The 552,429-nt window shown below is 37.0% G+C and overlaps 2 protein-coding genes across 6 annotated transcripts; one reads left to right on the top strand and one right to left on the bottom strand.

Annotated features, from left to right (window-relative positions):
* Window positions 1-38,635: 38,635 nt before the first annotated feature.
* CHM (CHM Rab escort protein) lies at window positions 38,636-98,426 on the bottom strand. Its single transcript, XM_084293843.1, has 15 exons — window positions 98,370-98,426; window positions 86,869-86,935; window positions 79,584-79,656; window positions 78,311-78,435; window positions 74,534-74,909; window positions 73,439-73,555; window positions 72,653-72,773; window positions 70,875-71,100; window positions 58,973-59,050; window positions 54,394-54,498; window positions 53,477-53,540; window positions 52,255-52,351; window positions 49,047-49,145; window positions 45,782-45,948; window positions 38,636-40,761 (listed from the first exon to the last, which is right to left on the bottom strand). The coding sequence occupies exons 1-15, from the start codon at window positions 98,416-98,418 to the stop codon at window positions 40,558-40,560; spliced, it is 1,968 nt and encodes a 655-aa protein (XP_084149969.1). The 5' UTR covers window positions 98,419-98,426; the 3' UTR covers window positions 38,636-40,557.
* An 18,158-nt stretch (window positions 98,427-116,584) lies between these two features.
* On the top strand, window positions 116,585-471,216 carry DACH2 (dachshund family transcription factor 2). Of its 5 annotated transcripts, none has more exons than XM_084293884.1 (12): window positions 116,585-117,181; window positions 262,261-262,376; window positions 312,741-312,872; window positions 339,585-339,740; window positions 342,621-342,793; window positions 353,989-354,124; window positions 355,998-356,078; window positions 388,897-389,042; window positions 389,569-389,716; window positions 391,624-391,743; window positions 394,811-394,876; window positions 471,138-471,216. In XM_084293884.1, exons 1-12 carry the CDS (start codon window positions 116,661-116,663, stop codon window positions 471,203-471,205), a joined length of 1,863 nt encoding a protein of 620 aa, XP_084150010.1. In that variant the 5' UTR covers window positions 116,585-116,660; the 3' UTR covers window positions 471,206-471,216. The 5 variants fall into 5 exon arrangements, with proteins under 5 accessions (XP_084150010.1, XP_084150008.1, XP_084150012.1 ...); XM_084293882.1 differs by having other exon boundaries at window positions 391,624-391,767; XM_084293886.1 differs by lacking the exon at window positions 471,138-471,216 and adding an exon at window positions 404,635-405,471.
* The last annotated feature ends 81,213 nt before the right edge of the window (window positions 471,217-552,429 follow it).

The following is a 552,429-nucleotide window of genomic DNA, read 5'->3' as shown; positions in this document are numbered from 1 at the left end:
TCCTTAACAGTTGGTTCCTTTTATCCCGTAACAATGGTGTAACATAAACCCTTCATACAAATTTATCAGATATTAACACCTTTGGATTGTATTGCATGAAACAGCAGCTCCTTTCTGCCTGAAGTGCATTTTCAGTATTTAGATTGAGATCTAAAAGTTCTGTCATTCAGTCTGCTACATAGACAATTTATTAACCACGCGTTAAGCTACTTGTGTTGTGGATTAGCCCCTTGTGGTTCCAATGCTGAACAGGCCTGAAGGAAGTGACCAGGTAGGCTGGGGTGTGCAAGTGGCCACAACCCTAAGGCAGCTGAAGTCAAGGCAATATTTTTATTTGTATTTGGTCATTTTAGTCAGTGACCTTTGTGAGTTGCTGTGAATACCTTGGAGTATTTGTTAACACAGTCATTTCCCTACTTCATACCGCTCTTAGACCAGTGAACAAGCTAAAATCTCCAGAAAAGCAGGTACAGGCCTTAAGCCAGATTTAAAGAGGCTTAAAAACTTAAGAAAAAACTGTTTCAGGTTACTTTGTTTTCATAAAATCTTAAAGGCAACAGGAGATATTTTTAATACCTGTAATGAGAGATGTCCTTACCTGAAAGACTATTGAGGGCAATCAACTTGAGACATTTTGACTTCCTTTGCAGGGGACACATCGGTCTTCCGTGCTAATATATACCACCTGAAAAACAAGATTTATTATTTCAAGATAAGAACATTGGGAAAGTTTTCTCAACTAAAAACAGAAGGACAAATAAATAAGATGTGGCAAGGGTCAGGCACTAGTTCTTTGTGTGCATGGTCTAGGCTCTACCTGGCTTCATTGATTTATCAGCTATTTTTATCAGCTATTAAAGCTTCTGATAAAATTCCCATTTTAATTATATCAGAAAAGATTTTCCCCTGTTCCTAGCATCCCAACCTCTCTGTCTGTAAGGAGGATTATCCAGGCAGTAGAATGAAAGCATTTCAGAGCAAAGAACACATGACTAAACTAAACTCAGTGTAGTAGAAAGAGAGATGTGCTTTGCAGACAGTAAAAGTAAAGAGAAGGAACTGTGTGCTGTTCCACAAACTACTAATTCTGTGGTCAGTGCAATTTATGCTATCACCTCCAGAACCCTTAATTTAATAATTGCCTTATTATTTTAATTGCAAGTCAGCTGATAAGTCAAATGGTCTGTCAGAAAGACACAGAAGAACCTTCTTCTACCTGTAGTCACATGTAAGAGGTAATCATCATGAGCGTTTCATAAATAATCCATCAGTCATCCATATATCCACCTATCACGCTTTTTGAGAGACACAGCTGATCTGTGAGCACCCCATTTGCAGTTTTATGAATTGGGAAGAGTACTGGAAAATCACCAACTATCAATAATAAGTTGTATAACGACAGGAGCAGAAGAAATAGAATATTCTTAGGCAGGACTGGCAGGAGATTAAACCAGTTCTGCAGGAAGCTTCATGCACCGAAGATCAAGAAGAATGCTAATGTGCATCCATTGAACAGAATTGGAGCCAAAACTTGATATAAGGCACATAATGAATAATTCTATACAATCAGCTTCTATACACCCACAGCGTATCTAAATTTATAAGACGTACACACCATTGGATAAAGTTTAAATGCGTTTCCCATCATTGTAGTATCCAATCTGCTACAACACAGGACCATATTGGGATTGAGTAGACCATTCTGTTTGTTAGAAACGTACCAGAATGTGCTGGTATTTATATCTCATAAAAGCTGTTCAGTAAACACAGTACAAGACCTCTGATTTCACTGAATGCATAAACACATGCAAAGAATTTCATTCCAAGATTTCGGACATGAGAGAGCTGTCTCTGTCAGATGAGCTTAACTACCCTTCCCCCAGCTCAGTGAGTTAAACATCCTTCCACCAGGAAAAAGTGTCCTGGCTTCACAGATAAGAATTTCAGAGTTCTAAATGACAAATTCAGAATTTGCCTATGGAATATACTTTAAGGGAAAACATAGGATAGCCTCCTAGAGACTTTTTTCCCCCTACTAATTAGTTTCAGGGACAGGATTTTGAAAAGGCAAAACTGGTCCCTGTTCCTGTTACGTTTCTGTACACACTTACATATGTTTGTAGGGTTTGGTTTTGTTTCGTTCTGCCTTTTTACGGATGTGACAATTCAAGCATGCAAGAATGACAGTGACAGTTATAAATTCATTAATATTTTAAAGATCCTTTGTTAATTTAAAAAACAAAACAAAACAAAACAAAACAACAAAACAAACCTGAAGAGGTAATAAACCAATAAATCCAATAGAAAAAAGGCATATCAGGATCATAACTTCTGCCTTGACGAGGAAAGGAAAGAAATCAAAGTCAGTGTCTGCTGAGGCTGAAGAGGATTGAGGCACTTTTTTCTGTTCTGGACTCAAGGTCAACAGGGGTGGCAATGACTGCAATGTCACTTCTCTTGTGCCAACACCATACCTAAAAGCTTCTTAAATTTTTTCAGTCCCTTTCTACCAACAGCATTACCTCTGTAGACAATCTATTCCAGTGCTTAACTGTTGTCATCAGAGGATTTTCTTCAAGTTTATCTTACATTTCCATGGCTGCCACCTAAGACCATTATTTCCATAACCACTTGTGGTGGATCAAGACAAAAGTGCTTATTCCTTTCCCTTTTACAGGTTAAAGAATGTAAAATAATAGAGTGAGTGAATCCTCTCAAAGAAATACCCACTTTAAAAAAAAATCAAACCAAAACAGAGATATATGAGAGTACCAAAAAAATAAATCAGCTACCTTGGTAAGTGCACACCAAACGCACTCACTTAGAATTAGTCAGGATTTGCAACTAGCCAAGAGAATCCCAAAATCTCTATGCTTAGCCTGGAAGCTCTTTGGACTTGCTGAAGAGGTGGCGAATCACACTCATGAAAGGATGTTAGAGAGCTGATGGCACTAGGAGAGGTCACCCGATTTCCACCTTCCAGGAAGGATCTACAGGGGGCTGTCAAACCAGGAACTAGAATTGTTTGTTATTAAAACAACAAACACACACAAATGAAAATAAATAAATAAATAAATAGATGCAGAGTGAAAGAGCCCATCACAGTATTAAAGCAGAGGGCTTTATTCCAACTTGCTGTCTTCAAAACTGAAAAGGGGGTGACATTTCATTTCAGATTTAAGAATCAAAAATTCATATACAAAGTAAAAGTCATCATGGTGCCATAACTCCTTTTCAAAATTCCTTCAAAATATTCATTTCATTACCTGCAAAAGTTGTGAGAGCTGATAGTCTTAATTACTCACACTCACAACACCATGGTAATTGTGATACTTGTTACTCTGTTTATGCGATTAGTATTCGAAGGCAATAAAATGACCTTACAGGTATTAATACAGAAAATTTACAAAATGAAACAATTTAGCACTTAATTGAACTGTCTAATTTTAGTAAAACACTTGTATGGAATTTAATTTCATAATTCACATATTTATAGTATGATAATACTGGAACAACAGAATGGATTATGCTGTGTCTACTTGCTCTGTAGACTAGAGCAGAACTAAGTATTTCAGACTTATTTTAGCACAACTTACTGGTAAAGGTAAGTGACTTTGTGATTTTACTGTGACTCAGATTCAAGCAGTTTTGATTTGTAATCCTGGAGTTGTTTTTGAATGGGTGTCAATACACAGAAATCTTGTGCAAGCATTTTACAGAGAGAATTATGGTAATAAAGCAGGAAGAAGGTGCTTTGTAGGGTGGAGTTAAACTTCAAAGCCAGTGGAATAAAGAACAGTCATCACTACACCTAATAGCTGTCCTTCTATTATAATTAAATGGAACATTCATTTCTAAGTGTTATGACATTTAATCAGCTATATAAAAATAATAATAGTAATAAGAACGATAAGCATCTTCACCGAAGTTGTTATGAGAGCAAGCCAAGATCACATACCCAATGTTTCTAAAAGTTGTTACAAGCAAGGTGTTCTAGACCATAAGGACTGTCCAAAACATTTTCTTGCAACATATCCAGAAAAGTTTATTTAATCAAAGGGAAAATTTGCAACAAATCCTACAGTTTTTGCTCTTTAAACAAAACAACTATACTCTGCCATTGTGTTGATATAAAGATGTGAATTATTATTATTTTTAGTCAGTACACATTCATGAAATATTGTCATTTTTACCATATTACAGCAGGCAGACTAAGTAATGTTAAATGAGTCACCACAAAGCACAGTATTGTAGCTGCAGACCTAGAATAAGAATCATGATTTTGTATGCTTGAACTTCATTCTCTGATTTTACACAATTTTCCTTTCCTGCATAAGAACTGGATTAGATATTCCCTTCTGTAGTATGGTAATTCTAAACTGAAATCTCCTCCAATAAATGAGTGTTTTAAACCTTTTAAACCCCAGACCTTTAGAGTAAAAGACTAAAACAATAAAAAAGATGACATGAATGTAAAGTAATACATGTGTTCTGTTTTAACACAATTCATGCTCCAGAAAACAAAAAAGTGCTAGTTTTGAAATACTTGGGGTGAAAAAGAAGGGGTGAGTCCATTGACCTTAGCAGTTCCTCCTGCAGGTTTTGTATCTGCTTTTAAGTGGCTTTATGGGCAATCGAGCACTGACACCATGCTGGAACCTTTCAAGCTCTTCTTGAGCTGCATGGCTCATAGAAAAGGGTCAGCACAGGCCACCAGAGCTACACTAAAACTATATCCACAAGCGACAAGTACTATTCTGGTTATGACAAAGCTGACAGGATGATACATTCTCAGTCTTGTGCTTTTTCAGTTCCCTGCAGCACATGTCAGCTAGGTACTCGAAACAGATCTCTTTTGTTGTGAGGTTTTGTATGTTTGTTTTTCAGTGAGCCACTTTGAACAAGCTTAAAAACCGCCAGTGATATATCCTTGTTACTTACTGCTTAGGAAATCCTTCTTCAAGTAGCATGAGGAGCTCTTGGAAAAGTATCCGTATGTTCCAACCAGTTTTCACAAGTGGATAAAACTAGTAATAGAGGAGAATCATTAGAAGAAATCATCATATATCTTTTGGTTTTGCGTACAGAGATACAACAGAAGCTAATGTCTGTATTCCAAGAGCCACCGTGCTGTGGAGAAAATTCACTCTTAGAACAGAAAAAACAAATGTAGTCACAAAGAGCTGCAAGTACTGCTGAGCTTGGTCCATGTAACCAACCAACAATGCTTCTGCATATTCTGTATATAAGGTCCATCACTCCCTGTGATATACTTGAAACATCAGCTAGGTCAGCAGCTGGCTTATTAAATCCTTCCTAAGTGTTCCTGTTCCTCGCCTTTCTGAGAAAAACAACCACCACCTTTGCAGTTAAAGAACGGCCGATGGATCTCCCTTTCGTACATTCCAGCCAAATAGTGATGGTGAGGAATTTTCTACCGAGCTGGGTCTTATCTTCAGACTACTAATTTAGCAAAACAGTTATCTCCAACCCCTTCTTAACAATCTCTAATTAATTAATTTTTTCTTGTATTATTATGTGCATAACGACCAAATGATAGTCCTACCAGCATGAGCGTTTTTACTGGATGTTGCGCACTCTTTCCCACACTTTGCAGTGGCACTGTATTTGTTATTTAGAACAAACCCAGATTGTTCCTGGAACTGTGCCTATAGAAACCACTGCAGTAATGTGTTTATGTGATCTATAATTACAGGCATGCTTTAACCTGTCCAGAGCCACTGCAGAACAAGTTGCATTATCAAAAACATAAACCAGTCCCTAGATTAACTATTCAAGCTGATATATTTTTTCTTCATTAACTAATATCACAGAAATTAAATGAACACAGGTTACATTTTTGAGCTTCAATAGAAAAGATAACTACATAATATTCCAAGCATATTCAAAACTACCGAATAATCCCTAATGCAATAGTATTTTACATTTTCTGACACCGAACACCAAAACAACTTTTTTTTTTTTTTGAATAAAAATTGTAAATGCATCACTATATTTTCTGTTAAAGTATCTTTTTTTTTCTCACATTTTTATTGAAAAGTTATAAGGAATATTTTTTAAATCACAGTAATACTTATGAATACATTTTATCCCATGTATTAAATATCTATTAAGTGATGTCTTAGACAATTTTCTAGAACCTTGCTTCAATATTATCTAGTGAACTTTTTTTATATATTATTGTATAACTTGTTGCTATTTGTACACAGTAATAACACAGTTAAAAAAAGTATAGTTCCAGTAACATTTTGGTGTAATGCATTCACATCTACAGACAACCTAAACCAGAATACAAAATGCCACTGAATCCAGAGAGAGAGGAATGAATTGAGAGGGACAAGCAGGGTATGAGCTGGTGGCACAGTTTATCATTTTATTTTTGATTTGCAAATTTTATTTTGGATCAAAACCAAACCGAAAAGAGATGTACTTTACAATCATGAAATGGATGTGGTCAAAATAACACAAGAACAGCTGGTCTCATTAAAATGAGTTACAGATGGCAGAAATCTTGTAATAGCAATCTAACAAAATTTGGTAGAAAAATTGTATGATCTGCCTTATCTATTCACTGTGAGTGTATTCCTGCAGATGTGGGGAAAACAACTTCTGCTCTCTCATAGCTAATTTCTAATTTGCTACTCCAGTAATATTTACTGCGCGAAATATATATATATTTATTTAGATTTACTCCACAATTATAATCAAATATAAGAAATAATTACACAATATTTTCATATTGAGTTCCCATAGTGTTTTTCTGGGACATATGGTATTATTACATCATGAAATTAAAGATTACACAGTAAATTAATGCAAGCCAGTATCTTGCACTGACTGATGAAGTGGAAGAAGGAAATAAAGAAATACACTGAAGTACCACCTTACTAAGGTAAATGGCTTGAATTGGATGACATTTGAAGTCCCTTTTTCTATGATGTGGAAATATGAATGTATATTTGTGGAAATATGAATTTATAATACAGATTAGACAAATTATTTTCTGAAATACTCCTCCCTATTATTGTCTTCTGCAGAGTGACTTTCTCACAACTGTTTTCTGAGTGTTTTCAAATCTGAGGGGCACATTCCAAACTCAGTTATGTGGCTGTAAATACTGAGTAACTGCCCTGAAGTTATTGGAATGACTCCAGAGTTCATTACCTCAGAAGTATGTGAAAAATGTGTCCTTTTCTCCACTATGGAGACAAATGAATTTTACCAACCCAAGTGAGACAGGGAACTCTTTCTAATTATATTTTATACCATGAACACAAATGTCATGTTCTCCTTCTACATGCAGTTTTTAGCAGTAAAGTACATTTCTTATATGTTCTACAAGAACAAAGAAAGAAAGAAAAAAGCCCACCTCCCCACATCCTTGCATGCAAGTAACGCAGCAGTGCTAAAGCCTGCCTGACTCTGCATCCCTGCACTTTGAATACTGCTGCTGACGTGCTCAGAGGGTTCACACGAAAAGGGATGGCAAGTGTAGGCCCTTTGTATAAAGGCATATTTAAATAGAAGGTCATTCAAGATAATTCTGCCTATGAACAAGACTTCATTTGAGTCAACACATTTTATAATTACATGTTACCCGTAAAGTGAATTTTTGGATGTTATTTTCTTTGATATCTTTATGACTCATAGTTCAGTTGAGCAAAGCAAGCTACAATTTGCTAATGCAAGTGTGTACAAATTTGAAACTGGTTAGGTCGGGTGTGTCTGCCTATAGAAACGTACATTTTCTTCCAGTTTTCAATAAATGTTACTGATGCAAAATTATCTGAATACTTTCAGTATTTCATAGTTTGAATACCATTCTTTCAAAGTTAAATCAACTGGGTAATTGCTAAGGTTCAGAACAGAAAACTGCATCAATTCTGAAAAAAAGCAGTAACTGAGTAAGAAGTCGTCTATCTTGATCAGGTCACCTAGATTATATAACCAGTTGGCAGCAGCTTACGACACCTTTTGTACATGCAGGCCCGCTTCCCTCACATATCCTATGGAAAGCAGGGGGCAACCAGTTTTCATCTGAGAGAACTAAGAAATTCTTTTTGTTTTGCTTCAGGCTGTAGCTCATAGTTTGGAGAGCTTGGAGTGAATCTACTCCCTGTTTACCACTTTGCAGAGATGAAGGAAGCACAGCCTACAGCTCATTTCTAATGCTACGTGGAATGTTTCCAGCACAATTTGCAGGGACTCATAGTACTACAGTTTCTGCATTAAATGGACAAGTTAGACAAACTCACCAGATACAGTGAAGAGTAGCAAGCTCTAGGCACTCACAGCTCTACTCTCCCTTTCAGTGCTTTGGGGTTTGGCTCAGGCGCTGCAAGAATAGGGTGCTCCTAATTGGAGAGTGGACATCTCTGGAGCATGGGTAACCTACATAATGCGAGAGAGTCTGTAAACTGCTTTGGTTATGCCAAGAGCCAAACAAGTCATCCGCAATCTCCAGAAGCGGGAAAAAAATCAGGTAGTTTGATCTAAATCTATTAAAACAAAAAAGCTCTCTTCTAGTTGAAAATTTAGTCTTTAAATTCTTACTGTCCTCCCCTCATAGCCAGGACAGCTGTTGACTATCACCAGTTCAGAACTGGAATGCAACTGTTATCATCGCAGTATAAAAACAAACTCAACAGTTTTTGTGGAGTTTTATCAACAGACTGAACTTTCAGAAAAAAAAATTAAAATGTAGGTCAAATTTAAATGTAAATAGCTATTCCCAGTGCATTTAACGGTACTGTTTTAAGTCTTGATTTAACAATCATATAGTTGAAATATATTTTATGAGAAAAGTAAGACTTACAAATCAACATTTTAGCTTACTAATTCAAGTAATTCACTGCTTTGCAATATAATTTGTTTCATTCATACATTTATAAATATGTTGAAAAATAATTGTGTCATTTGCTTTCTCAAAATAAACTTTTTTTTTCATCTACGAATACAAATGTTTCAGATGAACTGAGTAATTAATATAATATCTAAAACTGTGATTATTTTAATAAACACAAAGCAAGACATTGGACTAAGTACGACTCCAACTGTGAGTGATTTATAGTGATAAAAATACACAGATGCCATCTGTACCAACAGAAGAACACTCATCACAAACTTGTTTTCTGGTAACACTTCCCTTTCATTTATACTGAAATGAGCGCTATTTTTTTAAAAATGATACTGACAGCAAAATATGGCTACTTTTAAAATGAGTAACGTAACCATAAGAGAAATACACTGAAAAATGAATTAAAATACTCATTTGACTTGCCCGAGGCCTCCAGGATGTATCACTGAACGCTCACCAAATACTAAGCTACGTTTGCCAGACTAGCTATGCTAGCTTAGTAGCTGCGTCCATACTAAGAGTTTTTGTTGGGTGTAACACCCCTCACCCCTCCCTGAGAAATTCAAAACAAAACAAAAAAAAAACCTACCTCAACCAAAATGGCAAAAGCTTTAAGTTCAGAACCCAGCCTAAGTCATTAGTCTGACCTCATCAGCTTGTCTGTGATACGTTTGCCAGCATCTCTGCCAGTTCAGCATTAAGCAAGAGAGCCATGGGGTATGCACCAGGGAAACTAGGGCAGGTAGTGAGAACACAGTGATAAATATCAGTCAACTTCAAATACTAACAGCAAGATCAAAAGAAAAGTACAATTTAAATAAAATCTGCACACGGAGAACTTCATTAGCAGCAGTTACAGAAACAGATATGATACCCAAAGCATTATTAATTTACAACCATGCACCAGATACTGAGAGTTTTGAGAATGATGAGAATTACCATCACCCATAAAGGCGTAATAAACTGATGGTAAGTGCAGCATAGGTTCTAGCATACCCCCTGCTGAGTATGCAGAGCCACAGCTGTGCTGTCATTGCCTTGCATTCTTAATTCTGAGTTTGATGCCAAACTTCACTGGATGCAGTGAGGAAGGCAGATTACATACTCTTACAGCCTCCTTTTAAGAAATTATCATTGGCCCTAAAATATCTCTATTCAGTCTGAGGTACTAAAATATAACAAGAATGTAAATAAAAGTATAAAATAGATCCATATTTATTTCTGATTTTTCTTCTGCAACCCTTCTTCCACCCCCACTTCTTTCAGTTTTCCAGCCCTTCAAAATTTCCTTTGTATCAAAAAACTGACAGATTTAGCTCCTGAAAACTTCAAGCTAGTTTTCTTGTCGAAATTTAGGAAAATGGAACAGCTGTCATTCAATTATACTTCAGCAAGTGGCAAGCCTGTTCACTTCCAAATGTTTATTCCCCAAGAATCAACACTTCAATGGCATGTCCTACTGACATGTCATAAAAAACACGTTCAGATCTGTCAGACGTGGAACAAACACGTCCCAGGGCCTGGGGTTCCAGAGTTTCTACACATTTGATGTTTAAGGTATTTTTTATATCTCTTCACTGTTCTAAACTGTGCAGATTTTTTGATTCAGTGGTTCTGTTAGATTATTTATTTACTTTCTTGGAGTAATATTTGACAATAACTCTACCTAAAGCAGTTCACTATATACAGCCAATGGTGATAAGTAAGTAGCAACAGCTGGTACAAGCTGAATCAATGAAACTGCTTCTTTCATGCAGGTGTTATGATTCTGGGGTCCAAACAGGACCACACTAGTCTGTTACACTCAAATCCAAGATCTTTTTCCTCCTTAATTAAATTGTGATGCTAAGATTTTACTTCGCAGCTGGCCAAGAAGCAGTCATTCATGAGTTCCCTTTGACATTATTGTGAAGGTTCTCAGTAAACCTAAAATGAAGTATACTGAATGCAGTACAAAATCCAATTTCTCAAGGAATAGGGAAAGACATATCTAAAACTCAGTTCTCGATAGCTTTTCCTGTAAGAAATGAAATAACTTTTTGATTTCATAGAAATATCACAGAAATGAAAAATGAGTTTACTGCTTTACATGGAAGACAAAACCCATCAGTTTAGTTCCCATCGTTGAAGCCACACTCCTCATTCTAATGGGGGTGGATTTTAAGTTCAAATGTTGATGTTTCTATTTTCACTATTGGATTTTCCACACCAGTGAAATGCCAGTTAGGTGTTAGGAAGAACTGCAGAAACAGCTGATCTAAAATTATTTTCTATAAGGACATGTTCTTTCTGGACACAAATAAAAATTGCTTATAGAGATGTATCAGTATAATGCAAACACATGACTTACAATCTGTAACTGGACAGATGCACAGGAAAATTCCATATAATGCTGCAAAATGCATTCCTCTAAACTTCTTTTTCTTGCAAAAAAAGTGGAGGAAGTTTGCTTCAGGTAGCTGCGCTCATCAATACCACCAGCTGCACAATACAGTAGAAACCATTTAAATGTGAGCAAAGACTGGAAAAGAAATGCTAATTTGACAGTATTTGATATATACATTTATAGAGATAAAGGTTCCAAGATGTACCAACAGTTTTTGTACTTTCATACCCCCAAATTAATAGAGAATGTGTTCTAGATATCTTTGTGCAAGAACACCCAGAGAGGAAATAATTGACTCTTGAAGATAAATGTCACTTTATAACTTGTGTATAAAACAGCTCATAGTTTGAAGAATAGACAAAGTGAGCAAATACTTTCTTCTATCTCCTGAAAAAGCAGACCAAATGTTGTAATTCACTAATCTACCAAATTCCGTTGTAGTTCTTGTTATGGGTACGTAGTTCCATTCCATTATCCACAGCGACACTTCTCACAAGGACTGCTGGGCCTCAAATTTTGTCTCCATTTTACGGAAACTCGTCCTGCTTAGTTACTTCACTGCTCCTGCAGACTTCACCTTTTATCTACAAATGGCCACTCTTAACACTTCTGTTTAAAATCTGACAATTTTTATTTAATTGAAAGAAAAATGCCTAATCAAAGCCACTGAACATAAGCAATTGCGACATATGGCTCCCCAGCTGGGAGAGTGTCTGACCAACGTATCAGCAATTTGAGAGACAGAGACAAACAGCCCCATCAAATACCCTTTCACCAAGGGACAGGTGCACTGGGATGGAAGCCAAGAGCCCATGCTTCAAAGACCCAATTATTGAGCAAAACCATACGAAGGCAGCAGGTATTGTTCCCCCATTTTACAAATGAGGTTAGTAAGAGGTTGCACAAGAACCCTTTTGGAAATAGCTGGGAAGGAATCCATATGTCTAGTATGACAAAACCTATTTTCATCCACTTAACTGACACTCAGGAAAAAACTAATCCAAATGTATGCTTCTGGCTTTGCAAGGCATGCAGACACTTACACTTTTATCACCAGCCTCAGTGTAAATATTTAGCCTATCACAAACTATTACAGGGTTTCTGTGAACCTTTCACTCAGTATGGCTCTCTTTCCTTGTATTTTCTTTGGGATTAAGACCACACACCTTTCAACAACGTGATGCTATTTCCCTCAGGGTTGAATGAGAACAAACCTGCTGTTAGGAAATAGAGCAACAAGATGGTAGAGCAGGGAACAAGAATCTGAACGCAGAAGTGGTGGATAAGAGATTATCAAATTGAATCAGATGAATGCAGGAACTTTGTAGGATGAAGCAGTTCATCAGGATGGGGAAGGAAAAGATGCAGAGGGGAAAAAATAAAAAAAAATAAAGGCTGCACTGGATTGCTGGACAAAGAAAGAAAAAGGAAGCAGTAAAGGACGATAATAAGGAGGGGAGAGAACTGCAGCTCCGTATGTCAGCAGCTGAGATGTCTGACAAGCATACAGAAACTCCCCCTAAGAAGCTGCAAGGAAGCCAAAATTGGGAATTATTTTTAAAAAGTGAATTTGAGCATCAAAAATAAATTTTAAAAATAATCACAGTGATCACATTTTTCCAGAGATGCAAAATTCATAAAACAGGTCAAAATATGTTTCACTAAAACGTATGTCTTAAAGGCTGACTTGGTATGATTTTTGAATTCATGGAACCTGAACTGTCTGCCTTCAAATGTATATAAAGCCTTCTAAGTGTCTGAATAAACATATCCAATTTCAGTCCCAGAGCATATGCCAAGTATCTTGGACAATTTCAACAGTCTTTCAACTTCTATTTTCAGACACAGAATATTTAAAATGCGATGTAATACTTGCTGTATTCAGATATCAGTCAAATCACATGGCAAAATTGATTTTCACTACATACTTTAGAAGAGCTGACAGAAAGAAAGTTAGAGAACACCTCCCTCTACTGTTCCTTTCTTGTAAAAAATGCTACTTAAGTCGTTTTAGATCAAAAGCTGAAAATAGAAAAATATATTTACCATAGGAGAAAAAAGCATTTTTCATGTTGCCTTTTTTTTTCATAAAAGCAAACCACTAAGTCTACTAACCTCTGGCTCAGCCAAACACGAGAGAGAGGATTGTGAACTATATTCAAAGGGAAGTATACAGTCTGGGAAAGGAAGAGAGGCAGACAACAGACAGGCATCCCAGTGGGCACACTGTCACACGTATTTGGACTGAGCAGATCTAGCATAATCTGGCCATGAGATGCTCAGGTGAAACAGGCAGTATTTAGCTTGGGTTAGTACCTCAGGGATAGACTGTTCTAATTTTCTTAGGTACTAAAAAGAAGAAAAAAAAAAGAAAGAAAGAATGTCAGAAAAAAGCACTTATTTCTATTCTGACCATGTCTATGTTCAGGCTTTAGATCTTCGGGGTCAGCCAGCCATCTGTACCCCAAGCCCATGAAAGCTACGTTCCAAGTTCCAAGACTTAAGCTCCAGCAGCCAGTGCAATCAATCAAATAAGGCCACAGAACTGCCACGCTGCACCTGAGCGTCCCGTCTTTATCATGTCTGGTAGCAAACCCTTAGGGAAAGAGTGTAAGAAACAGGTTAGACAGAGTGATCCTTCCTCAGATACTCTGCCCTAGCTTCTGATAGCCAGGAGTTTGGGACCAAGATTTCATCTAGACTGTTGTGTTTTGTAGCAACTGATAAACTCCGGCTTCATTAATTCTCTCAATCTCTTCAGATCCTTTTTATCCTTTTGACCTTAATCTCTCTGGTCTAAAAGTTCTACGGTTTGTGGAAAAGTACTTCCTTACTTCCTTTTACTTGTTTTAAAACAGCACTCTGATTATTAACCACTTTTGGGGGCTTAAGCAAAACTGTGAATTAGCATTCTGAATTTACTTTCAATTCCTTCATTTTATAGACAGTTACCATATCTCCCTTCTCTTTGCTACTAAGCTTTTCCATGGAAAAAAAATAAATATATTTATAGAGGTATACGTGTATAACGGACTTACTACTTGTAGTCCATAATGCAACACAAAACCATTTCCTGAAATGATGGGAACTGATGTTGTTTTGTTAATTTTGTTCCAAAAATCCATTCTTACTTGAGCCCTTCCAGTTAACAGACTATTGGAACTGATTTCTTCATTAGATATTTATCATGATTTCTGCACAAGGTAGGTATATGCACTGAACATTTTTCAACTCGCTTATCTGTGAATATCAAAGAGAAATTTTAGTCTCATCTATACTTGGTCTTTCAGCGAGCTATTTAAACCATTGCAAATTAATTTGAAACTCTGTAACAGAGAAAAAGAAAAAAGAAAAAAAAAGACCTTAACTACTATGGCCAGCTAAGTAACACCTAACCCATAGCTAAGTAACACCTAACCCATTTCAGCTAGAATGCATCCAGCTCACCTGAAAGCTCAACAAAGCCCAAGGTACTACACTTTTAAAAACTCATTTACATCTATCTTTTTTAAAAAGCCAACCACCACAAAAGCACATAGCCCCAGAATTTGGTGTCAAAGGAAGCTCTTCATCCTCTACCTACTGAAATACTACAAACTTCTCACTTGCAGGTCACAATTATCATCACTAGTACACAATATTTCATAAAGCAAACACAGAAAATAATGTTATAATGCCACTGAGTGGTATAGAACAGTGATAAATGTCACACGCTGTTTAACTGTATTTTACAAGGAGCTAAATGTTCTGCCGCTACGTTTGTAGCTGGTGTCACTGCCATTTGTGCCTTTTCTCATAATTCCTCCAAATGCACCAGTCAGAGACCAAATCCCGCTCGCAGGCATGGCAACATTTCGATGTAGTGCTCTTAATGCAAAGAGTATAAATCGTTCAAAGAAGAAACATAAGCAGCAGAACAATGCTGTGCCAGCAACCTTAATTTGACTTTCTTGCGTGTGGCCTCCATCAGTCCATGGTTAATTACGCAACCACGTAATTATTTACTGAGGAAGATTAAGAGTGCCCAGCACATGCAAATACTCGGTATTTCTCTTAATCTTTGTAGCTCTGTGTGCTACAGTCTACTTTATTTACTCCACCCTAAAACTGAGTATAGAACCATCCATTTTATTTGGAACTTACTGCTAAGTTTTCTTGCAAGTACTAATTACACATGCGGTTCTCCCAGAACATAACATTACTTTATAAATCCCGTTTTGACAAACTGAGACACACCCCAAAACACAATGAATTGCTGGAAAAGTGGAACTAGGAGCCATGTTTATGTTTGTCTCTTTGCCAAGAGGAGCAACTTTTCACAGCTTGTACTAAGTTCACTGGCAGCCCTAAAAATCTAGGACTGCGCATCTCAAAGAACCCTGACTTGGACTGCTCTTTTTCTAGGTGACAACACGCCAAAATTTCATTTGAAATGTTTGCTGGGTACCCTTACAGAAGTTCTTAACAAGGAGAGGGCATGACTGACTTCTCCTACAGTCCTCTGGTTTGTTATTTTTATTTGGTTTGTTTAGTGCACTGGCCGCTTCCAGTGTAAGTACAGAGCTGCCCTGACATGCAACAAGCTCACAGCATAAACCTCAGTCGGGCTCTGAAAGCTGGTTACCTGCACACAGACCAAAGAGGCCCTGTGCTACATGATTACTATAATCTTTACATAGCGTGTATTAACAGAAGAAAAAATCCTTATGCAAATAATTCCCAAATAACCAACACTGAACACTTTGACTCAGCTTTCTAACACATTAGATTATCTTTACTATTTTTTTATACGAATAAAGCATCCTCATCAGGACTTGAATCTGAAAGCACCAAGCTGACGCCACCACCAATGCACATCACTCGCTCTGCTACACTGGAAGAAACAAGAGGTAACTTGGATGTATTTGTCCAGATGCTAAAGGGGGATGCCTGAATAACCTCACGTTAAAGCACAGCCAAAGCCCAAGCTGTGGCACATTTTGCGCTGCACGTAGGGTGTTCTGTGGATGGGGCATGTCCCATCCCCTTACACATTAACAAGTTCACACAATGGACATGAGGCACTGATTAACAACTGCCTAATGAGTTCTGCACACTGCAGAACACAAACATTGCTTATTATACAGCATTAACACACTGAGTCACATGTTATCATTTGCATTTGCCCCTGCTTTAGGTGTTTTAATCTTACTTTTGAGAAATGAGGACAGCCACAGCCAGGACAGTCCAGACCCACCTAGCACCTAGACTGGCTGCTGGGGCTGTGCGAGAGGGCTCCCTCTGGGCAGTGCTGCTGATGCTTTGTGCTCTCTCATAGCTCCAGGGGTAAAGTCAGCAACTGGATTCTCTCTTTCTCCAAGAGGTGCTTGGAGAGGTGCTTTACCACACGCTGCTCTGCTGCCTGGCAGACCAACCATGTGGAGAATGGCTGAGGAATTTTGCTGTGCTGTCAGAAGTACACTGAACAATGTGGGAGTGGCATAAATGGTCTTTTAACAAAAAAGCAAGATGCATCTCCCTACATTTTTCTCACCAGAATGGCCTTCAGGTTAGGGCACAAAGGTAGATAAGAAAAGCTCTTTCAGATTGGAAAGCCCTGAAGATTACCATCAGCTTCCCGTATCTGCCAATAAATGCCTGATGACATATTACCTCCCCCTGATACCAGATGCCTAAATGAGAGCTCCTCTTTGAAAAGTATCTATATCCACTCTTCCCTTACTTTACCTTTCTTTTATACCTGCGCTAGTTTTTGGAAAACTACTTTTAGAACTGCCAAGCCAAGGAAAACATCTCAAAAATAATACAGGAAAATCCAATGGCAGATAGTTTCTGTCATTTTTTAACATTTCCAAGGCGCAATTTATAAGCTCTCATTTAATGCCGATGGGAAAGCACAGAAGATACTGTACCTCACTATTTGAAATGCTAAAAACAGTGCCAAAACTTTTGTAAGTTAAATGAATTATGAATAGTTAAAAAAAAAAAAAAAAACAAACAACAACAAAAAAAAAAACATTACATGTATTCAGGAAGTTTTTCCATGATAACAGCTTACTTTACAGAGCCTGGTATGATATTTTCAAATAAAAATACAGTTCCCCGTTTCTTTGAATCAAAACCTTAAAAATTTATGCCAATAAATATTACTACAAAACAAAGAAACTCACTTTTAAAGAATCTCTAATTCAGGCATATGATCAAATGGGTAAAAAAATACATCAAACAGAATTCTGACTTTTTTATTTCTTCTAAAGCACTTTCATGCTCATATTAACTAAATATACTGCTTAATACATATTTAATATGAAACCAGGACAATGTTTTGAACATCCTTTGTATGCAAGCATTCATAATAATGTAGTATTTTCTAGCATTATATGTAGCATATAAGGAAAAAAATGGTGAAATTTTGGGACCTTATTTCTACTCAAGGCAAGTTCAGTTTTCAGTTGTCATTTAATTTACGGAATGAGAGCTCACATTGCCTACAGGTAGGATGCAGAGAAATGTTTGCTTTGTGAAATCTAATAAAAAGAGTTTGGAATTATTTCTAAATGCTAATATTATGTAAAATTTGCATTTCTGCATATAAAACTCACTTTTTAATGTTATATTGCAATAAAATCAAGACACACATTGTGAACAAGACTTTCAGACCAATTAGGCATACAATTACATGTGCAGAAGGCATGCACAATTGTGCAGCTAATTTGCGCATGAAATTACTTTGATTGCACATACTAATTGGATAAATGTGTGTGCAAATGCCAGTAGTCATTTGTGCTAGCAATTATCCAGTGTGCATACATAGTCATGGCAACTGCATGCATAAATTAGATGCGCTCTTGCATACCTAACTGGCCTTGGTTTATAATCAGAAATCCTTTCTTTTTTTTTTTTTTTTTTTCCCTTCCGTCAGGTCATTTGGATACAATATTTATGGGAATTTTATATTTACTTCTTATCCAGTTGAGACAAAACTATGAACACATGCAAGAAGATGAACAGAACAGAGCTCTTTTATAGAGACACAGCACCTGAAGTCTTCTCTTGATAAAAGAGAAGATGAGAAACATATAGCAGTATAGAACACAACAGGAACATGCTTAAATACATTTTCATGACACTAACCCGAGTAAGAATTAAAAATATATATATTTGTAGGCAATGATTTAAAAAATTAGCATGAAAGATTTTCTATACTCACATGGATGTTTTAGGTAATTCTTCTATACACAGCTACCATGTTTGCACACTTAACAAGCTCAGTGTTCACAATCTTTAATGTGTAAAATTAAAAATTAAAATAATAATAATAATAAAAAGCAAGTTAAGAAGAAATTCTTCCATTTAAAAGTGGTGGTTTGGAGTTAAAATACATATCCAGACATATGTAGGAGCTCAAATCCCAAATGAATCCTTAAAAGAATCAGTTGTTTACATGATTTCTTTCAAATCTAAAAAGCTCTTTAAACATATATAGATAAATAGGAAAATGTATTTCAGTAATAAACGACTTTACAAAAGAATCTAGTGGAGTTTTAAAATTCCATAGGAAAAAGGTCCTATGTCCTTTAAATGTCCACAGTCTTTTAAATCCTTGGAAAATCCTAATCCAAATGGATAGTGAGCAGGATGAAGGAAAGTGTAAGGATGAAGTTGGGGTACACCAAATATTACAAATCTGTAACAGCTTCCTCCCACAGTATTTGTCTTCAGTTCTGGTCTCACTCTTTTCAAAACAAAACAAACAAAAAACATCCAAAACCAAACCAAAACAAAGGTATACAGAACAGACCAAAGGGCTCCAGGGAAGAGCAACAAAAATGATCAAAGATATGAAAAAAATCTAACAGGAGACTTAAAAGCAGGATTTTTTCTTTAAAGCTGATATGAATAAGAGATGGTAAAGAGATAAGATAGTAAATGTTTAAAAAAGGCGAGTTAACAGGTTCTACTTATCCTCATAATAAAAGAACAAAGAGGCATAAAATTGCAGTTTGTTTTCCTCTTTTTTTTTTTTTTTTTTTTTTTGTAAATAGTGGCTGTATCATTGAATATTTTCCCCTACCTACTTCTAGCCAGTCTTCATTCTGTTTTCCGATTTACACTGAAAATGCTCTGCCTAATACAAAATTATTTATTTATTTAACCTTCAAGGTAACCAGAAAACACTCGCTTTTGGAGTTGTCTTTAAGGTCAAAGAAGTTAGGGTCGGCTAGGCTAGTTTATAACCTGATATAACACATTTCCATCAAGACCTGTCAACAGTCCTTATGCCTGATACATGGCAGTTTCAAGACACAGATTGCGAGTTGACATACTCCATCTTTTTATAAACCACAGCTTTCAGCATCCCTTCATCCACTCACATGTACTTTAAAAAAGATGGAGATCTGAACCAAAACAAAGTTTTAATCTTCTGTAAAGATGTCACTAAATCAAAAGTTGCACTGAAAAACCATTCTAATCCTAAATTGACTAAAAAACTTAAGAATCCCAAGAACACACACTGAGGTTTTGCTTGTGTGGAAGACCACCGGCCTCTCATGAGAGAAAAAGCAACTTCAGAACAAATCCTCTCATTGCTTAGTTTAATACAGTAATAGTGGCAGTGTGCTTGAATCTACTGGAAAAGTACTGATAATAAGCGATTTGTCCAAAAATCATGTGGTCATAATCAGCACATCCACACAAAACATATTGCATCACTGTATATCAGTACAGATTGATAGTTAATTAACAGATACTTACCATAATTACAAATTCTTGTAGTCTGTTTTTTTTCCTTTTCCTGAATTAATAGTTAAGAACACTGTAGCTGTCAAAAATTTGATAATAGAAAAAATCATACTGATTAGCTAGCTATCATTCTTAAACTATGTATATATGTACAGATATGTATATATATGTATATAACTACATCCTAAGAACTTTGATCTAACACAGAAGGCTTAACAAATGCCATTTGTAAACTAAGTGAAAAAGTCTAAAAAACAAACAAACAAAAAAAAACCAGCCAACCAAACAACAAAAATGTTAAGAAATGTAGAATCTGGATCTACAATCAACATGCAAAGCAATAATATTCTTAGCACTCACTGATGAATTGAAAAAATGTATCTACACTGCTAAAATTTTTTTTAATTTCTACTGTAAGCTTCAAAATCCTTGTACAATGAAGAGTAACTAGAAATTGTTTTTAAACATCTGTTCTAAACTGCTCATGATGGTACCAGTCTGCATTTCTTCTGCAAGCGTAGAATTCTGACCTATCCAGTCCATCCTTGTGAGGAACCTGCCCCGTATTGGTGAGGATCTCACTGCCTTCTTGCAGCTTTCCCGATTTTCCAAAATGCTTTTGGAAGTAAAGGTATTTCTGAGCTGTGATGTAGGTGAGCTTCTTAACTAGCAAGACCTTTCACTGAAAGGTGTGTGCCTTGCAGACAGTAACTGCCTTATAAAAAGATAGAAGGGTGTCTTCCGTTTGTGTTTTCCATTTTCTCCTTATGAGTGACCCTTGGGCATGCATAGCAGCAGCACTGAAGTGACATTTTCAAAGAAATATCATAACCTTTGTCTTGACTGTTTAGAACTGAGTTACAATTACCACCCTGAACATTTTTATTTTGAAGTTATTTTCACTCCCACATACAGTTTTACTTCATTTTTTTCTTTAAATTAAGAACTCTTGATTTTATGGGATACACATCTGTAGACAAAACTAGCTTCTTAAGATAGCTAAATACCATGTGGAGGTTACAACCTCCTTCTTGAGCTTTCTGGTCTGTAATATGGGGATGATATCAGCCGTATTTATGAGGTTTGCAAGTGTGAATCATCCCACAGACATGTACTAACAACCGTATTACAAAAATGCTACCAAAACTAACAAACTGTGCTATGTATGAAGCTCCATAATGTTGAAAGGAGGCGGGAGAGAAGGTATTTGGATTTTGATAGCTTTTATATCATAATAGAGATGGAGGGATTGCAGTTTCAGAACTTGTTGATATGCATAGAACTTCCAGAAGCTCCTGTTCTTCCACTGCATTACATCTGTCATGGCTACTCTCTTCTAGGACATAGAAAAATGATTCAGCAGAAATTGGTGTTCCTCATTTCTATGCTGCAAGGGCTCATATTCATTTTCAGGGCAGTTCACAGCTTCAGAAATATAGTTATTGTTAGCATGGACCATTCCTGAAAACTGAGCTGCCCTGCTGAGGACACTCCATCACCAAAATCACAGTTGTCCTGCTCCTGTGTAAGTGATGCCCTGCTGGCCTCGCAGCCTATTAGATTGCTCCAAGAAAATGTGTCCCACGTCACTTACTGCTCCCGAACCCTGAATTTTGAGTTGTCTGCTGCCATCAAGTGTAAGACAATTCTCTTCGTTTTCTCTCCAGATGGCAGTGTTCTCTACATACAGAGGAGAAATGACTCTAAAGTAGTCTGTTAAATTTCTACTCATAAAAAATGACTTTAAAAATGTTTAAAATTCTTATACCTTCACTTAACTTATGTATTACAACTACCCAGTTTCTGCAGAAGTATGAAGGAAAAAAAATCAACTTTGACAGTGATTAAGAAAACTAGTTTGGTTTGTTTGGTTTTGAAACAGATTTAATTTTAACATTCCTTCCATGGCAATAATGCGAACTGGCACATGTAGTTAAAATAAGTGCCACAGATAGATCTTATGGCTATTTACAGCTAGAGCTGCAGCAGTTCTAGTAGAATTCTGAATTTGAAGTGGTTGCACAGAAGAGACAAAGAGTCTTGGGTTCTTGCATTATGTTTTGTTTTCAGTGAGAAAGACCAAAAGAGTATGGAGAGCTTGAAAGCAAAATGAAGCAACTGTGACAGTGGCCAACCGCAATCTCTATCCCTGTTGTTTCATATTCAGTGAACTTTGTATTTATTTCTCAGTTTCAGCCTTGAGCCATAATTTTGTATGTATCCAGCTTGAAGTCTGACTACATTTCAACATTTGTATTTTTTTCCTCTGGAAATATTACATTAAGTGGTATAAAATGACACAGTAGCCCTCAGAGCCAAAAGTCATAAAGTCATCTTCAGCAGTAGGTATAAAAATTCTGAAAGTATTAAAAGGCTTTTTTTTTATTATTTTTTCTTTTACATTCCAGTTGAGTCACAGCTTTAGGCAGCCTTGATGGGAAGAATAAAAGGAGAGAAGAGAGCTACGTTTCAGTTTAGTTTCACTTCAGTGACCAGTTTTTTTTATCTAACAGAAAATCTCTTTCAATTCCTTTCAGTTTCTTACACTTTTCTGTCCATATGCTATTTCCCACCAAGTAAAACAGTTTTGTAGAATTTGTATAAGTTGTATCATTACAGAAAATACTTTGGGCATTTGCATTTCTACTCCTCACATTTCTCCTGAGACTGCTCTCTTGAGGCAGTGATTTTGACTACCCATTTTCCATGATATGTTTTCAATAATTTCATAAATTAAAACACATTTCTGTAACCAGGACAATAATACTCAGAAGCTACCCCATATTTTACATTTCACGGGCAGAAGTTATCATTAAATGAGATATTTTGATTTTCTGTGCCATAGTCACAGAATTTCAGCCATTTATTCCAGCCTTTTATGGGCTCACATTGATTGAGACTGAATTGCCTCTCTGGAGACTTATGGAGAAAGAAAAGCCATCAGTTTCTCTGGCTGCTTCTTTAACAGTTTTGAATTATAAGTTTACTTTGCTACAAGTTCTAGCCTTTGCTATGTTTGCATTAAAGAGAATTAAGTAAACAAACCTTGATCCAATGAAGTTACACCAACAGTTATCCTGGTAAGTTCTTTTGGAATCGCGTAGCAAGCCAGCCTCAAAGGCTCTAATTTGCAAGTGCATCTCTAGCCTGACTCACGTTTTAAGTTTCTCTCTACATTCTGTAAGTTCTTCAACTCTGTTTACAATTTAAATACTGGAATATAATGAGGACATGCTACAGAACCAAAAATAAAACCAATACCCTCGGCAGGGCACAAAGTCATTTTTATATGATTAGTCAAGATTTGGTATAACCTACTTTACATAGCATTTGCTGGGAATTTCTACTGAGCCACTTACCACTATTATCTTTAAAGCCTTTTCAAAGTCACTTCCTTCCTGGACATAGGTTATAAGTACAGAATGGACACTATTTTCCCTGCTCTACAAGAATTCATTTGACTATGGCAGCATTAACATGTGTTTTATTATAATGGCTGATGCTTACCATTACAAGCTATATTACTATGCATAATGGCTCTGTCCTTGTCAGTGCTTATTAAGTCATAATCATTTTGTCAGTGGCAAATGTTCTGAGTGGTAGTATAATATTTATGTTACATTATTGATAAGAATATTGAAGAGCATAATACTCTTCTGCCCTGCCAGAAACACTGCCTTTCAAAGTCTATTTCCCATTGTTATCTTGTTTTTGAGGTCTCTTAACTGTTTTATATTCATGTGCAGTATTCATAATACTCTGATAATACTCTGATAATCCATGTGTGCTATTCATAATACTCTGCTAATTTATTGTGTTCTAGCAAGGACAACAATTTTCCTTTAAAATCTGTATTTATTACATCTGTTCAAATACCTAATCAACATTAATCCCGAAGAATTACATAAATTTTAGTCTAATGATACTTGTCACCCATAAAATATTGCTGACTGTCAAATGGAATGGAATGGCATTCCATACAAACTTTTGCTTTTCCATTTTTTGCCTGGGATTACTCAGGTCAAGCAACCTCAAAGTGGTTCCAAATCCATCATGAACTCTAGTATCAAACAAAAACTAGAAATTCAGTCTGGTAGAAAAAGATCAAATGAGCACTTGAAAAATATCTACAACAGATGGAACTGATAAAAATTGGAAGTAAAATGACTAATATTTATTTCTGATGTATATATATATTGAATTTCAAACAAGATTCAGTAATGAATGTGTCATAGTGAAGCTAAATTAGTATGTAAAGAGCACTTAAGAGACGAGAAAGGCAACAATTAAAAAACTTGTCAGAAATAGTGCTGACGAGTCATATTATTTAAAATTAAATAATTTTTCCAAAAAAAATAGCAGAGTAAGATTTACAAGCATTTTAAGAGTAGAACAGGCTTCTTCAAAAAACATCTATGCATTTCAAGAAAAGCTCATTGAAAGCAAACATTAAGCTTGTTCTAAACATAGAATTACATATAGACAAAATAGGTACTATAGATAAAATATAAATTGAATGACTGCAGCATTTGTATATGCTATTCAAATTAATATTAATAATTAAAAAATACTAAAAGAATTCTTCACTTTTAAAAATGTATCTTTCTTTTTCCTTTTTACATTACTCCTACCAAAATTCTGCCACTTAAATGGCTGTGTGCGATGAAACAAACCCAGTGCACAGGCTGAGATATCGTATTTTCAGATAGATAAAAATAAGTAATGCATGAAATTTTGAGGATTTTGTGGTATTTTTCTTAAACATCTAAGTGTTCTTTTTCATTATCTGAATACTTTCAAAATTGCTGCTGAAAACAGAGTTAGCTAAATTCTACCCAGATGACACTACGCATCCATGTATTTTCTCATTCTCTTTGATGAACACCGAGCAGACAACGCAGCCATCTGGTCAGGGAGAAAGAAATTGTGTAAAAATGAGATATGCGTGTGTAAATAAAAGATTGATGAATGAAGCCCTGAAAGCTGAGATGAAAGTGAAGCAGAACAGACAGGTAAATCATTCTGATACTTATGTTAGTGCTGAAATTATGTTCCTCTACCTTTTTTTTTTTTTTTTTTTTTTTTTTTTTTTTTTTTTCCCTGCTGGCAGCAATGCAGGTGACAAAAACTACTTTCAATTTTGCTGCTGACAAGCGCTGGAGGTTAGCAAACTGTTTTAGTTCTACTGCTCAGAAAGCATGCTTTCATCAGGAAGAAGTAAGGTAAAGTTAAAGTTTTGTTGTTTTAAGTACTTGAGATGTATCCACATACTAGAGTGCTGGTAGTTATTTAGCTATGAAGCTCCAACTTCGTCACTACCAACAGAGGAATCTAGGATGGCTTACTGAAACTGAAGAAAGGTTTAAAAAAACATACTGGTTCTGAAGCTGTTCACTTTAACTCAGACACAAAGGGCTAAATACTTCTTTTTGCACAGTTTCAGAAATGTTTTTAAGCTAGATTCCTTCCTGGACAAGTCCATGAATTCCCTGTTTTTTACGTATGTTTAAATTAATAATTTTAGCTGAAATACAATTGAAATAAAAATCAAGCAACTCTTTACAGAAAACGTCTGCTTTTTCTCATGACAATCAAATGATACATTAACTAACCTGGAAAACCCTACCTGATGTGACTTCTGTTCAATTCAACAGAAGATAACTAGACTCTAAAAAACATGGAACTAGCCAAAAATAACATTGCCATCATGGAACTCAGTATTTCCCAACCTTCCTTTTCATTATAATTACCCTGAACGGTTGCTTCTAAATGATAGATTTACATTTTGGCAATGAACAGTACTATTCAATAAACCCACTATGGATCCTTTTTCACATAAATAAGCATTATCTGACCTTACTGAAAGCTTATTGAGTACATCTAGAACTACATCACTGTAAGGAGAAATAAATATTAACTACTCAGCTAACATCTGAAATGTCCACTGCTTGCTTATTGGTGTATTGGGCATTATACAAATTTAAAGCCAACAGCTGTCTCAGTTCAGTAATCTCTGGCATAACTTTTATGAAACAGACTCGTTTTTACAGATCAGCAGTATCAGTCTTATTTCTTAGTTTATTAAATTACTCATACATCAGTTGATTTTTAGTTAAATTACATGACCATGCAAATCAATATGTTCAAGAAGTTAAGCCTCTTTGATCAGCATGTTCAAGTTCTGTGGATATTGGCTCCCGTATTGTTCAAGTTATGACAAATATATCTTAAATAATAAGCCAATCCTGTATCACCTACAAATTTAAAGACATAAATGTCTGCAAAAATGAAGGTACTCAGAACTTCAGAGCAGTAAAGTGACAGAATTCAGCCCTTCTGGCTCAAAAATCACAGACCTCTGCCACTAGATCTGAAAGACTATTTCCAATAACTGTCAGCGGCAACACATCTGCTGCAACTGAACAGCTGAGTCATTCCAAAAAAGCAAGAATATATACTATGCATATCACTTCATTTACCAGAATAGTTTTAGGGCTAAGTTTTCAAAGGCAGAAGCAAGCATTTGACATCAGCGTCTCCTCTGATTTAAGTCAGCCACCTATTTCTCAATCAGAACTTGGAAAAAATCTCCTACACATTTACATAATATATTACTGAGCTTAATATTGCTTAATATAGCTATACCAACTATAAAAAAAAAAAATGAAGCCTATTATTGACAGTTGCACAGAATCGCTATAAAATACACTATTACAGCCATGTCTTATAAAGAGACTTCAGTACGGAGTACTTGATTTTGCCATATTTCCTGACACAAAATTACTTTTTTTTTTATATTAGTTATTTTGCTAAAATCAGTCACATATGCAAGTAGTCACATGCAAGAAGAAGCCTTAGCTAAAAACTCAGTTTCATCTATGCTCGTTGTATATGTTCCAAACTGTACACCACCAGTAAAAAAGGTGAACTTCAGAATAGGAAAATAGAATTTCTATCCATGTATCTATTCTAAATCTATTATGTCCAGAATACAGTGTTACCCATTAACAACAAAAACAGTTTTAAAAATTATATGTAATGTTGGCTAGAAGACTAAGCAATGTTCAGAACAACAGTCCTTACATGCTGAAGCGTGCATAATGTGATAGTGTTGAGAAGGCACTATGTGCATTCAGGTATTGAATGCACACATTCGATAACATCACACCAAGAAGAGAGAGACGACCTATCGTTAGTAATTTACTTAGTCCATAGGGCTGCTTAGTCATGACCTTGGCACTGAGAAGAATTCAGTGTCGATTGTAATCGCTATGTATTTTCATTTTAAAGTTATTTCAAACAGTTAAGAAAGAGACTACAAAGAGAAAACATGTGGAAGCTTATTACTGAGTGAACTGATGCTATGTAACGCTGAAGAGCAGCTGTCATATGGTATCTTTTACTGACACATACAGAAGATAGCTGTGGATGACATTTAGCAGTGCATGAAATGCCAGAATCACAACAGAAAAATGACTTCCACAGATGTCAATCAGTTACTGCCTCTTCAAGTTTCTAATTTCAAGTTTTTAATGTACATGTTCATCTTACACTAAATATCAGCTATTGCTCTATAGCTGCAACATGCATGCTCCTTTCATGCTGCAAAGACATGTCTCTTCATGAGTAATTGTTTAAGCATTAAACACACACGAAAAAAAAAAAAAAAGATACCTTGAGAGTTCATTCACATCTATGACCAATAAATAAATAAATAAATACCTTAGTATATACATGCACACCCTTGCTTATGATCACCAACAGGACACGACCACTAACAGGCTTTAGCTCATTTTTCAGTAATTCACACTCCTATAACATGTTGCTTAAAAACAGAACTGAAATTCCCAGACCCCTACTGCAAAAGAACGGTGTCCCCTGTTCATAGACTCACCACACAACTTGGAGGAGTGGCTGTATTTCTCTCCTTGCCACAGCTTTTCTGAAGTGTGAGAACAGCTTAGTATTTTCCCCCTAAAAATAATTAAATATTTGTGTAGAAGCAAACACTACAGCTGGTCATATTAAAATATCCCAAACTTTTCTACCTTGGAGAATGTTTACCATGCTAGCTTCACACATGCTTCCATCTAGGCATTAACATCAATGGTAACAGAAAGCACTTGAATAAAACACACTAAAGACTTCTCCTCAACAGAGAAATGCTAGACCACCACACAAAATACTCTAGAATTAAAGGTATAGAGTAACTTATTTCTAATTTTAGCTCATAGGAAAAAATGGGAGTGATGCTTTACTCTGGGGTCTGCCACATGAACCTTCCATGTCCTTAGGGAAATCAATTAACTTCAACTTGTTTTTGCCAGTTCTAAAACAGAGATAATAAAAATCACCCATTATATCAAGACAAAGATCAGAAAAATGATAAAGGCAGATAAGTAGTATAATTATCATTATTAATCTCATGGAATACAAAGGGAATACTTCATGAACAAAAATGAAAGGAGTTATTTCCTTTGAGAAAAGAAGTCAAAGCACGCCAGCAACAACGTGCAACACAGGAGTATTTTTTCCCCGTTAGACAGCACAATAAAAGTTACATTTAGTTTAGTTAATATACTGTACGCAGTCACATAATTGTCCTAAAACAGTTTAGTAATCTTGTAAGTCAGTTTTAAAAGGGTATTCAAAGCTCAGAATAACGCATGAAAGAAAAACGGAAAAAAGACAAATTGGATTACAGTGCTGTAATTACAGTAGAAAGAATGAAAACACCCAGAGCATGTAGGAATGGAAGGGTGCTGAAAGGAAGTTGTATAAAGCCTAAAAGAATTAAGTAGCTAACAGGGGTAAGAGGAGGAAGGCAATGCAAAACTCCCCAGTCACTGATGCTGACATTAATGAAGCACTCAAAAACTGTGTCCAAAGAGCCAAACAAGACCCCACCTCCCTCCCAGTTGCCAGCACAACCCACCACCATCTATATGGGCAAGGCTGTAAAACAGACAGCCACACGTAGACATGAAAGGCTATGGGTGGAAAATGAATAGCTGCAGTAAAGGAATTCTACTCCGACTGTATTAAGTCTCAATCAATGGTAGGACCTCCAAGACACCAGTTCTCTAATTCGGTCTTTTGTGCCCCTCAGTCTCCCAGTTTGAGATCTCTTCATACAACCAGAGGTCATCCAGATGGTCCTTGAAGTGTATCCAAAGCTGGGAGGGGACATTTCTAAGAAGCATGTAGGAATAGAGCAAGAAAAAAGCAAAGTAAAGATGCTTAACGGAACAGTGAATATATCAGGCTAAATGACACTGAAAAGATTGTAGCTAGACAGTGCTTGAGCAAGAACAGAGGCTAACAGGATTTATTAAGCCAGTATGTTTCCTTTCCCTTCTAGGATGGGAGTGCTTAAAGGCTGGAAGTGGTAGTATGGCTCAGCACTCTCTTTGCTCTTGGTCTGAATTCTGTGTTCAAACATACATTAAAAGCATACATGAATAATAAACTAAGGTGTCTTCTTCCCTTATTGGGATTTCTTTCCCTTTTGAATCAAAGAAAAGAAAAAAACCACAACCAATATACGTGAAAACACTGCAGCTTGTCAAGCCTTTTTCAAGCTTTTTTTTTTTTTTTTTTTTTTTTTTTCCCTCTTTCAGCAAAGGACTTCTCCCATCCCTCTTTTTGCTCACAGGCATATGAAAAACCTAACAGCCACCATTAATACGGCTTAGTTTTTGTTGAGTATATAGCAAGTTGTAAAGTGGTCAAGAAGCAAATGCAGTCTGGCTAGAACATGTAGAAAAACTAAACATTTTAATCCAATACTATGCATTAGTTTCAGATAACTGTGTTTTGATGATTTTGAGTTATTGCTTTCAAAACAAAACATGTTGTTGAAAAGACGCTGTAGAAAACATGCTTTACATTGAAAGGCTTTGCAAAACCATATAATCAGCAAAAACTGAGAAATTTGGCCTCTGTTTGCTTTCCTTCCGTTCCTCATAGTTATTACTGCCTCATTATACAGTCATTTGTACAATGTTTTGGCAGACATTTACTATTGCATAAATTAAAGTCACTGAATCTAGTTCTGCCTACAGGTCTTTATGAAAATACCAGCAACATTTTTATTTGAATGTCAAAGTTTGTCAACCATTAAACTGATTGATTTTTCATTATGCAATTCAATAGAAGAAGCAATCTCCAGTCTGTATGCAACATTACTCTGAGAAAAATACGCATCTTTGAAAAATCCTTCCTGCTTATTCTTTAAAAAAAAAAGTCTCTTCACAAAGGAACTACATTTTAAGGCTGGCTTCATACATTTTATTAATATACTAGCAACAGATATGATGCTGTAATTCAATTCAGTGAAAAAGAATGAATTCATCTGTAGTAATCCAAAAGTTCCAGTAAGCCTTCAGAAACCTTTCCATGTGGCTTTATAAGAAAAATATCTATTGATTTCAGTAAGTTTAAGCCCTGCAGTGTGAGGCTACCATAGCCTCCATATCAGCACCTAGACTCAATGCTGTAAATAAAGCTCCTTCAGAGAATGGTGCAGTAAGAACTTTCCAGAAGGTACAGCACAACACTGAGGAGACTTCAAGTTTAGAGAATATCTTTCTCAGCTATCTAGTTTACAGTTGCCTTTTCAAAATAACCAAAGATGGCAGCCACAGAAGATTCTAGAAGAAACTCAGAACTTACCTCAGATTCCTCCAAAACTCCATAAAATGCCTAAATTTATGTCCAGAGTTGCATTCAGTTTTCTCTGTGCAGAAGATCTGGTCAGGGCTGGTTCACCTGCCGCTCCTGAGGAGCTGAAAGCAGCAAGCACAGGCCAAACGCTGAGGCCTCACGGCATGTTCTGCTCGGCAGCTTGGCCAGCTGCCCGTGGTCACAGGAGAAGCCACCACATAGCAACATCAAACTCCAAGAGTTTCAGAAGAGCCACACAACCAAAAAGAGGCCTCCTCTCGTGCCATCCTGTGCTGCACTTCCCCACACATTTTGTTTACGTTATATTCTCTCAAGATTGAAGTGACACGGTGAAGTGTAATCACGTAGGAAAAAGAGGGATTATTTCTCCCTTGGGAGTAACCGAGTATATACAGGAGTGAGAGTGTACCTCACAAGGGCTACCCTGCCCCTCGCTGCTGAGTTGTGCCAGTCCAGGCCTCCTGTTGCTGGCACCACAACCCAGGCCACAGAGGTGACAGGCCACCGGCAGTGCTGGCCTCCACCTCCATCTGGTGAGCACCTGCCGTCAGCCTCACTGGGGACACACCACAGCCTCCCTACAAGTCCTCCAAACCCTTAAAGTACGAGCTATTTCTTCACCTCTCACCAAGAACACCCCCTATGTGTGTGTAATGGAGGTAGGGAACCAGCAGTACCAGCGGAATGCGCAGAAATGTGTTTTCCTTAACTTCTACTGCTTCCAATTTGTTATTCAAGTATTATTCATTGGCCTGGCATCATTAAACAACCTCCTTGATCATCTGTTTCACTCAAAGATTAAAGAGTGTAGAGCACACAATGAAAAGTTTAATTAAAACTGAGATGTTAGAGTGTAGAAATAGAGTCCAACAGGAAAGCATAATTCAAGCTGTAAAATGGTGAATTAAATCCGAATGCACACGGTATGATCACTGTATGTATGCACTGAATTTACAGGTTAAGTACAAAAAAGCATCAGGTGAAATACTATGCAAAATAGGGCCATAACATAATTTTTGAAGGAGTTCCTTGAAGTATAATTTATTCAGAAATTTGTGCTTATTGATTTTTGTTAGTGGTATAACATTGCTTTTATTTAAAAACCTTCCTAGAACAGGAGATCATTTACGCCAATTAGATATTACAAATGCTTAGAAATAGGCTGGATAAGAAGAAATCCATAGAATTCATCGTCCATACTAAAGAGATGACACGGGTTACAAAATTATGCAATTATTTTGCCCTTTGTAACCACATCCATATATGTGGTAAGAAACTGAAAAATGTTGTGTAATTATCTGTAGCAGTACCATCAAATAAAATCTAGATAAAATCTGATTCACAGAATTTTTTCTAGGTTGGAAGAGACCTCAAAATCATCGAGTCAAATTCCTTAAATTCAGTATTATAACTCTAAACAGTCTTCAAGCAGGACTATATTTCAAACTTCAGATCTCAGTTTTCTGAGATTACTGCTTAATTCAGCCTATTTCTTTTTCTTTCTCAAAGAAAAGAATGAGTTAAGCTCCATATAAAAATATAAAAATTAAAATATAGCGTGTATAGCAGCATTTTTCAGATTCATTGGCCTACTGACAACCAAACAAAGCTAACATCAGGTTAGAGTAAATTTAATATTATTTGTCATTTAATAGCACTTTAGTTCAAACAAATTATGGCTTTCATTATGTCTATAAATAGGCAACCTACTGAATTATCACATAGAATGTTAATGCCATTAGCATTAAGTCCTAATTAAACAAAGAAACAACGTGCATTACAATCTGCCAGCAAAATATGGGCAAGCAAAAGTATTTCAAAAAAGTATCACTTTACATTATTAATAGTAAATAAAGTTTGTGCTCATTGGTGAAATCTTATTTGCAAAACACAGATGTCACACTGATAGCTAACAAAAAAAAATGTGCTATTCCATCATTTAATAGTTATATTTTTCTCTTGGAAAATCATTGCATCTCTACTCAGTATTACTGATATCCATTTTTATAGTTACCATTAACACTGTTCCTTTTCCTTTTAAAAGGCATATATTACTTTTATATTTTACTGACCTCTCAAAAAGCTTCAGAAGATATCTGTTACCATTTTACATCTTTTTACTATGACATTAAAGGGAAATTACTCAACCAAGTTCATTCAAGAAACCAGTGCAAGAGCCAAGAAAAGAACCCATTTCCCTTGAATCCCAAGTTGGTACATAATCCACTGCTTGGTGCTACTTTCACTTGAGTATTGCTCTGTGCCCACTTTTACTTGTGCATGTGCATGAATTTTCTGACATCACTTCAGAGATGACACCAGAATAGACCATCTGAAGAGATCTGATGTCAGTCAAGATTTTAAATGTATACTCTATGCAGTGTGCATTTCAAGTGGTATCTTGGAAGCGCCAAAAATGTATTTAAAATGTAAGTGAGAGGGCTATTAGCTTTTACTGAGCTTACATTTTCATTTTAGATTCAGACTGGGAGGCTGGAAAATAATCTGATGTCTCCTGACTTAAAACTTCTACAGAAAGAAAATGCAAGCATAAATGTACAAGTGTCACCAAAGCCAGTAATTTTACAAAGACTGCCTTAATAGCTGATTTTGTTTTTCATAATAGCATTTTATCTTAAGAATATATGAAAGAAAATGAAGACATTTTTTAAATTAAGTTTTGTGTATTATTTCAGCATCCAAATATGGAGCAGGAAAAATACCATGCAACTTAAGTTGCAGTAGTAATCATACAGTAGATTATCTCTGAATAATCTAAAGATTAAAAATTATTCACTGAAGGTACTTAGCTAGGGCTTACACAAGTTTCTGAATAGGAAAAAAGGCTGAATTTACTGGATAATTTATTCACAACAAAGGACTCAACCATGACTAGCAGTGACTTTCACACTACTGAGAAGTTCCCAGAGCAGAGAAATGTTTCGTTACATTGGTCTGACAGCTGGTCTCTCATCATGATTAAATGGCTTTCCCTTGGGTGAGCTCCAAAAATATGCTTGGTTTTGAAACAGAGCAGATTCAAAGTTCCACACTGGCCATTACAAAGTTTCTTACCAACGTGGTCTAAAACATAGCACAGGGATGTTTTAATTAATTAATTAAGAGAGAAGAATCCTTTAAGCTATACTTTTCTAGATTTCCAGTTTCTAGGATGATGATAGCCAGTAATGAAACACTTGCACCTCAGCCTGGCCATTCAGCTCAGAATACCTGCTCACCAGGAACCACCACATTGGTTTTGTGGCTTCTAACCTAGGCTTTGAAATAGCAATAAATTGCAGACAAAGATGTTATTACCTGATGTTTCATCATTGTGCTACTTTAGACTTGTTAACATAACACCCTCAGGATCAATACAATAATCACTTTCAATAGAGAAGCATTTCGTGGTCCAGCTCTGTGCTTAAAGCAAAAGAAAAGGAATGAGATAAAGCTACCAATATTCAAACAGAGAATGATCTTCCTGAAGTTGGAGCAGCTAAAAAGCAGCCATACAAGCTGAAGCCACATTTGTTAGCCACAAATGGTGATTGCTATCATGCAATAACACCTCAGAAAAGAAGCAACTCTGTTTAAAAAGACAGATGGAGTGTCCACAGCCTTTGGCATGCCCCACTTACTGAAGTGTTAACTGTAAAGAATAGTGGAACAGCACTAAAGCCGTCTCCAGAGACCCAAATGTACTATCAGCTAGAGGGTATCACTTCAGAAGGAAGTAGGAGATCCTGAAAATCTGTATGTGAAAATGTGGATGTTCTGTGATTTCCTAAAAATCAGCATTATCCACGCTAACAGCACAACTTGTTTGCAACGCACCTCTTGTGGTAATCAAAAGATTAGACTGCCACTAAAAGTATTTTAAAATACGTAAATGTTTTAGAGTAAAAAACAAAAACAATCCAAAACCCTGCTAGTTAATAGGAAAAACTAAATTCAGGTGAAGACAGTATACTTCGAATTCAATATATTTGCCAGATTAAAAAAAAAAAAAAAAAAAAATTAAAAAAAAACTTGCAACACTCTCAAAGAAGCTTTTCCCCAAAATTGAGAAGTTTTATATAGATAAAACTGCCACTTGAGCAGCACTATATACACTGGGCGTCAGCCACTGTCTACCCAACCACTGTTTACTCAAATACATCTGGGGCTTGATACACATTCAGGTTGATACCTTCCATCTTTTTTGTCAATGTATGCAAGTAGTGTAAAATATATTGTCTGTTAGAATTGTGACAGGAGGAGTATTTTCTATTAAAGTCTTCTCTGATCAGAACTCCCATGCAGTCAACAAATGCATCTTCCTGATACTTCACTGTCAACTTTCTAAATCTCAAATGTCATTGAGATTTACAACACTCCTGCCTGGCTCTCCATCCAGACTTTGAAGAACCAGTCACAGCTATGAACAGAAACTGGCAGCCTGTAAATAAAAATAATGGTGGAATTGCTAATAAGCTCTATTTACACCAAAAGTAATTTTTTTGGTTGGCAAGTGGCTGACATGATGGATTCCACATGGCTGACCACTTCCTACTACTTACCTCTGCAGCTCCAAGTATCCACCTACAGGAACTTTTGTCACATTAAAAAAGTTACACTTGAAATCAGACATAACCAAGTTAAGGTTTCCATCTGAGTACTGAAGTAAGCTTACTACTAAAGTGGGTTGCAATAAATGAACATTTAAAGATAGGTGTCTCAAACTTCCAGTGTTACTTTAAATCTTACCAAAGATACTTCATGGTCCTACTTACCAGAGGAATGCAAGCAACTCCACCTCCACTGCCACTCTTCCAATTTTTTGACAGTTTTGGTAATAGCAAGTAATTCTAACTTTTGAACATTGCATAGCGGTTGATTTCTGCAAAGGTTTAAATGATAAACTTTATGAGTTCATCACTTTGTCATAGTAGTGCTATGTGTATATATACACACAAACGCACACAGTGATAATTAACACTATTTGAAAAAAATCTGCTAAGAATTGTATGCACACAAAAAAATCTATTACGTTTTAAGATGTGAGTTCAGTAACTTGCTCCCTTACTTAGAAATTTAGCAACTGCTCTTATCATATAGGAATATATATCATATCATATATAGGAATATATTATCATATATTCATATATTCAAACCACTTATATTTTATGAACTTCAGCTGCCAGAACAGCTGATCTGGAATTAAACAAATAAAGTCACAGAATCCTAAGGAAAAACACAAAAGACCATCAACAGCAGATAGCCCACCAGAATCTGCAGAGTTTATTGATAATTAATGGGTGAACAGAATATTCGTTATGGCAGAAAAGCCAGGAGAGATGTCCGAATTAATATTCAAAGCAATGGAGCAGTAGAGGGTAGTTCTGACATCAGAATTTACTTTGTAAGGGGATGAGCTGGGACTTTAAATTAAGGGAGGATTTTTTTCATTTTTAAAGGGAGTTGCTTTATGGTTACCACTGAGCAAAGTCTAATTTCCCTATCATGCAAACTGATAAAAACTATTGTAAAGAAAGTAGATACGAACGATCACAATATTGTGAAAAAGTTAACAAGGCTTTCATAGCGAAAAGCTATGCCTCAAAAATCCCCAACAGTTTTTGAGGAGTCTAATTTGATGGCTGAAGAATAGGCAGGCTATGGTGATGCTAGCCCTCCCTGAAACTTCCAATGTGATCCCTCAGAAACTCTTGAAAAACATCAAACCTAACCATCAGAGGAAAAAGGTAGCTACTGTTGATTGACAGCTAGTAAAAAAGACAGGATTTGTCTGAAATCTGTGTTGCTGAATATATTCAAGAATGATTTTAAGAAAAAGGACGAGAAAGTTTGCTGTTGATAAAAAATTATGTGAGAGTGAAAACCTAAAATGTACTGCAGAGGCTTATACAGAAGACCTACCACAGTGACTGATTAACAAAATGCACAATAAAGGATAGACAAATATAACCACAGGTAGACAAAACATAATACTTTCAGTTGTATTGTAAACTCCTCAGTGCATGAGCTGGGTATTACTCCATTTATAAGGTATTCGTGGCTACTTGTTACCTCATTCCCAAAAGCACATGCAGTGCCATCACCACCCACCCTTACATCCCCAGGGTACATCAACAGCTAGAAATTGTGTAGAAATCTCAGCAATTGTGTAGAAATCTCAAACAGCAAAAAGGGAACATAGAAGTGCAAGACAGCCGATCTCAGAGCACAAAGGGTATGACAGTGCCTCCATGTTATCCCTCCCCTTCCACTACAACAATCCTATTTTAGCTATTTCCATCTGTTCACCTCTCTCTTCTCTCCACTGTGCATGGAAAATGGGCAGTTCACATTTTTCCACTCACAGCCTGGAAAAGTGTCGAGGACAGTCATTTTATCCTTTCATCAGCTGCGATCTTAGATTTTAAGTGATCCAGTCTTATTGTGTGAAAACAGTATTTTAATACTTCCTACTTGTCTTTAATCAATAGATTACTAGCAAATTGAACTTGAAATTCAGCTGTTGCAACTCACATTGCTGATGTACACAGATTTGGAGGGGAAAGAGAGGGGTGTCAAATACAATGAAGGACGAAGGACCATGCAACCTCCTGAGTACAAAAAGTGAAACTGATACGAGAGCTACATAAAGTGCTACAGAATTGTTACAGAAACTTGGACAAGATTAGCAAGTGAATGGAAAATATTAAATAACAACATTAAAAAAATAAATACATTCCACGAGTCCTCTTCAGAGCATTTCGGTGAAACATCAAGAGGCAAGCTGGCATGTGCCCCACTCTTCACGTTTCCACACAAGAGCTGATAGTGCCTCATTTCTGAATCAGCAAGTCTAACATGAAGATTTTTTTTCCAGGGGTCAATTTTCCCATTGATGCAAGGAGGATTTACACATGCAAGTCCCATTAACATTAATAGGAGTTACCTACATAAATCCCCCTGCAATGATAGGAGAAAAGACCCCATAGCCTGTAAGGATCTAAGTTCTAATGATTACCTGTCAAATGGCCCTAAGCATCATCATCACTAGAAAAAGCAGACGTAGCAGCTTCATGGCTGAAAATACTTCCAAAGGAAGGGTAACTAATTGCAGTCATACAGATAAGGCAATGCAACACCAGAAGGGAAAGTGGCATAAAACTGTTTGAATATTAAGGGTTAATTCAATTAACCAAGTTAAAAAGAAAATACTCATTAAAAAAGGAATTCAAACATATCAAAGCACTCCTTCAAAAAAAAAAAAAAAGGTGTGAATATTGTATGAGCTCCAAGGTGCTTGAAGGATAATACAGCTACTTGTTTAAAAATTCAATTAACCTTATCTTTCTTTAACTTGATTTATTAATAATCCTACAGATAAATTGCCAGTTTTTAAAAAGTCATGTTATCTTTTGAATACATCCTGTATGACAAGCCTTAAAAACTACTTCAAATAAGCCTAACCCTCACTTTGTATGCTTAAATCATTTAAAGCAGGAACAAAATGCAGTTCAATGCATGATTTCTGTAAAATAAAAGATCAACAGTCTTATCTACTGCTATTGCAAGTAAGCTATTGGGTACTCAAGTACCATAGGAAAAGCATTTTATGTTTCCATTTGCCATATGAACAAGACATGAAAAACATTTTTTGAGCAATCAATGTAGTGTGAAGTCATAGCCCACATCTTGTAGATTATTCTGTTTTATCTAAAATCACATTTGCAGGATTATCAAACGTTGCTTCATATGGACATGAAGCTTTACACAAACCACTTGCTATCTTATGTAAACATAATGTCACACATATTAAACTTCAATCTTATTACAGATGTCAACGTGCTGAAGGTGAAGAACAGAATTATCAGAAAGTCTCCGCTAACAAATGAACTGCTTTTCTTGATTAATTGAAAGAAAACACACAAAAATGCACTTGCAAGCAAACCTTTAATTTTCATTGACGATTTCCTTGTAAACATGGAAGATGAAAAATTCAACAATGATCCCCATTACTGAAAGACAAACAGGTTATATGTCCTCCACTTAGTTCTTTTACAGATTTGCAGATGGTTAAATACAATTACCAGATACTCATGCTTTCCAATAGGCACAAAATTACAGTTAAACAAGCCTGGTTAATAGTATAAATATATATAACTGCTCAATCACAAGCATCCACAGGTAACTGTTGTTTAATATTGGAAACATTTCAATGACATTTTTCTGAGGACTTTGGGATTATACACACAATGGTGCCTATCCAACAAACAAAGAATGTAAGCACCAATTAATTCATCTTTGAATTGCAAATTGGACAATGTATTATGATGCAAGACAAAATGAAGTTAACCGTATCGGTCATGCTGTAAAAAAATAAATAAATTAACCTTTATGGCACGAAGCCATTTCAAAGGCAGGAACATGCACTGCAAAACTGTACAGAAGTTTGGTTGTGTCAAGTCCAGACAGTGCTGAATATTCATAATTTAATGGCATTTTTATTTACATACAGTATTTAAGTACTGCTAGAACTGTAACTAAGTTCACGTACAAGTTTAAACTGTCTCATCAAAATTCACTGATCTCTGTATTTAGACACACTGTTGATCTGTTGGGTGTACATTTTGAGGTAAAACCTAAAGTAAATGCTAAATACTCTTCATCATCTAATTTGAAGAATTGTTCAGAAGAAATGCAAGTCTATCCTGGTCATTTACAACAGTGTTCTCATTTTGTTATTCTTCCTACAACCTAAACTTATAAATAGTTCAATAAATTTTACTGTATAAATGTTTTATGATTACCATTACAAAACGCATGATGTACAGCTATCACACTAGTTTTAATCCTAGTAACTGGGATCAATATAAACCTTTGGAATTGAACCTTCTTCTCAGTACGGAAAACCTCAATCATCATCTAAACTTCTCAGACACCATACTTGCAAAAAAAAAAAAATTATTGGCTTATTAGAGGTCCAACGTTGCAAAAAATCCAAGGAAATGTGACAACAGTTACGTTCAGTATATGATTTTTGGTTTTGTTAGGAAGTCTAGCATTAAGTTTAAACTGTGCTGTTTTCCTGACTGCAGTAAATTAAGTCACTGGTAAAAAAAAAAATGTCTGATCACGCTCAACTGTTAAATCTTATTAAAAAAAAAAAAAAAAAAAAACAAAAAAAAAAAACACATTTTGAATGTAAAACAGTTTCCTGTGAAGAACACCCACTGGATTATACTTCCTTCTAAATTATGGCATCAGCTTCAAAACCATACAAGATTCTTTTCAGAATACAAATTAAATGATGTCTTTTGTATTCTAAAGCCATCCCAGAGCTGTTAATACTATTGCCTTTAGGTTACGTTCCTAAAAAGCACTCTGAAGGACAGATGATGAAGTTTACACACAACTGTTTAATTAGCATAGACACAACGACTTTCAGTAGAAATGTCATACTTTGTAACAGATGATGGTCTTCTGACAGGTAAGCAAAATTGTATGTTCTTTACATTAATTTTCACTTGCCTGTTTAAAAGATGTCTTTCCAAGATGTAAACCAAAACCAAACTCTCTCACAAGTGAGTCAATTTTAACATTTTAAATTCAAATATTTTGTTCTATGATATTTATTTATTTATTTTAAGCTATAAATACCCCTGCATCTGAGGGACCTATGACTTTATTTAGAAATATCTTGGCTATGAATGAAACTATTTGAATAAGAAATATTATTCAAGCTGAGGAAAATAAGGCAATCACAAATAGTACAGCTATGGGCTTTTTAAACCTCTTTTTCTTATCCTTCCTCTCTAAAATTTTCATTTCTTTCAACTGCCTCATCTACAAAGAGAAGAGAGCTAATTCATTCTTCACTATGTTCGTTAACAGCGGTACTACCTCTGCTACTGCTTTCCTCAGGTGAGGGTTCAGGTTTTGTCTCTGGTGAATTACTGAGTCCAGACTCTTCTGATGCAAGCTCATCTTCATCATAAATAATATCTTCTGGATTTGGTGGTGGTGGGCAAAATTCCTCTGTAGGAAACATTTCTTGGAAAATAGTTTCAGCCTATTAAGAAAAATAAACACAAAATAAACTTCGCTTTGCAATGTAATACCTTACAGCAGTATTTTGTAGATATTTAACATCAGTTCTTTCAGATCAATATTGATTTAATACTTTGGCCTTTTGTAAAGACATAGGAATTGCCATACTTTCTTGCAGTTCTCCAAAAAAATCTTTTCCACTACAGAAATATCTCTAGCTCCAGTCAAACATCAAGAGCTGCATGGGAAGGATCTTGCCAGGGAGACCATTACAATGAAAGATGTTAAAAAGAATCATAGGATAATAAAAGGGTGTTTTTTATTGCAATGTATAGAATACAACTATAAAATCTGGGAGAAAAATCACCAAAATAGTACAAACTAGAATTCTTGAAGAATAGACATTTCATAAAAATGAGAGACAGAGGAGACTAAAATTAAAGAACACAAGATAAGAAAGAGCTTTGTTAACTAGTGCTAAATTATCTTATACTTTCCTGTGCAAATAATGCACCTCTAAGCTTCTCTTTTTTTTAAAAAAAAAGTTATATTCAGGAATTTATTTACCAAATCAACAACATGCACATCATACACCTGTGTTAGGTCTATGTGGCAAGGTTTTGGTACTGGGTGGGCTGCAGGGGTGGAGCAGGGATTGAGAGAGTGACTGTGAAGGAGCAGCAAGGATGAAGTGTTACGGACCGACTGAAGACGCAAAGGGAGGTAGAAGAGGGTGGATGGGAGGAAGGTGTTTTCAGTTTGCTTTTAGTTCTCACAGCTTTAGTCTGTTAGTAGTAGATCACATTAATTTCCCTTACACTGACTGTTTTGCCCATGACGGTAACTGGCGAGTAGTCTCCAGTCTTTATTTCAACCTATGGACTTTTTCCATCAACTTCTCTCTCCCTGGTGCTGAGCTCCCTACTGGTGTTAAACCACCACAACGTCCGTAAATGTTTTCTCCTCCAAGTCCCTAGGCTTTCATGGCAAATGGAGACAACTGACACAGATCATGTTTTGGGTTTCTTCAGAGTGAAAGGAATATTGCCTCTCAATTTTGTCTATTTAGGAAACTTATGCCCTAAAGATAACCCGTGATAAGTGCTCCCATGTAGGAAAGAATACAGTTCATCTTTATATTGCTACTTTTACCAGACACTAAACTGAAAAAGCTGACAGTAGGGTCAGTTAATGCCAACTGCAAAGGCTGATTACATGATGCGGATTCCTGGACAAGGGGGAATTGTTTTCAGATTAATACATCATTGAGCATGTACCAAACAGCTTTCTGTGATAAACCTCACTGCGCACCAGCAGTGGATTTGTATCACCTGCACATGGATGTAGGGCTCCATTATTAACTGCTCAAATGACCTTGTCTACTCTCGGTTCAATTTAATTTTTCACTCTGCTTCCTAAATTTCACTTTTCCTTACCCATTTAAAATTGTTTTAAAACTATTTATATTAGCATATGAAGATATATATATATATATATATATATATAAAAATCTATTATCTACTCCAAAAAGATGAGTCTGTAATTTCAAGACCCTGACTAATAAGTCTGGAGGAGAAGGGGATGCAAATACCCTACAAAAGGTTTACAAACTAAGTTTTTGAAGGCAAGAAAAAGACTTTTAATTTCAAGTCTGAACTTGCCCTTGACACTCCAAAAATGTACTTGAATTACTGTATTTAATAGAATACGGATGAAGAAAAGTGCCTTATTTTGCACTATGCATATGAAAAAACAGAACAGACAAACACTCCATGCTGCATTTCTGAACAATTTTTCAGCCTCCAATTAGGCAGTGACCAAAAACAGTCAAGTAATTATGAGGTTGAACATGGAAAGAAATTCTCAGAATCTTATCTATGTAGGACATCATGACATTGATTATAATTGAACAATTTAACGGTGTAGCGTGCTTGCAGGTCTAACAATTTTTTAAGTTAACCTTACCCAGCTGAAGTCATGCAGAATAACCAATAATAATTTAACATCTCCTTCATTACAGCACATTGATATTTATTGTAATTAAGTTAGTAACTACTAAATATCGAAGCAACAATTTAAGTGCACCAGAGGTAGAAGTGTGTATGTTTGAATTAGGTATGCAAAGCATTTGCAATTAGATATTCTAATTTATAACTGTTAAACTACTTTAAGTTGAACAAAACTATGTTTTGTTGTTACTGTTTTGATGGCACATACAGTAGTTGTATGGGCTTTCGTAGCAACATTTACAGAGAACACTACCAAACTAACAGAGCTTGGAAATACAACACACTATAAAAACTATGAAATCCTTCCAGATAAACAAAAAAAAAAAGGAAACAGGTTAAAGCACAAATATTGGCATGACATCGTAATGCTTTCTTATAAACATGAAGATGCCTCGGAAGTCTGAAGTAACTCAGGGAACATTGCATACTAATTGTACACGATAATTCATGTCAGGTTGTAGAGAGCAAGAAATAGAAAACTGGACGCAGTCTGGAAGAAATCTGTATGTACAGAATTTGAAGGAATCATAAACAGGATTTTACACTTGATTAAGCCTATCCTCAGGGCAAATAAATGCAGACATTAAAATTTTAATCAATATTATACTAGAATTTAGAAAACTGAATTAAAGTAGAACAAGAATTAAGTCATCTGTATACTGAGATAATAAGCTGTTAAGTTGTGATACCTCACCTTCTAAGTAATGCATCACCAATACTACCAAAGCATAACAGGGGAATTAGAAATACTAATGGTAACGAAAACATAAATCATAGGAATTATGACTAAAACAGTAAGTAGAATTGATTAGAGAACTTATAGTCATTTTTCCAAGCTATCCCAAGAGTAATACACATAGTTGGTTTTTATTGTTGTTGTTTTATTATTTTTTTTAGTTATTAATAGCTTTCTCATCCATGAATTTGTAATTATCTCATGTTTAGAGATTTTCACCCGTTGCTAGGAAGATGAAAGGGATCTGGGGGTAGAGAGCACACCAACTTACATTTGTTTTCTCCAATTGCCTGTAAAGTACCTGTAAACTAATTGGGAAGGGTGAGTCCTAACTTTGAGTTCTGCTTTATTTTAAGCCCAGTCCTTATTTGGTCCTCACATATACTCCTTGTTGGTTTTTTTCCTTCATGATTTTTAATTATAAACATGCTTGTACTAAAATATTTTTCACTCTAAATAGTGACCACATATTTCAAAATTTAAAACAGGATAAAAAAAATGTAACTCCTACTCTTCCTGAAAACCACTGTCAGGCTCTTAATTGCTTCTCCTCTGAGGTATGTCCAGTTAACATCTACCTCACTGACTGCCAACAGATTTCACCTGTAGGCAAACTCCAGTACTTAGATTGTGTACATACAGCTTGATCTATAATACCACTACTCATCCACTGGTAAAAATAGGAGCTCTTAAGGCGGAAAAAACAAAGCTGAATTCTAGAAAGGGTGGCTGTCCGAATTTGAAATAGGCTGTTTTAAAACAAATTTAAACAGCTTTTAACCTGCAGTGTTTCAAGTAACTGTTGAAAAAATCTCTTTTAAAAAAGAATTCCTTTACAATTTAAAACTGTTACCATAATAATTGTCTTGCATTATTTTTTGTCTTGACAATCCTTTTGTCCTATCAGGAGGCAAATGATTTCCTAGTAAAGGAAAATGAAGGGTACTATTAGCCCTTAATTATACTGTTCTGACCCTACAGTTCAGGCTATGTCAGCCTTTACATTTTAAACTCTTATTTTAAGAGGTTTATGACTTACTCATAAAAAGTCCTGCAACTAGTTAGAAGATGGCATGCACATTCTCTGAAGAGGGACATTAAAAAAAACAGCTTTAAAAATGAGTAGTGTCAGTTAATCCTACAAAGGTGTAAAATTGTTCTCATACATTAGGTCTGGAAGTATCTTGACATCACAGTGACTGCTGTGGTAGATTTGCCTAAGAATTTATACCTTCCTTATCAAAGCACGTCTTTGAATGGAAGAGCAAAGGAGAAGCACTCCTGCAGTCTTCTTGTATTGAACAAGTCATAAACTGCATATTCTCAAGATCTTGTTGTCTTCTGCTCCGTAGTAGTGGGGAAGGCACAAAGAGAGATTTAATGTGCAGTTCTTTGACAATTTCTATGTAACTACTGTTGATGATCTGGTGTTCCTGAGTACTCTATCTATTGCCAAGAGAGACGGCAGCTACTTCAGCACTTCTCCATTTATTCTTTGCCTAGCGAGCTTCTTCACTTGCCCTTCCAGAGCACGAGTACTGTGTCTCAAAGTGAGTACTGGTCTGTTATGTCTACTACTAAGCAAGTTGCAAGTAGGTCTCAGTTCAGGATTCCAGTTAGCTGGAACTAAATACATAAACACTGAGAACTTAAAGTCAAAACTGAATGTGATTTGGTGCCAAATACTATCTCAAGATAATGAGTTGAGTGAGATTCTCCTCAATGACTTCAGAGACACAATTATACCATAAATTTTTAATGCAGTGGTACTAAAGCAAAGGGAAGGTAAGCTTAACAGGTAGCTCAACATGCCAGACTAATAATGATGTTGTTGTTTTCTCTTCCCCCCCTTTTTTTTCTTCCAATACCTTTGGGCCTGTGGCTGTCTCCTGCAGGTACTACACCACTTTGACAATTTTTCCAAGATGAACTGTAGACGGGCTTTTCTGACCTTTCATTTATACTGGCTTTTCCTTTCTACAGTGTTAAAGGCACCATCCTCCCAACATCATCATTTTCAGGTACTTCTACCTTATAAATGCCCTCTACCTTTTCAGATTAACCATCTACTACTCCTAATGTTACTACACTAACTGTCCTTTTCTGAAGTTTCTTCCATTCTCAGTTCCACTGACATTTACTTTGCTTGTTAAGAATTTTGTGTGTCTAGCTGCAAAGCTTTATAGCTGTATTAGTATTGATTACCTACCATAAAGCAGAATAACCCAGAACAAAAGCAGACTGGACTGTATTTAAAACTGAAATTCTGCAACCAAAAAAAAATTTCTCTTACTAACCTGTTTGACAGCACAGTCATTTCCTAAAGCAGCGTCTGGGCCAGAACAGACATACACATTTGAGGGTAAGCTGCTGTATGAATTTCTGTCGATTCCTGAAGAATCTCTCATGTTGAAGTATACTGCCCAGAGGACTCTGGGTTTTTCCAGTTCTTCATTTTCAGTCTCTAGAAAGATTAAAAAAAAAAAAAAAAAAAAGCATTTCCCATAATCAGTGTTTATATGTAACAAAATAAAAACATAATCTAGCATACTAAAAGTCAATTTATTAACAGGAAATTACATTAATAAACATGTATTTTCAAATTATTTAATTAATTTTACTTTCCATTCTTTTCTGAGGTACTCTTTCATCATAATTCTGTTTCCATAATTACGTAAACTCTACTTATTCTGTACATGGTACGCCACAGAAGAATGCCTTATCACATAAACGAACAGTACCAAGAAGCTTGGGTCTAAATTTAACCACTTTTCACTTTGTGTTATCTAGCTCACTCAGGAAAGACTCCATGTGCTTATGATGGGCTGAGTAAGTTCTCCATGGGTTGAACCAACTCAGAACTTCATTCCATATGCAAAGACATTCTTCATGTGTACTTTTTCCCCCTCATTTAATAGTTTATCTTCGTATGGGAACTCCTTCCATAATGGACCTTTGTATGCTTCAAAGGCTGGGCATCTTCAAGCCAATATAAGGAGACTCACCAAGGCTCATGGCTTAAATCAAAGGCATTGTTTAAGAAAAAAAAAAAAGTAATATCGCCCCACTCTCCCTTACTAACTGCAGATTAAGAATTAGTTAAAAACAGAAGCACACTATTTGAGATAAGTAATATGTAAAATCCCTATACTTTGGGAACACTGCCGAATGAAAATAGTTGGTTTATTTACCTACACTTGTTGAGGTGTATTGTAACACAGTATAAATCATTACAAACACAAAATGACCATTAGCTACATTGTGCTTGTTCATCATTCATATATTCTCGTAGTTACTTTGCACACTGATATAATCCCTCTGCACATAGACAAAAAAAAGCTCTTGGAAGATGAAGGTCACTTTTTAACAGTGCAGAATGCAATGGAGGAATACACAACAGATTCTGAGCTTAATAGATACTATTTGTTTGGCATATTTGCTGTCCCCTTTTTGGTATTTTAGCTCCTCTAAAATAAATGAAGCCTGTAAAAGACCTTGTGAGATTTACTTCTTTCCAAGGAAGAAACTACTATGTAACGACATTCAAAACAGTATTTTAAAACAATTGAATTAGAAAAAAAAAAGATAAATCTCTGCTATTTCTTCGGTATCTTTTTATAACTGTCAAATACTTTAAAAAAAATAGGTGCTAACCATCTTGAACAATTTGAAATATAAATTAAATTCATCAGCCTGTGAAAGTCTGAGCCTTAATACAGGGCAAGATGCTCTTTAATATATTTAAAAGTTCACATTGCTCATAAAAGTTACTTCTTCCTCATTTAGGCAGGAAAATGAATGGAGTCCTCTTCTCCAGGTGACTTTGCCTCTTTGACCTGCCATGGCCCAGTGCTCACTTTATCTGGTGATTCATTTTCAATAACTCCAACAGTATTTGTTCTGACATTTTAATTAAAATACGACCACTACCTCATCCTGATGATAAAAAGGCCTATGTGTCAGTGAAAACTAGCTTTTCAGTGCCTCAGTGCACCTGAGGACCCCTATGATCACAGAGTTTCTACAGAAGAATTTCAGTCAGGTTCTAAACAATACATCATTTCAGAACTGGATCACTTTAAACATTAAGATTAATGCCATCTCCCCTCCCCCAATGACTAGAAGACGCTAAACTGCAAGCTAATCTTTTCTTCACCAACTGAGTCTTCAAAACACTTGGCACTGTGCTGAAAATTTAAGATATACATTAAAGGTTAATGTTTGGAAATTAGCAGGCTTTAAATTAACAAATACAAGCATGAGAAGTGTTTGCAGCATTCCAATCTAATTATATTTGCATTTGCAAAATGTTTTCTATTTTCTAGTTGTAAACAACGTATTCGTTTTATAAAGACAAACTGATTAAAAGAATTACATTTTTGTTTGGGACATCAAAATAAACCTTCCTTTTCCTGTAAGCAGAGAAGTTAAAAAGCGCATTTAATCTTTTACCTTCTACTTAAAGCAGTTTGCTGTCTAATAAAACAATAGGATATTTGCTTTTCATTAAAGGGTAGAAGAAAAAATCTTAAAAATGGGAAAAAACATAGGAAAATAAAATTGTGAGAAGCAGAAGCCAACCTTTTATGAAACATTTTCTTAGTTACAGAACCCTGAGAGGAAAAACAAAGACTGTGTACATAAAAGACTGTTCTTGTTTTTGTTTTTTAAACATGAGAAAATTCTACCTGAATACACAAAGGTAGGAGTGAAACTTAAGAGCAACTACTATAAGCAAACCAATTGTGTTTTAAAATATATCCAAATCTAGCTCAAAGAAACTAGCTCAGGGACAATTGCTTTGTCAACAACTCTGGGACTGTGAAGTTGTCCATCTTAAGGTCAAAGTTCATAAAAGTAGCTGGCAAAGTTTCTTAAATGTAGGATCAAATAATTAATTACTGGGAAAAAAAATGGAAATCTGTCTTCCCAGTAACACCACAGTGAACAAGGTCTTTAAACTTCCACTGCTTAAAGCAGAATCCAGAGAATTTCAAAAGCAGCAAGGAAGCACTTGAAGACAGAAAGGATGAGTAACAGCTTTAGAACAGGAGAAGGCAAATAAAATCTGCCTAATCTGGCAGCTGGAGGAAAAAAGCAGACCCCTACCTCTTGGGGTTTTGTGATTTAACTAACTCCTAACTTTTGTGGGTTTTTGTGAAGAAACTAGGATGAAGTGGAAAAAAAAAAAAAAAAAGGAAAAGGAAACAAGTGCACAAACACTTCATTTCTCTACTGAAAAACATGCTGAGGAGCAAATATGTTTCCATGTGCTAAAAAAGTGCTAAAATTTAAAAAGGTTCTACACACTTAAATCTACAGTCCTTGTACGCTGAAGTTAACCTACAGCTGAACAACACTTGAAGCATTAGATCATGAAATACAAGAAACCTGACATCTGCCTAATTGTGATCCTCCTCTGAACACAGATTCCTTCACTCTGAAACGCTGTCATCTAAGTAGCAGCTTATCACTTGTTTTCATCCAGGTGATGGATTCAGACGTTCAGTAACGGATACTTCAAATAAAACGGTAAGCTCTACTTTATTTATTTATTTTTACCTTTTTCTGCTTCAGTATTTAGATGGAATAACTTCTGTACAACAGGCTCTAAATCTTCCCTAGCAGTTTTAGTTGATGGACACGTTAAATGGACTAAATCTGTAAAAGAGAACACAAATTAACTACATTCACCAGTATGCAGATATACAGATATCACTTATAATTTAAAAAAAAAGGCACAGCAGGCTTTTAAAAGTCACTGCTCTTCATATAAATCACTTTGTATAAATCACTTTTTCACATTTTTTTAAGAACTTTATTGGTAAACCTCTGCACAAATCTCAGAAGGAACGAAATCTGCAGGATGACACGTTTTAAAACAGGTACTACATTTCAGGTCTTGTCCACGTACTTTAAATACTAACTCCAGTTCCAAAGAAATGTTGACAAATTACTTCAAAACAAACAAAAAGCCAACAAAACACAAATTCCTTATGCTCTCATCCCCCATACAACACATGAATTATATTAATTCCAATGGAATCTATTCATTCTTCTTCTAAGTTCTTGAGTACACGATGGATCTGTGTCCCAATAACTGCCTTTCACACATGAACCTCACAATTATCTCTTTCCTCCATATTAACAGGTAGGATGAAAGTATAATTTAACATCAGCAGTGCAGACAAAGAGAATATTGTTCTATGAATAGGTGACTACTGATACCAGGAAAAGCAGGAGCAGGAGTCTGGATGAACAAACATCAATTAAGGATCTCTAGAAACCCCAAGAATATTCTTGAGTACATTCCATAATCCTTGACAGTCCAATAGTTCAACAATGTAGTAAACCCACACATACCACTGTTCTTTCATCAACACCCTCCAAAAACAATTGAATTGGGACTGAGCAGAAATTTGGAATTCTGATTCTGTGCCTACTTAGGCTTCTCAAGCTTATTTCTGGGTGCACTATCTTTCTTCACTGAAGGAAAAAGTCTGAGCAAGACTTCCAGTTCTTTTATTGTACTAAACAGTAAATAGGAGATGAAATGAATAAACACAGATTTTAAGTTACATTTCATTGGCCTCTCATGAGATAGAGCTCTGCTACATTATCCCACCTGAATTCACATCCCTTCATTCAGATATTCAAAAGACACATGTAAAGTTTATAAACCCACCTAAATGCATTCATTTGTTACTGAACAACTACCTGGAAACTCATCGGTAGTGAAGTACCTGTCAGAGCATCATGATGTTGTGCCTATCTCTGTACAAATTCACTGATTCATTTGTTTTCATTACAGTATGTTTTTGATCAATTTCATAGCTAAGTATAGCTATGATGTTACTTTAAATGGATATATTTTCCTTTTCACTCTGAAACCCAGCTGCATTTGTTTCATTATTTCATTCACAAGTACACCAGAATGTCTTGAATGATTTTTTTGGCCCCAGTTATGCTACAAAGTTTGACAAGGACTTCAAGAGGGCCAGAATTTTAACCCTTCATGCTCTTCCTTTTGTACGCTAGCACACACAAAATCACCTTCAAAGATTGATACTCATTTTTGAATTTAACCAAAATCAAACTTTCTATCTAAAAGGCATATGTGCTGAAACAAAAAAACAAAAAACAAAAAACAACAAAACAAAGGCAAATGAAAACAGGTGGTGATAATGAATGTCTCCCTGTATTGTTAACTAAATGTTTACAACTCCAAACACTGTAATACAACCTATTCTTTCCTCAAAAAAAAAAAAAAAAAAAAAAAAGAACCGCTATAAATCACTAAAGTTCACATGATTTACTTCCTATAAAATCTTTTTTATTACCTTTAAGGTTATGGCTATGAGTTACAGTCATCAGTATATATTTTGATTATATTTGATTTACTCGGGTATAACTGCATTAGTTACAGTGGTTGCCAACATTTGTCTTCAAGTAATTCTTCTAGCAAGAAGAACGATGAGTTTAGTTCATGATTTCATCATTACAGTCTCAATTTTTAGGGCAAGTGAAGGAGTTTGGTTCCACTCAACTGGCAATACAGATTATGTGCCTGTCATTTATGCAGTGTGATCAAAGCGCAGATGTATTTGTATACTTATCTTAAATAATTGTTTGAAAGAGAAATCAGTCAGGTTAAAACCTATTTACAGATAATGATGTAAAAGTTTTAAAAATATATTTATATAAATTTATGAAATAGTGCCCTTTACTAATAACAACTATTCCATTTGAAGACAAATTTCATTAAAGAACGTAACACATTTTTTATGAAACTGAAGGAAAATGGAGAAATTCAAGTAACACAAAAACTTATTTTTTCAGCATCACAAAAATTCTCTTGAAACTAATAATTACACCTGCTTAGCCTGAATCCTTTAGTTTCACATCCTGGTATATGCCTGTATAAGTCCTTAAAAAAAGTAAATCTGCTATTTAAAGGAGTAAATATTAACATTATGCTTTACGGCAGTGAATTTCTTAATTGCAGATTTATCACTTTATCACAAGTAAGAAATATAACTTTGAATGACTTAATCTTTTAGTTCATTCTTCTTTCATATGCAAATACCTGAGTTCAGGCCTGGGTACCAGTAAAACAAATTGGTCATTATTAGAATTTATTACTTTGTTGTTGTCATTGTTGTTAAAAAGTGTTAATCAGATGATATCTAATTCTACTTATATTCCAGAGAGTGTCCCCGTCTTGTAATCTGAGTACCAGAACGCAAAAAAAAAAAAAAAAAAAAGTTTGGAAAGAAAAATAAGTACCCCATATGACTATTTTGTTGCTTATCTATTTGAAGTTCACACAAAATACCAACAAAAGTCATAAAGCTCCGTACTTAGAAAACTCTTAATGCAAATACCGGGAAAGTCCCTTCAAAAAAGGTTATTTCTGAGACAGAATTAGAAAATCTAATGCAGAATTAGACAATAATAAAGTTCTTAAAAGCATTTGTGTATCCTTTCCTCAAATAAATCATGATGCACTCCGTAGAGTACAAGAGTGTAAGCTTAGACATAATTTTACCTCTGCCAAACCTTTCAGAAGTCAAAAAGCCCCAAAATGTAGTGTACTTCAGGTAAGGTTGTCCATTTTCAAACAAACTCTAAGGACATGCCATCAGTAAGATTCATGTACTTTGAATTATTACTATTTTTAATGGAAAGATTTATTATTGTATAAGTGAAAATAAATATACTAGCCTAGTAGGAAGTAATACAGTTAGGAGAACATATATCCCATACTTACAAGTGTCCTTCATGCATGTCATAGTTGAAGAACACAACTCAATGACACAGACTGCTGGTTGTCCTAGATCCACTGGAGGCACTGTCAAAATGGAAACCTGCCAAGCAGAAAGAGAAGAGAAAATTCTGAATATCACACTAATTTTTAAATGCTGTATTAACTTACACTGAAATATTACAAACCGCAACTCTAATATCCTATGAACTGCTTAATTACAAATGGCTATGCACTGAATTGCAAATAAAACACAGTATTCAGAATACCATATGTAATTATTAGACCAAAAGCCGTGTAGCACAGTTTGGAATATAAAAGATTTATGATAACCAGACGTATGTATACAAACATACACATTGATTTGTGGAAAGTTATTGAAAGATAAACCTATTAAGTTTAAAAATCTTTATACTTTTGCAAAAATAAAAAGATTATCTAAGCTTCACACTTATTTACCAATAAATTCATACCTAGGTATGTATGGTCACAGAAATCTGTGTATATGTTCAGTCACCTGCAGAAGTTTATCAATCCTATAAGCATGTATTTCTGCAACATATATTAAAAGCTCTCAAGGAGCAGTTGTTATTCCCATATATACAACCCATGATGCAGGTGTTTCTTTTATGAAACAGAAAACCCTGTTGGCAAGAGCATTGGTATGTGAGAATGAGAGTATTTCAATGCAGGACTACTAGTAACAAGATTTAGGAAGGACAGGCTTCTCATCTTTATTCTTATTCTATAGATAGTATTTAACCTGTAAAAATTAATGGAAGCACACAGGCAGTGTACGGAAAAAAAAAACAAAAAACAAAAAAAAAAAAAACACAGAGTGCAGGCCTTAATTCTAAAGGGTATTAAAGATTGACAAAGCAGAAACATTTGAAGAAGGATCTGAATATGTATGAAAGGAATCTCAAGCTATAAAAGTGAATGTTATAAAACAAAAATGTTCGAACAAAGCTTAGACAAGAAACTGGGTTAATTACCATAGCATCAAACAACAGAGAAATCCAAGTCATTAAACTACAATAGAGTAAAATTACAAGGAGTTTTAGAGAAACTGATGAATTATACAATTATATCAGTAGAGATGGCTGACCAAAATGCTTGATTCAAGCAGAAACAAATCCATAAACTAATTCGTAACACCTAAACAACAGTTTAAATATCAATACATACAATTCATAAAGAAGTAAGTGATAAAAAAATTGGTATATACCTGCTGCTCTGAATCTGTCTTTAGTACAGATTGATCTGTAATGAGCACTGCTCTGGAGATCTGCCTACAATTAAAAAATAAATAAAATTGTGGTATTGAAACATAAAAAATTGCAATTTGGATTCAGAGTTTTGGCAATCCCAAATAATGCATAATACTGTGGAAATTTTATTTAAGCATACAATCTGTATTAGTACGGTTACTGGTAAGACATTTTGCCTGTTGATAAAGTAGGACCACATCTGGAACATTAATATAATATTTTAATTGACAAAAATAGATGATGAATTAATGAGTCAGTGCCATTATATGAAGCAGCATGAATATCCTTCCCATTTAAAAATTTGTTTTATTTTATTAAGATTAGTAGCAGCATGTTAGAAGACTTTTTACGTTCCAAACAGCACAGGATACTTTGTATTAACAGGAAATATACTACAGTGGGGTTCGTGAATTCAAACCTCAACTCTTCCATGGCCTATAATTATTTCTGCATTGCACTCACTACTATAGTTTTATTATTTTCATATCTGCAGTACTTTGAGGACAAAGGCACTATATGTCCAATGCTTTTGGCAACAACAACAAAAAACAGAAAATACAGGGACTTTATTTTTCTCTACACCTGAACAAATTTAAAGAAGAGCAAAAGAACCTGCACCTTCTAAGCACTTTTAAACAAACGTGAAACCCTTAATGGATTTTTTAAAAGGAAATGGATAATACAATTTAGACGAGCCTTTAATGAAACGTAAACATAGAAAATACATTATATTCTCAGATATATGCAAGGAAGAGGAAAAACTATGCACAGAACTAAGCTATGCTGCAAAGATTAAGCAGGAAACAATGTCTTTAATTTGCACTGTGCTCTTTTGTTTTAAGAGATGTAGTACGTTTACTGTTTTACTACATACCTGTAACATACATTTCTGCATACACTCTCTGAAAGGTAACTGTCTTCCACAATAAAATAGTTGGCACTTATTCTTTGTCCAAAATGATCAATAATTGCTTTGCATCTGTTGAAAAATTTGAACCAAACTAATAAACGCAGATATAAAGTAACAAAAGTATACACGTTTTTCAATCTTGAATTACACAGAACATCATTTATGTGTGTCAAATGATCTGTACACATTTATCATGTGAACCTCTAAATACACATCTCAAATTGATAAAGAAATCAGATATTTATACATTCTACATGGCATACATGACATTTTTTACATACAATTTCATTAAACTGATATTAGAACATTAACAAAGTAGCTGCTTTTTAAGGAAAACAAGATGTACGCTAGTAACACTGCTATTTGCTTGTATGTGAAAATGGCATCAAGTTTCACAGTACACAAAGCGTAGAAAAGTCATACTCTTAATGATTTTGTAGGCATTACTCTAACACGGTGCTATTTCTGCCCCTCACACCAGCAACCTTTACCAAAGGCAAGTTTATTTTCCTAATAATTGACAAATAAAATGGTAAATTAATTTAAGAGACGTAAGAAAAGATCTATGAGAAATGCTTGCATCAGACTTTCCAGGAGAACTTTTCTAAACTTCTAAGATTGTATTATTAGTGGTTAAATATAACATTTACCTCTAAGTTACAAACAAAAAGGGTAACTGCTTAAGAGCAGCATAAATGTTCTTAATAGATACTGCTTGATTCTATTCCTGTTCTAGTGCAAATGTTTCATTCATTTGCCTCAGACAACACTTGAAAAGTCAAAAACAATGGTCCACCAAAAAAAAGCCTCTCTGAATGTATGCAGGTCCAAATGATACAAGAATAATTATATGTAGTGGCATTAGTATATAAATTTTCAATAGACAAGTGTACAGAAAATTTCCTGTAAAAATAGAGCAAATTAGTTTAACCTAACATTTTTTAGATATGTGAGTTACTGTGTTGTTTTTTTTTTTTTTAATTAAATACTTCTGAACAAGCATCTCATTTTTTTTTTACACATGTGCATACACATCATGAGCAACATGTAAAACATCAGAAGGATGCCTAACGGAGATCCCTTAACAGATTTAAATGTTTTATTGCAGCTCAATTCCTGTATAAGTAATTATCTGACACGCAAGTTATGCCTTACAAATAAAGAACACTTTTGTAGCTTCACGTTACTCATTAGCTTCTGTGCTCAGAATGGTCTATGCAACTACAGAAGAGGAGAATGAAACCTAAGTAACGGCAGCCCGTCATCGCTAGCTTTAGCAGCATTAGGATTTCACCGTTGCTTCTTCTAGTCAAAAATGAGAACTGAAGAAGGGCGCAGGCTATGCTTACGTACAAACATAAGAAGTTAGTAACAAGTAAGGAGAGTTGTAAAAAACTTCTAATGCTTATTTCATAGGAATCTGGATGCTACACATATACCGACATCCAAATGCAGCAGATAACTTGCAAAGCAGTAATTTTAAGTCTAATGGTACAAATATTGATTAACTTGAAACATGCTGTATGCTGTACTTTCTGTACACTTCAAATCACATTCCGTTCAACATGTGTTTGTGTTTCTCTTGCAACTTTAAGAAGTTTTTTCTTAATGTTAAACTGATTTCTTTCTCAAGCACTCATTTGAATACTGCAAATAAACAAGGAAGTCAAGCCGCTACAGTTCATATCTAATTATAACCTTTCTTATTGTTTATGAAACAATTTCCCCTGCCACCCCCCTAAACATTATTGAAGGGGAAAGGTTGATTAAATGTCATGTTATATCACTCAAAGCCAGCAAAAGCAACCACACGCTTTTTATTTTCCTGCTAAGTGTTGTTTCCTCTTCTTTGTTCAGGAACAGCTATCGGGTCATACACTTGATAAGATTTTAAACAGAAAAAGAGATAATGCTTTTAATATCAGTCTCCACTTTACTTCAAAGGATGATGCTGAGAAAATTTCTTTCAAGTACTGCTTCCAAATATGGAAGACACTTATGCACTGACATTATCAGGTCTCTGTCATCTGATATGTGTTGGGACAATGAATCATACAGAACCCTCCATTGACCTTCTTTCAATGTGTCTAGATAAAAGGATGAAAATTAGAATCCATCTCCTTGCAGTGCCACGAGTTATAAATGTACTTTATAGGGCTCATTATCCAAACTAATGGACTAAGGGCGACATCCTTGAAATGGACTTACCAGCACTGACAAAGCCAGTATGCAATATTTCAAGACAGATATGTAAATGACTATGTGTTTGCTATATCTTTTTATTACAGACATATAAATTTCCATTTATCATACCTTTTCCATTTTTGAGACAGAATTATTTAATTGGAAATGTATTTAAAAAGTGATCAATATAAAATGTCTACCATTAGTATTAATGCAACCCATGTAATTTAAAATAATCTAAAATTTATCAGATAAAGTCAAATAAATGATGTACAATAAAAATGAGAAAATAACAAAAAAGAAAACAATAACCATGAATACATTCAATTTGCTTTTTCCTCAATCTAATTAACATGATGTATTTTTTATTTTCTAACGAAGCATCAGAGTTCTATCAAGAGTACAGAATGCTCTGCTTATGTACTAGAACACCAGACCTAATCTGATATGATACCTAAAAAAAAGAAAGTTTTAAGTGACTTAATGAAACTTTAAAACAAGTACGTATAAAAGTTTGCATACTTTCATGTTGTCTACCCTGAATCTTACTTTTGTGAACTTTAAAAAGGGCTATAGCAACAAGATTAAAATAATTGGGTGGTTCAGGACAAAAAATCTAATGCTCTCTCTATATACAATTTTTACATGTAGTAAAAAAATAAAAAAGCAGTTCAACTAGTTACTGAATTGGTTCTTACTTTTCTCGTACTGGACATAATGTTAGCCAAGTCTGGAAAAGAGCTGAAATGACCTATGGTAATACTTAGGGTTAAACCAAAACTCTAAATGAACAAGAAGTTTGAGAAGAAAATCAAGGCTGTATTTATATTTTTTCCCTACTTGTATTAAAGCACATATATTAAAGATACTAAAAAACTAATTGCATGAAGATACTGATGAAATCTGGAAGCCTATGGAAGATCTTTATAAAATAGTGATGAACATTGCATAACTTGACTATGCCTATTGTTGTAAGTTTAACCTGTTTGCAGTCAAGACAAGCTGTCTCAAACTACAGGGACAGCTGTGGTAACAAGAAGATATGAATTTGCCTATTAACAATTACTATTAATGGCCTGTTGACTCAAAAGCTCAGTAACTCATGAATACCCTCATTAACAATCTGATAGATGATTTCTAGTAGGTAAAAGACTGCAGCCTGAAGTCAAGAGGAAACAGAGCTGGCACAAAAAGGGAATGCACAGTAAGGAAACAGGTAACATGGAGAAAGAAGTGAAAGGAAATAGTGATGATCTTAGCAACAGAACTGGTTAGCTTACTATGTAACACTAAGGAAGAGACTTTTCACAAGTAAACAGCAGTACTGCATTCTGGTGAGAGAAAATAGAAAAAGAGAAAATATCCTTTCTGAATATCTGGATAAGAGAATACACTTGATTCAAAGAAACTTGGCCTTTGAGTGGCATTTTTACTACAGTGAAGAGAATATTTAAGACTTTTTTGAATGATTAGAAAAAAAAAGTTTTATGATCCTGTTGCTGAAAATACTTTGTTTTAGCTACTAGTACCATGCTCTCAAAGAATCAAATATGCAGTGAAACTGGAAAGCAAACATACTACACTGATCATTTAATTACTAATATTCCTAATAAAAGTTCCTACATATCTTATATCTTATTTTCCAATATTTGCTGAAGAATGTTTTCAATTACAGCTGGAAAAAAAAAAAAAAAAAAAAAGACTCCTAAGAGCTAAAGTCTCAGGTAGAGTAAGTAGTAACTGATAAAACGTATACAACAGAAACCATGACAAACTACAGAGGTATGAAAAAAATGCCACGATGGAAAAAACTATGGGTTGCCTTTTCCAACTTTACACCTGCCTACAGGCCTGATATTGTAAAAGAATTTATCCTAGGATAAGAGGGCAGCATAGTTTATGACAACAATCTACCTAAAAACTCATTAAAGTCTTTTCTCTTGGAGTGACATGCATTATCAGCAAAGATTAATCTGATGAGTCTTTAGGTGAGCTCCATTTTTAAAAATGCAATAACAGAGGGCTTTGTTGTCATCTGATGAAAATCAATTAGAGTAGGTAAGGCCACAAGGAAAACTAACATCACTCATCACCAGCCCCCCGGCAGCTGAAATGATTTGTCTTCCAAGCTTGGGTGATCAGGAGCTGCAGTAATATCACAGGGAAATTAATTTAGTTTCTATATTCTAGACCCGCTTTCCTTGTTCTGGAGGACCTATACACAAATTACTTTTAATCAAGGTTGATGTGTTATTAATACTGAGGAGGATCTTTGAAGAATCATTTTTTTTAAATTGACTTAACGCATTTTTCACCTGTGTTTTGTATATAAACAGAAGGTTACTTATATTGCCCTTACCGTCCGGATTCTTTGTCCACTACAAGGCACTGCACGGAATGGCGAAGACAATAGATACCACCAAATACTGCACACATCCTAGAAACATAAAAAATAAAAGTTACACCTATCATGACTAATTGTAAGCAATGAGAGCACTTATGTTAAGCAAGGCAAAGCATTGTGCACACTGTAGTACAACGTTTTTAATGACAAGCCTTAATCTTTGAATCAGACAATCAAAAAACAATCAAAACAGAGCATGTCTGTCATATAGTTTTGTAAAAGATTTGTTAACTTTTTTAAATTAGCATTTATTAGAGTCCTCTTAATTGTTACATTAGCTTGAACACTCCCCTATTACCATCCTCAGTCATTCAGGATGGAAAAGCACCTATTTACTCAAGACAGGATGTCTACTGAGCATGCTGCACGGCAGATGGTATAGAATGAGAACGTAAGACCACACAACAACCAAACCAAACTTCTACCAGAATTTTAAGTGTGGTTCAGAACTTACTTCTCTGCTTCTGCTAACTGTAGCATGGGAACTTTATCGACTATGAGCACATTAAATTTTAAGGGCACCGAGAAGTACCCCAACAGAATAGGGTACCTCTTGTGGTCTTAGGGTGACCTCGTTCAAGTAGTGATTCCTCTGAGTTCCAACTATATTAAGATACAGTTGCTTAAGATACTCCTTGTATGGAATAATGATAAAAAATATTCTAAAGAGAAAAAGAAACCTAAGAGAATTCAAAAGGTAAAATATACTAAGTTGTTTTCCACTTACAAAGAAATCTCAATACTCAAATAAATTACCGAAACATTAAACCAAAATTACAACTTATTTGTTTTTATACTATAAGGAGACACAGTTTAAATAAACTAAATTATGACAACTAAATATGAGGAAGTTACTTTTGGATTAGTTTGTAACAACTTCTGCAGGAAACAGCTTTTGTTAAGAGGTTCTGTAACAATCACGTTGTGCTTCTCTACTTTGCTCTGATGCACTGAGCTACATGCAGTTGCAATGACACTGCTGCAGCAGGGGTCAACAAATCAAACTCAGTATTGAACAGTGAACGGCACAGATCTCTGTGGGATGAGTACGTTTAATGACACCACGCACCATGGCTGATCATAAGCAACCTGCTGCTCCACTGTACATGCATTCCTGCCTAAAACGTGGCATCTCCTCCAAGACAGCTGCCTTGGCTCCCTTCCACGTTTCCCTGCTGACTACCTGTAACTAAGCCACTCTCTGTGCCAGAGGCTGACCTGCTAAATCATACACGTACTTAGATTTCCCACTTTTTAAATGACCAGCGAACCATTTTCTTCTTTCCATTTGCAGAGAGTCTAGTTTGAGGGCACCTTCCTGAATCCGTGTGAAGTCAGCCCCCTGCAAGAGTTTGTCACTTGCCAAGATGTGTCCCCCCAGCCCCTGGGGCATCTCTGAACAAAATTCTTCATCAGAGGAACATCCTATGCATAAACTGCAAAACCCCTTTCCTGTAAAGCAGCACAGTAAGAATCGGTCTGGTGAAGAGAAATCCCCTTATCCTAACTTCCTAAATCTGCTACAAATCAGGCTTAACCTCTGGGGATTACTTCTCTGTAGATTTGATGTGACATAAAGTAATTAACAACAAATACAAGTTTTGTTTCCACAAGTGATGCCTACAATTTTTACTGAGCTCACTTAACATTAAAATGTCTGCAATATTACCAGCTTGAAAATATTTTAATCCCAGCTCTTAAAAACTTTTAATATAAGCTGACATCCGTGAAAATAGCACCAAGCAAGTATCAACAACCAAACTGCCTTCTGAAATGTATCTAAAAAGAAACTATGAACTTTTTGTAAGAGCCCAGTAATGCAGAGAAATTTGTGATCTTACAGAAACAAGATGTACGTTAGGGATTCACAAAGATAAAGCTTCATGATTGATTGTGAATTCAAGTTTGGTGAATCAGGATAAACTTCCACTCTTACTTTTTGTTCATGGTGCACTGTTCCAGGGCATTGTTACTATAAGAATAAGACAAAACTCTCAGAACTAAGTTCTCTAGAACTCAGTACGGTAAAAGGTAAAACAGTAAGAACACTTAAAACATTTTTCCAATTATTTTAAAAGAGAAATAATCTTTAATGTTTCCAGACAGCATAAAAATTATCTAGTGGAATGAAGTGAAGAAAAACAAAATGGGGCAGATGTACCCAATCCGTTTTAGGTTTGGACTCTCTGCACTGTCTGATTCATCTTGGGAATCTTTAATTGCTTTTTTACCCCCCAGTAGTTCATTCAGATCAATCAGCTACCAGTGACCTCTTCTCACGTATGCAGAATATAAAGAACATAATCTGCATATTGTCATAAAGTGCATATCCTTTGCTCAGAGAGAACTGATGGGACAACTGTCAAATGCTATCAAGTGACATTTGACAATTATTGCTTTGTCCTACAAGTTAAACACACCTGTGCTCTTTCTGTGATACCTATTATTCAAAAGTAAACACCCTCTTGAAGGAAATCATGAACTAGTGCATAGCACATTCAGTGCAGCGACACGCTGTTCCATTTTGCCATCCCGGAGAAGGATACTGCGAGTTTTCCAAGTTCCTGTTACTCAGCTAAGCTTTGGTGTGACCCAGCCATTTGATGTTCAGCTCACACATGAACAGACAGAGCTCAAACTGGGAGGGCATAAAATTAGAAATGCTACCTGCCATTTCATTAACAGAGTGCCTAGGTGTTGTATTTGAATTAAGATTGAGTCTGTAACACCCAAAATACTGTAGTGCTGAAGAATATTTGTGCCTTCTTCACCCCTGACACCACATACAAGAACAAGAGGCAATAATATCTGTACTCTGAAGCACAGCAGCCTAAGGAAATGCCACCACTATTGCTAATTGCAGGCCAAAGCAGAAGAGCCGCTACCTCAGACCACTTCTGCCCATGCAAAAGCAGGGAGAAGATGCACTACATTGAATCATCCCGCCTTTGGTTGTCTCAAGACTGCTGAACATGACACAAAGGTTAAACATCCACTGAAGAATTATAACAGAGTCTTGAGAAACTGGCTTACTATCTCTAATGCTGCCATCAATGACTTTTAGACTGATAAAGCATGTGTAAGGATCTTTCGGACCAACTCAGACAAATGTACTTCATATGGCATGACATTAAAAATAGCAGCTAATACATTCACAGACAAGTTTTTGTTTATTTCTTATTTGTTGTTTGTTTTTTGATAGATGCACTTCATTTTTCTAGCAGCTTTGAAAGAACTTTGCTGCTTGGCTGCACAAAAATGTCTTAACAAAGGACTTAGTTATTTTCAAGAGTAGTCTGCTATCTGGTGGAGGAGGGCATGGCCTGTTTGCACTGTAGGCCAGAAGAAAACTTTTATTTTTAAATGAAAATAGGAATTAATTTCAATTGCATTCTGTTAAACAACTGTAAAGAGCCAAAATACCTACCAAAACAGCCTAGCTTGAAAATGATTTGGAAGAACTTGCTGAAATTATTTAAATACAGAAATTGAAATATTAAACTAAAAAGCATCCCAATAATTTATGACAAAATCACTGTGCTAACATCACGTTCATACACCAGGCTATTCCAGATAATGTGACTGCACTTCAAGTACAAGGCAACTCTTTGATACCATTAACCCTAAATGACAGGCATTTAAACTGATATTACTCTAATTAACTGGCTACTGCCTACACCAATAATTCAAGTTTTGCTGAAAGATAGCAACAACACTGTACTCTACTTCAACTTTGCCCTGGTGACATCAAATCATATTACAACTAAATTAACAGTTGTGAAAATTTTTGGCCTGGTAGCCCTCCATCATGCACAGCCTTTAAATGCCATTTCAGTTCCCATCAAGGCAGGAATCAGCAGTTGTAATTTTTAATACAGCTGTGAAACAATTGGACATATTAAAAGCAGAATTTTTGACAGCATATTCATGATGATTTATGAGTTTGTATATAATTTGATTATTCTATTAATTTTTCTGATTACTGATTCAGCTAATACAGTGAAGGTCACTTACAAAATAAATCTTCATTACATTTCACAGAAAGTAACTGCCTCCAACTAGTTGTTTTCTTTAATTAAACACTAATGTAACAAGAGAGAAAAATAGGCTTCAGGGCTGCTGCATCTGTTGCTACAGGAGGAGTTTACCACTTTGATGTAATGCTCTCCGATATTAATTGAACAAAAATAGAATGCCTCTCCAGCTGACATCTTGATTTTCAACACAGATATCAAACACCCTTAACTTACAGACCACCATTAATTCATTCTGAAACTGCACAAAAGAACTGGAAAACTGTATCACAAAGTATAGTTTCACACACGCAAAAATAGCTTTTACTTCTAGCATATATCCTGCCTTCTGTTTTTTAAAGGCATGGAGGGATTAATTTAGAAGTAGTTGTGCCAACTCTGTAGACTTTACAAGAAAAAATATTTTCTTAAAGATGAATACTGCATGAACAGTTCTGGAGAAAGATCAAAGAAAAACATGTGAAAGGCTGAATTAGTAAATTGTCCTCTTTCAATTTATTTATTTGTATACAAAGAGCAAGCAGTATTCTGGTTCTTAGGTGAAATTCTGTTTCCTGAAGGTCCCTAGAGAACTTCAGCATTTCCTACAATAATGTTTTATGTTCTAAAAACATTAATAGGTAGAATACAGACAAATCAAGTAATTATAGTGACTGTAGTTCAGAAAACAGGATTCATTTTCCCATAACAGAATTCCCATAGAAAAAACAAGTCTCAGTCTCTTAACCCAGTGACCACCTGGGTTAAGATTAAAAAAAAAAAAAAAAGCATAAAAAACATGTAAAAACCAGAACCAAAGGAATACTGATGACAATCTCTGTCACCTAGAACTGTCCTGGCATTTTGAAAACTATTGGAAAAGATAATACATGACAATAAATTTTTAGGCAAGCAAATGAAGAAAGTGTCAACTACTTAGATCTTTTCCTGGAGACTGTGTTCAGCATTCCTGTAAAGTTTTAAAAATGTCCAGATAGATTTTATAATTATCCTAGTTTATAATTCCAATTAACAAAATGACAGTTTTAAAACCACCCGAAAGTTTTCGCAGGAACCAGAATGCTACAGAGAAATATGTATTCAGTAGTGTGAAGAGTTGTAGCATAATGTACAGTACTTGACAGTAAAATGGGTAACAATAAAAACTGGTTTACTTGATTCTGCTTTAGAGCAGAAAACCTGAGAATCTGAGTAACATATCCAATTATCACTTACCCAAAGTACATCAAAATCTCTATGCACTTTTTCCATAGCTACAAGATAGGTATTTAAGTTTATCTCCCTGCCTAGCAAGGATTAATGTTTAGAGTTCATGATGTCTGAGCAGGCAAATCTGCACTGAAATGCAACTATTTCAAAAGTTTTTAAATTTGACTTCCTATTGCGTGACATACAATTTTAGGGTTTGGCAAGCCAGTGTTGTTGCCAAAGCAAGATTCTCTTCCAGAATCAAGCTCTCAATTCTGTTTATCCAAACATTCAACTATTTAACTAGCAAGTATCCGAGAAATTAAGTTCAAAGCACTGTAGCAATTTCTCAGAAATTAAAAGGAGAAAAAAACAAGAAAAAAAAAGTTCAGCATTTTTTGTACTTCTGTGATACAAGTTAACCACAAATGCACCCTGAAGACTAATCTCTATGGCATGTAGAAGCGTGAGACCTGCCTTCCTGCACGTTCAATCAAGCTTGTAAAAGAAGCCGTTCCTCACACAAAGTCCTTCATCTGCAATTATACAACAGTTCTGCCCTCAAAGAGGAGCTTGTGAGATCAGGACCATAGGGCATAGACACAAAAATGAGCAACTGTAGAAACCAGTCACTGAGCATTAGGTCATCTATAAAATGCATTTATGTGCTCTCTGCCTCCAGAAAAGACATAAAAATTCTAGATATCTTAACCCGCAATGAAATTCAAAGACTTTTACTAATTCAGTAATGTTTTGGAGGTTACCGTTTCTGTCTTTTAGTTTAATGAAACTAACGCTATATTGCATTTGCACTTACATCTCAGATCTGTAACAGAGAAAACATTCATGTTGTTTCCACAGATCTGTTCATAATGCTGTAATGTATTCAGATGTCTGTGTCCATATTCCTTAATATGAGCCATAATCTGCACTTACCACACAAGCAGAGTAATTGGCTTGTTACAAGACTGATGAGAGATAATATCAAATAATGTATTAGATACACTTCCTTCATACTATTCTCTTTGTCTTAATTATCAAAGAAAATCAATACCAAAATAGCAGCTCCATTAAAACATTTATATTTTGTACTTTGTGTTCCAAATAGGTTTGTAAAACAAAGAAAGACTTATCTGAGTTTATATATATATATATATATATATATATATAAAGTTACATTTGTTTTTCCCATACCACAGGGTATATTCCAACCCCTATAATACAAACAATTCCTTGACTGAAAAGTTTTCTGTGCCTACTAAAGGATCTAAGACCCATATACATTGTCAGCATTCTTATGGTTCGGAGTATTCCATGTCATATATCCTAATGTTGGCTGGAAGTCTTTAGGAGGCATAAACTTTTGAAGACCACTACACTCCTAGTCAGTGAAACAGTAAGGATCAGAAAAGGGTTCATATTTGTAAATAATTTGCAACCAAACGTCTCACTGAGAAGATAAAATCTAAAATGGCAAGGTATTTTCCAAGTCTCATAAACTCAGAACACATTTCCCAGCAAAGGTTATTTCCAAATTAGAAGTCTTTTCCTGTCAAATCCCGAGAAATAATGTGGGCAAGGACACAAAAGCATTCTATAGCTTTATTAACGACAATGCTCACTGATCTGTGAATAACCTGAAAAAAATGAAGATTATTGAGTTACTTTACCAATCCATCCATCCATCACTAGAGAACAGGTTTCAGTATGATGGATTATTGCACTTCCCTGATGTTTATCCCAAGAAAGAGTTTCTCCTTAGGGGGAAAAACAAACAACTGATCCTACAAACAATCATGCTAAACACACTTGTCCATTGTGCATTCAGCTACCAAGAAATTGAAGAGAACTACATCAAGTTTGCCTTTAAAAGAAAAACTGCACAGGAAGCTTTATCTAAAAGCTTCCTAGACAACTTAACATGGACATAATTGGAAATATTAAGTACCTGGGACAACCTTCTAAGCTTCAACATTTGTAGCAGTTAATAGCCCAAATGTATGGGTAAAAACTGATTGCTCGTTTCTGAAATACATACAGGAACCTTCCAAATCAATCACAGAATCCATCATATCTCATTAATCTTCTTGTAAATACAGGGATTGAAAGGGATGACCCACCTTAATCAGATCTTTCCTCTACCACAAAATTACCCCTGCCACTGGCTCTGACACAAAATGACTCATTTCAGCTAGAACCTGCAACAACTCCTTAAAGGTTGTATCGCCCACCGAATGCATACACAATGTAAAAGTTCAAAGCCTATTTATAGGAAATGCAAGCCATTAATTGAATACCCATAGAAATCAGTGAATCACTGTAGCTCCTATGGCAAAGCAGCAGCAGACCACCTATTACCATGACCACATCTGTCAATTCTTAGATGACTTTTAACAAAGAAAAATAAATACAGGATGCGTAACCCCTCCGAGCCTTTACGAGATGACAGATGGCTTACAAACAGACTCCAATTCTCTCTAAAACTTCAACTAAGAAAATAACTGAACTACTGATTAGAAAGTATTTCCATTTGGATGCTCGCATTTGCAAGTGTCCAGAAAAAAGAATCTGAAAACAAATTGAAGAGAAATTAGACACAGACTTGCCCAGAATTTGGAGCGTTCACAAAGCAAGCCCTGATAAAAATAACAGAAGTGAGGTCACAACCTGCAGCTGACTTCTCAGCTGGCATTCACCCTACTCAAACCACACTGGCCATGGATCAAGAGAATCATCACTGAAAACTTCCAGGAAAACTTCTCAAACAACAGCTGAAAATAAGATGCATATTTCATTGACAAGAAACACCGAAGTCAACTATTTACAGTATTTCTAAAGCAGCACTTCCAAACACTCCTCAAAACCATTAAAAATAAAATAAAATACTTACTTCTGAAAAACAGAGAAGTAGATAACCTAGTATTTGGCAAACAAACAAATGAACAGATCTATAGTAAACTAAGCAGTCTTACCTCACCCGCTAGTTACAAAGGAAAAATTGTAAGTTGACAATTTTAAGATTTACCTCCTGTATCAGGAAATACTTGGGGCATTTCCTAATGTTTTCTAAAAGCAGGAAAAAAATACTAAATTTTAAACAATCCAGATGTTGCATCAGTAAGGCCTGAGAGCTTACAATGATGCTCTAATGATGTTCAGAGACACTTTTTCAAGAAAATGAAAGTTGTATTGCAGATTTGCAACAAATATGTTAGCAGTGAACTGCAAAACCCACTGATTTCTATAGCTGCCTTTCCTGTATTTCAGTGAAGTTTTGGTGTCCTATGCTTACTGTACCAAAGGGAAAGGTTTGATTTGATTTTCCCTAAGAATAAGATGTTATTTATTTTTTATTAAGCGTAACACTATTACTTAATTAGAAAAGAAAGAAGAAAAGAGTTTCAGATCTGTAAGCTTGAACCGAAGGAAGCTGCTCATATACAGGCCAACAAAAGTTCTGCTGCTTATCAGCTTAGAATAACACAAGGCTTCCAACGACCTTCCTTGTACCACGAATCCAATTTATGGAGACAGAAATCTCACATCTGTACCTCGACATATTGGGAGGTACATTACAGTGATATAAAAGTTTAATTTTCTCTCCTAAACCATACCTGTTTAAACCAATAAAGAACTAACACCGCTTTTCCTCACTCAAGTGTCATCAGTAGTTATAAAATGTTGTACTGTTTATGCAGAATTCATTTGGAATGCAAGGATGTGACTTACAAATGTCTTTGACTCATTCACATAAATATGCATGTATGCCATTTATAACAGTAGCCTTGATGAGAACACACAGTGTAACTGGCTGCAAGAAACGCTTAAGAGGTTTACATTAAAACAGAATATAGAACGGTGGTTAGAAATCACAGAACAGGTGACACCTTACTCTGATAACCTGGTGATAAAAACTGTAGGGTATGATGTATAGGTTGTTGCATTGCCACTTTACTACACAGTCTGAACAGGATTCCTCAGTTTTATCAAGACATAATGCCCAAGGCAGACCAGATAAAGTAATTGCAATTAATCTAAAAAAATTGTGACTGCCTCCTAAACCGTTTGTTCATTTACAGAAGAAGACACTTTAAACTTCTTTATTTTTTTACTGGAATGTTACGTAATACATTTTTTTAAAAAAACATAATTACTTCTTGGTTTGACAGAGTGGTTTGCTTCAGCAATTTAAACACTCTCCTTATTGTACTCGTAAGACTTAGTATTCAACAAAATCAACCAACCAAAACAAACCTAAAATGCACTAAGCAATGGGTATAAATGGGAAGTTCAATTCATATTCATATTCATGGAAGCTTTCTGATAAGAAAATTTTAAAAACTTCTAGACACCATTATTGCTAACTCTTGAAATATATTGCTGTTATAGACAAGAAAATTGACAGTGCTGGCTATCAAACAAAATGAAACCAAAGAGCTTTCCAGAATACAAGAGAAACTATTTTGAAAAGAATCTACCTAGGAAGACATACAACTGAAATTCTAAAATTGTAGTTATTAAATTTAATTATTTTTTCAGGTAGATTAAGGTCTAGTGAGACAGACTGCAAAACTTGTGCTTCTGTCATATCTCTGATTATCTTTTGATTTATTAATCTATTGGTATCTGTTGGTCAGGTATGGGTATCTAGTGATGTATGAAGTCCTACAAAACAGAAAAACATCCATGATGTCCACAAACACAAGTTCTACTGCATCACTATGCCCAGAGTCCTTATGTGGGGAAAAAAATTAAAATCTTTTTCCCAAAATCTCTGAGTGCTTAATTACATAATTCCACTTAAAATAAATCTCTAAACAAATACAGTTTAAGTTGCAGATGAAAGTCTATTGAAAAAAAGCTACCAAATAACATTTCTAGTCATTACTCAGTGAACTAAATTACTGAACTAATTACTCAGGGAACTAAAGGAACCATTAGGTAATTATACAGATAAATACTGAAACATCAGATCGGACAGTTCTACATGGCCTTCATTAGTTGCTGAGGCCAAGTAAGACCTTCCACGATACGGCCAGCTGCTGGTGCCAAACACCTACTTTATAGACACCCTCCACGAAGTATAATGATTATTCCGGAATACTTCCATCAACACAGAAATGCATCCATCCTATATCCTGCGACATCGGCTCAAACCACTAAGGCCATTCTTCTAGCAGTAGCTTAAGTACTGTTATAAAGAAAAACACCATCTATCATGCAGACAAGTCAGGAAGATAACGTCCAATGGCATGTTATAAAACAGAATTTCTTAATTGCAGCACACACAGAAAAAGCAGAATTTGTCCATCAAAGAACAAAGTAGGGACTTTGCACTGATATTTAACTGAATGATATATGAATGCATCACTCACAGACAACAAAACAGCCTCACAGTGCAATACCAGTTTTTAAATAGAGCTAATGTTTACTTCAGACCTACAGGTTACTACATTAAAAACCCACATAGAGCAGATGGAAAGGCTGCTTGCCAGCAAATGAAAAGAAAAAAAAAAAAACAACTCAGCCTTTTAAAAGCCAGCTGAACTGTTGGAAACAACTGAAAATTAAAACTACCCCTCTCTGCACATGTATTCTCGATGGCCCCAGAGCACCAGTCAACAACTCCCCTAGAAGACCTATGACCCCAGCACACCTCTGGAGTCACACTGAAGAATACACATCATGCCCATGGTTCAAGTGAAGGGGCTGAAGTGGATGTTGTAGTAGAGAACATATGGCTGCTGTTTAAGATGTTGGAATGTAAAATTGCAATATGGCGCAGTATGGCTCAGATGGCTCAGGGCTTTAGGATGTCTTATATGCTGTTCAAGTCACAGATGGAAGCTTGTGGTCTATAGACACAGATCTATAAAATGATGCCAAGAGTAAGTGTATGATTTCCCATCAGTTGACCTGAGCGGTTAAGTCTGTGATACAACAAAGGTGTCAGCACTGCGTAGTTTTTTGCTTAGTAATAAACTGGACACATGGCACTACTTTTGTTCTTTCAGAAAAATCCAGTTCACTATTAAATACAAACCTATGAAAGGACAAAAAACTTTCTAACACTAAATGCACTCTCAGCAGGAATTAGCAACACAAACTGGTAACATACATCCCCTTTTAACTTCAAAAAGATTGAAAGACACATTTTCTCAACCTACCAATATGCACAGTCATCCTTTTGGACAGACACTGCTCCAAGTCTCCTCTGCCAGTTTTAAAAAGGGATAGCAATGTTTTAAACTATCCCATCCACTTCCTAGCACTTATTACCAAATGCAGTCATCACAACCACCACCCATTGCAATTTCTATCTGTAACGGAATGAAAATTGTTCCAAAGTATTAATATAGCATAAATTACAACACTTCTGCTTTTCTGAATGAAACTCTTCAAAATCTAGTTTTCTCATCTGATCAGCTTGGTGCTCCAACATCCTATAAAAGATTTCTCTTCCTCCTAAAATGTGCACTTTTTTTTTGAGAATTTGGTAGCCAATGAAAATATAAAGCAAATAAAACCAACAATAAATTGCTAGTAGAATGATTTCTATTGAATGACCTCCATCAGCATTAGGTTACTGAGTACTTCCTGTTTTGAAGAAAGGTATTAAAAACAGTAGGGCCTACCTGCAAAAGCATTGTGGAATCTCGCCTTGACCATACAGAGGAAACAAAAACGGCGTATTGCCATAGCGGCCAAGGCACTGAAGAAATTTTCTTGTTGCCTGAAGACCTTCAACAGTGCTGCAATCAGTCTCCGAAACCATTGCAATAGAATGAAGAATGAAGTGCTGCAAGCTAGGTGTTAACTTTCGTGTTCTTAAGAACTGAGCAAACGTACTGTTCTTGTAGTCTGAGAAAAAAGTAAAATCAGGTAAAGGATATAGCATGCCATCTGTATTTTCTCATGTACTTCAACTTAAAGAGAAAACTTTTCTATTTAAATACACAACGATAAATCTCAAAAGCAAATGAGTCGTTCAACAAACATTGCTCAAAATGGATTATCAAAACTGAGGGAATTTTAATTACTTCCATAAATTTAGTTTTCACAGAAGACAGAAATACCACTCCATTCAAATATTTCAGAATAACACAAACCAACTGCATGAGACTCAAACCTTCTAGACAGTAACATCTAAATATGGCTTCCTCTATTTATTACGTTACAATGATCTAAATTCATTTCTCATTTTTGAGAAATGTGAGAAGCTATGGACAAAAACCCACTGGTTTCCAAGAGCCTGAGGATGCTAAGTTACTCAGATACCCTGCAGTACACCCATTCAAGAAGAGTACTGCTGAATCTATGCTGAGGTAGATATGAAAGTGTATAGAGAAGTCATTCACTTTTTTTTTTTTTTTTTTTAGTGAGAAGGGGCAAAGTTTATTTCAAATATTTGAAATCGACGATTTGCTCACAACAAACAAGTATAGATGACATACACAGCAGCCAGGGATGAGGAAGCACATTTCCCCTTCAGATTAATACTATTGCTGACACATTTTTAAATTCATAGAAATGCAGGTCTTTCAGAAAATATATAATACAAGCATTGCATTTTACTTATACATCTCTGAAAACCTTCAGTAACTTTCATAAAACCTGTTTTTTTTTTTTTTTCAGTAAAAGACTTGCATTTAAGCAATAGCATGCTTCAATACCATTCAGAGTTCTGTTCTTAAGCTCTTTTCAATTATGTGAAAATTCACATGAGTCAGAAGCACTTCCATCAATGCTATGCCTAGTGTTTATTATCAGGCCATGGTATTGTGTTTAAGATTCAACCGGTTTTATAAGGAATGTATTTTACTACCTATTGTACAGCAATGCAAAGCATAAGATGACAAGTGTTTTTTGTTTTTTAACTTTCTAAAAAAAGTTTTAATCATATTAATCTTCTTACATAACTCCAAATTATATCAAAAAAAGCTTTAGAAATATTTTAACTATCATGAACTCTTCCTATTAAAAGTGTGCCTTTCAATGTATGTAATGATCTCACCAGGAGCAATTTTAAAATTCTGAAGTCTTTACATTAGACTAACCTGACTTAAAATACTCCAAGTTACTTCTCAGGTTACTTTACAGTGTAGGAACAAAATGTGTTTAACTATCTCTGGAAGTAAAATAAATTTAATGTCATTTAGGTACATGAGGTTGAAGAGGAAAATTGACTAACGGAAGGAAGGTGATAGACACCCACTCTCTGCTTCGGATGAGGCTTAAATAGAAGAATTTAAATTGAATTGGTCTGGAATTTAACACTGGAAAAGGTCAGAGTATACTTTGAAAATGAATCCATAAAAATAAACAAAGTGAAAATACAGGAGAACTATCAATATCATGCATAACTGAGTGAACTCAGAAGACAAGGATGTTACACTGTTCAATGAAACACTACCTTGAAATTCATCAGGATGTTGTTCATAGTCCAAACAAAACGTCAAAAATTTCATTAGCATTCGCTTTTCCACCATAGTGAGCTGTCTGCTGTTGAAGACATCTGCTCTAGAACAAGGTACCTGGAAAACATTTTTTTTAATATAATTTCAGATATTGTCCATATTCTGCGTAGGAAAAACATGAAATAATACTATAGCTAATTACCTTACAGATATTGTAAAGTTCTATCTTCTATTGTAGTTACTTTCTTATATATTTATTTCCATTTTCTATTATAACAACAAGAAAAGTTATCTGTTTTCCACAAAGATATTCTAAAATCTTTTTCCTCCGCTTTTCTTTTTAATTTCTCTTCAATTTCACTTGCATCTCCTCTGACTGCAGTTTTAATGAAAACAGCTTCCATTAATTAACTATGCCATATATCTCCTGTTGCCATTATCAGACCAATGATTTCTCTCCTCAGTAGCAGAGAGACAAATCAAGTCTATGCCAGGTATTTGAAAATCTACTACCTGTGAATCTTTAAGAATTAACTGCTGAGTCAGATCATGGTCTAAATATTTGATTAGACAAAGATTCATGAGAATACGTTACCGAACTGCACTTTTTTTTTTAAATATTTATATATAACATTTACAAACCCTTCTCATTCCAGGAATGAAATAAGTATCAGGCCATTTTTAATTAGTAGCTTGTTACAAAACTCTCATGAAAACAATTTCAAGCTTTTTGATTTTAAAAAGATGAGATTAAACACACACAGTACATTGTTCTACAATACCTGTTCTACTTTTCCTTCTCGAAAAGCAAGAATTCTTGTAGCATTTTTAAACTCTGCATATCTGCTAACGTTCGACTTAATCAGAAGGTCAATTAACAGACCTCGGGAGTAAAGCAGCTGCACAATGAACAAAAAAAAAAAGGTGAGTTAAGAGAAAATGTCTACATCAAAAGAAAATAGTGACATCAACAGTACTCATTTGCAAGATACTTTCTGTAACTCTTCTTAAGTACATACAGTAAAATCCCAGTAAACGAATATCAAGATGTAATAGGTGCAAAAGAATATTAAAATAATTGAAGTGATCACACAGAGGCAAGCAGGTGAGCAGTCCATAGGAGAGAAGGGGAGAAGGTTTCAGCTTACTGCTCATTTGGTTTTAAGAGTCTGGGGATCATAACTTAAGAGAATCATCTTGGATGATTTTCTGAATTGTACACTATATATCCTTGATCACTGTACTTTAAAACCATCACTTCCAAATATCAGTGATGTACATGACCCTGCCTAAGTAAATCATCACTATCTGTTTCTTAAATTACCTGAAACAAATCAGTTAAGGTTTAATCTGGTAGAATTTAAGATAAAGGTTTACAGGAACACTCACTAGGACACTAGCAGAAGGTCTGTGTCCAAGTGCTGGAGAGAGACAATGCAAATTTTGCCAGAGAGCCGGGGGGGAGGGGGAGGAAGAACTATTTTTCATTTTTAAAATATCAAACATCTCCATGTAGATTGATTTTCCTTTTTTTTTTTTTAATATTTTTTATGGTAGTATTTTTTAATGGTAGTATTTAAAAAGAGCAGCTTTGCAGATACTACCTAAATGCTAAATTTCAAGAAATAGTTACTTTTATAGATAGTTTTCTGACCTATGCTTTACAGCCTCTTTGATTATAAACAAACATTGAAGAGCAACATATGAAATTGCTTCTCTTCATTATCATAGTACTAATGCTGGTTTACTTCTCCAGAGAACGTATTTTTTGCTTCAAAGATACTGTATCAGACCTCTTAAAAAAGTTGTGGCCTGTTTGTTTATTTTAATTTCATCACATCAAGCAAAGCAAATGTACTCTGTCAGTAAGTTCCTACCTTGGAAACTAAATCAATATTAAACCTTCTGCCTTCCCTAACAATTTGGGAATACATAATTTTCTTTGGTTCTTGGGCAGAAACTTCTGATGGTGCAGCTTCAGCTTTTCCCAAATCCAGAGCGGACTCGCTTGAAGACACACTAGGAGAACCTTCACTCTCACAGTTTACTTCCGTATCATTCTCTTCCACTGTACTTGCTGTATCCACGCTTGCAGCCTTTTCTGGTTCACAGCTCTCAGCCCTTGCTACGGCACTGTCCAGTGGTGGGCACTCTTTGTTTGGGTCCTGAGCAACCCCCTCAGCACCAGAGGCTCCAAATACAGGCAGCTTTGGCAATGCACCGGCTTCTTCAACATCTTTGGCTGAATCCTGACTGATTAAAAACACAAGGGGAAGAAAGAGGGGGAAAAAAAAGTCTTTAAGAGTCTTTAAATCTTGTTTAAAGTTTTGAGTCTGTGCCAGGAATGGAAAGCTCAAGCCCTTCTTAAAAAGCATTAGTTTCTTTATCCTGGCCAAATCGGGTGTATCACACCCACTAAAGAATTCTGTTTCTTTGACTGAAAATCATTCAAGAGGAGTACTTTTACTGAGGAAAAACGCAAGAAAACACTTTTGTGTTCTTATTTAGCGAACTCAAAAGATTGAATGGGCTTAACATGAAAATCAAAGCTCCACTGGTGATACACAGTACACATCTACATGAACAAAATAAATATATTTTTAAAAATGGAGTAACATAACCTAAGTTTTTCCTACAGATAAAAACCCTCTAAAATCAAAATGCAAAAAGAGGCATTAAAGTCATTAAGCTTGGATATGTAAAAAATGAAACTCGCAGAAGAAAATACAAATGCTTTATATAACTAAGACTACTTTCTCTTATTATAACAAGTCCTTTAGAGCAGCATGGAATTTTGAACTGAAGTTTATGTTGAATTTTTGATTACTTTTTTCTGCTCTTATCTTGCGTTCAGTTTAGCTGCTCAAATAACAGCCATACAGAACAAAGTTCCCTCACATGGCTAAGTTATTATTTTGCATGTTACAGATTTGTTCATTGTTCTGATGAATTTCTAATATGCATATGATACAGGCAGGCAGTTAAAAGGAGGGAAATGACCACACAAGTGCTATCTAGTCCATTTCCTTTTCACAACACAATTCTTTAAAATTCCTCTTACAAAGCAGACCTGCACTTTTAATCATATCTACTCGTTTTATCTTGAACTTCAATGACATCTACCTTAGAAACTGGTACTTTTGAACTTAGAAGTTTAGTTTATACTACCAGCTGAGATGAATCAAATCAATGTCATTGTAAGTGAAAGGAGCTCAGCAATAATTTTACAGTATCTTTTTATCTTTATACCACAAGCCATTAATGCACTGAATAAACAATTTAATCTTGGCTGAAAACTAATGAACTACGATTTTAAAGGTGACCTGCAAACTTACAGTACAAAATCTCAGTTACTGTCAGGATGGTTAAAATTCACCGAACACCAAGAAATTATTCAGCACACATAAAAATGCTCCTTCAAGTATCTGTAGACTTAGAGATGGAAATAAGAGGCACAAGTTCTGTTCAAGTCAAAAATAAAAATGGGAAGAGAAACCCTCTCTTTGAAAAGTTCCTCCTTGCTTATCTCCTTTTGAACTCAGGGAGCTGATGAACGTAAGAGTCTCTTGCATCTCAGCTTGTGCACAGCCACCAGGAAGCACTTATCTGTGAATGGGGTAAAATATTGCCCTGGGAAATACAGGAATGGTTACAAGGAAGCACTAATGAAAGAAGTCTGTTTCTGTACATTGATTTTTTTTATGTCTTCTTGCTTTATACTGCAAGCATTAAATAAGTATAAAATATAAAAGACAAAGTACTTTGTCAGTTGTTTTTAAAAAGTAATCCCTATTAAACCTACAAATGAAGGTCAATTCAATTTTGGGGTTCTGTTTGGTTTTACTTACTTATTGTACTTATTTTCAGGATTTTGCAATATGGTGTTAATAAAGATGTGTTAATGCAATAACGAAGAACAGTATTTTTTATTCAACCATCCTACAGTTTTCTGTCCCTCAAAAATTCGGAGAAAATTCTTTCTATCTTCTCCCAAGTTCAGTGTAACAGCATGTTTAAAATGTGACTAAATTGTATTGTTATTTAAAAAAATCAAAATAAAATTTGGATTCACAATACGTTGTCTTTTTAATATCATTGAAAAGCAGTTTAACAAATGTTGTATTTACATATTTTAACTCTATTCAATTCCATCTTAATGAATACATACATTTGTATGATTTGCATCTCTACACATTTCATAATGAACGAGTAAAACCTGTATATAATCTAAATTCATGACATTCTTCCTATAGGAAGAAATATCCCTGAATAATGTAAAAACTGTCTATAAAAATCACTCAAATTGAACTTTTGTACCAACAATTATTCTCCTAATTCAGAAAAAAATAATACATCTGCAGACAAATTGTTGTGTAAATTTAGAATATTATCTTCTACCATTCATCAATTAATGGTACTAACAAAGGAATATCTTAAAATGAATGTGTCTTATTAATGCCTTGTAACAGCAACCCCTTCAGATAGGTCAAATGAAAAATTGCCAACCAGCTGGTTAATTTATTCAGCACAGGTGTTCACTATTTATTTTTCAGCCATTTGCCTTTTTTCAATACAGCTTGTTGTAGACACAGTATTCTTTTCCTTTGATGGACGCACTTTGTTCTAAGGCCATTCATTTCAGATTTGCACTGTGTATATTATACTGCTACCCAGCTGTTTATTCTTTCAAAATAAATGTTTAATGGTTACTTCATAGGAGTTATAAAAGTTAAGCAAAAACAACAGAATCTAGCCAGAATGTGTAAATTGTCAGAAACACAATAATTGACTCTCTTGGAAAGTTTTGTGTTATTTTGAAAAACTTTTTCTTTGTTAGGTTTATCTATCTACCCCCTGTGTGTTGGGGGGGGGAGAGAAGGGGATGTTTTCTTTTTGGTTTTGGCAATGATATAGACGGACAGCGTGGTACTGCCAGACTAAGTTAAAGGCTTAAAAGTAGATCCAAGACAAAATGGAAGACTTGAGTATAATGCTCACTTCAACAAACTGTTAAGTCTTAGTGCAAGGGAACTTACTTTTGAGCCAGCCATCAATCAATAGCACATCTTAGAAAAATCATATGTAAAGTTAAGAGACTATGAAACGTAACCTAATATTGGCTCTGACCAGTATTTAATATATCAATATGATTACAATTACAATATTCAATTGATACAGCTTTAAAGCAAGCATAACATTTTACCTGCTGTAAGGTTTAACAGCCATTACTGTGCAACAAAGAACTCTGGAATATTCTGAACTTGTGACCTTCAGATTGCAAAACAGGCATTTTTTGTTTGTTTTAAACTGTGATGAAATAAATATGAAATAAATATGTATTTCTATATGAGTATCTATCAGTATTTCCTCTAACTACCTATGATGTTATCTAGAGGATTCAAGGTTAAATTTAAATATGTCTCCTAAAGAACCTTTCAGGAATTAATTCTGCATAGTGTTCAGTTCAGTGCAAAACTCCAAAGATAAAAATAACGAATACAAAGTTCAGTTTTCAGTTGAGACCCCTCCCCGTTTTCCTTTACTATTACTATGGCTATGCACTACGCAAGGTGAAATGCTTAAAGCCAAAAGCACAATGTAATCATTTACTGAGGGCATGAAAATAATTTGTAGATTTTCATATTTATACTTACTCGCCAAAACAGAAAGCTTCTACGTGTTCAATAGTTTTATCCTTCTTGTTAAGAGAGATAACTTCTTCATTCTCAAGGATCAGTTTTCTCCAGTCTTCACATTCATCACTGCTTTCTGACTTTTCCTTATGAAAAACAATTATAAATTTACTTTTTGTATTCCCTGGCTGCTATTAATCTATATAAATCTTTATATTCTCAAATAATCCGTTGTACCTTTGTATATGTTAAAAAAATACATGAATAATTGTTTTTACTGTTTTAATGCCATACAGATTTTTGGAATTAAAATAGAACTGGTTACTTTATTATAGCACGCTAACATTTGTATTACTTTACTAGCTCTAGTGATCTGAAAATAATGGTAAATGAAATGCAACTTCTAATAAGAGATTTGAATGTAAGTTTGAATACAATCTTATAAAAGAAAGGTTTGTTGCGTCCAGGTTATTTCCAAATTTTGATACAAAACTCTTTGAATAGATACCATATAAAAATATATATATATTAATTTGTCTAAACAGGAATCTCTAAATCATGTAATATAAAACTGAGAATACTAAAGTTCTGAGACTGAGCAACTCCTCTGATCATACCAGAGTAGCACCATGTAATATCAGGCATGAGACTGAACTGAAAAATCCCATCTTATACAGACCAACAAGCTCATAATGCTTCAGTAAATAACGCAACCAGCCATTTGCTAATACAGTCTAAGTGCTCACTCTCCTAAATAAATACCATCTTCAAAAGATTTCTAGTAGACTGTTCATGAATTAGACAAACTTTGGTAATTGAAAACTACACTATCAAGATTCATCTTTCTGTCCTGGTTACAGAACATTTCAATGCAAGGATCCAGTAACTGCCTTTCTTACAGTTACAAAGAATCAGCTGAAAGCACAAAAGAAAACCAAAGGGTGTTGAAACATCAGTGTAGGAAATTTGCAGAAGGTGCTCAGAAAGGAATAAAAACTACAGTACAGTTGCTTCTACAGAAATTCAAGAACCTCAAATGTCCAACGCAGCACTAGACTGTTTGGTCTCAGATGGTAATTCAGTCTTAGTATAATAGTATAATCAGGTGGATCAGTCTCAGTATGATAGGCCATATGGATGAGTTTTAACCAGGAAAGCTGGTAAGTAGAAACTTACTGGATTTGTAAAATTACCAAAGAGAAACACTGTGATAATCTGTTTTATAATAAATTATGGAAACAACTGGGATTGAACATTAAAAAACATTAAAATAAATAATCTGAGAAATTTTTACCTGATTTTCTTTAATCCAGGACAACAATCCTGAAAAGCTAAAACTGGCCCAGTTTCCACCATAGTAATTTCTCCTGCAAAGAAAAAACAACAGTGAAAACTGACAGACAGAATACACAGCCTTTTCAGATTTAAAGGAAAAGACAAACAACCAAGTTTTGAGACACTCAAAATATTTTTGATGACAGATTTTACAGGTGCAGTGTACACAAGTTGGTATAATATTTCAAAATCCTTGACTAGACGTAAAATTTCCATTTTCATTTATTCTATTAATCTCTGATCAAATAAACTGTAGTCCAGTATCAGATTATTCAGATGGTAAATTAAATAATGCTGAGAAAAGCACACGGGATGCTGCAAGTAAAGAAAAATATAGATAATACTGCTTTTTTGGCCAACACTAACTCAAGTATGTACAGCTCTATGGTCATCTTTACTTAATGTGGAGTCAAACTAACTAGTCTGCTAGTTTCAATTTCGCCCTCAGAAAAGCCAGTTAAGGTTTTATACTCCACAGTTTCAAGTTCTTGCGGGACTTACCAGCTTTGACACAGGAAGCCAGCCATACAGCTTCTGATTGAAGCTGATTTGAAAGCTAACACAATAGCACCGCATGCCACCTCTAAACTAACAGTAGTTCCTGAGGTGGATGGGCAAAAAGGTTAAGTAAATTCATCTTGGGTGCAGACAGGAGAACCCACATCTCCCTTACCCATTATGTCAAGTAACAGAAAGTTCACTCTATTGTTTATCTACTGTTCTTCTACAGAACAGATTACAACAGACTGTTAAGATTCTCTGGCAAAATCATCATTAAGCTGCATATACTGTAGGTGGAGCCAAAGGAACTGATTTGTAGAAAATGATCCTATCTCCTTGACTATTTTTCAGTTTATATATATCACCTTCTGCCTTGAAAATATTAGTTTACCTGCTTTAAATCAAAGGAAATCAATAGTTCTGCTGTTAATCAGATAGTTTCTACACGCCCTTTTGATTTTTTTTTTCTACCAGTATTTCTCTAAACATTGGCCATCTGGATGAATTAACTTTTGTTACCATGCATATCAGATCTTAAATATTTAACAACTTCAATGGGAAAAATTGCAATCGGAGCAACTGCATTTGATAAAATCAATAGTTCTTACAAAATAAAACGGTCACTTTAGGGTTTCCCTCTGTTCTCTGGCACTGTTGCTGGCACTTCAGGAGAGTGCAGGGTACCAAAAATGCCCTCCTGAATGGCCATCTAGTGTTATTGCATATGCTAAAAAGGATCATTTAGGAAGGAAGGTAGTTTTGTATTTTACAGGATAACGCAGACTGGTAAACCCAACAAACTTAAAATCTTATCACAACCACCTCCATTTCTGGACTGTAGAAATAAGTACAAAAAAAATGAAAACTTAAATTTGGGGTTGATTCTACTGTTTAAGATGGGGATGTTTTTGACAAGGCTTATCTGTACCGACAAAGACTTCATTAAGAGTGTCAGCCCCCTTACAGCACCAGAGGGTGATGCTCTATGCTATGTTGCTTACTTAGCATATGAAAGACAGATGTCTGCTAAACAATGCCTAATTGTTCCTGACTAGAAACTGACCTAAAAAAGTCTTTCAGCCACTGCAAGGCAACAGTGAAGAACATAAATAGGACATCTTTTGAAAAGACAACAAAATGCAGCATTCACTGAATAAGGATGGCTTCAACTGTTTAAGGCCATGAACGGGGAGGACTCGGTCTGTACTTTATGGATACCCAAGCTGTTTATCCTGCAGTTTGGTTATTCCAAGAACAACAGCTTCATTTGCAGATCTGTTACCAACCAGAAACTCTAATCATCTATAGAAACGAGTTCGTACTTACCTCTTTATGTGAATGATGTGGGGCAAGGCTTAAAAAGTTTGTTTGGTATCATTTTGATTACAAAGCGAGGAAGATTAAACGTTATTACGACATGCCTGATTCCGCCAGATTTCAGTCTGCATAACAGCAACTTGCTGTTGTTTGCCCTGATAATGGCAGCTTTGTTTTAACTGTCAATAGCGCAGGTCAATTTCTTCCTCTTTCTCGAGATTCCACTGAATAACAAGTTCAATACCCATATATTATCTGTTGCTTCCGGGACTTCCAAAAAATCCACAGCCACAAAGATTTATTTTTCAGGGAATCTGCTGCTTAGCTCCAAGTTTCCTTGAATATGGAATACAATCTGGCTGTCAGAACAAACAAGGTCATTGATCACAGAAACCGCAGAAAACACCTGCCTAAAATTAGGACTGCGTTTCTTGAAACTATACCAATAAAAATTCAAGCACATTTAGAATTAAAACTTTCAGTAAGAGAAATTGATATGTTATTTTCATAGAAAGTTATGAAAGTTTGTTTGTGAGCTGCCAGACACCTTTGATGTAAACATTCCTCTGTTCATCAGGTGGATTTTCCTTTGAAACTGCTTTCCTTTTTAACCACCACTGATGTGAATCAATCTTTTCAACAAAGCACCACATAATTCTGTTCTGAAGCTCAATCAGTCCTGAGAAGATGGTATGGTCTTTCTCAAACGAAAAATGAATCACAGCTGTCTTTCCTCTCTTCTGGCATCTGAGCACCATTCCCAAGTTACGGTACACAACCCCCAATATTAATCTTCTCTGGAAGCATCAACTTTCAGATTTTTTTTCGTCGGAATTTTAATTATCTCACCCTACATTACATGATGAATCAGGATTGCTTAATTTTCCCATCTGAAAACACCACAGTAAGAAGGTAGACAAGGCATAATTATTGTGATAATAAGTAAAGTTTTCTTTGGAAAAGTTTTGAAGTAGAAAGAAAAGAATTGACTTAGGGTTTTACAATTTGGACTCATTTGTAAACCGGTATTTTTGTTATAATTACCCAAAGATGGGCTAAAACAAGGAATTCTTTAAAGTAATAACCAAGATCAAAGCCTAATTAAAGCTAAAATATTGTCCCAACATCACTAAATATCTCCCTTCTCTTGCTATATTAGCTGACTACAAAGACAGATTTTCTTTTTCTTAGGGTTATAACTAATTATCCTCTAGATAAGAGCATGAAACACAGCAAACAGAATTCTGTGAAAACACATTTTGAAGAAATAACAATACAGTTAGAATTTTTTTTTTCTGTCAAGTTAGATAATGCAGGTTTTCTTTATGTAGCATAAATCATTTCCTAAATGCTACTTGTTCACATCTCCTTTATCCTTTCATATAGATTAAAATACTCACCTTTTAGTTCAGATTTTTCAAATCAGGAGTCTGTATTTTAGAAGTAATGTCAGAATTGCTTATGCTATTTTGCTAAGTTTTGGAAATGTAGCTGCAGTACCTCTACAAGAAGCTTAATTCTCACTTCTCCTACATTAGTTTGTGATTTTTTTTTTTCCTCAGTTATTAAAACCATTTTTTTTTTTCTACAAATATTTTGAAAGCATTAGTAAATCCCTGCCTGGAACAGCGAAACTAAAAATTATTTCCATCTACTTAACATTCTTGGAACCTGAACCAAGAGAATACCTAATGGTATTTTTTAAAGACAGATTGCAATTTCAGAAACCCAGGACTTTCAAAAGCATGAATTATACAAGTAAAACATGAGTAAGAGCAGAAAAGGTATTTCATGGACTGTGCCTGTGAAGAAGACTGCCCCTCTGAATGCCACGTCCCTACAGCCATGGTGTAACAGTCAAAACTGGTCATGTCTGAAAAAAAGCTGCTGATGCCTCATGATCGCTCCCAAGAGCTGCCTCTATCTGTCTGTCCTGCATTTGATCTTTCAGAAAGGAGTCTCCTGCCATCAGAGGAGCTGTCTTTTGCACAGGAAGTTACTGCCACATCGATTTTAAGGGTCTGAAAACAAAATGACCTCTGCTTCAAACCCATAAAGTTTCATGTGCTACCTATTGAGAACACAGATACTTATTTGAAATTCCCATTCTGCCGCAGTAACTGTGTTTTGGAGAACAAAAAGTTTCCACGGATTTCAAGAGAAACAGTTAACCAAAACATAGCTTGAGATCCTCCAGCTCAACAGAAGAGGATGATGGTAGCCACCCAAAGTACATTAATTACATTACATCTTAAGGTAGCAAAAATAGCAAGGGTAATTATACCAGTTGAGACAGTTTTACACTGTAGCACCTCGCTTTAATTTCACATCCTAAACAAATATAACAACAGCTTTTCCAAAAAAAGGATTAACCTGAATTAAGATTTTTTTTTGCCTAGGTTTCCTTTCTGAAAGTTGAATTATTCATCTTTTTTTCTTGGAAAAATTGACTTGCTTTGAGAAGCAACCTTTCCCCTCTCTGCTTGCTGCGCTTATACAGCTATGGCTATGTGAAGACCTGAGTTGTGTTACATTATGGATTTTACAAGTTGTGAAAAAATGAGACAGCCATAGCATGAAGTGGAACATACTACACAGATATAGTGATGTTTTTCAATGCTCAGATAAAACAATTTTGGAAGGAACTTTTCAGTACTCCATGTACAAAGAGGTCAAAAGACAAGAGAAAGACTGGAGAAGTAGACAGAGCAAACTGAGCACAAGGGAGAAGTTAAAATCCTGCATCATGACAGTTCTCCTTTGTCTTCCAGTTAAATTCTACGTGGAAAGATAAATCAGCAAAGAATGACATCCAGAGCAAGCTTACAATCTACAAATGTTATATTCTAGATGCTGAAAATTAAATACAAAATGTAGCTAAACGTGCCTCACCTCTAATCCCCCATCCTCAATAACCAAACCACTACACAGTTATATTTGTATAGAAGAAAATAGGCAAAGGACCAAAATTGGAAGAGATAGCAAACCACCAGGAGAAAATCCTATGCATACGAACAATTACTGTGGGAGGTACATTCACTTGAAGTAACCAACTTTTAGTCTTGATCCGCCTTCCTTCAGCAACTTTGAGTTTAAAATAGGTGCCAATCTCCGCATTTTAAATTGCAAATTACTTCTCTAAATCACTTAATATCTATCCTTGAAATTTCACATGTCAACAGCTCATTAATATCTACAGTAAATGTAGCTCTCTAAAAAGAACCACAGATTTTACGTTTATTGAGACAGATAGCTGGCACAGAGAAATAGAGCTCCTTCAATTACTATTTGGCAGAAGCTAACTTTAGTTTAAAATCCGTCTACAGGAATTTATGGCAACACTGCAGTGAAGTGACTATTTTGAATAAGATTAGCTACTGTTGATGGCAATGCTTGGACAGTGTTTATAAATCAAACTTAGAACTTAGTATTTTATAATAGGCCACTTCAAAACTATCTACCATAATCACCTATGCAGTATATTATGATAAACGCAAACAAGGCTGGAGATTAAAAGTAATAAAATGATCTATACAAGGTAACGAATGCAAGCAAACTGTAAACAAAGACTTTATTCATATATGTTTTCTAAACCTTGCACTTAACCTAACTCAGACCTTTGTAGAGTACATGAGACAGAAATTATTCCAAGTAGTACACCTAACACAGACAAGTATTTCAGAAACCCCAGATCTTATTTTCTTCTGGTTTGAAAACAATTTAAACTGATGATCCTGCAAGATGGGAACAATGTAGCCTGCGATATTATAGAAAGTGATATTCTGAATATAAACAACCTTTTTTTGTTCATCAACTTTCAATTATACTGTTATCTCAGTGAAATTAAACCTGAAAATTTACCTAGAAATGATTTATTAAACTAGACATATAGTAGATAAAATTAAAATGTTGTAATTCAAATGAAGTCTTAGAAAGCTTGCCAGAGGTCCAGTTTTTCACTTGAAATTCAAATGGCATCAGTTGTGGTTTTCTGTATTTTTTTATTTTTCCAAGAGTACCAGCTTACTCAAACATGAAAAGCAAATGGCTCGAAATGCTTCCCTATTTATGGGGGGTTGTACAGTACAAAACTGTGTATATTTTTGCCAAGATGTGGATTCTTGACCATCATTAGGTGAGCAGATCCACCAACTACAGTAGCAACTACTACTATGAGTGAAAACCACCTTTGTTAAGAACACCTTCTTCCGACCCAAATAGCTCATGGCTTGCGTAAGAGTTGGACAGTAACTCCACAGGAGAAAGGAATCAAATGTAGAAGCCTTCACTCCCATCATAAAAAGAAGAAGATCACGTGTGAATGTAAATGAACATGTTTAAGTAATAAACAAACAGTAATAAACTAAATTCCACAGTCCTAATTGCCTCCTTCTGTGAGTTTTTTTTTTTTTTTTTTTTTTTGTTTGTTTGTTTGTTTGTTTTTTTAAGTTCTTCATCCTGGCTAAAAACATTCGGAGATAAAAGAAGAAGTTGTTCCAGTGGCTAACTATTACTACAAACTTCGATAACGAATTAATATGAAAATTGAAATAAAAGAACCGGTCATTTAACAAAAACAAAGTAGTCTACTGTTAATATATGGATTAAGCTTCAAGTCCAAACAACCTTTGACGTCTCCTTACTGTAAACTAAGGTTTTTAACATTTTGATAAGTAATCTTAGAGCTAATTTTAAGAATTACAGTACCAAAATGTTCAAAACTAACATACGCTTGTATGCTGCATGTGATGTCTTTAGAATTACTTCTCTAAGATCTTCTTGACTTGCATCTCAGCATTTGTTACTATGGCAGAACAGTGAAATGCTAGAATATGCAAGAGCTATGAGGTAGATGCATATTTTCTTTACAATTATTGCCATCCTGAGAGCTTTCTTTCAACTGAATCACTAATTACATTAAATACGGAGCATCAAGTACTGCCTCACTGTGCATTATCCCATTGTGATGGGATAAGGCAAGAACTCAAGAATGACGTAGAAATGAAACACTATGACAACCTTGTCATTTTTGGCAAACAACTAACAATGAGAGCAGAAGTTTTGCTGCTACCACCACCTCAAAGCTACCTGTCACTCTCTCTGCTGAAATGCAGCAGGAACCTGCTAGAGAAGAAGTAACAGGCTTTTACTGGTTATTAATAGTTAGGATTTTACAGTTAAACATGTAAGATTTTTTTCCACTTCAGGTCAAACGTTACCAGATTATCCACTTTGGCCGCACGCACAAATATTTACCACAGCTTATCTGAAGTGCAGAAAATTGTTTAATGTTATTATTTTAATTTTTAATAATTTTAACACCAGGTGAACACAAAACACAAGTCCTGAAGGACACGCTGACCTAGACACAGATACACTTCTAACCAGTTTACCTCTTAAAAAGGAAAACTATTGGAGTAACTTACGAATCCACATGAAGAACTCTCTGGCCGCTTCTGGCACATGCTGCTGCAATAATAGACTCAGGCAAACCTGAAACGACACATTCAATTTTTAGATCTTAGTATGTTAAGATACATAAAAATTAAATAAAAGTATAAATTAGTCAGCAACAGGCAATTCAAAAATAATTTAGTGAGTCACTGAATTTTTTTAATACTCTTATGCAACTAAAATAATGAATACTTCTGCGTTCATTAACATCTTGCCTATTAACATCACCCTACTGAACGTAAATTTTAATTTTTACTTTTTATTTTTAATAATGGTAGGCACATATCACTTACAAGCACTACTACCTCAGAGTTAAAGCTTGTTACCCATTTCATCTTGAGATGTCTTGTTGCCATAAGCAGATTGAGCACCTGCCAGCATAATGATACCTAAATTGTAATGTAATTGTGTCCCCCCTTTAATGTAATTGTGTCCCATTTCAAAGGGGTAGTGTTAGGGACAGAGTGAATGTCAGATGGCCATCCTTAAAGTGCTATCTCTATCAAGGCCTCCCGTGTCACGCAGTTACGCTCTAGAAAATCTGTTTTCACTATATTCAGAAAAGTAGTAAAATAAAGAAAATGTCAAATGATAATTTTCCACTAGCAATCCCACCTGGAATGACATGGTGTGGTGGTTAAACTGGACGTTTAATAAGTAAACTAGACTGTTTTCTAACTTCTATCCCCCTTCACTAGATATTTCAATGCAGTTAGATAACTTGGACTTGTAACTACATTCAAAGCAGAAGTATAGCTCCCTATCTAAAACCTCTTTTTAAATGATCTATTGGCTGTTTAAACATGTAATTCAGTAAAAGTGATTAACATTCTGCAGGACTAGTATTAGGAGACACTTACGGTATGTATTCAATTAAGGGAATGAGATTAAAAATAAGTGGAAGAAATGATCTGATTTAAAGCGCAGCCCCCGAAGCAGCTGTACTAGTACAAGTGATGCGAGGCAGAACTGCAAGTGGGAGCAGCCGCTGTGGCACGGCACAACCAACTTCAGCGAGCTGAGCTGCGTGCTGAACAACATCTTGATGAGAAATTCAGGCCTGCGGTCGTCTCTCTCTCCAGAAAAAAGACCAGTGCCTTCACCAAAGAATGAATGGCCAGCACGCTGCCTATCTGATGATTCATTTAAAACACACAATGCAATATGTTAATGTCTATTCTTACTGGTCTATGGAGTGAGAAGCTGTTAGACTTAAGCACAATGTACAATGTAACACCCTCACAGACAGGTTTAAACCATTTTAAATGGTTGAGCTAGTCTTTGTTGATTCTAGAACCTGAAAAGCGGTCTAGAAACATCTAGCAGGACTTAGATAGACCAGACCATAGTTTCACAAACTCTCTAAGCCAGCAAAGGCAATCACGACCATCCAAATAAAAAGGTTCACGTCCCTACCCCTAATCTTTGGCCACTCCTGGCCCTCCTGCCATGTAAAGTAAATAGCTGGATTTCAACAGGCCTGTGCCATGATGGCGTTCTGTGCAGAAGTACCAATGCTTGCACCGATACCAAGAAGGAGGTTGAAGACAGGCAAGGCAAAGTTACCAGGAAAATGGCTATAACTTCCCTGAAATTTTCTACTTTTAACACTATTCTGATGGATTAAAAACAACAGGAAAAAAAAAAAAAAAAAAAAAACAAAAAAAAAACCAACTCTTTCTGAACTGATAAAACTGACAAAAATAACAACAGTTTGCATTGCTGATCTTCCACAGCAAGTCTTCTCATGGCATTAAGCTCTGGGGGAAGAAAGAGGAACAAACAGTTGAGCTGCATCGGTTCCTGGGACATTGGCTTTACAACATAAAAGTCTGACAGATGAACAGTCACTTCACAATGGTGGGATGCAGTTTTGCTACTCTGAACCGATGCACTTGCAGTGACACATCATGAGCTGTTCTGACGGCCTGGTTTCAGAAGCAATGCCTGCAGCACACGCTGTTTGACACCTATGCCGCTTTAGGAAGCCGTAAGTGCCAAACACAACACCAAGATTTCAAAATCAGCACACTCGGTTTATTACTTGTATTTAGAACACGTCATCCTTTGACAATACAGATTCACTTTACAAACTCTGAATATACAGATTCACCACTGAACTGAAGACCCTTCCAGCACTACAAGCTACTCCCAACATAACCTGTATGGCACAAGGTGCTTGTGCTACACTCTACTTAAGCTGCACGTCATTTCGGAGAGGAGTACGAACAGTAAGCCTAAATAACTTTTGGGTGAAGAGAACCTACATCAGTAATTGCAGAGACCTATGAAGTGCCTTGATAAAGACACCAAAAATGAGTTTTTTTTAATTAAGAATTCAATATACAGGCTATTCTGAACAAACAGACAAGAAGAAAACATTTAACTGTAGCACACACTTCAGGGCTGTCACAAGACCCTTCAGGCACAAAGCTGTATTATGGAAAAGCACCTTTACATTCAGCTGCCCTCCAAAAGCATTTCTACATATACATATATATACATATATATATATATATATAACATGTTTCAATTCTCTCCATCTATTAACTACCTGGAACAGAATCCACTACTCGTGTTTTGTTTGTAGCTTCAGGAAAGGTTTTCCTCCCCTCATTTGGGCACGGAGAATATTACTCAATGGAATTGAAAAACTTGTTTCTCCTTCCTTATTGATAAAAGCCACTGAGAAAGTGTTGTAAAACATCACCAAGTGCTGCCTGGCTGACCAGGACTGGAGTTATAGCTACTAGGGCATAACTGATTGCTTTAAGCTTGATCCAATTGATACTGTGTTGGAGGTCTGTTCTTCCATTAACCTTGGATGAAATTGTTCCCTGAATTAGCTTCCTCGCTCTTGAAAGCTGGCATCAATTTTCTTCACCAACACTTTGCTTCTAAGATACTGGGGCCTCCTGAGTACCCACTGGCAACAGAATGAGAAAGTATAGGAAAGGCAAAGTCCATGCATTTTAGCTTTTGGAGAGGCTCTTGGAACAATGTGATGGAGCAAGACACCATTTATTCTTAAGTGACAAAACCTCAGTAAACCGAAGAAGTTCAGCCTGTGCCTTGGGCACCAGTTTCTGAATCCTATTCTCTAACAGAAATAAAGCTCCACGGAAATCAGGGAGCTTTGTCAAATGCAAGTTCCTGCTACACGCGGTCAGGACTGTATGAGGGTTACTCCACAAAAGCTCTCTCCCAGGAAGAAGGCTCTGGTAAGCAGACCATTATAGCGCAGTTACACACAGTCCCTCTCTACTCAAGGAAAATAACTACTCTTGGGAAAGCCTCCTCAGAGAAATGGCAGAGATTTGTTTCTGTATGGCACATGAAGCTGAACTGTCTCCGACAGGATGCTCACATGGCTGAGCAAAATGGGCTCCGTTCAGCTTATTCAATCACAGAAAAATAATTGTTCTCATCTGGAAATGGTTTCTTGTTCTGAACTTTGATTCTCCACAAACTTTAAGCTGAATTACATTAAAATTTTGAAATGCCCAACTTACAGGGGAGAGCAAACTCCAAATTTCTTGTTCCTGGCTCAGTTTTAATGTAACAATTTATTACAAGATTCAAGTGACTGCAGGAAAAAGCCTATATCCCTAGCAATGATTCTCAAGTTTCACTTACACCCCGTGAGTAAATAAAGCTGGGTATCTCTGAGCTGGTTTTCCTCACAGAAAACTACTTTTAACACTTCCTGCCATTCACCCCTCTTGGGGAACAGTCAGCTTCTGGTTTTGCTAGCTGAAGGGATGAAGGACGTGGTGTTAAAACCTGTGCCCCTCATGATGCCTAATGTTTTTGAACAGATAGCTGAGTAATGATTTGCATCCAACAACTTGCATCAACACCCAGCAAGATCTAAACGAGAACCTACATTTCCTTTCAGATTAAAAATAAAAATAAATAAATTGTACTGCAATCAAATCAGTAATCAAATTACTGGGTCAGAGAAATCTGCCCTCAGGTATAATTAATAGTAACCAGTACTTTCCTACTACGCTACTAGGCATATTAGTTACTGTGACACACAGCACACATTTCATGTTATTTTACCTGAAATAAAAAGGGCTACTACAAAAGAATACTTTCTCAAATAAGGTTCCAAATCCCAGTAATTTTTAGCTTTCTGGCAGTATTAGCATGAAATAAGAAGTCTGAAGAGTAATTGCATGATCCAACGACAAGCAAGCAGCAACAGATCCAGACCTCAGTATTTTATACATAAACATCTGGCAGCATAAGAGGGACTTATTTGGAGGAATAGGGAGTCCACACAATTCTTTAGAGTATAAATTTAATATGCTGACTCAGAAGTCCTTCATATTTCAGGCAGAATCAATACAGAAATAGCATTGCTTGTTATCAAGATGCATTAAGACATTCTGCGCTTCCTGGCTGTTTCATATTTTAGAATGATTACACTTGAAATATTTGCATAAACAGTCCTGTGACTCATTTAATATTTGTTAAACAGTCCTGTGCTGCTTTTTTCTCACCAGGAAAAAGAGAGTTTTCCTTCCTGAAGGACAACTGCTTAGTACCAGTTGAAACCTAGATCATCATTTCTTAAAGTCGTTGCCTTCTCTCTCCACTTACTCACCCCCATTTCTCAGCTGCAGCACCGGGAAGTTAGCCTCTCCTGCTTTCTCAAGGAAACAATGTTTAAGATTTCCCTAAAGCAGGACATTACATCTGCAGTCAGACACAAAAATAAGTTAAAAAAATAAATAAATAGGGATTTTACTCATCAGTGATCTCTGTGTCACTAGTGTGTTCTGACAGGGAGAACACAGGTACATCTCACCACCTATCCAGATGATAGTGGGTCGGTGACACTGCCTCACTGAAATACAAATGTGAAATCAAAGCAAACCAACTTCTAAGCCTTTCCTGCATTGGTCCGAGCTGACTGCTGACTATATACTTGCCCTTCTGTGCTTGGACTTCTTCCATCTTGTTGAAAGGACACTGGGGAAAAAAATGCAAGCAGCCAGAACTGTACCAAGCTGGCTCTGATTAACTAACAAGCACAGTAACACAGCTCACTTCAGCACGCACAAACTGAAGTTGGCCCTACACATTTTTCTGGTTCTCCAGGTATTTGCATGATGCGCTGAAAACTGCTGCAAGAGATTGCAGGACTCTGTCAGAAACAGTTGCAGCACCAGAATAAAGTAATCCAGAAAGCAGGCAGTATAAACACTAGGTCCATGACAAGCTTATGATGAAGAATAAAGTCCACTTTTCACAGCACTAGTTTTCACTGCCAGCTGTCTAACCACGATGCCTAGTATAACCTTCTTGGATACCTCAGAGGCAGATTAATCTCAATAAATCTTACTGATGTGGCTGTTGCAAGCTGACCTTGAAGCCTACATCCGTTTGCTTCCAGCAACCTCTGATCAAGATAGTCTCTATTACAAGTTTTTGGACCTTGTCTATGGAAAAACTCAGCTATACTTTCATTTCCATGAATGATACGTTTTGTAAGTGAATACAAAATAAAGGCCTAGCTATACATACAGTTATGATATCAATTCTATTCTTCAACACAGCAAAATGAAAATTAGAACTGACTGCTGAACTAGAAAGCTCCTTTCTCCAGTTTTAAGAGAAAGTTGATTTTAAAAACTCTACAAAATAAATTGGCAGTAATAATTCACCTCTGTGTAATCAAAACCTAATTTTCAGGATTACACATTTGTCTCGTAGGATTAGCAGCTCTACATAACGCTGCAGAGAAGCACTGTGTCTTCAAGTGACTTTAAATGGATAAATTTACTGCCCCAAGCAGTTTATAAACAGCTGCATGTACGTGGAAGCATCTCAGTTCCGGAGTTTTTTTATTGAAAACTTTTTTCCAGTCATCCAGCTGGTAAGCTTTTACAGAATTACACAAGCTTCCTTTTGAAAAGGTTTAAATGTTTAATTTGCTTCACTGTATCTACTAAATAAATCACAAGTGGCTTTTTCATAATATCAAACGCTGAAGGGAAATATATTCAAAATGCTGGGACAGAGACAATTTCAAAACAATCTTCTGGAGTCAGACAGTTGACCAACTGCAATAAATTCTGTTTGTATGTGAACTTCTAAGAGATGAGCAGCTGATTGTGAAGAAGCTCACTGAATTTTCATGCAATGTTTTAAATGGAACTTTTAAATTTTCTGGCAAAGTTAAGCTACTTATTGCATGTAATATTTTTAAAGTTAAAGCTAGCTAATTGAAATAATAGTTTTGATTAATTTTATTGTATGTACGTATTGCAGAGTAACATCAGAAATTTTTTTTTAACACAGCAAATAGTAATGTCACAGAAACGCCAGCCCACTAAGACAAATAAGCAATGATAACTGGTCAACTAAGGAGCCTCAAGTAAAAAGTTTCTTATTCTACACTCTGTCATGGGCTGTCTAAGAAACACAATCAAGGTAATAGATTAAAAAACTACGACGCAATCTGGCAGACCAGAGTTTTTGAACTACAGGTGAAAACAGATTACTGCGAGGTGACAAACTGTTCACTGGAACGGAACAGCAGCTCTCTTTTTCACAATTAGAGGTTTACTGCCAATAGAAGGAGAATTTTTGGAGAAATACCAAATCTGTGTACTTTGATTAAGTACATTAAGTACATTTAGTACATTTGCATTAAGATACAGATAAGCACATCAGGATATATACATACTCCCCTTAAACCAAATCTATTAAGAATTAGAACAGTTCGGTTGGAAGGAGCCTACCAAGATCCCTGAACCCAACAACAGCACCTCCTGGGATCGGCAAACGTGCTGAGGATGCGCTGCACCCCTGCCCTCAGATCACTGATAAATGTGTTAGGTGGGACTGGCCCTCGGACCGAGCCCAGGGAAACACGGCTGGCGCCCAGCTGCCGGCCAGATGGACCATCCACTGCACCCCTCGGAGCCCCGCTGCTCATCGCCCAGCGTGCCGTGGACGCTGCGAGGGGCAGTATCAAAGAACACAGGTGAAACCCAGAAGCCTTGTGTCTTAGAGAAAAAAATAAAGTTGTGTTAAACTGTAAGTAGATTTTACAGCAGACACTACAGCGGAGTCTGAGCTTCAGTTTACAGCCAACAGCAGTGGATTAAAATTATATATGTAAAAAAAGCAAAGCACATACATTAAAAGATAAGCATAGTAAGACACATGTTAAAACTTCTATTTTTATCCTAGTCTTCTAATACCTTCATCTCTCCCTTCCTTTTCTACCTCTCTGCAGGAAGAAAGCCCACTCTCCTTGCTCTCTTCATAAAAGGCAACCTGAAAAGTGAAAAGTTTAAATTCCTAAGTTAGCAATTCCATACAGTTACCTATGCACCAACAAAGACTATCACAAAATGCTTTGCTTGGTTTTAAGGCAACCCCAGTGCCCCAGTGACTTGAAAAACCTGGGTTCTTTGGGAAGGACTGGAGAATAGTCACAAAGCGAGGAGAATGACATTTGCTATTGGAGACGGAAAAAAACGTTCTCGATTACTTCTGATTCTTTTTGATTACTCCTGATTTTTACTTTTCTAAGATCAGCAATATAATCTGGAAAATCTGAAAAAGTTACAGGCTGGAAAGGACAGTAAAAGATTCACAAAATAATGAGTTTTCTCACAAGAGCAGCAAGGGACATTTCACTGTATCTGGGAAAGCATCCCATGTGAGATTTCAGTGGGAGTCCAAGCCTGTAAGAAGGCTGTCACAGCCGCTCTGCTCCACAAGAACATTCAGAATAGAAAGCGTGCCAGAAAAAAACAACTCAATTTTAGTCAGGTTAAAAAAATAAGTCTGTAAGAAGATAAAGGTATGTTTAAAAAAAAAAAAAAAAAGAGAAGTGGAAATGAGAACACTATGCCAGTGTTCATTTTGTTTGACGCTTACACGGACGGGTAATGCCTTATTTGCAAACAATAATAATAAAATGGGCCTATTTCCTCCTCAAAAACATTAACGTTACAAGTCTGTGCCACTGTGTTAGTCCACAATGACCACGGGCATTAAAAACATCCATCTTCAGCTGGCTTTCCTTTTAGTTTCTGCTGCACAACTCTAAGTAGGTGCTGATGTGAAATAAAGACTGTGCACACGTAAAGTAAAATAACCAAAATATCAACCCAGAACGTGTTAGAAAACATTTTGGTCACATCCTAAAAATACCCTGCATCCATAAAAGCATTAGGAATAATTCACTTTTCAAACATCTGTTTTTTTAAAAAATCATTTGCTAAAGCTAACTTCATCACTCACATTATAGTATTTAGGTCAGTTTTTCATGATGTATTTTTAAAATTGTCTTAGTATCTGGAAGTGATTTTTCCTAACACTATACTTACATAAGATAAACATAAAGTACTTACACCACTCCCAGCATATCGAACAATAAATAATAGATTCTCCTGACAGGACTTTGATGACCTGGCAAAGCCCGAGTGCTTTCAGCCAAAATCATATGAAACCATAAATCACTCTTTATTTTATAGAATATTTCAAAATGGATTCCTGCTTTCTACCTTGAAAGTCATTTCATGTGTTATTTATAACCACTGAAAACCAGAATGGAAAGAAAATTGCATAGAACTAGAAAATTTACTGTGACTGCTTTTATAAAGAATAACTCCTTTTTAGGAAAAAAAATTAGAATTACTGGCAAACTTGTGAATACACCTGCCTCTTAAAGAGTAATACCTTTTATTTTATAACTTCAGCAGCAGTTAATACAGGCCTCCTGTGGGATCAGAGACAAGTTTAAGAAGTTACGACTGAATATAATCCAATCAACTGAAACAATTCAAAGGTAAGGGTGACCCTGCATCCTCGTTCGTCCCACTTAAATAAATATTTCAGTTATGGCTGTTTGCAGCAGCCACATTGCAAATCTTAGCATTTACAGTGATTTCTGCCACGACTTCAACAGTGCTCAATGTTCTGCCTATGAGTTTTCCCTTTTGACAATTACTTAAATACAAAAACCCTGCCACTGACTTCTAGATCTGTGTCATTCTCTCAAATGGGTGTTTTTTTTAACAGACTTATCAAACAACTCGTGACATTCCCTCCTCTGAGATGTACCCTTAAAATGCCTGCTCTCATTTAAAAGTTGGCCCCACGAAAGGTTTGCAATATCACGTTCCTACATGACTACTGCCCAGTCTAAAGTCCTCAAGCAAGCACTTCCAACATCAGCTGTCAAAAACAGGACATTACAGACCTTAAGATAAATAAAAATCACTGAGTATAAATTTCCAAAATACTAGAACAACTTTGAGGATTGATGATGCCGTATCTGCTTTGGCAGAAAATCACCCAACAAAGCCATCTCTATTTGGTTATTGGATAGCTCGAGCAGAATACTATAATCATACAATCAGGAATAGGGAAATAGGGATATGAGAGCCTTAATGAGAGGGAAAAAATAAAATTAAATGAAGTAAAGTAAAATAAAGCTTCAACACTACAAAAAAAAAGGGGTGTGTGTGTGTGCAGAACAAAAGAATGTCATAACAGCTTTTGTTCTTGTGTGGTCATGGAAAACCTCAAGATGTGCCCACCAGTTTATGCCATGTGATAATCTGATTTTCTTAAGAACCACGGATGTAAGTTCCACCATAGGAATGAAATTTTTGCTGCTGAACCCACCAGGGTATTCCTGTACTACACATCAGCTTGTTCTACAGTTGGCTGTGCAAGACAATGCTCTCTCTGAGTTAAAGAAAAGTTGTCTCTTCAATAAGTGAATTTGCTTTTACCATAGAAATATTGATAAAGTAATTGAACCTAAGCAGTAAATGCACCACTGATGACAAAAATTCAGAGTGAGGTTTCTGGTTTCACTCCAAGGAAACAGTTAAATGACCCTGAAATAAAAACAAATTCAAATCCAATAATACCACTCAATCTAATTACTAAAATTAACAAACGCACAAATTATAAAACCAGACAAAGGCCACGCATGCAGAAAAGAATGCAATTACTACTGTGCACTTAACACCAGCATTACAGTTATTACAGTGTGACAATTAAATATCCACGTGTACACTCAGCACTGGCTATTGCATTCAAAAAGAAAGCACTGAGGACTTTAAGCTATTCCTTCAGAAGTCAGTTCCTAGAAGATGGAAGTTTTACTTTGACTCATATCCCATACGGGTAATTTAATACAATCGGCACTGTTGGTCATCATTTACGTATGTTTTTAGTGAAAAGAAATGCAAAGAAAAGTCAAAATGATTCTTGAAATGCAGAATTCTGAAAATCTTCCAATTAGTTCTAGCAGGACTCCTCCTACGGGTGGGCAAACGTCTGAAAAAGGCATCCTCAAACATAAATCCTCAGCAGCACCACCAAATACGGCAACATCTCTGAGGAAGAGGTTAGCTCAAAGGATTTTTAGCTCAAAGGATTTTCTCCCCCAGCATCAAAGATCTGATAAAACAAGGGATGCCCACAGCAGGAGCAGCCCGCTATCACACAGTGTCACACACGGGGGACCTGAAAGCCTGCACATGGCCACGGGTGCTGCTGTCAGAGCCACTCAGCTCACCTGCACTGCGCTGCCCCTCAGAACTGGGGCTGCCAGAGCGAACGGGACTATGCTCTGCCTGGAACAAAAATTATGAAGTCTCCAGAAGAAAACTGTGGCAGGGGGTTTTTACTTTTCCATAGGAATCATGAATGAAGGATGAAATCTTTATGTAGATTATAGTTCTATCAGAGATACAACACCTTCACTAGCTTACTTAGTAGCTAGACAGCTTCTCCTACTGTTACTATTCACCTTCTGGTTTCCTCAGTAGCCGGAATACCCAACAAACCCAACATTGGTCATACTTTTATAAAGCTCTGAGTTTCCTTTAATTTGCTACATCATTGCATAGGTACCTTTTTCATGGCAATAAACACCAAAACAATGTCCTAAATCACACCAGATGGGCAATGTTTAGTATTTCACCCTTTTGGTTTGGTGTTTTAGCCATTCATTCTTTGCTGTTCTTCCCTTACACTCAAAACATTCACAAATCTGAACATCCAGGAAAACACCAGGTTCGTTACTAAGGCTACGGCTCCACAGAAGAGGAGTACGCATGCAGAGGGGAACTCTTAATCTTTAGTTATGATTTTAAAATGTATTTTGGTGTAATATTTTGATGTAATATTTTAACTGTCGCTACAGTGTTGTGGTACGTTTCGGTGAGGCGCTGCAGGTGGCCCTCAGGACGCGCTGTAACGGGGCGGGTGCCGCTTCAGAGAGGTCCCAGCCACACCGTGATGCACCCTCACGGTTTACTGGATATTGAGCAACACGCTTTAACGAGAAGTACCCCAAAAAAGGACGCCCCTCAGAGCCGCTGGCAGCCCCCAGGCCGGCAGGAGGGCGGCCCCGAGCTCCCCCACACCCCGGGCACCCCCCGCCTGGCCCTGCCCCTGCCCGGCCCCGCCGCGCGGCCCGTACCGGTGCCCACCACCACCACGTCAAACTCCGCCGGCAGGTTGTCCGCCATCTTGGGAGGGGCGCCCTCACGTGCCCCCCGCGGCGGGAAGCGGAGGCCGCCGCCCGGCGGGGGCTTCCGGCTGCGGCGCGCGGGGGCCGCCGGTAGCTGTAGTCCTGGCGGGCTCCGTGACGCGGGGTGTGTGTGTGGCAGCCGGCCCTGGGCGAGCCTTGTCACCTAACAGCCACGTTACGTGTTGGGCTGCTCCCTGGTCGCTGCTGTATTCAGAAACCTTTCCGTTTTCCTCAGCCCATTTTAACAGTTTTCCCAAGAAAAATGTTAACTTTTTTTTCTGAGGCATTCGGTGTCGCTTTCCCTCTTCTCCTTGGGAGGAAAGGGAGGGGAGATGGGGGCGAAGGATACAGGAGTATTTTGTGACACAGAATACCAAAAATAAAAAGACATACTTAAAAAAAAAAAAACACACGTAGATGAACAACGTAAGCACGCTGACCTGGCATGGAATAGCTACGTCAGCCCACTGGAAATTTCTAGAAAGTTTTAATTTTGCACTTAATGACTTCCATGGGTTTAAACTAATCTCTTCCTATTATTCACCGTGTATGATTATATTCAAGTCTTAGCACCTTAAATCAATAATAACAATAAACCAGCTAGCAGCCTGTTAACACCTTATTACAAGCTCCTTGTTTGCGCAGGGAAAGAATAGGGAGAAGGGCATGAAGCGGCTAATGGAAACCAGAGCCCCCCGCACGCTGTGGTGCTGCCAGACGTACCCCACAGCATAGGACGGAAAACGTTCCAGCAGTGCACTTCAACAGCACAAGAACAAATATAAATACATAATATACATATGTATTTAAACATCAGAACCACATTACAATGCTAATATATAACAGAGAAAATTAGTTGTTATGGATTCAGATGTGAAAGCAGTAAGTTCAAAACATATATTCCTTGTATTTATGCTTTCAACTGTCCCACACAAATGTTAAAGAAAAAATCCATTTTGCAGCTTCTGTAGTCCAAGTCTGTTAACCGGGCTGCCACGTCTACCTTTCAACCTGTTACAAAAATATTGAGCCCCAGAACTCTTGCAGTGTTGTATCATCCCGACCTCGATGTCTGGAGTAGAAGCACAAAGCATCGCTGTATTGGTTAGTTCAGATAAGACAAATTCTCCTTTCACATCCTTTCCTTACTGAGAAGGAATACTCATGAAAATATAATTTCATTGTGAAAACCTTTTTTTTTTTATTGTTTAGTGTAATTCTAGGACTGCACTAGAACTGAGTTATTTCTCTGTCAATGTCTTACTGTTTCTCAAGCGTTTAAGTATTTATTCCACCACAATGCTGTTGTTTGGTTCTGTGAATTCCTGTTAGCTTCATTCATAAGATGCAATCAGTACGATCCTATTTCATGATGACAATCATTATCCACTGGACCAGAAATTCTTCTTAGTACTATTTATTTGACAGAATGGATTATTCAGGATATTTAACTGCAAGGTTTGTCAGCTCACAAAACACAGCAATATTTTCCCGCGCCTTCCATTTTTAATATCAACAAATGTAAAAGTAAAATATGTAAGTATGAATAATTTTTATGAGAATTTCACGGACCTTGAGAAAATGTCTTACCATGTTTTTCTCTTTAGCTATTTAATTGCAATGTCATAGTAACAGAAAGCAGCATACCCAATTCTGCATGGATGAATAAGCACATTCAATAAAGAAGATTTAACAGAGTAAATCAAACACTGGATTAAACATTTTCTGCATAACAGACCACAAAATGGGCATTCATTTTACCAATAGATCCTCTACATTAGAAACAAATAGAAATGCACACCAACATAATTAAACTGCACATCCTGTGGTCTGATTGCAGAATTTCCCTATATTTTATAAAACTAGGCCTCATCAATTAGTCGCCAAACGCATTCAAGAATGCACGCTGACCAGACTAAATTTATTTTTTAACCATTTGTATTAAAGGTTTTTCTGTTTTATGAAATAATTCACAATCCTATATTGCAAAGTGATGATCAGTTTAAGATACTACATTTAGTAGTTCTAAATATTTTTCCTGTAAGCAACTTTTCCTGCTTTGCTTTCAAGCAAAATGTCTACCTTATAAAAACCTGGATTTTTGCTTCCTAACTTTTATTTTGGATTTTCACTTACTTACACAGCTACCTTACTTATTTTAAAGTCTGTGTAGTTAATGTCTAACTTTACCAAAATGCTTTTTGGAAATACAGTAGTCTTATCAAAAAAATCATAAACTATGAGTTTTTATTTTTCTAAATAGAAACACAGAAAGGCCATAGAAAAAAAAAGCAAGAAGAATCAGTATTAGAACTATGGAGTTTGTAGATATCTCAAAATCTGTTCTCAGATCAAATATTTCCTTCTCTAAACGCAAAAAGCAAATACTTCACACTATGATTATTTATTTATTTTAATTACATAGTGTCTTTATCTTGCAGCGACTTCATGTGTGAAATCTCACTCTTTTATTATTCACTTGGTAAATATAGAATTTAATTCTCCTTGAGTACCAGTTTGAATAAGGCGCAGCAGCAGGATCGGGCCTATTAGCTGCTTGAAACATCTATTGAATAACCTGATTTATCCAACTAAATGGCTCATTAGTTCAGGCAGCAAGAAAATGTTTGTGTGTTGCTGAAGTTATGCATGGTTGTCATATAGAGTTTGCTGTTATGCAACTGTCAGTCACTCAAGCATGCACAAACTAGATTGTTCATTAACTACAGAAACAGCCACTCTACATTCAAGCATGTTTGGGAAAATATATTTGTTTACAAATTTCTTTTAAACTCAGATACACATTTCTTCTTTGTTACCACTATCTGAATTTTAACTTGTCCCTAACACAGCTTGCAATGGTCTGTCTTTGTTCCCAATTATGCCCGCAAAACACATTATCTGTGTTTTATTCCTTACATTCTACAATAAGACACTGTTCTGACCGTGCACTGTTCTAATTCACATTATAGATTTCAGACTTCAGACTTGCTAAATGATCATTTGACTATCAAATCCACAGAAGGACAGATAACTTGCCTTTGCTTTGTCACAATGAACTTCCTTAGGAAGAGATTTGCTATTCATAATTTGGGGAGTTGTAAGAGCAAATTGTACTTAATACAAAATACTGTACTCCTTTTTCTTGGAATTATATAAATTATTCAGCTGTGGGTGAACATTCTTGTATGTGTTTAGCAAAGGGAATTATATTGGGAATGTTGTTTGGCATGTCAAAACTTTACTATTTCCTTCTTTTTATTCTGTTTAATTAATCTAGAGAAGTTCTGGTGCGTAAAATAAATGCTGAGAACAACAGTAACAATCTCTTGATTTGTATCAACAGATCCTGCTTAAATCTTACAGATAGTGCAACTGAAAATGTAGATACCTATTTAATGGTTTTATTTTAATCAGAGTTTTTTTAGTGTAATTGAGCCAGCCATTGTACAGTCTGTTTCATTTTGTTGTCTTCATAACGATGGTGCAAGGCTGTCCATACTTCACAGATAGTACAGTGGTGTTAGCACACTGGGCCTGATTTAATCTCCATTGCAGTCATATGAATCCTGTCATTTAACAGAATTGGGATTAAACCCTAAACTGCAAATTCTCATTCATATGTAGATACCAAATTCCCATTGATATGAATTCCTTTGATACAGTAATCTTGGCCTTGGTAGGCCAGTGAACAAAATATGTATATATATATACATATATAAGTGAAACCCAGTTTCTCAAACTAAGAAGCACTGAAATTAATTATAAAGTTTCCACTTTGATTACTAAAACAGGAGTAAGTTGTATTTTTTTTCAGAGATGGGAAAGGAGAATTAGATTTGCTCTACTTCTGTAAGCATGCAAAGCAACAAGTCTCTTTTGCCAAGTCTTTAATTAACAACATTCTTCAAGAATTCTGTCGGTCTCTCATTGCAGTCAAAACATTCTTGTACAAACTGAGTACAGAGGAGAAAGAAACAGGATCATAGCTTTGATCAGTCTGCTTTGTCCAGCACAACTGGCAGAATATGCAAAAAAGGCTCCACTACAGCTTCATTAAGGATTTTTAAGGAGTCCTAAAACTACCAGTATGCAGGATAAATAAGATAGTCTATGCAATGGCTGAAAAGTTCAGTTAATGTTTTTGCCACAGGTTATTCTTTCATGCTTGAAATAGCTGATGAACCTAGGATGGTGACTCACATGCTGCTGTTTTTTTGCTTGTCTCTTAGAGACATGGAGGAAACTTTCTTTAGGAACTGGAGATTTAGTGAACTACTGGTAGTAGAATCAGACTGTATCTTGATTTACATTACCCTAAAAGCATGTTGTTAGTGCATTTATATGCAGTATGTGGTGGAAGTTCAGTTTTTGATTTGGTCAGATTACTTCTCTCAGTGCTTTTTAACAGTGACTAAAATCATTTGGTATGGTATGTGAATTAATATTGCTGTGTTTCTCTTTTAGTGTTTGTGGTCGTCTTTGTTTGTTTGTTTATTTTAATAATTTAGGCATGTTTGTAAAACACCCTTTTACCTTCCTAATCTTCATTCTGCATCTTTTCTCTTGATAAAAAAATATGTATTTTGTAGTACTACTAAGATTGACACAGAATGGTGTAAACTATTATTAAAACTTAAATAATCTCAATATACTTAAGCAAAACACTAAATTTTTTTTGTATGTGTCAATGAAAAAATAATCAGGAGTTTGTGACAATGATTTGGGTTTATACAGTGTAATTTGTTAAAGCAATGTATTCCTCTCCAGAAGTTTCCTTAATTTCCCTGGTGAAATGTTCTTTGCCATATATAAGAGGTTGTTGAGACTACGTTGACAAGGTGGTGTTTCTGGCAGAAGTTTGCACATCACTTTTTAACCTTTTTATTTCAGACTTTACACTGTATATGGCTTACCAGTTCTTCCTATTCAAATGAATAAAAGAAAATGCTACTTACCATCACAGTGTAAATTGTGATGAACACATTCTGTATTCAACATTATTAGAGCTCCCAAGTTAAGACTGGTCAACAAAATGGCAAAATCAGTTTTCCTACACTGATGTCAAGATAATTGTGAAGTGTGGAATATCCACACTGCATATATAGGACTGTGCAGCAGGCAGTTCCTGCCTAGCATTAGAGAAGAGGCTGATGTAAAAGCCAAAAATGTATTCTGGAAATACTGTGGATTTTTAATTAGGATTAAGCACCATGGCAGTTGAACCACAAAAGATGTAAGGAAACTGTCTAACCACAGCCACGTAAATCATACTGATTTATGTAGGCATGAGTTGCAATTCTGTTTTCCTCACTTAAAACAGATTTCTCAATTGCCAAACGTGAAATAAGCCAAACCCTGTGTATTCTTCATCAAATGTGTAGGCTGTTAGATAGAAAAATTATCAACTTGGAAATGACTCCAGCAAAACTGGAAAAATGTGGTATCTTTGTATGAACAATCCCCTAATAAATTCAGAAATAGGTTTGCTGGAAGATTTTTTTTTCATCTGCAGAAATAATGCAGATACTATAACATATATGTGCTTGAAACCAAAGAAAAAGCAGTACTGAAATTAAACCTAAGAAATTGTAGTTCCTCCACCAACACATGACCACTTTTGCGACTGAAAAATACATGGCTGTCCCCATATGGGAAGTCACAAGGACTTAAAAGTTTTCACTCAGTTTCCTGCAAGTTTTAAAGATTCTGGGCCTTGATCAAAAATTAGAAAAATTAGTGGTCAGCTTGAGAATGCAGGAGAGATCTAGGAAGTTACATGGAGGAAACCTGGAGAAAATCTGTGAAATTCCGTAAGGCTTCTTCAGAAACTTCAGCAGGGGCTTAAACCAACAGAGCCTGCCTGCCACTGAGTAAACTTGAGGAGGATCCCTGACAAGTGTAAGGGATTTTTACAAAGTAAGCCATTTTCCTGCAAGGACTGTTCTTGACTAATGAAGGATAAATTATAAGAGAAAGCAAACAACAGAAGTTAAATATATTAAAATATACGCAGTTGAACCTTATCCATGCTAGTAAGGAATTAAATTGTAAACTCTTCTAGAATATATGCCTTTTGTATATGTAACAAATTATGTTTTTACAGCTTCTTCTTTATATATTCTAAGTGTTAACTTTGCATTTTTCAATCATTCTTTTAATAACTAATGTCTTCTGTTTCTTTTCATCTGCTGAAAATGACAACAAAATTCAGTATCAATAACATCGTAAATTGGTAAGAATGACTGTAATTATGCAATTATAAAACAGGATGTTACAAATCAGAGTTTGGTGCTTCTTGTCCTAGCAACTCCATTGTTTGTATATTCCAGCTTCTAACATCTTGGTCAATCATGGTATTTCAGAAATAACCAGTAAACAACAGACAAAAAGAAACTGATTGGATATATAGCCCTACAAAGAATATATAAAGTGGTGCAATAAATCAAGAGTAGTAAATGTGTGTGTCTAGTGCTATTCAGTTACTGCCTTGTTTCATTTGCAATATTACTTGAAGCAGTTATTACTGCATAGTAAGAGGTTTTCAGGCTTGTGTTCTCAGGGTTTAGGAAAAATGTGCCTTTTCCAGCACTCTGGAGACTGTAGCTCATTTGAAAAACTAACCTCTTTTCTCGATAAATATCCCTTTTATTTATTAATTTCTTTTATTCATTCCTTTAGGCTTGCTGCCAATTTATGAATACAAACTCTTTAGCCATTAGGGCATACTTTTTACTTCCTTACAGTCAACACAAGTTTTATCATGCAAAGTTCAGCGTCTTAAATCTTAGATCTCTTCTAATTGATAAACAAAACAGTTAGAGATGAAATATTTATTGCTTTGAACATGAGATAGGAGTAGTTATCTCACTGTATATATGTTTTTTAAAAGTGTGCACGCAAATAATGAAGAAAACATTAGTGGGTCTGGGAGATAACATGGCATATCACAAAAAAAAAAAAAGAAGGACAACAAAAAAACCTACAACCCACAGAGTGCAAAGCTCTAGTTCCTCATTTAAGGAGAATAAAAAAAAAGTACAAGATCTTTGAGTATCCTTTTTAAACAGTATTCTTCTCCAGTCTTGAAAATCAGAAATGGGACATGGCTGAAAAGAAAAAGTCTTGTTTTATACTCTCCTAAGTTCTGAAACTGAAAAGGCTCCCTTAGGAAACTCACCATAAATATTATCATATAATTAAAAGGGTCTAAAGTAGTCCATAAAGCTAAGTGAATTGATGTGTCTCATATGCAGTATTTTTACTTAGACTTCACCAGAGAAACCATAAACAAAAGACTATAAAGGCCTCAGATAAAATGAGTTCTTGCAGGCTTGGATTCTTGTTAAGACACACTTATCACTAAGGACTCAAACATGAAAACGTATCCAAGAGACACCTGTAAGTTAGGAATGAATAACAGAGGGACCAATTTGCTAGTAAAGCAAGCTATCAGTTGTATCAGTTAAGTTAAAAAAAAAAAAAAAAAAGAAGATAACAACTATGAAATGATGAAAGCAGATGAATAAAAACGATGAAAATCAGTGTTTGAGGTTGAATTTGCCTCTGTTTAAATGTGTGAGGTCTGTTGGTGTTGCACTTAGTGCTCTGCAATGAAAGCAGAGACTTGGTTCAGGCTTTACAGCTGCAGTGGTGAAAACTTCTTAGCCTAGCTGAGGGTAGATACAGCCAAGAGGAGCTGCAAGACCCTCCTACTCTATTCACCCCTGAAAGAACATACCTAAAAATAGCTGTCACTTGTAGGAAGGTGATTTGGGGAGAATTTTTGTAGTATTAAAAGGACTGTGACTAAAAAGAAAGCCACCAGCTTCTACAGCCATCAGTCAGTCTTCTTTGTAAGAAAGAGGTGTGATCACCTCTTATTTTTAGTAAGTACATTTACTAAAGCCATACACAGGAAATGCCTCCTTATAAAACATTTCCCCCACAACATTAGAATTAAATGAAGTTTTATAATTTAAAAAATCTGTTTGGGATTTTGAAGCCAGAGAGTAGAAACAGTGGTTCACTGATAAGAAATTTGAAATTAAGTTTTGCTTAGCTTGCCTCTGAGAGCAGATTTTTTTCTTTCAGAAATTTGAAACTGGTGCCAGGGTATGCGCAGTGATGCTTTTGAGAATTCAGAAAGGACAGTTATGATTTAACATCTATTTTTCATTAATCCAAACACAGTATATGCTACTTAAATGCTAGCTTTTTTGTGCAGAAATTAAGACATCCACACTGCACTTATTAAACTTTAATTAAGCTGTATGTGTCTAGGAAAAGAATGTTTATACTGTAAACATTATGTGGGTCACCAATATTAAAGTACTTAATGTTTTTTATTAGATGTTTGCATTTTAATTTGTCTTCAGGTGGTGATGCAACTGAGTATTACGGTACATTTGAAACCTGAATTTCAACACCATGACCACAATAAGCATCTTCTCCAGTTCATGCTCTTATACAGAGAGAGTGATAATGTGTAAAGCTAAAACAACAGGAGCAGTCAAATCCGGTTGTAGTCTGAGTAAAAAATTATAGATTGGAATGCAACAAATCATAATACATTGTACTAATTAGAAGACTTTTTTTTTTTTTCCTTTTTGTTGTCACATCATGTTTTGGGGGGTAAGGTCTAGGCTTGGTGGTTGTCAGTCCTAGTGGATGGTTACATCACAGACCCATTCAAAACAGTAGCAGTTCTTTGATAAGTTAATTTCCGCAATAGCAGAATTGCTAATTGTTCCCCAAATTCTGATTATTCCTAGAAATATAACCATACCTCTCAGAGCAATTTTCTATCACAGACTCTCTAAGGGGAGGGAGACTTTGAGCCATTATACTTGTTTAATTCTGCTGTGCACCGAAAATGACTCAGAAACTCTAAAGCAGAACTAATGGGAACATGATGTTCACTCCCTGTTTTTGTACCTATTTAGCACCTTCTGAGTGGCACTGCCTCCTCTGTTTGATTAAGTAAATAAAAGGAAAGAATAGGTCATATCTCTTCAGATTCTGAAGGTGCTAGATGAATATTAATTCTATACAGTTTATATAGACCCTTATATGGGCCCCTTCGTTAAGCCAGAAGAGTCAGATTCCCCCCCCCAGAAGAACACTGCAGTTGTAAATGTTGAGGCAGATTATTAGGAAGATTTGCAAGAGTAACTACTTAAAATAGTCACATTCATTTTAAAGAAAAGAAATATAATTGGTATTTGCATAGAAGAAAATGGATGAATTTAAATTTTAGTTGATTATAATTATTGTCATCATAATCATCATCATTATCTTTGTATGTCTAAATGACTGATTCAAAGAAGAATTTTAACACATTTCACATGTCACTGCAATTCTTTTCTGTTTTGTGCTTTAGCGCTTAGGGTTTTTCATTTGCTTTTTTCAGTCTGAACTTTTCATGGAAGCTATTGTAATCTTTTTAAAAGGTGGAAAGATGTTTCAAAAGAAGTCAAATCAAGAAGTATTGCATATGTTCATTTAATTCTTCAATAAAATATAATCAAATTGTACAGAAAAAAAGGGTAAACTGATACTGTGTGATGGCACTTCAAAATGCTCCTAAGAGTTTCTGAACAGTAATGTTCATCCTGAGCGTGGCCTGCTTGACAGGATTTTAAATAGGGTTACTTATGTGCAAATTGGTTAAGTGGTAGGGCATTCAGACAAAGATACCATTCAAAAAATTAGTTACTAAATTGGAACTGCATGTAGATCTTGCATTCCTAGAGATACAGAACGTTACTAATATTTTTTCCTACTTAAATTATACACTTATTGATAGAGGTGATATTTAATTATGTATTCCATGTTATTGTTACTACTGTGAAAAGCATGTCTTCCACCAGCAAATCTATATTGTGTGAGTTTATCAGTATTGACAATTATGAAGGGTTTGGATCAACAAAATGCGTAGGTGAAGCAGTTTCGTTCTTACTGAGTTTATATCACATCAAATCACAGAGGAGCAATCAAGACTACAAAGACCTTATACTGTGCATAGTAATATAAATAAAAGTTTTGTAATTGCTATTTGCCTGGGTAACTTTGGAATTGCAATGAAAAGAATGCATTTCGCAACAGAGGATCATCACAGCTGATGTGACAGCTACAATTCTTGATGCTTGGCATCTTTCATAAATGAGGACTTGGTTTTCCCATAAGTTAAACTTCAGTGTTAATTCATTTTATTTGGTTCCTTTACTCTCCAAACTTTTAATGGAATCTGTTATCAACATAAAGAGAAAATAATTCTTCTGAACTAAAAATCACTTATCTCCCTACCACAAAGTAAGAGACCAATGATGTGTAGTTGGCTCTGTGTACACACATAAGCTGGAAGCTACTGTTTTACTTTATGCTGTCCTGTAATGAGGCACGAAGTTTAGAGTCGCAGATAACTCTATAATGTCAGGAATTTAAGCTTCCCTTATACAGTTGTTTATGTACTGAGTACATCTTTCTTGGGAGGTCGTAAAAGGCTGTAGCTAAACAATAGAATTGGATGCAACATTAAATAACATACATTAATGTCCAGGGTGTACCATTATGTGTACGAAATGCAGATGGGTTCTGCCCTTTGGTAGTCTGATGGCATTAGGGTACGCTGCACATTGGTGTCCACTAGCGATTTGTACTCTGTAGGTCCCATGTGCCAGGCCAGATTTAAATCTATATCCTACATTTACATTTTATGAAAAATGTTATTCAAATCCCAAGGTCTATATTAAAATATGCTCTATAGTCTTTGTGAAAAAATACAAAGAACTGGTCATTTAAAATAATAATAATATATAAAATAATAAGATGTTTAAAATAATGTTGGGTATAATTTAATCAAATTATAGCACCTTTCTCTAGAAAAATTCTGAAGAAATTTATTTGTTTTACAGTCATCCAGGGTGCAAGATAACCTTAAATCCATGACATGACAACACTTTCTATGAAAAAGTATGACCAAGAGCTATCTCAAAGTGGCAAAAAGGTTTCAGGACCAGGCTCACTCCTTAGGGAGCTTGAAAAATGGATCAGAATACTGAAGGAAAGACTTTTACAAAGTCTGTGGGAAATTAGGAGTTGCTAGTGCTACAGATTACTGGCCTTAATTTTGCTCTTTGCTCTGTACACCCTAGACTGTCTTCTACAGAGGTATTTAGGATTTGTGTTCTTCTAAAAAAGAAGCAGAAGGTAGAACATCCTGAACTTTATCAACCACTAACAGTATTCCACATGAGGGTATTCATACATTTGTTAATTTGCATTCTGAATGGAATGTCTCTAACCTTCCTGAGCTTGTGTTTTAGGGATGAAGGGTGAAAATGACATCTACCACCTCAACCAGTTTGGACCAGTTCCATTGATTTTTACTCAAAACTTCGTATCAATTTCAGTAAGAACTGGCAACATAAATTGACGCTACTGCATGGCTTTCAGAAGAAATGTAGTATTTATGAAGACAGTAAACAGAAATTTTGTGCAATGCAAAATACCCATTGATGCCCATTTCTAGCAACAAGATTTCTATTAGTTTGAGAAGAGAAAAACTTTGAAATGTCTGGTAGCATGTGTGTTAAAAATACACACAAATACAGAAGCAGGCCCAAATTTTTAATACAAAAATGTTACCTATATTATTAAGTATTAAAATCTTTATTGTGTCCTTAAGGTTTTAGACATAACAAATATTGAAATATCTATGTTTTTTTTTTTTTTAAATATGGTGATTTCTTAATGTTTACTCTCACATTTATAAAAGATATGTAGTCTAGAGTGATGTAGATCAATTATCCCTGTATGTGTGAAATGCTGTAAAAAGATCAATGAGACCTGAACACAAGGAGGCATCTTAGGATAACAGCTGCAGATGCATGCATTCTCTGGGAAAAACCAAACAAATTAATACACACTGCTCACCTTTTATGTTTTGCCCTCCTCCCACCCCCCAAAATCCCTGCCAGTATTCTTTCCAACTGTTAAGTGCATGAAAAACAAAAGAAAACAAAACCAAACCACCACAACAAATAAGGACAAGTAGCAGCCCACATATCAATCAGTACAGGCAAAGTACACTAAATGGTCACTCTTGGAGCTAAGACCAAATGAATGCTCTGCTTAGAGATTTGTTCTTGATGGGACTTAATGGTCGGAGTACACTTCCAACCAAATGCTGTATATTTAATGGCTGTATGGAAAACTGCAACTACATACCTTTACTAAGATGAGCTCAAGAAAATTACTTACACAATATTAATAATTCTGCCAATTGGATTTCCACAAAGTAGATTCAATAAAATACTAAAAATATTTATTCAATAAATCAATTACACTTCTGATTGAGTCTGGATAGCTATAAATTATTTTCTCATTGATAAAATTTTGTTTATGAAAACCTATTTTCATGGAAACAGCTCTTAAGATCTTTATTGGAAAGTACTTTGCTGTTGGGCAGAAGATAGGAGAATTAATGAAATGTCCATGGAAGCCTTGTAAGTTTAATAAATAATAATAATAATAATAACATCAACAATAATAATAATGTATTTTTTTAATTGTTGCTTGAGGTAGAATGCAGTGTCCATGTTATAATAATAATGCCAAAAAATATAAGGAAAATCAAATACCTTCTTATCCCACTAGATGGTGGTGCCTTCAGATTAGGGTTGTGGTACCTGAACAGACGGTGCAGGAAAATTTTTGCTTTCTTTAGCTGACCTGCAAGTACACAGAATGAGAGATGAGGTTAATCTTGTTCCTCTGGGGACATTAACAAGCATTCAGGTATAATGACTTACTAAATATATTTGAGTTCATATTATTGTGTTCATAGTACATTTTGTTATAAAGTGTGTTTTAACTTCAGTATACATCTAACGGCATTAATTTCTCTCCCTGAAGAAGAAAAGGTGCAAACAATATTAAACTTTAATGATGATTGTATCTCACATAAAACAGCCTTATTACATTAAAGGTCCTGGCTTTGCAGTTTTACTGTCCTCTATCCTCAATCGAAAACAAAATCCAGATTAAAGTAGAGAATCATTAACAACTGAATCTTTTGTTTATTTCAGTTGAATTATCTTAAGGTACTACCCAGGTTTTTATACAACAAACATATTACTTGCTTTCATGGAGAACAGTATTTACACATCATTTAGACAAAGAGTAACTGTCCAAGCATCAATGGGCACATCTCTTCCATTATAGAAGTTAAGTAAAATTTTAATTAATAGGAAGAGTAGATAGAATCTGGTTTGAGAGAGTATTTTTGTGCTTTAATTTTCTCAAGTTCCTATAGTAAATGGTCAAATCCTTCATGTGTCAAGTGAAGCTTGAGCTGTTGAGTAGTCCAGACTATGACCTGGAGTGCTCACCTCTAGGGCTGTGTCTACTGAGGACTGTTCAAAAGAGCAGGCTGAAAATCACACCCTACTATGGCGCAGAGAGCAAGCCTGCAGATGCACTCACCCACTGCTGAAACATTAATGTTAGAGCGCTCAGACTAATAAATGTATAAACATTGCCAGTGAGCTAGCTTGCTGTCAGTCACACCAAGCCTAGAGTTTAGTGTGTACACAGCAACCCACGTGGACAAACTGCAGCATGCGTATGATGGCTCTGGAAAGCACTCTCTCAAATTTGTATAAAGGTAACCAGTGAGTTGTGATTTTGCTTTTGAGTTTCCCATTGAAAGCAGTTAGTGAGACTTGCACTGAAAAGATCAAAATTATTCTGAATTGTTTTAATTTTCCTTAGATATTATGTTGTGCATAGTATAAAATATGATGTAGTATAAAAAATTAAAAGCTGTTTAATGGATGAAGAACGTAGGGCAAGATAAGCCCTAGCATTAGACTTCCCAACTGCTCTCTTTAAAGATGATGTAATGGTAAAGAAAAAATAAGGATGTCTGTTAGTATCTTGGAAAAGACAGCGTTAATTAAGAATCTCAGACCTATTCTGCAGCCTGTAACTGTTGTTACTTAGTGGATTTTACTTCATGTCACCCTGCTTCTACGTGATTACCCAACTGATAATAACCAGGGTCATTATTTTTTTTTTTCTTTCTGTATTTTTCTTTGCATTTATTCCCTTCCTCATATTCTACTCTGCTACCTTTCAGTTCTCATCTTTGCAGTAACTACTCAGTTTTCTATTTCCTTTGCAAATAACATACATCAGCACGAGTGGTGTCAAAGTGCTGAGATATGCCAAATGCGTGTTTTTTCCAAGCAAAGACACAGACTCAAAAGCCCAGATGCATCCACGTAAGATTGTCCACTGCTGAAACAGGCTTGAGCTGTTACTCTTTAATGAGTGCCTGGTAAGGGCATTCCTTTGCAAACGCAGAGGAGCGAGGCAGAAAAACAGGTAACAGAAACGAATGTGGATGCGTGGTTATTCTATAAGGCATTAAATATTTTGCATGTTGGAGCTTTTCCTGACTGCACCACTGAGAGAAGACCCCCTCTTACCTTCTGTAACAAGGCGGGCAGGACTTTGTAAAAGCCCAGAGAAGCAAAATGCACTCCAATCACTGCTGCTCTCTGCCATTAGGGGGTTGAAATGCAGCATTTGCCAAGAGAGCAAGTTCCTTTATTTGATCTCTTTCAATTGTACCAGTATAACTGCCAATCACAGGAAATACCTCTAATAACTCTTCCTTTTACTTAATAAGGAATACCACATCTTTAAAACATTAGAAACAGATGTCACTGCATTACTTCACTGCTGATGTATGTAATAGAAATGACACACTAATTAATTTAATGCAGTATAAATGTACTGATTATTTATCATGGCTGACAATAAAATTATGAAAACATTCAATTACAATCAGCGGTAATTCATTATTTATTGATTCTGCATTATGCACACATTAATACAATACATTTAATTATATAAGAGAAAGGATCATTTTTCTATTGATACTTAAGACATTTAGACTCATCAGTTTCATTTAAAATCCTTGATGTTTAGGTGGGAAGTTTTAATCCACACTTCCAAAAAAAACTCTACTGAAATGTCAGAAATGAATACAAGTGCCAAGTACCAGCACATCTAGAAAAATGTGGGTAATAAGAATGACATACTAATTTCAATCCCTTCATTTTTTCGTATTGGTGGCCTACGTTTGTTAATATAATCATGGTTACTCTTTCCCTTGAAAACCAAGGGCATTAAACACTAATCTAGCAAAACAAAACACAAAGCTTTTTGTTTCTTTTTAAACCTGTGCTCAGAATTAGCTACATCAGTCACTTGCGTGTTCATGACAGAAACTCAAAGACTGCCTTAGATCAGGCCCTGAGCAATTTTTTTTTGTTCAGGACTAAGAGAGTATCATCATCACTAGGGCTCCAGTCAGGCCACAACTCTCAAAAATGGTGTTTCATTTCATTATGGTTTGGGAGAATTTTAAATAATTTATTTATTTATTTATTTACTTATTTTTTGTCTTTCAAAAAAGAGAGCGCCCAGTTGCCTCTGACCCTCCTAAGTCTACATTCACATTTACATCTCAGAAACCTCCAGATACAAGAGGGAGATCCAAGATCTTTGCTAAAAACTAACATTTTCTCAATAACCTCCGTGCGCTGGACATACGTCTATCAAGTCTGCAAAACTTCTTTATACAAAAAAAAGGGGGGAGGGAGAGAGAGAGGGAGAAAGAGAAATAGTGAGGAAGAGAAGGAGAGGGAAAACAAGAGGGAAAACAAGATCATTTATCTTAACGTAATAAATCTACAGAATTCATTTTTAATTATTATTATTATTTTTTATTTTCCTACCTCAGCTTTGGGTACAGCAAACTGAGATGCAAGACAAACATTACTGCTGATCCTTCCAGTCTTCTAGAAACAAAATGATTACTTTTAGTTATTTCCTTAACATATTACTTCAAAAACTGCCCTTTATTTTTTATCATTGTCTTCTAATCAGTTGCATCACCCATCTCTTCACCTACAGGATCCACGTGAGCCAGCAGCCCCATTTCTGCCAGCTGGCAACAAGTAATTTACAGAAAGCTGTTGACTGGCCCTAGCTGGAAGGACTGGGGCTTCTCTCTCTTCTGTAGCGTCACAAAAAGAGCTCTTTAACATTTCAATCCAATGGGGCATATGTAATGATGATAAAAACAAAAGCAAACAAATAGAACCTTTGCTCGATATTTTGCCATATGTACATGGCCAATTTTTGCAGATAATATACAATTTGCTAATATTTCTATGGCTGACAGTGTTAAAAAAACTATTTTGCATGCCAGTCTGAAATCAGCAAAAATATTTAAACTTGAAGTTTAAAGAAATATTCTAAAATACTTATTTAAGCTATAGGGAGACATACAATCAAATTGCATGCTGCTGGACTCCATTCAAATAAACCATCTGGATACTTTATAAATGACAAGATATTACCGTATGATTGTTAGGCTTTAGTAACTTTGCCTTGTTCTGAAATAAAATTACAGCGAAATAAAAATATTCATTGATGTAGTTGATTTGTATATGCTTAGCTGAACTGGACAGCTGCCTGGTATTAATTCTCAAACCTTGAGCATTTTCTTAGTTTAAGAGCACTTCTTCTCTCCATGGATAGTCACCTCTCAAGGGTACTGTTTTTACTACAGCCTTTATGATTTTATATTGCTTCACGCCACTCCAACTTGCTGGGTGCTGATGCGCAAGGCTTCCTCTGGCCTTGCAAAAATTCTGTCTTATTTAGAAATATGTTTAGCTTATGGAAGACATTAAAGTCAAAAAGGAAAAAGAATTCTCACTGTGGAATTTGATTGTCACATTAATCTCAAAAGTAAAAAATGTCTTTAAAAGGGCAAAGCCAACGCGAAATGCTTAAACCTGATTTATTAAATCTCCTAATGGCAATTATGCCCTGTAAATTAACCCCCTAAAGTTTCTATTTAAGTCAGCTACTTGCTATTTCTACAATTTCTGGTGCATAAAAATTCCAGTTAAGTTCAGGGCTAAATCGCTCCAAACTTTTTGCCCAAGTAGATAGCCCCTGCCTCACAGAACTTGCAATCTAAGGTTCTGATCCTGGAAAGTTACAAAATAGGAGTATTCTCACTGAAAGGTATTCATTATATTTGAAGTTTTTCATTTCACCCTAGGTTATGTGAAAATTCTGCCTTAGTCTCCGCCAGCTAGACGAGGGGCCTAAAACGGGCAGGGGCTCTTCCTAAAAGATACATACCACTGATGGAGAGAAAACCAGGTTTCTCCAGAGAGCAGATCACTCAGCTTATCAAATATAGCAACTTAGTTAGCATACAGGCATCTCCCTTCGCCTAAAATGGGATTACTCAAAATGCAAAAACATCAGGTTTTTGCACAAAGGGTTGCAGAAACTCAACCAGCAGGCACAACAAAAGGAGGGAGAGGATGGCACATACAGGCGGCGTGGTCCTGGGAAGAGTTGCAGTGCTCCGCCGGCACCACTTGTCAGCTGCGTCTCTACTTTTCTGTTCGCTTTGCTTACTGGATGCTTTAGGAGGAAGAAGAAGAATAAAAAAAAAAAAAAGAGAGGGAGAAGTTGAAGGAGTAGGGAAGAAGGGAAGATGAAAAAAAAGTGAGACAACGTGCAGGCGAGCAGGAGGAAAGGATGCTGATAGGAAGGAGGAGCGGGAAGCGCGGTCGAACCTAGGTGCAGCCAGAAAATCGCCTCAGCAACGCGCCCTGCCCCGGCTGCCAGCTGTGTGTCAGTCAGGCTGCGCGCCCCGCTCGGTTATTTTCACGGGGATCCCCTCGGGGCCGCCCCTCCCGGCCCGGCCAAACTTTCCGAGCCCACCGAGGGGCAGCCGGGACTCGGCGGGGCAGCGGCCGCCCCTCACGGCCGCCCCTCACGGCCGCCTCCCGCGGCTCCGTCCCCTCCTCACGCACCCGCCCCGCGCCGCCGCCTCAGCCCCGACCCCCCCCTCCCGGCTCCCGCCTCGCGCCCCCGGCCCAGGTGCAGCGGCCGGCGCTGCCCCGCCCGGCCCCGGCCCGCCCCGCCGGCCGGCAGCCAATCGCGGCGGCCGGGCCGGAGGCGAGCGGCGCGGATTGGCTGCGGGGCTCCGTCCGTCAAGCGCCCCGCCCGCCCCCCGGCGGCGCTGGGGAGGGTCCGGGCGCGCGGCAGGCGGGCGGTGCGCGCGGCTCGGGGCGGCTCGGAGCGGAGCGGTGCCGCCGGGGGCGCGGGGCTGCGGCGGGCGCCGGGCTGGCCATGGCGGTGTCCGCGCCGCCCGTCATCGCCGCCACTTCCAGCGGCGGCGCGGGGGGCTCGGGCGGCTTGTTCCGGGCGGACCCGCTGTACTCCAGCCCCGCGGAGTCCCCGCGCCTCACCAACAGCCTCGTCAACTCTTTCCTCGGCGGCGGCGGAGGAGGTGGTGGTGGAGGAGGAGGAGGAGGAGGAGGAGGAGGCGGCGGGGCCGGGGCGGGCGGCGGCGGCGGCAACGAGTGTAAGATGGTCGACCTGCACGGGGTGAAGGTGGCCTCGTTCCTGGTGGAGGGGCAGGAGCTGATCTGCCTGCCGCAGGTCTTCGACCTCTTCCTGAAGCACCTGGTGGGGGGGCTGCACACGGTGTACACCAAGCTGAAGCGCCTGGATATATCGCCCGTGGTGTGCACGGTGGAGCAGGTCCGCATCCTGCGCGGGCTGGGCGCCATCCAGCCCGGCGTCAACCGCTGCAAGCTCATCACCAGGAAGGACTTCGAAACTTTGTACAACGACTGCACCAACGCCAGGTGAGCGCCGCGGGGCTGGGGGGCTGCGGCCGGCCCCCACCAAACTTTTCCCTTCGCGGTACCTCGGGCGCTCCCCCCCCCCCCCTTTCCCCCTCCCCTGCTTCTCCTCCTGTCCCTCAAAGTTCTCCGCTCCGTGCCCGTGACACCGCCGCCGGTTCCAGCTCCGGCTCTGAGAGGGTCCGGACACCAGGTCCCGGCCCCCGGGTCCCCCGCAGCCCCCCGGGTCCTCCACAGCCCCCCGGGCCCCCCCCCAGCCGCCGGGTGCCGCCGGGCTCCGGGCAGCGGCTCCGGGCCCGATCCTGATCCCGGCCGCTCCCTCAGCGAGCTCCGAGCAGCGGCGCGGTCCCGGCCGGGACAGCGGCTCCGCTAATTAGCCCTAATTAACGGGGGCGCCTCAGGGGTGCCCCCCTGTGCCCGTAACGCCTCCTGGTGCCGTGCCGGTGCCGCCGTGCCCCGCACCGCGGCCGCTGCCGGGAGCCGGGACGGGGCCAGGCGCTGGCAGCGCCCCCGGGGGGTCCCCGGCAGCCCAGGGCCGCCCCGAAACGCGTCCGAGCCCCGCCTGGCTGCGAGTTTTTGGTAACGAAGCGCTCCGCTAAAAATCTCCTTGACCAAAGTTTTTCCTCAGGGAAATAGGGGACCCGGTTTGGCCACGCAGCCTGTAGGTGCGATCTGATGCTTTCTGCTCCCTCACAGCCGGTGTTTAGAGATCAAGAAGTGCTGGAGCGCTAACTGCTTAAAGCGTGTGTTTCACGACTTTTTTTTTTTTTTTCTTTTTTTTTTTTTTCCCTTTGGCCAAGATTTCTGACCGCTCTGGGAAAAAGCAGCGGCTGAGAAGTGAGGCCGGGGAGCAGGAGCGGGGGCTGCGGTGAGGGCTCTGCGGAGCAGCTGGAGCCACCAGCACCTAGGCTGAGGCTGGAGATGTGGTGGGAGCGCTGCCGGGGGGGTCAGACGGGGCAGAAATCGGTCAAATGGGGCAGAAATCGGTCTGATCGCATTCAGAGCTCTCTGTTCAAGACAGACGTTCAACACATGTATGTCAGCACCAGCTCTTTGAGCCCAGTTACGAAAGCGCTATTGATTTCTACCTGTTCAGGAGCAGCAGATCCCGTTACGTTTCCTCGAGTGCTTCTCGCTTATTAAAACATCGCTCCACCTTTGCTTATGTCTCTTGAAAATGCCCCTAATTTGAATGACCTACTGATACCAATGTATGACTGCCTTCGTGGTTTTAGATGTAATGTATGATAAATGTTATCAGCTCAGGCAAAACTTTTCTCAAGTATTGTAACTTAACAATGTTAATTGTATTCTATCACGCTTAGCTCATCATTTTATTTAAAGATTTTTTTTTTGTTCTTGGAACAGCCCATATTTCATGGTACAGAAAGTTGGATAAAAATAGCTTAATGTGTGTGATCCCATTCTCATTTGCTGTGAGCTGACCTGGGAACCACTGCGGCGTGTGGTACCGTACCTAACTAACAAAATGGGATGGGACTGCTCGCGACTGCGTATGCAGTAGTTAGATTCTGGATCTGGGAAGTAAAGTATTGGAAAAACAAGTCATCTGTTAGGAAAAAAAAACAAACAGTACAACAACAAACCCTTAAATACATGTTGTTCCACTGCATGACTCAAGAATTAAATTTGAACTGAGAATATTGTGCATTGCTCTTGTAATCTCTTTTTGCTGTTAATTGATATGAATGAATGTCTAATTCAGAACGCTGTAGAAGCACAGTTTTAAACTCAGAAACTGTTGGAAAAAGCAATGAGAAACTTTGACTATTGTTATTTTGTATGTTAGCTGACTCTTAAAAATCACCATCTCTTACATTGGTGTACGCTTTTAATTGTCTTTCAGTTGGAATGCAAACCATCAATTAATGTGTAATTGAAAAAAGAGATCTTAGTTCTGCTTAGTCTGTTGGATTATTTTTTTAGTTGAGCTTGTCTACAGAGCTCTTCAGAAATGCAGAGAAACATGTGTAAGCCAAAGTTTTCGTATGTTCCGTGTTTGTAACGCTACTTACCTATGTCTGCCATCTTTGACCTTTGTATTTCGTAAACAGCATGTGTGTAATTTGCATCCACACATAAACAAAATATTCCTAACTTTGATTGTCATTAAAGAGTGCCGTGTAACTTACATTGGGAGCAAGGTTTGTAAAATGAAACTAACCATTCATTTCACTGCAAGTAGCATCTTGAAGTGCATGGTGAATACAACATGCTTCCAGGATTTAGTTACTAATTTGTGGTATCTTGGAAGTTTACATAAATTGAGGAACAAATGCTTAATTTTCGTAGCAAAACATTAGGTTTACTTAAAGTAGAAGACTATGATCAAGTTTAATTTTAAAAATGAAATAGAACTGTGGAGAGAACATGTCTGTGACAGTAAATACATCAGTCCTTAAATATCACAATAACATGAGTAGGATCATAACGTCTTCTGCAGGGCTTCTGTATTTGATGGCTGTTTTCTGCTGAAAAAAGGCAGTGCTGGTCTGGTTTGTTCATTAAATAGTAGGTAAAACAGTCCACGAGAGAGAATACTCCCCAGAAAACTGCATTTTGGTACATGGCTTATTTTTGTTACGATTTACAGTGTCCAGTTCAGCTAATATTTTGAATTACTTTGACTTTTCACAAATAAGGTTTTAGAAATGAAGTTAAGCAGTAAATGCAGGCATTTTATGAGATAATGAGGGTCTAGTTGTGTTGTCTATTAAAAGCTACCCAATAGTCAGCAATACTCAGTCTTTTATAAGGAGAAGGATGTCAAGATTATAATTAATGCAATCTAGTCATGTAGCACCACACAGAGCTCCTGTGTGTATTGATTTTTAAATGTGGACATCTGATTACATAAACTTCTTTGACTAAGTAAATATTTAGCGTGCATTCGGACTCAGCCAAACTAGTGAATTTTGGAAGTAGTGGCCTATTGAAATAAGAAATGATCAATTTCTCTTTCCTTTTTCTTCCTCTGAGGGGAGATTTACTTGAAGCATGCTCTTGAGAGTTAGCACCAGCACAGTGAATTCTGTAAAGAGAGGCAGAAGTGAATTTTTCCACTCTCTGAGTGAACTAATTATACTTCTAGAAAAACACCCCAAGTTCTTTTTGGACATATTGCACGTCTGTGCTTCTTCAAAAGTACTGAAATACTTGAACGTTTTCATCAGAAGCATATCTAATCTGGAGTAACCTTGATTAACATTCCCTTCTCTTTTCATGGCAATAGAGCTTCCCATTTGAAGTGTAACATGCTTTTCCTCCAAGATGGAGTATTTGTATGTTTCCTGCATGTGTATATGCATAATACATATGTAATTTTCTACTGAGACTTGTACAACTGAAAAATACTGTGTTTTTGTAGCAAAGACAAAAAAGCCAAACAATTAGGTATTAATGATATTCTCGTTGCATATTCAAAAGGTCTTTGCAAGCATTTCTTCTCCTTTTTTTCTTTTCACCATTTCAACCTGCAGAACTCTTCACTGTCACTTCAAATCACACAATTCTACAAAGATAAAACAACATTTAAACTCATTTGCTTTGGGAGGGAAATTGAGCATTTGCACCCAATAAGCCTGATTGTGGAACTGCATGCAAATTGTGTTTTGATTTATCTCTTTTGCACTTTTTTCCATTTGAATTGATCTTGCATTAATTTTGCCAAGCGGCTCTGTGAGGCTGCAGATGTTGCCCTGTGTTTAATAAATCAATGAGACAGATCTGAATGAATCACTTCAGATGGATTCTCTGCTCGGTTTGATGTCTAGATGTTATTCTTAGCTTGTTATCATGACAGATGCATTAATGTTCCCATACACTGCCAGCAATGTCAAAGAGATTGAAGCTTTTAAAGTGGCGGTATCCCCTTTTCCCCCTTCTGTTAGAATAGCTAAGTCGCCTTTAGGAATAGGGCAGAATATAAATTTAATCGTGACATTCTTGTGGGGAAGATGCTAAACTTCGGACAGTATTACAACACAAAGTCACGCAAATACAGATTCACATAGAATGATTAATTATTCCTAAATAGTGGAGATCAATATTAAAATCTAAACATAGGTAGCTCCTTAATAGAGTAACCACTTTCTCGACATTAATATTTCATTGCAATAGGAATGATCCGAATAAATAATATAAGACTAGAACATGTTAAAAGTGTTACTATAAATAGAATATCGCCGTGTCCAAATTGATTACAGGCTGAAGCAAGGCTTTCTTTAACAAAACAAAAAAAAAAACAAACCAAAAACCAAAAACTTATTGTTTCTTTTAGACTTAAATACATCTGGATTCAACATCTGTTAGATGCAAAATAAGAAAACCAGTTTATTGTGTTCCCAGTCTGACTTACCGTTTAGTGCCTGATACGTTAGAAAAGTTGTCGGTCACCATTAATTTCTGATCTGAATAGCCTGGTAGCCATTATCTTGGATAGAACCTGTGGAACGCAAATCATAAAAGAGGCTGGAATGTGTCTTTGTGGAAGGGTTTTAAATTCTGGAAAAGACTGCACAAAGTGTAAAGTACTCTGCCATGAATAATGAAGATCTATTTCCCAAGTAGGCTACGCACAGGTTTTATTGCCTTTTATTCTTCAGTGTTTATTAAAACACTTGCGGTCTTCCTTCCCTTTCTTTAGAAGGTAGAATAGTGCTTTGTGACTTGTTTCCATCAGTTTGTTAAACCTCACTTCTTACTCTGATGCTTTATTTTTAAGATATTAAAAGTTATCAAGAACGTTGCTTGCCCTGATCTCTCCCCAGAACAGAAGAACTTTTGACTCGCTGTCATTAAGGCTTCTGAGAATAAAGTGGGGAAACTGGCTGTAACAGATCTAGATTTATGTTGGTATTCTTGCTCCAGTAGTTCCAGTTTGATAAAGGAAACAATATATGTAATAGAAATTCACAGTTTATTCAAATGAGTTTAAGCTGCAGCATTGTTATATTTGCCTTCCTTTCGCCAATATATCAACGTGTGGCAATAGCATTATACTTAGCAAGCTTCCAGAACTGGCCAGCCCTGTAGATGGGAAATCGTTCTCACACTGGGCTGCTGTTGGACACGCAGCCTGTTTGTGTCTGCGCGTTTGTTTCCGAGGCAGGCGAAAAGGAAATTTGGTAGAACCGAGGAGCGCTGCAGAGATCACAGAAAATCGTGGCTGGTTGTAGGGCGGTGGCCCTAGAGTAAGAAGCTCGTATCTTCCTACTTTAAATATTTTCTACAGAATTACCGAAGTGAGCATTCGGAGGTGTGTTTTGAAATTGCATCTTGCTCTTGTCATTGATAGCAGACTACGTAAGAGCTGTGTGTCAGTATCAGCGTTATAAAGCTCTTGAGATCCGGGCTGTAGAAACTCCTTCTGACTTCACTGAGGCGAACCTCCCTTTCCTACCAATAAAAGTTTGCTTGAACAAGGGCAAAGAACTTGGAAGTAGTTTAGGATATGAGTCCTTCTCCTCAAAGGTGGGACGCTTTTGCCTAAAACCTGCATGTTTCCTTCCGTTTATTTGATCTATTAAATGCCAATGGAAGAAGTATGCAGATTTGGCATTTTTGCAGGCACTATTTTTTTGGCCTAATCCTCTTCTTGGTGAACGCAGGATCTTTTATCTTTTCTCTGCACATTCTAGAGACTGTAATTTTGAGTTTCCTGAAGTTATGAACAAAGCTATCCAAATCCTTCATGTAAAATATCTGTAAAAGAAAATAGATGCAAACTTGTAAAAGTTGTGTGATTATCTGTGTAATAAAGCCCTGTAAGTGTATGGAAATGCAGTATTTTAAGGGTATTAAAAACTTGAGCAACACAAATAACAAAAAAGACAAGTAGTTAGGATACTGCAGCCTGTGATGTGTTCTTGGTGTAAGCTAAGGCAAGATGTATGCTATGATTAAACGTTTCACTGTGCACAGGTACATTAGTTAGTAAAAATTTGTAGTGATTTAGGCTTATCCTGCTTGATGCTAGCATTGTCCCTTGGGGCTATACGCTTTTGGTCTTTGTTGCCTCTTCGTAAAGCGTCGTATCCAAAGTGGCTGTGTGATGGGGTTCGCCCACCCTCCCCACTCTGCAGCCTGCAAGAAGCACGGATCCCAGTTAGTTTACGTACTTTTGATATCTGCCTCGAAAGCTCTGATATCCAAATTCTGTAAAACTTAAATTTGTTTGTTTTCCTTTCTTTCTGGTAGCACAGCTAGGTTGTTCGTGGGCACAGAGAAAGTTTATTGTCATTAGCAAGTGTGGGAAGCTTATATTTCCTTGTCAGTACATCTTGACCTGCTAAGCCCATTTTGCTCATTAAAATATAGTGTGTCAGAGCCTTTATTGACTTGGATAAAAATACCACTTCCCCAAAAAGTAAGAACCCAAACGAATGAATAGCGCTTGCTTTATTCCCGCATGGTGTCATAAACCAGATTGTTTAGCAGTGTATGTTGTTATGTGTATGTTAAGGTATAAAATGTTCAATTGCAATTGTGTCTGACGATCTTATCAAGCTTCTGGAAATTGATATCTGGTAACAGCATTTAACCTACATCTAGTCTATCTGCTATTTATGTGATGGGTTAAAAAGAAAAAGTAGTATCGATCTGTCGCTGGATTAAAGTTTGAAATCGGCAACAGCATGAGCACAAAAGGCTTTTTTTTATGATTTCTCAGCTTGCCATTGATCTACCAGTTTTATTGCATTCATTATTTATTAAAAGAATTTGCAAGCTAAACATAACGTTAAGCTAGTTTGCACACAGGGACTGCACTTAGGAAATTGAATGGAAATTGCATTAGAGATGAACATCTGTGCTATTTTTCCACTCGTGTGTTTATGGGTTTGTATAAAAGGTGTATTGGATTAACAGTTATAACCATTATAGCTTGCAGCAATATGTTAGAACCCTAAGCATTTAGTAGTTGTGTAGAAGGGAGATTATTTTTGCTTATACTAAAAAGTATGGTAATGCCATCACAAACATTGCTTTTGTTAGGTTGTTCTTTATTAATGGGCTTTTTAGCTGTAAGATATTTAAAAAAAAAAAAAAAAGAAAAAAACCACGCCAACTTGAGTTATCTAGCTATAGTATGGATGCAGTCTCTTATCAATGCTACATAAAGCTCCATTAGTATTGTCATTAATTGAAGGTTTCTGGTGACAGCATTAGTTAAGGCTAGCAGGCCACATATTTGGCATATAGGCATAACATATTGTGTATTACAAAGCATAATTTTGCAATACACAATAAGTATTGAAAATATCTTTAATATATGTTCCTTCACATTTTCCTAGCAATTCAACTAATTTTCTGACCTTTAGTGTAGGTCGTTTCTGGGTGTATTATATCAATGGATCAGAATATTTAAATATTTAGAAATCTTTTTCCACTTCAGTTCACAAGTTCAGCTGCCCTCAGCACTGTGCCTAGTTACATGTGACATATAAAGCATAAGGTGGATCTAGAAATTTGTGGTCACCATCTATAATGCTGATGGTTTGTCTTTTTTTTGATGGTGCTGTTTCTGTGAAATAGATGATTTTGATTAAATACCTGTTGATTGAATAAGGAAAACAAAGGAAAAATTACTTAGGAGGCTTTGAGTGAAAAGCGTGTTTTTAGAATTAAGATGTTACCTATTTTATTTGGTCTAAAAGTACGTGCAGTCTAGTCTGTTTATGACTAGAATGTACTGAAATATGTCATGCTTTGCATCATCAGTGCACTTTGCTTTCAGTTTTTCTATTCAAGACTCAACCTGATACACCTCACCAGCTTGCAGGACTGTTAAGGGTTTCCTGTGCGAAGAAAAAGAAATGTCCTTCATGCCAGAAGGTTGCACATATTCTTTCAAATGCCACCTCTGCATTTTTCTCTCTCATAGGATGAACCTTGTTAATAACTAATTGTTTTGGACAGAGGTAGTTCTGGTTTCAGTTTAAAGAATCTTGATGCTCTCGATCCCCGCTGCTGGCACTCACTGTTAGTAGTGGTCCCAGCCTTAGGCCCTTCTCATCGCAGTCCTCTTGTGATACCACATTTCAACTGCCCTGTAAGCAGAGGTAGAAATTAGATTTTAATATAGGACCAATATAGCTGGTAAACACACACATTTGTGTGTATGTAGAATTTTTCAAAATTAAAGAGTGATTTCCAGTATTTGGAAGAGAGGCTTGGGAATACTTCAGAAACTTAGTGTTAGTTCCATTTGCTGCAGACAAACTAAATTTCCTAAACATACTTGCATGGCTTTCCAGAAGTCCTTAATTTTGAGATACTTTCCACAGCCATATTAAGTGCATGAAATTCTCAGCTTGTAATTTCATCTGCAATTCTGTCCAGTCTGCAGCAAAATAATGTTTAGCTTAGGATGCCCTTGTGCTGCTTGCAGTCAGCAGCACATTGAGTCATTTTGTTCTGCTGCTTCAAAGCCTGTACACAGACAGTGAAATTAAAGCAGAATGCTCTATTCATAAAGTTAATAAAAATTACTTTGCAGCATAACTCTAGGGAGTTCCAGAGCCGTTGTACGTGGTGGAGTTGTAGTGCTGGAGAGGTTGGCAGGGACCTCCTGAGATCTCATCCAGCTCCTGTGCTCGAACAGGGTCAGCCAGAGAAGGTTGTCCAGGACAGGGCAGTTTCTGACCGTGTCCACGGATGGAGACTCCACAGCCTTTCTGGGCAGCGGCTTTACAGAAATGAAATAATTATGATGTGGAAGAAAGCCTTTTATTGGATTACATGGGAGTTATTGAAGCTGGGCATGCACATCGCAGCTAGCCGCTGAGACGCTCCCTGACCGAGCAGCTCGTCACTCGAGCAGATACGGACACGCTGCCATTGTACCTGGCCTTGCGGGAGCAGAATGTGAGTTGTAACCTGTGAATCATCCCTGTCATATGTAGATTGTGCGTGCTCTGTCTCAAAAATTATTTCCTGAAATCCTACGTGTGTGTGCTGATGACTTGACTTGTCATATTCCCTGGTGCTACCAAAGGAGTTTTTTTTTTTTTTTTTTTTTTTTTTAATTTGCAATACAAAATTGGGATGGCAGTAATAAAGCTCTTAGTGCAGACATTGTGCCAGTAGGGGGATTTAGTTACCTGAATGTTACAGTAACCTAAGAGTTGCTAATTAAGAAGATCGTGCTCGTTTAAAGAAAAACTGTTAAATGTACTTCGGAGCAGGACATTTAAAATGCTGTGTGCTATGCTTTTTCTTATGCATGTATCAGTTGTTTTTACCTAGTGCATGTTATACGTGATAGCTGATGGCCTGCTTTTATAACAGTTAATAAGAAAAGGTCCTGTGTCAGGGAAATGTTCTCCCGGTTGTGTTCTGCAAAGCTGATGAAGGAACCTGGCTCTGCTGCTGCGGGTCTCTGGAGCTGCCTCTTGTCCTCATACTTTGAACTGTGTCTTCTGCTGAAGGAAAGCAGTTCTCTCGAGATTCTGAGATAATACTGAAAAATAGAAGTAGGAAAAAATGCAGAGTTCTTTCCAATGAGATTTAAAATACATGTCTTAAAAAACAAATGCTCACAAAACCAGAAAAAGCTAGTTATGGTCAAAATGCTGGCAGTTAGCATTGATATTTTGCTGCTTTCTGAAACAAGACCTAAGGTAATGAGCTCAGATAACATTTTTTCTCTGTTAAATGAGCTTTTTATTGAAATATGTCTTTGTGGCTATTTTTTGTAGGCTTTATTTAGTCTTTGTATGCAGCACTTCATGCATCTGATACAGAAATACCTTGAGTTGAGCATGCTGTCATTAAGAAATCATTTTTACCAGCTGGGCGGTTGTTCTGACTGTTCTGCAGAGAACCAAGATACATAATTGAGCGATCTGTCAGTGTATTTGGTACCCTTCGTTGCGAGGCTTGCTAAATACACCACGCTTCTTGCTCCCCCTCTGCATTGCACGGATTTGTAGCCCAGCAGCGCGCCGTGCTCCTGGCTCAGGGCTCTACCTAGGTGGAAGGGGCGAGGTGTTGCTGCCTGCCTTTGCAGCCATGGTGCATCTTTTAGAAGCAGGCCTCAGAAAAGATTTGGCTTTGTTCTGTGAATGAAGGTGAAGATAAGCCAAGCGTCTGAGTTCTTCTGCTCACGTATTTTGATGCAGGTAGAAACTTTCTGTAAAAACGTTTTTCAGAAAGACACCCAGATTTTTGTTTCATTAATTCATGATACTATGAAATCCACATTCTCGGTCCCTATTCCAAACTTAGGTTTTAATAAAAAAAGTTATGTGATCAGCCCTGTCAGGCATTAAAGCCAGGTAGGTTAGGGGCTGGTTGAACCAGCACTGCATTTGATTTAAATAGTGCCTTGTATTAGGGTCAGAATGGTTTGTGCTTTTATATTTCATCTCCAAATGTAGATAGGATGAACCTTGTTGCATTGGCTTCTCCTAACCTACAGCATGTTTATCTTTTTCAGTGTAACTCCTTTTCTAATGTTTGTCAGTCAGACAGAAATACAAACCTTGTTTGTGCTGGTTGTCTCTACCTGTGTGCTACAAAAGGTAAGTGAATGCAGCTGTCCCTCCCAGTGCCTGGATGATCAATGAAGACATCTCTCAATTCCCTGAGATGAGTGGATGCTTTTAAAAGGAATCGTGGTTGTCTGTAAGTTACTGTCATTCCACAGTAGGTAGTAATAGGTGCCCCACGTGTCTGCTTTCTAGGGAAAGAAAAGGAGAAAAGGCCATCACACACCACATCTGATGCCCACCTACTTCTGGCTCACAGTGAAGTTGTCTCACAAAGTGCAAACTCTTACTAGGAGTTGGTTTCTGATTTCCAGGGAGAAGAAAGAAGGCAGAGGGAGGCTGAGTTGGTGGCTGCCGTATGTCTGGATTCCTGGGGCTGGAAGCTCTGGGCTGCAGCCAGCGTGCTTGAGCAATTCCGTCCTTTAGCACCTGCACAGGCAGGCAGGGGGATCCAAGACAGGCTGAAGCTGCTGTGCAGTGTGTGCAGCAGGCTGGTATGGTCAGACCACGATAGAATTGCTGCAAGAAATCTGATGATCTGTGCACTGCATGTATAATAATGCATTGAATTTATTGCTGCACATATTCTGTGATGTATCGGTGGTTATTGAATTGTTTCTTTCAAGTTACCTATTGCAAATATTTCAGACTTGTGAACCTCTTTTTAACCTCTAAACATTATACTGGGAGGGGGATGTTTTTTCATGCTGATGTTCATTTTTCTGCTTTCTGATGAACAACTCTTTTCCAACATCTTATGCATACAGAGTAGCTTATCTGATGATGTCACGTTTCCAAAATAATCCCCTTTGACCTGCTGTGCTATGAGAATTTGAGTGATGGTAAACAAATCAGCCGACAATAAGGAGGCAGAACACATTTTTAGTTAAATACGTGTACTTAGGATGACTGCTTAGTTGTTACATGACTGTGAGCAAAATTGGAAACTTAATTTTTCTGCTGTTAATTTTCGTAATGCCCTGTTGTCAAAGAAATGGTTTTAACCTGCCCTTTAGTCAGAGCAGATAGTCTTTGTTTTCAATTCAGCCCGTGGGTTGAAGTGACGCTGTCTTAAAACATGGACAGTCAGTGGTGGGTGGGTGTGTGGATAGCAAGACAAATGTATGGGAGATTTAACTGAATTCTTAACACTTAAGTGCTAAGGAATATGTTAGTATTTGGCTATAAGCTTCTCATCCAACAGGAGCGATCAACTGTGAGACAGAGTGAACATGAAGGCTTTCCTTCTTATTTAAAGGAAGGATTGCTGTGCTCCTTTTGACACTACCACTGCTAAAATTCTGCAATGGAGCTGTTGCAGAACCAGAATCTTTCAATTGATTTCAGTGGATTTCAGATCAGGAGCATAAAAGGCAGTCAAAACTACATACATATCCATAAGCTAATCTCTAAGTCACTTTGGCCCACACCAGGAGACTTCTTACACAAATTCTGAAGTACAATAATTAAATAATCCCTTAGTAATCAGTAATACCCCCTGCATATTTAGTAGATTTCATATTCAGATAATGTTAATTACTCTTTAAGTCCGATAGGCTCATACAGAAACGTAAAGTACTAACATAAAGTGGAACCCCAAAACATTCAGGTAAAGAATTTCTGTGTTTTGGAATTCTTCTGATGAAAGACACTACATGGGCGAGAGGTAGTAAGACTCACTAAATGTATGATCACATTACTTGGTGAACTGCTGCCAAGATTAGGGGATTACTGATTATTGGGTGTTCATGCAAACTGCTATTGGAATTCCTACTTCTCATGTTGTAGAAAGCGTGTGATGTTGGTGATTAATATATTTTCCATAGAGTGGTTGCATTTTTGTGCTATTGAAGAAATTCCTCTTTATTTTTTCATTTCTAGCAGTTCTCTGTAAACTTTCTAACACGAATTTCATAGCTAAAGTAGTTTTGGAAGTTTCGAAGCCTAAAAGAATATTAAAAAATATTGGTGGAAAGGAAATTTTAAATTTGCAAATTGCTGGCTGCACCACAGTCAAGAGATTTGCTTTCTTTGGAGGCAGTCTACTGACTGTTTTTACTGTCTGCCAGCTACTTGCAGATGATCTGCTGAACCAGGAGGATTTATATAAATTGTGTGTTAGTTTTGGAGTATTTATTTTTCCTTCCGCAGAAGTAGGTACACCTTGAGCTACATGCAGGAAATTACCAATTTGAGTTTTTATGGCAAAATGGACTATCTTAGTGAAATATGCCTACAATCATTCCTTCACTACCCTAAATATTACCTTCAGTATGAAAATAATACTTGGAAAAGTTTTTGTAGGTTTGATGAGACTCAAACTCCATCACGAATGGGTCTTAATTTAAACAATGTTTTCTTTTCAGTTTATGTATTTAATTTTTTAACTCAAACACAGCATCTCTGTACTACAATAGTAATGAAGAGTGAGATGCTAAATTATATGCCAATAAACTGCATTAATTTTAAGTCATGCGTGTACTTGACTAATAGTGCACGATGCAAGAAATACACAAAAGGTCTTTATGTTGTAGTTAAGCATCAACACTGATGTTTAACATTTTTGTACACAAACTCCAAGTACTAGATAACAGATTTATTTTGATAAATAATTATTTTTTTTTTTGACACTATTTTTTTTTTGTAGTTGGGGAAGAAAAAGCATTTATACAGCTTTCATGTACAGGTTGGTTACTATAAGCTTGTTCTCGTGCATAAGTTCAATGTTGCTGGTATTCGTAGATCCTTAACTTGAGGTGTCAAATACCTAATGAAGATTGAGCTTCATTCAGAAAATCACGTTGCATTTTTTAACCAAGGGAGGGATGTTTAATTCTAAGTGAAGAGAACTGCATTAAAGGGTGGTGGGAAAAATAACTTACTCTGCATCTTAACAGTTAAAAAGTAGAAAATAGAATTATATGTACTTCATAAAAACACGCATTTCATAATGTTTTCAGTATCCTAGGCAGCATCCTGGCTGTTCAGCAAATCCTTGATTTGTTCTTGCAAGTAGAATTTAGCAAAGTTTTTGAGTCTTGGTAGCCATTGGTTCAAGTTCCTGAACATGTTCAGAACGTTTTTTTTTCTGTAACTGTTTACTTGAAAATTACTTTAGCAGATAAGGTTTTTTTTGGAAATCAGATGTCTAAGAATCTTCAGTCTTCTTCCAGGTCTATCAATTCTGTGTTCAAAGCAGTAGCTATTTCACAAAATACAAGGGATTGTTCATTGCACATATTCACTAGTATCTGTGGAAGAAAATTAACCTTCTTAAGCTGAGACTGAAAACATGAATGGTAAACCACCAAGTTCCTGTATTTCTGAATACCGTACAAGCTTAAATCATGGTCAGTGATTTTCTGGGAGATCTTACGCATTTTCTGAACTCAAATGGCAGTTGGTGGACCACTTATTACTCATTCGTTTTTTTGGTGGAAAACTCGGCCTTGTATGTCATTTAGACTTTGTGACACATGTAGCCTCCCAGGGCCTAATGACTTGTCTGCAGATGGGCTGTTATTTATTACAGTCATGTAGAATAAAATTGATTGTCTTCTAAAATTAATTTTTCATTTGCCTCCAGCTCTGCTTTAATAGAGGACACACAGTTGCCTGTTTGCAGAAATACTGTTTAATCACATTAATATCTCAGCCCCCCAGGCCGGTGAAGATAATTGTACAAACGAACAGCAAAATCTGTATCTTTAACTTCTTTTTATGATTAAATTATGCAAATGACTTATCTCCTGCCCTTCCAAGCACTAATCATCTAATTAGGAATGATGTGTTAAAGGGATGGTTTTGAATCAGGAGAAGGGGAGAATGGAGGAAGCAGAAAATGGGACCTGACAATGAAACTGCTGAAGGTACTGTTGTTGTAGAAGAAGAATCTGTGTATTTGTTCAAAATGCAATAATAAAGGCTTGTTGTGCTATTTTTGGTCTTGGTTTAGCAATGTTTTTCTTAAGAACATAATTCTGTTGGCTCTTTGTTCCTCATAATTTTCCACATTATCTTTAAAATTCAATTATTAAGGCTCAAGAATTCAGTCACTTGTTTAAACGAGAACGGGAAGAGAAAGTATCTGGCTTTTCTGTGTAGTTTTTGGGTGCAAAGAATGCAAGTTCTGACATTGCATTCATTTGTCTGACACAGACATAAATTACTAGTGGAATGTTTTCATAAACATGTTATGGATGGGGAGGCTGCATTTCTTTCTCTACCCTCCAGCAATATGATTGAATTTTCTTGATCAATTTACATTTATCTTTGTGTTCATCAGTATCACCCCAAATTCTTCACAAAAGGACAGATGAGAAAACCTTGCTGAAGATGTCTTAACATACAAATGTTCTTAATACAAATATTTTGGAAGTAATTTTAGTACATGCTGCTAAGTATTACCAGAATTACAGGGGACTCGGTGGGAAGTCCTTTATTTTTGGATTAGAAGGTGGTGGGGTTCATTTGAGACTTAACAGATGAAGCTCTCATGGCAGTTCAAGCAGAACGGTTTTCTTCTTAGGGTAGGAGATTCTATGATACTGAAGGAGCGAATAATCCCAGACTTAGTTATTTTTATTTCCTTTAGATTTGCTGGATCCAGATATTTACCACCATAGAGGTAACAGTGGAGGCCTTGTACTTATCTTGATCCTGTGTGAGAAATCAATGGAAGGAGTGGGGGACAAGCATCCAGCTGCCATTCTCCATGCAGTTGGATTTCCTAATGCTGATGGCTTTTTGCTGATGTGCTGTAGTATGGTAGGACTAACACAGAGGTCAGGACATCTTACATGGGCATCTACTGAGATAACTCATTGCAGCTGGTACAAAGTACCATCTCTGAATGCTAATTTTGAAGTTTTAGCATAAGCAGGAAATCCAAAAAAAATTAAAAAAATTGTCATCAATAGTTTGAATTTACTGACTGTGACATACAGGCAAATTGGAGGAAGGTGATGTGCAATAAGGATGCAGATATCTTTTTATTTTTTTTTGTGTCCAGGCATGCTCAAGTCTTTATTCAGTTGCTCATTCAGATTTTTTTTTTTTTTTTTAATCTCTGTACTGGCCAGTTTTCATTGAACAATTACATCTGGCAATAGACAGTAGATCTTGAATCATTTTATGATTTAAGTTGTTGGTCTTGCACGAATCTGGACAGGAAAGAATTAATCCTTGTAATTCTGTACTCTTCACAAAAGACAGATGTAGTAGTAGAGCTATCTCATGATTTTTCTTTGTATGTTTGTATTAAATCATTTAAGTACATTTCCTTGAGTTCTACCTCTTCGTGGGTTAATTACAACGCTTACTTTAGAGCAGTTAATTCTCTCTGCTGAGATAGGCTATTAGATTTTTCAGTCACTGTCATCTTTCATAACTCAATGACATACGGTAAGACCTTATTGAATTGTGAGGTTTCCCAAATTGTGATTTTTTTTTTTTCTGACCAATCTTGACCTATCTGTGTATTTCAAAACTGCTTACTGCTTGTGCATGGCATATTTAGAAAAGTAGAGATGAATGTGTTTCAGCTATTAGAATTACAAATTGGTCCTATATTTAAGAAATTAAATAATTATACCTGTGTAAAAGGGAGGAAATATGATACCTGCTCCCTTTTTTCTTTTTTTTCTTCTTCTTCTATTTAATAGGAATTACATAGAATAACCCTAATTAAACTGTTTTGGTGCTGAAAAATGGGACACCTGCAGTTAGCATGCAGTTTGTGTGAGTGATGAACTTCTGGGGGGAGTGTCCATTGCATGGCACTTAGTTTCAGAGTTCTCATCTTGATTTTTTTTTTTTTTTTATTTTAAATCTTAATTCTGTGGTAGTGGTTGCGAATGTTAATGAGAAGATGGGTCATCTTTCCCAAGGCAGTAGTTTTTAGGTGACTGTTCAGGGGAAGAAGGAAGCTGCAACACAAATTCACTAGCCTGGGAAAGAGGTTTCTTTGTGCACTGTCTGTAGCTCCTTGATAAAAATATTTTTCACTTGTCCTTGAGCCTTGTGCACTTAGAGTGCTATTCAATAGCTATTAATATTTTTTATACTAATGGAGTCCCAAATAGTAGCAGTTAGGTAGATAAAATAATCTTTTCAGTGGTTAAGGTAAAGGCTATTTCAATATTAATCAAATTTGAGTTACATATTAAATTATTGCACAAAACACTAAGCCAGTATGAAGCTTCACTAATACGATTTTGAGAGAACACATTGTCTGTGGTAAGTTCTAAGCCAATTGTGACGTTTATTTAGGAGCAATGAGAATTCTTACAGAGGGGCTGCCTTGAATAAGTTATTGATTTGTCTGCTAACTTCAGATTAATTTAGAAATACAAATGTGTTCCCTTCTGTGGTCTTCTTGTGGGTTGGGGTGATATCATATTTTTAAAGAAATAAATAATTCTGTCATTGCAAGAGATTTTGGGCAAAGATTGAGAAACAGCAGAACATGTAAACATTCATGTCTCAAGACCGTTACTGTACAGTAAGTGTGAAGTTTCTGGAATTGTGGATAGTATGGTACAAAACCATGTTCTTGATATTTCCTTTTATTCACACAAATACCATTAGCAATTAGCTAATGTAACAGACCAATCCATCTTCACCCATAGTGGTGAAGCTCCAGTTTGATGTAGTGAAAGCAATACGTTCTCATGTTTTCTGTAGCAGTCTCGTGCATGCTGCTTTATCTCTTTCCAGAAATTAATAGCAGATAAGGAGCGTGGAATGACATGTTAAGCACATATGTGTAATCATATTAATATAGTTCCGTAGCTTTGAATTTCTTAGTTTTCCAGAAATTGCTCAAGTTCTACTTTTTAATGACTCACATTAAAGATGTCAACTTGATTTACTGTGGACCTGTAGCTAGCTATCTGTGACTCAGTGTTGTTCGAGGCAGGAGATGGAATAGTTTTCAAATGCAGCCTCATGCAAATGTAATGGGAAAGTGGAGGGGAAAAAAAACAACAGTGAGAACTTTGGAAGGATATGTGTGTTTTCTTTAAGCTGTACATGCTATGTGTAGGTTACTCTTCGAGGTAGAGGTGTGTGTGTGTGTACATACACTAATTTAGCAGAATATATCTATATCTTTTGGTCGTATTTTGTATGTTTTAAGAGTTGGGAGAAACAATCATCAAAATAACCAGTGAAGCATAAGAAGATAAAGGTAGAATTTCATAGCTGTGCAGATCTGCATGTTAATATGTTTCTAGGAATCATTCTGGTTTCTGCACTGCCTTATTAGACTTTGGGGTTCACAAGCCCTTGTTAGTAGCCATTCCGCATATTGTTTCAGAGCCACTTCCCTGTGATATCCCTTTGCCTATGTTCACATCACTCAGAATCCCTCTGCTTGCTGCCCTTTTTGTTGTGTCCAGGGTAAGCTGCAGCCTTTCATGCTATGCTCCTTTCCTGCCTGTCCTCTCTATTGGTTTTGTTTCCTGACTTTGCTTCGCAGACAGCACAGACCTCCCTGGTGGACTTCACAGATTTTTATTGTATGATTTCATCCATGTTGTTCATTATGTTTTAGCAGGCATCGCCAGAAGCATCCACAGAGCTGTTTGTGTTGTCTTTTACGCCTGTTGCTATGAGGACTAAAAATCCTGATGGTGATGAGTGTATTAAAAAACTTTAAAAATCAGTAGCTATCAAGCTGCGTGGTGGTTTATCTATTGTCCTGTTTGTATTTTTTTCTATTTCCTGTCCTGTGTCAGATGTTTAGGTTGTAAATTCTTTGTAGAAGGGAGTGTATTTTTGCTCTATTATACTTTGTATGATTCAGCTGGGATCTGATCCGTGACTAGGGCTCTACAATTTTAATTTAATAGTACCTGTAGGAAGGAAGCTGTACTGTTAAAATCACTGTTAATAAATTCATAAGTGTTGGTCTTTTTAAAGAAAAGAGAAAAGGTGCAAGAAAGAGTAAGCAAAACAGTGATTTAATTCAAGTTCATTAGTACAAAATGTTCTTTATGCATGTTAATGTACATTTTATGTTAATATAATATATTGGTAGTGGAGGAGCGTCCAAGCAAGCTTAGCAATGGATCCTGACATGACAGGAGGTGGGCAAAAGAAGTTCTATGAGGATTCCAAAAGCTGTTCGAAGAATTTGTGCAGTGTTTTATCTTTACCTTGTACAGATTAATGCTTGCTACATCAGGTTTCTTAGTGATGTACTATACTTCTCGTGCCATATGTGTATTAGCCACATATAACGTAAAGCAGAGATTGGGAAAGTGGTATTTCTCAAGTGAAGGCGTTGGTCTGTTTCTAAATTGGTGCATTGTAATGGTTCTCTGCATGTACAGAAGTTGTTTGGTGTTGCTATTAATATCGCAGGAAATGAATAGCTAATTTTGGCAGCGGACAGTGATTGTTCAGGGGCAGTAGGGGGCTGCTTAAGTCATATTCACCTTTATAGATCATGCTGGTACATGTGTCTTATTTAATCGGTTGCTAAACCTTCCAACCCTCTGCCAGTAAATAGGATGAAATAGTAATGGAGAACATCAATTTTAAATCAATTTAAATATACACAGACTGCCCGAGGGCTCTTCATGTACTTATTTTTATTCAGAAAATACTGGCATCTGATGTATCGCAACAGGATCTTGTCTCTTTGAGATCAGAGTTGTGTCCCTGTATCTTTAAGTCTGTATAGGCAGCTTGCCTGTTAAATTAGGCATCTGAATAGTTACCTAGTTAGCAAGGACCTCCGCTAATTATCTGCTTTAGCATTTCATCACACGGAGCAGACAAAAGCAAGTGATTGTTAGGAATTATTTGGAAAAGTATAGAGAACAAACAGAAAACATCGGCAAATGCGTGTGTAGATTCAAAGCACTCTTTCATCTTGAATATAGTGCAGTTCTGGTCTCCTTCCAGCTAGCTCCCAATGGAGACTGAAAAAAAAAAAATCAGAGGAAAAACAGAAAAATGGTGAGGATGATGGGTAAAGAGCAGCTTCCATGTGCGTGGCTCAGGGTGGCATAAAGCTGTGTGAAATCACAAGGGGCATGGAAAAGGTGACCAGGGAGCCGTTGTTCATTGTTGCTGCTAATGCAAGAATTAGAAGACAGGTGAAGTTAACAGATGTTAAATTCAAAACAAACAGAAGCAGGTGGTTCTTCAAATACAGTAAACTTTCAGACTTTTTTTTTTTTTTTTTTTGCTGCTGGATGCTGAGAATGCTTGAATGTGCGTGGGTTTCAGAGGCTGGACAAGTTAGCACAACAAAAAATCTGTGAGAGGGTATTGTACACAGATACTGCTTCTGATCAAAAATTTCCAGTTACGCAGTGCAGGTAAGTGTCCTGAGGAAGTGTTACCAAATGCTTATCTAGTTCTTGTTCTTCTCAGGACATCTGCTGACAGCTGCCTTTAGCTGAAAAGGAAGGGAGAGGGATGCCTTTTTGCTTCTTTAAGGAATCACGTCTTCTGGATTGCTTCTCGTTACTAATTGTGGTGTATTTGTGAAAATTGTGGAGGGACTCATGAAGAGGACTAGAAGATGTAAACTAGGATAATTGTATTGAAATATTTAGCAAATTAGAAATAAAACTGCAAGAAAGTTGGAAGTTAGTTGACTGGGAAATTCTCTGAACACCTGAAGCCCACAGAGAAAAAGTGCATAAGCGGTGCTTATGTGTGTACATGTGGTCAGTTGCTCTTGATGGTACCAGTCTAGCAATCCACTGACTTTGTTTTTAAAGTCTGTGAATAGTATTGCTTATTTCAAGAAGTCTGATTACATGTTAGTGTTGTGCTGAATGGAGGCCTAATTTGGCTGAAAGTCTTTGCAAACCACCCTCGCTTCAAATTGAAGAGGCGCCGGCTGTTTGTGGTCATTGAAGATAGCCAGCAGTCCATCCTCAAAAATGACTGTGGCAGGATTAAAAACAGTCGTAGAAGAAAATAAGCTAAAGAAGTCATGTTCACCTACTAATTTGTTGGATGATAAATGCTGTACTTAACAGCATATGTAATCTTTCTTTTTCAGGCTTTTGGTTTATAAATAAAGTTGTAAGACTTTGATAAATAGATGTAGCTGTTAGCTCAGTAACTGGTAAATAAATGTTCTGTAAGTGAAATACACGATGCCAGCTCTTACGAGTTCCTTTCATTCCTACATTTAATTTGCTTTCTCTTGTGTTTTTAAGTAACAGCACTTGCTAGCCACAGCCTCTGTTTGGCTTTAACACGAGATCATGTTTTATTGAATGAAAATCCAGTACGTTTTAAGATATATCACCTGTGATATATCAGTTATCAATAGCAGGAATTAGGAATGTAATGCTGATGTTACCTCAAACATGTAGTGGTAATATCAATTTTTTGAATAAGGGGAAGGTTTTTGGTCTCATTTTTTGATTTCTGGAGACAGAGAAGCACCTGCTGGGCAGTTAGGGAGATCTGGAGTGCTGGGATGCCCTGGGAAGCTCTCCTGGGTTAGAAAACCTTATAGCTTTCTTAGTTCTGTTGGCAAAGAAAGGGGGATAGTGGTTAGGGAGTATGGTTTCCTCCAGATTCTTCAGTCCTTGAGTGAATTATCAATTTTATTCGAACAGACATGATTACAGTTTAGCAGTGGCAAGGCAAATCAGGTGAATAAAAATAAAACTCGTGTTTAGGTTCATAATGCATGTGTGAATGATAAAAAGTGGGGAATGAAGAGAAAGAGCAAATGACTTTGGTGCTACAGTAGGGAAAAGTTTAAAAAGAGCATTGACAATTTGATCTTTCTTTGTTTATGCCAACACAGAAAAATTCCTCTTAACGGGAAAATACATGTTTTTTAATCACTGAAGTAATGGTGATGTGTATGATAAAAATTGTACATATGTCATGTATGTATATAATGTACACACATAATAGTCTGGAAAGGTAATGTGTGTCTTCTCTAATGCAGATGCTGGAGAGTTGCTCATAACCCAGTTTAGATTTCAAAAAATCAATTTTTATGAACGGACTATCTGTTCTATGTGGTGACATACAAGCTTTAAAGGGAACTTTAAAAGGTTCTGGATTGAGCATTTGGAAATTAGATAAAATATCTAAACAGTGGCTTTGCATAACACTTTTTAAAAAAATTCAGATCATTTATTTTACTGTAGACAGTTGAAGAGAAAGTCATCTTATTTCTTTAGCTCCTTGGTGGACTTCCTGATCAAGTATTCATTACAAATAATACTTATTAGCACAGGGTTGCCATCATAATGGTGACTAATGAGGCAGTGTGTTTCCAAGGTCAGCGCTGGAAGAAGAGCCTGATTGCTCTCGTAGGCTGCCTGGGTGTTTGATCTTCTCGCAAGTCAGGGAGGTTCAGCTCTGCACAGGGCTGTCAAACGCTGCCCTTAAAGGCTTTGCTTTGGGGAGCTCCAGCCACAGCTTGGGTGGATTCAGCACACATGGACACGGCAGTAGCAGGGAAACTAATTCTTCAGAACTGGACTCATAAAACCAGAACCAGAGTGGAAGCCACTTAACGTAGCGGGAAGGCCGTGCTGTGAAAACAGGGAGTGTCTGCAGGTCTTAATTAGCTGGCTGAGCTCAGTGGTGTCCCCTGCCACCCTGGTTCTGCAATTGAAGTCTCTTGGAGACAGTTCCTGGCTTTACTTAAACGGAAAAGGGAAAGGCATCCGTGCCTCAGGATGGCACAAGTTCGTGGAGAAGGTGTTGGCATGGCCTTGTCTTTTGCGTTGTGTGCCTGACCCTCGAGGAACTTGGGCACGGAGCTATTGCCAGGGCTGTGCCACCAGCAGGCTGTGACCTGTCAGGCATTTGTACTGGTGGAGAATGTGTCAAACTTTCTGTTGAAGTAAACCTTGCTTTTTGTGGAACATGGAGTGATCCATTGTGTCAAAGATAAAGATGTAAATATTTGATGTAAAATACGTAATTGATGGAGCAAGGAGTACATTCCAGGACTCCTTCACTTGTCGAGCAGCTGTCCTGTCCATGTCAGGGCACAACAGCCTTGTGTCTGCTGCACAAGCATATTCTGAATTATGGGTCTTTGAACCCAGAATTCAGAAGACTAATGGGGTTGGGGTGCACAGGAGGCATCTATGGAAGCTCATCAACCTCGTATTGTAATGTTTGGTCATAAACTCACACCTAATCGAGCATGAGCTACTTTGATTCTTGGTTAGAAACCCTGTAAGAAGGTGCTGTGCCCTGCAGGAAGGAGCAATTTTTTGTTGGTTTGTTTGAATCGATGTGGAATCAATCTTGCTGAATGCTCTGGAATGCAGCTGATGGGAGTATCTGCTTTAAGATTTGCAAAACTGAGGATGCATTTGATTCTGGTAAGCAAAGAACTTTGTATACCTTAAAAGACGCCTGGTGTGTGTAGGCACATGGCACAGCATGGGTTGTTGCGTGACACAGGATTCTTTTTATTTATGTGTCTTAATATATATGCAAACATACATGTATATATGGCATACATGACAAATAAATTTAACAAGTGTAAAAAGGATTTTTCATTAAGCCTAACCATTTTATTTGCATTTTGATGACACTTACCATTTGAATAATTTCAGGATTTCCCTGAGATGTTAATCCTCAGGCAGCACTGTATGTTAAACTGCTGAAGCAGTTGAGGAGTTTCAGATCATATTTCTCAGGTACTCGACAAAAGGCGTGATCAGATATCCCCAGGTTCCTGTGAAATTCTGTTGGATATTCGGGCGGGATAGGTACTTCAGTTGCTAGTTTGGGAAACTTAAGCCTGGGTCACTTAAGGTCAAAGGAAAAAAAGAACCAAAATCTAGATGCATTTCTTTTTCATATGCTGAAAATACAGCTCCAGCTTTGTAGAAATCTATAGAATAGGAGCTTTGTGTTGTTATGGGCTAAAGGTGAAAAGTACCTGTCATTTTCTCCAAATTCTGCCCCTTGTGTTTTCATAACAGTAGCCTTAAATTTTACCATAAATAAATAAATTAAAAAGAAAAAAATATCTCTACTTTTCTGGAAGTATGAAACTGTACTTTTTTTTTTTTTTTTTTTCTTTTTCAATCTCTGGTTTATCTAAGAATGTAAATGTGAAGTACAGTGAATTAGTACATCCAGTCCCTAAATTTTCCTCCTGAATTAGTTGGCATTTTTAAATATTTTGCTTCTTTATTATGAGCGAACTCAAATGGAATTAAAATAAAAAGTCAAACAAATTGAACTTGCCAAATCTGTGGCTGTGTAGAAATGAGATTTCACCTTGATTTTAAGGGAACAAATTAGCCATTCATTTATAGAGTAGGTAAATAATTTTTTCGCAGAACATTCTGATATTACTGTTTGTAGTTCTGTGAATATCCCGATGTAATTTTGTACTCTACAGATAATGTAGACTTCTAATGATTTTCAGCCTAGAATTTGTATTTTCTTTTTTTGTGGTGAGAAGCAGAGAAATCGGCAACAGCCCTCTCATCATTTATGTATCATGACCCAGCGTCTCAGAGCCTTGGGCTATTATTTCAAAATCCAATATATTCAAACTTTGGCCTCAGAGAGCAGTAGGATCAGTACACAAGAACAATAGAGTGATAAATATAGATTTTTCATTAAGGAAAAGACTATATCCTGTCATGTTTGAATCAGTGTTCAAAAGAGGATCTGAGAATTCATAGCCTCCTATAGGCTTTAACTTTCTTTTTGCTGCAAGGAAAGGACTTAACAGCCTTTTCATGTTACGGTGAGTGTGGCATCGCTGACACATAGAAATAAAATTTTAATATATGCTAAAGGAGAGATCCACTAACACTGTGACAGTAATTTAATGCAAGTCAATTTTGAGCCATGCATAATTACAGGCGTGATGTGGAGCACTGCTCATTCGTAAGGATGGCCTGCGTAAAGCGACACAGGCCCAGCAGCGGTAGGCTTCAGTCCTGGGAGCTGGATTGCCTTTCTTCACTGGCTTCTCTGCTACGCTACAAATTCGTTTGGTAGTCAAGTTATAGTTAGTATAATTCTCTTTGTTACAGCGCAGAAACTACAGATTTATAGTACAAAAGTTAAACTACTGCACGGATAACATATGCTTTCAGGCATATGCTGTATAAATATGCTTTTCTACATGCAAGTGTGCCACCCGCATATCAGAAGGGGTATATCTGCTCAAATCCTAGAAACTGCTGAACTTCTCAGAGCCCTTTAGTGCATGGTATATTCTGGGAAGCTCTTTCAGACTTTATAAATTGTTTTTCTTTTCATTTGAACAGATTTTCACTCAATTTGATTAAATAGAGCAGCTGTGATAGTGTACAAACAATTGGAATTTATATTGAAAAGTAATTTTTGTGTTCTTTGTTTCATTCTCAAGGAAACAGCCTAAGACTTGTGAGCTCTCCAGTAACCAAACAGTGAAAAGTTTTGGTTTCTGCAGGAAAAGTGACAAAGCCTCTGTTTTTCACGGGGCGCAGATGCCCCAATAATGGTAACTTATTCCATGAGTTAATCTGCATGGATCTACGTAAACACACACTTAACATTTGAATGAAAATACCAGTATTTTTTTAGGAGGCTTCTGGTACGTGCTGAGTACATAGGCGGCGATTATATATTGCTGTTGTTTGGTTTTTGAAGTTTACTGGAGGAGACCATGTTTGATTTGGTCGGGGGGTGCTGGAGGTGGAGTGATAAACTATGGGCTTTCTCTCTGAGCCCTGACAGGGAGATACTTTATTCTGTATTGTTACCAATGCGAAAATAAAATTACACAAATAGTATTATTTCAGAAGTTTTCCGCATGCTTTTAGCCATCAGGACTCCAAGTGGATATAGCTTTTCCACCTGCAATCAAATGTAATAAACCTTCTTCACTGCAGAAGTCAAATTCCTGGGAAAAAAAAAAAAAAAGTTGGAAGCTCACACTTACACCATAAAACCTTGTTTATTGCGACCATCAGTCTTCGAAGATATGCCCCACAATGGGGTTTGGTAAAGCCATTACAAGGTGCCGTATGAGTTCCATTTGCCTACAGTAAATAGAATGTCAGAAGTGTCAGGGGGAAATAAATATCGGGCTGGTTAAAAGGGAGCAGAGATGGCTCAAAGCATCATTGAGAGGATTGATTTATCTGGCGTGCTGTAATGACTGCAGATGTGGATCTGTTATTCTAGATGAGCAATGAATTTGATGAGCTGATAACACAGGGCCAGAGAGGCCTGGTTTTAATTACTGATGAGGAATTTATTTGTGAAGCACTGTGATTTACTGGGGGTTTGTTCTGTTATTGACAGGTGACCTTGGGGCTTTTCTCTTTTGATGAATAAAAAAAGCAGCATTTTTTAAAAGGAAAACTGTTTTATCAGTGCTATGAATACAGCGAGGTCATTTTAGATACAGTATTGTCTTTCAAACCATCTTTATATATAATTATTTTTTGTAGCAGTTGTTAATTGCCTCTTTCATTGAGATTGCTGTGTGTGCTACACTTGCTACTTGAGAGTGACTAATTTTGGTGCAGAGTTGCTAACAAGAATATGTTGAGTGGAACTTAAGGTAAATAGCAGAAAGTCAAATCATCCAAGTGTACATTACTGGGTTGCTCAGCCTTCTGGCTGCGTACCTGATACAGGATGTATTACTACTGCTGTTCTGATTTTCTTTACAGGCCACCAAGAGGGGGGAAAATCTTAAAATAGTATAAAATTGATCAATAAATAAATAAAATCAAAAACTTCCAGTTTTCTTGTTCAGAAGTAAATTTATTGCCTTCAATATTTTAAACAACATCTGTCTCAGGATCAATTTTTACCAAGATGCACCTTTTTGTTGGGCAGAACGTCACTGATAATACTTGTTATTTCTATACACTGTTTTAAAATTTATTCTGTAGAATAGACTTTTCTTTTTGAATTGTACATGCAATGGGAAGTCTAATGTTATTTTTTGCGCTTTTTGCTCTGAATGTTGAACTGCAGTTGCAAGTTGCAGATATTAACACCAGGGTAAGTCAAAGCATTTTCTGTCTAAACTGTGGCGGAACTAGTGCATAGGTACTGTAGGTGTTTACTGGTTTGTAGGTACTATTTACAGTAAATAAAAAAAAAAAAAAAGGCAAAACAACAAATACACTAAATAGGAAACCACTCTGACCCAAAATTTTGCAGATGATGTTTCAGTGAATGCATACAATAACAAGAACCTGACAATGCGCCAGGGACAGGGATGTGCTGAGTCAGGGAGGTAGAAGATTTTTTCTTTTGTGAGCATCACAACAAAAGTGGTATTATCCAGAAATGGTTTTAGTCCTTTACTGTCAACAATACTTCACTTAATACGGAGAAAGTTAACTTAATATTTGCATTCAGTGCAGTTTCTGGAAATGACAGAACCGCGGAATGGCTGAGGTTGGAAGGGACCTCAGGAAACATCTGGTGCGGCCCCCTGGCAAGCAGGGTGCCCTGCAGCACATGGCCCAGCGCTGGGACCAGGCACTGCTGGGCTATCTCCAGGGAAGGAGCCTCTGCAGCCCCTTTGGGCAACCTGCTCAGCGCTCAGGAACCCTCACAGCAAGGAAGTTTTTCCTCATGCAGTGAAGAGACTTACCTAGCCAAATGCCATTACTCATTTGACCCGCTGGCACCGAAGTCTGTTCAGACTGCATAGGTGTTATTTTCGTGGAATGAAGGAAGGGATCCCTGGGCTAGCGGGAGAGGTGGTGGCAGATGGGCATAACGTCTATTTCCCCCCAAGGGGAAACTCTTTAGCAAATAAATGCCAATTATTCAGAACTTTATGAGATACAAGTAAGAAATGGGAAAATAGCTCTGCAGCATGCACTAGTGAGCAGCTAATACTAGCTGGGCGTCCACAGCTTCTATGCTGCTAAGTATCTCTGAGGGTCTTGTAGTAAGAACCAGGAAGAGATTGCCAGGCAGTAAAGTAGGCTGGAATAATGCATTATCAACCCTGTAAGTAATGAAACTGAGTCCAATAGTAAGAGTTGGTTTTAAAGTATCTGCTTTCTATGAAGTCCTTTTGTTTGCTTTTTAGTCTTTCTTGGACTTGATTGGATTTTGTTTGAACTTTGTGTATTAATTAAAAACACATTCAAAGCGGAGATGGAGGGAAGGTGAGGAGAACTAGGAAGAACATTTCCTTATTTTTTAAATGCAGACTGATATTTTGAGATACTGGGGAAAAAGAGAAGCAAAGATTGTTTGACTAAAAGCTAACAGAAAAGCAAAACCCCCCAAAACCTCTCAAAGCAAGCACCTTCCCCCCGCTGCCCTGTTCTCTAGTTGTGCTCTCTTTTCCTCCCATTGGTCCCTCACTTTTTTTCTTTTTTTTTTTTTCCCCCATGAAGGGGGAACAGGTAGTTATTCATGGATGGCATATACCTTATTATAACACAGTGTTTAGCTCTAGGGATAGTATTTCAATTAAATGGATTTGACAATTTTAGATATACTCATGACAAATATCAAAATTAAGCAGGCTACTGTTAATAAGAGTATTAAATAATGCTTTACTATTTCTATGCATTTACTGTTTTTAAGTATTTTTTTTTATAAAACCAATGTGTTTTTAAAGCTGTTACTTCAGCACCTGCAAAACTGAATATTTGTGTAAATAACAACCAAAAACCTGCCTCCACTTTCATTGTGGTCAGAGACTTCTTTGCGTAAGAAAACATGCCAGCGTATTTTGCCAGTGCAAATGCAGGTTTGAGGTTTATGCAACAGCTTAAAGAGTGAACTTGGACAATAGGGGGGTCACAGCAGATGCGTTGTGCCTTCCATTTGATTTGTGTAGTCTGTTCAACGACAGAGGTTTATGCCTAGTACGCTGGCATTAGCACAGTCCAGTCCGTGTTTTGTGTCACTGGAAGTGGCAAGGATGGAAAGGACAAATAAGCTGTTGTATAGCAACTTCGCTTGTTGAGAACTTTAATTTCTTCTCATCTTCTTATGGGCAATTGATGTAGTTTTTACTCTAGGGTTACTGTCTGCTTCTGAATTTCTTTTTGCTCTTACAGGCGAAGTTCTGCCATAGCTGTGTGCATGAAAATAATTTACAACGTGGGCCTTGTAAATTAGCCAACGTTTTCCCTATTTCCGTACACTCCTTTTTAAAAGCTGTTGTGCTCTGTCAATACCTGTGTTCCAGAGCTGGTGCTTTCATCCCTGTGGGGCTGTTTTGCGATTAGCAGTTAATACTTCCAGCTTCATTGTCGGGATTTACCAGCGCCGTCAGCATGGACCAAAACTTCCCGGCTACTCGATGGGGTGTGATGAGAAGCTGTCTTGCAAGAAGGAAGTACAAACTCAGATCTGGCTTGGAGTGTCTGTTTTATGACTGCTTTTTTGGGGGTGGAGATAGCCGCATGTGGCTGCTTGCCACTGAAATTTCCTGGCAACCTTCTAACAGTGTGCACTCTTCTGTGCACCCAGGTTTGACTTCTGATGAAGTAAACCCCACACGTTTTCTCCCACAATGAAAATACTGTACACTGAAGTGCTGAACCCCTCTTTTCTTTATAGGTTGACCTTGTTAGGTGTAGGTGTGTGTATAGTGAGTTCTCTATTTGCTGGGCAGTACAGAGACACGTTTTTTTGTTAAATGCACATACTGGAATTGTGCTCTGCTCTTACTGTGTGATCCATGCAGGATGCAGCAGCCACAATACAGCATCTGTGAGGCAGATAATCTGGTGGGTATTAAATTCACAGTTGTGCAGAATAGAGCAAGGGAAGTGGTATTGCTAATATGATAAAACTAGTCTGAAGTGTTTTGGTCCTGATTTCTGGAAACTTTTGTGAATGGTAGAATCAGAAAAGTATTAAGGCAGAATTGCTACTTTCTAGCAGTGCCTGATATCCTGTCAAGTTTTATTGCCCTGTGGATTGCTGTTTTGTAAACTCCAGAATACTTTTCATTTGCACAGTTAATAAAGAGAGATACATTCTGCTTACCTACATTTTGTGTCAGTCAACACAAAGTTAAATGTGAAAAATTTTACTGTAGTTTGTTCATCGTTGCAAGATGAGATTTTTATCATCCAAAGGGAACGGTGGCCTTGCCAAGTGTAGGAAGAGGAGTGGGGTTGTAGCAGTGATGTGTTTTTGATCTTAAACTAAGAAGCAGTACATACTTCTGTTTGCAGCTCCTGACTTACCTGCAACAGAACGAGTAACTGTAGTATTGTATGGGCTGAATAGAGACAGTTCCATATAAAATAAGTGAGTAACCACTACTTGTGGAAATTGAATTTCATCAAATGTGTCTCTGTACAAAAAAATGTGGCTCTGTACAAGTGCTTGTGGTGTATTGGCACTCAGGTTTGAGCTCCCTTGTTGCTTCTATTGAAGGGAAAGGTAAACTTTTTCTTGACTTTGTGGTTCTCTAGTTCTCTTCTTCCTGCTTTACCTGTGCTGGCAGCATGGGGTGTCTCTTCTTACATGCCACAGGGATTTCGTTCACATACCTTCCACAGAGGCAGAGACCTGCAGTTAGTGGTTTCTCTTGATGCCGTACTGAATTTGTGTAGAAGGTGTACCAGATGACTTCTACTTTCAAACGTCTCTGTATTTAGAACAAACAAGCAAGCTGTGCCTTAGTGACACAAAATTAATGTTGAGGGACATAAAGAAACAATCTAGAGATGGTGGGTGCCTGTGTGCTTGCCATTGTGATCTGCCTTTTTCCTACATGAAGCTTGCATTTATTCATAGGTTTTGTGTACATAGCTGACTTCATTTAAACTTACATGGATTCAGTGTGTGTAGTTTTTCATGCAATAGATTGTTCTATTGTCAAGCATCAATAATGCCATTGTAGTGCATGTCACAGCCTAGTGAGATATCTGAGGAATTCATATTTAAGAAAATCCAAGTTCAAGTTCAGTTTGAAATTAATAATGTCAAAACTCTTAGGGAGGAGAAAAAATGTGGCAAGAAGCGCTGTAACTGAACACAAATGCGTGGCATAATTGGGTTAGAGGTTGTTTAATTCTGTTTATGGCATCTGTAAAAGATATGTACTTAAAAGACAAATAGAAGCAGGAATGTTTATTTAGTTTTGATAGATTTGTATCATTTTCTATCATATAAAAATGAGTTTGTATTACAGCAGGATTTATTTATCAGTCTGTTTTACCAAGCATACCTCTAAAATTATATAGTTTCATGTGGTGTTCATTTACATAATTTAGAAGTGAATAGTAAAATATGCAATTTTGCAGAGCAGATCTTTAAAATACTCTGATTATTGGCATCACCAATAACAGCTCAGATGGGGTAAAGCAGCTCTGTTTATAGACACCCTCACACTCAACATAAGATTATGTTCCAAGTTTTTTGTCACTACATGAAAAGTCATTTTTGGCTTGTATCATTACTTTGAATTTCTTTTAAGTCTCCTTTTTTTTTTTTTTTTTTTTCTCCACTCCTGTGCAATGATGAAACAAATATTGGTTGAATAGTTGAAGCTTGGTTTTGGAAGAAGAAAAAAAAAAGCCCAAATTTTGGAAGAGGTTTTCAATAGCGTCCAGGACAAGAAGTCCCAGAAAGACGTTGCTTTGATGCACCACCATGTGCTGGGGCAGGCAGCACACGGGTGCCTCCTGAGAGCCAGGGGAACCTCCTGTGCTCCGGTTTTGCCCAATGCCACTTCTCCTGGCTCTGGGCACCACAGAAAAGAGCCTGGCTCTGTCCTTTCTCACCCTTCCTTTCAGGTATTTGTAGGCTTAAGTGAGAACTGCGGCCCAGCTCTGTTGGTGATGTGCTGCCTCAGCCTTCGCGCTGTTGCCTCCTCTTCAACTTTGGCCACTGGCCATGGTGTCACCGGCGGAGCATGAGGAGGGAGCTCAGCCGGCTGCCGTGCTCCTGCTGTTAGCGCCTGAGCAGGTACTGGGAATTTGTGGAAGGAGCTGGGAGGCTTGAAGGTTTCACAACTTTCATCACAAAGCCATGTTGCTGGGGAAGAAGGGTGTTCGCTCTGTCGAAAAGTGTGACACTTAACCAAGGAGTAAAAATAATACAAACCACACGGTATGCCCGCTGAGGAGGGAGGTGTCTGTGCAGACAGTTTGTTGACACTTTGTTGGAAAAGATTTCTCTAATCTGCTTGTTGGGTAGGATCAAATGAAAATAGATTTGAATTCCGCAGCGTTTTGAGCGCTCTGTTGCTGCAGTGCAGGGTTTGTCAGTCGCGGCACGGTTGTGGCACGTTCAGGGCCTAGGTGCGAGCAGACAGACTTCCAGCCCTGATGAATAAATGCAGCTAGCTGCTTAGAAGAAGCAGAATCCAACATTTAAGCACTTTTTGGAATGAATCTCTCTCTCATTTCACAGCTTTCCATGAATATGGTAAGCTGTAAGGTGCACAGGGCCTTTCAAATTTGAAAATAGTATGTCTTTTTTTCCTTTTTTTGGTTGTTTTGAAAACACGGATGCAGCAAAGACAAACTTGCCTTTTTTCTTGTGGTGTAGGCTGTTAGAACTGACACCCATGAAGGTTTATGTGAGCAAAACATAAAAACATGTCCATAAAATTGATGTGTGTTTTTTTTTTCCTTACATTTTTGGAGTTTGATGGGAGGCAGCGTGGCTGAGCGCTTGGTGCTTCCCCATGGCTGGCAGGGACGTGGCAGGGGGCTCACCTGGCTGCTGCCAGCCCCCCCGCAGCCCCTCACATCCCCACAGACCTGGCTCTCGATTTTGAGCCCCACCAGCTCTGTGTGGATGTTTTGGAGTCCTTTGAATGTGAATGTGAAGCAGTGTGTCTGTCCTTTGCTGCGCAAGAATTCTCTTTTTAAAAACAAAGCTGTAGCTATGAAGTAGCCTATTTGTCCTAAAACTTATGAAAAGGAGGGGGAGGGAGTGCTGGGACCCATCTTTACAACAACAATCAGCCTTTGTAAGGTTTCATTCCAGGCTAATGGCTGGTGAAATTGTTCTGGGTAGTTAAAATGAAATGAAATGAATTAAAGAACATGAAGGAGAGCAAGCAGAATGGTTTATTGCTTTTCTTTGAAGGCACAATAGCTATACTCTGTCTCTTTTTGTTACTCATATCTGTGTGGCGGATATTTAAAGTCGGGGTTTTGAATAGCATGATGGCTAAATGAGGGCTATAAATCGAGGGCTATGGTGCAAAATCCTAGTGCTAGCAAGTACTAAAGCACAATACCAAAGAGGCCGGGGTCTAAAATTGTTTTAAACTGATGAATATGCAGACATAAAAACAAGAAAACGTATACGTTCCCTACGAGAAAACCTCCAGAAAACGCTAATGATCAGGTTTTTTAGAATGGCAAACAAGTATTTTAAACACATTAACGCATCTAATTAATGCTGGAATGTTGCTGATATTTCCTCAAAGTCTGAAAATCCACACTCCAGAATTGAAGTGGGATAAAAACGTGAAGTAGTCAAATATTTTTATTAATGTCAAAATGTCGAGTTACTGTATAATATTTTGTTTATGTACTTACAAATTTAGCCAAAACAGAATTTATTTTATTTTATTTTTTGGAAATGTGTTAGCTTGCTGATAGCAGCGCAAAAGTTTCCCAAAACGGGATAATGCAGCTTAAAAAGCACCTGGTTTGAGACTGTTGTTACACAGCTGAAAAAATAAAGTGTCATATCAGGTTGGGGTCACGTTTGTCTAAGAAAAACTAACAGGAGGATTTCTATTGTCAACACAGGAGATGAGCAGAACGATAAGGGCAAATTATACTCTCTGATCCACCCCTCTGTTATAGAAGTGACTAGAGATTAAAGCCTCAGCCAGGAATTTCATTACTCTTATACATTTTTCACAAAGGCAGCATTTGCAAAAATCCGGGTAAAGAAGGGTCAGATACTTCCATGAAAGAATGAGGTCATTTTGACTGTGTGCATGCGTATACATATACTACTGTAAACATATTTAGAACCAAAAAAGATACGATGCATCTTTTAAAGTTAGTAACATGCCTAGGCTTTCGATTACATACAAATGGAAGCGGGTGATTGCTAGTACTTAGTTAATGTTATGTGAAAGATCTGTATTGTGTTTTTGGAGGGGAGGCAGGGAAGCTAAAGCGTTAGCATAAGAATATAAACTAAATGGAAGAGAATTTAGAATATTATGAGTTAATATAAAGTGAAAGATTTCTAGGAGTTGAGTACAGAATTTGGTTATTTTCCAAATAAAAAAAGTTTATTAGCAGTATTGGTTTTATTGCCACTCAATTAAGCAAAGCCCAGAGTGTGGGAAGCTTGTTTGGGGGATTTTTTTTAAACAGTAGTTCTTGGACATTTTTGTAGTTTTCTCCACAAGAGATTGGCAGTGCTGAGTCCAGCTCTGTCCCTAGCTTTCCCTGACGAGGTGGTACCTCCGAGGCTTCTTGTTGGTCCCTATCTGTCCCAGAACAAAAGGTTGTGTCTCTGCTCCACAGAGATGCTTCTCTACCTGCAGCTTTTGTACTTGCTGTGCCAGAGGCTGTAAAAGTGGCTGGATCTAACTGTGCTGCCCCAGAACGGGCGGGGTGCCTCTGTGCTCTGCTCTGCCTTGCTCCTGCTTCGCTCCCTGTTTGCAGATGCGCCCGAGCCAGCTTCCACGGAGCCTCCTGTGGCTGGACTTCAACCTAGAGCAGACGACACCAACCACCCTTGGCTGTTGAGGTAACTCAGCTGACTTTCAGCGTAGTGCTGGGTTTTAATTTTTGTTCAATTTTTTCTTATAATAAAAGTCAAAGCGTTTTTCCTAAATACTTTTTCTTCGCTATTTGTGTATTTAATAGTGACCGTCTCTGGTGAAATGTAGAAGCAGCTGATCTTAATTATTTAACTAAATGGAGTCACCACTGCGTAGTAATTCCCGTAGAAGTATTATGTACACAAAAAGTGGGATGGAGGGGGGTTATACTAAGTCAGCATGGTGCTGCCAGGTGTCTCGATAGCTCTTGTTGCCTTGCGACAGCTGTAGGTCACACTGCCTACGGCTGCCCATCAATGTCATGGGATTCATCTTGTGAGACTCTATTGCTGTGATGGGATTTTAATTTTTGAAGTGTGCAGGTGTGTCCACCTTAGTTGGAAGGCCAGCCTGCACCACTACACTTGCTCCCTTGCCTTTCCCTGAAGGGAACCTAGTGAAGAAGGATGATGAAGCCCCAAGTCAAATGCAGGGCCCATGAAAGTAAGAGTAGATGTGGCACATATGGCCAGGAAGCTGGATGAGAGAGCTGAGATGTGCCCCACTTTCTATGCCTCAATTGCTACTGAACTGCTTTCAGCTTCTCACTTAGGGGCCAGTGCTGTGTCAGGATCGCCTAACCCATTTTAACAGTAGTAAGTATGGTGAGCCTTGGGGCTTCAGTGGAAGAGCAGAAGAAGAAATCTTAATTGTAGCCTGAATGTTTTGTAAGCGTGAAACTGTTGCACAACTTAAGAAAGAAAGAAGCATTCATATTAAGGAATTTCATCCATCAGTTTTAGGAAATGAATTAATTCCTACCCTGTGCCTTGCTATAAAATTGCAGTTCCGTGTTGCCCATCTATCATTCAAGAGCACTGCTGCACTTGGCATTGTTTGTAGTTGTTTCCTTTCCTGATACGTTAATATGCAAGGTTTTATTTGCAAATGCTTTTACCTTAAATAGGAAGTACCAGAATGTGAGAACCAAAATAGCAATTGGCTTTGTGTTTGGTTGATAAGAAGCCCACAGGCATGCTTGCTACCATTGATGAATAGTAGCATTCATGTTTCCTACTTGGGAAGCTTTTTAAATGCCTAAAAATTGGTAGGTGACTGACATCTGCTTATGCAGACACCAAGAAAGCTTTTAATAGTCAAGCACTCAAAATTTTCGTCATAGAGTAGATGTGTCCATGCAAATATTTATTACATTCCATCTAGAAAGTTTTTTTTTTTTTTTTAGCTGCCTGCTAGTATGCTTCCATAACGAGCATGTTACATTGGGATTGTGTTTACTTTAATAAAAATTTTCACTGCTTCACTCTGTATTTGTTCTTGGATAAGAATAGTTTGCAGGGCATAATGTATGAGTGGCTTTATGCATAATAGGATCAAATTAATCAAAATGTAAGGTGCTCTTTGCTTTTTCATAATGTTTTCTTTGCAGAAGTTTGGCTGCAAAACAGATTATTGGATTAAAATGTATCTTTGTTCCCTTAAAAAAAAAAAAAAAAGCCTTATTCTTTAATAATAAAAAAAAGGGGGGGGGAGAATCCCTCTGATCTGACAGCACATGCAAACCCTCTTAAGATTACTTAGTTATGACAAGAATGCCGTACTAGACTATATGTTTAAGAGGCTTAACTGTGGCTCTGGGGGCTGTGACAAATACTGAGTGGTGGTGAAAATCGGAACAGTAGCTCCTGAGCCAGGTTTCTGGGCTTTCCAGCCTGATTCTCCCTGAGCGGTCAGTGTTGGGCCCGCTGGGCCAGGCCATGGCCTTCCAGTTGTCATTGCAGCTGAAAGCCCTTGCTGGGGTTCTGACTGTCTGGTGGTGGAAAGTGGAGCCCCTTTGTGTTTGTGTGCTTTTAAAAAAATAAATAAAAAGGAATCAGACTTCTACAGACCATCAGCAGCTAGTGTTATGGTACACTACAGTTAGTGGCACCATTCTGTAGTGTAGCATTGTTCTGAGGCTGATACTTTTATTTCCATTAAGTAAAGTTTTTTGGGAAGAAAGTCGAGTAGTACATGGTTTAAGGTGTCTACCTTGTCCTGTTTGTTTTCTTCATATACTTTGGATACTCATGCAGTTATCCTTCATTCAGGTTTTCCAGCTATTTTGTTGAATTTTGCTTAAACAAGAGCAGTATTACCAAAATACCTTCTGATGTGTTTTGGTAGTTCCTCCATATTTTTTGTAGGAGCTTGAGAGCTGATAGGGACGACTGTGATGCAATGTTTTGCATTAACATTTTAAGGCTGTGTTAGTGTCACTGAGATTCTGTAATAACACAATGAATTCACAGTAATTTAACATGGAATAAAGAACTTATAATATTGATCTTTCTGGGTTATTACATTTGCTTTTAAAGGTAAATGAAGCATTAACACCTGAGATGGCAGCATTGATCATGACATTGTCACCATAAAAGCCTAACGGCTGTCAGTTTACTTCAGAGTTGATATAAAGAGCAGCCTACCTTTAAATCAGGTGATTAACTTGCTTATCTGTGCCGAAGCAGGGAGAGCTTTCCACTGAGTTTCAACAGAGGGCAGATTCGCAGAGTTCTGCCCTCTGTGGGAGTTTGCCTGTGATGACCTGAAATTCCTGATTGCTGAGGATTTCTCCAGTGGGATTCCTATGATGAATACCCTGCTCTTTTCTAAGGTGTCACACTGTGTTCAGAACCATTTCCATAAAAACAAAACCAAAAACAAACAAACAAACAAAACAAACAAACAAAAAACCCATTTGAAGTGCATAGGAATAGAAATATTTTTGGATTTCATATTTAGAAATCTTTTTGGTGCTATCTCAGTGGAAAACTGACCTGGAAATAGCACAGGCTACCACCGATCGCTTTTGTAAAGGATAAGATATCCTAATACCGTCATCACCTTTTCAGGTTTAGTGCGTTTAGGGAAAAAGGGTTGAGAAGTTCTGAAATAAGGCCTGTTCTCAGTGCTGTAAGAGGTGTGTCTGTGTGCATATAAATACCGTTTGCAGGTAGGAACCTTTGTTTTAGCTTAACTGGATCTTTCTAATTTGGAAATGATTGTCTCAATTTTGGTAGTAGGTTCTCATGCTTTCTTAATTGTTTTTCATACTTTTTTTATGTGGATTTCAACAAAAAACAAGGATTTTCATGTGCATCCTATTTTTTGATTGCTATGCTTAAAAAAAAAAAAAAAAACAAAAAATCCCCCTCTCCCCCTTTTTTTTTTTTTTGATAACTAAACATGTAGTGAGTTTAGGGAGTGCTGTCAGGACAGGAAGTAAAGAGAGCTGACATTTAGTACTGGTGGCAGTATGTATTTTGTACAGAAAACCTTGAACTGAGATGCAAAAAACAAACTAGATCAAAGGAGGAAATTAGCATGACGCACAATTTGAAGATGGCTAATCAACAGATCCGGGGGTGTGGGTGTAGTTTCCCTCACAGGGGGGTGGGGGAGCGTGATTTTCCTTCATTTCTTACCCCCATTCCCCACTTCCTTTGGAGTCTTGAAGGTACCTGACAACCAGTTAAGCTGGGTGTTGATTTTTTAAAATATATTAACATAGTGAAGTCTAATAAACTAATAAAGGTCACATGATACAGGTTTTTTTTTCTTTTAACCAGTTTAGCAGGAAGCAATTAAGAGAGCTTATTCTACTGGCTAATCAAAATCATAAACCAAAACACAAAATAAAGGCAAAAGTATAAATTAGCGCTACTGAAAAGATGCTCCCAAACCAGCTGTGCTTACATACATCAAGTTTACATTATTAACTGCACCATTTCTCCAACCAATATGTTGTCAGCACAGTGGAATGAAGCCTTCATCTCTACCCATTATTTCTTTTCATAAAAACTAAAATAACTTCATCATAAAATAAGATGGAAAATAAAGTCACAGAAGATGCACTGTTGAAAACACGCAGTTTCATTCAAATGTATTTGCTCAAAAAAATGGTGAAACTGCCTTTGGAGAGTTTGTTTAAGAGGAGCTGCAGAGCTTGCTAAGATAAAGATGAAAAATGCGTGTGCGAGATGGCGTGCTGTTAGCCCCCCTGTTGGGGCTGACAGATCAGTCCAGAAGTGGCATCAGGGCAGGGAGACATCAGCTTCAGTAATGGAGAGATGTCTGGTGGAAAGATTGCTCTATCACGGTGATGGGTTCCTCACGCGTTATAAATCTAAGATTGTTCTTTCCTGCCACAGAAATGAGCAGCTCTTTCTCCTTCCTAGAATGAAATGTCGGATAGAGAAAGGAACAGAAATGAAAACGAAAAGTGAGGAAAGTTATCTTTTTAACATAAATCTCGTGTGGAAACAGTATCAGACCCATTAGTGATTTGAAAAACAGCGCTGTGCCAATCTTCTGCCTACGTGGGGAAAGTAACAAGCCGTGTTATGGCATCTCCCCTCTCCCTTCCTGTGTGCTTTTAATCTAGGTGCAGTAGCGATGGACTGCTCTAAATTTCTGCGTGGAAAGTGAGGTCCAAGGTGGTGACAGCTGAGGGAGCTGCCATCCATGCTGCAATGAGGAGCTGGGAAGAGGAGATGTGTTTATTTCCCTGAGATCACAGTGAGGAATCGACCAAGTGTGGTTAGCCAGTGCTTCCTGCAGCTCTTGCTTGTCTGGCTTGATGTCCTTGGGAAATATGGGGGTGCCTATAAAAGCTAGGTCTGAATGCAAGAAAAGTGTTTTTTGTTTGTTTGTTTGTTTTTTATATTGTCTCTTTTGCTGCCCTTTTTGCATCCTTTGTGTAGCTTAGTTTCATCTTGTGTTTGGTGCGAGGAAGCTTTATAACAGGGCTTGCCTTGCATCCTTCCGAGTTTGCTCAAAGTGCTTTGGTAGTCTTGAAAGTAATGCTTATGGTCGTGTTCTCTGAGAGATGGTGACAAAACAGGTGAACTGCAAGGTTTTTGTTGTGCTAGTAAGCAAGTACTTTAGATCCTTCATACTCCTAAATAAATAAAGATACACACACACAAAAAAACCACCATAATTAATCTTGGCAAATTTATATGAGCTTTGATTAAGCTCAGGTAGTTTATCAGTATAAATTTCATAAAAGGAAACACAGAAATGTAGATGTAGTTGTTCATCTAGCTTGCAAGGGAAATGTGAAACTTTTTTTTTTAATATAATTTAAACCAGACAGAAAAGTGGATTGTTAGATAAAATATAACGTGGTTGTCCACAGGTAGATCATGCTAAGACGACTTGATAGCTATGTTTGATAAAATTACTGGGTTTTTAGGCATAGGAAAGGCTGTGTTTCCTATCTGGATCTCTGAAGAGCATGTAAAATGGGAAATTGCAGGAGAAGCTGGTAAAAAGGAGGAACTCGTGGAGGAAGTGTAAGGTGAGTTAAATGGCTTGGAGATATAAAATATGATGTGATGTGATCAGGCTTAAGGGAGGTTACCGACTGAGTTTTCAAGGCTTGTTTGGTGGCTGATATTCTTTAATATTTTTAATGATCACCTTGGCACAAAGACTGAGAGTGTGGTAATGCAATTTGCTGATGAGTAATGTAAGAAGATACTGTCAATATATAGGAGATTTTAAAAAGACAGTGTGGTGACGTGAAGGACTGGAGTAATAGAAATGGGATGAAAATCAGTAGATTGAGGCCAATAATTCACTTAAGAGGAATGCTGAAGCTGAGACACTAGGCCACACAATGCAGCTGATAAAGAGAGGGACTACACAAGACCCCGAGAGAGAGGTGGTACAGACAAGTGAGAGAGTGAATCCATCCCTGTTAAACTTGGGTAAGGTTCTTTTCCCTTGTTAGCTTTTTCATATTTTCAGGGAATAATTACACAGAAGTGTACTGGTTCTGTGTTTTGCAGTTAAAATTTGTAATGATTTGTACAACTTCTATTGTTCGCAAGCCTATCCTTATTCAAATTCACTTTGCAATTGGCTTTAAAAATAACTACTAAAAAAAAAAGACAAAAATAAAATGGACCAAAGGAAAACAAAACAGCAACAACAAAAAAAGTAAGAAAAGACTTTTTTTTTGTGTGACTGAGTCTGTGCACGTATTGTTTTCTTGCAGTATTCTGTATTCTAAATTATATGTAATCATTAGCCGTGAAGATACATGGATATCTATTTAATTTATTTAAGAGTTGACTTGTGAAAGTCTCGATTCCACCAACGGTTGTGGTGTTCAGAACCATTGGAGTAGTCCAAAGAAGCTTTCTGTGTCCGAGCTGCCTGTGTACTATCCCTTCTGGCTGTTCTCTGGTCGCTTTTCCTTCTTAAATCTGTAGTGCACAGGCCACAGGCTGTTTATTTTTCTTCTCTGTGTGCCTGAAACTGTTGAAACTGGCAATAACAGATGAGTAAGTGAATAAGAAATAGTGAATAGTAAATAGCAGTTTTCATATTTTCTCCCTTTAGACGACTGTTTTACAAGTGTTAATGTAACTTCAGAGATTTACAAACAGCTGGTGGTTGTTCAAACACTCGGGAAGGAAAGCAATGTTCTCCTTGGGAAAGGAGATCGGGGCTGTTTTATGCGCGGCTGCCTGCCAGCCTCTGCCTCGCTGTACTCCGTCAGCCTTCCTCTGCGCTGCGCCTTCCTCGCCAGCTTCGGGAGGTTTTCCTGTTCTTCCCCAAGTTTCCAGGTTAGTAATGAAGTGTTGTCCTCCCATAAAAATGTCATAATCCTCAAGTGATTTAAAGCGTTTCTGGATCCGAGATTGATGACACGGGGAGTAGTTTGCTGTAATACAGTTAAAGGCATCATGGTCTGGTTGCCAGACCAGGAGTGGAGGAGCCTCCGTCTCGCTGCTGGCCCCGTGAACGATTCCTGTCGTGACCTTGAACAAGCCACCCAGCCTCCGTGTGCCTCTGATGTGCGGGTTGTGAAATGGGTGTACCGATGCTGGCGGAGCTTCATCAGGAGCAGAGTGGGAAGTGCTGTGTACAAAATAAATTTGCCATGAGGGGACAGCTGAAGTCTATAAATTCCGTATGAAGTAGAATTTATCTGCTTACCTGAGTTTGTCTATACTGGAAGCCTGGAAACAGAAGCGCATAAAATTGTGTGAGCTTTCTCATCAGTCTTGGCTATTAGAGGATCTCGCCCTTTTCCTGCCCCTGGAATTGGGCACTCACTTCTCTTGCAGTGTATGCTTTCCATTTTAATCCACTCAAATTTCCGTGGTGTATTTTTCAAATTCACAGCGCTTGTTCAGAAAGCAGGTTTGCCCAATAGGCCAGTTGCTGTTTTAAACTACGTATTTATTACCTAATCATTTTTACTTCACTGTTCTAATTTTCAGCAAGGGTTCGTTTTTCTACTTACAAACCTGTCTTATGCTCCCAACCTGTATGGGATTTGTATGTGTGGACTACCTCTCTTTACATGTTGAAGGTTTTAAATTTAAGAGGAAAAGTCAGGGCAGATGAAGTGCAGCCAATACATAGCTCTTAGGCAAGTAGGACTTGCTTGGGTTTTGTTGATTCTTACGGAATTTGCTATGTTCCAGCACCTGAGGATTTTAAGAAAAAAGGTTTAATGTTGCAAGTTTCATGATAAAGTACAAGTTTGGCAGCAACAGGTATTCCTGATGAGCATTACTGACCTTGTGCCATGCAATCAATATGTCTTAACTGCCTGAACGTAAAATGTCTCTCTTCTGTTTTGTCCTTTGTTAGTACCTTATTGCCTGGTCTGCTGGAAGCTGCAAACACCCGCTTGGGCATGTGCTTTCATATACCACCTGTTTTGTTGCCTTTTAAATACGTGAACCTGCATAATAATTCCAAGTTTAGGACAAAATTAAACATGGGGAAGATCTCTGTGCTGGTGCCAGCAGCTACAGAACTTTCATGATCCTCCAATTAGGGATGCATTTTGTTTGTTGGAAAGGACTAGGAATATGTAGGAATGAAATTAGATACAGTATTTTAAGACTTATATTCAATTTTTTATGTATCAAAGAACTTAATCACAGAATTTAACCTAATATAAAATTATTTTCCTGGTCTATTGAAGGTTTTTGTCTAGACTGTAGGAAGATTTTATTACCATTTAACCTTACCTTTTGAGTCTTTTCTTCTGTGCGTTTTCTTTTAAAGGACATTAAAAGGAACATATCAGAATGAGAATGGACATGACATTCAGGTTTAAAAACGGAGTGTTTAATGGAATCATGAATAAATGGAAACAGATTTGTCTGTCAAAAATTAAATAGGAGTATTCTTTGATTAATATCAAAATCTAATCTAAAATAGTTTTAGCCATTTCATACAGGTGACATCTGTGCTTAAATATAATTTCCTCTCCCTGTTCTGGCATGACTGTTAATTACTTACTCAATGTAGTTCAACATTTAGTTAATAAATATGTCAAGCTTTTACCATGGTGTTCTTTTTGCAGAGTTGTGAATTTGCAATTAGTTTTAGATTTACTACATGGTGACAGACAGTGCTGTATAAATAGAGGTTAAACACACAATTTACATATTAATTTCATGATTCATTTATTCAATGATTTATGTGGATATAGATTGTATTTAATCTCTGCGCTGTAGTTGTTTCAGGCATGACGAGCAGAATCACTGTACTGGCGGAGAAGTAATGATGTCTGTATCGAGCTACAGAAAGCGAAGAGGAAAAATGAGAGATTTTGAAACGCAATGATTCATTAACCTCAACAGTTTTTAAGAGGCTAGCGAAAAGCAATGATAGCTTTCTAAAGCACATATAGAGAGGCGCATGTACATGTGTACACATGCTTATACGCGTACATGCTTTGTTGGATACTCCATCTTGTCTCTGGAATAATGCTTATTATCTGTCATTAGATGACAGTTTGAGCCTGGTTGTGTTAACCTTGGCAGTCAGGAGACCAGTCACTGTCCCCTCATCCCAGGGATCTTACTGCACAGCTCCCATGATCGTCTGTTTCTCAGACGTATGAACGTGTGATTAATATGAAGTGTATGCCTGTTGGCTTTTTCAAGTTGTTATAACTACTTCATGTGATCAAAACACTTGTTTGCATTTTCTCCATTTGTTTTATAGTGCAGCTCAAATATTTTGATAATTCTAAAAGGGAATTTAAGGAATACCATGTTTTCTGTAAAAAAAAAAAAAAAAAAAGTTCTCTATTTTTTGCCCCATAATTTTTGTCCCCTTTATTGACAGGAATACTGAAGTATTCATAGGTACTTCAGAAAACTCCCTGCATGCTGCCATTTTACTTTATTTTATAGCCAGCTATTACAGATGTGTGGAGATAGCAAATTGGTAGAGGAAGTACTTTGTAAATATAGTTAGGTTTGTAAGTACTTAAGCTCACACACGTATTTGATATTCCAAATTACTAAATGAAAACACATTAATTTTAGTTACATTTCCTTGCTTCCAGTTGTGTGAAGGCGTAAAGCTTTCTGAAGTGAAGGTAATCTTTGACCTGATGTAGCAGCCTTTAAGCAGATGATACAGTTTGAGCAGTGTTGAATTAAAATGCAGTTCATTTTATTCAGGGCATACCTAGACCCTGGATTCTTTTGCCACATTTGTGTTTCAGGAGCTCTTAACCTGTTAGCTGGTGTGGCCAAAGAATGAAGGACTTGATCGTGGAGATAAGTGGTGGCGGTGGCTGCAAAGGGTTGTTCTGCAGGGCTTCAGAGCAAGCGCGGAGAGGACACAGAGCTGAAGGCTGGGTTTATTTTTATGCAGTCTGTTGCAAGTGGAAATCTGAGGTTTGGAATTATAGAGACTACCCCCAAAAGCTGCTGTTTCTCCATGACAGGCTTTAAAACAGGTTTGTTTTCTTGCTCCAGACTCTTTGGGGAGAAGTAGTTCCTTGCTTGGGGAATCCCTGTAGATGAACAGCGTCTTACTATGGAAAAGATGACAATTGAAGCAAATAAACCAAGATAGTTGAAAACGGATTAAGAACCTGAAACAAAGGACATAATTACTCCTTTAATTCATTAAGTCAAACAGCATATTATTAGTCCCTTTTTGGAAAGATAGGGACCTCTTCTCTGGGATTGTTCGAGGTACATTCCTGGGCTCTTCCAGGGCGTGCTGCAGCATCCTTGTCACCCTTCCAGACAAACTCAGGAGCCTGACACTTCATTAGATCGTTTGGGGAAGAATACTTTGATTTTAAATGACTCAAAAGAGCCACTGATTGGGTGAAAATAACGTATGAATAACCCCTTTATTTTAAGGTAACCAGGCAAAGGAGAAATAAGCACTGTCGGCCTGAAGCTTTTTAACTTCACAATTTTGGCAGAGGCTGGTGGGGACGGGGACGCTGCATTTGTCTGCGAGGAGCTGTAGCAGCGTGAGCTGTCTCGGGTCATTGAGCAGTGCCATCTATGCTGTGCCCCTGGGGGGGGGATTCAAACAGAAGCCTCGGATACCTTCTTTCCTTTGCATAGAAGTGGAAGAAAGCAAAATGATCTGGTTTTCTGATTAAATGTTGAGGAAGCTATGTGGGGACAGGTTGAAAGCTTTATACTTTGTCAGTCGGCACATTTTGTCACACTTCAGTTCGGGGTGTTCCGATGTCTGCAAGCACACACAGTTCAGTATTATTTCCATTTCCTTTCTTCCTGGAAAGAGTTACAAAATCGTGTCAATTGAATTAGCTATTTCTGCTTTTGAAACTGAGTTCCTGAAATATGTGCATAGATGCACAGCGCTGGAACCTCACTTTCTAAGCCCCTTGAAAGTGTAATGCCCTGAGTAGCTGACTGCAGGGAGCAGGTGTCAAACAATATTTAAATGACATTCTCAACAAAATAAATATTGAGCTGCCCTGTCACTTCGGTGGGAGAATAATCTGCTCAAAAAAAATCCCATTCATTGTAAACTGCCTCTGACATTTGTTCTTCAGGAATTATTTGCAGTTTATCTTCTGAGCTAGAGCCTTTTATCAGCACAGCAGTTGAACTGCAGTGCAAAAAAAATGGTAATTGAGTATTTTATCAAACGCTTCCAACAAAACGGACTTTGCAAGTCGTAAATGAAGATTAAAACCATTGTTGGCAGGGATGAACAAATTGGAATGATTTATTATCTGAAACATCAATATGTCACTGCTCAGAAATAAAATAAAAAGAAACAAACAACTTCCCCCCTTCTCCCCAAAATATGCACATAGTCTCAGCCAAGCGATGGAAGGTAAATACATGTTTTAATTATTTGTGCTAGAGAGGCTGTTTAAAAAAAAAAAAGCATCATCATAATGGCACAGCTGCTGTGGGACATTATGTGAGGAAAAGAGACAGTAATAAAAGAACTGTGTCAAAGGAAAGCAACTCTGAATGTGTACTTCAGCTCTCCTGATTACAGAAGGAAGATTAAATATTATAAATGAGGCAATTTGACAAAGTGGATTTACTACTTGGGTTTAACACCTAAAGAACCAGTGATTTTAAAAGAGACCTTATCTCAAATAGCTTTTAAAAAATATGAGATTAAAATGTCCTGCAGAAGTGTCTGTCTTAAACTATATAAATAATTGCACGGTCAAGAAAAATTGAAGTGAGTCTGTGTTACGAGCTCTGGATCAGTTTCAAAGTATGACAGAGGCCATGAGGAGTCCGACAAAGATGGTAGGGCTTAGGGATTTTATTTCCTCTGAGTGTCCATTGAAATGTGAGCTCTATATGCTGTTTCAGGGACTTGTTCATCCTAGTTTAGCAAAAAGTCCCTTCTTTGGGTACTGTAGTTGCTGTGTGTACAGTGAGTAGCAGGAGGCACGGAGCGTTAAGCCGTGAGGCCATGCTCTCCTTCTTATTCTTCTCCTTAAAGTGCCTGGTGGAGACACCTCACTCCTCTCTGCCTGAGCACAGGCACGAGGCTGCCGGCAGCTCTGGCAACACCGACTTCTGTCCCTCGGGCTGGGGGCTGGCAGCTGCTGGGCACATCGCGATGGGATGTTACCGTGCTCGGGGAGAAGCACTGTGCAGTGCCTAGCTCTGGGGGAGGATGCTGCTTGGTCAGGAGCAACACGAGGAAGTATGGGGAGCCTAGGCGTGCTCAGGGGAGATGGTATTTCCAGAAATTTTCATATGCACTTGAGCAATCCTGAATTTCTTACAGTAACCTCATGCGAACAGCGACTTTGGGTTTGAGTATTTGCCATCTGACAAAGATCTGTCACCTGACCCAATTCAAGTCCAGTGCAAAAATGTTTCCAGACGCAAAGTTCTAGTCCCTGGTGAAAAGAATTGTAGCATTTCTAAGTGAGGCAGTTTCCAACTTTTAACACTGAAAAATGTTCTTTGACAGAATTTGATTTTTTTTTTTTTTTTCTCCTGAATTCACATTTGGAAGTGAAAAGAATTACAAGTGGTGGTATTCCTAATTGGGCAGAATTATATAACTGATTGATCACACATATGCATGATCTTAATATGGCACTTCTAATTATGGAGAAAACTGTTCCTGGACGTACCACCCATTAGGAAGAAAGAATACATATGTTGCTTCTGAGATAGGTACATTTTTTTCTTGGCATTTAAATACCATAAAATTAGGGAAGGTTCTGTGACTAGAATCTTAGAAATATGAGTTAAAAATGATTTCATCTGTATTTCTTACATCAGGCAGGATCAAAGGGTTCTGCTTGGACTCCTTGTTTATAAAAATATAATTACTGGGAAAATGGTTTTATGGTAGTTTACTAGCCATTGTTGCCATTTAGGAATCAAAGTAATAATAAAGTTGAAATGTTTTGTGAATTAATGGATGTGGAGCCACTTTTTCTGCTTACCATTCTCAGTTATATATATATATATTTTAATATTGAACACTGTTTTTAAAGGCAAAAATAAGGAAGATGGATTTTAAAAAAGTGGAAAGTTCTGTTCTGGGAACCAATTCCCCTTTGCAGATGTGTGTTTGTTATTTGATCAAGAGACAAAACTTGTGTGCTAATAAATTTCTACACATCACAGAATGTTTTGCATTGAATCAAGGACGCAATTAAAACATTAAAACAAACCCAAACAACATTCGACTCAAACCTGCCTGGTCCTTCGCCTCTTCTGAGCAGCAGCAGTTGCAGTCTGTGTTTTCTAGAGGCAGAAGGCAGCAAGGGAAATCAATCTCATTATGCCAGAGCAGAAAATGGTGTCAAAGACGACTTGATTGTCTGCTATCGTGTACCTTAAACGTGAGGAAAAAGCGTGGACTCGGTGGCATAAAGCTGACTCTGACAAGGGGTCAGTCGAAACCACCGAAGGAAACAGCCTGGCCGCCCTTGGGCTGATGCTGTGAGGTGCGAGGCTGTTCCCGAGAGAGCCCAATTCCTGAGACCACCCAAATGGTGGTCTCAGTTCTTCCTACTCCTTGATGCCTGAGATGGCAAAACGAAGAGATTAAATCAAAAGCTTACTTGACACCAGTAAATCTTGTTCCTAAGGGTTCATTAACAGTGTCAGATCTCATTGGCTTTTAGATGGATTTTTTACCACCCCTGGAAGAAGACGCACCAATTCTGTGTGAAGCCATACAGAAGCGCAGCTGTCTTTGGGAGAACTTGCCCAAATTTTCTATTTAAAGTGTTGGGCCGTGGTGAAGGGCCCAAGGTGCATCATGTCATCTCTCATCCTGAACAGTCAGCTCCAGCGTAGTTTGCAAAGTTGGTCTTGGTGTGCCAGCTGCCATGCTTTGTGCTTTGCTTGTATTTTTAAGTGACTTTTTAAGCAGAGGATTAACTGAAAGAAATATTTGTCTAAAGTGAGGGTACGAGAAAGCCCAAGAGTAATAAAACTCTTTTATACTTTCTTTTTTCTTACAGTGCAAACATTGCTTTTCATCTGTTACCGAGTCTAGATGTGTTTTTTCTTGTATGTATTTGAAAAACAGACTTGTCTGTCTGGCATGGCATTTTTGCACCAATTTAACAAAATTTAGAGGCATCTGTGCCCAATAAACTGGTTATATTGTTTTGTATTACTTACTTTATATTTGCTTTGGGGAAAGAAAATACTGAAACTCTTTTTTCGAGTTTTTGTAGCCTTCCTGCAGAATCATGTTCTTCTCCTTAGAGGTGGAGTCTTGTGATTTCAGCACCCACAGAGGTGCGAGCTGGGGGTGTGCGGCAGGTGGCTTGGTGCAGCTGCTTTCCTGAGGATAAAACCATGATACTCCAATGCCTTTCCTGAGGCTGACCCACGACTCCCAGGTGACACTGAAGGGACAGCTCCAAACCAAATAGTTTGTTCTCTTTTCACTCCTCTCTCCTCCCTGAATGTTCCTAGGTATAGCAATCAAGGATGAAGTACCACAGTCTTCAGGTTTGTGGCGCAGATGAAGTAGAAACACAAGGATTAATTGGGGGTGCCAGTTGTGTATGGTTTATGAATGCGTTTTTCATTTGTATTGCTGCTTTTTCAGCTTATTTCCTGAGGATAAACATACTCTGTATGCCAAAAACATGCTGTATAATTTATAAAAGAGCCAATTAATATTAATTTCCCAGTAAGGATGTTCTTCTACCATGGTATGTCAGTATAACCTTGACTTTTTAATTCTCCACCAGAGTCTACAGAAGATAATTTGTTCCATCTGCCTATAAGAGCAGTACTTAGACTGTATGCATTTTGATGGAGAAAAGTCCACTCTGTTTTGATTGTTTTCAAAAGTTTGTTTCGAAGCGATACAGCTATAGAGATTCATGTGAAATATACAGCCTGTTTCTTCTCCAAAAATTAAGTGCCCTAGAGCTTTGTACAGTAGTCTTAAAGTAGCCTCTGGTTACTGCTTTAACTGAGAAACTTAAGAGTTTTGATAAATATTGTTGCCTGTGTATCTAATTGTCTCCTCCTGGTCCTGGACTTGGAGCATACCATATAGCTTATGTATATTTGTATATATAAATACACAATAGCAATTTTAACTTCTAGTTTCACAAGGCTGCTTATAGGTCAGTTCTGTATTTCTTATGCACGCTGCATGTTGTTCTTGTGTGTAGGCACGGCGAGCTGTCTGCTACTACGATTTTCCCCCAATCTATAGGGATGCAGGATGGGGGTGTGGAGTAGAGGAGGCATACTTCACCCTGCAAAGCTTTAATCAGGATGGAATAGTTGGTAGAAAAAAGGGGAAAGACGGACATCCTGACCATTAAACTCGTAAGTGTTTAGCAGAACAGGAGGCTTCGGAGTGGTAAATGTGTGTGTGTTGTGGTGGGGAATACTACTGAAGGGTATAAAAGGAAGATTTCTGACTGCAAAATGCACAGCTGAGGGGAGACAAAGAGTGAATAGCTTCCCTGACATACCTGACGTTTTACAGCCAGCTAAGTGTGAGTAATTAATAGTAGAACGAAACAGGAATAATTTCCATATAAGCAAGGTACTGGAAGGAGAGGGATGGTAGATGTCACATTTTTTTTTTTTTCTTTTATGCCTGTAAAAAAAAAAAACAAAAAAAACATTAACATGGTTTGATGGTAGGAGGACCAATTATAGCAGTGTCGAAGAGCAGTGCAGGAAATACTGGCCACGAGGATTTTTGCTTGACTTGCTGTGCACAGGTCTAACATAAGTCTGTGTACAGGCTGAGCCTTTCATAACTGTGGGCTGTTGCGTCTACTGTGCTGTTGCTTTCGAGTAAACCTCCAACATCATATAAAGAGCTCTAGATGCCTTTCAGTATCTGCAGTAAAGGCGATCCCTGGGAACTGCTTGCTGAATAACTCCTCAGTATACTGCACATCATTTTTATTTGTTGTAGTAAGGGTGGAGAGGCTATGTTCCATCTGTACGATGTTGGTTGGAAGCTTGTTTAAAACATTATGTTCCAGAGCCATTTGGAGTTCAACAGAGATAATATTCCATCTTCCCCAATTAAAAAAAATGATCTCTAGTAACATAATATTAAGGTTGGAAAATAAAGCTCTTAGTAATTGGGCAAATGCCAGGTTTGGGAAACATGACCCTTTCTTTTCAGATGCTGGTTATATAACTGCATTTTTTAATTATTTTTTTGTAATGAAGCTCCTCATCTTGATGTGAGTTGTGTGTTTAGGGAAACTGTGTCCATCGAAGTTGGTGTGTTTTAGGAGAACTGGCCTCTGACTGCTGTGATGAGAGAGCAGGAGGGCTGTCTTTTAGGACCAGCTCTGAGGAACTGCCTGGAATATTTGTTGTTCTTTTTTTTTTCCAGAGCATGTGTAGACAAACAATATTCTGTGAAATTGCAGAATACCTTCGATGTAATCTCTTCCTGGAAAGACACCATGTTCTTAGGAACACTTCTCTGTAACTAGCAAGGGAGCACCCATCACTGTTTGGTGTGCTCCCCATGCCTAGCTGCTTTGTAGCTCTTATTTGCCACTAAAGGTAGGCAAATATCCCACCCATGCTCTAAGAACCTCTGTCCCCAAATCAGTAATACGTGTTCAAATGAAAAAAAAAAAAAAATTTCTGAATCCATTCAGTCTTTTTATTCAAAAGTGTTTTTGTGAAAGTTTTTGAGCAGTATTAATTGAAATTTTCTTTCAAAAAATATTCCAATTTCATTTGCGAAAGATACTTGTTAAATTTAAATAATCACTTTGGGGCCATCAGTGTGTGTGAGTTAGTCCAGTCCAAAGACAGAAACGGATTACAAATGGTTGTCTCTACCTGTGGTTGGAGCTAGACCTTGGCAGAAATGATGAATCCTTTAGCAGCCGTACTTGATGCTGTGCTTGTGGTACGTCTTGAACAGGTCTGTGCTGCCTCAAGTTCAGTGCTGCTACTTGCTTCCTAGTGTTTAAAGACATTTCTTTAGCCAAAGACTTGCTGATTAAGGAACTTCTTGCGTCATACCCTGTACGTTTCATATGTTGTAGCTGTGTCTACATAATAAATAGATCATAACATGGGGTTAGAGCAGTTTGACAGGCCTGTATGCAGTGGTTAATCCTCTTTGTCACCTGCTTTGCTGGTCATAAACTTAGTGTAGCATAGTTGATATCTTTGTACAGGTTTAGTTATTGTCCTGGAGAAATGTGGAGAAAGTGGGCAAAGCATGACTTACTATCCCACCTATAGCTGTACCATCTATGCCACCAGTAATTTAAAGTATATAGGGAGAACAGTATTACCAAATTAAGAATGCTTGAGGCATTCTGCGTATGGCATCAAAATACGGTATGCTGGCTGACTGTAAAATAGCTTTTGATATATTTAGCTCTTCCGAGTCAACATTTTTGCATCAAATTCTAATATAACTGCATATATAATAAAAGAAAAACAATTAAATTGTTTATGTACTTGTTTCTTCATTCAGCATTTTTTTTCCTGGTCCCTAATGTCCCAGTGACCTTGAATTTTGAGTAACTAAATAATAGTACCCATTAAATTTTATTATCTTCCTCTGCTACCCAAGCTAAAATAAAGAACAAAACAGTACAGAGAGATTCTGCAGGCTAAATAGAAAAAGGTTGTTACTTCTAGAATATTTAAGAGGACTTCCTTGTTGTTCACCTTCTGTTTTAAATTATACATGAAATATGTGAGAATTATATTTTGAAAAAAAAAAAAAAAGTGGGGCTTGTGACCTGGCTTAACAAATAAATGTTGGTCATCTTCTGGTAATGTGCTGAACGAGTCTAGGAAGTCAATGTTTAATGTTTTCCAAATGTGGCATCAAGAAATAATTTTTGTCTCTTCTGTGAAAGCTAATGGTCAGGAATTCTTTCCATAGCCAGAGTGTGAGTGATTTCCCTGCTGGAAGGAAAAGCTTAATTCATCAGATGCCTGTAGCTGTCCTCTTGTATCTCTCTCTTCTGGGACTGCCTGCAAAAGTACTGGGTTAGCACTGGTTCTGTCCTTGTAAATTCTGAATAAACTGGACAGAATCTGTCAGATTTGGTCTCCTGGTGCATCCAGGTCTGCTGAGCTCCGTGGCATACTGCTAAGTCAGTAATCGTAATGCTCTCTCAGGAAGAGGTGACTTCGAAGTAGGTCTCCCCAGGCTATCTGGGAGATATCCTTCTGTAAAGCAGTACCTGTGTGCATCTTTTTCTGGATTTCAGAGTTGTGTGGTCTCCTGGAGGCAAGATTTATGGTTATGCTGTTGGGCAGAAGGTGTCCAAAAGTCTTGGCCCTCTTTGTACCAATCAGTCTTCAGACATGAGTGACGAGTTCACTAAACAGGTTTAACACTGAGCTCTAGTTACCAAAAGCCGAATAAGTTCTGTCCCTATCTGAGTGTAGTTTTTCCCAAACCGGCAGGTTTCATTTTAAAATATTGCAGTCTTAATCTACTGGGCCTGATGAAAAAGAGTTAATATAGCAGCAAACGTTGTGAAACTTCATTTTAGTATGCAATATATAGATGAAATAAAACCCTGTGTGCCACGTTGAATTTCATTATGTAAGTGTAATTTTTACTTTTTTTCCTTCTGTTTTTTAAGATAGGTTTTTATTGGCTGCCACAGGCAAGTGTACCTGCTAAGCGGGATCAGACAGTAGGGGCAAGACCTAAATAGTGAAAGGTAAGGTACCCTCCAAATCAGCGTGGAAAAGAACTGGGAAATCTCAAGGTGCAGTAGGGAAGGCTCAGTGGGAGCAGTGTGGCACCACGTGGAGGTCCCTGGCTGTCTTTGGGGGACCAGAGACATTCAGCTGGGCTCTTCCTCGGGTGCTGCATCGGAGCCAGGGGGAGCTGGGCTCGGCGAGGAGCCTGCAGGGCTGCAGGTGCTAAGGCACAGGTCCTGGCAGACTGTCACAAGTTGGGCTACGAAAAGACTCAAAATTTCTGCTTTGTAGCATTTTTCTTTTCCTGTTGTAGCCTGGCAGCTGCTGGGAGCCGATTAAAAATATCCCAAATTCCAAGTCTCTGAATTAGAGCAGGAGTTTGAGCATGGTTTGCTTCTCCCTCTTGAATAGCAAGACCTTACAGGATCATTTCTAAATCAGAATACTAATTCTGTTGATTCAGTCTTGATGTATTCGGGGTCCCTAGACTTAAACCCTGCTAGTTCATATTTCTGTTCTGCTCTGTAGGTGGTGTACATGTATGAGTGCTGTGATCTCTGTGCTTTTATTTCTTTTTGCTTTTCTTTCATAACTTTTTTTCTCAGGTAAAAGGCCATAATACTGCAGTATTGCTGTAGGTCTCAAGGCAGTCTTCTGGACTGGATTACTACTCAGCAGTGAAAAAATCTCTTCTGTGTGCTTTTAATTTAATGTCCTTGTTTTCCATAGGTCATGTACAATGTTAGCTCATAGATGCAGACTGTGACTAGTACAAGGCTGCTTTAATTTTATACTTAATTTCATTAATTACAGAGGGATTTTCAGAAATTTCTTTCAGAATGTGTCAGCAGTACAGGGAAGATGAAATAAAGTTGTATTTTTTTAAAAAAAAACAACCTTTTAGAAGATAGAAAATTCTAGACAGCATTGTGAAACCTGCAGTGAGGTTGGAAAAGCAACTGCAAGACATGGACGTGTTTAATTACTTTATGCGTTTGGTGACTGATTCAAGTCACATTTGCACTAGAGAATAAGTTGCTATGTGTTAACAAGTATAGACGAGAGCCTGTTTTCTTCTTCAAATAGTCATCGGGTCTTTTGAAGTGAGAGGAGAAATCCAAAGGGAGGGCATGAGAATGACCCTGTGCCAGTAAGCAAACAAACTAATTGCTTGATAGCCGTGTTTTTGGGTCTTCCTTGAGTGCTGATGTCTCTGTTTGCTGCCGCTGGCTGGCATTGGTGTAATGCCCTGGGCACCCCAGAGAAGAGCAAAACCTCAGGAGACTGAGGGATGAGGATAGTGTATATAAAATCTATGGGGCTGTCCTTGCAGTGATTTTTTTTTAAAGGTAATTCTTTTATTAAAAGATCGTAAATAGCTCAGGTCAGGCATTTATGGAGAGTATGTATCAAAAAGCATTTGGCAAACTGCAGGTTGATTTGAATTTGAAGCATTTTATGTTACTGTTAAGAAGAGGTCGTGGGTAGCCTGCAGAAAAGTCGGACAGCCATCGCAAAATCATGGGGTATATTTTTTGTGTGTGTATGTGTATATATAGATAGATGGATTAAAATAATTTTTTTTGGTGTGTAATCTTACAGAGTACTGTCGCTTGACGAATGCATGTAAGACTAAGCCACTGTGTTCCAAGACCAAACCAGGATCCTCATCTCCATGGTAGCTTACTTCTGATAATCTTTCTCTTCACTCCAGCTACCTCCCACTGTTCTCTGTCTAGAAGAAGGCTTCTAGTTCCCTTGCTGCCTATGGTCTTGAGGCTAGGATAAGGTTCACTGCATGTGGGTGGCTGTCTTGCAAAACCTACATGTTGGAGTATGGGAATCTGAGATCCCTGAAACATCCTTCAGGAATTTGGAGAATGAGTGAGTTTGCAGCTGTCAATTCTTAGATACCACTGTAGGGATAGTGGGGAAGAGGAGGCTGTTAGGTGCCTCTGTTGGCTTGAAAAAAGCTACTCATACAGTTTAAATCAATGCTGTGAGGAGAAGCACTTGGGTTTCACCTGTGAACCTTAGTTAAAGAAGCTGCCTCTAGGACGCATGGCCTTACTTTGACTGCTGTCAGAAGGAGTTTTTGTTATCTGTTCCAAGAAACGGGCTCCACAAGTGGGTTTTACTTGGAGAAGACTTCGCAGCTGTCCCAGTCTAGATGTTAGGGGTTCAGAAAGGAGGGGACCTGGGACACAGGGGGAGCCCAGCTGCCAGGCAGTGCTGCCCTGCTTGTCCACGGGAGGTAGGCAAGATTGGTGCTGCGAGAGAGAGGGCTGCCCGAAAAGAGGTGCAGTGAAGGGTATGTTAATTTTATCAGTACCTCTGATACCGTAATATTTTCTATGAATGGAATTCATCCTGGCTGCTTCTTGAATTTCAAGTTTGAGTAAAAAATTTGTGTCAAATGCGAGGGAACAATTAACTGTGACATTACATGAAACCGACCATTTTATTTCTCGAAAATTTCTGTGCAGCAAAGAAAAGCCCAAGAAATAAGGGAAAGACTCTGCTTTTGCAGTTGTGCAGAGCAAGTTAGAGACGTAGATGATTTCAATTTGTAAGGCTGTCAGTCAGACATTAAATTAATTACAAATAGGCGAAGATTTCACAATGAAATAAACAAGGTCTTTGACATAAATTATATCCTATCATTAAAATATTTGGAAATGTGTAATTATGGTATTTAGTAGTGTTATTCAAATTATAATTAATAGGAGCCTCAATAATATTACCTTTTCCTAAGTGACTTCACATTTTGAAATGCTTTCTTTTATCTTTATGTGCATTTTGGATTTAGATATCCTATTTAGGTATTTTTATACTCTTCCTTCAGGGATCATTATTCTAGTGCATCGTGTGCAGAAGTTTCAAGGTCAGCATTACTTGAACAGTTGTAATAGTCCCAACAGAAAGATAAATATATATTGACTAAGGCTGGAGCTTCAATTCTTTCTGTTGCTGAAGGTCAACAGCCCCTCTGAGGTGCTCTCCAACCTTCAAATGTCTATAGGTTAAATCACTGATGAATTACTGCACTTTCCTAAATGAAGGAAACATATTCTAGACAGAGGCAGCACATAGTATCATGCGTGTTGACTGATACAGTCTTGAATAACTGAGTAGAAACTGTTCTCAGACTTCATGGAAGTCAGTACAGAAATGAATGTCTGAATTTGATGCATCAGACCTGTAACCGGGAGCAAAGCTCCCATTCTTTTTCATAGGAAAATCCTGTTCCTTGCATACTGGCGAGATTGAAACGCATTTATGATCGAATCATTCTCACTAACTTGAACTAATCGGTAGCAATCCCCGAAAGCGTCGGTAGTTCTTTGATGGAGAGTATCTGCGAGGCTGCAGTGACAGTACTCGGTCTTAATATTCAGAGGCAAATTTCCTCAATATACTGTTCTTCCTGGCTTCCAGTCACAGGAGAATACACAAACATGCTAGACTGTAAACAATGCAGAATCTTCTCCTTCGCTAAAAATATTTTGAAGGCTGGAAGTAATCCTCTTACAGAACACTTCAAAACCCGCACAGTAGGGTATAGTGAAACTAAATGAGATATTTGGCTTTGCAAATATTCCAGCACTATTCCAGAGAACATGATCTGCAAAGGTCAGCTTGAGATCACCGGAGGGGTAGAACAGAGAATCTCACCTTGTAGCTATGTATTTTACCTGATAGCCTTTCATATAGGCAAGCAGTGTAAAATAGCAGGATTTGGACTTTTCTGCAAGCTCAAGGGATTTTTAAAGTATATTTTGACGTAGTACTCTTTTAAAACGGCATTTCAAAATTAAATGCTCTTAAAAACTTCATTTTGGAATGTCACTTGAGGCACATTATCCTGTAATTCTTACAGTATTTTAAAATTCAATTTGATAAGTAGAATACATGTACATACACAGTTGAAGTGCACTTACATAGAAGTTTAAATTAAAATGTTACCTTCCTGAAAATCTGTTTTAAAATTATTTCTGAAAACCTGTGTGGGATAACTCAGACAACTGCTGCAGTTTTAATATTGCCACTATCAGGAGGTTCAAAATAATGTGTATCTGGTCTAGATAGCTGTATACCATACGTATATTATATAGTATTCAACTTTTGAGGTCTTTTCTGATATCATTATAGTAAGCTTGCTGTTTTTTTTTTTTTTTTTTAATGCAAGTGAAAATGTTGTGTAAAGGTACTGCCAGGTATAGACTGAACAAAGTAGCTAAAATTTCGAAATTTATTTGGAATGTTAGGCACAAATTGTTTGGTGATGGACTTAATAGGAACTAGTGGTTTCATTGTCAAAGAATGTTCAGACTTGTTGTGTTTGCCACAACAGTGGACTCATTAAAAAATTGTGGTGACACTACCCTGAACTTCAAGTAGTGGCAGTCTGTAATGTCTTGGAACTCCGGTGTTTTTTATTAATTATGTGGTATTTCTGGCTTCATTCTTGTATGTAACTGTATGGGTGACTTAAACTCTGTAGGCTTCATTTTGCCTGCGCGTGGTACACTTTAGCATAGGTAAGGTGAAATAAAGTTTATGCTTTTCTGTTCAGGCTTCCTGTCATATTTACATACATGAAAGTAGCTTTTAGGTTCCCGATGTCCATTTTCTAAAACTAAACTGAAATTTTAACAGCAGATTTACTGTTTTTAGTGTATTGCAGAATTAATTGCATAATTTAGCTTTTGTGTTGCTTCAGTGGTTGAACGAAATACAGCACAAGACATCTCAACTTTATCTCAACCATAAAATTAGTCAGTCTGCTGATATAATCAGATACATTGCACTCGCTTTATTGTCTAGGGAAAAATAAACTTTTAGCGTTCTTGTTGCTCCAGTCTACTTTTGATTTATGTTATTTTCCTATCTTACATCATTTCATTCTGATATGTTGTAAATTTGGAAAGTTCCTCTTTAACTTGTCAACATCATCTTCTCTCATTCTCTTTTGTCAAAGTTTTTCATTTTTTACACTAAGCTCTCAGCTACCATGTCACTATTTAATTAATAGCGAGACAATTGGCAGCCGCAGTATTTGAGAAGTAACAAATTTCCATAGCTTTTTAACATCATATGTGTCAGGACAGGTACAGGTAAAGGTAAAACATTTAAAAAATATATATTTAGAAGCATGGAACACATTTCAAGAAATCCAGTTGTCCTGATGGCAAATGTTTTCCAATTTGAAAACTTGAGTGAGCATAGCCGTTATCATTATCTTGTTTTGAGGAGTTTGGTGGAATGGCATACACAGTATAAAAGAACCTTATTCCATATACATGACTATAATACTTCGGGCAACATTTTTCTAGCTTCCTGGATTTTTTTCCCTAATTTTCACTGGGCCATTTTTTAAATATCCTCATTATCTAAATCCAGTATCTTGGGGTTCAGCACAGCAGTATATAGGAAGGCGTATTGCTAAAATGAGGAAAACGTGAGAGGAGAGACTCTGAATTCTCAAAAGACTTGACTATCAGCAAATAAATTAACACCGCTTTGAAAATGCATGCATTTTGTAATCAGTGATAGTGTTATTTGCTTTCAGCCTTTTGTGTTTTTATTCTTTGAAATGAAAACCGGTTCACATACAAATATGTTATGCTTTGAGTTTGGATCTTTTAATGAAACACTGCATACTGTGAAATCTATGAAAAAAACCTGAACATTGGTAACCCAACTCTTTTATGAGATTCAGATTGTAACATTATACCCATAGGGGGAAATGGGGAAATACTGAAACCAGAGTGTGTTAGCAGATGAGCACAACCTTCTGTTTGCCCTTGTTGACCATATGTTATTGTCTCAACGTCTGACTCATTGGATTCTTCCTGAAAGATTAAGCCACAGGCTCTGCAGTTTAAGTGACAATTATGTATGACTACTGAAAGATTCTTAAATGCTGCCCAGTTCCATTGAGTGATTCAGTATTAATTCTAGCACAAGCAGGTAAGAAGTTACGTGGCAATGAGCTCTGTTTGGGAGGTGCTTCAGATATACCGCATCTGGAGGACCTTTAACTTGCCACAGACGGTCCTTGTTTTGTTTTGTTTTCTTATCATTAAGTTGCTCATTATATTTCACTATCGATGCAAATTTTTGCATTTCAAAGGACTTATGTTTTACTGAAATCTGAAGAATATATATATTTGAAGAATATGTTGTTATTGTCATATTTGTTTTCATAAAACCTGTTAGTCCTTTCATTGTTGATCTTTAAAAAAGAACTTCTGCAGATAACATCCCATTCAAAGAGAAGTAAAAAATGTCTGTTGGCCACCTGTAATCCTTCCTTTGGTTCCTTTGTCCTCCTAAGCTACAACAAAGGTTGTCAGGTTGGGGAAGGATGAAGTCAGATTACTCTGTCCCATTGCAATATTCCATGGGAAGGCCAAGCTTGCAGTGACTGCTGTGGTCATTGTACTTCTGACAGCTAACAGCTGCAACTGTTTATGGAGGATTGTCTGCAAAAGGTTATTCCACCTTTTGTCTTTCAGAAAAAGCTCATCTTTGGTGATGAGGCAAGCGTTCCTGCTGTGTGTCTTGTCTCACTTCTCATCTTAGTATCTTTTGGGGATGGGCATGTACTGATCCCCCTCCAGCCTCAGTTTTGCTGCATATTTGCCAATTCAAAAAAAAAATCATGTTTAAGATGTGTGGTTAGATAGATGGTAATTTAAGTTGCATGTTCTTTTAAATTTGTTTTAAGGAGAGCTTCTGTTGAGTCTTCTGCTAGGTTGTCCAAACTGGTCCCAAATGGGCCAGAAATGGACCCTTATGAATATCTGCTTAAATGTACTTTCCTATGGGATCTCGTTATAGTTACCAGTATTGAATCTAAGCATTTTTGCTATTTTACAAATAAAAAATGAACATGAAAGGGGAAAAATGTAAAACCAAAACAATTTATTTTCTTTAGAGACCTAAATGCTAATAAAGAACAGCATAAACTCCTTTAATCAATCAAAGTTGTCATTTAAATGCAATAGCTTGGGCAGGGGATAATGCAATTTGGCAGAATTTTCACTGTCTTATAAGTACCAAATATAGATTAATATATAGTTCAAAACACTTTAATTTTTAAACTCTTGTCTTTCTTCTTCACTGCTGAAAAATTATTCTTGAAAAATAAAGAAACTGCCCTGTGGTCAAAGATAGTCTTAACTACCTGTCAATCAAAAGGAGAAGTTTGTTGAGACATTTAATTACAAGATAATGTAGTCATCAAAATCTCGTTGTGGTAACTGACAGCTCATTTTGGACTGAAAGCGTACAGCTACCTCCCCTGAGGTCAGAGATGTTCCGAGGTTAACGTAGTAATGACAAGTCCTTTATTATCACATTATGACATTGAAAAAAATTGCAATTATACTAATAAATTAATAACAGTAATAAAATGACAGTCATAATTGCATAATATACATGTTGTCAACGGCATTTTTGTTACATGGCTGGAATTCATATTTTATCTGCATATCTTATACTATATTAAATTTTCCCAATATAGTACAGGCATGCAACGGCTTCTGAAATTTGTGAGAGCCTGAGCAGTTCGAGTAACTAGTGTAAATGAGACTTTAAGACAAGACTTGTTCTTTACTTTTATAGATTAAAAATAATAATAATAATAATGAAATTGAAGATTTTTGTGCTTGAATATAATTAAATGTTAGGATTCATTTTTAGCCGTGGCCCTAAAGAAAATTTAATGTCTTTTATCAGGTGTAATACTGGATAAAAAAAGCTGAACGAATTAGTCATGAACTGAGAAATTGTTGCTCCTCGGTTCATAAAAAGAAACTTAAAACACACAAAGATTCAGGCTTAAGGTGTACCCTGTAGATCATTGTGGAGAAGGGACAGCTCGTGGTACGGCTGTATTTCCCACTACCACACTGAGAATGGAATTAAATGAATTGTCTCACTTTACTTACAGCGAACTTACAGAGCAGTCTCGGCTGATCTAAGACATGTATGTATTACCCCATGAACCAGTGCTGCTCCCCATATCCATCAGACAATAAATGTTCACTCCAACATAAATTGGGAACTTCACGGCATTTTTTAATTCAGATCTTCTCTAAAGCTTTGCCTTAGAGTTGGGGAAAGCACCTGTGGACAGGACCAGGGAAAGAGGATGGGACTGAGAAACTGCTAAATTTTGTGATGCTGATACAAATCCGCTATTTTCCAATTCAGTGTTTACCAATTTACATTTAGTTTGTCTGTGCCTTGAGTGGTTATAAAATTACCTCTGTAAGCATTGAGTCTCCACTGAGTTTATCCACTGGCAGTGGTAATGGCACCTTCTAGATGTAAAACAGCTTTTTCTGGCATAATGCTGACATATCTCTATCAGCTTTAAGTTAATAAACGTCTTGTACACTTTCAAGCTGATTGTTGCAGTAGGGACAAGCTCACTTTGTCCTTTGCTTTTCTGAGAAGTTCATCGGAGCTGTTGGCTTATTTGTTATTTTGTCCACGTTTTCATAACTGGTCGTGGTGACCAACTGAACGCGGAGCTTTGTTCAGCTTCCTCAGTCAAGCTGAGGAAGATGTAATCCATACTGTTAATGGTAGGATAATTTATTCTAGCTATAGCCTAGATAAATTAAATAGTTGCTCCTGTAAAGGTGGGCGGTGCTGGAGATGCCATCGCTCTTCGTTCAGCTGTGTTCTGGTCAGTGCTGCTGTGGATTGGTTCCTCCTGGACTGTGCAGGAACTTAAATTGGTAGGAAATAAGTTGTTGAGTGCAGTTTAATGAAAAGTTGTAATAGAAAGATTGTGTTGTTGTTGTTTCTTGTTCTGTGTTGTTTTAATTTATGCAACTTAACAGGGAAAATACAAACTGGGTTCTATCACGTAGACGATTTTGATAATGTAGTTATCATGATTAGCATATACAACATCAGATTCCTAAAATGCTTAAGCAATTTGATCACATTTGGTGAACTTGCAGAGGAGGAGTAAAGATCCTTTAAAATATCTTTACAGTATCAAAAATACATTTCTTCAAAATATTCAACCCTTGCTTTAGTATGTGGAGAGGCCAAAACTTTGTAATGAAAGGCTTACATTTTATTAATATTTGAAAAATATTTTTTCCCTAATTCCACCATAAATTTAAGATGGAAGCAGATACCAAATGTTGAAAATCTTGATTTCAATTATTAATATTTTTGCAGGGATGTAAAATAACAGCTATATGATAATATTTTATCTGTATAGAAGCAGAAAACAACAGGATCTTATTATCATTAGTTCAGGTAAAGATGTTATGCCAATGCCACTACCAAGCCGTGTGTAATAACAGAAAAGCTTTTGCAATGAACATGTAGCCTGTTTGAAAGTTAATTCTGCTCCAGACACAGAAATTTAGTTTGTTCCTTCCTGTTCTGTGTTTTGAGCAGACCGTTTTTTTGGTGGCATCTGTCCCGTGCCATTCCCTTTATGCCTTGTAAGCTATGTCACCTCCTGGGTATGCTTAAGAAAGATCACCATCTGTGTGCTGGGAAGAAGTGGCTTGCCCCCTTAGTGTTAAGAGTTTGAGATTTTCCAATACTAAGCACAAATGCAGTTTGGCAGTAGCCAGGAAACAATCAATTGCTTATTTTTTTTGTGTATTTGGAAGCAGTCTGTAAATAGTATGTAATACTTAAAATTTTTCCTTAGTGTTTTTCTTTATGAAAACTCCTTTACGATTTCTTTGTTTCTGAAAGGGGTAATATATTATGCCTGAAGAACAGAAATGACCCCCAGAGGATAGCCTTCACTGTGACAGAAAGTGTTTTGTTTGTAGGTGATTCTTCCTCTGTCCTTTGTAAAGAAAGTACAACAACTGGATTATAAAATTTGGTTGGGAATGCTTTACTGACGATCATGTAGAAAGGATGAAGGTTTTTTGGTTTTTGTATTCTACTTAAACGCCCCTGGCCTCCCCTCAAACCAAACAAAAAGCACAAAACAAAAACACAAACCCACCACCAAAAGTTGAAACAAGCAAACCCAGAAATGAGCCAAAACTTAAACCCCCAATACTTGTTAAAACTAGTGCTGAGTATTTTGAGGGGGATTTTTTTTGTCCATCTGATACATAAGTTTTGTTTCTTTTTCTTTTAGATGAGCACTTTTTCGTGAATAGTCTTTCAGAGAAGAAACAAATAGGACTTTTTTTTTAACAAAAGCATTTTTTTTATTAGATAATATTATAGAAATTACAATATTTAACGTTGGATAAGTTGTAAGGAGTATGTTACCTGATGAATCCCATAATATTTAGCTGAACAATTTATAAAATTATTATAATTTTAGGTTATATTCTAAGACAGCATTATTCACTACACTAGACGAGATGATCATAATGGTTTTCCTTGGTCTTAATGTCTGTGGTCATGGGTGTTAAGCAGTACTTCCGTAGTTGGCCCTACAGATGAAGTCTTCCTTTAATTTGCACTGACTGGTATCTGGTGTCTTCACTTGCAGCTTAGCCTGGAGTAGGCAAGGAGCCCACGTGCTGCGTAGAGTCTGCTACAGCAGGGGATGGTTTTGTCTGCCAGGATATCGTGGGTTGGAAAAGATAGCCATCCCGAAATGGAGATACAGAATTCCCCTATAATAACAAAATACGTGAAAACAGGCATCCGCCTGGAACAGAGAGATCCTGAACCTGCAATTTCATTAATTAGCATAGTGGTTAATTGCTTGTAGCCACATGTATATATATAAATAAATATTACAGTCTGGTTCAGCAGTGTATTCCAGTGTGTTTTTGGTGTGTGTGGGTACGCACACAAATACGTATATACACACTATGTAGTATATGTAGTTTTAAACATCAGCTTTCCAGAGGTACCATGATTACACAAGGAAGGTGGCAGATTAAAAGGCTGCTGTTACTGAGTGCCTCCCACAGCCATCACCATTTCCATCGCACGCAGGGTGAGTCACAACTTGCACTTTCATCCAGATCCCTCTTTGTACAGGTCATTCAGCAACCAACTGAGTGGGTAGTGTCTTGTTCACATTTAAAGTGTCTTTTTTTCTTTTTTTTAAAAGGAAGATAGTGTTTTGCTGCATTTACACAGAGGTATTACTGCAATTCTTCAATTTCACAAGAAAACAGTTAGCAGTTTAAAGCGACTTTGCAAGAAAGATTTAAGATAACTACCGTACTCTGAATGTTTTGTAAGAGAGGGCATGTCAAAGGCAGATAAACAGAAAACTTCACCCAAATTTCAATGAGCATATTTTTGTAAGCGCTGAAGAAATCAAAGGTCAGATGCATGTATAGGCGTTTACTGATGTTTTTCCTTTCAGTTTTTCCCCTGCACAATACAGCTTTTGAGTACTTTATATGAGTGTGTTTTGATTTTAATTGTGGGATTAGCTTTCAGAAAATACATTTGACGTGTTTTAAACACTTTTATTTCATACTGGAGAGAAATCAACCTATCTTGCTCAGAACTATTTCTCTATAAATGTACAGAGGACTTGATGTATTGCTTCATATCTCAATCTACAGATACAAGAATTCCATTGCAGGGGAGAAACGGGATGTTTCTGCCCAAAGTTTTATGAGGCTTCTGAAGTCCGTGGGTGTTAAACTCTTAGTTCTTCTTGTCTTGAATTCAAATATGTGCATGTATAATGTGGACCATGGAGTGTCCTTTTTTTTTTCCTGTTTAAGATGGTGATTAAACCATTTATGATATAAGGTCTTAATGATTTTGATTCATGACTTATATATGTGTGTTTTCTAACAGCAAGCTTTCTCCGCTTTTATTGAAAAAATATGTATATATTCTTTTTGTATCTGTTGTCCTTGCATGTAAGCTTGTTCTTGTATCACCAGTGTGCTTCTGTTCCTGCTGGTTGAAACTGCTGGGCTCCTAACATGGCTTGTGCTGCGTTCACATGAGCCAGCTTTAGATGAGGTGGAATTTTTCCTACGAGGTTTGTGGGGGAGGGAAGGGAAAAAGCCTTTGACAAAATAAGTTTGAATTAAATCTGCTTCGTGCTGTTCTTTTACTATATTGCTTTCCTTGGGGTGGGGGTGGGGGGTGGAAGAAGGAAAAACAAACAGTTCTTATTGTAAAACCATTTTTCTGCTTGTTACTCACTTTATCCTTGCTACCTACATTCCTTTCCATCTGATCTTAATCTTCCAGGATCCACTTCTTTTTTTGTTGTTGTTGTTGTTTTATTATTTTGCTTGTTTCATTTCCCTTTTTTTCCTTTCCTCTTTGATCTGGATAGTTCTTTATTTAGGGAACAAGTTTTGATTATAGTGTGAAAAGTCTAGTCCTTGCAATACACTGAAAGGATGTAGAACCTATCAGAGAGGACCGTGCAGATAATGGAGACATGCTTGGCTTCTGTGGCTGGTGAAATAAATACTGGTGAAATCGCACGTAAGCCAGAGAAAATAAAACTGAAAGCCTTAATTCCTGAATGCGAGGCTTAACACTTCGTGTTCCCTTTGCAGCTTTAGTTTTTAGAAATTCTGAGACACTACAGTAAGAATTAAAACTGATATAACCATCTTTTTTCCCAGGGAAACAAAATAACTATCAAATAATCTGAGTATCTTAATTTCTGGAAGGAGAAAGACATTTAAAATAAAATAATCAAAAAGGCAGAATGTAAAACCACCATCCCCTTTGTTCCCCCAAAACAACACTGCTCCCACTTTTTTTTTCCCAGACTTCTTGTTTCATGGTTGTGATGCAGTCTCCAGTCAGCTTTCATTTGAGTTAAAAAATGGGGATGTTTTATGCTTTTGCTTAGCTTTCAAGTCATTCACCTCTAATTTCTGAACTGCAATTAGAAATAAACTTTTTTCTTGCCCCTACTTTTCTTTTTGCTTTCTAGGATAGCAATTAAGAAGAACTGGGTGAATAGGTTACCATTTTATCCAACTCTATTACTCTGACTGATGGAGCTATTAGATAAAGGCAAACTGTAATTCTTTATTACCTGCCTGGCTCATTTCTGCACTTTGCCCTGGAGAAGAGCTGCATAAAAGATCAGAGTGTTATTGAAAACTCCTGAGCAAATATTGAGCAACTTGCTGGGTTACTCAGGTAATGACAGAATTTCATGGAAAGGCGACGTGCCCGTGTGAGTGCTGTCCATTTATTTGGGTAAATATGCTGTGAGAAACTGCTAGCATGGCGTAGTTGAAATAAGATGGCTTTAGGAAAGAATAGCCGAGAACACTTCGTATATGAAATACGCTTATAATTAGTGAAATCATTAGCATGGACACCATGTACTTAAGTATTCACAAAGAAGTCTTTAAGCTAAGCAGTTAGCTTCACAATGAAGGAAAGAAACAAAATGAATTATATACAGCTGAATAAGCTTTTCAGAATCTCCAAGGAGGTGACTTGTCTGTTGATGGCCAGTGGGGGTCGAAGAGTGAAATAATTACTTAACAGCGTGTAAACAATGTGAGATGTGAAGTGTGCATTTTTTTCCTTTTCTTTTTCTTTTCCTTTTTTTTTTTCATTGAGAGAGTTTCTTGTTGCGATGGCTCCACTGGGACAAGCAGCAGAGAAATTTGATTAAATGGATGCCTGGGGTCATGACCCTGTCTAAACATGCTGCAGCTCTCAGCATTAATCAAAGAATGTTAAAAAAAATTCTGACCTTGCTGCATATGAGTATTGGTGAGCTCTGAATGCAGTTGTGGATGGATAGAGGGCTGTGCGTGGCTCTGTGAGCGCCCGCGTACAAAGAAGAACAGAAGAGGAGGCAGGTTTCAAGGACAATGGCAACCCATCATGTTGTTTTAGTTCATGTTATGGGACTTTCATGTGATGATAGCCCATCAACAGCAGTGAAGTTTGGAGATCCCATTAGAATGCAGTTGGGAATGAAGCTTTTTATTATGAACTACTGCTGCTGCTGCCGAGCGTGTGGAAAATATTTACAGCTCAGTGATACATGTCAGACCCATGGGCTCAGAAGTATTTTTGGCTGCCTTCTCTTACTTTAATGGATCTGAAAGTACAGGGAAATCAACTCTTTTGTAGGAGTAGCCAGGGTTAATATCATGCTTATTGTCATAAGTGTGTATTCTTAGAGCTTGTAGTAGCAGGTTGAAAGGTCCCAATTTTTACTTAAAAATTATTTGGTAATAGAGGTTACAGTAAGTCAGAAGATGAGATCTGGCATTGAGTCCACAAGTGTCTGTGTGATTGTTCTTAATTTATTTGTAGTATTGTGGTTCCTACCTGAAAACTCTTGATCCATTTAATTTAGTTATGGGTACCAGCAGTTATCATTGGAGATGTGAATATTTTGGGAAGACATTTACCACATAAGTCAATAAAAAAGTCTAGGTTAGGGATAGATCCTTTTTCTACCTTTAAATGATTTATTCGGGTGTTGGAAGCAGTGTAATTGCAGTAGCCTTGACCTTCTGGCATACTGATTTCCCACCTGTTACCCTGCTGTAAAGGTGGGATACTGCTTCTTTAAAATGAGTTTTGCAATATTTCATTGAGGTTTTTGCTCCTATTAGAGGATGTGTAAGACACTCTTATAAGGAATGGTGTCGTGCCTGATGTCATAGGCTGTGAATCAGAAACTTGTGCCTCATGAGTTTGCCCTTCTTTGGACAAGTATTTTGAGGGCACAGTCTAGTGCAAGTAAACCGAGGAATACAAATGATGGAGTTGGCATCTGGAAAGTTAACTCCACTTAAAGGTCAAGGCATGTTGTTTGCTTTTCACAAGGTGTATCAATTGCCATTTATTTCCCAGTGCCCCCCAGTTCCATTCTCTGCAAGGGCTTTTGTTGGATGCTCTTGTATGCTTGTAGTGGGAAACTGGGGGTGAAACAAACAAACCTTCTAAAGACATGGGAGGTTTAAACAACTTTTTATATAAATGAACAATTATGTTGTACTGACATTCAATAAATTGTGAACATTTAGACTAATTAATAGTAATAGAAGAGGATGTAGAAATAATTTGCATTTAATCCAAGTATGTTTTAAGATAAAATAAAATATTACACTAGTATAGACCTTGATTTTTCAAGAAGGTGAGAGAACAAAGGAGATGATTAACTCCATGTTAGAGGAATTAGTTTGGTCTTTCTGTCTATTGTTCTCCCTAATGGTGTCACTATTATCAAATAATGGTGTCGCTATTATCAAAGAATCTTGAGCTCATTAATGGAAGCAGCTCCAGCACATTTGTCTGTTGGATTCTGGTCAAAAACAAATGCCTGAAATTAACAAGTTAGAAATTGGTAAACTCTGAACAGTTGAACTGAAAGTATGTGTAGAGCATGTATGAAGAGAATATCTCAAGTTTGCAAATGTCTGAAATAGCTTCATAGGGACAAAGAGATAGTAGAGAGTATGTTCAGTGCTGCAGTGCTGTGAACTGCAGAAGCATGCAGTGAAAACTTTATTTTAAAAATGTACTAATTCATCATAGAATTCATCACAGAGCACGGACCTTTATTCAAATGTCACTGATTTTACTGGAAGTTTGCATGAAAGGCCTAGCAAGCCCGTTTTCTGTAGAGCTCTGCTGTGCCCATTGGTTTGGTAGAAAAGCTGCAGAAGGCAAGCCACATAACTTGAATTTCCATGTTAAAAATAATAATATATGAACCTTACGTTAAAAGATCGTGTCAGGCAGGCTGTCTCTTCTGAGACTTAGCAAGAATCTCCCATTTTAGAAAGGTTTTAAATTGCAACATGAATAGTGATGATAAAACCAAAACCTGGTCTACTTATTGCTGACTTCGGCATGGCCTTGTCAAGCTGAGATCACTGACACAGGGATGACTGTTGCCACTCTTACTTTTCTCAGCCTTTGTAGTTTAAACTCCCACCTTCTTGAAATTCATTCCCAAAGAACAAAACTAACGTTATTTTAGCTCCAGACCTTCTCACGGGCATAATTCCTTTCAGAAATTCACTAGTTCACTGATGATGGAAATTCACTAGTTCACTGATGGAAAGGAACTTAATATTTTAAAAATGCCCAGCTATGCTAGTGAGTTGTGAGTTTTATTTTGTTCGTCGGAAGCTGAACCATGGAGAACCCTGTAGCAGGAGTGCAATTTTTTACCATGCTACCTTGTAGAGGCAATGGCCTTGAAGGCCGTTCAGCTGTGACATGGAGGCAGCATCAGCTGCGTGAAACGATCACTTGGGATGTGCCATCAGGCCTTCTGCAAGGACTGCAAGGACTGGCAGGCGAAGAAGCCTTTATGCTGTGGACATGAGCTGAAGGAAAATCAAGGTGAACATTACTCAGAGGCTTTGTGCTAGTCCCAGTCGCTCTTGGAGAGTGTATTTTACTTGAGTTGTGTCTTCCATGTTTATGTGGGCAACTCCTACGCTCTGCATCATAGTCTTCCAAAACAAGCTGTCATTTCTTTGTTCCCCACTGAGGTAGAGCTAATGTTCTTGTGCCTAGGAAATGGACAGAACCTCTCATGCTTCCCCCTTTTTACTATATATTATCAGACCATTTATCTCTTCTGCAACTCGAGAGTCATGCTGAGTGCCCGTTACGGGAGCAGCAGGAGTTGTGACATAGGGTTGGACTGAATTCCTGGTAGTTTCACAATAGCTCTGAACAATTGTCAGCAGATGACAAGAGTTCTGGCCTTTACTTGTCGAAGCTGAATTTGAGTCAGAAGGCAAAAGTTGCCACAGGGAGGCTTGGATTTTTGAAAGAAAACCAATCTGCTGCCATTGAAAATAGACATAGCCAAGACTGAAGAACAGTGTACAAATCCTCTCTTAGGAAAGGAATTAATCCAACAGCAGGTGTTTTTCAGAGGTCCATCCAAATTTCCTACCTCCTGACCCTTTACATCCTTCTGAACTCATTGAAGAAATCTAAACAAGTTTAAAAAAAAATAATAAAAAAAAAAAAAGGCAAGCTCTTTGGACTCAGCATGCCATGATGGGCCTCAGTACTTGCTCTGTGACATAAAAAAAAAAAGAGCTAAGGTTTAAAATATTTCTTTTAGACCAGTGTCATAAAATTCATTGCATTTGTCAGATGCTTGATTGTTGCATATAGTCCCTTGACGACTGTTATTATAGAACTTTCAGGGTAAATATTTCATATTTGTAACTTTTTTTCTAACAAGTTTTAAGTTGTTGATAAAGATTCGTGCTTTTTCGCTTTATCATATGCTATTTTTGGTCTCTCATTTTGGCTAGTGTGTGCCATGTATTTCCGTAATTACCTATATTTGTCCTTAAGAAATTACACAGTAGGTGGTTGCTAGTGAACTTAAGGTGGCAGAGGTCGTTGAGTTCATGCCAAGCTATATTTTTTATAATTACAGTGGAGAAGAGTAGTCTTGTTCATCACAGAGCAGTTTATTCACATTTAAATTCCTTTCTGCCAATCTTTCTCAGAAGGAATTAAAAAATAAAAATAGAAATTATCGCACATCACTGCCCTTTTACCATTCACCCCTGACAATCATAATGTGCTATGCCATAACCAACTGTTGCAAATTAGTTAGGATAACTTTTTTCTAATAAGACATTTAATTTTTAAAATTAATTTTCGAAACAACATTTTAATTCACTTTAGAAGTAGCATTTTGTATTGTAAAACAACCTAAATGTACCCTGAGTTTTAAATACCCTTATTTAGCTATGCCGAATGTAACTGATGTTAATAAAGTTGAAAATTCCTTTTTCTAACACAGCAGATTTTGCACAAACAAAACTACTCACTTTTGTGTAATAAAAACAAAGGAGAGAAGGTGACCACGATTATAGTTATGCACACACATTGAAGTATAATTTGATAGTTTTTTTTAGTCAAATTAGTAATTTGATAAGGAGGTAAATGGTTAAAACCAGTGCATTGATAAAAGTGTGCTGTTTGTTCTAGCTTCAGAGAAAATTCTGATCAGATTATATCACCTTTCAAAGACTAGTCTTGTGTATTCAGTGTTTTAAAATATAAAGCTTTGAAGGTTTACTGTAAATGTATTTTTTCTGTAAAAGTTAACTGAATGTTTGTGATAGTGGAATTAATACATCTGTAGGCAGCAGTCACCAGCAAAACACACCCAACGACCAGCAGTTGTGATGTTTTATCCACAGTCCAGATACTTCGTGTGAACGATTCCAGGAGTGAGAATGAATTTTCTGTTGTGCCTCTGCAGTGCTTAATCTCTAATGAGTCTGCCAAGGAGTGTGCTGGTCATGGCTGGACTACTTCTGATGGGCTGTTGTGTTCGCTTGGGGCTGGACTGACATCGCTGATGAGTTTTTCATTGGTCGTCAAACATCTGTCAGATGGCTTAAAAAAAATTACCCCAGACCTATATCTACAACAGAGGCTGACTTAAAATGATCTCATGATCTCTGCTCTTGCTTTTTGCTGCTTGGGTCAGTACTTTCTCCATTAGCTTCTTAATTCATCTTATTCCTGAAACCTTGGCCCTGTGTGATGCTGTGTGTGTGATCTGTAAATCCGCGATACCATGAGAAATTCAGCATGCAAATGGCAGGCTTTTATTGTCTTGTTTGGTTTTGACATGGTGTTTCATGAGAAGAAAATAGGTGTCAAAAAGTAAATGTTTAGATAAATATAAAAGAAGATACAACAGAATATAATCTTTTTTTTTTTTTTTTTAATGTAAATTTTTATTGTGGACTGGTGAATGTACTTAGGTCTACGAACAGCAAAACATTTCCAGCCTGAGAAGAGGATGCGAAGTTGCACATTGCGAATTTTGATTGTGATCTATATAAATATCATAGTGTGAGAGAACGATTTTTGTCATCTCTCTACACAGATTCAAATAAAGTCTGGAAACAGTGATTCAGTTGCCTTACAAGCCATGTGTTTATCCAGATATTAAAAGGAACTTTGTGAAAAACATACTTTTTAACAAAATATTTTGTTAAAAAGAGTTAAATTTATCCATCATTCTTACTAAAACAATTCTACAGTAAATATTTTAATTAAGTTTCTTAGGGAACACAATGGGCCATCTAGACTCAAGTCACATTGACAGCACTAAAAGGCATTGCTCGATTTATGAGAGCACTCTGTTTACCCAAGAATGTAGAAATTTCCCTTTCTAAATGGGACAGCCTTATCTTTATTATTCCAGTGCCTTTTAGTTTACAGTTCTGCTGTAAGCAATGTTTCAGGAGCTTATTTCAGGATTCCTAAATAAATGAACAGACAAAATTAATGCTCAGTGCTAGCAATCTACATTTTATATATTTTGTGATTGAAAGTAAGCCTTAGTGAGCAGCAGAAAAGAAAAATGATGGTTGTACTTTATTTGTACAGAATTTATGTGATAACAGAAAATAAACTGAGCTCCTGAAAATAAATGTTGTTTACAAATCCAGGTGTTTTTCTATTTTTTCCTTTGTTTTTTTCTTCTTTTTAAACACGAACTAAGCCAAGATGACTATGAAATTCTAGTTCCAAGAACATCAAAGGAGCCATCCCTCTTCTTTTTAATCAGCTACGTGTCAGAATGGATGCAATTGTGTTTGTGCAATGCATGCAAGACCACTACCAACCTGCACATACTTTTGCTGGTTTTTAAAGGCTTGTCTGTCTCATGAATGGGAACAAAGCCAAATTTTATTTGCAAAAAGAAGCATTCCATTGCATAAACCAAATAGAATAATGCTAATTACCTTGTCTGCATCCGGATGTCCCCAGGAAGTATCACTTCCATGCATTAATACAGGCACAGGGTCTTTGTGTGCACAAGAAAACTTTTCAATATGTCGCGTCAATAGTAACTACAAAAACAGCTGATGTGAGATCAGGCACAGAGTGCTATTTACTTGCCTAGATAAAATTCTACAAAATACAACAGCTGATGGGGGTTAGAGCACTGTGTACTGTTTCCATCTTAAGATAAAAATCTGATAAAGAAAACAGCTGATGTAAGTTAAAACAGAGTGTACTATTTATATGCTAAAAATAACATTTGGAATGCTTTTGTGTTGAGTTATTTAGCTGTCTTGATCAGCAATTAATAATTTATTCCACCTTTCTTAGTCTCTTTCTTTTTATCAATGGGTCTTCAATGGAAAAAAAAATGTGACAAGTCAGTAAGATTCTGTGATTTGATGGGCCTAAGTTTTTAAGTGATAGGGTCGTCTGTTTTAAGCATTCAGCAACTGCAATACCTCTGTAATCTGCAGCTGACGTTTTACTTAACATGCTTTTCTCAGTTCTTGTTTTCTTTTCTTTTGCATGTGGCCGCTTCCCTCTTTGACCCCCTTCCATCGTCAAGTAACGGGGTTGTTCTCTAGGGGGAACCTTAAAAACGCCTGCTTGCTTGCTGAACCAAACCCATGGCTTCAGCTGGGTCAGGGACAGCCTCTGGCCGTGATACAGTGTTCAGCTAATGAATTATCTGCTAATAAATGATCTATTTATTGACTTTATTGTTTCTATATACAAGGTAGTCAGGTTCCTAAGCAATACAGTGACAAAAGTTGTCATTTAAACTTATTTCTAAATTGAACCAAATTCATCAGAAAAATTAATCTGACTTTCACTTTCTTGGAAATGTTTATTTTCCTCTAGATTTTTGCCTGAGGTCTTGACGTCTTATTGTAGAGACTTACCATTATTTTAAAGCTGATGAAAGGCCCAAGGTTTAAAATGTTCTCAACGTCTAAACACAGGGCCTGAAGTGCAGTTTGGAGAAAAAAAGTTAGTGATGATCAGGTCATTGGTCTTGGGAGATAAAGATTTAACGTTAGTTTATGCCTTTAGCTACATGGCACTTTCATATCATTACATATGGAAAGCTTTAACCTAAGTTTTTCGTGTACTCATCAATTTTGTGCATTTTCCTTACTTTTTAAGATGAATACCAATTCAAGAAAATCATGAAAACATTTCACATATTTGCCTAAGTCTGCTTTTTTGGCCTCGAAGTGCTTGTGCTGCTTAAATGCATTTTGAATTTTCCCAGGCTCTTGAAACAAGTGATGAATCAGCCAGTGCAAAAAACAAGGCGTACATTTAGGACTCGTAACAGCCTCCTGCTCCATCCCCTTCATCCCCGGCACACAGACGCGCTCGCACGATCTCTCCGGTTGCAGCCTAACTTCAGATGTTTGTCTTTTTCTAATTAGATGCACGTAATCCATTCACCCGGTTTGTGAAGTTCTCCTTCCCTTGTCCTCACTGTCTTCAGCCAGACAATGAAAACAAAGATACAGTAGAACTCGTTTTCTCATTATTGATTTCACGCACCAGCTGGCAGCTGTTTTAGCTTGTTCATTTTTATAACCCTCTGGGCAACTTTTTAAAAGTACTTTTCTTTGACCATCTGCTAAATGCAATTGGTTTAATAATTAAAGACTTGCCATCCCTTTCCAGATAAATACAAATGCTGTTACTTGCAGCTGAGAGTTCAGCATTTTTGTTTTAAGCTTAGGTGGAATGTTTTTCTTCAGTGCTGGGAGTGATACAGTCGCTCCACAGATACGCTGGCAGCCCCTTGAAGGATCACATCTCCCGTGTTAATATTTAAAAAACAAACAAAATAAAACCTCCTTTCTGCTTGCTTAGGAGGGAGGGGGTGAGTAAGCTCTGGCTGGTTTTAAGTCCGGAGAATTTCCAAATCTTGTGTTCCAGCTCAGGAATAACTTCTTCCTTCAGTGCAGAAACCCTGTATTTCACTCTGAATTGTCTATCGAGCGATAAGGAACAGAAGCCATTGGAAGTGTTTTGCCAGTAGCTGTGCCTGTACTGATAATAGCAGCTCTCGTCCCCCCATCTGCCTGCCTCCTGGCTGGGGCTCCTGCGTGGAGGCTTCTCCAGGCAGTGCCAGCAGCAGGACCCCTGCTCCTCGCAGGCTGGAAACACGTGGAAGCGACAAAAGCTTCATGAGGGTTTTGGTACATTTGGATTTTTTATTTTCTTCTTCAGTGAAGTGGAATGTAGCACTAGTGTGCGGTATGTTAAAGTTGTTTCCAAAGAAAAAGGAAAGCACTTTATAAAAGTAAAACTAGTAGGACACTGATATGAATTGGGTCCCCTGGAGCCCCTGTTTTTTCCATGTTGTGTGCTTTATAGGCAGGATGTGTAAAAAAGATCCAACCTTAATTTGAACTTATCTTTGTGCTGTGATTAGATCTAAACTTTCCCATGATTCCTCTAAAAAGGGCTGCTGAAAAATCCTTCTGTTTACCAAACAGTTTACCACTTGTTTCATCTGTACCTCAAAGCTGACCTGTAGGATTAGTCTCTTGAGAGGTGAAAAAGGGTAATTCATATTTTATGTTCCTTTAATCTTGGAGTTCTTTAAAGACCTCGCTTTGCAGGAATCTGTGCATTTTATTTTGCCAAGGCATCACTTATTCACCAAACATTTTTTGCTGCACAACTTAAATTTCAAAACAATTTTGTAATCATGTGGAAGAAGAAAGCCTAGCTGAATTTGTGAGGGTTTTTTATACAATTGAATAAGACCCTTTCTTGCAGAACGAAAAAGGAAATAGTCATGTGTTTTCTTAATAAGATGAAAGATATCTGTGTTTGCTTTGAGATTTTTATGTTTGTTTATTTAAAAAGTATTCCCATCTTTAATATTTTTGTACTTTACAAACATAATCTTGTTCCAGACAGCTGTGATCTCTGGTCTCCTTTAATTCCTAAAGTAGACAAGAGCAACTCAAATTTTCCAGAGTATCTGGCTAAATATCCCCTGAAATATAATTGAACTGAAACTGAATGCTTACAGTAAAAGTTCAGATTGGAGTGCAAAGTTTGCATGAGAAATTCCTTTCTTGAACTTAATCCTGTGGTGGTTTTCATACGAAGCATTCTCATCATAGATTTCATGGCTGCAGTATTTTTTTAGATTGCAACAAGTATGCACTAAGCTCTGTAAATCACGCTGTGCTTCGCATAGGTATTTTTGTTTCAAACAAACCTCGCTTTCTACCACTTAATTTCATGGGCTGGCTTTTCCTGGGTCTGTGAATTACAAGCCTGTTGAACTATACAGAAATGCAAAATGGGCAGAGGAGATACATACATGTATAATATCTTGTGTTTGTAGAGATTTCGCAGTCAAGAAAATCGGTGACAGCTGAACAAAGCACACTCAGGTCAAAATGATATTTCTATTTAGTAGATTAGAATTATTCTTCCCTAAATGCCCCAAACCTCTTAAAATGTTTCGCAATACTTTGTGTAGTTTCTTTGAAGTGTCCTTTTCCTGTGCTAAGTTTAGTTATAAATGAACTGCAGACAGATGAATGGCTCGCAGGCCAGGGCAGGGAATTCAGTTCAGGATCAGGCCAGGAGATGTGGTGCAGGCTCTCATGGGCACAGCTCTGTCGTGGGTACAAACCCAGCCGAATCCTGCAGATCCTATGACAACTGCAGGAGCCCCTGCACTTGATGTTATTTAAATTCAGTGAGAGCTCCTTGACGAAGTTATCTTAAAGAATATTTAGGAGTTATTCAGGAGCATGGAAGAAACTGCTCATCCGTTCCCTGTGCCTCTGCCATGCAGCCTCCCAGGGCAGGTCTGGCACCGATGCCATGTGAAAGTGCTGCGGTGAGGAGGCTTCTTATAGGGGCTTCTGCCCATGGGCTGATCCCACGTCTCTCTGCTCAGCTCCGGGCACAGGAATGGCAGGGACCCAAGTCCCAGCTGACAAACAGCGCTTCTGTGCCACGGTTCTGCCTGTTCCTGCGTAACGGAGCCATGCAGCATGCCATGAGCTGCGGGACAGGCATTGTGTTTGGTTTTGTTTTCTTAAAGGGAAAAAAAAATCTATTGGTACAGGATTTGGGTGTAAGAAGATAGCATGTTAAAATGTCTGCTTTTTGGTTCGGCATGAAGCAATCGATGCTGATCTGTGCAGACAACTAAATGCGTCCTTGCTCCTGGAATCTTTGTTAAAAAGTTCAGAAGAAAACCACTTAAACACAGCTCTGCTTAGCCCCATTGATCTTTCCCTGTGGAGACACAGCGCCTTGCCCAGAGAGGGAAGTGCAAAAACGCCAAACAAGATCTGCAGCACAGTGCTCCGGAGGTCTAAACAAGTGGATTTCTTTTTTTTTTCTTTTTTTTTTTTTCGTAGCATTTCACACCCATCTTTTTCTTCTGTATAGAAGGCAACCCTATACAGAAGGTTGCAGCCCAGAAACGAGTTCAGAGTCTGTACGGTTCTCATAAAAAGTGTTCCCATGTCTGCAGTTCTCAGGATAAATATTCTTGTTTGTGCCAAGTAGTCACACTGCATAGGTACAAACTCTGAAAACAAAAAAAGGTGTTTCCTAAGCTTCTTAATTCTGTTTTGATTTTTTTCTCATGATCAACATTATTCCGTTTTTATACTTCCGAGCCGCTTTTCTGGTTGTTGGGCTGTGGTGCAGTGTTTGACAGGCAGGTTTCTGCGGGATGTGGCTACAGACAGCTGTCTCCTTCTGAAAATGGACTTCTTGCTTTGAGGTATGGTTTGAAATGAATGTCGACATGTGTAAATTAATCCAGTTTGTCACACACATCGCAGTGTGGCAGTGAGTGGGTTTTTTTCCCCCCCTTTTTTTTTTTTCAGCCTTTCCCCTTATAATAAAAATATAGCCTGAGTTTTTCTTACTCTAGAGCCATAGTCATTATGTAATTACTTAATTGATCCCCTATGGGAAAGGCCTCACATCTCTGCTGTAGAACTCTACATCAGGGTTCAAAATCAAAATGTGAAAGGATTCATTCTCCACCAAAATGTGTATTTTCTGTCCCATGCCATTGATTGCTTTCAGATGGTGAACCGGAAAGGATTTATGTCCTACCACACTTCACTATAAAGACTGTCAGTAAAAATGGGGCCTCCCTGCAAAAATTAGTCTCGAATAATTCCTTGGCTTCTAAAAATCGAACACAGACTCTGCAATGGGTAAACCATGGAAAAGCTGTAAGCAAATATACTAAATAAAGAACTCGGGATAACTAGTTTATCTGGTTTTCTCTCTAGTCTAATAATAATGCTAATACATATAAAAGGAAGGTTTTATCTTATCTGTGACATGGAAGGAATTCAGCTCATTAAGTGATTGTCTGGAATAGGTTTAATTTGCCTGCTTTGTTCATGTCTTCATGTAGTGCAATATATCATGTGTCTGTTTGTTTTCATTCATATGGAATGACTGATGTCCTCACCTATATATGAAAAACAGTCAAAACATTTTTTTGCAGATGTAATGAGCTGGATTTTTCAAAACCAAATCTCTTCTCTAGCTTGTGGCATTTGTACAAGCAGTTTTTGCTGATCTGGATGAGACTTAATTGTTCAAATAATTCTTGGAGGACAGAAAGAGAAAATAAACACTTTGTACTTTAAAGTACAGGAGAAAACATAGATGGTCAGTGCTTCTGTGCTATAATCTTTAATTACAGATATTGGAAAATAGTGCATTGAGGTTTCTAGGGAATGTTAACTTTATTGTTGTGCAAGTAAAATGCTAACTGCAATTAAAAGTGCATTTTTGAAGGATTGTTGAACTCAAGCTAAGAACCCATTTCTCAAAGGAGTTTCATTTAAAGGTATTGTGGCACTGGTATGTGTGTCAGCAAACAAAGATTTATATTTCAAAGTATGATACTTTTTTTTTTTTTCCTAAATACTGTAAATTCTAGCGTATTCAGACAGTTTTATGCAGTTCAGGTCAATTAATACAGTCTAACTTCCAAAAACCCTTTGAAAAAAAATCATGATGCAAACATTTCTGGAAAGAAATATAAATAAAATCTCTGATAATCATTTTGAATAGAAAACACAGCTTATTTGTTTGTAGATCCATTGCCTAAGTTCAGTAAAACAAAACAAAACAACAAACAAATGAAAGATCCTAAACAATTTTATAAATAATTTTCTTAGCTTGGTTGATGCTTTCAATTGAGTGTAGAGCATAATGGTAAAGATGTCTAAATAGTCAATATTTTTCTACTTTATCTCCTTTGTAACCATACAAAATAGTTTCCTGATGATTCTTTCTATTTGTTTGCAAGTTATGTCAAATACAGCAAGATTTATAGGTGCCATTAAAAATCCATATTGATTTCCCACAGTCAACTGGGACTTTACTTGGAAAGTCAATCCATAGTTGAACAAGCATCCAATGCATGTTCTAATTTCTATTACTGGTCTCAGTTTTTAAGCAGAAAGGAATTTTTGGAAAGGAAATGGTGGTAGGTTCGGAGCTGTAGTGTGTGGGGATGCCCACTTGTCACTCGGTGCTGCTGTGTGTGCCATCCACCCTGCAGCGTAACCCTGACAGCGATGCTCGAGGTTTTGGTGCTGTTTTTTTTCATTTGGACTTGGTCTTTGAGCTTTCTGAGTACACGTTCTGGACCTGCCTGACCCTGGGTACGGGTATGTTTGGCACAGCAGTGACCGATGGTGCCCAGCAGCCCCTGGTGAGCCCAAGTCTCAGCCCTGAGGGGCTCACAGGTGGTGCTAACTTGGAGTGGTAGCGCCCTGATTCCTCCTCTAATGCTCAGGGTTAGGGCTTGATCTGTGGGGTTGGAGGGGCAAGGAAGAGGTTGTGCCAGAAGGGGAAAGCCTGAGGGAGGATGACAAAGCAAGAGTTTTGGTGAGGTGAGGGGATGGTGCTGCAGGAGCGAGCCGCCAGGGAGGCCAGCCGGCAGGCTGCGTGGCACTGCCCACTGGCATCTTTCCTCAAAGCGAGGTGGAAGAGGAGAGGGGAAGCGATGACGGGGATGGGGATGGTGTTGTCTAACAATTCCCATTATTCCATCCATGTCCTGTCGAGCTGGGATGGGTTAAGGCTGGACTCGGGCAGTGCGTGTCACCTGCCCCCAGCCCCACCATCCTGCAGCTTCTCCTCGTGCGTTCGCTGCACCTTGGACCTGAGCCCAAGTACTTTGGCCTTTGTGTTGTTTCATTAATAATTGCTTGCTTTAGTTCTGAGGAGAGGTTTTCAGGGAGGAGGTAGCACTGTTCCACAGGTGGACTGGGGTGGTTATCATTAATTGATTATATGTTCTCCTTACGCTTGCCTTTATGGGCAGCTTATGGGATATCTACTCTAATGGAGTGTTCTGGTTGAATGTATATTAGTAATTAAAGAAAATAGATTTTTAAGAGGCAAAGATATATTTTATTTAAATCGGTACCTTCCCCTGAATCAAGCAGTCTTCGCACAGAACTCTAATGGGTGACATTAGTCAAATGTGTGATGGATCAAATTGTTAACTGCGAAAGGTGGTGGTAATGTTACGCTGAAGAGAAGTCTTGTGGGGGCACTGAGTAACACGTGGAGAGGGTGCGTTCGTCTTGGGATGCTGACAAAACATCTGAGTGATGATGGCCATTAAATCTTTTGTCATGGCAAAGATAGAAAAAAATCAAGTTAAAGTGTGAACCAGGAATATTACCATTTGACATGTAAACCCTTCTGCCTCTATGTATTCATTTTTATATTATGAAATGGATTTACATTTTAGAAGGAAATTTGATTTGCCTAGCAATTATAGCGAAAAGGGTGATTTTCAGTCTTTATCTAATTAAACATTTGATTTTCATTTGTATTTTTATTTTTCTGACCCATGAGTTTGGTTTGTGTTAGAAGGAACAAGCAATTTTACAGCCCACAACATTCAGCAAGATGGGATTTATTGATTGATTCATCTATTTTTGAAAAAGACTCAGTATCCTAACATCTGTTTTGTCTTTTTGTGACCCTTTGTGCAAATAGATTTTAACTGGGCCTTCTTGCAGCTTGGGAGAGGGAAATAATTCCGAAATGCTCAGCAGTACTTGTTTCCTGCAAAATGAAGGGTAAATAAGCTTGCTGAGTTTTTGGTTGGAAGAAGCCTTTGAACAAAGTTCAGACAGAAGAGATTTCATACAGTACAATTTCAGTGTTTATACAAATTTATCGATATCCAGTCCTTGCTGATGCATGTGTTGACAAAAGATTGCACGTGTTTATCTGTCTAGACACAGATGTCTTTGTTTACTAAATTGTGAGTTTGTGAATCAAATGCAAAATCTGGTCAAGTTCCTGCTACAGTGAATGTTCACCTAAGAGGCTATCTTCATTAGACTCAGTCCTGTCGGGTTTTCCTTATTACGTCTATGTAGACCACAGAACTGCCTGCTTTTATGTTTAGGATCGTGAACCCTGACCACAGAGGGCTCTCCCCAGCAGGAAAGAACTGGGGTGGTGTGAAACCGGCCTTTCTGGAGGGCAGAACGGAACAAAACAGCCTAATTTATACAACTCTAATCCTATATACAGCTGTATATAGGATTGTGTTAATTTATTTTTCATAGAATGTCTCTTCCAGTTTAAATTTCAACTCCGTTCCAGGAAATATTTTAATTGAAGAATAACAAAAATATTTGACTAGAACAGTCACAGGCAAATGAATTTTTTGACCCATCAAATGTGCAGTTAATGGAATTTCAATGTGCTATCAGGTGTGAAGGGACCCCCTATAACTTTTTATATGGTTAAAATGAATAATCCCTATATTTTTTTTAAGGTATGGACAATGTCTCGGAGTTGTACTTGACTCTTCATCATGCAAGTAAGAAAAACCTTTAAAAGCCTTTTGGAGAAATGCACGAGCTGCAGGGAGAGGTTGTCTGGGCTGGATGGAGCCGTGGCCCTTTGCTCAGCACCGCTCTGCCTTCGCCCCACTGTGATGTGTCGAGTTCAGTGGGGGCATCTTACTGTGTTGGTGACATGGCTATTAAGACTGGGATTCTGGCTGAGGATGTAAACGAGAACAGTTGTGATGTGTGAAAAAGCCAAATAAATCTCTTCCTGTTACTTTCTTGGTGTTCTTTGGCTTCCTTGAAGAAGTTGCTTTCAAGGAGGGCACAGTAGACTGACAAGTGCATCTGAGAGTACTTAAATCTGATACTTAGAAAGTGACTGGCAATGAATAGTGTGAATTCAGGGTTTAAAAATTGAGTAAGAAATGACTTGAATAAGCATTGGACTTTCAAGCAGGCTGAAGCAGTGGCCCCATGTGGCAGCTGAGGTTCTCAGAATTGGTAGTGTTGGGGTGAGTGGCAGAGCTTGGAGGTTGATGGAAGGAACTCAAGTCCCACAGTCTACTTGCGGACAAGGTTTTAATGGGAAAAAGGAGTGCCAGGGCATGTTTTGAACATAATCTTTACCTGGAATGAGAAATACATTAATGTTGTAAGAATAGCATTTTAAGGCATTACAGCTAGGAAAATATGTATAAGGAATCACAGAAATACTTCAGTAACAAAAAATAAAGAGACTGTGCCTAGATGGTGCAAGACAGAATAGCAGCAAATACTACTTAAAAGATAGTAGCAGTAAAGAGAAAGAACAGCAATTGAAATCTCCAGAAAGAAAGAACAAGAAGTTTGCTGCATTTGAGTCAAGAAGTCAAATTTCTGAACTCTTCCTTCTCTCTCCCCAGGCTGACTGCCACATTTTGCATTTTTGGACCACATGTTTGTAATTAGACATCAGTGCTTTGGTGGTGGTCTCTCCAAAACCTGGAGCCGAGGCAGTTTGCTGCTGTGTGGTATGGAAGCATGTGCCATGGCTGCTTCTGGGGTATTTTCTATTTAGTCTCCAGTCTGACCACTTCTGTGGCATCTTGTATTCACCTGAAGAGCAGGAGGAATACTGCGACGAATGTTGAAGTCTCCTCTGACAAATGGCTTTTCATGAAAAGAACAGCTATAACTAACCAAGACAGGAAACCCAAGAGAAATTGGATTTAGGGTGTAATCTTTTAAACTCAAAACTGATGCCTGACAGTGCAGAGTAATATGGTATCAGTAATGTCAGAATTTGAGCTGCTTGTGTACATTAGGCGATATTTAGTGGAATTAAATTACTTTTAGAAATTGGAAAGTTTTGATTACAGAGCTACTTGACAAAAAGGGCATTTTCACTTAATTATGAGGAATATAAGTTGATTTAGTGCAAAATTAAAAGAGCATCTGAGAAATAAACTTCGCAATATGGTTAGTGAATTTAGCAGCTAATGACAAATGGTGGCAGAAGCAGTCTTGGAAGGACCAGGAGTCACAGAATTGATAAAATTATTCAGAAAAGAAGAATGGGGGAAATATCAACCCTGACTTTCCGCCTTGCCATGTTCCCTTGGCTTTAATTTCTTATGCTAAGTTAAACACGTTTCAGGAGATGCTTAGTAAGAAATAGCCAAAGAGTATTGTGAAAGCTGTGCTCTTTATTTGTAGTCTGAATTCGTTGTTCCAGGACATCAATGGGATCGACGTTTTGTAGCGACTGGGTCCAGTATCACGTTTATAAGAAGATGCTGAAGAAGAAACTGGTAACGTTGAAACAAAGAAATGGTGTGTGGGGAGACATACTGAAGTCGATACGAAGGTCTGTCGGGGCAGCAGAGCGTCTCCACGAGCAACATTCTGTTGTTGTATTAGGGGGAAATGAAGCAAATTACAACAAAAACTACATTTAACCAAGAAAGAATTTGTGGCAAAATTGTCCAGATGGTTTATCTTAACCCTGACAGCAAAATATGTTAACCAGATTAGAAAATTAGACATCAGTGGTAGAGGAGGGACCACGCACAGCAATGCTTCTGTGGCTCACAGAGCCCTCGTGGGAGAAACGTTTTCTTAAATGGCAGAATTGGTGAGTCATTTGTTTTGAGATGGCCCAAACCCACGACCAGCGCTGACCCTGTAGTATTAGTAATTAAATTATTACTGCATTAAAGTGTTTGGACTAAACAACCCAGCAATAGTCGTTCTCTGGGAAGGAATTGTTAGCTTTAATATAAACCTTTGTCCTGTGGGGGAGTGGTGAGAGGGGGAGCACTGCTACAGATGCTTGCGTTGTGCAATAAGCCAACATTAAAGATGAGAAAACCGAGCAGCCTTTGCAATGCTGATTCCTGTTTCAGAGGAAAAATCTTTTCATTAACTTTGAATCGCACAAAACGACATGCAGCATACAACTGGATAAACATTGTCCTTTTGCTGTACTGCGTGTTAAAGGCCTCGTAGCTTCGCAAAACTGACCCAACGTTCTGCCTGAGATCATGCATGTTGAGTATTTGCGATACTGACCACAGTGGGACTCAGTTCTATATGAATTCCTTAGGCTGTAGATTAATGCCTACGTTTCTTTGAACAATTTTGAAGACCTAGCAATTTAGCTCTAACTGAACTGAAATCAGAAGAAGAGAAAGGAAAGAAAGTTCAGTTTGTCTTTATAAATATTTTTGTTCAGGTGATTTCTTTTGTTCAGATTATATATAATGTTTACCATCTAGTTTTCTGTTCCTCTGCACGGCAATATGAAACATTTTAAAAAGTTTTGAAACTTAATATTTCTTGCAGTTAGTTGTGTCTTCATTGAAACAGGGAAACACAATGCAGCTTTGCAGTAGTTGGATGTTGGTTTTTTTTGTTTTTGTTTTTGCTTTTTGAGCAGTTGCATGATTGAATTTCTTTAAATAAATGGTCAAATTTTAGTGGGGCAGCTGAATTTGATATATGTAACTTGGAAACAATTGCATGTGTAACTCCTGCAAGTTTATAAAGTTTGTGTTTTAGTGTAATCGCCTCTGAAAGTGAACTTAAAATAGCTTTGAAACATCAAGCAGTGTGGTATTTCATTAGCAGTATTTATAGAGTAAGACAAGACAGGCAAGCCTGCAAATTCTTCTGCGAATTTTTGTAGCAAAGAAGCAGCCCCCAAAAGAGTTGAAGTCATTTGGATCTATTTATAATTACAAACCTGTGGAGACATCAGTAAAATCACTGAAAACACAAATAAATCGTAGAGGGGGAAAAATGGGAAGAAAGGTACATTAATAAGTAATGGAATAAGAATGCAAAGAATATATGTGAAGGTTAGGAAATCTCCTGACCTCACTTAGGATATTGTTTTTGTTCTGGTTACCATATTTTTAAAGATGTAACATTTGAAAAGGGGAATTTGATTGACCTTATGACTAAAGATAGGAACTCTGAAGAGAGGCTAAAATCATGAATTTCTATAACCTTTAAAGAGCAAAGGTTGAAAGGCATTTAATTGAAAAATATAAAATCTCCTGAATTATATATCAATATATAACTCTATTTCTTTTATATCAGAAATTATTATAAAAAGAGGACTATATGTCAGTTGTGCAAGTAACTGAGCAATTCTGTGCGCTTGCTTCTTTTGCCTTCCTCTTTCAAGCACGAAGTCTAACAAGCACAAAGCAAGCAGGCTCCCTGTTCACTTTTCCAGATCAGCTCTGTTCTGGTCATTTTAACAATGTAAAAATGTGTTGATGAACATGGGGGAAAAAATTGGAAATTATTTTCCAATATTCAGATGATCTTACTAATTGTCACTAGGGAGTGGTACAGTTGTTTTTTTTTGTAGCGTGCCTTGTGTTATAACATTGAGTAGCCTTTTTGAAGTATGCACACTGATGCCATGGGTACAGGCAGTGCCAGAGGATGTGGAGATCCTGGGAGAGCCTCCAGGATGTGGCTGGGACCAGCTCCTTTGGCAGAGGGGGTTCCTGAATGACTGGGGCCAGCAGCGTGCCTCTCAGCTCAGGTGCCTCACTCTGCACACCTCAGCTTTTGCCTGTGGAATTGTTACGAGCATGCCTGAGATTTTACTACCATGAGAAGTTGCAGCTTCTGACATTTTGGCATGGCTGAGCAGCTTGGCTTTTACTTCATGCCTGAAAGTATTTGGGATTCACAGCGTGCAGGGTGTGCTGCTCAACCCGCTGGGCTGGCTGGCATTGTTTTGTGACATCTCATTTTCCCCATCTTCCAAAATCGGATTAAATGTCTAAACATTTTAGATTTATAACTAGGAAACCCTTCAAATCAGAGAAGACTTATGGGTATTTAGTCTTTTTAAAGGAAGATTTCTGTTCTGTCAATGTTAGGGACTACTGGTCATGGTGCAAACGGGCGTGCGCGTGGAAATGACGTGTCTGATCCTCGGCAGGTTTCTCACAGCATGAGCAGAGCACTTCAGTCTGGTAAACTATCTGCAGTGTGTACCAGGGTCTGAGACAGAACTTTTTAGCTTGGGTTTTGGCTCTTGCTGCTCTTCCGATGATACCCATCTTGCTGTGTCTGACCGTTGAGATGGAATTTTCCTTCTGAAATAGCAGTGGCAAATGAGCCAGATCTGGCCGAAAGCTTTGCATCGCTGTCTTAGCATAAAACTCATCTGGAATTACCAAAATATAGCATTCAATTTAAACTCATCTAAATAGGCTCTTAAAAAGAGATGATATGACTAGATGAGTCTTAAAATTACACTGTTCAAAAATATTTTGTCTAATTATATAATATTTTAGCTTTATTTAGTTACTGAAAATATGAACATAAAAAGACAGTCTGGTAAAATTCAAGATGCCTGATTTTTTAAAAACTAATATACTCAAGAAAATGAGATGCATTTATGGCCTCACGTTTGACATAGAAAGATCCAGCTTGAGAGTTTGAACTTATGTAAAAAGCATCCTTTGTGATTTACCAAAAGAAACAGTCTTTGTGGTAAAATGCAGTTTGCATCCATCTATGGCAGATCGTCCAACAAGCATGTTTTAAAATGCATAGTAAAAACAAGAAACTGGTAAAAGGGAGATAGAAAGCAAGCAGTATCTCTTACCCTTTGGTTCGTCAGGCTTTGCTCAGCTAGTGACACCAAAAAACCCACCTGAACCTGCTTAAGTTTGCTGTCAACTTTTAGAAATGAAATCAATTTTCTAGGAAATAAATGAGGAGCTCTAGTAGGTCACTTGATATTTCCCTTTATCTTTGATACATACCGTATTTTGTAGTCTTGATCCATTAGAGTTTTGCCACTGACATCACTGTTTAGAGATAATTTAAACATTTACGTTTACGTTGTGCAGCTTTTAAGTGCAGGCCTAATGCAATCTAGCGCTAAGCAGGAGCTTTCTTACACGTACGTCTCTTTCAGCGTGGCAGCACATTATTTAAGAGTCCTACGCCAAGAATGTTAGGATGTTTTTCTTGTTTTGTGTTTGTAAATAACTGCCATTTTGAGAAAGATATCTGGTCACTTGAGCTGCTGTATCGACTGCATCGTACTGTTGAATAGGATCCATGAGAATGGTGAAGGTCCCATTAGAAAATACATAGCTTGATTTATACTTGATGAGAGCTCCATTGATCACATTCACATACTGCAGCAATTATTGATGGAATCTATGATGAACAAGTCATTCTGGTAGTGATGAACATTGGCTTCTAGCAGACATTTGACACTGAACCATGAGATTCTTTGTTGTTACAGCACATCTGAGAAAATCATTAAGCTTTTTGAAGCCTTCGCAGGCTGGGTCTAAGTATTATTTGCATTAAGACTCATCAGATTCCTTTCAAGTCAATTTTGGCTTTCTTGTTCGAGTACATAAACAACTTTTTGTTATCAGTAGCTGTGGCATATAACACCAATAGAAACATAAATGTAGCTCGCCTACTTAGCAGAATGTATGTGTATTTCCTTTGTGGGCAATAGTGAAGTATCCTCAAGGAAAAGGAGAACCCATCTAAGCTGGTTAAAATGAAGGCAAACAGCAGCAATTCTTAACAAAAGTGTTGGAAATATTTACAGTTCTAAATTCTTCTGGTTCCTGTATTATTCTTGTGAAAAAGAAAATTGAAAATCAGAAAAGAAACTCTAGGGTTGCTTGAGCCAAAGCTAAGGAACTCGTAAGAAAGTGTACTGGCACAATATAGAAAGTTTTTATGTATTTTTCAGTGACAAAGCACTGCAAGTCAGAGGGTGTGAATTCTTAGGATGGAAGTAGGTTTGCAAGAACTGTAACAATTTTTAGAATTTGAAATGAAAAGAATTACCTCTTAAAATACATAGGAAAGCCAGTAAACACCCTCCAGGACTGTGCAAACCACTGAAATGATTGCATAATGTTCTCATAAATGATACAGAGCTGCTTATAATTATTATATCCAGCCCATTTCATTTCACGGAGCATGAAAGGAAGAAGCTTGTGCTTGGAGTATTTGCAAGTTTGTTACTTCTGTCTGTGGTCCAAAGTATTACCGTGCATACCTGGAGCTATGAACTCTGCTTCTAAGAGAAATAGGAAGAAGTTGTGATTACCCATAACCTGTTTAAAGGCGAGACTAGTAGATTCAGCAATGCAGCAGCTAGAAACTTGTCCAGCAGAGGAGTACACAGATACTTAAAGATCTGAATTGATTTGTGTAACAGCCTGAATAATGAATGTGGATTTTTATTTAGGTCCCCTGAGTGAACAGTGCTGTTCGATGCTGTTTCAATCACTGCAAACTCTTCCTTTTGGCCTTATTTATGATCTTTAAGTTATGTCTGTTAGATATAATTTCAGTCTCAGGAAGAATGGAAAAATGACATTATCTTAAGAATACAACACTTTTTGTTCTCTTCCGTGAAAGACATTCGTAATTGCTGTAGCACTCTGAAGGAGAATAGCTTGCAGATTTACTACCGTTGTAGTATTTAGGTCTTCAGAGATCTCCAACCCATTGTACTTTGGCCTGCAGGCTTACTGCACTTGATGTTTTTTTTTTATTTTAAGTGGTGTTATACATAATGAAATAGATACATAAAAATTAATACTCTTTCCAAGCAGAAGTCTTTGCTATTTTGTTTGCAAAGTGCACTTAAAACTCTGTTACGCAAACAAACAGGATGGCACTTCATGAGCTGGGTGGTTCACCTGCAGAACTCCTGGCTGAAGGATGTTGAAGGGCAAGGATGTGGAGCAGAGGTGCACAGGACTTACCAACCAGATCGCCAAACCATAGCGGCTCAGGGAGCTTTGGGGTAGGAATCGTGCACATCATTGCCCAGGTCTTATCCTTCCCGAGGCACCCGGCTGTACCTGGTGCTGGGGACAAAATGGAGGGACTCGTGACCTGAATCTGTACAGCTGTTCTAGTGTTAGTCCTGTTCAGATGTTCTGTAATAGCATTCAGAGATCAGATGTACGACGATACCTTCCATACTATAACACTATGTCACTCACTGTCCTGTTTATTCTGACAGCCAACATACACATGTATTTAATGTATGGTTCAGGACCAGAAATTGGAAGGACACAAAAGAGAGCTTAGCAGTCATCAAGATGGCAACTTACGTCAGAAATGGATGAGGTTAGAAAAAAAAAGTTAAAAGGACTTATTCAAACCCACCAGACTTTCCCATTACACCCAGTTGTGTTCAGCGGTGCTTTCTGCTCAGCATCACTTTCATTAGATAACCACCAGGGAAGTACCACGTGTAGAAGAATCAAATAGATGGAACTGACTCACACTTGTACTCGCGCAGATGCATTTGTAGAATGTAGTCCCTGAATAATTTAGAAACTCTGTACAGAAGAGAGACAGTTCAGTTTCTCAACGTGCTAAGGAAGTTAACGTTTTGTATAGTATTTTAAGCATGGACTACTCCAAAGTTTGAATATTTTTCTGTTTTTCTATTTTCTGTCATTCTGGAACACAAGTTCTTTGGGAAAAAAAAAAAAAGTGAAAATATTACCGAAGTACAGAAGGTGGAGAAAAGAAATAAAATGCCCGTTTTTTCTTCTAGTACCTCTGAAATACGCTCCCAAATTTTGTTTAAATGAGAATGTAGTGGAATATTTTCTGCTTAAAAAAAATGTATTGCTTCAACTTAAAAGAAAAAATAAAAAGTGGAAAAAATGTCTAGCCCTGAGTTCTAAAAATATTTAAGACTGCTGTTTGCATGGCAATACAGATATATGGCAATATATATGGCAATTATAGTCAGTCAATTCAGAGAGAATTCAGGGACTGTGTGCTTTGAAACACATAAAAATGGTATTTTGTATGCCTGCTATGATGGATACTGAATTCATCTATAATAGCGTTATCTTTGTTTTTGTTACAAGTTTCTGCTGCTGAAGACTCGAATCTGCCCCTTCCTCCCCCCCAGATGTTTGGAATAACTGAAGTGCACATCTCTGGGGGAGCTGCTCTGGTGAAGTGCGGTGTCGGAATGAAATTCGCTGCAGTCTGCGTGCGCGACTGCTGAGTGGCACAGGGAAACAGATCCCAGAGGGGTTTGGAGGAGGCATCTCCTCACATATGGTCACTTTACATTGCAGTGAGCTAAAATACTCATGTTTTCTAGCAAGATAAAAGTTCTGGGTTTCTTTTTTTGTCATCTGAGTTAGTCCTCCGAGCACATTGCAGTAGAGTGGTACTCGTTCGAGTTTCTTGCACCAAGTGGCATGACTTGGTATTGGGTATTGGCAAAGACAAACTACGTTTGGCTTTCCTACATTTCTTTCAATTTTTTGTAGTGAGCATTGAATCAAATGAGTCTTACATAAGGATCTCTTCAAGCATATGTGAAAAGGAAGTAAATTTAGTAGTGTTGCCAGCATGACTGTAATAAAATCTGTAAGAAATTATTAGAAAATTTAGGAGTAAAAGTGGTGAATCTCCACATTGTTTAAGGAGGACTAAATACAGAGGAAGGAGAAATCAAAAAATGAAGTAAAAGGAATAGTGAGCTACTGGGTGGTGGTCTTAGGGTAACTGTAAAAGGAGAAAAGGAATATCATTAGATTTAATGGGATTTGGACTTAGTTTGAAGCTCTTCAAAAAGTAGAAGGTCCTTAGAGTCCCAGCAATTCCTAGGGATAGGTTCTTGGCACAGAAGGGTGTGTTTTGAATAACTCTTATGCTGAGGGAGCACTCTCACCGCCAGGGGGTTAAAGTCGCAAAGAATGAATTTTAAATTTGTTAAACCATTGGAAATAGAGATACTAAATACCAAAAAAGCAGGTTTCTGTTACCTTAAATAGAATTGGGCAGACAATGTAAAGAAATGCTATCTTGGTAGGACTTGCTTGATTTTCAGATGCTTCAAATTTATGTCTGTTCAGCACTGTAGTGTGCAAAAAGCACACTGAAGCCTTTTAACTTCTGTTGCCATACAGAGGAAGGAAGATGTTAGTGTGTACTACCAGGATTGCATGATAAAATGTCTACCTTTCAAGTTACTTCTGCTGCCAAAGAAGGTGATATTTTTGAAGGACGTATTTTCAGAAAGTACCTCATTACGCAGTTAAAGACAATGCTTTCTGTTGTTATTTTTTTGTCATTGGTATGTGCAAGAAAACGTGCAGTGCGTAATGAACAGATGTGCTGCGGACAGGACAGAGGGGCTTTCCTGGCTGGTCTCTGCATTGCAGGAGTGCCCTGGTGAGTTGGGAACCCTCCATAGAGAAGTTACAGTGGCTCCCTGCTTCTGGGACCAGCTCTGCCCTGATGCTTGGGTGCCATCGGGCGTCCCAAGGACACCTCGGGTGGCTGCATGCAGCGTGGTGCCCATGGCCAAGGACAGACGAAGCGCATGTGAGTGGCCTTGGCCGCAGCATCCACCTGCGGATGTCCGAGGGGCAGGGGAGCAGAGCAGCACAGTGAGCAGCAGCCTTGGGAAGCTCAGCATTTGTTTCATGGTGTCTGAGGGGATAGATGCCTATGGAGAGCTGCCGTTCAGCAGCTTTTTGTCTTTAGTGTGTGGGCAGGTGTATGGGTATGGATGGTGTGGGGGGTGGTGTTTTTTTTTCTAAGACCGTTATCAGTTTGTTAGAGAAGGAACAGTATCAAAGCAGTGTTTGTCAAATTTTACAAAACTAATCACTTTGGTAGGGCATCGAAATATATCAGTGTGAATCTTCTCAATGAGAAGCGAGTGTTTTGCTTTGTCTTTTTCTGAAGGAATCTTTACCTGCTCCCCCTTCAGGTATTCATGCTTGCATGGGGTGGGCGGTGGGGGATGACAACAGATTTGATTTTGGGGGAGAGATTTGGTGAATGAATCAAAAGCTTTTATGTATTTTTCTATTTCAGCTTTATTTAGTAGCAATTTTAATGATCATGTTTGGGAGTGCTTTGTTAATGGGTACAGAGAAAGTGCCATCATCACACACACGGCTATCAAGTCTAAAAAGAGATTTCAAATATTTTCATTCTAAATAGCCTCAGCAATGTTTTGGAAACTGAAATATGTAATGTCTAATATGTCTAATTCAACAGTGTGGTATTCTGCAAAGCAGGACGTTCTTTGCATGCTTAGCATTGACAGTTTCTTTCCTAGTTTCTGTGCCATGAGATACGAGCATTGCTGACTTTCTGCCACACAAGCGCTCTCTTGCTGCCATTTATTTTATTCTTTTTCCCAAATGGGAAGAGGACAGTTCATTGCTTTTAGATGCAGGACATGACATTCCTAATTTCTTACTTTTTTTTAAATTGCATTCCAGATGCTCACAGATGAGAGAGTTCTGTTATGTTATCAGGCGTATTTGTTAATAAGAAAGTAACTTAAGTAGTTAACATAACAGAAGTTGATTTGACCTGGTGATACGCATTTATGCAGGATAAACAAAGCCTGTTATCTGAGATTTTATTTATAAGGATCTGCTCAAGTGATCCAAAATCCCCCCCTTGTTTGCCTGTCCTGCCCTAGACCTCAGCACATAATCTCACTGTACTGCTGCCCTTCTGACATCTGATTGCCCTTTCCATCAGCATCCATCCAAAAGCATATTTGTCTAAAAAGGAAACAATTAAATTCCAATCTCATACAAAAAACCTTTACTTTTTAAAGAAAACATACTAAAGAAGTCACAAAGTCGTACGTGACAGGGAACCCTCACTAAATCAGAACCATAAGTCATTAGACCAAATTCAGCTCCTGCCAAAGCAGACACCAAGTCACTGATCCCTATATTTTGCCTGGTTGTATTAGTAATATTATATGCACTTCATTTTTATCTGTTTTTCTATTAAATCCTGTAGTAAGAATACATTATAAATGTATACCATTTATATATTATACATACATATATATTTATATGTATACCATACCAAAGTACCATTAATATATACCATAAATAACAGGTACGATTTGTAAATTAATACTGAAATACTTCTTCTGTGGAATGATCTACTTATTATAACTAATTATGACAATGGGCTAAAACAACAGAATTCTTCAAAGACATCAGAAGACACTGAGAGCATCCCTTGCTCTGTTCCGGTGTCGTAAAGGACACACTCAACTCACTAGAGCTTTCTGTCAGCTCAGCCTGTGGGATCAGCTGTCAGCCCTCTGTTCAATCCACATTTCAAGCCTTGGGAGCCTAATGGACTTTGTACCAAACTTGGTTACTAGATGATGTGGAATTCTGGACTGCTTCGAACCAACTGATACCATCTCCTTCCCATTCCTTTCCCCCACTCTGTCTGTCCCATTGTCTCCCAAGAACAGATCTGCTGCTTTTTGTATTTGCACATCCTTTCCTGTCCATAGATCTCCAAGCAGTCCCAGCTGGAAGACACCTTGTTTCCTTCACACCAAGCACTGTACCTTGATTTTGGCCTTAGTGGCAGGATGTATACTTCTGGACCTTAAGTTTGAGTGCTGTATTGATCTGCAAACGACTTTCAAAAAGCTACAAATAATTTGTAACGTATAATCTGTGGTATAACTGAGTTACGCTCTTTTAATTTAGGTTTGACAGGGAAGCGGTCTCTGTGTCTCATCTTCAAAGCCCTCCATGAATTTACAAAAGGGAGCATTGTCACCAGTTCCACTGTAACTTACTCCAAAAGCAGCCAGGTAAATGCACAACTTTGTGCTTTCAGTGAGATGCAAACCCTACTCTGACCATATGGCCATTTTGATAACATCAGCAAAGAAGAAAGAGCCAAATTTGTACATTGTGCAAGTGGAAAGTGGTGGAAAGAGATTATTTTTTAAACTTTAAGAAGAATGCAGGCTGAGTGGCCACTGATCAGATTATGGACTTTGTTTTGTATTCTTACTAAAACTAGTGAGTCTGCAGCATAAAATCAGGAGCGAGCCTGGGGAAGGCTCTTTGGTCTTCTTGGCAATCCACTTTCTTAACAGTAGCAATTTTAAAGTCGGCATGGAGAGATTTTACTCCCGTAGGTTTTTTGGTAAAGACCTGTTTTTATCAGTGAACTTATGAACATAATTCCTACCTGAGAGAACTTGAAACAGTTCAGTTTTGTCATTAATTAAATTTCCCACAGCTCCTGTTTAAGATAGAAATGACTGAAATGACATTTCAGAGTGTCTGATATGTCAGTGACATTTCCCTGGGTACCACTTCTGTGCCAGTGGAATTCCCAGAAATTATTACAGCCCCAGTATGGATGTGGCTAGCTAAATCCCAGCCCAACCTGGTTTTTGTTAGGCTTCCGAGTATGTAGGCTTGAATGTTTGTGTATTTACAGTGTTAGAACAACTTGTGCAATTTTTAACTGCTAACAAGTCTTTGTCTGTTCAGTTAATTTTATGATACTTACAAGACGTTAACTGGTACATTTCCAAACCCATGTAGGTAATAGACTTGAAAGCTATTACCTGCTGATTGTAGGATTGCAACTTTTAAATTTAGGTAGTTTACCCATTTTAAGGCTAAAAAGTGTACCAACTAGGCTGAGAAGTAAACAAGCGTTATTGAAGGGAGGCTGCCACTGTTACTGGTAGCTTCAGCAGCCCCAGCTTAACTGGCCATGCATCGTTGTGCCCTTCAGCAGTGTTTTTTCCAAAATGTATATAGATTGAGAAGTGCCTGTGTGTTGTTAGGGTAAAAGAGATTCAGTTGTACGTTTGTCTGCTTGACAGTTAAAAATCACAAAAAAAAAAAAGAAAAAAAGACTGTAAATGCTTTCCTATTTGATATTCAAAGCAAAAGCAAATTCAACTATGTGAATTAGACAAATTGGTTTTAACAATGAGGTTAATATTTTTTTCCCAGCTGCCTGACTGACAGTTTAATGGAGATTTTATTATGTTATGTTAAGGATGGCGTTGAAATATATATTTCTTTGTTTGCATCTGTCACTTACAGATTTAATTAATAATCTGCTAGTTTCATACAGGTTTTTTTTTTTTTTTTGTGCAGAATCAGTTCTTTTACTCCTTGCATATCTTTGACAGCTGAGTCCTTACTGGCAAAAGAAAGTTTGCAGTGTTCTGACTGACTAACTGTCCCTACAAATTGAAGTGAATTTTGCTAGTACCTTCTACAAAACAATACTAAAATATTGGTGTAGTACATAAGCCTTTTACCACCCTTGAAAACCCAGCTTGAACCTTGAGCTAGTCATTTACATGATGTTTCCTTGGGATTACCTACATTCTTGTCCACTCTGACCTTGTAATTTTGCTCACAGTTGGAAATGTAATGCAGAGTGACTAAGATAATGTTGTTTACACAGACTTTAAGTGGAGTGACATTATAGTCAAGCAAGTGTCACATCACCCAAAGTGAAGGAAGACTTAATTACCATAATCCTGTGAATACTAAAATTCCTTAGCCATGTGTAGCATAATAATGTAATGTTCTGCATGTTACATTTAATAATGTGAAGGTACTATATTAACTCTCGGGAATCTTTTAGTTATTTCAAGCTGAAAACCAACAGATTTGGATTGGGTCAGGAGAAATTCTGTTTCGATGTAGACCCTTGATGCATTATGTTGCTAACAGTATACCATCTTCTTTTAAAAGTATAGTTTGACAGGCAAAAACCTAAAGTGACTGGACTGGCATCTCTGTAAACTCTAATGGATATTCTGGACCAAGGGTTTCTGCAGGTGATGAATGCTAAAGTCCATGAAATAAGAGGAATGGTAGGGATGAGATGGTAATTAAAACATACAGTGTCATGGCAAACATACAGAAGTGTTAAATACTGCAGGACTTGAACAACCTTTTCTTTAAATAGTCAAATGATCCTGCTTTTTTGCCAGTACTCAGTGCACCAGCCTTGTGTGTTCAACCAAAATAAGAAGCAAGATCTTGAATGCGTATGTAATCATAAAAGGCAAATCATGAGCATTGATCATAATTATTTTATGAAAATAGAATGATCATTCTTAGTATAGATAATTTTTATTTCAGTAGCAGTTAGTAGTGCACAGTTAGCGCTGCATGCCTTAAACACATATGACCTAAGTATCACACAACTTGGCAGCTGAAAGAGTTCAGTTTAGGCAAAACCCAAGTACAGTCAATAGCTATTTATTTGCCTTTTACTACTTGGGAGTCCAGATTGTTCTCCAGCACCTGCCAGGCCACAGCCTTGTTGCCTGGGCTGTACGGTTTTATGGTCAATGGCCAACAATAATAGATAGACAATAATAGATGGATTCAAGAGCACAGATGAATAATTCGTTTTATTTTAGTATTGTTTGAAAGTTAAGTTTTGAATTAGCATTTTAATGAGACTAGCAGATAGAATGGTCAGTTCTGTGGGGGATTATGTACAGTCACATAGGAACTGCTTTTTTGATAGCTATTATTGTGTAGTTCAATTCTACTTAATGTCTACAGTTTGATTTTTGGAGGACAGGAGATCAATGTAAGTATACAAGAAAATATGAAAAAGTTGGACGTGAAAAGCTAGCATGGACTGCTAGTGTATGACTATTTGCAAACAAGCAGCAGCACTGGAGTAAGGAGTCCACAGTTCATGTTGGCTTGCATGGACATGAATGCTTGTGCTCTGACTTTCCTTTTGCCATCACTGGTGTGTTACCTTTGTGCAATTGCCTTTATTGGAATTGGCTTTATTCATAGAGAGGGGTTGGGCGAGGAGACTGTCCGTAAAGGTCTTTAGAAGTGGGTTTTAACATGAAGGGTGCTCTGTGGAAGTAGAGTGCAACCTATCGTTGCATGGTTTAAGTACAAGTTTTGCTGTATTACAGCAGTAAGAGAAGGATGTTCCTTGAAAGAGAAGTGTTTCCTCAGGAATTAAGAGTCTAGAGGGAAGGTAGGCCAATACTCTACTGTAGTCTCCTGCATCTGTCCAGGAGGGCATCTGTTTCTGAAGCAGCAGCAGTGCCAGAAGGAGCACAGGTTGTGCTTGGGTGCACAGCACATTGTGCTTCCTCCTTACTGACGCCCAGCCTGTCCTTCTTCTAAGCTGGCATGTGCTGTCCCTTCAGTTTTATGCCCCTAATTGCTGTTTCTCCTGTTTCTCAGATTATGTTTATAAAATTCAGTTCTGCTTAATGCTCTCTTTAGTATCCACTTTGAGTGCTAGGAGCTAAATAATAGAAGACCAAACAAATGCAAATCACAGAGAATGTAGATTATATGTGAAAAAAAGTTCCGTTGTTGCTGATTTTTTTAAACAAATTTCTATTAGCAGCCATTGCCTTGGCTGTGTTACGGACTCATTGATGCATACATGCACTCCCCCTGTCCCCTCCCTCCATTGGCTCTTTTGTTAGAATATGATTTGTGGAACAGGACTATATGAAACACGACTAAGCACTGTGGAAGGCAGAAGCAGCGTTTCATTAAAAACCACCTTGGCGTAAACTTCTATTCCAGCCCGTGTGTTGTTCAGTGAGTGTTCCTGATCGACGGCTGCTTGTGCGCAGATTAGTTTTCATGGCTTCGAGCTGACCATATTTCCCTTTGAAATAAGGGCACTGGAGCTTTAACCTTGACACTGCGGTAATGCAGAAATCCTGCTGCACAGCCACCGAGCTGGTGCGGGAAGGCTCGCAGCACCTGTGAGCACAGGCTGTTGGACTGGATTGGGGGCCCCTGGAGTGCAGAGGCTGCAGCTGCCGGGCTGAGCAGCAGTTGGAAGCGCTTCGTCGCTCCCTCTTGTGAAGTCCCCCGAGAGCCACTAAAGGGTTTTAACTTTCTTTGGATGTATAATTTTTGTTGATTAACAGGAGTTCTGGGAAGGAGCCCTTTTGTAAAACTGATGACAGGGAGGAGCTGCCTGGGGCAGAGGCTGTCAAATGATCTCCTTTGTGACTCTGATAGTACAAATATTACCAAGGAACCAAAAATCCCTTCCCTCTCCCTGAGCTCCCCAGGGGCGGCAGTGTTCAAACACAAAACCGTTCATATTGCCAGATAGGAACCTTACAGGTTGTGTCTTTTTTTGCCATTTCAAACGACAGAGGGTTTTGGAGTATGCAAACTTACAATATCATTATTTGGAGCAGAAAGGTCAGAGAATATTCCCAATATTAGAATGTCAAATCTTGGATCTCCTAATTACTAACTGTCTTAAGTAGGTTCTGTTTCATAAATGTTCGAATAATAACTGAAAGCATTTTGGGTGCAACAAGTTTGGCTTCACTTGTTAAGTACTTCATTTTCTGTCCTGTATTTAGATTGCAGAGAGCAGAAAAGGTTTTTTTCAAGACACTTTTTTTTGCAGGTGCTTGTCAGGAAGATCTGAGTGAACAGACAGGGTAGTGGTGCTTGGGATTTTGTAAATACTGTGCTGAAGCTCATGTGCATGCACTAAAAGTATGCACACGTGGATGCATACACGTATAGATGTGTGTATGTATATTTAAAGTTCAGTAGAAGGAAAATGACCAGGTGTTAGCCAACTTTTGCTTCAGAAGTTTGACTGGAAGTACGGTGTCAAAGGCTTGGGAAGTGTCATCACTTAGATCCTTTTTGCAGGGGCAAGGCACAGTATTTTGTCTTCGTGTTAGACAGTACAATACGAATTGTTATGCTATAGAACTGCATCAGATTTTCCATCATTTCCTTTCTCTTCCCATTAAAAATAAATCCCAGTCACTTAAAAAGCAATGTTTTTGAAAAAAGGGGGACATCCCTATGGGACATGTATCGATCATTGCGGGGCCTGCCTGTGGGGTGTGTGGGGCCTGCACGCGGGGCCTGTGGGGCCTGCACGGGGCCTGCGCATGGCAGCCAGGGTTCACAGCCTTGAAAATTCCTGCAACTGCAAAACTAATTAGTGAAATTAAGTTGAAAATGCTGTAAACAAGTGAAGTTATTATTCATTCTGCACGGCACTACAAATGTGGGAGGACATGTTAAATGATAAATTAGGCATGAACTGCTTTAATCTGTAAGCTGAACATGCTAGCGAAGGGCCTGCATTTGTAATTAGTATTTCGGGCCACAGGAGAGTGGTGCCTCTTTTAAAACAGTGACAGGGAATTGATCAGTTTAGGTTGCCGTGGCAACCAGGAGCCCTCCATTGCTTTTGCCGCCATTCTCCTATTATGCCGTCCCCGTGTTTAGAAATATATTTATGAACTGTAAAGATAAACTACTCAATAATGCAAAAGAGGCTACGATGCTCAAATGCCAAAGTGACGGGGGCCAAGTGAATGCCTGACTACCCGATAACAAGCTTAAGTGTTCTATGGTTGTCATGACATTTCTTTTACAAAGCAAATGATGTCTGCAGAAAAAATCTTAAAATTAGCCGAAAATGCAAATCTCTTTATGAGGCTGTCACCTCCATAATAACAGACAATAATTGATGATTTATGAGATGCCACCATAGCAACCAACTCCTTCGGCACCCCTTGGCTTCTCTTATACAATAGACTTAGGCTCCTGTGAAAAAGTTTCCAACGTGAAGCTCAGGAGGTCTGTTAGCTTCCTACTCCATTTGGTTGGATTAAATGAATTTCACAAACATTGCAGAGATTTTTGCAGTCATCGTACGGATTAAATGGTTGAAGTAGCTTTTGTAAAAGCTATGTAAATTATGGTTGAAATAGGGTGGTTTTGATCAAAACCTTTTAAAGAAACTATGTAATTTTTATTCACTTCAAGTTGGATTGGAAACTGTGACACAAATCTGGGCTGTTCAGCTGGCTTTTCAGAGTCCTTTGTGTAATACTTAGATTGAAAAATATTGCTTACATAAATCAACCTGTTTTTTTTGCATATTGGTATCTAAGTTAAACTGAATATCATAGAATAAATGATGTTTCATTGGTTTGTAATTTCAGTGACTACAAAAAAAAGCTTTTATTTATGGACATGTATATTTAGGTGCCTCATGGTTCAGTGTATCTGTGTTCTTCATGAGAAACTAATGCTTCTTAAAAAAAAATCTTCAAGTCTTTCAGATTACTTGCTTTTGTAGTTGATACGGCTCTTCTTACAAAGTCAAGTTCAGGAGAATTGGGATGTGTGGTCTTCTTGGTTGAAGGCCATGTAGTACTAAGTGGTGTCAAATTAATTTTTATCATTTGTTTCATGTTCATATTATTTGCTCTTTTGCAGGGTAGTATAAGGCACAAAACCCCTCATGCTAAAGTTCTGCTAAATTTCATACTTAAAAAGCTCAATTTAATGTTGAGGGAGGAAGAACTTTTTTTTTTGGTTATAATTCCTTCCCCTCTCCTTTCATCATTAAATGGAGATTCCAAATACACCATTTTTATTTGTCAATTTTTTAAAACACTTTTTAGTGTTTTAGGAAAAAATCCACTGATTAGAAAAAAGATTCTTGAACTGTTATGTTAAATTTCATCCTATATCCTGAGATTCTTACTCAGACAACAGTTCCAAAAAAAGTAATAGGAACTTGTTTGAATTAAGAATTCATGATCTTTCCCATTCTTTTTTTATTTAGTCAAATATGACAATTAGAGCTGTCAGTTCCAGGATGAGATTTCTGGTAGAATGTTATCTTTGTCACTTTGCCTGGTATATAGAGAAAGAAGAATAAATAGATGGAAACCCTTTATGTTGTTCCTGGTTATATCTAGGCACTGTGAACTTACCTGTTCACATTTTGATGTATTTTTCCAGTGTTTAGTGTAACTTGTTTCTTGTCATCGAACTTCTTAGGAAATAATTTTCATAGGAGTCTTTTAATTTTATTCTTATGTATGTGAGAAAAAAAATGGTGATTTCAAGATAAAACAATTTTTTAATGGCTGTGTCTTCCTTGCAGCCTTACTTCTTACTTCAGAAGAACTTGCTCCAGTTCTTTCTCTGCCTTTGCTGCAAAACAACAAACAGGAAAATCCCAGTCACTACCCCATAACATCCACCTTTTTGTGAATAAACAGGTTTGAATTATGTAATGAAAATACAAAGAGTAAGAAAGCAAGTAATAAATGCTGTTGTTTGCTGAGCACAGTCCAAAATGGTTATAATTTCTATTGCTGGATCCATTACATCAGACCTCTTTTATTTTGTATGTTCTTTTCCTTTTTCAGTATTGATGTACTTTCAATACCGTTGGTGTCTTTTGTGTTCCTCTGAATCTGGATGCCATGCTGAAGGTGTTCTCATTAGCATTTTACAAGCTGTGTGTGTGTAACAAGTGTAGAAATTGCAGCAAAATTTTTTGCTGTGTATTGACCTGAAGTCCATTTGAAGTTGATAAATACCAGCTGTTCAAACAAAATTAAACAAAAGCAACTCAAAACTTACTCTGAAGTAAACAGGTGAACAGTATGTAAGACAAAGCAGTTCCCAAAGGCATTTTTAGTACATGGTCATTATTTAACTCCTGACTGAAAATAAACAATGCTGACAGTGTGTGTGTTGGGGGGCTATGATATATGAACAGTGTCAGTACTGTAGGCTGATAACCTATAGCTTGACATCCTTATCTATAAACTTTGACAGATACATCAGTTTGTTATTGTCACTTTATTAACTTGCTTCTATGATAGCAAAAGATAATCTTTCTCAGAGTCTAACAGAGCTAATACTTTACTACGTAAAACATTTGGAAAAGTGTCAACAAATCGTTTTCCCCCTCCAAAGGAAAATCCTTTACAGTTCGTTACATATTGAGACAATATTTCACAATATGGAATGGAGTTGTTTGCATATCAGCAGCAGACAATAAACTGTTTTGCTACATTAATTTATTTATGCCAGACACATCTCAGCAGCCTATCTTAAAAAAAATAAAAAGAAAATAATATATTGCTAGGAAATGTAGTTGTGGCTTCTCAAACCGAACACTTGCTTGAAAAATTAATATTTTGGTCTTGTGATTTTTAATTGGAAAATAACAGCTGTTCCTAGTTGGAACTGTCTATTTTGTCTTCTGGTGGTTTACAACAGAGCTGTAATAAAGATTTCACAGACCTTCTCGCTCACTCCATCCCACCCCTGCTACCCTGCTGATGCCACGGGGGTGAGGGAAGGGACAGAGCTTGAGCTGAGGCAGCATCAGAGAACGTACAAAAACAGTTCTGACTTTTTTTTTAACGTCTCCTGATTTTACTTCAAAATGTTGGTGTGAATTATACTACCAAATGAGCATTTTTTCATGTTCTCTGTAATGTTTTTTTAATATTTGAATCTGAAACTTTATCCAACATCTGTTGCATCATATCTTGCCAGACTTCTTCCTCTTAGCTTCTTGCCCCATCTATCTTATGCTTAATGACACATTTTACTTTGAAGACTGTATAGCTATGTGTGTTTTTCAGTTAAGCAGTTACGAAATGATCCTTTACGTGCTCAGACATTGACTTACTTTGTAGTGCATTTTGTGTACTTCACCAGGACTGTTCTCCTTTGGGGTGGCGATGAAGGGCTGTGACATACCAGCAGGAGTCTAGTTGCACAAAGCAACCTGTATTCTGGACTTGCATAATTTTGGGGTGCTCGTGTTGTCTCAGTAGTGGTCTTTAAGCATTAGCTGCATGTATGTGTAATTACGTAGGGTTTTTAGAAATGTAAACAAAATCCACAGAACTTCTGTCATCTGCAGCCAGTGTCACCCTTACAAGTCACAGAGCTACTGGACTGCCCAGACCTCTACCATGTGGACTGATGCATGATGCAGTCTCCTCTAGGAGCCAGAATTCAATCAAGGTGTGCACCTTTGGCAGTGCTTTTCATGGATAATGGCTGCAGCAGAAATACAAAGCTGTGCTTGTCTTCAGAGAGTACTTGAGCAAGTCCTCAAGTTGGTTCAATGAGGTCTTACATTTTACATTTATGTAATTTTGATAAGAGATACAGCAACCAAGCCTGCCCAGGGTAAATTTCTGGACTATACAAATATTTATTGCTTGATGTTGTTATAACAGTAGCATTGTGTAGTATAGCATTATTACTTCACAAGTGAAATAACTTGTGTTCCAAGTCAAAGACTAAGCTCTATGGATAAGAAAATACTAGCTATTATAAATGTCCCTGTTTAAAAGAATTCGTGGATACATCCTGAGATTTTTGGAGAAGATGCGGAAGTAACTCAATTTTTAGGAAAATATATGTGACATCAGAGAAAAATCTTTCAACATAACATTTTGTCTCTCATCTGTTTGTTATTTAAATAAAACTTCTGTTTCTATTTTAGCCAAGTGTAAGTTTAGCGTGCCCTGAAAATGTAAATCGTTAGTTAAGAGAAGCTCCTTGTTTCAGTGGCTGTAATGAAACACAACACAAACTCGTAATTCCATTTAAAACAGGTAGAATTATGTAGTGTGGTAGTAAGTGAGCAAAACGGGATAAGAAGGATTTTTTAAAAATGTCATCATTTATATTGACATTACTGTGCATTGGAATCAGCAGAACTTTTTTGGTGTTTTCTGACAAAGACTCTTACTCCATATATATCTACTGCTGCATCAGTTCTTTCGCAGCTGCATTGCAGACATGCTGCCACACAATTTTTGGTATACCCTTGATGACTTTTACTACTTTATCACAGTGTCAGCTGCATGACAGCAGCAGTGTTCCTGGATCAATATTATATTATGTCATTCTGGGCTGTGAAAGAGAGCTGTATAAAACTTCCAGCTTTGTTTCTTTGGAAATGTAGAGCTGAACCTACAAACAGCCAGATAATAATCTGCAGTAGTACTGAATGAAAATGAAAAAGGGTGGATGAGAGATTTGTGTATAAGAAAATCAGAAGGTTGAGTCTTTTGAGAAGCAAGGTAGGAAAAGGTAGTACTGCTTTTAAATTTTCGATTATATCCTAGCATCTGGAGATTTTTAGCACAATGTAGATAAGGTTGTCAAACCTCTGAATCCACTGGATTTTGCTGCATTTCCAGGTAGAGTTAGACTTTGCCCAGCTTGTTACTAATGCAAAAAACAGGGTAATTGGACCAGCCCACACCAGTTAGTGGAACTCTCCTGACAGTATGATTTAGGAACTACTTGTTTATTCTGCTGTTTTCTTCCTCATCCAATTTCTTCTTAACAAGTAGAAGTGATAATACAAGAGGTGACCAAATGTGTTCACTAGAACACACCTCTTGAAAAAGTCGATGTACATGTTTACATACTAACTTGCTAATGTGGTCACAAAGATTTTAAATTGGAATTAGAGGGGGATAGGAAAAACTTGGACATTAATACAGATAGCTACAACTAGTCAAGCATTTACCAAACCAGAGGTATGAAGTGATTGTTCATGTGTTTAAAACTGGTACAAGAAACAGGCTGGTGGATTGCTTCCAGATCACCTTAAAAGTGTATTCCAATCCAAGAAACAGGGAAGTAAATAAGAAAAAAAAAAAAAAAAGCTTGATATATGATCGTGATTTATAGTTGCTATTAAAGAGAGTTAATCAGATAATTCACATAGCTAGATTATTACTGTGAAGGATACCGCTTTTTCAGGAAGCAAAAACAACCAAAAAGGAGAGATGTTTTGTCTTTCAGTACATGGCATGCACTTGCTCAGGGGTGCAGCCTATACAGGGAGATAGCACTGGATATGATGATTTATGAGCCAGCTTGTAACGGCCACTGAGGCAGGAGGGATCCATGTGGGTGCAGCTTTGTGTTACTACATAGAATTATGGAAAGCACAGGACTTTGTGCAAATAGGAATTTTTCCCAATCCAGACATACAACCAGTATGGTCTGGAATGTTTGAAGCTTTTTTTGTGTATTGGATAGAGAAAGCAGCTTTAAAGGAGAAGTTCTAAACTTGTATCTAGTCAAGAAAGAAAAACTATTTAAGAAGATACAAAATTAATGTAAGTGGAGTGAGAGAGGCTATGAAATGATAACATTTGCAAGCCATCTGACAAGAAGCAAAAACAATAATATATAAAGAAAGTAGTGCTTTAAAAGAAAGCGTACTGACGTATTCAGATTGGGAAGTAAGAACTCCACAGTAGTGGAAAGGCAAAATTTTCAAGAAATCTTTCAGTTGTTTTAGTTTAAAATAAATAAATAAATACAAAGAGGGCATAAAAACAACTCCATCACAGAAGAAAGGTAGCAACTGTAGGAAGAGGTCAGGTTTGCTGAATTAGCAAACTTTCCATGATGATAATGAGAAGCACCTTTCCAAATAGGGGGAGCAGTGAAGGCCGTTGGGTTAGACAAAACATTATAGAATAAGCATGTGGGGACAGTGTCAGAAAGGCCAGAGAAAAAAGTGAGATGGAATTGGCAGATGCTTTCCACAGTAACAAGAAATTGGTCTACACGTCCACCTTGGGAAGAGCAAAGAAAGGGTTGATGCCCTCCAGTGCATGCAAAGGGAAAGGTTGCAACAGGTGGGCAGGGAACTTCCTTAGATGAGATGTTTTGAAATCAGCTGGGTCTGAGGACCTTGGTTTTAATGTAGTTAAAGAATGGTGGATGAGATGTCAGTGTGATTAATGGCTAACTTTGAAAAGTCATGGGGGGATGAGTGAGGTATCAGAAGACTGGAAAGGAGGAAAGAGGTGGAATTGCTTGGAAATTGTAGACCAGTTGACTTCAGATCAACTAGAAAAATACTGTGACTAATAAATAAACTGTAAATGCTCAGAAGATAACAGACAACATGGATTTGTCAAGAGCAAATTATGTCAAACTAATCCGATTTCCTTATATAACAGAATAACAGTCCATACAGGACAAAGGTGGAGCAGTAGATGTCATGTGTCTTCATGTTAGGAAGGTTTCTGGTCGTATCTTAGGTACCATTATCATAAGCCTATGAGAAGTACATGGTGTAGATTAAACTAATAAGGATAGATGCAAAATTGATTTGAAAATTGTATTTGAAGAGTATTTATCAGTTCTTTTCAAAACCAAAAGCAAGAGAAAGACTGGGAACACAGCAGGTTGAAACTATAATATTACTGTTATTATTTCATTCTTCTATGTACCTTTTACCTTCTATGTACCTGTAACAAAGAGGATATGATATTCTTTCATCAAAGTTTATCTCCTTAGGCCCATTTTAACTCTGGTTGCCGGAATGGGCATTCAGACCTCTTGCCCTAAGGACATGGGGTTCTCATGATCTCTCAAACCATTCTTCCATTTGCTTTTACCAGTGAGAGGGTTGAGAAGAGAAAAGGGTAAAAGAGATGCACACATACACACTGCCTTCTTCCTGACACTTCAGGCTTCACCATCCAGTACAAGGCAAGTTCAGGCTTTTTGTGTTAAAGAGAATCTCAGGAAAACCTGCAGCGTTTGTTCTTTCTGGGAGTTCTATTCAGAGAATACGGCTCAATCAAATTGCTAAAACAATGCATCCTTTAAGACCCTTTTAAAAAAAATTCTCTTGACTAATTGTGTTGCAAAATACTCAAGAGGAGTCACTCCACTTAATAGAGATTTTTAATAACATAAAAAGACAATTTATTCTTGCCTTAATATGACAAGTTTTTGTCTCTAGGGAGGACTGGGTATGGATTGAAGTTTAAGGGACTCTTTCTTTGCTAGGTCAGTTTTCATGAAAGCGACTGGGATGAGGAGGAATTTATCCCCATGTGTTGGATACAGACGCACGTCAGTTGTAGAACCTGGGGAGACATCAGGTGTGCTTTGCTACTGGTGTGTCAGGAATGTTGCGTGTGGCTGCCTAACAGTAATTAATTCTAATTATTTGCATTCTAAAATTATGAATGCTAGCAGCCAAGTTGCATTTTTCTGTATATGCCAAGTGTTATATTTCATAAATATTATTATTAGGACATAAATGAATATGAATCTGCAGTATGAAGGAGAGAGTAGTGGCAATAGTGGTTAAGACAGGGTAGCACGCTGGGTTTGTATCCAAAAAATTACTGTTCGCAGAGATGTGATAAAAGCATGTTGGCTTTGGAAAAGGAAAGCTACTTAAATTATAGCTCCTCGGTAAAATGTCTGGGCTTTTGTTTCTCATGGGCAATTGCTACCAGTTACTGCAGGATTTAGTTGTGACCTAAGGATTAGAGTACATGCACAGAATTTGGGGTAAGTTTTGGACATTTATTTCCTGTCTTATTTTCTTCCCAATTATAGTTAGTATTTTTAGCTTATATTGTGCTGCCCTGCCCAGGACAGTATCTTAAACCATTTCATTTTTTTTTACACTAATTACGTATAGTCTGTAGAAAATGTAAAAAGAGGAGATATTCTTGTTCATTTTGCCATCTTATTCCAATGGCAGTTGCAAAGGGATGGTGCTTGTTAACAAAAGAAAGGGTCTGATTTTAAGGGCTGCAAATCAATCTGTAGGATGGGATTTGAATCACTGTCAGTGGAAGGAAAGTGTGTTTATAATAACTAAAATCCCACGTGTTCATAATTGGCATAATTAGAGGCTATATGCACAATTTCCCTGTAGAGAAGAAAGATAATGATTTGGAAACCTTGTTTGTTAGGGGTTTTTGTTGATGTTGTTGTTTTTTAATATACTTTTATTAAAAAGGAAAAGGAAATCTGGTATGTGCAGCAGCTTCTACTTTTACTCATGTGGGAACTTCAGATAAAATAGTGGCTTCCTTTACATGATTTGTACATCATTACAAATCATCATGCTGCAGTCTGTTTCACAAAGGCTTGTTGGAAATCGTGATGTTTTGTCAGGATATATTTGGATAGCTTCTTGATACATATCCCAGAAACGAAGTTGGTGTGTGCTGGAAACTTGCACGCTTTTTTAATTTTGCCCAGAATACATATTCTAGATCTAATTTTCTGTAGAGTTGTGTGCTTTCTCCAAAAGTTTCCAAATCTAAGAGAACATTAATTCCTCAATATCTAGAGTAAGAAAACCAGTACTTTCTGAAAAGCACACACTTGATGAATATCATGTATTTTATGCATTCTGAAGGGAGAAATCAACTCCTGCTGCTCAGTCCTATGAGAATTTTAATTGTCTAGGTTTTTATGTGTTGCTGCTGAAAACGCTAAAAGAAAATCATGCCGTCCTGTTGTTAAAATGTTGGTTACAGGCTTTTGTATGAAATGCCCATTCTGTAGGGCGCAGGTTATAGTGAAACCAGTAATAGGTAGCAGGCAGGCAGTGAAATGTTTCTGATATTCTCCAAATTCTTTTTGCAGTGGTCAACTTCAGTAGAAGGTGATTCAGTAGGAACCGTAAACATTTCAATTTGCTCTCTCCAAATGGTAGTTTCTGTAATAAAAAGTGAATTTTAATGACCAGGGGAAACTCATTTGAAACAAAGAAAGCCGTCTGTTAGTTTTATGTTGATTGACAAGCGTGCCAGGGATAAACTGTTGGCTGACACTAGAACATGCCTCATCAGAGCAGTCTACAATGTCCCCAAAGTCAGCTGAAACGTTAAATAACATAGAGCATCAGGATCTTGGAACCGTTTGAGCGACAGGAAACAAACTGTTTTTTGTTTTTCATTTGGTTTGTTTGTAGGTACAAAAAGGAATCTGGTGAGTGTTTACATCTTCCCATGACATTTTGCACTAATACTGTTGCAAACAGATTACAGAGTAGAATATTAAATGAATACCACAAAAGGAACTCCTGGTTTTCAGTTTCCCCTAGTGCTGAATGACAGTAATCCTCTCTGACAAAAGAGGGTTATTGCCATTAGTTAATCCTGTTATGTAGTTCCCTCAACAGTCTGTAACACACGTTGATAAAGACTGGGAAAATCTAAAATGTCAAATTAAGAGACCACTCTGATCATCTTGACCATAAGGGCATAGCAGTAACACATCAGCAGAGTATTTAACTTCTGGATCTAACCTGAAATGATGTTTTGGGGCTGAAAGATGCGCGCTGTTGCCAGAATTCCCCGCTGGCTGCTGTTTGCCTGCGGAAGGGATGACTTCAGGCACCGTCTGTGCACGCGCTGTGAGCGCAGGAGAGCTCCCGCACATCGGGCTGGGAAGTTTGTTTCAGAGGCAGAGCCTCGACTTGCGCTGCTGCCCTCCGCTTGCAGCAGAGCCAGATGAGTACCCGAACTGTTAATCATCTTTGTTATCATCCTGAGGAGGAGGTGGCAGCTGCTTTTTTGAGCTAATACTGTCTGTCGCTTTGCAACAGCACTTCCCGATAGAGTCACTTCACTTGAGGGTGGTTTAAAGCATATCCACAGTGTCTGCTAAAATGCAGATCGAAGTTTTAGTTCCATCTGGTGAAGCTGAGATTGTTCTGCACTTGTATTGTGACTTTGCTGCACTTCTTTAAAATCTGAGTGATTTAAGTGCTTTCCCTCTTTCAGAGCCTGTGATGATTTTTTCTTTTAAACTGTTGCAAATCTGAGTGAAATACCAGCAACAGAGTATGGACTCATTGTCAATCCGGGAGACACTCATTTCTCGTTATCTGCCTATGTATTTCAGTGCTTTTCTATGAGAAAATCCTTATGGGAAGGTGGCAGGACAATCAAAAGCGATAGGCTCTCTTTTTCTCTTTTCATATTCTTAACCATCAGTTCTTCTTTGATAGTTAATATTTTTCTAATTAATCGTCAGTAGGCACAAGTTTGTCTTAACTAATTGTTACAGAAAAATTATTAAGTTCTTATGCAGGATAGAATTTAATCCTAGTGATTGCTTACTGTGTTAGATACATAATCTAAACATTTATCTTCACAATATTTGTAAACATTTGGAATGATCATTTCAAAATGGAATGTGTCTTTGGATGCCAGGTGTTTGCAATAATTCAGTTAGGATCTCTTCGGAATACCCAGTAATTTCACAGCGCTGGTCTTTCTTCTTCTTTTTTTTTTCTTTCTTTCTTTTTTTGTTTGTTTTCCAGAGAGCACACGATGTGGTGAAAGGGAGGCAATTCTGTTGTAACAATCTAATCTATCAAATCACAAGCTGTTTTTTTTTTTCAGAATACAGGAATTACTTTAATCACTCTGTTTTTTCCTTAAATAAGCCTACACTGAAAATCTGTAGCTCAATGCTGCTGCTTGGAAAATGGCTAGCCATTTATTTCTAGTCATAACAATTGAAATCCAATATTTATTCATTTACCACTCAGTAATATATTTGACAGATGTGTTGAATAACTGAGTAAATTGCTGCCTTTAAACTCCTAGCCATTTTTTTGAGTTCACAATACCTAGAAACACCACTGATAATATAGTAGCTGTAATATCTACAAATTAATGTTGTTGAGATGCAACTTATTACTGTGATTATTGCCGCAGGTTAGGATTTTTTTTTTTTTTAAATCACTGATTCAAATTCACCCCGAATAAGCTGTTACTGTGAGTAAAAACTATTCAGTAAATGATGAGGAAGTCAGATCCCCAGTGTTCCCTTTACAAAGAGAGTTGGTTTGGGTGGTTTGTAGCCGTCAGAGGTGTTAGCTATGATTGATGTAAGTAGGCATCTCACAGCTCGTTCTCTGTATAATGCTCTGAACGCACACGGAGCATCTTTTGCTTGTTTCTTTTTTAAAAAGTAATTAATGAAGCCAAACATCAAGGTGCTGTTCCCCATAATGACTGCAGAGATAAACTCAGAGTGTTTCTCTGAGGACCCGGCCGGTGATGTGAGAAGCTGACACGCAGCCTGCGAATCGGGTCCATCACCCAGCTTCAAGGGGTGATGGTGGGTCTGGTGGAGGGCGTAACACACTGAACAAACACAGCAGCAGAGGACGTTTGGTCACAATGAGGTCAGCCTTGTGATACTAGCAAAAGAATACAATTTTGTCTTTTTATTGTGAGGCAGATGTTAAAGATATCTATGGGAAAGGTCCCAGGAACACCGACAGTAAAGTTATCATGGTAATTGATGATTTTATGGTTTACATCTAGTCCAGCTGGATGCAGAAGTATTTTATATCTATGCTAATTATACCAAAATTGTAGGGAGGAGAAAAGCAGCATAGAAGAAAATCTTCCAAGTAACTGTGTTATATTTATGGAAATGATTCTCACAGACTGGTGAGAGATTGATTTGCTAGGGCTTGTTATTGAGTGCCTTCTAGCACTGCACCTCCATCTGCTTTCTCTGGTCATAGATATTATGTACCAAAACCAAATGTGATTTTGTAATGCTACTTCTTGTGTAGAATCTTTCATTGCCTACATAATACTCGTTTTTCTTGAATTATTTGCCTAAGCAGTAGATCTGTCCACTCTCCTTTGACCTTTTGTGTGAGACTTTTGAGGTAGGCTATCTACAGGGAGGTGACAGAAGCTCTTGCAAAGACAGGAGGCAAAAAACCTGACACAGGTGTGGTGGCTCTGGTCATTAGAGTCACCTGACTCTTAATTACAGGTTTTTGTCTGTTTTATTTTTTCATAAATATCTCTTACTGTCCTCTTTGTTACAAAAATTAGTAGTCTTTGGGAGATGAGTTTTTATCTTGCAATTTTTCACTGGGAGTGTTGATTAATCACTTCAAGTTTTTCAGGACTAAATGGTAAAACGGAGAAAACCTTTCTGTGTTCACTTCCTTGCTCGTGTTTTGTAGCAAGCCAAACTGCTGTGGAGTAGCAGACATAACTGGCTTTGCAGGTAACTGAAAGATGTAATAAATTATTTATTTTGTAACTAGGTCAGTCAACAGTGGAAATTGGTGAACTGAGCTTTCTGATGTGTACAAACTTGGAGTCTTCTGAGTGAGCTACGTGTGATCAAGGCCCACCCCAACTGTGAGACCACTGTTGGCCACTCTCAGATACTAAATTGATACCAGACATTGAATTCTGAAAATGTACCTGCATCTTAGCAGTCATGAAATAGGCCCCATTCAGTGGGTTGTTTTGTTTTGACATCAGTTGATTTACCTAAGAAGGGTGCTTAATGAAAGCGAGTTACTTGGCTGCATTGACAGCCTGTGAACAAAGCTTGGTGTTGGTGATAGATGTAATAATGTTGAGCTGTAAGGTCATCAAAACCTTACTTGACGGTGTGTGATAGCAAGTGAAAGCGAAGTTGTGTCTGAGTGCAGCACTGTACAATGAACTGCAATCCTTCCCCAGTAGCTGTAGTTTTCTGGGCCAAAACAACTTTTGCTATAGGCATACAGTACCTTCCCGTGCTGTTTTTGCCACTTGAACAATGAACTTGACTGTGATTAGTAGCAGACATAAAATTCATTGTTGTTTATTTTTATGTTTTTTTTTTTTTTTTTGCCATGCTCTCCTTGTGGCTCGTTGCCACATCCTTCACTGTGTAGCTCAGATGAGAATCTGTTTTCTTAGTTTCTAAGGAAGTGGAGCAGGAACTGCTTCCAATCAGCTTCAGCCTCTCAGCCAGCTTTGCTCTGTCAGTAACACAGGGTACTGAAATAGGGAGCTGAATAATTCTCCTTTATGGCAGCTTCCAGTGGGCCAAGGTGGGTAAAATGAAGTGCCTGGCATCTGTAAACTGTGTTAGGGTGCGGTGCAGGAATTGCAAGCATCTCGTGGCAGAGATGAAGACAAGGACATAGCAGAACTATTTCTTGGGATCTCTGCAAAGCCAGCTGCACAGTCCTGCATTGCTTTTTATGCTCAGTAACTAATTACAAAGGAGTTATTTTTATTTCTCCGATGAAAACTCAAAAACTGCTTAAGTCTTTTAAACCAGGTTTGCTAAAAAAGATAACAGGAAATAGTAACATGAATAATTTTGTTTGTAAGGTGTTCAAACAATCTCAACAGGGTACTGCCATAAACATGGAGGCAGCTGTGTGTGTACTTGACTATGTCATGGTAAATGAATTAAAATGTACCAAATGTAGTTATATGACTTTGCCATTGTCCATATTTCTATCCTGAGACTATCAGTTTACCTTCAAACAGACATTGGTCTGAAGTATTTATCTTTTTTTCATAATCTGGAGGTCGTCTTTGCTCAGCTAATGAGTTAAGAACATTGGTGGCTTCTGCATTGGTACAGACTGACATGACAGCCAAAATGGGACTGAGGTTCCCTTTTCCTCCAGGAAAGCTGCAGGTGATCTGTTCTCACAGTATTTTGTGGAAGCACAAGAGATGCAAATAAGTGAGTGCTGATGAAAGAGTACATTTTATTTTCTCACTTCATCTCCTGCCAGAAAAGCTTAATGGTATTTTAGACCTGATATTACACCTCAGAAAAGGGGTAATGCATCTTTAAAAGCTAAACTACATCTTCTTTACTTTTATCAAATTCTCTATAAATCTTTCATGACAGTTTATTTAACAAAGTGTCATTGAAACTGTATAGATGATTGATGTGACCCATGTAAGATCAACATGAAATGTTTGTAAATGTCAGCAAAATGTGACCATCTAGAAGCAAGTAAGGATGGTGTTACTGCGAAAGTGAAAAACAAACAGAAAATGTTTATCTTATTCTTTGCTTTTTGGGATGAAATTACAAATTCATAGAAGAAGTATTTTATGATTTTTCTTGGAGATCATGCCATGAAGCGGGGGAGGAGGATCAAGATTTGTCTTGACATACTATGTTTTTTCCATTGGTTTCTTTCACACTGGAAAATAGTTTTTCTCTCACCTATTAAAAAAAAAAACCCTATTTCATTTCTCAGAAGAATGTTATTAATTTGGATGAAAAAAAAAAAAGTCATAGAAAATTAACCAGAGTCTGGGTAAACTGGCTTTATTCAAACAGCTCCATTCATCAGAAGAGCTGGAAAGAAGTTGAGGTTCCGTTGACCTGTAACTACTCTGAAGAATGTAAATTGTATGAAGACAAATCTGGTGGTACGTGTGCATTGTCACCAGAAGTTTCCTTAAGGTGTTAACTTGTGAACCTTATATCAATGCCACGTTTCTGATTTTTATTTTTATACATCAAATTTAAAAGTATTTATGGGTAGATTCAGCTGGAATCCTTCTGAGCAATTAATTTTTGGGGTCATGGTTTTGATACTCTTTATTTCTATCATGTATTTTTCCAGGATCCTGGGGGTCAAGGAAACCTGTGACTTTTGGCATTTTTAGAGCCTTCCAAATGCCCTGGGGCCTTGCACAGTAGCTTGTGAGGCTCAGCGACCTTTAATTGGTCATTGGTCATCCTGCACAAAATTGCAACCCTGTAGCATCATCATGCCCTGCATGTTTTACTTCTTTGTGATTTTGGTGGGTATTTAGATACCAATAATGTCCTGGGTCCTTAGCCAGTTTGCAACAATAAATTTATTGTTCGTTATTTCATCCTTGAGAAGAAATATGAACCTTTCTTTTAGTCTGTGGCCATGCATTTTTGCTGTGATAAATTTGTGTTATTTTAATGCTAGGTAAGTTTTTTGTTTTGCTTTAGAATAAAGCATCTAAGTTAAAGACCTGCTGATTCCTGGATAGCATTAAAAACATAGGGTGGCAGTAATCACCAGTAGTTTGGCTAGGCTTCTTCTCCACGTACTTTAGAGTTCATCTGCATCATGCTTGAGTGTGGAATAATTGGACCACCTTGCATGATAATGACGAGAGGTGTTTTGGCTAGTGAACCAGGTACTGCTTACATCAGCCGTCAGATTTGCAGCAGACGTCCACTTTTATATGTCCTTCATGGCAGATTTGATCAGCAACCAGAATTTGAAGGAAAAAATAAATATCACCAATCGATTATGGGCATACACGTGTGTTCATGTACATGCGGTTCCCAGTTTGCTTCTCAACCCAGTTCAGTGCAAACCGTCTAAGATCTTAGGGCCCAGGCAGGGCCCTTCTTCATTCATAACCAACCAAAACAGCTGTAATCCTCGTGAACAATGCTGCTCAATGTGCTCCAAAGGAAGTTCGTGAGAGCTGGAGATAAAAACATTTTTGGTCAACAGCCAAGGAGAGTCTGAGCCCAAGCCTGACGGTTTTTATAATGTTGCAAAACTTGCCTCTTTGCCAAGACCTTCCCACAGTAACTGAAGACAAGGTACTACAGCTCACAAACATATTGTGAAAGACAGAAAGAAAAAGAAAAAAAAAAAAAAAAAGAAGAATGTGAAGGTGAAAATATAATCGGCTCTGGTATCCACTTGGACAAAAGCCTTTACAAATTGCTGTAATAAGGTGATAAGATACTGTGGTAATAAAAATCTTGTAAATCAGACATGTTTGTATTGCTTTTAAATTAAACTAAGCAGACATCAAAGGAAGATGATTGAAAAATTTAATATCTAAAATGGGAGATACAAAATGAATCTGAAAGAGAGAAAAAATCAAATACTCTATGCTAATGCGTTCTCAGATGCTACAGGACAAACTAAGCCTAAGACGGAAGCTGTAGTCAAATCAGCCAGTATTGATCATGATCTGATCCAGCCATTCCTGGCCTTCTGTTGTTGTTGTTGTTCCCTGTGAGGCCTTCAGTGTTTTCAGAAAAAGTATGCAGATGCACATATCACATATTATATGATGCAGGTATGCACTTAAACTGAAAACACTGGAGACACAATATTAGCTCTGGTGTGCTGCAGTGTAAGTAATGACTCTTTTCATGTCATTGGTAAAGGGGGAATCTCCGACGTACAGAAGGTAATAACAAGGCCGTGCCATTATGAAAAGTAAGCCCAAGTGTCAAGTAGCTTGTTCAGGTAGCAGGAAGCACTCAGGTTACGCTGACATGCCTAATGACTGCAGTGCCCCATTTGGAAAAGTATTACTTCAGATGCACTTAAATGATTGTAAGAGGTACTTAATTGCTTTTGCAAGAAGCACTGAAAAGGTGGGGGCCATTATTTCCTTCTGCATGCAGGTGTGTGTGTGTGTGTTTGTGTCTGCATAAACACAAAGTGAAGGGGAAGGAAGATCGCTGAAGTTCAGGTAAATATGTTTGTGCCAGGTATGTGATCAGTGAGCTGCAAGAAAAGCAGCCTTACTTATTTGTAAACTTCCTTCAGTTCAAACTAACTTAGATTTCTGAGTAAATTTACTTTTTCATCATAATTAAATGGTAATCTAGCATATGGTTATCACCCTAAATACAGTAAGTCCCGAAGCTGGAAGTTAAGCAGAGAGCGTGAGTTCATGCTAGTATTTTTACCATGGCCTTGCTATGCTACGGCTGCGTCCTTGCACGTGGTGAGTAGGGGTCTTTCATGGGGTAAGGCGTATGCAAATATCATTCAGTTAACTGGCAATTACAGTTTTCTGTGCTCTCACAGTATGGAGAAGGCAGAAGGCTGAGATGTTAATAGAAAAGCAAAGAAATGGAGGTCTGTAGGCCACAGATACAAAGCAGTAGTGTTTCTGTTCGTTCCTTGGAACTGTATTTGCTAAGTATGAGAGCTGCACATGCCTGTAATATTTTCATCTGCAGCTTCAAGAATTTCTCTTAAAAATTCACTTCTGAAATGACAAAACAGAAAACAGCCAAAACAGAAGCGCGCACACAAAACCACTCCTACCTGTGCTCTGATATCAGGAGCTTTGCAAGTCTGCAAAGGAGGAAATTAGGGAAGCTGAAGTAGAGTCCAAAGAATTTTCTGCTTCCAAATGTCTTCAGGGTATGGATATGAGCAGAATGCTCACTTCCGTGGCTCTTTGAACTTTCCTTTAAAATATGGGTACAGAGATTTAAGAAAGATTTTGCTACCTGGTCTTATATTTTATGTATGTATGTACAGACACACATGCTGTAATAGTAACTACCTGAGGCTTTTTTTCAGTTTTCTCCTAATAACCCTGCTTTTTACTGCAGGCTCTATTTTGTCCTGATTACAATACCCCTCACCAAGAAAGCTCTGACGTTTTTTAGTGCAGCACATAGCGTGTCAGACTTACATGGGGCAGAAAGTGGAATAATTAGAAGGAGAAAAGAGCTATTGCAACTGTATGGCATCCATGCAGTCAGGTTCAGTGAAGAATACATATTCTTATTTAGACATTGTCTTTTATAAGCATTTGGTGCCCCGCTTGCCTTCAGTGTCTAGTTCACTCATTTCACTCTTTCTTGAGGAATTTGGGTAAAAGATAAAGCTTACTACATATGACAGAAGCAATATTTTTTGGTGTTTGGCCATCTCTACTACTAATTTTTTACTCCTTAAATGCAGAAAAATGTTGGGAGTTCAATTTTAGCATGCACGTGTGAACAATCCTGAAAGCTTAACCTTTCTTTAAGGGAAAAAGGGAATTAGATACCTAAAATCCCACCTGAGCAGTAGCTTCCTGTTGCACTTAGTTTCACTTAATTATAGAGAGCAGATAGTAATTCTTTGAAGATGATAAAGATTAATTTCTTTAGTTTTCTCAGCTAAAGGAATATGTAAAATAAATGGATAGCCGTGAGTGTGAAGTTCTACTGCGTCTTCTGATTACTTCGTATATTATATCCGTTGCGTGCATTAAACATTACAAAAGTAGACATTGTTCCAAAGATTACTGCGTAGGGTTTTTCTTCAGCAGGAAGGAATACTGATGGCTTGAACTGGCAGCCAGCCAATTCAAATTCTCGGTGGAAATCTATAGCTGGCTTTGGCTTTAGTCTTTAATTGAAAAACGAAAATTAAAATGTAAAATGCAATTTGTTTGATTGTAGAGAAAACTGAAATACATACAAATGTACCTCTCTTGTTAGGCTTATACGGGTAAAATGATGTGTTGCTTTCTACAAATAATTAGTGTTGCTATAAAAGAAATGCCATTTAGTGACAAGTTTGGACATCTTAGTTTGGAGGGTTACTTTGAAGGGTGCCCAGGAGTTAGACCATCATTAGTTTTTTTTTTTTTTTTCCTGAGAAATATACCGAATGTGAAATCAGCAAGGATTTTCATGACAGAAGCTCCAAGATGAGGTACTTTAGGAACCAGAGGAGCTGTCTTCTGCTCAGAAGTTATGGCTTGAACCATCTGTCTGTTAGAGCTATCAGAAGGAATATGTAGGTGTGGTTAAACATTGTTTAAAATTTAAAAACTTCAGCTTAATGTTCATATAGTAAAAAGCAAGATGCACTAAAGTATGGAAAGCTATTAATTTAGAACAGTTTTTATTTTCTAGTTTGAAGCCAGATGTTTGTTGGTGTCACCTTCCAATCTAATGAGTGCTTAAATGGCTTTCTCCCCCATCTTTTACATTCCCTAACTTCACATGAAGGAAAATAATTCCCAAAGGCCTGCAACACATGGACATATTTGATGAATGAGAAGTGTCAGTGGCATTTGCTCATACTACAGCTTCTTAAAAGAATTTAAGACAAACAAGAATCATTAAGATAGTCCGAGTGATGCTATTTTTAAAACATCAGATAAAACTACCTGCTATTTAGCAACTCTGAATGGCAAGCAAAAGCACAGGTTATGTTCATTAGAGTTAGGAAAGACAGTGAGTTCCCATAAAGTCATTATTTGTGGCTAGGAAAAAGGGAAGACATGAACATTTTGAGGGTTTCCTGCTGATACTTCCAGTGAAAGTGAAATTCTGGGCCAGGCTGTAACGGTGGGTGCAGTGCTGGTGAGGCTGTGATGCTCCTCCAGGTTTCATCTTTACCCTCCTCTTGAGAACTTGAGGCTTTTTCAGCGCTTTCCTGTTCAGCGCTTTCCTGTTCAATGCACGATTTACAGAATTTTGGTAGTTTGTGCACGATGAATGAAACTGTCAGCCAGCTTACCATGTGCACGCACACAAAAGCCAGGGGATGCCAACTTTATAAACTATATAAAACTTTAATTAAAATAAACTAATTAGTCAGTAGCTACTACAGGACAGATGTTCATGAGTTTTTTTGCAGTAAACTGAACAACAGCAAGTTGGGGAGGCTTTCAGGAGTGTCAATATTATTAATTCAATTAACGCATAAAGTCATGTAGCTTTTAATGCTGTTTTTGCCTCTAGAGTATTTGTAGCCTCTGTATATTGATCACCTTACAGATGCAATTTAGAATATATTTTGTCTTCTTCCTTGTATATAGAATTAGATTTTCCTAGTTCTACAAATAAATAATGCCAATTTGTTAAAAAAAAATATTTTTCCATTCTACTTTCTTCAGTTTTTACACCAAGTGCAGCTGTTATGTAAGCCGCGGAGCTGTATATGAATATCACATGGGAAATGAGGCTTTCTCGAGGGGTAGGGGAGGATGTCGTCGCGTACAGTGTGAGCGACTGTGCTGCTCATGTGTTGTGACAAGCCATCACGTAACAAGCACAGATAAATGCCCCGCCCCGCGTGAAAACGCCATTATTATATATTCTGTTTATAAAACACTGCTAAAGAAAAAGTGTCAGTCAATCAACGGAGCAGTGACATAACGCACAGAAACGGGTGGGCTGGCGACGATGCGTGGTGTGGGGCGCTGAATGCACCCGAGGAGCGGATGGGAGCAGGTCGCGTGGCGAAGGTGCTCCTCGCCCTTGGGAATGGCACGAGAGGGAGATTCTTGTTCATGTGTGGAGCTCAACTAGTTGCTTTAAAACTGTTTGTTTTAATGTGTGCAAGATCTTGTATTTTTTTTCCAGTATTTTCTTTTGCATTGTACCATACAAATATGTATTTAATTTTAGTTTGCTGAGATGTTATCTTTATAATTTTGGAGTTGATGACTGATGTTGAAACAACGACTTTTCGTTCCCACCCAACAGCTTCACTAAAATGCAAGTTAAAAGAGAACAGAATAGAATAGAGAGAGAGAGTTAAATCAAGGCTGCTGAAAAGTGTGAACTTTTCCTAATCGGTTGTGGCACGGTTACTTTCTTCAAATTTTGAGAAATAGCTTAAAATGTAGGGCAGATGAAATTTTCTTTGCATTGTATCAGTGAATTTAATGCTTGTAAAGGATGCTGGAAGTATGCTGACGTGTTGTGTTACTAAAGGCAAGTTCTTGAATGGACAGCATCACTCTCCATGGTCGCCTCCGTGCCTTTACCTTGTCAGCACGGGGGTTCAGAGAGGTGCTACAGCCGGGTCGCTTCTTGGTGGTCAGAAAGGGAGGTGTCAAGGAGCCCCTGCTAGCATCAGCTGTGGTATTTATCCTGTGCTCCATTAACTCATTTTACATGAACTATTCACAATTTATTGTTACACATTTATATGTCCTGCAATTGCTATAATTGCTATATAGCAGCTAATAGCTAGATGGAAACAAATTGTTTAAAGCAATTTTATAAAACATTTGGCAGAAGAACGTAAATAATAGACTGGTTTTAATAACATATAGCATGACTGTAAGATGTGAGCTGTGTCTTGGTAACAAGACAGGGTAACAAGTGGTTATTGCATTAGCCTTTCACCTTTCGAGATTTGAATTTAAGACCCGGTTGAGGCTGCAGTTAATGAAGTGGAGTGGTTTCATGCATTTTACTTGGTGCAATTATGAGTGTTAGCTCTAAAAGGTCTCGGGCTGGGCTAGCAGATATATTGCAGGTCAGTGCTCAGTTGCTGGAGCTGCGTTGAGAGCCTTACAAAATGCCTTCTTCTCTTGTCAGTTTTGTCCCTTGGTGCATTTGTAATCAGCAAGTTAACAAAACCCAAACCAAACAAAAAAACACAGCCAGAGGAGGGGCGTTAGGTTTTGCTGTTACTCGTACCTGAAGCTGCTGCCAGCGTGTGGGGTGTGCAGGGAGCTGTCAACAAGTGGCTGGCAGGGAGGCTTGATGCAAAGACTGTGATTACAAAAAGCACAGCGATCCAAAACCGTGGCTGAACAGAGTAAGTGCAGAATAGAGGTTTTATTCAAACTTCACCTACCATCATGACAAACCATAAAGAAAATTAACCTAATTAGGAATGCATATATGTAACCAGTTGCTTAAAAAGCCTTGCATTAATCTGTTTCAGAGATTATTTTCCAGGTCATAAGCTACGTTGTGTTGGCAGTTTTGGATGCTCAGTGGTCATGGATTAAGCCAAAAAAAAAAAAAAAGTATAAAACTGATTTAGAAGCAGGATATATAAGTCAGTAGTGGGTGTAATGTTTTTTTTTTTCTTGTAGCTTCTGAGATGTTGACTCAGAACTCAGAGTGAACTCAACATTGCAGGTTGTCTTCTCGTGGCTTCTCAGAGGAATCTTCTGTTTATCCCATCTTTATGTGACTGCAGGTATATGAAGAAGGGACCTGAACGTGGGCTGCGATGTATAGGCAACCGTAAGAAAGCAGCTGCAGGGGTGAGGGAGTGCAATGCCAAGAGGCTGGGCAGTGCCAGACGCATGGCTGGGCACTTTAGTGTGCTGGTGGCAGTGTGGGTGGACACAAGGCTGTTATAAATACATTCTTACTTAGCTGGAAGCAGTAATGATGCCTCTAAAACAGTGTTTAGGACGTGTGCGAGCCAAGCTTAACTAAGAGTATATTAAAAAGCTGTCAAAAGTACTGGGGAAATGTCCCGGCTCTGACCGTGACGCTTTCTGAGGAAACCCAGGAGAGGGCCTTGGCTTCCCCTGCAGAACTGACTGCTCTGCAAAACTTCCCTCCGTGCTATGGAGGCTGTTGTCCCTCTGAGCCGCTTGCTTGAAGGCTGACCAAGGCGTCTGCCTTGAGCTGGCACGCTGTGCTGGAAGGAAGGCATCCTGTAAAAGCCGGCTGCTCGCAGGTGCGCCCGGGGCGGCGTGCGGGAGGCCCGGCCATATGGACGCGGCCTCCTCCGAGCTACCGGCGGGGCACTGCTGGCAGCCCCGCGCCCGCGAAAGGCATCGCTTTCAAACATGAGTAATTGATGAATTGTGTGTAATATGCAAATGTGAATGCATAAATCTCCTGAATGACAGCTTAATTTATGTGAGCCTTTAAGAATGTGGGATTAGATTTTAATTAAATATCTTCAAAGGCACCCTGACTTATTCAGGTTTTTGGCTGCTGTGTCTGTGAGAATTGAGGAAGGGACAAAATCCAAAATTTAAGCATATTATTTATTGTTTTTCTAATGAATCATTGTTGAACAAAAGCGATATATGTTGATGTGTATATTTTAGGGACTCATAGATAAACATGGCCAATATGTCAAATTCCAGAGGTACATTAAAACGCTGAAAACAAGTATTTGCATTACAACAGTTACCTTTGCTGTATTGTTATCCCAGGCTTTTAATAGAGTTACCCTTACTTTTTAGGGCAGTTAGAGCCAAGTCCTTGGCGTGGCTGCCTCAGCAATTTTGTGGCAGCTGCGGATTAGCTACGTAGATTGGGCACTTGGAGGTATTGGAGCATAAATAGCACATGCCTAAGGCACTGGTCCTCAAAAGGACAGGTTGTCCAGGCCTGGACCCAGCAAATGGCTTCGGCCATTGGGTTGCTGAAGTTGCAGACAGGAGCAATTCAACTGATGTCAGCAGAAGTGCAGGTAGCGCTAGCTCAGTCTGTGTTTCCGTGTTGTCTGGATCGAGATGATCAGTCTCGAAGAAGCAAAACCGATGTGATGAGAAGAGGATGACAGAAGAGAGCAAGAGATTTTTGCACGGAATTTAAATGTGTGTAAAAGTCATACTTAGACCTTAAAAGTGCCATTGACTTAAAATTCTTTTTAAAAAGAGGCAATTAAGCTAAGCAAAATAACTACTCCCTCTACCTTGATCAACTGTCTAAAATGATAAAGCACAAAATGATGTTACCCCTTCATAAAGAGCTTTCATTTAAACAAGGAAAGCCATGGTAAATAACAAATGTCAGCATGAATTTGTAGAATCATGTCCTGAAACACTGCTCGAAACAGATGAAAATCTATGGACTTATGATTGACGTTTTGCTAAACAGTTTTAAAAATGTTTTGTTTTTCATGGTACTTTGATCTGTTTCTGAATTAAACGTATTCATTAAAAATGCTCTTACCCACATTGTGCTAGGAAGGCCCAGTAGCACTGTGGAGTGCAGGGTAGGAAAGGAAGGCAGAATATTTGATACACCTGAGACTTTCCTGCTGTGTGCTAGGGATGGTCAGTAGCGGTAATTAATGTGGGAAATGAAATTATGGTTGATCACAGCGGAGAAGTTTCTTGTGCACCATTCCACTTTTCAGATTCAAACACAGCTTTTCTATATCTTGTCTGTAAACACACAAAAGGAAAAGCAGATAATTTGGAGATAAGATAGATAGATACTTGTTTTCTCTACGTTGTACTAAAAATATATTTTTTAACAAGTATACCCTATAGGTACTCAAAATTCATCTATAGCATTTCCAGTTTCTGAAATGTTCTTTGTGCACTAACTTCACCGCCCAGGTTGGATCCTTGCAATTAGACCAGAAATTCCAGATCTCTGTTTTGGGTCAGGAACTCTTTGAATTTGTCACCTGCATCACCTGTGCAGGCCCCTAGTCCTGATGCAAATGTAGAGCCAAGTTGTCACTTTCTCCATCAGCTTCTGTGACAGAGTTTTTTGGGGTAGCAAGAAGGTGCTGGTGCTCTTTCTGGCAAGAAGCAGGTAGAAAAAAAGAGCAGGAGCTTTCCTGGGGGAGGTGTTTTGAGGCAAATAGCTGAGGAGTACTGATCAGTCAGCATAGATACTGGGTATAAAGGCTAATGTAGAAAATTGAATTTTAGTCACATATTATACAGGGTTTTTGTTGGAAATAACTTTGGTTTTAGCTACACAGCTTTAATCTTCACTCCTAGTATAGTTCAAGTTTAAAAGAGGTCACTTTCCTAAATTCTGCACAGCTCAGGCATGCTGTGTTTTTCGATTTTTGGTGCAAGTGCTGAACTGCAGCCTCTGGTCAACTGTGTTCCTGTGCGCCTGTGTTCTGTGCTCGGCGGTTGGAATGATGTTTTGTTATCAGTATTGGAGCTTACTATCTGAAAGCATTGGCTGTTGTGTAAACCATGATAACAGATGGCAGAACAAATTTACAGTTGCTGTAATTGCAATATTTTTTAATGGCAAAAAGTAAACAAAATCTCTATGGGGCTTCTGTAGTATTGAGACTTGAGGACCAAGAATTTTTTTGGAAGGGGTGTAGTGACTGCAAACAACAGTGAGAGAGATTTCTGAGGTTCAGTAAGGGAATATTTCTGGTATCTAGTAACGATATCTCCCTCCCTCTTTTAAGAAAAAACTTGCTGAAGAGAGATGTCACCTTAGTCAGGGATCAGAAGCGCACTTGGAAGGAGTTCAAGAGTTTGAGGAGTATTTTCATCAGGTGCTGCAATGCCAAAGTTTTAACCATTGTTTAAATTTTTGTGAAGTTGTCACTCTTCTTTTGCAGCCTCTGTTGCATCCTTCTGGATGTAACAGTGTTTTACATTTGGACACTGACAAATAATGTTAGTTAGATGTTTTATTACAGCATTATTTAATTATGTTGACCTGTTCCATTAGATTAATGTTTCCTGTAATTATGTCTACATTTAGAACTCCATCTTTTAAAATTTCAGAAACTAAAATTCTGATGAAAATGGCTGTATAGATAACACTGTAGTACTGAATTCAATTTATTTCTGGACATTTTTCTAAAAACAAAATGCTGTTTTAGATCAAGAGCTATTTTAAATCAGGAGATTGAAAAAGTTCAGAAAAATATAACCCCAAAACACAGGAGGTGAAGTTGGTGGAAAATATAAATACATATATTTTTATATATATATATAAAAATTCAAACATAGAAAAGAGAAAAGGCCATTGCGTTATTTATTTATTTATTTTTTTTTCTGAACAAGTTTGTGTTGATTCTCTCGTTTTTAATTTTGTGCAATGTCTTTTTAGTTTGGAAATGGTTTGTGTAAGAGGGTCGCTTCTTTGTGAAGCTCTCAGTAAAGTTGAATCCTGATAATTAATGGAAATTTTAGGCTCCTGTACAATATGATAGGTCAAAATACCTACTAAAAATGCAAATCTTAAAAATATATGGCAAGATTGTTTGGACTTGAATGTGCACATCAGTCATCCATTGTGTATTATTTGGCTGTAGAGTTTGAATTGATGTCCAGTTTCATTTTGCTTGTTTTATGTCATTCTCTGATGCCCTTGCCTTTCCTTTTCTGATATTTATATAGTATGTGGATAAAGCTCATAACAAAGAGTGCAAGCACAAGTGCTCCTCTCTCCCAAAGACTTTCAGAAACGGAGGTCTAATATGTTTAACTGATTCAATCTCAGCATCAATTTATAACGCAGTGTGCATGTACTGCAGTTAGGTCTACTTGAATAATTTATGATGGTCCAAAGTTTAATTCCATTAAGAAATGCACACAAGGATAATCTTGGAGTTCTTACTTGGTGCACAGACCTGTAAAGAGAATTTCTGTGTCTTACTCCCAGGAGCTTTGAGGGTTACAGCATTTTATGGGGTCAGTCATGTTCAAGTAAATGATAACATTTCTGTCAAACTGTAGAGAGCCTTGCTTTAGTAGGGATTAAGAGATAGCAGCATTTGGGATACGATGGAAGGGATCTGTTTTTGAAGTGCATGATCACAATCAAACTCTAATTGAACACTATTAACTAATTGAAAAGGTATGATTCGTACACCGTTGGAAAGCACTTTCCACTGTTACAAAGTTAAAAATGAGCATGCTGTAGGGAAGTAATATAACAATAAAAATGAAGTCCTTTCCACTTACTTAGGAAAGCATGTGCTAAGAAATGAAACTAAGAAAAATTCTCAAGGCTTCATAATTTTTCTTCTTTGTTTTTCCTAGAAAATGTCTCTGTCCAATGACAATGAAAATCAATGGGTAAATAAACATGATGAGAACATGCTTACCAAGCACCAAACTTTGAGATTTTATGAAAAAAATTGGGCTTACAATGAGTTACTGAAAAAAGGTACTTTCTCCCTTGAGATTACAACAGTGCAACCTAAGCAGAATTTCATCCTAGACAGATTTTATGTGATTTGAAAATAAATGGCTTCTGATGTATTTGAAAAAGAATCAGGTTGTGTACTTTACACTTCTTCTAATGTCAGTTAGTCATGGTAGAGTAATGCTTTAGAATAACTGTGCTCTTTTAAGTATCACTGGAAAATAACCTTTTCACTTAGCTAAGAAATTTATTCTGTTGTTAATATTTGCTTTAGGAAAAGCTGCTGTACAATCAAAGCTAGGAAGCAGTAGTGAGCAATACTGAAGGAGAAATCGGAAAGTATTCTAGCATAGCTCTTCTCAGATGTTCTGAGAAGGAAAACCAAATTTGTCATAACGTCATTATAAAATACTCTGTCCTGTGCAAAAATCCAGACCACACAAGTTTTAAAGCTAAAATACCTCTTCAGGTACTCAGGCCACAAGTACGGAATGGTGAAATCTCCCCACAGGCTGTTTTTCAAGGCATCAGGACAGTGAAATTGTAGCCTCTTCATTTCACTTGTCCAGCTCAGCCCTAGAAGAAGCCTGTGGGGATCTGGGACATCCTCTGCCTTTATACCATTTCTGATTTAAAAGAAGTAAGTTATCTTCAAAGTGTTATTGGACCAGAGCAAAAAGGAAAAATGTGCATTTTTGCTGATATATTCCCAAACTGCTAGATTTGTTCTTTTATTATGAACATTCTTTTCTCATCTCCTATTTACCACATAGATAGAATACAGAAAAGAAATTCTTAATCTGTCATTTTAAATCACTTCTTTCTTATGACTTAATCATTTTGATTGCTGCGTTTTCAATTCTCTCTAGCTTGGTAATCTTTCTTGTAATTAGGTTGTTTAGAAATACACATGCAGTTCCAGGTATAACCGTACAGGAGCAGATGAGCTAGGGCAATTTCTTCCTTTTCTGACATGATGCTTCCAGGCATGCAGCCCAGCACAAAGTTGGATGTTTTCCTTGCTGTATCACATCTGCCTAATTTGCAATCTCTTAAACGTCCCTCAGCTTATTACCATTACAGATGTTGCCTCTCTTTTGGAGAGCTACATTTTCATTAATTTTGCTTTTTTTAAAATAAAATTGAATCCATTTAAAGGTTTTTATTCATTCACATCTCTTTGAAAGCTTCTCTAATATTTCCATTTTCCTGTCAGTGACGTCTCTTCTGTGAGTTTTTTTTTTTTAAGTTTTCTGCTTTCCATTTGGATTGTTTATGATAGTATTAGATTGAGTTAGAGCCAAATCAATTTATTGCTGAATCTTCAAGGTAGCTCCTCTCTATACCATCGTTCACTCCATTTCAGTCCATGAGTGCTCACATCCATACTAATCTTTTATTAGAGCAAGACACTCTATTAGTTGGTTTTTCTTTTTAAATTATAGTCTAAATGTATTGAATCTTCTTTTTTCTCCCATACATCAATTAATTCTACAAGTCTGTCTTTGCAGAAAGATTTTATTCTGCTTAATGGCAATGCAACTGTGTGCTGTCAGCAGCCTGAGATCATTCTCTTCTTACTTTTTAACTGTTTATTGGAAGCAGAAGTTACTTCTCCACGTTGGAAACTTCCCGGTGCTTAGACTGGGACACTAACAGAACAGATTTTCATGCTACCTTATCTGGACTCCTTTAGAAGTGTGTGTATATATATATATATATATATATATATATATATGTATATATATTTCATTAAAAGCTATTTTTAAAATTAAGGAAAAATAATTAAATGACCTGTGAACTAATTACATTGCTTTAACTAAAATATCCATTTATTTTATTATGAAATCATCAGTTAAAAAGACTAATTAGGGGAAAAAACCTTGCGGCTGTTGATTTTTGCACTAAGGGGATAGATTTGTTTTTCTGCATTGTTGATGGGAATTAAAGTTTTCTCCTCATGATCTAAATTGCAATGCAGAGTGAATTTTTCTGTTCATAGTTATTTGTCTGTTCGCAAGTCTCTGCAACACAGTCTTTAAAAGATGACCCAAACACATCTTGGCTAGAAACAATGCTTTCCAATTTAGTTTTCTGAGGTCATAATGTCAGAAAATGCAAACTAAAAACCTGCATTATTTTGGTGTCTGTAAGAGAGCAAGTGGTAGTTAAGTTTCTGGCGTTCCAGACTCTGTTCGGACTCTGTTCTGATTCTGAAAATTGCTGATACTACTTCTTCTAGTAACACAGAGGAAAGATAGCTATTGCTTATCTTCTGAAACTTACTAAAAAAAAAAACACAAAACAAAACAAAAAACAAACAAACAAAACCTAATTCCTAAAGCTCTTAAATTTCAAGGGAAGAAATGTAAATCTAAAATGATAGAAATTGGTAATAGCAGGACACATGATTTAAACCATGTGAACAGTAGCAGTCCAGGTGACCATTACTGTGGAATTAAGTTAAGCAGCTGAGTTTATTGTCAAATTTGACAGTTTATTATGTGATATTTGGTAATTATCCTGAGTTAACTGTTCTGAAGCAGAGAATACTACTAGAAATATAACTACTTTATAGTACTACAGCCTGGGTGTCCGATAATGCAGCTGGTTCATTTTCATAGTGGAGACTTCTTAGCTAATTTTTCTACAGCTTTAAAAAATACCTTAGTGTTTTCTGGAATAAAGCAAAGTTGGAAATTCTGTCAGCCATTTATTCCAAGGCGATCACACCAATTTGAGAATGTCAACAGTTAGCCAGAACTCATGCTTAATTAGTAAAAGGGAAGCACCTGTATTTTTAAAGGAAGAGACTCCAGGATTAGACTGTACAATTTTAAGTCGTAACAAAAGACAAAAATGAGTATATTATTCATCCTTGGGGAAAATCAGTCACTGGATGGGATCAGTTCACAGGAAAAAAAAAATGCAACAAATAGTTCTTTTTGCACATGGTATCTCCATGTTTTTGTACTGATGCATATCAGTAATGATGTTTACAGCTCCTTTGTCTGTCCAGCAGCAAAATAAAAGAATTGAGAGCACTTCGGATGGTTAGACAAACCTGTAAAACCCTCGCTTTTATATCTCAAATTTTCCACTTGACACATCATTCCAGACTGAAAATGTGACTTTTTATTTTCTTTAAATCACTTTCTTTAAACCACCATCTGGTCGAGGCATTAAAATAGGCAATATTACTCTTACAGTTTTCTTAAGGACCTTTCTTTTGATGTTAATTACACATTTATAATTATATTCTTACAAAAAGATTTCGAAAGATTATTCTTGGTAACAGACCTAAGGTGAAAACCTGCTGTTTTAATGTGTAAATTATAATGTGTGCAGTTGCGAAGAGTGGTTTTGTGATTGCTCAGGTAAGCGCAAGAATCTAAAAGAGCTGTCAAAGAGTTTGCACTCTTAAGGGGCTAATGTTCATTTAAAGGCAACTCATAATATGCTGTGCCTGAAGGCTAAATGAGTAGTTTAATTTAAACACAATCGCTAACTTTGTAGAAGACAGATAAAGGAAACAATTGTTCCTCAAACAAAGTTAGCAAAACGCAAAAACCAGCCTCACTTTAATGCCTGTTTAAAATCATTAATTTTCCTGTAAGTTAATGTAAATCAAGGATTAAACAGAAACTGTTACCGTCTGACCCTTATAAACTAAACTTCTGTGTGGCTCATCTATTTGAAGTCAAATCTATCCATACATCTAAACAGGAAACTGAATGAAAACATTTTTTCTTTCCATTTCCTATATCCTGCAAACTTTTTCAAAAACTATTTCCTCTTTAAATTTAGTCTGCATATTTCTACATCATTTTTTTTTTCCTCTGTAGTTTTGTAAACTTATCACCAGTTACTCTATGGAGCGCCATAAGCGGGTGCCCCTTGGGCACTACATTTCACCCTTCTGTAAATATTTCTGACAGTACTTATCCTTGCAAAGGGGTCTAGGACTCTGGGAGGGATCCAAGCTTGTGTTTGGTTTCCGTGCAGGTATCACAACTGTGATGAGGTGGGCTTGGTGACTGCTTTGTAAGTGGCAAACATGGGGGGTTCAGGGTTACAATGTCTACCTGCAGTTCAGGGTGATTTTCACCATTGGGCTCAATTTATCTGTCTGTAATGACAACGATCTCTAGAAAATACTTATCTGCTGCAAGGATAAGTTATATCACAGCTCTGTTTCGAATCACTTAGGTTGAGGATTGCTCACAGCCTTCTGAGGTTTGTTTTCTCCCTGCCTCTGTCCTCCAATGTGCCTACTCACTGACTGAAATCTGGCGAACCACATTTCATGTAAACCAACGGGAGGTATGCAGGGCTCCTAGGCTGTGGGCAGCGGTGCTCAGTGTATGGCTGTACACAGCCCTTTTGGTTGCTCACCACTGTTTCTGTTCTGCTTGTGTGGCTGTAGAAACAAAAAGAGGGGAAGTTGTAAATGGCTTTCGTTATCACCCACACAGATAATTTTGAGATATGAGCCTGTGCAGTCTCAGCACGAAGGCTGCACCTGGATCTTTGACTGTCGTGGTACCAGCAAGCAGCTCTTGTGCCACGTTGGCTGTGAAAGGTCCAGTCCCACATCTGTGTCCACCTAACTTAAATGCATTTCTGAAGAATCCCGTATCTGCTGTTTGGCTATGTAATTATTCCATGAATCCTTTAGAAAAATGTCCCTCCCTAAAGGAACAGTGTATTCAATGTGAGAAATGTAGTGGTTTTTTTTTTTGTTTTGTTTTTTTTTTTTTTCTTTAATAAATGGATGAAGTATGTAAAACCCAGTGCTTTTGGAAAGAACTCTCATGTATGAGCAGTAGTATGCAAGCTTCATCTTAAAGACACGATGATCAGGAAGATGCTAGAACAGCAAATTCTTGCCATTGACAAAGGAGGATCTATTACAGAATGTGGAGAGGAAAACGTAGAGGAGCTTTTGAGGCCCTAATAGTTGGCACTTCGTTGTATGCTTTTAGCAGGAAATTTGCAAGCTGTGTCTTAATACCGTGGCTACATGTTTCCTAATTTTTTTTCTGCAGTTCTCCAGATTTCAGTTAGCTAATAAGCACATTGGAGGGCAGCCGGAGAAAACAAGCCTTAGAATGCTGGAACCTGGCACTTGTCAAACATACAGCCTAGAAACAACATTTAGCACATGTCAGACCCGTCACCTCTGCAAAAAAAATGCTATTTTTTCTTCTTCTTGTTGCAGTTGATTAAATAAAAGTTGTATTCATCTGCATCCTTGTTACCACATAAGGTCTGTGCGTAAGATCTCTGGGACTGGTCCTGTGGAAGAGGCTAACAAACTCACTCTGCTTAGCGGGATAAATGATTGCAGCGCTAATGCAGGATCCCACTTACACTGAAAGAAAAAAAAAAAGGATTCTTTTAATGATTTCAAGTGTAGCAAGATAGGGCTTAAATGAATTTGGCTCTAGACCAGATCATTTTGGTGATGTGAAAACACCGGCCACAGCAATGATTACAATATATGAATACAAAAGAAGCTTTATTTGTACTTTACTTTTTCTTTCATGTTTCCAATCATAAAAATATATTTGTCTTATTAGAAAAGAAAAATTTTACTTGGTGTGCTCTGCATGCTGGGAGGCATTAAGTATTTCCTTTTTATTAGGGGAAATGTGTCACAAGCACTTAACTCAGATAAAAATAAATGAAGATAAAACTAATTTAATTTTAGAATATTTTTTTTATTTGTTGAACAACTGTTGTTTTAAAATGGATAGCCTGCTGAGAAAGAAACAAAGCCACTTCAACAAAGCAGGAAATCAATAACCACAAGAAAGCCTAAAGAAAATTAATGCATACAGTGTGAGCAAGTGACATAGAGGTGTTTTTTTTTTTTTTTTCTGGTGTAAGAATGGTAATAATAGAAGGCACATGGAGTGGATGAAAAGCATGATAGAAATATACACAGAAAAGATGTGCTCCCTATTTCTATTTATAAATAATGACCTCTGTGTTACAGTATTTAAACTTTGAAGGGGCTAGATGGTGGTTTTCTTCCTGATTTCCCCACCCCCTAGTCCTAGGTAAATATTTATGCTTGCAAAATTTAGTAGGCTGGCAGCCATGGAAACGTATGTCTTTCATTTATCTCCAGGAAATCTGGTTACAAACACTCTTTTACTTGAATTCTTTCAGTCTTTTTCAACAGCTTTTTAAAAAAACATTTTTACTAAGAAACAGTGAATTGAGCAGATGATGTATGTTTGTTCTATTGAAGTCGGTGGCAAGACTATATTTGCCTGTAGTAGGAGTGGGACTGTACTTATACAGTCGCTTGCCATACAAACCAACACACATTTCATATTTTCTGCCTTCCTGAAGCCAAGCTAAATGTTGTTTGTTTGTGCTGAGGGAGGAGGAAGTGGATGCTCGTAGTTAATATAGTGCCTACTTTTGGGCAGAGACAAACTGCTCAGTCTGAAGGGAGATCTTTTTAAAAAATCAACAGCAGGTATGACTTCTGTGATAAACGATTGTATCTAATCTAGGAAATATTTTATTTCAGGAAATCCCTGAACCTGTGAATAACTTATGTGCCTTTTCAGTGCCCTGAACTTACTTTGGCTTTTCCTGTAGTTCTTTTCTTGCAGATTTTCTCATCATGTATGACAGGGCCTAGATGATTTCAGAAGGTGCATTTGCAAAATGACATTGTGTTTCTGTGTCAGTGGCAAAGCAGCTGCAGCTGCGGTGAGAAGGGTCGTGGGTGTGGGTTACATCTCTGGGGAGCTGTCAGTAGAAAAGCAGACAAGCTTTTGGTCACAAAAGTACTTCTTCAAGTCGCGTAGCCAAATCAGTATTATTCAAAGCTAACTACGAGCTGAGAATAATTATTCTCACTCGGATTAGATATGCGTCTGTTAGACCACCTGGGAGAAAAAGGGTAAATGCTCCTGGTGGAGCAGAGGGAATGTTAGCAAAAGGGAAGGAGTGAGGCTGTAATGTCAGGGAGGGAGCGAGACCGGCTGCTTACACGGCGCGGCAGGGGGAGGTCGGGCAGGAATCCCCTGTCACAAAACCAGTGACTTTACTGAATCCGTGGTTTTGGTGCCCAGCTGAGTTACAGATCCTGGTTGAAATGTACTCCTTGTCATATAATGAACTCTGAGGCTGGCCTGACTCAGAACTGAAGGGTGCAGCATAGTGTTCACTCTCATTTCAATCATCTGCTGTTATAAAGAGTTTCAATCAGGTAAAGTTTGTGTGTGTGTCTGTGTGTGTGCACATGCACACGTGCAAAATATAGCAAATTTCTACAGTACTGCAGGGTAAGACTTGCTTAGCATAATTGATATTACTACTTTTTTTTTTTTTTTTTTTTTTTTTTGAGGTAGCAGAGGAAATTCAGTGACAAAGCTGTTGTATATGAAGGTTTATGTATGTATGTATGCTCCTCTCCTGCCTCTGCTTAGCCCCTTTGCTGACCCACACGCTGTTACAGCAGCTGCAGTCCTGGTGACATCTTCGAGAAAGTTCCGAGTTTCTTCACTAGCCACGTGGCATTATTGAGATAAATGATGCAAATGAAGTTTACTAGCATATTATTTTAATCAGGGTTTTGACAGTTTAAAAATCACCTTGGAGAACAAGGTTCCTGACCTCTTCTGAGGAGTTTTTAACTTCAGGGGCTATTTTTTTAGACTTCAGGCTCTGTTCCTAAACTTGTTTCTAAAGTCAAAACCTTTGAAGTCCAGAGACTTACCGAGATAATACCTAACAGTCACCATCATAGCATTTCTTAACTATCCTGTTACTGTTTAAAAAAGCTACTCTTCTATTCGTCATAGTTTAGGCATTTACTTTGTAATAATTATATTAAGAACTTTTCCATCCAGAAAACAGTCATTACAGGTACTTTCCTTAAATTAATTGCCACATTAAAATTCGAAAGGACAAATTAAGATCTTCTCTTTAGAGTTGTTTTTGTTTGGCTGGTCAGTGTATTTATTTGAGAATCGTGTGTTGGAATATCCCTAATACAAGCAGAGGCATTACTGTGTACCGTAGTGATAGTTTCTAAGTCATTTCCATGACATGTGATGTGAATATTTGATGGACTAGCTGCAGAATTTTCTGTTAGACTTTTCTAAAGATGTTATTTGTTTGGTCTAACTCAATGCATGGGGAGAAATTTTCTGTTGAGTGCGTTCTTCAAAGCAGGAAGAAAAGGCAAGCAAATACGTGGTGGCTGACAAAGAACCTTGTTGATACAGCAATGACGGCTGATTTTTGATAGTAGAAAAAGTCGTTACATGGTCGATTATTGGAAAAAATAATGCAGTGGATGATCCGTCACTTGAGGCCTTAAAATGAAAACTAGATGGCCCTCCCAAACCTATGCTCCAGTTAGTCCTCAAAGTGCAAGCCTGAATCAGGACTGCACTCTCAGGAAGGGTTTATGATTTTAGCTCACAGGAGAGAAATCCTTGTAAGTCTCTGAAAACAAAAAGAATTGTGGCTAAGAATTGGCTGGATCAGAGATCTGAGAGGGAAATTAACCTGGTGTGGGTCCTTGTTGCCACAGAGCTATCCACCAAAACACCTGCAGGCACATGAAGGGGCATGAGGAGAGGTAGCTGGGTTCTGAGAACGTCCCCATGAATTCACACAGGAGCAAGGATTGTCCTTCAGATGTGAGCAGGTGCTTCTGTATCTGGAGACCTCGCCAGATGCCTGTATGTAGGAAGCTATGCGTAGTTTAACCTTGAACTGAAGGAACGGCATTTCGTGTGTGCAGATACAGAAGGAGCACAGAACCCAGTGCGGGTGCATCCTGGGGTCATCCTGGCAGCGCCTGTGCCTTGAGGGTTTTATGGGCAGGTAGGGCTCATGTGAGCAGGGCTGTTCAAACGGGGCTCGGTATACGTAGCATTTTATGATATCAGGGAGATTCTAAAGATAAATGCAATGTGAGTTTCGAAAATTTTGTTTCTGCCCTTTCTATATTTTCATGGTCCTAAAGGTTTGTGTTTTGTTGATTAAAAATAACTTATTCTTTTGTACATTTGCAGTAGAAATAGTAACCTTGTTTATCTCAGTAGCCAGCAAATTAATGTAATATGGCCACAAAATCTGGAAATGCGAAGCAATGTGGTACTTACCTATATTGCCTGTTTAATTTCACACTGTTCCAGGACCACCAGCTAACTAAAGGAGATTTTCTGTGTTGTAAAGGTTAACCTTCAGATGTTTCCTTCTGGATATAATCACAGAGGCTCGTTTTGATTGCTGTGAACAATTCTTTTCAACATTGATATAGGTGCAAAGGGTGCTATAGAGGACTGTTTCGATGTTCTTACATTTGTGATTCTTTGAAAGATGAATTTCTATTATCTAAGCCTAAAGTTTGAAGAGTCTTTGCAAAATTGTGAGAACACTGAACCTTGTAATGTAGAGATTAAAAACAGTTAAAGCAAGAGTAGTTTCCCATTGCATCAGAGTTGAATTGCTATGAAAATATTGTACCACTGCACTACAATATACCACTGTTACGGAATTAGCTATCATCTTATGTGGGTTATTTGTTACAGAGTGCTGTAAATATGTCAAGTGCTTCCTATTAGATTTTTGTCTATAGATAATGGGCTTAAACAGTCACATTTTTTACAAGCTTTATTGAATTGAATCTTAAGGAGATACAGCTCAGTGGAAAACAGCAGTATTTCAAAAACCTTTCTTTATAATGTTCCCCTAAATTGGCATTGAATTCAGATACAGGTCAAAAGTAAAACTTGTAAGGATCTAATATAATTCAGACATATATGACAAATCATGAGTGTTTGTAATAGATGATGATTCCTTGCTTTGAAAGTATCCTTGCAAATATTTGTAGAAGTAGGTATGTAGAAATTACAATGTAGTACTTGAAAAATTTGGTGCTAAATTAAATCAGATGAAAGTGGATTTATAGCTCCTGAATGTAACAGCGTATCTTTGTACTGGGTCGGACTGTGCACCACAGTATGTGATGTTCGGCCTCATTAATGAAAGTGAGTTTCCTGTTGCCCTTTATCATTCGCTTTTCACTTCAATATTTATTTTTTTATTGTCTGTGAGGTAAATCCTGAAATTTTAATGCAGATCATTTTCTCATTCACGTATTTCCTTTGTAGGTGAGATTGAGACAGTTTGTTGTCACCGTGCAGTTCTTACATGTTGCGTATCCCAAGAGATGGTGATTCAGTCCCGCAGTCCTGGGTTTGGGACCTGTGTCTTCAGGGAGCGATGGCTGGGCTGAGTGATGTCCTCAGCCCTGGGCAGAGCTTGCTGGCGGCCCAGAAATTGAGCTGTCAGCTGGGGAAGGAAACCCATCAGGCTCTGAACAGACATGCAGTAAATAGTGGCAGGTAGCAGAGGCCGATGCAGTCTTGTCCATTTGTCCATATGCTGGAATTGAGAGTTACTGAAAGAGGATTGCTAACATTTTCTGTAGCTCTTTGAGGAAAGCAAGCCATTAAGGGCTTGGCCAAGTAAAATCTTCATTCTGTCCATGCCTTTGCTGACATAAAATGTGGGCTGGTTGGAGGGGAGCTGTTTGCTCCCATGCTGTCCTCAGTTCCAGCCTCGACATCCATTCACATCCGGGCCGGGCTTCCAACCTACAGCTGAAATAATTCTGAACACGTTTTTAAGGGGGCTTCCTCTTACAGAACGCAAGTTGCATACTCATAATGCCTATAATTTCCAGTGGTTCACAGCTTTCACTGGATTCAAAGTACACTAGTATTAGCTGAGTAGCTAGGTTGAGGTTTGCAAAGCTCATTATCATTATGTACTTGGCAGTATCTGTGAGGTATCTGGCACTTTCACATTTGGTTTAGCTGGACATCTTGGGTGAGTATTGTTTTGAAAACAAACCTGGAATTTAAATTTGTGGTTCTGGGTATATAGTTTGTGGCATGATTCCAGCACAGACAGGTTCTCTCCTGCTAGGCTTAGTCTAGGTAGAGAGGGCAACAGTAGCATTAAAAAACCACAGCAGCCGAACTTTGTCCCACTGGGTATGATCTCAAGTTGCTAAGTGAACTGTAGTTTGTCTGTGCACTGCATCTTGACTGATGCAGTTACTAATTTAATGTATTTATATTAAATTAGTGTGTGTATACGTACATGTGCTGTAGTCACGCTTTCAATTTCATTACTGACATACCCTTTAATTGAGCTGGTGTGGTGTGTTAGAGGCCTTCCATCTTGTGTACAGCTGTGAATCACCACAATTCTGAGATTTGGTGATTTATTCCCTGTTTTCATGTGACAAGTGTTATTTGATGGGGAAAAATTAACAGCAGGAATGTTGAAGCATTTTTTATATCATCAGGCACAGTCATAAGTAATTCAGAAAGAGTTACTCGAAGTTTTAAATCTGAAAGAACCAAACAGCCTTTTTGGCTTAAAACTTTGAAGTGCCTGACTTAAGAAAAAGTTTAACTGCTTATTTCTGAAATAAGAACTAATCACCTGTTCCCTAATACAGCTGAAAAACAATAGCATTTGAATACTAAGAATTAAGATAAATGTTCTGACTATAGACCTAAACAGAAGTTTTAAATAATGCAATCACTAAATAACCAAAAACTCCTGTAGGGCAGCATGGGGATAAGACTTGGAATAGCTTTACAAAGAATGTTATCAAAGTATTGACTCTTTCAGTCTTACATTTTTAGGAAAGTTCTCCAGCTGGGCTTCTAAATATATCTAGTTAGAAAGTTACAGGATGCTCATTTAAATTCTATATTTAAATGTAATACAGTTAAAAACAGGTAGTCCTGAATTTGTGATCTTTCTTAAGTGGTACATAATAGACTACACATTGAGATATTTGAAGAGATGATGATGTTTTGCAAAAAAAAAAAAAAAAGTTTAACTAAAAATTAGATTGATTTATATTCCTCTATGCTTATCCAATATTTTTCCAAATAGCGTTAATTGGGTGTTTTTATGGATCAGACTCATATTTGTTTTTTAAAATAAAATTGAAATCTTTTATTTATTCTGTACCTGAAGACCCTTTAATGTAGTGGGCAAAGAAATGCCTGTCCTGTCTCATACTGTAACTAAACTAAAAGCCAAAGATAAGTCCTAACGATAAGTATCATTCACATTTACTGCAGAAGATGAGTTCTGCTTTTGCACTTCTCAAAATAGTTGGTACTCAGTTACTTATTTATGGGAAATTTTGATGTCAACTAATTGGAGAATCTCAGCAGCAGTCAGCTGTGATACTTATTGGAGAAACAAACAAACAAAAAACCAACAAACCAACACTCTTCAGTGTTTCCTTGTCTTTTCTAGTAAAAAAAGCTTAGAAGTGTGATTTTAGAAAATAAAGATTATGAAAGAAAAAAAGAAAAAAATGTGCAAAATGGAACTTGGAAAACATTAAAATTTTATTTATTCTCATTGATTGCAAGGTCACGGTTTGTGAACATTTGGGGTTAGAAGTACTGTAACTAGGTCAAGTAAATGAAGTATAAAATAGCTTCACAGTTATACTTTCTGTCAGGTGAGTAGTCAACCCTTAAATTGTCTGTTCCATCACCTTTCTGTCTTTGACAAAGAAAAAATTTAATGAATCTTTATCAAGAAAATGTCAACACTGGTATTAATAATTGGAGATATATTTGGACTCACTTGTGGAAAATGCGGACACCAAGAATTTGCTGTGGGCAAAAAAAGGCAGAATAAAGCACAACACATTGCATCTCCTCTCCTGGGCAAGTGGCTTTATCAGACTTGTTAGGGAAGCCAGTGCTTCCAGGAGGTATGAGGTGTAGCTTGGCATCTTCTAAATAAATATAAAGCCAGGTTTTAGAAGGTTTTGGCACAGAAGGTTTCTCTGCTCCCCAGAAGCACTTGAGGGAGGTGGAAGGTAAAGGGACTTGGTTTGCCAGTCACCTGGCTTGTTATCCAGGGGAACCAACTTGCTGCTGTTTGGTGTCTCACCTTAATTGCATGTATGTATCTGCCAAGTGTAATACCGTCTGTAAGTCCTTTCCAATTTGTAGAGCATCACAGACATGGAAATGTTGGGCTGAGCAGCCTGCCCCTCCTGCACTCTGCCTTACCAAGACAGTGTGCTTCTCTTTTTTGGAAGTAAGTGTCAGTCCTTGGTTATGGCATTAGGTACCTTTTGTTTTTGTTTCACTTGTGGTAAATAATTTAGAGCAATTTTCTACCTCTTTATAGATAATATTAATAACATCAGGTTTGGAGGGCTCCATGTCAAGTGCATTGAACTTGACTGTGCCATTTCTAACCATTACATCCTACCTGACTCGTACTGACAGGAACTAAGTTGAATTCAGTAAGCTGTTATTATTATTATTATTATTACTATTTTTAAACGGTGTCACTTGACTTCCTCTTAAGCAAACTAAAAAAATGTGCTTCGCATGAAAATGCAATTTAAAAAACAAGCGTACTGGAAAACCATGCTGAGAAGATGTTTGCTGTGAGTTCAGATCAAACTGGAAGTATGGGGGCTGCTTTCTTTCAGTCTGCTTCAAGGGCTTCAGTAATCGTTTGTTTGATGAATATATATACATGCTTATTAATCTTAAAGAGAGCACCAAGGTGGCAGGGTTTTCAAGCACACTGCATTAGGATGCAAAGTGATCTTGAGAAAATGTAAAGGTTCTCTTAAATGTTTCAGTTCAATAAGGACAAATGCAGTTTAAGAGAAAGCTAAAGAGGGTCAAGTTATACTGTTTTTGATTATGGGCATTAGCCATGTACCTGTGCTATCTGTAGAATATGCTTAGGGAGTGAAGATCATGAAGGTATAAACACTAATTTTATAAATGCCATCAATACGTATGAAAACCTCACAATGGCAAAATGTAACAAGTCCTCAAAAATACAAAGTGTGTCTATGTCTGCTGAGCTAATAACAAAAAGTACCTTGCTCAAATGAAACAAAGGAAAACTAGGTTAGATGTCACCTCCCTTTCCCCCCACAAACCTGTCCTGATAGGAAGGCCGGCCTGAGCACTGGCGTGGATTGCCTAGGGATGTCGTGAAACCTCCAGCACTGAGTGTTTGCAGAGGCAGGCTAGACCAGCATTTGTCAGGAATGATTTGAGTGTTCTTGATCCTGCCTTGGGGCAGAGGTAGAGAGAGCAGGTGACCTCCTGAGGCCTATTTCAGCTTTATGAGTCTTTGAGTGAACCCGGCAATACTGACACCCCAAAGGCTGGTGCCACTTCTCTTGCATTTCGCTGTTGCCTCATAGTCTGTAGAGTCTGACTGATGGCTTCTGTCATATCCCAGTGCTTTACAGCAATGTATAACTGCTGAATTGATGTATTTAGCAAAAAATATATAATAATAAAAAAAAATCCAGCTGGATGTCTGGTGGTTTAGTTTGTTTCTGCCGTGTTGTATTCTCCAGCATCCCTTCTTGGCAAGGGAATTGCCTCCGAGATGACTCAGATCTATGTTGGGTTTTCTCTAAACTGTGATTTTTAGGAAGTACTCAATACTGTGCTTCTTTACATTGTTAGTGGTAAAGTTGATAAAAATGCAGTATTCCACTTTAATCACATCTCTAAAATATTCAGTGGTATAAAGGAATCTTTTTTCTTTTTGTAACAGTAACACCAACTCATAATGATATGAAACTCCTCAGTTTCCTTCTGTCTGCTGAAGGGAGAAAGGAGCGCACTGAGCCCCATGGGAGATGAGTGGCGGCTTGCCTCGTGCCAGCGTGGGCACTGTTTTATGAGAGGACCAGGTTCTAGTTATCAGCTCGAACAACTTCATGTATGATTAATGTTAATTGCCCATTTTGCATGGATGACTTTTTTCCTCCTGCTGAATTGGCTCTTGTTGCCTTTGATGTGGCTGGCGATCCAATGTCCTGCAATGGTTAGACAAGTGATCAGTTTGCCAGCGCTGAGAGGAGACAGAATCAGGTTGCTGCGAGGTCAGAGTGTGCTTCTCTTCTTAAACACTGAAAGGTCAAGTAGAGTTTAACTACCATTGGCATCTTTGAAATGTTGTAATAAACGCCAAAGCAAGGAGATTATTTTTAATCCATGCTACAAGTAAAATCTTACGGTAATAAAAGGAAATAACTTAAACTCAAATTATCAAGAACGCTATGTTTATTGATAAAGACTTCAAAGAGTACCTTTCATGATCTTTGAGGAAAGCAAAGTTGTAATTTGTGGTTCCTGTTTAAATTTCAGAAAAGCAACTAAGGTTGTTTTGGTTTTTGGTTTACTTGTAAGCACATGCACCGGTTACTGCCACTATTATCGGGGCAATTTACACAATCATGATACAGTACTTCTGTATTTCTCCTTTAAACTTAATCAAATACATTGCTATTGAAGAAATGTGGGATGAGAGCTTTCTAAATCACAAGTGTAGCATATTTTTATACCAAATAGCTCAAGTCTCATGGAATCAATAATTAATTTATTAACCGGATATCTTTTGAAAAAACAAAATCAGCAGTCCTTGCTGAACTGTGTCCTGCCAATTCATAAATAGTTGATGACAAAAATGAAAAGTGTAATGGTAAAATTCAAATCTTAACGATCAAAGTATTGGGTACCTCATCTATCACAACTTGGAATAAATATATCACAGAATGTGTCATATCTCATTGACACTGCAAGACATAATGCTTTCCCTTGTTATCTAGCTAACTGCCAACTCTACAAAGTTTATAGGCTGCTAAGATAATGTGCTGGTGGTAATCCACTTCAGTTGCAGAAATATGAAGTACTGTTGAAATATATTTCTACTTGGTTTATTCTTTGCTCTCGAGAGGATAGGGTACTATTTCAGTTCCTCTAAAGAAGCCCAGAGAATGAAAAGCAGAACATCAGGATAAATTATGCTAAATGGTGGACTAGACCCCAGAGGAAATCATGCTTCTGTGGTACAGTATTCCTCCATTTATCTTACAAATGTTACATCTAATGTTAATTTTGTAAAGGGAAAGCATTCAAAGATTCATCTGATTCTTTTAATAATAGTTTTAATGTTACAGTGTTATTTGTCAAACTCATACCATCGTAATTTACTTTTTCAGTTGTGACAGACCATTCATACAGAAAATATTTAGGGCTACTAATACATAACATTTTATTTCACAAAACACAAATAACCTAGTAATTAAACTCCAAAACTTAACAAATAATTGCCAGCAAGCAATTACCATTCAATTAAAGAGTAATTACATGGTTATTTGTGCCCTGTAAAATAAAGCATTACTGAAATCAGTAACGCAATCAATATTTTAGCAGAAACAGGATGCTGCAGTGATGGACCTTTCAACCTGTGCTGATTAAATTGTCATCCAAATAACAGTTTCCTAGTTAAATCACCACATGTTTATTTGTCTTGATTAATATGCAAATTCACTTCTGATTCTAGTAAATCTCCTCTATTTGAAAGCACAAAAGTAAAGTACTATCATACATCAACAGTGATGTGCTGTATGTTTCCACTGATTAATTATATTTTACAAAGTGTTGATCAATTTGTGCATTTTAAAAATATAGTTGTCTATAATGAGAGTAAAAGAGAGTTATGAGAGATGGAGCTGATCAGTAACTTTAAGAAAATCAGAAAGATAACCTTATTCTGTGTTTTGGTACAAACTAAAAATCCTTGGGATGTTTAAGGAAGATACAAACCTTTGAGAGGAAAACCAATAACATTGGATCTCAACAGGCTTGGAAACTAAAGGAAGAGATAGACACTAATAAAAGATTTCTCACCATTTTACTTTATATATGTTTAGCTGTCAGATATACTGGTTAAAATGTAATTTATTCTCTGACAAATTTAATTCCAAGCACAAATCAGAAATGAGCAATATTCAGATCATGTTGTCCCAGTAGTTCATTGTTCTCTTTCAGATTTAGCGCCTTTTTGGCAGGGGAGGGAGGATGACAAAAACTAAATAACCATAGCCGGAACACAGGTTAAAACCCCGAAATTCCAGTCATCTCTAGGCACATAATTGAAGACACAAGGTTGTTTTTTTTTTTGGTGGTGTTTTTATTTTTTAGAGATAGGAGTAGAATTTTGATCAGTATAGACTTTGAGCTGGTCTATTTATTTGCCTTTATGTTATAAAAAAAAATATGATTACCAAATATATTAATGGAAGGTGGTATTGTACTTCTCTTTTAGACTTCATGGTCTTGACTTGTGACCGCAACTCTTCTACTTTAACACTAAAATATTCTTCAGTGATACCTATATCACTGGTTAGAAGTAAGCATTTTGTTCAGAGCTTGTCAAAACAGCTCTGTCTTGTCACAGATGTGCTCGCCGTGCTGTGGTACGTAGGCCGCATGGACGTGTGGTCGCGCAGGGCTCTGAAGGACCTGGTGAGGCCTGGGCTGAACTTCTCTCTAGCAGTCTTCTAAAACTTTTTCAATTCTGGACAATGCATACAGTTCAGTACCTAATCACAGGTTGGAGAGTTTCACTTCTGCTTGCAGTGTGTGCTGGGAAAAATGTAAAGACCTCGTGCAGGGAAGTTGCGGGCTCTGATGGTCTGCTCAGAGTCACAAGTCATCTCGTCCATACAACGGCATAACCGGGAGTGAAACTCCCTGTCTCCCCTCCTCACCCTCTGAAATCCCAAGTCATAAATGAAGTGTTTTCTTTGTCTATTTTTAGATTTTTTTTTAGATTTTTAGATTTCATTTTTGTTTTTTTAACTTAATCTCAAGATACGGAGGTTTCTGCAAAAGATTTGTTGGTATTTGAGCTTGAGACAGGAATGCTTTGTAGTTTTCTGGGTTGAGCTCTTCTCCTGGAGAAAGCTGCTAAAACTTCAGGTGTTTTACCTTTGTACTTTTTTGCAAATTCATTAAGTGCCAACTAAGCAGTTCCAGGTGCATGCGTGCGCACAGTCTTCTGTAAATTCAAATTGTAACAATTCTTTTTTATTTAAAGGCTCTGTAGACAAGCCTAATAGTATCTGGTAGGCAATATTCTTATGAAGTAAGTGAATGATTTCAGCAGGTGATTTTAATAGAGAACCCATATGTGCATCTAACTTCCTGTGAAACTCGTATGCTCTTATTTTAGGTTTACCTTGTTACAGCCTAGTGAATCTGGGCTTCTGTAGGAGGCTGTACTGCATAGCCATCATAGTATGATAAACAACTTAGCATAAAAAAGAAAAATGAAAAAAAGTGCTGAATAAAATGAAACACAAAATGGACTAACCTGAAGATTAAAAAAAAAAAAAAAAAAGAAAAAGGATGGAATAGTTTCATAGAGATAAAATAATAAACTGAAAAAATGATTTTGTGCTACTTTGATGTACAGTAAAACAAAATAACACTAGCACACTGTGTGAAAAATGAACAGGTTAATGGTACCTCTGTGTAGTGTTGCTGGAAGTTGTCTTCATTTAAACACAGAGTTTGTCTTACATTGATGGAGGGCTTTGCCACTGTAAGTTGATAGAGTGAGGTTTAACTGAAATTTCTTTGTGGACTTGAAGTCATTTTGGAAATGCTCTCTATTCAAACCTCATTCATTGTTGCAGCATAGTTATTTTATACAATGTTTCACCGTATTTTGTCAAATCCTCTATTATTCAACAAAGTAAAATTTGTTTTGATCAAAGAGAAGCTGCAATGCTGTTACAAACACTAGGAGGCTGTTATTTTTATTACTTGGCTTGGGAAAGTTGATTCAAATGGTTCTTTGCTCCGTAAATCTGTATTATGATGGCAGCTGTACAGGATGATTTCATGTATGCATACTGATTTAAGGGACAAATGTGATAGCTGAAAATACATAAATGTAATGTGAATATAAAGATCTTTAACATTTTGGTTTAAAAATCAGAATCATAATTCGTAAGATGGTCAAGGCGTGCTGAGTTTTTGCTGGGTTGGGCTAACATTCTTGGTTTAACCTTTCTGTAGTAAGCAGAAACACAAGTCAATCCAAGAACATAAATAGTCAGGGTAGGGAAAGTTAACTGTTAAATTACTACTGCATCTACAGAAATAGACTGTTACCCGCCATGATTCAGAAGGTGGAAATTATTATCATAAAGATGGTGTTGTAGGTTTCCATTCCTCATCTTTAGGCCATGTAACTTTTCGGTCTTGGATAGTCCAGGTGCATGGCCTCAGAGCAGTTACTGCTGAGATCCCTCTCCATTCATGACCTGTAAGAAGTAGGAAGCCCTGGATAATGAAAAAGCCAGGCCAGTGTATGGATTGTAGAGGTGTGCCTCCTTGAGGCCAGCCTGGATGGGCAGGCTGAGATGCTTGGTCATCCCTGAGCTGGCCCATTGCAGTTGCCAGAAAGAGCGTGGCTACGTTCATGTGAGCCTGAGCTCATAAAGTCTAATGGACCCAATCTGAATCACTCTGGTGTCCCTTAATCTCTCAAGTTCCATTTTACAGGCAGGAATATTAAGAAACAAATATTAGTTACAAAGCAGTGGTATAGTAGAACTAGAAATATGGATTGCTTTGGTTTTGGTGTTTTAGTGCTGGTAAAATAAATGCTTTCTAGTCGTTTGCGTGACTTTGAACCATAATTGTGTTAACTATAAGTGGTTTTCTGCAGTTTACTGATAGTTCATTTGAAATCTGTAAGGTTCTTGTTGTACACTTAATTGACTGGCTTATTTTTATTTTTTTCCTAGGCAAGAATTTCTAATGTATTTTTGTGTATTGTTGATGTTCATATGTGTTATATAAATCAATACCATGCGTAGTAAGCAAATATTTCAAAAATAAAACGTGTTTTCATTTATCTTCGTATTTTATCAGCTCACGACCAGGAAGACCCCCCAAGCGTTCCCTAGGAGTTGCGATACAAGAAAATGCACGTCTTCTGCCCCATGGAGTTCCAGGCCTCTTATCACCAGGACTTATCTCTCCGACAGGTAATAAAATCCATCAGATGATCAGCCTCATCTCTTCATACTGCACAGCAGTTAAAATAAACTAATATTGATCTAACTGCCTTGTCCTTCAGGGCTTTTTCAAGCTTTACCAGAGGTTACATTATTGGATTTTTTGAGTGTTCATGAAAATTCTGTTTTGTTGCTGCAGTGACTGAAATCTAATGGATTTGTAATTTAGTCCTTTATTAATTGTAATTTCCTTACAGGAAATTCCATTAAATGTGTTATTTTAGTAAAAGAAAAAAAAAAACTGAGAAAATGAACTATTGTCTCAGAGAGCCCCATAGCATGCATTTCTTCCTTTCAAATGCATGTGTATTTTAGTTCTCATGGGATATGAACAGCGTGGCTAATGTGTATTGTATTGTAACATCATTAATGTATGCTGGGAAGATAGCAAAATGCGTGTATGAATTGTAGAAGAAACATTCAAAAAGCAGATAAGTTCACATTGCCACAGTGGATTCTATTTTAATAATCTGCATTAAATATCTTAATATGAAAAATAGCAGAAAAACATGTGAAATAATAAGCAATCCCTGAACATAATTTAATGCATATTATTTTATTCCACTTCATTAATTTATTAGTAGAGTTTAAATTAAATCTTGTACTATCTTGATGAGAGTTTTAATTTTTTATTAATTGATGTGTTCCAAAGACAAGTAAGTTTATTTTGGTAATAAATTTGGATATAGCTATATTAGCTGACTATATTCCTAAGAGTAATTATTTAAATATTCAAGTGGCTTAGCATTTTAGGATTACTGTCAAAGTCCAGTCTAAATATATTGTATCTCCATAATAACCAAACTTAGTAAAGTATTTAGCAGAATACAAAGTCACAGAGCAACTTACTGGAAAAATAGAATTAAATAAGCGGTTTTCAGGGGAATAGTGATTCTGGTCTTGATCTTGCAGATTATTCTGCTTGCAAAGCCTGTTGCACTGGGACTGGGTGCCCCGGTAGGTCCCAGTGTTCAGGAAAGTAACAAAGCTGAGATCTTGAATTTCTCCAACAAATCCAAGTGTCGTGAAGATTTCACAGTGAACCAATAGCCCTTACCATGGTGGAAGTAGAAATAAATACTCTGAAGCTGTAGTAGCTAGTATAAGTATAAAGCGTTTTACTACACTTAGATGCCACAGTCAAGCTAGTGCAACTTCACATACTGTAAATACGTGTAGCAGGGATTTAGGGTTGTGTGTTTATTCTTGTGAGCAGTTAACAAATGAGGTTTTTAGTAGCTCTCATGTTCTTGGCCCAGGAAGTTCATGGATTTGGTATTGTGTTATTACCAACAGACAGGAAAGGACAAAAGCTGCCTTGTATTGATAATTTCTTGTCAGAAATCCAGAATATTGTGTATTACTTTTCCACCCTGTATTTTTTGCAAACAGGACATCAAATTTTGCAGACTATTGCATTTCTTTAAATTGGGAAATGTTTTGGAAATAAGTGTGTTAAATATGTAGAGTAAAATAGCATCATAGATGCATACAGTCTCCCACATCTTTTAAGTATCACAGTGTTTGAGTAAAAAAAAAAAAGTTGAAATGGAATTTCTAGATTGTTTTATGTTTGGAGTCTGAAGTGATGACTGGGATGTATCCTACCTCATTTAACTTGTGGAGCATTGTGTAAGGAGATTGGCCCCCGGGGGCTGCCCTTCAGCTGAGGCGCAGGGTGGCTGCCTTTCTGACCTTGTGAGCCCTGTATGAAAATCTTCGTGTGACCGAATGCCAAGAGTCGCAGACAATATGCCTTGAGCTGCTGAAAGGGAGTTTTGCGGGCAGCTTGTAGGCAGGAGAAAATGTTCGTTTCCACAGTGTGACAGAGTAGTTGAGGGCCCAAATGAGATGGGTCCCTGTCACCAGCCTGTGACAAAGCAGCTCCACACCATTGGCTGTGTAGTCTCATCACTCAGGAATCAGAGCTCTTGAGTTATTGTTTTATCTTGTTCATGAAAAAAAAACCACAGTGTAATGAAAGTTGGGGTAAGCACTGGATAAGGAAAGGTGCTACAAGAGCCTCTTTTAAATTCATTTTAAGATGTTGCAAACTTGATGGAGCACCTGGCATATGAAGCCTCCATTAGCTTTATTCATATCTATTAACACTTAATGATTGCTTTGCTCTGGTTACCCCTCCTCTTTAGTCTTCTGACGATCAAGTGAAGGAGTTTGTGTCCATTCTTGCAGTTGGTTAGATGGAGGTCTCTTGAAGTAGCTGTTCTGGCCACAGAGCTCACTGACCCGTCTGTAGAGAGTATTACAGAGTGATGATTAGTAACTTCCTGCAGACTTGAGTGAGCCATCTGTGTTTCCACTCCTTGAAATGTGCTGTTATTTTCATCACCCATTTGGTTTGTGTCAGCTCAGTTTACATGGTCATTTTCACATAATAAACAGGTAGTTAAATTAGGCATACTGCATTTCCCAGCGCAGAGTGTAATTTTTTTTTCTTTTTACATCTTGGCAAAGTGGACCACAGCCACGTTTACGTATAAGTAATTTGTGAAGGAGCTGTAAGTGAAGTGTCTACATTTTAAAATATTTGCAGGTACCTTCCACCTTTGGGGAATGGGAATGTTTGACTTATGATGAGACTGGAGCAGCAGGGCGCTTAAAGCTGTTGTGATTGAGAAAGATGAGGCGGTGTGCCTGGGATGCGTGCCACCAGGAAGGGCTTGAGCAAACAGCGCGATAACCATGCCCAAGAGCTGATATTTAAGTACTGCCCATTATGCATTAGTTTAGGAGAAAGTGTTTTGCTTCTTGTATTCTTGCAGGAAACATGGAAATCAGCGCGTTGCCCTTGCCTGCTGTGAGGGCAAAGGAAAAGTCCCGTATGTCAGCGAGCGACAGTCATCAAAGGCTCTGTTCTTCAAACAGTGCAGGGGGATGAAGTGACAGTAACAAAAAAACCCACTTCATCTCCTATTAATGTATAAGACTTTGTCATCAGTGATCAGTGTATCTTAACAAGACAGTTGGGACTTACAGAATAGATTTTTTGTAACTTTTAGGCTCTGAAGCAGTGGCATGCAGTGTGGAGAGAAGCTGAAATCCTTTATGTGATTTAAGCCTGTAGATTAGAAAACTTGATATGGAGTGAAGCTGAAAGAGCAGCTGGATCTTTTGATAGTTACTCATGCTGACTTCAGCCCTCCTTCCTGTGATCTAGCTCCACTCTGTTTTCAAGGTATCAGAGAGGGTGGCTTATGGAGGAAATCATCATGCCTCTAGAAGGTTACACTACAGTGCGGGGCACAAAGCCGCTTTCAGGGGCAGGGCAGGCCACTCTGACTGCCTTTGGGCTGGGCATTGCACAGCTGAGGCTGAGGAGGCACTGTGGGCCAGGAAGATGGATGTGATCCATGTTAAAAAAATGTCTCTTGCCATTTTATTTTCCTGAGATTTGCTGTCCAGAGCTGCGTGGCCTGGCAGGCCTGATGTGCTACATCATAAGCACTTTCATAAGCAGACAGTTAAAACAAGCATTTTCTGTGTCACTAGCTGTTTGTCTAGTGTTTGTAAGAATGTGATAATTAAAACATTGACTTGTTTGTACAGACATGAATAATTTTTCATGTGTAGTTTTGGCTTATTAATAGTTAAGAACTTGTGAACTGAGGAGTTTAATGTATTTAATATTTTATTGATATTAATTTTTCAATAGATATACCAAATAACATCATTCTGAGCTAGGAAAAAAAGAAAAAAAATGGACAAAAAAAGTGAAAAAGATAAAAAGTAACTTAGAGGAGTATGGTAGCTTCATGTGTTACTTGAGTTCAGCAGTGCTATTCAGCAGTCACTTAGTCTTTCCATGGAACAGAGAGGATACAATAGTATTTACTGTAGTCTTTAAGAATTTTTATTTGGTTTTCCTGTTTTAGAGGAACAGGAGAGACTAGAGGCTTTCACCATCTTTGGTGTCCAGCTGCTCTTTACGGAGGTGGGCTTGTGGTCAGGCAGCACAGCCCCACTGCCTGTGGGAACTCCCCAGTGCTGTCGACTCCACGGATCTCCGCCGTGTTTCCCTCTGGAACTGGTGCTGCTCTGGTGCCCTCCAGGCTCTCCTGGCTGAGGACCTGTAAGAGGTGCCCTGGGTCTGAAGAGCAGGGCAGCAGGGATGTCCTTTATGGAGGGGTGCAGCAGGGCTGGAGACAGCAAATCTGCTCCACATGCAGCATTGGCTCAGGGACCAGGATTGCCAGAACCAGGCTCTGAAGGTTTCCGTGTTTGTACTGTACTGTGAAGCCTCCTTTTAAGAAAGAGTTATTTGAAGAATAAGCATTCATTCAGGGTCACTTTACAGAACATCTATTGATCGATTTCGCCGCTTGGGGTGTTAGATGTAGGGCTGCCGTGGCTGGCAGCAGTCCTGGAACCTCTGAGAGCACGGAGCAGATGATCTTAAGGTTAAAAGAACCCTTTCCTTTCTCAAAATGCTTAACTGAGCATTTTTGTATGTTTACATCCTATTTCTGTGGCTCATTTCACTGTTTATGGTTATCCTTTTTTTCTTCAGTTGTCATAGATGTCACTTTAAAGTTCCATTTATAATGAGAAACATATGTACAACTTTGTCATTGTTGGCATTACCTGGCTTGGTAGAAATTATTATTTTTAATCAAAGGCAGACATACTGATTAAGGATGCCACAGCACTTCTCTGCCGATGGGGAACGTTAACAGTTTATAAATTGTTCTTGGTGACAATTCAGTAGTGAATTACTTTGATATATATGGCTAATAAATTAATATGATTAAGTTAATGAGTAGTACAAGTGTTGCCAAACTCCGCTCGTCAGGCTTTTAATGCTGCTCCACATTTGCAGCTCTAGCTTCCCCCTGTGGTGAGAGGATCAGTGCTACCTACGCACTGTCATTGTGATAAATGGCATATCCCACAGTGCCCTGCACTCCATCTGGTGTGTCCCCAAAATGAGAAATATTTTATACAAATCACACACTCAGAAGCTCAAAGGACTGTAGAAAGATCTATTTTTTCAAACAATAATAAAAATGCATATATCTCTTTAGCAACTCTTCATTTTTACTGTCGTAATGAATGCATATAGCTTTGGGAAATGAAAACTCATGTGAGTAACAGAGGAAAGTTATCCACTGCACGGTAAAGCTGACAAATAAGTTACATGCTCACTCTTTTATTTTATCATGAAATGTTTTTAGATAAAAAAATGATGTTAGAACATCTATTTAACTGGATTTTAAAATTAAAGACCACATATGCCACATGATTGAGTACCACCCCATCTCATTGTCCTGGTTTCAGTTAGCACAGAATTAATTTTCTTCCTAGTAGCTGGTGGAATGCTGTGTTTTGGCTTAGAATGAGAAGAGTGCTGATAACACCCCGATGCTTTAATTGTTGCAGAGCAGTGCTTATACTAAGCCAAGGACATCTCAGCCTTTGCTCTGTCCTGCCAACGGGCAGGCTGGAGGGTGCAGTAAGAGCTGGGAGGGGACAGACCCAGGACAGGTGACCCAAACTAGCCAAAGGGGTATTCCATACCATCTGACGTCATGCTAAACAATATATAGGGGTGGCTAGCCGGGGGGAGGGGGCCGGACTGCTCGGGGTTAGGCTGGGCATCGGTCAGCGGGTGGTGAGCAATTGCATTGTGCATCACTTGTTTGTACATACTATTATTACTTTCGTATTATCCCCATTGTATCATCATTATTATTATTGTTATTATTATTTTTGTTATTTTTTTTTTTTTCCTGTCTTATTAAACTGTCTTTATCTCAACTCACGGGCTTCACTTTCCATTTCTCTCCCCCGTCCCAGAGAGGGAGGGGGGAGGGTGAGCGAACGGCTGCGTGGTGTTTAGCTGCCGGTCGGGTTAAACCACGACAGTCTTTTTGGCGCCCAACGTGGGGCCCGAAAGGTTGAGATAACGGCAGATCTGATCAGAGTGTGTTAAACTAAAATTGGTGTAAGGATTAGACCTGCTTAATAGTCACTTGTCATGATGCTGATTGCTTTAATCACAACTCTGCTGCGCCTGTTTTCCAAATTGAGTATTATAGTACATTATTTTCCGTATTTGCTCTCTGTAGTGTTGTTTCTCCTCTCCGGGCCCTGGTTTCAGACCATTATGGTACTAAGTGTTATAGCAATGGCTTATGAGACGATAAGATATCTGGTCATGACTCTAACTTGGTATTTATACTCAGTAACATCGTGGACTCTGTACTTTGGAAACAGCATCTTGGGAACTATTAGCAATTATACCTATTGTTTTTCTCCATTAGAGAGTCAATCTGTGGAGGGGAAAGGGGAGGATATTTTTCCTTACTTGCTTACTCTCCCTTTCTCCCTCACCACCCCTGTATCCTCCTGGGTCACTCTGCCTTCCTCCTTCACCACCCTCTTATCCCCTGAGCTTGTCACAATAGCTCTCCAAGATATTGAATATTTCTGGAATACTCAGAATACCATAGTCTTGTTGTTCTGCCTCATGAATGCACTTCAGATTCTGCTTAAAGTTAAACAACTACTTATGAAGCTCATCCGGAGATCTGCCCGGAGGCAGTATAGTTGTGGGTGGCAGGGAGTATGGGTGGATATGGGCAGGCATCTAGAGCAGTTGGCACCCCCAGTGTGTTGGAAATTCACCCCTGAACAATGGCAAAATCCTCAAAAACTGGCAGAATGCTTGAAAAAAAGGTTCACCAACTTGAAGAGAATCTATTGTCCTCCCCACCTGAACCAACCAGTGCCCATCGACCAAAGGAGAACACTTGGGAGAAACTTTCTGAAAAGGTTCACCAACTTGAAGAGAGATTATTCTCCTTCGCACCTGTACAAAGCAGTGTCTCAGCTGTCAGGGGTAGGCGTTCACCCACACAAGGAAGACGATATGGTGGGTACTCACCCCGTGCCACCCTGTGGTTTTACTTACGAGACCATGGAGAGGACATGAGAAAGTGGGATGGAAAATCTACCGCGACCCTAGAGGCACGGGTACGTGAGTTGCAAAAGAAAACAATCAGGAAAAAGGGATTCTCTGAAAAGTTTGCTGCTCCAACTTCCAGCAGACAGTCCTTCAAACACAGAAACGAGGAAGATTCTGACCAGGATTAGGGGGGCCCTGCCTCCAGCCAGGGGGAGGAAAGGGACAATCGAGTTTATTGGACTGTGTGGATTCGATGGCCTGGCACATCACGCGCACAGAAGTATAAGGCTTTAGTAGACACCGGTGCACAATGTACTATAATGCCATCGAGCTATAAAGGACCAGAGCCCATCTATATTTGTGGAGTGACAGGGGGATCTCAGCAGTTGACTGTATTGGAGGCTGAAGTGAGTCTGACTGGGAATGAGTGGGAAAAGCACCGCATTGTGACTGGTCCGGATGCTCCATGTATCCTTGGCATAGACTATCTTAGAAGAGGATACTGCAAGGACCCAAAAGGGTTCCGGTGGGCTTTTGGTATTGCTGCCTTAGAGACAGAGGGCATTAAACAATTATCTACCTTGCCTGGTCTCTCAGAGGACCCCTCTGTTGTGGGGTTGCTGAGGGTCGAAGAACAGCAAGTGCCAATTGCTACCACAACTGTGCACCGGCGGCAATATCGCACCAACCGAGACTCCCTGATTCCCATCCATAAGCTAATTCGTCAATTGGAGAGCCAAGGAGTGATCAGCAAGACTCATTCACCTTTCAATAGTCCCATATGGCCAGTGCGAAAGTCTAATGGCGAGTGGAGACTAACAGTGGACTATCGCGGCTTGAATGAAGTCACGCCACCACTGAGTGCTGCAGTGCCGGACATGCTGGAACTTCAGTATGAACTTGAATCGAAGGCAGCCAAGTGGTACGCCACAATTGATATCGCTAATGCATTTTTCTCCATCCCTCTAGCAGCAGAGTGCAGGCCACAATTTGCCTTCACTTGGAGGGGAGTCCAATATACTTGGAATAGGCTGCCCCAGGGGTGGAAACACAGCCCTACCATTTGCCATGGGCTGATCCAGTCTGCACTAGAGCAGGGGGAAGCTCCTGAACACCTGCAGTACATCGATGACATTATTGTGTGGGGTGACACAGCAGAGGAAGTTTTCGAGAAAGGGAAGAAAATAGTCCAAATCCTTCTGAAAGCCGGTTTTGCCATAAAACAAAATAAAGTCAAAGGACCTGCACGGGAGATCCAGTTTTTAGGAATAAAATGGCAAGATGGACGTCGTCAAATCCCAATGGATGTGATCAACAAAATAACAGCTATGTCTCCACCAACTAACAAAAAAGAAACACAGACTTTCCTAGGTGTTGTGGGGTTTTGGAGAATGCACATCCCAAATTACAGTCTGATTGTAAACCCACTCTACCAAGTAACTCGCAAGAAGAATGAGTTTGAATGGGGCCCTGAACAACGACAAGCCTTTGAACAAATCAAGCAGGAAATAGTCCATGCAGTAGCCCTTGGGCCAGTTCGAACAGGACCAGATGTAAAGAATGTGCTCTACACTGCAGCCGGGGAGAACGGCCCCACCTGGAGCCTCTGGCAGAAAGAACCTGGGGAAACTCGAGGTCGGCCTCTGGGGTTTTGGAGTCGGGGATACAGAGGATCTGAGGCCCGCTATACTCCAACTGAAAAGGAGATATTGGCAGCATATGAAGGAGTTCGATCTGCTTCGGAGGTGGTCGGTACTGAAGCGCAGCTCCTCCTAGCACCCCGATTACCGGTACTAGGCTGGATGTTCAAGGGAAGGGTCCCCTCTACGCATCATGCAACTGATGCTACATGGAGCAAGTGGGTTGCACTGATTACTCAGCGGGCTCGAATAGGAAACCCCAGTCGCCCAGGAATATTGGAAGTGATCATGGACTGGCCAGAAGGCAAATACTTTGGGATATCATCAGAGGAGGAGGTGGGTCGTGCTGAAGAAGCCCCACTGTACAACCAGTTGCCAGAGAATGAAAAGAAATATGCCCTGTTCACTGATGGGTCCTGTCGTATTGTGGGGAAGCATCGGAGATGGAAGGCTGCTGTATGGAGTCCTACGCGACGAGTTGCAGAAGCTGCTGAGGGAGAAGGTGAATCGAGTCAGTTTGCAGAAGTGAAAGCCATTCAGCTGGCTTTAGACATTGCTGAACGAGAAAAATGGCCAGTTCTCTATCTCTACACCGATTCATGGATGGTAGCAAATGCCCTGTGGGGATGGTTACAGCAATGGAAGCAAAACAACTGGCAGCGTAGGGGCAAACCTATCTGGGCTGCTGCATTGTGGCAAGATATTGCTGCTCGGGTAGAGAACCTGGCTGTGAAAGTACGCCACGTAGATGCTCATGTGCCCAAGAATCGGGCTACTGAAGAACATCAAAACAACCAGCAGGTGGATCAGGCTGCTAAGATTGAAGTAGCTCAGGTGGACCTGGATTGGCAGCATAAAGGTGAATTATTTATAGCCCGATGGGCCCATGACACCTCAGGCCATCAAGGTAGAGATGCAACATACAGATGGGCTCGTGATCGAGGGGTGGACTTGACCATGGACGCTATAGCACAGGTTATTCATGACTGTGAAACATGTGCTGCAATCAAGCAAGCCAAACGGTCAAAGCCTCTTTGGTATGGAGGACGATGGCTGAAATATAAATATGGAGAGGCCTGGCAGATTGATTACATCACACTCCCTCAAACTCGCAATGGCAAGCGCCACGTACTTACAATGGTGGAAGCAACCACCGGATGGCTGGAAACATATCCTGTGCCTCATGCTACCGCCCGGAACACCATCCTGGGCCTTGAAAAGCAAGTCCTATGGCGACATGGCACCCCAGAAAGAATAGAATCAGATAATGGGACTCACTTCCGAAACAACCTTATAGACACTTGGGCCAAAGAACATGGTATTGAATGGGTGTATCACATCCCCTATCATGCACCAGCCTCCGGGAAAGTTGAACGATACAATGGCCTGTTAAAGACTACCTTGAAAGCAATGGGCGCTGGGACGTTCAAAAACTGGGATATGCATTTGGCAAAGGCCACCTGGTTAGTCAATACCAGGGGATCTACCAACCGAGCTGGACCTGCCCAATCAAACCTGTTACGTACTGTAGATGGGGATAAAGTTCCTGTAGTGCATGTAAAAAATATGCTGGGTAAAACAGTCTGGGCTACTCCTGCCTCAGGAAAAGGCAAACCTATTCGTGGAATTGTTTTCGCTCAGGGACCTGGATATACTTGGTGGGTGATGCAAAAGAACGGAGAGGTCCGGTGTGTACCTCAAGGAGATTTAATACTGGGTGAGAATAGCCCATGAACTGAATTGCACCATGTTAAATAGTATATTATACTGTATGTTATCACTACCATGATTACTATAGGTGACTAATTAGAATGTATGGAAAAGAGTGTAACCTGAGCATGACATAAATGGTATGGAATAAGGGGTGGATAGATGTCCTGGTTTCAGTTAGCACAGAATTAATTTTCTTCCTAGTAGCTGGTGGAATGCTGTGTTTTGGCTTAGAATGAGAAGAGTGCTGATAACACCCCGATGCTTTAATTGTTGCAGAGCAGTGCTTATACTAAGCCAAGGACATCTCAGCCTTTGCTCTGTCCTGCCAACGGGCAGGCTGGAGGGTGCAGTAAGAGCTGGGAGGGGACAGACCCAGGACAGGTGACCCAAACTAGCCAAAGGGGTATTCCATACCATCTGACGTCATGCTAAACAATATATAGGGGTGGCTAGCCGGGGGGAGGGGGCCGGACTGCTCGGGGTTAGGCTGGGCATCGGTCAGCGGGTGGTGAGCAATTGCATTGTGCATCACTTGTTTGTACATACTATTATTACTTTCGTATTATCCCCATTGTATCATCATTATTATTATTGTTATTATTATTTTTGTTATTTTTTTTTTTCCTGTCTTATTAAACTGTCTTTATCTCAACTCACGGGCTTCACTTTCCATTTCTCTCCCCCGTCCCAGAGAGGGAGGGGGGAGGGTGAGCGAACGGCTGCGTGGTGTTTAGCTGCCGGTCGGGTTAAACCACGACACTCATGCTAGCAAATTTCTATGCTGAAGGGAGCATGAATTTGAGTGAATGAGGAATGCAGGATCCTATCATTGCTCCTTATAATACAGCCATTCAGTAGAGTTCTGATAATCTGAAAAACTATATCCAGTGACCATGCGTCACTCGATTCCTCTTTCCTTCTCTCTTTTCATATTATCTTTCTTTAGGGATCCATTTTTAGTGTCTACTTTATCTGTGTGGGACATTACATTTTTGACAAATGAATACCTAAAGCTGTTGAGAATTTACTGAATGGTTAACCTTGTTGTAAATTTAATTTACACGTAGCCTCGGCTACTAATTATTGTCCAAGAAGTGTGAAACTCAGTAATGTACTTTTATTTGTAAGCGTTTGCAAAAAAAATTTTAAAAACTTGATCCTGCTGAGTTCCTACATCTTTTCAGATGACAAAGTTCAACCAAAATGTTCACAGTGAGAGAATTAAGACTCTATTCTCTTGCCACTTAGGGCAGGTCTGCTCTGAATTTGTCTTGATTTGCCTATGAAAGGGAACCATTTGAAAAAGCTGGCCCAAATATCACATAGCTAACAGAATCAGTAAGTTTTCATCTGTCTGTTTTTATAATCTGCGACGTTCTTTCCTAGCAGCTTTTTGTTAGCCTGGTGTCTGATGGCATTGAGGTCTGTAATGATCCTAATATGTCTGCCTCCTTCCCTCACATCTATAACTGCCCTTAAAACTGTTTTAGCTTTTTTACATCATCACTAAGAAATGTCTTACAGTCAAATATGGTATCGGGAGGTATGAAAGATTTGTTTTCTTTAACTCTCCCTGTTGTCCAGTGGACTGATTTGACAATAATAACATGACTATTGTTGTTATTTTTTTTTTAGGTTTTATTTTTCTATACAGTTGTGTGATTATGTTTCAAATGCATTCTGAAATGTTTTCCATTTGGTAGCTTTAACCAGTATCACAGCAAATGTATTTAAATGCCTTAAGGATGCTTGTGTAAGAATCTCAGACTGCCTGCATGTCTTATACACTCATATTTTAATATAGGAATCTGCTTTTCTTTTTCATTCGTTGAATTTGTATTGTCATTGAATAACTTTTTACATGAATGGTAACAGAGAATGGCTTATTGATTTAGCTGTTTATAAGGCTCCTCAATGCACTGTGGGTGATAATCCTCTGGTAGGCAAATCAAACATCTTCAGATTTGGGACTACTAATTTGGGTGACAAGGCCTCAATTGTGATTCTTCATTTTAGAAGAAGCATATTTTGTGCTAACAGCAGAACTCTGAATATTATGGAATACAACATCAGAGACAAGGAGCATGTAGATCCTTACTGATCCTCTGCTTTGCTTTAGATTTATCCTGCAGTATTTCAGAAGACCTGTTAAGCTCTGGATTCCTGCACACACTTAAATTTTTATTCCTCTGACTTGAGAGGTAATGTCTATAAGAGGATGGAAACTAAAATTTATTTGTAGGATCCATTTAAAAAGATGCAATTGTAACTAGATAGATGATGCATCTCTGGTTGCAGAAAAATGTTGATCCATCACCTATTTACAATGCTAAAATGTGCTGTGTACCTAAGTAATATTCTCTTAAAATGCAGCATTCAGATAGAAATTAGATTTGAGCAGTGCAGTTTCCCTTAGGGAAACTTCCTAAAGCTGGATTTTGGCAAAATTCTTGGTAAAACAACCCTCTTGCAAATTGTTCAGAAAAATTAGACAAGGAATAAATCTCACTGGATTGAAAAGTAAACATGTGCTATACTTAAATCCAAGTATTTCCATCGTTATAATTCTGGTCAGGGATTAAGTAATTTTAATGTAATCTAACAGCTGTAGTGCTTCAGTCCTTGTCATACAGACTTGTGGAGTCCTAAACAAGCAAATACTTAAGAATGTTTTTAATATTAAGCACACAAGTAATCCCATTGATTTGGATTGGATCACTTGTTTGCTTTAACAAGTGCCTAAGTGTTTTGCTGCTTACTGCGATATTTCGGAGATCACGTTCTATAAGGATTCTTACACAAAACTGTGAATTCATTAAGTGCCTGTATGTCAAACCAATATTCCCTTCTGATTGTCCTAGTGTTCTTGGTCCTTCTGTTGTCTTGTGTGGACTAGGGTTCGTGAAAAGAAGCAACATAGAATTTGAAAAAAAAAATTGAAAAAGAATTTAGCCAAGTGGTTGCTGACAGGTGATGTTAATTTGTTCTTTCCTGGCCACACTGAAGAGCTCAGAGTTAAGGGAGTGGCTGGCGCTCGGCACCCAAGGTGATGCATGGAGGTCTTGCTTGTCTGAGGATGGTGGTTTGTAAAGCACGACTTCTAGTTCTCCCTTCTCTTGGAAGTATTTATCCTGGTGCAAGGCAATGACAACCAAAAGTAGAAGTTTTTCGTTCACTGCTGATGATTTCTGGATTAGCCTTTGCATGGGTTTGCAGAGAGCAGAGCTTGGCATGCTGAAAGCAAGAGGGCAAATAGGTTCAAACAAGGCCAAGTCTGCTGTGAGTCAATAAGAGGGGACTAGCTGACTATGCAAAGCAGGAATAAACTGCTGTAGCAATCTGGGGGAGAAGATTTTGGCATAATGTTTGTGTGTGTGTGGAAAACAGAGAGGCGAGCTTAGCAATGAAGGCCTCCACTGTCCCTCCCGGAGAAGCAGCTCACATGGCTGTGAGAAGAACGTGCTCGTCTTTCAGGCCTCCCCAACCAGAGCTACATGAGGCCAAGTGCTCACCACAAATTAGGGTTCATGATGAAAAAAATACATTGCTTGTGGAGCATTTTGGGGAGGCACACTTTTTTTATTAAGATAGCATATCTGAAATAGATTTCACTGTCTGATTGTTCTCAATAAGTGAGGTCCATATTAAGATTTCACTGGAAAAGTATTAGTGTTGTATAAACTCTTTTATCACAGTCAAAATTAATAGGTGTAAAGAAAAACAAGCTGTCATTGAGCCTAGTATTATACCCTGTCCTCTTGCTGAAGAGAGAGACCTCTTCATTTCACAGAGAAGCATGCTGGTAGCAACTGGAATTGCTGCTATTGTGTGGTGCCTATTTTAAAGATAAATGTAGGACCACAGTTGTGGAGGATTCAGTCTAGAATCTGAATTCATCCTAAAAATCCTTTGTGAAAGAAGAATAATTCCTAGAGCTACCAACCTCCTGTGACTAGAATATGAAAAGCTTTACTTCAGAAAGAGAAGTATTTTATATAATACATGCCTGAATGTAAATGACAGACATTTTATTAGGAAAGGAAAGCCTTTATTAAAATATAATGATCTACATTGTTTTTATGTAATCTAATGAATTACAGTAAGAGCCTGAGAAATGAGCTGGAAAAGGTAGAGTACTCTCCCATGAAAGCGAGCTATGATAACCTTTTTGTAATTCCTTAACATGTTGAAAGAGTATTTCTACACAGACTTATTAAATTAAGCAAGGTCACCTTTTCATTTTATTAACAGATTAGGTTTGCCAGATCATGGACTTCGATTGTGAAAAATGTGGATGAATCATAGAGTAACATATGTCAAGTAGAAAATACGTTGTAAAAATGTGAAATAATTTCAATACACCTTATATTTTTGTTTTTTTACTGGTGCTTAATTACTGTTTTCCACATTTGCATATTAATTGGATGTGCATTAATAATAACAATATTTCTAAGTGGATTATCTCTCCTGACTGGTGGAATCTTGATCTAATATTTGCATAAAGGGAAGAAAATATTCTTTTCCACAGTAATATAAAATAGTGTTCTTTTGACATACAGTATGCAATCATTACTTTGAAAGGTTAGCTATAAATAATAACCAGTGAAATTGGTCATGTGCTTAAAGATGAGCACATACATTGCATTTACCAGTCTAACCCCTGTTCAGCAAGGCAGGAATAAAACTAACATCATGTCATCCAATTTTCTCATATGCCTCGAAATCTCTCTGTGTATGTTATAGCCTTTATATAGATACATGAAAAGGAAAATTATATTTAAAAGGTGTTACATGAATTTAACACGTTGCTGTAATTGTTTATAAATAATTTCATAGTCATGTCTAATTAAGACAGAAGATGTCATTTATATTTCCAGTCTCTAGGAATTACTTTTTTTTCCCTGTATTTGTATCTGTCAAAAAAAAATACATATATTTTTAAAAAGGTAAAAGTAATGCATAAGTTTTTTGCTGTATGTAACAGAAGTAAGAGAACATCCCATCAGCAGCCCCAAACTTTGAGTAAATAAAGGAGTTAATGGGGTAGATTATTTGCACATTGTATGTATGGTTTCAAATGAAAATACATGAACATACAGATGCTGTTTAACCTCTCTATCGTTAACAGCTCAGTAGTTCGGCACACATATGCAGAAAACGCTGCTCTTGCTACTCATGGCACACAGGCGGGGTGCAGCAGAGTGCAGTTGACTTGGCCCTGGCAATCGTAGAGCAGGTGACTTGATTACACTGAAATCAGGCAGAAAATGTCCTCTTCTGGCCACTCGAGTGAATCAGTCAAATTATCGAATGGCAAAACTAATTCTATGCCTTGGGCCATCAGAGCTGCCACTTCCTATAAGTCAAGCCTTCACTTAGTGTGAAATTGTTTTTTATTTTATTCTCTTTCATTTATTATGCTTATTTCAGCTAATCCACTTAGTGAACGTGAATTACCCAGCATACTAGAGCTCTTTCAGATGTACAGCCTTCTCATGCTTTGGTGGTGAAATACAAGGACTGCTCTCCTTTTAAGGAACTCCCAACTCTGTTATGACCCGTAGACTTAAAAGGAATATTTCACTTTTTCAGATGAGACTCAAATGTGGAGAAGAGTTTAATGTGATGTAAAATTAACTAAAAGTGCTTATAGCTCAGGTTTCTTTTATAATTCAGGTGGTTCATTTTTAAGAACTAGCAACATATACTATGAATTGTGGGCCATTAAGTATCATGTAATTTGAAGAAGCTTAACCGGACAATTCAAAAACATTGAATGTTGTTTACAGCATTGAAATATTGCCTCAAATTCTGCAAGAAAGCAAGCTATGATCTACTTCAAGTGCTCATACAGGTGATATACCCTAGGCGATATCCGTGTATGTAATTTTGTCCAAATGGCAATCTCTCATTTGACTGTACCCTCTGGTACACAGCATTAACATCTTCCAATTAAAGAAGAGCAAGACATATGGAGTCTTGTATTTCAAGCAAAGAAAAATCAGAAAGAATAATGAGAATAAAAAGTTAAATGCCCACAGTGATGGGCAAGGGAAGTTAGAGGGGAGTTCCTACGGCAGACTGTGTCAGAACAGAAGTAACCAGAAGGCATCTCCTGTAAAGCATCTAAATACAGGTTTCCTTTGTCCATAAGTTTAAAAATACATGCATAGATGCGTATTTATACACAAACACATATATAAAATGTGCTAAAACAAAGAGACGGTTCAGCAGAAACCAGATGCATTGTTTTAACTCATATTCATCCAGTGCTTTGAGCTGATGTATGTTTTGGGCAGATGAGGCGACTTGAAGGGTAGAAGGAAGTAAGCAGAGCCTCAAAAAGAAAAGTTGAAAGGATCATACTGTGATTAAGATGGATGCATTGCTGACAATGTCAGACCAACAGCTGCTAAATCTAGGAGACACTTGAAAGAGTCTCTCTATTTTGTTATATATGGAAGTCAATAGGTTATTTGGGCTAAGAACACCCTATTATTCAAATTTAGCTGACCCAGAAAGCCATGCCATCTTTCAATGGCAATTCGGAGGGCTTTGCCATTTAGATAGTGGTTTTGGTATTTCCTAGCACAAAAGTGTTCTGTGTAGTCTCATATGACATATGGATATATTGATCTCTTTTTTTTTTTTTAATTTATTTTTTTTTTTTTTTCTGAAATGTATTAGCTTAGTCTGTATAAGACTTCAGAAAACTATTTTGTGCTTGCAGCTGGTTAGATTGTTGAACACTTGTCATCAGAATCTCCTTTTTAAACCTTAAAACCAAAATGGAAATGAACCAAAGTTGTTTTTGCCTTCCTGTTTTGGAGCTTCTTCATTACCATTTTTAGTTACAGGTAATATTTCTTCCTAGTAGCTTATTAATCCTATATATTGTCTAAGTATGAGTCCTAATCCTGTTTAGAATTTGTATTCTTTGATGGAATGTCTTCAGTGTACATTGTGCATAGGAAAATATCCCAAGAACAGATTTTTTGCTCATTGATATGACCATGTCCTTCCTTTTCTGATGCGTCTCTCTTGATCTCCATTTTTCATTGCATCATATTACTCTGCCTTTCCTCTTTATTTTTTCGTCCTTGACTTTTATGTCTACACTACAATTTGTGTTGACCTTGAGGTTGCCCTCAATTAGCTGAGCCATTTCAGTATCATGGCCCACACCAAAATCCTCTGCAACGTGCTTCTTATTTGAAAAGCAGAGCATCCTAGAAACTGTTCTGTGACCATTTTTCTTTTCCTTTCAAGTTAGTGTTTATTTCCAGGCAATAAAGAGAAGGAGCGATACAAAAGAGATAGAAATCTGAAGCAATAAATCATAGGAGCACTTCTGGTAGGTTTCCTGTGCTCATGCCTGCAGTGTCTGTGCCATCTGCAAAAAGAGGAGGATTAGGAAAGGTTTGGATGAGAGAGATAAATCTTATCCCTGAAAGTTCAACAAAACTCTCAGGATCCAAAAGATGGCTACCAGGGATCAAGCGCAGGAATTCAGCAAATAATGGGCAGAGAGCAGGTTAGGCAGCTTTTGTGTTTGACCTTAGATATGGTGGGTACTAGAGCGGCTGGACTTAGCACATTCAGGGGTTCTGACAGAAACACCCAAATCCTCTTCGTGCGAGTTCTCCTACAGCTACGCATGGTTGAATGCCATATCTTTGTATGGAAGGGCTGTGCTGGCCAGTTTTCCTTGAATGTCCCTGTTCTGCTTTGGAATTTATTCTCTGGTCTGACTTCTGCACTGGCAACAGCAAACCTTGGTATCTAATGGGTAGGCAGGAGGTGTATTTGGCTTGTGACCAGACGGAGATGAGGACAGTTCGTGTTGTCATCATAAACGACATGGGCATAGAGCAATGCTCATGGTCAAAATGTGTGTTTGTGTAGCAGCTCTCAAGACTTTCTGTGCTGATACAATAAAAGTAATAAGATAGAAGTATTTTACTAGATAGTAAATTATTACTTAGTTTTAAGATTTGCTACCTGTGTATTTTGAAATGCTGAAGTGATTAGCCACTTTGTTAATAGATCTGCTAGCTAGTTTTGTTTGTTTTCCTGTTTTCCAGCCCAAGAAGGTCATACTGGTCTTTAAAAGCATGGGTGAACTGTGACATGTACTGTTATCACTCACATGCCACACAGGAATTTTTGCTAGATGACAGCCAGTGTTATAACTCCCATGTTTGTATCTTCTGGATCACCAAATTCTCCGTCTATTCCTCTCCTGTGAAATAACAAGTGGCAATTTTGCAGTGGATTTTGTGGGATGCCATTCAATTGCAATCAATAGCTTGGTGAAATCATTTTTCACAAGTATCAGCTACGGGGCTACAGGCATCTCTTTCAGAATGTGCTCAGAAAAAAATAAAGTTGCTTCAGCCACATTTTTTTTTCTGCAACTGTATGCAGTTTTTATATTTGATTTCATAGAACTGAAGAGCTTGCTTTCTCATAAATCAATGGTCAAGACTGGTAGTCTGCAGTAGCTGATGCTGGTGGCTGGACACGGACAGAGCATGGAAGTGAAGTGTGAAGGATAGAGCAGGGATTCGATGCATGTTCCGATTTTCCAGTCACAGTATTTCCTCTTTTATATAGCATCGCGTGAGAAGGGGACAGCTAGGCTATGGTAACAGTTTTAATCTAGATCTTTTGTAGCCGCTGATGGTTATCTGAAGGAGGGTTCTGCTGATAAGGTCGTTTTCTAGTAAAGGGAGTAGAAATGACTGCATGTCTTCGAAAAGGAGGACCTGTGGATGCCTAAAAGTTTCCTTGTGTTACCACTGCCTCCCACTACCATTTGTCTCTTAGACACACATGGAAGTACATATGGGGTGTTTTTTCCCCTATATTTAGAGAATTCTTTTTTCCCTGTATAATTTTCTTCATTCTTTGTTAAGAATTTTATTTGTGAGAATTAGCTATGTAATGCATATATTAATCAGGTTAGCTTCTGCTTTCTCCTTTTGGTAGGAATGTGTTGCTTCTTAGTTTGAGTAATTATTTCTGATTTACAGCGAATAATATCTATGAGCAAAAGGTTATATAAATATCTTCCCAAGCTTAGTCTTAATTTTGCTTAGTGAGTGAAGGAAGATAAAAGGCAACATCTTTCCCAGGGCTCTTAAACATTAGAATTTGAACCTAATTAAGGGATTTGACTTTTCTGTTTGCTTGTTTGTTTAAATCATTTTCAGAACTGAGAGTTGCTTAAGGCACCTCTAGTGGGAGGTGCATGGTTCCTGGCATGAGAATGGTCTGGGGACTAACTCAGGGTCTTCTGGCATCCAATCTCCATTGTACCATTTTGCTGCATGTGATGATTTACTTCTTACTTCCCCTCCTCTAAGATGATGCCAACAGTTGGCTTGTATCATGTGGAGGGCAGGAGGTTGATCAGCCAAGGTCTACGAATTATTTTGTTGATGGAAAATATGTATACTTCAGTAAGGCCATGATTATTACTTGTGTCTTTAAGCAATCTTGCACTCAATTTCAGGGCATTCTGCCTGCATGAGAATAGTGAGAGCAGACTTTTATGTTGAAATTGTGGTGAACTATTGTAGATTAATTATAATTACAGTCCATCAACATTTGCATTCTATTTAGGATGTCAGTTCCAGTAAGCTTTTTAAAAATGTGGTGGTACAAATGGAAAAGTTTCGGCAAATATTAAATGTAACAATAAAGACTTTTGTTCCTCATTAAACCATTTCTTGATGTTTCCCGATAGATTTTCATCTAAACACTTGCTAATCCCAGAGCTCTGACAGGCAAGGCCTGCTGAATTAGGCCAACCACTGCTACAAATAGCTACTGCACATGAAACAGTAATCATTGCTTTCCAGTCTATTATTAGATTAACTTCATAGGGATTGCTTTTTTCTCCTGTGAGTTGATGCATAAATGACATGCTTTACCCTCCAATAAATCTAACAGCAGAGTGGCTATGACATGATGTTCATACCCCTTAGTCCCATGACAGATTATTTTTGATTGCTGCAGAAGTTTACAGCAGCTTGAAACCATTAGAATTTAAAGGCATCATTGAAATTTTACAGCGTACCTGACTCAGACACAACAGAGCTAGTACTGAGCTAAGTTGGAGGTATTGGCTCCGCGTTGCGATGACTTGTCACAGGGAGTCTTAGTTACAATGATTCCCAGCTGTCATTCAGAGGAGGCGGATACTGACACGGTGCTGCACCTTTGCTATCATACCTTGGAGAATGCAGGCTCCTGCACATAATATTCCTGCGCTTCAAACAGCAACCTAGAGACAGCCGTAACTGTTAAATGTGTGAAGACAATGTTATACACAGACAATGCTTGTACTTACGTGTAGGAACTTACAGAAGCCCTTTTGAACTTTTGTTGCTTGTTAATCTTTATTAGAACTCTTACATCAGTGATCACTTTTCTTCCACGTAGCAGTAAATAGAAGATTGTATTATTAGAAAGGATGAAATTCAGTGTTAATAACATACGTGCTTTTAATAGTGTTCTTTTTTTCCAGATGTAAGAACTTTGTTTTTTCCTGATGAAACCCAGATAAAGTTTGCAAAGCTCAAGACTCTTCAAATCCAAGGTGTTTACTACTATTTATGTCTCATGTGAATGAATGTCTGTATTTGGTTCTGGCTTTAAATTGTGTTTATCCATTATTTCATGCAGGTGTGTAAATTCACTGCTTTTAGATACACAGCAAACAACTGTAAAACTGCTATGTTAGTAAGAAGATGCACTGATTTCCATTGATGTGTGTTTGTATGTACCTAATAAGCATTGCATCAAAATGGTCTCTGCAGGTTTCTGCAACTCTCTTCTATTCTATTCTATGCAGTTACTAAACAAAAATTATTCAAAAAAATTATATATATATATATATTTATCATTAGCTTCGGTTTTATATGCTAAAAAAAAGTAATTGAACCTATGTCTATGATAGATATGTCCAGCAGATTCAGGTTGATGAATCTGGTATTGGGTAGAGAGCCTTAACACAGATATACTGTAGCCTCATGGTATTTTTGTAACTGACTAGTGTACTTTGTAAATAGTGACATAATAGAGAATAAAATATGAGGATAGTGTGAACGATATATATTCTTGATAGCTAAATGGAATATTCTCCAAAGAAAGATTTAAGATATTTGTCCTAATTTTCCTTAAAACACAGAAACCAGAACAGAACAAAACACATGTTTAATAGTTACATGGATTGAGTCCCTTACCAAGCTAACTTTGGGAATTAGTTTTCAGTTTTGCATATAGTAGTCAGAAACCTACTTTGCTGAGTACTCTTTCGCGTAGCTGTCCTTTTCTGTTTAAGATAGAAAACTGAACAAGAAGCAACAAACAGATTTATTTTTTTTTTTTGTGGAATACTGAAGCTCCACATTTTTATGTAGCAGCGTGCTTATGGTACACTCTCTTTGGAAATAGGACTGATTTTATTAGTGTAAAATATTTATTCCTAAAGAAGTTAATTATAGTTTAAAAAATACTGAAAAGTTATTTGGAATTTCTAAATACAGACTTTTCCTACAGCACCTTGAGCATTAAAAGCTTTGCTCATTAAGTCAGGGAAGAGAATTAATACCTTCTGTACCCAAGCACATATTACATTTGGACGTTTTAGAACATGCTGCAATTTGATCTCAGGTATTCACAGCATTCTTTGAATAGGCTGTGAGTCTGAGCTCTGTGATACTGTTCATATGTATATCTGAATACCTGACTCAAATACCTAACTTAAATTTAGTTGTGGTTGGTCTAGCCAGTGTTATTACAGTAGTAGACAAGGCCGAGTGTTTTTTATGGTACTGGGCTTGCCTCTAATTTGTGACCTCTTTTCTTTCTCTCCATATGGACATTTCTACTTATTTTGAGATCTTTAGTTTTCTAAATGATGGTGAAATTATAATCAATTAGGGTTTGTGTCACAAAACCTTCTGTACATGAAATAAAAGGTGCTGACAATACCATATCATTTCAGAATTAGGCCATTCTTCTTCTGACCTGTAAGTGCCAAAATTAAAGGGAACTGAGGATTAATCTGTTGTTTATATCCATATGTAACCTTACAACATATGGATTAGATCTTCTCTGCACCTGTAGTATAACATTTTCCTCATGCTACAGCGTAATACCTTAACTAAAACCACGGAAGCTTTCTAATGACTTCAAAGAAATCAAAAACCACATTCAGGTTGAAAGCATTTTATTGTTTGTAATTTTTAGCTTAGTGCATATTAAATGTAGTAACTGATGAGTTTAGTAGAATAATCACTATTACCATATGCAAGAAACATGCTTCATAAGTTATATAAGTCTTTAAGAACTGTTAACTTTTATAGAATTTGCTGCAACAAATCATTCTGGGAATGTCTTATACTTGTGTTTTCAATTGAGGTTCCAACATTTGGTTGAAGTCTATTCTGTACTTCTATCATCTCATAATTCCCTCCAGAGAAAAGAGAGAACAATCTTCATGTTGGGAGGGAGGATGAGGGAATGATAATTGAAACCATGTAATAAAAAGGTAATTTAGCAAAACTATTAGTTTTAGTTGTTGTGGTGTTGTTTGTTGTTGGTGTTTTTTGTTATTTTTTTCTTTTTACTATTTTAAGCCCATTATTTTTAAAATTACTTCTGTATTAAAAAGGCTGTAAAACTACAGTGGATGTCAGCACATTACATCTTAATTCTCATTTTCCTTTGCATGAATAGTAAAATCTTTATAAATTGTGAACTAAAATTAATTGAATAAACTTCAGCTGAACATTTTAAGGTTTCTGTTAGAATTGCAAAAAGCATATTGTAGACTTTTACAGTATCATTTAATGGTTTCCAACATTGACCACACCTCGAGTGCAGTACAGGAAGAAAGTGCTGATGGAGAAAAACAAAAACCAAGAACAAATGCTAATTAGTATCGTATGATTTACAGCTCTGTTTATAGCTGTAATACAGTTACTAACACCCAGATAGTTCTCCGTTCAATAAAGAGCCATTATCAGCCACAACTTTTATCAGCCTGGACAGCCAGTGAGTTGTACCAGTTCAGCATGTAGGAGAAATACTTGGAGAAATAGTTTACGGGCTTGGCCCAGGTAACTTTTCTTGCTAGGTCACTTCTAAGCTGAATTGGTTTCTTGCCTGGTTCCTACACATACCTCACACACTGGGGCTCTTTATTACATTGGTAACACAGGGAATTCGGCAAACAGAGAAGGCAATGGTGAGACCGGAGCAGGAGAGCTGCACAGGTGCTCCTAACTTCATGCAAATAACCTGTGGTTAGCTTGGTTGTGGTTTTGACTTTTGGGTGATTTCCCTCCCACCTCTGTATAGAGACGTCAGTGTGCTGGTGAACTATGAATGAATGTTCAACAGGAGTTGCCTTCCCCCTAGCCATCCTCCAGCTTCTCCTCAGGGTTGTCTTCTGTGTGGTATCTTCATTAATAACTTGAGTGATGCTCTAATGTCTGCTTCCAGCATGTGCAGATTGACAGCAACTGCAAACTTGGGAAGGGAGGTTCAGAATTCAAAATGATCGTGATAAATTGAAGAGGTGACTTGAGACTGGCAAGATGAAATCCAATAAAGGTAACTACAGAATGTGGCAGCCAGGAAGGAGAAATGTGCATAAGTACAGACTGCGATATACCTGGCCAGGAAATTGAAAGAGGAAAAAGAATCTGTAGGTTGAAATGGATTGCAAATGGAATTGGTTGCTTGTGTGGTGTTGTTTTGGTTTGGTTTGTTTTTTTTGGTTGTTTTTTTTTTTTTTTTTCTAAAAAGTTAGTTCTTACTCTGGGTGTAACAATAGTGTGTAGCTGTGCTGGGTATAAGTAGAGCTGAGCATCTTTTTTTTTTTTTTTTTTTTTTTTTCAGTCCCTGAGCTAGAAATGATGTTTTCTTCAGTTTCTGTAGCAATACTGGGGCTTAAGTACTATTTACCCTTTCGAGTGCATCTCTGTTGTTAATAGATGGCAAACTCTGAATATGTCTTTGTTTTTCTTAACTTCAGCTGAAAACCTCTACAATGTAGCCATTTAGCCATAAATCAAAAAATAACCAAAGGGTATTAATTAAAGGACATTCCATATCAAATATGTTATCTATTTGTCTCTAATTAAATTAATCGTTTCTAATGAAAGAAAAATGTTCTTTTAAAGCATTAATCATCTTATCTATAATTTCCATGATTTTTATGATTTTCAGGAAATCTAACATCAACTTAAAAGCATAAATGACTGTAGCAAGAAATTTAGAAGCTATCAGTAAATCCAGGATATTGTTATATAAACAATGTATTTCCATATAAGCATATTAATATAAATAGAGCAAATGCTTATAGCAAAAAAAATATTATTAACAACTGAATTCTAAAGTACTAAAGTTCATTAAAACTGATTCCTGACATTTCTGACTTGAAGAGTAGGCCTCAGCAAGGCATAAAGTGCATTAGTGCCATTTCTCAAAGTGTTTAAAAGATTTCTAAAAACATAGGTAAAAGGTTTCCATTCACAGATCTTATGTTAAACTGAATTACAAGATAAAAAATCAGGAAATTCACGTGGCAAATAGGATGATCTGAACTTTTAATTTACTGTATTCTGTAGATCAATACAAATATATCTTTAAAGCGACCAAATAATTGGTGCTCATGAAATCCTTTTGTATCACTGTGTGATGCTTTAACCAGCATTTTGCTCAGTTACATTTTAAAGTGATGCTGGGACTTGTGAAACTGTTAAGTAGTTTACTGCATGTTTACATCTGTGAATTCCTGTCCATATCAGATGCCAAGGTAAACAGATACAAGCCCTGTGAAGTGGAGCTTGCTCTCCTTTTGAGGGCAAAGTATTTTTTTGCAGCTGTCTTGGCATTTCAATTGATCTCCATTAGGCTTTTGAAAACCAGTAACAATTGGGGTCATGGCACAAAGTCAGAAATTTTTGCTGCAGTGGTAAATGTTTACAGGAAATGGTGAAACATGATGTCTAATCCTGTTAGGTATTATCATGTTCCCACCCCATTTGACTTCAGGGACATGTAAGAACCTCGTGGGCTCATGTCTTGATGACCCAGTCTGGAGGTTAAGGTGAAGAATATCCTTCTGATTGTAAAGCTCGGCGTCTATGTTGCCTAAAACTGGAAGGTCCAGTTTTGTTTTCACATACACTCTAAATTTTACAAGAAAATATCTATGCTTTGTAAGGGTTTGGAAAAAAAGGTTGACAACACTTCCTGTTTTTCTCCAACTCTTGGAATTTTTGGCTGAAATTAAGTTTAACAGTCTCTATTTGATTGTCTACATACCGCTCTTTTATATAAAGTCCAGAAGCAAGAGCAGCTTCCAATACATGCTAGCAAGCACTGTGAAAGGTTCACAGACCTGGAGCTTATGAGCTTGGTCGCAGTCTGTTTTCTCGGTGGGTCATTAGAAGTTAATGGGTGCATCTGCATGCAGTCCTCATAACTGCCTGCCCTCCTATGGAGAGCAGTGGTCCCCTCATGTCCCCAGGCTGAGTGGCTAGGGTCACTCTTTCATAGCCCATTTCAGTCAAGTTAGTTTAACGTATTTTTAGAAAGTTACAGAGCAACTGCAGAAGTACCACAACGGACACATCCGATGACAATGTCATACAAAAGTTGATATGTTCCTGAAGGGTATCAAGGTGGGTGCTTCCCCAGCCAGAAACGCTGAGGCTGGACATTTAAGCTCTAAGTTCTAAAACCAGTCTGTACTCTCCAGTTTGGGTGTATTTGAGTGCAGCTGTGTTGCCCTTGTTGCATTTGCGGGGTTGCATGTTTCCGGAGAGTGGGTACCCTGTCCTGCCTGTGCTGCCCTTTGCTGTATGGGACATCCCACAGCAGGTAGAACCTTCCAGCATTTTACAAACATCAGAAAACAGCAAACTACAGTAATTGTGCTGCCATTTATTCAGCCAATACATAACAAATTAAATTTATTTTGGTGGTTTAATTGTTTTGCATTTATCTTAAAAAAAAAAAAATCTTATGATTACTTCATGCCATCTGGTTGGCTTGCCATTGACACAGCAGTCCCAAGGCTAGAAAATACAGTGTATTTAAGGTAAGTTTTGCCCTGTTAAAAGATCTAAACTCTTCATGTTGTAAATCTGAAGAGTCAGCGACGTGCTCAGCTAGGGTACGCAAAACTTACATGCATTTTTCTCTCATCTGTTCGCACACAGTGCAGCGCTCCATACGCCTTCACCTAACTGTAAAAGGCATGGCGTGTTCTGTCATCCCCAAACATGCTGTCCTTTCCTTTTCTACACACGCTGGTGGGTGGGTGAGCATACAAGCATGTATGGCTGTGCACGGACGTGTGTGTAAGCACATGCAAGTCACAGCAGCATTGACATAGCTTCTCTGTTTGCTATCACTTCTAAATGCTGGGATTACCTGGGCGATTGTTTTCTCAGAATGCCATAATGTAATCTCAAACCTAATACTCCAACAACCATGCACTAATTAAAACTGCAATTATATTTTTGCTCAAACAAAACGACTTAATAAACATTATCACAAACTGTTTACCCTTCCCAAAAACAATTTATGCTCACTAATACAATTTCCCATTAAAACTGCTGCCAGGTAAATTAAAAACTCTTGAAATAGTAAGTAAGTGGGAAATTAATTCAACAGTTTAATCTAGAGCTAATAACAGTTGCAAGCTCAGAAAAAGATTGCTACAGCGGGGAGTTAATTAACAGCTTATTCCCCATTTGATAAAAGTAATCCACTCTAATTCCAGTGTAATTTACCTCAATGTAATATAAAACCACAAGCTGCTTCTGGTGCTAGTAATTATTAGCCTTGTCCTGTAGCCACATTGACAATAAAAGTCAGCAGTATCTTAATAATAAGAGGCAGTCTGCTAAATGCCCACAATTAAAGATGTAACATGAAATCTTGAAACTGCAACAATCATGTATATTGCTAAACAGACTGGAGGTACAATTTCGCTAGAAATAAGCACGTCTAATTGCTGCCCCCAGTTCTAACAACCAGGTGTGCCTTTCATAAACCCAGGTTATTCCACTACAGAAAGTTCTGTCTAATAAATGCACTGGGGAGACTATAGGATACAGGTTACAAACAAGTCTGCTTGTTGTTTCAACTTCTAGTGAGCCTCTGTGGATTTAGTTTTATTATTTTCTCTGTCATGCAAATTAAATACAAAGTTTGGTACTCTTGACCTGAAATATCATACTGGGATCATAAATTCAGTGTGGCTTTTTTGACCTCAGCTATATTGAAGTCTGTTTTCCTTTCTTTTCTCTTCGTGGGGTTAAAACCAAGGATCAGATTCTGTATATTCATACATTTATACATACATATATACATCTGTCTATATGAATATATGAAACATGCTTTATTATGCATTTTCCCAATCGATCCCAGGATAATACATTCTGATAATTATTTTGATTTGCTTGTGAGCAATCATGACAGCCCACCACTAGGGAGCTCAAGCTGTATTTAAGTATTCCCACATTCTTAGTTTGGCTTCTGAGTATCTGGTAGACTCCTTGGTCTGCCTGCATGATGTGTTCTTAGCATTTTTCCATTGTCACTGATTTAGGGATGTCATAGTAAGGATAAGTTGGTACACTGTAATCATAATTTAACTTAAGTGCAGGAAATTAAATGACCTACTTTATCATATAAATACTGGTACTTGAAATAAGAAATGTATGGCATTATTTTAACCCATTGGTTATTAACAAGGGGTGAGTGGTTTTGATTTTCTGCTATCACCTGAAACATTTGTTTATAATATGGATGGATTTGAGAAGGTTCCTTCTGGGGCTTTGATGGGTTTCTCACAAATAAAACTTTTGCCTGCTGGGAGGTGCTCCACTGGATAGCAATTGCAAACAACTACAACTGAGGTTATAATTGTGGAGATTTTTAATTATTCTAACCAGAGGAAGAATTCACTTCAAAGGCTAACATTGAAAATACAAAGGTTCGAGTACTGTGTGCTCACACCTTAGTAAATGTGTCAGAGTTGGTGACAAAAATGAAGACAGGACCATAGCGATAGTTCAGCTACAGATACTGTATTCCTTCCCACATGTTCTTCAAGAAGCTGGAATTTCCTCGGTCTAGTGCAGAGGCAGATGGATGTTTAGAACTGAATTACGCTTTTAGAATGCATGAGGTATGGCTGGGGACTCTGCATATTCAGCAGCATTAATGGGAGATCCACCTCAGATGAACTGAAGGTGAATAGAAACCAAGTATTTGAGGCCTCTGTGAGGAGCCTAGAGGGGGTATAATCTCCCTTCTGAAAACTACTGTAATGCAGTACATCTTTACTGATACTCCTTTTGTCAAAAATATGCTTAATTACTATGAAGGTGATTAAGGCACTAAAACACCTGCCATATGAAGATAGGCAGAGAGTGCTGGGACTCTTCAGCCTTGAGTAGCAAAGGTTCAAGTGGGCATCTCAGCCATGTGGGAAAATAGGTGGTGGGGGAGTGAAAAAGACAGCCAGGTTCCTCTTGGTGCTGCACAGTGACATTTCAAGAGGGGATGGACACAGTCTGAAATACAGGAGAATCCACTTAAACAGAAGAAAAAAACCTTTTTTTACTGAGAGGTTGGTTTAACACTCAGAACACGTGGTGGAATGGAGTCTCCATCCTTGGAGAAATTCACAACCCCTCTGGACACAACACAGGGCAGCTGGCTATAGGTGAGCAATTTTTGAACTGGGGTTGGGGGGGGGAGGTTGAAATACACAATCTTCAGAGATCCTTTCCAGCCCTCTCTGTTTTCCGATAATGCACTGGAATTTCTCCTTAATCCAGTGAAAATTTGTTGTTTTGAGGTTCCTCTTTCAGGCATTTTTCATCAAATAAGACAAGGTAACGGCTGTTAACTGAATGAAATATGATAGAGAGGAGTAGATTGAATGTGTGAAATGATCATTTTTTATCTGTGAAAGCAGTAATACGGACTCTTAGAGAAACTGTTGGTGTCTGACTATAACCACTTTTAAACTATGCTACCCAATCTCAGTTCATTTATGTATGTATGTGTATTTTGTCTATACACAAAATCCTTAGTGTAAGTGAAGTGATCCTTAAAATTCTGTAGGTCAAGGATTGAAGCCCAGTCTTTGTGGATGCTCAGACTAGATAGACCTAGAAATGAATTAGCACATCTCATCAGCTGCTCATCCTTGCTAATGCAGTCCTCCATGCTTTCATTGCAGTCATTGTGTCCGTGCTTATCTGAGCCACAGCAGAGTTGGGGCGGACTTTGAGCAATTCTAATACAGCAGCTTGATCTGAATTAAGATTTCAGCCAGACTATGTGGGGAATAATTCTGAAGGGCTGGGCACTGCTGGGAAGACTCAGGGTGTTGCCTCGTGTGTCTGACAATGGAGAGCTGAAGGAGGAAGCAGGCTCCCAAGCCCTGGGTGCTGCCTCTTGTGCAGAGATGGCCAGAAGCGTTGTGTGTCCACTTCAGAAATGCTGTAATTTACAGGTTGATGGATTAAAATAAACAGACCCTAAAAGAGCTGTTGTGGTTGATAATCCTCCAGTAGTACCAGCTCTCCTTTTCACTAACTGCTGAATCAGGCAAGTTAGCGCAGGACGAGAAGCGCCCATAGGAATGTGTGAGGTGACAGTGTTAGTATGATTCTGATGCACTCTAAGAGGAATCCTATTCTGCGTAGCCCTGTCATGCTTTGGCAGGAGCCTGAGAGGCAGCAACCGCTCAGCAGGAGGGATGTGGTTTCCACAGGTGAAGGAGCACAGGAGGTGCTCAGGGGCACGGCCCTGGGAACGCGTTTTGGGGCTGAGGGGCAGCGGGGCTGAGCAGCGCTCCCGGGAGCACTGTTGGATTGCGCAGGACTCAGCTCAACACCGTGGTGAGAGCATGTACCACGGCCATGTCCTCTGCATGTGTACCTGAAGCGTGGAACAAGAGCCAAAGAACAAGCCTGTGTGCAAAATACAAACATAACGCTCGTTGTTTGCCAGCTGTAGAGTGCAGTCAGTCTCAAGGTAAAGTAAAATAACCTCAAGGACACGACTTAATTTCCATATGAGGCATGGTTAAGCTTATTAATCGTCAGGGATAGCTGTGAAAAAACACAGCTATCAGGGGCACAGGTTTTGACCATCTCCTCTTGCCTGTTATAAATGAGCATTTCCAAAGAGCAGATGCATTTGGCGATGATATAGGTAACTAAAACCAATAAGATATTAGAGATTTTTTTCTTAAGTTCGAATTTAACCAAGATATTTAAAAAGCAAAGTAATAGCCTGTGTACACAATTAATGAGTGCAAGCAGTGTGTTTAACCCATGGTATGCAGAAATGAAGTTATGCCATATTCTGAAGGAATACCACCATTTTCAGTGGTCCTGACACTTCCATGAGAAATGCACTCAGTGGGGTAAATCGGCAGTGCAAGCAGCAGCTTGTGGCCCCGGAATGCTCCTGGATTGCCTGCATGAATAAATAATAAGATGTTGGAGCACCATCCTGATAATCTGTGTAGGCCACTTCTGTAATCTGAGTTAGGAAGCTTCACCATGCTATTCCTTTGCAAACCCCCAGTTTCTAGCTAAACTAGAACAGTGTCACATCCAGTCAGTAGCACATATTGTCCATGCCCCAGTAAAGAGTCCCAGTGGATATTTATTTGCACTGTTATAAGTTGACCATTTTTCCCAGTTTTTGTCAGACTTTCTGCCTATTGCTGCATATTCATGGCACTTCATCTACATGTTCAAGCGCTCGCTGTTTTTCTTGTTGCCTTTTTCCCCTCCCTCCACCCTGAATTCAGTGACCTGGTAGCAGATGTACTGAGAGCCCGGGAAAGTGAGGGTCCCTGACAGAGAGAAATTAGATCAGTCATTTTTGTAACAGGAGTGATGTGGAAGATAGCTGCAGACAGTGGGGGCAGGCGTTGGGATTGACGGTGAGAGGGAGGATTTCAAAGCTCCAGGTTCAGGAGAGAGCTAGGTGATGCAGTTCCTGATTTATACAGGATTTAGGCTCATGTTTACAGTCATATAACTTGTTAGCACATTTTTAGCAAGTCAGTTATGTTCTTCTTCCCAGTTTGTCTGGCCTTTCAGACAAGTTCTATTATGCTAATGTAATTAATATACATTCTAAAAAACAGGATAACAGCAGTTTATTTCAAGATTGTCTACTTTGCTTTTTTAGTTCTGTTTCCCATGCTGCCACTCAACATTTCACAGCTAATGCTAAAAGAGCCTTCTTTTCTGCAATTCTTTCTGGCATGGAAGGGCTTTCCTCTATCTCTCTGCCTCATTGACTCTCCATCTCATTTAAAAATCTTTGCTGAAAATACATCTTTTTCCCCTTGCATGACCCTCATAATTTTTATCTCTCTCTGCTGTTATTTTAGTATGTAATTTTACTTTTAAACTAGCTGATGGCCCTCCATTTGAGAAAGGGCAATCAATAAATTATGTGCTGATTGTGGATATTCTTCATCATATTTTGGTATTTCATTGTCCAGACTGTAACAGTTGATATATATTTTTGTTGTACTTTTTCACCTACTTTAGGGTATCATTATTCTTGGCTTTTAATAATTGAAAGAAAATTCAATCTTTTTCCATCAGGAAAGAGAGAGCATGAAGGAATGAATCTCCACCTGCTAAATATCATTTATATCGGTTAATGGCCTTGCTGAGGAAACACAAGCTTGAGCAAAGTTGATGTGGGTTGAGCAAAGACAGTGAATTGTTTTCTTGAATAATTTTTAGTTTATGTTACTAAATCATCAAGTAGCAGAGACAGTAAAACTCCATGAAAAACTGGCCAGGAATTTCTGAAGTACTTTCTTTTTGGTGAAAATGGAAGCTTTTGTTGAGGGGAACGTATATGGCATCTTTAACAGGAGAGGTTTTTAAGTCCTACCTTGATGCTTTTCCCAGGGTGTGAAGGAGTGTCTGCATCCTTTGGGATAACTTTAGGGTGAGTAGCATTCCAGTGTGCAGACGATGACTAAAATTTACAGTTAATAGAAAGTTTGTAGCAGTGAAATCTAGAGGGAAAATAAACTACCTACTGGAATGTGCTCATTCTGACAACACAAAGGTCTGGATATGTAGGTAGGTCTGAATATGAATGTATTATGTTTAAGCATAAATAGTACCTTCCTTTAGCATGAGTACTTGTAGTTTGGTTCTTGTAGTTTAGTTCTGTAATCTTATTATGTGCTAATTAAAAAAAGATGAAACTGAGCAACTCTTGGCATTTTAGAAAGTTTTTCTGCATTGTTGTATTCTTTCTAAAAGGTGATTAAAACATACATGGTGAGAAAAGTCTCTTACTACTGTCTTACATATCTTTTGGATTAATTTAAAATTTAATGTCTGCTTATAGCAGATCCACCCACATAGGAGTTTCTTTTCCAGCATTCAGGAGTGGTTGGTGCTGGTTGGTCTTCATGCTGTCGCTTGAGAACTAAATTGTAATAAGTAAAAAAACTAGGAACATATTCTTAGGTCATCTCAATGCATGAATCCAATCTCATAAAGATTTTCATTATGGTTTGAGGGATGAGATGTGCATCTTATTCATTTGCTCATACAGATTCTAGCTGCTGACCCATTCATCAAATGCACAAGTCCAGGCCAACGGGAATGATCTCTCCAAGAAAGATAAAGAGCAGAAATTTCAAATGGAAGATATTCTTCTTTGTAGTGGCTCACCTCATCTGCCATCAGTTGGAATTGATATTATCTAGCTTGTCATATGCCACTGTATCTAAGCAATACATACTATGAGAGTAGCTGGGCGAAAAAAAAAAGGGTATGTGTGGGTAAATATAGCTTATAAAATAAAATTAGGGGAATTGTTTCATGTTTTGTTAAGGGAAAGCTGAAATATTTTGTAGAAGCCTTCCAATTATTTCAATTAAAATTCTTTTTTTTTGGAGGGGGGGGGGATGAAGAGCGAGCAGTAACACATTATTGGCAATGGAATGTCATCAGGCAGCCAAAACCAAAGAGAGACCACCTTGCAATCTGAAAATGCTGATTGCATTTTCTGCAAAGCCAGTAGCATAAATATGTTTATTTGTTTCTTAGTTTTGGTAAATGGCTTAATTAATGAATATCTCATTGGCTAATGCTATGCCTGCAGCATTACAAGTGAATGTGTTAATGTTTGACAGTTAGAGCACCAAAAACTTTGAAGCTGAAACTGAATTTTGTAAATGTAAACTGGCAAGAAGTTTATATGATATATTTTCAAGTCCCTAGAAAATTAAAAGGTCAGCTTTTACAGCCATGAAAATTATTTACTAACCTTTAAATATAATCACCAGTGGATTATATCATGAAACATGGCTATGTATTCAGGGTAGCTCTAATTGTGCCAGATGATTTGGTAAGAAATAATCAGTTCCAGTCTGTTTTGGGCAGGAATCTTTTACATGAAGGACACCTTCTTCAAAGGTTACTTTCCTGGTTAAACAAAAATTACCATATTAGAGATTGCTAAATTGCACAAAAAGCTCTTTCGTAGAGTTAGTCCCTCTGGTGAAATCACAATAAAATTCAGTAAGGAATTTCTCAGAAGTAAGCAATGCATTGACTGTGCTGCAGATAACATGCAGGAGGTATGCAGAATTCCTGAGCTCTGGTTCATTACGAGTATTTTCTTAGTTACTAATTTCAAAATCCGTGACAGCCATTTTCTTTGTTTATTCCCATCTTCTTAAGAACATTAACATGAGAGATATTGATAAAACAACTTTCAATTCTCTGTTTGAGAGTATGGGCAACCAAGGAAAAAGAAATTGAACTGTTAAAACTACAGCAGTGCTGCTCACTCAGAATTTAGTTCTGGCTCCCCTGAAGTTTCTTCAAATTGGCAAAAAATATTGTTTGCAAAATCCTAAAAGTAAATAACCAAAATATTTATTTTAATGTGTATTTTTATTAAACTAGACAGCATTATTACAGCCATGGATTAAAGACCTGTAATGTGACTTTAATATTGTTATTAGATGGTAATGTCTTAGGATAGTGCTCTGAAGATGAAATAGTTCTCATTTACTTTTCACCATAATGAATACTAATGTGTCAGGGGACAGTAGGCATCTTTGCCTTCTGTTCAGTTTGGCCAAATAGGAAAGACGAGAACAGAAGACAACAATTAGTCATCTGTGAGTGAATGCAACTGGAAGTTGTGACTAAAGCCAATTGAAATCCAGTTGTACAGATCTCCCTCTCATTTTTCTGTTTTGACTAAATAAAATAAGAACAGACAGTAAGTTGTCCGGTTTCCAAGATTTCTGGTGAGAATTATTCATAATAGATTTGTTATTTCTACAGTGGTTTACAATACCATTTCATCTCGTTATTGGAGATGTTACACTCAACATATTATGAGCTCTTCCACGAAGGGAAAAATAACTCACTGCCTGGAGAGAGTTTATTTTCTGCACTCACAACTAGACACTAAATATTTTTGCTCAAAAACAAAAATTTTTAATCTTCTGGGCAAAATTAATGTAATGCTATCTTCAGTAAATCTGGGAAGCTATCACAGGTATAATAGAACAAAATCTAGTTTTGTTACTCTATGTGTAGGAATATTTGTTTACCCAGGGTTAAAATTGTTCAGGGTCCCTCTTTTTAAGGCTGGGAGCCTTGTTCACTCTTTGAATCCACAGCAAAGTACCTTCAATGCTGTCTGTAGTAAATAACTTGAACGTATGTAAAAATAGTTAGAGATAATATTTTTATTTATTAATGTTTTACTTGTGGCGGCAAAAGTTACATATGTGGACATGGTAGGTGTTAGATGATGGTTGGACTTGATGACCGTAAGGGTCTTTTCCAACCTACATGATTCTAATTCTATATATTCCATAACAAAGTCATCCTTTCTGAACCTGAGCTTTTCTCTTCAGAAATTCCAGTAACAACAGGTCCCGTATTTGAATTTGCAGGTAAACTATAGCTTCTTGAAATGTATAAAAAGTAAGATGTAGATTTTTGCTGCTGGACAGTGATATGGATGAGACCAAAACCTACTGCAGTGATAGGTAAATTAATATTATATCTGTATCCTTCAACAAAAACAAGTGCAATAGAATAGCATGTGTCCAGCTCCTGAAACAAAGGAAATTATCTATTGAGGTTCTGCAGGCTCCATGTTTTAAGGCTAGAAAAGTGAAAACAATCATAGTTTCAAGAATATTGTTTTCAATGCCTGAAGAAATGTAACTAAGAAGAGAAACAGGGCATAGATTCCACATTCTTAAACGTCTTTTCCAACCTAAATGTTTCTGTGATTTATTTATTTTTTTCTGATTATTAATCCTTCAGTTGTAAGGCAGGGATTTTATGCATCAGTTTTACAACAGCATAGATTAGTACTGGTTTATATTTGAAGTTGGGTAGAATATAAATGATTAAGCTCCGATTTGGCTGAAGGTGCAAGTCTTTCTGTCGCAAGAAACAGAAACAGCAGGCACTAAGAAACAAGAAAAGCTTTATTTTTGATGGATGGCAGGGTCTCGCAAGTATATTTAGTACATAAAGGGAGGTGCATACTTGTAATATTTGAGAACAACACAGTTAAAATATTGCTGGGTGCAGGTGTTCTGTACCTGGAAGTGTCAGATCCAAGTTTATTGGGTTTTCTAGTCTGCAGAGGTCTTTGGTATCCAGGTGGTTTCAGCAAATCACATGTATTGCCTCAGCAGCAGAAATATCTTATGTAAAGTAATAAATAATATAAAAAAGAGTGACAAACCATGTCTTTAAAAAAAAAAAAAAAAAGACTGTGATTTTTTTCCCTTTCTAAGAGATAAACAGTGTAAGGAAGGAATGAATTACTGCTCCATGTGGTTGAATTTGTGGCTAGAATTTGGAGAGCAAATGGCTGAGGCTTCTTGTGCCTTTTTGTTCTAAGTGTCCCTTTAAAAAGGTACTGCGATGAGTAGAGAAGTTCATGGGAAATCTCCTCTTCCTTCCCTGGGTAACTTTCTGGGTTTGTGGTCAGATACCTCTTTTTTAATGTTGATAAATACCTGACTTTTTATTTTCACAATTTCTCAGCTCTTCATAAGTTCTGTACCATTATTATAATATAGTAATACAATATAATAATATGAAAGTGAGATGAGGAAGGTCTTCACTTGTGTATAATTTCTGTATAGTTCTGAATGTCAGATGCTTGTATGGTACAGATACAATATCTTCTGTTGTAGTATGTTTCATAATATAAATAATTAATTCTTATCAAAACTTTAAAAATGTAATTTGAAGCTTGAGGCTGGTGCACTTCCTGTTATCGCAGTTGTTTATCACAGGGGTGAGCTGGCTGGGCTGATGAAACTCCTTTGTAAGTTTTGACTGTGTAGCCTGCTTAAGTGGTTTATAGGTTTTTTCACTGCTTCTAATGGCTAATGATAATTAATATTTTCTAACAATAATAGTAATTTAAGCATGCTGCTTTAATTAATGTTATCCCATCTTTTTCCTTAATTAACCAAGTTGTCTTTAGCCTGGAAACATTACTACTGAGGGTATTGAAAGTAAGAGTTTGTAGACTGTAATCCATTCCTCCCTTACTACTATTTAGTTTCAAAATTTTGATGGCCACTATACTTCTTGGAGGATTATAACTATGAAATAATTTTGTAAAATGGCCTGATACGGGGTCTTGGCTATGGATACAGTAATTTATTTATTTATTTATTTTTAATTCCAGTACCTTTCCTCAATAGTCTTTACTTTCCCCTAAAGTCTCTTGCTTTGAATACCAGTGGCCCTGACTTAACATCCCTGTTAAATAGCAACTCTTAAATTTGTCTTGTTAGGGAAGTATAATCTTAAAATTGTTTATACGTATCTAGCATTAGCACCAATAAGCAGGTTTGACCTGACTTTGTTCCAGTAAGAAATAAGTATAGCCAAATAGTTAAGAAAGGCGAAGTTTTATCAAATGTCGGTACATGTTAAAGTATTACTGAACTATTAAAACCTCAGGACTTCAACCAATTCATTTTAGTCATGATATTGCCTAAAGTTGAAGTATTTTATAAAAGCTAAACAATGCCAAATGCATTTGGCTGAGATCAAAAGCCAAATCTATTTGTTCCCTTTCATCTTCAGTGTTCCATTTCCTAGGAGTATGACCTTAGTCAAACATCTATTAAAGTTAGCTTTTGATCTTACTCCCTTTTTTAGAAAAAAGAAAAAAAGTCAATCTTTAAAATTTTCTTCCAGAGACAATCACACTATTGTGTTTTAATGTTCCAGTAGTGTGTGAGTAAATAGGATTCTCTGATGTATGTGATAGAACAGTGGTTAAATGGGACAATCATTTTTGTGTCAGAGACAAGAATCAAAAGGAAGCATTCTTCAGAAGCTGTTAACTGGAAAAATCCCCCCAGGTCAGTGGAAACATGTTAACTGGTCAGTGTGCTGCATTTTTTGGTCCTTTGATGAAAATGCCTTGTAATTTGATAACAGGTAGCTGTTCATTTGTAATACAATTTTCTCTTCACCACTCAAAGCTGCCTACTGATTCATCAACAAAAAGGTTGATTTTCTTCTCAAGTATGAGAAATTTAGTGGCTTTTTGAAAGAAGTAGGGACAGATAGGAAAGTGGATATCACATCATGTATTTCCTGAATAGAACTGTCAGGATATTTCTGGTCATATGTAAGTTCCTACAGATAAGGAACTCAGGAACTGTCTCCAATTCACTTCTCCATGTAGGTGAAGTGAGTAGGTCTATCTTAAATTTATACTGGTTCCTAAAACTACATGGAGGAATGAAATTATGGTTAAGATTTATGTCTAACATAGTGAGCTGACTTGACTAACGGTAATTTATTAGTTCATCCACAATAATTGTCCTGTTAAACCTACTCTCATAGATACAGTGTCACCGTTTTTGAAATCTCAGTTAAAGGACATTGTAGAAGAATACTGGAAACATGTATTTAAAAGCAGTATCTACAGAACAAACAAAATGTATCTTTTTATTAAACTATTTTCAAATATATCACATATTAAACTTCTGAAACTAGAGTTAAATGCTTACTGGAAATGCGCTGGAATATTACCTAGGTATGTTTGTAATAATATATGATACTCAATTTCTCAATGCGGGAAAAAGCCCTAAGGTAGACTCTTAGCTCTAAAAACATAGCTGCAAAGAACACAGTATTAATATTAACAAAAAGCTGATGACTGCAAAGTATAATTGTAGAGGGAACGATTGCAAAGGGTGATATATTATGTCAATTTACAGAAAAGCAAGATTAATAGATATGTGCAGAATTTTTCACAATTGCTAAAAACAAAATTCAATACATCTTGGGCATAATTTATATTTAAGATATTTTAAATTTTAAAATAAATATTTAATTTGATTTATAACATCTGAGGATGTATTTTAAGATCTGACTGTACTTTGACTATTGTTGAGCAAAACTTAAGCTAAGATGGTTGATGCCATAGGTTTATAAGTGAAACTGCTGTACTGATCGCAAATTCAGGAGTAAGACCACTAGAGTTTATCTGGAAAGATTTGCAAGGGCAAAGAGAATATTTGCATAATTTTAGATTACTAAGTGTTTCAGTTCACTGACTAGATTATTCCTCTCCTTCTTAAGCCTTCATTTGGCTCAGAGGCTGCAAGTTAATTCAGCTTGACCAATGAGTGGAGACATATCCTTTAAGATTTTGAAAATGGTGTAGTTCATCTTCTCTGTGTTAGTTTTATTCACAAACTGGAACAAGAAAACAAGCTTCCAGTCAGTTTCTCAGCTTTGAAAAATGGTCTTTACCTTTCATAGCATAAAATAGAAATAGCTATTCTGGCATAACTTCACAAACAAAGAAGATATTAGCCCATTGGGACTAAATTATTTTTCTCCCGTGATATTTGTGTAAGTAAATGTGCCTGAATAAGCTTCAGAAAAACTATATAACTATATTGAAATAAGTTAAAACAGGAAGATCAGAACAATCAGAAGTAAAAAAAAAAAAAAAAAAAAAAAAAAAAAAAAAGGAAAGCTAAGAAAAGAAAATAAAGGTACACACTCCTCTGTAATCATGTTCCATACGCTCTCTGGTTGTGTGATCAATAGTCATTAATTCATGCCCCAGGGGAAAATATTGCTCTTTGTGTTTCTTTACCTGTGGTGTGAACATAGCTAAAAGTTAAATCGGGTTAGCTCCAGCCTGTGGGCTGCCTCCCATTTTTCCTTTGCAGCACTAGAAATTCACATATCCATCAACTATGTACAGAAGGTGCCCCAGCAGTGGCTTAGCTTTGACCCGAGGAAGTGTTGGGCAGCATTCGCTACCTGACGTGCTTGTTCTCATCTCACAGAAATGTGCTGGAAAGTTGCATGAAAGCTCGTCCTTTCCCAAGTATGGCTAATTGGATTGCTGTCAAAACACTCCCTAAATTGAAGTAAACTAATCTCAAATAGCTCATTTTCTTCTTAGGCAGTTTACTAACCAAAATGTATATGCCATGGCACGCCACTAATGCAAACTCACCACAGAAGCCAGCTTACAATCATCACTGACAGAACGTGACATTGGTGACAAAAAATTCCTGCTGACTGTGTGAGGCATTGAGTTGTAACTGTTTGGGATGGATGCTTTTGTCCACTCCCTGAATTAAAAAAATAAAAATAAATAAAGTCAGGCTTCGTTATGTCAAAAGTGCATGGAGAAAGAGATGATAAAGTAATTGCAGGTGGAGTCTTCAGTCTACTCTGCGCTCCCTCACGTGTTACTTTATTTTAGATCAAACAATTAATGGAAACTTTAGCTGGAAAAATAATGAATCATCCATTCCCAGAAAGTTTCAGTAACATTTCTGCTCTATGTTCTCTGTCGAATCAATAGTAATTGCGAATGTGGTAGATTCTGCCTTAAAGCTGGAGAGCTGCTTGGAGTCTGGGTCACTAATTTCCTGAATTTTCACTGGATTCTTTTCCTTTCTTGCCAGAGACATTATTGCTTTACTAGTCTAGATACCATCCAAAACCATTTTTCACTGGGAATAAGCTGTGGTATTTCAAATGATCATAAAGTACTAACATTTCACTTTTATTCAACAGCCAGAACTGGAAAGTGAGTATAGGTCTTAGAAGAATATTTCACATTTTTTTTTTATTCTTAAGTGATGCTGCTTTTGAGCCTTGTGTCTTTGAGGTGGAACATGGGCTCCCTCTTCTCATTGCTTAGGTTAGTGCTTCAAATGAGCACAATATTTTTGCACGTTTTATGAAATGGCTACAAATGTCTCAGCCTTAAGTAAGAGCAGTGGTAGCTGTTTTACTATGGCATTCTGTTCCTTCTCTGGCAGAGGTCTTGGAAAAATTGCTTATATAAAACAAATAGTATATAGGGAATGATTCTACAAAGTTATTTAAGTAGAAGAACTAAGCATAAATTTTGCAATATGAACTGGCACAAGTTGTCAGCCCAGCTGATGGTCTGTATCCAGTGATTTCGGTAATGTTTGCAAGTAATCCCGCTGGTTTTAAGTTGATTACAGATAGATTGCTGCAGCATTGGGGGATTGTGATTCCTATGAAGAAGACAGAGTTGTATCTTTGGTTGAATATTTTGTCTGTGCTTCCAATTTAGGCTAGTTTGAGTTTGAGTATGAAATGTTGTCTTTCCTGCCAGTGCCAACCCAACCATAGTAGAGAACAGTTTATTGTCGCAGTGTTTTTATTGTTCATTTGCGAGCAAAGTTTCTGTGGTGGTGTTGCCATCTTAAATAAACAGGGAGCTCACTGCTGCTGTTTGTAGCTTGGCCAGTGAAAATGTGAAATTAATAATTGCTTGGCTTCAGTTCAGTGCAAACAACTAAGGAGAGGTTGGAGTAACATTTCTCCTCTATAACACTTCATCTTCTAGGAAGGGTTGCATAAGGGGTCTGCACAGTACAATTCTCAAAAGCCCTTATGTTGGTCAGGCTTGTCCAGCTGAAGTGAACAGTGGCAACCAGATGGAATGTTTTAACAATCCAGTTTCTAACAACAATTCTGAGAAGAAGGAACCTTGACAATATATTTCATCAGAAATACTGTAGTACAATGAATTTATGGAACTCAGTATTCACTTAAAATATCTAGTTTTTTAATCATGATTTGAGACAGCTGGGACATAGCTGGGCTGTGCCATCTGATTGAAAAAAATATATATTTGTATAATATTTTGCAGTTGCAAGTAGGAAGTAGCTTGAAATCACTCACAAAGACATCCTTATTCTCAGAAGACCTTCCAACCCAATTAATTTTACAAACTCCAGAGATTTATGCCAACTCCTGATAAGCTTTCAGACATTTTGGTACTTAACCGAAAGGACCTCCAAAAACTTCAGCAATTTCCCCAACATTATCGCTTATGGAGAGGTGCTTTAAACCCACAGAAATTGATTTAAGAGGAAAGGAATAAAGGTGGAGAAAAAAAATTATTAACAGTTAATTCTAATTTCAGACAGCAGTGTGTGTGCCATGATGGACTTCAATGAGGATAGTGAAGTTAGAGAATATGTAACTTTTGGTGAGCATGAGGGCTATTATGATGGAGCTTATTTATGACTATTTTAGGTTCTTGTGAACCCAAATGTATTCTAAAACGGATACCTGTGTCCTTCAATTGAAGGGAAATTCAGTGAGCTCTGAAGCCCACAAGAAGGTGGTCCTTAAGACCTGTTTATGTACCCTGGAGCTTTCCACACTGTTTTCCTGGAGTTTGTGCATGAGCTTTCCACACTGTTGGGCAGTCTGAATTGTTCTGAATTTGAACCAAACAGATCCGACACTGGTCATCCGGCATATCACAAGGTGACAGTGTACTGCAATGTCCAGATGCCGGTGCATGCCACCATCTGTATTTCTCTTCATACCAAAAGAATTACTGAAGTTACTGGTGCATTCCTGCTGTGCAGGTTGTAAGGCCTTTTTAATTTTTCAAGTGTTCATCTCAGGGAATTGTACTTTTTCGTCTATGGCAGCGTTAAGAAAAGCATAGAGTGGTAGTGTCAGAATTTGGATGATTATGAGCATTAGTGTAATTTGTCTTCTGACTGAAATCTAAGTTCTGGTGCTTGGATTTGTCACTCTTTTTATGTATGAAAACACAGTTTTTAAGTATACCACGTATACAATGAAAGAGTTTTCATTTTATGCTGAAAATTTTAAATGACATCACTAAAATTGCATTAACTATTCACAGAAGAGCATACACATTACCTGTATAATGTGATCATTATCTTTTCAACAATAATTCAGTGGCTGATGTATCTGTCCCATGTATTTTTACTTGTTCTGCAACCTGTAGATCAAAGTGGGATGGTCAGTCAATCAAATATATAGAAGAAGGTAAAGGTCATAGTAGTGCAGCACACTAAAAGTATTACGCCTAACAGTCTTGACAAATCATTCTCATGGCATAGATTGTAAAAAAGAGCAGAAAATGTCACGAAATTAATCAATTCTCATGAGACATGCTGTTAGAATGAAGGAAAAAAATAATGTATCCCTCTCAGTGCTCTTTTTAGATCTGATTTTTCTGTTTCCCTCCAATAATGTAAGATGCAGTTTGGTTTGTCTTGAGGTACAGGCTACCTTTTAGGATATGAAGCCATCAGTAAAATATGCAGTATATACAGGTATTGAACATAAATGGTTGTGTTCATGTAGGTTTGGGCATTATGAACATTACCACACGTAACCATAATGTGGAATTAATTTTGGTATATATTTCAAACTTGAGTCCCTTGGGTTTAGAAAAGCTAACTGACAGGTCCTTGGTCATCACATGTTTCATATCCTTGATCATTATGAATATCTCAGGTAAGGAGACACTGAAGATGTTCATGTTAAAAATGTTTCCCATCTTTTAGATGGGTATCAGGGAGGGTAAGTTTTGTAAGGAGTTATGCAGGTTGAAATTATGGTAAGAATGCTAAAGAACGGAGGCAGTGACTGCTTTTGTGGGAAAATGAGTGAGCTGGAATGAAAATTTTGAATGGATTGGCACATGATTGTTACAGACCTGGGATGAAAACATCTGGTGAGCAAACTATATTTTAAAGTGAACATCCAAATTTCTAAGTTTCAGGACTGTTTGCAAAACATGTGTGAAATTCGACAACCATTTGGATCATTCCATTAGAGCGGTAGGGGCATTTTGGTGTGTACAGGTTTTAATCTTGTTTATACTCATGAATTTATACCTGAGGTTATATTTTAGAATTAAAATAAGGTGAGCAAGCACAAAGTGTTAATCAAAAATTATCAGGATTGCAAAATCAAGCCATCAAAAAACCTTAAACATTTGTACAACCCCTAACTCTGATCCCCTTAGCATTTGGCAAAGTATTTAAATTACATTATCACATACTATCTTTTACCCAGCATAACTGGTTAGTGATAGAGAATCAGTTGACCTGTTGGTGAATCAAACATGGCTGTTTGATTAAGAGAGCTGTTGGTAGGTCTGTCCCTACCTATCTACTGCAGAAGTGGAAGCTCTGTAGAGGAGAGGCAGGGGCTGCACAGAGGCAAAGAATAATGTCTCTCAAGTAAAACCTGTGTAACAGTTCATTGCAGAAGCAAATTCACTGAGCCTGAATGTGAAAGATTAATTCCTGAAAAATATGCATAATATTTGCATTGTGTGTGTGTTTTTTTTTCCTCTCAGTAATGTTCTTTTGCCATAGCATAGTTTCTTTATGGTCTGAATTTAAAAATTAGGCCAGTCAAAAATCTTCACTGTTGTCTGAAATGTTTTGCTGAGGATGATCTTCAATATTCTCTGAAGTTTCATTAACTGAATGGGTTTAGAATATTAGTCTTAATTTTCTTTTTCACTTGGAGCACCTAACAGCATATTCTGTATAACTGCTTTTAAATTTTCTACTCAAAAAATCATTTTTCCTGTAGTTTGTCATGGCTTTTTTGTTACAAAATAAGAGAGAGAAACATTTTTAAAATATTGTTGTAGCATAACAACAGTCTTGCAGGTATCAGAATAGATGAGAGAGACTCAACTGCTGTAATATGTTTCTTGGCTGTTGACTACATTTCAGCTTGGCAATGTCAAATGGTTGTAGCGTGGATTTGGGTCTGGTCTCCAAAGTGTCCTCCCAGGGCCTAGGGTGAATAGTCACACAACTTAGCCCATGATAAAGCTTTGCACTGCAGTGCTTATGCTGAAATCCCATCCTGTGCCCGCAGTGGCCAATTACTCACTAAGTTCTTTCTTTACAGTCTCTCAAATGTTTCACATTGATGGATTATTATGACCTATCTGAAATGGTAGCCAGGATATCTTTGAACAGCTATTGAAAACAGAGCAGTGTGCTAGAGCTAAAACCTTCCTACAGTTTCTTGTTGAGTCGGTTTACAGAAATGGAAAAAATCTGCCATAAGAAGACTTGTGTGCTTGGACCTGACTTCAGTCTGCCCTAACACAGTGGTCATTTTGACGTTCTTATTCAAGGCAGGTTTAACAGCCATTTGTGTTAGTAGCTGCATTTTACCTCTTGTAATCACTAACTAAGAATAATTAATTTCAGCTATAGAGAAGCCTCTACTTTCTAATATGAATGTTCAAATTAATTAGTAAATTCTTGCCAGCATTTTGAAAATGTAAAGTACGTTATATGTGTTTATTAATTTTCCTGTTGAAGAAAGTGGAAAAGAAAGCATATCCTTTTCAGTCTTCAAAGGCCTAATTTATTGGATGTTTCAAAATTGTTTTCACTGTTTGCAATATGGTATCTCACATTAACATTTCATACTACCAGATGTTTCATTATTTCTGTTTTAGCACATCATATTTGACCCATAGCAGCTTTGAATGCAAATAACAAACAAGCTGATGCACAATGCTTGACTGTTAGACGGAAATAATATGGCAAGGCTAAACTGGTTTTCATTTTTTCTTTTGGATATTATTAATTGCAGTGTGTTGACTGTTAATTTAATTAAATGTTTTGTTTTAATATAAGACCATTCTTCAGTTCATTGACTCACCGTTTCATTTAATTAATTGCAAACCTCAAGATTTGATTACTCATAGTTCTCCTTTAGTTAATTTACTTGTTCACAGTTTTGACAGAAAAGCTTTCAAACTAATATGAAGGAGGGGCACCGTCTAACTAATTAGGGAACTGAAAAATAGACTGAAAATCTTGTAGCTAGAGTACAAGATTAGCAGATACCCAGGGTCGTGTTAAAATGCTCCGAGTCCTTGTGTTTACCGCCAAAATCTAATTTTCAATGACTGGACGTAAGTTAAACATGGAGGATTCACTTACAAGAAGGATACCCTGGGTACATCAGTGCAGGAATGTAATTGAGTTTTGGTTTCTTATGTCTGCAGGAAAATGTTTGCTAATCGGTAAATTGTGCTGCTGACTCAGGGCATGAGACGCTGTCCCCTTGTCCCCCAGTGCTAGGAGTGTGGGCGAGATCAGCGCTGCCCTGCACCGGGACGCTGGCCTTGGGGGAAGGCTGCAAAAGACCTTGCAGTTGTGATCTTCAGGCCATGCAGGAAAAATGAGGTTTTGCTAGAATAATTCCAGAGACTTCACGGAGGAATAAGCCTCAGTAGTCTTTGTGCCTGTGTATTTGAGTAAACAATTAACCACTAGCTTTAATAGGATGCAGAGAAGGGATGGAGAAACCCCTGTGGTCTGCATGCCCTCAGTGCCCCAAGAAGTCACTCTTCAGGAGCAGAGGCTGTCTAAAGCGAGTCCAGCTCAGAATGCAATTGCAGTCTTCCTTCATTGCAGCCAGAGCATAAACTCTGCTGGTTTGCATGTCCTTGAAGGGTTATTTCAGGGCTAAATTCATGTGTTGTACTGCAGAGTTATGCAGACTTGTCAAAGGGAGAGTACAGTGTGTCCTGACAAAACCGAAATTACAGACTGAAGATTACTAATGGCAGTTGGTTGTTTTGCCATATGCACGATGCAGGTGTACCTGAGCACACACCATCACAATCTGTTATGCAGTTGTAATCAAGATTCATATATAGAGAGCTGACCCAGGAACGTGGCTCTGAGATGTCTGCAGCAGCGGTGATGTCTCTGAGATCCCCACCAGCTCCTCAAGGAGCTGCTGCCCTTTGGCCAAGGCAGTGGGCAGGCTGCGGGCCACTGCTGGCAGGAGCAGCTCCAGCAGCCACGTGGTTGCTGGAAGTTTGAAAACAAATCATTGCAACTGCGGTGAGACTCGTGTTTGTTGTTGTTTTTTTATTATTTTTTGTTAGCATTGTAGGAGCTGTATGTATTTGACAATAAGTGGTACACAGTTTATTTCCTGGGTGTTTAGTGATTGATCACAGCTGGGAGAAGACAGCTAAAGGAAGAGAAATTTCAAGTGTAAATGGAGAGAAAAAAACTGAAATCTTTGAAGTATGTAATCCAGCATGTCAGTTTTCGTAGTGATCCTTTTTTTAGGTGAAAGTAGAGGGATAGATGTATACATTGCAGCAGTTTCCAGGTCCATTTTTCAAAGTGAGGTACTCTAAGTGAGATTCTGCTGCTGATAATGATTCATCCAACAGGATGGAAATGATTCTTCAGTTCTTTGTAGATCCTTAGATAAGTCGGTTGAAGAATAACCCTCTCTGCCACAGCTAGCAGGAGCTGAGTCAATTATAGAAAGGGGTTTTATTAATAGTTAAATTACATAGCAGCTTCAGTAACGTTAGTCTCAGCAGTCGTCTTAATTGAAGATTATGCCAATGGGTGATTTGCTGTACGTTTTCTTCCATCCTTTCAATCAGTAGTACATCCTTACTGCTGAAACCATTTGCTTTAGTCTCAGTTTTATTAGCTTTCAGAAATGTTGAAGAATTAGTACAGTGCTTTTAGTGCCTCATACGGTAAGATTCTGGGGCTTTTACTATATCACAATTCAAACACAAAATGACACAGACTGGGGAACAATGAATGGTAGTGTAAAGACTTTGCTGATACCGAGCTTAGAGATAGTATTACCCATATCTGCTTTAACTGTATGCCCACCTGCTTGGGATCTTCAGGCTGTCATGCTCTGTACATTAGGACTGCGCTTTACTCTTTAAACTTTTAATGCTGAAGTAGAGTGACTTTGGTGTGGCAGATGGCACAGCATAGATTTCTGAGACATCACTGTTTTTTGGCTTTTGTCCTTATGGCAGCTGTGTCTGGATAGGGAGCTCAAAAATGCCTGACAATAATTACTTTTAATTTCTGCAGGCAGCGTTGTGGTGATTTTGGGAATGTGTTTATTCCTTTCCATTTGTTCCTCACTACCCTTTCTGTCTTCATTATGCTTCTGATACAAATGTTCAGAAGAAATTTTTTTTTCTACAGGGCCCTGGATAATTTTTTTGCCATATCTTCTCACTGGACACTGTATTAAAGGCCTGAAATCACTTTGTGTTCCCTGTTTATGTCCTTATGAATAGTTTATGTATTCATTTCTATATTTAAATTAAGTAGAGTTTTGTGACTTACAGTTTTGAGAATCTGTATAAACACTGACCCAGATGAAAATATTTACTGGACTGTTGGTTCATCCGTGTGTGGATATATATCACATATTAATGATAAAATGTTACAATGAAAAAAAAATCTAAGTTCAGACTCTTTATTTTTGTAACCTTTAAAATAAATGTGAATTCTTTGCAAATGGATTAGAAGTATAAAGTGAAAAGAAACCAGGCTGTGAGTGGGTATAAGTTCTGAAAATGCTTTGGTGGTGGCTGTACCTCAAAACTTGGAATTGGGATAAGGAGCAAAAGTACAGGTAGGGCATGCAAGTAGTGCAGGCTCCTTGAAATCCTGAAAACTGTAAATTTGTCAGAAGACTTGTAATGATACTTGTTTCCTGAACTTCCTGAAAATAATTCAAAAACCACTCAAAGATCCATCCCACTTCCTTTCACTAGAAAAAAGGTGGAAAAGCTTATAGACTATTTCATCTTCTTCTGAAAGTGTCAACAGTTTTATCATTTAAGATGTATTATTTCTTTGATGGATTAAATGTAAGTGGTGTCCATCAGAGAATTTGTAAAAACAGAAGTTTAAACATCAGGGTTTGATACTTGCCTGATAAGAATCCTGTAGCATTTGCAAAAGAACTTCAAAGGGTGTTCAAAAAAAAATATTTTTAAAGAAAAAAGTGAATACTGTTCAGGTATGGCAATTCTCTGCATGAAGTGAGGGCTCAAATGATCTAGGAAACGAAATTGTTGACGTTTTCTGGACTCTGCTTTTGTATGTTTGTAGGTAGTGCATACTAGAAATGAAATCAATATAATTTTGAATGTATCAGTGACCGAACAGTGAAATGAATGCATAGGTAGTGTAGGTAATACTTACATGTATCAGATCTGGCACTAGGGCTTTTGGATTACAGGAGTGTGCAACTTCAGGTTATGAGTGTGAATGTGGAGACTCTTAGCCGAGATAGAAGGAGGAGGACAGAAGGACTGGATGGCTTGTATTACTTCCATCTCATAACCTATCATCTCCAACGTACTGATATTAATGAGGGACATCTTCACTGAAGTTTACAGGATTGCTGTAGCCATGTATGATGATACATACACCTCCCCCCCATGCATTTGGAGTCTTGATTGCTTGCTCACTTAAGTCATATTAAAATAATGAGAACTTTTGTGAAGCCTATTATAGCAGCAGCACAGCTAATCTAAATGTCAAATTCATAGTAGCTTTTAAAATAAAATATTTTCATTTATGGATGTGTGGCGGTCGAGGATATGAAAATTATTAGTTCACTTTAATCAGTATCTAATGTCTGAGCAATACTTTTCATAAATAGCAGATTATTTAATTCTGTTTTGATATATATGTTCGTGGGTAAATACAACATGCACTACCAACCAAAAAAATTATGTTTTTTGGTAAATGCAATTCAGTGTGTTTGTGGACCTATCGCACAGTCAATTACAAGATAGCTGATATGAAGCATTTAGCTTCCTTTGTAGGAAATGAAAAAGCAAGTCATTATTTACTGAGAGGAAGATAGTAAAACCTGTTTAATCCATAACTGAATGAATAAACAATTATACTTGTAAAGATCTTTGGGGGTTACATGTCTTTTTCCCCTGTATTTTTCTGTGGGACAGATGATCTTCAGATAACAGATTTTCAGGGACATCTTGCCCAGACTAAAAGTAATTTGATACTGTCTGGAAGAACATTTGATCTCTTAATTGACCAATTCAAAATGATGAAATTTGAAAAGTTTACTGTCATGAAATAAAGATATGGGGAAATCTAAATAAAAAAAAAAAAAAAAAGAAGAAAAACAATTACATGGTAATGATGATGGTAGCCTATAACCTAACTGTACTCCTTCTCTTTTACTATTGGAAGTTAATTGGTTTTTAGTCACTTGAAAATCTCCTACCACTACCCCTATTAATTCTGTATATTTGTGGTGGTGCTAATGGTCTCTTTAAGGTGGGATTGGGTTTGCAATTACCTATATTGTACTTTTGTAGCATTTCCAGTGTCGTATTTTCTAGTAGCAATAATATTAATCTGAGTCAAAAAACTTCAGAAAAATATTTTTGTATAGAATAGTACAACATTGATTTTAGTCCACATTAATTGGCTTCCAGCTGTTGAAATTAAGAAATACTGTATCTTACTAGTATACTTGGAAATTTTTATCAGCTAAGTCAAACAGACAGTGATCAAAGTGACAAAGTGATCAAAGTGACAGGAAATGATACTTAAAAGTATAATCAAAAGGAATAACATTAAATAAATATTTCTTTACACTATACATGTGAAAAAAGAAAGAGAAACACAAATGACTTGAAAATAATGTTCACGATAACACTATACAATAAGAATCTGTATTGAAATTGTGACTTAATAAAAGGAATTGTCTTGTTGTTGTTCTTGTATCATGGTATAAGGCATTTTATTTATTTTTATTTTTCCAGGACTGACAGCAGCTGCCATGGCAGAAGCTATGAAGTTACAGAAAATGAAACTAATGGCAATGAATAGCCTCCATGGAAGTGGAAGTCAAAATGGAACAGAATCAGAAAATGAAGAACTCAACTCTAATGCAGGTAAGTAATCCTGTGCACGTGAACTGTAGGGGAGGTCTAACCTGTTCTTATCCATTGGAAACAAAATCAAAATCTATCTCAAATTCTTGTGTTCTTTTATTTTGTAAACTTTCCTCTGCCAGTATCAAATCAAAATCACTGCTCCTATTCCTCCAATTTTCCTCCTAACAGCCATCTTCATTAGTTTTTTGAAATAATAGTGGGGAGAGATTGCTGGGTAAGGATACAGGCATTTTAAACCATTCTCTGAGTATATTTGTAGTAACAAAATGTTTCTCTTTTGGCAATAATACAGTTGAGTCTAGTGTTTTCCTGTAAATTATGGAAAGTTTCCAAAATATCAGGTTGTTGGAGCTGAGTGTGAGTCACCACAGTTCACTGGAGGAAGGTGAAGTAGGAAATGCTAAATTATGAGCTTTCTGGCTTTTCTGCATTTTGTTCTTTCCTTGAATGGATATTTGCAGCTACAGCTATGAAGGAGTCATGATAAACATTTGTTACGGCCTACCTGGCTTGAGTGACCTTGGAAAGAAGGCGCTGACACCAAACACAAGTTCAGTCTATGCTGTTAGAAATATTAGCTTGGACTTGAACTATGCTCCCTGAGGCCCAGCTCCACAAGAATAAGGTTCAAAGTTTAAGTCAGAAAGGGATCTTTTGAAGAGGGTGTTTTCTTTTTTATTCTCATGTCCTTTTCAGGTGAATAGAAGAGATTTTACTTGGATAGTGTAGAGAACCTTGAATAAGATAGAGCTGTTTTGTGACAGGAAGCTGCTGGATACCTATTACAATAAGGGCAGGTTCAGCTGGACTTGCTCTTTTTGACACAAACAATTCTACAAAACACTCTTTGTATTTTGGAAACTTGCACACATCCTTTGTTTTCATTACCGATTCAACAACAGAGGCATTGTCTGATCCCTCATTGCATTCAGATCTCCCATCGGCATTCACACATATCTGAAATCACACATGTGTCTCTAAAGACGAAGGCACTCGAACAGTTTGCTTGGTTGGATGGTGTATAGTGTATATGCATTGTACCATCAAAATGGTAATTTATTAGACCAATAAAGCAGCAGCTGGGAGGTCTTAGACTCATTTTCTAAAGGAATAACTTTGAATTCATGACAAATTATGCACAAAGCAGTCTTTCCAAAAGTGGTATTGCCTTTTGCTAATTTTGTGTACTCATCTGTATTGAAGAAATCTGGCTTCTAATTCATGCATTAAACCCTTCCCCAGCTTTCTATTATGTAGAATACGTATTTCTTATTCACCTCTCAGACCCTAATCAATTAGTGCATATTGAATTCAGAAAAATAACACTGAAAAAGCATATTTAGTTCTTATTACTCTTGTAGTTTGTGTATAGTTCAAAAGGAATTATGAAGTTTCAATGAATGCTAAGAATTATGACTGAAGAAGATAAAATTCCTACCGAAAAGTAGGGAGGCTTCAAATGGAAAAGATGCAGAATTAGTATGAAGGTTTTTTAAAGCTGCTGTACAAAGCTCGCGAATTTCAATGTTCATGGTTTTTGGTGTGTTTTCTGTTATGGCAAAATTTGTTTTCTTATTATGGGGAGAGTCTGCAGTACAGTAATAATATTATTTTAGGTACATTGACAGGTTTTATGGGGAGTATCATGCCAGCCTTTCTAAAATACACCAAGAGCATGCATATTAAATTCAAGTTCTCTGCAGTTTAGCAATTCAATGAGTTACAGAACTGACTCAATACCAATTTAAATATTTGGAAAAATTCCCACTGACTTTAACTGAAGTTACATTGGGACCCAAGGATATAGATATGATATCAGTTATGTAAAGATCTTTTCCCATTCTTTACCTTTTTCATTGCCTAATTCAGTAAAAATACCAAGAGCAGATTCTCTGGATCAAGTCCCAATATTGCTTGCAGGAGAAGAAATAAGTCCTTAACAAAAAGGACTACTACTAATATACTTATTATCATTTTCCCATTTTTTATTATCTGCAATGCAGTAGGATGTATTTTATGATGCTTAGTTTATCTCTTTCTTCGGAAGGTTTTTTTTTTTTTTTAAAAAGATTTACACTAAGCATGTACAGCAGGACTTGTCAAAAAGGAAAACCATAAATAAATAGATGTACAGCTTAACTAAAATCATCTTATTTCACTGTACAAAATAACTGAGGAATTACCAAATATTCACTGTAGAAACTCATTGGAGAATAAGGTAGGACCTGAAGAGAGTCGGCATTGTGTTTAGAAGTTGATATACACTTCAAAACTTTGATTCATTGTGAAGAGAACAGCCTGGTAATTCTGTGTGCATGAAAGCTTTACCAAATGTTTGTTTTGCTCTAGACTGTTACAGTTTAAATGACTATTAAAAACAAAATGGGAATGCAGAATGAGAAAGAAAATTGAATTTTGAAATTTTTGTTACTAAGAAGAGGCAAAAAGAAACAGAACAAAGGAGTCAGAAGCCTCATAAGTGAGGAAAACATTTTATTTTAGGAGAGAGACCTACAGTTTCTTTGATTTGAGGTTGTGTTTAATAGCTTCTGTAATGGCTGCAACATGACTCTGCATCTAGATTTCAGCATGAATAACAACCTGTTCGTGTTTCATTTAGCTCCAAATGAGAAATTCTGTCTTTTATTGTTTTAGGAAATTAGTCTGTGTACTGTTGCTCCTGGAACTTTATAATTAATCACTAAAGGTTATGGTTGTGGAGAGTTTGTGGGAAATAGATGTCTGAATGATTATAATTGTAGCTGTCAAATCAGAAATATAGTTATACAGAGCAGGGTACCTTTGCTTTGCTTTTTTTTTTTTTTTTTCTTTTTACTGTAACAAAGACTTCAGGGGTTGTGGGTTTACTTTAAAAAGCAACTGTAAAGATTTTTGTTTTTTTTTTTTTTTTTACCTCAAAGTTACACATTGACTTTCTTTGGAGAGAGTAAGATAAAGCAGCGCTAAATATTTCACTTCAGGATGTGTGCCTACCTCCTCTTTCCAATAGTCTGATAGATGAGTGGAATAGTCTGTTTTGCCAGTGTTTTTTTTTTTTTTTTTTTTTTTTTTGATAAACAATCTAATTGTTTAGTAATAAGTACTGAAACTTCATTGCCTGATATTTCAGAAGTGTGTCATTGTATACAGGTCATTAGTATAATCAAAAAGTGGTGAGAACTTCTTGTCATATTCATTTCAATCCCCATCTGTATCTGTTGAAGTCAGTATGAGATCATTTTGAATGTGTTTCTTTAATAATGCCTAGAATGTCACTTGGCAGTTTCATTCTCTCTTTGTGTGCATATGATGGATATTTTCTGTATCTGAAAAAAGATTTTCTGTATCTGAAACCAGAATTCAAGCTATCAATTTAAAATCTGAACTCTAACTCAGGTTCACTGACTGCAATCCTTCAGCTATTGTATTGCGCTCTGGCAGATACAGGTGTGGAACTGGATCTTAGAAGAGTGTCTAAAGAAGTGCGGAGTAAATGTGCTACATTTTTGCTTCTAGTCCATCTGGTATGATTTTGCCATCAGGTCCTACCTCCTTTTCTGATATTGCAGTAATCTTGATTACTGATTACTGGAGGTTAGTACTGCAAATAAGTGATTTAAAACAAAACAAACAAACAAAAAAGCGCTGCAAGATACAACACAGAAACTATGAAAAAATGTACCTTGAAAATAATACGTTTCCTTGTTTTTTTATTTGAACTAATTCATTAGTTCAGGGCTGGGAAGAACCTTGTTAGACATTTGAACATTAATGTCCTCCTTCCCCTCTCTCTTCAGAAGAGAGAGATTTTTTGCACCTTCCTACTCATCATATGAAGTGTTGAAACAAACTTCTCAGGCAGCTGAAACAATCTCATGTTTAATCCGGCACTGTAGGTTCTGTGGCCCCGCAGTCCAGCTGATCTGTGGTAGCTGTTCCTCATGGCTGGGCGTCTCTCTCTGTCTCCATGTAGACTCTGTGAAAAAAAGCTGAACTGAGAGGGCCCTGTAGTTGGGGTCATGGAGGTAGTCAGGTCTCTGGAAGATTTGAAGATTCCCTCTGAAATCTCAAATTCCCGGTGGCCATAACTCATTCATAATCCTGTTCCTCTTTTCTGGTTACTCCGTGTAAGTCCTCAGAGGTGAGACAGTCTGCTGATGGCACTCACGGCGCAGCTGGAGACTGCCTTGAGGCCAGGGGATTGCCATAGCTAAGGCAAGTCGTGCTGTGAAGCCTGCTTGATAATACATGCCAGAGTGGTGTGGCTTTCGTATTCCTTCTTGGAAAATGAGTGAGATCAAGAGTCCGAAGCTGGCTGCTGAAGCCAGATATGCTGGATATGTCTGCAGATTGCTCAAAGCCCAGCCACGCGATCAATATTGTTGTTCTACAGAAATAAGATGAACAAAACAAAACCTGTCTGGTTGCACAAAAGTGTTTATAAAGATCATCTGTTTCATCATCATGCAGTACTAATATTAGGTGAAGTGGATTCTGGAAATGAGCACGTAATTGCCTGGGGAAATTTGAAACTTGAAATCAGAGCAGGGCTCTTTTTTTTTTTTTTTTTTTTTAATATCATGGTCACAGGTAATTTGTACAAGTGTGCGGTAGAACAGTTATATGAAAGAGAGATTGCAAAGTACAGTATTGGTGATATTACCTGAACATCCTTCAACACTGTTACCCAGTTGCATAAGCAAAGAAGAATCGGTGCAAAGTAATCCGTGACAGTATGTGTTTGTACAAAACCTCAATGCAAAGAATAAAGCAGTTGTTTCCTTGTGTTGGCTTTTGGAGTTAACATGCATGATTTAATAAATGTGTTTTGCTTTCCCAAGAGAGATATCAAACAGTACTAAGTGTTTCAGCGGTATTTCCTTAGGAAGTCAAAATGTTATTCTGTATGTAGAGTGTTGTTGCTTAATTTTCAGACAAGGAGCTAAGTTAGGCAGAAAGGAAAGGAAAAACACCCTAGCTTTTGGCATATGAGGATCAGAGAAAAAACTCTTCATAGAAAAAAAAAAGTGTTATCTTTTTATCCTTTTTCCCTTCAGTACCTGCCATGCAGTTTTCTCATAAATGCAAACATCCTTCACAATCTGTTTAAAAAACCACAAATACATCACTCAGAGGAATATTTAAGGAACCATCAGGAGGGAAAAAACTCATTGGTTTAATGGAATGCTGTCAAGGAAAATCAGCATCACAAACGACACAGGGGCAGAATTGATACTTTTGCACTGACATGTTAAAAGAAAATCCCATGCATTATTTAGAAAACCCAGAAATCTGTCAGCTGTATGATTGCCGAGTTAGCAGAAGCAGGAGGATGCTGCTCAAGTTGAAAAGAAACGCGTAGGCACAGATCCATATTGTAACCTTTCATGTTCTCCACCCACCATGAATACCCAGCTATTACACGGTCAGCATTTTTTTAGTTTTCCTCTTTTAAAATTTTCAAGTGCTTGAAAAGTCAAAAGAGGTAGGTCTTTTATTCTAAAAAGCAGGATGCCGAGGCTGTTATTTTATTGTAAGAGTAAAAATGACAAGACCAGAGAACAGATTTTTTAATCCTTGACTGCCGTGCAGACTTCATAAAGTCATTTTTCCTGTTGTTAAAGCAAGTATCGTTTGTGTAACATGAGCAGAGAGCTATTGTTTCAAAGATGATCATTTTATTTAAAGAACACAAAACGTTCATGCCATTTTAAAAATATAACCAGTCAAAACTACTATTAATATTTTTAGAATCAGATGAAAAGCTTGTCAAGCACACATTTCATTTTCTTTAATTGCCCTTTTGCCAGGAGGAGTATACACGGCTTTGAAATAAACAAGAGTTAATACACTTTGTTTTCTATATCTTCTCATCCAAAAGCTATTCAACTCCAGACGCGGCAGATATATTAAACCATTTCATCCTACAAATGGAGACATCCGTGCTATTTCTTTAGACACATACCTGCTTTGTGTGAAGTGTGAGGATGCTTGTTTCTTGTGCTGGACATTGGGAATAGCACGTAGCAACCCGACGGTTCTGCCTAGTCCTGAGCGGTGAAGTGAGCTGCCAGTCCCCAGCCATTGATCACCAATGGGTTGAGCACTGGCATGGGTAGGGTAGGTAGGAGAGGGAATGACATTCTTGATGTTCCTTTTTCCTTAAAATGCATGTGAGAATGGCTTGTGGTGTGGCATGTGTCATTACACAGCTGCTGGGAGCAGGCTGGGAGATGGGCAGTGGTGCTCAGTGCCGTGCTGAGGCAGCTCAGGAGCTCTCCCGAAGATCAGGAGGGAGCACAAAGCACATCACGGCTCCTGTTCAGCTCACTGCTCGGGGATGTTTCTCTGGGGGAGGCTGGAGGTTGCAGCAGGACCTCCACACTTGTGCGAACACCTTGTAAAGCCCCTGAACACAGCATTGTTCGGGGCTAGCTCTTGGCACATGCCAGGCTGACATGGGGGTGAGGCTTCTCTATCTAATTACGGCATGTATGGCCCCATAGGTGACTGGCCGTGGAGACAAGCTCTGCCTAAATGTTTGTCCCGAGGCCATAATATTTGAAGTAAAATTCACATATCAATGAAACCAGGTGGCTTTCAGGTTGCTCATCCACACGCTGGTTTGGAGGTATAAGTTTCTTGAAGTTTCCTGAACTCACTTGCAAATGGTATTTAAGAAGTTGTAAGCTTTCTTTTCCAGTGAAAATGGAGTGAAGGAGCTCAAATGTTGACATAATACTGAGGGCTTGAAAAGCTTTACCAATTTGGTGCTTGTCAGAAAATGCCCGTGGCTGCTGACTGGTACAGAGCAATTAATTCCCAGCACGAAATCTGAGTGGAACCTTCCTGGAGCCGGAGACTGATAACTCTGGAGGAAAAGCTAGTTGTGCTGTTTTCTGTTTTAAGATACAGCTCCTCAACATTAGTTGGGAAGTGATAACCTGTTTTCTGGGTTCAATTGTACCTTGTTCGTATTTTGCTGTGTTCTATTCCATTTCCTCCTAATGGTGCCACTTTCATGAGCCCTCTTAGCTATCCTGAGCCCCTAGTCTCTGTATGTGAAGATTGGAAAAAAAATGCACATCTATTTCTTTGGCAAGAGAAAGATTTCAGATTTTTTTGTTTTGTTTTGTTTTGTTTTGTTTTGTTTTGTTTTGGGGAGGGAGGGGGCAGCTTGGATTGGGGAGTGTGAATATCAGTGGATAGCTTCTGCTCCCCACCACTGGATGGGATTTCATATCAAGAATTTTAGGAGGCTTTAACGAACCACAGTTTCAGTGGAGTGCAAAAATGAATTTGTTTCTTGTTTGCAGACTGATTTAAGGTCCTGCTTCAGATATATTCTTAAGCAGTTACATATAGAATGCATATGACTACTTTAACTGACTTCTAAAAGAGTATTCTTATCCATTTAAAATTAAATTTAAATACTTCATAATAGATATATATAATTCATACAAATGCCGATTCATCAGCTAATATTTATATCTTTAGATTGACTGACACCCAACTCTGAGAAATGTGAAGTAATTCTGGCTGTAGTTTTAAAAATAATAAATATAACTTAAATATATAAATATGTATATAATATATATAATATATATATATTATATTTATATAAATATATATTATATTACATATATAAATAAATATAACTTAAATATAACTTTACACATGATAAAAGTAATTGATATTTATATAAACTTTTAACTGAATCAGCTAATGTAAACCATCCTAAAGTTCAAGCAAATTTTGGTATTTTGTAGGCTTCTTTTTAGAAAAGTTCTTACTGAATGTCTAAGCTCTGGGTTGTGTGAATGCTTTTTGAGTGGGTAATTCTCAAGGGTATATTTTCCATAGATGCATTACAAGTAGATGTTGCTAAATGGTTATGAATGGGGAATATATATACTTGTAAGCTTATATTTCAACAGTTGAACCTATCACACAGTCTGCTTTCTCTGTATATTTTGGCTGCTATCTTATTTGAAGCCTAAGAACTGCTGTTCCTTTTATTCAGAGCATAAAGTACTTTTTTTTTTTCTCTTCTATAAAGACAGAATGACTTACAATGGTTTTTAAGTTTTGCTGGAACAAACTTAATATAGAAATCAAGATTCCTATCTATTCAAAAAGCTTCCTAACCCTAAATAAAATACCTCTGGCTGCACACAGCGTAACCTCTCTAGATTCCTGCCATATCTGTGATCGGAACTAAGTGCAGCAAAAGATAAACTAATGACAAAATGCAAATGTTATGGCCAAACTGCATGGAATTGAGAGCTTTCACATGTCTGTCACCTTTCAGATCCTTTACAAATTTATAGTCTCAGAGTGCAGAGGTCTAAATCTTCAAAGCTTGAAAAACAGAGGTGCAGCATGAACTAATCTTCATTTTTTCCCCTATCTTCTTACAGCAGCACTAATGGAAATGTATTTTGTTTAATGACTCTGAAATCCTGTTTGTAATTAGATGTGGGAATTGGTCTTACTTTGTAACAGATGATACTGGAATAATAATATGAGAGATGCTACGCTGAGACCACTATCCTCCTAAATCTATATCATTTTTCATTTTATTGACAGGAAATGTGTTCCTGGAACAAAGAGATTGATTTTAAAGAGTGGAAAAATAATTTCTAGTAAAAACTCAAATGAAAACATTTTAGCATTACTTTAAGTATATCACAAGAGTACATTAACCTTTTCACTTCGTTTTTAATTTTGGTAAACAATCTTGTTATAATTGTTGCTTTGTCACTGATACAATCTTTGAATTAATGCACCAAAAGGTAAAAAACTTTAATTAATGACAGGGTGCATACAATTAAAATGCATATCATATTTCAGAAGGATTATTCAAAATAATTAATTTTGTCTGTTAAAACACTTTTACAGTCACAGATGAAGTAATTAGGAGTGGGCACAGAACATGTGAGTGCAGCCCAAGCTCTCTCACTCTCTCCAGAGCATTAGTCTTCTTCACTAGGTGAAGATGTCATAAATCATTTTGGCCACTCTAGAGTCAAGGCCACATTTTTTCCTTGGTTATAATTTTCACATTTGTTAGTAGTGGAAGGTATTTGTCGTTAATATCAACCTGCAGAAGGAAAGCAGGTTGTTGAAGTGGCTCTTGTTATGACAAGATCTCGTTTCTCTGCAAGGCAAAGGAACTTCCATAGCACTGTGGGGAGCAACGCTTAACCAAGCAAATGTACCAAGTTTGGGACTTCCATTAGAAATTTATATTGAGACCAATACAGACAGGATGCACTGCACTTTAAAAGGATAAAACATTCCAGTTCAGACATCTTAGGAGGTCCCCGTGTGTGCCGAAGGACAGGCTGTTGTGAAGAGATCCATCCCGCCCTTCGAAGCAGAGCTGTTCTCTCTGTGGGCAGGCTTAGGGTGAGGAGGCATCTGCAGGACTTTCTGGGAAAGGGAAGGAAAAAGAAAAACATGGTTCCAGATCTACCTCTCTGAAATGCATTTTGTAAATCATTGATGGATAAAACTAAAACTGGCCCTGAGAGCAGGAACTATCAACTGGTGATCAGCTGAATTCGGGTAATTTTGGAGGCCAAAAATGCGAAGTGTGCCTGTTTCTCAGGTTTTCTGTAGCACTACCAAACAATAAAGTACCATATGTCAGACACATTTTTTAATTTTATTGGAGAGTTGGAGGTCCTTGTATGTACTCTTTCAGTAATATCTTGTCTATCATTTTGCACAATGTAACATACTTGTTTTAATGCTATGGTTTGTTAATATGCTTACTCAATGCATTCTAATTTCCAGTTTATTTTCCATTTTAACTTTCAGTTTCAGTAAATAAGGATGCAAAGAATCCAATATGTAAAGAATTCCACTATTATAGGAAGAATAAATGCTGATGATAGTTACCCTTATTGATATTAGAGACTGAACTACAATCTCACATCAATGATATTTTAACAATAAAAAGTACTTTAATATTTTAATTACATTTTAAAGTCTGGAACATTCTTATTCTTGTTAAGGCATGTGTAAGTTAGGATGAAAACTGGGATATTACCTTTGATGCAGGCCACATGCTGAGAGTCCCCCAAAGGATGTCATTGATAGTGATGCAGCTGCCAACAGCAGGAGTCTCATGAATTACAATTTTAATCAGATAAAAAAAAATAATCCCCTAACATACATTTAATTTATATTTGAGGTAAGAAATGTGATCATTTGGAATATTTTCGTACTCGAAAGATAGAGTCCAAAAACATTTTTTAATTTTTTTTTTCAGTTAAGGATTCAGCACTAGATTTTTGCAGAGTGCCCTGAACTGACATTTTTGCAGCTGAGATTCGTTAGCAGTTTTACTTGCAACAGTTGGTGCTGTTTAAATGTCTAGCTGATTTGTGAATTTGATGAGACAGAAGTCACAGTGGTCTCAAGTAATTCTGCCTTTACCCATAAAGTGAGAGGCATTCCTTAGTTCTGGAGTATGGGTGAACAAGACATACACAGATCAAAACCTTATTACTTTTTATAGAATACCTTGGCTATTTTAAATAGTTATATTCAAGTTTTGTTTTCCTTTATTAAAGTCTTTATTCATAAGGAAATTGGGATAATGCATTTATTTCTGTGATTTTAAAAGTAAGCATATGACAGTTTTGCATAATAGGTTATGCTTTCTGCTCCATATTCTGTTTAAAAAAAGGTGGAATCTAAAGCTGTGAGTGACATTTTGGTAGAATTTTAGCAAGTACACACATTACCAAATTAAAAATAGATACAGGTGGGTAGTCTGTGCTTCTAGCTCTTTTAAGAAAAAAAAAAAAAAAAAAGAAAAACACAACAGAAAACTACCACAATAAAAAAACACCAAAACCAACCAAACAAAAACCACACCAACCCTCTCACTGTGTACAATCAGCAGCAATTTATCAGACCATCGTAGTTATAATTATGGAAGACAAACAATGTTTTGTCTGACCACTAATAAATGTACTTTTGTCACCAGAGCATGTTGGCAATCTTTAACTTCTATGGTTGCAATATCTTTTTTCCAAACTAAATTCTTATTCTTACTTTTTTAAGAGCATCATTTATATTAATTAGATCACTGAAAGCACAGCAAGCATGCACCTAATGATTTTAGAATGGTTCTGTCTCTTCTAACTGCGATGTTTCTGAAGAGCAGAATAGGTAGGGCTTTCCTTGAACCGTTCCTGTAGCTGACGAGGAGATCCTGTGTAGGATTCTGGGCTGTGCAACTAGGCTTGTGTGGTAGGCTATGTTGTGGCATGAAGATCCAGCTCAGGTGGTAGGTGCAGCTTAGCTGTGGCAGGGTGAATTCATAACGGGCTGTTCCACCATGCAGTTTGATGCTGCCCCTGGATCCGAGGTGTGTATTGCAGTTTGCAGTGTTCAATGCCACAGGAAAACAGGACTTTCAGGCTTGTTTCCTTAGCCACTTTCCCAGTGAAGCAAGCGTTCTGCCAGCATTGTGTCTGACAGAGGTGGCTGTCCAGCTTTATTTCAGAAACTTCATAGGATTACCAATCGTGGCCGTTTTTATAAATATTAAGTCTTCCTTGTTACAGACTTATCCTTGTTGCTTCTTGTTCTGTTTGTTCTTGTTCTGCCTCAACCTGATAAATTTCTAGGTCCCTGGTCAGTTCTCATTACACTCCTCTGGCTTAAAGTTTAAATAAATTTTAATAAAGATCCAGAGTGTTGGGTAGATGGATTAATAATGCTATGCATGTTCATGGTATAGGCTCCATCTGCCCTTGAATATGAGGCATTTCATTCAGCAGAGTTTGGTCATTTTATAGTTATAAAGGCCATTTCATGCTATAATGGTTGATTGAAGGTAGATTCTGAAGGTAAATTAAAAGTGATAGTTGAAACTATGAAAATCAACATTTCCTGTTTAGATCATGTGCATTTTTTGAGCTGTACAGAGCTATCTGCAATTAATAGTCTTTGTTGTATATCTTCTGTATTTACAGTATATTTGACAATAAAACCTTTTTTGACATTTAATCAGTGGCAGAGTTGTTCTGCTCTCATTATAAATTCATGAACTTCATCACCAAGACAAGACATAAATGTTGAGCTTGCCTTTAAGATCAGGCATGCATTGATATTTAAAACCAAGAAAATTGAAGGACTTGTTTTGTTGTGTCTGTTCTGTATCTGTACAATGTAAAAACGAGACTACATTCCTTCTTTATAAGGAGACGCTCAGGCATCTATAAGGATGGAAACAGATAATCTGTGGGACTTGTGAAACTTCCAGCATGTCTGTGTTTGATCTCTGTATTCAGTTACCAGTATCGTGTGACAGGACAGGCTGCATTTTGCCCTTTGTAAGGCAGATAATATTAGTAAAACTGTGATTTATTTTCTCATATTTCAGATGGAAATTGTAAAGGTAGTAGGTAGAAGTGTTTGCGGGATAGACTGTTCTTATGGACGTGTTTTCTGATCAACTCTATCAAAGAATTTGATGTAAGGGAGATTTTGGCTTTTCATCCTTGAGAAATATTCCCCCTCATTTGCTGCATGTCTTCTATTTTTATTCTTGTTTTGACAAAGTAGGTATTTTTTGGAAGTTGAATCCAACTTAATTCAATTTCTTTGTAAAATTCTAGGTCCAAGGATAATAGTCCTTTAGAAATGCTAGAGTACCTAGCATAAATTTTTAATATTTATTTTTTATAAATACCAAATGAATCTGGATTTGTACATTAAACAACATTTCTATGTTAGAGGTTGATCTTTAATAGAAAAATATTAAGTAAACAGAAGGGCATTTGGGACAAACTTGTAGGCATCTGATATTTAGGAAGATAATTTCTAAAGATCCTCAATGAATTTAAACTCTGTGATTCTGTCTGCAGAAGAAAGATGTGCATTGTTCTATTGCTAGCGACTGATGCTCATTTTCTATCCAACTTACTAACAGCTCCTCATTCTTTGAAACTGCCTTGAATAATTACAGCCTAAACCCTGCCCCTGTACTACATGAATGCAAAATCCAAGTCATCAGATAGTTCCATCTTCAGTTTGGATTAAAAATATATTTTATTTATTAGATGCAGTTGTAGCACTGAAATAAATGTTTGGTGCAGTTACACAACGTTTCACCTTCAAAATTTAATCATCTACAAATGCCATTTATTTTCCATCAGCTCCTTCCTTTGTAACATCATTCATTAAATCTTTTTTTTTTTTTTCCTTGCTGTTTGTTTATCTATTTGGAATGTAGATTCCAGGCATTTATTTATCCTCTGTCTTAATGTATGGTGTGGTTGGTATAAAAGTATTTAAGTACTTTTAATACTTAATTATTAGTTTAAAAGTTGCATTTGCAATTGGAGAACCATTTTTCTCTAATCCACTTTTTACAGACTTGTCCTAGAATTTTCACTGCAGCTGTTTTGTTTTTCTTTTTAAATATATATTTCAAGAAAATGCTTATCCTCAGTATCCTTCTATTTACAATACACATAGAAAATCCTCCTGTAGACAGATGTTCCTCTAGCACACAGTAGAAGTTTCTGCAGCTGATAAAAAGCTGTACATTTCCACTTGCCAGCAGAGGAGGGATACTAATGGAAGAAGATACCTTGGCAGAAACTGTCTGTGTTTACTCTCCGCTTGACTGCAACTATCGAGTAGCTCTGAGTCACAGCAGTTTTGGAACAAGACACTTTCCCTTCTTCGTGTTGAGGTTGTCTTTTGCTCCATCATCGAGAGCTGAGGCTCTGTAGTTTACATGAGTTTTCTGATTCAGTGTTTGAATCAGTAAAGAGGGAACTTATGGGGATCAAGATTAATGATTTTTAAGCATTACTGAGTCAATGGACTGTCTTTGCACATGCTAATATTTCCTCTTCTCTGTATGTTAGCAGTTGAATGTGTTCTGAACTCAGTGATTGAATTTGAAATTTTAGTTGTATTTGTGGCAGTACACAAGGTATGTGACGGTTGTGTGGACTAAATAGACAATTGTGTTACAGCTCCAGCTCCTCCATTTTTAGTTGTCTTAATTGTACACGTGCAATAACTTCTAATTCAATTAAGACTAGCAATATTCCACATTAGCCTGTCTGTTAAAATCCATGCAATATACTATAAAAAAGTCATTAGTTTGGTAATATCAATTTAACAAGTTTTAGCTCATTAACCTTGACACCAGTAGTGCTGGAGAGGGGATCCTTTTGACATTGTTGTTCTCAGCATTTAATACCAGGGAGCTCTGAAGATCCGTTGAAATCTGTGGCTTTTTTCCTCAATTATCAATTACCGTGTGTTAGTTCTTTATGCAAACACTAGAGGAAGTCCCAGATTCCATCTTTTCAAGTCACTTTTATAGACTGGAACAGCTTTTACTCTTTTTTTTTTTTTCCCCAATAAGAACTTTACTGAAGTCATCGAACAGTTCTTATCCTCATTCTCCTTCTGCCTGTGCTTAGGTGTCACTTTCCAGGTCTCAGTCTCCCCACTGAGCTGCGGCATCAGCCCTTTCTGAGCCCCCCTCCAGGCCTTTCCCCTGCTGCCTGGCTGGGACGCGTGGCCCTCAGCCAGCAGCTGTTCCTCACAGGGCAGCGAGTGCTGCCACCGGGGGTGAAGGACGAGGGGCATGCCAAGGTGCAAAGAGATCAGGCAAGTCTTGCACCAGTTGTCTCAAGTGCAAAATAAAAAGAAAATGCTGGATTGGGCATTGTTGACTACAGCCGTGCTGACACACATCGGGAGCACCCACAGAGACACGTATTTTTGCTTTGTTTGAGAGCACTCAACCCTGTATGATCCCAGGAGATGAAGGCTGCCAACACGAGTGGCGGTAAGTGTGTACAGCTGTGGTGCAGGTGTGAGAAAGCACAGCAGAGCTGGAAAGAGCTGCTGCTGTCTCTCCACCCTGGACAGGGGCGTTTGTTCCCAGTGGAAAGCCTAAGCTCTGCTCCATGTGACGTATGTAATGTGTACACCGTACACGGTCAATCACAAGATTAAAGATCAGCTTGGAATACTTTGATAAAGTGTCAAGCCAGAAGATGAGCAGCAAATAATTTTGCTCATTTACAATGTTAATGAGAGGAGGGTTTCAGTAAAGGACTAAAGGTGTAATCTATGCAATTTGAATATTGAAGGCTAATTAAAAAAAATCACTATTCTGCACTGTATGTTAAAAACTTTGGTTATAAAAAGGAACAGTTACCTCAGCCAAATTTTCGGCTTCTGTAAGACTAAATGTAGATTTAACTTAATTATAAACTGCTTGTTATGTTCTCCTTTTCTGCTGGCATGTTTGCCTCACAAGAAAAGTGAACTATTTTTAGTCTTTTGTAGAAATCTAATGCAAAATGAAAAAAATACATCAGATGTATTAGATGTAAGCTGAAATTTTAGTTGACCTCTGGGTAGTGGGAAAGAGTGCAGTGTTGCGACAGAAAGGTTTTGCAGATATGAAAAAACAGGAGGAGACTCCTGGAGGAGGTTCTGTGAGTTCTAAAAGGGCCAAATTCAGCTTTGAAAATATGCCAAAGAACTGTGCTTTACAGTACAAAGGAACTATGTTAAAATTCATGCTTCAAACCAAATCTATTACATTGTTGTTCTTTTAAAATATTTAACATTTTTCTTCTAAAATTCACCAAAATTCCTTCAATGTGCAGAATCTTGGCTGTGTCTTTATACAAGGAGCATTGTTCAAGTAACCTCTAAAATAGTAGAAGAGTTGAAGTCAATATAGATGTGGGAAAAAGTGCAATTTATATGAAGAGTCTTTTATCTAAGACCTAATTCTGTTAGAACCACCTTTATTTGAAAACAGAAAATTCATATGTGGCTTGTTAGGGAAACAGGTCTGTAAGCCAACACTGCCTCTAAATACTGGTCTTTTTTCTAAAGAGGATCTTACGTGATTTTATTTGTCGTTTATGAAGAACTACGTTAGAATCTTACGTGAAACATAAAGTGGCATTTCTTGTGGCAAATGTATATTTTGTACTTTTTTATGTTAAACCGTACAAGTGCATATTTTTAGATATGTATGTATATGTATGAATGGATCTCAATATATTTGAAAGAATTACATACTATGACAGATTTGTTCCTTCTAATTTGGAGCTTTGTAGTGTGACCATGTTCACACCTTTCAAGGTATTCAGGCTCGATTATTGGCTTTACCTGGATAATATAGCCTAGAAGTAAGGCTAATACCTAGGTAGCTGTCTTCCTATTATATTCATGACTACAAATCTATCACTCTTCCAGTCTTTCATAGAATAAAATCTGTATTGTAGACTTGAGGCATTTTGACCAGTATTTTTAAAAGGCAGCACATTAAAAAATGAAGATCCAGCTGCAGTATTTTGAGCTAGACTTCAAAGAATACACATATCAGGGAAATCATGCTTTGGGGGGTGTTGTTTGGCTAATTAAATGGATAGATATTTACAGATTGAGATGCCAAATTTCAGTATCAAAGATGTTTCGATCTCTGTAGTGATCAAGGCTCTCTGTGACACTGAGGAAGGTAAAAGCCTTCATCCTTCTGGTCAAAACTACAATAACAGCAGAAGTACTCAGTACTACTCCCAAACAAAGAGCTGTGTTTTGAAATAACAGATTCTGTACTGTAGGTGTGCTGTTAGAAACTGCGTTCTCTTTAAAAAGCTCAACAGTGAGTAGGACTTTTTTTTTAAACTGAACACTGCCTCGAATCTCAAAAGTGAAAATCGTATCTTCAAGCTTCCCAAACTAAAGAGCTCTGGGAAGAGTGTATTTGTCATTATGTTTAATTTGCACATACCTCACCAAAGAAAAGGCCAGGGGAGCTAGGCCGAGAACACAGCTGTACAGGCAGCTCAACTAATTGCCTCTCCATCCTCAACCTCATTTATCTTCATTTCTTCCCAATTATACCAAATTATCAATAGTCTCTGTTGCATCAGAGTCTTAATCCCCTTTATTCAGGCAGCATTAGATAGTGGCAGATGAATTCTTGGAGGGAGTCAGGGTAAACAGCCATGAAATGCCACCTCTGGCAGATGGCATTGCTCACAAGAAATGTGACAAAACATTTGGAATTTGTTACTAGGCATTGGTATGAGAAGGCAAGCTGTCAATATTTTTTTAAATGATAATCAAGGTGGTGCATACTTATATTATAAGCAGAAATGAATCCTGTCCAAAACCTCAAGCTTAGTTAAGTTCAGCTTGGCACTGAGCTATTATATATTGCTGCTAAAGCCTCACACTTTTTCCTCTTAAGAAGTATTTTCACTTTATCTAGTATTAATATCAGCATTTTAATGATGTTTGTGCTGATGATAGTTAATAGCTTTGTATACCTCAGAAAGAAGACCTAGAGTATCCCTTACATAGCAGCAAATTTGGGATGTATTTTTTGAATGGTTTATTTGGCACAGTTGGTCATTTCTAAGGTTTTGATCCTGCTCCTTCGAGAAACCAATGCCAAGCTCTCACATATCATTGAGGAGAATTGCACTAGAGATTAGCTGAGAGCACCTAATAGCTAGGTTTGATGAATGAGGAATCTGAAAATCAAAGATTGATTGAACATACAAGATGTCTATAGGCTGTGGTAGGTATATATTCAGCTATTATTATAAGCAAAAATGAAAGTGAGTTCTTAAAGAAGCACAGACTTGGCTATTAATGAAATTCAAGATTTTTTTGCTTGTTATTTTTAGACTGACATTAAATGAAACACCATGGATTTCACTGCTGACCTTTTATGTGAATTAGTTTTACTCACAGGCTCTCCTGATTTTGGCAGCAATGTAAATTTTTTGGAAGTCTGTAATAAGTTAGTTCAAGGAATCAAATGCCAGATAGAAAAGAAATTGCACATCTTCAGAGTTAGTATATACCTTTCCAGTGTTCCTCATGCTGACACAACTGTTGAGGCTGTGCAAGAGCAAGTGTCTGTACTTACTGATTCTTCATGGAAACAGGCTTCTGGCAGTAAATCTCACCGGAAAACTTCTACAATCATCCACCTTCAATATGAAATGATGATACCCTTTGAAACATCTCATTCTGTAGTGAAATCGTCAGTGTTGTTCAGTTCGTTGTAGACATTTCAAGTTGGTAGGGATTTGGAAGATTGAACAAGCATTTAAGTATGAAGTACCACAAACTGCATTTAATTCTTTAAAGCCACATTTTATGTTACACAGAGTTCCTCTAGCATTAGAATACTAATCTCCTATTGAAAAGATTATAAATACATAATTTACTTATGTCATTACAAATTAGCTCAGCATATCACAATTGTTAACTTGGGTTGTTCACAAACTGTTGAAACTTCAATGATCTGATCTTGAACCATAGTGCTGCTACCTATGCGCTGTGGAGATCAAAATGTTCTCAAAGCCTCTAAAATCATACCAAACTCTGGCTAGTTGCACTTACATTAAAAATACATAGTACATGTATCTCTGTGATTGTTTCAGTAAGTTTTCAAATATGCAAAAATATTAAGCAATTAAAAAAGCAACCCCAGAGTGCTTGGTTTGTGGTGACTGAAGGTGTCAATGATTGTCATCACTGAAATATGAATCCTAGTTCCTAGTCCCAGCCTTGCTGGCTGCAGTTGTTGAGTATAGAGGAATGTATATTTTATTCTTTGTGGCAGCCAGCCCTACAAACTGTGTTCAAGATCTGAAAGTTAAGCTGTTTTATTTCTGGCTCGTGCATCATCGACAGTAATAAAAACACGACAGACCAAATTTGGCCGTATTTCCATCTGTGAAATACACATGTTTCTGAAGACAGGCTTTGGTCCTTCAGTAGGAAACACTTCCTTTTTTTCTTGATGGTCGTAAACCAGAAGAGATATGTTCTAGTACAGTATCGTTACCTTTCTATAGAAAAATAAAAAGCAATAAAATGACTCATGTATCACTGAAAATGTTAGCAATTATCATTCTGAATGCACAAGGATCGTTTGTGCAAGAATGAACTGTAATCCTGTGGTTACATTTCAAGGTAGTATTGAACATTTAAAGATTGTCCTCTCTTGGGTTTGCCAACATCGTGTCTATTGAAATAACGATATGTGCAGATTTTTGGAAGCCCTCTTATGTCAAAAGCATTTTTGGTAAGCTGTCAGAAGCCTCTCTGAACCAACTTTCCAATAAGAATGCAAGCATATTATCTAGCCAGTAGCTCAAAGTTGCTGAGGTTCATGCAAAAAGTGAGCGACAGAAAATAGAGATCACTTAATAGCCCTGAGGAAGGAGTTTGCACATGCTTTTGACATTGATGTAGATCCAAAAGAATATTTATGTTTTAACTCTAAACTTCCTAATTCCAAGAATAATACTACAAACTGTATAGAAGAAACAGAATAAGGGTTTATTGTTCATTATGGCATACACTAGAAAAACTAGAAGACATCAGAGCAAGGCAACAAATACCAAGTTACCCCCTGCCCCAGTAACATGAGGTAGCTTTTCAGAAAATGCATAGTCAAGCTGTGGAACTCCTTGCTACAGGATACTGTTGATGCGGAAAACTGGCAGCAGTTTAATTAAGTGGAAGAAAGATCTAGTAAAGGTTATTAAATTTAAGGAAAGTACCTCTGTTTCAGGAAGTTCATAATGCACAAATTGATGGAGAATATTCTGGGAAATTGTCACTAGGCTTCTCTGCACTTATATTCATTCAGTAAGTATTGCTTTTGGCTTTGTCAGAGACAAGGTATTAAGCTAGATGGACTGCAGCTGTTACTGTGTTTATATGCGTTCTGATGCTCATTATTCCTTTATTTATATTGTCCCTCCCTCCTGAAATACCGTGACTGATTTCCATTTAGGAAGCCATAAGTATCTAACTATTGATGTAAAGATTACAGGCTTGTTATTGGTTTTCTTTCTTTCTTTGCTTTCTTTTTTGGTTTGCTTTGTTTGTGTTTTTTTTTTTTTTTTTTTTTTTTTTCCCTTCGTTGTATTATCACACAGTTAAATAGCAGGCAACAAAGAAGCAAACTCTTCATTCATTAATTATCAGAGATTTTGTCACATTCCTTCAAGGGCAAGAACTGAATTGTTTTGATTGATATTTATGCATGACCAAATCAACAAAAGAAATGAGAAGAATGGGAACAGGTAGCTAACTTTGTGCTTTTGAGCGTTAGTATATTTTTATGGAATTTAGTATGATAGTTTGTATCAAGACTGAAAATGTAATCTTCAGCTTGCTAAATCTAACTTCAGTGGGATGCTTTTGTGGTGCATCAGCTGACACATTGAGATATGTTTGGTATTTCATGTTTAAATGAATATATGGCCATTTGGGAACTTTAAAAGTCATTGCATTTACCACACTCTTCTTTTTCTTTGCTCATTTTAAAGGGAGGGAATTGATGGTCTGTGTGACATGGTTAGATCGCTGAATACTACATCTGTGCTTTTATCTTCTAAAAAAGTACCTTTGTAGACTTAATTGAATTATTCTCTTTAAATCAGTTGCTACTAAATACTCTGATATTCTAAGTTATCTTTTGTATCCTTATGGCTGTGAAATAAACTTTGATTTTTCTGTCATTAAGACTTTTCAAAAAGTTTAGAAATCATACTCAAATTTCAGATGACTTCTTATTGTATAATTATCAACAGATTACTTCACCTAAGTTGTGACAGACATATTTTTTAAGTATGACTGACTGATGGACAGATTGGGAATTGCTGAATTAATGGGCACATTTCAAAGCTTTGGCAGGGCTAAGCAGTAATTACATCTGCTGAACCACTTGATAAGTTTTTGGAAGTAGACCAGTAAAGCCATCACTGGATTTCTTGAGTTTTAATATCTTACCCTACACACTTCCATGGCTTTCTTCTAGGGCATGATCCAGAAGTTGATACAGCCAAATACACGCAACTAAACAAATCAGTGCATTAAAGCTTAAAATGCACTGCAAATCATTCCTTTAGATTTTCAGATGGATGCCCTGCTTTTAGGGGCTGGTTTATCACCCAACGTTCAAGTGTGATCGAAACAAACCTCATTCCCTTTTGAAAATATCAAAATTTATTTGGGGGTGATAAGGGACCTCAGAAAGTGGACAGACTTATGTAGTCTTAATAAGTAATATCTTCCACTGTCACTGTGCAGGACAGAATATAGGGCTAAATAATCCAGATCCAAAACAGTCGTATGTTTTTCTGACAGGAAAGTGACAGTTTATCAGGAATGTAGCATAAATGGTACCTTCCTATCCTTGATATAGGGAGATTCCCCATTTATAAATTATGACTTCTCTCTTCATTTTCCATGTTCAACGATCTGAACTCTGAAAGTTCTGATTCCTCCAAATAGGCCAAGTTTCAGTCCACTTTTTTTTTTATCAGGCCAGTGTGTCTCTCTGTGGTGGTGTGTTTTTTTTTTTTTTTTTTTTTTAAAGTATTATCTTTAGGGAATGAAATCTGAGTGTCACTCTACTTTGGCAAGTTAAATTTGCAGATGTTTTAGATAGATGAAGCTTTGTGGGAGCTTGATCTCTTGATTCATACTACTCAATTATTTATTGATCAATGAACCTAGCCAACAACTGACTGACATGTGGACTTCTAGTTTTGGTCATGATTATTCAAAAGGTTATTTTCAGGCAGGGAATACATACTAGATTGGTGCCATGATCTTTTTACTATTGGCAAAGTAGACTCCTAGCTGGATAGAGTCTAAAAATGACGCTTATACTGGCATGTGATCTTCTGTTGGCAAATGAAACTCTCATGTCTATAATGAAACTATTAGAGTTATCAGCTGTATTTTCCATCCTGGAAATTATTATATATTGTTGAGACATTTACAGGCTCTGCTGAGCCTTCAGTTGGTGTTGAGATCTGCTGTTCCATAGGGTGATGTTGAAAAACTCTTCTTCAACATAATCTTCTCTTGCTCAGACATTCAAGTGGAGTCTGGAAACCATGGAAAGAGTTCACAAAAAGTTAGCAGACTGAAGGGTTTTCAGCTGAGGATATTCTTTGTAGACCAAAAACTTGACTGTCTTTTCCAGTATTGAGGTGAGATCAGGATGTTGATAAAATCAAATAGCCTGGGACATGTGAAAACACTGAAGCTATGAGTATTGGCAAATAGTTTAGGGATATCGAGTTTCTAGATAAGCCAAAAAATTTCAGGGGACTAGTGTTGGTTGGACACTTACGAAATTAGTGGTGATAAACACTGAAATTATCAGTGTTGAAATAACAATGCACTGAATATTACTTTTTTGCAGCTGATCTTATATTTAATATGCCCAATAGCTTGAAAAATGTGCTTAAAAATAGTTTTAGAATAAAATTGGACAGTGAAAATGGTATTGCTTTTAACAATTTGAGTTCAATTTTTCAGAAATGTATCACAACAAAAAATAAAATGACAGACATAGATTGAAACAGTGTGATTGTTCAATTCAAAGGTACCTCTGACAGAATGGATTTCATTTAGGTAGACCGTACAGTTTAAAGGCTGATAAAATGAATTTGAAACCAAATGAAAAGTAACTGTCACCAAATTGAACTTTGATTACTTTTTGGAGCTCTTTCAATTCCTAAAGCTAAGACACTAATTTAATTTTCACAAATATATCTTCGCAACCCACCACCCCCCAAAATTTAGGTTTTATTTTGAAATGGGGAGGTTGATTACTAGAAAAGATAGTTTAAATAGGTATTTTATAAAATTACTAAAATCAGAGAAGGGTGAGAAGCAGCATTTTCAGGAAAATGAAGCTGAGCTTATCACTTGCATTTCCTTCAACTAAACAAAATGAAACTGAATCAGAGGCGCTTTGCTTACAGATCTGTATGTGTCTGCAAGCAACCATGCAGTGTCTTTTAGATCTGTGAGTACAGTGTATGGAATAAACAGTATGTGTGTGTATTGCTTAGGCTGGTTTCCCATATTTGTTTGTGTTATCTGTGATTTGAATCCCTATGCATCTGAAATCATCTACGTTCCTTGTTCAGAGGGATTCAGGAACAGAGACATAGAGAATTTGGCCACTGGGCTGTAAAATGGTATTAAGGGAATGCTTCTCTCTTACCACATCTTAATTTTGAAGAGAATGGACAGGGATTTGTTGCATTAGTTTTATTTTTGCTTAGTTGAATATAAGTGCAATTCATTCACTGGTAAGTAAGTTCTCTCAATGTATTAAGACTGGTAAATAGCAGACTTGAGTTAGCAAATGTAAATAATGTAAGTAAATGTAAGTAAATCTTTCTCTTACCAAATCCATTTAATTTCTGTCTTTTAATTTCTGTACCCTGTGAGACTTGCTCTGTATTTCTTTGCAGATGATTGTGTGCAATGCCGACAATCAGGCCAATCAGGCCTCTTTTTTTTTTTTTTTTTCCATCGATATTGCAGCATTTAGCTGCAAATCTGAAAGAAGTGCATCAAATTTTCTGTGTTGCCTGAACTGGATGGTTGGAGCAGATCAGATCTTTTTTAGCTTCTGATGGAAAGTCACTGCATTCTGCAATCTTTTAGGATGTCTGGACAGCCAATGCCTCTGCCTTTTTCTTTCCACTTTGGTGTAGCTGTGTTTAAGGAAACTGCAGGCTCTGTGCTTGTTTCTGATAAGCGTCAGGAGCCCTGGAAGATGGAGGTTCTTGCCTCTCTTGCCCTTTTTTAATGCTGAGTACAATCTGTTCTGGGACAAGATCGACTAGAATGCAAACAAGATAAGGAAAAATTACCTTTTTGTCCTTTGGTTTTATCTGTTGGAGAGAAGGTCATATGGGTAGTGGGTAATAGTGTTAAATGTAAAGCTTTTTGTAAAGTGTAGAAATGATGTATTGGCATTTATCAAATCAGCAGACTTCTGAGGGCTCTCTTAATGTTCTTGTGACACTTATGAATCAAGTTACTAATACTTTTAAATGAAATATTCCTTCTCATTTAAAGTAAATAAAAGTTATGTTTCCTTTCAAACACAAGAAGTAAAATAAGTCCCATTAGTGTTTTGTTTCTGTTTTTCCTTACTGTGTTGTATGTTTGCCTTCTTTTTCATGTGTTTTTCCCCTCTTGCTTCAGATGCATCTAAAAGAAACTCCTTGAAGTCCATCTTTCTATATACAATAGTATGAGTCATTTTTTAACTTCATGCTCCTTATTTGCTATATTAGAGAATGATAATCTTCACTAGCGTAGTATGGACAAGTAAATTATTATTTTTCCCAGTACAAATTTTGGGAAAGACAAAACCTTTTGAATATAATGATTAAAAAAAAAAACAAAAAACAAACAACAACAACAAAAAAAAAAACCACAATCTTTTCAGACTTCCATAAATTTGTTACTCTTATGTGTAACTTTTTCTTACTATATGAGAGTAGGTACAGCAGGGAAGGATGCAAGTTTTCTTTTAAAACTGTTATCTTTAGCTACACAAAGGGTGAAAATCTTTAGCTGTGGGTAAGTTGAGTTGAAAGTCTCTATAGGTTAGAGAGCAAGAGCAGGACCCATGAGATCTGACTTCTCGTTCAGTTTCACCATTAATCTACCAGGTAACCTGGAAGAAGTTGCTTCACAGTTGTGCACCTAAACTTGCCCACTCATAAGTAGGAGATAATTAATCATACTGACCATATAAAACACTTCACTATTGAACAGTTCTAGGTAAGAGGTAATTCTACTTCATACTTTCATTTTAAGTGACTTGCTACTGCATAGTATAATGGAGCTCTGATTAAGTGGTGGAGCTGTTATTGCTGTTACCTTTGTGGTGTATTGCACACTATAGAGTACGTTTCATTTGAGATGCACTTAAGTACATCATACTCTCAGCAATATTTTTCTTTCTTTCTCTAAGGAAAAGTGATACAGAACAAGAATACAGGAATGGTCTGTAGATACAAGTGTATTACAATTTATTCTTGTGTTGCTGGCACTGAATACGGGAGCAGATTTACGAGTGAAATTTGCGGGAAGAAAAGTTATTATTGTCTCCATTGGTAAGACTTGTCTGGTGATTTGGACTGTGTGACAGGACTTAAATTCAGTTTCCTGTTCCAGTGCAGACTTCCTCTATTTCCTTAAGCAAGTTACTTTTCTTCACATTCCCCAGTGCAATTCTCTGTCTGTAAAATAGGAATAATTGCACTTAGGAACATAGAACATACAGCTGAGGCCAGAAGTCTGGTAGCGCTCTGATACTACAGCTTCAGGTCCACAGAAGCACGTGGACTACAGCTTCAGGTGGACAGAAGCACGAGGCTTTGGAAAGACGAGAGAAATTCTTCCAGAAATAAATAAATGAGCCAACAGTTTTGACCATCTATGCCTGGGACTGGAAGTGTTGGGAAAAGAAAATGGGATAAGGGAAACTTTTAGATGAAGAGTGCAATTTTTAATCTTCATTCAGAAATCTCTAGCAAACTGTCTTGTGTGCAGTTTTCATGGCCACTGCCCTGATATGTGAAGTTACATGTAAAAAATCAGTTTATAAGAAAAAAGAAATTACGTCATGGTACATGCTGTGTGTGTGTTTTTTGAGGAAGAACACAGTATAAATGTTAAATTTTCCAAAAAGCATGTGGAAAAAAATATTTGGCAAAATCAAATACTAATCATTTCCTCCTATATATATGTGTGTGTATATGTGTGTATATATATTTTTTTTTTCAGGTTTAACTTGAGAAATACTTTACCAAAAAAAATTACCTCTGGATCACAAGTCAGAGTGAACAGCTTCTATACTGGATATCAGTCAAATGTTATTTAAAGAGCTGCTATATTGTATATTAAATAGCAAAAATGCTGACAGGGTCTTAACTGCAGTAGTGCTTCTAATTACCACACTATGCCATGTTATATTATATCACATGGCATAATTTACTGTATCTTTCTTTGTCAATTATTACTCATCATTTTACAAATTACAGATCTTTTATGGGAAGTAATTCATACTTGGACATAGTGCTAAAATGATGAAGTGATTTCCTTTTTTCTCAATCATTGATCTTTCAAACTTCTGCATTTAGCAGTGTTAATCATGTTTATTAGTTAAGTGTTGTCATAAAAAATGTGGAATTTTTCTGTTACTTTCATCTTCAGTTAAAATGTTTTTTGCTGCCTCTGTTTGCTTTAATCATAGTAATCTATCACTTATTCTAATTGAAATTCTTCTTCGTAAAATCAAAACAAAGTCAATACTGCAGTTACATATTTTCATAACAATCAATAATCTAATTAAAAACATGGGATATACCTTAGAAAGGATTGTACATAAAATAGCTTTTTACTTAGAAATGTTCGGCCTAAGTTTTAAGGTGATTTGTTTTGTGGACCAGGTTTGTATTTCAGAATTCACTCTCATAATCTCCTTAACCGCTGTTTAAAAGGAACGTGTTATTCATGTAATGCTAAAGAAAACTGCAATCTGTACAATTGTTGCAGAACACAGTAGCTTCAGACCAAACAGATACTCATTTAGCTTTTTCTGTTTCCAGAGACTATTGTTATGAAGGTAGGTGATGCTGAAAGTTTCTAAACATAACTTTTGTCTGATACATATTTCTTAATTTTTCTCTTTGTGTGTGTGTGTGCTATGTGTGTGCTAGCGGTGCATAGCTCTGCTAAAGAGTATTAGTTTGTTGCTAACCAAGCAAAATGTCTTTTTAAGAAAAGTGTATGCCACTTACGGTCCCTTTGCACCCTGTTTTGCAGGTGGGAGTGAATCCTCCTGGGATAAAGACAAGCTTCAGTCTCCCATTACAACAGGATCACAGCACAGCATTGGTCATCCCACACTGTCGGGACAGTCGAGCCTTGGAAGTGCACACCCACTCAGTCCTCTCCAGCAGAATCACCTGCTTACCAACAGTATGTATCCTTGCCCTTATGGAAAAAAAAAAAAAATACATAGAGCTCTGCTTGAAGGCCATGCTTGTACTTCTTCCCATCCTTCTGGAAGTTGGGGGAATGGATGATGGAAGCATGTGGTACAGAAGGAGCCAGTCCTTCCACTGAGTACTGCACTTGTGCATCATGACCAAGCTGCCCACTGGGATACAGCCACTCTCTTGAATAGCTACCCATTGCTGTGTTAAGGACTGTCAGTCCCAGTCAGCAGTGCCATGGCCTGAGCTGAAGGGGAAAAAAATCATACTGTTGCTTAAAATTTTAGCTGTATGAGTGAATTCTCTTCCAGTTGAAAATGCTGACCACTGAATAAATGGACGAGAGCAAAGCATAGGTGAAAATGGCTAGGTAAAAGTGAGTAGAAGCAGTTCTTCTGCCTTGTCATGCCTTGTACCTGCCAGGTATGGGCAAGGTTATCTCTTCAATGCAGCTATCCAAAGCAACTGGAACAAAATGACACAGTTAAAGTTTGGATTTGGAACTTAAACTTCATTTCAAATCCATCTCTTTTCCTTCCTCTAGGAAGGGGATAGGTGGGAAGCTTGGAGTTTCCCTCCTCCTTTACATCCAAAGGGGAGGTACTAGCAAGTTATTCAAAGAAATGGTCAGAAAACAACAAAAATATATTTAAAAAAGTAGTAACGAGTAATCTGAGAGTAATTCTGAAAGATGATGATGGATGAAGAATTAAAATATTATTTATGAATCCTCATTATTTGTTTAAATTCTTCATCCTCAAAGTTTTGAAAGTTGATTTTCCCTGTTAGTATTAATGGTTGAATGGCATTTCTGGCTTTTTATGAAATTTTAGGAGCAGATGCTTCCTTGCTACCTATATAGTGCCACAGACTTGAAGAAATCCAGACTATTTAAATGGCTTCTACAATATATGTTTACTTTGTTCATGGGAAGGTAGGAGCCTGAGCATTATGGGCATCTGGTTAAGTGTCAGTAATTAAGAATCACCAGGTTATAGGACTCATATTCACCATGGTTTATTCTTTCATTTTATATTCTTGCATAATTCAGTATCTGTACATGTTTTGCATGAGGGATATTGTGTTCTTTGCTGTTAAAGAAAACTTTCAAGTTATTTTCCAATAGATATTGTAGTAGTCGAATGTCTATAGGCTATTAAAGGGTTTATTGAATGTCAGACATTATGTCCAATGATTTGCAAGTGTAAGATATATTTTCTTCATAGTCCTGAAATGTTTGACGGATTGTGTCTTAAAACTGGTGATGTGCTGTTAAATTCTGTTTGTAGTTTGCATTTAGTTTGCATGTCAATTGGACTTTAAGTAGACATACAACTCAATGTGGCCAGATGGTGTCTGGGAGTTTTGGAACTCTATAGAGTATGAGGAGAGATTATTGGGCTGTTAAGGGAGATATGCAGGGGAACAAAGGCTTATGGATGTAAGCAGCAAAGGGGATTGTCAGTATGGTTTAAAGTGAAAGGAGATATATGTGGGCATGGCTTATTACGTGTCGTAATTAATATTGGCATGGATCATCTTATAAACAAAACACAGTGAATCATAAGACATCATAGTTGATCATGATTTGCTCAAGCTAAACAGAGATAGTGTGGGAACTCAGAGTATAAACAATTCTGGCTTTTGTGGTAGTCACAGTGGTGTCTTTTTATTGCTATAGTCAAATTATACTGAAATAACAAGCTGTATCAGTCAATGATAGTTTTACTGTGTGTTCTGTCATACAGCAAAATGGTGACTAGCCCTCTGATTTAACTCATGAAGATAGAGGCAAAAGTTAAAATCTTTTAGAAATAAATACTGTGAATAGCACATGGTTATAACTGGCTACATGAATTTTAATTACTTCATGTACCTGAAGTTTTTTTTTTTTTTTTTTTTTTGTGAGAATTTCTAATCAAAGGTTCAGTTAGAAAAATTATAAGACATTTTGTGTAGCAGCATGTGTCCTATTTTTTCTGGAAAAAGAATTTTGGATGCCCAAAGGTGGAGATCTTCAAGTGGTCCCTCTGAAGAACTCTTAAATGCAAGAGAACCTAGAAGTTTTTCAGTGGATTGGTGTGTTGTATTGTAGCCATTACTAAATACAAGTAATATGCATGCTGAAATAGCTGGTAGTGAGATACAAAAATCCAGTTCTTTTGAGAGGTAACATCACCTTTCTAGCAATGTCAAGGTCTGCAAATGCTTGCAAACACATTTCACACTTTCTTGAGTTGTTATATGTCCTTAGTAGGTGAAAATTTAGTGACTGTTTTGGAAATGAAAAACACTTGCACCATTTTTTATCCCAAATTTTGAGCTCTCATTCCATATTCCAGTTGACAGACTTGTATGGTAGTACTGTAGTGTTGTATAGTCCAATCCACAGCTTCCTATAGTCAAGCAATAGTCCTCATATACATGTAGAAGTATCAGATTGCTGTGTAGGTAAACTAATAATAGTAAGAGAACTTGAGGACTTTGTAGAGTATATTGTCAGATAAAATCATTAATGAATATTCTTCTGTTATATTGGGAAAACATGCAAATATCTACATGTTTTGTGTTTTTTGTTTTATTGCTATCAATAAAGACATCACTGAACTTGTGCACTGTTGAATATTAATTTTGCTAATATTGTGCTACTTTGCAGGTGTATGCTTCCGTCGCTAGTACAAACTATTCAGCTTTTTCTGGAATGCAAAGAGACTTATTCACTATATAACTTCAAAATTATTAACACATAATAGTAACGAGTTTTGACTAGGCAATATCCTGTACAATATAGACATCAAAAAATAACAGGTAGGGTTATAAAATGAGGGACTGACACACGTAACATGCCCTTGCTCTCTTTTAGGGATAGACCTGCCGTTTATGATGATGCCCCACCCTCTGCTACCCGTCAGCCTACCTCCTGCTTCGGTTGCAATGGCAATGAATCAGATGAACCACCTCAATACAATAGCTAATATGGCTGCAGCAGCCCAAATGCACAGTCCTCTTTCCAGGGCAGGGGCGTCTGTTATAAAGGTAAGAGTCATCTATGAGACTGGATTTTTGTTCCTAGCAAAAACATTTGTAGCAACTTTTTAAAGAAAATAACTAACAGGTAGTGAGCTTATATTGCATATGGCACACTTGGTCTGCTGTTCCTGATAGTGCTTCTGTTTGAGGAAATTACAGGCAAGAAATTAAAGAAATAAGATGGTCTGCTTTATCTACAAATCTGTAATATAATTAAAAACAGATATTAGCACTCACTAGTGTTAGATTAGATGTAGTCTAGTTTATATCTATTTAGATCTAACTTCTAGATCTAACTTTTGGATCTACTTAGATCTAACTTCTCCTTATCATCAGTGTGTCTGCACAGTTTTTGACTAGGTGGGGGAAACATGGTGTTTCTCATGTCCAGCTGCCAAGTAGTTAATGCAAGTCATTGAATTGTTAGAAATTAATTGAGGTTCCATTTGTTTCACTTAGTAACCTTTACTTTAAGTGTTCAGGAGACCTCTTGAGGAAACGGTAACTTAAATACGGCAGTAAAACATTTATAGCAGCAAGTAGACTGCATAAGCTTTGATTATAATTTAAATGCTACCAGTATGTCAAAATGAAGATTAGATACGTATTTGTAAACAATACTAGTTTGTCCTAATATATACTACAGTTCTTACAAGCAGTTAGATTTTAAGGAGGCTCTTTAGCAGGTCTTTGCTGATGTTACTCATTTGCAGTGATTTTTCCCCAACACCTGCACTAGGGGATATGCAATATGTCCACAGCCAACAGTAGGTCTCACCAGCACTCTAAAGGGAATTGTTTCCTCTACATGATGTAGAGGAAAATACACCAGTAGCTAATATGATAGAGGTAACGCATGCATCCATTGTGGTGTTACTCTCATCTGTCAAGTGATGCTGCATCTTTCTCTCATTTGTTCTGAGTGCTGAGACTGTAGATGAATTTTATTACAGACAGTATGAGGCTCCCTTTGTCCTTTCTTTTCCTTACATACAATTGTCTAGCTCTGAATGACTATCAATTAAGATGAAATCCTTGTACAAAATGAAACATGTAAAAGGGTTTCTGTGGTTGTTATCCATCAGTGATATGATTTTTATTATATGACAACATTATTTAAGTTCATATTAGAAGTACAAAAAATAACTAGTTTTGGATAGACTGCAATTATGGCAACATGACGTTACTTAAAATGGGAAAAATGAATTGAATATACTGAGTGTGTATCTATTTCTATACTCTGATGACTAAAATACCACTTAGTCTGTTTTCTATAGGTGTGAGAATCAGCTGCTCTATAAAGGTTTTGAATGAAGTCATTATGCTTTTTATATCACATTTGCCATTTAGAAATAAGCTGTTCTACCAAAATATGCGTGATCAGCAAAGTTAACATTTAGTGCTCTAGAAAGAAATGTCATAACTATGAAACTTGATTTCCTCCTGACAGGAACACTATAAATTAGGCAGGCACAACGGCCAGGCTCACAAAACCTTCTTAGCCATCTATAATATGATCTGATGTGATTATTGCAGCACCCGCTAGCAGTGCTATTGCAATGGTTCTGACAGTGCCCCTGTTATAAATCCAGGCTTTCAGGGATTTACTGCTCAGCTGAAAGTGCTTGCTCCGTTTCAAACTTAGCTCAAATAGTTCTGAAGAATCTGCATAAATAAGGGTGTAGCATGGGGTAAGGAGATGAGGGGGGGAATACAGCATCAATGACTTTACCCTCACCTTTCGCCTTTTTTTTTTTGCCTTTTTTTTTTTCCCCTCCTCCCCCAGAGTTGTTCTTGAGCTGGATGAAGCCTGCAATCCAGTTACTGGACTAGGTATAAAGTGGTTTGCCAGCCAGCAGATAAGTAGTCTGGGTTGGAACTTAGCAGAAGTATACTTAATTCACTGTGTAGGCTAAAAAAAAAATAAATAGTGAGTAAATGTAGTAGTTTATTGTCATCCAAAAGTGTTGGTCCCGAAAGTCAGAAAAATCTACTCAGTGGTGGTATTTTCAGGTCTTCAGAACTGAAGTTTGGATGGGCCATACAAAATTTTTAACTGAAGTTTATAGAACAACTCAACTCCACAGAGTTATAACTACATAATGTTTAGAATTTTATCTTATGGTACACCTGTATTGAACACAATATAATATTTATGTAATATTTAAATGATATAAACTAAAATAATTATGCAACAAATGAGTATGACTATTAATACGCATTTGCAGCATACAGTTTATCATTAAGGATCATGATGTGTGCTGAGAACACAAATGGAATAGAGTTCTGAAAACATGTCTGAGTCTTAACAGGTCATTTAAATTAAATTGGGTCCAAAGGAGTTGAGGCCTTACAGCACATATGTGGATGGCAAATAAACAAAGAGCTGTCCCAGCAAGAATGAGAATAGCTCTTCTTTTCGCTGACAGCACTTTGGAATTTCATAATCAGATCACACGACCACTCACTGCCCATAGTGGAATGAGGCCTTGAGCTAGGGATACCCTCAGTCTGTATATGATATCAGGAGCCTGAAGTCTTTATTTATACAGATAAAGTCAGAAGGGGCATATATGACTAAAAAACATGCTAGCTGACACAGTTTTAACCATAAAGTTATGGGCAAGGAGAGGAAGATGCTGGATAGACCTGCACTGAGCAAGAGCTAACTTGCTAACTGGTAGATTTGGGGTGTCTGTGGGGGAAAGTGAGGGGCAGGAGGTTTGCAAGGAGAAAGCCTGGGGAAGAAGAGTCTATTAGTCTTGAGAGGACTGAAGTGTAAGCACGGTATGGATTTGACTTCTCTTGAAATAATTAGTCACTGCGTGGAGATGTGCTGGCCTCCTCTTGCTGTGTCTGGGACTTGAGGCAGAAATTGGAAAAGAAGAAACCTTACTCTTTTTGATGTTAGCCAGGTCCCAATTAGGAATAAATGGCACATTTTTTGAATGCATTTGGAAAACCCAAAGGAAAAGTTAAAATACAATTTAAATGCTTTGTTTCAAAAAAACTCAAAGCATTTTTTTACTCTGAAATCATTTCTTTTAGAATTTCACCTGCATATACTTTATAAATGAATCAACTTCCCCTATAAAAATTGACATTTGGGGTGAAATGCAATGTTTTGTTTTGCCCAGAACTGAAATCTTTTATTTCATGTCAACCCTACACGATTTCCATCTGAATTCTTTGGTCTACTGATAAGCAGAACAAAGCATTATTTCTATCATGTGATCTACACATGCAGTAGAGATTTTTGGATCTCCTTTTCTTTGTGTTCTGTTCTTCTCCTGATTTTGTGGAACTCTTAAAGCATTTGTAAAGGATGTATATGACATGATTTTAAATTCCCTAAAGACAATACAGATGGGCTGTGTAATTATTGCTGAGAGGTGCTATTTTCTATGTGCTATACAACTCGCATTCATAAAATTTACCTGACAGCCTGAAAAATGTGGCCATCTCAGAATACTCTGAAACAATCCTTCTCCGTATAAAAGCATTTCTAGTTACAGAATTTATAACATATTTAATTTCGTATCTCTGTGCATTCAATTCATTCTGAAATGTTTACAGAATATTACAAGATTTATAAAACAAAACTTTCTGTAAAATTTATGATACTTTTCTCTATTAGATTTATTCTGTCCCGTTTCATAGCATGTGTTCATTGTTGGCAGCGTATTGCTGAACTGGGTACTAGAATACATTAGGGGAGCGATGTGTGAGACAGCATAGTTTGCTTATTTCTTATAAGGCTAATTTTTATGACTATCTGTAGCAAAGAATGGTGCGTTTGTATCTTTTTATTCACTGATATAGAAACTACTATGTTGGGAGATGTTTGGGTCCCTACAAATTGCATTAAATAGCCTTTTCGTCTCCCCTACTATGAAGGGAAGCATGTTCCTCTCCCTGTGATGCTTGTTAACACTAGTTGCTAGTTTAAAGAATAATCAGTGAATACTTATTTTAAACTTGCAAGAGGAGAAAAAAAAAAGAAAAAGAAAAACAGTAAAAACCAAGTATATCTCTTTTTTGCAAAGCTCACAAGGGAATATTGTTACACCAAGCACATACTAGCTTTTAGTTCTGGCTCAGATCCTTTTAGTATTGGCTTAAACATTTGCATTTGTACTTAATAACTAATATAGCTGTAACATAGATTCTATAGAGCATTATCATCATTAGTCCTGGGAGTACTTTTATTTCCTTTGGTAGCAGCACTGGATGAAACAATTCATGGGAGGGGTTCAAGTAAGAAGTTTCCACTGAAAGGGTCTGTCCAATTTTAGTCAGTATTATATTTTAAGATTCAGGGTAAAATGGGAAGGTAAAATCTTAATATACCAGTGAAGGTTGCCGTAGCTTTCTCAGTGATTGCTAATTTAAGAAATGGTGAAGAAGGAAGCTCTTGTTTGGCTGTTTACCAATACCATCTGATTAGCTGTGGTTTTCTGTTTGGCTGAGCAGCTGGCAATTAATGAATTATAGGAAGTAGTCACAAGGTAATGGAATTAGCAAGTGAACATCTGGTATTAAAAATCAGTAAACAGAAGAGCTTTTACGATTTCTTAAATTTGGTGGGAAAACAAATGCCAGTTGACTACGACTGAAGAAACTATATGTACACAGTGAAAAAAAAAAAGCATTTCAAATGGCAGAGTATATATTTTAAAGTGAATGACTTCCCGATACACTGCAAAAGATGAATGGGATCCAGCTGGCTTTCAGACATACATATCCTATCTTAGTTTTTAGACCAGCTGTTTCCGTTGTTCTTCTCCAATTCTTACAGCAGTTGGAGATGATATAACTAGCTCAGAAGACCAACAAGTTGACCATACTCTGCATGTGCCTATTTCCAGAGTGTGATAACTCAGAATATATACCTAACTACTGTTCTCATGTACAGAAACAGTAACTCTACCGTCATATTTCTCGTGGTCTATCGTATTTAATCTGTCCAACATCTCAGATTTAACATAGCTCTTGCTTACTGTGTCAAGATTATTCTGTTTCTTTGAAAAGCCTAAATACCAATTATGTTTTTCGGCCTAATGCATTAGTTAGGGACAGTAAACTTTAGAACACTATTAAAATTGTATTTGATATTAGAATTCAATTAGTTTTAACTAAGGTCAAATGGAAAGAGATACTTAGTATTAACTAAAAATAAAAGGCAGCAATTCAGTTCTTTGCTAACCAAAATTACTTTCTTTCTTTTTCTTCTTTCTTATTAAGAATAGACTTCAGCCACATAGATAGGAGCAGTGGTACTTTACGGACACAAAGTCATGGTAGTTTTGAATAGGGGTTCTGACATCTTCAGTCAGTCTGCTGGCTGACTGCTTTTGGCTCCACAGTATGGACCTCTTCAGAGAAATGGGACACTCTGGTTTCTCGTTTTTTTAGTCATCTTGCGTATTCAGCTTAACAATGTGGTCCATTTTGAGAATCTCAGTGGTGATTTGGCAAGCGCTGTAAGATCAGGTGTGACACAATGCATTTTCCAGTGGGGAACTAGTGAGCAAATTAATGTCAGAAAATTTATTCTACCAGCATGGTGATCAGGTATGATTTTTTGTTACGAGAGTTGAAAACTCTAATCTAGACCTAAATACAGTCGAGTCCCCATTTTTCCTTCCTCTCAGTTTCATTAGTGAGATCTGAATTCCAGCTCTCCTGCCACTGCAGAAGAAGAACCTCAATTAAATATGAAATATCAAGATAAATGTCTGAATAAAATATCCAGGACTCAGATAAACTTCCAAAACCTGCTTGTCAGCAGTGAAATGCCATTAAATCCTCTAGGAACTCATTAATAGATTAACATTTGGAACAGTAATTACAGCTACATTAGCACTAAGAATAAAGAAAAATAAAGGAAAATCTAGTAGCATCATTCCTGTAATTTCTTGACACAAAATGAAGATCAATACTATAAAAAAATCAGAGGTAAGGAATTAAGGTTAAGATGATTATGTCAAAAATAGGTAAGCTGTTCATATATATTTCTAACAAAACTACTGTGGATGAAACTGTTATGTAGTGTTTCATATTATTTGTGTGGAATACTACCGCACAGGGGTTAGTAGAGGAATATTGAGGTGAAATCAAGGATATATCTAGAAATTGGATGAGTGGATGACTTGAGTGCTGTTAACCTAAATCACAACTAAAATTAACAATGTCAGGCTTTGTAGCTACATTTTCTAAGCTAAAGCAAGACACCATTCTTTAGTAAGACAGAAATATATTACCCTTCAAAAGGATTAAATACTGCAAAAGTCTTTTTTGAGAATTTATGGTACAGCTCTGTAAAGGGAAGAGAAAAGATAAGATGAAGTAGGTACTATAGTTAGATAAATAGGTGAGATCTTGAGAAATGTTTTCATTTTTCATAAAATTCTCACAATCTGTAAATTATATATATATAATTCATTACATTGTAACATGGATTATGAATCTTGCAGATTTATAAAATATGAAGAAATTCAAATGGAAAAAATATTACTTTATTTAGAAATACTTCTCTATTACTGTAAGTGTACTTACTGCAGAACCAAGCTGCACTGCAGTGTGCCAGTGGGAACTGAGCTATTTCAGGAAGAAAAAAATAAAATATATGAAAAGTAACAAGGTTGTAAAATATATAAATGACAAATAAAATGAAGCCATCAATGTGTAAAAAATGTTAAGGTTTTAGATTTGCAATTTTCCTATTTAAATGCCCTCATTGATTTGTTACAAATACTGTTAACCCTGTGTTTGGAAAATGGTGAGGACATTATCACTTGTGTTCTCATTTGTAATAAAATAGATTAACTTGCTGTGAAATTTTAACTAGGCTGAGACACAACAGTAGCTACCTAATGAACCAGAGCACATTGCTGTTAAGTAGCTAAATAGATGCATACTGATTACAGGACTGAAAAATGGATCTGTTTACTTGCAAAAAAAGAATCTGTTCATGGTGTTATTCATTATAGTAGAGGAAATTCTGCATTACATTTCCACACAAACATTTAGAAATAGACAGTTTCTCTATCCACATGCAGTCCTACATGACAGTACTCTATCATTATCTGTAGTACATAAAATATAGGGAAAATTCCAGCTCCTTTGTTATCTATAGGGAAAGGTACATCTTCCCTGTATATGTAAATTTTTGTAACCAGAAAGACGTTAGATGACATAATCAACTAATTCTCTTAGAAAATGATTCACTGTGTGATTAAGAATGACATTATTATTTGACACATTTATTTCTGCCTGAACATTTCAAACTAAGACCCTGAGTTTGAAGGCAAATTACTTGAAGAGATTATTTTATAGCAAGAGACAATGGGAAGTACAGTTACCAGAAGGAGCTTGAATAGTTTGCTTTTCCAAATCATCAGCTTTTGAATTACTCAAATAACTCCCATTTAAGGTGACACATATGTCTGTTTGTGTGATATCTAAGTGTTAATTCATCGTCATATTTGTTCATAGTTGTTGTGTTTTGTTTTTTTTGTTTTTTTTTGCAGAACAGTTGGCATGTCCTCTCCTTGGCTATTCATTTTCATGGTTGCAATAGACAATGAAGTTTACTTAAACTATGCACTCTTCTGTAAAATTAATCATTTCAAAATTGTATATAATTGTAAACTAAGTACTCTTTGTGATAAAAAGGGAATAAGTAATGCCAAAGAGAACTGTTAAAACTAAAATCCAGACAAATTACAGTCAGAGTGGTAGCCTGTTAGCTGTAACCTATTATTTACACAAAGCTATTATTTACACAAATGTAAAGGACAGTACATACAAGCTCAGGGTTGCACAGAATCATAGAATGGTTTGGGTTGGAAGGGACCTTAAAGACCACCCAGTTCCAACCCCCCTGCCCATGGGAAGGGACACCTACCACTGGACCGGGTTGCCCAAGGCCCCATCCAGCCTGGCCTTGAACACTTCCAGGGATGGGGTATCCACAGTGCTCCAGTGCCTCACCACCCTCATAGTAAAGACTTCCTGTCCAATGTCTAATCTAAATCTGCCCTCGTAGTTTAAAACCATTACCTATTGCTACACACCCTGATGAAGCGTCCCTCCCTATCTTTCTTGTAGGCCCTTCTTAAGTACGGGAAGGCTGCTATAAGGCCTCCTGAGCCTTTTCTTTTCTAGGCTGAACAACCCCAGTTCTTTCAATGTGTCATCATAGGGTAAGAGGGTAATCCAACCCTCTTGTCATTTTTGTGACCCTCCTGTGGACTCACTCCAACAGCTACATGTCCTTTTATGCTCAGAGCCCTAGAGCTGAGGACAGCATCCCAGGTAGCATCTCACAAGAGCAGAGGATGGGCAGACAATCACCCTCTTCAACCTTCTGGCTGCATGTCTTTCGATGGACAGCCTTGGATATGGCTGGCTTTCTGGGCTGCAAGCACCCGTTGCCATCTCACACTGAGTTTTTCATCCACCAACACCCCCAATTCCTCCTTGGGGCTGCTCTCAATCCACTCATTACCCAGCCTGTACTAGTGCTTGAAATTGCCCCCACCCAGATGCAGGACCTCGCATTTAGCCTTGCCAAACTTCATGACGTTTGCACAGGCCCACCTCTTAAGCCTGTCAAGATCCTTCTGGATGTAATTCCTTCCCTCCAGAGTGTTGACTGCACCACACAGCTTGGTGTTGTCAGCCCTTGCTGAGGGTGCACTCAATACCACTGTCCATGTCACCAACAAAGACCTTAAATAATATCAGTCTCAATACTGACTCCTAAGGACTCTTGACCGCTTGTTACAGGTCTCCACCTGAACATAGAGCTGTTGCCTGCAAAACTCTTTGAATGCAAACATCCAGCCAATTCCTAATCCACGGAGTGGTCCATCCATAAAATCCGTCTCTTCAATTTAGAGACAAGGAAGTTGTGTGGGACAGCATCAAACAAGACGAAGTAGATGACATCAGTTGCATATAAATTATTATTCATATATATGGATGAATATTTTTGGTGTTTAGTAAACCACTATAAATGTGGCTTACTAAACCGACCATCCCCAGAATAAGTCGCAACTCTTTTTTATTCTTCTGCTCATCTCAGCAATCTTTAAAATCAGTCTTTTGAGATGAAGAAGAAAATAATGGCCGTTTGAAGATCAGTAGCTTAAACTTTTTTTTTTTCCCAGAATTTGAGAATTTATTTAAAATCATTCATTTTTAAAAACTTCAAGATCTTCTGACTCAACATAGTAGATTCATTTTTTAAAACTTACTAACCTTTTTTAATTAGCACTAAAAAATACTGCAATTAAAAGTCTTCCTGTAAGATTTATTAGTTATTGTGTGTTCATTAAATAACAGATAATTGAAGAATCCATTGAGGATTAACAGCTATGTAATAGATACACATCTGTTACATGATTTTGAGGCTCAGTTGTTATTTAATGTACAATAACTATCCTATTAAAGACACATTCAATGCTACGTTTTTGGCTGGTGTGATTGGAATAGACAAATAAAACCCCTTGCTATTAGGAGGATCTGTTCTCATATTCCCTTTGCATCATTCTCAAATGAGTCTGTAAATATGGGTTGGGTGTGTTTTAGAGAGATGGCTTTAATGGGTAACAGGATATTCTTAAAAAGTTGATCTTACTGCAAGTGTTATTAATGAATTTCTTAGATAGGTTATTAGCAGAAGCTATTATGCTAGCTATTTATAATGGATAAACTATTAGAATCTAGTGTTCTGTTCCTAAAGCTGTATTATTGATTTAGCATAGTGTAGCAAAAACTGCACTAAAAATTTGGATGCTGTTCAGCTTATTTTCAAAAACATGTGGAAAATTGCCACCAAGTAGCCAGAACACATACTTCTTAATGAAAAATCTTTGAGAGTAGGTCAGAAAGAAAGAAAATTTGCAAGATTCCTTTGAGACAGCATCCCCAGATTACCCTGTAGCTGTGATTTTTAATGAGGTGGAGGCAGAGGATCTCCCTTTAAAAAAAAAAAAAAGGAGGAGTAGTATTTCAGTCCTGTGTTTCCACAGGTTTCTGCAGGGAACAGCTGCTGCCATAGATGACAAGATGAGGGCAACTGCAAAGATGCAGTTTCTGGACTTCTGTAAATTAAACATCTACTTGTTAGTGTCTCTCCAGTGGAATTATACCTTCAAGAACTTCATTAGCTGCAACAGACGATTTAAAACATAGAGAAGGGATTTTAAAATCCTAGAGCATCTCAGGCCATGATCTGCCCCTTTTAGAAAATTCTCATATTGTTTTGTTGGTCCTGGGAACAGGAATGAAGGGGACTAGAATTTTGAATCAATTCAGAATAATGCATGAGGAATCACTGGGTTGGAAAGGATCTCAAGTGATCATCTAATCAATCACATTTCTCAAGACAAGATGAATTATTGCTTGTCCGACCTGTTACTAAAGATTTTTCCTGGTGGAAATTCCATATCTCCAGGCAATCTGCAAGTTTAGATACACAGATCTGAAGAATTTAATTTTGCTAAATTTTACAATTTCTTACCTCTTTTTTCTCTTTTCCCTAAAGTACTAGGTATATTTAAATTAGAAGTTAATCTCAGGATTTTGTGTGCAAATATGCACATAAGAATTTGCAAGCACAGTCTTATTTTTGTTAGCAAGTGATGCATTCCATCCAAAAGTGAATTTGTCTTACCAGTACCATAACTTTTAAAATTGGTCTGCATGCTACCCTGAGAGGACGATGCAATGTTTCAGGCACAGAAGTAGTTTTTCTTGTGAGCTTACAAATTTGATGGTGTTTTGTGCCAGTTAATCCAAATCTGAGTTGTTTATTTGAAATGTAACTCATACATGCCTACATGCACTATCTGTAAATAAAAATTAGTTCTTACAAACTGCGTGTAAAAACATGCTTTATATTCCTATGTGTGAAAAAGTTAGAAAATAAAGATTTATCAAGGAAAAAAAGGTGTTAAGTGCTGTGTCATGACACTAAGGATGAAAAACTGTGCCTGGGTGCATTGCATGTAGAAGACTCCACTGCTTTTGAGTATAAAAGGCTGTACCGCCCTTTTGATGTGAATTCTGTTCACTGTTTATCTTGGAAAGACTATTTGTTATTGCTATTTCAGCCACTTTCATTTTCTGATTGAACTGCACTGATGCTCATTAATCAAATTGCACAGACCTTGTCTTATTTCTGTTTCAAGGAAAGGATTCAAGACAGCCCTTCTCCAGCTCCATCTCTAGAAGACAGTCAGCGGCCTGGGAGCCACGCTTCCTCCCATCAGAGCAGCAGCGTGTCCAGCTCACCCTCCCAGCTGGACAACACCCCAGACAGAATTGGTTAGTGCTTTGCAGCCTCACACCCCTTGACAACCACTGACCTTAAGAATTTTATCAGGTTTTTGAAGCAAATATTTATTTACTCGGAATCTCAGGAAAGCACTTGCTTTATTAAAAGAACAAAGGACCAACCAAACACTACCCCCCCCAATAGCCAGAAAGTTCATTGCTACAATTTGTTTAATTAGGTTCATCACTATGCATAGACCAGACCCTCAGACTCATTCTGTGCCTGCATCCATCGATGCACAGAAGATACTGCCCCTTCTATGTATGGTATGACTGACTAAACCTTGCATGCTGGCATGAGAAAGTGCCTCTGAAAGCACCTGGAGTTGAAAAAGAACAAGAAATGTTTTAATTTGAATGTATGTCAGAAAACTCTCAGATTATATAATGAGTTTTCCACTCCAAAAACCTCCTCTTGTCCAGATGTTTCCTCATTGCAATGAAGGTGAGAGCTTTTTGATTTTTTTTTTGGTCTCTCAACAACAGTTTTCACATTCTGTACATTATTGATCTTGTGTTTAAAATGCGAATTTGGATTGGAGGAAGTTTGGATCCTATTCTTGGTGCTTCCAGGAGGGATCTAGGGCAAGTCCATTAACATCTTTTCATGTCAGTGTACGTCAACACTGTTGTCTTCACAGTGACTGCTGCCCATGCAGGCATTGCTGAGCTAGATTTAAACTGCAAAAACAGTGCAGCTCATGGAAGTCATTATAGTCTTCTCTCCCATCAAATGGCTACTCAGCTGCTTGCTGGGATTTGGGAATTTTGACTGTGGTCCATGATACAGCAACATTGCACTACATAGCACAGTTGGCAATACACAAAGTCTAGTGAATAGAGACTGAGCTATTTTCCTTAACATACGCATACTCAGGGCAAGGACTAGAAAGTAGATTCCCCTCAGCTTTCATGTATTTAAAATAGGGCTAGAAATACACAGGACAAGAAATGTAACTTCCCTTAGCAACAATGAAAAAGGGACTTTTTTTTTTTACCTTATTGTAGCTTTTGAAAGCTACTGTAACTTGTTATATTAAAAGTAGCAGCACATACTGCAATCCTCTGAGCTCCAGAAACAGTGCTAAAAGTTTTTTTTTAAGAAAGCTAAATTTTATTTATGTTGAACCACAAATTTCTCTATATTGAAGTCTAAAGCTTTTTGTTGTAGAGATACGTACATCTACTTCATATACATATGTGGCTTTTTTTACTCTTACAATTTTTGCAATTTTTTAACAATTCTCCTCACTGAAATGGCTTTAAATTCTGTAATTGCCAAAAATTAAATGTTTTAATCAAATAAGAACAAAGAAAATAAGCATCCTGAAATCATAAACTTAATGTCTCTTTGATTTTGAAAATTTTAAGTGAGGAAATTTTTAGCACCACAGAGTATGTTTTTGTTTTCTTCCAATTCATCTGTGGGTTACTATCTCTGTATCTGTATTTCTTTATTAAGCTTGCTGCTTCATAGGTACTTGCTAAAACCTAAATATTTTGTTTTACTAAATGCATTTTTCCCCACAATTATTTCTGAGAAGTACTTTTCTAAATTGTTAATTTGAACATTTTATAAGAAATTAGATTCGTCACATTAATAATTTTAGTTCCGTCCTGTTTTTCTTTTTTTTTTTTTTTTTTATCAACTTGAACAAATTTGCTTTTGCTACATATTTGGCTCTAACTGCTGAATTAGGAGACTTATGGACAGTGAAAATGGTCAATTGCTTTAGAAATTATACAGAATAAATAAATGTTAAAATATCAAACTATTGACAAAAAGGTATAATTTAATATTTTCCTCTTTTCTGACATTTCTTTACTGACAGTGTTATATAGCTGTGCACTCTGATTTTTTTAGCTATGTTGACCAACAGCAGGGAAGGAGAACTCATTGATCAAGAAACCGGGACAAGCCTAAAAAAAATGCAAAAGGAGAAAGGTAAAATTAAACTGTTTTCTCTCTCAGGCATTTAATTGCACTTACATGTTGTATTCCTTTCTCTAGTATTCTGCATATGCAATGACGTAATAGCATAAATCTAAGAAAACTACGTGCCTAATTGCAATGAATAACGTATCCGGTGAATTTAGATCACATTCTTCTTAGGAAGTGTTAACAATCATATCTTTGCTTCCCTCTGTTTAGACCATATGGGAGTAATACCTTGCTGGTCTTTTGACTCAATTATTTATGAAGTCCCTAGCAACTATTTGATTAGTCACACAGTGTTGTTTCTTTTCCTCCAGTGGATGTGTGTACAGGCTACTCTAATGCTGGTACGTAGGTGAGAGAAATATTAGACATTTTTCACGTCTCGTAATATTACATCAACTCACAAGTGAGAGGCAGCAAGGGAGGAGGTGAAGCTTGATCTGTAGAGTTTGTCTGGTAGGCAGGGAAGTGCCTCCTCTGCTCATTTCTCCTTGCTCTGATTGTTGGGTGCTGGTGAAAATGAGTATGTTGGTGTATGCAGGTAAGCCCTGGGGAGGTGTCACAGACACAGAGATGTGGCATCTGCAGCTGCATGTTGAGGAGGAAGAAGGCATTTTGTTTCCTTAGAAATACAAAAAAAATAAATCATTCGTATTAGTAGACAAAGTTTATTCTGGCAGTACATACAGAGAGCACCAGACAAACTGAGTGTCTGCAAAAACAAGATGACATAAAGCTGAAGAAATGAAGGAAAGCTGAAGGTAAGTGTGAAGTGAATACTAGAAAATATGCTTCCAAAGCATATACCAAGGAAGTTATTTAGATTTTAAAGCAAAAGATAGGAAAGAAAAGTAAGAGAAGAAAGTGTCCAAAAGAGGAGACAACATAAGCCAAATGTACTTAGAAGTCTACTGAAAATAGGAACATTTTATCATAAATGAAAATGCAAAGTGATTTTTATTTTGGCTGAGGGAATTTTAGATTATCTAAAAAAATCAGACAAACTCAAATCCTTAGGCTTATGATTGCACTCTCTGTATTTATTTTCTGAGCGAACTTAAATGCAATTTACTATAACCATAAGCAATTGTATTTATCTACTCAAAAAAAAAAAAAATTGAAGACTCCATGTGCACTGTGGTTCCAGAGTTCTAAAAAATTATTTGGCCATATTCATGGAAAGGATGACCACCTTATTGGGCATCTTATGACTGCATTATCATGGGACGGATGCTGAAATTTTAAAAGCATCAACAGCATATATCCTTCTATAGCTTATATCCAACAATTTCAAGCTGAGTTCACATTAAGCAGTGAGGTAGACCTATATTTCATCTCCTTTAGGAGCCTCTGGTTTATAGGGTGCAAGCACCCTCTAATGATGAACTGCGCCAGAAAGATACAGTCAGTATTCTGCTTCTGAAAATCCTTAGCCTGTCACCCCATACAAGTTGTTATTATTCCTCTGTGATCTTTATCAGTCCAAAATATATTTTTTGTTCCTAACAGTATAAACAAATTCTCCTCTGTATAATCATTTTGGGCTCTGTTGCACCTCAAATATGTTGAACAATTTTCATATTCAGATGTGGACAGTCACTGAAGAGTGTAATGTCTGCTGGGTTGCTCAGCAGAAAATATCCATATAATTTGTATACAGAACAAGCTTTGTTTTTCAAAACCTGCCATTACTTTTACTAAGGGAAAATATATTTACCATGGAAAAGATTTTCAAAGTTATTAAGAAGGAATGTAGTTAAAATAAAAGTATCAACATTTATTAAGTATGACAAGTAAGCGGTTTATACAACCATGGCAAACATATGTTTTCACATCTGCTTTGAGTAATATCATCATGATTTTAAAAATGATTTATAGCTCTGCAGGCCATAAAATGCCAGCTTTGCTCTAAGTTGGAAGTTTTCAAACAACAAAGAAATTATTGAAGGAGTATATTGAGCATGTTTTTGTTACACACCTTCTTATATTTTCACATATCAGAGCACTGTAACAATTAAGATAGCAACAAATGAAAATTAACTAAAATTTCACAGTAGTACTACTCATGTGAAAGTGTAGCATGAAAAACAATAAAACTTATTGTAATTATAGTAAGCAAATACTGTGATATGCCTCAGGACACACAGTTTTGTTTTCCATCTCCCATTGAAAGTGATCTCAGCACCATACAAAAATGTGTCAGTTTGTTCTCATCAAAGTAATTTCACGATATGCAGGGCCAAAGAGCATATAGCTTAATGGTTTTTCTAAAAAAAGACAGTTAATATAAAATTATTCCAGTTATACTGAGCTGTTTGCGTATGTTGAAGGGACAAAATTTACAGAATTAATGGCCGTCTCAGTGCAGAGGCTGGTTACAGACCATACGTTTAAGCTTGTTGAAGGAGCAATGCCATTAAATCTCAATTACTCCACATCCTTTCATCATCTTTTTAGGAAGTACAGTCAGGCTCAATATTAGAAGACAACTAAATCAAACATCTTTATAGGTCAGCCGTTTTACATTTTATACAAAATATTTTATACTATTATATTCTGGGCAGACATCTTTAACCAGTGTGGTGCACAAGCGTTCTGGCTGTGCACCCGTGTCAGGGTGTGAGTGAAAACCATATGAAAGGTAATGTGTACTTTATTTTAAAATTGCTAATGAAAGGAACCAGAGATAGAAAATCCTCCACAAAACATAGCCCCAAATGTTCACAGAGACTTAAACACAAGTTCTTCCTGCTTGCGCTTAACTGCTATTTCTGTTTTTAAACACTAACATTTTAGCTGCACAATTGCTCACAGTAACTAAAATTTTAAATTTTCCTGCTTCAGTATTTAGCATGGAAAAAAATCTCTGTTGCATCGGAAAGGATTTTGTTAGACGTAAGCATTATGGAAATACACAAATGAAATCTTACATTAGAAAGGCTAAACAAGCCAGAAAAGTCTTTAGCCGTACCTGCCAGTGGGATTTAATTGCAAGATTTAATTCCATGTGACTTTATGGCAAAAAATATTTTAAACTCCTCATATGATGGAATAATAAAAGACACTAGCATAACTCTTTCCATAGTGAAGTCAATGGGAGGGATTGTGATGTCTTCAATGGGAACAGAGTTTGGCCAGAGCCTAGTATTTTGAACAAAAGCTCCCTCAGCTAATAGTACTGGTCATTATTCCAGACAGGAATGGTAAATACTGCCAGGCTGCATGAGTGTTGTACCTCCTGGGCCAGTGGCATGCCCAGACCCTGGTGAGATGCGGGCATATGCCAGCCCTGCCCCTCTGCTGTGAGTTTAGCAGGGGGTAAGCAGGACTTAAGGGGCCCCAGGGGACCATGACATGCTTTAACGGGGCCTTCACATGGATGTCTGGGGAGCTGGAGCTGCACCCCACCTTAACGAGAGTAAAAATTTGTGGGAAATTTTCATAAATGACCAGTTCAAGTACTCTGAGTAGAAATGAGGACTGGATTTGTCGAGAAAGTGATTTGCTCTGAATCTCCCAGAGCTGCTCAGTGGCGATGCTACCTCCTTTAGCCCTGTCATCTTCATTCTCAGAGCACATCTCTGGACCCAGTGCCTGTGTACAGTAGACGGTAGTCTCCAAACCTGGATCTGGCAGCTATCCCTTTTCATTCTATTGAAGGCCACCTTTCCATTTGTTAGTTCAAGGAAATGGGAATTTTGGATCATTTCTGTCAGCTAAGTGAAATATTTTCAGATGGCCAGAGACTATGGTAATGAAAGCATAACTATATTTATTGAATCTCTTTGGCAGAAAAGAGACTTTATGCCGTTTAAATTAATCATTGCCAAAGGACTGGGTTACTTGTGATGTGAGGGGCGGAGAAAGAGCAGGTGCAGAACACCTGAAACAGCACCAGGCCCCCAATAGTGGGGGATGTCCTCCAAAGAGAGGACTTTTCCAACAATTAATCTAAAAGCATCCAGATGGAGAGTGCAAGGAGTAAAAACAGGAACTAAGAGTACGAAGCTGTAACATGCATCATCTATAGAAAGTCTACGAGAGGTGCCAACACTTCAAATGTTCACTATGCTGTTTCTTTGACATATCAGTACTCACATGGTAACGATATAATGACAAATAAGCAGTTTTCCATAGGATCATGCTCATGAACCTCCTCTTGAGATGCATGAAAAACATCTGAAATTAGAAGTGAATTCAAGGTCCTTTTGATATCTAAGTGTGATTAGCTTAGAGCCACAGGAGTTGTTTCACAAGCAGTGGTTGCGGTAATACTTGGATTTAAAGGCTGCAAAGTTTTCTTTTTCCAAAAATCTCAAGTGATTTGCATAGCACAAACATTCACTAGAAAATTCAGAGATATTTTTATATTTTCTGTCCTCTGAGAATACCAAGGGATAACAAACACAGTGCTGTATTCTGCGTGAAGGCTTTTTCCACAAGTTTTTGTTGTTGTTAAACTTAACCCGCAAGTGAACGACAACTGACAAAATGGTGGCCTAAGAGTAGAGGTGATCTTTCACGAATCAATCAATCCAAGCAAACAACCAAAAATCCCAGACCATAAAACTGAGGCAAACTCTTTTTAACACTTAGATTCACAATGTATGTGAACAGAAAAAAAGAGTTCTAATTTCTACAGGGTATGGACTCGTCATTATGACTGTGCATTTAACCATTGCTAAAACATTTATAAATACAAGGGCAATTAGTTATGCAAGAGACTTTAATGAAATATTCCAAGGTCACATCTTTTATATTAAGTTTATAGTGGTTGTTGTAAGTAAATGAATTTACTTCATTTTCAAAACCAATTTAACAATGCCATTCATCTGGAGTGAAATATCTGCTTTATCTGAAATATCTTGTCATACGGACCAAGACAGTTTCTTACGTTGATATATAATTTATTAATATATCTTATTTATTAAATTTCTATGGCTTTAATATATTGCTGTCTAAACACTATGGTGAGCCTAGGTAAATATGCTGAAATACGAAATTCTCTTTACTCAGAAGGCTTTGGACCAAATTTTTTTTAGCAATTTTTATAGGCTCATGGCATGAAATGGATAAATAAGAATGAAACGGGACAGATAGGTGGTATTTCATAGAATCATAGAATGGCTTGGATTGGAAGGGACCTTAAAGATTAGTTCCAGCACCCCTTCTGTAGGCAGGGACACCACCCACTAGATCAGGTTGCCCAGGGCCTCATCTAACCTGGTCTTGAAAGTTGCTTCTCTCCAAAGTCAGGTTGTCTCTTCAGGGTTTACCACCTTCCACTTTCCCCTGAATGCTGTGAATTGAGTCCATCTCACTGAGCTATAGCAGATTTGAAAGGCATACAAGTGGAAGGGGGGGTGGAATTGCTGAATGGCACCTGGTAGCTTTTGGATTGGGCCCAGTAATCCTTTCCTTAGAGTTAATTCTCACATTACAACTGACCCTTTGAATTCTCTGGTTCATAATACCTCTGATGCAAAGTCATTAACCTGAAAACTGCAATTGATGACATTCTTAATCGTCATGAGTTATTTAATAAGCTTGCCTTCAGTCCTCATTAAGAGCAGTAAGATACAAAAAAATATGCATCCTGAAAGATTGCTGAGAGGTTTTCTTATGTTACACAGATCCTTGAGATCTGTGGGAATGTACTGATGCAGGCTGAGCTTCCACCTGCCTCCGCTCTGACCCTGCCATGGGTACCAAACCTGCTCCTGAGAAATTGTGTTTGTGCATTTGTGTGCTCAAGTGTGTAGCCATGTGTACGTGTAGGGAAGGAACAGGTTCTTCTCAGTGTGAATTCATCCAGTAAGCAATCTTAGACTGTCACCGCTTGAAATTTTGGCTTGCACAAACAGTACATGTTACAGAAAAACATGTCATTTCTAGAAAGGACAACAAAGACTCTGTGATCAAACACTTGTTCACTAGGAAACTGCTTAGAAGCCAGCAATTGCTGCTTTCAGTATAGGTTTCTGTTATAAAAAAAAATAAATAAAAGAGAGATTTTGGCATGTTTCATGCATTTAATTTAAGCCAAAGGAAGTGATACAAACTGGTACAAATTTAAATTAATAACAAAAATTGCTGTTTATTGTGACAGATTTGCAATATTTGTGTCTGAGAATGAGCTTCAAGATACTCATAGAAACTGCACTGTATAAAAGATAGGTTTAATTTCTAAGGGTTACTTATTGTGAGCTGAGTTGCCATGTTACCCATAGAGATATGTTCTATTTGGTTGAAATCCCGAGTGACACAGTCACAGCCATGGTCCTGGCTCCAGAGCCTTTGTTTCAGTCAAGAACAGAGAGGGCCAAAACCACTCTGGATTATGACAGCAATATGTGCTCCTGCTGTCAGAGAGCAAATCAAGCCTTTATAGCATCAGCGGACTTCTTTTAATAGCTTTTTTCATATTATCTGCTTTACTTTGGAAGTGAAGCAGTGTACCTGAAAGAGTGGACCACCACCGTAACAAGCAATCAATATAATAGGATCCAGGTTAAGTTTCACAGAGACACCTTGGGAATAAATTTAGCACACTAAAGGCAGCAGAGAGATTGGCTGTTGGTGTTTTTAAGTATCTCATCAATGCTTCTTTGACACACCTGTGCTCAGCATTAGGCCAACCTTTGTGGCTTCTGCTAGGTGGATCAGACTTCTAGGAGTCTGAGACATTACTCTTATCTCTAACTGTATTTTGCCTGAATACCTGTTAAAAAGCAGCCCCTCAGTATCTCAGTCATATTTCAAACTATGAGTTGGATTCCTAAGTCATATTGGAATTTTGTTAATTTGTGACATGTTTGTAATACTTTGTCCTATCAATAAATATGTTAAAATATGTAATTTTCCCCAAAAGTTTGGTTGCGAGTACACAGACTCACTTATACCTTTTTTTTTTTTTTTTTTTAATCCATTAGAAGTTTGAAATTCAAAGCAAGTGGGTGCTAAACTAAAAAGGCAGTGACTATTGCAATATGAGAATCCTCAGGCATGCTCTTTTGGTCATGTTGGGCCATTGCATGTTCCTCAGAAAATACCGACTGATTTATTTTCTTCTTTTATTTTGTAGTCAGAGTGTCAGTAGTTTCCAAAACAGATTTTTCTTCTAGTTTACAGAATATGACAGGGTATACAAGTAGTTTAATAAATAAAATTCTGCTTCCAGTTGTATTTTGAGATGTTCTGATCTATAAAACATTGTATAGTTTTGAATCTGTCTATTTTAGCCATCATGTGGACTGCAATATTTTGATAGCTTGATCTGTCTTGTGTGAATTTGCTTATATATCCTATGTCTTATTTGTGTGAGGGCTGTCAGTGGAAGAATGTAAGATCTTTAATGACAGTTCAGTGGAGTGCCTCTTCTGGTGTGGTTGAAAATGCCTTTTTGATGTAGGGTATGTTGGAAGAAGGAGCATCTCTGGTGGCTGGCTGAGCTGGAGCAGAAAATGGAGTATGTGTGCGTACACATGTATTCACAGAAGTCAGAAAATATGGATTGCTCAGAAAATAGCATGTAAACTATACACCTGTAACCTTTGGAGACATATAATTGCTGTCAATTAGGAGAGTGGAGTGTATTTATTATTGTTCTGTTGTTTTTTGTTCATCTTAAAATCTAGAAAGGGTTTGCAATGAAGGTGCCCTCCAGGCAAAAGCATGGCGAAATTCACATATTAAAGGAGGAGTCACCAGAATTGCTGTTTGACTTTTGACATTATTGTTACTTAGCCTAGGGCATTACAGGCAGAAGAGATTTAGATGGAAAGGAGAACTGTGAAATTACTCTATAAAAAAGTGTATTTTCACTGATTTTTCTTAAAACTGGCATATTTTAAGGAAAGCGTAACGTTACTGCAAAATGAAAACACTAACAGTAATAATAATAATAATAATAATCCTATAGTGCCTTAATTCCTTTATTTATTTGTACAAAGCTTCTTGATACTAAAAATAAAAAAAAAATAAAAAATAAAAAAAGCTATTCAGTGAGTTACTGAGAAGGCTTTATTGTTTCAGGAAATAATTAGTTACTAATCTCTCTATATACACACATTGAAATCTCAGCAGAAAAGAAGTTGGGCACTTCTAGGTTTTAGTCTTATTTATAATAAGAATTATCTCATATATGTGATAACTTTTCAGCAACAGATTTTAGGATTCATATTTTGTAAGTGTCACCGCCTGTATAGCATATATTAAGTATAATGCAAATCAGGCTGGAGTTTTAATTTTGCAGAACTACCAGCTCATGTATTATCAACCCCTGAAAAAGCTGCAGTTAAATGGTCCCCAGTATCTGAATAGTACAATTATCATTCTGTAATAGTTGTAGCTAAATTAACAGTGGCTTTGGTGCTTTTGTTTGTTGTTTTTTCATCAGTGAGAGCTAACCTGTGTAGATATGAGGGCTAACAAATGTTGGTGATAGGTAACTGGAGTCTCAAGGCTTGACATCTGTATTTTTTCTAGATTTCTTCATGTCAGTGTTCTCCACAAGGGCAGCCCACTGTCTCGTGCGCTGCAAGAGCAGTGACGTAGCTGGGTTGGGGCCTTCTCTTTTGTATCCTGGTTGACTTGAGTGCAGTTGTGTCCTGATGTTCAAAGGTATAGGTGGAAGCTGTTGAGGAACAGGCTTCTTTTCTTCCTGACTCTACAAAACCATCTGTTCTCATTTTCTCTTAAGAAAGTTTACAGCTTCAAGGACTGTCATTTATTCCCATATCTTCCTTCTCATCTGAAAAGGAAAAACTCATCCCTCTGTATACAAAACTATCCATCAAAATCTCATTTTAGTATACAGCGGTTTTATGCAGAGAGAATGAGAACTCAGAAAAACAATACAGTTAGTTTCAAATACAGTATAGATAACTTGCTTTCTTAATAAAGCTTACAGATGGAAATAAAGATATAGAAAAATATACAAACAGAGATCATCAGGTTCACAACAGACTCTCCAGCATCCTTCGCGGGCTATTCCAGCTTTCCTTTAAAAAAAATAAAGAAAAAGATTTAAGTGTCTCAAAGAAGGTGATCTGGGCATTTTATATCTCAGCCCGCAGAGAAGCAGGTTCATTGGTAGTACCCACCGTGCACCATGTACCCTAAAGAAATTACCTCAAGCAAAAGAACTGCGGTAGTGCAGCCTGGCTGAGCACAGTGTGCTCCTGGAGGAAATAATGCATCAGAAATTGGCTATGCCTCGGTGGGAGCCTGATTTTGCTAGTATGGTTAACCTGCTTCTAGCATGCAGACTATCTCAGGTATTTTTATATGACCCTGCATTGTTTAATATTTACACATCCTGGCTGATAGGTAGCTGGAGCATAATTTAGAACATTTGCATCACTAAAATGGGTCTGTTTATCCAAAAAGAAAGATTATAACAGAAGAAATCTGGAATGCAAAATAATAAATATTAAACCTTGTTCTCCAGGTTGTTGAATCAATTTATAGTAATATATAAGTGAGCAGGAAAGTAACAGCATCTGGTAGCAATAAATGTTTCCTTTCCTGAGTTACCAAATTAGCTATGGGAAGGTGATTAGAAATAAAATACAATGATTTCTGATAGCAATAGGTAACACTGCACAGGCTTTGAGATAAGAACTTGACAAATGTGTAAAATAAATGCAAAACTGGTTTTGAAAAGGGGTGAGATTACCATTTTCTATGTTGTTTGCCAAGATTTGTGCATTTCAAATGTTAGCAGTTGGCTTCTTTTCAAAACTGATAAATAATGATGTTTGTTGCGGAAACAATTATCCTAAAAATAATTTAAAAGGATTGTATCCCCTTTTTGTTTGCCTATAAAGACCACATTCAATTTATATATAGACAGAAAGAGCTCCACTTGCATCTATAAAACAGTTCTTAAATCAGTCTAAATTATTGATGTGCACAAAGAACTCTTTCCGCTTTTGTTTGAAGTTTTATTTCTGCGGCGTTGTGCTTTCTAATTGTACTTTCAACTACTATGACATCTGTTATAGTTGTTTCAAAAACTTTTCAATAGTTTTCTTTTTTAATGATAGACAGTCTTTTCAAAGGCAAACTGTCTTCATTTTAAGCAAGAAAAATAATTAGTTGAAAAAAAGATCACTAATTTGGCCAGGGAACTCACCATTTTACTTCTTTTTTTTGCAAGTGGCTGTTTTATATGATTCCAGCACCTACTCAACAGAAAGCTGGCCAAGAAGAATTCATCTCTGCAGCAACTCAGAAACCATAGAGCATCAGCATATGTCCTTTGCTTCCCCGAGGAAATCCAGGACTTTATTCTACCAAAAAGAGTACCGAGACAGTACTTCACAAACCGATAGTCTCTGTATGTCTAACAGATGGAAAACTGAGCTACTATTCCAAGCAGCTATGCCAAACAATATTGGAAAAAAGCTCAGCAATCAGAGATGAGATTAATTCTTAAAAGTCTGCTTAGAAATACTTTTTAGTATCTCTAGTGATACGAATATTTGGTGCACTAGAAAATTTATTTCTAATAATGTAAGACGTAACTGCAGTCTTATTCCTGACATAGAAGTACAGAAGATGTTTAAATTATCCCAAATAAGGAAAGCACAATATAAAGATATTTTCTTGTCTTTTTTACAAAAGAATATTTCTCCCCTTAAGATAGAATAGGCTTTTAGCTTTGAAAAATTTAAGTCCAGGACTCTGGTCCAGTTACAGTACACCATGACTAACCTTTAAATTAGAAGTTGCCTAGAATTCATATAATAATTAATACAACGCTAGGAGATTTAATTGACCACAAGATTAAACTATTAAGGAAAAAATTTCATCCTAATTGAGAATTGAACCCCTACCCTCTATTCATTGAGTGTCTGCTCTGCCACTTGAGTTGTGAATTGGGGGTTAATTGACTGTCTAGAATCTCCCAAAGCGCAATTATTTCATATAATGGTGCTAACACAGACTGTAGTAAGGCGATTTTTAACGGCATCCTTTTTTCCCTTGGATTTAGAGAGATTTCAAGAGAACTGTAAGAGATGCTGGATGTAGGGAAAGGAAGAAGGATGTAATCAAAAAAGGAGTTGGGGTTTCCTTTCAAGTGCCAATTGGTAAAGATCAAAAAACAGAAAGAGGTATTGATGTGGATTCACAGTTAGAATGAGACCTCACCAATTTTTGGTTAATAGATTCCCTAATCTCCGTATCCTGTAGGTCACACTCAAATCCTACCACTGTTGCACATTCCTTTTAAGATTCAATAGTACTCACCTGTGGTAAGATCTCATGCTGTTCTGACTTCAGTTGTGCGTTTTGAACTCCACTGAATGCATCTTGGTTGGACTGATGATTAATTAGTTTTAGTCCACGAACCATGTTTTGCTCTCCAGTTTAAATATTTATGGCTACACTCCTGTGATGGCAGTGTCGCACTCCATGGGACAGAAGACAGTGTAAAGAGGCAGGGATTTCCCCAGTGACACAAAATCACCTATTGCTCTCAGCCATTTTAATCTTGGCAGCTGTGACACTGAAGACATATTAGAGGATAAGAGGTGTGTCTTCAGTGCTTGATTCAAGCAGTCCTGGATCAAAAGAGAGACTGTTGGGGGGTTACTAGTAGCTTAAGACAACCTGGAATACTGCTTGGGCTGGACCCCATTCATCTGCTGCAGCATGGAGGAGCTCTAAAAAAACCAGCACAATATTGACCCTTCCTTCTCCCACTGCATTTCAGGATAAACACCATAGTTTGTTACTCCTGTGCAATTAACATATCCATATTTTGAAAAAATTGTGCTTCTGAGCTTGTGCATCCGAACCAAATGAGTATCTTAAATCTTACATTGGTTTAAGCAGTGGCCATAATGTATGGTATGAAATCTCTCCAGTGTTTTTTTTTTTCCTCTCTGTACTGCTGTCTCATTGTATACATGTTTTATTCTGCCTGTCCTCTATTTGATTTTTCAGTATGTAATTTTGCTGCATATTTAATTGACTTTTTCAATGTTTGTGAAATATAAATTAATTGACGAAGATACAAATTTGTGGCAAAATTATTATTCCCAACTCAAGTTTTTATAAAGATTTAGGAATAACCTGTAAGTAATCTTAAATAAACTGCAATCAAAATGATAAAAAGAAGGGGCTAGGTATGCCTACATTTTTTTACATTTTGTATTTATTTGCCTACATGGTAATTAATAAAATTCATAGTAGATTTCTCTGCTTCATTAGTGCAAATTTGCAGAACTTTTCTAATTATTATTCTCCTTTGAAGAATAAGTAATAGAGATAATATCAAAACTTTATAACTAAATTAAGAGTTAGTTATGGATACAGCTAGGCATTTTTATTTTTAAGTATATTCCATTTTTTCAAGTGTTTTGATAAAAGTTCTGTCTCTATAAATACTCAAAGCAATTACTGTAAGTACAGGAGAAGAATTCAGGAGAAACTTTTTGTGTGGAATTATTGAAGATTAAAGGGAATGCAGAAAAGTTTATGGCTTAAACTTTGCATTTTTAAAATTGAATTGAAAATCTCATGGGAATGAAGGACTGACTGTATAGGTAATTCATGCTTAAAAATATGTAAAATCATTGTATGCTGAGCAAAGTCTGGCAAGTCTGGAAAGAAATAGTACCCCAATAACATTAAGGGTGCTCAGAAATAGAAACAATTTAAATATGCTTTTTAAACATATTCTTCATAGTGCTATTTGAACACATTAACGTCAAAGAGGGGATTTTGCAATGTTCCTGATAGTTCACGAGGCATATAGTAGGCAACAAATCTTAGCCATATGTTGCTCCAGACTAGTATACAGAGGAAAGTTGTGCTTTACGAGAAGTAGGGGTCCCCAGAGAACAGAGATCACCCCAGCTCATCCAGTACCCCTTGTGCTTGCACACGAGATTGCAGAGATGCCACACGCAGGTCAGCTAAGGTGGACAGGACTCGCTTCTACTACAGCTCCTCGTTGCAGGGTGATCCCTTGCATTCACAGTTTAACTTCCTTTTTTTTTTTTTTTTTCACATAAAAACATATGTGCTTAAATCCCTTTTGCTTACTTTTGCATTCTGCTGAAATCCCGACCACCAACCAGTGTATGATCACAGATCTGTAGGTTTCTACTGAACAAAGCAGAAAGCGGTGCAGCTGATCGCTCAGAAAGGCAAGAAGACACAAGCATGAAAAGAGAGCTCAGGCAGTGCCGGTGACTGTTACACATGCATTGAGGCATTGTTATTTTTAAGGTGACTTGCAGATAAACACACACACTTTGTAACCTGCTTTATCAGTAAAGGAGACTTGTTTGTGCTACAGTAATATCAGTAACATAATCTCTTAGATTCTCTGGTTTTGCTGGAGGTGTGTTAAAAAGCTGAAAGTGTGGAGAGCTGGCATAGCACAGACTGTCTTCAACTTGAGAAACAGTCTTTGAGACTAAAAAAGGTTTTCTTCTTGCTCGTAAAATAGATATGACAAAAAGGAAAGAAAAAGGGATTTACAGTGTGATCCACATTCAAGTTAGGTTTTTTAGTCAATCATTCTCATCTGGTCATTAAAATCCTAAAGTAAAGGCAGAGGAAACAAGTTCTGATATTTCTAACATAAAAAATAAGCATAGAGGTTTCTACGGTGTGAGGAAAGAGTTATCCCAGGCCCCACATTAACAGACTAGACTACAAAAAGCCATGGCCACCTGATGGGACAGTGCTGTGGTGAAGAAACAGCATAAGAAAGAACAGCCTCCCCATTGCTTCTGCCTTTGGAAGGAGAAACCTGGACATGTTCACAGTATGAACTAAGTGACAAAAGCAGTATTTTACACTCTGAGTGTGATCTCTTTAGTGTTCTCACCTAGTTCGAACATTTCCCCTTTAAATATAATTCTGTCCCACAGTTTTCTCCACCTGCTGTTTTCTAGGATTTGCACGTCCCCAGTCTACAAATACCATCATTCTTTAGTTACATTCTCTCGCCATGTTTTATGCTGACAATTCAAGCTCCATCCAGCACCCAGCTTGCTTTCCTGCATGCCTGCCTTTTTCTTTCCTTCTCTCTCTCTCTTACTGTGTTTTGTCATAGAAAACAAAGAAATTCACAATCTTGACACAGAAATTTCCAAGGTCGGAAACCTGTTTGTCTGTTTCTTTTAATAAGTACCATGTTTCAAAAAAAAAAAAAAAACTTTTTTTTTTTTTTAAATTAATATGACATCCCAAGGGGAAAAAAAACAACACTGCTAATGACTTCCACGTAAGCTAGATAAACGTAATCTGCCTTCTGTGATGTCACTGCCTACTCTTGGGTCAAAACAAAATTTCAGAAGGCATCACGTAACATGGCAATGTCAGAAATGTTGATTTTTTTTCAGTGTAGACCTGCAGATCCAGGGCTGCTGTACATCTGTTTGTTTCCATTCCTTGACTTTTTGTTGACCATTTTTAAAGCTGCACATTCAGGCCCAGCATGTAACCAAAGGTGGCGTATCGTAACTGCTGTTGAAGGATTTAGTCCTGGCCTTCCAAGCCACTCAGGGTACATCCGTGCTGCCTCCCTTTGTCAGGTAGTTTATTCGTAATTGCAGTGGAAAATCATGTATGGTACAAAGCCCCCTGGTAAAGCCCGGTCAGCTCTAAGAGCAGTGGACACTGAATCCTTTGGGGAGAGCTTGACCCTGCCTCAAGGTTTCTTGTGTCATGGTAGAAACTGTGGATCAACTTTTCTTCTCATGGAAATTTGAAGTAATTGCTTGGAGTAGGTGGAGGCCCCTGTATTATTGCCCAGCGAGATCAGAAGCTGTACATTGTAGGTATTCAGCATTGCTCAAGGAGTACTTTAAATTATGTTGTAATTACCATCAATTCATTTCCCTTTGGAAACTTGCCTCTAGATGGACATGGTCTGGCAAGCTTCTCAGTCAGTTAACAAGCAAATAAAAATCCCAACAGCCCCTCCCCGTGCTGCCATAAAGAGGTCTGGGCTGAAAGTAACACAGAGCTGTGGAAAGCAGTCGTTCTGCTTCGAGCATGCCCTTGTGTGCAGCATTAGCCTTCACCTTCCTTTCACTCTTACTGGAGGAAGTAACTGATAGTGATCGACATGATTTCCTGGGCATAGTACATTCAGATTTTTATTATGATATTACCAGGACGTATGTTTGTGGAAAGAACAGATATATATATATATATGTTTATCCTCAGAATATAAACTCTGGAGAAATGGTATATTACCTGCATGACGCTGAAAATATGGAAAATATGGGTGACTTAGTGTTCGGGAACTGGGCCCAGCTTTGCTTACAAATCAGCTTGATGATGAGGCTGCAAAAGTTATATTTTCTCTGCTTTCACATACTGAATTTATTAGCTTCTTGAAATTGATTTTGGATGCCTTTCATTTGCCATTGGGCTGAAGTCAAAAGCAAAACGATGATATACCACATTTTGCTCACTCATCTTTTTATTGCCCAACTATTGTTATTGAGTAAAAGACATTCAGCGTGTTTCCCAAAGGAGACAGAAAGCACATTTCATTTTCTTTTTAATTGATGGAAGTTTAACTGAATGCAGGTCCTGCAATTCTCAACTTCAATATCCAGGTGGCAGTTACAGAGGGGTAGAGGGGACAGGGACTGGGATTCTGTTTAGATCAGGGCTGAGAGCAGAAGCCAGGAGGGCTGTCAAACTTTGTACTGTTTTATTTGCTTGGAAGGAATGGTGCAAAGTTAATATCGATGCAGCGCTATGAAAGTGTTCAAGTAGTTATCTCGGGGAAGGTAATGTGAACTCAGCAGTATCATTACTTTGATCTTTGGTTAAAGTCTTACAAAACTAGATTGCTGTTTGATTGACAACCTTGTCAGAGAGTGAATGAAGACTGACACTCTAATATTGAAAATGCAGCGTTTACAAAACTTAAAGCCCAAGTTTTCTCATGACACTGCTTCTTTTGTGGAAGAGTGAATTTCACATTTATTTTTAAATAAGTGTATACCTTGCTGTGTGCAGTTAACACGTATGATTTTAGACTGCTGGTTCACAAATACCCTAATATTTGATGCAGGTGTTTTTATAGCAACAGCATTGTCATATTGTATTCGGAGAACTAGGAGTTATTGCTTGAAGGCTTGAGCACAGCGGTAGTTATCACAACTCAATACCAAATAATGAGTGATCTGACATGCAGGTGATCAACAGAGATGGCAGGCTGCAGTTTGATTTGGGTAGTGTCACTGGCAGTTTCTGAGTGTGTCCACTACAAAGGTGAAAGGGCTTCCACTGTATAATGCCACTTCAAGAGGTTGTCTTCAGCTATTGCTTATCCTAGAATTGTCCCCTTGATACCTCCAAATTTTTCAGAGGCCTGGGCAACCGGCTCTAGGTGGCCCTCCTTGAGTAGGGGCTTGGACAAGATGGCCTCCAGGTGTCCATTCCAACCTCAGCTATTCTGTGATGCTGATAATCTTCCACATGATGTTCCTCTCTCCTGACACGGCCTTGATGCAGTGACTTACCATCATGCTTGCCTTTCTGCTTTGGGAAATCTTGGGTCACGTGCAGTTGCTTCCAGCCACTGCATTCAGCCTGCTGGCTAGCTCCAGAGCAGGTTCTTCTCTGACTGTCACCAGGGTGAAGCCCCAAGATGTCACCTACCAATACAGTGTCTATCAAACATTAGACTCTAAACTGTGCTTCTCCACGCTTCCCTCAATTTCTTCTTTTCACTGGACAAAATAACATATTTTGTTCAGCACTATGAACAACTCACTTCCTATTTTATGTGAAGTGACATCAACTGCAATGATACAAGTAACGTTTAAGAATAAACCAAATTGTGTCTATTTTCACATCAAAATACCTTAAGCAAATAAATGTCTGCCCAAAATAATAATCCTACATCATCCAGAGGTGTTAGTTAAGAGACTCTATTTATACGATGCAGCTTATAAATAGGAATTCAAAGGATTTTCGCAGAAGGGGCTGATGAGCTGTGCTACAGGGCGTGGGAACTACTTAAATTGGCTTTACTGTCAAAGCCAGTGTTTTTTGAGACTACGTCATCAGTTTTTCCTGGCCTTCTGACTCTCCATTTGCTTGACTGTTGCTATATTATGAATGCAGTTCTTTCAGTACTTCTGATATGTTTAGATTGTATGTGTGTGTGTGTGTATATATAACAGTAAGTATCTATAGAGATAAGCATGAACACTCGCAACATGATATATATTCAATACAATATCATATCATTATATAGTAAAGTATCCTTTATGAAAGACTATTAATTAAAAAGCAAGATAAAAGCCACTTTAATCAGCAGTGTGGCTTTGCTGAACAACCCTTACATTCAGCCATATTTCAAAGTGGACATATATAAATCACAAGAATTATTACCATTTCATCATTTGAAGTCTGCAAATGACTGATTTTGGAATGAAAAACACATGTAGCTATGCTGATAATGCTAAATAAATTATTTTCAAAACCTACATTTATATATTTTTATTGTGTGGAAAATGCATGTCCACAGGAAAAAAAAAATAAATCTAAATTCTGCTGTAAAGATTTTAAATATATATATATTTTTTTCCTTTTGGAAATTTCTACAGTCTTCTTCAATATTGCAACACATATGGTAAGAAAATCTTACTTGCAAGACGATTACTATTTTTAAACAGTTTTCAAAATTGCCCCAAATAATAGCTTGTGTATAAAAACTGGTATGTTTTGTATTTTATAACAAGCAGCTTAACGTTTTCTAAACTTTGACAAAGTTCTTCCTAGTTTTTTTAATGTAATAATAGGATTGGTTCGGCTACCCCTAATTTTTCTTTCTCTTTTTGTATAATGTACTTAGGCACTGGTGGTATATTAGGAATACTTCTGAGTCTTTCTAGTCTTACTGCTTTCTTTAGTTCTTAGAAGCCTCTATGGACATACAGGTCATAGCTGTTGAAGATGTTCTTTTTTTTTTTTTTTTTTTCTCCATTCTCTCACTGAACATATGTGTGCATACATGGCCTATAACATAGATATTTATGTACCAATTCAGTTGCTATGATTTTGATAAACTGTTTCTGGCTCTTGTTGTATTTTGATTAAAGATTTACAGTTCTCCTTTTGCCTCAAACCTCATTTTTAAAGGCCAAAAGAGAAAAGAAACCCCAAACCATAAACACATTAAGTGAAATATCTATAGTGGCTTCAGTTAATGGTATTTCCTTAAAGCAGATAAGTTACTGAGCCCCCCCCCCCCCCTTTTAAAACAGGAGTGTTAATTTACTGCTTCCTTTCATCTGTTGAAATAATTACTTTTCTTTTTTGCCTTCAGTAGTTTGTTCTGGTCATTAACATTTCTGTAAAATTAAGTTTGAAAGGTGCTTTTAATGTTCAGATAGACTGCAGTGCATGTTTGACTGTTAAAATCAACCTACTTAAGGCAGAACTAATGTTTAACACTCGCAGCCATTTGAAGTAGTTCACTGCCCAGTTTAATGGTGCTGCCAAGGGCAATGGTCACATTACTTGCTATTATATTTTGGGGGTTTGTTATGCCAGCAATAAAGACAATCCGTGATATTTCTGAAAACATTGGCTTAGATCTTAAAGACATCATTTTTCCACTAACAAGCTATAAACCGTAATTTCTTGGGGAATAGCAGACAAGAAACACCAACCCCAGCTCTTGGCCACGTTCACCATTTAGGAGTGGTAGTTGCATGCTACATTGTTAGCGTTGGATGACTTTTCCTGCAAGCTCTGTTGAAAAAGACATAATAAAACTGTACTAAAAACACAGTGATGGCCAACTGCACAGGAAGAAGTCATTTTATATAATGGTAATCGGATTTTTCATTTTGTACGGTATCGAGAAGGTTTTAAGACACCTACTCTGGCAGGTGAGAGTGACCTGGGGTAGCTCAGCCTGGCCTCGTGGAAGCTTGGTGTAGGAGGTGTGAGAAGCACAGCCCAGAGACAATTTGGCTGCTGCGTTGTGAGATGTGGTCATAGACTATGGTAGCTTCCGTTTCATTGCAATTGTTGCGGATTTTCCTGGTTTAGTTGCAACAAAACTAGGTGTCTCTGTCATACAGTATAAAACTGCTTCTCTAGCTTTGTGTTGGGAATATCCCTTCCCAGTGCCTGAATCCACTTCACGGCAATCTACTGCTAATACTTCCTCAATCTGTGTATTTTGGAAAGTAGGTCAAAGATCATTTATGGGAATCTTTGAGCAAATACTACAGGAAAAAAAAAAAAAGTAACTAGTTCTTTATGTAGTGGAGTAGATGGATGCTTTGCTCGAGTCTTCAGGAAGTTTGATGGTAAAAGCCATGTATAGGATTGGACCCCAAGTAACAAATAATCAAACGAGGGAATGAGCATCATTTCCGTTCCATTCTGAGGTCATGAATGTATAACAAAATGTCTGCTTTTTCTTCTTTGATGAGCAGGAGCAGACAGAATTTGGAAATAAAACAATATATCTTCTCAACCAGAAAAAAAATTGTATATATTTACTAAATAGTAAGTAAAATTTTCCTCTTGGCTAGTCTATTGCAATTTTACAAGCTTCAACAATGCTGAATGGATGTTATTGAGAAGTGAATTTGGCTCATTCTTTTTATGCTTTTAATAAATACTCAAGGGAAAAGCGGTTGTTCAAACAAAATGAAATACAAATAAACATAGAATTTATTCTCAGTAGGCATTCTGAGGAACATGGAGCTTGAGTTTTATTCCATTTTTTTTTCTGGTACTTGCAAGCAAAACTAAAATATTCATATAAGCTGTCAGTTCTCTAAAGTGAATTCATCCTTTTTAAAAAATAAATCTAAATATAAATTCAGTGGATAGAACAGAAACAATGTGAGACATAACAAATGACATTTCTGCCCCAAAGTACATCATTGTAATGGACCATATTATTCTGGACTGTGGATATAAATGATTTTTTTTCTTTTTACAGCATTCTGTAACAATTCTTGAGACACAGTCATGCACAAAATGTCATTTGTAATTATAGCAGTTTGCCATTTTTATCTGCTCCATGCTTGTTTCTTGTTTGATTGATAATCCATGTCATGCTGATACTTAACAGAAGCTACAATTTTTTATTACCTAAATTTCTGGACAAGGTTAGAATTTTTTGTTTGAGGGAAGAATTAAAAAAAAAAAGTTGGTTACTTCCCAATGCATTCTTCACGTGGAGTCCTAGGGAGACTCGGGACCCACAGAGAAATATACTTAGTGGAATGCACTTACTAGTATAAAGAAGAATTTAGTCTGTGGATTTCATTTCTCATTGATCATTGCCCAAATTTTGAAATAGGCTTTCAAAAATGTATGACTCCCCAGGTAGTGTCCTGAGGAGAGTCAAGACACCTCTTTACGATCCATAATTATTCGGATTACCATTTAGTATTTTTTTATATATATTCTGACTTTGAAAAAAAAAAAAAGTTGCACAGTCTAATAGCTGTTGGTTTAAACAAATCAGATATTTTTGCTTGTTCTAGACAGTATATCCTCCACCTTAGACACCTTTTGTCAGAAGTAATGGAGGTTGATTTTAAGCCAGTATTTACTACTAGAGAGTATAAATTCAGACACCACACATCATAAAAGCAAGAGCACATTTTATTGTTTGAGAATGACTGTAAAGGTTCCACAGTACCTGGACAGAGGTTGGCTCTTGAAAACCATGTATTTTATTTAATTTTTTAGAAGATACGTATGAAAATACCTTTCCAGGTAAGGTTCATGCTTCAATAATATTTGGATACTGTTTGTTCTTCATTACCTTTATGTGGTTGCATAAATCACCCAGAAATAGCTTTATCACCTTGGGTTGCAATAACCTTTATGAAAACTTAGGTGCTCAAATGACATGATACGACTATACAGCATCGATACCTTTCCGAATTTGACAAAACTAGCTGATTAAAACTGATTTAAATACTACTTTCAGTCTAGAAGTCTGCCCTTTTAATAATCAATTAAAACGTTGTTTCATTGTGTTTATTCAGCACATAGAAAGCACTGCTTGACATGTATTAGACCTTATGTAGCAGTACACAGCTGTAGCCCATCCAGCATTTTCCAAATGAGTTTGCACAAGGAATAAAAGATTGCCATCTGAGCAACACTGGAGGGAGACAAGAGCAGACAAAAGGCAGTTAAGCACTACAAAAAAAAAGAAAAGACCCTGTTGAGAGAGAAATTTCTGAGCAAATGCCTCAATTTCACAGGGAGATACTGTAGCAGGCAATGTACATTGATTTTAGCACATGAAGTACATTCCATTTGGGATTCATTAAGCTTCATTTTGTGCACTATCATAAATGGGTTTGTCAGCTACTCTCTCAAGTAATGCACAGTTTCAAAGCAAGGAGGTAGAATAAACCAAAGTGAAAATACAGTGTGCCCTGCAAAGAGCGTAAGCCAGTTTTAATAGAAAAATGCTCTGGTTACTCAAACCCGTATGTCACGGTAGCAATAATCAAAACCTAATCATTTTAAAAAGAGTTTATGTTTATAGGCTTTTTGATACAACTTAAAACGTCAATAAGGTCATGCTCCCAGCTGACTTCGTAGAAATTCCACTAGAATGGCAGATGCACTAATGGAGTTCACAGTCTTTATTTGTCATTTTGAAAAAAAAATATATGCAGACTTCCATTTGATACTTTTTAATTTATTTATTTATTTATTTATTTATTTTACTGAATATGGGCAAGGTACGTTTTGTTTCAGTCACAGTTACTTTGTCAACTTACGTATTTGCAGCAGGAGGTTGCCAAAGCAGTTATTTTCTCTCCTATTTTCTTTCCTTGGGAGCCAGCTGCAGAGCTCACCCTGGCACTTCACTGCCTCTCCAGGATTCGGCTGCCAAATCCAGAGGCTGCAGAAAGTGGCATGCCTTTTAGGCTGGGCTTTTCAGCAATCCCACAGGGATTTGCACAAGTCCAAGGCGCATTTGAAACCTGTTTGTGAATGAGTGAGAGGTGTAGAGTACTGGTTTTCTGCATAATTGGTTTGAGTTTGTTTTTCGTTTTAGTTCGTATTTTGTTTTCAGTTTGGAAGCATGCAAGTCATGAGATTTATCCAAAAACCTGCCTAGTAGATTTGTATTTAGTTATGATAACACTAGTGGCAATTTTTGTCTTGAAGTTGACTAGAATTGTAGTGATTTAAAAGCAAAAGATTTGTGGGATTTCTGAAAATTTTCCTGGAGTGATTGGTTTGCAATCACAAATCAATAAAAGAACAGTATTGTACATGCACATAGCTCTGTGAAAAGTAAATAAATCTTCATTTGCTTGTTGCTCAGGTTTTTGTGTTTTGGCATGAAGGGATATTAGGATTTTATTAAGGAAATTAGCCTAAACGTCGGGACTTTATTGCCAAACTTCGCGCTATGCCACATACCATAACAGAGCATCACTTCATGCGTCTTGCAGTTTCAGGTGGATGGCAGAAGTGACCAAAGTCTTGGGCAGAGAGAATAGAGGGTAAAATGCTGGCCAGCTTCTGGGAACTGTACTCTTGGACTGTACTAGTAGCCTAAAGCATAGGAACCTGGATTTAGCTACTTGTCATTTAAATAGTTTATTTAACACTTTTTTTTTTTTTTTTTTTTTGGAAGTGGTTTTGTCTCGGGTATGTAACTGGGAGTTACAGTAGCAAGGTGGTCACTGAATAATGTGCTATGCCTGTGAAGTGAACCTGCAGCATGTGGCAGCACAGGTTTCGGCCTCCCCGGGAGCCACACTCAACACTCAGGCTGAAGGGAGGATACAGTAGATAAATGTCAGATAGCTGCTCCTTTCTGCAGAAAGTTTTCCACTTTCTTTCCTTTCCTTTCCTCAATATTTGATCTTTCAAAAGAGCTCAGGATAAGTGACAGCAGTAGACTTAACAGTTACTAGGTTGCAAAGTAGTGGATGAGGACTACATGGTGGTTAGCTTACATTTATGCTGTGATCGTACCTGCCATTTGGGTCAGAAAGAGTTTTCCCTTTTGATAGATTGGCTGTGTGCTAGGAAAACTTGTCTTTCCCCAGAGCATCATGTAATTATTTGGTGGCAAAGAGTTGTGCTACGTTGCTATGGACATGCAGCTCTCCACTCCGAGAGCTGCTGTAATACTGATATATGTGACTCTAATCATTCTGTCACTAAGATGTAATATCGATACACCAGGACAACATTTCTATCAGAGGGCCTATTACTTGCCCTCTTAGTCGAAGAGGGGAGGACTGGGATAAGCCAAATTCTGACTGTTTCTTAGCCTGAGAGGGGTATTAGGTTCAGTTCTGTAACCTCAAATACCTGCAGGAGATATGATGCTATTGAACCAGCAGTGCTCACGAGTGCTGCTGCGCACCAGGGACTGGCTGAACCCTCCAGGGGGAAAAAGGTGACAGTCTTGTTCTGTGTAGGAGCCTGGTTTCTGCAGCAAGAGCTAGGCTGGCAGGCAGGGCCATGCCACAGCCGGTCCCCTCTGCCTATGCCGTGGGACTGAAGGACTTGCGCTGTGCAGCACGGGAGGTCTGAGGAGCTGGTGTGAGACTGAAGTTTTATTTAGAAGACTACATAAGGACTGTGTCAGGAATTATGCTGGTAACAGCCATAGCACAGAAGTGCTATTCTATCTATAGAATTAAAACAGTGAAAAGGTGAATTTTAAAAAGATGAATTTCTCATGTTTCTTGATAATTGAGGTTTATGAAATCAATGTGTAACTGAACTGAGTTGAAATGCTAAGATATATAAACAGAGTACTTCTCTGACATCTGAAGAATACATAATTAATTCAAAAGGAACTTTAAGGTGATCATCTTTCTATGTGTATTTTCCTGTTAAAGCAGTCATATTTCTCCAAGCAATCAATTTTGAAAGTTGTCTTATTTCTACAGAGCAAAAATAATGCTGGTGAACATCCCCTAACTGCACTCGTAATTATTTCTGATTAAAAGTGCCTTGGCCTTACAGCACCAGGGAAATTAATAGGAGAAGGTTTCTACAAGTTTTAGAAGATGAGCAAAGACATACTCCCTCTTAAAATTATTTAAGCAGGTGCTGTGGGAAGCCATTGCTTTTATAAGGCTCTTCAGATGTTTACAGCAAAACATTTTTTCCCAGTGATTGAATTTTTCGAAGTACTAAAATACCATGGAGAAATATGTTTCCCACCAGTTTTATGGCTCCCTGGATGCATTCTATACAAACCTTGTATCTGCTTGGACACAAACACTCTATTGCAAAAAGATATCTTGCCATTTTAACAAGCTATACTGCTTTGAAAGGATACACTGCATCACCAGTGGGAATGTCAGTACCTTAAGAGTAATACTTCTTTAAGGGTACTATTTTATTAAAGCAGACCTCAGTAATTTGTTCCTGACTGTTATACACCCTTATTTTATTAAAGGTATTTTACATCTGTGGAGGAGATTACTACCACTCCTATTTTCTCCACTACTTGGCTTTAATGGATGGTGTGGAATATAATATTTATTAAGCCTAAGCAGGGGAGGACATAATAGCAGAATTGTCCTTTATAACCTACTATATACAGCTGTAAAATAAACCGTAATAAAGCAGGAATAATTATCCAGAAATAGGAAACGGAGTACTCTGCCTGCTTCAAATATTTGAGGGATTTAACTGCTAGTTACACATGTATTTCAAGAAATTGAACTTAACAGTAATAATACTGATACTAGGTCAGTACTATTTTTAAACAAATTAAGAGAGATGAGGTTATCTGGGGTGTCATAATTGCTATGTTAACATAAAGCATATAATGCATAACTTTATAATCTCTCTAGAGTATTAACAGAATACTTTACAAAAATACTTGTACGGATTAACTTTGAGCTTTAGAGTTCTTTTGCCTGTGTTCTGATGGCAACCATGGCTGGCTCCCTGGCTACCAGTCAGTTCTGCTGGTGATCACCAAGTGTTGATGTCGAGGAATACCATTTTTCCTCATTGCACCATTCTTTGTGCCTTCGCATTCCCTTCTGGCCATTCAGGACCTACATTTACTGCCTGGACTCCAGAAGGCAACGAGTGTCTCAGCCTGGTTTTGCCTGGGGTTAGGAACACAGACTTTTGGAAGGGAAGAATGCTATTTCAAGTATGTCCTTTGCATGTCCTTTGCATGTACCTAATATATGCACGGTTGACATGTGAATAGTTCCCTAGACCAGGAAGACAAGTAAAAAAGCCTTTCCTAGTGGCACATTTGCAGCTTAAGCAGGCAGGTGGAGGTTTTCAGGTGTGAAATGGCAAGCATAGCTGCCATCCTGGTGAAAATTTGCTCCCACTGGAAGCACTTATACAGTTGTGTGTGTTTTGTGAATAGGAAAAAATGGGATCTTGCTAATGAGATCTGTTTCAAATTATTTATTATACTACCAAATGCTGCAATAAAGGGAGTAGAAGATGAAAATTATTTAAAAGCATGTTGTATATTTTTATTACGAGTGGGACATGAAAGAGTATGCCTGACTGCGGAGGCACAAGCTGCCTTCCTTTGGCTGGGCAGTAGGCTTGTAGGGCTCTCGTGCAGTCCTGGCTGGCAGACGTGCGCGGGGCCTGCTCACAGGGCACACCTCGGCCTTCAGGCCTGCCGGTGTCATCGCTGCACTTCGTGGCACTGGGATTGAGTTATCATGACTCTTGGATGCACACTCAAGCAGTTTATTAATGCAAGCACCATGCCTCGCTGACTGTGGCTGAGTTTGGCCAGGAGCTGGCTGGCACGTGCTGCCTGTGGACATGGAGCAGCGGGCGCGACTCTCTGCGAGCGGGTGTCCCCCTCTGCCTGCAGGGGACTCTGGTGCTCTCTGACCAGCTCAGGCTGCCTGGCTGGTGTGCTGGCCTTCAGCCTGTTCCTAACTATCTTCATCACACCCAGCCCATGTTTCCACATCAGCGTTATGCAATATTTTTGTTTATTGCACTGCTTACTGGATAGATCTGTTTTTCTGTTTCTTGTGTGATTTCTCTTCTTGGTAGCAATCGCTGGAATCTGTCTCAGAGAGAAAGGGGAAGGTTTTGTACTAAGCACCTAATGTGGCTTTGTGGGAAATTGATTCCTGATCAGATATTCCAGAAAGACTGGAAGAGCAGTTCCTGTCCAACTCCTTCCTTCCTGATTTCTTCCTCCTGTTGTCCTATTTATTTATTTTATTTTCATAAATGAATATTGTGGAAATGATTGGGACTGAAGTTATTACATTAATTATCCAAACTGACATTTTTGCAGTGTGTGAAAGGACAGGGTGGTATGTAAAATAGATGCACTAAGAACACCTACAGTATGACAACAAGTAGCAGGGTAATTGCTGAAAATGAAGTCTTTTCTGCTATCCCTTCCCTTCAACATCTGTTGTTCCATATGGAGTCATAAATATTTGCAACAAAATAGTTGAAGAAATAATCTCAACATTAATAGGGAAAAGCTGAATCCGCCAAGAAAATTGAAGAATCTTTTTTTTTTTTTTTCTTGGCAAGTTCCTCCTACCCATCCTCATCTGACAGTTTAAAATCTCGGTAGAGGAGTAGTCAGACTACAGTGATACTTAAAAATCGCCATGAAAAAACCTTTGTGAATGTTAACAGGAGAGTTAGCTGAAAAAAAAGAAAAAAAATGATTTCTTGATAATGGCCATGAGCAGGATTTTGTTTATGTTGTTTGTTGTTTCATTTTCTTCCTTTCTTCCATGTCACAATTTTGTTACTAGCCTTTTATTGAATAATTCACATTTTCACTTTTCTCTACTGTCAGTAGAAATAATGCTTCTTGCCCGTGTGAGGAATGACAAGTTACTATTACCAGCTGAAAGTTACTAGTTGCTTTAAATTGCCATATGGAAAATGCAGATTGACAGTAATTAAGCTTCTCCATAGATTTAGAAGATAAAGCACAGAGCAACCTCAAACGTTTTGGAATCCAGATTACCAAAACCTCCCTGAGGAACAGTTCATAGCATAAAGCAGGTATAATAATAATACAGACAAACAATTAATTGTAAATAATTATCGTACAGATAAAATATAGTACTTTAGAAGGCTTTTAATACACTTATTGGTAGCATTAATTGTACTTACACTTTTTCATAATGAGCATAATGTAATCAATTGACATCAGTTGTATTTTTCCTAATCTGTATGTATTGAACTTTAGACTGAAGTTATTTGCAATGAAACATTTTAGTTCTTACGTCTGCCCAGTGAATTACTGCACGCCTTGATGTAATTTTTTAATGCTGCAAAATGCAAATCTCATCTAACTTAGGTCCTTTTTTTGTTAAGGTTTGAATTAATGAAATATTTTCAGGTGCTTTTACTGTCAGTGCCATGTGAACATCAGAGCATATTGTAAATATGTTGAAGTTATAAATAGGTATAATTTTCTGTCTTATTAATGAGAGTACATTGATGAAAATGTCAAAGCTGTATAATTACGCGCCCCTTGTTAAAGAGTGCACAGATAAAGACAATTTGTAAACTCTTACTTTAGTGTTTCCTACCGAAATTTTCATTTCTCTGCTTTTTATTCCTTCTCCTACTCTAAGTGCCTTCTTTATGACGTCCTTCAGGAAAACACACCCTCGTAATTCCTGAGAGCAGGTCTATAGAAAGGGTAGTCTATGCATTGCTTGCACAGCTCACCTTCTATTTTTCACTACAGTAATATTCAGTTTTTCCTAAGCCAGCACATTGCTTTAAATGTAACAGACATGCTGTACATTTTTTCCCCTGTGTTGGAAACAATGAAGAGATTTTACTAAACACTTCAGGACAAAAATCAATTGATTTCAGATTGCATGGGTGAGAACCAGCTGGGAAGCAGATACCGTGAAGCGGAGGATAGTTGATGTTACTGTTTTGTGATAGTTTCCAAAGGCTTTTAGGGCAGCCTGGAAATGTATATATAATGATTAGATACTATTTTTAAAGTGAAGTTTCTTTATGGCAAAGCTCGGTAGTGAAACATGCTTGTGTGCTATCAAGTTGTATCAATCATTTGAAAATGAAGTAAAGTCTGATTTAAAGCTAGTGCAGTGGATTAATCAGATACTCCCCAGTTGCATTCATTGACCCTGTTCATTCAGGGACTGTAATTAAGAAAAACAGCAGTGACTTTAAATTTGGCACCTGAATCACAAGGTTAAAGCAGTAAATTTCTAAGTCTGATTGGGGCCAGGTTAGAAGGAGGTATTGCTCCTCACTGATGAAGAGGAGTGCTCAACTCCTGGCAGAAAAGCAATGAGTGAGGGAGAAAAAGGCAGGCAGATGTTTATGGAGGATTTTCAGACAACTCTGTCCTTGCAGACCAACAGATATAAAATATTTGAAATAAACAGTGCTTCAGATTACAGGATTTACATACTTTTTGTAAAATAAAAGCAAACAAACAAAAAACCCTACTAGTTACGAGTTAAGCAAAACAAAATTTGCCAAGGTTTAAAATAAGAAAATAAGAAATCTCACTTGTTCTGGAAAACTGCTTCTTGCTGTCAAAAATTAGGATCTGAGCCCTAATTCTGCCATAATAGCCATTTTTCATCACCACTGCTTATCACTGTCTTTGTGAATTAGAAATACAACTGGAAGTCAAGGGTTATCAGTTTGGATAATTTGGCAAATAATGCTATTTTAAATAAAAATAAAATATCTCACTTGCAAAGATGGGTAGGACATACAACTCAGCTGGTGTTGCAGATGCTCTGTTTTATTTTATTAAAGATCAAAATAGTACATTAGAGCACCTAGGCTGTTCTTTTCTAACTATGGACCGTTAAATGTAATCCCCATCATTCAAATATGAAGCTTAAAGAATTATAATTATGATAAACCATTTTAGTCCCTAGCTTTCTCAATTGTATGCCACAGGCAGAGAACAGGAATGACCCCAGTGCCATCTATGTCCAGAACCATATTATTAATGCTGGCTGAAGGTTTTCTAAGATCGAATGTCTTGGTTAGTAACTAACAGATTAATAGCTATAAATTCTGTATTATTTTTTTATGCTTTCTCTACATGTCACATATTTATTTAATGCATTATATCTTATGTTATATAAACTATTTGAGGTGAGGCTTACATGTAATGCCTCCAAACAGGTAAGTTTTGAAGTATACGTAAGTAAATAACTTGATAATCCAACTACTGCTAGGTAGTTTGTAAATTTTAGCTTTAATATTTCTAGCTTGGTTTGAGAGGGATGTGACATGCCAAGTATATCAGGTATATGAATGATGGATTTAAAAGCATGCCTTTTGAAAGAACATAAACCAGCTGGTAAACAGAATTGCCTGTTGGTTTGGGCTGTGCACTGTCATGCAGGGAGCAATTTGTGTTACTCATGTTCCCAGTGCTGCATTTAGTCCATAGGTTGATGCTTAATTTTCCAATCCAGATTTCTGCAACTTAGGCAGAAGATGGAAGGTGAAATACTTTAGTATATTGCATTAACAACAAGAAACTTTCTAGCACCTTTCCATGTGCTTTCCTAGGATAATAATTCCATTCACTGTTAGTATTTACTCTGTATTTCTTTTCTCTGCAATATACTTCTTGCTTTCATCTATTTACCTGGATGCCAGCTAGAAATTAAAATAAAAAGACTGCCCTTTAAATGGATTCCTGAATACTATTATAAAGCATGGCAGGTTTAACAAACAAGCTCAATAAAAGTAGTTCTCACTTTGTTCCAATAAATAGGAAGGTTGGTTGTGTCCTTGGTTAGATAGTATTTGTCCTAGCTTTATTTCTTGTTTATTCTGTTGTACTGTATGTTTGAGTGCTGCTTTTAGCATTTATATCTTTAGTTTCTTTAAAATCAAAACACTGAAATCAACATGTTTTTTTTTCTTTTAAAGTGATGCGTTTGAGACAATCCGCAAAAAATGCTTCCAACATATGCCATTTTTAATTGCTTTACCAATAAGGATTCCTTAAGCCTAGCTAATAAATTTCTGCCTAACTGTGCACTTACTCAGAATATGGAGAAGATGTAGACACCATTCAAATGTGAAGACCTATTACAAGATTGAAATAGATTTCTAATGCATTTATCATTCATCTTTGCAGAGTGTGATTTCAATCAGAAAAAAAATGATGAATGGTTTGACAGTTTCCACCCATATACGCTAAAACATAATATGCTTCTTCTAGTTTTCAGCTATTACAGACTTTAACATGCAATGTGACCTTGGTCTGCAAAGCATGTTTGGTTAGCACAAAAACTTAATCATAAGAAGTCATAAGTAGAATCCTTCTTCTTTACTGCCCTTTTTCTGGGACTTGGAAATTTATTGCTTGTGGGACAGGTAGGATATGAACAATGGGCCAAATAGAGTCCAGGGTTATCTCATCTGTGTGAAAACTGCTGCTGAAAATCGATGTGACCTCTGCTACACTGTCATCCCAATTCCCACCCTCTGTGTCCTATTTGTCTTTTGGTAGAAGCTTAGATCTGTGTGCTGTCTCTATGTGTCTCTCTTGGGCCAGATTATCAAAATGAATCATTGCCTGCATACCTCTTATATTTCTATTTATTTTCCTGGTGTTGACTAGGTCTGATGAAATATGATTCTTTTTGCATTTGATCCTCACTGCAGCAAGCAGCACCTAATTTAGCTGTGTCTATCTCTTTAAAGAAGAGTAATACTATTTTGAAACTTCAATCTGCTGTACAGTAACATTACAAACCATAGACCATGCAACCTGTCTTCACAGTCAATAGTAATTTTCCTTTCAGCCAATTTAATGTTATTACTTTCATCTCCAAATAGGAGAGATTTCTAGAGGTTTTAAAGCCGCTATAGTTTTCTGTTATGCATACTTCATGTATTACTTTCTTTTTCAAATGCCACTTCTGTTTAGTATTTTGTGACTTAGATATTATTTCTGTGTAGCATCACATGCAACAACTAATCAGTTCATTTTAAAAACTCTGTCACTGATAGAAAATACTTAAATATGAGAAACTGTGTTTCTGAATCAGCACAAATTTTGTGTCTGAGTCTGTTACCAGAGGCGTTTTTGTTTGTTTGTTTAAGAAATGGATCGTTTAAATTACATGAACACAGCTCTAAAATGATAGCTGTGAAGATGTGAAGAGGTTACTGGCTTTTGTTGTTATTAGTCCTGAAGAGTCGTTATGAAGATGTTCCATTTAATGAACTCACACAGTGAAAACAAAATACTCCCTCAATAGAGATTTCAAAGAATACTAGAATCTGCTAATGCTCCTGGCTTAGTTGTCAGTAGGTGTGTTTTAGAAACAGCAAAAAGCGCTTGCTGCTCAATAGGTGCTCCTGGAGGTTGTTAAACTAGATAACAGTACTGCTGCAGAGATGCTGTGGTTTAATTCGTTGTGGTCAGATTCCTTCTGATTTATTTATTTATTTTTTAAACAAGAGAAGTAGGAGAAGGGAGACCTTTTGGATACAGTGTGGTCCAATTGTAAATCCTGGAATTAATACGACCAAAACACTTGACAAATGAAACTATCAGGACTGTCTGTGCAGTTGCCGTTAGAATACACATGCATCATGAACTTATGGACAATATATTAGTTTCAAACTTTACTAAAAAGCAATTGCTGAGAAGCTATTCATGATTTCTGCAAGTGCCAAGGAGATTAGATGAACATATTATATAATCCATAGATATATATATATGGATTTCCCTAGAATGTTACCCCAATATTTTTTAACATTTCAGAGAAAAACAAGTGTGCAGACTTTGTCTTTAAAGACTGCTAGCAGATTTTAATTTTACGATTTTCAGCAATAAACTCAATGTTTAAAATGAATACTTGGAGAAGTAGCAAGTAGCACACAAGGGAATCTGAGAGAAGGAGATACATCTATTATTATCCTAAAATATCATTAAATTGTCTTTTCAGAAATCTGAGTTTGTTGGTGATAGTACAGGTTCATCACAAAATCCGAAAGATTTTTGAAAAATAATTACTAATGTCATTGTTTATTTCTGCATACACATTTCTATTGTCTGTGCACAGCTGGATCTATAGCAACTCAATGTAACTGAAACAACGAGTGGAAGGGAAGTTACCAGGCCCCAGTTCTACAATTTATAAGAGATTCATCAATCTAGTTCTGTGCAGTAAATCGCAGGAGCTGGCCCCCGGAGTGCCCTCTCCTCCCTGGCTGCTCCTGTGAGCCTCTACCACCCAACTTTACACCTTCGGTAGAGATAACTCAGCAATGCATTTTGGCTACTGCCCATGACTAGAAAGGCTGACCGTAGCAAGGTACTTGTTAAGAAAGCCTGCGCTGACACTTTACTGACAGCCTGGAGTTGGTGCTAGCTAAGCAGGAGGGGATGACTCAGTGAAGATTATTTACTGCTGAGTACGGGAAGGATAATGCTAAAGGGGTAAAGAGATGTGATACATTTCTTGATTAGAATTTTTTCAAGGTTATAGCAACAAAAAATGCTCGTCGCAGAATAGCAAACATGATAGAATGAAGAAAAGTCGTTCAGGTTTAATGAACTGCGTAATACTGTTATAATTCTGTAGTATAATTCTGCAGAATTTGAGATATAATAGTCTATACTCTATTAGAGCTACGTTATAGTCTTCAGTATATTTATTATTGCTCTGTATTATTTTGCAAACTTGCCTTAGCAACAACCATGGCTGCCCAAAGGCTGAAACAACGTCAATTTTGCTAATATGCTTGTATTTTGACTTCCAGGGAAACAGTTTCTAGAAATTACATTTACCTATATTTCCAATGCTTTCTGATGTTGCTTTTAAACCTATCTTTACAGAAGAGGTCCAAATTGCCATTCCAATAATGAAACCAACCTTAGATAAAGTCCAACTGGCTGGACAGGCCTTGCCTCCTGGATTTCCTGCGCCATTTCTTTTTGCTGATGGTCTTTCATCAGTAGAAACACTATTAACCAACATTCAGGTAAATAATTCTCTATAGGGCCTGGCTGTGTCATGACAGATAAAATGTATTTCTTTTTCAATCTCTTTGAAAAGTTTCAGAAACTATTTTGTATCTGCAATTCTAATTTCTTTTATTTAATGTAATGCTTAGGTTTTCACTGTCTGGCATTATTGATTATGAAAGGGTTTTATGCATTGTCTATTTGACTTAATAGTCGGCAATAATGGTCATATTAAAATTCACCAGTCTCATTATTCCTCCTTTGCTTCTCCCCGCAGTTGACCAAGGTCAGCAATGATATGGCACTCCATTTGTAATAAACTATCAGTAGGATGAATGTGCAAAAGCTATATTGAATGATACCATGCCAGAAATTTGCTCTTATCTAACACTTAGCTACTTTAAATGCACAGTTGCATTCCAGGTCTATAGGTTCCTGATATTATTTTATTTTTCATAGAGGAAGTAAAAGAAACAATGGATGAATTTTGTCACTGCTGAAACAAAATGGTATTTTCAACTCTTACATTTGCATGTGTTTTAGGGCCTCCTGAAAGTGGCTGTGGACAATGCCAGAGTCCAGGAGAAGCAGATACAGCAGGAAAAGAAGGAGTTAAAGATGGAGCTTTGTAGAGAGAGAGAACTAAGAGAGAGCTTGGAAAGGCAACTTACAGCTGAGCTGCAAAGCAGAGGTGAGTGAATGAAAAATGGAGTTTAGATATCTATTAAATGTATAACCCTTTGGCATTTCCAGCTGGAGCTATTGAGGACTCGGAGTTAACTGACATTCATACTTCAGTGTAATGCAGCAGTGGACTAGCACTGGTAATGAAAGATTTAAATTTAATAAAAACAGAATGAAGCACACTTTTCTGTAAGCAGACAGAACAGTGACTGAAGGATTATTTCCTGGAGGGCAACTGGCCGCAGAGTGTTTTGGCTGGTTCTGTGGAGGAAAGCTGATTCAGTTTCATGGCTTTCACATGCATTATTACCACTCCGCCTGTGTATTCCCAGCCTGATTTCTTCATTTGACAGCTTTAATTTCTTTTGTTTCCTGCTATTATCCTCCAAGCATTGAGGATCAGTCTTATTTTGAGAAAGATAATATGTCTGTAATTTGGGTATTTAGGTGATTTTTTTTTCATCGTCTTACCACTTACCTAGCCCACACTTCCTGAATAATGGAGATTTCTGTAGTTTAGGTGCTAGTCACCTAATTTTTCTTGTGGATAGCTTCAGTGCAACAAAATAGATGAAGTACAAGAAGTTGCCTACCCAAGTGTAAGACCTGAAACAAATAACCCTAGATAATTTCTTTTCCATCAGAAGAGTGAGATACAAAAGCAGTCCCAATATGGGGCCTTCTAAGACAAAACCATGACTGTTTAGAAGCTTTTGATAATAATAGGCAATTAAATTGGTAAATCTAATTTTTTGCTGTGATATTGCAAAGCAGGCAGTCTTCTTTTTAAAATTCAAATCTTCATCTAAAGGAAAGAAAGAGTTTTTTTTTATGTGCCAAAAGCTACTTCTAGATTACATCCATGAAATCAGAAAGATAAAGCTAGATAAGACCACAAACGTAAGTGCCAAGTACTATCTGCCTGCACATTTTGAGTTGAAATTAGGTGCGGGGAACAGACCTGTCTACAGTACCAAGGCTTAGTAAGAGGTTACAAAGAAGGACACTTCGAAGTCGAGTTGTGAAGGACCAGTAAATACTATTGAAGTTGTTCAATTGCAGTGGATGTTCAAAATCATTGCATTACCCCAGTGTAAGTGTAGATGAGACTGTTGTATTTCTGTAAAACAAAACTTAGTCTCAGTGTAGGCAGACAGCACACTATGTACCTCCTGAGTCATATTTAAGTCAACAAAAACCTTATGTCATTCACAAACTTTGTTGGCTTCTGGCTCAAAGGAGAGGCTTCTGGCTCAAAGGAGAATTTCTCCAATAATCAATATCCTTAGAATTTTTTGTCTTATAAGTCATCACCACATCCACATCTTCATTATAATAGAAAGTCAGAGAGAGGCTTTTCCACATGGTTTACTCAATTTTTCAAAGTTATGTTTCCAGATCACATTCTGGCATTAATAATTTATTAAGCCTCTCAGAGATTGCCCATGCAATGGTATCCTTTTATTCCCTTGACTTGAGCACTCACAAATCCAGACAGATCCGTAAAAGTTGATGAGAATGCAGATGAACAAGTGGTCACAAAAAGTTATGTAAATGCTGTTGATTTTCCCAGAATTCTTTCCATATTTTTAGTAATTTTTCTAACAATATTGTTGATTTGAAATTCACATTTGTCTAATATACAGAAGAAGCAAACAAATAAAATGGATTGCAAAATATTGCAAGGGTAAATTTACCTATAATTTTAACAATATTTCGGAATATTTCTTTCCTTTGCCAGAGTGTATACACTAGCAGACTCTGAAATAGACTGTAACTTAAGCATGGCATTCATGATTGAGCTCAAATTCTTTTTAGTCTGTTAGTTTTACCTACCTTTTCTAGTGCCATCACTTTTCCATTATATATTAATTGTGCTTTAACAGCCATTCTTACAATACATTTGCATTTCAGCAACAATTCAGAAACGCTTGAAGAAAGAAAAAAAGGCAAAAAGAAAATTGCAGGAAGCTTTGGAATTTGAATCAAAGAGAAGAGAACAAGTGGAACAGGCGCTTAAACAGGCCACATCAGGTGACGGTCTCAGGATGTTAAATGGTAATGTCTTAGTTGGCCTTTCACAGTTAACTTAAAATTATGTTTAATTAAGTGAAAAGTAGTAAGATGCTGCGTAAAGCAAATTCCAGAATAAAATACACAATCATTTCCTGAAATAATTAAAAATCTATTTCGGACCATGTGTTTTGGGTCATGAATTAAAAAAAGTCTGCAACTAGAGAAACAGAGCAGTTTACACAGGCATGACAAGAAATGCTGAATATATTACCAGAGAAATCTGTTACAGTGCCAGCTAAGACAATGTGAAATTTGGTTCCTATAAGGTTCTCTGAACTCTTCTGTCCCAGCAGATTCAATTTTAGAACTGCTGAGCTTCATTTTAAAAGCTGTTTGGCTGAAGTTTCCTTAGCCTCAGGATCTATTAAGTTTGTTAAATATGTATCAGCTTTATGAGCTGACTAGGTTTTTGAATACTTCCCAAATAAAGTCTGAAAAAACAAAATCAAATCAGTTAATTTGATAAACAGGGTGATTATGTTCCAGGTAGTGGGAGGATTCACTTCTCCTGTTTAAATGTGGTTCTGATAAAATTGTACAATGTTGGTTTGAATCTATGAGAATGAGCCTACCTAAGTTTTAAGTAATTTCAGGTTCTGCAGCAAAGGTTTAGTCTGTGCATGCTTATCCTGAAGTCTCTGTAGAGGCTCATGAATCAGTGTTTCATTCAGCCTCTGCTGCTTTTGTGTGTCATGTAGTCTTCATGTTAACTTTGTGCTGCCTACTTCGGCTACTGCGAGCAACTGAGCCATAATAACATAAGCAGACTCTGAAAACTATTTTCACTCAGCAGTTCTGGCAATCAGTTTAACCTGTCCTTTGTTCTTAGTTGTGAGGGGCACCCAAGCTGTTTTTTAAAGCTAGGGCAAGCCTGTCTACGTGAACTGCCATTGCAACACTCTGCAGTGGACCGTGAGTTGTGATTTATCTGCAGCACATAAGAGATATAAACTCTTTAACTATGAGAGCAACATGTTTCAGAGGCATTCTCATCTGCTGGGTTTTATAGTCCAGCATATCACTGTAACCAGGAACTGGCTGGTTTTTCTGATGTACTGACAGTGAACAGTGGTGATTCAGGCATGGATATACAGCATGTAGTTGTGCCATGATAAGGGGCAGTCTCCCAAGGGAGTCTGAGCAGACATAGCCAGCAGAGACCTTTTCTACCACCCCGAATGGATCAGAAAAAAAGCCCAGATCAGATCCCACAGGCATAGCCAGCACCCTGTGGTGAATGTCAGATGAAAACTAAAATACTCCTATCCAGTAAGGTCATTCACCCACACTCTGTCATCGCCGGTAAGCACCTGCCGATTGCACTACAGTTAGGAGTACTCAGCAGTTCTGGAAGCCACAAATTAAAGGGTACCAACACGCCAGCAATGTGATTAACAGATCTTTACATCTGCTATTGTGGGCCTGGCTGCTAACATTTTGATTTGCAGGCACACTCAGGTAGTCATATATATGTTAGTGCCTGCAAGAAGCTGATATTTACATGCTAATCTGATTGCACATGCAAATCAGGTAGCTCATTAGCATCTTAATCCACAATTTAATTGCAGGTACAATTTTATGGCAACAAAATGTGAAGGGCTATTCTGAATATTTTTAATTTAACTCTGGCGGTCTGTCTCATTTAACAGATGCTGTTATTAGTTACAGATGACTTTGTCATTTTACGTATATACGAATTATTCTCTAAAAGGTTTGAAAAGAGAGAACCTTTTGAGATATATAGTCCAGTGCCCTGAACTTTCCTTGCAAAAAAAGAACCTGAGTAAGGGGAACCCTATGCAATAAGTCACCTGTGATTTTGTAAGAAAAAAAAATACATACATGGAAGTATTACTTATTTGCTTGTAAATATTTATAGGGATACATATACACATATCACATATTTCATATAAACATATATGACTAGATATACTAGTCATACTACTTATACTACTCTTACATGTACTTTAATCAGTTGCCCTGCTTTGACACAAGAGTTCGGTCAGGCTGCACAGTGACCAGCAAAATGTCATCTTTGCAATAGGCACTGACAAGTCCAACTAGAGTGACCTGAGAAGGCACCAGTACAGTTATTCTCTACTTGAGAATGTCAAGAACAGGCTTCTACACAGAAAAACTTTAAAACTATACATACGTCTCCCTTTCATTTATTTATTTTTTTTCCCTGCTGTAATTTTCTAAGTGCTGTATTTATAAGGGAAGCAGATGTTTCTCCAGGATTCGAGGTACCATGGATTCAAATCACATACCCTTCACGCTAATCCTTGTTGGCACAAGGTGGATAATGGCATCTGTTATCATAACACCCTGGGGTGTTTGAGCCCTCAGCCCCACCCCAAAGGACTGTGCATACAGAGGTATTATCAATACAAAATTAAATAGTTCAAAACTGCATGTCATTATGACACTCTTTCTCAACTTGTAAAAAACTGCACAGTCCATTTTGGAAGGCTCTTCTCAGAAATCTGGAAATGTTACACAAAAACCACACGTAATTTTGCTTTGGGTGATGGAACATCCTTACAATATCCCGAGCTAAGTCTTTTAAATGAAATATTGCAACAGTCCCTATCTATAATATAAGCTCCCACAAACACATACACATATGTACACACATGCTGACTGGTACTGGCTGTACTCTTGAATTCTCTACTTTGCAGGTATATGCCTGGGAAAGCCAATTTTGTTTAATATTATCACAGTTTAATTTCCACTTTTATTTTTCATATGTCAGATGCCCTCATTCTCCAAGAGAATTTTACAGGCAGATTATCATGTGTTGATCATTATCTGATCATCAGACGAATGTGAAGCACATTAAAAATAATTCAATGTTTGCACATTTTGAAAACGATTTGCTACTGAAAATTCTATGAAGACCAAATGTTTTATGCAAGGCCGTGCAACTTGGTGATCACCCTAGTTTGCTATAAATATTTTTTCTAAAGATGCATGAGAGAAGGACAAAGGGGAATGCATTAATCTTTGGTGTCACATCTTTCAGATGCTGGAATCCCAGATATGGAAATAGAACACAACGGAACCCAACACGACAGTGCAGCAATGCAAGGTGCAGTATGTACCTCCTCATTACTTTTAAAGATTAAACAAATTATATTTGTTTAAATAGAGGTGTGGGAAATTCTCATATTTAGCTATCAGGGATGTCGGCTTAGTCCAAAACTGATTTTACATAGGATTTATCTTTTTAAAATATTTTACCTCTGATCCTTGCTTTCCTATCAGATCACAGGTGTTTTCAAAAAATGCATAAACTGCACATGATGGAAATCATCACAAGGAATGCAAATCTAGCAAGACAAAAGTTCCACAGGTCTTTAAAGAAATCTTAAAAATGCATTTAAATAGATGTGCACATACCAAAGAGCATTACAAGAATATCTGAGTTCTAGAGAATTCTGTCTTAGGTACTGCCAGAACCAGTACAGTTAGAGATAGAAACATAACTTCTACCATTTCTCAACTGTTAAAGGCTTGACTTTGCATACCTCTGGTACACATCTGTTGTCCATCTGTCATCTATATAGAAAAGCTTTCAAATATTTTTACTGTCTCTTTTTGTGATTTTTGGTTCACATGCTATGCATTACAAAAAGAGTTACAACTTCATTTTTATATATGCATATATATGCATATATAATACATCTATATGTGTGTGTGTGTATGATTGGAGTTGTGCACTAAATATTGCAGTTTGAAATTTGTTACTGCCAGAAATAGTCAAAATATTGGATAAGCACTTGGGATGTGTATTTAAATTTGACAAGCAGATTATTCGTACCGTTTATAATTCTGCTTATGATATCTGCTGAGATAAGCGCTCAGTGCTCTTCCAATGACATTGTGTGAGTCAAAGGTGCATCTGGGCAGAATCTAGTGGAAAAAAAGGAAGTTAATTTCTGTATTTAATTGAAGAAAAAAAGTTACAGTTAGCTCAAATCTGTCTTTCCATCAAAAATGAATGTAAACAACTGGGGAGAATGATGCACAAGTTCCAATAGCCGTTTACTTATTAGAAGAACTTTCTTAAACTTCCCGTAGTCTACTGATATGCCCTGTGACTCTGTGGTTTTTATTTCAGATTTTTTTTTTTTTTTAATCTCATCCCAACTATGTCATTCTTCAATTCTAAAAGGCTTTGGGTCACAAAGTTTTTCTTCAGGTTAAAAGCCTGAACCAAGATATTCATTGGTTATGTTCAGTATCGCTGAATTTGGTACCCCTCTGTGAAAGCAGAATATGTCAATTCTTGTCTTCACCACAATAACGAATGACAGCACACATTGGCTTCTCTGACAATTTCAGTGTGGTAATCCTGTTCATATGTAAATGTGTGATGAGTTTATCCAGTTCTTTCACTAAGCACTCTCAGCTGATCAAAAAGATTTCTGAAGAACTCTCTATAGAGCATATTTAGGTTACAAAGTGTTTCTATTCTGTAGCAACATCTCCTCCTTTTTTATTTCTGCTGATACTGTAGTATCTTTTTATTCTATTTTCCTTTGATTACAATTTCTAAAACTTGTCAGCCACTCTTACACTGCGCGCTAACAATTTGAGCACACTCCCTCCTTTGCCCCCTTCATTTGCTGCCTTTTGTTTTTTGGGCCATAGGAGCAGGAAGGGTCAAAACATGTGTCCCTAATACAACACTGTTTCCAAGCATCCAAAATCTCTCTCTTGTGCACAGAAAAAAGCTTTAGCATCAATGCAGACCTTTCTTTTCCTGTTGTCAATAGCTCTGCTGGACAGAAATCTATCATTCACACAGTGCTTTTCCTTTGAAATTCAATTAGTTTCACTGCCAGTATCTCCTTAAGATGGCTTAAAGGAAAATTGCAAAAATACGGCACAGCCATCTTTCACAGTGATTAAGTCATATCATATTTTATGCTCATTTCTTAAAATGATTTTATTAACACAAGCTGTTCATTTACTGGGATTCTGATATGCATTATAAATCTCTTCCATTTAGTAGAGTCATTTTCTCTATGCTTTGTATATTAATTGAACTGAAATTTTGTGTTGACAAGACTAAAACTTTTTTGAACTTTACAGCCTAATACTTCCATCCTCTCTATACCTGATTTTCTAGTCCAGCATAGCTTAGCCTGAGAGAAGTTTTTTAGCTGAGAAAACAGATAAGTAATAGTTCCTGTAGTTACAAAGCCCCCTGCACAGCTGAGTGGTACAGGAGAGGGTGATGCATGCACACAGATACCCTTCTGGTCTTGCTTCCATAACTCACTCTTGGGCAAGATAGTACATCAGCCATTTTATCAACCAATCTCCGTTTCACATAAAATAAACATACTGGGTGTCATTAAGTGCACCTTCAGATCAATGATTTTTGCAAATGACATTCAAGTACCATTCGAGTAGTGCATTTTTGCTGATAAAAGCAAATTAAATTAGCACAACTACAAGTGTGCTGATAAAAACTAAAACTGAACAGCAGCACCATTAGCTAACAAAGTAATATTTTCTCTTTACTGCTTTCTGCCATTTAGTTATTATCCTATTGGAAATCTAATTATAATCCTTTTACTCCCTAGTCAAACTTCACAGTTTTTGCAAGCTTAGCACTGACAAGTGATTTCATTACATTTGATTGCCCGCGCCCAGATTGACTTAACTTCACTCCGAGACCTAAAAGCCCTCTCAGTTTCTCAGATTCCCTGTTTGCACATTACAGCAACAGCTCCTTTAATTAATTAGCATGAACAGCAGTAACATGAACTGCTGAACAGAAAATAACATCATTTTATGATCGCAGGGAGACTTCTCCTTTTGCATGTTTATACCTTAGTTAACTTTTGTATTACTATATTTCATTGTTAGGGGATATTGGAACAATCAGCAAAGCAATGTTATCTTAAAATTTTAAAAAATAGATGCTACCATAATACTTGGTGATAACAATTCACAAAAAATAAAAGACTCTAAATTTCAAGAAGGAGGCAACAGCATAGGCGCACAGACTTTCCTGAGGTGAAAACTTGTTTCAAAGGTAGTGTAGTTCACTGTACATGCAATGGGAGAGTCAAATGGGGCTGCTGCTGCTTTTGTTTGTGAAATAACCTGGCAGAGATTTAGCACAGAAACTGTCAGTAACCATGAATAACTTCTTATTTTTATCTGTTTGCCAAAGATGAAGGACTGTTGACATTTGGGACGTATTTTATTTTATTTTTATTTAGAAAAACAGGCTATATTTTTTCAATATTCTGATATAACCAGCTTATTTTTAAATCCAGCCTACAATAAAAAAGAGGGGGGAGGGGAGGTGTAGTGTTTTTTAAGAGGTTTAATTTCTTTGTTATTCTATCAAATTATACCTCCAGATGCTGCAATCCTCTGAAACCAACCATGCTAGGGAATTTCAGAGTAGTCTTCAACTGCAGGAGATAAATTCAACATCACAGAAATTACAGTGCTATTGTCCTGGTCTTCCTTTCACTGAAAAAAAATGTTCAAGCACTTAGAGTTTAACATGAGAACAGACCAGAACCCCGTGATTAGAAACTCTAAAGAGGCCTGATATATTCCTTATGAGCAAGTCCTTCACCTTTTTCTTCATTTGAGTCTCAGGTCTTTTCTTTGTCCTCCTATCCAAACCATTCTCTATCTCTAATGCAAGCCCTACCCTGTGTGCTCTGACCTAGTAAGCCTCTAGTATCTGTCTTGTGCTCTGCCATTTTGTAGTGTTCCTAGAAAAAGATCTTCTGACCTAACCCCACCTCCTGAAATAATTAACGTGCAACGAAGTAGACTCTCGTATCTATGATATGGCAATGCACTAGTGAAAGCTGTCTCATTAGCTGCTAACCAAAAGGCAGCTCATATGATTACAGTACTCACTGACTACATAGCTCTCCTTCTGGTGTTCAAATGCAGGGCTTTAAAAATAATGGTGTCATTGATCTTGATCTCGGTGTTATTTGTGCTTTTGGTACAGAATATTTTTCTGAATCTCTGTCTCTGTAACCACACACAAGATGGAGAAAGACTAGATTTTGTGATTTACTGAAAACAAAAGGTGAGAAAAGGTTCCCCCAGGAGACTCTTGAATTTGAAGGTCCATACCTTTCTATTCTTACAAAGGGCTCAAACATTTATTCAATAATTCGGTGTCAGTATTTCCTCAGCAGGAACCACTATGTTAACTCCCTTCCTACTCAAGCTGACAATGGCAATCCAGCATCTGCATAGTTAGTATTCAGTGAATGTACTCTTGTCCTTGGCTATTGTTACTCATTACAATTCCTATTTTCTGTACAAGTTTTTAGGTCTTTTAACATAGATGTGGAAATACTTGACAGAGTCAAGTCAATAGTCCTAAGCACAAAGTAAGTGAGGTGGAAAACCAAATGGCACACCTCTGTGAGCATGTAACGGCGCAGTGCCGGCCGCCCAGGCCTAGGCCTGGCAGTGCTCCTCGCGGGCAGCAGCCCACCAGCTCCACGTAGGACAGCAGAGAGCACGTCTGTGGCAACGGGGCAATCCGAAAGAGTGAGAGATTAATAGAGAGAACTGAGCTTCATTCGTACTGCTGCTTGCAGAAGCACTCGTTTATGTTCTTCCCTGTGTCTGGCCCTGTAACCATGCTCTGCTTACAGTGTGCTGTTTTTCTTCTTTCGCTGCTCAGTTTGGAAAGTATTTACAGATAAATGGAAAAGTGTTGCTGGAGAACTAGCAAAGCTAGCAAAGAAGTCATTTTCACTCACTGTTGTTACTCTCCTGAATGACTAGCCCAAAGACATGAGAACCAGCTTCAGGCCTTGTCTTTTTTTTTTTTTGTTCGGTGGCAGGGGGGTGTAGTGAAAGGATCCATTTCCGTGTTTTTTCTAATTGCTGTGGCCCTTATCCCACTATCAAGGGCCTGGATACAGCCTCTTTCCAAGCTAGTCAACACTCTTTGCTAAGAGGTTTTGGGAAAGGCTTTTTTGAGGGATTTCATCAACAGTAGAGCCTAATGCAAACTGTGTTCTCTGATACATTTTTTATTTTTTTAGAAAATAACAGACTGATTGAAACTAAACAGCCCCATCTTTGTTATATTTATTGTTACAATATTATATTATCTTTATTTTGCTGCATCCAAAGCTTAGCCTGGCTCTAATCTAACCAAAATGGTGACCCCATTTAGATAGCCTAGGAAGGGTAGAGAGATCAGCTTGTGTCCAATATACTTACAGTATCATCAAAGATTGGTTCAGCCCCTTGAGGAGAGTTGTGCAAAGCTTCTGGAAGCATGGGGGCCTGGCACGTGGCTGCCTTCTTCCCTCCTGCTGCTCTACTGTCAGCATCTGCAGAAACACAACCACATCTCAGTTCCACCTACCCTTTATTTTAGCAGCTCTCCTCACTCCTTCTTGGTCTAAATTGGCAAAGTGGGATTTTGAGATTATTATTTCATCTCTGCAACCCATATTCTCAGCAACACATAGTGCCGGGTTTTGTTTCTTAAGTAGCATGAATAATTTATAATTACTGATACAACACATTTATCCTTGTTTTCTCATTATGGAGCAGATCATGAATTTCCTTCATCCGATGACTTTTCCCTCCAGTTTACAGAATGCTAAAATTATCTGAACAATCCCAAATTTTAGCTGTGTTGTTTGATCACAGCAAGCCGGCTACAATACTGCTCCCCTTCCTGGCCTGACTGTCCACACCAACACTACCAGGGCACATTTCTTTATGCAAGTTGTGAGGGTACACATGGAAATTTTGTTTTGAAGTACTTTTATGGAAATGCAGCTGAATTACTAACTTAAAGATAACACAAACAAAGCCTTACAAGCATTCAGAAAATTCAAAGATGAATGCAGATTGTCCTGAGAGCAAGGGGAAGAAAATCTGAGAAAAAAGAAGAAAAGAAAGATGTGAATAAATAGGGAGACGATAATTATTGCTTTGGATTTGTCCTGTTACACAGACATAAAAACCTTCACAGAAAGAGACAAATGTTGATACTGTTACTAGAAGAAAGTGCAAGAGATGCATGTACACTCTGGACTAACAACTCAGGGAAGACAACCTCATCCAGAGGGGAATTACAATTATTAACACAGGCTCTGGCGTACAGGGAGATTGTGAGCTCTTTACTCGTGTTATACATTGTGAAGGGGAAAAAAATCCTTTCTAAATGTCTTGCTTATTAAGCCAGTCATGCATTTCACTGTAGGCTGTAAAGCAGTATAACATGCACAGGGGGCTCATAAGCATATTTTAGTGTTAGGGAATATCATTTATACAGTTTTTATATTGTCAATATTACCCCTAGAGAATGAGATTAGGCTTTAAACTACTGTAAATCTACACTTTTGCTCACCTTTGTATAATTTCATTTTTTAATAGAATGAAGCTCACATAAATGAATATTTGATTAAGGGATAAACCTAATAAAAGAATACATTTATTGCACACAGATTTATTCAAATCTTTGCTATATAATACAGTAAAATGCTATAAAATGGTATGTAGCATGCAGTCAGCTACAATGTGGAGATAGTGAATATTCCTCAAAAAGATGAATTTGACAATACCACGTTGTCATTCATGTATAAGTGGTAGCACGGGTGTTCCTAATACTTTAATTCCTCGTTGGTGGTTACTGCATGACGTTACTGCTACAGAGTTAAGTTTACTGCACAGCAACAAAAATGTATTTTGATTTCTGGCAAACAATTGAGAGCCTTACAAAAAGGGAAATACTTAACTATGTACTTTCTGCTTACTAATTGCTAATATCTGTGTGGCTCGACAACTGACATTTGCCTTCTCTCTTACAGTTGTTACAGATTGAACTTTCCTTAAGAAATAAAGGGAGTAGGAATGAAAAATTGAAACTTATTCCAGAGTTTAAGTAGTCAGTCCATTGGCCCACAGTAACCTCAATGACCACTCCTTACCTTAGTTTGAGGAATAAATTTTAAAATAAAATGTTATAAAATATTAAAAAACAATATATATATTAGAAAACATTTAACTTTGGTTTTAGCTAGTTTTTAAGCTTCAGGTTTGGTATCATAAGCCAGGTAAATGATGTTACTCCAAATATTCCATAGCTTCTTTACAAATTCAAATCTCTTGCCGTAACTTCATCTCGGTCAGCAAATACAAGTGAGATGCCAGACGCAGCCGAGGCTGGAGGACTTTCCATCACTTGGGGCAGTAAGGGAGGTGTGTGCGTGCATGCGAGAGAGAAACAAGGGGCTGGGCCAGGCAGCAGTAAACAAAACTGCTGCATTGGGGGGTTCCTCAAGCTAATTGAACTATATGGACTATATATAAGCTAATTGCACCTGATGAACTGTAACTATTTAAGTGTATAAAGACCAATAACCAACAGGTGGTTTTGTCGACCCAGCCATCCAGCTGAGCATTCACATCAGCTGCTTCACATCTTCCCTCCCTGTAAATGTTTGAGAAGAACTAGCTGAATCTGTATTAATTTCAGTCTCCAAATATAATGAATTTGGCAGAGATTAAATACTCAAAGTATTTGTAAAGTATTGGGGGATAGAATCACAAAGAGTTACGTTTTAAATCCTATCATTTTATGTATCATTTCAAGTGACTAAATAAAGATGTAGGGCTTTTTAACAATTGTGAGTGTGCTCCCTTAGATGAAAGATTATTTAATGGTTGTGAAACTTGTTTTTTATTATAAAATTAAATATAAATATTATAATATATAATGTTTTATATATTACAATATAAAATATAATATGTAAATATCATATATAAAATGTTTGTAGGAAGGAAAAGAGGCAATTTCATCCAATCCTCCCTTACTGATTCCACTTCCAATAAATTCACTCTTACTTTTGCGCATCTGGCTCCTGAGCCCAGACCCTCAAAGAGCATAGACTCGCGGGCATAAGATGCTCAGGGCCTGTAATGCAATGCTTTGGCTGCTTCTGTGCAGCATGCAGAACTGGTGTGTTAGTGACTCACAAGAAAGCACACTCAGCAGAATTTCAGCCTTTGGATTGCCGATAGAGTATTTCTATGACTTTTTGAGGGCAAACATGTTGACCTGCAGATTTTGCCAGGGGCTACCTTATATTTTTATAAGTACAGCATTACTGTAGGCTAGATCACCTATAGCCTGCTATGGGAAAAAATTGTGTGCAACGTCCTAATAACCAGAAGAAGAAACACAAATCAAAACAAAAACACAACAATGTTCGGTATTTGTATTTCTGCTTACCCCCCTCCACAGGCTTTAATATTTGCAACAATAAATCTGAAGACAATAATTTTAATCAGCCAAAGGCCTGAAACTAATTTTAGTCACTTCTTTGGAGGTTCCCAGGCTCCCAAACATTCCTTCGGATATCTTCTGTCCCTGGCTCTTCCGATCTTTATTCTTGTTTACATCCAAAATACGTATTAAATCATCTCTGTTTGGAGAGCCTGAGCCTCCTTAAAACCATGAAACATTCAATTACTAATTAGCTGTTTCCTGTTCCTAATGAAGTGAACATGTCGGATTTGGATTAAAATTCAGCTACTGCTCTCCTCTGTTTATGGTTCCAGATGTTTTTGTTTTATCTAGGAGGTTACTTTGACAGCTACTGCTAAATGATAAATCACTCATATTATAGCTGAAATGCATTTTGAAATTGAAATGTGGCAAACTTTGAGATTGCTCCAAGGATCAGTGTCAGTTAGCAGGTCAATACTTGTTCTTTCCTTATGAGTGTTCAGTATTGGCATATGTAAAACAGTAATGGGATAGATGTCAACATTATACAAAATGCTTCTCACTATTATCATTTTGCTATCATCTTCAAAATCAGCACTTGTGGGTTTAGCTGGGTGAATTCATGATTCATTGTATAATGAACAAGAATATGGATTCTTGTTAGCTTTAGTTTCTGTGGGCATTTTAATATTTATTTTTTCTTTGAGCGTAGCGTTGCTTAATGTGAAAAATCACACTTGATGGGTAGTGTAACTAGGAATATTTTGATAAAGGAAGTAAGTGGCTTTCTATTTATTTCCCTAAATAAAGAAATATAATTTAAAAAGAAATGCGTAGGTTTCTGAACAAAAGAACAGTTTTCCAAAAAGCAGATATTCCATTTCATTTTTTAACACAGTGCAGTTTTATTTTAATGCACCTCTAGAAGGGGTTGCACATGGAATGATGCCGTGCTGTAAAGCTGATGCCATGTTCCTCTGTCTTAACGGAGGCGTGTGATACAGCACAGGCTGCCCTCAGTTCAAAAACAAATGTCACAAAGGAGGGAAATGCAAATCAAAATATCTGCAGCCTCTGCTCGGCAACTGCCGGCTGGCTGGCACGGTTGGAAGCGAGTGGTTCGGGGCCCGGAGGCACTGGGGGCAGGTACTGAGCCATACACAAAGCAGGGATAAGGATGACATCAGTTCTTGGAAAACTACTGTCACACGACCCTGGAAATACTTATTGGTGCAAGAAACTATTGTAAGTTTAGCCCAGCTGAGTGCCTGTACCTGTGCCATTGGGACCGAAGTACCAGTGCACTGAGACAGGCTCATTTGCTCGCGTAACACAAACCTCACTTACCAAGGGCTTTGCAAGGCTTTGTCAGCAGGTGCCTGTTTTTCCAATGCAAAATGTTGTCGTAAACTCAGTTTATATCACTTGTAGATTTGATAATTTGCCTTGAGAAAAACAAAACAAAACAAAACAAAAGCCCTCCACAAACAAATACAGGAAACTCACTCAAGTTTCAAATAATTCTAAAATGTGTAACTCTGTAATTGACCTTTTTTCTTCTTCTTCATTTTTTTTTGTCTCTCCAGAAAACAGAACATACATCAAACCTACTATTATGTACTGAAGGAAACACCTATTGTTGAAAAATGTATAATGATCACTATTTGAAGACTATATAGTTCATGAAAAACGTCCCTTCCAACCTTTGATGCCTTCAGTACTGTGTGAAGAACAGGATTTGTAGCATGAAACTTGAAGGACAATTTCAAGCAATTTACTGTTGCTGCATCGAAAACTGCCGTATTGTCATTAAGAAATATTGAGACTTTTTACAAGCTTACCATACCAAACCGAGCCTGTTGCAACAGATCATTTTTAGGTCCCCGGAGATAGAAAGGAGTTTTAGTATTTTTAAGCACATACAGGAATTATTCCCCCCCCCCCCCCCCGCTCTGTTCCCCTCCCCCCAAAAGGAACTCTTTTTTGTTATTTTGTTTTTGTTTTTGTTTTTTTTTCCTAAGGAGGTAGCTATTACTGTATAGCAATGGCACAATGATTTTAAGCCACGAAGGTCCTCACTGGCTGTACATCATACAAGTCCAGTTTATCACTGAAACTGTTCAACATGGAGCTGTTTCGATTGTGTTTATAAATTAAGCTTTGTTTACTGAAGCAGATACTCGATATATATTACGTTTTAAAAAGAAATGTGTGTACATTTTTTAAAAGAATGATGTAAAAATTGTCCTTTCATTAGATGACCAATTCAAAAGTGTGAGCTAAACCCTAATAGCTGACGTAATACAAGGATTATAATTGATGCTTTTTTATGCTCAGTTCAGCTTGGCTTTTGGTCTTTTAAGATGAAAAAATGAATATGCAGTAGAGTGTTAGATAATGGAAACTTTTAAGTATGGTTTCTCTGTTGTACCATATTAAGTTAAAGTACACATTCTTTGTTAAAAATGTTCTTGCTAAAAATACAGTATTAAAATTTTTTTGTTTGACTTTGGAAATCTTTTAAGATTTTTTTTTTGGACTGTGAATTCCCATAGTTATTGTACTAATGCAAAACAATATTTTGCACTATTAAAAATACTTGAAGAAATTACTTAATAAAGAGGGTGGGTTGGTATCAAACATTTTCCTAATTATTTTATGTTGCAAATTCCAAACTTTGCAATTAACTGAAACATTCTATGATTCCTTTCACAAAATAGGTGACTGAAAGTTGGTTTGAGTCAAGTGGAATTAAGTAATCACCTGGTCACTCTCTACATTCATGGGTCAAAGGCACAACGCTTATAAACTCAAGTTTATATGTGCATGCTTAAATTTATATGCACTTACCCTGAATTAAATCACTATCAATTAAAGCAAAACAAACAAACAAACACCTTTAAATAGATCTATGGGGAATGTATTTCCTATAAATATGCATGCTACTATACATGTGTACACTGGTCAAAGTTCTATTTCTATCACTATTTTTTTCTATATGTCTCCTTTTAATAGACTTTACCCAACTTCAAAAGTATAATTTCAAACCATTATGTAATAATACAACAGAAAGAAAATCATCTGTTTTTTCCTTCCTAAAAGAAACCTTTTAGCTTAACCCAGGTATTAGTTAAAGAAAACATACTGGTCTCCATTTTACAGGTGATCAAACTATCAGAATAGTTTACCACATCTTACAATGTACAAACATGGTTTATTCCATGTTAGTTGTATTGCAAGCATTCTAATAACTGCATTAATCACACTACCAGTGGTTAAATGACCAAAAATTGAATGACATGAAGACAGTGCTGTGAACTGTGAGTGCTGCCACACTCTTAATAAAAGCTCATGAGTGAGTGTGCTGCAGCACCTGAAATTAAACTCTGTGATTACTTATTAATTTTAGTTTCTACTCCATCAGGACTATTTCTATAGACAGACCCTATTTCTATATCTTATTTTTTTAAAAAGGACTTAAAACAGTCCTTGGGATACTGCAACGTTTCTGATGGATCGACTGAATGAACACTTGTATTGCTCTGAGGAATTGCAGATTTTGAAGATAGCTCTTTGACAAGTTCCCGCTATCTTGCATTTTTTTAGAAAGATTTAAAGTAATTAAATATTTCAGTCTTTGAACTGTTAGCATTTTTTGCGTTTTTCTTTAGTCTCCATAAAAGCAATTTTAGCATTTTTTTTTCCTTGAGTGGCTGATCTACATTTCTTAAAGCTGCATTGATGCCGGGTTGATGATTTCATTGATTTCTAATTTGCCCTTCCCAGAATAGTTTTAAATGTCAAAGTACTGGCAAATGAGATTTAGGGAACTGATAAACTTCAGAGACTGAATCTTTTGTTAAGTCCTTATTAGGTAGCCCCTGGTAAATATTGACAAACCAAGCCTCTGAGTTTTTTTACATTAAAAAAGTGGAGATAGCAAATTTTCTTTCTTTCACATTAATTCCTATCATCTCCTTGGTAATACCAGTGACATCCTCCTGCACAGGGCCCTAGGTGACAGGGCCGTTGCACCGACCCCAGGACTTCCACATTGGTGTTTGGCCTGGTGCAGCCTGCCCGGGCTGTGGTTGCTGCTGTGAGGCTGCGTGCAGCTGAGGAGCTGCTCCCAGTAGGCTGTCAGGCCACACCGAGCCCTCGTAGGCTGCAGCTCTGTAACATCCTTTGCACTGGACACGGAGAGGTCTGGGGAACAGGACCGACACGGCACGTCTTCTTGTCCTTCATTCAGTGTAAAATGCCTCAGTGTATACTTTGGCTGTTTCCAGGCATTGCAACTGAGCACATAAAGGGATGCAAGGAGGAAATTGCATTCATGTCCTATTTTCCAGGTCTCTCTTGTCATTAAAAGGTGGAATGAGATGGGGTTGTTTACTCAAAAACAAGATTAGGGGGAGAATTAATTGCCTTTTATATGTAGATAAAAGCTGTAAACAACAGGAAAGTAACTGTTCCCTATCTGGTGTGGTTCTGTGTCCAGTACAGGCCAGCGTGTGCAGTTTTCAGCACGCTGCTTTACCCCATGTGCTCATTGCTGCATGGTGATACACAACAGCGAACACAGGAACACAAAGCTTAAATTCTTCATGGCCTTAATTTCACATCTGGCTACAGTGAGCACCCTCCTTTCTCATCCTGTCTTTTAAGCAGTGGAACAAGCTGAGCGGGGTTGTTCTGGGGGAACCACGTCCTCCAGCCAGGGGCAGAGCAAGCCCAGGGCAGGAGGAAATTCTGCCTTCACCGCTCTCCTGCTCGCTGTGAGCTGAGCAGCCCCTGCTGGCTACAGCCACTGACCTGGCAGCCCGAGGGGCATTGCCAAGAGAGACTCTGCAAACACCTGAAAGGAGCCTGGGCCTCGGCCGTGCCCATGCCATCACGCCGTGGGCAGAGCAGGTGAAGCTGTGGGGCACAGGCTGGGGGACACTCAGCTGGCAGGGGGCTGCCCCCTGCATCTGCAGCTGCTGTGGTTCCCTACAAAGCAGCTCCTTGGTCGGGGATTGCCTCCGAGATGGCGTCGTGCCAAGGAAGGTGGTAGCTGGGCACAAGGTGATCTGGGCTAAATGCAAGCAAGTTAATGGACGATGTATTCCAGCAATTTTATGAATCCTGTGCAATGCGGACTGCTATCATAATAAACTAACGGAATCAATAGTGACCAATCTCAATTTAAAATCTCGATCTATAGTACTACACAGCGAGAACACTCTCCGTTATAAATGCATGGCAGTGCATTAAAAGCTGAATGCTGGCTTAAGTAATTGCTATCTACAAGTGGCCCATTAATATATTTATTTACAAAATATTTCTGGTAACATGACAAAATGTGGGCTAACCCAAATTGTTACAGATTTCCTTCATAGCCTCAGCCGAGCTCCACAACCGCTGCTGTGTGTCTGGGCACCGGGCTCCACGTGAGCGCACCCAGTCCTGCTGGCCCCGGGGTTGGGGCTCCGTTACCTCTGGCAGCAGTCCTGACCCCCGGGCTTCCTGCTGCTCTCCCACTGCTTCTTCCTGCCGCCGCACCACAGCATCCTGCCCGTGCTCCTGTCCCCTGCTGCCATGGGGAGGCATGGAGAGGGAAAGGGATTTGCAGGGTGTTTTGCCATTAATTTTTTTTTTAAGCCAGGCCATGTGCTGTAATTATTTGTTATGTGTACCACAAATGTTTAGGGCCTTGTAAAAATCACCGTTAAGAAAAGAATTGACTTTAGTTCTGTCTGCAGATAAGGGCATCTTTGACTGCTTGAAGTTGGGACAAAAGGAGAGGAAAAACAAGTATTTTTAAAATTCTGAATCTATAGATGACTTACAAATTGCTATATTTTTACACTCGTACCTCAAAAAATAAACTGAAATGAATGAATTCTGTGTCAGTACAGCACAAACACTGCGACTTGTTCCCTTTCTATTGTATCATCCACTTCTGCTTCTGTTTGCCAGCTAACTTAATAGATCATCTTTTGCATGAAAATTGGAGTGTGGCAATCTAAGGAAGGGAAAAAAATCTTATTGGGGCTCATTTTTTAAAATAAAGAAGTACTATTATTTTGAATTCCATTTAGCAGTATGGTAAGATTCTACTATATCTTCATTATGTGACTGTTGACATAATCCAAAATTATGAACATGAACACAGAATTATATATTAAAATGCTCTTATGATAACCAATATCAAAAAAAAAGGGGGGGGGGGAATCTTTTATAACCTTTGTCTTCAACTTCTTAGACAGGCATTGGCGCTTTCTTTGAAAATACATGCATCAGTTGCACAAAAGTTACGCTGGTATGTGTATTCACTGAGGAGTGGATCCCTTTCACTATGTAACAGCTCTTTGCTTTGGCTGTCTACAAGAGGGGTTAGCTGTGGAAAAAGGAAAAGTTTTTGCTGTCACTGAAGTATAATTGCTCTTCATGCTGTTCCAAAGTTATAATGGACTTCACAGCTTGCTGGTGTGCTCTCTGTGACGAGTGTACCTGCCCAGCTAATTGCAGGTCTTACCTCTAAGACAAATCCAGCTCTATGAAGAAACAGTGTGTAAGGTCATTATCTTAAAATGTGAAGTGTTAAAAAACAAGCGTGATTGGATAAGGCCATTCATATGCCTGCTGTTCCCAATAATAGAGTAAATGTCCAATATTTGGGAATAACTTGGGGTGATCAGAGGGATGGTGGAGACAAAACATCTAGAGAAATGGTAAGTTCATTTTGAGCTATACAAAACCTCTATACAAAATCTCTAATTTCCTATTCTGTGCTCCAGCCAGCCTAACTGATGTACACATAGTTAGTTTTCATAAAGGTCTGAAATAAGACCATGTGTGGAAACTTAGTCATTTTGAATTGTTGGGTGAATGCATGGTTTCTTCCTAATGAAGTCTGCATTACAGTTCTTTCATAATAAATATTGCAGTGCAGAATCTCTTGGAGTATTGAGTGCTCTCCAAGCACTTTCAGCATGCAGCCACACATAAACACAGTGTGTTGATTGTTATGCATGCACCCATGCCACGGTATCACACACATGTGTGCATGGCACCAGAGAGCAGAAGCCTTTTAGAGGCAGAGCAGTGCTGGGGACCAAAGCACGTTGCCCACCCAGCATTGGGGGCTGCACACAGGCAGCCAGCAGAGCCCACGCCGGTCTCATTGCAGCACCTCGCCTTGGCCTCAAACCTTTGTCTTATGACTGAAAGGACACAGGCCAAAAATGAATGTGCCACCCACTCCTCTGAAGTGGCCAAATACAAATGAAAAAATCTTTTTTTTAATTTTTTTTTTATTCTCATGAAACGATGAATTTGTTGAGAAGACACAATAAACAGAAACAAAGAATAAACTTTAACCTTGTTTCACTGTGTATGAGGAGGAAATACCTGTTTCATGTTTCCCCTGTTGATTCCTGCCATTAGTTGAAGTCTGTTTATTCCCAGAGCTGTGCTGCCATCAGTTGATGATGCTGGGGCACTTACAGAGAGGTTTTGGCAGGAAAAAATGTTTTATCATTCTTAGTATTACAAAACACAATGTTTTTCTTAGTAGACCAGTCCAAAGCATTGCCATTTAAATTGTTGCATTCTCTCCCTTGGCATCAGATGGGAAAAAAAATCTACAACTAGGAAAACAGACCAAAAAAAAAAAAAAAAGCTAGTAACCTAGCTAAACACCTTATTGTCCCGATTGGACTGTTGTTTTTTTTGTTTGTTTGTTTTTGTTCTTGTTTGGTTATTTGTTTGTTTGTTTGTTTGTTTAATAGTTCTATAGAACCGATGAAGACAGGAACCGTAACCAGAGATTTTTGGTGCCAGATCAGTACTTTGCATTTTATGTGATCATTTACACCTGTTCAAGTATTTGATAGCATTTGACAGCTGATTTATTAGCATTTGACACCCATATTATGCATGTTGAAATGACTCTACAATGTGCAAAGCAGTGGAAAAATCACTGATTCCTTTCATAGCTTTTTCCTGGTAGTTTAATAACGAGATTACATTCCAAAGGAACAAATGAATTCCTCACACCCTTATTGTAATTCTTTATTTCTTCTAATATTTATTATGTTCCGCTCACATTAACTTGGGAAAAAAAAAAAAAAAAAAAAAAAGCAGTTGTGTTTAATTCGCAGACACTGGCTCTGAAACCAAATCAAAACCAGACTATGCTCATAATATTGCAAGGAGTCACAGAAAAATGAGAAGTCTGCTATAGTGATGAGAAACACTGCAGGACTAAGACTCTTGATTTATAACAGAGCTGGTAAGTAAATTGCATATTTTTGATAGTTAATAGTTTTTCAAATAAACAGAAATTTTCAACAAAAGAAAGTTCTATTTTAGCTGAAATTATTTGTGGCTTCTTCAAAGAAAACCTCCAAGAAACCCTAAGGCCTTGGTATCTCTCTTACACCGTTCTGGGGAATAGGTAGAAACACACTCTGTTCAGAATAAACATGAGAAAGAAGGGATGGATCAGTTTAATACCTTCTGGAATGTGGTGGGCTTCTCAGTTCTAGAATTATTAAAATAGTTGGGGGGGGGGTGGGTAGGGAAGAGGGGAATGTCAGCAATATCATGTATAAGCACAAAAAGTTAAAGGAGATCTGTTTTTAAAAAGAATAAAAAAAACTTCCCTACCCCAGGAAATCAAGCCCAGAAAGAAAGATGATAGTCTAAATGATGCTATACATTTGTCAACTATGCGATTATTTGAAATGTAATTGCCAATGTTGTGTTGACAGGATGTGATAGCTTAATGAAAATGACACTGTTTGCTCATCTGGTACCAGCCCAACCTCAAAAAGAAAAGCCTCTCGGATTTTGCACATCACAGTGGCTTTTCCAGCTAAAATGATGTGGTAGCTAGTGTAGCATGAATAAGTTAAGTATCTGTGAAGTTCATGGACTGGTGAAGAGGGAGGGCGAATTTGCCGAGCTCTGAATTACTGACAGACTGAATGACCCATGTCTAGTCTTGTCACGTTACTTTACATTACACATCGTAACATAATCCAGCGGAACATAACCTGGGAAAAAAAATTACTTCAGCACTAGATTGCAAGATTTTCAAGGTTACGAGTGTTTGATTGTCACGGGGCCCACATTTTTGAGATCAATTGTAGTGGCCTTTCACTGGCACCTATTGATAAGGTGAAGAAAGCAGCTGCTAGCTTTACTGTCACTCAGAATTAAGCTCTTCCATATTTACCAGTGTGCGTCTTTTGGCCTACAAAACCTACAGAGAAATCAAAGCTCCTAACGCTCATCACAGCTGCCCCTTTCTGTGCCCACTTATGCTGATTTCAGTTCCTTGCTCTGCTCAGCCCACCTACCCAATTTTTACAAATGGAAGTGTGAGTTGGGGGGAGAGAAACAGGCCCAAACAGCTATTTATGCATCTGGTACTCAGTAAAAGTAGTTAGGGGAAAAGAGGTATCATTTGCTGAAGTCTCAGAGAAGCACTGTTTTCCATGGACAGCAGATTCAGTGGAGTGCACCTCGACACGTCAGGTTTTACAGCTATGATTTAGAAACAGAGAAATGACCAGCAGTTACTACTGATGGGATCTAACTGCTTAAGCATTTTGAAAATTAAAGATCGAAAGATAATGAAGATAACATCAGCTGCTGCAAATGGGCTCTGTCTCTTTTGGGCTTAAGTTTTATTAGGAATTTGAACATGACATCCCTTCCTGATGTACACATCCCTAGCCCATTAATGTCAATGAGAGTTATGCTTACGTGGCAGAGAGAGCAGATCTTTAGTTGTGTATGTCCAGGGTCCATCTCGCAGCCTCACTGCCTGTGACTTGCTCAAATAATGACATGCTAACAAGGATTTACTTTGTGTGCTGTATTTCTATAAAAGTCATCTTTTAAATGGCATAATGGATTAATATTTACTTAACAGCTTTTGCATTATTTATCACTTAACGTCTATCTTATAGTCTTATAAAATAGCAATATAGAAATATTTACTCAGTCCTCATGCACACAGTTTATTCTATCTAGAGCTGCAGCCAGCTCTATTAATTGTGCTGGTTTTCAGCTAGATGCTGCAATTAGGAAAGGAAAGTGATTGTTGATAAACTTAGTTATGTGATTAAAAAAAAAAAAAAAAAGTTTGCACTTACTCCTGTTCCCATTTTACTGCATCCCCCTGCTTCCACCCCTGTTTCCTCTGCCAGTTGTGGGGGGATAAGTGTATACGTGTGCATAACAACAAGATTACCTCAAGCTCATTACTGTCCACTGATAGGGTCCTGTTGTAAAAACTTTTGATGAATAGGCAGCATCTAATTCCTGAGTAATAATAAAAAAAAATCAACGAAGTTACTCGCAATCATTATTCCAAATGGAAAAATTAATTGTAAATAACTGGAAGTCAATTAAGGCTGGGTTCTGCCGGGTAATGCAAATCTTTTATAGTTTTGTTTCAGTTAACTGCCTCATTAATGATTTATAGATGTGTATACAGCTGTGGGAACCATAGCATTATCTAATGCACTCAGAGAATAATTACATATGAAAAGAACTATGCAGCTCAAGGGAAAAACTCAGAAATTACTTACTGCCTGAACTTCAACCATATTAAGATGCAAAGTATTTAGAAACAGACTGTGATGTTTTATCTTATTTTTGAGGTTTTATATTCCTTTTAAAAAGGGAAAATAATTCTTCCTAAAAAATATTTGTATACTTCAGTATTATACATTACGCAGAACATCAGGACTTCTCAAGCTGAGAATGTAAGCCATTTATTTATTATTTAAAAGCCAAAGTTATAAAACATTCCTATTCCCTTCGTGCATCTGTTATATAGGAGAAAAAGACATTTCTACAGTTAAACAATTCATAGGCATAAGCATACATCTCCCTGATTTACACAGAGCCAGAAGTGATTTTGGAAAGACTCCAGGAGTCATTTTCATGGATACACACATATCTTGGGAGTTGTTCTTTGGTGACACCATTGTTTGAGGTTACTTTTGTTTCTTTTTGTAAAATACTCTTTTCACTTCTGAGACTTACTTCACTTCTACTACGGCACTAGATCTGAAATCTGTACAATTTAGTGCTTATTTCTTATGAACTCTAACACAGTAATAAGCTGCTGTTGGACTCTTGGAAGCACCACTGAAGATCCCTTCCTTTTAAGCCTCCTCTTTTTAATTAAATCTAAGGAGGTCAAGGTCTTTCCAACCAAAATCAGGCATTTCACAACCAGAACCTTCCCAGAAATTTTGCATGCAGTTGGTTCTGTAACACTCCAGATCCTCAGCCCAAAGCTTCTGGCATTGCTATGAGCAAATTCTCTGTTGCATGGCTGTGGAAACAAGACGGAAAAGAAGAAAGCCCTCACCCTTGGTGCTCTGCCTCCCAAAAGCATCATTTATCTCCAGAACTGAAGGAAATCACCATCCCATGCTACTGGCCATGAAGTCTAGGAATCCAGGAAAATAAGGGCAACTGTGGTCAGCTCCTATGAGAGAAAAATGTGCATTTAATCATTAATGCCACAAAGAAAATGACCAGAAAATTACTATTTGGCATTTAATACAAGAAATGAGTGCTACCAAGTGAAAGCATCAGGTATCAGAGTAAAGCAACAGAAGGAAGCAATCCTTTCTGCTGTGGGACCTCTGATGGAGAGCTATTGATAGCCTGCATCCAATCAGAGTGATTTCACAAATAAAAGGCAAAAGCTGTCTAGGGTGATTAAGCACAGATACAGCCTTTGGCTTAAATGTCCTCATGGATTTCTAGGCTTAGACATATGTAGTCTTGATGCAGAGTTGATCCTACTTTTCCTTTGTCATACTCCAGGGCATACCCCTGGAGTATGTCATACTCCCTGGTACGCCCTTTGGTTTCACCCGATATGGCGAGTCTCCTCTTCTGCCATCCGTCTTTGTACACGTTATCTCAGTGCAACTATCATAGCTCTGTACATTAAGTTTTCATGAACAGTAGCTGGGAATCTTTATGGCCATTTCCTAATTGATATTGGAAAATACAGTTATGGAAAAAGAGTGTGGTAACATATTTGGCAAACGATCTTCTAAATAGGAAAATCATTTACTAATTGCTCTTGTTTAACTATAGTTTATCACACACTGCATTGCGAATTGAAAAGAGTCGAATACAGCCTTAATTCTGGTTTTAATATACTCTATCATCAAAAGGATAAAATAAAGGCACATCGTTATGATTTAATGTATGGGGGAAGGGCGGCAGAAAAGTCTTCCAGTCCAAATCTCTCAGCTATTCACCAAGCCTCTGTCAGATTTGAGTTTCTTAAAGATGCCCAGAGACAAGAAATAATAATGTACATCAAATTTAAATCTTAGAACCTTCTCCCACCAGAGAAAAACAGGAACACTGAATTATAAACTGGAAGCAATGTTTTAGTGTGAATTGCTTTACCATCTGAAATTTACCTTAGAGACATTATTGCTATGCATAGTAACTCTGCTGCTCAGTACCTTTTTCTTTGCGCTGCCCCATGCTCAAGTTTTGTAGATGAGATATAAGAACAAGCTAAAAGCAACAAACACCATGGTGGCAAAGGGGACATAAGAGGAATGGAAGAGTCACACAGGACCCCATGGGCATTCCCATCCCACCCACTGGCCAATGGAAGATGCACAGTTCACAAGATGACAAACTCATTCTATTTGCAGGCGTAGCTTGCTTTCTCATCTGTTTTTTTCCTAATCTGATCAGTTCTCACAACTGAAAAATTACAGCCAAATAAGCATTTATTTTGTTTCCACTGTACATTCTTCATGTGAAAATTTTATAAATCAGACATGAAAGTCATTCACTTCAGTTTGAAATCTGATGTTGCAAAGGTTCAATATGGGAATAAATAAATAAATAAATAAATTCTGATCCATTATATTTACTAACATTCCAATTATGCCTTTCCATTTTATACAATTCTGGGGGAAGGAAGGGGAAATGACATGTATTTATCAATGTGGTATTATGCTTTCTTCTGCCTCTATGCCTTTGGCAGTAACTTTAGAAGATGAATGCCAAACAAAACCAGCTAATAACTCAAGAGCTATTATTCTGAGTTACAGACACCCTGAAGGAGAGCAGCCTCGGTGATCATTTCTCCTCCTGGATCAAATTTTTGAAGTGTTCTAGTTGGATCAGTGTTTGCACAAGAAATGCTGCCCCTCAATTCTCATGATATCTGCTGGCTGTCCTGTCCTTCCAGGGCGGTACAGAGCGTACAACAAATACATGCAGTGAGGCCAACCTGGAGGGTTTTCAGAAATCCAAGCACAGAAAGGAAATTCAGAGAAGGCAGTACTGTTATTGAAAATCTGTGTTTAAAAAGGGCAGTGTTTTAGGCTACAGCAGCTCTAATTGCCAGAAACAGGTGACATTCGAAGTCCATCCTTTCCACAGGACTGTTACTGTTTACGGGGAGGAGTCTGCAGAAGCAGTTGCATTTCTGGTCTGCAATTTCAAATTATAAAAGCTTTGCAAGCAGAAAATCAGTATGAATAAGCTGCAAATAAATAATAAGATAATGATAAATAATATCGGGACTGGCGTATAGAGGTGCTGGCAAAGAATAAAGAAATGGTGTAAACTGACTTGCCTAAAAGCTGATGAGGATGAGCAGCTGAAGGAGGTTAAAATTAGGTGTAATTAATGGTAAATAACATATATTCACTATAAATTAACACAATTGTTTACCATTTCCTAATCAGAATAGTTTTCACACATCGATATCGATTCATACACATTTAAAAAAATACTTTGGGAACCATAAATGTGATTTATCCTTTGAGTTATGCTTCATGCATTTTTTAAATTGACTATGAGTATGTGTGTGTGTGAGAGACATTTCTCACCATTGTTCCATGGATTGCCACTAGAGTTTCTGGAGCCCAGAGTAATACGTGGAAATTCATAAACACCATGACCTCATTTGAAGAGCACCTAAAAATGCACTTACTTTTATTATTTAGCTGTACCCAATTTAACTTTACATGTGATAGATAATTTTGAAAATGACATATGCAGTTTCTTAGCCCTTTGGATGGTGAAAGGATAGGTTTCCATCCTTCCTAGAACTGTTACTCTTTCTTGATGCAGTAATACACAAACAGGTAGTACAGAGACAACACTAATAATGTGTCCTGTAACAATAATTTCACAGTCCTAATTTATGCTACAAAAGCAATGCATATAGATTTTATAGTTAGTACTGATATAAAAAATACTAGTATAGCCTAAAATTTTAAGTGCACCAAGCTATAAAGCTGTAACAGAAAGTACCTGGATAAAAAAAAAAGATTTTAGGCAGCTGCTCAGACTTTGATGTTATTAATTGAAAAAAAAAAAAAAAGGAAAGAAAAAAAAAGTACATCTGAGTTTTATTGGCAATTCTTTTCATATGGGCTCTAAAAGGGTCTGAAATATCACAACTGACAACTTTTCATAATGAAGAACAATAATTTGGAAAAAAAAAAGTAGTTAAATATTTGGCATTCTAGCAATGAGCCCTGAATTTGTCTGACCTAAAGAAAGGACACACACACATCAGGTCTGAGCGTAGTGAGCCTTCCTCACCAGTGACCTTAGCCACTCTGGGATAATGAGACACGTATGTATGCATATATAAAATATAGATGTGCGTGTCTTCAATGACCATCACATTGGTGCTCTACCTTGTTTTCATTGGAGAAATGGAGATTAAATAAGTGGCTTGTTCCATTTAACATTGAAATCTATGGAGGGATGTCCATTTCATCAATTCAGAATGAAGTAAATCTCTATGTCCATAGTCTTCCTAACTGATTAGTACTTACCTGACTAATAAAGGTGGAAGAAATAAGATAACATAAAATTCACTGTTTTTAAGATCTCCACTAACTCAGCGTAAGCAAAACCATCACTCTGTAGTTGAGTAGCTAAGGTTTTCACGTAGGGTGGCTCTACTGTTTCAATTCCAGTGAATCCATTGGTATTTTAGTCACTATTAACTGGAGCAAAGCGTTCAGGTTTGCACTATACCCCTAGAACTCTCAGTTTGGCCTAACAATCTAGCATGCTTTCTGTTACAAAAGCTTTTGCATTGGATTTGCCCACACACAATGTTTAATTTTAAACTTCAGTTTGTCAGCTGGGCACTTAGGTAATTGGCATGGTACTGCTAATACTCTGTGTAAAGCTGGACTAGGTTGACTACCTTAGGGAGCTATGTTTATCTATTTACAGCACTCTCCCCATCTCCCAATTACTTATGTTTAACAAAGAGATAGTATACTGGCTTTGGCCAGCAGCATAATCCAAATAGTTTAAATTCAAGAAGTTCAAGATGAGGGCATCTTACTTGGTGCCCTTGCTCCTTCATTTTGTACAGGGCACAGCAGTGAGGGTGCCTATCAGTGCCCTGGTAGTCAATGACAGCAAGGAACAACACAAGTGCAGAATCCAAGCAGCTATCATTTTAGTGCTTCACTGATAATGTTTTGCAAAATTAAGCTATTTTTTTTGTCCTACAGGATGTAGATGGAGCTCAAACACATCCATTTCATCCATTTATGGAATGGGAAAGGCGGAGTTTGTGTAGGATTTGATAGTTTCTGCCAAGGTAAAACATTACAGGGGCTCGAGTGCTAAAGCACGACTGCCTGTAGTCAAGTGTTCAAACGAGAAATGCTTACCCAGCTGTATCTGTCAGCCTTCCAGGGCCCAGACTAGAAGCAAAAAATGGATAAAGATATTTTTTAAAAAAATCCCCTGGGACCATCTCCCATATTTAATAAGGAAAAGCACCTTCTGTGCAGCCAATAAAAGTTGAGCATCTCATGAAGATTTATACCATATTACACACTGAAATTCAATGTACAATGATCCCCTTGTGTATGCTGTTGTCAGAATAATAATCTTTGTCTGTCTGATCAACTTATATTTTATGCCAACAACACAGCATTTAATATTACACAGTTTCAGAGGAACAAAATATATTTATTCATGCAACAACTTGCCCAGTAGCTTAAACAGACAAAGTGAAAAAAATACCTTGGAGTTTTTGCATTAATTTATGATCCACAATACAGATTTCTACACAGTTTCAGCAATTTTATGTTGCAATATAAACTATGATTCTTAATCTAGTTTGTGGAACTGTCTCACTATTTTATACTGTCATGAGGAATAATACAGATGGATTTGACTGCTGAAGTTTGGTTTTGGCATTCTCCTGAAATGAGATTAAAAATACAGATCATAGTCAAACATTGTTTTCTGTATTTAGCATTATCATATTCTGTGCTGTATTCTTAGGCATTGTGTCTCAAAATATATAAAGAAACACTTATACAGAAGATACACATAGACTCCCCCACAATCAAAGTACTCATTCCTACAAAGCAGTATCTCTTCCGTAGACAAGGTCTACCCACAATACAGGGCTTTTTCTAAATGATGCAATGCTCTGCCAGATGAGAACATATAAGCAATGTAGCAAAGCTGTTCTTTGTAGATCCATTAAATCTATTCCTCTAACAGCCTGTGCGGAAAACTGAGAATTTGAATGATTTAGTATTAACTTATTAAAGGTATGTACGTATTACCTTACATCATTTTTTCTTTATATGACAACATGTGACAAAATTGAAACCTAGGACAACTTCCTGCTCCCACTCCACCCCAAACAAGCTAATGAAAATATTTTATGTGGAATTGGAAACAGAAATAAAAGAGGATGATTAGGAACGTATTTAGAGCAGTATCTATACCCCAAGGTGCCAACTCATAAAACAGAACTGCACAAACACAATAGAAAACCATGCTACAATCTTTCATCAATAGTATTTAAGCTTTCTATTGCACAGGAAGAGTAAAATTCTTGTGAAACTGTAAGAAATTGGGTAGATTTCCAAACTGATAGTGGACTTATCAAAACCTTCAAATCCTCTGGCCAGGCCTCATTCATTTAAGGAAGTGTTGCCTGATAATCAATTGGTGATTATTATTGAAACTTCTCCAAAAATGAACTATTTGTTGCGTAAAGACACAATTGAACTTGTTGCTTCGCCATAACAGAATGTGATATCAGTGCCTAAAGAAAGTGTCTGATTCTAAAATACGTGTGTGCGTGTATACATCCACTCACACCCAAAGACACACACACACACGTTGCTAAGGCTTGGCTGTAGCTCCAACACATGGCAAACTCGGACATTTCTTGTAACCTCAGTATACAGCTTAGGTCAACTAGTTTAGACGTAAGAATTTATGCACCTAGTCCATTTATGTTGTCCCATGGGGCGGGGGGAAGTCAGTAGCAAATGAGTTTTTCCACAAATAATGCAGACGTTCATGGATTCATAGTCTCAAACTAGTCCAGAAAGGCAAGAAAAAGCAAAGGAAAATCAAAGCATCAGAAAAGCAGAAATGCCTGAAAGCATAAGGGAGATCTTCAATAAGGTCAGCTTATCAAAGACCAGGGAAGTTATGCTGATTTCCCCCAGCTGAGGAGCTGGACAGTATCTTTACGCTGTTAAAGCTCAAACTTCGGAAATATATTCAGCGAATCATAGTCACTCTCTGAGAATTAAAAAAGTAGATTGTGTTCAGAGTCCAAAAATAGATGTGATCTATTTTTATTGGCAAAAGAAAAAATAGCTCCCTCCTCCCTAAATGAGAAATCTTCAAACCAGAACCACATGATACAAGTGGAACATTTCTCATCTGTGGAGGCTTTATTTGTAACTCAGTCAAGTGTACTTTTAAAATCCCTAAATGATGAAAAGCATACAAAATTAATTACTACTACAACACGATTATGATTAATAGTATTGTATACAGAAAAGATTTGAAGTTAAAATTTTAAAAGATTATAATTTTAATACAGAATTATAGATTATTCATTGAGCAATAGATATCATCATTCAGTAAATATCAATACCTAAATATGTTTTTGTTTAGTTGCAGCTTGACTAACCTGATGATCTTAAAAAATGCAGATTTTTTCCCAAGTAGTATTCTACACATTTTGATGATCTATCAAAAAGATTTCATACACTCCTATGAACTTCTAAATATGTACTGTAACACAAATATCTACATACTGAAAATGTACTGCACTTGAACACTTGTGCTTGTCTAACCAGGCACACTAAATTGAGCTACAAAGATATGTGTCATGTATTCCCCTTGGATGGTTCAAGTACGCTACAGCTACAGTAAAATATCACCTGCCACTATTGCTCCAAGGTCCCAGTCCTACTCTTATGGAAGTGGTACAGAGTACTTCACATTTAATAAACATAATGAGAGTTTGCTATAGATAGGGAAGAGCTAAAGGTTGGTGTTTGTTTGTATTTAGACCTAGGCTTTTGGGTTCACATTAATTCTATTTATTCAACTGTTAAATACATTTGTCATACATTTGAGGGTGCTCAATCTTAAAACAGTAATATTTTGCAGCTGCTGAAACAGAAAACTCCTTTATACATCTGCAACTTAGATTGATATTCCGTAAATAAAGTTTTCCTGAGAGATTCCCGTGTCCACTGGGACAAATTTGGAAGATACTCAAGCATACATTACAACATTGCCAGCATTTCGAACCTTATACAGGCTCTTTTATAATTTAATAAATTTGGCCTGTTTTTCTTTTAATGAAAAAATTGCTCATTCTAACAGTATGTAATGATAAATCAGTAAAATAATGCTTTGATTTTATATTTAATGCAATAGAGCAGGCAAAAGCAACTATTTGCTTTTTTTTTTTTTTTTTTTCTTTTTTCCCTATAAAACAAAACAGGTATCCCTGTTTCCTATTAATCTTTCTTGATGTATTCTATTCAGGGTGGCCAGCAAACTGATAAGATCTTTCCTTCAGATTTCAGAATTACTGAATCTGGAAATAGTTCTCATTTATCTCATCTGCTGCTGAGAAAACAATCTCAAATTGTTGGTTCTACTGATGAGACTTCCTTAGCAACACAAGGGCTTCAGAATTATTTTTCAAGCCTTGTCAATGCTTCCTGTGAGGTTTCCGTCATTGTCAACATCGAGCACTTTGCAGATGAGGCAAAAAAAAAAAAAAAAAAAACACAAAACAAAACACCACCACCAAAAAACAAAACAAAACAAAACAAAAAAACACCCAGAAAGCTCTGATAAATTAATAAAGGATAAATTAATAGACTTACTGGAATTAATAGAAGCAGCGATAAATCTAATAGGGAAATTCCGTAACAATAGTCCAGTGACTAACATTTTACATTTACCAAGTCTTTTATCATTTAGATGAAGATCTATAGGGAAGGGCCTATGTCCCACAGGCATTAGAAAACTGAGCACTTGCACCTGTGCCCTTCTCCACAGCACAATGCACAGCAGCAGAGAGCTATGCATTGAGGCTGCACCTTGGGAAGCAACACAGGAGCACCTCACACACGCTTCACTTCCAATGCCGTCGTGTTGGCGTGGGCACCTGGGTGGATGAAGGGCTGGGGCTCCCTGGGAGCAGGACCACTGAGGCTGGCAGAGGTGTCTGCTCCACTGAATGCTAGCAGCTGGCACTTTCAGAGAGGGCTTTTCAGCCACGTTCTCCCTCTGTATGTTATGTTTAGGCCACAGTTTAAACCTTTACTGTATTCAGTTTATATTGATTAAGTCTCAAGCATGCAGCTAGTCCCTTGATGCTAGATTTCAATATTTGTTATCGAGTCGGTAAAGTGTCAGCTGTGCAGGGCAAGTTCAGCTTTAGCTTTTAATGTAATTGGAATATACTAGTTTAAAGCTACTTTATTTCAGGTACCTCTGGTCTCAGGTTGAGTGCTTTCTGCTGTGAATATATTCTCCTTCCCTGATATAAACATTCACCCCCGTTCTCAAATTCACCAACACTCATCTGACACTTCACACATTGCCAAATGTCTACTCAAACACTGAAAAAAATTTTTGCTGAGTTCTAAACTAAGTGTTAGTGGATAGCTGAAAACTTGCACTAGTATGTCTATCTATGGCTGAGCAAAAGACACTGAACATTAACGCTTTACAGACTGCTAAAAGCTGTCTGCAAAGCGAACCAGTTAAATCCTGCAGCGATGCTCTGTTCTCCTGGACCCATCCCACTCAACCCGGGGAGCACAGTGTCCCCCAGCAGCAAGAGCAGAGCTGGCAAGCACCACACACTTGGTGGCACATGGGTAGCATTTACCTGGTGATTATAAATCATTAGCACACCCACATATTCTGTTTTGCTATTCATGATTGTAATTTCTTCATTTGAGGGAACAAAATGAACTGTAGAGGCAGTTTCAGACATCAAATGCTTCTTATACCTGAGTATGGGCTTCCACCTTGCCACAGCCCTGTGCTGGGAAGCAGGCTCTGCCACCAGGAGCATGCTAGGCAACAAGGAACACTGCCCCTGTCCTAACTTTGAACACCTGGAGGCAAAGGAAAGGTTCCTCTGTGAGCCTGAGCTCCTGACACATAGGAGTGGAAGGTAAGGCCAGGCCAAGTTTCTACCTTGCAGATCTCCTGCTGATGGTGCCTTCCTGCTCTGCCCCGAGCTGTGCCCACTGCTTTGGGGGCAGAGCTGGGACTGCTCGGCTTCCTCAGGGAACTGCCCCGACTTTTTTTTTTTTTTTTTTTTTTTTTTAATTCCTTGGCATCTTTTAAAGCCAAATGGTTTCTTGGTCTGTTTCACAGAGTGACCATCACAGATGGGTTTGTTGTCCAAACTAAGCTGGATACGGACCGTATGCATGAAACAGCAGTCACGAAGAAAAGGAACATACTACTGCTGCTGAAACCTTGCATAACAAACCACAACATTCTTAAACTATTTGCCTTCAACTTTAAACCTTCAACTACTACTTGCCATCCTGCAGCCTAAGAATAGCTTCATAAACAGTTGTGAATAGCTTAACTCTTTACAATAACTCTTAAGAATAGCTTCTTAAACTTCAACATAAGCTGAGTGCTCCTCTTCTGATCCATTCCACAGTGATTTGGACAGACTATTTAAAGCCAAAGAGATTAAATCAGTAAGAAAAGAGATTTCAAATATCTAACACTAAAACATCTAGTGTACAAAAACATCATTTGGAAACAAGCTGGAAACACGTGATACACAGTGAGGTTAAATAACAGTGATACAAATTGGTATCAGATCTTTCTCTAATAAGCAGTAAAAGACAGTACAGCTTTCTCTGTGAAGAAAACGAAAAGTTGGTATTGTTTATATACATAAATATTAGTTGACAGAAATATCACTTAGCAGAGCAAATTCTCTGCCTTCTTGCCCCATCTCATGCAAGGTTTTTCTGAGACCATTCTGAGCAGTCGGCACTCCTTTTAGATTCAAATCCAAGATTAAGAATTTCAGATGAATCTGTTCATGTGACAATAGAAACCTTTATTGCTTCCTGGATGGCCTCCTGCAATGCAATACAGGAGCTTATGCTTTCAACAGCAGAGAAACACCAGCAGATGCTGAATTCTGCAATGCTTGTCCTCAGCCAAGCTGGCTCAGTAGCACACCCAACTCCTCCACCTTCTAGTCTGCGTTTAAATAAAATTCATGTCAGACTTACAAGTTTGGCCTTAACTTCAGAGTACATGTACTGATTGGTTTGGGTCTGTGATGCCAGGAATGTTGGTCAAAGCAATAGGTGCAATTGTCACCTCTGCTCTTCCAACAAAGTGGCAGTTTCTACTAAACCGAAAATTGGCTGTACTGAGCCAGGTCCAAGAGAACAAATACCTCTAGGAACTGGAGACCACTAAAGGCTGCACCATGTCTTGAATCTAAAGCCCTGAAGAGATTTAACCAGGGTCTCAGAAACTGTAGAAGTATAAATTGCACTTCAAATTATGAAAATATTTACTAGATAATAAATTATATGATGTGTACAGTACGTGTTTTAGTACAGTAAGAGCTTTCAGGTGGTAGCAGTGAGATTGAGTTTGGGTCCATGCCACCTTGTAGTCACTTACATAATGATGAATGTAGCTTATTTGTTTTACAGTAAATCTACAATAATCTGTTCACTATAATCAGCCTGATATGTATTTTGGAAGCTGGCTAGACAAAAGAGTTCAGAGAGGCTAGTAGCCTTAGATTGTATAAGTCTGTGTTTTAACAACACAGTCCAAGACTGAGTCCAAGTGCCAGCTGCTAACAACTCATCTGCTACAGGCTGAGTGGCAAACAAAAAAATTCTGACAGAGGTATATAATCATATGCTCTTGTAGGATATCAGCAGTCCACATAAATGTCATATAGCCACATGTATGAATGTCATAACATACTAAACACATTTAAAAAATGGTGTTGTCAAAAGGAAAGCTACAGAACTTATCCAGAAAGACAGAAACTTATTGTGAGTAGAGTCAGATAATTCAGTCCTCTTGGAACAAAAGGAATATTGAAGAAAACAGGAAGAGTGAGGGTGAACAAATGTCTGTTAGTCTTCTATCCTCCTCCTAAATGCTTATTTAGTAAATGCTATTCAGTTGTTTGAATAGCTATGAACTGTGCTATTGCTGCACCAAAAAGACAGACTCTTCCTCCCCAGAAGGAAAGTGTGGAATCCAGGATATTATACTAGTCTAATACATTCTTCAGACCATTAAAATATTTCATATATGAAACTAATGTTTCAAGCAACAAAACAGCTAGTAGTTCTTGACAGTAAGCAGGTTAGTTTGTTAGCTGACATCAGGAAAAATTAAATGCAAAAAAGTGAATGATGTTTAGAAGGATTCTTCAGCAAAGATAAGAGACTATGTATCACAGATTTTAGCCTTTAAATATTTTGGTATTTTTTTTATATAAGTGATAACCCACACAACCATTATGTGTTATATCTGCATGAATTCAGATAAATGTTTTATATTGTTCCCTCCCGTTTTTCTACCTTTAAAAAATGTGCAGCTATGATTTATGCTTTTGAGGGTGGCATAATAGAATTTGACATTTTCCAGCTGAGGTGTGGCCTAGTTCCAGCTCCATGCTTCATTACATTGTACTCCCTTTGAGAGGATGAGAAGAATAAAAATAGCCAGGTTGTTAAAAATGTAAAAAGGCATAAATGAATTCTCACCAGATGTCCTCTTCAATTGTCATTTTCATAAAATTATGGTTGTTAAACTTTTGCTTACCATAAAACACTAGAATTCAATACATGCTATGAAGGAGGGTATCTGGAGAGATTGTTCCCATCTCACTAACAACCTTTTTTGTTTTGGATTCTCCCATAATTTCTATGAAAGAGGGACTGTTCTTGTTTAAAATGGTACCAGACCTGGGTAGGAATGTGAAGAAAGCTGATAAAGACATCCCAGATAGTAGAAGTCTGGACATTGACACTCTAAGTATTCACAGTTAGAAACATCAAGAAAAATAAATATTTGAACACAAGTTATTTCTTCCTTTTTCAAAACAGAATGAACTTGGAGGAATGCAGGTGCAAACATGCCACTTGTCTGGATAACCCCCGTGCAGATGTGGCAGCTGGTGGTTACCAGGCCACGAGGCCTACACACTGCTAGGCCTGCTCTGCTCCACGGTGCCACCACCCCTCCTCAGGTCCCACCTTCACGGAACAGCTCAGGGGGCTGCCTCCTTGCCCACACACTTCACTGCATGATCTGCAGCACTATGTATAGTGGCATGTCATCAGAGTGCACCTTTACATGCTGTAATAGTATGCCTTTAACCAGAAGGAGGCTATAAGGGCTGTGAACAGGAAATGCAACCTGTAACTTAAAGAAACTAAATAGTTTATTAACTCTTAACCCACGGTCATTTTAACAAGGAGCAAATGAGAGTGCAAGCAACACATAAAATGTATTCTCCTTGTCCTGCTGGGCAGATACAGGATATTTTTTATCTTAATATCACAGTAGCTGGTTTTAGCATGGTATTTCTCTGCATTTCAAAGGTACTGATGTTACATAATGTGTTTTATTTTACAGAAGTAATGGAAATGCCTCACAGTTCATTCAAATCTGTTTTTCTGAATGCAGTACCATATTATAATGTTTAGATATCAAGCCTATTGTATGGCTGTTCTCTCACTGTAAGATAAATGTAAAATAACTGCTTGAAAAGAAAAGTGGGAAATTTGCCATGTGAAACTGTAAGGGCTCCTGCACATGTGCTGACTTGCTTGCTGAATGTTTTAAGAAGTTTGGGACGAAGATTTCTGTTTTCTGAAGAAAAAGTGTTGTTCTTTGGTCAGAAAAGTTGTTACAAACAAGATAGCCAAGAAGAAAGATTTGTCAGCTTGCCTCTGAATGGCAAAAGGTTGAGTAGATTATTCAATATTTGTCAGACTTGAGGTGATTGACTGTCACTATGTAAGGAAGTAACTGGTATTGACAGCTTTATAAGATCAAAATTCAAAGACTGCAAGGACGTATATCTTCATCACACAGTACGCCGACCTTCTGTTTTAGGAACCCATTGGGCTCAACTGTGAAGAGCAGCAGGAGTGCAGACAATAGCATGTGAGCACCAGAGGACGATCCCTGCTGTGTGGTTATATCCGTGTTCTCCAACCACACTATCTAGCCCTGCCAAAATGCCTTAATGATGTGCTCAACAACTACTGGCAATATCTTACGTATTGAGATAATATCTTATAATATCTTAATATATTTGCTATGGTGAATTGACATATCAGCTTGTTCTGAACTAGTTTGGACATTGAACATGATGCTGTATACATATATAGAGACATGCCCTCAAAAAAGAAAAAAAGCTTTTTTGTCTTTGCATATCCTTATTCATCCTCAGTATATATAAAACTCAATCATTCTGTCTCTTGTTTTAAAGCACACTGTATGATACAGGGAGAATTACTAGTGTTACTCATTATGGTTAGATGCATCATGCATCTCCTTACCAAGGGTAAAAAAAATACCTACTATTAAAATTGAAATTTTACACAAAATTTATCTACCTCAAATTTAACCTTTCTAAAAAAAAAAATCACTTATATTGGGACACATATTTGCTAGAACAAGTCTAGCGAAACACAATATGTTGCAAATATTAAAAGCTTTACTGATGGTCCCTGAAAGTCTCTGAAAACGTATGAATAGTGATTTTTTTAATATTAACTTGTACAAGCCTGGGAAAAAAAATAAAAATAAGTCTACTCAGAAGAATACTGCTAAGATTCAAACATTTGTCTGCTGTCTTTGCTGTCTTTTACCTAGAAATTTGGAGATCTCAAATATATGGATGCTTGTATTTCTGGTTTAATATAGACTTCAGCATGAACTTCCTCTGAGCATGAAGGTCAATGGAAAAATTCTGATCTTTCTGCTAACGTCATGAACTCTGTAAAATTAATAATTGTAAACACTGATAAGCAATTTCTCTCTTCAGGATAACATGCTCAGAGATACAATCATTTGCTGGAATCTTACAAAATGATGAAAAAAAAAAAAAAGCAGGCTCATAAATGCATTCAAAATGCAAATACTAAATCATAAGAATTTCCGTATCTTGTCAGTTCATATACTGGCAGTATACAGTATTATACTCCGTGCTTTAGAAAGCAAGACAACTTATGTTACTTTATCACCACATTTCCAAGTCTCTTAATTAAAACTATATCTGTATTATCATCTAACCTCCATTTCAAGTCTTTAGCATAACTAAAATGACCTCTAAGATTTTAAATATGATGTTGTAAGCAGTGATTTCAGGGACAAAATCTCTATGACTTTATAATTATTTATCAGCTTAAAAGCAACAAATAATTAGTTTAGTTCTGTCAAAATAAACCTTAATTCCCTGAAGGTTTCTTTCCAACCAAAAAGGAAAGCCACCTACTTGTTTTTAACTCATGAGAGCTTTCAGTACAGGGACAAAGGAAAACATAAATGCAAAGCAAAACGCACTCCACAAATCTTGCTTTGGGAAGTATTACTGAAAAATCATACTCTAAAAAGGGAATTAAAGATTTCCTGGGAATGGCAGGGACCTCAGTAAAGATATTATAATGTGGCATTTGATGTTCTAGAGGGATTTCAACAAGTTTTGCATGGTCAAATTCCATTAATAAGTTGGCTTTCTTCCAAGGCTGTGTGTGTCCCTCTCATCTGCCACGGTGCCCTAACTGTAAGGAAACCTCACCTCACCTGCTCAGTCACATCTTAGCAATTTTAATTGCTTTTTCTTGCTCATTACAGTACCAAACAGGCTTAGAAAAATCCTAGTATCTTATAATGCAGATTATGTGGGTTATGAGTAGAACAGTAACAATTTGATGGTGGTGTAAGAGGATTACAGAGCATACCAGTGGGGAAATGCCATGTGGATGGATATTAATGATGATGTGAGAGGGAATAAGAGAATCAATGGAACTGGGTTTTGCAAGTAACTATTCAGGGAGAACTACTCTTACAAGTACTGTCACTATAGTGTTCCGTAATGGATGTGTTTTATTCTCAGGCTATGCTAACATTTGCATTATAAATACATTTTCACTGCTCCTTTCATTTTGCACAGTTTCTGTGCAAAGAGTATGTGCAGACTTAGACACTCTGACCAAGTCTGACTCACAGTTTTTAGCAGATGACCTTTAATTAGTGGGAAGATATTCTACCCATATCATATTCGTTCACTTGTCTTACTGGGCATTTGATGGCTGCTGTGAAGCATAAAGGATTTTTTTTTGTCCTAATCCCTGTGATGTGACATGATTAATGAGATGAAATTCCCATTTGGAGTTTCCTACCAATCAATAGGCAGATGGGCAGTAGTGGATGTCGAACAACAAGACAGCAGGAGTTGCTTAAGCTCTTGCTACTTTCATACAGGAAAAAAAAATATTTAGAGAGAGAATTTAAAGGAACAGATAGCATCTATTTTCCATATTTATCTCCTTCAATAATAGTTCTGTTTTGTTTTTACTACACATAACAAGGGAAAAATGCTATCTTACATATGCATACCATAGTAAGTTAAAACAAGTATGTTTGAAAGTCTTATGGATATCACATGCTGAGAAGGTATACTGCATTGGTATACTGCATCTGTATTGAAAAACCATTTGCAAAGCACTGAGCCTGATTTTCTTCTCATCCATACAGATGTAAATAAGCAGATACATCAGGGAACCCAACAGAATTACAAAACAATAGAATAAAGCTAGCTTGAATAAAAATTGAGCCAGTGATTTATTATTATTTTTAATACTTCAGAAAGAAATCCAATTCATTTTGCATATCTTTAAAAATACACCCTTTTCCAGGAACCTCAGCATCCTATCCTTTAGCTCCATAGTCTCTGATACCTAATAAATGGCATGTAAAATGAAATGAGGGATTAATCTTCCATAGGTTATTCTCAACTGTAAAAATCTTGATTATAGATTATAAAATCTGAAAAAGTTATACATGATTTTAAATTTTACTATTTTGCCTCCACAATTGTATTATAGTAGTCTCAAAATGAAACTGAACATTTTCAATTTGAATATCTTCTTATAAAAGAAATTAAAAGTAAAAAGAATTCTTATTAGCACAGTAATTGAAACTTTTACTGCACAGGAATGTCAGTAATTCAGATGTTTAAAATGGACAAAAAAAATCCAACACCCTGATTTTTCTTGTTCTTGTCAGTAAAAATCATTTGTAAGTACAGATAACTTACTAAAACAAATTCTACTATGCAATGTTACCTTTACATGTCTGAATATTAAAGGATTAGCCGAATACCTACAGTGAAATGAAATGATAAGCCAAAAGACAAGTGGACCTTTGCTAAACAGATTAAATCTGAGGAAATAATGCAAGTTTCCAAACAGAAGTAGCAACAGGTTTCAGGAGACTTCTCCTTCCTAGTGCTCATGTTGATGCTCATTTTCTTCTGTGCAACACTTGTCTGCTTCTGTAAAATAGGAGTATTGATATTTAGGTATTTTGTATGTGTAAATGATTTGTCTTCTGTTTTATTCTCATTGCTTTATTTTCCCTCCCTTTCTCTCACAGACAAAGATGCACACAGAGTAAAATTCATAACACACGCCTCCTAATGAACAAACTCCCACCGAGCACCAAAGTGCTTAATGATGCTCAGCAGGCAGAGTTCTGCAGTTCCCCTATGTGAGCCAATATATAATAACACCACAAGTTAAAATAATATTTAGGTTGAAAACAGAAGCACTGGAAATGTAAGACACACTAGATATAAAAGTTTTCCAGACTTTAACTCTGCTCCTTTGTGCTCATCCAGTGTCAAGGAAAGAAAAAAAAAAGGCACACCAGATAATACGTGATTAGGAAATTAAAATCTGTTTGCAAGACAGCCAAAATAGGTTAAGGCAAACTAGTTTAAATCAGACTTCAGTAGTTTGCAACCTACTCTTTGTTTTAAAGAGATTTATTTAAGTAGTACTCACTATATATATTTATGTCATCTTTTTATAGACCAGATTCTGCAGTTAATGAACACTGTATGTATAAACCTACCTGCAATGTAACTTGCAATTATATATATATAAAGGGTTTTGAAGGGGTCCTTTTCAGGGGTTCTAAAATTAGAATGGGCAGTAAGAAAACTAGCTATCAGGGTCCAATTTAAAGTACTTTTCTAGGACTGCTTTTCAAACTTAGATTCATTTATCTTTGGAAAAATAAAGCAAGCAGACCATTAGATAGGCCACAGCTCATTCCCATCTGCCAGAACGTTGTGAAGGTTTAGCTGACACAGGTAACACTGCAGGTTCCCCTTACCTCCTCAGCCAACGGGGATTCTCTCCCTTCTTTGGGAGAATCCCAGAAGAAGGTGGTAGTTGGTGAACAGGCGAGTGCTGGCACTGTCCTGGCTTTGCCTTAGATCGATATCCTTGGGTTTCCTCCATGTGAGTGATCCTTGAACAGGTATGGTCTGAAATAAGCTATGTATTTAGGGTAGAAAAAGGATTTACAGCCTGGTTTCCACCAGCAGTTGATGAAGCTTTGCTTGGCCAGAGCACTGAAGGTACCCAAACCCTCACAAGAATCACAGCTGGTGTTGAGCAACCAGCTGCAGTATAGAGATGGGGATGCTTAATGGTTTGTTAATACCTTTGCCTTCTATTGGTTAATACCACAGGCTTCTATAAGCCTGTATGTTACTACACAGACTATTTCACTTTAAGTGAGGAGGAAGAGTATTAGGCATATTCCAACACGACACATTTTGACCATAATGACCGAATAAACAGATGATTTTGAAAATTAAGTTCGTAATTATCCTTTTGATAATTATACACACAAATATGTGTTTCGTTGTAATACCTGAATTTCTTGAAAATGGAAGTCCATTCTTATTTTATAGAAATGCTCTGGAAGTATGCAGAGCTGAAATGCCCAAGGTCGAATATTAATGACAGTGCCTCAGGTTACAATGAATATTTATTGCAAACTTCTTTTGAGAAAAGGGTCTAAGCCATGTCTTCTAGATTTTTTTTTTTTTCTGCACAAAATGTAGCAGGAAAATACTAAATATTTTAAGTTATTTTGATAGGTGATATGAGAAGATCACAGAAAGCCAATACTAGTTATATATGGCTTTCAGGGACAAAACTGCAAAGTGGACAATGACGTATGTCTAGCTTTTATTCTTGTGGCAGTAACGATATTTATTAATTGTATATTAAATACACCTGTAAAATTATTCTACATATATATATGTTTGTAAACTGCAAACAAAAGGAAGAGGGAAGACAAACTGTTGTCCTTCACTTCATGGACACACCAGGTTAGGACTCTGTTTGTATAGGTGTCTCTGCAGTGCACTCATTTTTTGCTACAAAGAAATATATATATATATATATATATATATATATATATATATATTTAAGAAATAGAAGCTGTTGAAAAACATTTATAAGCTTAAATTTGTAGTATTATATGGAAAAAATGAAGGTAGGCCTAAGCAGAACAAATGGGCAATTGCTCTTAACTTCTGAATCATTAACACTCATGCTGTGTGTAAGAAAGAATAAATAAGGTTTTGTTTTGAGGAAGCTACTTATGAGCTGGCAATTACAGCTACTGCCTCAGGCTCCTGAAGCAAAAAGCTTTCAAGTGCCAAACTCAGCTGAAGTTGTTGTATTAACACAGAGGGTAAGCAGAAGGTATTTCACAGACAGAAACAGGCTTGCTCTACCCCTCTTCAGCTAGATGACTAACAACCATCTGAATATTTTTAATGCGATACAGAACTGACTTAACAAAATCTTTCAAAAGCCCTGGTACATTAGCTTGGGCCCAGCGTTACCACTGAGGTTCAGCACGCACTGACCATGCTCATGTGGCTCTGCATAGCTTGGGGCACAAGCAGGGCAAGACTGCCTGCCAGCAAAGTAACAGGTGGACACACTGGTAGCCCGAGCAAGCGTGGTACCAGCACCTCCGCTTCTACTTGCAGAGAGGTGCAGGAAGCCTATCTGCTCCACAAAGGTCACTTCTACTTGTGACAGGAAGAATTTAAATATTTATGTCTTTCTCAGCTTTTTGGATCAGGCCTATCTTTATATCTCAGGAGTGCTGAAGTGCTTGTGGCATGTGCAGCACCAGCAAAAGAATAAAATAAAATCTTTTAATGGTAGTTTCACCTTGTTGTGAAGAAACAACAGCTTATCTGCTCTCACTGACTAGCCAAGATCACTTGGTGGTGGATAAGATGAAGAGGAGGCTCTCTGTATTTCTCCACAGTGACATTTTAGGAGGAATTATCATTAGCTGTTTAGAATTCACAAGAATTCACCTCTGTTCTTTTATATGTCTATATAAAGCTACAGATATTCCCCTACTATAGCTTATTGTCAGCCATTCTGTCAGACGGCTCTGAACCAAAGTCCATTGGCCACTGCTTTCACTGGGTTTCAGTCACCCAACCTGAATAATAAAGTAAACTAACTAAAATGGTTCACCTTTAACCACTCATCAGTGAGTGTTAAAGTAAAAAGTAAAAAGTTCCCACTACATTCTGGAAAAGACATATTTATATACAATGAGTTTATTAAATATACATCACATTTGAGTAAACTTGGATTTTTCTTTTATTTTATAAGCCTGCTTATAAAATATGTGAGTGTATCAGTCTTTGCCTACCTTGCTTTCCTATGGACCCTGAATTAGAAGTTAAAAACAAAATAAACAAAGGAAACTGAAGACAGAGTTATGTTTAGACATACAGATCTCTTAATTTTCAAGTGCATTGAGCATTCTTTGACTCCCTGTAAAAACAGCACAAGATACTTGTGACTAATGCTTTTAAAACTCAAATGGTTCTCAGGTATCAAGTATTCCTTTAAAATACAAGGTAATATATTGGGTTTTATATTCTTCAACAACAACAACAACAACAGCATCGTTTGAAGAATTAGAAAAGAGCTAATTACTATTTAGAATATCCATGACTTGGGAAAGAGGAAAATCTATGTATCAGAACCAGGCAGCAACAAAAGTTGAAATTGTTTAAATCCAGCCAATTTCCCACCAGGCTTGCACACACAGTGTTGCTAAGGCTCATTACAGTTTATCATAAATGGAGGTCTAATTAACATAACAAACTGGTCCAAAAGAAAATCCCATCAACATACGTGAAAACAAACCTGATGTGTTTGAAATTCAGCCAACTACAAATTAATTCAACACAGATTACATATACAGGCAGAAAGAGACTCCAGCAGAGTAACTGGCATTGTACTGGTATATATGCCAGAAAGAATCCCTCTTACCCTGTACCGCTCCCACTCACTAAGATGAATTATATTTGTGTACCATATGTTCCCACAAGAAACGAAGCGGTGGTCGACCTCTTATTCTCGATCACTGTGATTTATTTATAAATTAATTGTATTATGTCTCTTCTCCCTTTCCAGGCCACTGACTCTAGGCCAAAGTCAGCTATACTGTGGTCTTGTGAAGGACTGAGGGATTTTACTGCTGGACCCCTGAGCTGTCAATCATTTATAGCTGCTGATGGCCTTGCTATTAGCATCCAGGCCAGTGCCACTGCAGCACCATGAGAACATCAGTGTGGCAGCAAAGAAGGATGTAAAGATGCCTGAACCTTGTCTAAAATAAGATTAGCTTGAGAAAAGCACTGTATCGGTGTGGCTATATATTCCAGTAACCAAACTAGTCTTTCTGTGAGCATTGCTCTGTGCTGTAGAGCTAAGAGCAGAGGTAAGAGAAGGTGTAAGAGCCAACAATGCATGTGATAGCCAGCTGTCTGAAGGATGTTCTGACATAAGCCTGATGAAAGCCATTTTGTCTGCTGCTCCAAATTCAAAATACCATATTAACTCTTGCAGTTTGTTTCTATGAAGTTGATGTGAAATAAAGTAAGGTGTGAATTCACAGCACAAGCCATCCTACAGGATTGCTGCCCAGGAGTACCATGACAAATGCTTTTACCACATAGTAACTTCTCATACAAGCAATTAGTGTAGAAAATCCACTCAGTGGACATCAACAGACATCCTTCTGCCATAGGCTTTCAGAAACATCATTTTATCTGCCAAGTAGAACCAGGTGCACTATACTCAATCATATGAATCAAAATATAGTTCAAGTACCCAAGCCATATCCTTCCAAACAAGCAACTTTGGAAATCCTGTTCCTACTCAGCCTGATGCTATGTGACTGAGCAGCGGTTTTCTGTGAAGGGACATTTTTTCTTCTATTTTCTTTATGGCTGTGGTCTCTAGATCTCAAATTATCTGAAATACTGCCTTAGTTAAGTTCATATTGCTCTGCCCTTCAGGTCATAGCTGATGCCATGGCCAGAATATCCTCTAAAACACTAGCAGATGTTTGTTTGAGTGGACTTTTATAGGTCTGAAGCCTCATTAGTTGTTTTCATGACCTGAATACTAATTTAGCAGGGTGATTCTTAAGCTCTGTATCTGAACACTCAGGAAATTCTGATGAATTTCACTCTATGGGTACTATTTAGTTATCGTCATTTAGAATAATATAAATTAATTTAATAAATATCTTTTATGCCAATAAAATTCTGTTTGAATACAGCAAATGATTAACGGGATCTCTACAATAAATCTAAGTATTTCAAATCAGGATGACCCAATAAAAAATAAATTGTTGGGTCAAGTGGCAAATGAAAGATATTCAAGATTGGTAACACCTCATTAAAAACCATTTCAGCTGCCCTAAGGCAAGATGTTAATACACAGTAATTGTCTACCCAGAGTGAATCTTTTTCCAGTTACATGAATAATGCAAAATAACTATTTAAATATTCTTGTTTATATTTTTAACAGATTCGCTATAGCTTCAAAAGGAAATCAAGACTTTTCTTAAAATGTTTTATGCTACGATCACAACTTCACAAATAGGAGAAAAAAGGATAAAAACACTCACTTCAAGTGCAAACTTCCCTTGCAAAAAAAAAAAAAAAAAAAAAAAAAGATAAGAAAATAATTTAATTAGGATAGCTGTGAATCCCAAGGAATTAGTACTGCTGCTACATCTGCATTCATTTTGTTGCTGCTATAAAACAGTAAACAAATAATAGGACACCAGTAATAGTAATTTAAACAGTGTGAGTGATGTCTATCGCTGCACCACATAAAATTACAAAATGTTTTCCAATTGTCTATGTAAAGTTTTGTGCGTGTTCAGCATTTTAACAAAGAATATCAGTAAGAAGTGGAACAAAAGTGGTTTTTAATGTAGGTTAGCTCAAATTCTGATAAATCTCAAGTACCCTCAACATCAGAAGACAATCGGCCTCTTCAATCTACCTGTGGAGAAAGAACACATGCAGCACTATCCTTAGCAATAAATAAATGATGTTAATATTGCTTTTGTTATTCTGTTACACAGAGCATTCATTCTGCCATTAAATATTGATTGTCTCTCTATGTTCTAGTGTGCCAATCCCTATCCCAGGGAGCAAAAGAGCTCCAGAGCCTAAACCTGGAGTTTCCTGAGGGCACAAATACCAGTATAAAAACCTAAAAGAGGAAAGCTTCCACAGAAATTCTGTAGCATTCTCTGTACATACAATCTCATCCAATCATGTAACTCCTTTGCTGGACTCTTTTGAAAAAAGTAACTTCCTGAGGTAAACTTGACTTGGTTGCATCAGGATGCCAAAAAAAACAACAAAAGAATGATTAAGTAGAAAAAGCAGCTGATTAATAAATCAGCAAGAAAACTTCAATAAGTATCCTACTGAATAGGAAGTGAGGTACCTAATAATGACAACATACGCATGCTCAAAAAGCTCTAGAATTTCTCAAATTAGAGACAGTGTGTAAAACTTGAGATATCTACAGTACATTACAGTATGTGATAATGCTTTCAATATATTACATGCCTAGTTATATGCATGCCTGTTATATGAAAAAATTAAAAATATGAAACTACGATTTTCTTAATAAAGTGATGTTGTTTAGATTTAAGTGTATTTATTTTGATGATCTATGATAATTTTGTGATTCTCATGTTTTAAAAATTAGTGATGGAATTAAGTTGACATCTGTAAAAAATGTAGCGACCATGCAGACAAAAGATTTGAGACACAAAACCAAAATATAATCTCAGAGGTGCAATGGGATTCAAATTTGCAAGTACAGCAAAACAGATACAACACAATTAAGCTGAAACAGACAAGACTTAAACATTTATTGTTGAAGAAATATTCTGTGGGAGCAAATGATGTGAGAGCTTTATCCTTCTTGAAACACTATTTGGATCATATGTTTCTGACTTTAAACGACTGGAAAAAAGAAGTTTGTATTTCTGCTTGAATTACTATTTTATAAGCTATTATGCAAAATTTTAGAAATTCTGGAGTTCCTGACACCATTTTCCAAAACTGATACCTCAGAAGATATTTAAAGTAGCTGTCTTGAAATGCACTTAGCATTGAAATAGTTTAAAGCTTGTGCCAAGAAAATTTGTACCTTGTTATCTAAACAAATTTCTCCAAAAACACTTGAAACACTTTTGGCTGCAGACACTTGGTCAAGTATAATACAGTGTTTCATAATACTATTGTCATATGGGACAATTTCATTAGGTTATTCATGCCTAGTAATTCGTCAATACTATTGTTTCTTGTTCCTCCACTTTACTGTAAGTAATTCAAAGACATAATATTTGTTTTGCAATCTAGAGCAAACATTCTGTTTTGGTGGAACAAGCATGTGTTACCACTGAATTGGGTTTTTCTGCTAGCAAGAGGCATAGTGGTGACAAACACTAGTTGAAAGGTTTGTGAGCAAAGCAACCCCCAGCTCAGAATTAAGTACAGTTTCCCACTCAATTCTGGTAGTCTGGCCTGAAATGTTCAAATTAATTAGCATACAAATATCATGTAAGTAAATTGTCTCAGTAAAGAACCTTTTAGGCTCAGGAATGACAATTTCCTCTAGTAACAACATTAACCTGTTGACTTGTGTGGGTCCTATAAGAATAACCCACACAGCATATGAATCCACAGTGTGGTATGTTACGAGCATAAATCTCTGTTGTGTTAGCTAACAAGCTGCTCTTTTAAATAGACTTAAGCTGTATATTTCTCTGCCTAAATTCTGAATTTATGATTTAATTCAGTCAGGATAGGAAACACAATAAGATAAAAACTTGAAGTTAGAGTAACAAGACTGATCAGATTCCACAAAAATGATGGATTAAGGATATTTCCACAAAAGATGGGCAAAGAACAAGGGAGAAATATGGAGCCAAAGGGGACTCCTGTCTCAACTTTAATGTGTTGTCTCTCCACCTTTTAATTTAATTTAGATATGTCGAGACACTAGTCTACCTAAGTGAAATTTTTGTCCTGTGCTCCACTAAGACTGCAATGGATAAAAAGGGACACCCCATGGTTCATTAGTAGATTCTTTGGTGTCATGAATCACGGTATCAATCTGAGTTTTAGGTTATTGCTTCCAAAACAGAAAACAATAAAATGTGTTTTTATGTTTTATTGTAGAAAAGCCTTCACTACTCTTTACTGTCAGGAACTTACTGGACTGCTACCTGTAAGGTTTCCAAGCAGAAGCTGAAAGGAATAGCAAGCTGCTACTATTTCTTACAGTATATGAGTTTCTTTTGTATATGAATGACATTTGTATGTCTAAATGATCAGTTATATTTTTCAGTCTTGAAAGCTTTCACCAAACTTCTGTTTTTAATATGCTTATGTTATACCATTAAAGCTTACTGGAACTTTTATCTTAAAAAACAAACAAACAAACAGTACAAATCAGGGTCTTGTAAAGCACTTTCTTGACAATTATTGATTTGATTAAACTTCCTGCAAAATTTAATAAAATATTTTGCAGGACCTCGTTCAGAATTGATTTTTTTTTTTTTCAAAATATAACAACATTTAATTTTCAGATTACTGTTATTTTTTATTACAAGTAATACTGATGCAAACAAGACCAAAGCTGTATTCTGGAAATCCCGTGACTGCTCAAACAGGCAATGCATACCTTAGTTATAGCACAGAAAACCAGCAGGGCCTGCACAGATTTTTCAAAATGTGGATATCTATGCTAGAAATAGATATCAGATGGGAACTGCACAGTCTGAAGCCCTCTGAAGAAATTGGGAGCATTTGTGCTTTCTTTCTTATTGATGTGTTCCAGCCTTGATCTGAAAGGTCTGGTTTTAGACAAGCAAGGATAGCTCATGCCTACCATACCCTTGGCCTACCCTGCTGAGAATACCAACAACAATGTCTCATCTCCATGTGATATTTAATCTAGACTGTAGGCCCCTCAGGGGCAGAGATCACATCTACTTGTCTGTAAAACCTAATGTGCACATATGGCAAAGAACAAATAGTAAAAAGGATCACAGGCAATATGCGATGCTAAGTTTTGTTTACCTTTCCAACATGAGAATATATTTAAGCCACAATTACTTTCCAGAAAACTTAAGCTTGAGAAAGCCTCCACAGCCCTAAGTCAAACTGTCCACAAGGGTGATGAGACACCACTCAGAGCAGAAACTTGAAATTCTGTCATTGGCCTTTCTGAAGCAAGAAAGTCCTGCTAATGGTGTTTGATGTTAAAGGCTAGTTAAGAAGACTGAATCTTTTGTTTTATCCTAATGTATGTCTGTTCTGACAGCTGCTATCTGATTTAAGGAGAGCTGGAGAAACTCCAAAAATGGCAACATAATTTAAAGTAAGGAATGACAGAAGTCTTCAGCTTTTCAAAAAATTTTTTTTTCTATTTCTTTTCCCAGTCAGAAAGTAGCCTATAGTAGCTGCACGCAGTCAGCAATACACTGCGGAGAATTGCTAATCTGTGACTAGGGATCTGGAAGGAATGATGTTACTCAGCAGTGTGCTAATCACCTGATCACGGCAGTTAAAAAACTGTCCTCAACACAACCAAAACGTTCATTGCTAGCAGGCTATCACAGGGTGGGTTGGACTGTTCTGCTTCCAGCTGGAGGTTGTGCCAGAAAAAGCTAGTCTTGCATCTTAGGAGTAATTTAAACAAGCAGCCTGCTTTGGTCAACATGACAATAATCTGAAATAATGCAGGTGAAAAGCTAAAAATTGTCTTCCAAATGCAAGCACCCTCTGTTGAAAGTATAAAGTATGCACATGATCACTGGGTTAGAGCAGGGAGCCAGCTTTCTGCCAGAGCTGGCATAGAAGTAGAACATTATTTGGATTCAAAAACTATGTTAGATAGGAAAACAACATTGTCTTTATGACTCATTTTTGTCAGACTGGATTCAAAACTTATACCAACAAATTTGACATTTCATACTGCTCTGCACAAAGCAAGTAAAATGAGTCCATGTTTTAAAACAGCAGGGAAGCTTCCAGTGCTACAATTAACTGGTAACATATGCCACTGCTGCCAAGAGGATTTTTAATCTCTTTAAACATTAATGTAGCATTTTTGCTTCTGTCGCAATAAGGCAGCCATCTGTGTTTGAACCTGCTGGGAAACTAGGGATATGTTTACAGAGAGAGAAACAGAGAGAGGCAGAGAGGGAGGTAGACAGCCATGTTTCTAGACCCAGCATCAAAGTAACAACTCAAACCTTTTAAAAAGTATTATTAAGGAGTCATATAGCAGTAGGAAGATTGTTCAAATGCTCATACTGCTCAATTTGATTCTGTACAAAAAAAGTAACCCCCCAACTTAACACATATTCTCCTTATATAACATACTTGCTTTTCTGCATAACAGTGAGCAATTAATAAGGATCTCATTAAAGACTGTTATTTCCAGGGGAAGCCTAGTTCCATGACTCTGAAACAAACATCTTATACAATATCAAGCAACAATAGAAAGGTAGAGTTCTAATAACCTTTTCTGCATTTCTGTAAGTACTGTATTATAACATCAGGATTTATTTCAACAGAATGTATCTTATAAAGTGAATTTAACTCTTATTAAATATGGGACACTAAAAATTCTGTACCCAAAACCATGTCATATATGCACCTCTAAAGTCGGAGGCTACTGTGATGAAATGTCACATCACTGCACTTCTTCCTATCTGAAGCTCACCAGACCTCTCTTTAGTTTTTCTTTCTACACCAGTACTAACGTATGGCCTGCCCTGGGCTTTAGCCCGGTTTCACAGACTCCACATGGAAATCCCATCTGCAGGTCCCTTCCCCTCCTTCACACCCTGAACGTTGAAGCCACTGGCCAATTTTAATTAAATATGAATTTCTTCAGAGAGAATTATTCCTCCAGAACTGTCATGAAATGGAAATAGAAGGAAAGCCACATTCCTTCAGGAATTCCTCCAGGAAGATCTTCAACTAGAGCCAGCCAGGCAATCAGGGCGTGTAAGAGCTCAGAAACAAGGACAGCTCCACTAAGCCTTGATCTGCTGTTTAGGGACAATGGTTAAAAATCGGGATACTCTGGACTTGGGAGGACTGATGGAGAGAAACATGAATGGTGCAGGGGTTGTAGTAAAAAAAAGACAGCACAGGGACAACGATGTAAGAACTGGGCTCTGTTAGCCATATTTTTCATTGAATTATTTTTTTTTTAGTAGGGATTAATGTCCTCCAAGAAGCAGATAGAAAAATGCAAGGTCACAGTTACCCTCTACAAAGGTATAAAAGGGTACAGATTCACCTGCCTTCGAAAATATCATCTCAGCTTTTTTTCAGTCTTCACTCCTTGGGCTGACAGCCTTTAAAACGTGAATCGGTCTCAGGAAAAGAACACAAGCATGGGCTTTGGCATAAGTGGAGCACACTTCACTCAAAACCATGTCTGGAAAAAACAACCATTGATCTCTCTTGCTTCTGGGGAAGATCCCAAAGCAGCTCACAGCTGCTCAGATGACTGCCCCTGGCTCTAGAGCCAATGTACCCTCAACAGCACAAGCCAGCTGGATCCTACCAGGGCCAGCTACCCAACTGAGCAAGGCATGGGACAAGCTGCCACAAAAATAACCAGTTACAATGGCATGAAAAACACCCCAAAGCAAGGATGAATTCCTGGTAAAATTCTGGTTCTGACACAGATTACTACAGTCTTTATCAATTCACACAGTTAATAATTTTAGTATGGTGGGCTAAATTGTTGAGTGCTGACTTCCAATGTCTTTTGATGAAGCTGCAGGTGCTCAGCATTTTTAAAAACATAGCCACACAGATTAGGGCCCATTTGTTTTTCCTGGCTACAGCAATTCAGGTGGGAGATTTTATAGAACTTAAGTATGCTTTTTGCTGCTGGGTTATTGCTGGTTGCTGTGGATATATTGACTAATGGATGGAAAGGGGATACAGGAGTGGTCTATTGTGTTATTAAGAATCGTCAAGCAAAAGATAAACCCCCTTTTATATGGATATGTGCATAGGTTAAAATACTTCAGCATGGATTTAGACTCAACTGTATAAATCCTGGAGTGATATTTTTGGCTGCAGCTCCTAATTTAGTTTATATGTAAAATGGCAATAAATAGTAGTTATTTCTCACACAGACAATTAAGTACCTACAATTTATAAAATACCAAGTAGTACACAGACCTCTAAAATCTGGGGAAAAAAATCTCATACTTACTATTTTTGTGATTTATTACATCCTATATATATACCTTATTACATCCCATAAACAACCTAATGAAAGAAAACCTGTATGAAAAGAATGACTTCTTTTTGCATGAATATAATACTTGTTCATCTCTTTTTATTTAAAAACAGCCTATTAGGACATGCCTCTTAATTTTGCTGAACTTGTAACTGGCATGCATTACTTTGGATCCTTATTATGCGTTGAACTAAGAGATGTGTGATGCTATGACTGATTAAGTTCTGACTAAAATTGTGAGCTGCTTTAGTTTGATGTACTACATACATACACAAGTATTTAAAAATTTCCTGCATTTTTTTGCCATTATATTTTAAAACATATTTTATTGTAAACCAATTCTCTAAAATCCAACCAAGGTAATCCCAACAGACAAAAATAATAGTAGCTGGACTAGTGAAAGAAACCGAGAAGACGGATGGCAAAATTTCTGACAATGACAGTATTTATGAGCCAACTTCAAAGAAGCAGTGTAATTCATCGAGATGACTCATCACTAAATTTTTAAAACTATTTTGTCTATCTGGTTTTTAATACATGTGGTTCCAGCCAGATTTTGGCTTTGAAATGACGTGCATGTGATTGCATTGGGCTTTGCTTTCTGCAAAAGATTTGAGATAAAGAACTTTTGTTCCAAAGCAGAATTTTTATTTTTTATTTTTTCCAGAAACTAGTGCTGTTGTTTCAAATATGGATATTTACTTCTGATTGGAAGTTTTTTAGTGCCATCATGCAAGAAACTTGTTAACTACTGTACACTATGCTCAAAATGATGTCATGACCAAATTCAAGTCTATTTTTTCCTGTCATCAGCTCTTTACCATCATTGAAACTTCCCTTACACTCAAATCAAACTTATTTTCTCTCTCTCAATCAATTTCCATCCACAATAAAAATCAATTCTCAGTAACTTTGTCCTCCACAAAGTCAATTTTCCTCATGCTGACATACATATTCAAATATATCCCTCTGTAACTCAGCACTACTTAGTGCAGGCATCATCAGCATCAATTCAACCCACTATCAATTCCTCATGAATTTATTTGGTTTACCCAGTTAAACAAAATTAATCCTCACCCACACTTGCTCAATCAATTTTCTCATCCTGAAATTTGTTTCCCCTCACTGGCCGTACTGATTAGCCCTCAATTGCACCAAAATGCATTTCAAGTCTGACTTCTGCCCTTCAGAAGCTCTCATCTCTCTTACTAGGAGGTCCCTTTCAAGTTTTTATTCAGATTTGTCTTTTCTTATTTTTTGTTCCCAACTAGTACAAGTCCTGGAATTCATATTCCATACACCTCCCCCTTTTCTTTACACCTCTGGCTGGGGTCTCTCACACCTTATTCGATCCTAGTTCAGCCCTCCCTGATGTTCATACATCTGTTCTTTTCCATTGTAGCTTCTTGAGCCTCATTAAAAATCCACTAGTCCTCCTTTTCCTTGAAGCATCTAGTTTTGTTTCACAGGGTGTATGTTTTACCGCTTTGATTCCAGTAAGTGGCTGAAGCCTGGACTGAGGTTTGCTAAAGCATTAACGGCCTCTTCTTGGCATACAGGAAGAATACAAATCAGTTCCTATAAAGAAGTAATTTCAGCAGCAGATCCTAGTAGCACTGTCACTCCTATACATGAGACTGTACAGTTCTGGCAAGTGGAGCTACGCTTCACTTCCAAGAACTTGCAGTAGGCCTACTACTACGGGTGACAATTTGGGAAAACATTTTCAACTTTAGAAGACTTTCAAATATTCCCTGAAAACCCTCAAACAGGTTTTTTTTCTTAGCAGTAGGAACATGATAGGATATGGTGGCTTAGAAAGAAAAATTTGAAATGTACGTTATGTGTCTGTAAAACAGTCTCTAAGAGACAGCAAATAACTTCTTTACAGATAGCACATTTTTCATCACACGTTAGCAATATCCCATTTCGTTTTATTCTGTTTCAGATATGAAGAAAATATAGGAAATGTCTTCACAGAGGTATCTTTTTTGTACTGATTATTACTACCTTGGTGAGTAATTTTGTAACATAAGTGGTGACAAAATAAAATGAAAAGGATACATCATGGAACAATATGGAGCTTGGACACGTGGAGTTTGAAGCTTATTCATGTACATGAAAATATTTTATTTAGAACTTTGGGATGTTCTTCATATCTGGGCGTATTTTCCTGCCCTCATCCCCCAACACTGATATAGTAGTTTCACCAACATTAGTGAAATATAAGTTCAAATACTTTATTGGATCAAGGAACTAATTCCACGTCTTTCTTTACTTCTGTGTATTCATTTATTCTGCTCAAAGCTAGTACTTTCTTACATACTGATCTTTAAGATTTGAATTCATAGTTCTCAGATGCATATCTCAGTTGGTTTAAATTGTCACAATTCCATTAGCTATTTTCTATGAACATCTCAGACCCAATCCTTCCTTCTAACAAATATTTGTAGGATGTCATTTTTAAAAATGTTTTACAGATGGACTCTGAAGAAAACCCACCCACACATCATATGTCTCTCATGGTGTTTTAATACCTTTTTGTGGATTTTCTTCCAGTCTTTTCTGATTATGTTTTGAAATTAATTATTCTATAGCTCAAGAAGAAGAAAAAATGAAATCATAAGCAAATATTCTAAATAATATCCAACCAGAGTTCAGCATCATTCAACTTTTGAGTAAGACTTCAGCTGGACTTTGATAGATATGATAGAAAAGTACACGTAGGAAAAAAAAAAAAAAGAAAAAAAAAAAGATATAAATATTCAAGTTTTGGTGTGAAGTATTAGGTGTCATACCCAGAATATCTAAAATAAATTACATGGTTTTATGACATTCACCTTGAACTTTATTTTAATGCATAATTGCAGAAGTCCAGCAGCTACAGTGGCTTGACTGTGTTAACATGCCTGCAATGTGCTCATGTAATGTGCCACAGATTTTTTTGAGAATTGCATAATGCTACCTATCGTGGAATTATACTTACATCTCAGTTACTTCCACAACCTTCATCTGTTTGATATCCAACTTCAGAATACTTTGATCTTTGTAGCAGAATAAACAAGGGCATGTGTTTAACCTTTATTTTTTCCCCCAAATAAAATTAACAGTGATTTAGAAGAAAGCAATTGCATTCATTAATGATTGTCTTTAGTTATCGCCTTTACTAGCATATTCAAAATCGTAATGTTATTTAAGTATTATGTTTCTAATTAAACTCACTTCAAAAAAAAGAGAAATCTTTCAGCAATCATCGTAGGTAAAAACAACAAAACAATTATTTTGTTGGCGAAGAGTAAGTTATGGCTGACTGCTTTCCTGGAAACATAGCGTATGAGGGTTCCAGTTCCATCCTCTTTAGAAATGTATTAGTACCTATTGTTTTAGCACCAGGTGCACATGTTTGTCTACAAATTATTTTCCTTCTGAAGGCCAAAGAACAAAAGCCAAAACTCTCTAAACTGGAAAATAACCTCATCTAAACTCATATAGAGGAAATCCAACACTCATAGCTATATCATTGCAAACAAACAAACAAAAAAACAGTGCAAAGATGTTCTATGTGCATTATAGTGAGAAAAAAGGACAATATTTACTCAAGAAAACTAACACAGCCTCACTGAGAGATTAACAGAAGAAATGTACTTTCCCTTCGCAGCAAGCTGTATGAGTTTAATGAACCATGCTGCCAGGGGGACAGAGAAGGGACACTCCCTTCCGACAGCAGGTCCACTGGGGAAAACAGCGAAGCTCAGCTTGATGCTGCAGCTGCCAGCACCAAAGGGAACATTTTCACTGCACTGGGAGAGGCCTCATGAGAGCTGATACAGCCCTGTGTGTTCTCAGCCACTGTCTTTCACTCAAATAATAACTGGAAGTAAGGTATCTTCTGTCTTTTACAGCAACTTCTGAATATGTTACTTCTTTAATTTGACTTACATTCTTTAATTTATGTTACTTCTTTAATTTGACTTACATTCGGTTACCCATTTTCTTCTCCTGTACCAAGCATAATGTCATAATGTCTTTGGCTATAGTAACAGTTTGCAGTAATCACGCAGCAATAAGACAAAAACTGGAAGTTTATTTTAATCTTCATTCTATTACACCTTGCTGTACAGTCAGAACAATAAACTTGTTGTATGCAATGACTGCAAGTGTGCTCACGATGGAAACTTACATAATGCTTTGGTTTGGGTTTTGTCATTTTCCTTTTTCTTTTTTTTTTTTTTTTTTTTTTCCTTCCAATGATTTGGTTGCAAGATTGCACAGCTGAAGTGTTGTTCCAATGTCAAAAATATGAGACTCATAAGATGAAATAGACTAATGGAATGCCTCTAGAAAAAATGTTACTACTTTAAATTCTATGGGAAATTTTTGTAAGATCTTGCTCCTGCAATTCAGATTGAATAAATCCTTGAAATTTTTTTTGATTCGATTGTAACATTGAGTATCAGATACAATCATCTGAAGCAATTTTGGAAAACATCACACACAAAATCTACAGCAGATCTTCTTTTCCCTAAGTGTTTAATGTCAGAAGCTATAGAGAAATCCACTCGAGTATTGCCAGGGGCAAAAAGAGGCTTTGGAAGTGAAAAGGTTTCACTTTCTCTTTTACAAATCCCGGTTCAATTTATCACAAGTCATCCCCTCCCACTCCACTCCCCTGAGCTCCTTCTCCTTCCATGCTGAAGCTCTTTGTCCCCAGGTCCCATCTGAATCTCTAAAAGAGAGTCTTAGGTAAGTCTCTGGGTAAAGCACATGGATATTTACCCTGTCTGTGCTTTAATCCAGCCACTGCTGGATTAATGACACAGATGAAGAAAAAGGTAATGAAAGTCACAGGAAATAGGCCCACAGTCAGGCGGTCATTTCCTCCAAAGATTCACAACTGGGGTTCCATGAGTAAAAGTACCTTAGCTGGCAATAATAAGGAATGTCCTTCTTCATTTATATTTAAAACAGAAAATAACACTGGGAAATACTTATTGCATTGCTAAGTGATTTTTGTGAAAAAAAAGATGAATGCAGAAAAAGATAGGTTCAAAAAATGGCTGGTATTTGGTGGCTTTTGGGAGAAGGAAATAGGTGAGCAGAGGAATGCTGTAAGCACACCTGAGTGCTGAAGCAGAAAGCATGACGTGGAAGCCAAAGCAATTAAGCTTGTGCAAACTGCTGAGAGCTGGGAGGATGCAAATTAATCACCTGTATATTTTGACTTCCCAAATAATTCAGGAATGTGGGGAAGGGAAACCATCAGTCCTGGGGATGACAGAGCAGCTAAGTGTCTAGGAACACAGGTGGGAGTAGAGGGGAGACAGAAACACAGATTTCTGTATTTAGAGGAGGGTTTATTCCCTGAAAAAGTAGCAGCAGAAGTAACAGTAGGTGAAAGGGAGAACCTGAGGAATAAGATTGCGATGCCCAAATTTGATACAGGAGACAGTTCCCCTTTATCCAGACCCTTAACTAGAGGAAGGCAATAGCAGGCCACTTGTGCAGGGCACACTGCACAAGGTCCAGGCTGCACCCAGCCACCTGTGGCAGCAGCCCCTGGGCACCAGGGCAGAGGCCACAGAGACCGGCTGTTCCCAGCACTTCTCCAGGGGCCACTGCTGTTTAATTCCAGAATGAGCTTCTGCTACTGTCTTCACCTCTACAGAGATATATATAAACAAAGAATGCAGGTGTCAGAGAATGGGATTTCAGAAAATACTCAATGTGTTTGTATACCTGTACGACAACCTGCTCTAAAATATTAACTTTAGACTTAGGAAACAAATTCACATTTTCTTGATTAGGGATCATAACCAGGCCAATGTGTTATTCTCAACTGTTTTCAGTATTACATGTTTCTCTCTTAGTATTTGTTTTCAGGTATGACTCTTGGCTTGATTTTCCAGAGCTCAAAAAAAGTGTGGAAATTTCATATTCCATTCAGCTCTTTCTCATGAGATATGAAAAGAGTATTCATAGAAAGCAGTTGTATTTGGGTTTAACATTGTTAGCATTTCCTCTCATGAGGGATATTAAATAATTTCATGCACAACTGCTCAAAATATTTTTTAAACTTCTGTAAACATAAGATTGCCAAAATCTAACATATGTTATGTGGTATTTAATCCTCAAGAGGAACTGAAGGAACAAAACACTTCTGCTAAAGTAATTAATAAGCACCAATACAGATACCTAGAAGCTGTTCCATCAAAATGAATCATATCCTCCTGTAAGTCACACCCAATATTTAGCAGTCTAAAAAAGAAAATTCAATACAGAAGAATGCTGGCTAAAACGAGTGCTGAAATCTTACGTATCGAGATCAAATCACCAAAGCTGTGCTACCTTCTGGTGCTTCTGAATTAGGAAAAAAAATAGGGAAGTTATTTGTAGAAAATTAATTTTGCCTATGAGAAATCTGTTTTGGCACAGCATATGAATCCTGTGGGGACTGGCGATTAAGGTTAAAGTGTATGCTAATGAATTATTGAAAGTAAATTAAAAACCAGGAGAGTTCCCTAACTCCATTACATTTGTAAAGGTATTTTTAGTTGCCACTTAAGGAAGTGACAGATAGGTCTTACTCTTCATTTTACTGCAATTTAGAGTAAACAAGATTCTCTGTTAAGTGAACTTGATTATAATACTTTATAACTATTATAATACTTCATGTATTTTGTCCCAGTATTTATTAAGCAAAAATCAAAACAATGATAGTGAAGTCAGTGTATTAAGTGCAGGTGATGTGCAAGTTTTTTTTTTTTTTTTTTTTTTTTTTTTTTTTATCAACACAGACCCCCCAGGTTGTAACACAAAGACTAAGTTTCTGCCAGCTCGGTGGAAAAGCTGCTTATCCCAGTTACTGTGCAATGCTGAGTGGTGAGGGCTACAGGAAAATGCTTCCAGCTCAGGACCCACAGCCACAAACGTTCTCCTTCCAAGCCTTGCCCTTCAATGCACTTGATGGGATTTATATAAAAACATTTGTGATGATGTTTTTGGTGTTAGCTGAATTGTCTTCTTGCATATTAGGCAGAACACTTGTCAAAGGAAAGACGGGATTCAGTTTTCCTGTTAGCTTTAAAATCACATCTGCTAGCCTTGGGACACTACTCCCTGGTCACAAGGGAGCAAGGGAAAAGGTATTTTCTACTCTGCATTTCAAGGTATAGCAGCACAGAGAAAATAATGTAAAATTCGATGAACGGGAGAAGGAATAGGGAGAGACTGTATCTTAACCAATGAGGTATTTCATTGGATTCCCATTGCTACTTCTGAAATTGGAACTGCTTAACTGTTTTATGCTGCTCTGAATGAATGCTTAATGTAAAAAACAAAATTCAGCTTCTGATGGTTTTAGAATCATGGATATCTCAGGTGGTGTCATGAGGATATAAACTCAAGCTCTTTTGGTTTTTCAATAATCTCTGTTGCTTGAGCTTCACTGCTTGCTCTAGGGCACAATTTAGTTCTCTCTAGAGATGTACTTTATTTATTTATTTTTATTCTTAGTCAAAGAGGCTCTTGAATAACTTCATCACAAAGCAAAATAAAGAGGTCATGAAATTTTGGCTCATCAGCAGAAGAGGTGTACATTAACCTAAGCTGCCCGTGATTAAGCAGGCTGAGAGTAGACCAAGCTTAATTAAATAGATGGAAGAATTTATGAATCAGATTAAAGAAAAGAGAATGACGCTGAACTGTTTACTTACTCCAATATTTGTAAAACAGCTGTTTGTTCAACTTTTTTTTTTTTTTAAATCTTCAATGTAGGATGATGTTCTGCCAAGTATGGTTTTGCTAATTTTTAGAGACCAAAACACACTTTTATGTAGAGAAAAAGTGTGCAAGCTGCCTACTAGGCTCCCTACAACTACCCCCAGAAATTTACCTTTTACTGAACCCAAAGGAGATTGTTATTAGGTTTTTCTTATTTTGAAGACAACCTGGCCCTTTCCCTCAGCACTAAAGTTTTTGGATCCACTGATAGACTTCAATTTGACAAGCAATAGAGACTTCAAACACACAAAGCTCAAGAACAAGGAAATGTGGCAGCTTGACAGAGGGAAACCGTTGTCTCTACAGAAGGAAAGCTTGAGAGTTCAACATTATAGTTTTGTTTGACCAACCAACATATTTTTGCTGGCCAAGGAGCACACATCAACTGCTCATCCACTGAGGTGCCTTCTCCAGCCCACAGCTGGGGGCTACCAGAGCCTGCTGGTACCACCTCTTGGGTTGGCGGGTGAAGGAGAATCACTGGGCACAAGGGAAACTCTGAAGCCAGGTCTTCTCTTTTGTTAAAGTAATATGCACATAGGATACATTTTCAAGAAATCAGGATTCCTTGTTTCACAATGGATCTTTCCATGTTTTCATCACATAGGAATTATTTATTTGTAACAAAGCTGAAGCAGAAATGGCCAAAAATCAGGTTCTGAAAGAAACCGCACTGACAGCTTCATAGGTTTCACAGCTCAGCAAACACTGGTGTGGAAAAGCTCTGTTAACATGGTCACATATTTGTGCTGAAAATAACCCTTAGTTGTGGACATACACATCAAAGCAGAGATGCAAAAAAATTGGAAGTATTTTTCCACATAAATTCATAACAACAAAATATCATCTACTAACACAAAGTAGAATAAAGAAAACAAAATCTCATTTTGCTAGGTATTTAAGCTCAGTAACTGTCTAAATGAAAGGGCATTTTCACCCCCTGCTTTTAAGAAACCAAAATTTATAGCAGTATTGTAGGAGTCTTCAAGGTCAAAGGGTATATAGTCTGCTTGCTGCAATATAACCTGACATGATAAATCACGTACAAGCAACTAGCAGTGCTCCTATCATGAATTTGTAGAATGAGAAGAGAAAATTATTTTTACAAAATAGTCATTAAATGATATAGCAATTTTCATTTTTTATGTGTTCTGTTTTACTGCTTTGTTTTTCCTTCACAATAAACAATCCTTTTTTTTATTAAAAAAAAAGAAGACCTTTCTCTTTCTTATCACACCCCCCCCCCCCAACAAACGTTATGCCACAGAGAAAAGACTGTTAATAGAATAGTTTTAGAGAGAGTAGGTAAAAGCTTTCTTGAGGACTATACCAGTACCATATAAAAAGGATTTTTCATGAAGTATCAAATAGAAGTGACACATGTTCAGCCTTTTTGTTGTTGTTGTTGTTATAAAAATACAAGCTTATAACATTTCTGAGGATGACAGAGGATCAGAGCATTCAGAAACACCTTAATTTGCTGCTTGCTCTATATGAACTTCACCTGAAGGAAGAAATAATTAGTGGACTTAGAAAAAAAAAAATGAAATTCTTTAGTCCTAAATCCTGAAAATATTTTAGGATGATTGAAAGATATAAAGAATCCAAATCTCCACAGAACTAGCAATATAATACAGAAGCACCTGGAAGATATCATTTACAAAATACAGAAGAAGATCCTAATACAACCCTATGCCATGATCCTATGCCAAGGTAGGAGTAGAAGGGAATTTGAGTGTAAAAACTTTGGGCCTTTGATGTAAGCTTTAATGGATGGTATAGACTAATAAAAGTACAATAAAGAATAATTAAAGTAGGAAAAATATATTGAATCCACTGAATTCTTACAAATAAACCAAAACAGCTAAGGATCACCTTACACTCAGATAGGATAGGATGCAGGTGATCGGAGTGAACTCCATTATTTGCAGTACTTACTAAGTTTGAGTTGTGCTGCCAGAACTAGCTTTCCAGTTGCACTTCTTTTCAAGAAGTAGCACTGTACACCTTGCAACGACCCATACAAAGGGGGTCTACACAGGCTGACTGTAATTATTTGCTATATGAGGAAGCATTTTCAAACTGAGAGAAAAAGGTGGCTTCTTCTAAGTTAAAAACACCTGGAAAAATGCTAAGACTTGGCACCAGAATGAACAGTCCATTAGCATTCCTCCCCCCCCCCCCATTACTATTCTAAATTTTCAAATTTTCCAATGATATCATGTGAGCACTTTATGCTTTTATACTGCAATGCCATACTCCACATTCTTGTTCATTTATAAACCAGTACACTTTAAATTCCTCTTTATGATGATCTTGCAGTGGATTTTGATTACTTCTATCCATATTATTTGCTCAATGAAATGAAGGTAGATGGAGCTGGAAATAGTTATGAAGGTGGGAATGGGAACAAATCCCAAAGGATTAACCTGATCCATGCCCACTGTATTAAAACAGCTTTACTACAGACTTTATTAAGAGGCTGAGTGTGAGGAATGGGCTGCCTATTGGTCTTCTAGGGAAGTTTTTCTCCATTTACTTTTTTTTTTTTTTACTTCACTTTCTATATATATTTAAAGAGATTAAAAACTCTATGCATCTAGAAAAAGAATAAAAAGCCTAATCCTGACTGTACTTGCTACATGTTGCAACTGATTGCATGTAATTGCTGAATCTCATATATATATATGTATATAAATATATACACATATTATCTGTTAAAATCTAGCATGAAACAAAGAAAATGAAATGCATATTTTGTTGTTGTTGTTGTTGTTTTGTTTGCTTGTTACTAATTCATGAGAAATCCAATGGAAAGAAGTTAAGCATTTAGTTAAGCATTTATTTTTTTCCCATGAATTTCCGTATCTACAAGTTATTTCAGTACCTCAGAGTTTAGAATTGAACTTTACTGTCTCTTCCAAGAATGCTAATATTTTTAGGGAATACACACTTTTCTGCTTTATGACCTGGATGTAAATTTTAGCATACCTCTGCAGGTCACACATGGAATCACAGAACAAGAAGACTGTTGACTGGTGAATGGTTAGGAGCTCATGGGCACAGACACCTGGGCCTGGGCCTCTACAGACCAGTAAGTGGATCACAGACAATATTCTCAAGCCCCAGATATGGTCACTTGATGGACCATTTAAATTCCAATTTAAATACCTTAGGGGAGTGGTCTTCTTTCATTATACTTCTAGAAAAATCAGCACTGCCAATGAAATGTGTTACATTTACTGGTTAAGAGCTGATAAAAATAGTTTATTTTATAGATGTGATGGCTGACTGTTTGAATTAAGTGTTTTTGCATATCATCATCTTCTAGAAACCTTTAGATTTGTAGCTTAAATCCTTCATTTGCTTGTCAAAAAGAACTAAATTCCATTTCACTGTAGTTACTTTACAATAGCCCCCCCCCCTATTTGGCACTCTTTCATCCGAATTCCCATGTCAGCTGGTGCCAGTAGCTACCAGCACAGCAGATCAGTAAATGTCTCATTCATTCAAGACAACTAAGGATATTCTCATTGGCCATTTACTTCTAATGACAAAATTGTTCAAAATATTAAAAAAGGAAACATAAGCGTGACTAAAACAACCCTTCTCCTTTATTTAAGGAAAGTCTAGAGTGAAGTATTTATTAGCCAACTGTATACATTTTGCACCTTATTGTGCCTATATGCTAATGCAGAACACCTGGATCACATCACCATCCGCCTTTCAAGTTGCAACATCAAATGTACTGCTGCTCCATTTGCTGGGCAAACTCTAGCAGGACATCAGATTATGGATGTTAAAAGCTCTGATTTTTACACAAGAATCCTGGTAGTGGTACTTTTTAACTGAGAAACTATTTTAACTCATTTTATACGAGGAAGCTTGAAAACATTATCCCAGTGAGGGATATATAAATGGAAATTAGATGTTGCTTTCTGCCCAGAAAGCAAGCAACTATCAGCACCATTGGATGCTTGCTTTTTCTTTTCTTTTTCTTTTTTCTTTTTTTTGGAACAAAAAGCCAGCTGGCATTATTTCCATTTCCTTTATTTTCTCAAGATTGAAAGAGCAAGTCAAACTCACAATTACCATACATCTAGATGGCAGTCAGTGTGTAATAGATAAATCTACCAGCATCGAAGATTAGCCTTTAACTTTTGAGAAGATATCCTGCTCATACTGCACTCATAATTTAATTTAAAATATATGATATGAAAATTAAATGCACCTCTCAAACCTGCTGTTATTCTTCATTCCATTTTTTTTTTTTCCTCTGGATGTGATCACATTCATTACAGTAACTGCAGGCTGCCATTTGTAACTGCACATCTTTTGCATCCAATGAAATAGCTCAGATCTGTAATCCTACTTAAAAGGTGCTTTTACTAAAACCAGAGGCTACAAGGCACATTAAATATCATTATGAGTTACTAAACACAGAAGTCTATGTAAGCACAGGCTGCTATACTTCAAGCCAGATTTACTATTCGTATGAATAGGCCTACTCCCATCTTCAGAGACTGAGTAATTTGGAAGGGAACTGTGGCTCTGGTGGAGCTTATAAATGCTGGGGCGGAACTGTCCTACCCATCCTGACTCAAGCACATTAGTCCAAGGGTCCTGTGCCATGTGAAAACTGTGCAGGGACTGGCAGGGCCTCCAGCTGCTAGTCAGACATCAACCAGCTCAGGTCTATAGTCTGGTGGAAAAGAAGTCCCAATTTACGTCCTGACTTCTACGCTCATGACTGTAGACAGCCCTTTCTCAAGGGCAGTAGCTCCAGCAGCGGTGCCTATAAATTTCACAGGAGCCAGGACTGGGTGCTTTATTGTTCCCAAACACTTAATATTCAGCAGTAACAGAGCAAACATTTAATCCCTTCTGAAACACAGTAACTACTCCATTCCACTGTTAAATTCTGCAGAACTAGTACTGCTGCCAACATTTTCGTGTTGTGCTTTTCACTGGCACAGCATAACCCTCACCAAATGAATATATTTAACATACATGTCTAACATTTAAATATATGTTAAGTAATGTTAATGTTAATATTAATGTTAATGTTAAATAAATATAGCTTGTTCAAGTAATTCAGAAGATAGTCTTTAAAAAAAAAAAAAAAAAAAAAAACACACAAAACACAAAACAAACCCTCACCGCCAATTTTTTCAAAATATAGAATAAAATAGACCTGTTTTTATTTCTGTGTTTTATCCCTAAACTGGATAGTTGAAGTTCAAAATGAAAAGCTGATTTTGTTAATGGGAAGTGGCTTGGGAACCGGAACAAGAAGACTAAAATCTGAGCTGTGTAGTGGACATCTTCAAAAGGTGTTTTCTATTGCTTATCCTCAAAACATGGATAGTAAAAGTATCCTAAATCAGAAAGGTCTGGCATTCCCAACAGTTAACATTTCAGCCAGCATGCCAGAAATGCCCATCTACAGGTTTTTTGAAATTTATGATGGGAACACACCATTAACAGCAACACGGAAGAGCTCTGCCTGGTATCTGAGATCACTGCAGCACCTCTGCAGACTTTGAGTGAAACCTTGGGATTAGGCAGCTTTACAAAAATGTGCTTTTAGTGATAAATGCAGACCAACTATCAGTATGATTAAGGCAATAGTTCATAAACACCAACTCTGCAATTGTACCTTTGCTGCTGGCCTTTAGAAGTACCTTTCTATTGCAGATCTGTCTTGTACAAACCAAAACATACATTGCTGTGGAAGCTGAGCTACCTTGGAAGTGCAATCTGGCTAAAGAGAAACTGTTGTTTGCTACACAGGTACTAATAATGAAGATAAATCCTAAAGAGAATTACAATGTTAATATAGAGATTTCCAAACCAGGGTTCAGCATGGACAAATCATAGTGGAAAAGCAGTACAAACTAACGTGACTGGATCTATAAAGGATCTGGGGTTGCATCCCTTCACTTGAAGTAATTATGGGCAACTCTGGAAACTGTGATCTTGATAGAAAAATACACTGCTGCAAATGCTCAGCTTTTAAATGGTTTTGGTTAGTTGTTAACCAAATTAGTCTGCAGCAACTAATTTTCAAATGTAGCCATCTGGTTTACAGAGTGACCACAGTGGTGCAAATCATAACCCTGGATTATAGGTATATTCTTTGTTCAAAATACAATTTACTAATGAAGAGAAAAGCAAACAATCAAAACAAAAACAACAAACCAAACCAGAAAAAAACTTTGCTGCTCATTGCTGCAAGTTTTTTTTTTTTTTTTTTTTAAACTTGTGCCTGTTCACCTGGGAAGAATTTTAATACAGACACATTCTAAACATTAACACCTACATAATAGCCTACAGAATGTGCCTAATAAAGGCAGATTTACCACTGTATTTGATTAAACTGTACCTCCATCTGCAGAAGGTAATGGGATTCTTAAATTACTAGGGATAATTATAGCCCACAAGCCTTGTAGAGCCCTTGCATCAGTCCCTGTGCAATGAATGAGGCGGCAGCTCCAGCCCACCTAACGCTGTACCCTGAGCTGCACAATGAATGTGCCATGCCATCTCTAAGTGGGAAGTGAAACTCCATGAGACAGTTAAATACCACAATGTACCCCCCTTCCAAAGGCCTTAGACGAAGATAGGAAGGGGCCCTACACTTGTGCTGACCCTCTCTGCAAGCAAACAACCCTCCTTACTATGGGCACTGAATCCCCTTTTTCGATACCACATTTTCCAACTCCAGTTAAAACATAGAATGAAGGAAGAGATTTGAAGACTTTTGAATCCCACTCTGCATGCTGTAGCAGTCTTCTAAAAAGGACAAACTGAGAAAAAAGGGCCATAAAATGTTTTCGTCTTTGATAATGGGAGAAAATTGTCCAGTTTCCAATTTTGTTGTTGACTTTGCTGATAAGAAATCTGCTGTTAATGAAACCTTTGATGATAATTAATTTAGTAGCAGAAAAGTGATTAATTGTCTTTTAATTTAATGCCAAAATTTACCCTTTTTGCTGCTATTTTATAAAAAAAAGTCTGTTTCCCTTGAAAAGCCCCTAGGCAATCGTTTTGAAGTCTCCAGAAAGTAAAGAGAGCAAAAGACAAAGATTTGGCAGGACACTAATATAAAAAAAAATAAATAAGATGTTTATGCCAAAAGATCTTGACAATAAATATCTATCAAATGTTTATTATTTTTAGAAATGCTGTGTTAACACACTATGGGAAAACTCTGTGGGGAATGAAGTGGTGTTTATGCCTAGTTCCATAGCTTCAGCTACAGCACAAACTTTGATATATTTGGTTCCACATCTCTTCTGAAACAAACCCAAGTATTACCCCTGTTTTAAAGATATGTAAAAGTAAAAGGTACAGGACTGGGGTCCATCCCACCTGGTCCCACAAATACAAATGAAGCAAGTAAGTTAGAATCTCATGTCCATTTATGGACAGCAGAGAAGACAAGCACATCTGGACTACTCGCCCACCTAGCGCCAGCATCGCTGCACAGCAGTGGCTCTCTGGCACTTCAGGTGAGCAGAGCAAGGGCCATCGAAGGGACTTTGGTCTGAGCTACACAAACCTGCTTACATTTGGATTAAATCAGCCCAGACTGTATGTTTCGCATTATTTATATGCAGAACGCAAATTGTCCAAAGAGAATTTGGTGCATATCTCTAGATAGACAAAATATATTCCATTTTGTGGGGAGATTTCCACTCAGTATGTTTCTTCCATCCCAAGCTGATCAGCAACTTTGGTTTGCTTTGGAACATTTTTAAAAAAACACAAAATAAATCCATAAAAGATCCCTGAACTTGCAAGCAAAGTTATAAGGAACATGACAAATTAATGCATTGGAAACATTAGTTGAGGTCTCAATATTTCATGTCAAGGATATAGAATAACTGGACTTCTAGTTTTAACAATTGTTTTATAAACTACTATCATTTGATGCTTAACCCCAGAATAGTAAAAAACAAAACAAAACTGAAAACGTTGCAGAATACAAAAAAAAAAATATTTTTTTTCTAGGCAAAATATTCTAGTGATATGATTGGGAAACCTACAGCCATAACAGAAATTATGCAGAAAGGAAAAAATAAATTCCAGCAGATTTTAGACACTTTACTCCTGTGTTCCCTAGCACGGACTAAATGATGTTCTGAGGCTGGTGAATGAGCTTGAGGTCTGACGTACAACATGTAATGTCACTGCAATGTACAGTGTGATTCCAGATCTATCACACGGGTGAACTGCTAATGAAGGGAATTCCTGATTTTTAGTCAAAAGGACACTAAATTGCTTGAGAATCCTCACAAGTGTCCTGAAACCACGTCTATTTTCCAAAATTAATTAATTAATTTGGAAAAAGATGCTATCATGTAGTAGTTTTCATACAATACATTTAATATATATATATAAAAGGGGGAGTTACTATAACAACTACAACATCATAAAATTGTTTTTCTAACACACGAGCACATTAAAGGAGAAACACACTTCGTAAGTCACATATATGAGTAGAGTAAACTTTCAACTTTCTCTAAAAGATGGGATGGCTGAATTGCAATAGAATCATTTGTGTAAGAGAAATACAATTTCTTCTTCAGTCCTTGTTTTATTTGTTTTAGTAATTGATGCTGATCTTTTGACAACAAACTTTTTTGCCTTTAGAATTTCCTTACGTTATGCTCGTAAAACTGATATTGCTTCTCATGCTATGCCATGCCCATAGAGAGAGAATATAAAGAGTAGAAAATGTAGCACATTTTCTATTAAACGAATGACCAATGAAATATGTTGACCATGAAACACAGCCTGACATACATTTCACTCAGTTCTGAGTCATAGATGTTTCAGTGTCCGTGGTTCGTGCTTGTGGACTGACCTTGTGCAACTTCATGAAGCCTGCTTACTCTCCCCTCTTTTTGTACTTCCCCAGAAAGTGGATGAGTGAGTCCAAATACAATATGTCGCATTGCCATGTTTTTGGTAACAGAATAAGCAGTCATGTTTTGCAAGCAAATTAACAATTGTGGCATGAAATGATTTTGTATTTGAGATCTCCTGTATTATTCACAACACTCACAAGTTGACAACAGATCAGCTTTAGCTAACACTTAAACATTACTACGTATGAGTTCTTTTCTTCATCTAAGTTTCCCAAGGACATTTTAAAAATTTCCCCCTCCAAGTAGAAATTATTCACATAAAATATGCACAATCTAAATATACTGGTTTGCTCTTTTTAAGGTCTTTTTGTGACAAGCATTCTACATCCCTCTCCTCTCTGAAAATTCAATGAATATTCCAACTTTGTGCAAAACTGTCTCAAAACTATAAACTGCTGGTGACTGTATAATCAGCAAGAGTGCTTAACATCTAATTGCATGTAACGCAACATGCTACAGAAATGAAAGATGCCAACACAGCATCTCTGAAAAGGTACATGTGCAAGACACTGTCGCGATGGCATGATGTACTTCTTTCAAGTATCAAATTAATACATATAAAAACTGTAAGAGTTTTCAAGAACAGGCAACAGAGGTAGATACAGCAAATAAGAGTTAAGTCACTATTAACTGTATATGTATTGAACCGATAAATTTACTTCTGGATAGAAATATAATTATCGGCATGTATTCAAGCCATGACAGTCAGGGACATAAGGATGCCCTTTGATAATGCCAACACAGATTACAGAAAACTACTGGGAGAACTACCACATCACTGAAAAAAGGCTTAAGGACACAACGGTTTTCCAAGTGATGCAAAAGGTGCAGCAGTTGATCAAATCTATCTCTAGTCAAGCTCAGAAAAAGCAAAGCAAAAACACATGAAACTTTTAAGTAGGAAAAATATAGCGAGAAGTATAATATTAATCTGTATAAATTATATTTACCAAAATAATAGAGGGAAACCAAGATAGAATTGCAACCTTGTGCACTCTGATCAAAATCATCCTTTTCTTTTGAAAGCATATGCCTTTAGAATAATTAATTTTGAAAGTTTAAAAATAGCATTTGCACCTTTTCATTGTTATACCAGAAATGAATGTGAGCATCTTCCTACTCTGACACGTCTTATATGGATATAATTCTCTTTTGAGTGCAGCCTCCTTTGATTGCAAACTATTTTGGTAGGAGTGACAAAGTGAAAGAATGGACAATTAAGCTAATCAATACTAAGGACCGGGTTTTAATTTGTATTAAAATCAACAGCAAAGCTTTTTTTTTTTTTTTTTTTTTTTTTTCCAGATCATAAATAGAGGTACAGACATTTAAAACTGATAATACAATGATTATGAATAGTAAATGTAAATATTCTGCTGCAATAAATTCTGAAAAATCCGGTGATAACACACTGAAAAATTAATGTTATGACTCTGAAACAGCTGTAAGGAAAAACGATTTTCTTATCTGATTCAGTTAGGATTCAAGATCTTACGGCATTTTTTTTTTTTTTTTTTTTTTTTTTTTAGGATTCTGCACAAGAAGGGGCTGCCAGATCATGTCTTTCAGTGTGTGATAGCTCTGCAGGAGCAGTCTTGGGAGGCCACTGCACTGGTCTATGTATCAGAAAAAAATGCTTCTACTGTAATGCACTATCTGTGAATAATTCAGTCTGAAAGTTAAGCTAACAGACTTGTTGGATAGTAGTAAATCACTGTCAAACAATGAGAGACACATTGATGGTTATAACTCTTTTCTCTGCTTTTTCTCTGTTGACACATCAATCTGTCTGTCTGCTGATTCCGAAAAGAGTCCATTACATTAATGTATTTCCACAGGCAAATTGAGAAATTTTGATTTTAATCTAATCAATCAGAAGGATTATTTTTGTAAATATCTGTTTTATCTTGTTTACATTTCTTCTTATACAAAATGAAATTTTAGTTTAAGAAATGAAACATGTAGAGCTAATAAGAACTAGTGCAGCTAAATTATTATTATTTAAGTAATATTACTCTGGAGAAGGTAAAATTGTACTAAATAAAAGTGTAGGTGCTACAAATATTCCTCAAAATATATTTTTTTTTTCCTGAAGCATTAGAAAGACTATCTACTTCAAAAAATAAAATAAAATCATGGGGGGAGTTTCTCTGTATTTTAATACTGTGTTGGCCCCTGCCCTAGAATTTCTATATGCTTGTGGAAGACCGTGGTGAAAATATACAGTAAGTGCTCATGGAATAAAGAGGCATTACTGACTTTTATTGTTAGACTTGTCTTGGTAGGAAGATGCTCACAAAATCCTGATAGCTGCACATGATTATTGGCAGATGAAATAATGTAAACTTTGAGGTTCAGGCAGGACAAGGAGATTATATTTTTATAGCACATGGACTAGTTCTAACTTATTTACCTCAACATATACTTATCTTGTGTAAATAAAGTTCCATTTTACCCTTCTATTTACTTTTAGGGATGTGTCTTATGTCTATATTTTAGATTACCACTGTGTACAAAATGCCTGACCTGGATCTTTAGGTCCCATTGCTTCCATGAGACACAACTGAGACAGAGAATGAGTATTTTTTCCCTCTTTTAACCTAGAGATGACCTGCCACTGGAATCCAATTTCCTCTTTCATCATCATTACTCCATAAAAACACTAACAGCACTATGTCATGCAACACTTAGAACAAAACAAAAAAGCACCACAGACCAGTAATTGCATTACTACATGTACTCATACTAAACTAACAGAATTTTCCCGTATGGCTCAGAGGTGGATACAAACATAGCAAGTCACAAGATGGAATTTTGGAGCATGTTCGAAGCAACACCAGTCCCACCCTGGCTTGCCCCTGTGAGGGGCCAGCTGGGACATGCTGCCACCACAGACAGCTTCCAGAAGCCTAAAACTCCTTGGTTTATGCTCACATTGGGCAAAAAATTGAAACAGAACTGAAAGTCTTAGGAACTCTTAAACTTGTTTCAGCCCACTGCCTAAAATCCTTAAAAAAATTCTTATAGCTCTCGCACATTTTAATTCTTCAACCAGAATTACTATTATTGTTGTTATTGTTACTATTATATTTTTATTTTTATTTTATTTATTTTACTTGTGCTGGTGCAACTCCTAAGAACTGGGCACAGAGGAGGCTCCGTGTGCTGACAGACGGAAAACAGAACAGTCAGTGAGCTCTGATTCCAACTGCGACTACAAAAAACACAGTCAGCGAGGGACACTTAAGGAAATACTAGGGCGGTATTAATCAGCATGACAGGCAACGAGCATAGCACATCAGCAGCTGTTTCCTTGAGAACGTTGAGGAGTTAACCCTGCGAGGTTTCGCATGCCATGTATCCTGGTGGACGCATGGCCTTTCAGTCTTCTGTGCCAGTCATGGGGGTAGTTGGAGGGAAACGGAAGGACTCTTCTTCAAAGGGAAGCTACTAAAACTGACCAAAAATAATATGACCCCTGACATACAGTTCTGTAAATTTACAGACATGCTAAAAAAAATAAAATAGTTAATAGCGGTCAAGGGAGTGGATAGAGAAGACACTTTGTACTCCACTAACTGGAATTGCTGCAAATCGAAGACAAAGTAAGTTGTTTCTTTTGCAGGATTTCCTAACAATTATTTGGGATTTTCCAAATCCCTGCAGGCTTACAGAGATCTCAAGAGAAGCATGAAATCATTGAATTAATTTTCAGATATGCTAATAGCGTGCATTAAATCAATGTGAAATAAGATGCACCACATCTTTACAATGCAGATTACTCACCCAGGTACCAAATAGAACTTTGAAATACCTGGGAATAAGCATTTTAAAAATTAAAAATGTATTGATAACCAACATTTCGGTAAATTCAAAATTCTTTTGATAGAGATTTTTGTTAGGCAAAAAAAAATACTATGTGATAGTTTAATATGAATACTAATGGAAAAGAAATATTGCATATATAGTTTTCAGATGTTTTTGCAAAAAATGCAAATGATCATATAAGCCACAGAGAAATATCTTACTTCCTCAGTTACTAGAAATTTTTCAATTGAGAGGGAAAAATGGACTCCAAATGTAAATTCTTCTTATGTTTTAATTAATTTAAATTTAAACATCAGATTAACTCAAAACTTGTTTCAGAAGACTCTTGTATAGTGAAACAAAACAAATTTTAGCATTTTAGTTTTGCAGATATGATTTAGCATTCAAAAAAGCACCTTTACAAACCAACTCATTCTGCTGCATTTTTTAACTTTTGTAAACAGATTGCAGAGAAGGAGCCAATGCAGATCTGGACATCTTGTATGTCATCAGGCACAGCTTTTGAGTTTTTTATTGCATAAGGGATGGATTTCTGACAACACATTTTAAAAATTGCTTCTTATCCAAAAAACGACAGGCAAGAAAATTACTCATGAAGAATAATATTTGTTCAGTAAGTGTAGTCCCGCCACGTTCTTTGCAACGGCTGAGTAAGTTGGCTATGCACGTGGAACACCATACGGATCACAGGGGACAAATTCTACCCAAAACTGTACACCACAGTGTGTTTCCACAGCAATTCATGGCTTCCACTCCAGCCCCAGGGCTTGCAAAGGAGCAGAGACATCTGAGCTGTCCATAACTGGGGGCCTGTAACTACCAAATTTGTTTATATATGAATTAAGCCAGATCTTTTTGATAGCTATCACTGGACCCTTACAAAAACCAAACTAATTGTATTGATTTGATAGTTATGACAATTGTATGGATTGTGATAATTATATTGTTTTCAAAAAAAAAGTTGTTAGTTCTTTCAACATTTATTATAGAATAATCATAAATGGGAGGGAAGGGTTTTTGTTTGTTTGTTTTGAATATTAACACTAGCTAAGGGGCTGGAAATGTTTGGTAGAACTGGTCAACATTCAATATGGCTAAGAAGTATTTCAAGGCTTGATCTTACAGCATATTAACCATGCTACGATTATAAATGACCTGAAAGCACGAGTGAAGAAGCAGCATTTCTATCAAAGAACTATTTTAGCTAGATCATCTCTTCTCTCCTTTGTATAACAACATATTATTCAAACCCTTTAGCACTTCCAATTCTCTTCAAAACATAGGCAGTTTTTGTTAACTTTAACCAGCCACAGTCCAGTGAGAACACCCATTTTTTTCACATATTCTCCTTTTCTATTTATTGGTCTTTGACACTGCAGGGATCTGCAGTCACAGTGAAGACATCAGTCTGCAGCCATCTACTTTCCTTTAGCCTTCATCCACGCTGTCAGACACACAGCAATTCTCTCTACTGTTTTGAGAAAGAAGGAAAACTGCCAAACATACACACACTGTAACTCCTTTTCTTTAAATACTGCTAGTACTACTAACTACAACCTCTCCACTACTATTTTTCATTTAGAAATTGGCATATTACAGATACCGTAATATGCTTCCAGAGAAGTGTTCTGACTTCATCTTACCCATTTGCCTTTATATTGCCTTTAATCAATCTAACAAATTTATATCCAATGGCCAGAGACCTAATTCCTGGCAAACCAGAGGTTCTTTCTGATCTGATCTTCTCCACATTTCCTGATTTTCCCTCTTGTTTTCTCTTTCCTTCATATCATCTTGCACTCTCTTGCATATTTGTTCTTTGTATTACCTTACACTGTTTCATTTTAACTAGAGATACAGAGTCGAAAATTTATCTTCTAGTTGAAAAATAAACACAATCTTTCAAATACAATTAGCTAGCAATCATATAAATAAAACCTGAGTCATACAGTGGGAAAAAACAGTTTCAATTCATGTGCTATATCCATTATATCTATGCCAAACAGAAGAATGAACTGTACATGGAATGAACTTGTTGTTTTCCAACAAATGCTACTTAGCTGTAGCTCATAATATTAGCTGAGAAGATTAGGCCTATGAAGTCTCAATTTTCCCAGTCCAAAGGGAATAGTGGAAAATAGTACACACACACACACACAAATAATAAAAGCAGCCTGGTTTTACTTAAAACAAAAGTAACACTGTGTCAACGTCCTTTTCCAGTGATTGATGGAGTAATATGGAAGTACACCAAAATACCAGTTCTGCTGTCATTTAGAAAAACAAACATACTGAATTCAAGCAAAGAAACAATTGTACAGATAAAAAATACACTGACAAGGCAAGAACACAATGCAGTTCAGAAAAGTATGGAGAAGTACAGAGATAGCAGCAGTATTGTGTTAGCTGCCCGACTAATCAGGAACAAAGTGCTGACAGGCCCTAGCCATGCAGTGGAAAAATGCAGAAGTCAAAGCTGAAAATCTCACAGGGCTTTTTAGGCCCTCCCTTTCATGATTGTCTTGTTGATAAAGATGTACAAGCTCCCATGAACTAGGGATGCATCTCAGGTCATGGCTTTCACAGAGGGCAGATGAATCAAGGCAAGCAGAGTGCTGACAGGGACATGGCAGGCAGGCTGCAGGAGTTTAGGGACAGGCCCCAGGCCTGGTGACTCCATCTCACAGAGCGTGCCCACCTGGTGCACTGCCCAGGGGCCTTCAGGGAGCAAGGCAGGGTTCTTCAGCACACTGAGCAAAGCAACATGGATGAGACCATGAAGAAAGAAAAAGAGAACTGTTTTCAATATTTTTAAAGACACCAAAATAGCTACTGAAATGAATAATACAGATCCGATCTATAATTAGAACTCTCAAAGAATTTTCAACTTCACTCATACAAATTCACCTTCTATTTTACGTAGCTCATTATTAAAATACATAACTTTGGTTCAGAACTCCAAAAGCTATGTAAATGGATGCGTGACTTCTTAAAAGCTGCTATTAGAAACACCTGCATTAGTCACGGCCTGGTCAAGCATGAGCAAGCCTAAACAATGGTCGTGGCTAAAGATGGCAACGGCTGATTTGGTAATCATGCAAACTCTTGTGTTCTTGGAAACCATTCATATGATTTAATATAGTTTTCCATAATTTTGTATGCTGTCACATTCTTAATTTGCTCCTGCCAGGTCAGGAGAGTGTTTCAGCTCCTTTCTGATTAACTTCACGGTTAATGTTTGCTTAAACTCCAAAATGAGTATGGAATGCTGCCAGAATACAAAGTCCTCCCATAGTACTACAATGTTCTTGAATAGTTACTGCAAAGTTACTGCAAAGAAGAATATTTAACCTAGATGGAATAAAGTCTGTAAAGAACACAGCAGAATTATAAACTCAGAGATGTCTCTGGAAGAGAAAGGCAACAGTCCGCTAACTCTATTTGACTTGAATGATAGTATGAGTTAGAAGAGAGTTATGAAGCAAAGCAGGCAAAATGGGAAGGAGATTCTATTTTGAACAAAGGCAGAGAAGATACCAACTGTGAGAGGCTGACAATGAAAAGGATCTTGTGCTGAGGGCCCAGGTTGCCAGACTCCCAAGTTAGCTTAAAGGTCACCTCTGAAAGATAACATTTCAAAGGGCAAATATTATAAGGTCGCCCTCTCTGCTCCTACAGCTGAATTAAGCCTCCAAGAGCTTGACTTTGAAGGATAGCACTTTAGAGTTTTGCCTGAACTGGCCTCTTCCCTTGCATCATTTTTCTATGTTAGAAGACAACACTTTATATATTTGCTTCCAGATCAGCAATGCAAAGAGCAAGATTACATACAATGATAAAGAACATAGCATTTATCATGATGGCTATCTAATACAGAATACCAGATCAAGAAAATTAGGTGGATAAGGCTTTTTTGTGAGATACAGGTAAAATCACCAATAACAGGAATCTGCCAAAACAAGGCATCTAAAGTACTTAAATGTGTTAAAAAAAAAAAAAAAAAAAAAAAAAGTACAATTCTAAGAAAGCATCAATGACAGCTGTTGCAACTAAAGATGGATAGAAGAAATGCTATTCCTATTTGTAGAAAGAAACTTGCTGAGAATGGGAGGATGTAAGGCAAGCTGGATTAAATGAGAGAGTTCAGAACCCCCAGAAAGGAATAAAGATAGAAAAATAAAATCCATAGAATTTAAGCATGCAGATCAAATGATGAATTCACTAAACATGAGTTGGTCTCACATAGAAGAGAGGATGCAGAAAGTGGAAATGAGGTGAGATGGCTAAGGGACTGTGTAAAAGACAATTTAATATAGGATTAAATATGGAAGGACATTTAAAAAGAGATGCAAGTAGCAAGAAACATTGAGGTTACTAAAGAAAAAAAAAAGAAGTCAGTCATGCTGTAAGCACATTAGCAGTAGGAAAAGTGTTCAATATTTCAGTATTCAATAGCATTATCAAGAAAAAACATGAAAAATGCTAAGGTTTTCAACACATGCATCCACCTTCAAACACCTATCAAATTATCAACAGGTGAAATCTCAGCCTAGGAAGGAGAAATAAGAGGTTGAAAAGTACTCAGTGAGCTAGAGATTTTCAAATTATTGGGATCTGATAATCTGCCAGGTGCTTAAATGCTCAGAGAAATCTCAGGACAATTAATGGTATCTTAGTGGACTGAAGAAGGACAAAGTACTGAAAACCTAATAATCTACATGTATTGTCTAGAAAAAGAACAGCAAATGGAAACTGGAGATGTCAGATTCATTCTTTGTTACATAATTATTTGTAAATACTGGTAGCAAGGAAATACCAGTCAACGAACATTAGTTTTTCAAAAATAAAGTGAAGCAAATACACCAAATTTCAAATTATATTGTATTTATTGCATATTTATTTCATGTGACATTTACTTTTATTATTAGATATAAGTATTCATTCAGAATTCAAGATCATACGATTCTAAAAGCTCTTTAGCATAAATTTAAGTGCAATTCTACATTGAAAAGTTATAGAAGAATGACATTTAACTGACAGAAATTTGTGCTCTTTTCCAAATTTTTCCAATTGTAAAGTCTCCTTTTGACATAGATATAATTCCAATATATTTCTAATTTTATTTTTACTGCTGCTGTTTATAAATAAATAAATAAATAAATAGAACCAGGGAAAGATCCTGATAAAGCAAAGAGTTTTCTGGTAAGCAAATCTATATTAAGTGAGCAGAAGTGATCAAGAGACCATTTAGTTTTCCTCATCCTTCACCGACACCCCCAAGGGTCAAAACCCTTCTCGTCTCCAAATCCCCTCTGAATCTCCTGACTACTTCCTATTTCCACTTTTTACACTTTGATCAGAAATACTATTCTGTAGCTTTAATACTTCTTCCAATTCTTTTTCTATGGAAAAAAAATAGAAATCTCTTAAACAGTTCTTGCCTTGCACTAACCACCTGGCTTCATATTTGTCATCTTTCCATACTAACAAGAAGTCGTTTAGTCTGCAAAGGCAGTGTGGGAAGATTTTTAATTCTCTTTTGAAATACCTAACACTCAACAATCTAAGCTTCGAGAAACTAATTCTGTGGAATATCATTTGGTTTTGATACAACGTACCTTACATTGTACACTAACTCTAAATTGAAAATCAGTGTTTTAACGAAGACCCCTTCTCTGGAAGAGATAAACCATAGACAAAATATCCTCCTAAATTTTCTTTTCAAGTTTAGTCACTGATCCCTGAATATTTGTGTCCCCATCTTGGGATATAAATATCTTTGTTATTAACCCTCAAATTTTCTGACCTTGCCACTTTTGTGAAGTAATAGCATAGGCTAGTAGAATTTTCTTTCAAATGAAATGTTTACTCCATAAACCTGCTATATTGCATTATATGTTTATGTTTATTGTTTTGAAATGATGTTATTTGTAAGTATAATTCTGTAATAAAAAGAAAACAAAGATTGATGCTGAACGAGAATGAAATTTCAGAACATGCTATAAAATTAATCTAATACTAGAAAATCATAACAAAGTGCAATTACTCTATTTACAGGTAGAAAAGGAGAAACTACTGCATATATAAAAATAAGAATAAAAGCTTTATTTTTATAGTAGGAAGCTTATGAATATCAAAATGTTAGTGAAATCTTCCTACAAACAAAAAGGTTAATCTTAATTGTGCATCAATCTTGACTATAACATAGAGTTTATTTTAATGCTATAAAACAATTTTATTTTATTTTTTTTTAACTCAGAAGTACCTTTGCATAATGAATGTTGTAGCTTTTACAGAAGTTGCCTGAGTCTTTTCATATAAATCATACTGCAGTCAACCTCAGCTCCTCTTTGTTTTGCAAAGCTGGTGCTCGTTTATCATAACTTTTCTGGGGCCATTTTGAAAGTAGCAATTGGTACCACATACCCAAACACAGATAAAAGAAGCAGATCTAAATATCTACCAGGTAAAAATATATACAGCCTTTAGAAATATCAAAAGTGGATGCAAAAAAAGTACTTTGGTATAAGGATGGTTTGAATTGCAGAACATTACTTATAGAAGGCAGGTAGAAAGCATAAGCAACTACAAATACTGATTTATCATAGGCTACTGGCAAACATATCTAGGAAGCCCTTGGGAAGCTCAAGGGCTAGAGATAAGTTGTTGAGCAGTGGAAAAAAAATGTAAGAAATATAGTTCACAAGAAACATTTACTGTTTCAGGCATACTTTTGGTTTGGAGCATTTCCTTGTTAGAAGAACCACTTCGGGAAAGTTTTAAGGAAACATTTGTTGCAGTTTACTAGACAAGAAACAAAAACCATCTGTGATTTTACATCATTATCCTCAAAGGATGAAGAAAATGCCTCAATCAAGAAAAGAGACAAATCATTTATTTTGAAAAGATCTGAAAGCAAAGTGGCATGCCTGTACAAAGTTGACATCCAAGTCACATCCTTTCTCTGCTGAAGTGTTCTTCCAAGGCACACAACAAAGAAAGATTAAGATAAAAACCAAATAATATATAGCTCTTCAAATTTACCCTGATGCCTACAATAAGTATAAGAGGAAAAAAAAATCTCTGTAGAAATTCTTATTTTTGCATACCAAAAAAAGCTAGCAAAGTCAAAAAAAAAAATCCACCAAAGTCAAAGACTATATTTTTTGGAATTTAATGTGCAAAAAAATAAGAAAGAAGGATATTAAGTCAATGCAAAATGGAAAAAGGGCTGTAGAAAGAGCTACTCCCCAAACTATTGTAATTAAAAGCCTTGACATATCTATGAAAGAAGGGAATGGATAATCTTTATTATACTGTAAGCAAATCAAATGGCAGATTGATATCCCTTGGCACACGAATACGCTACTAAATATTTGAAGACAAGCTGTGACTTCAAATATCACATCCAACTGCAACTTTATTTTTTTATTTTTTTATTTTTTTCAGAAAAAGCAACTCATGCTGAGGAAGATATGGCTTATTTGAAACTTATTTACTGTCATAACAGATGGTGAAGACTAGAGAGAATATAAATGAAAAATATGGGGGCCCAATAAATGTCAAGGCTCCCAACTTGGTTTGTAAAATTAAATGGAAAAAAAAAAAAAAATCTATATCTATGCAAGATACAAAAACTTATCAGAATAGATTAGCTTTTTAACATCTTGGAAATAACCATTTTTCTGCCTACACAATGTGTGATTTAAAATTGAACTGATATTGCAGTCATGGTCATCCTGAAAATGTTATACAGCATTATCTATACAGACTCACAATAATCCAAAAACTGTTTTCAAGGCATTTATCCCCAAACCTTTGGTGGGTCATGAACATTTTATCAGCTACATATAGGATTATACAGGATGGTCAAGATTTCCCGGGAAGCCACATGGCAGTGGGAACAGATTTGCAGGCAGTGTTTGTAACCCTGCAGTTACACTCAGAGCAGCAGAGTCAGGGCCTTTTCCTGACTGGGAACTTTCTAGTTTGGGGTTCTCATTCCTAAATAAACCAGAATTTTAAAATAGCCAAATCTTCTGCAAAATAGAATTATTCTTCTTTATGCTTAGCCCATTCACCTCGAACTGCCTTGACTTCAGAGTGAGCGGAGGACCCTTAGGACTCTCCAGAAGGCATTCTATAAACTGAGCCCCAGATCCTCTTCACAGAGGAAGATGCTTCCATGACACATCCTTCCTTATTTTTTGAGGTACACAGGAGAAATAGGAACCACTGACCAGTGAACCATGTCCGTATGAGGGGAAACTGCACTTGCATTATTACTGAAGCCATTATTACCTTGGCAATGCCTTTAATACAAAAATTGAAAACAAAATTAGGGCAGAACTAAGATAAAGTGAAAATGATACTCACAAAAATCTGAAATAAATTGTCAATGTAAGCTTACATAATGAAGCTGAGGATGAACATGTATACCTCATTAGAAAGTGGAGTTTTCATGGTTATACAGCGCAACATATTAACACTGTAACTCACATAAGAGTATAAAGCCAGCAGCAAAATGAATAGACCTTATTCTATATTTAGCTTCTCTGTTGCTGTTTTATAACACTGAGATGACTGGAACAAACACACCACTTTACTGCAGTATCTCATTCATTAAAATAGTTCACAGCTAATTTTATTTTAAATCTAGTAATGAATTTCAGAATGTAGTAAGAAATGGAGCATTAGATAACCTATAAAGGTAAAAGAAAAAAAACACACACTTAAGTACACTTCATTTTAATATATTTTTCTTAATGAAAAACAAGGAAACATACACAAAGTATTTGAGTTTTTCATGCTGCTACCTTTTATGTTTTCTGCGCATTGTATTTGAATGCTATCCTCTTGATTATATTCTCTCAAATACTTGTTTGAAGTAAGATACTTTATTTTAATAAGTGGAACAAAGCTTTGAATAGCTTGGTTCAAAAAACAGTTTTAAATGAAAGGAGCTGTTGCTAAGCACAGGGATCCTTGCCAAATACTTTTTAAATGGTTTATTGTGCCCTAGCAATCCTGAGATTAAAAACATCTCTTGAATTACAATGACACATCAAAAAATAAAATTAATGTGGGGGTTTTCATTACAAGAATTGAGCCTCTGTGTGTTATTCTTTCCATTAGATAAGAAAGAAACATACTGTGGTACATTGTTTTTGCTGTCAGAGAGAGCTTTTAGGCAAATATACAATATCACACTATATCCCTCACGGATTCAATCATGTACTGTACAATTTCTTCTATTAATTTAACTTAATGCTGTGGATTGAAGGGATAGACCATATATTTTCACATATTTTTCTGTACTGGGTATGAGTTATTTTTAGACTCTTCATAAGTCTTCATCAAAATCAGAAGATCTCATTGCCTCATATGACTACAATATGCATAACAGTATTGCCTCACTCTGTAATAAACAGTTTATTTTTTCATATTTCCTGCAATAGTTAAAAAACTCTTGTTTTCTCAAAGCTCTTACGTTACAACACTTGAGCATATAGATCTCAGTGTCAATGAGAAGCTTGAACACATAGAGCTAAATGCTTTAAAGAAAAACAAAAATCAATAGCATTTCCTACCTAATAAAGATGTCTACACCAGTATGCTTAAAAGTGTTGGCCTCACAGTACACAAATTATGGTTTAGAATAGGGGAAAAGGGAAGTAGCAAAGACAGCAGAGAAAAGAGCTGCTAACTGATTTTAAACAAAACTTGAGCTCCACATTCTGAAATCCTGTTTTACTCTATATCTGACTGTGCTGCAAATACACAACAAACCAAAAACACAGCTCCATGTTCTCTTGAGCTGGATATGAAACCAAGAGCATGCAAATTAGCAGGACTTTTCTTGAAAACACTTACTACTGCACTTTACCCAACATTCCATAAGATACCAGGGAAAGATAACACATGTACCTTGCCAGATAACACACATATGTTGGTACTCTATGGTTTTAGCTTATAGATTTTATCTGTCCACACACAATTTACAGCTACTATTTCACAAGGACAAATCTGTAACTGTGAGTTATGGATTATGACAAATTAAAACAAAATACATTATACATATTAAAACCGAGTAAAATCCAAACTAGGTAGATTAACAGATACAGAAACCTATAATGATTGTAAAAGTGGCTCAAATTATGTGTCATGTTACTCACATATATAACACCTCAAGTTACTCAAGTAATAAATACAAACAAATCCAGTTCAAAGGAATCACAGTGAGAGCTTGCCACTTTCATATCTCACATACTTTCATGGATTATCATTATAATGCCTTTCAACGTGACTGCTTTTAACAGAATTTGGATATACAGACAGAAAGCTTTCCTCTGCTAACACCCATCTTAAAAAGGAAATATGTAGGGAAAAAAAGAACAATGTGTGAAAAGGAAAGCCAAGATCACTGCCTCATGTTGGCCATGTTTTGTTTGTTTGTTTGTTTTTCTGCCTCTCTAAGCTAGTACAACCACTCAAAAGGCAGTCTGCTGCCAGTACAACCAGTAGACAGAGAATTGTCTGCTGACATAGACAGTAATGCCAACATTACTGGAGGTCCCTGGACCTGTGGGGAGGGGGAAGGATGGTGGGAAGAGAGAAGAAGATCCAGTCCATCTATCTCCCACTGTTGTAGCATGTAGCAGCTTTTTACATTACATTTAACTTGGATTAATTTAAATTACAGCCAATTTACAGCAAAGCTATTAAACTTTTTCAAGAAAGGCTGAAGAACATGACTTTGGGTCAAGAAGTGTAGACAGGATTATGCCCCGCTTCCCAAGCAGTGCCTGGTGCTGAGCCTGTGAATGTGCCCAAGGTGCTGGCAGGAACTGGACACTGCCACAGGGGGACTGGAGAAAAAGGTCAGGTCTGGACTGCAAGCACTACAGTGTGTGTGTGTAGAGTATCCTCAAAGCTAGCAGAGGAAAGGTGGCAATGGTAAAAGCAACATATAAGGTAAATGCACAAGTGAACTGAAATATTAGTATTAGATCATGAATTAAACAACAAACATCCTTGAAGAAAAGGTATTGTGAATGATTGAAATTTCACTGCATATTTTAAACTATTCAGAATAATCTTCTACAAATAAATCTGCCTATAATTTAGTAAGGTGGGTTGTCCTTTCCAAAAACAAGAATTTGACATTAATATTGCTTCATCTAGCATTGTGCAACCTACACAAAAAGGGTGACATGCATATGCATTTCTTTGTGTCTGAAGTGTGCAGGTTTTTTCACCAAGGCATACTCACATGAATGTACAATGCATGTCTTTAAATGCACATATTAAATATGCTACTAAAGATGCTGCATGTTGGTCAAGCTGAGACATGCCTGCACAAAGATGTATTTTTAAGATACTATACATTTTTACTAGAAATGATCTATAGTTTAAAGTTCCTCCTTCAGGAGATCCCTGACTAAGCCACTGGTACAATCGCGGGCCATCAGGGTTCTGCCTTCTAGGTAAAATAGGTTCTGCCTTCTGCTCAGAAAAACATTCCTAAAGCAGCCACATTTGATTCCCTGCTCTGATAGGAAGCCAGAAATAAAACACTTTAAAAATGAATCAGATCCCTTCAACCTTTGCTGGAAGAAGGCCATCGCAGTTTATAGCACTGAAAAGGTGAAGAAGAAGTATAAAAAAGATGAAAACAATTACAAACCTTTACATGCCTCTTCAGGAAATATGTACTTTTCTGTTTTTCTTTGGTAATACTATATAACTCCAGATTTCTAGAACACAATGAGAACACACAGTCTCACATAAAACATTCCTCTACTAGGGAAGGCATTTATTGGTCTCAGAAGACATATATCACCAAAACTAAAATGCACCATTATATGCACAAAGATGGAACAAATTGTCATGATAATCTAACCTGCAAGAAGATGCACTCTTCACTAACAGTCAATATCAAATAACACTCATTAGGAGAAGTAACTCATGGTAGGCTTTAGCATTGGAACTCACAGACTATGACAACTTCATTTATTCCTATTTAGTTCTGTGAGTTCTTGTTTCCTCTGTATGAGACACATGCCATATAAAGCAAGTCTGAGCTAATTGCTTTCTCATTTCCTAAAAACCCTTAACTATGTTACCAATAAAGACCATATTTTTTTCATACTGATTTAAAAAGGAATTAATGCAAGTGAATAAGCAGTACTTTTCATAATCAAATTTTCAGTATTCTCTAAAGCATGAGATTTTTTGTGTTTGAGTTTCAGAGTTTGTTGTTTTTGTGACACAGATCAGACTGTAGTCTTTCCAGCTGTCAATACACGATACCTGAAGCTAATAAAAAGGGGGAGGGGGGAGCTCAAGTAAGCATTTTAAGTATTTAGAACAAATTATGAAAATGTTAAATAAATTAGAAAAAAATAATCAAAGGCAGAAAAAAATGAGAAAAAGTGACTGTGCTGGTAGTGGCTATCTTAATAAGAACAAATTGTCTATCCCCTATTAGCTGCCCAAGATAAATACTTCCTTCTAAACCAAAGGTATTGGGAAAAAATGTACAAAACTGGAAAAATATGGACTAATTACTGAGATCCCCTAATTATTAGGAATAGATTTCTATATAAATTGTCCTTATTGCAGCCATAATGTTTTATATTCTCTTCTCCATCAGTATTATAGTTTCTTGCTAGGCTACTTGGCTTAGGGCTTTTTTTTTTTTTTTTTTTTTTTTTAATTAAGCCTCAGTTATAATAAACTCTTGCATAGATTGAAGCAAAATATTATATCAGCAGCTTGTAGATGATGTTATTTCAGTGAAGAAATGTCATAAGTTTAAAGTGTAGTGTTTCTCTAACGACGGCTCCTGCAGTAATTGAAGCAAGTACTCTAGAGCCCTTTTTCTTCTTTTGGCAATTGACATTTCACAGTAAAAGTAAACACAGTTCGGGTGCTGGAACCTCCTTAAACCCTTTTGTAAACTGAATGCTGAAATTTCCAAACTAATAATAAATTGAGTTAGTTTTCAAAATACACGTTATCATTTACTTAATCATGCATTTGAGGTGAGGCAGCGAGGCAGAGGTGGGGCATGCAGGACCCCCTCCTGCAGGCAGTGAGTGGTTAATACAGCAAGTAGACAGCACCCCATGCTTAAAAATAAATGGGTATTCTTCTTAAAAAAAATAAATTAGACCCATTAAAAATAACTAAAATTATGAGAAGTATTTCCCTTAACCCACACTGCCTAGTGATGCAACAACCCCCATAAGCTTTTTTGCATGTCCTTCTTTCCTTGCTTTCCTTAGTGCTTTTCTGCACAATTTACATACCTCACTAACAAGACAGTTACTCATCTGCCTGTACATCTTGTATAAATCGTTCTGAATTTGGCTGCTTGACCTCGAGGTTTTCATGGCCCGCCACTCCCCTACAGCCCAGAAACCAGAGCATGCTCCACGGCTCGGCTCCACGGCCTTTTCTTTTTTCCAGACCACTGGTTTATAAAATGAACAAAATTGGTGCTAATGCTGATCTCCTGTAGCACTCCAATAATCACTTGCCTTTCCCAAGCCACTACCCACTCACAAATACCTCTGTCTTTGATGTCGCAGAAGATAATTTATCTATTCACATACCTCACCTACTATAACGTATCAAAATTACAGACCTTGCAGATTATTCTTTTGTGTTTTGTTCTATCAACAGATTTCCTAAATGCTAGGAGAACTATGTCTATGGACCCAATTTACCTTGTTACTGCATAGCAATGATTTGTTAAACAATCAGATTTTTGTGGCTGTCTTTACATGTAGTATTCCAAGTGCTTCCAGTGGGTCCTGGTATAAAAATAAATGGAGTAGGGAAAAAAATCTAAACATGATTAATCTGTGCACTAATTTACCATCGGAGCTCAGATAGTATCATGTCTCAACATTTTACTTACAGGGTAAATTTAAAAAACAAACAGCCAACATCTCTTACATCTAGACAGAAATGTGTGGGCACAGATCTATGCATACTTATTTTTCTTTAGAAATCTACACTCTGACTGAACAAATGCCTTGAATCATTATATACATTTGCCTTAGAAGACCTTGTATCAGACATTTAAGTCTTGTTGCAAAACAACGTATTTAGTGAACCGAGATAAGGATAAAGGAGATGATCTGGAAATATAATGGTGTTTTCCTTGCTTACGTAAGGCTTACTTTTCAGAAGCTCTCACTCATCATGCTTATACATCTTTCCCCATACAAGGCTTGAGGATCTCCAACAAAAGACAGGCTACTATTTCTCCTTCAGTAGCTAAGCCTCCATTATTCTCCCAGACTTGAGTTCATTTTCTGTGAAGCCTCCATGGTGCTTCCCTTTGTGTTTAGCTACATATGGGTTTGAAGAAGGAGCAGATGAAGTACCCCATCTGCTCCTACACCTCCTGTAGTGGTGGTGTCTCAAAGAGACAGAAAGCCATGAGGCTACTCTCTGTGGCCTGCCCAGCTTCCCACAGCAGAAGACAGGGCAAGAGACAGAGCACAGCTGGGAAGGATTCCCCAGCTGATTCTACTCACTGCAAAAGCCCATCAGGGATCAAAACACACATGCATTCTGCACCAACATCCTTGCATATTACTTTCCATGCCTGTGACCTGGCATAGGTCTTTAGGCAGTAACCAGGCACAATAACTTATAGGAAGTATGCAAAAGCGTATGCATATGTGTTCAGTAGAATCATGATTTGTATCTTTTACATCTTGGGTAACTAAGAAAGTACACCTTCTCCTACAACTCCCTCCTTAACGTGAGTTGTAAAGCAGTCAGTGAGACTGTGACACACAGCCTCATCGAGTAACAACCATGAATCACAGATAGAAGTAAAGATTTCAAACAATGAGTGAGGAATGTTGATGGAAAGCTGTGCTCCTCTGAGCTGCTGACATCCTTTAGATATAAAGCAAAATAAAGTTTGGAGAAAAATAAAAGTTCTGTTTTATATTTACTCTCTGCTCACAAAATTCCTTCTTTCTTTCCTTGACTAGTCAGAGACATAAAAATTCTATTACAACAAAAGAATTTGTTCCAGACCCCATCAAATGTCAGTGGCGTTCTGATAGCTAAGTGCCAACACAAGATAAAGATTAATAATAGTAGCAGCAACCTCCTTTCCCGAGACTTCTATAAAGAAAAGGGACAGAGAATACCAATGGAGTCACATACACACTTCTCAGCTGCTACCTTCTCATTTGTGTTGATTCCAGCGTAAACCCTATCGTGAATTGCTTGCATTATTGTCAAAATTCCTGTGGATTATAATGACATGATAACACCACTTCAACCTTTTTCCCTCAGGAAAGAAAGAAAGAAAAAAACCCACCGTGTAACAATGCAGAAATATTGTTTTGTATGCCACACCAGCAACACACATTTCTACAAACTCAGTGACTACATGGACATTCCTCTCTCATGCATAAAAAGATCCTTAACAGGCTGTCTTTACTCACAAGGCCTTTCAACAGGTATTCTTGCTTATGTCTGGTAGTGATATGTACTGTAAACGTGTACACCATCTTATTTTATATTAAAACAGAGACAGATTGTTTCATATAGTTGAAATAACTGATAACAGAAGGCATAGCCATGCTAATTTATGTTGATCAGGATCTGTGCGCATTTTCAAATCTCTGAAGAAAGGAAACTCTTACTTAAACTGTTATGTCTAAAGCCACCACAAAGCCCAATGGGAGAGAGCTGCACAAGAAAAAATATACTATAAAAATACTTAAATTCTTGTCAACTTCAAAATGGAAGCAAGGTTACACTAATTTCTACACTGAGATTGAAAAGCACTGCTGCATTTAGATCATGAATTAATGGATAGATTAAGATGCAATGGAAGAACTGATTTCAAATAAGCCAGAAACTCTTAAGCCAACTATGAATTTGGGATAGAAAAATACAAACATTCCACTTTAATTCCACTTGATAACAGGAATCTTTCTTACATTCACAAGTTCCCCCCTTCCTCTCCAACAGCTTATAACCTAAGTATTATCAATAAATAACACTGTCCCTGGGCACCAGACTTGTACCACCAAGGTGTACATGCGAGCAGTTCTTGCACTGTGGTGGCATTACTGGTGTAATTTCAAGCTCCATGAGAAACAAGACAACAAATCAATGTCTTTCAAACATGAAAAAAAAAAAGAAGCAGAGTTAGTGATCAACCTTCAAAAGTGTATTAGAGATGGAGAGGATCACTAATAGTTATTTGGCAACACCAGAAACCACAGGAAAACAACCCCATGAAGAGCACTAGCTGCTGTAGTATCAGTGGAAGCATCTGCGCTCTCTCTGACCTCCTCTGTCTGCGCTGGTAGGGAATTTCTGGGGCTTATCCTGGCAAGGCAGCAGCAGAGGCAGCTTGAAACTTAGTCTTCCACTAGGCTGGAACAATGTTAATGGCCAGAATTGGTTTTTATCACTTTAAGAGTAAATTACCACAGGGATCAGAAGCTAATGGGGAATTCAGCAGCAGATGCTTTTTGCTGTGGTTGTAGATACCCTGAGCTAGGCTTGGGAGGCAGTGCTTCAGTCTTTAGTGCAAAATCACCTGTTTAGATAGCCAAATACAGTAAAGGGTACAGGCAGATATCAACACCAAACAAATATGGAAGCTTGGGCTTTAGCTAGGGTGAACATATTCTCATCGCCATCCACTTGTGTCACTTCCACAAAACACCAGTAGAGTACATAGGTTTGTTTTTGATTTTAAAAATACTTTTATAGTGCTTAAGGCAACATTTACTTTTTAAGTGCAGGACTAAAGAATTCCTATCTATGCATGACTAAAGATTAAAAATTGTCAGGGATTCTTCCTCAGAAAAACATAGATATTAGAAGCCAGATTTCCAAGTCAGTTATCAGGCCAAGTAAAACACTCATCTTGGCCTTAGTAAACGTGTTACGATAAAATCAAGAAGTCCTTAAATACTTCTAAGTTTTCAAAAATATCAGGAAAAAATCTTATTTGACTGGTTAAAAAAAAAATAAAATAAAAAAATAAATGCCTGCATTTGTGAAGAAAATAGAATTTTCTTTTCCTTGCAGCATTTTATGGAGGCCATACGTATCACTGCTGCAGCATTTCCCTACCTATGGATACAAAGAGCAAAAGGGATTTTATTACATAGGTATTAAATTACAGCTTTACTCTGTAATAATGAACACAGAGATGCAGAACCTGTTACTCTTAAAGCATAAGCATCCTCTAGGGATTTTAAAAAGACATGAAGAATTCCTTGGCTTGCAGGGGTAAGCGCAGCCCTGGTCAGATGGGATGGGGTTGCACTGGGGGAGTGCCATGCTAACGGCTTGCTGTGCTGACAACGAATGAGACAGCTTTCCTTTCCTTGGTGCTTCCCTGCTCTCTTATGTCCCCTGCTAGTAAATCCAGGGCTGACTTGTTTAAAGTAACTCAGAGCAGAAAAATAAAAATTGGTAGTTTTTATGCTGCACAACACTTAAAAAAAAAAAATCCCTGACTGACTCAGTATTTACAGGAGAGTGAACCATTAAAACTTTCAGAATTACAAATAGAGCACTTTTCCATATGGTTCTACTTTTCAAGTAACTTTCCTGTAAATCCCAATGAACCCAAGACTGATTTGTTAGCAGTGCCACTGTCCGGCAGGTACACATGCTCCTCGCAGAACTGCAAGCCTATGACAAGGACAGATGGGACTGTTCGGGACCATGTACTGCAGCAGGTGACAAAACCTATGACCAGACCTCAGGGAGCTTCATTGCATGACATCAGATTTCCCCTTTTCCCAGAAGATTGCTTCTGTTCTGAGGCACCTAGACAGAAATTTCCTTGTACATACATACTGTACACCTTCAGCCATTCTGAATATCCCTCCCCACAGTTTCAAGTTTGCTCTGCATAAGCTGTGAACCTAGACTTCTAGCAACAATAGTACAAAAATCAAAATTTCTGTCTCATCAGTAATAAACTCCCATTTGCTTTATGTAGAGTGACCTGCCAAGTTAACTCCCAGATCCAGAGACAAATTGAGAGGCCTTTCCTTTCTTAGGAAATCTCTTAGGTTTTGCTATTCCAACACATGGACATGAATTAGATGCATTGTTACTGGATAATATTATATCTGTGTTTATTTAGCTTTCGAAAATATGACACCTTTTCAAGAAGGGCAGACTAAAATATGACTTTTTGCAGTAATTCCAACTGTGTATTAGCTAACATTCACCATACAGCAGGATGTCAGCTTTAAACACCACTATCATACTACGATGTAATGAATGGGAGAATGCACACAACTCAGTCCTGAGGTTATTTCACTACCATCTGAAGTGCGTATGGAGAGACAGGGCCCACTCTAATTACAATATTGTAGTTTTGACTGACAGACAATATGTCTACAATCAACTCATTTGAAAGCCATGTGTTGCAACAGTTCCTTGTCCGACTCCAAAGTGCACAGAATCAAGATAAATCAATGCCTTGTTACTATACACTAATTCCACAGTAAAAAAAAATAAAAATAAAAATAAAAAAAATCCTGGAAAACACATGTCTACAAAGAACAGCAACATGGGCCAAGAGATAACCCCCCCCCTTTTTTTTTTTGGTATCTTTTCCTAATTGTTAAAATCTATTGACTTCTAAAGCATATCCAGAATATTAAAGAGTAATGCCTAAAAACATATATTCCCCAAACAAAACTGCTCACTCCAAACTTCCTGAACTTCATGTTTGTTATTCTAAAGCAAAGTACATTTGAATATTAAAATTTGAAAAATTCCATTTTTGAGATCGCAAGAAAAACAACTTTGGTATTATTACACATAATTCTAATGCACACAAATATATAGCTGACACTGAAACAATGTTTTTATTTTGACCTCACACAGGCCTGCGTAAGTATAATTATTATGCAGCATAATATGACAGAGATATCTGTCATTAGTAGAATTTCTGGAATTTTGAACATACATTTCAATAGCCTAAGTGGACCTAGCTTGGCAATTTAGCTGACCCTGGAAAAGAGTGCCTTATGTTCATCTTGTGCAATCTGTCCACTAACAGATGTACACCATTAAGATGTAAAGCGAGGTGGAGGAGGAGGGGAACAGCAGGAGAAGAGTCAGGCCATTTAGCAGAAGAGCCACGAGTTTCAGTAGGCCAGCGTGAAGGAAGCACAGTAACGTATGGATCACTCCAAACAGGTTTCATGTAAACCTGTGATAAACAAATTACTATTTTTAAAGCATTGCATTTACTTTATCTTAAATGATAGGTAATTTTTTTTTTTTTTAAAGTATCTGCGCTGTGCTTATGGTAAGAGCCCAAGATGGGAAGGGACTGCAATGAGATTTAGGCATTACAGGGGGTACCGCTACTGCCGAAGGACGGCAGCAAATGCAGCCAGTTTACAAAGATCCCTTCGTGTGGGGGGAGCAGCTTTCCTCAGCATCACAGACCTGGCCAGCCAGGAAGCCTGAAGCCTACCAGTGGCAAAGTTCTCAGATTAACGGGTTGTGTAGGTGCCACGTTCAGATGTTGGAGTTACTTCACCATAGCAACAGACACAACCTGACACGTTATAAACTCATCTTCCTTATTGCTGCAATAAATGCACTCGAAGAGTTTTACCAGATTTAAGCCCTGTGTTGCCTACTGGTTTCTGTGAAATTTTCTCACCTGCGCTTACTCAGTTACTACCAGAAATGTGCAAAAGCAGACAAGACTTGCGATTAATTATTTTTTTAAATGTTCAAAGTGCCACTTACCAGGATTATCGCAAAATAAAAATATTCATCATATCTGCCCACACCAAATGTTGATATAAATTATTAATTTAAGGCAAATGTGACAATTAAGCAGATTTATTAGCCTTAATACATCATACAATTACTAAATGACTTCTTTTTAAAGCTCATCTTGCCTTCTCTCTGCAATCAACACTTCTTTTCTTTTAGGTCCTATATTTTATTTATCGATGCATATCATTTTGAGAATCAGTTATCCAAGTTAAATTTTGTAGCGACAGCACATAATTAGTGCATAAACAAAGTACATACAGATAAATTATTAGTATCACAATAGCAGTCTCAAAGGAGGAAAAAGGTCCCTTACAAACTGAGATTTTAGTAAATCATTAACAGACAAAAAAAATGATTTCTGTAACTGTTGCTAGCATGCACCTTTATTTGTAGTCTCAGTATATGGACCAGTAATTAACTGAGGCTGGACTGCTCACGCCTGAAAGCTCTATCTTTTGCCTCATGGCTGATACCACAGATGGGAGAATAATGGCCACATTCATATTTTCCTGCCTACTGTGTGATGTCTGCCCTGCAAATAACCCAACAGTAGTTTTCAGGATTGTCCAGTATCAAAATTATATGACTTTCATGTTTTTAGAGATACAGGATCTAGCAATGTATGTGAAATATAGCTAGAAAATTTTTGAATCTACTTTTAAAAATAAAGAGATATAAAATATATCTCATTGGACAAAACCAGTGTTTACCAGAAACATTGCCTATTCACTACATATTCCTTTGGGTGTTCTTTATAAAAACACACACACATATATGCACACTTCTATTTTTGTTTTTGCCTTGCACATATTGCTCTGGGAGCTTTGATATTGTTTTCAGCTGAGCAAAAGGAAATGTCAGAGATAATTTTGATAAATGTGAGCTATCTCATACTTTCTGTTAACAAGTGCTTTGTGTGTCTAATAACATGCACCTGTAAAGCTGATTTTTCTTCCTCTTGTGACCTCAAAGAACTGAGCAGAGACTGTACAGTAAAAAGAGACTATACCTACTGCTAGGTCAATAGCATTGACAAAAAGACTTAATCAATGCAGAGATAAAGTAAGGCCTTCTGACCCCCATCCCACCCCACCTGCTGTCCCTTGCTTTGGCAGTGTGTCCCTCAGTAACTTCCTTTGCTTGTTGTGGTTTGCCAGGTAAGTACAAACCTGGGCCCACAGGCGTTGTGCTGTGATGAACATGCCAAGCCACAGCACTTAAGTGAGCGCATCGTGATAGCAGCTGTTAGTGATAGCTGCAAAATATTTAAATCTATGTAAGCCCTTTAGACTGTACTTACACCAGTTTTCAAAAGGAACGTACTCTCTTCAGAATAACTAAAACTACTATGATAACCAATGCTTCCTTCTTTCTAACAGACCCTTACTAGGAAGTGACAAATTCTACAGCATATAATAAGCATGTGTAATTGTACCTGATTGATATTTTGTGTACTACAGTAATTCTCCACTTTATTATTCCTTATAGCTAAATGCCTATATTTGTATAAGTATATATTTGCAAATCCAGAAAAAATCACTGTGGTTTCAATCCTCTTTGGTTTTCACCAAGCATTTTTTACCATCAACTCACTACATCATTTTTTCCTTATAAGCCATTGATATTGTTTCCCCTTGGGTGAACTGTGAGGCTTTTAAAGTTTCCTGATACAGACTGTGAAAATTTCCTAGGTTAAGAAACAGCATGTTTTTTCTTGTTTTGCATATTTGGTTCTGGTTTGGTTCTGTTGTTTGGGGGTTAAAACATTAGAAAGAAATAACTATAACCTGGAGTCTAACAAAATAAGAATATTTTATTTATTTAAAAAATCATATTTTTATGCTTACCTTTACCACAAGTGAACAGCTTCAGTTTCTATTTTGAAATTTTTTTTAATTTTTTTTTTAATACCGCAAAGGCTGCTGTGAATCTAGGGAAGTAGTAATGAGTTTCTTTCAACCATTTAACAAATATGAAAAAAAAGTGACTGTACACTGGCTAATACGAATTAAAAAGAAAATTACAGTCAATCTGGTTTCCTGTAAAAGATTTTCTAGACTGGATCAGTAGAATCCCAACTGACAAAATATTTTTGCTTTAGATGAGACAACTTTCTCAGCTTTAAAGGAGTTCTTTAGAAAAGTTAAACATATTTGATATACATGTTCGCCCATATAGATCCTAATGTTAAAATACTTCCCAGATAAAAGAAATATATTCTGTACTATATTAATTTGCACAGACATAATGTTAGTCTATCAACCTAGGCAAAGATTCAATTCATCTGTGAAGCCTGACTGAATAGAAATCTGCTTTTTAAACCAAGTGGCTTGAAGTCAAATTTTATTTTTATTCAATGTCTTCTCCTGGAATCCTCTAAGCAAGATTGTTTTATTTCAGGAATGCTCATTTAGTCAATTATTTAAATTGAAAAGCCGTACAACGGGATATAGTCTGTGGGGATTTGTTATGTACAGATGGGTCGTTTATTTATGAAATTTGTGAGCTCTACTCCTGTTACAATATTGATGTTCTTCCCCTTTGCTCCTTCTGATTTAAGTAAAATGATAGATATTGAATTGAATTAATTTACAGATTAGCCATTATAATGAAGTCTTATTTAATCATTAAGACAAGTCAAAAGAGGGGGAACACAAAAAATCTGGCTGATGGAGTTTCTGGAGAGATATAGCTATTCAGCAGTCAAGAACAAAACTTCACTAAAGTCTCTTCCACATGTTGGTTTAAGCATTGTCTTCCTAGGTTACTTTTTCTTATGAAGGAAATGTCAGTGTCATCTGCATCACTCACTCTCCATCTCCCCCAAGCAGGTGATGCACAGTTTATAGCCTACCCTTACAGATGCATTTGATTTAGGTGCTGTAGTAAAGTGGAAGTGTCAAGGTGATTCATCTGTCTGCCACTGCTGACAGCTGTGTTACACAAAGTGCCCGTGTGGAGCACATTGATTGGGCTAAAGAAGTAGGTATTCCAATATCAAAGGGAAAGACTTTCTTTGTCATTACAAATGCAGCACTGGCTTTTGACCAATATAACAGAACGGCCTGCATGAATATTTTGCTGCATATTCTGGATATGTTTCCAAGATTCCTTGCCCTGTGACAGTGACCAACAGCAAACTTGCTTGAAAAAGAAATCGTGTTGCCATGACTAAATTAAAAGAGGGGAATAAAATGTACTAACTTCTTAAAGAAAAATAAGAAAACTTGAGCACTCTACCCTTGATTTGTCACATGTGTTTAAACAACATCCACTAGTATCTAAAAATGTTATTTATTTTTGCTACAAGTCCTGCAAAACAGCTATTTTTCTTTCAGTGTATTCCTGAAGTTCCTCAGCATTGTCCCATACTTTTATGGAAAATTATCTCCCATTATCTATTTTGTAAATTGTCACCATTACTTTTACCAGATGACTACTTTTACAAGGTTCTCATATTAGTAAAACATTTCCTAGATACTGCCATTTTGTAATCTAATTTCCGTCTTTTCATCCATTCGTGAGAAATGAACCTTGCTGGCCAAGTTGAATGATAGGTATGTATACATACATGTAGTCTGAGGTGTCATTTGTAGAAGAATGAATTATTACGGGAGTTAATGGGAGCACCCTATAATGATACAGTGTCAACTAAAGCTATTTATCCATCATAATTCCTATCTTTATAGATTAAAAATAGTTGTATATTCAAAAGTAATCTGCAATTCAGTGCATCAGTTGTTGATGTGTCAGTAATTTATCTAAAATAGGCCATATTTTAATCATAATATCCCCAAAATATTGCAAGTTCTTTTAATAGTGTGCTGTGTTTCAGGAAAATGTGTTCAATTTCAGGAAAAAAAAAAAAGTTACATTCAAACTCTTCTTGGTGCCCTTGCTATTTTGAAAAAGACATGAGACATTGAAATTCTGTTTCAGTCTTCTACCTGTAAAACCACACTTCCCTTACATGAGGTTATAACCAAAGAAGAAACACCAGCCTCAGAATGTAGGACTTAACTGTGAACCATGAAATCCTAATTACTGAGTTGTTTGCCAGGAGACAAAAGGCTGGCTGACAACACAGTATACTAATGCAGTTTGATCCGTAGAGTAATAATATACTAGGAGCCATCAAATGATTTCAGAATACTCCTTTGGCTTTTAATTGAGAATTTTTAAGTGAGAATCAGAAGCACTAAGATACTATCTAAAGTATCTGTTTCTTTCTTGACAAATAAAACCTCCTAAAACTGATGGAAAATAAGGGACAAGTGGACTGATGAAAGGCCAAACCTCACAGGACACAAGCAGGAAAGTACACGGCATAGGAATGTTTAAGAATCTGCATGACTGTGGGAGCCAGTTTAAAAGTTTCCTCTGAATAACACAACTTCGTGGCACATCACTGTACCAGGCACCTAACATAGGTCTACTGAGGTAAAAGCATTTAGAGTACCTTATTACATCTCCACCATACTTGAAGAATAATGATTAGCAAGTTCAGACAGTCCTTCTCTTCATATTTACCAGTTGTTCTACAACTTCAATCCCAAATACACCATGATTTCTTTTACCATTAAAAAAAAGCTTGTAAACAAAAAACGTAGATGATGACTGGAAAGAAATATTTCCTACTACTATATTATAACGCTCTTTTGGTAGCAGCATGAAACCTTATAAATTGTCTGTTAGCTCTTTCAATGAACATTAGCTTCCATTTAAGGAATTAGAATGCTTATATCATTAATCAGAATTTGCACCTTAATGCAAATAGCAATATATAATACGATGAAAAATTCTAATGCTAAGTTAGAAAAATAAGGCTGCCATTGTATTTCTAAAACAATGCTGATCAGGAACCTGGGCATGTGCCATGCTGTGGAAATTTGATGTTGGTGTAATTCTGCATCTGACACAGTCAGCCTCCAGCATGCGTGCAGCTCCGTCAGTTATCTCTTAAAGTGAGTTTACGCAGAAGTGAAGCCTTCAGGGACATCAAAGTCAGCTTTTGCTCTCTGGACACAAATGACTGTTATATTAGCAAGGTATCCACTTGCTAGGTACCAACTAGCAGGTTAGTACCTTTCACTAGTTGGCCCTGACCAACTGGTAAACTACACTGTACCATCATGTGCTAAGATCTCATGACTGGAGTGAGACGGAACTTGCCTATTGCAGATCCCTAACAAGTTCACGGAGGAGAAATCCATTAAAGCTTATATATATAATGTGTGTGTATATATATATATATATAAAGGCAAATATCTGAGTCATGAAGTCTTGGAGTGGCAAACTGCTGACAGGTGGGAAAATATTCTGGAGAAGTATCAGTCTGGGCTTGCTCATCTCATGAACATTGGCCTAATCTTCAGAAATGTTCTCTCATAACATGTCGTTCATTTGCCAATAACAAACCTGTTCTGAAATGAGAAAATATTAAGGGAAATTGGAAATTTTAGTGATGAACAATGATCATGAGAAAGTTACCCTTAACTAAGAGACTAAGTGTCTCACCATCTCCGACCACTAACTTTGAAGGCAGATAAAAGGTATTTGTCCACAATTGTTAGTATTTTTGTTGTGACTATTAACCACTGGCACTCCTCCCTGCAGTGGTTAGTTTATTTCTGAGTGAACCCAAGCTCTTACATTAAGCACCCCTTTGTTGTTCAGGTCTCCAGGGGAAAAGCCTGGTGTTAGACCTCCAAAGATCAAGCATTTCCATGACTGCTTATAAAATAGCAGAAAAAATTGTATTTGTACATATCCTCTTAAAAAATTCTTTTCCCTGTGCAAAACAGTTTAGCCCCAACATCTCAGGAAAACAAGCATTTCCTAGCGAGAATCCTTCTGATTTGAATTCTTACATACAAGGCACTCTTGGACTATATCCATTGAATAAGCTCACTTTCTTAACTACTGCCTATCTTTTTTATATCAAATTGTATTTGATTGTTCATTTTTTATTTTTTATTATTTTTTTAATGCATGAATATTCACTTCTGTTGAAAATCACTGGCTTATTTTCTCTGGATGTCTTTTCTTTTACTGTTGGAATTGTAACAATTCATAAACACATTTTTTATTTTGTTCAATTTCTTATGCCCCTATAGCTTGGTTAATAAACTGTGGTTCAGAAATAAGAAATTCTAGTTTTCTTTTTTTTTCTTTCTTTCTTTCTTTTTTTTTTTTTTTTTTAATACAAGAAATCAAATCCAACATCTGGTGTACAGAAGTAGCATGCATATATATCTTTCGTATGATTTTCAATATAGAAAGCTATTCTGATAACCATCCTTCACATAGTGTGGCTGTCCAAGGAATTCAGGTAACTAAAAATCACTAAGAGAGTGAAAATATTGTATTTGTAAAAAAAAAAAAAAAAAAAAAAAAAAAAAGTAACTGACTTTAGTTCAGAATGATATATTTAGACTGAAAATATATGAAAATATTTCTGAAACACACTTTTCTTTAACATATATCCAAGAATATTTCCACTGTGCAATGTGCATTGCATTGAACTTTACTCAGAATATTTTTACAAAGCACCTTTATAAAGCCACAAATTGTCATTGAGATCAGGGAAAGAAATATAATTCAAAAAGACATTGCTAGAAGTGAAAAATTACATGACACTGTATCAATACAGTATTACTAAATTCATAATTTATTATGCTTTTATTTGGACTCTTAAGCATATTTAAATTTGGCCATGTAGTTTCATCACAAATACACTATCATTTGATACATACAGTATCATTTCTCCATGATCAAAGTACATGAAGATAATGTTTCAGGAGGCTGATTATAAATGTTATGTATTAATTCTGTAATATTTTTATAGCAACAGCATTAGACTTGTTTTATGGAAGATGTGTTGCAACTTGGCATGTGAAATGGAGATTGCACAACATACACACATGCATGAAAAGAAAATTAAACTGTGATGTCTTGTTCAGAAACACATTGTCACCCCAGATGTCTTACTACAAAATCCTCTGGCCAACAAAAATAATTCCAAATAAACCGCACACAGCTTATTTACACAGAAATTAAAAACTGATCAGAATATTACTAAAAAGTCTTCAAATGTTTTTCAGACTTTATTAGTCTAATAGAGTTCAGTTCTTTTGTTCCCCAGTAGCTATATGCTTATCATAATACCGTATCATAAGCCATACACAGTCACTTGGAATAAGCGTACTTCATCCCGTTCTCTAGTTTGTGGGTATTTTTATATTTACATTGTTGGAATGAGAAGAACGTCCCATATTCCCCATGAGGATCTAAGGGATGCTCATGCAGGTTTTTTTTTTTTACATTATCATCAGTAGTTAAAATGAGTAAATGATGGAGGAAATGCTTAGTCAAGCTATAGAAACATGAAAGAGGAAAAAAAATATTTCATGTCTGTTTTTCACATTAAAATACCTTTATCTGTTTCAAATTTAAAGGCAAGTAATAGCCAATATATGCATTAAGATCTCTCAGATACAAGGTAGTATGACTATTGCAGACCATCCATATAGACTACTGGTACTTTTCTAAGCTGAGCACTTAGGGGCCCAAATCCCTTGGGTGACTCTGAAAATGTTACACATCATCACCTCAATGCCAAATCAAACCATTGCAAATGTGTATTTCATACTGTTTGCACATATATTAGACCAATCCTTTTGAGGACAGAGACGTGTTTCCTTGGATCTCTGCACTTTGCTGCATAAATCCTCAACATTCACCAGAGCCAAAAAACTGTTTCCTTTAGTTCAAACTGATATCAGAGGGACAATTTTTGCTTTGATTAAAAAAAAAAAAAAAAAAAAAAAAAAAAGCTTTAGCCTTTAAACTTGAGACTTGATTAATTACAAAAGTAAAAAATCCACTGAAGCAAAAGGTATTTTGCTTGTACACAGACTGAGTTGTAGTCAATAGAATTTTTTTTTTTTTTTTTTTTTTTTTTTACAAATCTGGAAGAACTTTAATGAAATGATACTGGTTAAAATAAATGACATTTTTCTAGAATTAAAAAGTAGTAAATCTTCTGAAATTTCAGCATAAAATAATCCACATTAAATGTCATAGAGAGGAACTCTTTGTTCAGTAATAGTTCAGTTAACTGAACATTATATCCAAGACAGACTTTGCTTTTTTCTTAAATTATGAGAATTAGCTTGGTAAAAACACAGCTTTACTTTGATATAAGGTGCCCTTCTGAAATAGGCAACTGTGATTTAAGATTACAATGTTGTAACTTCCAAATGAAGCTCTAACATCAATTTTTATTTTTTATTTTTTTTAAATAAATGAAACAGTTAAAGAGAGCATCTCAAAGCATACTGCAGGGACATCTATACTATCTATACTCATTATTTATAGGAAATATTAAACAAATATTCATTTTCAATGTTTGGTGTGCAAAAGTACATTTCATCCTAACTGGTTTTGCATCTGTATAATAGCACAATTAATATGTTTTCCATGGATTACTTCATGGAAGATAACACTTTCAAGAAAAATTAAATATGGATATAACCTTCTGGCTCAAGATGTCCCTAAACTGCAGATTGCTAGAAATGTCTCTGGGGAAAAAGGCAGGATGTCTGTGTGCTTGCTTTGCTCTCATTCAATATTTTCAGATGAGCTCTACAATCCAGTGCTGTAGCAAAACGCTAGTCTGAGAGCAAGCCAGTGTCTGTGGACACCAGTCACTTACCTTCTCACCAAGGTGACACTGGAGCATTTCTGTGCAATACTTTTGTTCTTGAGAAAGGGGAAGGACTGAGAATGGCCTTCAGTAAAGGGACACAGATGTTTGTGTTTATTGCACCACCTGAGCTAATTAAAATTCTTACCTTTTAAAAAAAGAAAAAAAGCTTCCCATGGGAATGAAAAGTGGCTTTAAAAAATTACAGATGCGATAATGAAAAAAGATTATTTTCAAAGTAAATTATTTGGTTTAGCATTTTTGAGGAAAACAAAATATTGTCACCCTGCTGTCCAATATTTAAGGTTTCTTTTTTTGGATTAGGACATAAGAAAACTGATTTGTTAGACAAGCTTATCAACTTTGTCTGAAGTTGCAAGATAGCTTTATAGCACCTTACATTGAATAAGAGTTTTTTGCTTAGCATTTAAGAGAGAAAAAAAATTACGAAAGTATCCTATACAAGGACACAAGTATCCTTGAACATTTATGGGTGATAATCTTTGTCAGATTAACATTTCCATGATAGTACATGGTATTAGTTTTATACTAAAAAAAATATAAAATAAATAAAATAAAATCTTGCTGAGTATTTCCCAGATTTTACTGAGCTTTGTGTTATGCAGAGAGATTTCTAAGTGGGACATACAAGAAGATACTAGTCTCCCGTAAGAAATTTATACATACACAAATTCATATTTTGGTTGGAGGTGAATCCACCCCACATTATTTTTTTTACTTGTTTTATTTTCAAGGACTAAATTGCTTTTGTAGCGAAATAGTTAATGACTATAAATTGGAAAAAAAAAAACAACCCACCCCCAAAACACTTATTTCAGTGAACTGCTCTTTAAACAATATTGTCAGACAAAAGCAGAAAAAAAAGCTTTAATCTGGATTAGTTTTAGACTCAAATACTTTTGTTGAGATAAAAGATATCTCTTCACAGATAGGTTTCTGTATTTACCTAACAATTAACAAATATTTTCTAAAGGTCTGAGAATTTTCCATACCATCTTGATACAATTGAATAGAAGACCCATTTAGCCTAATGAGCATTAAGATTAAATCATTTACTAACAGATCAAAGGAGATTTTAATTATGTAAACGAGTTGTTCAGAAACACAAAATGTTCCATTAAGCTTCACAATTAATACATACAATATTTATGAGTTCAGACTTTTTTCCTTGTTAAAAATTGATTGTTACATCAAAAAAAGTTTCCCTAGATGCACTGATTGAAGGAAAAATATTTTAAGTCATAAAAGTAGCAGGCATGCAAAAGATTTTACAGCCTTTTGATTTTCTTTCTCCTCTTCTTTTTTGTTGTTGTTGCTCTGAGCGTCTTGTCACCAGATGTTCATTATGTGTACAAAAATACTGAGTTCATATAAGTAAGTACTCACAGCATGGTCATACCATGCTGAATGCATGTCACTGGGATCTCTAAATGGAAATAGCGCAAAATAAAGCACTTCTAAAAAAATAATCTTAAAGGTTTCACTGCTTTCTATTCACTAGAATATAAAACAATGGAATAAACTTGGTGCAAACTTGAAACTGAGCTTTGGTTCACTGCTGTGTATCCCCCTTTTTTTTTTTTTTCCTTTTAAGGGAACAACCTTAAATATAACAAAGCATGAACATAAAGCAACTACTCCAAGCAAGGGTGTCATTCTGTTCCTATATTCAGACAGGCATTACCTTTGAGTGGCACAAGAAAACCCTGACATGATAAATCATTAAATCACTATATTATTTTTAACAGGCAAGATTAAAATAAATGCAAAGGAAAAAAATGATGGAAAGAATGCTGATAAAATATGCAAGTAGGATTAGTTATAGAGTAATTTATTTCTACTAGAAGTTCTACTTAGGAAAGCAAATCAACAGAATGGAAGTCTGCTGACACTAAATAATCCTGAAAAGCAGAGAACAGTTGTAGGAAAACTGATTACTACTTGAGAGGGAATAAAAATACATTCAAATTACCAAGGCCTGCAGTATGCATTAGCAAAACTTTCTACATGATTATTTTCTACAATTAAAAGAACCTAGAAAGTACATTAAAAAAAAATAAGATAATGGATCTAGGACATACACTGGGGAAAAATTCCACCCTCAGTTACACAGTGTGCTCCAGTAGAGTACGATAGATTACTGAAGTTTATGAAGATTCGTCTGAGAACACAGACTGCTTTTAATGTTCATCAGAGTTAGCAGCTCAGTTATTAAGGCTACTCAGAGGCACTGACAAATGTGTAAATTTGTCCTGAATAGTAAATTGCTGATGCCTCTATGTTAGAATAAAATATTTAAATATTTTCTGAAATCTGTACCATTGTGTCAGTGAAAAATTCCAACACCTTCAATATTCTGTCTTAGCAGAGCAGCTGAAGCTTTTTTTTTTTTTTTTTTTTTCTCCATATATTAGGAACTCAGCATACTTTAGCTCTTTCACTCAATATCATGATCTTATGATTGATCTTATTTATTTTTGGTTTGTGTGCAACTTGAAGTTGATGCCAGAGTTCTTCTAATTATAACACAGTCAACATAATGACAGAAATCTTATGTCCTGGAACTCCATAAATAATTCAATGGAACTCAATAGTTTATATTCATTGCAATCCTAATATATCTGCAAACTTATGGTCAGTTTTCAGGTATTTTATATGATTTTACCTTTCTATTAAATTACAATTCTACCCCAAAACAGAGTAATTTGCAATGCTCCTAATGCTCTTGCTTTTGGATACAGATGGCTAGTGATAAAAAGTTGAATTCACTATCCATCTATTCACTGTCTATCAAAATAAGTGTGAACGTAAATTATCCCAATCACTTTCATGCATGGCATATGAGAAATGATAAATTTGAATGTCTATTTTTCCTTTTGGTAGAAGAAAGGAACAACCGATAATACTTTCAATAATTTCTCATTACTTATTTTTCCATCCACAATACTGTCATTTTTCAGTAAGCTCTCCTTTTCTCCAGTCTACACAGAAACAAACTGTCACAACAGACAAAGCAGTAACTCTGCAGTACATTCTCCCTTTCCTCGTAAGAGCAATGTAAACCCTTTGGGTGGAGGTAATGGGGGAAATGTATGTTGTAGGGTATCTATGACATACAGCAAATTATCACTTGTGGATTCGTATCTCCTGTATACACGTTCTTTTCAGGAGAAAGGAAAGTGCACTGCTAGAATGGCTGAAGTAGAAAGGATCTGTGCCATTAAGGCAGGTGATGCTGTGGGCTGGGGTTGATCCAGCTGGTGAAGATTTCCTCCATGGACTTCAGCTGACAGTATCCAAGACACGATCCCTTTCTGCACGCTTTGTGAAACTAGGCACATGTTCATTATTCCATCGGTTTCATTTTGGTGGGCAGCATGTTACTCACAGACAAAATATGCATCTCCATCTATCTTTCGCCATATGCTCAACAATTATAAACACATTGAGTCTGGTTAAGTCAACGTAGTTAAGCATGTAAGCTAGGTGGAAAACGGTAGAAAAGGGGGAGGTTTTGAATCACTTTGGAAACATTTAAAAGATCTGAATTTCCTGCGTGTCTGGCAGACGTGAGAAAGAAGCAGAAACGGGAAGGTTAGGTGGACGAGACTCTAACAGGCCTTTCAATTGCCTTAGGGCTGCCTAATGTACCAGAGAGACAGGACAAAATATGCCATCAGTGCTGCCTCATGGACTAGGTACGTCACCTTTGAAGTGCTGATGTTCAAAAACATGCCTTACACAGTGTTTTTCCAGTTCACAAAGAATTAAGAGGAAGCAGCTTGCAAAGTTCTTCTGAGTTTTTTTTTTTTTTCTTTTCTTTTTTTTCCCTATTTTTACAAAAGGCAGAAACAGTCTTTCTTTCAAAAGTATCATTTCATGTCTTTTGGGGACAGATACATTGTTTTTAGAGGTATATTTTATCATCTAGCAAAATCCACTGTAAATGTTAATGCAAAAAGGAGCACTGATTATATACACGTTGTGGTTATTTCTACAAAGTTATGTCTTTTTCGACCCCAAAAATCACCTGAAAACTTAAATGAAGCCAACTACCTCTTTCAGAACTTATGAATAGCATTATTTAGAAATACGGAGAGCCTCAGAAAAAGATGCCACCTGATAGCAAAGGCATAACGGTCTTTTCTTTCAATTCAGATACCTTCTCACATTTCTGCAGGATGCTGCAGCAGCATGCTGGCTGTACACAGGGTACTGCTGGCCTAGGAACAGCGCCAGTCTCTTCACATCCCACATTTGGTATATGAGACTAAAGCAAAGGTAAAATTCCTGGTACAGAAGCAAGTGTCTCTTTCAAGCACTCACAAAACCTGCCAACAGCCCCAAACCGAAACAAAGACTATCACAGCCATCTTTCTGACAGGCCCAAAATTAATTTCCTATTTTTAATATCTATCATTTACATATTCCAGTTAAGTGTCAGAAGAAGGAAGAGATCAGAGCAAGAAATACGATAATTGTGCTGCCACTGCAAGATTATTTTCTGCAATACATTGTTTAGAGCTTTTCTGTCCACTCCTAAATGACTCCAAAAAAGGGCATCCTTCACTTTTATTGCAAAATGACTCCATAGTTCAGCAGCTGCCAACCACAAAAAATAAAGGTTTAATTTTTTCAAAAATTTAAGCCCATTAGTCCAGAAGAAATTTTATGCCAACTCAGATGCTTGTTCTTTTTCTTTGTGAACATACTCTCCTTATATTATTAACATATGTTATGTTATACAAACCAGGTATTTGTTTTTAGTGCACTTCCTAATGAAACTTTGTTTTCTTCTTGGGGGAGCAAATACGGTTAAGGGGATAAGGAATTTAATAATATATAAAATATAAACAATGAACATATTCTTGAATTCAAGGTCCTTCTCTAACAAAGACAGTATTAAAAATTAAAATATACCAAAAGAGAAAGCATACTGAGTCTCCATTTGAAGCAAATTTAAGCATTCAGGCCCATCACTAACCCATGGACAGCAGCTCGAACATGAAAGAAAACCTTTTTTGTGCACTGAAAGCCACCTTACATAGGGGGAAATAAAAGGAACAGAGCTAGAGAGACAAGAAGAGGTAACGCTACTGTGAGGTTTTCAAAAATTACAACTGTTCAAACAAATACGAACTGAAACGGAACTGCTTTGAAACCTGCCTGATCACTGAATGAAAGAAGTCTTCATCCAGTTTCTATGCTGTTACTTTCTGTGGGATTAACAGAGACGGAGTAATGAGAATGTTTTTATGTCATTTGCTGCTCCCTAGTGGAGATAAAACATAATTTCAAAGTTAAAATAAAATTAAAAACAAAACAAAACAAACAAACAAACAAAAACCACAACAATTGCTTGTAAATGTTGGGTTGTCCCTGTAAGCAAGGGAAATTGAGTTACTGAGAGGAAAAGGATGGGAACATCTATTTACTTATAACTATTTGGGTATTTAATTTTGCAATAGCAGATTGTTTTATTAACTTATAACAGTTTAGAGTATTTAGACATTTAAAGTCATGATTTCACAGAAAAATCACATTTCTACTTCATAGATCAAAAGTTATGTTGCAAATTTATAGGTAGCATTATTTGCCTTCGCAACAGCAAAGAGCAATGCTTAATAAACTGATTTCAGGTGGCAATAATGTAATATCCCAGTTATATCTATTGCAAAATAATTCACATGTATTTGTGAAAATGTACTTTTTGATCCCTTTCTGTATTTGTGTGGTTTGTTATCTGATTCCATGATGCCTTATTTGCTTTGGATAACTCAGGAATTACATCGGAACTAAATAAAAAGTGGCACAGATTGTTTTGCATGCAACCAGATGAAGTAAGAGCTGTATCCAGCTATCTGTTGCTGCCCTTTTGCCAATTTATTAAGTCCCACAGTTCTTTTTTTAAAAAAAAAAAAAAATAAAAAAATCTTCAAACCAGCAGGATCACAGACCAAATGCAATTGCTTCGTTTTGCACTCTTAGATAGCTCTGCTGTAGGATAATTAGAATTTCAAATAAATATTTTTAAACCTGTGACAGTCAGTCACCATGGAGGAAACTGCAACAATCTGGATATAACGGAGATTCAAAGAGCTGAGAGACTGCTTCTACTGTCTATTCATTTTTAAAACTATCCATCTGAAAACCTGAAGTATGAAGAAAAATAAATGTTATTTTAAAATATGTTAATACATTTTCTTCTATTGAGAGAAAAAGAAGCACATACAAAGAACACAACACTGTGATGGGGCAGAGAGACAGCTTACTTCATCTGCAAATGACAAAAAAGCTGGGAGGTGCATGGAAGTATACAGAAAGAGAAGTTTGGCATTTTAAATCCCGACAAACTGTAAAGATTAACTGAGCCCTCTGCCCCCACCTCGACCCATGCAATTCAGTAAGATCTTATATCTAAGATTTGATGCCTAAATAAAAATAGTTCAGAAGACAAATACCAATCTGGGAACACACTGATAGAACACCTGAAAGAAACATCCACAGGCAACAGATCACAAGCTGCGCATCAAAGTGCCACTCTTCCAAAAAGAAAAAAAAACAAAAACAAAACAGTTGCTGCATCACTTCCTGTGGTGTATAAACAACAGCATGTCCTGACAACACACAAATTCTTCTACTCTATTAGTACAGAAAAGACTTCAGCTGAAATACCATATCCAGTTTAAGCACAAGGGAGAGCAATGAGAATCCTCATATAATTTAGGCATTGGCGTCACAAAAGGGTGGGAAAAGGATCAGAAAAATTTGTGCAGATGTCAGCTTCATGACTGCTTTCTTCCTCTTTTCTCCAGACCAACAAAATTTCATTCAATCATTTGTTTAAAGACTATTTTTCTTGCTGTTCTGTGACGGCAACTTGAACTCTACAGCTGTATAGGACACAGGACAGCACAACATGCATTCCCTATGTGGTTGATTCAGAGAGAGCAAAACGATGTTTCATAGACTTGAAAGGTTTGCTTCAAATGTTCCACATACTTGGTAACTTTTGCAGGTCTGGTTTGGAACATGTGTGCCCTGTGGAGGCCTCTCTGGATCCCTTTTTTGAAGCATATAGGTAATCTTGGTTAGCAAATATCATTTTTCCCCCTTAAGCAGAAAAAGTCTTTCAGTGATTATGTGCATTAAAATTATTTAGAAACACTTAAAATTCCAATGGCTAGCCTGTCCTATACATCAGACCACTGCAGAGTCAAACATCACTTTCTTGAATATAAATGAAAAGTTCATAATGAAATCAGTGAGAGTGATGCTTGCATATCAAAAATGAGAATTTGGCTTCTGGTATACTGCTTCAGTTGATGAAATACACTTTAAAATCTAGACATTTAATAACCCTAAAAGCCTGCAGTACAAAATGAAAAATCACGTTGCAAATAGAATAAACTTTTTTGCTTAACCTGCACAACTTTGTAAATGCGAATATTCCTGTATTAGGGTAGAGGCTTTCTGTTTGTTTGTTATTGTTCCTTCCATGAAATTGATTCCCTAATTTCCCTGAGTGCAGAGATGGACTTGTTTTCCTTCTCTAATCACAAAGATAAAAACAAAAACAACAACAACAATAAATTATATACAACCGGAATGCACTTACAATCTCTTCATGCAATTGGTACAGCATGTGTTTGTTTCCAGCTAATTCTTCCATTAAACTCATGTCAGTGTTGCCAAGTCACCTTATTCTCATATCATATCTTTCATATGGGTTTTGCTTTTGGCAGGGAAACCACAAAGTCTCATCGTAGAATGGCAGCTTTGAATATCTCTTGAACTGTGAGAAACCTTCTAGACTGTCACCACACACACTTACTTGTTATTGAGTTACACTTCGAGGGATGACTCTCAAGCATATTAAAACTGCCCTGTCTTAAATGGTATTTAGACCATTTTCTGATTTCTTCTGATTTTCTGATGTCTTCTAAGTTAAATGACAGAAAATTCACAAGGAAAAACTAACTTGAAAATTTTGGAACTGACTCTCAAGACTGCTCAGGCATTTATTTGAAGAGTATGGCACTTAAATAGGTGGTTGGCAGTTGAACTGCTAGAAGAGGGGTGGGATTAGTTCTTTTCTAGTCCTACTCACAGTTTTGTCAAATGTATTCACTATTTCCATTCTTCAAAGTTAATTTTAAAGTGTGATGTACTGATCAAAAAAGTCATTAAGAATATCTGATAGGCAATGGTCAATGTGAACTGTAAAATTTAGTCAAGAACTCCTCCTCTGCTTTCTTTCAGTAAGGGGCAAGGAAACAGAGAAGAATTAGCCTATTTTGTATTCTCCATTATTTTGCCCATATATTACTCTTACAAAAAGTAAGAAATAAAATATTTATTAAAAACTTCTTTCTTGGACTCTTCAGCAATTTTTAGAGCTTGTTGTCCTGTACAGTCACAACAAATTCTATACCTTATTTAATAAAACATGTATTTTATTTATTGCCTTGTAGTTTGTTTTTCATTGGCATTTTTAGTAATTACTATACTGCTGGGCAGAGGAAGTGCACGAGCAACAAGTTAGGCTTACTGTGAATACAGATAAGTAAAACCTATTCAAGAATTCAATTAAATAAATCAAATCCAGGAAAAATAAAGTTAATCATGAAAAACAGGGAAGAAATTAAGAAACAAAACAAACAAAAAACTATACAGGAGGAAGAACATAGCTGTGCAAAACTTCAAAAAAAATTACATTTGTCAGTATTAAAACTTTCTAAGTGTTCTCCACATACAATTTTGATTTGAAAGATCAACAGTTAGCTGACAGAGAATGTTGCAGTCCTTCCCTTCCTAGAAGGAGCCTACTAAATAAATGACACAAGCTATAGTTTCAGCAGATGATTTTGATGACCTATGCCACACTTCAGCCTCCCAAAACCATGCCTGTATGCAATTAAGTTCTATTGATAACATATTACACATAAAATTGTAATATAATATAATATAATATAATATAATATAATATAATATAATATAATATAATATAATATAATATATTACCTCTAATATTACCTACTGTTGTTATATTATCTGTATTATTATTAATTACTAATTTGTTATATATATATGTATTTACAAACAAATGAAAAAGCAGCAACACTGTTTTCACACCTCACTGTCAGACTTAAAATATCATGCCTTCTTCCTTTTCCCTAAAACAATTATCATTCTTAGAAGTGTCAGGCATTTTTCTGTTCAGGTCTACATAATAGCAAAGTATATAATATTTTATGACCACCAATGAAATATCAATATTAAGCACAGAGTTGTGTCAGTGAAACACCAAACAGTCCATCCTGGCTAGAAGAACTACCTGATGCTAGTCTGTAGTATTTCCTTTAATAGTGTTACCAATATTCCATTAAAAGCCCAGATACAAATAAAGCAGAATGTTCATTTTCTGCTTTCATCCCCTTCCTGGAGGGCAGAAAAGGTGACTTACACATGATTTCTGTGTACCAATTCTACTTCATGTAGAATTGCACGTTCTCTGTATTTCAGACCTATTGCTTCCTGAATCAGTAAGTGATTTCTTAGTATTTAAATAGATACAAATGCATCCCAGGAATAAAGATTACTCTATGGGAAGGACACAAAACAACAAAAGATCTACATGGCATTCATACAGAAGGAAACTTAACTGTTATTTTTAAGTGCTGTCATTAACTTTTCATGTATTTTTGCAAAGCTGAAGTTTTTGTTTGTTTGTTTGTTTGTTTGTTTTGTTTTGTTTTTTTTTAAAAAAACAAGCTATCTTGAAAACCAGAAAACTATGTAACTCTTTTTGGAAATGAAGTGTACAGAAGCTGAACAATCTTTGCTGCTTGAACTACAAGTTGACAATAATAAAGGGCTGACTTCTCCTCCATTTTTGATCTAGTCACTAGACGGAACAAAGAGATGCACTCAGTTATTGTGGGCTGCACTCTGCACAAACCACAGATTCAGAACTGTCAATTGGCGTCATGCTTTCCTGCAAATGGCATTTTCTGTAACACATATTATTTACGTCTTACATACAAACACTTTCTTTAATTGCTTTGTCCTTGCTTGAATAGTTTGTTTTTAAGCACAATGTGTTAATGAAAAATGGAGGTTAAATTCTGAGTTTTGAACATAAATGTTTTCCCTTCAATTCAGGATCTTATGAAATTTAGAATCAGATATTTACAATATATACGCTAATGTTAGTGTTGTTTGCACCACAACATACTGGAAAATTTAAAATCAGCCTACACTTCCTCTTTACATAGGAGGCCATGGAATTAGATATGCAGGAAAGTGCAGGTGAAAGATATTTTTTATCTATTTATTTCTACAGTTATACTAGCTGTTTCATCGGTGTATTAATTTTAATTTAAAAATGTATATCTGTAGAGTGGTATAATTGAGTAGAATATTTTGTACTTTTACCAGTGATTTATCTCATGTGTAGTCATCAAAAGAATAAAAATGAACATTTCACAACAGAAAATTCATATTAGTTAAAGCTAAGTGGCATACCAAGCAATTCCCATCAGCAAATAAAACCGAGGAGTTGCTATATCTATAGCGAACATACCTTAAAAGCAACTGGAAATTGACAAGATTGCTCTAATGGAATGATAACAGCTATTGGGCATAATAACCAACCAGAAAATAAGCAATTGAACTAATAGATCAATTAAACCTATAAGGAAATGTGTGGCCTCTGTCACAGCGAAGTTGCAAGAGAGAGACTCTACAGAGTATCTTCCACAGGCAGGGGTAAAACTACATTTTAAAAACACATAACTCTGAAATGCAAAGATAAAAAAAAATGAGAAAGCAAGTGTTTGACTATTTAAAGAGAAGTAGGAGTATTTTGTAGGAAGTATAAATTTCACTTTTGACCTACAGGGATTCAAAAGTCATGTTTATAGAAAAAAAGTTTTTTTTTTTTTTTTTTTTTTCCCCTCCTAACAAGTATTAAATATTCTATTAAAAAAAAAAATAAAAAAAAGATGTTTGGACTAATGGGAACATTTGGTGTCCTTAGTACCTTCACTAAAGAAGCCTACACCTACATGCCAACACTTGGTGTTAAGTAGCTGAACCAAACAGATCTACCAGTGTTTTATTTATTTTGTGTATTGCAAGCATATAGGCTGCAGTTTATCACAATGACGGCTAAATCTATCATCCTCTACCTGGAGCTATAATAGGAGTGCTCTCAAATCAACAAGTCTTTCCTTCAGAGTAACTGAACTGTAAATTGTCCTTGACCAGTCAGACAAACAAAAACAACCTTCCCTGTTAATCTGCTGAAGACAAACAGTTCACTGTCTTTCATCCTCAGAAGAAGGATGTCAGTGGCAATGGTGTTTTATATGTCACATCCTTCACACAATGCTATTCTGTTTTCTGGTTCAAAAGCTTAGTGAGATATTAAGAAATACAAGCATTTCGACCTCTAGAAAAGTAAATAGTCATGTTGATTCTAGGAACATGGATTTTTTTTTTTTTTTAATGACAATGAAGTTTCCCATATAGTTAGATTATATTACCAAAATAAGTGTTTTTTTTTAAATTTATTTATTTATTTATTTTTTCCCTAGTAGGTTGAGAGAACTTGCAACAACATGGGGATATTTTTATACAGGGATATTTTTATTATACATATATACATATATATATACACACATATAAATGTATATACATATATACAAGGATATTTTTATTCCTGTGCAGAATCAGGAAACTAATTTCACAATATACAGTTACAGAATTATTTGGGATGACGCATACACATCACTGTTGTAACTTTACAGATAAGATATATTTCTAATGAAATTACTGGAAAAGATTTTTATTTAGGCTATTTCATGTGTTCCATGCAGCAACAGAGAACAGATATTTTATATCTCCTCATCACTTCCTGTAACTGATTTTTTAAGGTATTTTACCAAAAAGCATTCCTGAAAGGCTCCATTAAAGAAATGCTGACACATTATGTTACAGTATGTTACAGTATCTTGGGTTCTATCAGTCACATTTCATTACTTTTACATAACATGGCTCTATTGATGCAACCTGATGTGACATGTCACACTGCAGTGTCAGCGACAAACTTTGACTAAAAAGTTTTTGTCCTCAAAACCAGCATCTGTAGATGAAACAGAAGAAATTACTAGACATCCCTTAAATTTAAACTATTTATTTGTGGCAATAAACATGACTTTACTACCACACTTGTATGCTAGTACTGAAAATTTCCTGCAGCATTAGTGCATACTATGTGCAGTCAAAATTGGCAGTAGTTTGAGCATTTTACAACTGGCACATCTTTATTCAGAACATCCAGAGGTTCCTGGGTCAACAGCTTCCTATTTATTCAAATTTATATTGACTAGCTTCAGAAGGCAAAGCTGACAAAATGATTAATTAGACTTTATAACTCATTGGCAGCCTGCAGTTTAATAGAATTAGTAGAGCTTAAGTTCATCTTTAAATACCATGACGGTTTTAATTTTAAAAATGTCAAAATACATTTTTCAGTCAGTGCAAAATACAAGATGACTTACTCAAAAATTACAGAAAAGCAAAAAAGACTAAATAGGCACCCTGTTTAATATAGGATTTTTATGATGATTAAGAGAAGTGATTCACTTTTTAATTCACATTATGAAGCAGTACGCCTTGTACAGACAGTAAGTTCACTCTGAATACGAAGGCATTTGTTTATAGTGCGGGCATGTGATCCTTTTTTTTTTTGCGATCCTTTAAAAATTATTTAAACTTGACAATTTCACCAAATACACTGATGAAATCTGAATGGTGAGAGAGAAATTAATTAAATTAGTTGTAATGGTAGCATTTTTGTCCAATAAAACCAATCCATGTGATTTTAGCAGCACAATCAGATCCCTTCAGCACAGAGTGCCCTTCTATAGTAGCTGTAGTAGCCTCTTCCCACATACTGTCAGGTAAGCATGCAACTCATTCATTTTTATCATCTCAATTGGTACAAACTGTTCGGTGTAACTCAAATGGTAGCTAAATGTTCAGCTGGGGACACACTTGTTCATTCTTTCTGTGAGCCATTCTAACATCACACCAGCCTTTATTCCTCTTTAGGGAAATCTCTCTCTTTTACATCCTGACCTTTTCATATTCTTTCAAGAGTGAACATTTCAAGGCATAAGGCTGTAGAATTGATGCAAATGTTAAAACTTCTCACAGATACTCTGGGCACCTCCTGAAGAGCTACAAAGATATCACAAAAGTGACCTACAGACTTTTATGTAATTTCATAGGTCCAAATATAGTCGATCATTCAACCTTCATGCTGGTTTTAAACCTAAGTGTTGAATTTATTAATTGGTTTTCCTTCTCTGTTTCCTCTTCTGTTTATTTTTGGCTCATGACTGTAGCTTGGCTAAGTATGCATCATGGTCATCAACTCTTTCTAGTTCATGTGCTTTCTCAGAGCATGTGTGATTATGCTGGCATGTATGACAAACTTACAAGTAGAGGATTTCATAGAAAAATATAAATAAGAATTTAACATCAACCTTAGCATTAATTTTAAACATATAACAGTACTAATCCACAGTACTGTTTTCAGAGACACTGTGGTTTACTATACACACATACAGGATTAAAAAAATAAAACTTACAGCACATGCAGATCATTTAGGTTGACGTTATGTACTGGAGTGCACTTAATACTTGATGAAGTAATAATGTCTTAAAGGGAGATCCTGCTAGATAAATAACACAGTAAGTCTTATTTTGGCTGCATATCTAAGTTATGTTAAAACTTTCTAGAATGCATGAACAATATATTTTTAAATTATTTTTGTAAAAAGCTAAGAAAATGCTGTGACAGAAGACCAAACACAACTGAAGTCACTATCATTCAAAATGGAGAATAGTAGAATATGTTTTAGGGGGTGAGTGAGTTGCATGAACAGGTATCATCCCTCTTCTCAAATCTGAATTGATAGCATATTCAATCCATGGAATTTAAAATCATCTGGGCTTTTAATACACCTGCTACAGACAGGAACATGCACCCAGATGTAATAAGATAGCTATGATGTAGCCTTCCCAATTGGGAATACTCAAAGTTTGTTACATAAATATGAATGACATGCTAGCCTTCTGTTCTGTTTGTTGTAACAAATAAGCAGAAGAAAGAGATCCGAAAATTTAAATTGATTCAGTAACACTTGCAAACTGAGTGGTCAGAGAAAGGACTGCTCTAGAGAAATATTTTCCCTTGTCCAGAAATAAGCTATGTGATTTATTTTGTGAGAATTGATGAGCCAAGTTTCTTTCCTTTTAATTTTCTCTGCTTTCTTATATTTAGTAATTCTTAGTAGGAGTGCATTTTGAGTATAATTGCAGTTAGATTTATTCCACCCAAAAGGGAAACTGTAATTGCCTAAGGTAGCACTGAAAAAAACAAATGAGCCTTCCCCTAATTCTGAGCTGGTGAAGAAGTTTCAATGGGATGCATTGGACAGCACTGAAAAAATGCCCGAGGCAAGCTGTAACTGCCAGAGGGACTTAACACCATGATGCCAGAAGCCCCCATCAGATACGAAAAACAAACTGTACATAAAGATATCCAAACTCCAAGAGGGAAGGAGAGGATTGAGATGCCCACACTCTACCTTTATTCATGTGATTAACAGACATTAGCGAAGTCAGGTTATGTCATCCAACTCCAAACAGAGATTCAATGAGAGGAGGAGGTGGCAAACAGCAAGAACAGTCAATTCATTTTAATGTGACAAAGTATGGCAAGACCACAGGAGAAAAGGGTGAGAAGGATAAATAAAAACGATACTGGAGTTACTGTTAGACCATGACATTGAAAAGCCCTTATAACTAGCTGAGAAGTACTAAAGAGATTGCTTTGTTCACAGAATTACAAAGTCCTGATGTATTTATACAAGCAGTGCAGCTGCTGCTCTTTACAATTTATTGAAGTCTACCTTCAATGACGGGGCATGTAGCTTAGGCATCCAGACATAATGCATTAATACACCTGGCTAGATCACTAGTTATCAAAATTTTGATTTTGTTTTCATTCTCTTCGGAAACTACTTAGAACAGAGAAACACACTACTGAGCCAACACACTGTTTTTTCCATATGCTTATTCTAGACACTTTAAAATAAATTCATGGCTATTTTTTTTTTTTCCATCTACATTTATAGGTTCTCAAATGGTTTAACAAAACTGATCTATAGAACACAGAAGGTGCTGAAGTTCTAGTTAGGCTTACTGATGTACAAAAATCAAAATCAAAGAGAAGCACTTCCAGCACCAGTCTCAATTATGTTTAGCTGAAAATAGAGAATACCACAATTTGTTTTTCTTTTCTTTTCTTTTTTTTTTTTTTTTTTTTTTTTTAATTTCAGGCAAAAGGAGAAAGTCCTTAAGACTACACATGCTCTCCATTTCCTTTTAGTCTTTTTTCTTTATTTTTAAATTGTGTGGTTTCTGCCTGACTTGATACCAAATTAAGTGTAAAAAAATTCAGTTTTTCATAGGAAGCTGATACTTCCCAAAATCTGCCTCTTAGTACAAACGACATTCTTGTCAGCTTTTGCAACAGTGAACAATGTCCAAGAAGACATTCACAACACTCCAAGGCATACAACACAATCTCATTTTTTTTAATAGGAAAGTGCCATTTTGATGGGCAGCAACACAGACCTCACTGTATTTCAAATACTTTGAATATAAAAACAACAACACTTCCCCCCCAACTCCTATACTGCCATAAACAATTAGAAATTAAAGAGGCAGAAATAAAGATAGCGTAATGTATACATATATGCTAGAAATCCAGGGAACAAGGTACATATGTTCAGATCACAATGTGTAACTAGAAACTAAACTAGTTTCTAATGTGGTAGTTGTTTATGTCATGAGACATACATACATATGATTCTATGAAACAGAAGGACAGCTATTTCCAACAGAAACGTATACATTAGTTCTTGAGAATTATTACATTTCTGCACAACTAATACTCCTTTCAATTCTAAGAGCCAAAGTTCTCTCTAGACACCTAGAATATTAGGGGAAAGACCCATTTTGATACACTGGCAGAAACAAAACTGAAAGCCCTTAGAGCTGCAATATTAGGATTTTGTTTAAGAGACAAGGTATTTTCTACAAAGTTGATGAAATTCCCTACTCATTTCAGGAACTGGAAACCATATTCTACACAGACAGAATGGAGGACGTACAGCATTTGTGATGGCTCACTTATGGGGTAATAGAAAATGGCTAGGGTATCTAAGTAGCCCTTTGTCTTATTGGTTCTCAGTAAGCAAGGTGACACACACAAGGAAGTGTGCTCCCGTGAGATGAAATTAAATCTAGCAGAAATTTGCAGGTTGGATTTTGATCATGAACCTAATAAGTCAAGAGGGAGCAGGGGAAATAGAGGGGCATAGGCAAGCTGTGCCTGTTAGTAGTGAAATATTTGTGTGTAGATTTTATAGAAAATGCCAATAGACAGGTCTTATGGTTCTTCAGGAAGAGGTAATTTTCCACTTAAATGCATATGCATATTAAATTGTGTAGTACTGTGCAAATGAAGAAGGCAATCTATAAGGAACTTAAAGTAAGCATACTGAAGGAGATTCAAAAGAGCCAATTCAGCATATATGGTATACATGACTGATCATAGAATGATAATGAATAACAATATCCCTTTGATGTTAATTAGTTGCACTTGATAAGGCAATGCTAAGTGGGTTTACTACATTCAAGTAAGAAAAATCAAAACCTCAATAAAGCTTTCAGAATGCTAAAACCAATAAGGATTTAAAAAGCAACAAAACATTATAACGCTGCCAAGAAATCCCTAATTCATTGGATTATCTAAACTCCAAACTAAGGGAAAAGACTTAATAAAAAAGAAGAATCAGAAATAATGAATGTACCATTTTGCCAGAAATGTTTGGGGGTTTTTGTTGTTTTCTAAACTCTGGGGAAGCAAAGAACAAGTTTGTTGGCACTGAATTCAAATGATGGACTCAAAACTAAACACAACATAAACTCTAAATTTTAACAAAATATAGATGAATGTACTAATGACAGACAGATCAGTAATATTTAAAAAGTGAATCAATGAACGTTTTCTTATGCTCTGTCAAGACTCTTTCTTGGATCTCCTCGCATTTGAGGATATATTTCATATGACAAGAACTGCATGAATTAGGTAAGGAGTAGCACTGGTTTCTTTCCTCTCTCCAGCAATTTTTTATTTTTTATTTTTAATTGTGGGACTAAACACTTTTTTTTTTTTTTTTTTTTTTTTGTACTCACCCCAGGACTCTTGCAACAATCAGAACACATAAAAGTACCAATACAGTATATGATTCTGTCCCTCCAAATCAAATTGTGACATTATGCTTGTTGCTTTCTATTCAAACTTTGCTTTGCAGATAGTGTCATTAATTTTTTCAAGTGCTTTCTATCAAAGTCATTACTATTGTACCTGCATGTTTCAAACAGGCTGCTTATATGATTTTCAAAAACCTTGTTAGATAAGAGAATGTTATGATTACTATTACTAAATAATAAGGTGAGATACAGAAGGATTAGACACAAAAGATTTAGCTCATCTTGATTGCCTGGTTGGCTCAAGAGTTCAAATTTTTCAGTAATTCATACTGGGAGCTGTGTCTGAACAGACAGCAACTTAAAAGATTTCAGTTGCAACTACTCAATAATAGTCCAGACGTTCAGGTGTGAAACTACACATCTAGAATGCAAGGAAAACACAAGGAGTTAATACTGCTAAAAAAGACTGGAATAAATGACTGGTTAGAACCATACACTGATATGCTTCAACGCCATTTTGGTCTCTACTTCAGTCATCTACTTACTCAGTTAAAATATTTTTCAAATACCACAAACTCGTTAGCATGTATGGAAAAGATACACGCAACGAGAACAAATAATGGATATTACCTGACACTAAAAAATATGGTGCATATTAAGATTAAAATTTTACATCTGGTTAATGATATTAGTACCTAGAAGGTTGCTTTGGCCTATTTCCCATTAGGATGAAATATCCTCTTGTTCTCTTCCCTATTTATACCCTAAATCTTGAATATGTAGAAAAAGCAACACTGATATAATAAAAATTTGCACATATTAGCACTCACATATCTATGGAAGTGCCAAAAGCCTCTTGTATAAAAGTCACACAGCACAGCAACCCAAAGCAGCTATAAAAAATTCTACTAATTTTCGTGCTTTAGCTTAGTTGAGTAGACTACCAAACTAAACAGTAGTAGTAGTAGTAGTAGTAGACTATCAAACAAAGTTGAGCGTCTACCAAAAAGTCTAAAATTTAGTTTACTTTTTACCTAGTAATAAACGTAAACCACGGTAAGCATGCATTTTGAGAAACGAATGTGATAATAGTAAAAAATGAGTAACAATATTAATATTCATATATTTTATAATCCACATAGTACTTCCCCAGATCCCAGTAGTACATGAACAGATTTACCCAGGAGATGCTCTTGGTCTAGCAACACACCATTCAATTCATAAACTTGCTCTCTGGTCTTGGATTTTGTTCCTTTTCTGTTTGTGTGCAGTCATGGCCAGCCAGATGTCAAAATGTTCAAAACTGAGTAATTCTGCTTTCATGTATGATCTTTAAAATTCCTGAACCCTTTTGAAACTCAGGATTTCATTCACACTTCAACACATCTTCCTGAGGAAAGGCCAAATAGGGGACTCTGCTGACTTACCCCTCACATTTAATGTTCTTGGAAAACATCTTGCTGCTACAGCTTTTCTGCCTTGGCAATTCTATGGTACATCAAAACTATTATTAGTATAGAAAGGGAAAAATACACATGCAGAAATTCAAAAGCAATGTAAGCACAAAGAAGCAAAAACGTACCATAAATATTCTATGGTATTTCAAAAACATTTCTGGTTTTGCTTTAAATAAGATCTCTAGGAAAACCAAAGCACTAAACCATTATATCAACCTTGACATTATGGAAAAATGCCTTGAGTCTGGTTCATTTCATAGATATATATTAGAGGATAACAAAATTAAAATGATCTTGTATATAAATAAATATGAAACTTATTGAAGAAAATCATATGTGCCTACTGTGTTTAAATTAATTTCATATAGCTCATCATATCTGCAGCAAATATGTTTGCAGCATTCAGTGGCTCAAAAATAGGAAAGCAATCTTATGCATTTCCTATTCTAAAAAGAAGGGATCATGCTTTGATTTAGATTCTTATCATCTGATAGCCTTAACTTCATCGCTATGTAAGAAGATGGAGGAAATGATTTATTGTTGACTGTCATTCTTTCTGGAGATGAATAATCTTCTTCCTCAGTATTAAAGTGGCTTTCAGGCAAATCAATCAACCATAGATCATGTCATAAGACTGTCTTCTGATGTTAATAAAGCATTCTGTAATAAGGAGTTTTTATGTGTTGTATTTATAGACACAGAAAAACTATAATATCCTGTTTAAAAAGGGACCATCTTGCCTGTGGTACTGTTTTAAACTTAAAACACATACATACATCGCTCTATTTTAATTCTGCAATATATACTGTGTTCAAGAGAGCAACAATGTGCAAAAATGTTTTCTCAAATAAAGTGATCAAGTTAGGATGACAATAGTGAACTGAAGTTTCAGAGTATGAGTAATGGACATCATGTAAATTAATTACAGCATTTCACTTTGAAAATTAACATTACTACATAACTGAAAGACCGCCTTAGGTTATAACGCAAAAAAGACCAGTTAATGTGGAACATCTTATATAGTTGAGTCGTACTTTAAAACTGCTTCTTCTTCAAATGTATATATCATAATGTGACAACATAATGAAATGTCAGAACTGAAGAACACACAACATTGTCATTTTTCCTACACTGCCTAGTCTGACTTTGGCACAAGCATAGGGTAATTTTCAGGTCAGGTATTCACAGAAGTGGGCAATTTAAATTATCTATGAATTCTTTCAAGTCACTGATAATTCATTACCTCCATATCTCCAATAATAAGGAAAAATGACATTTACTGCATAATTTAAATATTTAGAGGAGTGACTGAATAATGACTTAGGGTCATCAAATTTAGTTTTGTAATTGAACTAGAGAGTAAAGAATTTGAAGTACAAGGAGAAACTTCTGGGAAACAGGGAAGCAATTCACTTTCTAAACCTAAAATTCTGACTTAAATCATATGCATGCGTCAAATGTTTAGACCTGTCAGCTGATCTTTGTTGATCTTAATGCTTTGGACATGACATTCTATTATCACTTCTTGAATAAAGGTTGGATACTAAGGAAGAGCTCAATAGCTCAAACAAATGATTCATCAGAACTTCCTAGGTGGCTGTCTGGTCATCTCTGTTTAGTATTTGCAGTGGTATGGATAGGGGTTTAAAATCCAGCCATAGCATAGACATTTTCCTTTTTGGAACAGAGATGCCTATGTGTAAGGCTGGAACAATCCAGATCTAGAATGACTGACACCAGGCAAAGCAGGTGACTATCCAGAACTTTGAACATCATACAGTGGAAAATCAGATAACTAAAGGATTCAAAAAAATTTGTGGGGACAGTGAAGTAAGCAAATAAAGTAATCTGAATAGCTATGGCTTTTATGCTCATAAGGAAGCAATTTAAGTTTTGGTAGTTCAAAGATTAAGAGCCTGCAGTGAACAAAATTGGCAGAGATGATGAACTGTTTAACAACTTGGTAGGATTTAGAGTGATTATGCGTCCATAATAAGCATCCTTATTACTTACATTTAACCCAGTGTGCTGCAATTAATATAGACAGAGGGAAAAAAAGGTTAAAGACTTAAAATTTGCTTGTGTAAGCTAAATAATTGCTTGAATCCTTAATGATTGCTAAGCAAGACTAAAGATTTTTGAGATGATCAACAAAGTGTGAGAAATTACTTTTTTTTAAACTGCATCTGAATTTCTAGTTTTTGAACAATATAAAGCAGCAGTTTCTGCAGTACCTTTAACCTAGCTAAAACAAATGAACATGGCAAAAACACCATGCAGCCCACCTTTTAAGAATTCTTAGAACTGGTGATGCAAAACCACTATGTTAGCACAATGAGGACTCCAAACCCTACAGATTAATTTTACTTTGAGGTTTTATTGCAGTTTTCCCTTCTCTGCAAAACCTTATTTGGCTAAACATTTAATCACTATCATTTAGTTGAAATTAATGTTTGTTTGTTTTTAATCCTTGGTTCTTCGTTATTTTGTTTTTCCATTTTAATTCAGTGGGATAGGATTTAGTTGCCTCCTATGTGTGAATTTGGGTTGAAGAAGCCAGTTAGATTAGTTATCTGGTTATACTGCTGAGTTATTTGCTATCTGATGGTGCTGAATTAGATTGCTAAAGTACAACCTTTACAATCTGTCACTTTTCCAGATCTTTTAAGTGCTGTTGATATCATCCTAGAAATTTCAATCACTAGAGTAGGAATAGCTTTGGAAATTATTGATGTCTATAATAAGGTAATATGTCACAGCAACAATGTCATTTTTGTATGGATTCCAGCCTGTGTAGATATTAAAGGAAATGAAATGGGAGATAAAGCAGTCAAAAAAGCTTTGCGAAATAATTCAGAAGTCATTGAGAACAGAGAATTTGGTCAGTCAACAAACAAAAATGCAAAGCCAAACAACTAATTCTGGCAGCTGAAGGTTAAAGAAGGGTAAGTTAATTTACAAAGAATATTCAACTTCTTTACCCATTTACCAAAAAGAAACAGCAATAAAATCATACCTAAGAACCAGAGATTTTCATTCGTACATACGGTAAGGCTGACTAGTTGTATTTATATGCAAGAATGCTTCTCTTAGATGTGATGCCCTCTCATATTTGTTTCCTAAAATTTAACATTTTATTCAGGACTGCTTCATCATCAACTTATTCCAACATTTAAAATACTGTTCAGCAGTGTATAAAGTTTTGTACACAATTTAAGAAATCCAATATTTGTACAAGTGGACATTTCTCTTATTTGAATAATTGATATTAAATGCAAATACAGAAGATCTAAGAAGAATGAAATATATAGTACCTTACAGATTTAAGTTACTGGAGCTAAATCTGTCTACTAAGTCATACTTTGGTATTTTTTTCAACTCAAGTAAAATATTAATACCATACAGTTTGCAGTACATGCTTTCTTTAACTACATTATTATTGAATTTTACTTCAAGTTACCGAAAATGCAGTAAATAAAAGGCTGACCAAAGTACTGTCAACACAATGTTTAGGTGAAAGAACATCACCATTAAAACATAAATCAGAGCTGACTGTTCTCAGTGAGTGTTGTACTTCAATTATATAATGTATCCCCAGCCTCCTACTGGGAAAGACTTCCCCCACATTTTTCTTTTAATTATTAACATTGCTCCTCTTACAATTTCATGTTTATATGATAACAGAGATCTGTGTATTTCCCAACAAGGTCTTATCAAGGCACATATTTTATGTGAAGTTAAATGGTAACTTTTCTGTGAATCCTACAAAATCCTGTTCCTTCAGCCCTGCATCAGCCAGTTCCTGCCTTCCCTATTGTGTGCTGCTACATGTCTTACTGTATACAAAATCACCAAATGATCCAGGTAAAAAAAATGGGCTAGGGTAAAAACAGTCTGCATTTCACTGAAATACACATTTTTGTACATAGGGGCTATTATTTCTAGTAGGGTTCATTTGATAATCCAGTCAACAATGTGCTACCATAAACAGTTAACACAGAAAAAATACAAAAGAAGCCCTAAATACAGTGAAACTATGAACAAACTTTGCATATTGTTGAAACAAAATTCAACAATATACTACTGTAAGCCAATAGGTAGATATTTACCTCCAGTAAAAAATTATACGTAAAGTATTAAGTTCTATATAAAATTGTGTTTGTATGTATAAGCATATGTATAAAAATACCTCATACTTCATAAGTCATACATGTTGTACGCCAAACAGGAGAGTGTCCCCCCAGAAAAATGTAGCTGTCATGTACACCATGAAGTTTGCAGAAATTTAATAATACTGGATAGCCTATTACATGGAGACTTGAATTTACACAGAATGTGTCAATGGTATTTTTACAGCAGTAATCATACATGCATTTCCAATATACTAATAATTATAGAAAGCAAGAAATAATAGAAGCTGCCCTGATACAATTATTTCTTTTCCTTCTCTCTTACAGTGTTATCATTTACCTGTTTAAAAGGTATACTCTTCATGAGCTTTACTCCTCTGCTTGTTTATAAAGGTTAAAAGCAGGACATTAAGCTCAGCTGCAGATGACTGAGGAACACTGCAGTAACAGACAAAAAGAAAACAAAAACTGAACATCGATACCTAAAGATACACTTGAAAAATCAATCCTCTTGCACTTAATCAAAATCAATACATATAGACACACACAGGAAGCTAAATTTATGCGCAACCCATATTTTTAGAAGTGAATATTGATATAATTTTCAATATCTCGCATTTGTATGCCCACCCTGAAATATCTTAACTGGGCTTGTTTTCATGGAAATGATACTCTGAACTGCTGAGCACCTATCATTGAAGTCTATTGTTTCTTCTGGTTTGGGTGGCGTATTATCACACAGAGCACCACATCCCCTGAAAGGGACCCACTGCTTCATTCAGTCTTTAGCAGAACAACAGCCTCTCCTACAAAGGCAGGCTGAGAGCACTGGGTTGTTCAGCCTGGTGAAGCAAAGGCCCTGGGAAGACCTTACAGTACCTAAAGGGGGCTGCAGGAAAGCTGGGGAGGGACTCTGTCCCTGGGGGTGTAGCGATTGGACAACAGCGAATGGCTTTAAACTAAAAGATGGTAAAGTTAGATTAGATATACAGAAAAAGAGAACTATTGACAAATGTGAAAACATGAGTCATAGCAGCCTGAGGTGCATAGTATTACGTAAACCACCTTGTTAACATGTGTAGCTAAACAAGAGCTCAACCGTGAAATAAATAAATAAATAAATCCCCAACAGCTAAACAAAAAAAAAAACTTGAAAAATATTTTACCACCCTCTAGTGGCACAATATGAGATGGACATGAACAGAAATAAAGTGTTTACATGTATTTCTTTAGCTATCAATAAGAAATTCTTAAAAACAAAACAAAACAAAACAAAAAAAAAACACACACAAAAACAAAACCAACATTTATTTTGTCTCCTGCTGAATCATACTAGGTTGCATAAGATACAATATGAAGAGAAAACCACACTGACTTAATTCTTACAGCTACTAGCGTAAAATGCTTCTTACTATGAGTGTGAGCTTTTTAAGAGAATTGGCTTGAGATAACCTCACTGTTCAATCCTGTTGAAGATTTTTTCATTTAATATTAACCAATGAAACAAGCCTAAAGTTTTAAACTTTTGTTTAAAAAACAAAATTTGTTTTTTGTTTAAAAAACAAAATTTGTACTACACTGAACGCAATCTTTATTTCTTAAAGTGCAGCACAAAGTTCAGTCAAGCTTATATTCTAGCAGATTTATAAATTCTGATTTCAAAACTCTCTAAAAAAATCTCAGACCTTAGAAAATTAAAACATATTTAAAAATAGAAAAGAACACATATATGTCAAAATATAGAAAAAGTACATAGACATCTGAACTTCACTGTATGTCTGCCAATCCTTCTGTCCCATCCCTAAATCAGGCAATAGACTCACAGTATGTCCACTACACCATCACCTTTTAGCATGATCTTGAGATGCTTAAAAGCCTCTCCCCCCCCACTTTTTTTTTTTTTTTTTTTTTTTGATTTTAATAGGTGGGTAGATGGGAGCCTCAGAAACATCTTTTGATCTAACATGAAAGACTGAAAACACTGGACTATACTGATGTAAATTAACTGAACCAGTACACCTGACATCAAAGCATTTCCATCTACACTAACATTGTATTCTCATGCCAATTCTCAGTCAGAAGGTTCCAGGGAAAGGTCTTTCTAAATTGTTAATAATTGAAATACTGGCTGACCTTAGCAAATACTTTCCATAAATCACTGATACCACACTATTTTTTTCACCGACCTTTTACATTTTTTAATGTGGCTACTCCAGCAGTTAAAATTCATCCATAACAATTCTTCATGAGAACTAGATCACTTTCAACCCAAGCTGTGAAATGGCCAAGAAAACAAGTCTGCACTTCTCTGGGGAAGACCATGCTTCCTTTCCTTGCAATGTTCCAATGCCCCTGCTTCAGGGGATATTCCACTACTGCTCTCCTTCTGTTGAGACATATGACTACAAACCTGCTTTTCACACAAGTGGATAAATGTTTCATCTCAATCACAGTAAACTATGTCTGTCAGCTGCTCATTTCCTCACAGTATTTCATGGTATATTATGTATTAAATTGTTTTTTTGCATGAAATTTTCTTGCTTTACAAAATTTCAAAAACAAACAAACAAAAAACAAACAAAGCAACAGGCAGCATCAGGGAGCTAATTCATCCGTATTGAGAAGCACATCAGTTATCAGGACATACCTGAAAATAGTTGACAAAGTCAGTTCTTCTGAGTCCGAACTCTTTCTGTGAAGCTCTCTGGCCATGGCTGCTCTGGAGCATAAGATAGTTTCTCATTCTGCAGCTTTGTTATTGTCTGCTGCTCCTCCACCAGCTCCTGCAATTTCAGGACTGGGCCCCTGCACTCTCACAAGTACCATGCTATAGGCCCTGAACATTGCATTTCATCACTTACAAATTATTTGTAACTCTTCCGCTCATTCACTTCACGACTCTGCTCACTTACAGCATTACTATCTCTGCTATTTCTGTTTCAAATCATTACGTAAGTCTTAGATTTTTATGCCATACTTCCTTACCTTGTTAGCATGCTCCTACCCTCCTTTTCTAGAAATTTCAGTCTTTTCTGAAATTTTCTTTCAAGGAAATTTAAATGGGTACAAGATCCTTCTTGGTACAAAAATGTTAGGGATATTAAAGAGTATGTAACTTCAAACAACTTCTAGTACAGCTACTGAATATTGCGCTAATTACTTATCTGCAGTCAGTAGTTGTATGCAGTCTTTAATTTGCTCAAGAGCCTAAAAATTTCCCATCTTTATTATATGTATGAACTTGAAAAGAAACTTGTCTTTTCAGGCAATTTCTGAATTTGTCTGAACTTTTCAATTGAAAATTAATTTTTTGGGCAAATCCCATCCTCTATAAAACATTAACTACAGAACAGTAATTGTTGAAGTTTCTTTATCAAATCACATGCATTATTGTAATCCAGTATCACACATGATATTCTAATCCACACAAAGTATTGTATGTTTTAAATACTTTTAAACCTTCAGCTATTCATAAAAAGCAGCTACTAACAGGAAAGAGAGAACACTGTAATCATCAGATCTCAGAAGTATTTGATCATTAGTAATCTTATTCCTATTGCAATTTTGATTCCATACTAACAACATTTCTGCCACATTTTTTTGCTCAATAAATTTGTCCTTGTGGAAATGACAACTATCAACTCTGTCTAGCTAATACAGATGTGTTTGAGGAAAACTAAAATGTCACTATTTTCAATTACAACAGCAGAAGATAAACATCAGCTCATTACAGTTTACTTAAATCTTGAGTCTAAACTTACTATGAATTACTTTCTAAATCTAAATGTCAATATTATACTTAGGCATATTGATTTAGACATATAAACCTATTTACCTTTCTGGGTCAGAGTTTGTGTTTGTTCTTCAAATAACTGGATACTCAAACAAGGTAATACTAGTGTCTTTGGATTATATAAAGAATTTGCCTCAACTGTCCAGTTTCATTAGTAGGTGACAAAAGCCTGTTTTTTTCCCTCTTTTTTTTTTTTTTTTTTTGTCATGCAGCATATATGACATTTCAATACACACCCAACCATTTTTGTATTTTATGTAAGTCTTGAGTGTGAGATTAGACAAACTCTGAAACTCCAATTGAAAACAACACTTCAATGCGTGCTAACATCCTTGAAGATAAACAAGTTCTTCAATTTACCGGAGCTTCAGAGAGGCCATCTCTATATTCATTTAGTTGGACAACAATTTACATTGACAAACTCACAAAACAGACTTCAGATTTCTTAGTTATCATTCCCTATGCAAATGCTTGTTTTGCAAATTCTTATGGGATGCCTCAGTCTTTAAAAAAACCATTTATTTGGTGTGCTTTTCCCCTCCCACCCTCCACCTGGTTCTTTTGATGCCTCTGCTATACGTTTTTGGCTGCAGAAATGACAATATCGGAAGTTTTCTCTGAAGCCTGAGAAAACTAAACCAAGTTCCTGACCACCTCCTACCCCCCCAGACAAAACTCACTACTAAAAAGCAACATTACCAAAAAAAGAACATTAGCAGCAGATAGAAGGATGAGAAAACAAACTTGAAAAAAAAAAAGCACCAGTTAGTGAGTATTTTCTATGGAACAGAGATCCTCACCAGCAAGTCTCCTTGGAGGAGCTGCCTGCACCTGATATAACCTCACCTCCTCTGCTGTGCTGTGTAGGCTCACTGCTTGACCCACACCTGCCCCCTGACTGCTCTAACACCAGGCAGTGCTGACGGAGCTACACCCTTCACTGTTGCTGGTGGTGGAATCACACATAATGCACAGTGCTTCTGGAGGGAAAGACTGACGAGACTTCACTGGAATATCATGGTGTTGTGGGTGGAGGTGCTCAGTTTTGGCAGCGTTGTGGCTGCAGGGACTCTCTGAGTCCGGGCTGCAGTGCTAGGCCTGGCAGAGACTGGAGTGTTGGAGCAGGGGCAAAATACTGCCCAGCAGCGAGGGGTAAGGGCAAAACTGAGCGGGGATTCCCCCTGCAGCCCATGGGGAAGCAGGTGGGTATTTCCTGACAGAGCCTGTGGAGAGCCTAACATGGGAGCAGGGGAAATGTGTGATGAGGAAACAGCAGTAGCAGAGAGGAGCTGGTATGGACTGGCCCCAGCTCCCATTCCCCCTGTACTGCTTGCAGGAGAAGGAAGGCAGAGGAGGGGGCACAGTGTGACATTGAGCCTGGGAAAAGGGTGGGTAGAGGGGAAGGAGAGCAGGGTGGTTTAGTTTGTCGTTGCTTCTCACCCACCAACTCTGTCTTAATTGGCAATAAATTAATTTTCTCCAAGTTGAGTGTGTTTTGCCCATGATGGTAATTGGTAAGTATTCTCCCTGTCCATCTTGATCCACAATCTTTTTTCTTATTCTCTCCCTGAGTGAGAGCATAGTGGGGTGGGGACCTGGCAGCTGGCCAAGGTCAACCCACCCCACTCAGCTAGGCTTCAGCACAACTCTCTGGCCCTTCTGCACACAGATGTTAGCAGGAGATTGCTTTCATGATGCAGCTTCTCTCCATCTGGATTCTTCAGATAATCCAAAATGCCCACCTTCTTCAATAGCAGGTGCCAGTACTGAGTTTTCTACTTGTGAAGCATATAATCTGCATTTTCTGTTGGAAAATGCAGATTATATTTCCCTGTTCCCTTAAGCAGCCTACTTGCAATAAGGGAAGCAGTAGATGGCAGTAAGCACATGACACCAGGCTGCTACTTTTCTCTAGCCCTGCCTTCTTGCTATTCCTGCAAATAGCCTAGGCAATGAGGGATAAGGACTTCATCCCCACAGCACTTGTTATGACATGCTGGAGGAACTGTTATGCCAGGCAGGTCTTCCCCGTCAGTATTTATTGTATATACCATAGTATTAGATTTTTTTTTTTTTTTTTTTTTTTCCCCTAGAAACACCAAATGATGAGTAAAAAATCTGCATTTGAAGAAGTAATCTGTAACAGTTCAGGTATTTTTGTTTAGCTACCCCCACACCTAGGGCAGCATTACCCAGCATAACTGAGCAGTGATGAGGAATCTCTCCACATACCTTGTCTTGCAAATGTCTCAAAGGAACAGTTTAATCACTGTCAACTAGTTTTCATGATCAGCTCTGCATGCGTACTCATAGGAGACTTAACAGAATGGTACACAGCTTCTGCTATCCAAGTAATTGCTGCTTCCCTTTGATATGTTCCAGCCCTCCTAGAGAATTTGGGTACAAACAATATTTAGATATTTAGATACATACACTTCAAGCAGCAGGAGCTGAATACTTGTGATAGAGCTTAAACAAAGGGAGATTGGCACCTTCCTTCTGGAAGTTCTGAGGCAAAGTAGGTTTTGTTTCCTAAATATTAGAGTGTTTTGGATTTCTTTCCCAATCAGGAAGAAAATTACAGACTACAAGTAGTAATTAGATTTTTCCCTAGATGTCTACTCAAATTTATTTTTAATGTTTAGGTTTACAACTGACTTCAAAGCATCTTTCCTGATTGAAATAATAACCAAATGAACAGCAAGCAGTAAAAGGTGTTGTTTTGGTTTCTGTTACATATTTATGGTACCAAATAAAATGAGTAATCTCAGAGTTGAGTGTTTCCTAAATTGCAAGATAATACCTTGAAATATACAGTCTACAGTAACCAGCAGATTATTCACCATGCTAGTGTGCATAGCTTTTCCAGGCTGGGATGCAGAGTCTTCTTTTGCTGTAAAGGTAAGAGGTCTGGAAATAGCAAAAACCTGACATTAGTGATCTAAACAGCTGAGGTATTAGAACATGCTGATCAGTATAATGGTAATCCCATCCAACCTGAACCTTCTTTGGACCTTTATTTTAAGAGGAAAAATAGAACAGAAGTACATAGAGGTGATGGTTTTCACCCAGCAGAAATCTGCTGGGGCTGAGGGTGTGGAAGAAGAGGGTTTATTTTGCATTTTATTTAACCTGCACAATGGTATCTAGATAAGAAAATCTTCCAAACCACTGCGATAGCCCCTGTGCTCTGCTGCTGAATGAATGCATTTTTGCTTTCACCTTTCTTGCAGTGTGAAGAGGTAACAAGTAATTTTTAATTTGATGTTCTACAGGCAGTATTTTTACAGAAATAGAATGAAATCTGAGAGTATAAAATACAATTGTAGTGCTGTCTAGAAACACACTGAACAATCCAGGAAGGAGTGCAGATGCTGAGATGCTATATAGCTTATTTAAAATTCTTGGCTTTGTACATCCTAATCTGGACTAGAGAAGGTAGTAACAATTGGGACAGTAAGCTCAGGAAGAATAGAGGGCAAACCTACAATGTTGTATTCTATATATCCTACAGGAAAATGACAACAACAAGAAGCATGGCCTATTAACAATCACATATGCCCTCACCTTCTAAATATTTCAGATAATCTACAAAAGAAAGAGAATCAAGGGAAGAGCATACAGAACACTTTCAAGACTTTTCAGTAAGAATGGCTGAAAAAGGAAGTCCTGATCCTGTTTTTAAGCAAAATCTGAAATACTGTTTTGGACTTGGTAGCAAGCAAATATATAAACAGATGGGTGCATTTATAGGAGCTGTGGGAAATGTCTGCTCACATGGATTCCTCTTGAAACTGCTCACAGTAGTGCTGGAAGAGATGAATATATGAATTGCTTAGAAATAGGTTTCACTGGTGATATTCCACACTCACAACTTCATTGCTTCTCAGCAGACTAGAATGGAGTTGTGTCCTTGGACAGAACAAAGCCTGAGCATCCTGATGTGAAGGAACTGCTACTTAAAAAACTCTGCCCTGGGCTGATGGCTTGTCTGACTGTGCTCCCAAGTTCTTATGAATGTGTTCACTGTGAGTACTCTCATCAGTGGAGGAGGATATAAATGTATATCTCTGATACACTCTTGACACACTCTACATCAAATCTCCCAAGAAGAGAATGATAGCTAGGGAGTGGTCATTTACTGAGAAAGTGACAGTCATTTTGACAAGTAAACTCTATAAAGTCACAGCTCCAGGACCCAGAGGTAAAGTCAGGCATTAGCTGTCTTGAATGCACACAGATCCATATGCTCCATCAGAGACTGGCAGATTTATAATGTAACAGGCTGTCATGTTAAATGGAAGGTGATTAGAAGATCTCTGTAAGGGAAGATAAGTCTTTACAGAAGGAGAGTGTATGATTTTTCCTGATGAACTCTGTGGACTTGGCCACAACAGGATGTGATTTTTTTAGTCTATATCACTTTTATTATTGGCCCAAAATGTATGAGAAACTGCAGTTGGGGCTTAATTTGCTCAGCTAATGAAAGCTTTTTTTATTTGAATACTTATCACACACAATATGAAATTGATACATGATTCATTCAGAATTCCACATTCATATTTTTTAATAAAAGTAATTCTTCAAAGGTAACAGTTTTCATTATAAGGAGTTGCACTCAAACTCTTAGCATGATAGTGAACAGTGGGAAACTTTTAAACATTTAAAAAGTCAACAGAATCCATATGTGATGAAAGTAATTTACATCTAATTATCTACATATTTTTTCATTAGCATTTCAGTGATTTTATGTCTACAACTTCCTCATGAAGGGGAGTGGAGAGGCAGGTGACCTATTCTCTGTAAACACCAGTGATAGGACCAGTGGCAATAGTGTTAAGCTGAGGCAGCGGAAGTTTAGGCTTGACATCAGGAAGAGGTTCTTCACTGAGAGGGTGGTTGGACACTGGAACAGGGTCCCCAGTGAAGTAGTCACTTCACCAAGCCTGTCTGAATTTAAAAAGCGATTGGACTGTGCACTTAGGCACATGGTCTAAACTTTTGGGTAGACCTGTGCGAGGCCAGGAGTTGGACTTGATCCTTATGGGTCCCTTCCAATTCTGGATATTCTATGATTCTATAATTATATGATTATATTTATATTTTATACAAATTCTGATCAAAGTCACCCAAAACTGAACCTAGGTCTTCAAAATTCCAGCTTAATACCAATATTCATATTTAGAACACACCCCTCATATTCACTGAAAAATAATATTGATAAACATTAAAATTGCATGCATTAATCTCCTATATATCTTTGAAAGATTTATAGGCAATTAACTCAAAAATGGAGTTATGTTCTAAACAAAGTAAAGGAAACTCCTTCGCTCAGGCAAATTTATGCATACAAATTTAAAAGAGAAGTATTATTCTTCTTGTCAAATTCTTCAAATATAGTACATAATACTGTATTTCATTCATCATAACAATAATGCTAGAAAAATAGAATATTTTTTTTTGTGCATATGTCCTTGTAAAAGTGATTTCTAAAATCATATGGAGACAGGTGCATTCACTAATGTAATGAATTGTTATTTACATCATCCTGAAAATACTCAAGATTACTAACTGTACACTTAACATTTCAAACATAAACCCCTAACCCTGTTCAATGAATTATGAAATGATCCAGCAGAGGGACCCCTTCAGTTAAAAATTAAAAGCCATCCATGAAACAACATTTGAATCAAAATCTGAAAGTATTTTATTTAGGCACACAGTTATAGATTGTGCCTAAACTAGTATAATCACACAAAGTGTAGGAATATGTCTGATGCAAGACAGAAAAGCTTAAAACTTAATTATAAATTCTCTCTTTGTATTCCTATATTTTCCAAGAAAAAAAGATGTGTAAAGTTACTTTGCTATTTAATATATTACTCTTAAGAATCCCGTTCAATTACATGTTTTGGGTGCTGACTGGTACCACCATTCCCAAGTTGCTAAATAACATATGTCAGTATTACAGGTAAGAAAATCAGCTAGACAAATTGTGTATTACTAGCTGATGGTAAAATGGGAAATAGTGCTATAGCAGGGGATGAAATTAAGATCAAAAAATACCACTTACTTATTTAATCCATTGCCTGCCTTTTAACTAAACAGGACATCCACTGAAATTTGACCATCTTAAAACTATCTCCTTGAACTGAAGTAGCACAGAAGGAATGTCTGAGCATAGATAGCATCCTACAATGTTGCAGCTGAAGTGTGCTGATGACTGGCAGCAAAATACATACATTTAGAAAGTACAGTTCTGCAGCAAAAACTTTCTAGATGTATTTTAATGTGACAGAAAATCTTATTAGTGAATGTATCTTTTGCAACAGTTGCCATGGCAGCTCACTCAGGCTGTTGTATAAATGTTTAATTTTTCACATTACAGGAACTCAGCATTTTATAACCTTCTGCTTGTTATTCTTCAACTCTGTGAACTCCCATAATATTATTTCTATCTATTCATAAGTGATAAAACCTTTGTAGTGAATGCTTATTCACCCTGCAATATGACAAAATCCCATCTTGAATAACATTCATTCTAAAAAGAAATTGTAAGCTATGAAATTCTGCTAACACAAATTCAGAAACAAAAACAGTTTATTACACTGTTTGTTCTCAGTGCTCCTCAGTGTTCTAAGATTTATTACACATTAAATAGTACTTTACAACATGGGCCATAATGTAGCTACAGTATTACATCAAGACTGAAAATTAAATCGATTTCCACCCACTACAAATTTAAACAGGTTGTATTTCGTTGATATGTACTAGCAGCACACAGAGATGGTTTTGATACACAAATTGGCTGTGGGGAAAAGCATTTTGTTTTATAATCATAGTTTTATGAATTACGTTATTTACACATAAAACAGTAATCTGGAATCAGCTAAACCCTTGGCTTTAAGGATATGCCTCATTCATAGACAGAAGTCACAGTCTAGCAACTTACTGTGATTAGGCAGGAAACTGATGGAAGATTTATCTTTGATCATATTTACTAATGAAGATTATAGAGACCAGTGTTTTTGAATATAACAGAATATTTTGAATATTAATAGAAGAAAGAAGGCAGCTGTTTCCTTGAATGCAACTTCATAACACTTTTACTGTACCCTCTGCCTGAAAATTCATCTTCCTCATCAGGCTGTCCTGACTCTCCCTTCCTTGTCTCACAGTCAAGTATCACCCATTCAACTAATTGAACCATTCAACCTTAATTACTCAAGTTCTTTCCTCTTCCAAAAGTCTTTACACTTGCATGGTCTTGCTATGAATGAATGTCAGTATTAAGTGACTATATTTTTTCAGTTTTTAATCAGTTCTGATTGACATGAGAAAACTTAGCTAGAGTTAAAAAATCATTTGGGGAAATAATTCTTTTTTAATTAAGTATGCCAAGATGATGGACAAGTTTATAAATGTATTAGAATAGTAACATGGGAAATAACAGAAAATGTTTTGCAGATAATTATTTTATGGTAGGACAGCATTAGATAAGTTTTCATGATAAAATTTTAATTTTGTGTTTCAACAAGATAGCCAACTAATGTTAAAAATAAATGCTCTTCTCTATTGACAGGTTATTTTAATCTCTGATTTTTACATTCCTAATGCTTTTTTGGGTTTTCCTTTTCCCAAGCACTAGTAGAAGGAAATGGAATCCAATTGCATCTACATCGAGGATATTTTTTTCTCCACATAAGCAATGTGGTGATAACTATCACAATTACGACAGATGGCAGATGCTAATTTCTACCCAACTGATATACAGTGAGTTTTTGATCACCATGTATGGTAAGAGCTCAACAATTTGTAAGCTAGTTTGAAAGCCTCATTAGATGACCTGAATTTGCTGGGCAGAAAGCATATGGTCAGCAAAATTAGAAAGAGAAAGAAAAGAAATGTGATTAGTTTTCCTGTCTTCCCAAATCTGCCAGGTCTATTTGAGTAGTCCTGCAGAGGTTTCTTATCTCTACACATATACATGTAAATAACTGTACACTTGAAGAACTCTAAATGCTATATATATAGAAATATCTATTAACTATTTATATTAGAATCTTCACCCATGTTTCTGCCTCTGGTTGGTTTACAACACTTATTTAGTAACATTAGTTAAATTCTTATCATCCTGGGATTACGGAAACACCTCACAGTTCCTATAAGAATGTTACATTTCTGGAGACCACAATTAAAGAAAAACAGAGAAAAATGTAAATCCCAAACTATGTATCTAAAAAATATTTCTAATTTTTTAAAGCTTATAGGCTGAATGAATTTCATTGCTGAACACTTCAGATTTTTCAGCAGTGCTCAGTTCTATGCCACAGAAAATGAATGCTGCATCTCATTTGCTAAGAACTGATCTCACAGTATATCAACATGCTCAAACACTGTATCCAACACTATGGTGGCTGTAGAACAGGTGTAACAAATTTACTTTCAAATGCACTTATATATAGAATTCCTTTCCACATATGATCTCAGCTATAAAGCTGTCTCTAAGCATTTATGCTAGAACACTACTTTCTGTCTCTCATCAGCAGGTGGCTTCCTATGTTAAAATTTCAGGTATTTAAACAAAGGGCCTTTATGAACAATTAACATCTACAAACTCAACATCCAAAACAAGTCCAAGACATTAAAATAATAATAAAAAGAAAATAATGAACCACCAAGTAATTGAAATAATAGTGAACCGTACTGCTCTGTACTGTTCTTTTTTTTTTTTTTTTTTTTTTTTTTAGTGTCAGTCTGTATTTTAGTGGCCCATAATGTTAAAGTTTGTGCAACAAATATTACGGACAGTACACTGCCTTGAATCCAATGACAGATTTTTTGAAAGCTCAGCTGGAAAGATGATCTTGTGATAAATTATTTGCAATGACATTACTTGATATTTTATATTTTATTTTTAATTTCAGTAGCATTTATTTTTCCCCAAAGCAATTTCAACTATTGCCTTCATACCTTTTATTTAATTTAAAATCAATAAAGCAAGGGGAATATATCCTCGCTATTCAAAAATAACATTTCTCCTTTGTTTTCAGAACACACATACCAAACAAAAATCCATACTTTATATTTCCACACTTTGATTTAAGCTCACTAAAATTAACCTCAATTGTAAGTGTCTGGTGGATTCTTCATTCCTTTCCAGTGTGACATATGATTAAGAATTTTATTTTTAAATTATTTACAATTTTCATTCTTTCTTATCACTATTGGCTCTGGATACGGGCGAAAAAAAAAAAAAAAAGATAACCTTTCATGTTTACTAAAGGAAACCTCATGACGGGCCATGCTGATTTCCAGAAATTTTCTCTTGCAAAATTCAGTTAACACAAGAAAGAAACTATAGAACAAAGATGTAAAAAAAAAAAAAAGATGCCTCATCCCGCTAGGCTTTTGTGTGCAATCTTAGGAAAACAAAACCAAAAACAATTATAAGTTCCACTGAGCTTTTACAGTCTACTTCTGTGTCTGAAGATACTAACTTAAACCAAGGTATCTGGTTGAAGCTGGACCAATTTTTAGTTGCTTTTCCTTTTTTATATATGCTTGTCAGAAAGCAGGAATGAAATTCAAAGCTGTATTTAACTTTTTTACATGGACATTTTCATCCAGAAGGAAACTAAATAAACAGATAAAAAAAGACAGAGACACATACCATATTCTATCACATGTCTATTAAAACTACCTCAGCTTCTGAAGAAAAAACAATTTGTGCTTAAAGAGCAAACTACTATTACAACCCTCAAATGGGAAGCAAGGGAAGTGCCATCATATTCTGATCTACTCATGAGTGATAATACTAAGCTCTACAGAGTTCAGATACTATTTAAGGAATCAAAACTATTTGGATAAATTTTTACATAACTGTATCCTTTTGGAACATGTTCCCAACCAAACTGGAAATAGAGAATAAAAATTAAGTGGAATTTTATTATTTGATATCATCCTGTTTCAGCATTTTCCAATTAAAGTACTTGTTATGGTAGTTCCAAAATAAAATGATTAAATTAAAATTAAATAAAATTACATTTAAAATAAGTTAGCCCCTACAGAAGAGACAAGTAACAATTTCTGAAGCAATTTCTGAAATATTTACATTTGGAGATTGGAAAATTTCCTACAATCCTGAGAAACACACAGTGGTAGTAGTTGGGCGCAACACAATCTTGAGGCTACATGTTGTTCAGAAAGCTGAAGGTAAAGACCTCAGGAAATGATCTTTGGTAAAGGCATTATTTAATGTAGATGTTGAAGGAAGTACAATGGAGAACATTTATCAGAAATTTCCGGCTAGAGTGGAAGATATGCTGTTTTAGGGGAAAATACAAATATTACTCAGCAGACCAAGGGCAAAGGAAATAGGAAATGGGCTAGAGAGTTCTCTAAAATAATCTGTCACTAAAACACGAGAACATACGCGTCTGTTGACAATTCTTTTATTTCAAAGCCTTCCACAACTCAAGATCCTTTTGCAGCACTGTGCCATTATTTGAAAGTTGGCTACTTCCATTTCAGACTTCTAAAAGGTAGGATAAAAAATTTAATTTTATTCCTATGTTGACATATCATTTGCATGTTTATTATTTGAGCCTTTGGAATAACTCATAGGAAAACCAGGAGCTTATCACGGAAACAATACATCTTAGAAAGGCTGTAGCAGCTGACTTTGCTGCTTTTTACAGACTGCAGAGAAATGCCAATGATGTGGCCAAAATCTTTTAGGAGTCCCGCTTGATGAAAGGGCAGAGTACACCTCTACAAAGGGTCTCACATCTGAGCCTGCCCAGGTTTTGACAAGGGGTGGAGCACTCCCTGTGGGAGCTGACATACAGAAGAGGAAATATCTACTTCTCATATACAACACATAATCTGTGTGTGGGTAGAGAGAAAGATTGTGCTTTGAAATCTGCATTTTTAACCTTGAAATACTTGACTATACAGGCACTAAATATAATGAATGCCTTAATTACAATAGTGTAATTTAGAACATGTATATTAGGGTCAGCTTCCAAATAAATTTAGCCTCATTAATAATTTAAATTTCAGGTAATAAGGTAAAATAGCTGCTTGTTTGAGTGAAAATACATACTTATTAACATTTAAGTAATTGTAATTTTATCACCATACTATTGGTCAAATTAAGAGAAAAATATCTCCTCACACAGGGGAATATACTAACAACCCTTCCATCAGCTGTGTCATTCATTGTCCAGTTTAATTAAAATAAAATCTCTCAAAGTTAAAAATAAATGTTAGAAATCACAGCTGCTTCAGTTAGAGTTGCATTATGTCTTATACAACTAAATATTACTGGAATGCCCTCAGTTTGACAGATGCTTTTGAGGCTTATCTGAAAACATGGTGGGAAAGAGGGAGAAGTACATTATATGGAATATTCATACTGCTTAATTCCAGATACCAATAATCTGAAACAAAACTCTCTGTGTTCCCCAGTGGAAAAAGAGGCTCCTCCAGAGGGTGATTTAAGGGCAATTAAATTAGGCCTGTTGTTCTGAATTACACTCAGAAGGCTCATAAAGCTAGGCAAAGTGAGTATGTCCTACAATGTTTGCTATCAAGAATACAAAAAAGAGCAAGCCAGGAAGAAGCAATACCCTAGGTGAATAATCAGCATGACTGCAATCTTTCACTCAACTGGGTGCTTGTCTCTGTATACCTGCTCTCCCTTCTCCATTGTTCACTGTTTGTATCTTTTCCCTCACACCACTTCCTGGTTTAAATTACAGTATCATGTATTCCTGACCATAACCTTAATTTACAGTGAAGATAAATAAACAATTTCATTAAGAAAGATTCAAGTAGATAGTGTACTCAGATGCCTAAAAGCTTACAACATTTCTGAAGTAGGCTTTAGTTTTTTGTACATGAACAGAGGAAGTGGATCTTTATAAAACATCTCCTCAGTGAGGAAAAAAACAGTTTAAAGTATTATCATTCATAAAGCTTGATAACCTCAAGAATGCTAAAATTACTGTGGTTGATGCAGATAAATTTGATGGCAAGAAAAGAGGAATGTAACAGAATCAAAGAGTAGGACATAACGATAGAAGCAATTTAAGCATGATTTTGTCAAAAGGAGAAAGACAAATTAAACAAATTAGTTGGGAGATATGATTACATCAGCAAACATGAAAGATGCTCTCTGTGGCTTTGTTTTTATTTCTGTAATTCATCATGCTTCCCTTGGCAATGCTGTGAGGGGTTCCCTGAGTTGCATGGCCCACTCTCTGGGTCTGGCCTGATTCTGCCGGGCACGGATGCTCTGTCTCCCAGAGGCCCTCTTGGCAGCATCCCAAAAGCACTGAGCCTGCCCATTGCATACACTGGGGGACTGACTGGAGGGTTGTAGTACTGGCTTATTTTCCAGCTGCCCTTTTGAACGGCAACCTGAATGCACAAAGCAATGTGGCACTGCATGGTTTCCTCCCATGCAGAGGCAGGATACAGCAAAGCATGCCTGGAGAGTGCCTCAGTAACTGCTCTAAAGCACAGATTCAGTGGAAGGAGTTAAAAAAGGAAAAAGCATGAAGAAAACAATTCAGTTACCTCCTAGTTTCATGACATGTATATATATTAAGATAGTTCTATCTTTTTTTAAACACTGGGTATCTCAAAGCTGTGTAGGTAGTGATGACAGCTAAGTACTCAAATGCCTATGTAAAGTGAGATATCAGATTCAGATAATTTTCTCAAGAAGAGTTTGTGTAAAACTAACTACCACCTTGCTGGCAGCATCAATAAAAACTGATTATCTTGCCTAATTCTCTTGTGCAGTAGAGATGACTTCCATTGGATCAGGTGTGGGGAATAAGTTTGGGATGAGGAAGTTTGTATTTCACCTTGCTCTTCCTATAAATACTGCTTAGATAATGTAAGGTTTAGGCTCCACTGTAAGAACGACTAACCTGGCAGTTTATTTTTAAATACTTCTTTAGTTTGACTGTTCATTGTACTGTTAATAGATATATTTTGCAACCTACTGAAAACTAGTCAATATATTTATTTCTTTTTAGTCCTACAGTTAATAAATATATCTATATTTTTTTAAAATCTGAACAATTTCAGACTGCAACAACAGCATATTAACTTTACTCATACCTGGAGCTAAACTATAAAATACTAGCAGACAAAGAAACACCTTCAGAAAACACCCAGCACAGAACAAGGTGATGCATCATTTAAATATCAATTTCTGCACATACTTACCATTTCTAGCACGTTTTCTATATTCATTGGAACAGATTCTAAGGTAGGAAACCAAGAACTGACTGAGTACATGCCTATAACTCCTGGAGGATTGACCACTCCCCATTTTCAAACCATTGCTAACACATTTACAGCTCTGCAAAGCAGGGTCCCTTAACCCTCTGTTCTGGTGAGACCTGTGCTCCTCAATTTAAATCTGCTAGGAGTCAAATATGTCCTCCACAAATATAAAAGGCCAAAATATGCAGTGATGACAGGGTATGTGGAAAAAAGAAATCCACTGATGTGTATTATAGAAGAAACAAAATTACTCTCAGGGCACAAACAACATAAGTAACCTGTGTGCAAAATATACGTTATATACAATTATTGTAAAATTCCTGTTAATTCCCTTTTACAAAATGCTGCTGTCCTATACTGGTGCTAAATTAAATATATTGTATTTAGGCTATATTTATTTATTTACTATTTATATTTTATTTATTCATATTTATTTATTAATATTATTATGTATATTTATTTAAAATAATTTTTAAAGTATTAGATGATTCTAAATTGTCATGCTATCGCACCCCTTTATATTGGACTAAACTACTTACCTTGCTTTTCAGTATACATGGATAAATGAAAACTTAGGGCAACTGTGTGTTCAGCAGCTGTATTTTAAAATTTGGCACAATGACTCTTCAAACACAGATGAGTTGGGATTAATTTGACTTCTATATCAGTAAGATTGAACAATCTGCAGTGTGCAATACATTTCAGTATTTGGTTCAGAAAAGGAACAGGATTGTCTATTTCTGTTTCTCTTATGAAAATACAAAGTCTTGACATAAAACCTTTTTTACTATATGCTGGATAATTATCTTGTTGAAGAATAAGACAATGTCAGTTTTGTTCCATTAACTGAAGATACTATAAATTACACAGAAAATGTCCAAGGAACAATAATATCTGGTAACATCATCCCTTGGAGGAGCTATGTTTTTTTCTGTCTCTCTCTACACTGCACATTCAGGATTTTTAGACAGAAAAAGCCCCCAGATTCATCCCACAGACTGAAATGTAAGTACCCAGAAGGGTAAATCAGCTCCATCAAAGTCTGTATGTCATATTATATTTACAACCAGATCCAACTGCATGATGATTGGTATAACATAATCTAGATCAGGCTCACTGAACAAGGTCAATGGGATGGAAGAATTTGCATCCGTCTCACTTTCCCTTACCAAAGAATATATATATGTATCTGTTATAGCAGCAGATAGTCTGGCCAATGCTTTCTCATTTTTTTTCCTGTATGCAAATCTGGCATATCTCAAAAATTCTGGAGTATACACTACAAATAACTCTGTGCTATAAATAATCTGCAAAAATATGCACAAACCAAACCAAAACAAACCACCACCATGTATTTTAGGGCGGCAGTCTGCTTAGCTTTGGTGAAAGCCCACGAATTCTTAAATATATGACTTACTTCCTGACTTGAGTAGTGGGCTAATTTTGCTCTGTAACTCTGGAGTGATTTTCAATTAAAAAAGGTCATTTTGAGATATTTTTGATCAGTACAAATAAAGTAAGACCTAAAGCATGATTAAAGATGCTGGATTGCCAGTGCATTTCAGGCATCTTTGCAATTACATGTGGAAAAAATAAAAAACACAGACTAATTCAGGCTAAAAAGGTCCTCTGGAGGTCCTAGTCCACTTAGTCCAACATGTCTCTTTAAACAGGATCAGCTAGAATGAAATTTTAATGAAATAAGATACATAAAGATATGACAGTAACAGCAACAATACGACCTTATGATAAATAGTTACATAATAAATTGTCAATTAGTGACCTTTAATAATCACTGGCAAACACTTAACAAAATTTGGGACAAGATTGAAGGTGTTCTGTTTTTTTTTTTTTTCCTATTTATTTATACTTTTATGACCATAAGAACTGTTGAAGAGAATCAACAGTCTACTTGATTCACATTCTTGCAGAGGAAAACAATGAGGTATCATTTGGTTCAGACTGAGGTATGGACACATATCTCTTTATGGTTTAGATCGGATACATCTCAGAACAGTCTGATTTATTAATACTGTAGAAAATATCTAGCCAATATTGTATTTCAGATGTGAGCTGAACAGATTGTTAAATGTTTCCAATACAGAACGAAATGTTCTCTTGTCTTTGAACTGTTGCAAGTCATAGATTTGGGAGTGCAAAACAGTAAATGACTCACAGGAAACCTGGTATAGTAGGATTTAGTGTGCCTTTATTGTCTGATATGGATAGGTACAAACAAATGTCAAAAACTACCCCCCAGGAAAACTCTAAAGAGCAAAGTAAACTCCAGTGCAAATAATATTTTAGTTTAAGGGATTTAGGTATCTTAATTTTATAAAAATGTTTTTACAAATCAGATACACAAAACTTGTATTCACTGTTTCACTGTTTCACTGTTTCACTGTTTCACTGTTTCAGTTATTATTATTATTATTATTATTATTATTATTATTATTATTATTATTATTATTATTATTATTATTATTATTATTCTGTGCCTACTCTTCACATTGTCAATATTTATTTGGTTCATTTTGGTTGTATCAGTATCTTTAGAATTTCAAAATAATTGGACAGTATCAAGAAGTCTGAGACATGGAAACTTGTATAACAGCTTGTATGACACTACATTAAAATGGAAAAGAACATGTGACACCGTTATCAACTTGCAATAGCTGATATAACACACACTGAGTCTCTAGAGACACTGGAAGCATATTGAAACCACTCGTGTAATACAACAAGCAAATTGTATGCTATTGTTCATAAAAGGAGTTACTGATAGTCAAAGAGAATTGTTTAGAGCATGCAAAATAACTCATAACAGATAAATAATCCACAGTGGCTATAAGCTTTGGTGCTTGTGAGGATATACTATTCAAGCAATTTGAAATTTAATTAGATTCTATTTTAATTTCCATTCTTGTTTTAGGAGGCATAAGGAAAGAATGTATTTGAAAATATAAGAAATTAGCCCACATTCAGCTTTCGATTGCTGACTTAATTCATACTTCTGTATGTCGCCATAACGCTTTTTCCATTTTATGTTCATAACTATTCAGTGAAACTTCTGTATAAACACACTGGAATGCTTTGTGAGGTGAAGATCTGATGATACATCTTTTTATTTCTTTTCAATAACTGTAGCTAAACTAGTTCCTTTTTCTAAGCATTCCACTCAGACCACAAAAATCCTTTCCATGCTACTGGTTCAAAACCTAGCCATCCCAAAGCACTCCCCTCAACAAGTCCGGCTATAGTACTTTAACAGCTTTCAGTTTACTGTCTTTAAGCCAGTTTACCTGGGTCACCTCAATTTTATGTCTCTCTCCTCCATTGTAGCCACTCTTCATCAAGAACAAGCAGCTTGAAAAGGAGTCAAGAGCAAGAAGCCTATGATTCTCTTCAAACTTCATGGTTTTACAAACTTTTGCCAATGGTGAACCAGTCAGTCTGACTAAAGTGAATGCAGACAATGAGAGTGATTGGCAATGAGTATTTAACTACATCACAAAGTTAGGAAGAAATATGGTGAAGCTGAGCAGAGGTAGAATATGTGTGAGAAGTAATTCTACATAAGCCTTGAAAATGTCTGGAGGTTTTTTTGAAACCTGACTTTCAGTCCTTCAGAAATTTTGCTGTGTCCTGAAAGTCAGCGATATTTTGACAGTGGAGCATGCATTTATTATTCATCTTTTACTCAGATGTTCTGAGTTATTCTTATTTGGTTGTTTATTCATCTTGTATGGATTACAGTCTTTCAGTAAATGTTAAGTAAGAATTTGAATATATTATGTAGTTTTCTACATATATCCAGTATAAAACCTCTATTAAAGAAAGAAAAGGCTGCATGACTTTAGCAAATAGCAGATCAAAGCTGCCTGTGAGAAGCAGTGGTGACTTAATAAGAGAACTGAGATTGCTTTCCAAAGGCCACTCTTAATCCTTTCATATAAAATTAGTACTTGGAAGTAGGCTCAAGTCATACATTTTTTTTTTTTTTTTTTTTTTTGTAATTAAGAAGTCTAACTTGAGTATTTGTCTAAAATTTGTCTAAAATTACTAGACGTGTGACTATAAAAAGCTTAAAACCAACTTCCTTTAAATCCTAATGCATCACACACACACGCACACAAAAAAACAAACAACACAAAACACAACAAACACAACAAAACAAAACAAAAAAACAACCATGGAATGAATGCAGCATTGCTGACACAGTTTGATGACAGATATTTCCATTTAATATATCATGTATAAATAATTAATTATTGAACTCTGACATTACTGCACAAGAAAAGCTGCTGTGCACAAATTTAGATCTCTACATATGCGTAGTGATGCATAGTGAAAGAGCTCATTTATTCAATCGCATATATTTTTGAAGATTTATACATACCATAATGGTAGAAATGGAAAACACAGGAAATCGAAGTACTAACCATTTCTATTCCTAGAAGTGTAAAATTTTCTGCACATAGTGAGATCAAATGCATAATGTGTGCCATGATGTAAGCTAGTAAAGATATGAAATGCTTAAACAGCACGTTATGAATAATTACTGTTGGCTCCTGGATACTTGTTCTCACCTACAACTGTTTTTTAAACCATTAAGAACATTTTAGCAAGTCTATTTTTAGTATAAGATGTATTTAACTAGGCCTGTAGTCCTAATGCCATTCCCACAAGTTTTGAAGTTTTACCAATAAAATGCACTATCTGAGAATGGGGCATTGAAAGAAATAGGGTTGAATTTTTGCCTCATGTTTTATAGTTAAAAACACATTTCGGTTCTCACTATAATGGGGTAAAACTGTGAAGACCAATAAAAATATATCTAATATACCACACTAAAAAGGACAGAAAAGACAGAGAGTTTTTTCCCCACTTCTGACAGCTCAGCAGGATATAAAATTTAAGCAAGTAGAGCAGTCAACTATTCTAGAGCAAGTTAAAAATAATTTTGAATTTTGTCTTAGCATATACTCTGGAAGATAAATTGCACATTCCTTTAATAGCCTTAGGTATTTGGCTCTATGCATCCAAAATCAGATAAAAATAATAGTAATCCAGAAAGAATACTAAAGTATCTGTCTATTCTTATTCAACAAAAGACAGAAGTGGAAGGAGACTATCTGATATAAAATTTTCTTCCTATTTTTAATGTAGAGTTTGGACCGTCTTCATGAAGAAGGGAGATAGTTGAGTCCTGTACTATTTAAATACATACTGAAAATTACTTTGCTGATTTCTGTTAATGAATTGCTAAGAAACAATTAGTTTCCAAGAGGAATCAATCAGTTAGAAAGAAGCCTTGTTTGAAATTATAAGAAATAAGAAGTTAGTCGTTCATAAATCTCTACATTTCCCCCCCATATAAATATCTCTACAATGTTTCTTTTAAATATATTTTGTTTGAAGCAGTATTTCCTAGATAAGAAATAATAATTACACTTCTTTCATCTGTTTGGATCATCTACTCCTATAGGTAAATCATCCTTCAGCATTTTAATTGACTGCCAGTACTGTTCATGCTCTGAGAAGCGTTAAGTTACAAGAGACTTAGAAATATAGCTATAACTGTATTTTAAGAGGTGCCAATAGGGTTGTTATTATTATTATGTTGTAACAGCAAAAGAGCTAGCTTATGTTTAAATGGATTTGTTCAGTTTAGGAAACTCATTGTTTGGAAACAACCCATTTTAATGTCTTTGTGAAACATAATGCAGATGCAGGAAAACAGCAGCATGCTTATGAAACTATTACTGTGAGTCCCATGGTTCCCCTCATCTCATTCATACTCTGCTCTGAGTTCATTATCATCAGACAGAACTAATGTGCTCTGTTCTGCTAAACTCACAACACAATGCACCAAACAAAAAGCTCTGTGAACAGCTCACGGCTGAACTAATAAATCCACCCTTTTATTTGTTCTAGTGTTTATGTTGTAAACACAACCCAACTGTCCCTTATCCTTGCGTTGACAAAGGACATTAAACATCAATACAACAATGACTTCTAAACCTCATCCCAATCCTCCTGATCATCTCTTTCCCTAAAATGTGCTCCTCCTTTTATGTAAGCTGTCAGGGTTTCTGTACCTCCTCCAACCTGGCCTATTTTTAAAAGCCAGACAGAAGTCTCTGTTTCATGCTTCAATAGACCTTTGTACTTTTAAAAAAGTAATTGTTGCACAAACTGACTATCTCTAGAAGGCTGCACAACAGTTTCCTGACAGCTTGTTTTGAAGAATTTTCTACTTCCTCCAATTTTTTCTAAGCTCTTCAGTAGATCTATTCCTTAACTGATTACATTACTGTTTAACACAGATGCCTCAAACAAAACAAGTTGCATTAGAAAGACTTACTTTCCACAAAATTTATACAACAGATATTAATAGTGTGCTAAAGGAATACCTGGAAACAACTTAATTACTTATTGTTAATCTAGATTTATACTTTTAATTTGGAATGATTAACCTAAGATCTTTAGAATAGACCACTATTTCGTTCCTGTCAGAGAAAAAAAAACAACACAACACACACACACACAAAACATGTTTTCCAAAATAGAACACATATCCATTTTACTTATGAAAGATTATTTCTGAAAACTAAGACAAACTTTTGTATTTATCTCAAAGACATTTGTGTAATTTCAACAAACGTTAACAGCCATAATATAGTTCTATGTTTTAAAAAACTCCAAGTTGGTCTGACAGTATTTCCAGTTTAAAGAATCACACAATCCTCAAGAAGCTGTTTTTATAATCAAGGGAACAGTTATTAAGATGAAGCATCTACATGTCTGTTGAAATGCACAGTAGACATAAAATCCTGTTTGTTTTTAACTGTAACTGGAATGAAACCAGAGGTAAAATTTGCCTCCCTGTTTTCATTTTATTTCATTTCATTTCATTTCAATTTTATCCATCTGAAATCTGAATATCTACCTCTGGTCTTTTTCTTTGAAACCCACATAGCTCGTGACACACTTTTTCCTTAAATACTACTGCCTTTGTGAAATGTTTCAGTACAACAAACACTGCAGAAAGACTTGTATGAGAATGAACTCAAAACTCAGACCATTCAGTCATCACCTGGGTGACCTCTGTCCACCACTTAGCTTCAATCCCAGAGAACATCCAGCTCCCATGCCAGGAATTGAGGAGAGCTGAAAATGGAGCACAAGAAGCTTCCAGAGATTCTAAATGATCCCTTAAATCTGCCTTCACTGGCACATAAAGACTTAAAACAATGATATTTTACAATCTTATTAGTGCTGTTAATGCTATTACCAGTGATTCCTTGTGGTTTTCTTTGCAATACCAAGATTAGAAGAATGTGAAAAGGGGCAAAAAATCACTTTCTCCAATAGGAGAAATCCTAGGAAAAGATAGGAATATTCCCAAAGTAGTCCCAGAAAATAACTTGCTCAAGGACAGAAAATGCAATGTTTTCTGCTGATGTCTAAGTTTCACAAAGCCATTTAGGAATATATCAGTCTAGGAACATACATGGCAGGGGGCCCATGAAAATCTCCCCTCATCATTAGGAATTTGACAGACTAGATGAATATCACACCATAAGCCTAGTAACTGTCTGAATAACTACAGTAAAACCTAGTGATTTAATAAAAACTATTTCTCAGAGACTAAGACTAAGAGATCTGTTCCCTGGACTATGTATTTTTCCCTGTCCAACTTGCTATAGAAAGGAAAGATACTGGAGTATTCCAAAAGGGAATGGGCATGACAAACAAGAGTGGGTGAGTCCTGTGAGTACAGGACTGCTGAAAGCCTGAAAATGAGAACAAGAATCAGTTCTGATTCTGATCTGTTCTTTAAGTATGTCTTGAATGAGGCCCACATGAAAATTTGAAAATATGAGTCTTGCAAATCATGAACTATGAACCCAATCCACCCCATCTGAAGGATCAGGTAATGACTGTAGTAACTAGGATTGTCATCCTGAACTCAGTTAAAATTGGATTGCTTCACCCCATAAAACAGACTAATGGTTTGAAGCAGCAAAGTTATTTCTAAAAAACCTTCTGTAATTTGCATAAAGATATTAATATTCTGAAAGAATGCTGTCTGGTACATTGGTGGGAATATAATTAACAAAATCAACATAGCGTTTACATCAGTATTTGTTTTGATAAACAACAAAATGTGCTGAAGACAATGTTTTTGGAATAAACTGGTATTTGTTTTTTCATGGATGGAATGAGTTGGCCTAAAAGCTTGATTATCATTCAGGATTTTAATTACAGCCATAGAAAAGAATGCTTGCAAGTTTCAACAATAGCTTTCAAGTTTTTTAGTCTTAATCACTCTTCCCTCACTGTAGGGTACATTTTTTAAAGGTATTTATTGTTAAAACAGCAATTCATCCTATAGGGCAGGAAATCCCTCAAGATCAATAAAATCTTAACCCCAAGCGGCTTGACTAGCAGATAAACTACAGCTGATGCTCAGAACCAACTAAGTTTAACTTCAAATCTCTCAAGGAAAAAAAAAAAAGCCTCTAAAATTCTATCTGCTTTAAGCTCTACAGAAGGTGAATGACTTTCTATTCCCCCAAAACAAAAAAGTCCCTCTCATTGTCTTAGGCAAGCCTACAGAACATTTTGCAGCTATGTATTGGTTTCAGATCCTTTAAATGCCTTTCTCTTTTTTTTGCCATCTACAGTAATATTTATTTTCAGTAGTTTGCTTTATATTAAGAACTTCTGAAGTTTAATGTTCTCCACTGAAACTACACTCATAATTAATCTTCCACCAGTTGATACATTTTTACAGCACTTACAACATTAATCTTTGGATTCAATTAAATCTAATAAAATTTAAGAGGAATTCTCACATTAGTACATTAGTGCTCACAACTATTTTGTTTGCCATCCTTCTATTTCATTTAGCATTGTTGATTTCAACAATGTCAATGTAAACAGAAAAGTAATTATAAATAATATTTCTGAAGTGAAGGAAGGAAGGATTTAAAAAAGGATGAAATCTTTCCTTTGTTATTTTTTTTTTTTTAATTTTATTTTTTTTCCACTTTCAGTATGAGACATTTGCTGCTATAGTATGTATTATCTGCCTTTTGCATAGATCTTTATTCTTGACCCTATGATTGTGTTTGCCAAAGCCATGTACATTTACACAATGTATGTGGCTTACATTCAGGGATCTGAAAAGAAATGTTGCTTTTTTTTTTCTTTTTCTTTTTTTAAACAAGAATTTTATGCTTTTTATTGTTGTTAAGCCAAATAGTGCAGTTCTATATAATGAATTCTGCATAATGAAATGCCTTGAGTTTATTTTCAGTTTCTCTTTTCACTCCATAAATTTCAGTCTGAAATTAGACACAAATGTAAGACTTTCTCATTTATTGCTGTTCTTGCACTATTTTCAATTTGTCTTATACCAGCCTGCTTTACCATTCTTATTTAATCAAAGACTACTTCGAAGCTAGGGAGTATCTCCATAACAGAACTTCCTCCTGCTAGAACATTAGGATGGTGATGGGGGTAAAACAAAAGTTTTCTTCTTGCATTGAAGCAAGTGAACCATGCTTGGCCTAATGGTTCCCCTTCTATTTATTTTCCTCATTATTTATTACATTTCTACTCCAAATGATATTATAGTATTTAATAATATCAAAATCTCTACACAAGGTATCACTGATCTATAATTGGATCATTTTGAAAATGTCAGTACTCATCTGTGCTTCAGCAAATATGGACTAGTACAACCATCACAGTTCAAAGTGCTAATGCTTTGCTAGTATTGATTATGAAAAAAGTTTCCTGTTGCCATAGGAACTCTAATCTTAAAAAAAAAAACAACACACATTTAAAAACCTTCTGACATTAATAATCTCTGGCCAGAAGGCTGCTCAAGTCAAGTACGTAAATAAGAACCCAGGAAAATCAGATTCTGTCTGTTCTTTGTCATTAATGTAAACAGGATTAGATCCTGATAGCTGAATTTTAAAGAAAAATCTGATGGTCAGAATTTCTAGTGTTATTAAGATAAAATTATTCCCACTGAAATATAAAGCCTGCTTCTGTTAGTTATAGCCAGTGTTTAAATTAGGTACCTTTCAGCCAGTTCTCACTCTATCAGTGTGTGCACATGGTGTTGGTGTTACACGTTACAGCTGTACACGGGTACATGTTACAGGTACATGTTACAGGTGTTATTGAATTAATATGAACTTCTCATCTTATAAAAAATACCTTTGGTCAGACTTGAGAAGGGAGTCCTTGGTAGAAATGCAAAGATAACATGTTGAATACTTGCTCTGCAGTACATGAGGTTCTCACTCAAAGCACTATTTTCTCACCTTTACAAAACCCTTTATTCTCTGTCACACAGAAAGATGTCTGACAAGTATCTACCCAAATCCTACTGTAATACTATACTATGAAGTCCATTTATAATCTTTTCATTTTAGTTTAAAACATGTTCCTGAAGAAAACCCTTTTATCAAGCCATTTTTGTTAAGTCTCTGATGATTCTTTCACCATTTATTATTGAAACTGAATAGCCTACAGATGCATCATAATGAACAGTAGCTGTATGCAATCTATCTCCAGGCTGTCCAATAAGGTGACACTGAAAGACTTTAATTTTAAGTTGGATAAAATTGTCTTTCTTACTGAGCTTTAAGGTATGAAATGGTTTGTGTTTTGACAGCTTATTTAACAGGCTTTGCTAACTTCATAGGCAATTTTATATTCAGTCATAAAACAATGTCACTAGAGTCAACCAGTTCCAGAAGGAAGAAAATGACTGGTAAAGATCATATAAGAAATAGTAAAAATGCATTCATTGTAAAAAGAGAGAGAAAAAAAAATAATAAAAATTCTATAAAATAAAATAAATCAGTTAAAGTTTATGCTTGCTTCACTTCCTTCTGCAACAGCTGTAGCATTCAATGAATTTTAGTGACTGGTCTTGTTACTCTAAGGCAAATATCATGATTGTATCACAGTGTTCCTGCATAATTAAATAGAAACAGCTTTCTGAGTCCTAAGAGGCTCTGCAGTCTTGCTAATACACTCTTACATGCACATGTTTGGAAAAGTTATCATTCTAAAATAGCCTAAATATTCTAAAATTTATTCTCACCTGGCTTCTTGAGAATTTCCCTTTAACTCTTAGTTCAACATTTCAAGTATAGGAGCAAGGTTCACAGCTGTCATGGCACACTTCTCAGAGAAGAGATGGAAATTTTCCACATTTGCATTAAGATTATTTAATATCAAATACATGTTTTTGGAAAGTGGGTAGAACTTTCCAATAGCACTCCCAAGACAATTGTCCTAACCACCAAATCAGAGAATTAAACTTTTCCCTTATTCGCTTTCTCTGGCCCATCATTGATTATTTTCAACAATGGAACTGTTTTAATTGGAATGTATCTGAGTGTGACTCTGATTATGGGGGTACAGTACCTTTGTAGGAGAGGACAAAGAATTCCAATCGATTACCAACTCCGGACTGTGACTAATTACTTATGGTCTTACACGATGCGTCTATGAAAACAGTCTAACATGTTAACCAAGATTTACATCACAGGGAAAGAGTTCATCTGGTAAAGCTCTCTTTAGGCAGTGCTCTATCTGTATGAAAGGTGCAGCTTGTGGTCCAGGTATTTAAGAGGAACAGAATTTTTCTGAAATGAAGCTGCTAACAGCTTGCAAGGAACTGCCTGCTTCATAGAAAAATGAGACAAAACAGCAAGAAACATTCATTAACTACTCTGAAGAAGCAAAGCAGGATGGAATGGCAGTTAGAAGATGCTTGTTTTTTAACATACCGTGATGTTTCTGTATCTATTTCTTTTTCTTTTTTCTTTAAGTATGTTTATGCAGATATAACAAACAAACAAACCAAATAAACAAAAAACATAAAAAATCCACAGATCAGGTTCCAAAACTCAAGTTCAATTAGCATCTTTAGAGCAATTTCTATTTAGAAAGTTCAGCTTCATTGAACAGAGTAAGACTTATTCATTAAGTACCTTCAGGTATGAGAAACTTGGGAAATAACTGAGGCTATTATGAAAAATTTCAAAGAAATAATATAGAATATTTCATATTACTGAGCATTAGTGTTCAAATCCCTCTGCAGCCATTGCCATACATTATGCAAATATTATAATAAACTTGTACACAAATTAGAAATTTCTTGGAAGTTTTAAGAACAGGAAACATATTTAGTGAACCCTTACATACACTCTGGTAAACCACATCTACTTTTTCTAGCATGAGTTTGATCCAAGTAAAGAATAGCTCCTGGTTCAGTTCAGATTTGGACCACCTTGCTCACATAGTGAATGCTAATGTTCTGATGCAACTAAAACTGTTACATACATGTTAGACTTTGTATGTAGCCAACACACCTTAAAATCATATACATAGATTTCAAAACATGATCTACATGACTAACAAAGTCACTTATAGCAAACTGAGCTCAGGAACTTCACTGTCACTATGGGGAAAGCCAGCTGACTCAGAAATATGCTGGACAGAGCACTAAGAGCTCCCCGCTAATTCAAATAGTGACTTAGTCCTGTTTAACAAGGTTAAATACAAACACTCTTCCTACTCACATTTTCAAACTATGTAAGCATAACTCAGCCAATGCCTTGCTATATCAGCACTTTACACATTTTTGTATAACCTGTGTGTTTTAACATCTGCTTTAATATCATCTAATTTCTCTATTATGCAAGAGAAGAACACTTGTCTTCAGTAGTCCCGTGAGTATTAATTATTCACTTCACTAATTTCAGTAAACATAGAAGTATGATATCTACCAGATCCAAAGTCTTGACTAAAATTAATAAAGCCTGTGGAAGAGATATTAAATGTTGCACTACTAGGCAAACGTTCTCATCAACTATACCCAGATATGCCTGCTGTGTCCAGAATTATTTGGATACCAACCATCATTGCTGTGAAAGGACAGAACTTCAGAGATAACTAAAAAGCTTTATATTTTCTAAGCTTTTTACTTTGTTTTGTTTTGTTTATACTTTCTGCTTAAAAAGAGATCAAAACTAATCAGAGACTACAGTCCTGTAGTCACTTATATATCTCTTGCTTGCTAAAATGTAGGCTTTGAAACATGGAGCCAGGAAGTAATTTGTGAATCTCTCATCTATCTGCAGCATTTATCATTCACCCTATTCCAGTTCTCTACGTCATGGTACTATACTTGGAAAAATTGATGCCTGTCTGCTTATGCAATGTAGCCTATATTAGTAAGAAAGATTTGCAGTTAGCAATTGCTTACATTCTGGAAGAAAATCCCTAGAATGTACACACACACACACACACATATTTAAGGATGTAATGAAACACAGCATTTCGATTCTAACCACAAAATCACAACATTTTATAGCTCACTTCCACATGTAAAAATATTTAAAAGAAAAACACTGAGCCAAAGAAGAATAATGTATGTCGCCAAAGCATTGTGTGGCTGTAAGTTTTTGCCTGTCCTTTGTTGAAAAAACACTTTCTCACACAGAGCAGTAGTGTTTTGAGCCATGTCATTTGACAAATTAACAGATCAATGGATGTGCTATTAATGCTTAACATGTTAACTGGTCCATTCAAAACCATAGGTTTCTTAAATTACATGGAAAGAAAAAAGAACAAATTTTCATTATTTGTGACTATAAATGACGGCAGTGTATGTCTGAAAGAGTTTAAAATACTGCTGATTTTTTTCCCTTTGCTTACGTGCTGTATATAGTCCTTCACAGACGCACTTAATTGACTGGAACAATTCTACTTGGCTTCAGTGATTTTATAATTTGTCATAACCATCTCACTAGCTGTTGAGGAGACAGACTTCCTCATACTGCCAAAACAATCATATGAAATATGGTTTGGTTTAATTAAAGTATAATTAATGTCTTGAATTTTAATTACTTCTGCTATGATCTGGAGATGAAAATATTCTTCTGCCAGAATAATATGTATAATATGAAATGGACATGCTTAGTATTAATACCCACTCTTTATCAGCTTCAGTAATGAGTTCCTTTGATTGAACAGGCAGCATGTGGGAAAAAAACTCTACTGCTTTTCTGCCTGTTAGAGTGCAAATGTAGTTGCTGGAAACAGAATTTATTCATTTCACATGGCTTGCAAAAATAATTTTTTTTGATTGCTAAAGGCTATTAGATTTTCCTTTTTATGTAGTTGATGCTACTTGGAAAAATACTTCATGGTTAACAGGCAAGGAGCATTGAGTGACATGTTGACATCAAAATATTTTTGCTAGATATACATGTTTTAAATTTTAATTCAGTTCTGGAAGGATGTGAGACAAGAAAACTCCCTGCTGAATTAGATACAGAGCACCAGTGATCCTGTGTCAGGTTATTTGGAAAACACGGTGGAAATACTTACTACACAAATTAAGAATTTTTGTAGTAAATTTGTGTACTTAAAATTCGTCTGTAAGATATTGTTATTGTCAGCTATGACATAGTTAGCATATAGTTCACTACCGCTGACCAGAGTTTAACAGTTGATAAAATATTTGAGCTGGAACAAACAGTTCCTTCAGTGCTTACCTGTTAACCATTAGGGAAGCTTAACATTTTTATTTCCTGGATTTGTTAAATGGTAAATACTGTTTAGGAGAAAAACAAACAAACAAATTACCATCTTTCAAACACGTAAAGAGAAGGAATTTTCATAGCAAGTAACAGAAATTGAAGACAGAAAAAAAGTATAAGATCTCTCAGGGGCATCATCATTTTTTCTGTTGGTGATGAAAATTTTTTTCCTTTTGAAGATTCATAGTGTTTGAGAGATTTGAGAGATACTTAATCCCTTAACATTAGTACTACATGAGATATAATTTTAGCTGTAGTAGTTAATTCTTTTATTTATTTATTTTTTTATTGGCTAAAATTTCATGGCTTTTTTTTTTTTTTTTTTTTTTTTTTTGTGAATGGGAAAATGTGGTACTTCTGCCACTTAAAATGAGAATGTAGTGTATAAAGGATTTACAACACACAGTCTCCTCAGTGATCTAAAAAAAGGTGCTATTGTTGTCACCACCTTCTGATCCTCCTTCTCATGCCTGCTTGGGATTCCTCCACTTACTTCCAGAGGAGAATGTTTAACACTCAGAGCTAAGAAATCCTCAAAAGGTGACTCAAAAAATTAATTCCCTTCATGTTCAGAACAAAATACTAGTATATGCAAAAAAAATCTTACACATTCAGAAAAACAGAACTAGAAACATGTAATAACGTATGACTTAAAATGAACAGTATAGTTATTTTAAATATTGAAATGTTTTTGAAGTAGTAGCATCATTCAAAATCTGGCAAGCTAAGTTTTCAAATGCCAAATATTAAAATTTATTACAAATACAACAAATACAGAACTAACATTCCCCAGCATTACTTTACATTAATTCCAGATTACCTTCTGTCTTTAGAAGGAGCATTCTGTATATGTACTGTATAAATGCATGATTTGCAAGAAGAAGATAAATATTCTGGGGCGTTTTGTTTTAAACATGATTTCTTTCAAACAATGAAATGCAAATATTACACCAAGACACATCCCATCTGCCTCAGTGTGCAAGGCTTTTCTTGGCCTTGCTCTCATCCATTACACCTCAGATTTTCACTGTGAGTCAGAGCTTGCTCAGCTCCTCAGCAGCAAAACAGCCAAATTCAGAGTTGTTTCTCCAAAGATGAGGAGCAGGGGCTGGTGTAGTAAGGAATGGGAACAGGCTAGCCAAATGCCAGAAATGTGACCCAGATAATCCCAGTGCAGAGGAAGAAGTAATTACTGCCTTTCAGTAAGCTTCCCCAGCTCTTGGAGTCACCAAGGTATCTGCATCCACAGATAGCAACTACAGCAATCCCGGCTTTACAGAGCCCTCTCAGGCCATCTTTCACACAGTAATTTTGCTATCCCAAGCAACCTCACACTCTGTGCAGCTGATGACATTTCCTGTGTCTAAATCTGTCCATGACCACAGAAAACCAGAACTCAAAACTGCTTTCACAATTACATGAAAAGGGGGACTGACTGTATTGGAGGACACTATCTAACTCTGGGGACAGCAATTGAAGGCTTTTTTTCACTCATCCCTGACGCAGAAAGATATTTGCTCTTTGTCCGTTCTTGGAGATGTCCTCTACTTTCAAACTGTTCAGCTATGAATCTCCCAGACAAAACACCACATGCTGTGCACTTGGGTATAGGTCAAGAGCTACTGAAACTACTATAGAATCTAAAGTAGTAAATGTTAAAGGATAAAATAGCGGATGCGTTTTACATTGTACTTTAACATACAGGCATTCAATTTATTATGAAAGCTGCTGAATTTGGCAGGCATGCACTGGCTCCCATGGGACAGTAGGTCCATTTATTTTTCCATGTATTGTTCTTTATGATAATCCTCACAAATACAAAAGATCTCTCTCTTTTGACAGGCTAAGAGAAGACAAGCTTAATAAGGATTGTCACTCTCCCTTAGATCCCCAGCTGCCCAATGGGAACCATGAAGATCCATGTATCCAGTTTCCTAACAAGCACAAACAAAATTTATGATAAGAAAAATGTATGTAGTTTATGATAAGAAAAATGCTTGTAGTTGTTGGGTGAGTCACTCCAGCTATGTAGTAAACAGACAATTTTTAAAATTGTAAACAAAAAGAATTAAAAAATCTAAAAGAAAGGTTGTTCTAAACAATGGAATTCAGAACATGCCGGTCCTTGCCTACTGTTTTGGCTGCTTTATGTAGTAAGCCTTACTGGGTCAGCAGGAGATTCCCTTGACATTAAGCAAACAGCTACAAATCATCTGCTGTTGAGTCCCTGACTTCCTGCATAAAGGTTGCAGCACGGTGGCAGCATTCCTTAGACTGCTGGGACCCCAGAGAGGGTTGCCAAATCCAGAGCAGCTTTCAGGATGCTTTGCTTTACAGCAAGCTCAAAATCCTGCAAGGACAAAGGTGACTTAAAAATTCCTCTGCTTAGCACTGTTTGAGTGTTAAGGTATAAGTAGCTCTTAAAATTCAATTTGAATGATATATTCCAGAGCACAATTTCAGCCAAAATAAATAAATACATAAACAAACTTCTTTTTAAGGTTTTGTGCTTCCTGCAGAATGAAAGATACAAATCTAAGACTACATTAAACACATCCGCTCTTGAATAACACAGAGGAAATAATCACAATTTTGTACGCTCACCAATAATACTTTTAGCTTCCAACTAACAGAAATAAATTGAGAATGAAATTCAGCTGGAACTGTGTGAAGTGTGTTTAAAAGTGTGAAATCCAATCAAACTTCCTATTCCTCCTACTACTGCAGTACCTTTGCATCAGAATTCAACATTCAGCTTCAATTTCTTGTAAACAACACCTGTAATTGAACAGAAATCATGGCAGTAACTCACATTTGGTGCCTCTTCCACTCCAGTCTCAACCATAGCACTATCAGAATTTAACATTAATCTTCTCTTATGTTCAGAAGGTAAGTTCTCAAAACCACTCCTCCACACACATCACCAACACAGTTCCTTTAAAATATTGAAATGTTTATACATATAAACACACATATAAAAATGTATGTTATATATAATATTACATATAAAAAGAAATGTATATGTATATATATATGCACACACAAATATTTAGGCTTGTTAAATGTAGAACAGAAAAGTCATACCATTACAAAACTATAGACTTACTGGTAACACATGTAACTCCTCTTTTAATTTTGTATTATGTATGAACCCTAAAAAGCTTAATATCATGGAAGTTGAGATATTTTATTAAAAGGTGCAGACGTATGCTAGATCATGAGATAGATAACAAAAGAATTTGTGTAAATATTATTTGAATCTTGTTTATTTCATAGTACTGAGTGCAAAAAGAACAAAAACATCAAAGCTATTCTTTTTTCTTCCTGCCAGCAAGAAAATGTTATTGGAAGCTATGATGCTTGTGGCAAATCATATCAGTCATCATTAATTTGAATGAAACTGTCAGTTTTGCAGTATTTGACATGCATTTCTAGTTGTGGCTTATTTTCTGTGCACATTTTGACAAGTGTATCACAGTACAAGCATTTTGAAACAAAGACACAGTTTAGCAGGCAATCATACAGAGATAAGAAAACACAGCAGTAAGGTACTTGGGCTAAAAAACACTTAACACTCAAGCAGACTGCCAAAACAAATACAAATATTTCTAGAGCAATGGAAAACATATAATAGAAAAAATGGTCCTAGATTCTTTTGAAGCCTGAAGGATATGAACATTTTTTGAAGCCTGAGGATATGAACACAGGTGCTGCAATTCATTCTGTATTTTTTTAAATTCTTTTTGGTGACCAGCATTGTGCTTACTTGTATGGATAAATAAATAAATAAATAAATAAATAATTATAGGTGATACTGAGTACTATACACATTAAAATAGTCTAGACTGAGGATAGAAGCTGCTGGGCCAGATTATATAAACATATCTCAGAAGCAAGGGGTGACCAACACGCAACTCATAACCTGCAAGTAGCTCATGGTGCATCTCCCATCCCAGCAGGGCACTGTGAGACACAGACACAACTCTGAGGCTGGTCTGCTGGGCGATCACCATCTTCTACTGCAAGAAGAAATTCAGCTAACAGGCTGCTGGGGCCAGCAGCACTGCATTACCCTCCAGTCTGTGCTAGTTCTATACTACTGTGGGACTACTTCTGCTGTTGTTTTTGAATGCTGAATGAATTATCCACTCAGTTTGGGTATTGAGATAGTATTGGTATTAGCCACAGGAAGATTTGGAAAGGCAGGCTGTAGATCAGCCTGTTTTCTCTTAATCCCACCTAAAGACCTCCTTTTACTGTGAACACAAGACCTGCACTGCTTGGTCTGAGGAAAAGCATTGTGTAACTGGGTTCCAGGCTTGATCGCATTTCCCTGACGACAGTACTTCCCCATGCTCACTGTTCACAGTGCAGGAGAAATGAAGATGACAGCATCCTAAATTTGGACGATATTCTAGAACAAAATGCATAATCATCCTTCCAATTAAAATGTCAGTAAACCACCTCCACTCACTACAAAACGCCCAGTAGTTTAACTGGGATGACGAAAATCCGCTATCAAGATGAAGGGTATTCATTCAGCTTTCTGAAGGGAAAACTTTTTTTTTTTTTTTTTTTCTTTCTTTTTTCAAGATAGGCTGTGACTTGAGAATCACGAACAGCTATTTTTGGAAGGGCCTGCTGAACTGTGAACTGTTTCAGGACAGAACATATAATACCCTCAGAGGTTGCCTTCAGCATTCGACTGTGGATGAACTGGCAGGAGGTTCAGTAACACAGTGCTAGCTGATGGGTTACCATGGCAACATTCCTGCCTTCTGCCAAATTTTAGAGCCCAAGTTTAAAAGCTGATCTCAAACCAAGGTCTTTTCTAAAAACTCTCTAAGCTCCTATTTAACAAAAGCAAACACAAAATCATCTTCCCCTCAAAAAAATCCAGCCCACATAAAAAGAGGCTGTCCTTTGCTGTTCACCTCCAGCACTTACTCCATCTCTTCTCACTGCACTATTGGCTACTCTTACATTTAAGTGTTATAGCTCAACTATGAATTTACCTGACTTAAAATAAAGCATATAATATTTATTTACATCTATTCAAGCATGTAGAAGGTATAAGTGCAATTTCTTTGTCAAGTAGCAGAATTAAAAGGTGGCTCTCTCACTGTGGCCTTTCAAAGTATCTTTACTCACTGCATGATGTAGTCACCCATAAAACTTAGGAGGACTCAAAATAGAAATTTCCAAATATCCTCAAAAAAGTATTTCCAAAAATTTTTCAGTTCTCTGAAAGTTCTGTAAACACAGTACAAACATTGGCCTTAATTTCATGGAACTTGGGGTAGCGTGAAAAAAATTACAGACCTGCCAAATATGCTTTATTGATACAGGAGGTAAGGCAGTAATGAGTTAAGTATATAATAGGGCTTGAATTTCATTCATACACTGCAGCAATGGCACAATTCTAGCATTATATTCCAACTATTAATGCATTTGAATTTGGGTTTCCATCTCTCAGCTCTAAGTTCTCAAACAGATAA

This window comes from Netta rufina (genome assembly GCF_964035555.1).
Source record: "Netta rufina genome assembly, chromosome: 12".
Lineage (NCBI taxonomy): Eukaryota > Metazoa > Chordata > Aves > Anseriformes > Anatidae > Netta > Netta rufina.
The sequence above is the reverse complement of the archived record's forward strand: the minus strand, read 5'-3'. Positions and strand labels throughout refer to the sequence as shown.

Excerpts from the sequence above, each read along its gene's own strand:
- CHM (XM_084293843.1), bottom strand. The coding sequence starts at position 98,418 with ATGGCGGACAACCTGCCGGCGGAGTTTGACGTGGTGGTGGTGGGCACC. Across the intron at positions 86,936-98,369 it reads CGTGGTGGTGGTGGGCACCG|GTTTGCCTGAGTCTATTATT; the intron begins GTACGGGCCGCG and ends GTGTCGTTTCAG. Across the intron at positions 49,146-52,254 it reads GACATGCATGAAGGACACTT|ATTTAGTCCATTTAACGTGT; the intron begins GTAAGTATGGGA and ends TCTCTTTTACAG.
- DACH2 (XM_084293882.1), top strand. The coding sequence starts at position 116,661 with ATGGCGGTGTCCGCGCCGCCCGTCATCGCCGCCACTTCCAGCGGCGGC. Across the intron at positions 312,873-339,584 it reads AGAACTCAACTCTAATGCAG|GTGGGAGTGAATCCTCCTGG; the intron begins GTAAGTAATCCT and ends CCTGTTTTGCAG. Across the intron at positions 342,794-353,988 it reads CAGGGGCGTCTGTTATAAAG|GAAAGGATTCAAGACAGCCC; the intron begins GTAAGAGTCATC and ends TTCTGTTTCAAG.